A 571,593-nucleotide genomic window follows, 5' to 3' on the forward strand; every position below is an offset into this window, starting at 1 on the left:
TTGATTCATTGCTTCTCCTCAAGGAAATATTCCCTCTGGCCTTTTTATGACCCTTAAGGAGGATAGAAAGTTATAATGAGACATTTTCCAATACGCGTTCCAATAGATGCTGTGAGGAAAAATAGAGAATGATTCTGCGGTCCAACGTGTTTGGGAATCACTGCATTTAATACATTTAAATGGGGTTCTCTGCTGCAGGATTTTTCAGATCTTTTATTAGCCAAATATATTACAAATCCCTACAGGTGGCAGATAGCACACAGAGCTTCCAACATTTTTTCTGCACAATTTCTTCTTTAGGGGACTGGTTTATGAAATAGGAAGGCTACATGCCAACAAAACTTTCTTTAAGAAAAAGTTAGGGAACTGGAGAGCTGGCTCAGTTTAGGAGCACAGGTCTAGAGTGTGGTTCCACATCTGGAGGCTCCAGCTCTAGGGCTATACAACACCTCTTGCCTCCATGAGCAACTCATGAGTACACATGTACACACACACATATTCACACACACAAACACACATGTACATGCATGAAAGCATGCACTCATGTGCCCACAAGAGTACACACACACACACACACACACACACACTTTAAAAAAATACCAAGAGAAACAATGAAGTCCTACAATTGCTTTTTATTTTATTTTAATTTTATGTGCACTGCTGCTTTGCCTGAATGTATGTCTGTGTGAGGGTGTTAGATCTTGGAGTTACAGACAGTTGTGAGCTGCCATGTGGGTGTTGGGAATTGAACCAGGGTCCTTTGGGAGAGCATTAAGTGCTCTTAACCGCTGAGCCATCTCTCCACCCCATGATTTCTCATTTTGATGTGAAGGAACTTGAATAAACTTGGAAAACATTGATAAGCTTCAGCTATAATGTATTTTTATATTCCAATTGAGCACTTTAAAGGATGTGTAGATTTCAGAAGACAAGAGGATTAGGACGAAGTGGATGGAGAAGCGTTATTTCAGTTCTTAAGGAGGCGAAGGATGCACTGTCACACTGACAGAGAACTATTTCCAGTCCTGGGAATGCAATAAAACCGCATTGTTGCTTTAAACCCATGAAATGGTCTAGTAATTTTCTTGACTAGGGTTTCGATTCTCCACAAAGGCTCCTGAGCAAACTGCAGCATTAGTAATTGACAGATATCTTTCTTAAGAAAATAATCAGTCAGATGTGGCGATACACACCTTTAATTCCTGTACTTGAAAGGTTGAGGAGGAGGGTTGCAGCAAGTCTGAGACTAGCCTGGGTTGTAGTGAGGGAGTCTATCCAAAAATCAAGGAGGAGAAGGAAGAGAGGAAGAGGAGGGAAAGAAAATATGGTCTGGGCACGCAGTTCTTTTGGTAAGGAGCTTGCCTAACATGCAGGAAGGCCCAATCCCACCCCTAGCACTGCACACACTGGGTGTGGAGGTGCCTGCCTGTAGTCCCAGCAGTTGGGAGGGAGCTAGCACAGCATCAAAAGCTCAAGGTCATCTTTGCATAACAAATTAGAAGCCAGCCAGGGACACACATAACTTTGGTCTCAGCAAATGAGAGAGGGAAAGAAAAATGATGAAGGGAGACAGAGTGAGAGAGGTGAGGGAGGGGGAGAGGGAGAGAGGAAGAAAGAGAGAGAGAGAGAGAGAGAGAGAGAGAGAGAGAGGAATCATCATTGTGAAAGGCTCTGAGTTCAGTTCCCAACAGGAAAGTAATCATGTTGTCATACAAAATCAGTTTGTTTTTTAAAAGAAGATTCATTTATTTATAATCTGTTATAAACAAATGAAAAAAATATAGTATTTTGGATACATGTATGCATGTGAACCACATGTGTGTCGGGTGCCTGTGGAATCCAGAAGAGGGTTTCAGATCCCCTGGAACTAGAGTTGGAGATGGTTATGAGCCATCATGTCAAGAGTCTTAGCCATCTCTCCAGCCCCAAAATCAGCTCTTAGAGATCACAGAGTCACAGAAACAGGAATGTGTTTGCGTGTGGAGAGAGAGAGAGAGACAGGTAGACTGAGGTATCAGTTGATTTAGGAGAGCGTCCCTCACAATTTTTGAGGCTAACTATTTCAAAGTCTGAAGGAGAGGACAGAGCCAGAGAGGAGCTGACAACCTGAAGCCAAAGGCATTCCACTGGAAGGATACCCTCTTCTTTTTTTCTTCTTTAAAGAAAAGAAGACCATTTATCTATTTTTGTGTGCATTGGTGTTTTGCCTGCATATATGTCTACGTGAGAGTACAAGTTCCTCTTGGAACTCTGGTTTCAGACAGTTGTGAGCTGCCATGTGGGTGCTGGGAATTGAATCCAGGTCCTCTGGAAGAACAGAGAATGTTCTTAACCACTGAGCCATGCACTTTCTTAAAGGGAACTTCTGTGCCTTTGTTCTTCAGCCCTTCAACTCACTGGAGAAGGCTCACCCACATCAGAAAATAATCTCCTTTGATGAAGTCTGCCGATGCCAATGTTAATCTCATTTAAAGTACAGCTTCATAACAACCTTCAAGCTAGTCTTTAACCAACCAACTGAATATTGTGGTATATGTGATCATACATCTTTTACATGTCTGATTCAAGTTTGTATGGATCCGAGTTGACTGCCACCATGAACTCTAATGTAAACCATTCAAATCACATCAGCTAAAAATCATTCTAGTGCTCTGACATGGTGGTGCATACTTGTTTCAGCACTCCAGAGGGAGGCAAGCCTGAAAGTTAAAGGGCTGTATAACAAGGCTGTGTTGTTCCCACCCCAGTGTCTGTATCAGCTTCCTGCTGGGACTTGAGGGTTTAAAACAACCAGCAGCAACCAGTGAGCATCATTTCCTGCAACTCAGCCAAGATTCTACTGGAATCAGTCAGAGCTGGGGCTGAAAGTGTGCGGTCTGCGGCCAGCTCTGACCCTGCGTTTTATACTTTTCACATTTTCCCAGTGGTCAGGAGAAAAGCCCATCATAATATTTCATGACCCATGAATGCTACGTGAGATTTCACTGTGTTCCATAGTAGCTTTATCGGAGCTCAGACAACCATGCTCACTGATCTGTGACTTGTCTGTGGCTATTTTGGACTACCCCGGCCAAAGCAAGTGGTTTCAATAGAGCTCACTGGGCTTCCAAGTCCTAAAGTATTTTCATTTGGCCCTTAACCAAAAAAGGTTTGCTGAACCCTGGTTTAATAATGACTGATAGGACATACTATGTGTATGTATTTGCTTGTGTGTGTGAGAGATAGAGAACACGCTTGTATCTATGCATGTACATGGTATAGTGTGTGTGTGTGTGTGTGTGTGTGTGTGAAGACCAGAGGTCAACCTTGGGTGTTATTCCTCATGAACCATTTTTTTTTCTAAGATTTAAAACATTTAGTTTAAAAACTTAGAATATTTTTTTAAAAAACTAGAATATCTTTCATTTATTCTTGGATAATTTCATACATGTAAACAATGCCTCTTGATCAGATCCACCCCACTCTCTCCTTCCAGCGCCCCCTAGGCCTCCACAGTGCAGCTTATCTTGTTTTTGAGACAGGGTCTCTCACTGTGACCTTGGGATCTCTGTTTGGTTATGTTGGCTGGCCAGGAAGCCCTGGGCTGCACTTGTCTCTACCTCCCTGGCCCTGGGATTACAGGAACACACTGCCATACCTGGCCTTTGATATTTGGGTTGTGGGAACCAAACTCGGGTCCTCGTACTTGTAGCAGTCATTTAACCAACTGAGCTCTTTCCCCAGCCCCTAGAATAACATTTTATTGGTTGCTAGGTTGTATTAGGATTCTGTGAGTCATAGCTTGACAAAGACACTCATGGAAGGCAAGAGTTTATTTGCCACAGCACAGTATGAATTGTCCTCTGTGAATCATATAAGCCTTCAAACACTATTTTAATGGTGGGGACTGTATGTTTGAGCTCTGAGCAGGATTGGAAAAGTGGTCTCTTTGTCTCTTTTTTTCCCCCATTTTTTTATTAGTTAATTTAATTTACCCTCCTCTCCTTCCAGCCCCATCCTCCTCCCACATCCCCCTTCCCTATTCCTCAGAATAGGGGAGCCCCCCCTACCCAGACACCCCAGTTCATCTATTCACATGAAGACTGAGTTCATCTTCCTCCCTTGTGGCCTAGTAGGACAATCCCACCAGGGGGAAGTGATCAGAAAGCTGGCAACATAGTCCATGTCAGAGATATCTCCCACTCCTTTATCTAGTCAGCCCACAAGAAGCCTAAGATACCCATTGGCTACTTATGCGTAGAGGACCTAGGCCCAGACCATGCATTGTCCTTGGTTGATTGGCCCCTTCAGGGCCTTGGTTGATTGGCCCTGATGGTTTTCTTGTGGAGCTTTTGTCACCTCTAGATCCATTTATCTTTCCCCTGCTCTTTCCCAGTAGACTCCCTGTGCTTCGTTCAATGTTTGGCTGTGAGGCTTTATACCTGTTTCCAACCATTGTTGGGTGGAGCCTCTAAGAGGAGAACTCTGGTAGGCTCCTATCTGCAAGCACATCAGAGTGTGTCTCTTTGCCTCTTCTTGCTCTGAAAACAGACAGACAGTCATCATGTTAGATCTAAACTGGAATAGACTAGTTTATCAATGGAATCAAATTGAAGACCCAGAAAAAAAACCATACACTTACAGATACTTGATTTTTGACAAAAAAGCCAAAACCAAACAATGAAAAGAAAAAAAGGGGGGGAGCATCTTCAACAAATAGTGCTGGTCTAACTGTATGTCTACATGTAGAAAAACGCAAATAGATCCATATTTATCACCCTGTGGCAAAACTCAAATTCTATTGGATCAAAAACTTCAACATAAAACCAGAAACACTAAATCTATTAGAAGAGAAAGTGGGGAAGAGCCTTGAACTGATTGCCACAGGAGGCAACTTCCTGAATAGAATACAAACAGCTCAAACACTAAGATTAACAATTAATAAATGGCCTCACGAAATTGAAAAGCTTCTGTAAGGCAAAGGACACAGTCAACAAAACAAAACAGAAACCTACAAATTAGAAAGGAACTTCAGTTGGAAAAGAAATTCTCCAAACCTACATCCAACAGAGGGCTAATATCTAAAATACATAAAAAATTCAATAAATTAAACACCAACCAACCAACCAAATAATCCAATTAAACAATTTGATACAGAGCTAAACAGAGAATTCTTAAGCAAGGAATATAGAATGTCAGAGAAACACTTAAAGAAATGCTCAATGTCCTTAGTCATCAGGAAAATGCAAATCAAAACAACTCTGAGATTCCATCTTACATCCATCAGAATGACTAAGATAAAAAAACACAAATGACAGCACATGCTGGCAAGGATGTGGAGAAAGGGGGACACTCTCCATTGTTGGTGGGAGTGAAAACTTGTACAACTACTTTGGAAATCAATCTGACATTATCTCATAAAATTGCTTATAGTTTTACCTCAAGACTCAGCTATACTACACTTTGGGGTATATACCCAAAAGATGCTCTACCATACAACAGGGATATTTGTTCACTTATGTGCATAGCTGATTATTTGTAATAGCCAGAATCTGGAAACAACCTAGATGTCCCTCAACTGAGGAATGGATACAGAAACTGTGGTACGTCAGACACCAAGGACCATGCATAGAGAGGATCTAGACCACCTTGCTCAGATGTGGCTGATTGGCAGCTCAGTCTCCACGTGGATCTCTGAGTGAGGGGAGCAGGGCTGCCTCTGTCATTAACTCGGTTGCCTGCTTTTTGATCACTCGCCTTGCCAGGCCATGGAAGAGACTTGAAAAGCTATGGGCAGATGGCAGAGGAGGAGTCCTTTCATTGGACTAGGGGAAGAAGATAGGGAGGAAGAAGAAGGGAGGGTGGGACTGGAAGGAGTTGAGGGAGGGGGCTTCAAATGGGATATATAATGAATACATTGTGAAAAAAATAAAAATAATTAATAAAAATAGAAAAAAAAACCATGGTACATTTATAAAATGGAATACTACTCAGCTATTAAAAACAAGGAAATCATGAAATTTGTAGGCAAATGGATGGAACTAGAAGAGAAAATCCCGAGTGAGGTAACCCAGACCCAGAAAGACACACATGATATGTTCTCACTTATAATTGAATTCTAGCCATATAGTACAGCATAACCATACTACAACTCACAGATCCAAGGAGCACCCAAGGAAGGATGCTTAATTCCCACACAGAAGTAGAAATAGAATAGACAGTGGCTGAAGAGAGGGAATAGGGTAAGAAAGGGAGCACGGAGAGAAATGAGGGTGGATATCAGACCTGGGGAGAGCAGGGATGGGAAGATAGAGGACTTGTGGAGAGAAGAAAAAACTTGGGCGGGGACTTCTCTGTGACAAGCTGGAGAACCATGACAGGGTAGGCTCCGGAGGATTTGGGTGACTGTAGCTGACTCTAGCATGGAGACTGAAGAGGGTATCCCCTAATTAGATAGGACTCCTAGTGGAGGAAGGGGAACACCAACCCACCCATAAAAAAAACTTCAACCCCAAATTTACCCTGCCTACAAAAATAAAGCAAAAATAAAGGTTGAGGGGATGTCCAACCAATGACTGGCCCAACCTGAGACTTCCCCGTGGGAGACAGCCAGACCCTGACAGGCTTGCAGATACTCTGCTGTGCTTGCAGACAGGAGCCTAGCACAGATGTCCTCCAGTGGCTGCACCCAGCAGCTGATGGAAGCAGAGGCAGAGACCCACAACCAAACATTGGGTGTATCACAGGGAGTCTTGTGGAAGAGTGTGGGGGAAGAATAGAAGGACCCAGAGGGGTGAGAAGCTCCACAAGGAGACCAAGAGAGCCAACTAACCAGGGCCTGCGGGGGGGGGGGGGCTGTGGAGACTGAAGCACCAACCAAAAACCATGCATGGACTGGACCTAGGCCCCCCACACAGATGTAGCTGATGGACAGCTTGGTCCTCATATGGGTTCCCTAATAAGGGGAATGAGAGCTGACACTGGCATGGACTCTGTTGCCTGCTTTTCAATCACTTCCCCCTGGCAGGGCTACCTCGACATGCCACCAGGTGAAGAGGACGAGCTCAGTCCTGATGAGACTTGATATGCTGGTGTGGGTGGGTAGAGGGGGGCTCCCCTTCTCTGAGGAGTAAGGGGGGATAGGAGAAACAGGGAAGGATGGTGGGACTGAGAGAAGAGGAGGGAGGGTACTACAATGGAGATGTAAAATGAATAAATAAAAATTAAAGTAAAAAAAATTCATCAACGATTTAGGCCACATTTTCCTTGCCTGTGAATTAAAGACTACTGGATCAGATAAGCTTTTTGGTCTAGTCTCGCCATGTAACTTTAACATACCTGCTAGGGGGTCGCTATAAGGGCAGAAAGAATTTGCAGTGCAACATAAGATGTCTTACACTGTTGGCACTGAAATGTCTAGTACACAGGAAGAGTAAGAGGAGATGGAGTTGAGTGGCTTCCTGGGGCCAGGTGCTGTGCCAAGTATTTACACACATTTGTAGCTATAAGGCTTATGAGAACCTTAGGGCGAATCCAAATTATCCCTATCTGTCACGTAAACAAAATGAGTGTGCTGAATTAGTGTTTTGTCACCTTGACACAAGCTAATCATTTAGGAAGAGAGAACCTCAACTAAAGATAAAACAAATGTTCCAACCAGATTGGCCTGTTAGCAAGCCTGTGTGCATTTTCTTGAGGAATGTGGGAAGGCCTCAGTTACCATGGTGAGTGCCATCCTGGGCTGATAGAAAAGCAGGTTCAGCAAGCCAGCAAGCGATGTTGTCCCATGGCTTCTGTTTCATTTCCTGCCTCAAGATCCTGCTCTGACTTCTCTTAGCGATAGACTGTGACCTGCTTTTGTCACGGCATTTTATCACACCAAAAGAACCCTAACAAAGACGAAGAGGTACTGTCACCTGAATACATAACTTATTTATACAATTCAAATGATGATAACGTTTGAAGGGTAGATGATAAAAAAATCTGTTGAGGGAGCAAATGAATGGATGGATCTATAAACAGACAGAAGACATCTTTTTATTTAAGTAAAGTTCATGCTCTCCCTGACTGATGCTGAGATTCTTACTTCTGGCTCAGGGGGCGAGGGGCAGGAATGATCAACATTATTTCAGCCTGAGCCTTTCCTCATCATTCTTGGATACCTGACACGGAAGCTCCCTCTCAATTCCAACAAAGCACTCTCTTGGGCTGTTTCTCCAAGACCCACATCTGTCAGGTTTTCAGCCAGCATAGGAAAGCTCTCTTATATAACACAATTCCATTTTTTTCTGGAATTGGTGATAAAGGTTATTTGATTGACTGGTTCTCTTGGAAGACATTTTCATGTATTTATTCATTGAAAGGACTAGTTACTTGTTTTGCTTTGAGTGCTTTGTGATTTAACATAATCTGGAGTCCCAAGTGTCTGAGACTTCTTTTGAAAATGCCTTCACACATTCCAGAAAGACTGATTACCTTAATGTACCACTTGTAGCAAATAAATAAATAAATAAATAAATAAATAAATAAATAAGATTAGTCACCTCCAACATTCAATTACATAAGGGAAACCTTTTAAATTCCTGTCTCCTTATTAGTATCCTATGGAGACGGTGATGACTTAATGTGGCCATCTTGGAGGGAAGTGAGTCACAAACTGTCTGCCTTCCAGAGGCAGTGACTAATGAACACATGTACCTATGTCCATAAAAGAGAGAGGGGGAGAATAGGGAGAGAAGCGGGGAGGGATAGAAGGTAGATGGAATTAGAACACTAAGAGGGGCTTTGTGTGTATTTTCTAAATGAAGAGATGTATGTTCTAGAGGGGCCTGAGCTGTTTACACACACACACACACACACACACACACTCACACACACACACACACAGAGAGAGAGAGAGAGAGAGAGAGAAGAGTCAAAGAGAATGATCAACAGATTTGGAAGGGAAGAAGAATTCAACACTAGTGGGCATCTCTTCTGACTTGTGCTGTTTAACAATATAATATTTCCATAAATCCTTTTAGTTCAGTCGCTTTCCCACCTCTTCATTCATGTGGAAAGTAGAAGAACCCAGGTTCTCCTTCAGTGCCAAATGGAGGTCTCTGTTTGGATTTGCATGTTGCACTGAGAAAAACAGACGTAAAATAAGTAGCAGGGTTATCCTCTATGGGGAATGGCAAACCAAGTCCAAAGCCTAGTTTAATGCTTTGCCTGTGTCACTTCCCGGGCAATCTCAGTTTTCTAATCTGTGTAGTAGAGATGGTTCAGAGTGATGGAGGTAGTACGGCTGAGGGATGGAAGCTTAAGAAGTGGATGGAAATACAAGTGTTTGAAGAAGGTAATATGATTACCTGACCAGGAAAACACTCCTGAGTATACTTTAATTTTTTGTTTGTTTGTTTGTATGTTTTTACAAAATTGAGCCTATCCTCATATATCGAGTAATTATACTCATTGATATTTATTCAACTACGTTGAAAATTTAGGTCTCTGCAAAATCAAACACACAGATGTTTACAGTAGCTAAATTTGTAGCTGTTAAAGCTTGGAAATAACCAGCACATCCTTGAGTAGGTGAATAAATAAACTGATTAAACCAAATGATGGAGTTGCATTCAACGAGGTTTTAGGCCATGGGCAGCATTCAGGGAGTTTCAGGATGACAGAGGACAATCTGGGAAGACTGCATGCTGGGTGATATCCAGAATATGACATTCCAGAGAGGGCGAAACTACAGAGACAAAGAAGTGTAGTGCTTGCCGGGGCTGGGGAGAAGGGAAGTATGACTAGCCCGTGAGGGCATTTTAGGCCAGTCAATCTATTCTGTACAATACTGGAGTATCAGCTCCTGTCCTGTTTAAATCCACAGGCTGTCTTAAGGCCAAGGACGCTCCACCGTGTCATTGCTTGTCAGTGTGGGCTCTTCAACTGTGCCGCTCTGGGTGGGATACTGACAGTGGTAGAGGCTGTGCATGGAGCTGAGTTGTAGGGGGGCTCTCAGTAATTCGCACTCAACCTTGCTGTGAAATTTTTTAAGAAATAAATCCTATAAATGTTAAAAATGAGTACGAAAAAATCTGTGTAATAAAAAAAAATAAATCAAGCCAAGGTTTTAACTATCAGAAGGAAATCATTCCAAGTTTGACTTAACCCTCTAGCCATTAGAAGGTCATTGGAGAAAAAGAAAGGAAGGGTAAGATGAGATAAAGGAAAGTAAAAAATAAAAATCAGAATTTGTTTAATAAAAAAAGAAAAAGAAAAAAATTAAAGACTCTTCTTCAAAAGGAAGGAATGCTGACGCCCACTTTGTCCCTTATCTCACGAACAGTTGTGGCATTCAGAGAAGTGCCCCACGGAGGGTGACAATGAGGAATGAGCTGAAAGTCTTCCGAGTCTTGCCATGCTTCCTGGGTTCAATGTCAGTGCTATGATCACTAAATTGGCACCCTACGGAAAAAAACAGAGGGTGATGATCCCTGGAACATCACAGCTCTTCACTTACGTCATATCTGCCAGTTTTCAAGAAAATGGGCATTTTGTACGTCACACCATGGTTAAGTGTCAGCAGACTCTTTGGCACAGAGACGTTTTTAGAAATTCCAGCAGATTTATTCACTGTGAAGTAACTTATGTGTCACCCAGCTTCTGCCACAGTCACATTCACCACAGGGTGGAGAGTTTGTTCAGAATAACTGCAGGGGGCTTTCCTTGAGGACCTGAATTCATATGGTGGCCACTGCTTTCCTTACTTAAGTCTTCAGCATATCCCATCTCTATGGCTTGTTGGAGAATTTAATTTGCTTAGTTTACTACCTAAGAGAGTATTTTCCTCTTGTCCAGGAATACAGATAGTAGCTTCCATTAAATTTCCAGCATGATTTTATCTGATGATTAAGTCTGTGACCTAATGTCCTGTCTGGTCACTTGAATGTGAGGCCCAACTGTTAAATATGAGTCAGAGGAGCTTCTCAGAACCCCTTAGGGGAAACGGCTTTGAATATGGCAAAACCAAGAAGGAAAGGAGCCACAATGTCACATAACAAATGTCTTTACTTAGGAAATAATGACCAGCCACATTGGAAATGCAAGAACAAATCTTGGGGATATGTGAGACACAAGTTAGAAAGAGCTAGAGACAAGGCAAGGGGCTAAAAGATGCTTTGTGTGTATTCTCTAAATGAAGAGATGTATGTTCAGGAGGGGCCCGAGCTGTTTACATTCATCTAAGCTGATGGAAAACCTGGGAGTGGAAATATAAGATAAGGTACAATAAAGATGGAAGAAAATGTAGTAAACACTTAAGATAATAAGTAATAGCGTCTTGAAACATTAAGCTAGCGGTTCAGGACTTCTAATCCCTCTCCTCCGTGATCACTGGGAGCCCACTGCCATAAGTGTGGGCATAAATACTATGTTATCTAATAGGATGTCTGAAGGATGGAAAGGCAGAGGCAAGAAGACTTACTGTGAAGCCCTTCCCAACAGTTCAGAGGCATGCTTTGCCATCATCTTGTGTGAGAGAACGGGAAACATGAGGAATGGGGGTTTCTGGTTTATATCTTCCAAAAAGCAGTCTGCTTGGGACAAAGGGCAAGCTTGACAGAGATGATGAAAAAAGAGAAATGTTAGCAAACGACTAGCTTTTAGATCTACCAGGGTTCAGGCTCCCAGAGGGTACCTAAGGAGACAGTCCATGGGAGGTCAGAGTTCATCTGCAGGAAACATTCCAGCTCTCTCAGATAAGCACCTACTAGGGAAACGACCTGAGAACAATTGAAATCCGTAGACTTTCTTTGTCTCAAGATCTTCCTCTACACACACAGCCTATCAAGGTGACTACAGAGTATCATGACTATAGCTCCAAAAGACTTGATGCTTCAAAGGGAAGCACTGGGAAAGGTGGGATATGGAAGTTAAACTTAGCCAAAATATCTTAATGGGAGAAAGACTTCCTGGCTGCCCTGAGTCATTTTGAGGAGCCAGTGCCTATCAACACTTCATGAAGTTTCAGCAGCTTCCAAAGAAGAGGTTCCCAGAAATAGTTCCCTCATAAATCCAGAGCAGTCAACAGTCATTGAGAGAACACTTTTTCTATATTACTGGGCCAGGCTGTGTCACTGTCTAGGAGCTTGCAGAACACCAAGAATGATAAATTGCCTCCTGATGCTGTTGAGTGCACAGAGGAAGAATGAAAAGTCTGTGGGTTATCAGATCAGGGAACAATTTGAATTTGACAAAATGAATTTCTGTCATTCAACTTCAGGCTAAATAGATGCTCCAGCAATCTCTAGCCTTGGCCCTGGCTTGGGGCTGAAGGTGGATATGTCTGCTTTCATTATGTAAACCAGGATTGTGAGGCCATTACAAACCTGCTCTGCAAAGCCCTGCAGTTACACTTGAGGGGCATAAGCAGTGTCCTCCCGGCAGGGATGAACTGAAGGAGAGGAAGTGGCCAGGTGAGAATATTTTCCTTTATGGTTCACATGTCCCCTACATTTTCTTTCTATGAATCTATAAGGGATTTTTTGGATCAGAGAATTAATTCAGATATGGACAAGAAGCTTGTAATTTGTTGAGCACCCAACTCTCTGCTCAAGTTCTATAGCAAATGTAAGAGAAAAGAAAATCCAGGTCTTGGGGAAAGGACTTGATAGCAAATCTTGCAAATTATGGTCTAGGTTTGAAGTGACACGTGAACATTCAAGATGACATGATGCTTTCAATGAGAGTTGAATGAGGTCTGCAATGTTAGAGGCTGAGAGGGACCAGTGAGTAATGGACATGAAGAATCAGATGTAGAGTCATGCTTTGGGTCTGGCTGTCTGACCCAGGCCTTTACCAGAGTGTTTTGTGCATAGCACACATAGCAGTTCATGTAATAAGAATGGATGGTTTGTCATCGAGGAGCAATTGGGCAAAACAAGACAGCAGCATTGCAACAGCAATGTGGGTTTGATGTTGGATGGGAATCCCTGGTCTGTTTCACTGAAGCCATGTGACATTGGACAAAACTCTTTTTCTTTTCCACTTTTTATTTTAATTTTTGTTGATTATACTTTATTTACTTTGCATTCCCCCCGTGGCCCCCTCCCTCCTCCCCTCCCAATCCCACCCTTCCTTCTTCTTCTCCACGCATGCCCCTCCCCAAGTCCACTGATAGGGGAGGTCCTCCTCTCCTTCCTTCTGATCCTAGTCTATCAGGTCTCATCAGGAGTGGCTGCACTGTCTTCCTCTGTGACCTGGTAAGGTTGCTCCTCCTCAGGGAGAGGTGATCAAAGAACAGGCCAATCAGTCTATGTCAGAGACAGTCCCTGTTCCCATTACTATGGGACCCACTTGGACACTGAACTGCCATGGGCAACATCAGTGCAGGGGTTCTAGTTTATCTCCAGCAATGGTCCTTGGTTGGAGTATCAGTCTCAGAAAAGACCCCTGTGCCCAGATTTTTTGGTTCTGTTGCTCTCCTTGTGGAACTCCTGTCCTCTCCAGGTCTTATTATTTCCTACTTCTTTCATGAAATTTCCTGCACTCTGCCCAAAGGTTGGCCATAAGTCTCAGCATCTGCTTTGATACGCTGCAGGGTAGAGCCTTTCAGAGGCCCTCTGTGGCAGGCTCCTGTCCTGTTGCCTGTTTTCTTCTTCTTCTGATGTCCATCCTCTTTGCCTTTCTGTTCGGGGTTTGAGCATTTAGCCAGAGTCCTCCTTCTTGATTAGTTTCTTTAGGTGGACAGATTTTAGTAGGTCTATCCTATATTATATGTCTAATATCCACTTATGAGTGAGTATATACCCTGTGTGTCTTTTTGCTTCTGGGATACTTCACTCAGAATGATCTTTTCCAGTTCCCACCATTTACCTGCAAATTTCAAAAACAAGATTTCCTTGTTTTTTATTGTTGAGTAATATTCCATTGTGTAGATGTACCACAATTTCTGTATCCATTCCTCAGCTGAGGGGCATCTATGTTGTTTCTAGCTTCTGGCTATTATGAATAGAATTACTACGAACATGGTTGAGCAAATGCCTTTGTTATATACTTGAGCATATTTCGGATATATGCCTAGGAGTGGTATAGCTGGATCTTGAGGAAGCGCTATTCCTAATTTGGACAAAACTCTTAACCTCAGAATTTTGGTTTCTCTATTTGTAAGATGTAACCTGAAGATGTGTTATCTTTAGGCTGTAAGAACTAAAGGAGACAATCTGGAGTCCAGGTAACATGTTTGCTGGGTAAGCATGACGATCCGAGTTTGATCCCCAGGACGCACATGAAAAACAAAAAGCAAAACAACACAAAACCCCAAAGCTGGACGTGTTAGCACACACTTAGGATTGAAGCACTGGGGACTGAGAAACAGGAAACTCTGTGGTACCTAGCTTAATTTTCATGAGAGACCCTGTCTCAAAAAACTAAAATGGATGGTTTTTGAGGAATGACACCAAAGAACCCTCTGGCTCTGTTTGTACGTTTGTGTGTGTGTAGGCATACACATATATATCACATACATGCATAAAAAGACAATGCAAATTAAGCACCCAGCATAGAGCCCAGATTTAATAACTTGCAACAAATACATTCTTCTATTCTCCATAAGGAGAGGGAGGCCTGATCTATTTTGTTTGTCCTTGATTCCTAACACAGGACATAGTAAACTGTCTATACACATTTTAGATAATGACTGAGTGAATGGACAGAGCATGTGAAAGCAAAGAAACCCAATCAAGGCACTCACAATAAAGCCATCACCATAAGGACGAAGCTTCTTTAAGTGAATTGTCACATTTACTTAGAATTTCCATGGGAATATTTCCTCCTTGGGTCATGGGAAAAGCAAACAACAAAAATACAAAGAACCTGATATCTCCTCCATGGCATTATAATTAAAAAGAGGATTATCTGAGGGGATTATGCATGGTAACATTATCATGTTAACATAAATCCAATTATTCATTTGTAAAAGCTCAGTGAGTGTTCAGGTTTCTCTATAAAGAAGCAGCAAACAGCTTTGTGGGTTATACAAAACCCTAGGTAATTTGTTGAGTACACAATAGAGCATGCTGTGGCTGTTTTAAAGAAGAGTTTGCTTTTCTGATAAATGATGCCCCAAGCATTTATGATTAGTTACAACAGCTTAAAAATCAGCATGACCCCACTTCATTAGGTTAGATCATTGTAACTCAACTATAATTTTGTGAGTTAAATCTGACTTGGGGCTTATAGCTGATTTTTTTTTTCCCAGTGCAGTTGATCAAATTTAGGTAAGCCCTCTATGACTAAGGTAATGTTCCCAGCCCAGAGGAAGAAATATTTGTGTGTGTGTGTATGTGCACGTTCTCAAGTATGCAGACGCAAGTGTGCATGTGTGTGATAGCCAGAGGTCAGCTTTGGGTGTCATTCCTCAGGCATTGTTCCTCTGGGTTTTGAGACACGGTCTGTTGCCGTCTGGGAGCCCACCATGTAGGCCAGGTGGAATTGGCCTGTGAGCCTCGGTCCTCCTGTCTCTCCTGGGATTACTACATGCCCAGATTTTTACGTGGCTGCTGCAGATTTAGGTCCTCAGGCTGGCACAGCAAGCAAGCACTTTACCCACTGAGTACGCTCCGTACTCTGTATTTTACTTATGGGGAAATCAATGCACAGAGTATTTGAGTGGCACCTTTAGGATGCCCAATTCAGTGCACTCTGGAGGAATCCCAGCACTGTTCCTAGTGCTATGCCCTGAGACCGCCCACCTCAAACTGCTCTCTCCACCCCTCTCTCTCTAGAGCAGTGGCTCTCAACCTGTGCGTCGTGACCCCTTCACAGGGTTCATATGTCAGATCTCCTGCATATCAGATATTTACATTATGATTCATATGAGTAGCAAAATTACAGTTATGAAGTAGTAATGAAATAATTTTATGGTTGGCGTCACCACAGCATGAGGAACTGTTTTAAAGGGTCACAGCATTAGGAAGGTGAGAATCACTGTCTTCCTATGAGGAGAGATTAGAGTCTGTCACCTGTTTGAGTGACATTTCAATGTCAATGCCTTAGGATCTTAGGACTTTTTTAGTAATGTAGAGTCTTGGGTCCCATAGAGCTTAGCTCACAAGAGCTGGTGTGGAATCCGTATGTGTGTTCCTAGTTAGAGCCCAAGTGGTGCTCACGCTAATGAGCTCCCAGCCACAAATTTAAAAAGCCTTTTCCATGATTTCACTGAAAAATCCTTTCCTTCCCACTCTCTTCCACTTTCACGCACAGAGATACAAAAAATGGAGAAGAGATGATAAAGACATCTTTTCAACTTTTCTATGATAAAGTTTAAATACTAAAATTAAAACATCTGCATGTATATAAGCTAATACAGATATATGTACTATAATCAAAGCTTAGGGCTTTCTGCAGACTTTGCCAAGAGCCTGCTTTCATTTCCTAGTGCTGTGGAAGAACACCTTTTTTTATTTTTTGTTTTTTGTTTTTTGAGACAGGGTTTCTTTATGTAGCCTTGGCTGTCCTGGATGTGCTTTGTAGACCAGGCTGGCCTTGAAATCACAATGATCTCCTGCCTCGGCCTCCCCCAGTGCTGGGATTAAAGGTGTGCACCGCCATGCCTGTTTGGCACAAAACTTTTTATTCTAAGGGTTTTGTAGGCCAGAGGTCTAAGTGGTTGGGAGTGGATTCTGTTTGGGTCAGATGTCGGCCAGATGGGACTCTAATCTGGGGTCTCTGAGGAAGTGCCCATGCAGATTGTCAGCATCCTGTATTTGGGGTGAGGTGTGCCCCGCATTCCTTGCCCAGCTGATACACATCTATCTGGTCCTCTCCACACTCTGCTCTCTCCGACCTCCACTACTATCAGCTGGAGAAAGGCTTTGCTTTCAAAAGGCTCCCATGATTATCTTTCTTTTGTTTTGATTAGCTTGAAGTCAACACACTCACTTCAATTACAGCTTCGAGACCTGTAATGTGAAATATACCACAAGGGTGGTAGCATATCACAGTCCTGGGGATGAGGATACTGTTGGGTTTCTACGTGAAGATGGAGGCTCAAGTGATCAAGGCTTGGGCCAGGGCTGGTAGTGATATTGAGAGGTTCCTGGATACCGAGGGCTCTGTCTTAATCCATGAATTACTCTATTGGTAGATTCAGACTTAGATCATGTTACAAGAAGTGGCAGACACTTAAAGTCCTGGTTGGAGTTTACGTGACACTTTTGAGTATGAGTTTTGTCCCCAACACCTTTCTGCCCCCTCCTTCCTGGGTGCCATGGATTGGCAAGTTTGATTGAGTACATACGTGTGCTGCCAGAAAGCTTCATCTCACCACAGCAATGCAACAGATTGCCATATAGTTCTGAAACCCTCAACCAAAACAAGCATTCCTTCCTTTGAAATGGTTTCTCTCAGGCATTTGTCACAGCATGGAAAACTGACAGAGGCAGGGAATCTTGGAAGGCAGTTTGGTACTCCGTCTACCCAAACCTCATTATTTCCCAAGTAGTTTGTGTGTCCCTATGCAAGTATCTTCACAGAGAGATCTAGAAAGAATGAGTTTTCCTTCCTTGCATCGTTCAATCGCTTAAACACTGTTTTCGCTTGGACTGGGCAGACATAGTTAAAGTCAACTTGGGTCAAGCGTATCTTTAAAAAATAACCCAGACCCAGATTTCAGTTAAGAGAACTGAAATCACAATTAAATTTCAAATCCTTTTGGTTTCACCTGAGCTCACTGTTAATTACAGAGTTACTGATAATGAGTTTTCAAAGTCCAATGATGTAAGCCGCTTGCCTGCTCACCCTCTTCCACAAGCCCAACATCCTTCAGGGGATTTGAACTGGAATTTGGAATGGGAGAACTGGCCAGTGTGCAGCAGGTTTTCCAGAGAAAGATTTCTACTGTCACTGTGGAATCCTAAATAGGCTTCTCCCCCAGGATTCTCACAAGCTCTGGAAATATCCATCAGCCCTTAAACACAATCCAAGAGTTCTTGTTTTCTGGATTTTACAAACTGTCAGTTTTGATTTTTATTTGAGCAACAAGAAGCAGAGTTGTTTACGGGACCAAACAAGGCCGGCAAGCACTCTTTCCAAGTGCTGGATCTTTCCATTCACTTAACTAAAAGAAGTATTTCTGCTATGCCCATAAGAGACAAGAATGCAGGCTCGTGGAGCATGTGCCTGCAAGGATTTCGAGTGCCTCCCTGAGGTCATTTCTTGTAACCCGGCCTATTCCGGGTTTGTTTACTTTTTCAATCTCTAGCGTAAACAAATTAGATACAAATTGTAATTCCCTTGCGGTGGAATAGGCAGTAAAATAAGGAACAAATTAGAAGATGAAACTCCATGGCAACTCTTCATTCTAACGTACTTTGCAAGAGTTTACTGACCGGAGCCTCCCTGCCTGCAACAGTGAGACGTGAGGCTGGGCAGCAGAGGTTTCTGGAACGTGTCCAGCCTGGTGGTGGAGAGTCTATTGGGAGGCCAATCACCTAACGCTGAGGCCCTTGCCTATCTTACTGAATCGCGAGCTCTTTACACGCTGTTCTGTCTCCAGAGCCTGGTTTGGAAGCTCCCACGGATACTTCTGAGGTATATCAGCTACGTGCTCAGGTACAGCCACGGATGCTGCTGAGGTACACCCACAAAGGAAAGGCCTTTCCTGCCACCTTGCTGAGGAGGCACCTCTCCTCCCAGTAGGATCAACAAGAATGTCTTCAAATAGAGATGTTACCACCAGGTTTTGGCAGGTGTTATAGAAACCCTTATTTAAACTGATCAAAAATGCTCATGTCCAATAAATGTAATTGTGGGCCTGTGACCACAGAAACTAGTCCTGGTTGCCCATCCCAATTCCCCGGAATTTCTGTTTAGTAACTTAGTGATAGTTGTACTTTGCCTTCAAGGACTCTGTCTTTTGAGGGGCATGCTTAATTAAACTTACTGAGGTTCTTGACCAATCAGTGACCTTTTCTTCTAACACCTGTTATTTTTGTTTTGTTTTGTTTTATTTTGTTTTGTTTTAAGACAGCTCTCTTTCCATAGCTCAGGCTGCTCTGGGATTCACTGTCACTGTATGGTCAGGGCTGACTCAAACCAGCTATCCCTCACTTTAGCCTCCCGCACGCTAGGCTATTCAGCAAGCCTGAGTTTATTGCTGCCTTCTGTCCCCCTTCCCTGTAATTTTTGATGCTAGACTTGAGACCTGGAACATTGAGCATGTTAGATAAGAGTCCTCCATGGTGTCACACCTCTACCCCATTTACCTTTTAACTGGATCTTCTGAAAGATCATCAACAAGAATGGAAGGAATTGCTCTACGAGTGTTGAGTTTTTTTCCTGCTCTGGATGACAGCCATAGGCAAATCACCACCCACCATTATAGTCAAATACTATTGTAAGGAATTCCACAGTGCTGCATGGCTTCTTTGTTGTGTGGGCTAGTGCCCTGCCAGAAAAGGAATTATCAATATGGTTCAAAATACAGAAACTATTTAGTTGAATCTTCTCATTTCACAGAATAGGAAAACAAGGTTCAAGTAATTTTAATGAATGGCCCCAAACTCAGCCTGGACTTGAAAATTTAATAACAGAGGTTTTTTGGGTGAAGGTAGTTCAAATGTATCTGTTATGCTGAAGAGGTTATAATCATGGAAACAAGATGTTTCTGACATTTATTTTAAACACATGTCCCATAGACAGGTTTTGCACTTAGCTGGCATTGGCTCACATTCCTACCAAAGTACATAAACTGCCAGGAAATGAAAGCTTTGCTTCATCCTTTGATAGACATGGAATCTTGGAGAAAGGTGGTATTTGAAGTTCCTCACTTATGTTTAAGAATTGGCTAGTCCATGTTCATTTTTATTGAGTGTTAAGCTGGCTATGAGGCTGTGCCTTAAAAACAATGTCCATGATATCACCTATCCCACTAAGCTGTCTGTTGATGTGTGTAACAAGGACGGTGTTGCCCAACATTGGAGTAGATACATATCAACTAAGGAGCTCTGCCTGCCAAAGCAATAATACTTTTTTGGGTTTCCCCACAGTCATCAATACAAATATATTTATTTTTGCCATAAGCATCAAATATTCTGGCAGTTAGGACTGTACTTTAGTAGGCATCATTATATGATTAGATATTAAGATACAGCCAGATGATGTCTGCTATTGTATATCTGACCTAACCAAACCAAATTCCAACTTCCCATAAGAACGTAATTCTCCTCGCCGAGTATTAACTGGGCCTGACCCTGCTTAGCTTCCAAGATCAGAAGAACAACTAAGTTCTTAGCTGAGGACAACTTGTTCCTACAGGGACAGTGAGACCTGCCTGGAAGCATTGTTTGTTTGTTACAACTGCTGTAGGGGAGGGGCCTGCTGTCATGGAGTGGCTAGGCATGGAGGTTCTGCTAGGTATCTATCTAATCATCCTCCAGACAGCTTTCACAGAGAGGATGTGGCTCCCTGTGCCGACATTGCTGAAGCAGGAACCCTGCTCTGAAGAAAGAGTAGTGCATTCTGATGAGTGACGTTAGCATTCTCAATGGGAGCTGTGAAACCCATATTTAGGACCGTATCTCCTTAATCCAGTCTTCTATGGGAGCCGGAATGTGAAAAAGTGAAAGTGTGCATGGACTCAGTGGTGTTTGGGGGCTAGTTGTAGTTTCCAACCATTTTTCCAAATATATTGTCATAAATACATACTCTGGGAACTATATACATACCAACACATCAAGAAAAAGCAATTTCATGAAGGAGCAAGTGAAAGCCTAAAAATATGGTTAAGCTGCAGTATAGGAACAATGGAGTTCCCATTGTTACTATTTATCCAGCCCAATGTTGGTGCCTTTCTCAATGGCATTTTCACAGTTAGATTTGCTGTCTAACAAATCATCTAGACTCCCAATCTGTTATCAATAGACATTTACTTTCATGCTTTGGGGCTGACTAAATGGTTGCTCCAGGTTGGACCCAGCAGATGGCACAGCTTCAGGCACCCGGTCTCTCGGGGCTCGGCTCTTCATTGGACTTGGACTTGGGTCCACAAGTGTTCTTGCACCCAGGCCAAAGAGGCACCAGCTGTTCCCAAAAGGTCCTGCAGATGTGCAGGTCAGGGAGAAGATAGTCTTCTGTTTTTCTGTGTGCTGGAGGTCAAAGCCAGCACCGCATGCATGCTGGGTTTTCACTCTACCCACAGAGCTGCATCTCCAGTCCCTCAGGTTGAGCATCGTAAAGTCAAGACCTCCAAGTGGGACACTGTCACCACTTCCCACATCATGGCCCCAAACAAGTTACGTGGTCTAGCCATCATGCCTCAATGAAAAGCTACCTCTGCAAAACCACATGGCAATGAGTGTCATGAGTGGTTATATCAAAAACACAGACATGTCTGTCTGTCTTTTTCCATGATGCCAGAAAATGCACGTTTGTCTATTTCCGTGATGCCGGAAGTTATTAAATAACAAATTCACAAGCTGTGTCAGTTTTGTTGACTGTGCTTCGCCAAGCCATCTCAATTTCACTCGATATTTGCCAGTTAGCAACCATAGGTCCTATGATTCTGATTTTAATCGTTCATCTTAATTCTTCGGTCATACATAATGCTTCATGGAGTGGCCTAGGTGGGTACGTACTGCTGAGTCTGATGACCTGACCTTGATTTCTGGAACCTGTATGGTGGAAGGAGAGAACTGACTCCTACAAGCTGACCTCTAACCTCTACATGCAGGGTGTGACATATGTGCACCTTCAGTCACATGCACACAGACACACACATAATAAATACAATTGTAAAAATTAAAAACATTCCGTACTTTTTACACACTGTGATCAAGATAGCCATTTCTAGTAAGGATAATGAGAATAGGGGCCAGAATTCACAAGTGTCAACAAAAATCCCTATAATTCTTTAAAAGTTTGTATCTACCATATTTATTACCTTGGAAATAAAAGTAATCTATGTTTTCCAGCGACACTTCCCATTGGTTTCTTTTTTTTTTTCCTCAGAACTGACAGGATGATAAATGTTCTGTTTAGTGATCAAACATCTAGACAAAGAGACATAGTACAGCTTTAATCAAGAAATCTGATAGCTCACGATGGCAAAGCTTTCCCTTGAAAGCACTTTGGGGGCTGAATCTGGTGCTCTACAGAGTCGTGTGTCTGTAGGCCTCTGGTGGGCCACTTCGGATGTGGCAGAGTGTGGATGTGGTTCAAAGTGTAAGCAGTTGCAGACTGTTTAAGGATTAAGATCTCAGTGTTTACCACAACCAGCCTCCAGCTCAGTGCAAATTGACATTGATAAGAGTTAAAAGAAGCATGCGGAGGGGGCGTATTCACTTCCCAGGGCTGCCTGAAGACGTGCCCCAGCCAACAGCTTGAAACAACACAGGCCATCTTACAGCTGTAGCAAGCAGGAGCCTGAAGCCAAAGCGTCAGCAGAAACTTGGTTCCGTGAAAGTGGCGGGGGACAATCCTCCCTTGCCTCTCCTGTCTTTTGCTATCACCAGTCGTTGGCAGGTCTTTTCCTAGGTGTATGTGTATGGAGAGTACATATGCACCTGTACACACACGTAGTATACACACGTGTGTGTGCACATGTGTGTAGAGGCCAGGGGTCAACACTGGGTAGCTTACTTTACTTTATTTACTTGGGTAGGGCCCCTCACTGAACCTTGGGCTTTCAAGATTGCTCGGAGATCTATTCTCTCTGTCTCCTAAGGGAGTGCTGAGATTCCAGACAGGCCCCCACACTTGCCTGGCTTTTGTGTGGGTGTTGGAGAGGGGAATTGTAGCCCCAGAGTCTCTTTGGCCTTCAGTAAGCATCTCCCCAGGCTCGGTCTTTGTTCTTTTTTTTTTTTTTTTTTTTTTTTTTTTTTTTTTTGCTGGCAGATGCATCACTGCAATCTGCTCACGTTGACACACAGCCACGCCTCCCTGTGTGTTCCTCCTTCTCCCTATGAGGGCACCAGTCAATTCCATTCCGGTTCCATCCTATCCCAGTGTCGCTTGGTTTTAACTAACTCCATCTGTAATGACCCTATCTCCATAGAAATTACCAACCAAAGATACTGGGCTGTCAGCACGCCCTTCTGAAGGACACACCAGGAAGCAGGAAGCTAAAATCCTTTAACTATGATATCCCATATGAGCATTTGTTCCCACTGCTTAGCTGGAAACAGTGAATAAATAATAAAAGCATGTCCCTGCTCTTCAGGAATGGCTTTAATTAACGTAACAGTGGAAACTTCCATCTTGGTCACTCACCAACCCAAATTCTGTTTGAATTTCAGACTTCAAGAACATCACATCAGCATTCTGAGGTTATAGCATCTACATATGATGGCCTCAGAAAGATAACCTCTTAAATTAAATGCTGTGTTTTAGGCACGTCTAAACCTCTGTCTTTTAATAGTACTGACATGACCCAGTGAGTAACACAGAAAGATACAAGCACTAAAACCCAGTTTCTCTAACACATTGACATTGCCTGCTAATTGAGCCCATTTTGATTACAAAAGGGAAGAAGATATTTCCCAGAGTTGGGGCTTTGTTTAGAAAGTTTTGCCCCAGTGTATTTCAGCTGTGGGTTCAACTGTCACTGTCCCCAGTCATCAAAGAGTATATTGTAACTGTGGATTTTCTGGCATTTTTCTCTTCCCATCATTCTTGATAAGAAGTTATTTGGTATTTGGAACTTTCAGAAGTCTTTGTACAAGCTCCAGAGCTCACCGGTTAATTGATTATCAGCTAACAAATCAACTACAGACAGACGCGATCTGCGGCTGAACTTTGCATGCTTTCTCCGAGCAGCTCTGCGTTTAGAATGGCTCCTGCAGCATGACAGTCTGCAGAAGTGTTACTGGTGAAATGCTTTCATAAGACCTCCAGAACGAGCTCAGTGTTTGCACGTAGGTAGGATGCTTCTTACATATGAGAGAGCAGAATGTCAAGTGTGTTGACAGTTTGCCTTTCAGTAGCAGTTAGGACACTATCTGAATGTTATCCAGTTAACTGCCTCGAGTTCATGTTCTGAGAAGAAAATGACACGGAGTGTGTGGTTGTTTGAGTGCGAGCGGCCCCCATGTGCTCGTATCTTTGAATGCTTAGTCATTGGGGAGGCACAGTTTGAGAAGGATTAGGAGGTCTGACATTGGTCAGACCAACAGGTATGGCCTGTTGGGGAGAAAGTCTGTCACTAGGGGTGGGGCTTTGAGGTTTCAAGGCCCAAGCCCAGAGTCTGTCTTCCTGCTGCCTGTGGGTCTATGTGAAGAACTCTCAGCTACTTCTCCAGTACCATGTCTGCCTGCATACTGTCATCTTCTCCGCCATGATGACAATGGACTAAACCTCTGAAACTGTAAGCCAGCCCCAATTAAACACGTTCTTTTAGAAGAGACACCATGTTTGTGGTCATGGTGTCTCTTCACAGGAATAGAACACTGGCCAAGACAGAGAGAGAAGTGATTTCCTTATCCTGAACTGCTGACCCTGTATATATGTCTGCAGTCATGAGGACACACAGAAACAGGCATAGAGTTACTGAGCATAGATTTTTTTTTTTTCCTGTTGAGTCCAGCATCCCTTAAGGATTGATCTAACTGGAGCAATGAAGGAATGCAAGAAAGAGAGACCCACTGACACACACACAGAAAAGCTGGACTCAAAGGGGCAATGCTCCCTCTGCTGGAGCAGTGCCAACTATGCAACAACCTGGAACCTCTAGGAGGTCTCTGTAAGGGAGCAGTGTCCTGGAGGAAGAAGCTACAGTTGCTAGTTTTTGCTCAGTCTTGTCAGTGGCTCCTAAACACTGACCAGAGGGAAGCCTTGCCACTGCCTCTGAGCCTCACCCAAGGAGGGCTTTGCCAATTCCTCTGAGTTTGAGGCCCTGATGTCCTTGACATGGCTGTGCCCATGTCAACAATATGTATTCAACTCAGGACTTTTGCTCTTTATACATTCATTCAAGGCTTCCTCTGCTTCCCACAGTGTTCATTTGTGTATATTAATGTGTGTGTGTGACTTTTACATGCCACAGCACACATGTCATGTCACATATGTATAATTCAGAGGCAACCTCAAATGTTGCCTTTCATTTTCCATATTTTCTGAAACAAGATTTCTAGTTTGCTATCACTAGCCGGTCTGTGAACTTTCAGAGTCTCCCCCTTTTATCTCACCAGAGGAGTTTATGCACCACCAAATCCAGTTGTATGTGGGTTCTGGGGATACAAGCTCAGGTGGTCATATTTGTGCAGCCCTTTACTTACTGAGCATATCTTTCTAGTCTGAGTGCATTTTCTGCACCTAGTAGCCTGTCTATAGGATTCCTGTGTATTATCCAACTTCTCATGGCCATATGCAGTGGGCATTGCTCTTCTTTATATTTTGAGAATGAAAAGACAACTAAGTTAAGCCGTGCCTGCCTCTGGCCCCGGGCTAGTGCCATAGTATCAGTCTGAACAATGGCAGATTCCAGAACCTGGGCTAGTCCTACATCTGGCTTATTTAAATTATAACCTGAAATGGTTCTGTCTGTGTTTTTTTTCCCCAAACACAGTTTGTAGCTACGTTTCAGCCAATGATCATTTCATAATTAATCAACGATGAGTGAGGAAATCCTGCTGTGTGAGCTGCAAAAAAAGGAAGGGTGCAGAAGAGGCACCCTAACATCCAGAACCTCTATCCTGTTACTGTGTTTTACTGTAGGTTGGCCATGAAGGTTGAGTATGGATCGAGCCTCATCTTCTGAAGGACAGGCAGAGACATATCCTGTGTCATGAGTCTATCACCCTGTAGCGCTACTCAGAAGGCCAAGACTTCTAAATTGGAGACAGGTTGGGGGTCAGGAGTGCCAAGCGCCTCCCTTACATTCTTTCCTGCTCACATGGGTTGTTACTCTCCCCGTGCAAAGCAAGTCTGCATGTGTTCTGTATGAAATGAGGATTATGTGAGATTATAAATAACATCCCCAGACACTCCTGCCCCCCCCCGCCTGCCCCCCATGAGCATATTCCAGGAAAACATTTGAGAGCCTAGAGGAAGATGAGTAAGCAGAAGCAACCTTGGCCAGCTCTGGTAACTGCGAAAACAGGCGTCTCAGGTCCCATTGCCGGGGTTTAACCCTGTGCCAGTGAGCTGCTGTGAGTGTCGCTGTTTCTCTCAGTTTTGTTGGGGAAATATGTTGTGCACATGCACAAATAGTCTCTCTAAAAGCAAACTAGAAGAACGGATCGTCTGGCTCTCACAACTGCATTATATGAAGTGTTAGAAAAACCTTTGGATTTTATCCCTAGATAGAGAGATGTGGAAGCATTGATTCAGAACACCTCTAAAGAGCTTGTCAAGCCTTTCAGCTAAAGTTCTGTGTGGGACAAAGGATGCATGTTTGGCCTCTTGTTGACCTTGGGGAATGGGGGAAGGTAAACATTCTATGGGTTACTTCCATTCTTGAAAGTGAGAGATGGCAAGGCCAGGAAGAGGTGCAGCCTGCAAAGACACAGCCACTACTGAGTACAAGAACACAGGAGTCTCCCTCTCCATCAGTTCCCCCACCCCACAGTGCTCACCATCACCGCTGGCAGACCTCTCCCAGATTACAGTAACTTCCCAGTGGGAAACAGGCCACCTCCAACAATCACAACACCTCATTAAAGCCCTCACTTCCAAAGTCCTCTCCCGCTCAGGCTTCTGGTGGAACTGTGCCAATACGGAAAGCCACTGATCGGTTTTTAATTCTATTTCCTTTTCCTCCCCCCAAACTGGGAATGTCTGGTAAGGCAGCTGAGCAGCAAACAGCTTCTAAGAGAGCCATAATTCAGAGGGTCTCGAAACCCACAAGAACTGAAGAACCAGTTGTTGGCTGGGCCATGAGAACTGATCCAGAATCACAGAGAAGGGGTTTAGTCCCTGCTTTGTGTAATCCTTGACTCTGGTTGCGCACTGAGTTACAGTTCCTTATTTCCGTGTCTACGCTCAGCAATTTGCCTATCCGGGTAATTAGCCTTTGCAGCCTCTGCTCCACTTGTGGTCAGTTCTCTCTGCCTGGCTTACTACCTGTTTCTTTATATTTTTAGTTGATCCATAAAAGACAATGTAATAGTTTCGCACAAACATGGAGGCATGAGTCACAATCAACATAGGATATTTAAGCTATCTATTATCTTAAACATTTATCATTTTTTGTGATAAGAACACTGAAAGATCTTTCCCTGAGGACTTTGATTGGTATGGTACAATACTCTTAACTATGATCACTCATTCCCTGGGATTGTGTTAAGTCCTTAGTCTTAGAGCAGCTCTACACCCACTCAAGCTTCAGATGTCTGTGTTTCTTTCCCAGATGTAGCCTGAAACTCTCGGAAGCTAAGTTGATAGCAAAGAATAAGAGGGTAAAACCCAGAAGGCAGGGCAGGACACAGGACAGTGGTTGTATCATGGCCTCCAGCACAGCTGAGGGAAGTGGCTTTAGTAGTGGTAAGACTAGCAGAATGGGAGCACTGTACCTGCTTCTTTCATTTTGATACCCAGAACAGCTGGCCTCCCTTACTGCTACTACCGTGATGGTGGTAATAAATTAGAAGAATCTTTTGTAGATAGTTCATATAACTTGATCCTTTTCTTTGACCACAGTGAAGCTGAAGATATCCAACTTAAGGGAACGTGTATCTTATACAAACAAGGCCACAATGTACCAAAAAGTTAGAAACATACAGTACAAAGGCTTATGCAAAATATTAAAAGGTCCATATAAGGTCCTCTCTCCCAGCTTTCCCATGTTGTTGTTTTGCTTTGTTTTGTTTTATCTTTTGCTTTCTGAGACACAGCCTTACTTTGAGCCTTGGCTATTCTGCTGCTCACTATAAAGACTTGTTCTTAAATCCGAAGCTCAGACTCACTTTGTTTACACACATTTCCCTCCTCCTTCATGTGTTTGGGGATGTTGTGATGGTGAAAATGCCTCAGGTCATCCATTTCCATTTGTCCATTAAGATCTCTCAGCTCTAGGAACCTGCAAGATGGCTTCCCATAATTATGTACACAGCCTGTGGTCACAGAGCTTGGCAAAGCTGTCTGGTCATGTAGGGACACCCTTTTGAACCTTGGTGCCGTGAATCACCCCACTTGGCTAATTTATTTTGAGTGGCAAGAAATCTCTGAAGGACTCTTGCAGAATGAACTTTAACCATTTCCTCTTAGGAGGAACCCACAGTTTATTCGAGGCAAAGCATAGACTTCCCAGTTGGTGACTCAGGCCACTGAAAGGTGCCCATGAGCTGAGGAAATCAGGACCTGTCAGTGAAACAATATTGAGAGATATAAGGGAGATTTCTGCAAAGCCTGGGAGCAATCCTGCTGAAGAGCCTTTTCAGATAAGAGGCTGAGGGAGGCATCCAGATAGTGTAGCAGCTGATCCCTGGCTTTGCTGGAGCAGATGGTTTGCTTTCAGTCCAGGCTCCACCACTCACAGGAGTTGTCCTTCCCACGACTCTACTTCCTCATCTGAGAGATGGGGCTGATATTTCTTATCTCATGAGCTTATTGTAAGAACTGACACCAAACACAGCAGATCATTTGACACAGTTCTAGGATGGCCAGGAGTGTTTCTGAAGTCTCTTGGTGAGTCATGAGCTCACTCTCAAGAGCAGTACCAGGAAGACAGAGCACATTAACTTCCCAGAGCATGAAGAATGGGAGAGCAATCCTCAGGCTGGCAGTAGATAGCATATCACAAGCAAGATAAAGGTCTTTGGGGCTATCCAGACCTCTACAGGGAAAAGGCCCCTGGTCTGAGGAAACACGGATCAGTATAGGTTGAAAGAAGGACTGGCAATGTGTTTTGAGCCCCATTTGATCTCAGGGCGAATAAATATCTTTCTAACATGGATTTTTTTTTCCAACCAAAGTTTCTCTCACGAGAACAACAGCATTAAAGAGCTACAGCCAATCCTGTTGTGTGCTTACTGTAGCTCTTGACTTCATGTTTCAAAGAAGTCAAGGCAGAAGAGAAGCCATCATCCCCCCAATAGGTATGACAGGCCACCGCTGCCAGTTTCATGGTGTTGAGGAGATTCCTACCATTGAGCAGGGCACTCTCCTACTTTCTCAGGCCACGTTCATTTCCAGAGAGCTCACCTCACATCACCCACAGGTCGTTTCCTGTGGCTATAACGCACACCTTGATTTATTAACTACTCACAGGTTTGAGAAGAAGTATTTGGCCTTAAGAGAAAGAAAATAGTTTGCACAGAAAAGGAGGACTGTTTAGTTTAGGTGGTTCAAACCACTTGACCCCTTCTTTGAGACTCCATTGAACATGGCAAGTGTTTTTGCAATCTGCGAGAAGGACATGAAGTCTGAGCTCCAGGGCAGCCAGCACTCCCTAGAGCCATGGGCATTTGTGTGTTGGGGTCAAACATGGGAACCTCTGGTCACTGTGGCCTTTTCAGAATGCTGGTCTCTTATGCTGGTGTTAGGAGAGGGAAGGTCACACGGTATGCCCAGATTGTTGTGGTGACTTTACTAAGCTGCACTGGAGTCCAAATGGATCACCTCACTTCACAGTTCATCTGTAAAGCAGGCATTCTAGATAGGAGGGTGAGGCTGGAGCAGCTGCTGATTGGGAGCCTGAGTTCTCCTCGATGCTGTGCTGTGCCCCGCTATGGAATGGCTGTCCATCCTGCAGCCCCTCACACAGGCATTTGACACCTATCACTTTGCCAACCCTAGAGAGCAAGCTCCAGCCCAGATCCTTCAAGGAAACTGAATATGCTTCCTGGCCTTTTCCTTTTTAGGTCAAAACTTCCTTCCAGATTTTCTCTCCCTCCCTCCCTCCCTCCCTCCCTCCCTCCCTCCCTCCCTCCCTCCCTCCCTTCCTTCCTTCCTTCTTTTGCTTCTTTCTTTCAAAACGTTTAATGTGTGTGTGTAAAGGTCAGAGGACTACTTGTGAGACTTGATAATCTCTTGCTATTTTTCCACTGTGTGGACTTTGGGGATTAAATTCAGGTCATCAGGTTTACCCATTGAGAGATCTCAAATTCTTTGTCTCCTAGCAGAATTAGAGCCATTTCCACACAACTTTCCTGTTTCTATTTGACAGTCTGTTAAAGACGACCACTGTTCTAACTGCACTTATGCTAGTTCAGGTGATGCTTCAGGCATGAGGTAGAGCCCAGAACTCTAGGCAGTCAAAACCACAGATATGCTCTATGACTGTGCTTGGAGCTTCAGCAGCCTGAGGCAACCGGAGTCCACGTGTCTCACCAGCAGCACTCTTTCCTCACAGTTGGTAACTGTTTCCTTTTTTTTTCTAGATAGGGTCTTACTATGTAGCCCTGGCTGGACTGGGACTCTGTGTGTAAATGATGCTGGCCTTGAACCCACCAAAATTTGCTAGCCTCTGCCCCATGAGCGATGAGATTAAAGGTGTGTGCCACAGTGCTCCGATGATAACAATTTCTTGAAAGATATCAAAGTTTAGGGTATTGGATTGATATTGGAGGACAGATGTAAAACTCTTAAGGGCATCCTGTCTTCACTGTTATATACAAGGACAGAGAGCCAAACAGTCATTGCAAGCAGAAAACAACAACAACAACAACAACAACAAACCCCAAAAAACCCTCAAAACTTAAAAACTAACAATAAAACAACAAACAAACAAATAAAACTAGGGAAAAAAAACCCAAAGCCACACCAACCAAACAAAATTACCTTTGCCTGGAAGCAGGAATTCTGAGTTCTAATTCTATTGTTGAATAACATGACTTGATCTTTCTGGGTAGACTGACGCTGGGATAGTTCTAAACTTAAAATAGCAATGCCCAGGTATTGGACGGGTCGGATGCTCTTTGGGTGGATGACACCTAAATGAACATCAGTACAAAGTCCCAATTTATTTCTAATATCAGAGATCAGACCTCTACTCTTGCCTGATGTGTCTAAAACAAAAAGGGGGAACTGTAGAGAGCTGCGGAATGCTGCGCCTTAAAGATGGAGCTGGTTTCCGCCTTCCACCTTCCCGATGGTGAGTGCTCTCTGTCACGAACAATTCCACATTTGGCTAAGGCTGAAGATCTGGCTTGCTTCCATGTATGTGGACCTATCTGCATTGCCCACATGGCACGCTTAAATACCCAGAGGCTATTTAAGCTGTGGGCTGGCTTTCCCCAGGGTCAGATGATTGTACAAGGTTCCTGAATAAACTGCATTGAAAAAAAAAATAGCAATGCCCACTTTGAAGAATTGTTTGTTTGTTTTTTCACCCAATAATACATGGAGTGTGTTCCCAGGAACTGGACTCAGAAAACCTGGGTACATCCAAACATGGCCTAAAAGAGCCCTGTTTTGTTTTGTTTTGTTTTTTCTAGAAGCCCCTGGAAAATGGGGTTGATATAGGATGATTTGCAGTACCACAGCCAGCCAGTATCCACACAGCTCTGGCCTGGGCTGTGTACTGGTCAGGGAAGGGATGTTTGCAGTGGGCAGCAAGACACGGAAGCTGGAGCTGACAGACTATGAGGGAGGGTAGGTGTGTGTGTGTGTGTGTGTGTGTGTGTGTGTGTGTAACAGAGAAGGGTGGCACTCATATCACTTCCAGCCCCACCTGTCTTAATTAGGGTTACTATGGCTATAATAAAACACCGTGACCAGAGGCGATGTGTGGAGGAAAGGGTTTATTTTGCTCACAGTTCATCATCAAAAGCAGTGAGAGCAGAAACGCATGCAGGGTAGGAACCCAGAGGCAGGAGCTGATGCAGCGGCCATGGAGGGGTGCTGCTTACTAGCTTACTCCTATGGCTTGCTCAGCCTGCTTTCTTATAGAACCCAGGACCACCAGCCCAGGGATGGCACCACCCACAATGGGATGGGTAGGGTCCCCCAGTGACCACTAATTAAGAAGATGCCTCACCAGCACAGCGGAGCTGACCCTGGGGATGCGGGTGAGCCAGCCCTGAGGGTATGAGCACGGGAGAGCTGACCACATAACTTGTCTTCTGTTCGATGACATGGGTGATGGGGAGATGCTCTTCCCCCTCGATTGTCCCCATCTATGGCAGGTGGGAGAGCTGGTTCTGTCCCTCACCAACTGCAGCACTTGGGAGAGCAGGTTTGCACCTTACCTGGGCAGCACAATAGAGCTGTCTCTGCACCTTACCAAGGTATCATAATATGGCAGCCTCTGCCCCTTGTCAGCTGTGGCATTCGTGAGCTAGCTGGAGTAGTGCTGGGGAGCTTGCCCTGCAAGACAGCTGGTGGGCTGACCCGCTCAGTTACCAGCCAGGCCCAAATCGGCCCACCCCAATATCTACCCTATCTATGAACTTCTGGAGCACACTGAAGAAGCTGGTACTACAGATCCCAAGCTGCAGGCTCTCCATGACACAGGGCAATAGCAGGATATCTGAGAGAAGTCCCGGTGGAGGCCCAGTATTGATAGCGTAGCAGGAGCCAGAGACCTGGAACCAGACGAATGAGTCATTGCAATGAACATTTGCAAGTAAAGAAGTGTGGGCAAAAGGGTACCACTGTCACACATTGCATTTTCCACAATGAGATTTTTTTTCTTTGGTCGGGGGAGGTTGCAAGGGCAGAGGTGGGTATGAAGGGAGAGGGAGATGAGTGGGATTGGGTGCATGATGTGAAATTCACAAGGAATCAGTGGGGAAAAAAAAAACCCAAAATGCATTACAGCTGGATCTAATCGAGGCAGTTTCTCAACTGAGGCTCCTTCCCCTCTGATAACTTTAGCTTGTGCCAAGTTGACATAAAACCAGCCAGTACAGTTCCCTAGAGACATGTGTGCCAGGTTCTAATACTGAGAGGCCAGATCAGGTTGAAAAAGCTGAATAATGGAGCTTGGTGGACAACAGCTCATTGGCTATAACCCCACAGAGACCGGGTGAGTGGGCATGGCTGTATAATAGTGACCTGGCAGGTTCCCTGATTAAAATGAACTTGCCTTTCCCATCCTGCACCCAATGAAAGTCTGGGAAAGTGTCCTTCTCTATCCCTGCCATCTCTTACTTGGTCCAACAAGCCACCTAGACTGGTTCAAGGCTCCCAGAATTCTCTATACCAGGGCCACAACACTAGCCCATATGACTTCTTGTCCAGCCCGTTTTTGCAGTTTTAACCCTTCAATCTATTTTTCTCTTGAGCCTTATCATCAGCAGGATACTAAGGAAATATAACATGAGCCACGTATCACATCATTTTAAGTTAAAAGAAGCAGGTGAAGTTAATTTGAACAAACTGTGTTGAATCAGATATATCCAAAGTATCATCCACATAAAAATTTAACCAGATAGAGCATGGACTCTTCCATGCTAAGTTTGAAAAATCTTATAGGTGCTCTTTCCACACCTTTCACTTTGGGTTGACCTCACTGTGTGTGCTCAGTCCAGCATTTCACACCACCAAGCACATCTCTGTGAAGTTCAGTGTGAGAGAATCTTTCAAAGTCTTTCCATGACAACCCTACACTCTGTCTGCAAGAGAGGTTTCAAATGTCTGTTTACAACTCAGTGTTTGATAACCCGCCCCTGCACAGACACACCTTATGTTCCTACCAAAACAAGCTGGGGCCCAGCCTGTGCCAGACTTTGCACATCTTAGTTTTTTGCCTTCACTGGGTTTACCAACTCTTTGAAGCTGCTTTTCTCCCCCAACATGTGAGAGATGTAGTGTAGGTTGAATTCTATTTTCTAAGATAGGCATGCGTGACTCCGTACAACATGTCAACATGTCACATTACATGGCAAAGGGACTCTATATATGCCCAAGGCAAGGAGCTTCATTTGGGGTGGTCATTCTAGACAACGGTAGGGCCATTCTTGTCATGAGCATTCTAATAAGAGAGAAGAAGGAGATACAGAGACCAAGAAAAGGGACACAATGAAGAGAATGTGGAATGAGCTAAAAAGTTCTGTAGCCGTGTTTAAAGACGAAGCCAGGATCTATGGATTAAAAGCAGCCTTCTGAAGCAGTGTTTCTTCCTCAGAGAATCACTTCAAGAGAGACAGGTCCTGTGAAGCCTTGATTTTAGCTCCATGAGACTGATTTTGGACTATTGACTTGTAGAACTGTACACTAACCATTTCGTTTAATTATCTGCTAAGCTGGTTTGTAACTTGTTTAATTTTTATATATTTTTATTAGTTCTGTGAGAACTCTGTGCAATGTGTTTTGATCATTTTTACTCCTCCCTCACACTCTTTCCAGATCCACTGTCTTCTTTTTGACCCAACCCCATGTCTCTTTTTTTTTCTATCAAGAACTAAATATTCTTGGCTGTGTGGTCTTCCCTTGGAGGGTAGTTAACCTGCCAGGGGCTACACATTCTTAGAGAGAACTAACTTTCCCTCTCCCAGCAGCTAACAAGTGCCAATTGTTCCTTGCCTAGGTGTGGGACTTCATGTTCTCTCCTCTCTCCATGCTGTTTTGGTCAGGCGTTCACAAGGCTTGTGCATATTATCACAACCACCGTGCATTCATAGGCAAAGCTCCTTTGCTGTATCCTGAAGACACCTTTTCCCTGTACTCATCTACGATTTGGCTTTCACACTCTTTCCATTCTCTCTTTTGAAATGATCCCTGAGCCGTTAGAAGAGAGGGTATGGCATACATGTTTTCTTTAGGGCTGAACATTCTGAAGACTCTTCTCTCTGCACCTTGGTCAGTTGCTGGTCTCTGTGTTAATCATCAACTACTGTCAATAGAAGCACCCCTGGTGAGGGTTGAGAGATGCGTTAATCTATGGGTACTAGAAGTCATTAGGCATTGATTATATTATGACTATTTAGCAGAATAAAAGTTGTAGTTTCTACCCAGTTACTATCCACCCCCCAACTAGGTTATTTGACATGTCTAGCGACTTGTTTTTGCCCCAATATTGTTGCCAGCTGTGGGTTTCATTTTGTGAAGTGGGCCTGAAGTCTAACCAGAAAGTAGCTGCTTACTCCCCTGGCATTTGTGCCACCTTCGCATCAGTGAGCATGTCTTCCCGGGCCAGTCAGTCATCGCTGTACCTCTTGGAGTTCCCAGTTGGGTAAGACTGGCGATTGCTTTTCTTATCTGGTAGCAAACATAGCACTTTCCAGCACCATGGAAACTCTGGCTGTAACTTGTTCTAGCCACAGGAGGAGACAGGAGGTTTTCTCTTCCCAGCTCCACATCCTCTTGCAGACAGCACTGTTGGGGCATGGTTACGTTCCTTGATTTTTCTCTCTACTAGCATTACAACTCTTTGAGGTCAGCTTCTATATTAGTTTACTTTTCTGGTTGCTGTGAAAAACATAACTGACAAAAGCAGCTCAAAGAAGAAAGGGTTTATTTTGTTGTTTTGTTTGAGGAACAATGCATCATGCTGGGAAGGTGTGGCATCCAGAGCACATGGGGTGACAGTCAGGAAGCTAATGCTCAGCTGATTCCTCCCTTAAACATCCTTGTTAAACATCATTGGAAAAACCCTAAAAATGTATCTCACAAGTGATTCCAGATACAGTTGACAATGAAGACTAGCCATCAGTTTCTATCTCTTTGTTCACTTTAGTTACTCTGATAGTGTGCTTAGCATCTGGTCAATCTTCATCACTTTTCCTAAAGAATGAATGAAGGCAGGCGAAAGGGATTGCTTCCCTGTCGTACAGTAGGAGAAGAGCTGGTATTAGCATGTCAATCTGGGCAAACCACACATGCCCATCGACATCACAAAGACAGAGCTGCCTCTGCTGCCAGCAGCAGGTGAGTGAAGAAGACAGCTGGAAGGACCGAGGGGGTGGGGCAGGGTGAGGATTAGAGCTGAGAGCTAGCGCAGTTACATAGGTCAGACCCATGGGGCCTGCTTAAGACTCTGAAACCAGAAGCGTGGAACTTGTGGGCTGCTTTGGATTTGTGAAAACTTGGAAAATAAACAGAGTTCTAAGAAAAATATTTTCACTGCTCCTGAGGTCACTCCAGGACAGCAGAGAGATAAGGTAGTTGCTGAAGTGGGTCTTGAAAACAAAGGCAAAAAGAGAAGGCAGAAACCTCAGAGGAAGAGATCAGACCAAGAGAGGGGCCTGAGGGAGACAGGGCCCAGAAGATGGACACGAGGCAGAGAGGCCAGATAAGTGGGAACAGAGATAAAAGGCAGATTTGCAAGGAAAAGCCTTAAGCAACGGGAATCAGAAACAGGTGATAAGAGCACAGAGGCAGATGAGCAGGTGATTAAAGGATTCCTCAAGCTCAGCTCCAGTGACATAATGAACCGGCTTTCTCAGTGTGAGTGAAAGGGGCATTTCTGGGCATGGTCAGAGACTATGAATGTCCTATTTCTACCTATAAGATGCCTGACGCAAAGGCATCTTTTCTAGCCCTGGAAGACAGCAACAAATGCCCCCAGATATCATTAGAATTCCACTGCTAAGAAAATTGTGCCCCAGTTGATAACCAGTGATTTGGAGAGGGAAATTCACTGATTAAGGGGGCATACTTTAGAAAAAAGTAACAATCAGAAAACAAAACAAAACAAAACAGGCAGACAGTAAAACTTGGAGCTAGTTAGAAGATTCAAGAAGTTCAAGAGTATCTGACTACATGAGGGAATAGATAACAGCTAAGATGATCAATGATGGAGAATGGGAAGAGACAAGCAGACAAGGAGAGAAAAAGACTCCCAAAGGATATAAGGAACCACTGTCCAAAAGGTAACGCCAGCCTGAGATGGGATCGACTTGAGAATGGGTCACTAGGAGGGTTCAGCAGTGGGTTACTGACCAATAGGGTCAGGGCCTGTTAGTCTTCTATTCATATGTGAAGATGCTAGAGCCAAACGTGAAACTGCCTATGCACAACTTTCAGGCTCATTATAATTGTATCACAGATCAATGTTGGAACTGAAAGAAGCTTCCATAGGACTCAGCTCACTTTCTGATTAACGTTCATGATGCTCACCAGAGGTTTGAAATGGAGTAAACATCTCTGAGAGACAGACACACTCAGCTCTAAACATCTTCAAAGTGGAAAGAAGGTAAACAGTTCCCTGATCATGCAAGCAAAGACGGATGTGCTGCAACGAGTGGAGTAAACGAAGTGAGATGATTTTATCTGGCATTCCTTTGGGATTTTTGCACTGTTGGTAAAGACGAAGACTGGAGGAGGCAAACCATATGGATCTCAAACCGTACACTGTAGGGAAAGTTGGGGATATGCATTCTTGATGCTGGGCTTGGGGGATAGAGGTGAAAGGAGAGAAAGATAGGTGTGTCTGTCTGTGTGTGTGTATGTGTGTGTGTGTGTGTGTGTGTGTGTGAGAGAGAGAGAGAGAGAGAGAGAGAGAGAGAGAGAAAAGAGAGAGTAGGAAGAAAGGAGGCAGGGAGGAGGAGAGAGAGACAGAGAGAGAGAATATGTCAAAGTAATCATCTATAGTTAAATTTGGTTTTGATTTCCCACCCTCCTTTGTGAATTTCCAAGTATCAGTTTCTAGGCTGAAGAGATTCCACAGGAGCACACCAGACTCTGAAATGTTCAAGAAACTTTTTTTTTTCTGGGTCTTTCTACAAAAGTGATATCCTGACAATTTTTATAATCTCTATGCTACAGAGATTATAAAAGGGTCTCTGTCAGAGACCCTTTTTGGGTTCAGAATGGGACTGGAAGGGTCCATTGCCAAAGTACCTGTAGTTCAGGTGATCTCTATTTTTCAGCAGCCAGAACCCGGAGCCAATCAGGCTGCTTCTCTCCGAGGGCCAGACTCCTGGATGCAGCTCAGCGTTACTTCAAAGTGACACAAAGGTGAGAAATTAGCTAGGCCAGGTGGAGGATACAGAGCCTCAGATGGAGGTTCAGATTCTCAGGCTTACAGCCACAGTGCTGGACATTTCCCCCCAGGCAAGCATAGGGGAGATGAGCAAACTACCCCTAGGCTCCTTTTTCCAGGAAGTACTTCAGTGTAGTGTTGAGATCACAGCGTGTAGAACCCACATCATCTCTACAGCTCTATGCCTCAGACATTTCATTACAACCACAGTCTCAGTTTCTTCACCTCTGACTTGCAGGAAATAGAGCTAGGGACATAAGATTGCAGCAAGGACTAAATGAGGCAATACTTATAAAGCACACAGATCCCTGTCTGCATCACCAAGTCCTCCAGATCTATTTGTTGTTACTGTTCTTCATGCCAAATTCTTCTAAAATTATCATCTCCTATTAACAGCCTGCAGGAATGCAGATTCTTGGCTTTATGTCATGAACAGGCCTCCATTTTGTTAAGAAATAAGTAGGATCCCCAACTAGGCAACCTTCAATATGAATGCTCAGAGTTTTCTACACAGGATGAACTGCAATCTTTAAAATATTATTTCAGTTTGATTGGCAGGGGCTGGACCTTAAGTCTTGTGGACCTTAGGCAAGGGCTATACCAGTGGGCTCCATCCACGGCCCTCTTTTCCACTTTTCATAGCTATACTCTAAGTTCCCAGGCTCTCCTTGAACTGAGACAGCAGCCAAGGCTGATCTTGAAGTTCCAAGCCTTCTGGATCAGCCAGGAGTAGCTGGGATTCCAAACCTGAGCCAACAGTCCCAGCTTCTGTGTTTCCTTTAAGCACAGTGCTCCCCTGAAAGTCACTAGACTCCTCACACAGGCCCCTTACCCTGCTTGAAATTCTCTAGGTGTCTTCCAGTGAGGATAACTGGACAGCTGGGCATAGTTTCAGAGGCAGAGCATGTGTGAGGCCTGGGGCTCAATCCTCCAACTCCCTCAAAATCTCAATATAAAATACTGAAAAAAGGATATCTCATTTCGCATCCTAGATGACTGACTTTTTTCACCCTTCTCTCAGAAACTGTTCCACAGGACAATTAGTCAACACTTAAGCAGCCTCCCCAATTAGGACATGTCTTGTGACTGAGTTCTATCCAGTGTGATAACAGTAGTGGTTTTCTTTCTGGCTGGGCTCTACACAACCTGCTGAAGTACTGTCTGGTTAACTCCATTCGTCTAGTTGACTGGGCTAAGGGATACTCACACAGCTGCTGGTGGCCTTATGTGTAGGAGGTTATTTCTGAATCAGACTACCTATCAGACGAATCAGTAGACAAAATAGAGTCTTGCTTACCTTGTCCTACTCCTGGACCAAAGAGATGACAGGGGAAAATAGCCAGTGTTGCCATATCCTCCTACCAACCCCAATTAGTATGTATAATGTTCGGTGTCTCATGCTTATACAGCATACTTTCTTATGCTGGAGTTAAAACTCTTTCTTTTTAGCTTCTCTGATAAAGTTGGAAGAATTATATCCTATGTTATAATGACTTTATACATTCAAGTGTGACATTTTAGTACAGTAAATTATTTTAAATAAGAAAAAAAAATACTGAAAAAAAAAAAACATTAGCGTGTAGATTTGAAAAGTATCCTAGGGCCGGAGCTGGAGCTCGGGGACAGCACTCTTGCCTAGCCATGCATAAGGCCCTAGGTTCAATCCCCGATACTGGAACACTGGGGATGGGACTGGTCACAGATGGGTTAAACTAGCAGTCCCTGAACCATGATTTGATTCGAAATAAGCAGAGCTCAGGCAGACAGAGCTCAGAAGCACAGCTATTCTCAAATGAGAAGTATTACATTCTATTTTCTCGTAACTGTTATTGTGTCCGACTTCCTCAGGGCTGGAGTCATTCTGTGTGATCCGATAAAACACAGTATTAATGACATCAGTGTCAATCCTGCTACTTAGATGAGGCAGTCCTGTGACAGGGAGTCTCTGTCCATAGACATATATTTGACAAAGCAGACTCTTATGGGAAGCAAATTAGGTGAGACAAGTGGGCTGAAAAACATGATTAAGAAAAGATTAGATTTCACTTAACGATCTCTGGCACCACAGGTTTAAGCAATGCTATTTGTATTTATGGATAAACTGAGTCTCAGGATGCTTAAACAAGGTGATCAGGGTCACAAAGAGAGTAGGATACAGAACTAAAATTCAATCCTAAGCAGATCTGAGTCTTTTCATCAATGATGCCATTTCTCCAGGCCTTTTTTTTTTTTTTTAAGGGACATAATGTCAATTCCATATTCAGAAGGAAGCAGTAATTTTACTTTGCAATAAGCAAGCATGCTGCATTGGTATGACTTTCATAGGTATGTAATATTCAGATTTATTTTTGTGTGTGTTTTTGTGTGAACCTATATTCACACATTTGTATGAATGCCTGTGAAGGCCACAAGAGGGCATAAGATCCCTTGGAACTGGAGTTACAGGTGATTGTGTGCCACCTCCTGTGGGTACTCGGAGTTGAAACTCTGGTCCTCAAGGTTGAACAGCAAACACTCTTAATGGCTGAACCATCTCTCCAGCCCCTATAGTTATTCTTCTCTAGAAGACGTTTTGGTGGGCTAATAATGTAACTCAGTGGTAGTATACTTGCTGGCCATCCACAAGGTCCTGAGTTCAATCCCCAGGAATGGCTCTTTCTCTCTGTCTCTCTGTGTGTGTGGATTCACACTGGAAAAGTTTTGTGTTGTTTGGTTTGAAATGGATTCTCCTGTAGTCCAGGCTGGCCTTGAACTTGTCTTATAGCCAAGGATAACCTTGAATGCCTGATTCTCCCCTACCTTCTACACGAGTGGATTTCAGATGTGTGCAACAGTGATTGGTTTTTGCAGTATGAGGGATTAAACCTGGAGATTCATGCCCCCTAGGCAAGCATTCTACTAAAGACGATACTTTCCCAATCCCTCAGATGAGAAAACTTTATGTCAGCATTCTTATTACCTGTCAAATTGACTTCATGCTTTGAGAATGTTGTAGGCCTCCATACGTGTTAAATGCTTCTTCTCCTCCTCCTCCTGAGTGAAAGAACACAAGGGGTCAACTCTATAAAAATGAAACAGTGGTGTTGGTGTTGATCAGCATGGCAGATCCTGGTGTGGTGCTAGTGCCATTTTCTAGAAGACAGGTAGACTTTACAGCAGGTCTCTGCTGCTGGCTCCTTACTCCTCGTTTACGCTTATGGGTCACCCTCACCCTGGTTATGCATCCTGAAGACTGGAGTAGTGAGAACACACTTCTCCAACCCAAACTCCTTGGTCTGATCCTATAGCTGACAGGCCAAAGAGTCTCTGACTCTTCCAGCTACAAGGAGGCCTTCGTCCTGTGGAAGCAGCCTTGGGCTCCTAGGTCCTAGACACAAGACTGCAAAGTACGTGTGCATCTCTCTCTCTCTCTTTCTCTTTCTCTCTCTCTCACTGTGTGCATAGATATAATGAAGAACAAGTATGGCACATAAATCGCTGTTTTTAATATATTGAAAACAAAAGCATAGTTGGTTTCTCTCTCTCTCTCGGTATCTACAAGTTATTTTTTTTCCTCTAGTGGCCTGATTAATTCTTTTAACATTTTAGTTCAAAATTGGCCAGTAATTAGTTCCATCATGGACAGAGGAAGCTGGTATTTCTTCCTATTTTTGGAGAAGATTCCAGGCTTAGCACATCAGTAAACTTTCAGAGCCCATGCAAGTTAAAACCAAGGCTGGCTTAGTGCAGAGAGAATTGAACACACCCCAGACCAGGGAGGGATTCAGTATTAAGTGTGTTCTGGCTGTTCTTGCCCCAAGCAATCCCTCACAATGGCGTGTAGACAAGAACACTTTTACACTTTTAAGGCGTAACTCCAATTCTCTAAGTAGACCTGGATGCATGTCGATCAAAACTGAAACTGAAAGATAGCTCTTAGGGCAATGTGCTTATCCTGGGGACGCCTCAGCCTATGCCAATTGCTCACAGTATGCAGTGAACTTTACTTTCCTTATTTTTTATTGTGTTGCTTCTATAAAAGGAGGAGGAGACCTTATAGGTAAGTCATCCTTGCTCCATTTCAGGGTGACGTGTGCTCCATTATTTTTAAATGAAAATTTATTTATTATTATTGTGTCTCTGTGTGAGCGGAAGTCAGTAGGCAGCTGTGGAGTAGGTTCTTTCTATCTTTGCATAGTTTCTGGGACGAACGCGTGTCTCCAGGCTTGAACAGCAAGCACCTTTATCCCATGAACCATCTCTCCAGCCCTGCCTGTCATTTTCTTAAAAAAAAAAAAAAAAGCAAATTTGTTTTTTTTTCTGTGACTCCTATAACTGATCATGGAAACATGCCGAGTCGACTTCCAAAGGTGCAGTCCCCTGGTGTGCGTTGGTCCAGCTTCCTTTTCAGTCCCCATTTTCCTTTTGCCTGAGCTGTTCTGAGATGCTCTACACTTTGCAGGCATGGAGTATACACACACGCCCATCCCGCAGCAGTGATCTCTCCTTTGTAGGAACGTGTCTTCATTAGCAACTTCCTGCTTCTAACTCTAGGTTAATTTTGTCCCCATAAGATTCTTGAAAACATACTACTTTGGCTTCCTTTAAACAAGTGCGCTCTGCCTAGCTTTCCTTTCTTCTTTCTTCACTTTGAGAGTGTTGTCCTCTTTATTCTGCAGTCAGTTACCTCACTGGCTCCCAGGACGTGATCTCAGCCTTGCTGCTAAACAGATACCTGCTCCTCCTGGGCCCTGACCTACAGCACATAGCGTACTCTCAACCCTCCCAGCACAGGCCCCGAGGATAAGGTAAATTGTCTAACTCTTCCCTCTCTGGTTTGTTTCAGGGCAGTTGACAGGTCTGTACGGGAAACACTGCCAAAGCGGTGCACGGAAAGAAACAACCACAGGGTTTTCTCCAAGGTATGTGAGGTCTCCCGTCATTAATCTCCACAGTGCTCCTGCATAGGAGACTGTGGGCAAGTTCTCTCATGCCAGCCGTTTGCAGGTGAGGGGATGGGGCAGATCAAGGGGGCAGGCCCGAGTTGTGCAGGGTGGTGGAAAGAGTCTGACTCCGAGGAGAGAGAACCTAAAACTCCTGAGCTTCCTGCCGCTTGCAAACTCAGTTCTGAAAACTTCAATGCAGGCTGCAACCTGCATAAAGACAGGCCTGACTCTGGAGAGACTGTTCAAATCTCTTCACAGACTGGTATTCATACATGGCTGTCCATATGCTCCTTTCACTGAGGCCAGCCCACCAAGCTGGACAAATTTCAGGCCGGCAGGGAGAGAGTGTTTGAAAGATTTTTAGCTACCCTTCTTCTCTTGCAGAAATGTTCTAACCATGTACCGTGACATTCTCCCCCAGGCCAGCATGGACCATTTGCTTGGCTGGCATCTTCTCAGGGCCCCTTATCCTCAGAGATGCTGAGCGCAGGGGCCAAGAGGTGGCAGCAGCCTAGGCTCTGACACTAGCACAGTGCATGCAGCTGACTCGGTTCTACCTTTACCTTTGGCTTTTTTCCTTGTTTGTTGTTATTGTTTTGGTTTCTATATTTGAGACCAGTTTCACTCTGTTCATAGCTCAGGCTACCCTGGAACTGACTATGTAGCCCAGGCTGACCTCAAATTCTCCGTCCTTCTGCCTCAGCCTCCCAAGTGCTGGGGTTACAGGTGTGTACCCACATCTGGCTGCTTTTGTCTTTTCAGCATTCACTACCTTCCTTGAAAAGCAGCTTGCCTACTTGCATGGCTTAGTAAGTGCTGTAGAATACAGCGGATGACTAATCGTCCATCTCACGCTCTACCGATTGTAGATCAACATCCATGATGCAACAGTGGAAATCTAAAATGGGTAAAGATGAGAAAGAAAACAAAACAAGTTACCAAAGCAGAGGCATTGGTAAGAAAATAAAAATAAACCCCCTAGCTGCGGCTTGGTTCTCTTCCTTCCAAGATGGTTATCGACACCTCTGTGGCACAGTTTAAATGGATCCAGGGTGTTATAACCTCAGGATAGGTTTATTTTTCATGTGTCCATCAAGGTCTAGCCTTAAGAACCCAAATATCTGCTATAAATAGGCTCCTATCTATCTATAAAGCAAAAGGTTGGAGGCTAAAGATGTGTCTGTGCAATGAATAATTTGGGCTGAAGAAGAAGAATTCATGCCCAGAGAACTCTCGAGAGATGTTTTACACAACTCACTCCATCTTAACACCTCGGAGGATGGAATCCTACAACTCACCAAAATATGGGCAGGAAAACGTGGTTTTGCAGTGCCACCTGAAACCACTCACCTACAAACCACTACCCGAGTTTGAATCCAGGTAGCAATCCCAGGCACACCACCCTCAGGGTGTGCCAGCGTCTACCGGATGACCAGCTGACAGTGCTTGGGTCTGTGCGCAGGCAGCACCGCTGAATATCGCTGTCGAGGGTGTTTCACATTCTCCGTGTCTGTGACTGGTTGGTAGGAAAAACAAAACAAAAAAAAAACAAAAACAAAAAATAAAAACAAAACAAAAAACTCGAAACTATTTGGATAAACTGGTGGATGTGAGGATGAATTAAAATCATGACCACAGTTCTCTGAGAAACACAAAACATTCAACAGAGGAATAAGGAAGGTGCTGCTTTTAAAAAGGCAGTACACAGGTGCTACCTGTGGTATTTCTCGGCAGACCAGACTATCATGCTCACCTGGCCAACGGGCACACCTGTAGGTTGTGCACAGGAGACCTTCTCTTTGGCCTGAGCTACACGATTGATTCATGTTAGTGATTTCACATTCAATTTCCTGCTTTCTGTACTTGTTTTTGGGCCATGGCTTTCTTGACCTTGAGGTTCACATTTCTGTTAAGAATTTCTTTTTGACAAGAAGTGAATTGCAACAACCTTAAAACCCTGTTGGGGTCCCTATCTTTTTAGTTTTACGGTAAACAGGGCATCAGGAACTAGCCAGTAGATGGCACCGGTCTTCCATGCAGGGCCAGGTGACTTCCCTGATCGCCAAGACAGGTGGACTCGGTTGTCTTCAGTAATTCACCCAAGGTATTTTCAGCTCTGACGCTGTGTGCCGCAAGGAAAAAGTTAGGAAAGCAAATCAGACAAACATCCAGACAGACAGACAGGGAAAGGGGCCATAGGTATACAACCAGATGGCAAACTCCGGTTTCTTCATCACCCACCTCTCTGCTGTGAGCAGGGACCACCTTCTGGCTGACCTGGGCTTTTTTTTTTTTTCCCCAGTTTGAGTGAAGCCAAAAGCCTGTCAGCCATCCTCTTCCCCCTTTAAGTTGGTCAATCAGAAATGATGGAAGGAAGACCAGACCAGTACTCCCACCCCACGCTACCGCGCAGTTCTGAGAATTCACTTGTGGGGAGTCGTCCCCCTGTGGGTGCATGGCTGCTTCTTTTTTTTTTCTTTTCTTTTTTAAATTTTTATTACAATTTATTTACTTTGTAGCCCAGTTGTAGCCCCCAGCCTCATCCCCTTCCAATCCCTCCCTCCCTCCCATGCCCCTTCCCCAGTCCACTGATAGGGGAGGACCTCCTCCCTTTCCATCTGACCCTAGCCTATCAGGTCTCATCAGGACTGTCTTTCATAGTCTTCCTCTGTGCTTCTTCAGTGTTTTCCTTTTTTCATGATCCAGACAACTTTATCTGAAGGAATGTAGAAAGTCAAAGCTATTTGACGTCAGCAGATGTAGGAGCTCAAATGAAAAGGTACAAAATGAGGGCACAGATACAAAAACTCGCTTCACTTTAAACATTTTGAATGACCTGCAGCGCTTTTCACGGTGTCACGCCTAAAGAGTGTCTGGGTGAACACGGAACATCAAAACATTGTGTGACCCAAGGTGAATACCAGCGCACAGTGCTAAAATTTCCAACGGCTTGAGAACACACCAGAAAATGACTGCCGTGACGTAAAAGCTGTGTAGAATCGTCGTTAAATTAAGAGTCCTCTGGGTGTTCTTTACTTTGGGGTCTTGCAGGTGAGAAGATGATGAGGTTAACCACAAAAGGAGCAGAGTCAGGTGTGCTCCTGTTGGTCTCCTCCTGCCGGCAGGTTCTGGTGCAGCCTGGAGCTGGACAGTCTTCGCCACTGGAATCTTGTTCTCTAGGACACGGAGCGTCTTCTACTCGACTGCGCCTGCTTTCAAGAATATCTGAGAACGACGTCTTATCAACATGTTCACTTTCGCTGCTCTGATCAGGCCTCCCCAGTGTCTTAGAAGGTCCCCATGCCGCCCCGCTCTCAGGCACAACTCTGTTGGCAGAATTAAGTGTTCCCAATCTTTGAGAACGACGCTCAGAAGAAAGTAGGGAAGATGACTTTTAACAGGGTTCTCTTCAGTTTTAACAGCGGTTGCTGCCTGCTGCGCCTGAGATCCTGCCTGCCTTCTTCATTCCTTAACTGGCTGAGAAAACCTAGTCAAGACCCCCCACAGGGCAGAAGTTAGATACAGGCAGCTGGGGTCGAAGCCCCCTGAAGCCTCAGCTGAGAACTTGTCGTGAAATTGCGCTGACCAGGAAAATCACACAGCAAGCAAGGGTTGTGGACGGATGAAAACGACCGAATTTCCCCTGAAAGGGGTTGGATGAAGACTGACTACACATGCTTGATTGGACTATTTCACGTGCGGAAGGGCGATGTAGGAGACCCCCTGTAGCCACTCCTCACTCGTATTCTTAGAGAGAACTAGGGTAGAGGAAAAAGCGCGCAAGGAGGTCCTCAGGAGCGAAGAGGCAAACATTGGCTTGACCCTTCGCCGTGGAAGTTAACTGACAACAGGAAGGAAGCTATTAACCCGGCTCTCCTCTCCTCCTCTCGCTCTGGTGACAGCCAGCAACTCCTCCTCCCAAGCTGAGACCTCGGAGCAAAAAAAAAAAAAAAAAAGCAAAGGAGCGCCTGGCTGCCTCGACTCCGCGCTTCTCTCCCAGGGGAGGAAGAGGGAAGAGAGGAGGGCGCAGCCTGAAGTCAAGTTCAGACAGTTTGTGACTCGAGGCTGAGCGTCCAGAAGAGATTCCCGGGACTCCAGCATCCCCCCTTACCCCCCGCTGGCCGCGCAAGGCCGGCGTCCCCTAGACAAGCTTGGGTCACCCCCCTCTCTCCCCAAGTTTGAGCGGCCCGCAGGTGGTGCAAGCGCCCCAGCTCCCCGGCGCCCCCTGCCGGCGAGAGGGAAGGCCGCGGCGGCCGCGGAGCCTCTGGGCACAGCGCAGGGAGAGAGAGCGCTCGAGCGCCGGGAAGAAGCGGAGAGCTTCCCCGATGGTGCCGCCGCCTCCTCTGAGCCGGGGAGGAGCAGCCAAGGGGCAGCTGGGCAAGAGCCTGGGGCCGCTGCTGCTACTCCTGGCGCTGGGACACACGTGGACCTACCGAGAGGAACCCGAGGACCGCGACAGGTAAGGGCCACCTGCCCCAGCCCAGGACGGCGCCGGGGGCGCTCGGGGCGGGCTGACGGGGTGCAGATCGTCCGAGGTGGAGGACCCACGGGTCGCTGCGGGCTGGGTCACCCGCAGGGCGGCTAAGCTGTTCCAGGTGATCTCCATCTCTTGCGGGATCCGCCTTGGCGCTCCCGGCTGTGGGTCGGGACGCTTGGATGCCCTTCTCCGGGCAGACTTCTTGGCTTTTCCTGTCGCTGGGCGGTGGGATCGCCTGGTCCGGGACGCTGTCCTGCCTCCTTCCTGCTGCGGAGTCCTCCCGGGGACAGTAGCAGCCGGTGCGTCCGGACGCAGAGCCCGGCGCGAACTGCGCGACGCTCTCCCGCTGACCTCCAGCGGAGTTTCCTCTCCAGCTCCCCTTTTCCCCCCACTTAGAGAAGTGTGCTCGGAAAACAAGATCACCACGACCAAATATCCGTGTCTGAAGTCTTCGGGCGAGCTCACCACGTGCTTCAGGTAAAGTCGGGGGGGCCCCGCGGATTCTGGAGAGACGGGCATCGCTGGCTGGCAGGGCTTTGGAGGCGCTCTGGTGGACCCCAGTCTGTGCCCGGGTTGGGGTGGTGGGGAGTGTTGTGCTCTTGAGCCAGAGCCAAGCCCCTGAGCAACTGAGTTTGCAACCAGCGTGTGCCGAGATCTGCGACCACGTACGGTTCCGTGAAAAAACTGACATGGGAGAGATTGGAGTGAAAAAGTTTGCAAATTGACGAGAACGGATTGGATTGTGAGTGTAAACTTGTCGGAGAGGAATGGCTTCCTGCTCTTTTTGCGTTTTGTTTTGAAAATACAAGGAAATACTTGGCACTTGGTTTGCTTTTGACCTTATGTTTGCCCACTGTCACGGTCTCTGTGGGCAAAATCGTGGCGGGGAGGATTGTGGGTGGAGGGGATGGTTGCTTTGAGTGAAAACAAACCTCAGGATCGTTGAGACTCAAGAAAAGCGACGGCCTTTAAGAAAGTTGACTGATTGACTTGGGAGGTTGGCGGCCCCTCAGAGTCCTGTTAAAGTGAAACACGTGCGGGGCCGGGGGACGGCGTTTAAAATGCTCGCCAGGTGATTCCTTGTGCGACAGGGGAAGGAGAACAGGTGGATCCTATCGCCAGAGGCGAGGCTCGAGGTTCCTTGCTTTCGGCCTTTTGGAGAGAACCGCTGGCTTGGTGTTTGAACCGTTGGATTCTCGAAATGTTGGTTGCTTGTCTGAGATTTTGAAGACGCTGTGCAAGGCGCTGAGTTAACACATTTATCCCAGACTGAGGACCTACTTGGAAAACAAAGGAAAACAGACCCCAGAAACGAACTCAAAGCCAGTCTGTCTTCACTATGTGAAGACACTATGTGGCCAACCAGCTCATCCCACTGCTTTCTAGGCGGGGAACCTCCCAGGCTCAGGTGTGAGGCTTTTCCAGGGCAGGTCAGTTGGGTTCTATGGACGTACCCTCAGTTGTCTCCTGTTTTTAGGGCCAGCCATTGGCAACCAGGATGCGTTGCCATCAGCCGCTTCACCTGTGTGAGCTCCAGATAGTGGGGAGGATAGCCCAGCAGGGGCGGAGATGTGAGGGACCGGCTCAGTTGGCAGGAGTCGTCCTGAGCAAGCGAGGTCATCCGGCTAGTGGTGGCTCGGTAGCCCTGGCTGCAGTGTCGCTTGCCGGGTTCCAGTCCCGGGTGTCACCCACGTGACCCCAGTATTTCCCAGCACATGTTTTCCTATCCCTTTCGAAGCATAAAGCTGCTCATTTAACACGGAGCGTGGTCCTAAGATGGTTGGCTTGCTTGTTCAGTCCCTAAAGGTCAGACGCCGCATAAATCGGTGACGGTTACCAGAGCGCATGTCAGGCTTTTAGGAACCATCGGTGCCTGCTTATTCTATTTGTTACGCGCTTTCTGCCAGCTTTCCCAGCTTTCTCGAAGTAGTGTGGAATTTCGCTTACCTTAACTCATTCAGAGCCATTAGCAGTGTGTCTTGGCGTGTGTATTACTCCATGAAACAGCCTGTTGGACCTATCAAGTGCTCTATCAAGGAAGAGAGTAAGAGATTTTAATCTGTATGATGGGAAGAGCGGTTTCAGCTTGAGAATCACCATCAGTTCCCAAAATACACTAATGGCACTGTTGTAGTGCATTTTTTTAAGACAGGATCTCATTGTATAGTCCAGTCTAGTCATGATCTTTCTGCCCATCCAAAGTATCAAGGTGTAAACCACTACTGAGCATGGCTGGCATCGCTATAAATTTATTATTTTTTTTATGGAAGTCAAGAGTTCTGTGCACATTCTGTTAGCCTTACTCCATTTTTTTTTTGTGCTGTTTGAGACAGGGTATCTCTCTCTGTAGCTCAGGCTGGCCTCTGGCTTCAAATTCACGCTATCCTCTTCCAACCTCCCAGGTGTGTGGGCCACTGTGGCCAGATAGCTTTATAATTGAAGTCATTTGGAAGTTTCCTCATTTGGTTCTAGAGCTTCAAGAATGACAGACTGCTGTGAGGCCCTGGAGGGTGGCCTGGTTTTGGTCCTGTAGCTCCTTTCTTTTTCAAGAGTAACCAGCTCATGACGTTGCCTGGGCATTAGGTAGACTGCCAGACCGCCCCCCCCCCCCAGGCCTCTTCCACTGGACCTGTCTCTTGAGTGAGGTGAGTGTTGAAGCCTGAGGAACGCCACATGGAAAGCAGGGTCTTCAAACTCCAGACAGGCTGTAAACAAGTGCTTCTCAGTCTAGGGGTCCGAAACCCCTTTGCCAAACCTCCATCTCCAGAAAATATTTACACTGTGATTCATAACAGCAGCAAAATTACAGTTGTTCAGTAATGATGAAAATAATTTTATGGTTGGGGTTCACCATGACAGGAGGAACCAGATTGGAGGGTGGGTACATGGGCAGGTTGAGAACCCGTGCCAACGCAGACGCTTTAGCTCCTCAGGAGCACGGAGGTGTCTGCAGCTGAGCGAGCAGCTAATGCTTCTTAGTCACCCTAAAAGGAGAACCTCCTCCCGGAAAGCACACTCTCCTGGGGGTTCTCTCAGGCTGTAAGCACTGTGGCAACAATCGGGAAATGGCTTAGAACTGGAAAAAAAATACCCCTTTTCCAGATATCTAGCAATAATTTTTAGTACATGAAAGGATTTAGAGCTTGCTGACAGGACTTTCTTTTTTTTTCTTTCTCCAAAAGTCATTGTTGGCATGTAGATTTGAACCTATGTAAAAGGAACAGAGGAGCAAGATAAACCTGATTCATCACTGTGCGAACTTTAGAGGCTTTAGAGAAGATGTGGGTTCAGAATAGTTTTTGTCCTGGACACCCATGTGTTCTCATGACTTCAGCTATGCACCCCTAATCTGGTTTTCAGATATTAAATAGCAACAGTCTGAAGACTCTGCTTTAGACTTGATACCGTTTCTGCGAGTTAGGCTTACACCGTCTCTGATGCTTACAGCCACCTGTAGCTTTTCTATTATCTCAGTTCTGCAGAGTGGGAATGAAATAACTGGAGTGTTACGCCCAAGCTCTCACAGCTAACACACACTAGCACCTTGATTTGAATCCAGGTTTGTCTGACTTCTAAGCCCTGGGCTCCTTCGTTATCTAAGAGGGGCCTACAGGTAGGAATGTAAGACTGAACTCAGATGGGTGGACATTTTGGCCAGTTCAGGGGAACACTAACACCCACAGTGACCTTCGTGGAGCCATTGCCCTTGATCTGTTTCCGACAGTTGGATTTAAAGGATCATATTACATATAAAATGGGTCCATGCATGGATAGCTTTCTTTCCTCGTATCCCCTTATCTCAATCTTGGATCCATATCACTAGAGTTTTTGCTGCCAGCATGTGTACGGCCAAGCACCCAAAGTTTAAACACTTTTTGCATGAGTGCCCGTGACAGCTTAATGAGTCTAAAGCTAACATTTGCCCAGCATTATAATCAGCACAGGACAATCTCTCACCAGTAGTTAAGATATCAGAGCCAGGGCATGATTTATCTGAAGTAGGGATTCGTGACAGCCAAGGTAAGCACGTAAAACAGGCACAGAAAGCCAGTATGGTACTGCCCTCCTGGAGCTATCATTATCATCGCCCGTCCTTTCCTCTGCCATGAGTTGATTTTCCTTTTTCAAACCATGTAGTTTGAAAAGGTTTGTTTATCTATCTTCTTGTTGTGTTTAATATCAGCAAAATGATGTGTTAATACATATACATAAATATGTATATATGTGTGTGTGTGTATATATATATATATATATATATATATATAATCAAGCCAGCTTTTATTGGGTGGGGCTATGCCTAAGCAACATTAACTGTTTTGATTCCTTGGTCAAAGACTTACATATCTGTTAAGAACCTAGAGCCCTTCTAGAGGATATTAACACATATAAGAATAAAATACAGATAGTCTAACGGCTTGATTTTGGACAAAAGCCTTTGTAACGGGAGCCAGAACATGGTGGTTATGATGGAATCCTAAGCTGTGTCGTTCACACAGTACTAATGATGGGGAAGAGAAAGTAATAGCTAGGAATGGCTTCTCAGGCAAGAGAAGACTTGATGTTTCTCAAGGTGGCTCTCTATCCTAGGCTGTGTCAGTGAACACAGTTGAGAAAACCATATGTGATTTTGGTCTTAGTTCCTGAAGCTCCAAACAGAGGAGAGGCCTACCCCCCCCCCCCCCGCCAGCTGCCCTGTCTTTGCCCTCTCTCTGGGGGAGTGCTCTAACTTAAGGTGGCTCAGGTTCCCATGGGAAAAAAAATGACATGGGATCCAGAAACTTCCACTTTCCTTCCAGATAGTACAACCACGTCTCCAAACCCTGTGGGAACGTGGAGGTCCATGTAGTATTTCTGCAGATGTGTTTATGTAGAACTTACAGAGCAAGAGGGCTACTTAATTAGGGTAGCACTAAGGGATTGACAGCACTGTGTTTTTGGCTGAGGATCATCTGAGACAAGGCTGCAGACAGCATTGTCCTGGCAAGCTGCCGATTTCCCATTGGGGGCCTTGGTAATGTCAGAACACACACACATACACACACACACACACACACACACACACACACACGGTCTCAAACGCATTGCTCCTCTTTGAATCTCAGCTCTAGTCTTTCATTTTGTGACCTGAACCACTTCTTAAGATCCAGGCTTTCATTTTCCCCTTTGGAATGTACAGATCACACTAAGGACATTTAGGGTTGCTGAGAGCGTTGTAAATGAGTTGGCATGCGTGATGTGCTTTGAGAAGATCAAGGTGCAAGGGAAATGCCGAGCCAATGTCACTTCCTGTCACCCCTGCACCTCGAGTGTGGCTTGCGGAAGTTGTGCTGTGGATATGTACTGACCTCTGTGAATTTTATAATTGAGATGTAAATATATATATATATATACACAATATTTTTATTAATCTTTGATTTCTTCATGTTCTGTGACCAAAATGTGTGGTGTCATCAACTGGGACCTATTATCAACTTCTAAAAGAGAAGCAAGAGCAGTGATAACAGCCTACATTGTTGTGGGGAGTCCTCAGGGTACCTCTGATTGACAGCTCTAGGGGAAGTATCCCGTGGTTGGCAGTGGGGTTTTATTTGGTAACCTTTGGCTTCTGGGAGGACCCAGTGGAGATTTTGAAAGTAAACCTAGACCAGACATGTCAGCGGTGTTTCTCTTCTGGTCACCATGCCTTGTTTCTGGATGCTTCTCTGAGTGTAGGGAAGCCCGGAAATCTAGTGATGCGGAAAAATGACACTGGGCATTTTTTTTTGTATTTTTTTTTTTTTTTTTGCATGTTGCAACCCCCTCTATTTGTGATTGCAGAGTGGTGGACAGCACAGCCAGGTTGAACTGGATGCAGACATCATGTTGGAGAACTAGAGAAGTTTGCTTTTGGCCCAGGGTCGTGGATGGTGGTCTCTGTAGAAATAAGACTTGAGATCTTTAGTCCATTGGGGTTTTCTTTTTTATTATTTTTTTTGCTCCCTCCTCTGCCTCCATCCTATGGCCCACATAGCTGAGGAGGAGGGGAGGTCTGCCAATGGCCGTGGTTCACATAGGACACGTGGGTCCCCTTTCAGGAAGCCTGCTTTCACAGCCATCATGAGCCACCATCAAGAAGGAAATGGTACAAAACTGGTAAAGAGTAGAACAGGGCCCGAATCACATCCAGGGAAAATGGTCTTCCTTTCCTTGTGAAGCTGTCTATGACACTAGACTGTCAACCCTCTAAGGCCATGGATTATCTGTTCTCACATCCACAGCCATGACCTCACAAGCTAGCTCCATACGTGGAAAAGAGTGGTTCGTTCATAAACGCTTGTTCAGTGCCCAAGTGAATGACTGTCAGTGTGAAAAGGAAAAGACCAAATTCGATTTAAATGTGTTAAGCATTTAGGGATTTCTCATGTATGTGTCCTGTGTCTTTCAAAAGCTGAGCAAGGGGCTGGCAGGCGGCTCAGTAGGTAGACAATGCTAATGACCTGAGTTCAACTATTGGGACCCATATGGTATGAAAGAACCAGTTCCTGCAAGCTGTTTGCTGATAACCACACATGTAACAGGAGCATGCCCTACACACGCACACACACAAATGTTTAAACTAATGAAAGCCGAGACATGAAAAGGTATTTAATTCTTTAAAGGAGGTCTCACTGTATTATTTAGCTCAGGCTGGCCTTGAGCTCAAGGTCTTTCCATCTCAGCCTCCCAAGTTCCAGATTTATTGATGTGTTGCACCAAACCTAAAAGGAAGGCTGCTGTAGGGAGGAGACCAATCGCTTCTTTGAAGCGATACAACCGTCTTCACTGCTTCCCAGCCACAGCCGCTTCTCTGTCCTTGTTCCTGTGTTAGATATGCTGGATTCTGCTTACTACAGTTTGGTCTCCAACTTGCTATCCTAATTTGTACCCCAAAGTGACTGATGGGCTACTACCTCCCATGTGATGCAGACACTGGTTTGAAGGGAAGGGAGGCAGCTTTGAGAGGGATCCATTTCTTTCCCAAAGGAACAGGCAACAGGAGGGCCAGCTGAGGGTGGTTGCCAAGGTGAGATTTTGTATCGCTTTTCACACCTTCTCAGCTCACAGTTGAACTAGCCTGCCTCATGGCTATGCTTTCATCACCGTGTCCTAGGAGATCCAATCTTCTCACTACTGATTGTTGCTGAAATGGCTGCTCCCTGGCTTCCTGTAGCTCACATCCCTTCATCTTTTCTAAATGAAGTTAGGGCGGCGCGCCCTCTTTATTCTAGCTACTATGTTTTCTCAGGAGAAAGGTTTTCATTTCACTGTTTCCAAATCCATGTTCAGTTCTCCCAGATCTCCTGCTTCCTGCTCAGCTGGACCAGGATGCCCCTGTGAATGAGGGAGGCTGCTGCATTGTCAGGGCTGGGCAGTGAGGCCGCAGAACAAAGCTCGCATTCTGTTCCACTTTCTCGCTTTTATTTTGGGGATGAGAAAGCAAAGAGCTGTAACATCTGCAACTCCTCTTCTGCCAAGTTACCCCCTTTCTTTTTCTGTGAATCTATTTGCTAATTTTAAAGTCTTAGCACTTCGTACTTTTCATTTAGGCAGCACATGCCTGTTGGGGCTAACAATCCCGATTCTGTGCATGTAAAATACAACTGAAGGGAACAGGCAAACTTCTGTTCTGATGGGATTTACGTATCTTCATTTATCTTCTGGGAAAGGATGATTTAATATATTTTCGATGCACATCTGAGTAATGCCATATTTTCAGGACTACGACCTTGAAGTTTCTTATAGCCTGTATATATCTTTTTAGAAAAACAACAAATAAAACAACTCTTGCAGCTCAGCACAGACATGAAACTCCATGAATGGTGATGATTACATTTTTTTTTCTTGTCCTGACAGAAGTAAGCATGCACCACAAGTTTTTTTGATTCTAACAATTTCAATAATGGAAAAGCATTATGAGAAAGCTAATTTTGGGCCATGTGACTGACAGGTGGATGGCAGCAACTGAATGGTCCAGCTAGGGGTAAATTAGTATATTGTTACCTTGTCCATTATGGTGAAACCCAAGCTAGACTCAAGTATGTCTAACCTGAAGCCTGCAGGCCACATTCAAACAAGGACAGCTATGAATTTGGCTCAACCCAGAATCATGCTTAAGACAAGAGATTTTTGTTTTTGTTCTCTCTTCCTCTTTTTTTTTTTTTTTTTCCTGAGAGTTTCTGTGGCAAGCCTTCCCATATCAGGTAGCCATCACTCACATAGTTGTTCAAATACATGTCAAAATCGAGCAGCAGGGCCAGGACTGTCTTTGGGTTGCCTGGGTAGCTTGTTTGCCTTCCTTCATTATTGGCTTGCATGTCAATCACAGGCTCTGATTGAAAGCACCCTTCCATACGTGTGATAGTTTAGTTTTGAGTTTGTTAGTTTTGAGTTTCTCACATTCAAGATAAAATGCTAATTATGCTTTTTAAAATGTACCTATAAACACAGTCATTTTCGATGATGGCTAGACCTAGTCATAATTTTATTTGAAAATCTTTTTTTAACTTTTTATATTTTTATTAATTACACTTTATTCACTTTGTATCCCCCCATAAGCCCCTCCCTCCCCCTTCTTCTCACTTGCTCCTCCTAAGTCCACTGATAGGGGAGGTCCTCCTCTCCTTCTTTCTGATCTTAGTCTATCAGATCTCACCAGGAGTGGCTGCATTGTCATCTTCTGTGGCCTGGTAAGGCTGCTCCCCCCTCAGGGGGAGGTGATCAAAGAGCAGACCAATCAGTCTATGTCAGAGACAGTCCCTCTTCCCATTACTATGTAACCCTCTTGGACACTAAACTGCCATGGGCTACATCTGTGCAGGGGTTATATGTTATCTCCATGCATGGTACTTGGTTGGAGCATGAGTCTCTGGGAAGACCCCTGTGTTCAAATTTCTGGTTCTGTTGCTCTCCTTGTGGAGTTCCTGTCCTCTCCAGATCTATTTCTCACTTCTTACATAAGATTCCATGCACTCTGCCCAACAGTTGGCCATAAGTCTCAGCATCTGTTTTGATTATTTGAAAATCTTAATTTGTGTGTGTGTCTATATCTGTCTGTCTGTGTCTTTGTGCATGCATATGGACGATAGAGGACAACTTGTAGAACTCCATCTTTCTTCTTCCGCCTAGGTCTTGGGGATCAAACTCAGGTCATCAGTCTTGGCTATAAGCCCCTTTATTCACCAATTCATCCTTAGTGTTATTTCTGTCTCTCCTCTCTTTTCTTCCCTCAAGCAAAGTACCCCCATATTCCTCATTTCCCCTTTTATACTACCTGTGTCTTGCTAATTCCCTCTCTAGTGCTCTTTAGACAGCAGTCTTGCTGTGTAGGTCATATGTAGCCTGAACTGACCCCAAACTTCTGAAAACTGCAAGATTAAAAAAAGAAGAGAATGGCTCAGGGGCTGGAGAGATGGCTCAGTGGTTGAGAGTGCTTGCTGCTCTTTCAGAGGGCCCAGGCTGAAATCCTATTCCCCGATGTCTATCCGCTCATAGCTATCTGGAGCTCTAGTAAGATCTCATACCCTCTATGCACACAGATACACACATACACATAAACAACATTTATTTTGAAAATAAATGATCATCTCTCCCCCTCCCCACCACCTCTCCAACTCCCCCACCTTAACCCTGCTACCCACTTACAGCGCCAGCCCTTATGTGTGTAGATGTAGAGTCATCCAGCAGGCTGTAGACCATCTACGTGCGGCCACATCGGAGAAGAGAAATGACATTATATGCATGTATGAAAAGTGATATATTATACATGTATGAAATTTTATCTGTGGTATCTGTAAACCAAATTTTATGATTTGTTAGAGAGTTTAGGAGAAGAAAGGATGCTGGGAGCAGAATGTCAGTCTCGTTGGCAGAAACTAAGCTGGGCAAGGTGTCCAAACCAGATGTTGGAACCCTGCCAGCAAAACTAAACAAAATCCATCACTCACAGGTGCCCTTTAATAGAATGGTCTGTCATCATATACTCTTTGATTTCTATGGGTGATACTGTCCACTGTGGTGACTTCTGGTTATCTATAAAATCAATTTCCTTTCAGCAATATAACTGAAGAAAAAAAGATTACCTAAAATGGTATAGCCCATGGGATTTGTGGCTCTTGCTTCTATGGACCCTCTCCAGGATGGTACCAAATGTTGGAGAGTATGATCTGCCCTAACCAGTTACAGCAAGATATCCCCCATAGAGATGAAGACACTGGAGTCCTGGCCCTGACTCACTGAATCAGAATTCACATTTGGACAAAGCCCCTTGGTGTCCCCAACCAGGCTTTAAGGTTTAAGCCTCATTACATCACTGTAGCCCCATCTCCCACTTGGCTGTCAACTTCTACTTGCAAGGCAGGGTGGCTATGACTGCACTTTGGAAAGATTTGAGCTGAGTGAGGACCCCGGCATTCAGGCTGTGGTTCAGAGGTGCTATTTTATTGTACAAACTCTGGAGGTGGGTAGCAGGCCCAACTTCAGTCCATTCGACCACCATGGAGCTTCAAGCATAATGTAACAGCAAACCTACTTCAGCGGACTCTGGGGAAAGAGTCTGTTTCTCATGTGCGTGGGTGTGAGGTCTAGGCCACTCTCGTGATTTTAGCAATGACTGCAAGGTTGGGAGCCCTCAATGGAAACTTAGGCTAGAGCGTGTGTTAGTCCCACCTTGCTGGAGTCTCTTATCCCTCATCACTGGGTCTGCTGTTAGCCCTCGCATCTGCTTTCTACCATTTGCTGGAAGGGTTGAGGGTAGTCGGGGCTATGCGTTGGGTTGAGATGGATCAACTGGACAACATTCTTTATAAGATCTTCGAGTTTAAGCTGATCAGATTCAAATCCCATGCTTCAAATTCCATCCCTTTCCACTTCATGTTGAGGCTCTTGGCTCGGGGTCTGCAGCTACTTGGTGACCTTTGGTGCATAGGAAAAAGTTTTGCTTTGTTGCTGAGCTTCATGAGCCTTTTCAAGATCTAAACACAGCTCAGAGTAATACAAATGAAAGCTATAGTGTCAAGCTGTGTTATTCTTTCCTCGCGAAAATCAAACAAAAACACTGTCTTCCACATGGTATGTGCTACTGAAGTTCTCTTTCCATTAATCTGTAGCCATACTGCTCTGAAGTCTCGCCTTCTGGCGGAGGAGCCCAAGGCCCTCAGCCCCAGCAAACACAGGGCTGGCTGTAGGCTTTAGTTAGCTTCCTGCAACACAAAGCAATGCATTCTGCACTTTGGGTATTTCGAATGCAAGCTCTATTTCTAATTGGTCTCGAAGACTGTGCGCAGGCGCACAGCTACACGGCAAGTGGTGCATACACAGCAGCTGCATGTACAGTTGCATCTTCTTTTTTTTCAGTGTTATAACAGTGTTTTTTTTTTTCCTTTGGACAAAATCATAGAGATAAAAATTATTTAAGCCAAGAAGTCGAAGAAATGTAGTTGTACCTTGTTACAGAGGTGTCTGATATTCTTCATAAGGGATTTCTTTGAATTTATGGCTAGAGAAATAAGGATTGGTTCCCAAGTGAACTTTGTTTTAAATAATGTCTATCTTCTTTATATTACAATTTTTTAATATATGTTGGCATTTTGCCTAAATGTGTGTCTGTGTGAGGTGTCAGTTTCACTGGAACTGGGATTACAGACAGCTGTGAGTTGCCATGTGGGTGCTGGGAATTGAGCCCAGGTCCTCTGGAAGAACATTCAGTGCTCTCAACTGCTGATCCCTCTCTCCAGCCTCAACCTCTGTATTTTAATACAATATCAGAGTTTGGTATACACAGTATAATCACTGAAACAGGTGCATAAAGCAAAACTAGGAAGCAACTCGAGTGGATGTCTGTATAAGTCAGGATTCTCTAGAGGAATGGAATTGATAGATTGACTCTGTCATCTATGGATATGTGTATGTACGTATGCATATATCTACGTATCTATATGTGCATGTTTGTGTGTGTCTGTCTATGTATGTATATGTATCTATCTAATTATCTATCTATAGGAGGTTTATTAGAGTGTCTTACAGGCTGTGGACAAGATAGTCCAACAATGGCTGTCTACCAGCAAAAAGTCTAAGAATCCAGTAGTTGTTCACAGGGACTGGGTGTGTCAGCTGGTCTTCAGTATACTCTGGAATCTTGAAAAAGGCAGCTTTAATACCAGTGAGGGAATGAACTTGTTAGCCAGAGTGAGGGCAAGCAGGGAAAGAACAAGAGCTTCCCTCTTCCACATCCTTTATATTGACAGCCACCAGAAGGTGTGACCAGATTTAAGCTGGATCTTCCCATCATGCAAGGTCCTCCCACTTCAGATAATCCAATCAAGCATCGGAAGAGGATCGAGGCAATCCTTATGAGACTAGATAAGCTATGGACAGATGGTGGGGAGGAGAACTCCCCTTTTCAGTGGAGTAGGGCAAGGGGATATGGGGAATAGGGAGGGAGGGAGGGAGAGACTGGGAGGAGTTGAGTGAGGGGGCTACAATTGGGATATACAATGAATAAACTATTAAAAAATAATAATTAAGGGGGAAAAGGAATACTCCCTCACAGATGTACCTAGCCACTTGGCTTTTAGTTCATTCTAGGTGTAGTCCAGGTGGCCGTCAAGGATAGCCATCCCAATGTCAGACAGTTGTGGATATCCTGGTTAAGCTCCTAGCTCCCCGAGTCTTTTCCCAGGGATCCTAAACTTTGGGGAAGCCATTTGCAAGTCTTGAAACACCTGTGGATTGTAATTGGAGGAGCCTACAATTGAGGGCCATGGAAAAGGGCACCTGGCCTGGGTGGAGGGGCTCTGGTGGTCCCCCTGCCGTTCTGTTATCCTGGGGCAGGCACCAGGAGCTAAAACTTGTGTGCCTCTATTAGTGTGCTTCTAGCTTGAGCTCTCCAGTATCTCCCATTCCCTTCTAAACCCCCCCCCACTCCCCATGAGACACATTCTCACTGCGTTTCCTAGGATGGTGTTAAACAGTAGAGCCCAAACAATGTTTGCACCTCAGTCTCCTGACTGGCCGGAACTACAAACATGGCCCAACACGCTGAGCTATTGCCTATCTAAAACACAAAAAGCAATTTCTTTTTGTCCAGCCTTTATAGGGCGACTAACTCCATCATTAAGAAAATAAGCAACAACGAATGCTGGAGCAGACAAAAGGGAACCTGTATGCAGTATGGTGGCAACCAGTGTGGAGGTTCCTCAGAAATCGGAATATGACCCAGCTACCCCATTCTTGGGTATTGCCTCAGAGTCAGCAAATCACAGAGATGCTTGCACATCTGTGTTTCCTGGTGCTCTGCCTGCCCACTTGTGATGGCTGGTACAATGTTCCCTCCTCTCTTCCCTAATCTCGACAAGCCGCCTTCTGCTCTCGGGTCTCATGATTTTTCTTCCCCATCTCTTAAGATCTCTTCTCCCCTGTGCTTTCTTTCATGCTTTCCTTTCCTAAAACTGTTTCTTCTTTTAATCACGACGTTGATATCTGCTCGTGGCAAATTTTGCATGCCATGGCACACAGCTCAGTGGCTGACATTCCCCTGCAGTCTCAATCCACCGGGTTAGCAGCCGTCAAGGGGCTGGGTTTACTGTTCCTGGCCTTGTCTGTGTGGATGTGGGCAGGTGTACTTAGTCACTACTTATGAGTAGTTTTCTTTCTTTTTTTTTTTTTTAATTTAACAATAATGAGAGGTTATTGTGTGGGGTGGGCTCCACGTTTTTGGAGCACGGCATCCTTTGGTAACAGGGTAGGCATGCATGATAATTCATCTGTTCAGCGGAGAGCTCACGGTAAGGAAATGAGCAAATATCGAGGGCACTATCCTCGATGCCTTAATTTTTAAAAACTATTATATTTAAAAAGATTTTTATTCCTTGAGAACTCCACACATGTTTAGGTTTTAAACTTAAGTGCCAATTTCATGTACACTTAGAACACCACAGCTATAGGTTCGGCATTACCATGGGCTAAAAATAGAAAAAAAAATGTTGTACCTGTACTGAAAATGTAGTTTCGTTCCTTGAACCGAATGGTGTAACAACCACTTACTTAGCATTTTCACTGAACTAGGTAATAAGTCACCTAGACCACTTACAATACAGTTAATGTACACAAGAAGATGTACTGCCTTATCCTCATAGGCAAATACGATGTCACTTCTTGGAAAGAACTTGAGCAGCAATGGATTTTGACTTTGGGGCAGGGATGCTGACTTCATTAAGATGAGCCGTGAGATGACCTAGCCTACCCAGCTAGCGACTTGCTGAGCACTTGGGAGGCACGCTCCTAAGTGTCTTACCCTTTCACTCCTGTGAAGGTTGTGGCTTTCTGGGTTCTCTGATGCCTTTGGGCTCTGGGCTCTATCTCTGAACCTCGGGAGGGTGGCGGAGCTTTAGATTTGTTTCTAGGGCTGACAGTCTGACTGATCACTCACTCTTTTTCAGAGGGCGGGGTGAACAGAAGTAGGCTTTGTGTACAGCACCCAGGGATTAGCTGGACTTCAGGGCGAGCCTCTTGGCTGTGAAGACACTGAAGGAGGCTCTGACACAGTTATCTCCAGTCAGCTTTAAAGTAAGATGCCATCTGCGACTCTCTCAGATGCTTTTGAAATTTTCTTACCCCAAAAGGCTGTGAAATGAGGGAAAAAAAAAAAAAAAAAACCAACAGCAAACAAAACCAAAAACCAAACCAAACTGCTACCACCACCAAACCCAACAAAGAAGCACTTTAACTTCCCAGGCATCTGGATTTGCCAGCAGGCTCCATGCCTGCTGAAGGCTAGTGGTTTGTGAACACAGGCTCAGCTTTTCTGTGCGTGTGGATGTTCTCAACTTCCCCATCTGCCTGCCTTTCTAAACTTAGGCTGTTCCATCCTCCCATGGAAGAGAGGAGCAAAGCATGCTCAGTGGTGAGCTGCTGTCTCACAGCAGCAGCTCCTTAAAGGAGAGAAATCACTCCGATTGCTCTGGCAAAGCTCTTGCTAGTGAAGTGGGAAGCTGCACGGGCTGAGCGGCCTCATAAAACACCCTTCCCATCCTTTATACAAATGTCCTGGGCTTTGTTGTATTTACCTATTTTTTTCCCCTTAATTGCAAACTGACATTTCAACATGTGTAAAACCTTTCAAATTTATTTACCTTATAGGGCAGAGTAACTGCCTGTAGACGCTACAGACCTCTGGAGAAGCCCAGGGAGCACAGCGGAGCCTCGGGACTCCCTGCTTCTGTTACTGCCCAGTCTTTGGAGCCCTCAAGAGAAATGGTGAAACAAGACAGTTAGCTATACCATTTTGCTACACCGGATTTAAACAAACAACAAACAGAAAACTCCTTTTCTCCCAGCCAGACTGTCAACATAGAACAGGGCTACCCTTGACTTGCCCAGAGAGCTGTCGGGTTTTCTTTTTTGAAAAGAACTTTCACCAAGCACTCTGCTCTCTGTCAAGTTTCTCATTTAGTCTCCTTTCCTGGAAGCGTTTTCACTGCTTGGGGTTGGATGATGGATGACAGTGAATACCCAGAAGCCTTTGCTTTCTGTGTGTTCTTAATATGCATCATGGTCATAATAAGAGCTACTATGACAGTAAAGAAAAGGTGGCCGTATTTTCTCCCAAAAGGCAGATTTTTATTTGTTGTATTTTAATGGATGTATTAGTATGTCAGTGTTTGTGTGTGTACAAATGTAAACATATGAATGCCCAAGGTTAGCATTGGGGTTCTTCTTGCCCACAAATGTATATTTTAAAAAAAATATATTTATTTATTTTTTAAATTGTATGTTTGCATATGGGTCTGTACACATAACTTCAGGTGTCCATAGAGCCCAGGAGAGGGAGTCTGATCTCCTGGAGCTGGAATTATAGGCAGCTGTGGGCTAACTGACCTGGGTGCTGGGACTCCGACTTGGGTCCTCTAGAGAGCACTATGTACTCGGTAAATGCTGAGCCACTTTGCCAGCCCGAATGTAGCTGCTTCTCACAGAATTTCAAAAGCATCCATGTAGCAGTGCACAGCGCAACCTTAATGTCTACCAAGAATTTGCTGCTTGTTGCGTATTTTGCCAAGGCATCCTGGAGCCAGTCATAGGGGTGCTGCCTCACCACAGCAATTTCAGTGTCTATTTAGAAGGAAGCAGAATGTTCATGCATTACTAAAATGTCATTATCACTCTCCAGCCAATATGAACTCCATTTCTCAATATTTCTCCACAGATAAAATGGGTTTGGTGAGATAGTTTTCTGAAGACCTGCACAAATAGGATGTCTGTCCTCACTAATGACTCTGTATTTTAACAGATTATACTTAATTCTGAGCCAAATTTTCTAGAATGGAAATGCTATCCCACATACCGGCGTGCCACACCAGAGCACTGATAGCTGAGAGGCTCTCTGTATACCCAGATACTCCAGGACAAGCAGCTACTGTTTATGTTGGTTTCAAGAGAATTTAGGTGTAAGAGTACTTTACCTCAAAGCAGTCCCATACATTTGACCTCAAAGCCAAAAACATCACCTGATAGGGTATGTTCTGCTACAAAGTATAGCTTTTAAGCATAAGGACTTCAAATATGTTTAAGTAACAATGAAAGACTCTTCATGATCACCCCCTAAGATTTTAAAGAGAAGCTAACATTAACGTCTATATAATTTTATGACTATAGTTATATAGTTGCCATCACAACTAACATTATAAATCTTTTTATTTATACATATTTGAAGTATAAATGAATATTTTTTTCAACTGCCAATAGCCTCTCACCTAGAGGTAGGCTTTGTGAACCCTTCTCTTGTCACTGCTATAATTTTTGACTAGCTTGATCTTGTGCAGGCACCATAATAGCAAAACAATAATAGTTTTTCCTTCTAGGGCCTGTGATCTCTCCAACCATGGGCTTTTGAGCACATTTATACCAACTGTTTGTGATCACCCTTTCTCTCTCTCTCTCTCTCCCATTTTATTTTCCAACATAGGGCCTCTCTGTGTAGCCTTGGCTGTTCTGAAACTCCCTCTGTAGAGCAGGCTGCTCTTGAACTCAGAGATCCACCAGCCTCTGCCTCCCAACTACTGGGATTAAAGGCATGTGCCACCACTACTTGGCTTTAACTGTTCTCTGTGTTTGCTGATGTTCTTATACCGTACTCTCATGTGGCAGATTGTGTAGTCCTGACGTGTACAACAGATGTCCTATACCCACCACACAGGAAATCCTCGCATTGTCCTTTAACAAACCCATACCTACACATTACTGTTTGTTTGTAATCTGATTTTACTAGGTAGGGAGCACAAAGCAATCCTCTTTAATAAAGTTGACAATTAGCTTCACTTAGAGCATTTTAATAATGCACGTTTTAAAAAAAAAGTATTCCCCTTACAAATTGTTCTACAATCCAAATATACAACAGCTTGGAAAACAACATTTAGAAAACAAAAGCCAGTGTAAAAAGACAGATTAAAACAACTGCAACAGTACAGGTTAGATATGGCTCAGACTTCACAGCTTTCGTATCGCATCATCTGTGTCAGATCTGTTCCTTCAGCTGGCTCCACTGCTCCATGCCCAAAGCAATACTTTTTTCTCCCTGGTTTCATTTCACTGTCTGAGTCCAGCCAGTATTCTCTAAGATCAATTGGAACTTTTCCTTTACAGTCCCAAACGCTGACATCTCTCATCTTTCCAGTCTGAAGCATGTTGTCATCTCTGCTGCTGCTCCTCTGCCTGGAAGATGCCAGAGCTCTAGAAGTCTCACCAGGCTTTTACTTCTTCCCAGGTTTCTCTGGAACAACTTGCTTTTTCCTCTTTAACTTTTTCTCAACTTTGCTGTCAGAATCACTACCTGAAGAGCTTGAAGATTTAGGCATTGCTTCGCTCCTGCTGTCCAACAGCCGCTAGCTCGCTGGCTGGCTCCGGACTGCCATACTGTTCTTGGAAGACCCTGCTTATATAACCCGGCTTCTGCTGTCTCCCCACTGTGTTTGGATGCCGTCCTTCCTCAGTGCTTCTAACAGACTCTTTCCTGTCTAGAGCTGCTGCCCGTTCTCTTCCCGTCTGTGTGGCGACCGCCCTCTGAAGTAAAGACATAGTGCCACACACCTTATTCATTGATTTAAATCTATGCTTGGCTTTATTCCAGACATGCGCCACATCAAACATAAAACAGCATAAGTCAAAGAGGAGTGAAAATAAGGAAAGATAAATAAGGCAAGCGATGCTGGAAGAGCAGGATCAAGGCTAAGAACACACGCTGTGAAGAGCCATAGGCTCGCTACGGGTGGGCCATTTGGTGCTGAGTTTTCAAGTACTCAGTGAGGAAGGATCAGTTACACACAGCCATATGGTAAAAACAGAGTGATACCCCTGAGAAGGACAACTGCTCTTTGAGAACAAAGAGAAACTTCTTACCTGACTGTGGCTGTAAAAAGAATGCCATGTAATGGAAGGGTTACCCCATCACAGACACGGCGAATCTCACAGGAGCCATCCTTCCAGTGACCTCCTAGAATATGACTGCACCCTGCCGGGAACACTTGGTTAATTCTGATGTCTGGGCTGGGAGCGGGGGCTCTAAGGTGCTGTCCAGCACATGGTTATTGCTGCTGCTGTCTGTGCTACTGACTTTACGGACTTGGACATGGGAGAACAGACATGCTTCTTTGCTTTTGGTGTAACACTCTTTCACTGTCCTAAAGAAATGCTGCCGACTCTTCCCTTCATGTTATTTCCCCTTGCTGCTTTCAAGTGCTTCAGAAGCCCTGCTTTTCCTTTCATTTTTTTTTTCAGTCTCTGCTATTAATTCCTTCTATCCTACCCCCAGGTCTGATATATTCTTCTTCTACAAGCAACTACTAGGTCGATGGTTCTCAACCTGTGGCTCACGACCCCTCTGGCAAACCTCTATCTCCAAAAAATATTTACAATTGAGAATAGTAGCAATACACGTAGTTATCTAGTTGGGGGTCATTAGGAACTGTATTAAAGGATTTCTGCATTAAGAAGGTTGAGAACCACGGTGCTTGGTAAAGGGGGTTAGTTAGACTCCCAGGAAGTATTGTGAGAATGTCTAATCCTTCCTCATGCTCAGTTGGTTCCAGTCTCTGTCTCTGTGTGTTTGTCTCTGCTACCCTCTTCTCTTCTCCATCTGTCTGGAGACAGGGTCCTGATGTATAACTTGGCCTGGACCTCATGATCCTCTTGCCTCATTCTATTGAGCGCTAGGATCTCTGATTTCTGATGCTTTTCTTATTTACCACTTGCATGTCACTTGGATCTCCTCTAATTCAATAATGTCTACATGTCCGCCATCACTGAGAATTCTAAAGAAAATGGAGCCAGGAGACAGAGTGGTTTTCCTTAGCTCCACAGAGGGGCTTTTCTTGCGGGAGCTGTCCACTCTACGTAGATGCTTCAAGCTAAGCTGACTTCGCTGACCACAAACCTTCGTTGACAGCATTGAGGTCCCCTGCATATGTGAGACAGGTTAAAGCTGCTGTGAGCTTCATTTGTGACTCCTTTGTCTTTTCCTGTATGCACTGCCAAGCAAAAGCAGTATTAAATGCACCAGTCACAGTTAGAGAAGACATCCAAGCTCACGGGATTCATTTAGTACCATATAGTGTGGGTGTTTCCCCTGAAGAGCCCATTTTCTTGCCTCTACCATTTGGATCTGGTAGAGATTAGAGAGCACGGCTTCCTTGAGCTCCACTGATAACAAGGCTTTCATCACGGGTACTGGAACTGCTCATGGGAAGAGAGGTCACTGGTGTGACGTCCAGCTTGGGCAGTTGACAGATTGGCTTTTGTTCGTTTCTTCAGACTTCTCTCTTCTGATCCCAGCTACAATTTATTTGAATGCCGAGGTTTTTATTAACCATCCTGTTTCTATTTTGTGCTTTATGACAAGCCGTGGGTGATGAAGATAAGGATGTGTGCAGCTGAGTGAAGGTTGGCCATAGAGGGGGCAGAAAGCGAAAAGCCTCTTGAGCAAAACCTGGATATGATTAACTCCTGGATTTGCCCAGGGATGTTTAGTTTTTATGGCTATTGTTGTTTATTAAATTCCTGCAGAAAATAACTCTTGTGATAAATCCAAAACTTTATAGATCCTAAACCCCCTTTCCCTAGGAAAGCACTTATTTTTTATAATGTAGCTGCCAATTACACAAGATTCCTTAGAAGTGTAAATATTGTGTAAGAGCAATAGAGATTATGCCGGTTAAAATTTTCTGGACAGTGCCAAAGAAGCATGTAATAAATCACTAATTCTGGTTGTGCTAAAAATACTCTTACTGGCTTTGTTTTTAAATAATAGTTGTTATGAGTAATATGTACACTTTGACTATTTACTGTGTCCCAGGCTGTGTGTTAGCAACATATAGTACAATATGATCTCAAATTTGGAACTATTTTTAAGCCTCATTTTGTCTCACGGATTTGTCAATCAGCCTTCTCAAAGTCTTATAGCTTCCACATTGATAGCCATGTGTCTCTAGCAAGATTTGACAGTTACTTTGCTTATTCCTCAGTCATCATTATTAGAATTTTGTCCTGATATCTACAGCTCTCGGATGCCGCAATGACTTAATGTAATTATTCTCTTACAGTCCTAGTGTCCACATTTTGGGCAGGCTTGAGGAGTCTTTGTCTGACTGGAGGATCAAACTGGCCTCATTGCCATATTTTGGGCATTGGTGTTGTCTGCCAACAGGATGCCTCATTCTTCTCTGACTGACTGTCCCACCTTGTCTCTCAGCATCCGTCTGGGTGGGACTTCCTTTCATGGTGTTACAAACCATTCAAGAATTCAAGATGGAAGCATTCATAGGCAGAAACCCTCCAGGCCCGAGGCGCTCAAGGTCAGAGCTAGTATAGGTTTCCAGGCATAGTGGCACAGGCCTGTAATTTTAACTCTTGGCAGAGAAGCACAACTTGAGGAGTTTAAGGTTATTGCTGGCTACAAAAAGGGTTTTGAGGCCAGCTTGGTGTACATGAGATTCTGTCTCAAAATTCAACAAGACAAAAAAAACTAGCATATGTCATTTTTCTTTTACTACATCCTGCTGCTCAAAATAAGTGGCAGAAGGCCTGGAGGAACGGCTTAGTGAGTGAAAGTACTTGCACTTCCAGATGACTGGAATTTCAGAACTCATGGTATATGGCTCACAAATGCATGTAACTCCAGCTCCAGGGGCATCTGACAGTCTGTGGCCTCCATGCCACACATATATATACACACACACACACACACACAGAGTGATGGTTATTCTTTTTTTTTTATTATTATTATGGTTTTTTGAGACAGGGTTTCTCTGTATAGTCTTGGCTGTCCTGGAATTTGTAGACCAGGCTAGCCTTGAACTCAGAGACATGATGGCTCTGGTTGTCAACTTGACTACATCTAGAATGAACTATAATCCAGAAATGGAAGGCACACCTGTGAGAGATTTTTGGTTTGAAGTCGGTGACTCCACTTCTAGTCAAGACCCTTGAGTCAGGAAGACACAGACCTTTGAGCACAGTCTCTTTTTCCTTAATCCCCATGTTCAGGCATGTATAACCTCATCCTTCATGATAAGACTGTTCAAAGTGGCCCTACTCCCAGCCTTATCTCTTCCTGCTCCTCCTGGTCTTTCTGCAGCAGTAGTCTCGGGACATCCCACTGAAAAGAACCCTATACCCCATCACTTCCCTGGGAGATCTCCTCCTCCTTCCCTCACTGCTTCCTGCTGGGAGCTTGGACCCCTGAAGCATGAAGGCCCTGATGGCTTCTCCCAAACTCAGTGGTATGTTAATGAGTCTCCTCTCCTCCAATCTAATCAGGAAAGTGAGTTATTCAGTTGCCCCCCCCATGGAGCTCTGCTTCAGGCCAAATTTTGGCACAGCTTTTAAAAATCCATCTCCAATTTATGCCTTAGTTTAATGAATTTAAAAAAAAATACTGTACCACTCCTGGTATATAACCGAAAGATGCTTCACCATACAACAAGAACATTTGCTCAACTATGTTCATAACAACTTTATTTGTACTAGCCAGAAGCTGGAAACAACCTAGATGTCTCTCAATTGAAGAATGGATACAGAAACTGTGATACATTCACACAATGGAATACTATTCAGTTATTAAAAGCAAGGAAATCATAAAATTTGCAGGCAAATGGGTGGAACTAGAAAAGATCATCCTGAGTGAGGTAACCCAGAAACAGAAAGACACTCATGGTATAAACTCACTTTATAAGCAGATGTTAGCCATATAATATAGGATAAACATACTAAAATCTATATACCTAAAGAAGCTCAATAAAAAGGAGGACCCTAGGGAGAATGCTAAATTCTCATTGAGAAGGCAAACAGGATAGACACCAGAAGCAGCAGAAGAGAGGAAAGCAGAAGGACAGGAGCCTACCATTGATGTCCTCTCAAAGACTCCACCCAGCAGAAGATCAAAGCAGATGCAGAGATTTACAGCCAAACTTTGGGTAGAGTGCAAGGAGTCTTATGGAAGAAGTGTGTGTGTGTGGGGGGGGATAGAAGGACCCAGAGGGGTCAGGAACGCCACAATGAGACGAACAAAGCTAAAATATCTGGGGGACCAGCAGACACTGGTGCATCAACCAATGACCATGCATGGAAAGGAACTAGACCTCCTGCTCAGACGTAGCCCATAGGCAGCTCAGTCTCCATGTGGGTTCCCTAGTAAGGGGAGCAGGGGGCTGCCTCTGACCTGAACTCAGTTGCTTGCTCTTTGAACACTTCCCCCTGGGGGGTTGACCTTGCCAGGCCACAGAGGAAGAGAATCCAGGCAATCCTGATGAGATTTGACTGGCTAGGTCAGATAGTAGGGGGAGGAGGACTCCCCTTTCAGTGGACTAGGGGAGGGGAATAAGAAGGGGAAAGGGGGGCTAGAGAGATGGCTCAGAGGTTAAGACCACTTGCTGCTCTTCCAAAGGTCTTGAGTTCAATTCCCAGCAACTGCATAGTGGCTCATAACCATCTACAGTAAGATATGGTGTGTAAATAATAAATAAATCTTAAAAAGGGGGGAGGGTAGGATGGGAAGGAGAGGAGGGAGGGGAGCACAAATGGGATATAAAGTGAACAAATTGTAAAAGAAATAATAAAGTATATAAAAAACTATCCAGCGAAGTTATGAGACTATAAATCACGCAGGATTGTGGGGGTGAGATCACTTGCTAGGAAGAGACCAGCAAGTCCTCTTGGAAGCTCTGTGCCAGTGCAGGGGGTTGCACAGTAAATGTTGAATGAGGTGTGGGCCATGTCATTACTGGGTATGAGTGTGACTGTGAGACAAATCCTAATGAAGACTGCAAGTAGCTCTCCCCTATAGCATCATCCTGTCTCTCCTGACCCCAGGCTGGGATCTTAAACCATGTCCTGCTGTGTGGCAAACCCCAAGGTACCTCATGCCCTGGCTTGGTTTTCCTAACCCTTTGTAAATAGCTCTCACAAAGCATTCCTTCGGGTCCCAGAGGAATCCATCTGTGGATTCTACTTTCTCCGCCACGACCATATACTGCTTCCAAAGTCGAGAAACGTGCTTTGTGGCATCGTAGGAGACACAGCTCCAGTAGCAAACCCTCTTTGTACGTTAGATGATGTATCGTCCATATGTTCAGCATGACACTTTCCTGAGCAATCACAGCGGCTGGTCGTGCTGCCTGGCTATTTTTCTCATGCAGCATGTCATTAGTTCTCAGCTTGTGCCTTTTGTCAGCCATTAAAACATCAGTGCTCCGTCTCCCTGAGGGTAGTCTGGGCTGTTCACTCCCTATTCCTTGGACTGTCCCCTCCCCCCAGCTTATTCAGAACTGTTTTGCAGAGGATACACCCCACCCACGCTGGCTCATGGATAGATGAGCCGGGCTCCCACAATGCTCCCTGCTTGGTGAAAGCCAAGGTCCTCAGCTGATAGCAATAGACAGAAAGACAGATCTTCCCTTCACACACACGTGGTCTGCTGCCTGGTGAGCAAACTGCTTTTCGGTGGGAAACACTTAATCAGCAAGAAGCTGGCCTCAGGTTTATGCATTGACTCAGACCTATAAACACCGCCTCTCTGGAGTTTAAGGCTTCCTGACACTAGACGCTGTTAGCTTTTCTTTTGCTTTCTGAGGCAGAGCACACTTTCCTCTTACACCCACAGCGATGCTGTGTTCATGAACACAGAGGCATCTCAACTGGATCTAGGAAACGAGAGTCGGTGATCCAGAGCGTGTGCTTTACTCCTATTTTGCAGTTTCACATTATACTGCTCCCTCTAGCAAGCCCAGAAATGATTATCTAACACTAAATATGGAATAAAGAAAATGCTTGCCAGGTCTTTGTCCTGGTATCTAGTCTAGCATTTCAGGTGCCAGTAACTAACTGGGCCTTTAATCATGTACACAAAGAGGCCATCACCAAGAGAAGCTGCAGTTGAAATACCATGGAGGTGAACCTTCTCTATCACCTGAAGCTTGCAGCCTGTGTTTGTTTGTGCCCCTAGGTCTAAGTTTCTGTCTCAGCAGAGTATCCTGGCTGATCATGGTGGGTAGCAGAGGGCAGACCTGGGTTTGCAGAAGATTCCAGCAGTTGCTTTGGCCTTGGTGAATACACCCTACTGACGAGGACAGGGGACATAAGCAGAAAGCTATAGCATGACGTATCTGAGTCAAGGCTGCCGTTTGTTTCTGGCCTTAGGGAAGGAAGTACAGCTGCTACGAGGAAACCAGCAGTACTTGCGAGTATGCGAGCAGGCCAGCTGTGTTGGTTTGAATGACAGTGGCTTCTGTAGGCTCATATATTTGAACACTTAGTTGCCAGTGGGTAGAGTCATTTGGGAAGGATTAGGAGGTGTAGACTTTTGGGAGGAGGTTTGTCACTGGGAGTGGGGTCTGAGGTTTCAAAAGCCCATCCCATTCCCAGTCAGCTCTCTCTGCCTCACACCTGTAGGTCGAGATGTGTTCACTCAGCAAGTGCTTCAGCACTATGACTACCTGCTGCCATGCCTCCCACCCTGACAGTCATGGACTCACCCTCGAAACTGTAAGCCGCAGATAAGCTCTTCTATAAGTTGCCTTGGCCATGGTGTCTTATCACAGCGGTAGAAAAGTAACCGAGACACCGACCTTACTCCACGTGCTTGCTGGTCTGTGCTTGCTTCTTCGTCAGCTAACACCTTTGACTTTTCAGCTCAGTCAAGGGATCTGTAGCTCCTAAACAGGATGAAGGTCTTAAATGTGGCAGTCTGATATAAAGGACCGGCGTGGAGGTGGCTGGTGCGTTCAGGTTGAGGCGCTGTTTATGAACTTTCTGTCATCTATTCACTTTACATCCTGATTGTGCCTAGACTTTGTAGGGTCACAAGCTAAGAGGGGTCTTGGGGGACAGCTAATGCTCAGGGTATAAGAGTGGGTCTCTTCCTGTTTTGGCTGTGCTCACCTCTGTTTCCGTTTATTTCATCTCAGCTGGCCAATGCAGAGGGGCTGTTCGGGTCCCTTGCTGCTTGTCTCTCTTCAGGAACCCCTGCTAAGTTCTGAGTATGTAACTGTCTGTAAGGTGATGGTGTGAATAGACCGGATTTGGGGACATGATCAAGGCTTCACCCTCACGAGTTTGGTTAGTGAATGTCCTCACAAGTGCACCCTAGAAAGCTGTCGTTCTTGTCCTTTCCTGCGAGAAGGCCGCAAACTGGAAGACCCTCACCAGAACCTCACCACGCTGCCACTGTGATGTTGAACTTGTAGTCGCCAGTACTGAGATACCCAAATTCCAGGAATGTACAAGTTGTTTGGTTTATAGTACGTTGTGCTAACAGCCACATGGCCAGAGACAATGCCAAAGCTTGGCACCTTCCATCATCTAGCACACTTCCTCCTGCTCCTGGCACCTGTCCACTTTGCATTCTAGGTCTTGGCCCCTGACTTCTCATCTTGCAGCGTATCTATGAAGCTGATTACCTGTTACTTCAGAGCCTCACAAATTAGACCTCTTCTCTTCTTCCCCACCGCCCTTCAGCTTACTTAGGGCCCTACATAACATGCTAGTGGTATTCGTTACGTATATCTAGAGCTTTTGAAATTATTTTTGTTTCATATGCATGTTTGCCTGCATGCCCACATATGGACTCGGTGGGTACCCACTGCCTAAGAAGGCCAGGAAATGGCGTCAGGTTCCCCGAAACTAGTGTTACAGATGCTTTTGAGTCATGTTGTGGGTGTTGGGAACTGAATGTGGGTCCTCTGCAAGCGCAGCCAGTGTTCTTAACCACTGACTCTCCAGCCCTTGTTTATAGGGCTTTTACGTCATGCAGCTGTCACGTTCAGTAGCAGTGTTTGTAGTTGATTACAAGCTTAACTTCCCCTAGGGCCTATTAGTACAACAAAGGAGGACACATCTGGATATCTTTTGTACCCCATTGGTAGCAGTGAGATAGTAGATAGTCATTAAAGCATAGTTGCTATTCATTATTTGTATATTACTATCATATCCAAAATTGTACATTTAAGAACTCATGCCCTCGGAGAACCTAATATGTAACCACTTGGTGTCCTGGTGTAGTTATTTGGGGACATGTGTGTAGTAGCAGTGAGTGGTTTGAACATCCCTGTGTACATGTCCCCAGCTGAAAGGGGAAGGAAGACAATGCTCTCTTTTAACTACCATATTGTGAAAAGTGAAAAGGTTTTTTTCCCCCCCACAGTCTGCACAGTACTATTCTTTTTGTGTTTTTGTATTTTTGTCAATGATGTCGCTGTTTAAAACGGCCACAGTGTAGTGTGGAATCTCGGAGTAGTGTTTCTAAGCCCAGAAAAGGTGTGATATAACTCACAGAAAAGGCCATCTGCTCCATAGGCCTTGTTGACTGTGACTTTGACAGTAATGGAGCTGTGAGGCCTGTCAGATAAGGTCTTTGAACAGGGACGTAAAATAAGGTAATGGATTGAAAACCTTATCAGCAGAGGCTGAAAGCCACCCTACCTAACTCCCCTAGTGTGAATATGGTTTAGTATTCCCAACAACATTATAGTTATTTGAATAATGAGGACTGACTTGTACTTTGGAGACTGAAGCTCCAAGGAGTTCGTGTGGAGTGTGCATGCACATATGTGCACCTGTAGCTGAAGGACCAGTGCTGTTCAGCTTGTTTCTGAGACAAAGTCCTTCACTTGGCTTAGAACTCAGAGAGGATTGGCTAGCAAGCCTTAGTAATCTGCCTGCCTCAACATTTCCAGTGCTGGAATTGCAAGGAAGCTCCATCATGCCTGATTATTTTATGTAGGTTTTATGTGTGTGTGTGTGTGTGTGTATGTGTATGTGTGGCCATCATGCTTGCATAACAAGCTCTTTCCTTACTGAGATATCCTCTCTCTCTCTCTCTCTCTCTCTCTCTCTCTCTCTCTCTCTCCCCCTCCCCCTCTCTTGCCTGAATGTTGGGATCCTCCTACCCCAGCCCCCAAACGAAAGCTCCGAGGAGTTAAAGGTCTTGCAACAGAGCAGTCAGTTAATGAGTGTTAACTGAAGCTTTCGTTTGTTCAACAAATATTTATTGAGCCTCTAGTTTTGAATCAGGCTCTGTGTACACTTGAGTCTCTGGATCCTTAACCTCCAAACCAAATGCATGTGAACGTCTCTAGTGAGTCATTACAAATATCCTTGGTTGTACAAATCGTCAACTCTTTTTGAGTTTCACCAAGAAATATTTACTGTATGCTTTCGGTCTCCAGTCTGCAGGCCTACGGAGGCGTCTGTTAGATGTCTGAGATGTTTTCTTAAGTTGCAAAATTTCCTAGATGAATTCCACAATAGGGATATGTTAACAGTATATTGTTGGAACATCTCCAGGGAAAATAGCTTTGGTCAAGGAGAAAAATACACATTAAGAGGAAAAAAAAAATCCAAACAAAACCCAATCCATGGTCATTGAGTAGTCACATCGGGAAATATTTTGCAAAGTTGTATTTATTTATATTTTCCCCTTACCCCAAAGTCTGCTCGGTGCTGGGATGTCTGGACAAAAAGGGCATTTGTAAATCTGTGGTTGACCTTTTGGCCATGGAATTAGGAAGTTACTCCAGTATAAGAGGATTGGCGCAGCTAATTACTTCTGTGAATAAATTTCTGAATAATTCAAGAAGTATTCTTGGGTTACCTCACATCATCTTAAAAGGGCAGTTGTGCTGGAGTTTCATTTACTCATTAGAAGCAGAAAGCAGAGATGGAGTGTTTGAGTTGAGTGGACAGTGCTGTACATGTGTTATTCTGAAGGAAGCAGAGAGAGAGCATAGACTGAAATGTCAAGGCTGAGTACATACACATATTTGTGCATCGTGGTTCAAATAGTTTGTGCATAAGATGTGTAAGTTAGGCTCAACAAGCCTTTGCCCTATGTACAGATATACCCAGACTATCACAAGTGGAATATTCTGAGAAGAGCAATTAAAGTTGATATCTAGGAATTGGAATGTCTAGGAATTACCATCTACTGAGAATGAAGTATTAGGAGACGTCTGTTTCCCTTGGGAAACAAGACTGATTCCCGTATAAAATGGAGCAGTTTGAGTTCCATAAGAAATCAAGCCAGGGTTGATAACCCCAGCAATTCAGGAGACAGAGACAGGAGAATACTAGTAGTATGGAGGTCTGCCTGGGCTGCACAGAGAGTCTAAGTCAGTCTGAGCAACTGAGCGATGCTTGCGTCAAAACTCCAAGGGATATAACTCAGTGGCAGCATGCTTGCCTCACAGCATAGCACCCCAAGTTCAACACTTAGTGCTGCTTGTCTACTGAAAGAGCATTTACGGGCCAGAGTGGCAGCTTAGCTTTGATGCGCAAGCTGGAGGACCATGGCAACTTATGAAAGAAAGAGTTGGATTGAGCTTATGCTTTCAGAGGGTTTCACGACAGCAGAGTCAAGACATGGTGGCAGATGCAACTGAGAGCTTACATTTTGGTCCACAAGTAGGAGGCAGAAAGAGATAACTGGCGAAAGTGTGAATCTTTTGAAACATCAAAGGCTGCCCCTCACTGACACACCTTCTCCAAAAAGGGCACGCCTCCTAATTCTTCCCAAACAGTTCTACCAACTGGGGATCAAGGATTCAAACGTGAACCTATGGGGGCCAGTTAAATTCAAACCACCACATTTCTTCTGCCTCAAGAAATAAGTGGCCAGCAATTAAGACATACCTAACAACAGCTTCTGACGTTGCATGCAAGTAGACAGAGGAAACCAAACACATGCATGTGTGTGCACACATGCACACACGCGCGCGCACACACACACACAAACACACACATGAGCACGGAACATTTACTTTTTCTTTTATAATTTATAGGTGGGACTAAATGATCTTTGACCTACTTAGTTGTATACCTTTTGAATTTGAAAAAGACTCATGTCCTCAGAAATGTAGCTGGACCAATGATGCTCTTATTTGGATCAAGAAAAGCATCCTCTCAGCTGATCTTAAGCATCCTCTCTGCTGATCTTAAGCATCCTCTCAGCTGATCTTAAGATCATCACTGATCTTATGTAGATGTCCTTTGTGCACACATCTTGGTGTGCCCCAGATGAGGAAAAAGCTGCACAATTGTACACAGGGGTCCTGAGCTCTGAAGGAGCCATTGAAAGGCCAGCTGGACAACACTTATGGGCTGTTGTAAGCTCATACACTTCTTCAGGGGCCTGCTTTAAGGGTACAGCTAATGAGAAGCCATTTGTGTAGAGAGGACCTACGGATAAAGAGACAAAGAGACGTAGAACTGGAAGGAGTGTCTGTGCTCTGCTCTGCCTATGTGACCCTCTTATTTCATGCCTGAACCAACTCTGCCTGAACCAATTCCCAGGAGGCTTCACTCTGTGTATCTGATCATGCAGCTTGGTGGTGGTGGGCAAACTTTTTACTTCAGCCAGCTAAGCGTGGACTTTATCTCTCTTCCCTGCTCCCCCCAAAGCAGCTATATGCTCATGGGCTTTGTGGCATAGCCCAGTTGTGTTCTAGAAATCTGATTCTTCAGTCAGATACATCTTTGGCATGGCTCTCCTTTCTGCAACTACATTAGGGAGTCTTGAGAGATTTTGTTTCAAGGCAAATGGCTAAGTCTTCAATCAAGTAAGTTCTTGCAACCACTTTGGACAGGTAGAAACAGGTTTATACCTGCCCACCTCTCCATCTTCTGGTGTTGGAGTGAAGGTATAAGCTAGCATGTCTAAGAATTAATCACTGTGTGTGTTCTGTTTATTTATTTTTTAATTTTTTTGTCAACTTCACAAAAACTAGAGTTATTATCTGGAAAAAGGACTCTCAGTTGAGGAAATCCATTGAGATTGTCTCGGGGGTGTTTTCTTGATTAATGATTCATGTGGGAGGGCCCAGCCCATCGAGATGGTGATTAGTACCACCTATGGGCAGGTGGTCCTGAGTTGTGAAAGAAAGCAGGCTCAGTAAACCAGTGAGCACTCCTCTATGCTCTGCTTCAGTTCCTGCCTCCAGCTTCCTGTCCTGAATTCCTGCCTTAACTTCCTTGATGATGGATGGTGATGTGGAACCGTAACTGGAATAAACCCTTTTCTTCCTAATTTGCTTTTAAGACCGTGTGAATGCAGCATAAGCCATTTGTGCTTTTAGAAGTATCAATGCCTGTCCTGGATTTTCATATCCAAATTGCTTCATGTAAATTATGAGACTATATCCTCCTCATTTACAAATAAAGAGCATTGATGGAATGTGTTCCAACTCCAGGGTGCGAAATCTCATTTCCCTATATAATTTTTCCAGCAACATAATCCGCACTGTTTATATTGAGCTTCACACTTCTTATTTTAGAGCACTTCCAGTTCTTGTTTCAGGATCCTGCAGGTCTGATGTAGGTGGAAGGCCCTCAGAAAACACATAGCATGCAGGGGCTTGAACTCCTTATCTCACTCATTTTAAAAGACTATTTTATCTGTAGAGAGACGGGCACCAATATGGTGCTGACTGAGATGTAAATGGCCAAGCCTTTCTGATGATACAGCCCAGAGTCATGTTTCAGTGGCACAAGAAAGCTAATGGACTCCAGTAACAATCACTGAGTGCTCACGTCCCCGGTACTACTTACTGAACAGTCATTGCACATCTAATTCACTCAGCCCTCACAGTAACTGAGAGTGCTCATTGGTGCCTCCACACTGTTCACCTTCTTCAGATCATAAACCAGCAGATTTTTTTATTTGCAAATTTTTTAATAATAAAGTTTAAAACTTGAAGATTGTCTTTAATGTTTTTATTATTTGAGAATTCCACACATTGTATTTTAATTATATCCATATCTATGTCCTCCTAGATCTACCTCCACTATTCTATACCAACCCAGCTTTGTGTCCTCCTTCCTTCCTTCCTTCCTTCCTTCCTTCCTTCCTTCCTTCCTTCCTTCCTTCCTTCCTTCCTTTTCTTTCTTTCTTTCTTTTTCTTTCTTTCTTTCTTTTGTGGTTTCTTTCTTTATTTCTCTCTCTTTCTTTCTTTCTCTCTCTCTCTCTCTTTCTTTCTTTCTTTCTTTCTTTATCTCTTTCCTTCTTTTATACATCAGGTCCCATTAGTGCTGACTATGTATTCCTGGACTTGTGCCATCAGCTGGATCCTGTTCTGGCCCTAAGGAAAGCGAACTCTTTCTCTCTTGTTACCTGTGGCTCTTCAGCTAGGAGACTTTGTGCCTACCTCCTCCTTCCAGGCTGGGATTTAGCCTGACTTGAGCTTTCAAAGTACCTGAAACCTGTTATTGCAATAAGACAAGTGGAGGAGGTGAAGGGGACACAAACAGGAAAGAAGGAAGTCATAGTATTCCTATCTGCAGGTGATATGATTCTACCCACAAATGACCCTGAAGGAAACTGTTTTCTGTTAGAAAATGCTTACAATTTCACCTTCCGCAAAGTCACAGAATACTAAGTTAATACATCACATGGGTAGCTTTTTTTTTTAAACAAAGGATTTTTAGGTAGAACTTTATGCTGTATAAGATTAGCAGTGGAGACATTTGGGCCTATGACATGTATATATTCCATTGACTGTGTATGTGTGGGCAGTCTATGACACCACTATTAAGAGGCAACTACTTAAAAGCCCCTATCCATTTTTACAGTGGTGATAACTTTTTCTCTCTTCTGGAATCTCTCACCAACGAAATGACAGTCCATGGTCCTTTGGATGCTGCAACATCCTGATAGATATTTTGACCTTTTCTCTGCAACCAAAATTTGTCTGTGTTTTAATAAACTAACATTGAACAGTTTCTAGAGAGGGAGCCTGCAAAAAGAGAATTTGGTTTATTAGAAACTTTTTTTCTTAAACAATATAATAAGCCTTGTGTTTGCAGCTCATCACTAAAATGCTGCCCACTTAGAACAGATCAATTAGTCAAATAATTGCCCACTAGATACATATGGGCATAATTAGACCCAGCTGCTGTTCTTGCCCATCAAAAAACTAAAGCCAATGACCTGGAATTCATGTGCTTAGAGCCGTTGTGTTCTTAAATTCCTTAGGCCAATTTAAAGCACTGGCTGCCAGGAAGCAAATTAATCTCCTTCCATTTAAAATATGTTGTATACTAGCAATTACCAAATATGCAAGAAAATAAGGCAGTGTTCAGGTGGTCCTTTGTGCTTCTAAAATTTAATATAACTCAAAACACTGAAGCCATTCTCGAGTGAAGTGAGACCCAACCGTGGGTACTTTCTACAGCTTTAAAGAGGCAGCTCTTATGTTTATAAATAGTAGAAAGTACAATATTCCTTTATTCATTAGGTGTAGGGAATGTCAGCTAACTCCTGTGCCAGAAATCCTACCCCATCCTTCAAAAATGGGCTCTCTTTAATCTGATTGACCAGAAGTAGATCTGCCCATTCACAGACTAATTGTAAAATTATAGTGTGCAAGTACTTGCCTTGGGGAACAGTCATTAGTCTTTTGAAGGACTGATAAGTAGAAGTCCTATCTAAAATATCTTCTCTGCCCGACTCCCTTCCTGACCCGTGCCCCAAGTAACCCTGGTTATCATGTTCGCAATATAAACAACATTTAGAATAAATTGCCAGAGCACGTACGAGTACATACAAACTGCTGAAGCTTGTCTCGGGCTGTGCGAGAAAGTGTGGTGCTTTCTTTGCTTTGTGTGCAGTGTTGTGTTACTCTCAGTTAGAGCTTTCATGCTGGGTGCATGACAGATAGAACACACTAGCATATCCCGAGAAGCCAGTGTATTTCAGTGGAGGTGGACTTGGCCAACAGCTGCTGTCAGTGGGCTCTGCAGCTCCATCAGCTTCCTGTCAGCAGTTCTGTATGCAAGGACCCCCCCTCCAAAGAGCTCCCAAAGCTAGCTCATAGGTTGGGCCTGGCCATGCCCAGTTTTACATAGAGTTTTATTGGAGCACAGCCGCATCCCTGCATTCCTTTGCTGTCGATGGGGGTGCTCTCCCATGGTGATGGCTAAGTTCTTGCACCAGAGACTTGGTGGCCATAAAACCTGAAAGATTTGCTGTCTGGCCTTTCATTGAAAATCCTCGGAAGAAACCCCATTCAGATTGTTTTTTCAAAATCTGCCTCGTAGCTAGTCATGGTGCTTGCTTGTTCTCTTCTCAGCAATGTGGCTTTTACCTCTGTTTTCACTCCTGGCCAGTGAGCTGTCTGGCAGAACTTGGGGAAGAGAGTGATTGTGCTCACGCATGCCTCAGACTTTCTTTGGATTTCCCTGTTGAATGGGGAACAGCCATGCTACAGCTACAACCATGGCGTAGAACTGTGAACAGAAATTTAAAACCAGAAGACAGCCAGCTCCTGGGGGCCAGGTGAAGATGCAGGAGCAGAAACAGGGTCACGTGACTAGGTTATTGCTTGAAGATTTCCTTTGGATCCTCTTCCCATAGTAGTGCATTGCTGACACCCTTCTGCACATGCCCAGACAAAACACTCTCAGTAGGCTTTTATTTATTTATTCGCTTTTACGAAATATGGCTTTATATTAGATTGACTAGAAGAAATAACTAATGGTGAAAAGAAAAAATTTAAACTTACTGAATATTCAGAACAACTCCATTCTCCATTGTTTTCCCTGTCAGTAAAATAAAAATAAAAAAAAAAATTGAATACTCCAAGCTATTTTTCTCATTATTGTTTAACTAGTCATCCCTTAGCCACTGTGCACTGTGCTGTGTGTTTTTTTTTTTTTTAATTTGGCATAAATTAGCCACCTGGGAAGAAGTAACCTCAATTAAGGAGTTACCCGGCTCAGGTTAGCCTGTGGGTGTATCTTTTGGACATTTCATTGAGGAATGATTGATGTGGGAGGGCCCAGCCCAGCCCATCGTGGGCAGCAGGTCGTTCTGGGTTCTATAAGAAAGGAGGCTGAGTAAATGATGGGGAGCAAGCAGGTAAGCAGCACTCTTCTGCGGTTTCTGTTTTGGGTCCTGCCCTGATTTCCCTTGACGATAGAACATACAGTAGAAGATGAAAAACAAAGAAACAATAAACAACAACAACAACAAAACAAATCATATTCTCCCCAAGTTGCTTTTGGTCATCACAGACATGCAGAAACTATTAGGATATCTTCCACAGGGTAAAATATGTAACACCTCTTGTCAGCAGTTGTAATACCTACTTTGGAGCTTATTGTTAACCATTGATAAAGCATGACTCTGTGACTATTGTTAAAATAACCACTAAAGAGCATAATGTTTTGTCACAATGTTTAACAATAAGCATTATGCTAACAATGCATTACGCTCTTTAGTGGTTATTTTAGCAATATTCGCAGAGTCATGCTTTATGTTTGTAGACTCAGTTGTATTAATTACTATTTCTCATTGAGCCTGAAGTTTTGCTTTTGGTGTATCTATTTATATGCATTTTTATGCTTTGTAATAACATGCAGTCATCACATAAGCCGCATTTGATGAGATTTTCTCCTCCTCAGAGTGATCACTATTTGTAACTAATATTTGAACTTTTATTATACTTCAAAACCAAATCTTAGACCAATTTAAAACGAGAGAGTATTTGGGCTTGTGACTTTTCTCGTTAACCCTGTTGTTGGACTGGGCTCTTTTATCCCATTGGGGTTCCAGTGCTGCCTGGTGTGCACTGGAACTGGCAGCTTACTGGTTGACCTTGGGCTCTGTCATCCCACTCCTGAGCTTACCCATGAAGTGGAAACAGCAGCGCTAACCTCACAGCATTGTTGGGAGAGAAAAATCAGCAGAACCTGCAGCAAGCTCACGGGCCCCTCTCTCTGGCACGGGACAGACTGCTTTAGCAGAAATCCTGGAACATCGTAATTTGTGTTTTCTGTATTGTCAGTGATGAGCTTTCGAATGCACTGGTATCGTTAAGCGGGATTAAAACAATAGTACCAGATTAAACGTGCTCATTTTTAGGCCTAAAGCGTTTGATGTCCCTCTGCTTCCTGGAAGGAAAGATCATCAGCTGTGGTCTGGATTCACAGAAAGGCCTTCTGAGGCTCTCTCTGGACCCCCAGGGACAGGCGGGATATGTGCCAGCGCTGTGGTGAAGGAGGGAAGAATAGTGCCCTCCTCGAGGGAAAGGAAGGAAATGGTAGAACACCAGTGAGAAGGTTTTGTCAAGGCTCCTGTCACAAAGTTACTTGAGTGTTTCAGACCATAGCTGAGTTGCTGCAAAGTGAGGTCATTAGAAGACGACAATGCTGCTCTATGGGACAGTCCTTCTAAAAGCACGTTCAGTACTGGCTGGTAGCCAACTGTACTGGGCAGAGATTGCTCTTTTATTTTAAATAGTCTTTTCTTACTTGGTTCTGAGTCAGGGATGAGCTCTACATGATTTCAAAGAAGTAACTGTCTCTCCTCTCTTTTATCCTACAACAAAGTATTTTGCAGACCCAAGCTTGTTAAGGGGATTATAGCATTTTATTCTGCATTATAGACCTCACGTTTTAAAAGAACAAGGTCTGCAGAGATGGCTCCATCATTAAGAGTGCATATTGTTCTTACCAAGGTCAGGCATCTGACAGCTGCCTGTAACTCCACCTCCAGGGGAACTGATGCGCTCTTCCGGACTCCAAGTGCACCTGTACTCACGCACACATGCCTTCCCCCTCCCCCCCACATGCATAATTAAAGTAAAATCTTTAATGATGATGATGATGATGACTATGATGATGATGATAGCAGCAGCATAAACTCAGTCCCTGTCAACTACCCTCCATTTTGGGACTGAGTCTTGCTAAGGTGTGCTGAGCCATGTTTAGGGTTCTTTGTGCTCAGAAGGAAACTAGCAGAGCAGAGAAAGCTGGATTTCACTCCATGGCTGACTGGCAACATAATCACTTACAAAAGTGAACCAGCACTGGGCATGCCTTCTGGGTAACATTCTAACCTGAAGAGGCATGGCCATTTTCCACCCAGAAATGCAGAGTTTTGATTCTGAGTCATGCTCATTTCTGGCCACTTGCAGGAAAGCCCTCCCTGTCCGCCAGCCCCTTAGCTTGTCTCCATGTATTATGCTGCTCGGAGGACTCAACATGATGGGCACTGTGGGCAACCCTAGTCCCTCCCTTTCCGTAACCTGGGTTTGACTGCTTCGTTTATGATTTTGGAGAAAGAGAATAGAGTCAACCCACCACACGCTGGGCGGCTGTGAAGTCCGTCCTATGTCCAGATTTCAGTGGCTGACCATAGCCTGGAACCGATCTGACCGTGATAAGCTCTTCAGCAAATTGGGCTTCTTTACAATCTTTATTTTTATTTTTTATGTGTATAGGCATTTTGTATGCCTGGTGCTCGTGGAGGCCAGGCCAGGCACTCCCTGGGGCTGGACATACAGATGTTTGTGAGCCACCATTGATCGGACCAAGGTCCCCTGGAGCAGCAGCGAGTACTCTTAAGCACTAAGCTATCTCTGTCTCCTCTTTACATGTAAAAATTACATTTATTTACTTGCATGTGCTCACATGCCTGTACAGTGCACATGTGAAGAACAGAGGACATGCTTTTGGGATGTAGGTGCTGGGGATGGAACTCAGGTTGTCAGGTTTGGCCACAAGCACCTTTGCCTTTTGAACCATCCCAACAGCCCCTGTGATACAGCTGCTGAGCCCATTTGCTGGATGCTTCTCTCTACTGTCATGCTGCATTCTCAGTTTCTTTACAGTTCACCCGTTCCTGTTGCTGGTGAATGACTCAGAACGAACCCTTTGCCTGCCTCAGAGCTCTTTGGCCAGATACCTCCAAGATGGGGTAGAGAGCCATGTGTTTTCAGGTGAGCCTCACAAGGCAGCGGGAGTGCAGAAAGCTGCATCAGCCAAGAAATATGTTAGAGGGAGACGCATGGCCCTGGAATGTTGGGTGAGTTTTCCCAGAGCATCAAAAAGTGCTTGGTTGGTCAAATTCCAGCTGGGATAAGAACTCCAGAGGGAAGGTCACAGAGCAGAGCGCAAGCTGGTGCTAGGTGCTGGTGTTCTCCGAAATGATTATCCTTTGCACTAAAAGGATTAGGCATCTTTTAACATATTGGGGACACTCTGAAACCTAGTCACATCATGGAATGAGAAAAAGCCAGAGGGATGGGGGATAGTGTGACTCAAACAGGGGGGTCCTGGCCACTCTGGAAGTACAGAGTCCTCGTTTTGATATGGCTGCACTGGGCATGGTCTGTCCATTCAGTCAACCTGGTGTCTGGACAGGGGTGGACACTGGAGGCCTCTTTGTCTTCCACTAGGCATTTTGGTTTTTGTTGTTTTCTTTTTAAAGTGGGTCCTTCAGTGCACAGAGTGACAGACCTTTGGAATACTTGGTTCTGAATGGGTAAATGGGATGTCTTTGCGAGGACTCTGCAGAAGGGAAGGTGGAAAGATTGTGAGAGCCAAGCCTGGCAGTTGTGGTGCACACCTTTAATCCCAGCACTTAGGAGGTAGAAGCAGGTGGATCTCCAAGTTCGAGGCCAGGCTGGTTTACAGAGCAAGTTCCGGGACAGCCAAAGCTACACAGAGAAACCTGTCTTTGAAAGGTGAAAACAAAAAACCAAACCAAAACAACAACAAAAAAGAATGTAAGAGCCAGAGGGAATGGAAGATGCCAGGGAAAGTGTCTTCCAGACAACAGGACTAATTCATGTATGAACTCAGAGCTGTGGCAACACGCACAGGTCCAACCAGAGGGCATCCCAGTGCTGAGAGGGGAAAGCAGACGTGTGCTTCCATCCCTAACTCAGAAGCCATCACCACTTGATAACTACTGATAAAGGAAAAATTAGTTTTCTCCCATGGTGTCTTAGCGGATACACACACCATGCCTAAGGGCAGGCCCCATGTCCAACAGAAAATGGCCACCACAAAACAAGCTCAACAGTATTTTTTTAGAGATCTTTTTCCTTGTCTTGCTGAGTTTTTCATCATTATTTATCTTTTGCTTATCTATTATGGTTCCTTACTTTGTATTTTTATGAGTTTTGTTTGTGAATGTCTTTGTGTATGTATTTCTTTTGCTTTTTCGTTGTTTTTTTTTTTTTTTTTTTTTTTTGGTTGGTGGTGTTATCTTTGTTTTTTTGCCTGTTTTTCTTTCTTATTTTTTTCTGGTGCCAAATCTTTATTTGTTTCTCCTACCTGTCACTTTTATTGAATGACTAATTTGTTTTCAAATTTAAAAACCATTTTTTTTACTAATTGTTAATTACGCTGATTTTTTTACAAGACAATACAATACTGGCATGCAAACAAATTTTTAACCTTCAGTGTATGAAAGAACAAATTTTCTGATCCCTAGGTCTCTCTTGAACCCATTAAAACACAGAAAGCAACTGTGATACAAGGCCACCTTTCATTTTCTGCTTCTCTGAAATAAACTGTATTTTTCAGTTACACAGGTTTTTGCTCTTGTTTGAACAATTCATATTAACTCTCTAAATGGTAACCCCTTTTCTTTTATTGAAAATAGAACTTTGTCTCCTATGATAATATACCCTGATTATGGTTCCCCCCCAACTGGGTTTACTCCTCCCAGTTCCTGCCCACCTCTCCTCCATTCCAGATCTGCCTTCTTTCTGTCTTTCATTAGAAAACAAACAGGCTTCTAAGATATACTAATAAAATAAGATAAAACAAAACCAAACAAATCTGTACAGGACAAAAGAAAACAGAAGGAAAAGAGCCCAAGAAAAGGCATAGGAAAGAGATGTAGGCACAGAGACCAACTAGTTTGTACATTCAGGAGTCCCATAAAATACTAACCTGGAAGCCAGTGTGTGTGTGTGTGTGTGTGTGTGTGTGTGTGTGTGTGTGTGTGTATGTATATATATATACACACATGTATATATCTGTATGTATATATATATATATATATATATATACATATATATATATGAGGGGAGGGATTTGATGGAGACAATCCAGTAGTTCCAAGGCCTCTCTCACTCTTTACATATTGTCTGGCTGTGGGTCTCTATTTGTTCCCATCTGCTTCAGGAAGAAGCTTCTCTGATCATGACTGAGCCAGGAACTGATCTATGAATATACCAGAATTTCATCAGGAGTCATTTTGTTTATATGTTCCTGTAGCAAAACAGTAGTATTTAATCTTCCCTAGGTCCCTGGGCTATCTAGTCTCAGGTTCTCAGCCACCCAGGTCGAGGTAGGGGTCCATCTCATGGAGTGAGTCTTAAATCCAGTCAGATAGTGGTTGGTCACTCTTACAAGCTTTGTGCTATTATTGCCTCATTGTATCTTGCAGGCAGGTCACCATCGTAGGTCAAAGTGTTTGTAGCTGGGTTGGTGTTTGCCTTTTTTCTCTGGCAGCATGCAGAATGTCTTCCAGTTCCATGGACACTAGCTAGTTGAGATGAAAGCTCTGGTTAGGCGCCAGCTCTACTCTGTGTTCAATGAGATTTGTAGGTGTTGTCTTTAGCAACAGGGCTTTGATGTCAGTTTGTGAAGAACAACCAATAGCCTTGGAAATAGCATGGGTTGCTTGTGGGTTCTCCTGGCACTACTTTCACCGACAACTGGATGAGATATAGCCCATTCCCAGAACTGGAGGCTTCGTTTAGTGATGAGAGATGTCCAGTTAGGGTTCTGTCTCCCCCATTATTTGGTGACTTTATTTAGATGTCCTTCATATATGTATATATATTTAGGAAGCTTCTACTGTATTACGTTTCCATGTAACTCCTCAGTCTTTAGTTTTAGCTGTTCCTTACTGAATTTTCTTTCCTTGTTCTCTTCTTCCCTCTCTATTTGATCCTCCTGTTTAAGTATCCTGCCACTCCAACCCCTTATAACTACCATACTATTTCTCTTTGATACAGGGATTCATCATTTCCCCATCCTTTTACTCTATACGTAACCTTCATGGCAGTACAGGTTGTAGCCTTCTTATCAAGACCTAGCAGCTGACATCCACATATATGAATACATACCATGTTTGTCTTTTAGGATCTGGGTTACCTCACTCAGGATAATTTTTTTTCTAGCTCCACACATTTGTTTACAAATTTTATGATTTATTTTAGCAGCTGAGTACTATTCCCTTGTGTAAATATACCACATTTTTTTTATCCATTCACCTGCTGACAGACATCTACATTGCTTCAAGTTTCTGGCTGTTATGAATAGCAATCACACTTACCCTGATTCATAAACCACATAAGGGCCCAATAAAGGAAGAGAATTACAGACCAATTTCCCTTGTGAATAGACCCTAAAATTCTCAGTAAATACTTGCAAACAGACTCCAAGAACACAGCGAAAAGATCAGCCACCATGACCAGGTAGGCTTCATCCCAGAAATGCAGAGATGGTTCAAAATATCCAAACTGACACATGTAATCTACATATAAACAGACTGAAAGACAAAAACCCAAATGATCATCTCATTAAATGCAAAAAAAAAAAAAAAAAAAAAAAAAAAAAAGGATTTGACAAATCCAACACTCCTTCATGATAAAAGCCGTGGAGAGAGTATGGATACAAGGGACATACCTCAACATAATGAAGGTGATTTACAGCAAGCCCACAGCCAACAGCAACCTAAATGGAGAGAAACTCAAAGCATTTCCTATAAGATCAGGAACAAGACGAGGATGTCGCTTTCTTGATACCTATTCAATATGGTACTTGAAGTCTTAGCTAGAGCAGTAAGACAACTGGAGAAGACCAGCGGGATACAAACAGGAAGAGAAGAGGTCAAAGTATCTTCCTTTGCAGATGATATCACTGTTTGCATATGTAAGCCTAAAAATACCACCAGAAAACTCCTACAGCAGATAAACAGTCTTAGTAATGAAGTGAGAAAAAAAAATACAAATGGCAGATATACTGAGAAAGGGAAACAATATCTCAAAAAAAGAAATCTTGAGGTAATGTAACCAATCAAGTGAAAGACAGGCATGATTTCTTCTGTGTGCCTTCCATGCCTGTGATGCTCTCTTCCATCTCTTATATTCTGTCAGGGACGCTTGCCTCTGAGGTTCATGTTTGAGTTCTTAAGTTTTTCATTTCCAGATTTCCCTCACTTTGGGTTTTCTTTACTGATTCCATTTCCATTTTCATGCCTTGAACTGTTTTCTTCAATTCATTTCACTGTTGGTATGTCTTCATAGATTTCATTAATGATTTTTTTTTCATATTTTCTTTGAGGTAATAATAGTTATTTTGAAGTCTTTGTCCTGTGCTTCGGCTAGCTATCTTGCATTTCTCAGGGCCCACGGTGGTAGGGTTGTTAGACTCCAGTGCAGACATACAGTCCTGGCCGTTTCTGATTGTGTTTTCACACTGGCATCTAGCCATCTGGCTTTGGAATGATTGTTATCATTGGGTCTAGGTGCTGATATCTGGCCCTTTATCTGGTTGGGTGTTTTGTTCCTTGGTTTCTGTTGCTCTTTGTGCTTCTCAGTGTGGTGGCTGTGGGTTGCATGCTATAGCCATTGAGGGTTCCAGGGAAGAACTTGTTTCCAGGTACTGGGATCTGATTCTAGAGAACAGGGATGTGCTGGAAGTGGTGTGGCGATGAGGGGTTCAGAGGAGGGGGGAAGGCTGCATCTGACATGAGGGTCTCTGCAGTCCTCTGGGAATGGGGGCAGACAGGGAGCAGAGATCCCAGCAGGTAGTCTACCACAGGACTGGGGGTAAGTCTGGGCAATTTGAACTGGACAATTAGAGAACAGAAAAAAAGAGTGAAGAATAGCCTACCGGATTCCTTGACTGAAATGGCCAGCAGGTTTCCAGGGAGTGCCATAGGGTGTTGGCAGCTGAGACAAAAACAAAACAAGCAAACAAACAAAACCTCATAAAAAAGGCTCATACAATACATTCTGAGCAGTTTCCTCTGCCTCATCTCCTCCCAGATCCTCCCCACCCATCCAGCTCCACAACATCTTTCTCAATCTCTTTAGAAAACAGACAAAAATAAAACAACAAAACAAAACAAAACACACACACACACACACACACAAATGAACCAGAACAGAACAAAACAGAGGGAAAAAAAAAGGAAAGCATAAGAAGCAAACGTATGGACACATACACATGGGGGTGGGGCAGGGGAGAGAGGGTGAGAGAAGAGAGAGATAGAATAACAAAATTGGAAACCATAGTATACAAGCAAAAAAGTCTAGACAAAGCATAATGAGATAAAGAAAAACAAAAACAAACACAAAAGCAAACCTCAAAATTACAGTTGAGTTCTACTGCTGGGGTGGAACCCACCTTTAAGTGTGGTTTGTGTTCCAGTGAGACTCCATTAGAGGAAACCAATTTTTTCTTTGGAAAAATTGCCGGTTGGAAAATTGCATTTGCCAGTTGGATGTAACTTGTAGGTTAGGAATGGGAGATCATGCACACTTACTCCTCTTCATGCTAGGACCCCATCTGACTTGGAGCTGTGCAGACCCCATGCATGCCGCCCCAATCTCTGCGAGGTCATATGATGCGTCAGTTGTGCCTGGAAGGCACTGTTTCCTTGGTTTCTTCTAACTCTTCTTCTGTGATGCTCCACGAACCCTGAGGGGAGTGGTTTAATGGCAACATCCCATTTAAGAATAGATTTTATTTTAAAATTTATTCTCTGGTACGATGCATCCTGGCCACAGCCGCCCTTTCTCCTCTCTCCCCCAGATCCACTGCTCCTCTGTTTCCTTTCAGAAAAGAACAGGCCTCCCAGGGACAGCCACTGAACACGGCATAACGAGGTGCGATAAGACTAGGCGCAAACCCTCATATCAAGGCTGTGTGAGGCAGCCCAGTAGGAGGAAAAGGATCCCAAGAGAAGAGAGTCAGAGACAGCCCTCACTCTCACTGTTAGGAGTAACACAGCATATATGCAGAGGACCTAGCGTAGACCCACGCAGGCTCCCTGATTTTCACTTCAGTCTTTGTGAGCCTCTCTGAGCCCTGCTTAGTAGATTCTGTTAGCCACATTCTCCTGGTGTAGGACTGGATGTTCTAAGGTCTCTCACTCCCTGCACATTTGTCAGACAGATTTTTAACAGCATCCGCAAACAAGAACAGTGGGTACTGATTTCACAACGTGCACCTCTGCATGCCTGAGAGGCGCTGGACTTGGCTGAGTAAGTAGAAGGCGATGAAAGAGGAGAGGACATGGAACAGAACTTGGTCTCTGCTCCCAAGAGAGTGGAGACGGACCCATCACTTGTGGAGTTGTTTTGCGGACATCAAAAGTGACCCTGTTTCAGCTGTTGTTTGGTAAGCTCATTAGTTATTTTAATTGCTGTGACCAAGTACTTGGCAATAAGGAACTTTGAGGGAGGTGAGGTTCAGCTTGAGGAGTGCATTCCATCGTGGTTGGAAGCATGGGTCTGGGTCCTCCCACTTTCTCATGTCTTGGTCGAATAGACAGCAGACGAGGGAGGATGCCATTGCTCAGATTACCCTGCCTTCCCATTTTTAGTCAGTTCTAGACCTGATTCCATGTACATTCAAGGTAGGTATTAGCCCCTTATTTAGTCCTCCTGGAAATGCATTCAGAGTACACCCCAAAAAATCTGCTTCAGTGATGCTATAGCCATTTCTTTGTTAAAAATTGACTTTATTATTCATGTGTGGAGGACAGGGGTCAACTTTGTGGAGTGATATACTTCTACTGTTACAGAGGCTCCAAGCACCCTTATCTGCTGAACCATTTTGCTGTTTCTACTCTAGGTGTTTTTAATCCAATGAGACTGATAGTCAGAATTAACACCTGGACATACAGAGCCATCAGCCAAACAGGATCTGAGCTTGGATGGTCTTCTACAAGGTTCTGTGGGGCCCAGGCACCTGCTTCTCCCAGCATGTGCAGCTACAAGTCTGTGAGAGGTCTTCTCTCTAGTTCTATCATTGAAGTCTCTGTCTGTCTGTCTTTCTCTCTGTGTAGTGTACACATATGGCTGGTGTGGTTCCAGCTCTATTACAGTTGTTTGAGCAGCATCTACCTTTGCTGCTAAGTGAGCTGCTCTCAGTCAGACTTTCTGAGTTGTGTAGTAAGAGCAGACACGGGGAAATCTCAGTTTCCCACTGTTCACACATTCTCCTCACCAAGACTCCTCATTTTCAGTCTGTTCTTCTTGGCTACACAGAGACTCATAGCTAGCAAGGGGGAAGACAGCAGTACATGTTAAAGTCAGACCACTGAGTTTAACAGTACCTTTGATAAAAGGTACTGTCCATATGTACATCTCACGAACAAGTGCACAGCGCGTGAAGGCTTCTGGGAGTACTTTTACACTCAAACCACTGAGTTTGTACATAAACCATTGACAACTTTTTCTATTTAGAACCCATCATACATTGAATGGCAATCAAACAAGCCACAGAGCATATAACGAATGTGAACCATCTGTCTTTCCTCACACTTGTTTAGTTGAAAACCTCCCATTTTAATGAATTGGAGTTGTTTGCTGGGAAGGGCAAACCTGTGTCCATTTTCTTGGATTCCAGAGTTCATGCCAAGGTGATGAGTTTTCTGGAAATCCAGTTTGTCCACAAAACTTTTAGAAAAAGTAAGAAAACTTTTTTTTTTTTGTTCTTACCACAATGGTGGTGACAGTGGTGGTGGTGGCAGTGGTGGCGGCACATGCCTTTTAATCTTGGCGCTTGGGAGGCAGAGGCAGGTAGACCTGTGAGTTCGAGATCAGCCTGGTCTACAGAGTGAGCTCTAAGACAGCCAGAGCTACACAGAGAAACCCTGTCTCAAAATACATCTTGGCAAGCAGAGAACATTATCCATAAGAACAATTCAAGCATAACTGCATCAGAGATAGCATCGTTGCTATGTTAACTCTGTATTCTTCTAAGTTTTGTCCGTTGTGTGAATATTTCTGTGAGAGCACATGGGCTATGCATATTTCCATATATATATATATATATATATATATATATATATATATATATATATGGTGCTGGAATTTGAACCCAAGGCCTTATGTATGCAAAATGAGTGCTCTACCACTAAGCTACACTCTCAGCTGCAGATTTAAGTTAATATTAGCTGGCATATAGAAAACATACAAGAGCCTGGAAAATTGGCTCAGGAGAGAAGAGCACTTGCTGCATAGGCATAGGGACTTGAGTTCAAATCCCTGACACCCACGTAAAAACCCAGTGTTGGGGGCCAGAGACAGATGGATCCTCTCTGGCCAGTCATCCCAACCGAAACAGGAAGCTCCTGCTCAGTGAGAGATCTCACAGCGAGAGAATAAGGCGGGGTGTGATAGGGAAGGACGCTGGATGCCCTCATCTGTCCTCCACATGCGTGCATGGGCGTGAGCACCCCTCAACACATGCATGCATCACACCCATCCCCATAAAAAGAAAAAAATTATAAAAATATAGAAAGTATGTGTATGTTATACCATGTGGTATTTTAATACATGTATATATTGTGTATTATTGGATCAGAATAAATGTAAAGCATCAAATATTTCTTTACAGTGAAAACATTCAAAGTGTTTTCCTTAAAGCGTTTGAACTGCACAGTGCATTGTGGGCTGTCATTACCCTGCCAAGCTAACGCACGCCAGAACTTCCTACTTCTGTCTAATTGCAGTTAAGTGCCCATTGGTCTTTTTGTCTAAGTAACAGTTACGTGGTGGATATTTCCCATGCCGCTAATTATAGTCATTAACATGCACTAGTTATATTTTGGGGTTACTTTTAATAAACTTTATTGCGCATTAAAAATGTTTGAGTCAGGGTCTCACTCTGTAAGCCTGGCAAGGCCTGAAACTGACTTTGGAAACCTGACTGGCCCTAGACTCAGAGATTTGCCTGTTTCTGTCTCTCAAGTGCTGGGATTAAAGACAAGCACTGCCATGTCTGTCTTCTGCACATTTTACTACTGAACTGAACTGATTTGTTGTTGCCTTTACAGTGGATATTTTTAGGCAGAAATGAAGGCAAACTAAAGAGGAGAAGCCTGGGAAACGGTTTCCAGGGTTTTTGCGAAGACTCTCAACATCAGTTTTTTTTGCTGTAGTCACACTTTTTATTATTAGATCCAAGCAACTCAGCACATTCCTCCGGCTTGAATGCCCCCATCCTGAGGCCCGTGGAGTGACCAGAGCCTGATCCATGCTTTGCAATGGCTGGAGGTCCCCAGTGTCTGAGCAGGGTTTGGAATGGACTTAAAGCCAGCCATCTGGAAGGAAATGCTTCAGGGCCCTGGTCATTGTCTTGGGGTCCTCTGTGTTCACTGGGCTCGAGTGGTCCCCTTCATAGCTGGACTGATGGTGGAAACAGATGGATCAGCGCTTCATCAGCGAAAGAGTGGCTGGACATCAGGGCTTTATCTGGACAGATTGTTAGGAAATGGTTGCTGAGTTAAGACTTGTCAGATCTATGAGGAGAGACTTTATTGGGGTTATTTATTCCTTTTAGGGAAGTAGTTTATTTTTCTGTTTGCTTATTGTGGAGAATTTTGCCTCAGTCCTGGCTTCAAAACCATGATTATTCTTCTTTAACACCTGAGTGCTGGGCCTACAGGCATGTGCCACCAAAGCTACTTACGGCAGCCCTTTTTTTTTTAATTAAGTAACTTATTTTTATTAATTACAATTTGTTCACCCTCTCTCGTTCCTCCCACTCCTTCTCCTCCTCCCAGGCCTGCCCCTCAGTCCACTGGAAGGGGAGATCCTCCTCCCCTTCCATCTGACCCTAGCCTATCAGGTCTCATCAGGACTGGCTGCATTATCTTCCTCTGTGGCCTGGTAAGGCTGCTCCCCGCTCAGGGAGAGGTGATCAAAGAGCCAGCCCATGAGTTCATGTCAGAGATAGGGCAGCCATTCTTAAACATATTATATTGAAGGGCTTTCCTTGGGTGATTTTTGTTTGCTTGTTTGTTTTGTTTTGGTTTTTTAAATTAAGATCAGAGGCTGAAGAAATGTCACCATAGTTAGAATCTCTTGTTGCTCTGCCAGAGGACCCAGAATTCAGATTCCAGCACCCATCTTAGGCAGCTCATAAATGCCTGTACTCTTCTGGCATGTGTAAATGCACACACACAAATAAAATACATCTTTAAAAATAGTACCTTGCTAGGCCATAGGGGAAGACAATGCAGCCAGTCCTTATGAGAACTGATAGGCTACAGTCAGATAGAAGGGGAGGAGGACTATCTAGTCCACCTATCAGTGGACTAGAGGAGGGGCATGGGGGAGAAAAAGGAGGGAAGGTGGGACTGGAAGGAGATGAGGGAGGGGACCACAGCCAGGAGAGAAAGTGAATAAATTGTAATAAATAATAATTTTAAAAACAGTTCCAATTTTTTTTCCACTCATCCTCATATCCAGTATTGGTCATCGGGGCCTCTGCTCTTTGTAATTGCTCAGATTGTTAGAGGCACCATCATCACCAATGCTGTTGGTCACCTCACCAGAAAGTAAGCAAGCGCACGGTAAATTATGTACCACGCTCTCAGTTCCTACCTGAGAGAAAATCAATGCCACACTTCACACTGGCCACACACCAGATACACATGTAATAGGGAAAGGTGCAATTTGATATGTGCATGCAATGTCTAATAATCATGTCTGGGTAACTAGCACTTCTGTTTTCCCCATTATCATTTCTTTTTTTAAAAAAAATATTTATTTATTTATTCATTCATTCACTTTATATCCTGTTTGTAGTCCCCTCTCTCCTTTCCTCCCAGTCCTACCCTCCCTCCCTCTTTCTTCCTCCCCACTCCTCTATTGTTCAGAAAAGGGGAGCCTCTCCCCCACCTCAGCCCTTGCATATCAGCCCCACCAGAGGGTGATCAGAAAGCAGGCAACAGAGTCCATGTCAGAGACACCCTGCTCCCCTTACCAGGGAACCCACATGAAGCCCGAGCTGTCCATCAGCTACATCTCTGTAGGAGGCCTAGGTCCTCTGGGCTCTGGTTAGTTGGCCTTCTATCCTTCCCCCCACTTTTCCACAAGACTACCCATAGTTCACCCAGCACCTGTTTGCATCTGTTGCTGGGCTGCCAGTATCACTTCTTTCTTTCGTTTTCTTCCTTCCTTCCTTCCTTTCTTTTTAAAAATTTATTACAATTTATTCACTTTGCATCTCAGCTGTAGCCCCCTCCTTCATCCCATAATTCTTTGGGCTCTTTGAGTGTCTTTGAAGTATATCACAAGTCATTGTAGGCCGCAGTTAGCCTTCTGTGCTCTGAAAACCACAGCACAGCAATTCCTTCCACCTACCTCTGCATCTCCCCTTCCCCAGTCTCTAGTGTTGAGTGACTCCTTTTCTACTCCCTTCCTCCAAGATGGCTTTTTTTTTTAAGTTTCCACAGATGATGATGCCATTCATATTTCTGATTCATTGATGAACACCTTGGTTGATCCCTTGTGAATAGATCTACACCAAGCATAAAGGTGCTGGTATATGTCTTTGATGTGAGTGTGTTTATTTTGCATTTATACCTCATCATGGTATTGTTGGATTATGCAGTAGTTTTATTTTTGTAGGTTTTTTTTTTTTTTCTTTTTTAGCTGCTGGGGGTGGAACCCAATGTATCGCGTGTGCTAAGCTCATGCTCTACTGCTGAGCTATACACAGCCTTCATTTTAGATTTCTTTTTCTTTTTGAGGCATCTCCATGCTGTCTTGAATAATGGCTCTGCTGTTGGCCCTCCTATCGTTAGTGTACTCCCTTAACCATATTGTTGCTGGTGTCTGTGGGGTTTGGTTTGGTCTGTGGCAAACTCAGAGCCTAGGACATGCTGCCAAAGCACTTGACCGCTGCGCTACATCTCCAGCCCTGAGCATATGTTGATTATTAGTTAACTGATTTAAGTTACTTACTGATAGTAATGGTTTTGCTGAGGTTGAGCTATCTCAGCTTTTGGGTTTGCAGTTTCCTGATTTTTTTTTTTTTCACATACACATTGGCCACTGGTACTTTGTCTTTTGATAAGTTATCACGAGATCAGATGCCCACTTCTTACTTGGATCACCTGTCCTTTGAATTCCTTGTGTATCTTAGTTTTAATCCCTTATCAGATGAGTAGCTCCTTAAGAACACCCACTTTCCTGAGTTCTTGCCACCCTTTTCTACTGTACCGTGACATTTCTTACTTTGACACGATATTTGCTCACTTTTGCTCTTGTTATCTGAGCTTGTAGGAGCTCATCCCTAAATTGTTGCCTATACCATTGCATTGTCTTGTAGTTTTTCTCCTCTGCTTTCGCTAAGTCCGTATCTAGGCTGTGGTCTGATGTTTAAGTGAGTTTGATCCACATTTGCCGTTGTATATAGCAAGAAGCTAGAGTCCAGTTGCATTATTCACCAGGTGTGCACCCGATTTTCTCAGCACCATTTGTTGAACAGACTGTCCTTTCCTAACGTGTGCTGGCACTTTTGTCAGAACTTGCTACAGGGAGTAGGGGCAGGGGGCACCTTGGGGGCAGTGTGTGAAGAAGATGAATTATAACAAAGCATAATGTCATGTGCGTGAAGATGCCATAATGAATCCCATTACTTGGTATGCTAACTTGCAAAGTTGATTTACATTAAAATATACCAACTGGCTGTGTATAAAAGGATTACTCTCTGAGTTTTCCTTTCTTTTCCATTAGGCTATACATCAGTTTTTGTGCTAGTGTCAATATTTCTGCTTTTACAACATTACTGTTTATGAATGTTCTTGGAGGTGCCTGCCAGTGCTCATGTGCCGTAAGTTTTCCAGACAGCGGATGTTGGGGTTCTGAATTCTAGTCTTCATGTTTGTGTGGATAGCCAACTGAACTGTCTCTCCAACCCTGCCTTTACCTCCCACGGATTTTCACAGTAATACATTGTCAGTGTATTTCTTACAGAGACTCATTTTCTTAGAAAATTATTTTAAAATTATATGTGTGCGTGTTTGCACAATACATGTGTGCACATGAACTTGAGCACCCGAATGCAGGTACTCATGGAGGCTTACACGCATCAGGTCCCGCTGACGCTGGGGTTATAGGTGGTGAGGAGTCACCCGGGTGCTGGGAACCAGACTAGGGGCTTCTGGAACTCTTAACTGTTGAGTCATCTCCCCGGCCCCTACAGAAACTTCATGTTATATTGCGGTAAGGCGTGCGTTTACAATTTGAAATTGGTTATGAATGTTTTGATTGAAATCCTTTGTCCTGATATCCATCTGTGGTAGCTCCTAAAGCTTTACAGTTTTGATTTTTTAAGACTGTATGAAATTTATTTTATTCGTAACATGACCCATGGATCTACCCACGTTTCTCCCTCATGAAAAACCAGTTGTCCTGGCCTTTAATTTCATCCTTATGTCATCTCTCACAATCAGGTTTTTATATGTATGTGAATTGTATACGTATGCACATGTGTACTTTTTGATTTTTTAGTCAATTCAACTATTTGTCTTTACTGTTGTCAAACTATTTTGATTACAACATATATCTACATATCTCCATATTCAGTAGAAAATTATTCCTACTTTGATCTCAATTTTTTTTCCAGATTCTTTTTGATCATTTGCAGTGTTTTTCAAGCCTACAAAAACTAACTGGATTGAAAAAGAAAAAAAAAAATCAGTTTTTTTTTCCAAAAGTAAGGAGTCTTCATAAACATGGCATGTTGACAAACTCATAGAACTTTTGTAACCTTTTAATAATGACCCCAAAATTTTTATAAAAGCTGATAGCTTTTTTGTTTGATTTAGTTAAAAAAGATTAATATTTTGTATTATTACTTATTAAGAATATATCTTGAAATCATGAAATGGTGAATTGTAATCACCTTTCTGCATTTTTGTGATAACATGATATTTTAATTTTAAGTCCTGTATTTAAAATGTGGAGCCACCTACATTATGACTTTCCTTTTCAATAAATTGCAAGATTCAGTTTGCAATATATTGCAGTATATTTTGCTAATATATATATATATCACTAATACATACATACATACATACATATTTTATCTATACTCCTCCTCAGTAAGGATTTCCTTAATTTTCTTTTCTCCTAGGATTTTATTTTCTAGGTTATGTTAACTTCACAAATGTAGTTAGAAGGTGTTACTACTTTTTCTGTCTTTTGTGGGTTTGCTAGAACACACTGGAAGGTATCCAGGCCAGATTTTCACTTTGTAAAAAGATTCCTTATTGGTTTCAATTAATTTAGTGGTTATAAAAATACTCAGGTATCTGTTTTCTTTAGGATAACCTGAGTTATGTTTCTCTAGGATTATCTTCATGTGTTATTCAATGTATAGGCACAAGCCAGGTGTGGTGGCTACTGCCTGTAATCCCAGCACTCAAGAGATCCAGGAAAGCAGATAGAGTCCAAGGTCATCCTTGACTGTGGCTATCAAGCCTGAACTATTAATGAGACCCCGTCTCAAGAAACAAAAATGTTTATTTTTCATGAGATCATACTTATTTTTAAAATATACATTTGAAGTTGTGACAGACTTTTCTGACCTGATCCTGTTTGTCTTCTGTCTTGTTTCATAAGTCTCGACAGAGGTTTGTCCCCTTTGTTTTTACCAAGAACAAAATTTATTTGCCTTGGAAAGTCTCATTTCCTTTTTCTTTTTCCATACATGTCTATATCCATATCTATATCTACATATATCTGTCCATGGTCTAATTTTGTGTTGCTTTTTCCTTTATATACTTTTTTTGTACGGACAGATTTAGAGATAGAAGAGTCCGTTAACCAGCTTTAGTTTTTATACTTGTTCTCTGTGTTTTGTTTTGGCGAAACTTAATTTGGTTGGTCTAAAAGAACAAAATCATTAAATTTTGCTAAGCTACAGAGAACGTAGATGTTGAAGGAGACAGCTAAACAGCGTTAAGGATAGACACGCTATCAGGAAAAACTAAGGCCACTTTATGTTCTCTGCTGTCGGACACGGTACAGTTGGTTTATAATCGAATGGCTAATTACAGCGCTGTTACCAGGGTTTAATGGTGAGCTATGTAGGCAGGCTGTTTATGCAACCTCTGCTCTTCATTTTTATCTAGGAAAAAAAAAGTGTGTTAAAAATTACAAAGTATACAAGTACCTAGGTCTAATACCTATTAGCAATGAATAAATTGCTTTTTGTAATTAAAACAATTAGCTCTGTGGGTGTTTTGCCTGTGTTTATGCCTGGTGCCTGCAGAGGCCAGAAGAGGGCACCTGAGAGCCCTGAAATTGGAGTTACAGATGGTTGTGAAGGTACCATGTGGGTGCTGAGAATTACATCCCAGTCCTCTGTAAAAACAGCCAGTGCTCTTAACCACTTGAGCCATCTCTCCAGCCCCACAAACAGATAGGTGTTTATCTTTCTGAACAATGCAGGGAATTATTAGACTGTAGCAACTTGATAAGCCCTTTCTATTATAAAATATCAACTATCAGTACTTTTAGAACATCTGTTTCAATCTCCATGCTAGGCACATTTTGTTGAACGTTTTGTTGATAGTATTTTGTATTACCTTATCAGTTTTCCTCCTTTTCTTGTTTGAGACAAGGTCTCACTGTGTAGCCTAGGCTAGCCTCACTTTTAACCCTCCTTTCTTAGCTTGCCAAGTGTTGGGATCACAGTTGTGTGCTAGCAGGCCTGTGTGTTCTTTTCCTACCCCCTGACCCCCATCGCTATCTCTTCCGCTGATTGCCTTTTCTGATGAAATCCATCATTGAGAAATTCCCTTGGTGAAGCTGTTCACATTTAACTTTCTCCTCTTTTTGCTAAAAATAATTATTTGACTTATTCCTTGACTACCAGACTGGCCGTGAATGCTGTTCTGGGTTGATAGTTCTTTCCTAACAGCGCTTCTTTGAAGTTCCCATTCCAGCGACATCTGGCCTCCATTTGTAGCTGCTCAAGTGCATGAAGCAGCTTTGTTGCTTCCCCTCTGCCCCACACCCACCCTAGACCCTGCGCCAGACTCCGCCCCAGACTGACCCCACCCCAGACTCCGCCCTACACTGATTGTCCTTCCTCTATATCCTGCTCCTAATAGAATTTGTTGTGTTCTCAGTGTCTGAAGATTTTTTTTTCTCTTTAATAAATTCTGGAAATCTTCAGCTCTTCCTTCTCGAATACTATCTGTTTCCTTACTATCCTGTTCGTTTCTTTTTGACTTCTAGGAGGACATTGTTAGCCCTTATTTCATCTCCCTCTTAATCCTGCTGCCATGTTTTCTCTCTGTTTCATGGAGTAGGATGTTTTCTTAGATAAGGAGTTTATTCTTTAGTTGTATCTTATCTACTTAGCCCACTTCAGAAATTTGTATTTATGTATTCATATGATTAGAAATTCTATTATTTCATTTTTGAAAACCAATGTCATTTGCCTTTTGTCTTTTTTGCTTATTTCTTGGTTCAATATTTTTATTTTAGTTTTTGTTTTGTTTTGTTTTGTTTTGAGACAGGATTTCTCTGTGTAGACCTGGTTGCCCTGAAACTTGCTCCATAGACAAGGCTGGCCTTGCTCTGCCTGCTTTTGCTTCCTGAGTGCTGGAATTAAAGGTATGTGCCACCACATCCTGGCTCTTGGTTCAATTATTATTTCTTCAAATACATAACATTTTAACTTGTTATTTTGATATTTCATGTTTTAAGATTCTTTTTATTTTATATATGTGTGTACATGTTTCTGTGCACACGCACGGGCTGTGTGCCGATATGTCTATGGAGGTCAAAGTTCAGTGGAAGATGTTTTCCTCAATCACTCTCCACCTAACTACAGTGTCTCTCACTGAATTTTGAGTTCACAAATTTGTTTGGACTGGTTGTCCAGCAAGCCCCACGGGACTTCCTGTTTCTGCCTTTTCAACTCTGATATTACAGAATGCTTGTATGCAGCTTTTTTTTTTTTTTTCCCCAAGCTGGGGGTTTCTTTGTGTGGCCTTGGCTGTTCTGGACTCACTTTGCAGATCAGGCTGGCCTCAAATTCACATCTGCCTGCCTCTGCCTCTGCTGGGATTACAGGCATGAGCTACTATACCAGGTTGGTTTTTTTTTTTTTGTTGTTGTTGTTGTTGTTGTTTTTTAAATGTGTGTGTTAGGGATCATTTACATGCCTATATGCCAAGCATTTTGTCAGTCACTATCTATGTCAGACTCCCAGAAGACCTGATTTGACAGTGTCCTCCTTCAGTGACTGTGTTTACCTCTAGACCACCTCTACCTTGGGACTGCCATCAGTTAGCTTTATAGTTTGAGTGACCTCAGATTGCTCACTGAGGAAATGTGCAAACTGTAAGGCCGTGTGAAAACAGGCCTAGGATTACAGATTTGTGGTCAGGGAAGCCTTTCCTCTACATGGAGCTAGGACTTGGATTGACAAGTTTCCTAGCTCGTTCCTCTTGTTGGTGACAGCATTTCCTAACCCATCCTTTCATCTCTGGTGCAGCCCTGCAGGGCTTTTGCTTGGCTTGATCTTATGTAGGTCTTGTGCATGAAGTGCTGTTGTGAATTTACATGCTCAATTGCACTACCATGTCCAGCAAACACTATTTTGCCGTAAACTCCTTCTGTCTCTTAAAAATCTTTCTGTCCCCCCCTTCCATGATGATCTCTGAGCCTTAGTGGTAATGGGGTGATAGAGAGGTCCTGTTTAGAGCGGAGTTCTCCACAGTTTCTTATTCTCTGCACATTGTCTGGTTTTGTGTCTGTATTGATCACCCTGAGTAAAAAGAAGCCTTTTTGAGGAGCGTTGAAGGATCCACTCATCTGTAGGTATAGGATGCAGGAGAATCTCGTGAAGTCCCACCCTCTACTTGGGGAACTATCGGCAAGCGATGGCTGCTGGGGGAGGAAGTCAGTTTTCGTCAGGGATGCAGGCCCTGAGAGGCTACCCATGCCCCAGCATTTTCCCAAACCCATGCACATACAGGGAACACTGATTGAGATCAGTGGGTCTTTTATTAATTTTTTTAAATGACATATGATTTGGAGGGAAAGTGTAGGTGATAGGGGAGGAACTGGAGGACAGGGAATTAGGGATTCATCCCATCAAAACCCCATATACACGTGCACAAATATTAATATTTAACAAAATGTTTGAAGGCACCAGTTCGACTCTGCAAAATGACTGTATCCAACTTCACTTTGAGGCCTGGCCCATCGCATTGTTTCAGAATTTGCTTCCCAGTTGTACTCTCTCTGGTCAGGCTACCAAGACCCAAACTATGTAGAAGCCTTTCATTTCCTTCTCACAAACAATATAATTCCTGCAATTTTGCAGGCACATATGCCAGTCCTTTTTCATTTCCCATAGAGTCCATGTCTCCCCTGAATATGAAAATTCATCTGCAACTCCATCAATGCTTTCTGTGGCTAAGCCAATATACAACTTCTATTTGGGTGTTTATAATGATAAAAACTTATCATTTTTGTTTGAGTCCCAGGTCAAGTGCATAACTGATATTAGACGGGCTTAATATTAAGTATTAAATTTAGTGCACACTTTTAGAGTATAAGCAACACGAGAATTTGTATGTTTAATACAGGAAGAAGTGGCCTGTCTCTAAATAGCTTGACCATCTCTCTGTCTGGATACTTAGCCTCTGGACTGTTTAGACAGTGATCTCAATGTTTTCCTCCAGGCCTGCGGCTGGCTGAGTGTCCATCACTAAATCTTCATGGGCCCCATAGAGCTTGAAGACACAACTTAGTGAAATGTCCAGATGAGGCTGCAGGGTGTGTGTGTGTGTGTCCTGTTCTCAGCAAGGGCAGGAGCTCAAGAGTCGCAGGAGAAACTAATGCTATCAACAGTAAATAAAACAAGGGAACATGTGACTGGGTTTGGGCTGGAGAAAATTATTAATGTAGCTTTGAAAAAACCATCTACTGTGGTTCTTTGAGTAAAGAATCTGGAGGGGAAACTAGACCTAGGGAGGAAAAGGTATTGGGGGGAACTGAGCCATGACTGCTATCGCGAACTGACTGATCATAAGCTTAACAATGAGGTCATTTCAGTTGGCCTTAATAAATCATTAGACTTACATACACAGGCTTGCATAGTGCTCTCCTGTCTCCAAAATGCTGCTTAGACCCCTCACTGTCAGTCATTTCTGCCATGGGGTGAATTTTCGAAGGCCTTCTACCTGTGACACCTTGAAATCTGGACCTCAGAGGGATGCCGAGGGAAGAATCCTTTTTTATCAATGACATCCTTTAAGAGCAGTGTAGGTCAGGTCAATTTCAAAAACAATAATTTTCTTAGTCTGGGCTACTGTTGCAGTGATAAAACATCCTGACCAGAGCAACTTGGGGAGGAAAGGGTTTATTCAGCTTACTCTGCCATATCTCTGTTCATCACTGAAGGCAATCAGGACAGGAACTCAAACAGGGCAGGAACCTGGAGGCAGGAGCTGACGCAGAGGCCATGGAGGGATGCTGCTTACTGGCTTGCTCCACATGGCTTGCTCAGCCTGCTTTCTTACAGATCCAACCCTGTGTGACCCCACCACAGTGGGCTGAGCCCTCTCACATAAATCACTAATTAAGAAAATCCCCCACAGGCTTGTCTAGAGCTAGACGTTATAGAGGCTTTTTCTCATTTGAGGCATTCTTTCCCCGATGACTTTAGCTTGTGTCAAGGTGACATAAAGCTAGACAGGACAGTCATGGTCTCAGGAGTAAATGTCTGATTTGGTTTTATGATCTACATATCCTTCTGCCTTGTAAACTTATTCACTCATACTTCCCAACTATATCCACAGAGAACTTCCAGGTACCACTCTCTGATCTATTACGTGACATTTGAGGCTTTTTTTTCTTTTTTTTGGTGAGTGGCTGGGGGTGATTCTTATAGTAGCAAGTGTACATACAAGGCGTTGTTCCTACTGTCCTTTTAGTTCTGGAACACACACACACACACACACACACACACACACACACACACACCAGGATTTTGCGTTATTAATTCCATTGTATTAAACCTTAAAGTTTATATTCTTGCTTCTCATTGAGCTTTAAAGATTCTGGGCCAGTGAGATGGCTTAAAGGGTAACAGCTTGCCACTAAGCCTGATGGCTTGAGTTTGGTCCCTTGGGAGTATTATGGCATGCACATACCACATACACATTCACTAAATAAATAAATAAATAATAAACGTGATTAAAAACAATGTAAAGATTCTTATAAATATACATGATAGATTTTAACTGGCTCTTAACGACAAAGCTAGTGTTGAGTACACAGTAGCTACTAAATAAGGAACGTTATCCCAGATTTTTGTTGTTTCCTTATACTTACTGTCTCCTAACATTCCATCCTTCAAGGGGCCTAATTCTTGTCAGCCTCTTTGCTAACACCAGATTTCTGCCTCCTTGATGCTGTGGTGCCACCTAGTGGGAGAAGCTGGAAAACTGTAGGCTGTTTGGCATCCATGAGTTTTAACCCCTTGCAGTTCTTTGGTTGAAGAACACTGAGAGTTGGCTAAAGAGCTGGAGCCAATCCACATGAACGCATAAGGCCATGGCGGATATCACAGGATGCACAGTACCTGGTGTGATTGGTCTGAGCACTACTCTTCAGCAGTCCTTATGGGGGAGGTCTTTCGTGTCTAACATCAGAGGCAGAGGTCCATTCATCTGCTCCTTTAACAATACATCCATTAATCAATACATTATGTTTTCTTGTCTCTTGGGTATAAGTTGTGATCTTTAAATGCAATTAAAAGAAAACCAAGTAAGATCTTTTTCAATCAACAAAGAGTGTTTATTGCCTGATATATCTGGAAACCCCAGCGGTAGGTTGGCCAAGATATGTAGCAAATCAGGGTCCAGCTCGCTCACCTCCCACCCCCATCCCCCAGTCTTTCTTACTCCTGCTTTCTCATTCTTGCTCTACTGTTCTGCTCTGCTCTTTGATCAACTTTCTGGTTCTTTTCCTTATCTTTTTGGATCCTCCACTCCATCCTGTATTCTTGCTATATGATCCTTCAAATCATAAGAAAGCACTGGGACTCAAGCCTTTTGACCAGTGGGTCAATCCTTGAGTCACTTGTGATGATGCAGTAGAAAAGTCATTATATTTTAGTTGGCTAGCTCTAGGTCATAGACCCTCCCACGTCACGTGAACTGGAACTTGAAGTAAATTGGAAGTACCATTCCCCAGGGAAGGAAACTCTAGTGTGAGACAAGCAAAAGAATTGTTGTCTATTACTGTCATCATTCTGTGTGTCAGTCCACTGAAGTCAGGATGCGGTTCACTTTGATTTCTGCCAGCACTTGCATATTGTCTGAAGTGATGGAGGAACTGCTGCGAAGGCCAGTGAGCACCACAGGACCCACTGGGTACCCAAGAGAAGGGTGGACAAATCAGTGATGGCATGGTGGTTTTAAAACATGGCTGCAATACTTTGAAATCCCTGCTACCGAGAGGCAGAGAGCTGTGTTCCCTTCTCTTTAGTCAAGGTGGACTTGTAACTGTGTCAGCTGATGGAATATTAGGGAAGCAGCACCCTAAGAAGTAAGGAAAGATCGTGCAGCCTCCTTCACTGGGATGCTTGAGCTTGGACCCTGGATTCATTCACCAGACGAGTTTAGAATGATTTTACCATCCTGAAGGGGCACAAGAAAAAGGCTCAGATGGACAGGACCAGCTGATCTTTGCCTTATAGCCATCCTTGCAGAGAAACATCAGAGGAAAACCCATCCTATGGCACCTTGAAACCTCTACTGATGCCACACCAAAACCAGAAGAGCCGCCTTGCTAAGCCCTGCATGAAATTCTGATACACACAAGTACTAGATAGGATAAAATAGTTGTAGTTGTAAGCCATTAAAATTTTGGGGATTTCTAGGGCAAATAGCTATCTCTCCAACTCTGTACTAAGAAAGTGACGATCACACATGTTAAAAATTATTTTGGCTATGATCTCAATACAAATGTGTTTATATAAAAGATCTGTTTATGAAGAAAAATTAACTGATATCTTCCCCCAAAGGCTTTTAGATGATAAATCTTTCTTCTGCCAGCAGCTGTTGGAAAGTTCTCCCTTTTATCTTCGGGGGTGAATGCAGCATAAGCAAGAGGCAGAGGCTAGAGTCACTTGTCACAGCTTTGTTGCACATGGTGGCTTACAGGTCCTTGGGGACCTGGAGAACTTCTGTTTCCTCACAGAGACGGATCTTGGCAGGCCAGCTCGAGTGCGTTCTATCAATGGTATGGCAGGATTAGAAGTAGGCTCCCTTTCTGGAAATTTTGTTCTGCTTTGTTCTGCAGATGTCTCAGCAGATGGGCAGAGAGAGAGAGAGAGAGAGAGAGAGAGAGAGAGAGAGAGAGAGAGCCACACTGCCTCCTGGCCTTTTCTCTGTGTCCATTGGACCTTCCTCCCATTCTCAAAAGCTGCTCAGAGGGCCAGGCACATCACGTGCATGTGCACATGTATGTTTGAGAACCAACAGTCGCCTCAGGATCTGTGCCCGAGCCAGGGCTCCCTGGGACCACTCTGAGAATGCTGCATGAGCTAAGTTAGCAGGAGCAGTGACTTCTTTATGGAAAGAATGTCTGGAGCTTATTATGATTCCCTTAACTGTTCCCTCTTCATCCAACCAAAGCTCGTGGAGGTTATTCTGTGCTGGACATTGCACTAGACTCTGGAAATGTGTTCAAGAACAAAACAGACAAGAATGCATGGACTGTGGAGTGTACCCTCTAACGGTGGCAGAGGCAGCGGCTTATACGCATAAGCAATAAACAAGATGCACAATGCTGGTGTGCTCTCATTGAGGTGTCCTTGGGACAGTGGTGTCTGAGGAAAGCAGAGAAGGAGGGAGTCAGCCACACGATGTGATGGTTAACATTGTCAGTTTGGCAGGATCTAGAGTCACCTAGGAGACAAGCTTCTCTTGCATGTCCGTGAGGGAATTTCTACATTCGCTTGACTGATGCATAAAAACCAACTCTAAATATTGGTGTCACCGCTCATGAACTGGAGTCCTGGCCTGAATAAAAATCAAGCCTAGCACCAGCAGCACTCCTTTCCCCGTCTGCCTGCTGGCTGTGGGTGCAATGTGACCATGCTCCTGCTTCAGATAGTGAGCTCAGATAAGCCTTTCCTTGATCCTTGTCATTTTTTGTCCCCACATGATATCTGGGGAAAGATAATTTTTGGAGGAGGCAGCTGTTAATGAAAAGGCCCAAAGGTGGTTACTAAGTTTCCCTGGGCCTCTCTGTGTCCTAAACAGATGCAGTCAGAACACTGGGAGGGCCATAGTTGAGACATCACACTCCCAGAGGCAAGGAAGCCATTGTACAGTCTGAGCAAAATAGTGATAGAATTTGATTTATTGTCTAGACACATCTCTGGTCATGTTGGTGGCTGCTGATGGTGACTCAACTCTTGGGGACTGTTACAGATTGAATATGAAGTATCCCCTCAAGGTCATGTATCAAAGAGTTGGTGCCCAACTGGGTGATGTTATCTTGGAAACTTTAGAAGGTCGGGCCTAGCATTATGAAGTAGGTTGATGGGGCATGTTCTTGGATACTAAATTATGCCCTGACTCCATCCTAGCTTTCTCTGCTTCCTCGCTGCCATGAGGTAAACAGCTCTGGCTCACTGTGTTCTGCTACAATGATGCTCTGCCTCACCACAGACTGAGAAACCGTGGAGCCAGCTTGTATGTACCGAAGCCCCCAAGACCATGCAAATCCTTCCTTGAGTTTGTTTTCTCAAGCAGGGTGTTACTGTGACAAAGTCTAAGACGAGATGAAAGTATGAACAAGAGATCCTATAGAAGGCTACTATAATAATGCAGATGAGAGAGACTGAAGACTGGGCCACAGGCAGTGGAGACAAAAAGCGGCTAGATTTTGAGTGCATTTTGAAGGTATATCTAATAGGATCAGCTCACTTTGGGTGACGGGGAGAGGTCGTGGACAGCTTCTGAAGTCTTTCATATTCTACTAGAGTGGGGTGACTTAGCAGATTTGCGAGGTCTGCAGTCCGTTTGGGGCAGATGTGGAGTAGGCGTCAGAAGAGAGGTATGGGTAGGAGCATGGACTTGTGGGTCTGGAGGCCATGATGGAGACCAGATTTTAATGGGGGTAGCCCTTCTTGAAGGTTGCTAGCTTGTTTCAGCTTAGGTTGGGTGGCCTGACAATGTGTGTGTATGGTGGAGCTGGTTGGGAGGGGGGCACGGCCTTTTACTGGCATTTGAAGTATGTTTCTGATCATCATGTTTTAATGGCTACCATCTATTCCACAAAGTTGTAGGCATCGTGATGGCGACAGAATGTAAGAGGTTGTGCTATACCATCAAGCACAGTCCATGGCAACATTATTGACGTGGAGCCTGGACTGGGTTATTGGCATGGTGAGGTGAGGGGCCTTCTTCTTTGATACTGTTTCAGCGTTTGCAGGCTGTGAGAAGTTCTTTCTCTTGCCTCTGTCTTATGGGTGGAGATGACAGAACAAGAAATAAAAACCAGGAAAGCCACATTTTGCACATTTTTGTTCTAAGAGGCCAGTAAAAGAAGAAACATCTTCTGTCCTATTTTTCTTACGAATGAAATATAGTAGCTTACTTACACTTAGGCGATGCTTTTACAATGTTAGTAGAAACTCTCCCCAAAGACAGAAGTTGGAATCTGGGAGAAGGACAAGGGAGGGTAATAGGGAATAAATGTGGCCAAGATACACTGTGTACATGTGTGGAAATGTAATCATGAAATCCATTATTATGTATAATGAATATCTTATAATAGACTTTTAAAAATTGCTGCCAATTGGGTGACTTAACAAATATGGTGGAGGAAGCTCTGCAGGGCCGGGCTCCCTCTGAAGGCTCAAGGGAAGGTCCATTCCTTGCTTCTCCCAGATTTGGGTGTTTGCCAGCAAGCCTTGGCGGCCCTTGACTTGCAGACGAGTCCCTCCGGTCTCTGTTGTTGCATTTACATGGTGGCCTTTCTGGGTGTCCAGATCTGCCCCTTGTTCAGACAACAGTCATTGGATTAGGGCCCGGTATAATCCAATATGATCTCATCTTAATGAGAGTGCATCTGGAACTCCCTGTTCCTGACTAAAGTTCCATTTCCAGACATTGAGAGTTAGGATGTGAACACAGCCCCCTCTGGAGGACATGGATCTCATCATGGCTGTATCAAAGGATAGACTGGTGGGGCAGGAAAGCATAGTATAAATTAGGAAAATACTGCTTTCAATGAGATGACTCAGTTATAATTTTTTTTTTTTTTTTTTTTGAGACAGGGTTTCTCTCTGTAACAGCCTTGGCTGTCCTGGAATATACTTTGTAGACCAGGCTGGCCTCAAACTCACAGAGATCTACCTGTCTCTGGCTCCTGAGTGCTGGGATTAAAGGCGTGTGCCACCACCACCTTGGGTCAGCAGAGGCCACAAGTGTGTGTCAGATCCCTGGAACTGGAGTTACAGACTGGTGTGAATTGCCATGTGGGTGCCGTGAACCCAACCCAGGGATTCTCTCCAGCACTTTAGTCTCCAGAGCTTTCTTGTCAAGCATTACTGCCTTGGTCTTGTTTTTGTGCTATAACGAAATGCCTGAGACTGGGTACCTTATGAAAACTGTTACTATTTATCTGAGACGTTATATATTTTTTTAAGGTTATTTTTTTTTAACTGGTAACTAATACCCTGAGTAGTTTCAGGAGTGACTCAAACTGGGCGTTTGAACAAGTTGACCAGGCCAGTCACTACAGTGTCTCTGAGCTGCTGAAGGCCCATAGTTGCTTTTGCTATGTTAGGATTCCTCTCAGTAGCTGAGGAGGTGGCTCAGCTGGTAAACTTTTACTGTGTAAGCATGAAGATCTGAGTTCAGAACCCCAGAACCCGTGCGAAAAATCCAAGATCAGTGGCATACGCAAGCCCAGTGTTGGGGGAGTAGGAACAGGAGAATTCCTGGGACTTGCTGGCTAACTAGTGTAGCTGAGTCAGTGGGGCTCCGTGAGAGCTTCGGTGAGAGCCTCTGCCTCAAAAACTGAGGCAGAGAGTGAGGACACTTGATGTTTACCTTTCCATCCTCTTCCCCAAAGATGCCTCTCCTACTAGCATCAACTTTGGATCTGGGCCATCCTGTTATACATAAAAACCTGAAAGCTAGGAAGCCTGGATTCTGTATTTTGTCAACCCAGCCCCCAGAGGATGGCAAGCTTGGAAAGTTGTGCTCACTAGACATTTGCAGTTCCAACAATCACAGATATATTTTAAAACTTTAAAAACAGCTTAAATCTAGTGCATGCCTGATGTCTATCTTTTTCAACCCGGCTCCCATGCTTCCCTCCTTTTACCTCTGAGGTATCCCAGCCCTTGCTGTCTACAGAGCTCCACTGTCCTCACAGGGGCTTAGCTTCGGAGTGCATTTGACCTCAGACTGAGCAGTTTAAGCTGACCTCTCCCTGTTTGGCCAAGGAGGAGGTAATGATGATGATGTTCCTGTCCAGGCTGTGCCTTGCAGGGATGGCGGAGGGAAGGCCAGGTGGAAAACTGTTCCCTCACTAGAAGGTTCACAAAGCAGGCAGCAGCCACAGGTCATCTAAAATTGCATTTGGGTGACCTCAGCAGGGACCTGAACGGACCACCCTCCTTTTTGTCTAGAAAAGTAATTCTGTTGCTAAGTTTAGTCTCCCCCTTCCCTTATCACTTGGAACAGTGTATTCCTAATGGGCCTGTGGTTTGGGTCTCTGCACACCCATGGATCACATTTAATGAAAACCACACTTTCCTGATGGCCTTGACCCCCTTCTCTTGAGCTGAAAAGCTGTTTGACTTTTTTCTCCCTGTATTCAGTCATTTTTTTTTCCTTTGCTTGCAAAATTGGGCATTTCTTTGAATTTGTGTATGTCATTAAAAGCACAACAGCTGGGACTCAAGGGTGCCAGTGTTCTCACTTGGCAGCAGGTGGACTCAAAAGTGTACCCCTTGGTCTTGCTGTTTTGTCACAAAGGTGGAGCCATCCCCCGTCCCCCATCCCCCACCCTCCAGGCTGCTACTTGGCTGCAAATGTTTCTCAGCTTGAACCAAACATGACACGGGAGCTTAGAAGCAAACTTATGTTAGTTAGCCTATGCTCCCAGCTGGGTCTTGTGTCTCCTGATGTGGTTCGGAGGGCAGTCATCCAGGAAGACACCCTGTATTGTATCCTCCCCTTGGTAAGCCACAGGCTGAGCCAGGGAAATGGCACACTTTCAGAGACTCTGGTAGGTTTTCTCTGCCACCTTGTAGTTCTGTGCCTCAGACAAGGATCTTGACCACTGACTGTGCTGCAACTTCCCTTTTCCAAGGTAAGAGGCAGTGGCAAGTGCTGCCTGCTTGACTGGAGTGGGAAGCGGGTTTTCAAAGGACATGATGTGGACACCGGCTCGTAGCAGTTGTTGCTGGACAGTAGAACAACCAAATTCGTTAGCAGTCTGGTTTTCTAGTTTGAACCACTTTAAAAAAAAAAAAAAAAAAGATCTTCTTTGAGCAGTGTTAGATTCACAGAAAAAATGAAAAATGAAGATTAGGGAAATTTGCTTCTAACCCTGACCCCCAAAATATGCATACGCCCAACCAGAATGTAGTCTTTGTGATAACTGTGAATCCAAGAGTAAGCCCTGACTAAAACATATGGACTAGCCATGGCAAGATGACATGTTTTACCTTTTTCAGACTGTTATCAGATAGTTGACATTATATACTTTGATGTGATATATATGTACACATATATACATATACACTAGAGGTACATATACATAATATATCATATGTATGATATACATGACATATATAACACACACATACATATATATACATTATATCTCAGTCAGTACTATATACTCATCCATTTTCCCCCTCACTAAATTTGGCTTCTTGACTTTTACCAAAATATCTGAATATATCTAAGTTTTAGGGACTGAGACTATTTGAAAGAAAGTCACAGTGTGCGAAAATCCTAGAAGATAAGTTTGTTATAAGTTCCGAGCAGTGGAGGTATTGTTGCTGTATACATGCAGCTGCTTAGCATGGCTTCTGGGAAGGGCAGGATGCCCTCGTGGGCAGATCGGCTAAAGCAGTGCCTTAGCCCTTTTGGAGGGTGTAGAACCACCCTATGACGTGGGTGGCGTATCAGATACCCTGCATATGAGAGATCCTGGACATCAGACATTTACACTGTGATTCGTAACAGTAGCGAAATTACAGTTATAAAATGGCAATGGGGAGGGGGAACATGGGAAATTATATTAAGGGGTTGCAGCATTAGGGAGGTTGAGAACCACTGGGCTAAAGGTCTCTGGATATTGTTTAACCTGTGCAGGACTTAAAAGGGAAGCCTGGCATTAGCCCTGCAAACAAAGGCTTTACTAATGGGCAGGATGCATCTCTGGAAGTCAGAGTGGGAGTGGGGAGAATAGATGGAATGTGCCCCACGAAGAAGGTGGCCAGGTGCAGAGATGGTGGAAGCAAGCCGAGAGAAAGTGGCTTTGAGCTAATGCTGGGACAGTCAGCTCTGAGCCAGGACACATTCTGGTCAATTATTGGACATTCGGATGTCCAGTAGTGCTGGGTACTCATCTACATGGATCATGAGTTAGAATAATTCCATGGCTTGACTCCAGCCTGTGGTGACACCAGTTTGTAGCAAGATTTTACACCTGGTATGATAAGCCCCTCACAAGCCACTGATTTTCTGGTGGTTGGACTCTAACATAAAAGCAGATAATGAAGACAGTAGCTATGTGCTAAAGCAACAGGCCTTTCTTCTCCTCTTTCAGGGTCAGTTACTTTTGTGGTGCTGGGAACGCAATGTCTGACAAGCAAGGAGAGAGTGATTTGTGTCGGCTCATGGCGGCAGGTGGTTTTAGTCCATCAGCTAGGGAAAGCATAGTAGTAGTGTGCCTAGTTCCCGAGAACCCCAAAGACCAGGAATAGACTCCGCTGTAAATACATGAGTTTTATTATTATTATATACATGTTCAACCACAGGATGCAAACTTCCTGCGGAAACAGCAGAGGAATGCTTCCTTGTGGTCTAGGGGAACAGGGTTTTTAAAGGGAAAAAAACGCAAGTAGGGACTGACGTGCTTTTGTGTTACATGATTGGGTAAGGGAAGCTGACTTTTGAAATGATTGGTTTACTTTAGGGTCAAGCTTGGCCGTCTGGGCCAGGTTCCTAGCAACCATATAACTAGTGGGCAGAGAAAGAATGCATTAAGCTAGTTTCTTTTCCCAGGTGGTTGGGCATATCTCCATTTGCTGGCCTCTGTTCAGGCTTGTGCTGTAAACTTTAAAAACAGTACCCACTGATTTTTAATTCTTTGATCTCTCAGGAGAGTAGCTCAGTTCATGGCAACATGAACCTATGTTAGAGGCTATTCACGTCACAGTAGTCAAGGAAACAGTGCATCAGGAACCAGGGGCTAGGTATGAATTTCTGAGGCCTCCCATCAGCCATCCCCTTCTCTACTCAGGTCTCATTTCTTGACGTTCCCAGAACTACCACAGTGGCACCCCCAAATTGAAGCAAAATTTTCAAGACATAAACCTGTGGGGAACACTTGTGACTCAAACCTTAACAGCATGCATGTGACATGAGGAAGTCTGTGGCTCTGGGAAGACTAGTGGCCTTTCTCATTCCATTTGTATCCTTCAGTAAACTGGAGCAATGCCAAGATAACTCCAAGTGTCTTTAAAGATAGTTTCAGGGATTGGTTACAGCGTCACTGACTTGAGGTCTGAGTAGATGCTTGGTGGATTTTCACAAAGGTCACTTAGCAGCATTTATTCCAATGTCGTGTCTCAGAAATCTTACCTGCCCATAAACACTGTCATTGAGTGATTACGGCAGCCCCAGGGGCAAAACACATGGGTGGGGCGGGGGGGGGGGTTGGGTGGGGTGGGGTAGGGGTGGAGACAGCTCAAACAATGGCTACAATTAGTTCAGGGAAGCAGATCTATCCAGGTAGACTGCGTACCCCAGCCACAGTGTGGCTGCAGGGACTGGGTATTATTCCCGCCTGGTCTGAATGTGCTGGGGGTGGCGGCTTTAGATGTTTCCTTTTAGAAGCTAGGAGCACCTGTGAGTGACGCTTGCAGTAGTCCCTGGGCCCTGGACAGCTCTAGCATCCTGGGAAACTCTTCAGAGAGAAGCTGCCTAGGCCTTCTCACAGTTGTCACCCTGCCAACACGATGAGCAGGACCACCCTGAGCTCTGTCATTTCCTGCTTCTTTGTTTCCTCCATCTCCCCTTTCATTCCTGTGACTTCTTCCACAGAGAAACAAAGCCCAGGTTCCTCTCCCACTCCCTTCCCCCATAGTTTTGGCCTGCACATTTCTACTAGGCACCTAAATTGGAATCTTGCTATAAACGGCATCAGGACATGGGTAACTGCATGCAGGATGAAGAACCCACATTAAAGTAGTAAGAGGCCACAGCCTCTTCTGTGGACAGCTACAAGGCGGGGTTACACAGCTTGGGGAGGATTGTGTCCTGGCTACTTGAGTTCTTGTCCTCCAAACAGAATCCTAAAGGTGGGATTGTAGTTACCCAGGCTAATCTCCCCAGCACACTAGGCCACCAAATGAGGAAGCACTAAGGTCTGAACAGAAGGGAGAAACATTAAAAAAAAATTTTTGTATGTGTGTGTGAACAAGCACATGACACACAGGAATCCGGGCTGTGACTCCCCTCCTGGGATAGTCACTCCCCTCCTTTCACCATGTAGGTCTTAGGGGTTAAACTTGGTTGTTAGGCTTGCTGGCAGACACCCCAGCCACCTCACCTAGCAGTATCTCCTTGAGGGGGAAAACTTATAGCCATCTCAAGAGATGAGTAAAGGCCCTTACAGTGTAAAAACACGTACCTCTGCTCTGCTCCTGGCTGTCTCTCCTCTCCCTTTCTCCTCCCTCTTTTTTCTTCTCCTTCCCTTCCATCCCCTACCCTTCCCTACCTCCTCTCCCTCTCAGTACTATTTTTCTTGTTGCCTGCTTTGACAGTGTACCTGATAAAGTCTTCCTTTATTTTGGCTCACAAATATTGGCCTTCGTGGTGGGGAGGCCTGGTGTCAGGAGGGGCACTCAACATGCAGAGAGCGGACAGGAAGGGTTATAGAAGCTCAGGGCCTACCCCAGGGACTCACTTCCTCCCGTGCAGCTCTACCTCTCGAAGGCAGAACAACTGCCAAACAGTCCTGCTGGCTGGGAACTGAGTGTTTAAGCATCTGACCCTCACAGAAGACAGTTCACATTTGAACTACACTGCGCCCCTTTCCTCTCCCTTACCCCCTCTTAGGATTAGGTTGACAGTGATGAGGGACCTATCTGTAGAGGCGCTGACTGGGTGCGGATGTCTGGCTTGCTGCTGGAATCTCCACACCTGTACGTGAAAAGAACGGAGGGCTCTCTGCTTCAGTGACACAGACGTGAAGAGTCTGCGAAAACAACGCCATCAAAGCAGAAGTTGGATAAATTCAGCTGGAATGATTTAAGGCCTCCTTTCCTCGTGAAAATAAAGGGAGTTAAAAATCTGTGGCTTTAAAAACAAATCTAAAATTTACTTGGCTCCATAAACCAGTGAGAATATGAAAGAAAATTCCAAATGAGAATGATGATATATAGATAGTCTGACCAGATAATAAAAAATATAGGACTAAAAGCACTTTTTCATCATGTTTGCCAAAACCACTTATGCGGTACAGGATAAAGCCAAGGAGGAGGGACCTTAGGTCTGAGGCTTCATTACATGATAAAGCAGGTGTCAGGAGTTCTTTATGGAGCTTAGAGCAATTGGCTGAGCAAGACACTGATCTATGAATATAGCAGAATGTCATTAGGACATTCTGTCATTTTGTTTCTCTGTTCGTTTAGTGAAACAATGGTATTTTGTTTACCCCTAGGTCCCTAGGCTTTCTAGTCTCAGATCCTTGGGTACCCAAGCAGTGTCGTATGTGGGTTCCATCTTCTGGAGTGCTCAAGTCAAACCAGATATTGTTTGAAAACTCCTACAATCTTTGTGCCGCCGTTGCCCTAGCATATTTTACAGGCAGGCCATCATTGTAGATCAAAGCATTTGTAGTTGGGTTAACATTTTGCATTTCTCCTTTGGTGGCATGCAGAGTAACTTCTGGTACTAGCTGACTTGGCCTATAGGGATGAAGGCTGTGGGCACGTAGCAGCTTGACTTCTCCACGTTCAATGAATTGTGTAGGTGTCTTCAGGAATAGGGCCTTGATGTCAGTTTGTGGAGAGCAATCTATAGCCTTTGCAATAGCCTGGGTTGTTTGCAGATTCCCATGGGACCCCTTAGACCAACGATTCAATTAAATGTAACTCATTAGCCACACTGCAACTTCAGTTGGTAACAGGAGATGTCCTCCAGTTGGAGCACTGTCTTGCCTGTTTGGTGACGTCATTTAGATTGCTTTAATATATGTATATATTTTAGGAATCTTGTACTGTATTAGGCTTCCAGACTTCCACTCAAATGGCCCCTGATTTTAGATGTCTGTCCCTGTTTTCCCTCCCTTGTACCCCTTTTTCTTCTCTTCACTGCTTGATCTTCCTGTTCTAGTCCTATCCATCCATCTGTAACTACCCTATTTCCATTTCCTAAGGAGATTTGTTCCTCCTTCTTAGTCCCTTACTTTATACCTAACATTTGTGGTTCTATAAATTATAGGTTGCTTATCATTGACATTACAGCTAATATACACATATAAGTGACTATATATCATATTTGTCTGGGTTACTTCACTCAGGATGATTTCTTTTTCTAGCTTCATCTATTTACCCATGAATTTCATTTTGTTAATGGCCAAGTAATAATCCATTATATGAATGTACTACATTTTCTTTATCTATTCATCATTGAAAGGCATCTAAGTTGTTTCCAATTTTTGGCTATTATGACTAGAGCAGCAGTGAACACAGCTGAGCAGTATCTTTGTGGTATGACGACACTTCCTTTGGGTAAATGCCCTAGTGTGATATAGCTGGATCTTGAGGTGGATGGAATCCCAGCTTCTCCAGGAACTGCCACACTGATCTCCACAGTGGCTGTGTAAGCTTATACTCCCACCAGCAATGGATGATTGTTTATCCCACTCCACATCCTCCACAGCATGATCTGTCATTTGTTTTATTGATCGTAGCTATTCTGACTGGTGTAAGATGAAATATCAAAGTAGTTTTTGATTTGCATTTCCCCCGTGACTAAGAAGATTGAACATTTCTTTGAGTACTTCTCAACCACTTGAAGAATTCTTTTGAGAATTCTCTGTTTAGATCTGTACCCCATTTTTAATTGGATTATTTGTTTTCTTGATATCCAGTGTTTTGAGTTCTACATATATTTTGGATGCTAGCCCACTATAGAATATGTAGTTGATAAGGATATTTTCTCATTCTGAAGGCTGCTGCTTTGTCTGAATGATGTCCTTTGCCATGCAGAAATTTTTCAGTTTCATGAGGTCCCATTTATTGTTGTTCTTAGGGCTGGCGCTAACGGTCTTCTGTTCAGAAAGTCTTTTCCTGTGCCAAGTGTTCAAGGCTGTTTTTCCCCACATTCTCTCTTTCTCTCCTCAGATTCAGTGTATCTGGTTTTATGTTGAGGTTTTTGATCCATTTGGACTAGAATTTTGTGCAGGGTGACCCTTTACATGCAGCCATCCAGTTTTATCAACATGATTTGTTGGAGATACTGTCTCTTTTCTGGTGCATGTTTCTGGTGTTTTTTATAAAAAATATCAGTTGCCCATAGCTACATGGACTTGTTCTGTTTCATTGATGAACATGTCTTTGTGTGTGTGGTGTGTGTGTGTGTGTGTGCTAATACTATGCTGTTTTCATTACTATAGCTCTGTAGTACAATTTGATGTTGGCTCTTTGATTATTCAGGTTTATTTTAGCTATCCTGTTTTTTTGTTTTTGTTTTTTTGTGTGTGTTTGTTTGTTTTTGTTTGTTTGTATGTGTGTGTGCGTGTTTTCATACAAAGCTGAAAATGTTTCTTCAATATCCATGAAGGACTATGTTGGGTGTTTTATTGTGATTGGGTTGAATCTGTAGATTGGTTTTGTTAGGATGGCCATTTTTACTAAATTAATCCTACTGATCCATGAACATGGGAGAACTTCCCATCTTCTGATGTCGTCCTCAGTTTTCTTCTTCAGTATATTAACGTTTTTATCATACGCATCTTTTACTTGCTTTGTTAGAGTTACCCCAAGACAATTTACATTTCTTGAGGCTATTGTGAAAGGTGTTGTTTACCTGATTTCTTTCTCAGTCTATTTTGTCATTTGTACATAGGAAGACAAATGATTTTCGTGAATTCATTTTGTATCTTGCTACTTTGGTGAGAGCACTTATCATCTGTAGGAGATTCCTAGTGGAATTTCTAGAGTCACTGATGTATGCTAGCATATCATCTACAAATAATTATACCTTGACTTCTTCTATTCTAATTTGTATCTGTAATAATATATATTATCGTATATAACATATATCATATAATGTATATAGACAGAGATGGAGAGATTGGGTGAGGGGTGGTACCCCAAACAGAGGGAAAGGAAGAGAAACCGAAGCAGAGAGAGTGTGCAGAGAGCGGTAGGTCCTTTATGTCTGGCATGCAGCTGAAGCTTGTCTCGTACACACCTGGCGGTGCAGGTGATGACATCAGGTTGCTAGGCTAGGAGTGGGCTAGTGCATTGGCTTGTGAACTAACAGTATCCCCTTGATCTTCTTCAATAGTTTTATTGCTGTAGCTCAGACTTCAAGTACTGCATTGAATTGGTATGGAGAGAGTGAACCACCTTGTCTTGTTCCTGACTTACCCGAATTGCTTTGAGTTTCTGTCTATTTAAGTTTGTGTTGGCTATGGGCTTGCTGCAAACTGCCTTTATTATGATGAGGCATGTCCTGTGTATCTCTCCAGGACTTTTATCATAAAGGCAAACAACCATAAAGTTAGCATATATAATTAGCGTATGGCACAGGACATTTGATTTTAGTATAGAAGTAGGTACAAACTCCTTAGAACTTCTGATTTTTAACCTCTTTTAAAAGATGCATACTTTCAAATCTTGGTTTCTAAGAAGTGGCATACTTTGCCAGTTAGTTGACAGCATGTCTGATAAATGTGCATGGCCTGAGAGCTATGCAGTGAGCTGAGCGGTCCAGGCACCGTATTCTGCAGAGGTTTGTGCAGGTGATGATGAGCATGGCTCAAGTCTGACCTCAGGAATCTCCAAGTCAGGTTAATTGGCTTGAAAAGTGTCTCTGCGGATTCAGATGGACAAACCCGACAATTACAGCTGGTATGGTAAGAGCTCCAGGCAAAGGTGTCAACTGGGAGTCAAAGGCCAGCAGCGGCAGGCAGCTCAGACTTTGCTTTCAACCCAAGAGGAGGCTGAAAATGTTGCCCCAAGCAGCCTCTTCAGCTTTCATCCCCCACCCCCACCTTCACCCCGTGGCCAGACAAAGGCCAGCAGTCTCTGTTGGAAATTGCATTCTCCCCGTTTCAGAGCAATTGCAGGGCTCACATTTCCTGTCCTGGTTCTCTGAAGCTGACCTTCGGGTTAAGAAGGGAGTTTGAAGATAATGGCTTAGTCATGAGCTGGGTTAGTGGTCCCGCAGGTACCATCCTCAAAGCCAGTGTGCCAAACAAAGGATCCCAGGCTTAATTTGGGAGCATTTCCAATTTACATTTGTCATCAAAGGAGCTAACGAATGCCATTATGTAAACGGCATTTAATGTTCATAAATGACATAAATGTTCACCAGAAAAATGGTAACGAGCAGAGGGCCAGAAGCTGTTTTCTTCTTTCTCTGCGCAACACTCGGAAGATATTCACTCAATATCTCCCCTATTCTGTAAAATATAAGAACTTTTCCTGGTAGCAATTAGGTGCCAAATAAATGTCCGTCTCCCAAAGACCCTGTCAGCTTCAGAACTTCAGAGTTTCCACACAGTGGCGGGGTGTATACAAGTTTTCTTTGGCAAAAGTTGTTTTTCCATTCACCTGCTTTTTACCATTAAATGTTCTGCCGGTGGCAAAGGGAAATGCAGGAGATATATGCTTTATGCATCTGAGAAGATGTGGGATAATTCTAAGCCCCCAAATCATGTGAATCATGATCCTGCCATGACTTACATTGGCTTTGTCATGTTGTGAGCTGGTATGGTACACCAGTGGCTACTTAGTGGCTTCTAATCTTTGGGAAGCTTTTTAAAATAAGATGATGTCATTATTTATTTTAATGTATATCGGTGTTTTGCCTGCATGCGTTATATGTGTGAAGATGTCGGATCTCCTGGAGCTGGAGTTACAGACAGTTGTGATCTGCCATGTTGGTGTGGGAGCTGGGAATTGAACCCCAGCCTTATGGAAGAGCAGCCAGCACTTTAACAAAGTCCCATCTCTCCAGCCCTGGGAAGCTTTTTTTTTTTTTTTTTTTTAATGACAGCTGATAGTTGGACCCCAGTCCTAAAATGTCAGATGAAATTGGTGTGGGGTGAACATGGGAAACTCAATCTGTACCATCAAGGTTGGGCAACAGGAGCTCGGGGTACCCTGCGAGATACACATGATAGGCAGTATTACCTATCCACCTCACAGCTGGGAAAGCCAAGGCCTGGAGTGATCAACAGCAACCTGGGCCAGCATGGACATGGTCAGTCACTGGAAGATTCCAAAGGAATTTCTGGTGTCTGTTTATCTCACGGTGGTCACTGTGGGAAATTCTTTGTTTATTACATCAGGGCTCTGTTTCTGGGGAATGTAACACATGCGTAATCCTGGAAGCTTCCCTCTGCCCCCTTAGAGACTCTTCTCTCTGCACCCAAATTTCTGGGGCTTGACAGAGAAAGATGCAAGTGAGTGGGCCTTGGAGCCAGGACTGAAGGAGTGCCCTTGGCCTTGAGCCCTGTACTTTCACAACAGACATGTTCCAGCCAGGATGGCACCGCCTCTTTCCAGCCTGAAGACCAGTTTCCTTCATGGGAGGCACATTCTCTGAGAAGAAAGGGATGGGGCAGATTCTGAGTGTCATGCTCTTTATATCCGCCCTTGAAGTTAATCCAACTTTCTGCATAGTTTAGATAGTACTACTTAACGTGAGCTTGTATCAGCCCCTTTGGGGGGTATCTCATGCATCACGTGCCCCCCATTTTGCAGAATCTCCTCCATTTCTCCTTTTTACCTTTTTTTTTTTTGCCAACATTTCATTTAAAACAAGCATCTCCCCAGGCTGTCGTCTCTCTTGGTCTCTTTCTCCCTTCACCCAAGACCGAAATTTTCCTCACTCATAATACCATAGCATCTTGGCTTGTTGGATAAGGCTGTCTAACCTTGACTCCTCTCCAGAGAGTTTCCCCTCTCTCCTACTGGCCTTTAGCACATTGACTGGGATGGGGGGAGGTGATGGGGTGAAGGTAGGGAGACCTTGGAGCGTGCTCTGGATGGGTGGAGGCCTACCTATGTGTGTTTCATAGGATCTATGACTTGTTAGCAGAGCTGCCTTACTCTGGTTTCTGTGATGCCTGTAGATATTTCTCTGGGTCCCTACATGGTAATGGAGTGTGTACAAGTTTTCTTTTGCTACTTATGTTTAATGGAAGTCTCCTTGTTAAGCATTCCCTTTTATCTGTAAATGTTTGCTTGCTTTCATCTTCTGGTTACCTTTCTTCTTTGCAAATACCAGTCACCTATTTTGTACATGGTTCCTGATGCCAATGAATACAACAAGGTTTCCTCAAGGATCTAGAGTTCTGAAATTGATGGCATCTTTGGGAGGCAGGCATTTACTTGGCACCTAATTTCTACCAGGGAAACATCATAGACTTTATGGAAGAAGGGAGAGGCTGAGTACATGTCCTCCGAGTGTTGTGCAGAGAAGGAAGAGAAGAACTTCTGGCCCTCTGCTAATTCCTAGTTTAGGAGAAATGAACTTGCCATATGGTGTAACGGTGGCGCATATGGGAACTGAAGAGGTGATCTTTTATCCTGAGAGCTGGTCAGGAGCGGCTTGCCACAGCGATGGTACTGGAAATGATCTTGGTATAATGAATGGAATCTGACAAGTGGACAGGGTAAGGAACTGTAGGCAGGTATCCCAGGCAAAAATAAGCATTGTGCCAGAAACAAAGCAGATCAAGGGATTCTAGCTTGGAATGAACAGAAAGTAAAGTCTTAAGAAGGGGTCAGCAAAACATACTTTGCAGGCCATAGGAAACTGCATTTAAAACTTAAGTGATGCCATTTGAGTTATGTTTCCCCAAAGTCACTGAGAATGGAGGACACAAATTGGAGAGATTGGTTAGGATGCCAAGTCACAGGATCTTCTCATCAATACAAAAGACTGGACTCCAAGAATACAATGGGGGGAAAGAGAGAAAGGTGTTCAAACTGGACAGAGGTGTAGCGTGCTCATAATTGGCTCTATTAAGAGACAAAGGAGTTGGCAATTCTGGGGTGTCTGTCTTAGACATCTAGATGAACCATTCAGTGGAAAGTGAAATGGTTTGTTAGGGAGGTACCAGGGGGTACAGCAAGCTGGGACATGAACATGTTCTTCCTCATGTCCTAGAGTCTGTTTCTAAGTTTTGTTAATTTTTATTTTGTGTGTGTAGGTATTTTTTCTGCATGTATGTCTGTGTGCCATGTATGTGCAGTACCAGAGGCCAGAAGAAGGCATCAGATCCCTTGGAACTGGAGTTACATATGGTTTGGGGCTATTATGTATGTGCTGGGAATCAAACCTGGGTCCCCTGAAAGAGTAGCCGGTGCTTTTGGCCTCTTAGCCACCTCTTACACCAGCATTCTAAAACAACTCGAGATGGATGTAGGTGGCTAATGTCGCCATGTCATGCAGCAAGTTAATGGAAGTCTGGTGGTCACTGTCTTCAGCTCAGGTTTAGAACTGTGATCAAAGGGGCAAAGCCTGGAGGAGAAATGAGCTAAAGACCACAGAGGTGAAAACCATACCCTAGGGTGAAGGGCTATTAGTGGCAGTTCCAGAGTTCAGACTCCTCAGACGAATAGGTGGGCAGCAGGCTGGAGGTGAGTGCGGGGTTGCACTAACTGAAGGACCATGACACGGATCCAAGTTAAACTGCCCCAGATGCTGGCAAAGGCATGAATGCAGGCAGTTGAAAGGAAGCCTCCCAAACAGGCTTGGACTGGCCACTTGAATGATTCGGGGGTGCTTCTTTCTTTAGGGGGCAAGTGCTTTAAATTTAAACTAGGACTAATTTAAAAAAGGTAAACTGAGTACTCTTCTTGAAGATTCATCTATGTGCATTTGTACCTAAATATCAGTGCTATTTAAAGTTATGTAAACTGTATCCCATTGGAGAAATATTCTTATGCTTTGATTTTAAAAAATGGAAAATTTCAGGGTGTAGAAACATGGAAGACATTAAAAATGAATTGTTGATATTTCTAATTACAATGCCATTAAGTTGTTAGGCAACTAAAGACTCAAAAAAGAATGGAGTATTTCAAATACCTTTTAAATTTGTTCTCTCTCTCTCTGGGTTTTTTTGTTTGTTTGTTTTGTTTTCATTTTATTTATTGAGGGGCAGGACTATGCATTCCATGATGTAGCATGTGGAGGTGAGGGACAACTTTCAGGAGTCAGTCCTTCCTTCTATCACGTGGGCTTCAGGGATTGAACCCAGGTCGCCAGGCTTGGTAGCAAGTATCTTTTATGCAATGAGCCATGTCCTCAGCCTGGAATGTTTCAAACTTCTGAATGCAGGTAAAAATGTTAAAATTTGCGTGACACAGAGTATTTGTAAGTTGAAGTTTAATCTTAAGGAGAAAAGCAGGGATTTGCATTTCAACTTGAATACATGGCATGAGTAACTTTTAAGGTAAGATTAAAAGTAACCTTTGAGTAATTTCTGTCTGTAAGGAGCACGCTCAAAGGTATTACAAAACTGCCCTCTGGGGTCTACATCTTATTCTTCGCTTAGAAGGCAGCAAGATGACCCCAGTGCCCCCGTGGCTCTGCAGTCATCCTCACCTGGCCCACACATTCCCTGGAGCTCCTGAGCTCACGTCTGCATTTGCCTCAGTCACTTCCCCCTAGACGCAGGCCTTTGCCCTCACCTAACCCACTGCCTGCCTGCGCCCCTAGCTAGGGAGCTTCCTCAAACTCTGTCTCCTGTCTGAATTCCTCAGGCTCTAAAGTCCATGCCTTGCAATTTAGCATGTAATTATATGCTGCCTTGTCACGGTGATCTCTCATTCTTCCAGGGTCTTGTTTTCCAACCAGACCAGGAATTATCTCCCCTCTACTCCCCACATCTTGATTCCAGACCTCTAATGGATGTGCTCAAAAGGAAGGCAACAGATTGCCTCTCGGCCTGACTGGCTGTGTTTTGCATTCCTTTCCTTAACAACCTTCAGGGACAGAAAGTCACAAGTGTGTACAAGTGTGTACGTTAAGGGTTCTCTCTGTCCAGTGGCTGGCACAGCACAGCACTGAGCTGGGGCCTTGGAGTACCTTGGCATTCACATCTTGACTTCATAATGTCTTAGCTGTGATCCTGGCTAATTGATTTCATCTGTCCCAAGCTCAGATTTTCATTTCAGGCCTTACCCCAGAGCCTGGCAATAATAAATTGCCATAATATTCATGGTTACTGGTGAAGTCAGCTGTCCAGAAAGTTTCTACTTTCTAGGAAAGAAAGGAATGGCTCAGTTTATAGCTAGGGCTATTTCCTGTCTCTAGACACCCTAGATGTTGGAGTCCTGTACAGAGTATGTAGTTTTTTTTTTAATCAAAGTTTTCTTAGCTCCAATGAGTACTCTTGTTTTAAAATCTCAATCTCTGTCTGTCTGTCTGTCTATCTATCTGTCTGTCTGTCTGTCTATCTATATGTTTATGTGTGTGTATGTTCCAAAGAGGTCAGAGAGGTTTTAGCTCCCTGAAGTTGGAGTTCTAGTGGCTGTGAGCTGCCCGATGTGGGTGCTGGGAAGTATGAACTTGAGTCTTTTGCAACAACAATATGAATATGTGCTCTTAACAATTGAGCCATTTCTCCAGCTCCCCAACTAGTACTCTTGCCAGCCGGAACAGAAGCAGGGGAAATGGTGAATGTCCGCATAGTGATTCACGATTGTCTTCTAAGAATGGATGTTTGTATGCTACCATCTGCACACTGAAAGAGCCAGATCCAGCTGGCAGGTGAGGCAATGGCTCAGTACTGAGCAGGAATGCAGAACCTCCAGTTTTCTGCAAGCGAGCATGCAGCTCCACACAGCAGCCTCCCCTGTATGTCTCTTTGCTGGTGCATGAGGAAGGTCCCAGGCAGTGACAACAACTCAGAGGACAATTGAACTGACTCAGAGGGTAGGGATTATCTCAGTTGTTGATGGCCAGGCACAGTAGAGCTGCACCCACAGGACACTTGTGCCATTTACCTGTTGGCAGCCAGTAGATCCCCAAGGGTTCTGGTGAAGGTGAGTCTAGAACTTGAAATTCACTCTGGTAGCTGGCTGAATAGACAGGGTGCCACTTGCCCTTTGGGTGGTGTGTGGAGCCCAGTTCTGCGTGTTTCCCTTTGGATGTTGGCATCATGTTTGAAGCTTTGGAGTACTCCTGGGAAGTGAAGGTAGGTGCCAGTGTCTCCCTCTCAATTTAAAGACAGGTTAAACATATGTAATTACAATGGGTGTGGTGGCACACGCTTTAATCCCAGCACTTGAGAGGCAGAGGTAGGAGGATCTCTGTGAGTTTGAGGTCAGCCTGGTCTACAAAGTGAGTCTAGGACAGCCAGGGCTCTGTTATACAGAGAAACCCTGCATCTGAAGCAAAACAAAAAACAACCACAAAAACCCCATAAGGTGTATAAAAGAAGAACCCTTCTAAAAACGAGTATTCAAACAGTCTTATCAGAATGCTTTTATGTTTGTGTGGATTCCAACATCTACAGCATTCTTCATGTGTAAGTTCCAGTGGCCAGAAACTCTGATTTACACAGATGCTGAATTTTCTCACAGTGAAAGGTTGAGTAAAGGAATGAACAGGAGCGAGTACTTTAGTGCCTGTCCCTGGGCACTGAAGCAGTGAAGCCAGGGCTCCTTGGGCATTAGGCCAAGTTCTTATCTATGCACGATAAATACTTTGTTTATATGAAAGCTCCCTTGGAAGGGTGTATAGTTTAGTCTTCAAAGTTTCCCTGAAATCTTTAAGTATGATGACTGCTGGACAAATTGAGCTTCAAATGGAGAAACCTTCTCCAGAAGAGCCTATGGCCATATGACATTTTTAAATAGGTCACACTTGTGTGCTTCCCTGGAACACGAATATCTCTGAAGCAGGGGAAAACGCCAATGTTGGCTCTTTTTCTTAGGTGCTGTTAAGCAGGAATCCTATTGCATTGCTTTGTCTTGAGTATATTACAAAGCTTCTTTTGGGCTTTGTAATAGCTCAGTGGGTAAAAGTGTCTGCCATCAACTGTGAAGACTGGGTTCCTTTTTGTTTGTTTGTTTGTTTTTTGAGACAGGGTTTCTCTGTATAGCCTTGACTATCTTGGAACTTGCTCTGTAGACCAGTCTGGCCTTGAACTCACAGAGATTTTCGTGCCTCCGCTGGGATTAGAGGCATGCACCACCACTGCGGGACACAACCTGAGTTCTTGATAATTTGTATCCACATGTGGAAGAACAGAACCCACTCCTGCAAGCTGCTCTCTGACCTCCAAATGTACACCATGGCACACGCACACCCATATGCGTGGACACATAAAAATAAGATAAAGATGTTTAAAAATGTATAAGAACTAGTCTCTGTTTATTGTGAGTCTGAAGTGAGGCTTAAGAGCCTGGCATACAGTGTTACTCATAAGACATAGAAAAAATCTTGAGAATGGAATTCTGTAAATAATAGCAGCTTATTACACACCATGTCTCAAGCGCTATTCTGAGTAGCACACGTTTTTCTTTGGCAGAAGCTAAAGATCATGCCCATTTTGTATATGGGACTCTCAACCTGGGTGCAGAAGTGATTAATAACATCTCACATAGTGAGCTGGTGGAACTTGAACTTGAGTCAACTCCGGGATCTGTCTAACCATTTGGTCACATTCGCTCTGTGTGTGATGTTCTGGGTGAAATCTGGGGTCACTGGGGGGCAAGAAGTAAACATGAAAAAGAAGAATGTGGACATTCAACCATGGGCAGATATGGGTCACCTACTGGGCCATGTAATTGTGCCTTGGTTTATCTGCACAGTCGATCTATCACTAATCACCATAGGTCATTGGACCGTAGGCCATAACTGTAAATACAAATTTGCATTCATGTAAAATTGGGAATGGTCCCATGATGGGAAAACCCAACAGTGGCTGGATCTCCAGCCTGTTCATGTGAGCCCATAGTCTAGCCTGTTATCTTCTTCAGAGGCCATCAGATCTTGAGAATCTAAGGCTTTCCCGTCACACATGGACGTTGTACCTCTCTTCCGTGTGTAATTTGGCACACACACAACTAAGAGTGAGCCCAAAGCATACAGACTTAAAGGAAGAATGCTGCAGTTGGGAAAAAAAAATCATTTCCTGGACAGAGCTTTTTTTTTGCCAACACCCCTCCCCGCAAGAACAAGTACCATGCTTTTCCCTTGTCATCCTGATTAATACAGGGTACGTGCATATGGGTATGCTCTTGGAATGTGAGCATTTATCAAAACTTTCCTTGAGCAGCGGGTAAGATGTAAAGTGAGATAAAGGCATACACATTGCCACAGTAAGGCTAAATATTCGGGTTAGTAAAGTAGTTGCTCTGAAATAAAGCCAAGTGTTGCTTGCTTTTCAATCTGAAATAGCTGGGGTAACCAAAGATTCAGGATTAAGGCACCCTCACCAGGAACTATTCGCGCTGTGTCCCCTGACACCCCTTCAGAGTTTGTTGATGTGACTGTGGGGAGTCACACAGTGGGGAGGCTCGGCTCATTAACGTGAAGATGGCAGGGGGTCACATTTGGATGCTGTCTCTGAGGGACAGTCATGTTTACTACTTCATCCGGAAGACAGTTTGTAACGAGATGTCATAATTGGCTTCTTAAGTATGTGGATAATGAAAACAGACTCTGACTTGTAAACAAACACTCGGGTTGGGGGGGTGCACCAGGAAGTCAACATATCATGCATGCACTTTGTGGTTTGCTGTGTGGACGTTTCTTTTGTCACAGGCAGGCGCCCTTCTGATTTCCATGACAGGGTCACAGTGTCCCCGCTGCAACTGAGAAATTCCATCCTGAGGAAGCTAAAAACAAACAAACAAACAAATCAGCTTGTGGCACTTCTCCTCCGAGGGCTGTCATGGAGCGTGCAAAAGATTCAAGTGTGATCTGTGCGCCCGGGGACTCTGGAAGTTGGCCAAAGCAAGCAGTCGAGTACGATTATGGCACTGAGAAAGCAGAGCGGAGGGACAGTTGTGTAACTTCAGGGTAGGCGGGGTCCAACCAGCTGCACCATTGTCAGCAGCACCATGAGTCGAGTGCCGCAGTGGGCTTCAGGTGGGGAGCCTGGAAAGGTCATTGCTAGAAAGAGTGGGTGTCCTGATCTGCTCGGACAGCCCATTTCCACCTTGCCTTCCTCCCAATGCTACTGCCTCCGAGCAGCTGCCCTTGTGCCTCTGCAAGCCTTCCTTGGCTCTTCTGCTGCCCCACGTGTATCTTAGAATTCAGTTTGAGGGTGCTGTTGGTTTGAATGTGAGTATCCCCCACAGGGATGTTTGTGTGTTTAAACATTTGGTCCCCAGCAGGTGACCACAAGATAAACTAGTAAAGTAGGTCACCATGGACAGGACTTGAAAAGTATACCCACTTTCGGTGTGTGGTTGAGTGCCCCCTCCCCCCCCCCCCCCGCCCACTGGTCTGTATCATATAAGTAGCTCCCGCCATTATGACTGTCCTGCCACTACGGACCACAAAGTCATAAATTATTTTCTCTAAAGCACTAAGGCCCTACAGCCGTGAGGCGAGATCTATGGATAGTATCCATAGTATCCAACCCCAAACCACAGTATGGGATCTGACAGAGTAAAGATGGTACTCGGCATCTAAGGCACATGCCTAAGAATGAGCGATGTGTTTCTTAGGAGACAGCTTAGGCCGGCAGGGCTCCATCAGAATTAAACATCTCGCCTAATGCGTATCAAAAGTATCCTTATGAAGAGTTGCAGCTTGAACTGACCACAAAGTAAATGTATACTGAAACCATCAAATAGAGCGCAGTGAACGTGTGTGTGTGAGTGTGTGTGTGTACATACGTGTTCATGCAAGTGAATGTGGACAGGAGAGGTCAACCTTGCATGTCATTCCTCAGGCATCACCTACCTTGTTTTTCGAAACAGGATTTCTTATTGGTCTAGAGCTTGCCTGCAAACCCCACGCTCATCCTGTTTCCACCTTCCCAGAACTGAGACTACAGGTGCATGCCTTCCTGCCTGGCTTGCCCCCATGTGGATTTTAAAGATTGGACACAGATCCTTCTGTGTGGAAGGCAAGCATTTTACCAAGTGAGCTGTTTCCCTATTTCCTGCAGTTTTCTTCTTTATTAACTTCCCCAGGTCAGCTTGTTTTTCATTTACCAGAGTAGATAAGAGAGTTGTTTCTTCCTCTGAGTCTGGATGGCTGTAGTTGCTCACTAGTGCGTCAGCTGACATGGAAGGAGGATAAAATGTGGCCTTCTATTGCATCTGCCCCATGCCGGTGTGGGGGCCAGGCACCCTCACACACTTTGTCCTGAATAACTGTTTGCTTTGTACATATTCCCACCGAAGCTCCCGTGCAGTGGAAGAGCACAGTCCTTGCTGGCTGCTGCAGGAGCCCCGCCTGTAATTCCTTTGGCCACTAGCCATGAATCTCTGGTGGAAAGGAGGAATCTCGTTCACTTTTCCAGTTTCTTCTGCACCCTTTCGCCATTGGAGCCTCCTCACTTATCTGCCAGTGCCTTGAAGTACCTGAGAGAAATAGAAGGCGCCTATAGTCACCTCCCGTTTAAATAAAAAGATCACATCCACTGAGTGTTAAGCTTTCTACTTCATTCTCACAAGAGCGCTATGGGATCATGTCTTTGTGAAGGTGGAAACCGAGGCACAGAGAGTTTGAAGACCTTGAATGCAGAGAGGTGGATCAGGGAGTGGGATGCACCACTCTGGCTCTGGGTCACACTGCAGAAACTCTTCATGTCTGAACTGCTTTTCTCTCTCTTCTGGTAACTTACTGGCCCAGGCACCAGTAATTTCGCAAGGCTGAGGGGTCATGTTTCTGCTAAAACAGGACCAGTGTGTCTCTTCACAAAAGATAAGCATTTTTCTAGGGTGGGAGGCAGAACCGATAACAACTTTGCCAACAGAAGAGAAAATGCTAATTTCATTCTGTGCTTCTGCATGCACAGTAATCATTTAGCACATAATTGAATAATTACTTAAAGATGAGCAAAACTTTGCAAATGACCCAGGAAGGGGAAGATTTTGAAATAGGAAGATAGTTCCCCTGGAGGGAGATGGCTAGAGACTGTTTTGGTCAGATGTTTTTACTGAGAGATGAGCCGTCTTTATCTCTAAAGGCCAAATTCTGCCTCCTCAGAGGGGACAGAGTCAAGAAGGATTGTGTGAGAAACAATAAAACATTTATTTGATGAAACCTCTTAGCCAAGGACCGGAATGGCCCATTACACATTTAATTCACAAATCGTTGCAATGCTTAGCCTCTCTCAATCCTGTGACTGCTTCTTCAGGGACCAAACTGTGTACCCTGGCATGGGAGGCTGCTGAAATCACAGCTTCTTTTCCTCTAGTGATCCTTCTGGAATTTTCTGAATGACTGGTTAATGTTGCCTATAGCGGACCTTTTCTTAATTTCTTTGGTCAAATAGCTAACGAAAAGTTTAAGAGGGGAAGTTTTCTTTTTGCTTGCAGCAGAGGGAATGTGGTGCAGATGGTGAGGCACGGTCACTTTTCTCTGCACCAGGAAGCACAGGAGAGGTGAATGGTGGTGTTCATGGTTCCTCCTTGTTATGCAGTCCAGGACCACAGGCCATGGAATGGTGCCTCGTTTGGGGTGGAATTTGACCTGCCTCCATTAGTCTAACCTAGGAATCCCCTCACAAACACACCCACGGATTTGTTGGATCATGTCAAGTTGACATTATTGGCTATCACACACACATACCCTAAATCTGCTCAAGGATAGCTTCAAAGGAAAGTTTTGTCCTATTCGTCTTCCATGGGTTGAGATGGCTAATGAGCGTCTTTCCCCCAACCCCTGGGAGCATGTGAAGGAAATTTCAGCATTGTCTGCTTTAGGCCCACGCTGACCCCATCAGTATTATCACTTTCTTTCATGATTCAAGCCCATAAGGCCTAGAGAGGTTTGGCAAGACATTCGAGGGTAGTAAGCCTATAGTGTGAATGAAGCTGGGTTGAGATCCTAATTCTGAGGAGACAGGTATACCCTGCAGAGAGCACTACCTCTAGTTAACTGAGGCCTTCCCACTGCTCCCCATCTTCTACAGGTCCTGTCACCTCCCAAACCTGCCACTTTGGGGACCCAGCCTTCCAAAACATGAACCTTTGGGCAGGAAGGGAAGCAACGCTATTCAAGCCATTATAGCAACCCAGCCAGTGTGTTTGTTGAATTTATTCTCTGCACATGGGAATACAAACGAACCATAGAAAAGAATATAAAGCCAGGGCTTTGAATGTCTAGTGTGGTCCTAATGGTCCATAAGAGACGAGGAAAGGACTGTCCGTGGATGATGCTTTCTCCTGCCATGGTGGCTGATAGAAGCAGGTTGAGGAAAGACAGATGCAAGAAAAACCACGAGCGTATTTCCTCTCTTGTTGCCCTGGTACCTTCTTGTTTCCTTCTCAAAGTCAAGAGATCTGGATTCCAAGAGTTTTCACATTTCTTTGGTCCCCTGAAACTACTGCAGAGCTGTCTAGTGGTGTTCGTGAAGGAGACCAGCTGGAAACAACATCTGTAATAACGAATCCCCGGGCGAATGGCTGCCACTCAGGTGGATGAAGGTGGGGACCCTCCTGAGACTTCTTACACAATCTGGCTGTGTGACTGTTTTGAAATTATTCTTATCTCTGGAGATACTCACTTTTCTACACAGGTGACCTGATTGGTTGTTGGATTTTCTACTTTAGAAGTGAAAAGAACTTCTGGGAAAAGAGACGGAGCGATGTCCCAGGTGTATCTGCTGGGGAGGCAGTTTCTCATATGAAGCACCAGAGGCTGAACTGAAATGCCTGGCTTAACAAAAATGAAAGCACCTCTACTCCACCCTTAGTTTATAATGATTTGGCCAAGATACAAGGCTCCTTTATAGACATTTCACTGTTGGACGAGAGACAATTACAAGAAAATGGAATCACAACTAAGGAGCTAGGCTCTTGTTTAAAAGAACATCGGGGTCTTTTCTTCCTTCATGGGGGAAATGGCTACAGCAACATAAGGAACACTGTTATTTACAACATTCCTCTCTGCTACCACTCACTGCCCTCGACCCTCTCTGCAGAAATCAGTACAAGTAAATGGCCCCTAAGGGAGAGAAGGGAGTTGATTGCTGGGGATGAACCTTCTCCTGGTTATTTTGTTTATTACTCCTTAAACATTCCCTATCTGTGTACAATGTATCTTTGTCATACCCACCAAGTCCCTCCTACCACCTCCCCCACCCAATAATCCATCTCTCTTCCAACTTCATGTCCTCGTGGTCTTAAAAATAGTCCACTGGGTCCAATTAATGCTGCCTATATGAGCATGGGAGTAGGGTTAGGCCTGCCAGCGGCAATCTCTCTGCAGAACGGTAACTTGCCAACAGCAGTCATCAGCTTCAAGTGGCTCCTCACATAGGGTGATAGATTTGACTGTGGACTCAGTGAGGTGAAGTTGGCCTATGGGCATGCCCGTGAGGAATTTTCTGAGCTTGGTTAATTGGGAGGAAGATCCACCCTGAATGCAGGCAGCACCATTTCCTGGGTGTCACCTTGGACCGAATAAAAAGGACTATGCATGCATTAGTGCATTCTGGTCCATTTCTGACCCTACTGTATGCACGAAGTCCTTAGTGACTGTGTCCTGTTTGACAGGGCCGTGACCGTGTCAAGGATGTCAATGTTTCAGTCACACACAGGTGGCAAAACCTTCCTCCCGGGTCTGAATCTGAATGTTGATGATGACTGCAGAAAATGCCCACCGGAGCTTTTCTTCCGGATGTTCAAGGCCTGAAGACTGCTCTCCTACAGAGATGGCTCCTACTACTGTGGAGATTAGATCAACCTACCTCCTTGTTCAGTCGTATAAACCTCAGCTCCATATTTATCTACATGTAATAACCCTGTCTCCCTGTTGAGCTGTATTCAGAAACCCTGCTTACTGTTCAATTGTACATAATAAACACTCTGAGCTTCCCAAAAACTGTGGCTTCTTCATAAGAGGGCTCAGTCTATTCTATCCCCAGTTTTTCTGTGTCTGTGTGTCTACGTGTTTGGCTTTTTATCACTGCCTCACCACCCAAGGCAGATCAAATCTGTGGAGCCATGCAGGGCTGCAGGACTGGACTGTGGGTGTCACGTAACTAGCTTTTCAAATTCCTGCTGCTTTGACTTTCTCACGATGGCAAACCAGAACCTGGAGCTGTGAGCCAAGTAAACCCCTCTTCCCTTAAGTTGCTTTTGTCGGGAGTGTTTTTAGTATAGCAACAGGGAAAGAAGCTATGACAGTCAAGTGGTGGTCAACTTGACTCTATCTGAAATCAGTTAAAGCCCAAGCTGTTGTACACCTGTGAGGGATTTTTAGTTGGATCATTTGATGTGGGAAGACTCACCTTTAATCAGGGACACACCTTCTGGTGGTGGCCGACATAGAAGGACTTGAAAGATGGAATCTGCTTGTCTGCTTGCCCTCACTCTCTCTAGCAAGTCCTGCTACTGAGACATTCCTTTGAAAGCAGTAGAACCTACTTCATAAAGACTTAGAACCAGCTGAAACATCCAGCCCCAGGGACTGAAAAATTATCCCGTTCTTGTCCTTTCCACTGAGAAACAGCTGTTGTTGGACTAGCCAGATCACCGAGTGTGTGTGTGTGTGTGTGTGTGTGTGTGTGAGAGAGAGAGAGAGAGAGAGAGAGAGAGAGAGAGAGAGAGAGATGGTCTCTCTTTGTACCTCCCACCTCTTTTCTTTGTATTCGTTACTCTGACTTCTTGTATCCACGGTGCCTCCTAGGTGCTCACAGAGCTAAAGGAGGAGAATAAGGCTAACCTATGACATCAGATAAATAGGAGGGCAGATGGGTGAACCAAGAGATATATGAAGGGGAAAAGTGGTGGTATAATGCCACCTGAGTAAGTGGATGTGCCTGCAGCCCTGGCTGGACTCAGAGACTCCGCTAGTGTCATCAGGAGAATATCAAGATGATATTCTTCATCTCTGTCTCTATAATGACACCAGTTACTCATTCATTTGGCACACTTTCCGTAGCTCCAGATAGAGTGGCCTCCTAAGTATCATGGAGCTGAGCACACTCCCTGGTTTGGTTCAAATGCCCATCTAAAAGCCTGTCACAGAGATCAGGGAATTAATGGAACTTGGGTGGTCAAGGTCGGGTCACATGCCTGCCCTTGACTGTTGGAGCTTGGCCTCCCCTCCCTCAGCAGCCTAGATAGACAGCAGGAGGACTAGCTCTTCATAGAGAGAACTGGACCCGCATGCTGCTGAGTGGACTGGTTAGTACAACAGGATGATGTCCAGTCTTTACTTTTCCCAGCTGTTGGACACAAACTGCTTCCCTTCTACCTGGGGTTGCACTAAGATGACTTCAGGGCAATCACTGAATTCAAAGCAGCTGATGTAGGCCATGGCCATGACAGTGCGAATCAAGATCCAGCAACTTCATATCCAGTAGCGAGGTCGCTGTCCAGAAGAGCAGGGTTGGATGCTGGGGAGCACCACCACCCACCTGCCCACGTCCCTACCCTCCACTGCTCTGAACTTCCCAGCTCTTTCTCCGCTTGCCTTTCACCCCACACTCTTCCATCTAAGGCTTCAGCTTGTGCTCCTCAATGAGGAGTTGGAAGCAACCCATCAGTCCCTTTCTTCAAGATTATTTGGGACTTTCCCCAAATGTCCTAGGTCCCCCAGACTTGGTGTCCTGTGGGCTGAAGGTTTCACCCAAATGAAAATGGAGGGGCCACCCCAGGCCATGTCTGTGGCTTTTGTTGCAGGTGAGCTTTTCTTTTTTCTTTTTTTAAATTATACTTCTTACAAATTTCTCTGACTTTATTTTTTATTATTTCTTTCACTTTTGAGATTATACTTACATTATTACATTCTTCCTTATATTTCCTTCCCTCTTATATCCTTTCTTGCTTCTTTTCAAATACATGGCCTGGTTTTTCATTAAGTTTGGTTACATACATACATAACCAAAATGTATGTACATACATTTTTCTAACAACATCTACAAAACAACACTTGCATTTAACACCCAGGGATCACTGAAGACAATGGAGCAGAAAGACTGTAAGAGCCAGAGGATCGAGAGTTTCCTGAGACTGTGCCTCCTAAAAATGTTAGAAACTACACTCATGAATTCTCACCAGCATGATGCCCAAACAGGAACCAGACAAGGACAACCACAAACGACCTGTAACGTGCTCACAAAGAAGCCCGAGAGGCCTCAACCCTAGACAAATAACTATAGGAATCTAAGGAATGCTGAAAGTGGGAGAAATAGTCTTCCCCCAGGAAAGAGACATCAGTCGGTTGTCCGGCACCACACGTTTATCCTTGAAAACATACATGCAAGTGACACCATACACAGTGGGCAGGTTATATGTATATATTTAATACATTTAAATTAAAATATAATTATACCATTTTTCTTCTCCTTCCTCCAGTCTCATTTCCCCTCCCTCCAATGCTTCCATGAACTCTCAAGCTGATTGCATCTCTTTCTTTGATAGTTTAAACACACACACACACACACACACACACACACACACACACACACAACCTGTTGAGTCCATTTTTCTCTTGTTCGTGTATATAGTTTCAGTGTTTACCATTTTGTATGGAGAAACCCATTATGGGCTTCATCCCTGGGAGGGGCTAACTTTCCTCTTTCAGCCTTCATGGGTTGCCTATAGATCTTTGTCTAGAGACGGAACCCATGAGACTGTTCCCCTTCTATATTAGCATGCCTACTGATACTGTCATTGTTTTAAACTTGTTTATGCAGCCATTTTGTGAGAGACTTTTACAGCAGACATCCTGGCATTCTGATCACTATGATCTTTCTACTCCTTCTTCTGCATTGTTCTTTGAGACATAGGTTCAGGAGCTATGATATATCCATGAGGGCTTGGCTGCCTACTCATCTGTTAATTTCTGCATTGTGTCTGGTTGTGGTTTTCTGTGATAGTCTCCATGTGCTGTAGAAAAAAGTTTCTTTGATGACATGTGTGTACATATATATATATATATATGTACATATATATATATATATGTATGTATGTATATATGCATGCAGTTGTATGTACTGTGCAGAATTTAGGATAATAAGGTTCCTTGAGGCACGACCAAACCATCTTGATGTGAGCTCTCTTTCAACCAAATGAAGCACACCATCTTCCTGTTTCAAGCTTGCCTGGGGCTGGGCAATGCCTTTACTACAGGACAGAAAATGAGGCTTGTGGGCAGCGAGGGCTTGCCAGACCCTCACTGATTCAGCTCTGTTAAACAACAGATGACCCAGAGATGAGCGCCCTGCTCAGCATCAGTTGGGGGATCTGGGAGGCAGGCTGGGACGTTGTCCTATGTGACGACCAAGAATACGTTCCTGCCAAGCATGCTTCTGAAATACTCATTCTTTCATCCGGAGCCATCTGTAAGTGATTCGGGTATTCACACGGATGTATTTCCAAAATGGCCAGTTGGAAACAGTACCCCCACCCCCCGCCCTGCCCCCGCCACAACTTTTCATGTTAAACAGGGAAGACTAGCAATTTCTGATAAGGTGACTTCTGCCATTGTAGTCTGTTCTCAGCTGGCCTCAGCTGTCTAATCATCACCTGCCCCCCACCCCCTGTTACTCTTTAGGTCTGCAAAAGGGACTTTCCTTTTCAGGACCAGTAACCACGCCGTTCAGGCTGGTCATTTCCTGCAGCCTTCTGCCACTTACTCTAGTAAAATGTTCACAGGAAGCATTGTTCTAGAGAATGACATGTAGATCATTGTGTAGATGTTTTATAGTTGAAAAAAAATGGAGTTTTTACGACTGGATTCAGCACATCCATAGGGAAGAACTCAGTCTTACCCAGTTGGCTGTGGAAGGGAGTGTGTCATTTAGAAACAACAAATGGGAATCATGAATAAAATGTTAATATTGAGCCAGCTATGGTGATGCCTGTAATCCCAGCACTTGGGAAGCTAAGGCAGGAGAATGGTCATTTCAAGGCCAACAGGGTCCATAAGAACCACCCCCCTCTTACACACACACACACTCACACACAATCAGATATTTGGATATAATTCCGAAAGAGAGGAACTCTGAAGGTGTGTTTCCTAAGCTTCCTTATCAGTCCAGCTTTGAGAACAAATCCCTTTCACGGAACCTACAGTCACCAGCTTTCTGCACTGAAGGCAGCCTCCCAACGTCTTACACACAGACAGTTTCTATTTCTGCTGCCGTCATCAACACAGTGGACATCAAAGAGGAGAGGAAAATCCCACAGCCTCGCCCCCTTTTAAATAATCCACATTTCTCTGTTTGTTTTCTGCTTTGGGCGGGGCCTTGGGCTCAGAGCCTCAGAAAGGTGAAGTGCCCTTGTGGGGCAAAGCTCCACCCCTTCACCGAGCCCTGGGACTTTGCAAACAGAAGTTGAAAGATGAGTAAGTTAACCTAAACAGCCGTGTTTTACCCAACCCTTCATGGCTCTCTCAAGTTGCGGAGAAAAATGCGCACTGTCAAGTTGTGCTTTGGTCTTCCTAAGTGAGTGGCTAGGTAGCATTCAGTGCATTTGCCTGGCCACACAAGCGTCACCACCAGTGATCTCCAAAAGGTTCTAATTCTCCCACTGGAAACTCCATACCAGGAAGCCATTACTGGGGAGATCAAAGCCCTGGACCCCACAAGCACCATTCTATTTTCTGGGTTTTATGCATTTGACTACTCTTGCCTTTTTTTTTTTTTTTTTTTTTTTTGCGCATATAACACATAACATTCCAGGCTTCTTGCCTGCATGTACCACGTGTGTAGAAGCTGGAAGAAAGCAGCAATGATGGCCTGGGGAAGCAGCTCTTGTGTTTAGAACTACAGGGTTATCAGCACCACGAGTAGGGAGAAATGTGGTCTTTTTCCCAGGTTACCTTGGTCTGATGCTCGTATAAATGGTTCCGGGACTTTCATCTAGGTTTCTGAACACTTTGGAGGGAAGACGGAGCAATGCTGCCAGGTTTTAAAAAGTTGGCTAATAAGGCGAGAAGAGCGGTGGTTTGGCTCCTGAACACACAAAGTGAGAGTGATAATGAGTTAGGATGCCACCTTTGGGATGGGAAGGCCCTGTTGGAACACAGACCTCACACTGTAGTTCAGGCTTTCCTGTAATTCCCTACATAGCTCGGGCTGGCTTTGAATACTCAGACACCCTCCCAAGTGTTGTGATAATAGGCACAGGCCACCAGGCCCAGCTTATAACATTTCATAGGACCTGAGTTCGGTCTGCCCATGTAACCAGAGTTAATCAGTTACAGTTCACACAATTACCTGATAATACGAACAGTTTTGATTTTCCCTCCCCTACAAATCAAGTTAAAGGCCTACACAAATCAACCGTAAAGATGGTCATGCCAAAATTGCCCTTGGCTTGTATTATAAAGATTACCAGTGTGTCCAGGGAATTCACTGAACTTTCAGGGCTTTTTATGCATAGGATAGAGAGCGACTTTCCCCATATCTTAGATTATCCTTTGCAAAATGGAGCTCTACTTTCACTGTCTGCTACTGAATGAGGATGGCAGTATAAGATAATGGGAAACAGCCATGGAGCACAAAGCTTAGGATTTATGCTGGGTATGGAATGCATTTGCAAAAGTTATTGTTGGCAGGACTTAAAGCCTCCTAGTCATGTTTTTCTTAAGCTAATCTGAAAATTAGAATGCATCCTTTGATCCTGTACAGCTAATGGAACATGTTACAGAATTGGACGGAGTGGCAGGGAAAAAAAAAATGCTGGCTCGAAAGATTTAAAGTATGTCTACCTCTAAACACCACAGGGTGGCTGAGAAATGGCCAGAGTGCCAGGTTTTCCATCTTGTTCCTGAAAGTTTTGTGGCAAAGTGGACGTTGTTCCAGAGCAACCCTCAGAGCAGCTGCCCAGCATGGGAATGTCAGACAGACACATCTGGAATTCTCACCCTCATCAGATGTTCAGCTTTGCCAGTGGCCTAGGGGACTCTGATATCTACGTGGTTCATCTACATACTTAAAACTATACAGGGGTTTATGATTTATTTATGTAAAAGCATTTAGTATGCGTATGTTTGGGAGGGGGAGGGGAGAGCCATGGTGTGGGTGTGGAGTTCTGAGGACAGCTTGCAGAAGTGGGTTCTCTCTACCACGTGGGCCTCAGGGATCATATTCAGGTCTTGAGACTTTTAGACAGGCGACTTTACCCACTGAACCAGCTCACCAAGTCCAGCAGTGTGCTGCTTTACATTACATGCCACATCCTAAAACATATATGTTCCGTCCTTTTCAAAACGACCCTTTTAAACGTCTCCTTGAAGTTTGCTGTTTCATCATCTGTATGTACATCTCTGGCCACTGGAGTTAGCCCCCCATCTTCTAAATGTCTTTCAAGACCTCTTTCGGGTCTTCCTTTCTCCTGCTCTCAGCATGACGGCCAAGACCCTTGCTCCTTCTGGTTGTGGAGTTTCCCGGGGTTTGAACTATTCTGGAGGGGATTTTTGGACGTAAATTACTGAGGTGGTTCCAGTGGGCATAACTACATAAAAGGCAAAAGCCACACAAGGATGGGTCCCTACTCAAGTTTCCTTTTCCCATTTCTATTTTGCTGATGATGAGTTTTTTTCTGGAAAAAAAAAAAAGGTTAAAAATATGACTCTCTATATAACCATATCCCTTCTTCAATTTAGAATCTGGCATTCTTTTGCATCATGCTTTCTGCACTTAACGCTATATTATCACTTATGAAACCCATGAGTATATTTAAATTATATTCATTTATTTTGTGAGCATGTGTGCATGTGCGTGTGGGCACATGCAGTCACTTCTCTTGTCCCACCACGATGGGGAGGGGGTCTTAGGGGCCAAATTTACCTGCTGAGCCATCTCATCTGCTAGAATCTTTGGTTTTTGGTTTGTTTACAAAAATCCACAGAATGCTCTGTTATGTAACTCTGCTATGGTTCATTCAATGTCTTCTATATCGGGTTTTACTCCAGTATCTTCTAATTATCTATAATCCTGTGATTATGCGGCATACATGTTGTTTGAAGCATGAGTTTCTAAATGCAGGGTTGCTGTTGGAGGTTTTGTCTGTTTATTTTCTGGTATTGCCTGATATCTTATCTAAAGGCTGTGTCCATTGGCCCACTAGTAGGCACGTCTGCTCTCTGCTGCCCTAACAAGGTCCTGCTTTTTAGCTCTTTAAATTTTCAAATCTAAAATAATTGATGGTATTTTAGTATACATTTAGTTTACTTCTAATTAAGCTTAGATATCATTTAACACACTTAAGGACTGTTTGTGTTACATATGGTCTCTATGAATTTTATTTACAATTTTATGTATGCAGATATAGTACACAGAAATCTGGTAAGCATTTCTTCCATATTTCCACTTATCATTTGATTTACAGTATATTTCTCCATGCAAAGGTTTGTAGGTAGTCAAATTCTTGATCTTTAAAAAACTTGTATCTAAGCATGTGCCATATGCCAGTGATCTGAGTAATTAGGAGGCTGTGAGCCTGAACTGTACAGCTAGACATAGAAAAAAAAAAAAACAGCAGCACAACAAAAGCTTGTATCCAGAATTTGATCATACTTAGACATATATATATATATATATATATATATATATATATATATATATATTTTAATGCCTAAGGTACAGAGAAATCAGCTCATGTTTTCCTCTAGCACTTTTATGCTTTAGGTATTTCCATTTGTACCTGAGAGCTATCTGGAGTGTGCTTTTGCACATCGAGTAAAGTCATAGCTACCATTATCTTTTTTGCAAATGGCTGGTATACCTGTTGAAAAGGCGCCTTTCACCTGTGATTTGAGATAGCACATGTCACAAGCTGAGTTTCCAAGGACCAAGTTTTCAGGACTTCTGAGTTTCTGATTCTGCTGCCCTCTGTTCTTGTGTGCTAGCACCACCCTGTTTCAAGTTAAAGAGGCGCTGTGGTATGCTTTCATTTCTGGCAGAGCTGTTCCCCCTGGCCTTTCCTTTTTAGTGTTTTCTTAACTATTCTTGTGTGTTTGTTTTTCCATATGGAGTTTAGTGTCACGCCTAGCTTCATAAAACCCCTAAAGTCTGCTGTTTTTATTGGAGTTGGTAATTTTATTAGAATTTATAAATTGACCTAATCAGAAGTGACACCTTTATGATGCTTCCATACTATCCAGGCAAGAACATGACACAGCTTTGAATTTGTCCTTGTCTGTCTGTTTTCCCTTTAATAGTGTTTTAAGATAGTTTTCCTACAAGTTTTACAAGTCCTAGGCTTACTTCTGGATATTGTCTGTTACTCTTGCATATTCCACTTTAGGGAACTCTTGTACTGTGCACATACTTTGTTCATTGGTTCCTTGTTTTTTCTCCAGGCCTTCTAGCATCTTCTATAGATACTTTTATTTTTTCCACTTCTCTTTTGCCTATGTTTTTATGTTGTTGCAATGAGTTTGCTAAGTAGAATAATGTTAAGTAATGATGAATTACATAATAGGGGCAGTGGCATTGTATTTTGTTCCTGACCGTATTGGTTATGTCTCCACTGCTGTGAATGAATACTCCAACAAAAAGAACTTAAGGAAGAGAGGCTCTACAATCTCCCCAGACAGCACCACTCCCTGGAAACTGAGTGTTCAAACACATAAGCCCAGGGACACGTCTTACTTAAACCACAACACTTGAAGTGTTGAAAAATACCTCTCACCCATCATTAAGAATGGAAAATGAAGCAAAGATATTGACTTTGGGAGGAAGGTATAGCCAATTGGGTTTCAACTGTGCTGAATTAGATCAAAGGCTTTTTTTTATTGTTATAAATTTCCTCCCAGGAGATAGGTAGCTACCAGGGACAATAATTGTTATGAAACAAAGTTTACTTAAAAATGTTTCTAATATGTCTCTTCTTTTTTTTAATTTAATTTAATTTTTTTATTATTAGTTACATTTTATTAACTCTGTATCCCAGCTGTATCCCACTCCCTTATTCCCTCCCAATCCCACCCTCCCTCCCTCAGCTCCTCCCTGCCCCTTTCCAAGTCCACTGATAGGGGATGACCTCCTCCTAGATCAAAGGCTCTTAAAAGAAACTATGAAATAATGTTACAATATTGCTCTTTCATCTGCTTATCTTGATATGATTTCTGATGCTAAACCAAATGTATTCTTCAAGTATACATTTCCTTGTTGTTTGTGAGTGTTGGTAGTTTTGATGAGAATTTGGATTCTGTTTCATACTGTCTTTTGAGCTTTCCCAATGATCATGTGCAAATAGCAGGTGCGACACTGTTTTTGGGTGTGATAAATGACATCATTATGAAACAGTGGTCTTTGACAGTGTCACGAAATGCCGTATAAGCTTTGTGGTTTTTCTGAGATTTTCTCAATTTTTTATGAAATTGGTTTATGCAGTATTTTGTCGCTGTGGATTATGTTGATGAAGTATGTTTCCCAAGATGATACACCTCATATAGATTGCTGAATTGGCAATGTAGAAAGCAAGTGCTACGTGCAAGGCTGAGCTAGATCATGGGAGAGAATCCTTCCCTGTCCTTGTCTCTGGGGCTTCCTAAGGATGTTTTCTTGATCTTGAACACAGTGTGACTGTAACTCAGTGGGAAATGGAAAAGTTCCTAAGATGTTCGTCCAGTAAAACCTTGTGGAATTCCTCTTGATGGAGTGTTAGGAAAAGTTACCTATTGGGAAGTACTATGCATTGAACATCACTGAAAGCTACCCATAGCGTTACTGTGAAAGCTACGCACAGGGTTATGGGTTTTCTGTCAGGAGCATTCGGCTTCAAGGCCTGCTGAGGTATCAGGGATGGATTTATGAGGTGTATCAAGGTGGCCTTTCATTGGGAAGCTGCTCCAAAGGATGCTTAGGGAACCTGCCAGACACCGGGCCTTGCAGGTCACACCGTGCTTCGACGTTTGGTTTACAGCAGGAGCCAGATGTAGCCGTCCATTGCTGCTGGGCTACCGGTGCTGAACAAGAAGGAACAGCAAAGCAGGGAAGAAGGACGTTTCTTGCAACCTGGTAGCAAAGATGCCTTAATGTTTGAGGGTTTAAACCATTGTCGCAATGGGAACACTAGCACATAGTCGTGGTTATGGGATGGTAATAATTGCTAACACGAGGAAAGTGTTACATGTAAGGTTACGTGTATGAGTGAATGCATAATTTGGTTTGAGTGGGCACCTTGGGATTTATCAGTTACCACTTTTTTTTTGTGGTGAGGAGCTTTGTGAATTTCTGTATTTTGAAAGATGGGTCAGCGGGTAACGGCAACTTCTGCAGCCTGATGGTCGGTGTTTGTTGAGTTTAATCACTGGGACCCACGAGGTGGAAGGAGAGAACCAGCTCCCGCAAATCGTCTTCTGACCTCCTCATGTTGCGACATGTGTGACACCACACACATCCACATACAGTAAACAAGAGCAGAAAGGTTTTGTGTGGATTTTTTTTAAGTTTATATGTTACATACAAATAAAATTAATCTGGAGGAAGGTCGTGAAATTATTTTACCTTCCTGTGTGATGGAATGCATAGCTATTATTGGAATCTATGGTACCGTTGTGATCAGAAAGAATCTTGGAATAAAAGTCCACACAAACTATTGGCTGCCTCTCACGAAGACACAAAATTTACACCTCACAAATGCAGTCAACTTGCTTTTAATGCTAGTGACCATGGGTTCACTTGGATTTTGTCTTATAACCTTGTTTGATTAACGTGTTTTGTTTTTGGCAGTTTCCACATCTTTTATGACCTTTTTTTTCCCTCCAGAAGTCAGTAGCCAAGACTTCTAGAAAAGTCTGAAGATCTGAGTCATATCTTGGAAGAAAGCTCCACTTGAAGGGCCTGTGGACCCAAGCAGACTTCTTCCATATAGACTTGTGCGTGTGAAGCTGTTGGGTCACTTTGATGCGGTTCCTTCCTGGAGCCCATCCGTCTTCTTCTAGTATAATCAGACAAGAGCAATGCTGTGCGCCTTACTCTCTAAAACATGTTATCACTCATCAGTGTTGACTCCTACCAAGCACATTCTGGCACCAGAGAAGGTTGTGTGATTTTTTTTTCTTTTTTAATTTACGGCTTTGACAAGTAACATTCATTGTTTGAAACGTTGTGACAGATCTCCAGTCAGAAATGCCCCCACGATGGTCTTGATACAATTCTTTCTGTTTGTTGCTGGACTTGGCATGGCTGTATGTTGTTGCCTGGAGTTTTCACACTGATAGTCCTGCTTCAGATTGGGCTCCCTTCTTATAATTTCATCCTTACCAGCCTTTATTGCTACTGTCAACAAAAGGCCTTGGCAAGTATTTCATCTTGGTCCTCAAGGCTTCTGTGTGGTGGAAACTGATGAGCGCTATTTGTATCCGCTGGTCAGTTCTTGCTTTTAGTTCTTCCTTTAACTTCACATTTAGAATGCAATACTCTTTTTTTTTTTTTTCCTTACAAATGTCTTTCCCTGACCATGGTTTCTATCACTTCTGATTCATAGCTCCTATCAGAACTTGGGTATTCCTTCTCTTGGTGAGTGAAAGCTTTGAGGGCTAGAGGTGTGGTTTGATGGTAGCTTGCTTGGCAAACAGCATGTGTGAGGCTCTGGGTTCAGTCCCCGCTTATCTCAGGACCCTTTGTTAGTGCTTCTTTACCCAATCACACGAGTGGCTGCTTTCATTTCCTGCGTCTATCTGGTGTTTCTCGTTGGGGTCTTCTGCTAAGCTTGCTAGCTCTCATGCAAGCTCGCCTTACATGCTTCTGTTGCTCCATACCTCAGTCTGGAGTGTGAGGTTGTACACACTCCCAGTATACACATCCCAATGGATGGTCTTAAACCTATGTTGCAAAGTATGGGCTTCCTCATTCAGAAAGAGATCTGTAAGCCTGATGATGGGGCTCATTTGGTAGATGCTTGCCTAGAACGTGGAGCACCCTGGATTTGATCCCCAGTAATTGCCTGAGCAAGAAATTGTGGAAGTGGAGGCAGGAGGATTAGAAGCTAAAGGCCACCTTGAACAACACAGTGAATTCAGGGTGATCCTGGACTTCATGAGTTAGGGAAGGAGAAGAGATCCACGCTGTATGCCGTGACCCTTCACTGTTGGGCACACAGCCACTGTACTTTCTGATACCTCTAAATGTATCTAGGTATCGTAGAGCTAATGCCAGCCTGCCCCTAGCTCCTTACTGAAGAGTTTAGTTGCATCCTGAGGCGTGATTGGCTGTGTTTACTGATCATAGGGAAGTCCCCTGGCTTTTTACAAGTTCTTTCTATCCACTAAACTTTTCACTATACTCAGATGTTTGGTCCATCTTGTTCCCTCTCCACACACAGCATTCATATGTACCTATACTCCCTGTGTTTTGGAAATGAAAGGATAGGTATCACTCAGGAAAATTGTCTGTTTTTTTGGACATTATGTAACTGTTCTTAAAGCTTTCTGTGCATAATTGGACTCCAAACTGAAAGAGTCTCTTTTCTCTAAAATAAAACACTAAAGTTGCACTGAGCACTTCAGTTTCCATGGAATTTAAATTTCGTGTGTAATTTGAGATACAGAATATCATTTCAAATTTTAAGTGAGATTACTGGAAAGCCAATAATGAGGTAGCGAATCTCCTCTATTTTCATATGAACCATTCAATAAATAAAATTTAGTAAAAAAAAAAGTTTATTCCTGTCATCTCAAGTTTTTATTGCTATGCTTTTGAAGATCATGGTAATTAGGTTAGAAGTATTAATTGAAATACAAATGTACAATTAAATTTTTTAAATGAGAGTTAGGTATAGCAGCACATACAATCCCAGCATGTGGTATGCAGAAGGAGAATCAAAAATTTGAGGTTACCATGTGTGTCTTTCTGCTTCTGGGCAACCTCACTCAGGATGATCTGTTCTACTTCCATCCATTTGCCTGCAAATTTCATGATTTCCTTGTTTTTAATTGCTGAGTAGTACTCCATTGTATAAATGTACAATTTCTGTATCCATTTCTTAGTTGAAGGACATCTGAGTTGTTTCCAGGTTCTGACTATTACAAATAAGGCTGCTACAAATACGGTTGAACAACTGTCCTTGTTGTGTACTTGAGCATCTTTTGGATATATGCCTATGAGTGGTGTAGCTGGAACTTGAGGTAGCACTATTCCTTATTGCCTGAGAAAGCACCAGATTGATTTCCAAAGTGGTTGTACAAGTTTACATTCCCACCTCTCTGTCCACATCCTCTCTAGCATGTGTTGTTACTTGAGTTTTTGATCTTAGCCGTTCTGATGGGTGTAAGGTGAAATCTTAGGGTCATTTTGATTTGCGTTTCCCTGATGACTAAGGATGTTGAGCATTTCTTTAAGTGTTTCTCTGCCATTCGATATTCCTCTATTGAGAATTCTCTGTTTAGCTCTGTTCCCCATTTTTAATTAGATTACTTGATTTGTTACTCTTTAACTTAAGTTCTTTATATATACTGGATATCAGCCCTCTGTCAGATATAGGGTTGGTGAAGATCCTTTCTCAATCTGTAGGCTGTCATTTTGTTCTGATGACAGTGTCCTTTGCTTTACAGAAGCTTTTCCATTTTATGAGGTCCCATTTATTCATTGTTGATCATAGTCATGGTCTATACTCACTTAAAAGTGATATTAGACATATAGTATAGAATAAACATACTAAAATCTATAGTCCTAAAGAAGCTAAACAACAAGGAGGATCCTAGGGAAGATGCTTAATCATCATTCAGAAGGGCAAACAGTATAGACATCAGAAGTGGGAGAAGACAGGGAATAGGACAGGAGCCTATCACAGAGGGCCTCTGAAAGAGTCTGCCCAGCAGGGTATTAAAGCAGATGCTGAGACTCATGGTGAAACTTTGGGCAGATTGCAGGGAATTTTATGGAAGAAGGGGGAGAGATGGAAAGACCTCGAAGGGACAGAAGCTCCACAAGGAGACCAACTGAGCCAAAAAATCTGGAACCTAGTGGTCCCTGCGGAGATTAATGAATCAACCAAGGACCATGCATGGGGAGGACCTAGACCCCCTGCTCAGATGTAGCCCATAGACAGCTCAGTCTCCAAGAGCATTCCCTCGTAAGAGGAGCAGGGGCTGTCTCTGACATGAACTCAGTGACCTGCTCTTTGATCACCTCCCCCTGCAGGTTTCAGCCTTGCCAGGCCATAGAGGAAAACAATGCAGCCAGCTTCGATGATACCTGGTAGGCTAGGGTCAGATGGTAGGGGAGGAGGACCTCTTCTATCAGTGGACTAGGAGAGGGACATAGGGGCAGGGTGAGGAGAGAGGGTGGGACTGGGAGGAAATGAGGGAGGGGCTACAGCCTCTATACAAAGTGAGTAAATAATAAATAATAAATCAATAAAAAATTTTGAGGTTGGCCTCTTAATTGTTGGCATCAGTGGTGTGTGGCACCATGTCTGGTAAGACAGTCTACTCTGACTAAATGGTTTTTATTTCCACAATTTTTAAAGACTATAAAGTCCCATGCATATGCTACAAGCTGTGTGACCTGAAAAATGACCTGGGTGAGGGCTAAGTCCAGTTGTCAGGCATCTTCAACATTTATTTGTAATTTTCTGTACATGTGGATTGTAAAAGACCCAAGAAGTTGTTTTACTGATGCTTAAGAAATTAAGATATCCCGCCAATGGAGAATTCCCATCCCTGGAGAAGCTGGATTTTGAGGTGTGTAAGGGTGAGTGTCAGCAACTTCTAAGGGATTTGATTCTTCCCTCATCTTCCAGCTGTTTCCTGGACTTCCATGACACGTCACACCCCACACACAGTGCTGGCCATTTACAAGCGTTAACCCATCTCAGCTGGTAAATAACCCACAAACAAGTGAGATTATTATTTCAAAAAGTACTGAAGTGCTTTAAGGATGTTACACACGGTGGAGTCGGCATTAGACCGGGGTTTCCTGGAGAGGTCACGTGGCTGAGATGAGGAACGTGAGTTGGGGCAACTGTGTCGCAGGAGCAGCATGGAGAAAGGCTTCACAGCATGCTGGAGATGTCACAGAAGGACCTGATTGACGGTCGAGAGTGGTGTGCACCACAGGGCAGCAGTCAAGACAGGGGAAGGACAGCATCTTCCTGTTGAGGTCCGGTCCTTTGCTTCACAGTGATAGCAGGGAGGTGGTTGGTCAGACTCGTCTTTTGAACGGATTTCTGCATGCTAAGATCTTGATTTTTATTTCAAGGGTCCCATGGATATTGGGGCCAGGCGTATATTTGGGATCAAAGAGTTTCTCTTGTCTGTGTGGGAATATCTTCGCTTTTTACCAAGCAGTCCAGGACCCACAAAGGGCAGCAAGGGCTCTGACTGTTATATTTAGAAAAAAACATTTTCTTTACCAATAAATCATACAGAATTTTTTTAGAAGAATGAGTATTGGCTGTTTAGACAAGAAAAATATAAAACCAAAGGACATAGCGTATTTCTGTCTTCCTGTGTGTCTCAACTTGGGATAGTTCTGCCCTCTGCCCCTCAGGAGATGAGTTATGGCCAGATATGTGGGAGAAATCTCAGAAATAGCCAGCTCTAAAATAGACAGCAGGAGATGCCTTGAAGTTCCCTATCAGACGCAAGAATCACCTTTTTATTTAAAAAAAAAAAATCTCAATATGCTTAGAAAAAGTTCTTTATGTGTTTTTGAGTCTCCCTTACCCTGCTGCCCCTGGGCTTGTAATAAAAGCTGAAAGCATGAATTTCAGTTGAGGTATTTAAAAATGTTCAACTGAGTAAAATTATCCACATGCTGACCTCACTCGACAAATCAGGCTTAGAGTTTAGCCTAGAATGTGATTGGATGCTAGCAAAAGCTAGGCTCTTTCCCTTATAAAAATACATAGCTACTTACTCAGAGGACTACTGACTTCTGCTTCCAGTAAAAATTTTACTTCGTCTCAAGAGCAGGCAGAAGATAAACATGAAGCAGCCTGAGTCCAGGGAAGATCACTGAGCCACAGTGTCTATGGTAAAAGTGCTGTGGTCCACCCAGAACTATGATCTTGCTGCTTGTCTCCCTGTGAAACTACCCTATTCTTCCATGTATTTAGCACTGGCCATGAAATCTGCTGGTTATCAGGAGAGTGGGGCCTGTTCTGCTCAAGGATGTCTCAGGCCTGGACAGCAGAACCTCAGAGGTCTAAGATATTAGAATCCTATAGTGAAAAGCCAGAAGGGACTTTATGAGCTCTGGTCCTGGCTTTCCTTTTTGTTCTTTGTTGGAGTTTGACTTCCTCTGTAAGTGAAAAGATGCTACAGTTTGCATCTGAACTGTCTCCAACACACACACACACACACACACACACACACACAGAGAGAGAGAGAGAGAGAGAGGACTCAGCTTCTGATAAAAGACTTATCCTACAGTTGGAATTATCCAGAAGTAACAAAAGCTTTAAGATGGAGGATAATTGGACCACTTGGGGTATGTCCTTAAAGGGGGCTTTGGGACCATTGTCCTGTCTTCAATCTCTCTGTCACTGGTCATGAAGTGAATGGTTTAACTTTGCCTTCCACGTGTTCCCCACTGAAGCAATGGGCCCAGCTGATTATGGACTGAAAACCTCCAGAACTGTGAGCCCAAACCTTTCTTTTTAATGAGTTGATGGTCTCACATATTTGTTATAATGAAAGGAAGCCGAATAACACAGCAAGACAGTGGGTAAAATTTCATGGGAAGCTACCTTGATTTGCATTTGAAAGAAGTGGGCATGTTCAGTGTGGCAGAAAGAAGTGTGTAGGAGGAGAAGATTGGACCGTGAGGAACAGGGGCTGGCTGGCAGGCTCACAGGTTCTATTCTCACTTAGCCCATATGGCAGTGGGGGCTAGTACATTAGTACTGTCAGCAACAAGCATGAAAAACCCCAAACATGGGGCTGACAGGGCTGATGAGGGTAGGGATGAGGCTCTTTTTGGTAGAGTGCTTACCTAGCTCACACAAAGCCCTGGGGTCACTTCTCAGAACTCCGTAAGCTGGGTGTAGGGGCACACACCTGTAATGCTAGCACTCTGGAGGTAGAAGCAAGGCAACCAAAGGTTCATGGTTGTTTGACATAGAGAGTTTGAGGCTGGCTAGGGATACATAAGACTCTATGCAAACTACTGAAATGAACAGCAGATGAAGACGGAAAAGGGCAGAGCACAGTGTCTTTTAGTCAGGAGGTACAGACCATTGGTATACTCAGGAGACATTTTAGCCACCACAACGTAGGATGGCTGTTTTTGGCATCTGTTGGGTAGAAGGCAGCAATTTCTGCCCAGCATCCTACAGAGCACAGGATAAAAATTCCCCACCCCAACCTGCAAAGCAAGTGTTTGGCCCTAAACATCACTAGGTCCTGAAATGAGAATGCACTATCAATTCATGTGCTTAGACCAACACACTTTCCTTTAGTCCTTGTTTTTTGAGCGATTTAAAGATGAGCAGCAATGAAACATTTCTAGGTCTGGGAAGATGAGGAGAATGTGTTGCTTACACAGTGAATATCCTAGCTGCCGTTAAGCAACGCCCTTACTCCCGCTCTCCAACAGCTGCCTCTTTGGGGCTTTTCTGTTTATGAGAGTGGAGGACAGCTGAGTACGCCTTGAACTTTTTCCATAAGAAATAGAACGCCTGCCCAGTAAGTTTGCATTTCTCCTGTCAACATATATTCTTCTTGGCATCTCTTGTTGCTGAGCCATATGAAAACTTGTCACTCATTCCTCAAACAAGCTGGCAAGTGTTGCCCCAATTACAGGCAATAAATAACACAAACCAAAGGAAATGGCAGAGCTCTGGTCTTTGGCTCACCCACTAGGGAGGTCTAATGGAAAGATGTTGAGATGGAGTAAGTCCACAGGCTGGGCTTGCTCAGCACGTGGCGGTGACGCTTGTGAGATTCCCTAGTCTCTAGCTGAAGCATGGTATTCCAGCAAAGACATCTCTTCTTCCTACTGGGGTATTTATTCCCTTTCTTCAAAATCATGTGATTCATTCCTTTGCATTAAGGACAAAGATGGAGCTTTGGAGCCGTTCTTGCGCTGGTCTCTTTTCTTCCTCCTCATCCCGAAAGCATCCCTTCTCCACAGGTGCTCAGTATCCCCAGTCATGAAGGTAGCAGTAATCATGGGCTCTATTTTGATGGGAGAAAGTGGGGTCAGTGTGTATTGCTGAAACAGTTCTGGAACAGGGAATGCAGTGCCGCATTGGGGACAGCTGTGACGCCCTTTCACTGGCAAGAACACTAATGCCCATACATTCCCCTCTGTTGGCAGCTTCCGGGGTGGTGGCCACCACAGCCATTATGAGTAATAACGAAAGTCCTTTAGAATTAGGTGAGTTGTGAGATGGACATGCATTTGCTGTGAATGTTGACAAATGCATTTTGGAGGGGTTTCAGTTAAAACTGTCTTCAGTTGGAACCTGAAGAGTGATCATCATTTTCAACCTTGCCAGCAAACAAATGAGATATCAAAGCACCCAGTGACCAGGTAACATAGGAGAACCTCTCCGTGAGAAACTCTGGTGCTGGCTCCCTTGAGTCTAATTGTATCAGTTACCCATGATTCCAGGTTCAGCTGATACTGGAGATATCTGCTTTTGGTAGGTAGATTGTCCAATGCATGATCCTTCTACTGCTTGTATAACTATGGATCTGTAAACCATTGTTTATTTTATGTCCATACTATGTTCCCTTTTTCATAATTGCTTTGAGATCCTTCTGACTGGTACATTTTTGTTCCATACTATATTTCTTTTGTTTTTTTAAAGTTAGTTTTAATAAACACAGAGCTTAATTAATGGCACTTGTCCAACAGTTACCGTGATTGCCCAAGGGAAAAAAAAAAGATTCAAAAGTTACCAAAAAGCCCACTCAGAGCTTTATCAAAGGGTCTCTCCTTACTCAGGTTAGCTGGAGTCTGACTGTGTAGCCATGGCTGATGTCTGTCTACTGTAGAGTTGAGGCTGGCATTAAACTCACAGTCCTCCTGCCTCAACCTCCTGGGTGCTTCGATCACAGATGTGCAGGACCACACCTGGCTTTGCCATAGGGTCCTCGTGTTCTAAAGGAAGGCGGACATGAAACAGCACAGTGTCTGTCTCCGCTGTCAGTCAGGAGAGCTGAAGGCGACCTGCCTCTACGCTGGCAGCCCTGTCTGTGCGGTGATTTTAATATCTTCATGTTCTTGGTAATAAAAGCAAGCTTTTCTTTAATCTGTTCCAGCTCCGTGAGCCGACTCTCTCCCAGGGGATCAGGTCACTTTGGCCGAATAAATCACATGCTTAGAAATCACTTCTCGTAGCTCAGTACAGTAATGTAACCCTTGCATTTGAACGTTGTTCCACCGTATACATGGGTGTCCATCCGTGCCCGCGCCAGGCTTGTGTTACAGCTCTGCTTATTAAGTCATAGGTCCATATGGGATTGATTCTTCAAAGCCCACACATTCTTATTAGCACTTTTTTTTTCTACTGGCAAACACATTTCGTCAAATGTGATATACAGGGTTTGAGGCCGACTTTGTTATGACTCAGCTTGAGGAATCGGGAATCACAGAGGTGCCGTCAATCAAGCAAGTCGGTCCCCCGTGTCCTTCCATCAGGCTTTCCTTTTGCAAAAATTAATCTTCAGCCCCCCCCCCCACCGCACTGACAGACTTGGCTCCCATTGGAGAGAAAACCAACTCCAGCTGGACCTGCTGCGCAGAGGGGGACGTAGGAATGCCTCCCACATCGCACTGCCACGTCTGGTGACCCTGCAACCACTCCTCCGCCAGAGTGTGCCTGGCCCCACGTGTGCCCTGGCTGTTCACATTTTCTCAGACATCATCCTTTTCCTGTCCTCTGCCACATCCAGAGCCAGCACGGTTAAATCCCCAGACACTGCTGTCTCCCCACAGTCATGAGTTCACGTGAGGACCCTCCCGAGAAGGACCCAGAGTCTTGTATTCCTTTTATGTGCACGTGAGCAGCCCTAAAGCTTGCTACCAGCATCTCTGTTGGCCCCGAGCATAAAAGCATATCCATGACTGGTGTTAGGTTTAGAGAGAATAGGAATCAGGGAGGAGCCAAAGAAAAGACTTCTCTTTTTTTTTCCATTTTTTTTTCTCCACAAGTTATTCATTATATATCCCAATTGAAGCCCCCTGCCTCAACTCCTTCATTTCCACCCTCCCTCCTTCTTCCCTTCAACCTTTTCCCCTAGTTTACTGAAAGGGGGAGTGCTCCACTATTGCCATCTGCCCATTACTTGTTAAGACTCATCAGGACTGCTTGGATCCTCTTCCTCCATGGCCTGGCAAAGCTGCAGTATCAGGGGCGAGTGATCAGAGAGTAGAATATATAAAGAACTCAAGAAATTAGACACCAACAAACCAAATCATCCAATTAAAAAATGGAGTACAAAGCTAAGCAGAGAATTCTCAACAGAGGAATATAGAATGGCAGAGAAACACTTGAAGAAATGCTCAACATCCTTAGCCATCAGAGAGATACAAATCAAAACAACCCTGAGATTTTACCTCACACCCATCAGAATGGCTAATATCAAAAGATCAAGAGACAACACATGCTGGAGAGGATGTAAAGAAAGGGGAACCCTCCTCCATTGCTGTTGGGAGTTAAAACTTGTCCAACCCCTTTGGAAATCAATCTGGCGCTTTCTCAGAAAATTGGGAATAGCACTACCTCAAGAACCAGCTATTCCACTCCTGGGCATATACCCAAAAGATGCCCCTCCATTCAACAAGGACATTTGCTCAACTATGTTCATAGCAGCTATATTTGTAATAGCCAGAATCTGGAAAGAACCAAGAAAAGACTTCTTTGGGGGAAGTTTCTCAGTTGGTCAGGTTCTTGCTGTGTGGGCAAGAGGACCTGAGTTCAGTCTCCTGGACCTATGTAAAAGTAGGGTGTGGTAGCATGAACTGGTAAATTCAATGCTGTGGTCAGAGGCAGGAGGGTCTCATAAGCTTTCAGGCTAGCCAGCCTAGCTGACGAAAGACCCTGTCTTTAACAACAAAGTGAACGGCTCCTGAGGAACAACCAAGTTTTTCCTCCGGCCTCCACATGTATGTGCCAGCACGCGTGCCTTCGCATGCTTGTGAGTATACACATGAGAGAACTCTTTTAAGCAAGCAGACCATCTGGCAGACTCACTGGCGTCCCTACTTCAACACTGAGCAAACAGATCACAGGGGAAGGTGCAGTGTGGGTGAAACCCAGGGATGCGTTTCACCTCCTCCGGGCTTTTGGAAGCCATCGCTCATTTGGTACAAAAACAGAAGCACTGAAGGAAGGAGGCGCTGTGTGGGAGGACAAGGAGGAGGGGGAGGAAACTGGAAGGGCTTTTCCAAGGAACTAGGTCTTGGCCCCTACTCACAGCTCCTCTCCGCAGGGCCCAGCAAAAGCGATTCCAATCTCACATCTAATCAGAAGCAAAATAAACACAGAAAGAGGCAAGCTTTAATTTCATCTCCACTGTCCTCCATAACTTAGCTGCGCTTTTTTGCCTTAGTCATAGATGTGTTCATGACGAGTCAGACATCTTGGTAGGTGATGCTGGTCCTTCTGGAGAGGTCGCTCATTGGCTGGCTTACTGTAATCTTTCCTTGGAACTGTTATAACACGGTGAAAGAAGTACATGGCTACATGATGGCACAGTCAGCATTTGTTTTCTTTTTTAGGATTTTGAAAACAGTTTTAAAAGGGAAGATGGAAAACAACATTTTCATGTAGAGACATTCTTATCTCTTCCATGAATTTAAACAGAAGCAGTCTGGTAAGGCGCTGGCTTTTCGGCTGCTTCACCCAGTTTAGGGAAGTTAAGTCTACATTCCCACCACTGCGTACAATACAGATGTCTTTACTTCAGTCAGCATTTTTAATTGAAAAAAATACTTTTTTATACAGTACATTCGGCTTACTATTTCCCCTTCCCCTATTTCTCGCAGTTCCTTCCCATAAAAACAAAACCGGAAGCCATAACATATACAACACAACCTTTAGGGTAAAAAACTTAAATAAAATAACAGCAAAACAATTTTTTTTATTTTAAAAAGCCCTGATGCAACATTATGAGGCAAGGAATCCCCAAAGATGCTGCTGAGTTTGCTTTCTGAGTTGGCCGTCGACTGCTGGGCGTGATTGTTTCCTCAGTGAGGCTCTCCTGGAGAAAACTAGTTTTTCATTGTAAGTGGTTATCAATTAGAGATAGCTTCTGAGTTAGGGATGGGGGCATCTGAGCTCTAGGACCCCACCTGATGTGGGCAGGCTCTGAGCATACTGCTTCAGTCTCTGACAGCTCATATGGACGTCAGTCCGCTGTGTTTAGAAGGCCTTATTTTCTTGGTGCCCTCCATCCCCTCTGGCTTTTGGACTCCTCCTGCCTCCTCTTCTACAGCATTCCCTGAGTCTAGAGGGGAGGTTTTGATAAGGGACATCCCAATTAGGGCTGAGTGTATTTTTTAAGGTCTCTACATACTATCTGACTGTGGGTCTCTAGTTGTCCCATCTACTGAAGGAAGAAGCTTCTCTGATGATGACTGACAAAGACGCTGATCTATGAGCACAGCAAAACGTCATTAGGAGTAGATCTTAGTGCCGTGCTAACAGTGTTCTGTTCAGAATGTCTTCCTGTGGCAATGAGTCCAAGGCTATTCCCCACATTCTCTTTTTTCAGGTTCAGTGTTTCTGGTTTCATGTTGAGATCTTTGATCTATCTGGAGTAGAGTTTAGTGCAGGGAGACAACTATGGATCCATTTGCATTCTTCTACATTCAGACGTCCAGTTTGACCAGCATTGTTTGTTAAAGATGCTGTCTTTTTTTTTTCCAGGATATATTTCTGACTTATCAAAAATCAGGTGTTTATAGGTGCATGGATTTACGTCTGGGTCTTCAATTCAAAATGTCTGTTTTTGTGTCAATACCATGCTCTTTTTTTTATTGCTATAGCTCTGTTGTGCAGTTTGAGGTTAGAGATGGTGATACTTGCAGAAATTATTTTATTAATCAGAATTGTTTTAGCTATCCTGGGTCTCTTTGTGTTTCCACATAAAGCTGAACATCATCCTTTCAAGAGCCGTGAAGAATTGTGTTAGAATTTTAATGGAGATTGCATTAAATCTATAAATTGATTTCGGGTAGGATGGCCATTTTTTACTATATTAATTTTACTGATCCACACGCAGAGATATCTTTCCATCTGTTTTATATCGTCTTCAATTTCTTTCCTAAATGTCTTAAACTTTTTATCATACACTTGTGTGGTTAGAGTTTATACCAAGATATATATTTTTGAGGCTATTGTGAAAGATGTTGTTTTTCTGATTTGTTTCTCAGTCTATTTGTCATTTGTATATAGGAATGCCATTGAATTTTGTGGGTTATTTTTGTATCCTGCTCTTTGCTGGGGGGATTGGATTTAGAGAGGAGGAAGATATTAAGATCTGCAGTTTATCTCCTATCTTCCCTGGCCTGTGTGGCTACTAGGTTCCAAGGAAATGCCTGAAGAAGATGATGATTGGGATAAGGGGATGATTGCAGGGGCAGAGAACAAGGAAGGTTGGAAGATAAGATCTGAGAGAACTCTGGGAGGTGGGGGAAGAAGGGGAGGTATGGCCACAGCAGGACCTGTGCTACAGAGATGGGGGTGACCCTGGGGTACTGTTTTGGAAAACAGATCTTCACTCTCCCTTCTTTATTCACTCAAATCTTCTTTCGTTTTAAAATTAATCGACAATTTCATACATTAATATGATGGATTTTAGTCATTTTATGCACACCCATTCTGGTTCTTCATTTTCCTCTCTCTTCCACTGAAACCCTTTTAACAAGCCACCCTCCTGCTTCCATGTCTTCTGTTTGTGGTGCCCACTTCGTTTAATTTGGTTACTTGCTTGAGCTTAATTTTGAAGTTAATCTGTGCAGCAAGAGCAACTTACCTGTGGCCACACTACTGAAGAAAGTGGCACCTCTTCCCCACCAAGTGTTAATTGGCAGTGGTCCCCATGAAGGTGGTGTGGCCACGTAGGCTCACTGGAACTTGATGAAAACATGCTTCTGCTGAAGATGCTGCACACTTTGCTCACAGGTTAAAGAGTAATCAAGATGGAGCTGTGCTAGATGCTTCCTTCATACTTATTAATCTTTGTGGTCTCAGAAGGTGCTATGCAGGCTGTTAGGAAATAGTGAACAACTGTTTTACTAAGCTGTGAACCCTGTGAACCACAGTAATGACTTGCCAGATGAGACATGCCCTCTCATGCAGTAGTGGCATGATTGTTATGGGATAACCAACTACTTTTTAAAAAATTAGATTATAGGCCCACTCCACAGAAAAAAACTTAATTCTGTTCTGTAAACCTAGTCAAGAGTATTGGCTAGGGATATACATAGCTCTAGTGGGAAACTCACAACTATTGTTTTGACAAACTGCCTTCTAAACACACAACTATATTAACACTGTATCCAGCCTTCATTAGGAAGCTTCTTCCTGCATCTTACAGTGGTTGCTGCAGAAATTCATAGCTAGCTGAAGTGCAAAGAATAAGAGATGGCTGATTCTCCAACCAGGGACCATGCATGGATATAGAACCCCTGCTCAGATGTAGCCCATGGCAGCTCAGTATCCAAATGGCTTCCCTAGTAAAGGGAACAGAGACTGATTGCAGCCAGTCCTGGTGAGACCTGATAAGCTAGGGGTCAGATGGAAGGGGAGGAGGACCTCCCCTATAAGTGGACTTAGAGAGGGGCAAGGAGAAGATGAGGGAGGGAGGGTAGGATTGGGAGGGAATGAGGGAGGGGGATACAGCTGGGACACAAAGTAAATAAACTGTAATTAACATAAAAAAGAGATGGCAGAATACTCAGCCCCCTGTGATAGCAATGATATCCTCCTCCAGGCTCAGAAGACACTGTAGAAGATGGAGCAAGGAAGAACATAAGAGCTGAGGATAGAAAAAAAAACTAGACTAAAAGATGGCTTTTGGATATGACATAGCTGTTGTACTCATGAGTTCACTGCAGCTATGATTATTTATACACAACTTGCAAAATATCCAATATATTTTTAGTATTTTTTTAGATTAAATATAATTACATCATTTCGCCTTCCCTTTCTTTGTATGTCCTTTTTGTATGACCCAGCAATTCCTCTCTTGAGCATCTACTCCAGTGAAGTAAAAATTGATGCTTCATGCTGTTGAGGCATTTATCAAATATTTTAGAGCTCCATTATGTGAGCTGGGGGCTTTTGCTCAGTGTTGCCTAATCCAGGCATCAGAACTATGACCAAGATGAAGTGGATTTGGTTCAGTTTTTTGGAGAATAATCTCTAGTTTCTGTGACTCAGGACTTCAGTAATGACAAAGTATTGGTTAAAGACTGTGAGTTCCTAAAGAAAATGAGAATTATATAGCCAAGTTCAGAGTACACATTTAACCCCCAGGCTCCCCTTCCCCAATACTTCCAAATCTAGCTATTCTTTCTAATGATCACATGCTACCAGATGAGATATTAATTTCTAGTATTATGTAGAAGTATTGACCATAAATAACTGAAGACTATATTACTGAAGCTACTTTTATAAAATAAATTCAGTGATGGCTGCCAGTAAGTAAGAATGGGAAAACCATGCCCGTTTTTTTGTTTGTTTGTTTGTTTGTTTCTGTCTGTTCTTTTACCTTTGTATGTTTTGCAAGCATAAGTATGTATCACTTTTGTAGAGCTGCCATGATAAAATGCAATAAAGTAGGCAGCTCACATGAGAGACATCTGTCACTTGTCACTGTACAGTTCTGGAGGAAGAAAGCCCAAATGTTGGTTTCTTCTGGGGGCTGGAAGGAGGAGACATTGTCCCATGTTTCTTTTCTAGCTTATGGAGGATTGCTGTCTGTCTCTGGCACCCCTTGGTATGTGAAAACATCATCTCTATTTCTGCCTTCATCTTCAACGTGTGTGTGTGTGTGTGTGTCCTAGTTTCCCCTTTAAATAAAGATAGCATTTATCACATGGAGAATCTACTATACTCGACTGTGATCTTATTTTAAGTAATCACATCTATAGTGGCCCTATTTTCTAAATGGTCATATATTGAAGACTGGAAATAACTTCACTGTGTGAATTTTGGGGAGACATACATAAGCCTATCTTGGGGTATATTAATTACTTTTTTACAGGAGGAAGTGTCATCTATCTAGAGTTAGAAAACAACTGCTCTCCTTGCTTTCAATCGGACAAAACACATGGAAACCACAAGGCCTGTGCAGCAGAGCTATTCATCTTGCCAGGCTGTCGTTTAGCAGAAATCCCTAAAGTTTCATCTCACACATGTAAAAATGACAATTGGACTTTGACCAACCATTTCTTCAAAAAAAATAGGGCGTATAGTCATAAAGGTACAATTTTACAGAATCAATACATAGAGTTGAGATAAAATAACTCTTTAAAGGATGCTTGTGAAACATGGTTGTGGTTTTGACCCAATTTTAACAAGCTCTGTTTGAGTGATGTAATCTGTGCAATGGTGTTTTAAATACAGCCCTGTTTTCTGACGCACAGCGCTGGAGGTTCATTTCTTGCGAGTGTGAAGTGCTGGATGGTGGGATGGTTTATGCTATAGCTGAAAGTATGTGCTTCAGAGCGCCATTTACTTCAGCTCAAGCCCTGGCCGCTCCAAAGTAAAGACTCTGGGAAAATCCTCCTGCTATAAATTCTGATAGCATCAAACCTGGGATCCAGCTCAAAAACACTGTGGTTCCAGACTCCCTGAAAGAGCTATCCATCGTTACCGAGGCTGGGTGGCCTTGGTGACACTGGCGTGGTCTGGGGTGTACTAAACTCTGAAGTTAGTTACTGGCCCCGAGAGGGTCTCCCTCATCCCAGCTGATGTTTCATTGCTACCCAGAGGCACAGATAAAGCATACTGAACTCAGAGAAAGGTATGTGTGAAGGATCAAAGGAGCATTTTAAAGATTTTGGGCCATCCATTTAGCAAAAAATTAATACTTACTAAATGAATATTATAAAATATGTCTTTTCTTGAAGTCTGCTCTCTGACGATTCATTCGTGCTTACAATGCATTCTGGTTACTCTCAAATCCCTACCATCCTCCTTCCTTCCTGAAGGTCCTTTTCCTTGTCACATTCATGTCTTTTTGTTTGTTTTGTTTTGTGACCCAGTGTATTCAGCCAAGGTGTCTGTGTGACCATAGAGCCAAGCTAGCCAATGAGCCTGGTTCGCTCATGGATGTGTATACAACTGAAAGTAATGACTTCTCTCCCCACCCCCGCCCACAGGATCCATTAGAAGCCAATAGTTCAGTGAGGGAGACTTGGGCTCCATGAGCCCCTCCACAACTCCTGATGACTGCTGACAGGCCCAGTCTTGTGCAGGCCCACTGTGGTAGCCATAGTTCAAGAGATCAGGATTGTAATGGCTTTGTCATGTTCAGAAGACAGCACTCAGTAGCCCTCTCCTGCATCTTCCGGCTCTTACATTCTTTCCACATACTTTCCAAAGGCTGTGTGCCCTGAGCCCTAGAGGGGATAGCAAAAATGTCCTGTTTAGGACTGAGCGCGCAGCAGGCACTTATTCTCAGCAGCTTGACCTGCTCCAAGTCTCAGCTGTTCGTTGCTAAGAGGAGCTTCCTTGTATAAGACTGAGAGCAACATTTGTTTGTGGATATAAACTATTTAGAAGGCTAACCAATAAGTTTCCCTAATAGTATAAGCCCTCCTCAGCCATGGGTTTTTGATTAGGTTTGCAGCATTAGCCACGAAATCCATTCTGTGGGGCCCACCTCAAATCCAATGAGAACACTGGTAAGTTTTATAATAGCCCTGCCACTCTTGTACCAGCAGCCATATCTTGCCTGGCAGATTGGTGTTATAGTTCATAGGGTTCCTTGCTGGATAAGACCACTGATGCCATCTCTCCCCCATCGGCCTGCACAGCATCTCTGCCACCATGAAAGCCAGCCAGCTGAGAGGGAGCTTCCAGTCCAGCTCCAGTTTCTGTGCTTTGAGATGAATGTATGTGATGTCTTCAGCAACAGGGTCTTTTAAAGATATTTTTGATTCTGTAAACACATGTGTGTGTCTTTGTGGGATGTGCGGGTGTGAGTACAGGTGGCAGCAGAGTCTGGAAGGTAGTCAGATCCCCTGGAGCGGGAGTTTCCGGCAGCTGTTAGTAGCCCGATGTAAGTGCTGGGAACAGAGCTTGGGTCCTCTGATAGAACAGCCAATGCTCTTACTTGTTGAGCCATCTCTCTCGCAGCATTATTTTTTTTCTTAACCTCTAAGCCATCTCTCCAGCCCTACATCATCATTTTTTTAATGATACACATTTTATTTTTAATTTTGCTTGTCTTTTTGGTTTTTTTAAATAATAAAAATTATTTATGACATAATTACATTGTTTTCCCCTCTCTTTTCTCCGTTTACTCCTCCTATGGCTTCTGCCAATCCCGTCCATGTTCCCCTACACATTTCCTCTCAAATTCACAGCCTCTTTTTCTTTATTATTGTTGCATATATAAATGCACGAATATAAACATAACCCATTGAGCCTTTTTAGTGTTGCTTGTGTGTATATAATCTCAGAGCTGACCACTTTGTATTGGGTAACCATTTGGGGACTCATCCCTGGGAAAGACTAATTCTCCTCTCAGCAGAAATTAGTTGCCTTTAGTTCTTTATCTAGAGCTGGGACCCTCGAGATTTCCTCCATCCACATTAGCACATCTTTTGGTGTTGTCACTGTTCCGGTCTTGTTGGGGTAGCCATATTGTAGTGGTATCGTGGGTATAGCTTCCCTGTGATTGCTAGGAGATAATCTTACAGAAGACTTTTTAGTCTTCTGGCTCTCTTTTCCCATGCTTTCAAGTTGAACTGTTGGTTATTGTCAAGATATGTGTGCCACTATTGCACACATCTTGCCATTTTGGGGGCATCTTGCCATGCTGGACATCACAGCTAGGTTGGAATATTGATTATTTCCCTTCCTGGCAGCCTACATAACACCTTCTAGGACTCTGAAAACTAGGCCTCAGGGAGGAAGATTTAATCAGATCCAGCTTGAAACTTCTGAGTCCTTTGTCTAAAGTTCATGTTGCCTTCATCAGTAGGGACTTACCTTCAACTTTTGGGAGGCAACCAAGTACAGTAGCCATAGTCTATTTTTGAGGCTTGAAAGGAGATTCTGGATGCCTGATATAGGGATTTTGCAGGTAATCTATGGCCCTTGGGGGAAAGTTGCATAATTTGTTGAAACTTTCTTGTTCCCTCCTTCTTCCCTCCCATCTGTCTATTTGTCTGTCTGTATACTTATACATGTAAGTACAGCCATCTGATATTTGACAAAGAGGCTAAAACCTTACACTAGAGAAAACACAGTTCATGCTGTTTGGCTATGAGCCATCCACTGGAGCATGTTCAACCCATCAGAGGCCACATCCTTAAAGATACCTGGTTCTGTCTCCCACAGAGGCCATCAAGTATTTATAGTTCCCCAGTTAGAGGTGGGGCCTCGTGAACCACTTCCCACTCCATGCTGGCAGGCTGACTGTCTTGATCTTGTACAGGCGACCATGAGCTTATGACTACAGCAGCCATCAGACACTCTTTTTCTCTAGCCATTCCTGACCTCTGGCTCTTACAGTGTTTCTGCCTAGTCTTCTGAAATGGCCCCTGTGTGGGGAGTGGGAGAGTGATATGGACGTCTTATTTATTCCTGACTGTCCCACTAACACTTAATCCTTGTGCTTTGGTCAGGGGTGAAGTTTTACATCCACAGAACAAAATTCCGAGATGAATTCTGAGAGCTACACTCGTCTACGAATAAAAGGATACAGATTCATCAAGCAGTCTGATACTGTGTGCACTCATTAGGACAATAGTACGAGGCTCATCCTGGGGGTGAACTCCCCAACCATGGGTTCCTCATTAGATTCCTAGTCCCAGGCATGTTTTCTTTCTCCTCTGGAGCAGGCCTCAAATCAGATTGAGAGCAGTTGGTTTCCACCATAGTATTTATTCCACTATGGTATCCAGGGGTGCATCTTGTCACACAATTGTCCAACCACTCTTAAGGAAGTGTCCTACATCTAGTGCTGGGGTTTTGTTTAATAAGCCATAGCTCTGGGGAATAGCATTAAACCTACTACTTTCTAAAACAACGAACAAACAAACAAAAAACAAGCTAAAAAGAATTAAAAGCCAGATGCCCTGCATGAATATTTTGTAAAATGTATACATTCTCTGTCTTTTAGAATAGTTTGTTGAAGTGGCAGTAAAATGAGGGAGTAAGTAGGTGAATTACATAGACTAGTAAATAAAATGATAGATAACGAATGAAGTTGTGGAGGATGCTGAGTGCCTATGGCAGGAATTCTGATTTGTTGTGAGGACAGCAATATGTTCTGCTTATGCTTACAGCACTTGGGATCTGAAATGACTCTTAGAAGTTCATTGATTTGTTTTTAATCTCTGCTATTGAAACCATATTAATTCAGCTTGAATGGTTAGAATTAAACATTAGTGTGAATGTTATGAAGACTGACTTAGGAGTTTAGGGCTACATTGGCCCAGGCTCCTTGGTGAATTAGGACAACCATAATACACCCACCCTTCTGTATCCTTGAGGTATTGGTTTCCAGATCTCTGTTGATACCAAGGTCTGAAAAAGCTCAAATTCTTTACATAATATGGTACATTATATGCATATAACCCATACCTATATACTTTGAATCATCTATAGATTCCATGGAACACCCACTACAATGCAAGTGTTACGTAAACACTTGCCTGACTACATTGTTTAATATTTTGAAATGTCTCATAAATTCTGTATAAACAGTTGCCATATTGTATTCCTTAGTATTTTGGCATGTCTCATAAATGCTATGTAAACAGTTGTTGAACTGTATTATTTAGGAAATAATAAAAAGAAAATCTCCTGTAAATGCCCAGTGCAGATACAATTTGAAAATATTCTTGATCTATAGCTTGTTGAACCCCTCAATTTGGAACCTGTAGATGTGGGGGCAGACTGTATATCTAGAGCAGCGTTTCTTAACCTATGAGTCATGACTCTTTTGGGGGGGGTCAAATAATTCTTTCATGGGGTCACCTAAGACCATCGGAAAACACAGATATTTACATTAAGATTCATAACACTAGCAAAATTTAAAACAGTAGTTATGAAGTAGCAGAGAAAATCACTTTATGACTGGGGTTACCATAACATGAGGAACTATATTAAGGGGTCTGAGGATTAGGAAGTTTGAAAACCACTGTTCTAGAGGGAGAGAAGAAGGGGGGAAAGAGGCTGCATTACCGGCTCATAATATATTGGAGCTGGTAAAACTGAAATTTATACCCAAGCCTAGATGTGTATGTGAAGGCTGCTGATGACGTGTTCCATATGAAGGCAAGAATGAAGTATACTTTCTGTGCTTCAGTCTGGAGGTCAAATGCTTTCTGTAGTGGAACATGGGTTTTCTCTGTAGTGGAAGAGCAGGTCCTCACTAATTATGTAAGACCTGTCCTCATCATAAAAGCAATCTGCTTTGCTAATGCTCTGTGGGTTTAGATGTTAATCTTCAAGACTGTATCAAGCCAGGTGTCCATTCGCATAGCTGGATGCCATGATCTAGCCAGGCCATTACATGAAAATAGCCATGTAGAGGCACATACATGTTCTCTTTTCACCATCTCGAAGACCTTGCATCCTAGATGAAGAACAGTCCTTCAGGATCATTGTCCATGTTCCTGCAAACTTGGATTTAGCTACCTGTGATGATGACTGTCCTTAAGGTCTTTGGGCTGCCCTGCTTTCTCCACTGAACTCGGAGAGTGAATACCGTCATACTAGAGAAGCAGTATAAATGAGGATCAGCTTACATGTTTTGAAATCTTGTAGAGCAGATGTTTTTGAGCAATATGGTGTGATAATGATGAGGATGTTAAGGGGGAGGGAGCTGACAGAGATTTTCTTCTTTGACGTGTGTCATTTACAAACATTGCCAAATCAATGAGGTAAACGGTACTATAGTGCTTTTACATGTATTTAATTATGGTGCTAGAAAAATTCAAATATTAGTCTAGCATCTCAAAAAAAAAAAAGCAGTCTGTAATAACAGGAAATCCAGGGCCTTTTATTTCGTCTCCTTGAAACAATTGGTTCCAGCCTCACAGGGCAAAGGAAAGAAAAAAAAAAAAACAAAAAACATAAAACTTGTGACAGCTACAATAATACTCCCCAGCTGCACTGATCCCAGCACAAGCTGATTGGAGGATCGATTTACTGCTGAAAGATATTTTAAAAACGCACGCACACTGTTGTGGATATCATGGTTTCTTTCTTCTCACATTCAGCAACTAGGAGGATGCCAGAAAATGCCAAGGGAATGCCAAGCCAGAAAGTCCTCCCCGCCCCCCCCATACCATCTCTGTCTAAACAATTGCCAGCTACAAAAGACTCAGTTTAGTGTCAGTGTTTGAACTCTGGAAAAGATGTAGGGTGTTAATGGGTTTCTCTCAGGACTAAAGAGTAGACTAGTCTAGACAGCCAGTAGTGTAAGAGTGAGCTGTGTTCCGTGTCTAGACAATGTTCACAGCCAGCTTGTTGACACCCACACTGCTGAGCCCCACCCTGGTTCAGATGCAGTAGGTCTGGGAAGGAGCAGGCAGATCCCTATTTCCAGCCCATTCTCAGGTTGAGACCAGATTTTGAGATCCACGTGCCTATGAGTAATCAGTGATGGGATATACTAGTTAGACATTGGAAGGCTTTACATATTTCTGATTGTTTCTCTGTCTGTTAATTCACGTGTTTTATTATCTAATGAGAGCACATATACACACATATATATCACTGTCATCAAAGGCCTTCCAGTTTGACTTTTAAAGTGAAGAATAAGAGAAAGTTACGTAAGGGTATGGAGTAATGATATATAACCCCAAGCCAAAGGCTTCAGGTTTTTCTAATTCTATCAATAAGGCAATCTGTAAGTTGGGAGGAAGTTAATCTCGGCTCCCTGTAGATCAGAAGCAAAGGAGCCTGTTTTTCCTGCGGCTGCCATAGAGGTGCATGGGTAGACTTCTGGCTCAGGCTCAGGTGTCATAACTCAGCACTCATCTTGATCTTTTGATGGAGCATGAAATTGAAGCAATATGGCCCCCAAGCTGAAGGACCAGATTTTCGGGAACTGGGCCCAGGACATTGCTAGGGGACCATGTGAATGGAGAGAGGCCTGGATTGGCATCCTGTTTGGTGGGCTGCCTCCCTTGTCAGTCCTCTGGGAGCCAGTGAGCTGCAGGCTCCCTCCAGTTCCAGCCCCGGTAGCAGTTTTATCCTTTGTTCTTTATCACATGACAGGACTCCCTTCTTCCCATAGGATGGCCTGCCTCAGGACCGAGGGAGGTCCTGGTCTCTCGGCACTTCCCTTTCATCTTTATGGAGGTCATTGCTCCGGCCATGTTTCGCAGGACTTTCTGCCTTAGCTATGATCTCAGGGACTCTAGGAACGGTTGTGGAAGTTTTGGCTTATGATATGTAAACATGGTTTTTGTTTCAATCCCAGGCTGATTCAGAATGTCCACAGGAGCACTCTATTTGCCATGTGTGGCAAGGAGAGGGGCGTGGTCTAGGACTCTGAGGGTATAAGTACAAGAGCCCAGAAGGAGAAGGTGTGGTCTGCGGTGTTGGCGTGTGGCGTGTAGCAGTTTGGAGAGCCCTGAGAGAAGGACAATGTGATGGTTTGGAACAGACAGACGGAGAGAGATGCTTCAAGGGCACAGCCTCTTGAAGGAGGCTGCTGGCGGCGTTTGCTGTGGATAGAGATTGGTAGAGAGCCCTAAAAGAGCCCCCTGACCCTCAACAGTCAGGAGAAATAAAGGGGTCTCTCTTTCCTATGTAGGGTTTGGAGGTTAGAAAGGGGGTTGGGGCCTAAGCACCCCAAATAAAATAGAGTTTTAAAAACGAGTGCTACAATAGTAACAGTCATGTTCACAGCTGTTTGAGATCAGTCCAAGAGACTGTATGCAGAGCCTTCAAGAAGCCAGAAATACTTCCAAAATCAGTGTGGGACCAGGCCTGCCTTTGACTTCCTGGTCAAAAATCTTCAGCTCACACGTGCTCATACAAAATATCCCTCTTCCCCAGGGTGATTTTAAGTGCTGGATTTATGGCCTGGCTTTTGAAGTCACACACCCTTTCCCCGTGGAGCTAGTGGTCTGTTCCTGAGGTTAGCTCTGTTTGGCCTGGGTAAATGCTCTCTTCTTTGTGTGGGCTCCGGCCCTAGCAAACCCTGGTGCTCAGTCCTAGTAAAGTCGTGCTCAGTGGAAGTGCTGGTCTAGATCATAGAGGTTCCTCTCAATCCTGTGAGAGTGGGGAAGAGGGCCTTTCTGCCCTGCTATGGTCCCATTTCCCATTGGAAATGACCACATTTTACTCTTTGCTGTCTCCCTCTACACTTGCCTCAGGGCAGGGCTCAGATTAGGAGCACAATCAATGAGTACTTCAGTGACAGGACCCAAGAGTAGTGACAGATGTTAAAGTCAAATTGGAGTCACTCTACCTCTCTTGCTGAAGAAGGAGAGGTTTTGGAATCTGCCGTGATCCTGGTGATTGCTTTGTGAGTAGAGAGCCAAATTGCTAAAAAGAATAACATTGTATATAACTGTTTATAACATCATCTAAGCAAGAATTTGGACTTTGTACTCACTACCAGAGTGATGTTTTGTTTTGTTTTGTTTTGTTTTGTTTTGTTTTGTTGAGACAGTTTCTCTATGTAGCCTTGGCAGTCCTGGACTCACTTTGTAGACCAGGCTGACCTCAAAATCACAAAGATCTGGCTGCCTCTGCCTCTCTGAGTCCTGGGATTACAGGCATATGCTACCACACCCAGATACCAGAGTGATTTTAAATTTACTTTATCTCATTACTGTTTATTTGATAAATGGGACGCCCCCTCCCCCATCTTGCAGTGGCACTGGGGAAATTAAAGTAGTAGGTGGCTCCCTACTTTCTAGCAACATGTTAGTAAGCTAACAATACACCCAGGCAGTGAAGAGCAGTGGGGGAGCCTTGTCTTTGGCACACTAGAAGCAGCAAAGGGCTTAAGACTTTTGCCCTGGGGCACAACTGAGTCAGCAGATTCTATAGCATTCTAGACAGGGTTGCTTGGCAGGGGAGAGGGCTAGGTAGGAACTACTTACATAAGGAGCGCCTCTTGCAGAATAAGCAGAAAGAAGAGAATCAAACATCATGAGAGATGACCCAAGCTGAAGTGCCCCATGGAGGAGAGACAGCCAGTGAAGGAGGTCTGTCATGTAACATGCAAGGTCACATGCAGACAGTTCCAGAGCGTGGGGCTGAAGGCGCAGTTTAGCTTGTAAAGATGACTCTCCATGGAGAGAATCCATACCTTGTCTGAGAACTGGCCTCTGTGAGTTGGAGGTCAAGGATGCCCCAAGGGCAGGCATCTGGTTCACCCTCTCCCATATGAGCAAAGGTGTGACGTTCTCACCTGCTTGGCCTGCCTAGGCCCATGAAACCCCTCCTGAGAGGGAAGGAAGAAGATGCCAGGCAAGTGGTTCAGGGCTCCCCACAGTGGGCACTGTCTTTGTCTGTGTAGGTGAGCCAGCAAGGCTCTGCCTGTCTTCTAGACCAGCCTTAGCTCTTTCATTCAGCCATTTTCTTAGTTCTCATGCTCAAGAAACAGAGAAATTGAAGGCTATGTCATTAGAGATTTTCTTTTTTTTTTTGAAACCTTACAAAGTGGAAACATGAACTCAGGTTGATTTTGTTGCTGGTTACACAGATGGAATGGGGAGTTCGGAAGCCTGTTGGGGAGCTTGTACTAGCTCCTTTCAGAGAGTGTTTGCTTTCAGTCATATCTGCTTTGATCCCCCTGCCTACCTCTCTCATCCACTGTCCCTGGCCACTTTCACTGCCTATGCAGTAACCTGTCACTGGGCAGAGTGGATCTGGGGACTGGGGAGTATCATCCTTGTGATTTTCATCACAGCAGAACCAACCTGAATATTGTACAGGAAATATGGACCTCTTGTTTCTACCAAATAATTTGGGATGTCAGCATTAGGAGTTTAAGATGTACCAGAAAGACCCGGGGGATGGAATGTTTTCTAGTTGTGGTTTTTTGTTTGTTTGTTTTTGTTTTGAATTTAGAAGTTAGAACAACTGGTATAGTGATTCTTTAAAAACAACTTAACAAATTTGGAAAACAACAATTACAGCAAGGAAGGTTTCCATTCCTTTGCATGAACAGTGGGAGTACTAACAAAACCATCAATAATGGTTTTTATGCATTATACTCTCAGGTTTGGCCAATCTGAGCAGTGCTGGAGCAGAGTTGAGTGGCTGCACATCTTTCAGATGGTTCCAGGCAGAACCTAGAATAGCAACAGCCCTAGAAAGCAGCAAGCAGAAGGGTTATCGGTGGCCCTTGACTCCCGAGATCCACATTGTAAGTGATCTGCCTAGGTGTGCCTCAGCTGGGGTCACAGGGTAACTGGAACTCAGTCTTCTGCTTTCTACCCTCCTCCAGCGTTTCCCCACTCACGCGTGTACCAGCTGGTGAATGTGAAGATGCTCACAGCAAGAAATTTTCCATGACATAAAGCCAGCAAATGAACAGAATGTGACTGTTACCTCGAAGGTGATTCAGACTATCAGAGTGAGGAACCTCAGCACTCGCCCTGGCCTCTCACCTCTCCATTTTCACAGCACAGAACCATTTACAAAGTGACCAGTGGTGATATTGTGGCCGTCCTAGATAGCTTTGTTCTTTTAAAGCTCAGCTTGTTTTAACTTCTCATTTCATTTTTAAAAACATCTTCAGTGGTTGTGTGTGTTCACATGCAAGCATGGATGCACAAGAGTGTGTGTGTGTGTGCAAGAAACCAAGGCACCCGCCTGTCTCTGCTTCTCCAGCACTGGGATTACAAGCATATACCACCGTGGGCTTTCTACGAGGGTACCAGGGATTGAACTTGGGTCTGCAAGCTTGCAAAGCAAACAGTTTATTGACTGAGCTATCTCCCCAGCTCCTCCTGTGATTCTCTATTCTTAATGTCTGATGGAGCTTTAGAGACATTTTGGTAGCTAGGTATTCCAAGGACAAGGTTTCTTTGTTTTATAGTGCAGAGGTAGGGGAAGGGAGCTGTCTTAGAGTTACTGTTTGCTGCAATAAAACAAAAGCAAGTTGGGGAGGAAAGGGTTTATTAGGCTTACACTTCTATACTGTGTAGTCCATCACAGAAGGAAGTCAGGCCAGGAACTCAATCAGGGCAGGAACCTGGGAGCAGAAGCTAGTACAGAGACTGTGGAAGAGTGCTGCTTACTGGCTTGCTCCTCATGGTTTGCTCAGCCTGGTTTCTTATAGAACCCAGGACCACCAGCCTGGGGATGACACCACCCACCAATGAATGGGCCCTTCTCCGTTGATAATTAAGAAAATGCGGTACAGCCCAATCTTATGGAGGCATTTTCTCAGTTGAACTTCCCTTCCTTCATATAACAAGTTGACATAAAACCATCCAGCTTAGGAGTTAGGACATTTCTTGAGAATGTCAGCCACTATCAGTGGTGAAAACTTTTCACAGGAAAACTTTAAGGGCTTTGCTAATATGTTCAGGGAAAATTAGCAGCACCCACACATAGGAACATTGCCAATCTACAGGACAGAAAAGTTCTATTCCTGTCTGAGAAAAAAAAAATTTGAGGAATTCTTAGCAACACTTTTTTTTATTTTTACAAACAAATATGTGAAGAGACTAGAGGCTGTCACTAACATGAGTTAGCCACTTGCTTAATAACACACTACTCCAGTTTTATAGAATCTCTAAGAACTGTTTTAATTAGTGAGAGGTAAATGATTTATTCAGCCAATAATCTACTTTGTTCTGCTTTCTAGTGTTTTCAAAGAAAGTGTTTTCATGAGTTCTTTAAGGATTTTAAACTGGGCAGCGATGATGCACATGCCTTTAATCTCAGCACTCAGGAGGCAGAGGCAGGTGGATCTGTGAATTCGAGGCCAGCCTGGAACAGAGCTAGTTTCAGGGGCTACACAAAGAAATCCTGTCTTGAAAAAAACATGTCTATGTTTGATTATATTCACCTTCCCTGCCCCAACTCTCCTCAGATCCACCAACCTTCCCTTCCCACAGACTTTGTGCCGTTTTTTCTTCACGAAGGCTAATTTATGCTGCAAAAAAAGTTATTGGACTGTGGTTTTCCACTGGAGTATTGGCCAGCTTATCAACGGCTACACTCTGAGAGAAAACAGACCTCCCCCCCAACAGCTAACAATCGCTAATAGCTCTTCAGCCATGGGTGGGACTCTGTGCCCACTCCCTCTTCATGCTGGGATTTTGTCTGGCTTGGCCTTGCATGGGTCTTCTGTACACTGTCACAACCACTGTGTCTAGAAGACACCATGCTTTCTCATAGAAACTTCTCCAAGAAGATGATCAGACCAGGGGCTGATTCAGGAGCTCTTCAAAAAAAAAAAAAAAAAAAAGTAATCGAATGAATACCCAGCTGGGAGTGGGCCTGCAGGGAGTGTTAGGTAAATGTTGTGAGCTGGTGGACTCTGACAGTACAGGGAAGCCTTGCTGAAGAACATGTGATACTTATGAGACCCCCTAGCTTTCATAGCTGCGGGTTTGTGTCTTAGACACATCAGAAGCAGATATTGAATATGGTTGATCATTAAAGCTTTTTATTTTTTTCAGCCAAGATAGAAGAATCTGCTACTGTGGTCTTGAAACTGGGCTTTTGGTAGGTCAGTGGTCAGAAGTAATAACTTGGAGAGGGGCGCCAAGAGGAAGTTCCCTGGGGTTTGGCCCGGAAAGTTCTCCTTCCATTGCTTTAGGCACTGAGTTGATATTTGTATTTGATGTTCTTTGAGGGGAACTTTTGATCATCCAACAGTCTGTCAGAGTTAACAAGCTATGTGGGGGAAAAAAAATCCAGTGTTGTTATTCTGGCCTCCCTTCTCTGCTGGGAAGCGTTGTCCCTCGGTGTAGGCCTTGTTGGCCCAGTGGTGGTAGGTGAGTCCAATGGCCTCATGCTGTAAAAGATAAAAATATGGCAAATGAACACAGATGACGGAACCTGTATAACATTTTCATGTGATCTCACGTACGTATAATTTCATGTCTGTGCACAGTGTGGACACCTGGGAAAATTCTCATCAAATAAATTACGACTGTCTTTTTCTAGATGAGATTAAGGAAGAGTTACTGTTAAATATAGGTTTATTTAAAGTTTGAATTCCATGTGGCAATGAGTCGAGCTTTTGTATTTGTTGATTCTATGTAATTTCTTTTTTTTAACTTTTTTTAAATTAAATTTTTATTTTTTACATTAATTATATTTTATTCGCTTTGTATCTTAGCTGTAGCCCCCTTCTTTATTCCCTCCCAATTCCACCCTTCCTCCCTCATCTCCTCTCATGCCCCTCTCCAAGTCCACCAATATGGGAGGTCCACCTCCCCTTCCATCTGACCCTAGCTTATCAGGTCTCTTCAGGACTGGCTTCCTTGTCTTCCTCTATGGACTGGTAAGGCTGCTCCCCCCTCAAGGGGGGGGTAGTCAAAGAGTTCTTAATTAAAAAAAAATCTTCTAAAGAAAATGTTAAGAAATTAAGACGAAATTAAGATCCAACCAGAGGATTGTTAGAAAGATGGTCTTTCCTGTGACTGTGGCGCTTGGAGTCAGCCTGCTCTTAGAAGAAGTGATGGCCACTGAAGGTTTTTCTGCCTTTTACTGTCATGCATCTCTGTTCAGCCAGCCTTCTGGAACTTTCCACTCTAGCCTGCAAAAGTTCACCATTTAAGGTAGTTATCTCACCTGTACCGTGATTGATGCTCGCCCTTTTCTCCTCTTCACTGGCTCAGACCCACTGTTCACCTTTGCTGGCTCCAGTTGTCTGTCCCGTGCTATTTCTCAGCTAAATGTAAAGGTGATCATGATTTGGGATTATGGACATGAAAGCACTTGACCCTGTAACTTTGCAGAACCATGGCTTATACTTTATTCATCTCTAAATTTTCAGCTCCGTTGCTGGTGAGAACTCACTTCCAGTCCTCCTTAGTGTCTTCAGGAGTATAAGAATTCCGTATTCCTGACTCAGCAATTAAAAACAAGGAAATCATGAAATTTGCAGGCAAATGGTGGGAAGTAGAAAAGATCATCCTGAGTGAGGTAACCCAGAAGCAGAAAGACACACATTGTATATACTCATTTATAAGTGGATATTAGACATATATAGGAAAATCATACTAAAATCTGTACACCTAAAGAAGCTAATCAAGAAAGAGGGCCCTGGGTAAGATGCTCATTCTTCATTTAGAAAAGCAAATGGGATGGACATTAGAAGAGGGAGAAAACAGGAAACAGATCAGGAGCCTACCACAGCAGGCCTCTGAAAGACTGTACCCAGCAGGGTATCAAAACATATGCTGAGAATCACAGCCAAACTTTGGTCAGAGTGCAGGGCATCTTATGAAAGAAGGGGGAGATAGAAAGACCTGGAGGGGACAGGAGATCCACAAGGAGAGTAACAGGGGGTCTTGTGTGAGACTGATATTCCAAACAAGGACCATCCATGGAGATAACCTAGAGCCCCTGCACAGATGTAGCCCATGGCAGCTCAGTGTCCAAGAGGGTTTCCTAGTAATGGGAACAGGGACTGTCTCTGACATGAACTCACAGGCTGGCTCTTTGATCACCTCTACCTAAGGGGGAAACAGCCTTACCCATCCACAGAGGAAGACAGAGAAGCCAGTCCTGATGAGATCTGATAGGCTAGGGTCAGATGGAAGGGCAGGAGGACCTCCCCTATCATTGGACTTGGGGAGAGGCATAGGGAAAGAAGAGGGAGAGAGAGTGGGATTGGGATGGGATGGGGGAAGGTGCTACAGCTGGGATACAAAGTGAATAAACTGTAATTAATAAAAATAAAACTAACAATAAAAAATAAAAAAGAATTATGTCTTCATATTAGGCAGTGCACAGGGCCTTGGGGACTGCAATGACCTCTGTAGGATGAGGTTCTAGGCGTTTCTTGAGGTTGGTTCATCTCATCTGGTACCAGCAGCCGTGTTGCCACCTGATACCTTTGGAGCTGGGCTGTTGAGTCCCAAAACACAAACCAAATAGGGATGTCATCTCCCTCATTCACAAGATGGAAACACTTCTACAGCTGGATTTTCTGTTGTGTGGCCTTCTATAATTTCTCACTGTCCTGATCCTTGCTACTGGACGTGTGCTTGTGAGTGCTGACCACATGGCCAAATAATGTATGTACAAGTAGCAAATAATTATTATTGAAGAAACTCATAATCGACTGGTGATGTTTTTTTTTTTTTTTTAATTACATAGTAACTCAAAGGACAGTGGCAGCAATGCAGGGAGCATGCCTCTGCATTTGGTCTTCTGCTATGCTATGTCTCACTCTCTGGGACAGTGGTTCTCAGCCTTCCTAATGCTGTGACCCTTTACCATAGCTCCTCATGTTGTGGTGATCCCAAAACATAAAATTATTTTTGTTGCCACTTCATAACTGTAATTTTGCTACTGTCAAGAATCATACTATATCAACCAAGGACCATGCATGGAGAGGACCTAACCCCCCTGCTCAGATACAGCCAATAGGCAGTTCAGTCTTCATGTGGGTTTCCCAGTAAGGGGTACATGGAACTCTGTTATCTGCTCCTTGATCACTTCCCCCTGTTGGGGCAGCCTTGCTGGGCCACAGAGGAAGAGTATGCAGGCAGTCCTGATGAGATTTGATTGGCTGGGGTCATATGGTAGGGGAGGAGGGCTCCCCATTTCTGAAGACTAGGGAAGGGGATATAGGGGAAGAAAAAGGGTTTGGGGCTGGGAGGAGATGAGGGAGGGGCTACAATTGGGATATAAAGTAAATAAATTATAAAAATTATAAAAAAATATAAAATAAAATAAAATTTATAAAAATCATCAGTATTTTTGGAGATAGAGGCAACCTGTAGATTGAGAACAGCTGCTCTGGAGCCACGAGGTCTTTTCTCTCTGATTCTTTCTCTCTGTCTTGGCTCATTGCCTGTCTGTAAAAACATGTCTGCTTGTTCCGAGCTGGACACCACCCACCTCCTTGGCAACATCTGACCTGCATCCCTAAATATCTTAGTATTATAAAAAGGCAGCTTCTGACTGGTTCCTCATTTGTCAATGGGTCAGGCAACACCTGAGTCATATCCATAAGTATTGTAGTTAATCTTCTGAAAAGACAGATTCTGATTGGTCCTTGGTTTGTTGATGGGGCAAAGTATTTCTTCCAAGGGAAAGTGCACATGTGTCTGTGTATACACACAGACACACACAAATAATCATGCTGAAAAGACTTAATGGACGTATGGGTTGTTGCAGAGTTTTAATATTTTAAATATATCTTTAATTCTTACATGTTCTTTAGAGTAGTGGATAAATATAACTCAGGCTTACAATTTATTCACTTTTTTTTTTACAATTTATTCATTATATATCCTGATTGAAGCCCCCTCCCACAACCAGTCCCACCCTCTCTCCGTCTTCCCCCTACCCCCTTCCCCTAGTCCACTGAGAGGGGGACTTCTCCTTCTCTGCCATCTGCCCATAGCTTATCAAGACTCACCAGGACTGCCTGGCTCCTCTTCCTCTGTGTCCTGAGAAGGCCCCGTCACCAGGGGCAAGCGATGAAAGAGGACAGGTTACAAATTTTACTGGCTCTTACTTCCACCTGTCTTCTCTACGTATTGTATTTAACCTAAAAATTCACATGTAAAGTGTAAGAAAGCTCTCCTGCTGGTCTTGCCCCTGGGGTCTGGTTTTCAGCCGCGTAGCTGGGCAACGCTGCACACGGAATCCAGACTTTCAGCCTCAGAGCTGTCATCAGTCAAGGTGGCTGCTGAGAGGAGGCAACTGTTTTCATATCCCATTACAAAGCAGACTTGGATTTCTATGTAAAACGACGTTTACTGGCTCAGTAAACCAGCTGGCCAAATGTACTTTGGCAAGTAAATTGGAAACAGTTTTAAGAAGGTACCTCATGCCCTAGAAAGGAGACAGAAGATGACCTTGATTCAAACTATAAAACAGTCTTCGGTTCCTCCATAGAGGAGTCTGGAGGGAGGATTTCCCTGCCAGCACTTTCTGTGACTTAAAAAGAATTGCAGTGTGTGTATGTGTGTGTGTGTGTGTGTGTGTGTGTGTGTGTTCACGTGCCTGTCTGTCTGTCTGCATATATGTTTGTGTGTCTGTGTCTCTGTGTGTGTTTTTCACTATGTGTCTGTCTGTCTGTCTGTCTGCCTCTCTCTGTATCTGTCTATTGGTGTCTCTCCATGTGTGGGTGTGGGTGTGTCTGTTTATTGTTCACTCTCTGTGAGTCTGTATGTGTATGTATACACGTGTACATTCGGCCATGGCCCAAGCACACACATGGAGGAGGTCAGAGGATAAACGGTGAAAGTAGGCTCTTCCCTTTCACCTTGAAGTTCATCAGCCTTGGCAGTTAGGACATCTTGTTGGCCTTGTGTCATGTTCCTGTCATGAACAGTTATAATAATAATATAGTCACCAAAATAGGGAATAAAGCATAAAACACAGAAAAGTGAACTCTTCTGTTATTCTGTGTGTAACTTAACAAAGGCATGTGTACCAGAGAATGAACTAGTGTAGCTGAAAACTAGGGGTGTTGAGTCCATTATAACCCTGCAGCATTCTGTGGTATGCTTTTGGGCTCAACGGTCTCTCTGTGAAGCTGTTGCCTTAATAAAACCTGGTGCTGAGCCTCAGGTGGGAGATACCCCCTGTCAGGAGAGACAGACAGGTGTGCCAATCAAGGACAAGCCGGGACCAAGATAGCATCTCACACTTCTGTTCTCCAGCATACGGGACACCTGCAGAGAAGCTGAGCTGCTGCCCGTGATGGTCCAGAGTGCAGAGACATTGAAAGGAAAGCACAGTAGGAGTTGGAGGACTCGGGCTCTAGCTGCAGCCCTGTGACCATGACTGGTGCCCGTGCTGACCTTGGGAATGTACAAAGCCGGCTGCTGCTACATGCCTTTCGAGTTGTGTGCAACGTTTCCTGGGCCAGGAATTCTGAGAAATGCACTGCAAGCTCAGCTAAGCTGACACAGCAGGAAGACGGCAGAGTCTGGAAGTGTGTACACTGTCCCATAAAGAACGCAAACAAATCCGTCTTTGTTTCTGGATTAACCTGATGACAAAATTTGACTTGTATGGACTAAGTCCTCTACTTTTCTTGAAAGCGACCTTGGGGTGGGCTGGGAAGTTTACTTTGATTTTGTAACAGTTCTCAACGTAATTGTTAATTTCAGAACTGAGTGTGACCTACAAAGAGTGGCTGACTCACGAAGTGGGAAGCACCCTTTTAATTAAATTCTGCCTCTCCACGTGTGCCCTGGAGCTGGGCCGCTGTATCCAGCTGCCTTTAATATTACATAACCCTGTGTGTCCTGTAGCTGGGTCATACTCAGTAACTACTTAGAGTGCATCTGAGGAAGGTCCTGCTGGAGCTCCCATTAATCATCTGCAGGAAAGAATGCTGGGAGGAAATGTTACCACAGGTCACTTTCCCCTGCTGATTAAAGCCCTCCTTGAACTCGGCGCTTGATCTCGGCGCTCTGCCACTTGAGTCACCCCTAGGAGATGGGCTACAGCTGGGTCCTGGGAATCCTAGGGATGTTGGCCACAGTTTGGATTTGGCTCCGCTACCATCTAGAAACCGTGTGGGGACAAAATGCCTCATCTGTATTTCCCAAAACGGTGCGTGGCAAAGCCAAGGAGTTTAAGTCATCAAATAGGATGTCGGGTACCAGGAAGCAGGGAAAAGTTCTGGCATTTATGTGGCTGACCTGATGTTTGCCCATCCAAGAAGACCCGGATACCCTGCTTCAGACCATAGAGTGGAAATGAGAAAACAGTTGCCTCCAGACCTGTAAGAAGATATTTTATCACCAAGGTTATAGACAGCAATACTTTGTTCCAGTACTTTCCACGGTTCCCCTCCACTCCAGAGGAGTGGCTTTACTGCCCAAGCAGGTCTTCATAACAAATGATTCAGACTGTTTCTTTAGGACAGCAGACCTCAGCCTGCGGGTCACAACCTCTTTGGGAGGTCCAACCACCCTTTCACAGGGGTCGTGTATCAGATATCCTGCATATCAGACATTTACTTTACAATACAAGACAGTAGCAAAATCATAGTTATGGAGTAGCAATGAAAACAGTTTTATGGTTGGGGGTCACCACAACATGAGGAACCGTATCAAAGGGTCATAGCATTAGGGAGGTTGAGAATGACTGCCTTAGGATAGTCAAGTGATGAGTAACATTGGCTTTCTTTTATACAACAAAAAGAACGACACCTGGCATATCCACACGGTTGGACAGTGTGGATTTTAAACACTGGCACTGTTGTTTGCACTGTTGAGTGCTTGGGAATGACAGGTTCTGTGCGAGTTCTGTAGCTATTACCAAGAAAAACCACGTAGCCTGCTCAGGGCGGCTGACTTTTAACAGTTCTGAAATAGAAGCTCAGGGAACAGGTCCAAGAACAGATTCTTGAGTTGTGACTTCTGGGCAAGGGCTTCTGAGGCAGAGAGTAAGCATGACACCTGTTCCCAGACCCAGCTGGAGGGGACAAGAACTCAGGGCCTTGGACAGAGGCAGTCTCACAGCGTTTTGCGACTGACATGTATCTGTTTCGCCTTTTCATTCAATTCAGCTTCCCCTCCCAGGAGAGACCTAAGCACCTACAGCCTTTAAGCTTCCAGCCTCTTCTCTTTGAGTCCTGGACGGCCAATGCTCCCTCTTCCCGAGGGATGTTTAAAATGTCCCCTCAAAACTGTTGCAATCTCTGGAGGCTGGAGCGTCTCACGTGTTGCTCTTGAAGAGGGTCTGGCTCTAGTTTTCAGCACTCATGATGCCTCACACCTGTCAGTAACACCAGTTCCAGGGCATCTGACGCCCTCTTCCAACCTCCAGGGGCGGCAGGCACACATCTGCTGCATGTGCATATGTGCAGGCAAAATGCTCATACATATACAGTACATACATACATACATACATACATACATATACAATACAAACAAAACAAATCTCTAAGAAAACCATTCCAAATCCTAACATGGCTTATTTACCACTCCACCTTTATAAGGGTAGACTGGGTCACATTTTCTTTTCTTTTTTTCTTTTTAAAAATTTTACCATTTATTACACCGTATTCACTTTGTATCCCACTTGTAGCCCATCCCTTGTCTCCTCCGAGTCTCACCCTCCCTCTCTCTTCTGCCCTAGTCCACCTAATAAGGGAGGCTCTCCTTCCCTTCTATCTGACCCTCTTCTATCATGTCTCATCAGGACTGGCTGCATTGTCTTCCTCTGTGACCTCGAAAGGCTGCATCCTCCAGGAGGAAGTGATCAAAGAGAAGATAACAGAGTTCCATGTCAGAGATAACCCCTGTTCCCCTTACTAGGATACCCACTTGGAGACTGAGTCTATGGGCTACATCTGAGCAGGGGTCTAGGTCCTCTCCATGCATGGTCCTTGGTTGGAGTATCGGTCTCTGCAAAGAACCTGGGCTCAGATATTTTGGCTCTGTTGGTCTCCTTGTGGAGCTCTTGTCCCCTCCAGGTCATTGGGCTGTGTAGAACACACATACCTGTTTGTTAGCCTTTGGGAATGAAATGACTGTCTGAATGAGGAATCAGGGGACATGGGCCCTCCCACTGCCAAAGTGTGAAACCACTGCCTGCCTTAATCAGATCCATGTGGTTGCTGGCAGAGACCAGATGTTCTGTGTTTGGAGCTCCATCCCAGACCTTCCCCCATGTATTAGAAAGCTGTTTTATTCTCTCCAAATAATGGAGCTGTCAGTGGGACATCCAAGATCCAATCAAATCCCCAGGTAGTGACTGAAAAAGGAGAGCATGGCTACACCATGCACTTTGACACCCCCTTTCCCTTGAAGTAACCTCTGCAAGACTGTCTTACCCAGCTTGGAGGAGGATGGTGTTCCTGCTAGACTCCCACTACTTTCTCATCATCTCACTGTAAAATATAGAGGAAGGAGAAAAGAACCTAATACTACAGCTATCAGCCTCATGGCAAGGCCATTGTGGCTTGTTATTCTTCTGCAGAACTCTTAGAAGCTCTCCAGTCTACCTACATCTTAGGACCAGTGACCCAAGAGGAGCAGTCAATTCAATAAAACTAGTTTGGTAACCCAAAGGACCACTGGCTCACAGGGTAAACTATGAAATGCCTTGTGTGTGCTGGGAAATCTAGCTTTGATGCCAGACGATTGTGTGATAACACTGAGTGGATATGTGGTTTCAAAGTCGGAAAAATAAGAGCCAGTAAATCACGGAAAGGATGAGCTAACTTCTCACTCTAATGCCTCAGTGTGGGCTCGAGTTGTGCACACGAAGACTGGAGAACAATCTCCAGCATCGTTCCTAGGGAATGCTACCGTACATTAATTTTGGAGACAGGGTCTTCTATCAAGCTAGGCTGGGTGGCCAAAAAAAACCTTGACAGTGTGGGGATTACAGGTGTGTACCACCATACCCAGCTTTTTTTCCCCCCTGTGGCTTCTAGGGCTCAATCTATGGCTGTCACGACTATAAGGAAAGCACTTTACCAAATGAGCCATCTCCCTAGCCTCTTGACAGAAGAATTTTATTCCACGGAGCCCTGACTGGTAACTGGGACTCTCCTCCAGATGCTAGGTGAACATAGCAATGCTTGGCCTAGGGTCTGGAGGAAATGGAAAGATCCAGCACTATTGGCTGTGCTTACAACCCCACACACTCACACTTCTGAGGCCAGAGCCCTTTAAGCCACCATGGGGGTGATTACTGCCCCAGAGTTGGAGAAGACTTCTGAAATCTCGCTGCCCGGTGTTGAGCACAGGGCCATGGCACTGCAGCTCGCTCTCTCTCTCTCTCCGGAGAGGTTTTGGGCTTGGCAGTAGGAAGCTACCTACAAGGCAATGTCTGCCTACCTAAAAAGCACATTCCTTTTCTCAAACAGAAGTGGTTCTGTGCCTGGCATGAACTTTGTCTTAGACATTCTCCTTCCTCCTCCCACAGAAACAGGAAGGCCTAATGGCTTGAATTTATGATGCCGTTGAAAAGGCGTTATCAGCATCCCTTGGCAGCTGAAAGCCCACAGCCACACAGGACCCAGCAGCCTGTTGATTTCATAGGTGGGGCAGCCACTCGCTCTGGGTTTCCTAGGCTCGGCTTGCTCATTGGTGTGTTTCTAGCTCAATGTGACTGCACTGACCTCTCTGGGCCTCAGTCTCTTCATCATTTAAACAATAGAGCCTCTCTTGATTCTAGGATTTGTGATGTTCTATGTGTTGCTGCTTATATGAGATTCTGGGTTGATTGGTCTGGAATGCACACTCCTCCCTTCTAATTAATGACTTTGAGTAAGAGCAGACATGGACTCTGAAGAGTTAAACAGGCTATGCTGGCTGTTATGTCAAGTTTATCTCAACTTGACATAAGCTTGAGTTGCTTTGGAAGAGGGAGCCTCAATTGAAAAAAACTGCCCTCACCAGATTTTCTTTTTTTAATTATTTTTATTTTTTAATTTAATTAAAGTTTATTTACTTTACTTTATATCCCAGCTGTAGCCCCCTCCCTCATTCTTTCCCAATCCCACCATCCCTCCCTTGTCTCCTCCTTACGCCTCTCTAAGTCTACTGATAGGGGAGGTCCTCCTCCCCTTCCATCTGACCCTAGCTTATCAGGTCTCACCAGGACTGGCTGCAATTCCCTCCTCTGTAGCCTAGTTAGGTTGTTCCTCCCACAGGGTTGGGGGGGGGGGAGATCAAAGAGCTAGCCACTGAGTTTATGTCAGAGACAGTCCCTGTTGTCCTTACTAGGGAACCCACTTGGATACTGAGCTGTGATGGGCTACATCCAAGCAGGGGATCTAGGTTATATATGCATGGTCCTTGGTTGGAGAATCAGTCTCAGACAAGCCCCTGTGCCCAGATATATTTGGAAGTAGGAGAAAACAAGAAACAGGACAGGAGCCTACCATAAAGGGCCTCTGAAAGACTCTACCTAGCAGTGTATCAAAGCAGATGCTGAGACTCATAACCAAACTTTTGGCACAGTGCAAAAGAAGAGGGAGATAGTAAGACCTGGAGAGGACAGGAGCTCCACAAGGAGCAGATTTTCTTGTTTGATGATTGATGCTGGAGGGCCCAGGTCACTGTGGACAGAGTTACTCCTGGAGAGGTGGTTCTGGGTACTAAAAGAGAACAGAATGAGCATGCCAATAAGTAGCACTCCTCCATAGCTTCTGCTTCAGTCCCTGCCCCCTGAGTTCCTACCCTTTCTTCTCCAAGTTGCTTTTGGTCATGGTGTTTAGCCACAGCCATAGAAACCCTAACTAAGGCACTGGTTTCAGGTGAGTAGAAGAGGGCCTATTGTTTTTTCAACTTGTGCATGCCTTGCATCTTACTGATCCTCAGACCAGGATAGTGAACGCAGATTGGTCATAGGCCGATTGCAGCACAGCTAGAGGGAAGTCTTCTGAAGCCCAGAGGAGGAGGCTCCCTGTAGCAGACATATAGGATGTGATTAGAGGAGAACCACCATCCCCTTGCTCCTCTTATCCCCCAAGTATTCTTATCTTGTACCTTTTTATGGATGGGCATTGACATAACTATGAGTGGGAGGTCATCTTGACAGTTTGGGGGGACTCTAACAGAATCTATTTCAGAGACATAGATGTATAGTTTTTTTTGGTTTATTTTATTTTTCAAAATAACTGGCGGTGTGGGTTCTTTCCTGATAGAGGCAAGTGAAAATGCTCGCAGCACAGTCTCTATATGCCGCCACTTTGGACTATTTATCATAATAAATGGATGTGACCAAAAATTTTTCTCTTTTATTTAAACCAACTTCCCATAGTAAAGTGCTCTTTTCAAATCAGATTTCCTGATAAAGAGCTGGGTTGAAATTATTACCAACTTCTAACAGGGGGGTAGGATTCTTTTGAATTATTAAGTGAAGCAAGTGGATGCTTGGGATAGCTGAATTCTAAAGAGATGTTGGACTGGCTCCAGTGGGGAACGAATCAGGATGAACGTTAATCGGAGGAATGTTGGTAAGACACATAATTTTGACAAAAACTGGACAAAGTCTAGGGACGTTCTTGCCCCAGGAAGTTCATGAACTGACCTCAGATGAAACATTCAGCATGTGTTGCTTCATTCTGTAATCACAAAAAGCACAAAGGACATGAGCATCCTGTAGGAGACATGGCCACAGCCTTCTGCAGCCTTTCATCAAGTCCTGGAATCTGTTTCCCAATCCCTTGAGGTTTTCCTAGCAAATAGAAAGTGGCAGAAGGGATTCTGTGCAAGCTCCAGGGACTGAATTACTAGAGGACCTCCCCCCTCTTGGAATGTTATAGATGGAAACCAGGCTAGTCTTCTGAATGATAAGAGAGGCCTACAAAGAGGAATGCCCAGTTGTCAACCAGCACTCATGTGCCAGCCACCCGCATGAAGCCATCTTAACACCTGCCAGACCCAGACCAGCCAATGAATGCCTAAAACCATGAACTGGAGCAAGAATCGGAGAATTGAGTCTGATAGGGAGAATGAAGTAGCTATTTTAAGCTCCCCGAGGTCTGCGATGAAATGCCACACAATTATATAGATCCTTGCTCTATGTCCCTTCAGCAAGGACAGAAGAACTTGACACCAGCAAGTATAGTCCACTTTTCTAAGGTCTGAAGAAGCAGTAGGCAACCATCAATGTTTAACTTAATCTTTTGGCCTTCCCGTTCTTCTCTGCTTACCTTTGCCAAAACTACTCTACTTCAGTATAAAATTCCCAAGTTGCTGAAAAGTTCGGATTTTGTTTAAAGGCCCGGTTTCTTATAAGTGGATGAAAACAAAGAGGTAAAAGCTTAATATTGCCTAGGATTTACCTTTCTGCCTCTATATGTCTCCCAACGCCTTTTAGAGAATGTGCAGCCTGCTCTGAGTGGCTTGTGTTTACCGAACTCCATAGCCTTAAACATTTTCACTTCTCAGTGCTCATGGCTCACCACAGATACAGGCAGACTTGCCTTTCCTGAGACAGATGTGTCCCAGGGAAAGCAGTTCCCTGTAAAGGTGGTATTCTGCAGTGCATAGGTGAGGAAGAAGCTGCCAGCTGGACAGATGCCTAGGAACCGCCTGCAAGCAGCCAATGTCTCATACAACAGCCAGTGTCTCATAAACTTTGAAGGCTTTATGGTGCGTCATAACTCGTCAGCTCTGAACTGTAGCTCCTCACACACAGGCTGTAAGTAAACAAATAAGCATGGCCATGTCCCAGGAGATCCTGTATTTGGGAAGATCAGCGGGAGAGCCAATTTGGTTTAACTGACTCCTGCATTAGAGGACCAGAGGACAAGGCCATGTGCTCCACAGTGTGCGGCTGTTCTGGCCTGACATCTAGAGGAGTGAACTGGCCACACAGCTTCAGCTTCAGCTTCAGCTTCGGCTGCATGCTCAAGCTATCACATTACATCTCACGAAATGGCTTAAAACGACCACCACATATTCGTTTGCTTATTGTTCTCCATCAGAGCTAGGCTTAGCTCGCAGAGTCTCATTCAGACTTGCTGATGTGGGTAATTACAACGGGGATTTCTGCAAGCACCCCCTCCAGTAGTGCCATCCTTGGCTGGACTGCAAGCAAAGTCCAAAGGCAGCAGGCAGGGTCATGGCAGATGCCCCCTCTGCCAAAGGCAAGTGTCCAAGGTTGCTCTGGGCAGATGGCTGACTCTCAACCGGCTTTTCTGGTCAATGAAGAGGGTAATAGGCAGCAGACTCAACGAAATGGGTGGGCTGTCGATGCCAACCTCCTGCGCTCTTTGCGTCTTGTTCAGGAAAGAAGTCCAGGACTATTATCACCCTTGGTGGGGAGCAGCTGTACATGATTCAAGTGAATTTGCGCCAGGAAGTTTGGGAACAAGCTGATTGCCTGGCTGGGCACTGGCTCTCTAGGACACTGTTGACGGCAGGACCTCCTTATGAGCCACCCTACAGTGTCTCTTAGAACCTCCCTTGAGACAGGCACTCAGATGATAATTGGAGGTGGCACCGGCTCCTTGGGATGTTGTGCCTGCTGTCTCCTCGGGGGTTATTGCCTGATCAATAGAGGTTCCGTCTTCAGCCCAGGCTCACCAGATGGAGTTTGTTTGTAAAAATCACCCCCAATCAGTGACATCAGATATTACATGCTTGTAATTCAGTTTGCTTTTTGGAACTGCCTTGCATCCTTCAGATGGGGTGGCGATTAGCATTTGCTCCTTCAAGTTGGAGCTTGGTTTATTTTGCTGGAACACTTTCGGGGATGGCAGAGTAACAAAAACAAGAATGGTTTAACTCAACTCTGCATCCAGCATGATGGATTGCTTTCTCCAGTGTTCACTTTTAGGATGCTGCCATGTTTGAATAACATGCTGCTCTTTGTAAGTGTGGCTTAATTTTAAACATCACATGTAAGGCGCAGGGTGGTCTGTGTTTCCATGTGGAATGAAGGAGCCTCATAGTATGAAGTGTGTTTCTTTGGAAACGAATTTGGCTTTAAGGACCTTCTGCAAATGAGTGGTTTCATTTACCATTGAGGCAACTGAATAACTCTGTGTGGGGTTCATCCTATGTCTTTCTGAGCTTTTCTGCCCTGTATAACCATTCTGTGTCAATTAGGAAGAGCCTGGGAGCTTAAGTAAGGCCTGCAGTCTCTAGCTACTCTCTTCTCTGTTTCTTTCTCTTCCTTTTTCTCCTCCTCCTCTTTTTCCTCACACTCCTCTTCCTCACATTCCTCCTTTCCTTCCTCAGATGTGTGTGACCTGTGAACCATTGGTGCTTTTAATTTGCTATTTTTGAAATCAAATGTCATCATTTCTTTTGGATGCTAACTTAAGTTGCTCTCTTAAATGACTGTTGGTGCTGTAACCAGAATCATTGTCCTCCACTTAGGGCCAGGTTTATCACTGGTGCTAACATCTTGAAAACCAATACCCTCGGTCTCCAACATCAGCTTACTTTCCTACTTCTGGACTCTGCTGTGAGCTCTGCCCTTCTTTGCAGTATAAACTTTAACTTAAAATCTAGGACTTCCCTGTCCTACTTTATGTTACTCACATACACACACACACACACACACACACACAGTGCCACTACCACCACCACCACAACACAACCATAACCACAATCATTTCCCAACCATTTATTTCTCAGTTGTGTACTTATTCACAGCACTTTGGCTCTCCTTTGGCTCTCCACTGGAGCAAGCCATCTGCTATGGTTAGTTTTCACCACGAACCTAACCCAGTTTGGAGATAGTGAGGCACACTTCCTGTGTGCCCATGACAGTGTTTTCAGGGAGTATTAATTGAAGAGGAAGGCCCACTCTGAATGTCAGTTGTGGCTTCTTGTGGCCAGGAGTTCTGTGTGAATGAAATAGAGGTGTGTGGGGGAGAACGAGGGCAGCAGATGGGCATTGCCTTCTGCTTCCTAGCCTGCCATGATGCTTCCTAGACTCCATGCCTCCCCCACTGGGATGGCCTGGACCTTTTGAAACACCAGTGTCAATAAGCCTTCCCTTAGGTTGTTTCTGTTGTGTTTGACCATAGCCATGAACAACTTACCATCTTTCCCCTTCCTTCATTTTTCTACTACCCACCTACATGGTGTTATGGTGTTCAACTCCATCTCTTCAAATACTCTTCAGCTCCCATTCAAATTCTCATGTTCTCATTCCCACCAAAGAAATATGTTTGAGTTTTGAGGTCTTGAGTGTCCCTATATTCTTTCCCGGTCTAATAGAAGCATGAAGCTGGCCCTGGCCAAGAATATCATGAAAACCATGTTCCTTCATGGTCACTTCTGTGTGGCCGTTTTATCCAAACTCCCACTGGTGTTCCCTGCCCATCTGCCCACTTGCATTCGATATCTCCAGTCCAACCTACTTTGCTCTTAAAATGGCTTCTCATTTGTTCCCTGTGTAAGGCCTACATTGTCTGGTCTTCTTGGCTGCCTATATAACATGGACAAGCGTCCTTGGTGCTAGGTTGTAATCCGGGAGGCACTGTGACAGTATGTAGCTACAGAACAACAGCAAGCACCACTGCAGAAGTCTTTTCCTTTCTGTCTCTGGTCCTGGGAGCCACAGGAGCTATGTTTGGTTTCTGCTAGCCATCACAGTACTCATGGCCCATCTCTCCCTGCCCAGAACACCATTCCTCACTTGACTGTGGCCTGAGGAGCCTTTAAAGTTGGGCTAAGCTTATCAGAGATACTGAAAGAGAGCCATAGATTTTCTTGTAGCCACACACCCCCTAGTTGTTTCTTTCCATTGTCCATGCTTAAATGGGTACTGAGAGTCCCTTGCCTTGCGATGGAGCACATCCTTCAGAAAGAACAGCCATGGGACTTGGAAATTTTGTGAATAATGTTTTAGTAATCATGTGTTGTGGCTGTGCTGTGAATAAGGACAGAACTGAGGTTTCAACTCAACCTCCCTGTCTCTTCCCAGGAAAAGTAAGAAGAGGGGACTGAAAGAGCTGACATATGTAAGGAAGGGCATGAACTCAGCAGGAGTCTAGACAGGCAACATCAGTTTCCCACTTATGCCTCTGTCTCAAAGATGAGAGTAGAGATGATTTCCTGCCAATCATTAGGTCATCTTCACCCCAACTAAAAAGTTTGCTGGTGGTTACAGAGGACCTGCCAGTAAGTTAATTGAGCCTGTTCCTTCAAAACAAGCTGATTTAAAATATGCACATAGAGACATACATAGCACACAAAAACACACAGACACTATACACACAAATATACAGAGACATACAAATAGACACACACATGGAGACAATATACACAGACACATACATGACACACACAGTCATACACACAGACACACAGAGGTACCGACACACACAGAAAGACATACACACAGAGACACATAATATACACAGACACACAGGGAGACACACACCACCACCCCAGGTTTGCTTCTCCCCTCAGAGTATACAAGCATACACATTGCACAGCAGGCTGGCTGAAGGGGGTGAAGCTTGGCAGGGGAGGGGAAGGGAGAGGAGGGTGTGCAAGCAGGATCTCAGCCGGTGTGAACATAGGAGACAGTTTTCAGTGAAACAGCTCCCTTTATTGAGGAAACAATGGCCGTATTAACCCTGGGGAAGTGGGTGGGGCCTTGAGGGTGAGTGTATACCCCTGGCTGGGGCTGAGGTGCTGGGAATGCTTCATTTGCATGAAGAGCAATTCTGGGTGCTTGCTGGATATGTTCTTAGAAAGGGAGTGGAAGTTTAACCTGAAACCTGGCCATCAGGCCACATGACTACCTCAAGGATGGCAGAGGTGGGGGTCGCAAGGCTGCACGCACCAGGACATGCAGGCCCAGAACAGGAAGGGGCCAGGCTTACTCCTGCCAGTCTCAAGATGAGATTTTGGGGGGTTGGACATGTCTTGACCTCACTCTTGCTCTGGAATGGCTCCCCTGCTCCACAGCTCTCCTGCTCCACAACACACACAGACACATCACACACACAGACATACACACACAAACTACTTCAACCAAATGCTTAGCCATTCCTTGGTTTTAACCAAGTTTTTGGCCAGCAGAACATTGAAGCAGTGTCAAGTGTCCACGACTGGGAAACTCTCAGATCTATAGATGCACTCAACACACACACTCTCTTGTGGACTTGTCTAGCCTTTTTGGCTGCAGCATGTCACCTGAGACTTGTTAGTAGGAGGGCAGGTCTCCAGAAGAGGAAAAGAGCATGTGTGCAGCATCAGGAACCACCTCAGAATGTTGGAGGGATTGATAACCTTCCCGAAGTTATACACTCTTGAGAGAGGAGAAGGAATAGCCACCTCCCTGATTCTGAGAGCCTTCTATGGACAACGTTGAGTATCAAAGAGTGGGGCCTTTGAGGCAGATATCTGCAGAATCTCTTAAAGGCACGATGGATGCCTGAATCTGCAGTAGGATCTGCCTTTAATTTCAGAGTGTCTCTGTGCATAGGTGCTGCTTCCCAAAGTTTCCTCTGTAGATGTTGCTCACCCAGCTTCTTCTCCTCAGGGAACTGGAGGGAAAGAGTGTCACGGGCAGAATGGTCAAAGTAGGCAGATAACCACCAAAACCAAGACTTTTATTGGTATGACTTTCAAGAGTAAGTTTCAGGAATCAAAACTGTCCTGTGTCCTGCAGAGCTGTGGAAGCTATGGGCTGGTGCAGATGAGGTTCCTTATTGCAGATGAAAATTCCTGAGATGTCTATCTGCTGTTGCTCTCAGATAGCACAGGCCTCAGGAGTCTTTACCAAGCCCTTCTGATTCTATGTGGAAATGTCAGTTCTTCCTGTTCTCACCTCTTTTCTCCCTCCCTTTTTTTCAGCATCAACACTGCTGGTCCCACATTGAATCCCCCCATAATTCTCACTTGGAACTTCACAATACTTGACTACTAGCCTTCCTCCCTTCTCTTAACCGGTGTCACTCCCTGGTTAATCTTTGTAACAGATCTCATAGACAGCTCCCAGCTAATTAAGACCACACTCCTTAATCTGCTGTTAGATGCCTCCCTTAACAGGGTTCCAAGTGACCTTTATGACAACTTGCAGTCACACACACACATACACACACCTTCCCTCTAGGACTCTGTGCCTAAAGCTCTCTCTTCCTAATGGCTCACATGTGTCAGCTTTACATTCAAATTCCATGACCTTGTGGGGGTCAACACACAAGCCAGTCCCTCCCACATTCCAACTTCCATTTCTGACCTTGAGTTATGACTGTGATCACATCTTTGTTCATATGGAATGTCAACTATCCATGGCTAATGACTGTGTGTTAATGCTCTATGTAACTGACTTTCCCAGTATAAGCATTTTTGCTTAGGGTGGTGGTGAGAGTGGTGGTTGGAAAGAGCATCATGAAACACAGACTGCTCTCAAACTTGCTATGTATTGAGCAGGGCTTTAATTGCTCATGCTTATGCTTCAGCCTCCTGCAGTGCTGCAATTACTGTCACATGCCACCACGCCTGACTGGGAATTAATTTTACTTGTGTAAATGTATGTTTCCAACATATATTAAGGGGTCTTTTATATACTAGGCCGGGTGGCACACCTGTAATCCCAGCACTCAGGGAGGCAAAGGCAGGCAGATCTCTGTGAGTTTGAGAACACCCTGGTCTACAAATCGAATCCAGGACAGCCAGGGCTACACAGAGATACCCTGTCTTGGAAAAAAACAAGCAAAAAGAATCTCTGATATACCTTAAAGGTGCTCATATCTTACTAATGTATTTGAACACATGTTTTATTTCTAATTGTGTACATATGTGTGCAGCAGAAGGTATAGGTACATGCTGGCCCAAAGAGACCAGAAGAAGTACCAGAGTCCTTAGAGCTGGAGTTACAGGTGATAATGAATCACCTAGCTGGAACCTGAACTTGGATCCTCTGCAAGAGCAGCCTGTGCTCTTAACTGCTGAGCTGTTTCTCCAGCCCCTTACATTTAGAAATGCCCACAAATTATGAACAATTGACTTAAAATGGATGTGAATGCAGTTAGAGCAGCATGGCGGCTTCCCCAGGAACTAAATTATAGCCTTTCAGGAAGTATTCTTTCTTAGAACAGGAAGGCAACAAATTCTGGAAATTTTGGTGGAAAAGGCTGGAAAAAAATGGGGAGTCTGTGGAAAACTCAAAGCTCTATTAATTTTGACAGCAATTTGAAAACATTAATTACAGGCATAAAACCTGCAAAATTGACGTTTGACTTCATAGACATTTTTCCTTCAGAAGATTAATGTGTTTATATTCAGATATTTGGGAAAATATTTAGAGAATGTACAATCAACAAAGGACTAATATTCCTCAAATAAGAATTACTACCAGAGCAGAAAGGATTAAAAGTAACAAAAATAGATCAAAGCTTTTATTTCAGGATCACCGTCTTTTGAAAAAACTACCTTATATGTAGTTCAGTCACATCTCTTTAGTATATAATCTGAGGCTCTAGGCTCAGTTGGGTGGTTCTCCCCGCTATTGTGTTATGTGGGGTTCAGTCATCAAGATTGCTTCTTCACTTCTGTGTCTGGGGTCTCAGCTAGGGTAACTGGAACAACCAAACATTTGTTTCTCTGTGGAGGCTTTCTGAGGCAAAGCTTCGCTTCGCACGGTGGCTTAGAATTCTGAGGGCCAAGCTTCCCAAGGAAATAACTCATTGAGAGCGTACTTACCGTGCCTCTGTTAGGTTCCTGATTTCCCATCGGCTAGGTCGAGCCATATGACGAAGGCCACCCCCAGAGCCCAGGTAGGATGTGAGAACACAGGTGCATGGATCTGAGGTGTGAGTCAATAGAACTGCAGCAGCTGTAGACTCAGTATACACACACACAGACAATTCGCTGGAGAAATGGGAAGGGGTTAATAAACACAAAAAACATAAAAAATTGTTCAAGGAATGCAGATAAAGCTGAGACACTGTCTACGCTAGGACAAGGGACGGAGCACACAACACAGGTAAATCCATACATTCCTGAGTGCTTGGGTAAGATCTAGTATTTACAACCTTATGGAGCCTGTAAATTAGCATGACTCAAGAAAAGGATTATTGGGAGGGAATGCGGTAGCGGGACACGGCTGGGATACAGAGTTAATAAAAGGTAACTGATAAGAAAAGAAATAAAAAAATAAATGAAAGACAAAAAAAAGAAAAGAAAAGGATTATTTAACAGCGCATCTCCAATTTAAAATGTTCATGAATTAGAAATTCCATTTCTCCATATGAAAGTTTTTCCACAGCATTCTCATAGTGAGTTATGCATAGGTTTATTTTTAGCTTTTTGAGAGTTCCTCACAGTGATTTCCAGTCAATGATGTTTCCCTCTTTCATATCCCCCCCAAGCACTTCTTGTTGGTTGTTTTCTTGATCTTTGCCCTTCTGACAGAGATAAGACAAAATCTCCAAGTTGTTTTGATTTGCAATTCCCTAATTGTAAAGGATGTTAGACATGCTTTGAGACAGTTTTTCATTATTTTTGGTTCTTCTTTTGGGAACTCTTTGTTCATATCTGTAGCCAATTTGTTTGTTTGTTTTGACTTTTTTTTTTTAGTTCCTTCTGTAGTCTGGATATTAAACATCTGTCAGATGTATAGATGGCAAGGATTCTCCCATTCTTTAAGCTTCCTCTTCACTCAATTTATTGTTTCTTTAGCCGTGCAGAAACATTTTAGTTTTATGAGGTTCCACTTATTATTGGCCTTAGTTCCTGAACAAGTGGGATCCTATTCAGAAAGTTCCTTTCTACACCCATGTCTTATACAGAACTACCTATATTTACTGCTAGCAGTTCAGTGTACTAAGTTTCTCGTTGAGGTCTTTGATCCAGTTGGAGTTAGTTTTTGTACAAGGTAATAGATACAGATCTAATTTTATTCTTCTACCTATGGACATCCAGTTTTCCAGGCACCATTTGTAGAAGTAGCCGTCTTTTCTCCAGAGTATGGGTTGTTTGTTGTTGTTTTTGGTGGTGTGTGTATGTGTGTGGGGGTATTGCATCTTTGCCTAATGTTAGAATTCTGTAGTTTTGTGTACTCCTGTTTGGGTCTTCTGTTTTAATCTGAAGGTTGGGGGCAGCATGGGTGGGATTGACCAGACTGGTCCAGGGCCCTGGATATGGAACCCAGGCGAGATGTGGAACTAGGAGAGTGTTCTTAGAAAGGGAAGATCAGGTAGATTCAGGGCTCTGGTGAAAGCTAGAGGACCTGGCTTCTGAGAGGTTGGAGGTGGCCGGGTTTTTGTTTGTTTGTTTGTTTTCTTTTTCATCAGTGACTGGATAGCCACCCTAGTTTGCTTGGAACTCACTATGCAAAAAAGACTGCTCTCAAACTCAGAGATTTGCTTAACTCTCCTCCCAAGTGGTGACATGTGATTAAACACATGTGATACGATACTCAGTGATACCCATTTTTATAACCTATTTACTGTACTGCTTAATACAGATATGGAAATGGGCTCATATCAAACCCAAAGCCTTCCCAGAAGGTGTAGTATGGAAGCAGAGTAATGCCAAGACGAAGTCCGTGGTGGGATGTCTGAACCGTTTCTTTCACAGATTTCATTCTGCTACAAGAACACATCACTGTCATCCAGTTTCCCTCTTCATTCCCACATCTCTTTAATAAAGAGACCATGGTAATTTTACATTTAAGGCTGGAGAGATGGCTTAGTGGTTAAGAGCACATACTGCTCATGCAGAGGACCAGAGTTTGGTTCCCACCCTATGTCAGGGGGCTCACAGCCACCTGTAACTCCAGCTCCAGGGGTACCAAATATCTCTAGCCTCAGCTGACACCCCCTCCAATACACGTACACATAATTAAAAACAATTAAAAAGATCTCCAAATCTTTGTGTTGTGACACTCAGTGAAAATGAAGGGGGTTGGGGGGGTGAAAATGGAGGAGAAAAAAATGGAAAGAAAAAAGAAAATCTGTTGCACACAAATTCTACAAGATCTCACGCACATGTAAAATCAGGAAAAGCTGAGCCCCTGGAAGTAGAGGAGGAGAGTGGGGGTTACCAGGAGCCGTGGGTGGAGATGACTAGTACAAGGTTATACTCCAGTAAATTCTGGTGTTCAGTTACACAGGAGGGTGATTACAGTTAACGGGATCTCGTGATATAAATCAAAATAGCCAGAGGAAAGCGGCCTAATGTTCTCATCACAAAGAAATGAGAAGGTTAGAGATGATGGATGGCTTAAACATCCCGAGTCAGCCCATGCACAGCATGTTACGCGCCCTGCAAAGCTGCATAGACCTGCCAACACAAGACTATACGTAGAAACTTAAAATACAACAAAACAGACTTGGAAGAAAAACAGAAACAAAAACAATCCCCCACCAACTTCCTGCCTGAAGTAGAGGGATGAATGATTGTTGGTACACCACAAGCCCTACTTCCCACAGATCTTACGAAACCTGGTTTTGTTTTGTTTTGTTTGTTTTGTCTCTATAAAGAATACATTCAGCAAGTCACTTCTTTGTCTGCCTTATGTCCATCATGATGGTGGTTCTCTTCTGATAGCATTGCTGAATAAACTGTGATGACTGCCTAAAAACAAACAAACAAACAAACAAAAATCAGAACAAAACAAAAAGAACTTTCTGTCCAAAGAACCAGATGTCACAAGGGTGGGAAGTTCATAAGGGTGAACCTCAATCAATTTGAAGAGACATTTGCAGGATGTCATTGAATCTCACCATTTTCATAAGGAAAACGGTATATAGGCTGATAGCTTTCATTTCTTAGTGGAGAGTTAAGTTCTTTAAATCGCTTAGAAATAAAGTGGGTGGAGGTGGATAGATGCTCAGAGGTGAAGAACATCTATTTGCTGCTCTTGCGGAGGACCGAGCTGGATCCCAGCATCCACGTTGGGTGGCTCACAGTCACCTGTGTAGTATATCTTATACACATACCCCAACACACACACACACACACACACACACACACACACACACACACGCCAAAAATAATAAAAAAAAACCCTCTATAATATATTTTAAAAGGGGGACTTAAACCAACGCATTTGTAGCTGCTAACACACGTAGAACTATTGTTAACGGTGCCGTGGAAAGGCTCAGTGACATTTCATGGAAGATCAAAGGTAGCACAAAAGTCAGTTTGACCCTGACCTTCCCCTTTTAGGGAACTACCCAATATAGAACTAATGCTTTCATTAAAGTGACAGGGTTCCTACGAGGCTCAGCAATCAGCCTCCCATTACAGTCTTTGTTCTGTATGTAGTCTACGAATTTGAATTCATGTGCAATATTTTATTTCCTAGGTAGTGTTTTTCAATTCAAATCTTTTATTTTAATTTAATTTCTTAAATCTGTTCTCTCATATATTATATCCAGACTGCAGCTTCCTCTCCCTCCTCTTTTTCCAGGTGTGCCCCCACCCCTGCTCTTCATCCATTCCACCTCCATTTCCCTTTGGAAAAGGGCAGCCTTCCAGAGATATCAACCAAACATGGCCTGTCAAGCTGCAAATAAGTCTAGGCACCTCCCCTCATATTAAGGCTGGACAAGGGAAACCAGTAGGAGAAAAAAAAGGTTGTTATTTTCGTAAACTGAAAAAAAAAATCCCTAAAATCTGCTTCCATGATATATGTGTGGTAGCTTTGTATTTTTAATGAAAGATGGGACTATTTGTGGACACACACGGAGACTCCTCTCACAGTCTGACCCTGTGTTCTTGCTGTCAAATAATTACAAGCTACTTTTGTATCTATAATCTTTATCCTTAGTGTTGGTCTTAACCGTTTTCATGGTTTCCTAAGAGGTATTACTTAGCTTAGATACACAGCCAACTGTTTCCTGTTACATCTCAGTGATGTGTGTGTGGTGGGCATGTGAGTGCAGTTACCTGTGGAGGCCAGAAGAGGGTATCAGATTCCCGGTAGCTGAAGTTACCATTGCTTGTAGGTGCTAGGAACTGGATTCAGGTCCTCCTGTATACAAGAGCAGTGCATGCTCTTTTAACTGCTAAGCTATCTTTCCAGTTCCTCCTTTTCACATCTTGAAGTATTAGCCACGGTGAAATTTATTTTAAGTCCTTTTAGGGTAGAAAATAAAAAATATGCTTTAATATTATACTGCATTTTCACTGAAAGCTCTTCCCCTAAACACAGGTATTGGTGTGACCCTGGCATAGTTCTAGATTCTAAAGAGCATGGTCCCAGGCTTTGCATTTTAATTGGCTCTCAGGTGATTCAGATCCTAGTGAACTATGAAGTCGTTAGGAATACAATGTTTAAAAATGCAGTCTTTCTAAGACGGCATCCAAAATGAAACCTAGATGTGTTTGCTGGCTTGTTCCTTTAAAACAATGTTTAAAGGCAGGCAGGGTTGTAAAGAAAGGTTGCTACTGAGTGGCATGAGTTTGGTGGAATCTTGGATAAATCAGTTCTTCTTAGTGGGGTTTGAGAGTGCACCAGTAACAAAGGGCTCAGCTGCAGCCACAAGAAGAGGGATGTAGCCAAGGAGGGCACTGGAAGTCTGAGTTCCATGGGATACTTCTGTGAGGGCCCTTGAACAACAAGGATTTCTATTCAAGGGGCAAAAGTGGTACTTGAAAAGCAAGGCTTTGCCATTGCAGAGCCACCCACACGTGCCTCAGGTGCTCTCTTGTACTTTCTGTTCCTGGCTTTGTTTCACAGCACTGTTACATAAATTCTTTCCAACAGCACTGGCCTGCTTTAGTAGTTGCATTTTCAGACACTCTCAAAGCAGTAGACCATCAAGAATAACTCTTTTATTCCAAGGCAGGCAGGAGCATCACATCTGCTGCTCCTTCTTGGTTATTCTCCCAAGATAGCCATTTGTGTAATTTCACAAATGTGTCGTCATCCAGTTGATACCTCATCTGTAAGCCTTTAGATTTGCAACTGGAAATAAGATTCTGCCTTTGTGTTAGAGATAATTTCTCTGTGTCATGGACAGTGTGTTTAGAGGCCTTTTAGAACGTGTTGGGAAAGTTTGTTGGATCTCACACTGCCCAAATGCCTCTTAAATTCCTGGAGGTTTTCAGCCTCAGCACATGTGTTATAATTCAGTTCCTTCCTTGAGCACAATCTCAGGACTGTGCATATAAAAACCAGTTCTTATAAGGACAGCTGTGGCTGTGGGAAAGATGCTTAATGAAGCAGAGCTCTCTTCAGTGGCTTGACTCTCTGGTGCGGACTTTGCACAGTAACAGCGGAAGGAAATCTAATTCATTTTCTCTATCACTCTTTCTCCCCTCTGCCCCCTTTCAGCTGTCATTCTGTTTTTGTTCTCTGAAATCTTTTCCTCTTACTCCATGGGCCTGCATCCTAGATGCTCACTGATGATCTCCACTGGACACCTCCAATTATCCATTTATCAATGACCCTTGAGTGGAGATACCCAAGACTGAATCCTGTCCTCAGGAAGACCTGAATCAAACATTTGGTAGGTGAGCCTAGAGATGGTGCTCAATTAAAAACGCTCACTGCTCTTTCAGAGAACCCAAGTCCAGTTAAGAAACCCGTCAGATGGCTTACAACCACCTATTAACTTCAGCTACTGGGGGATCTCCCCGTCTGACCTGCACAGATACCCGTGCAAAGGTGTACATACCCATAAACAAAATTAGAAGCAATAGAAATCCATATTTGAAAACAATAGAGTCCAGGATGGTTAGTCTCCCAAACACCATGGGCCTGCAGAAATTGCTGTCTGCCTAGAGACCCTCTCTGAGAAAGTCAGAGCGTAGTTTCAAGTACTTCCTTCAGTAAATCAATTTTAATCCCAGGTCATTCTCATATTTTCTCTCACCATGAAGCTCCATTTAATTTGCAGAATCTAAGGTTTTTGTCTCTTTTGTTACTAAGTTACAAGACAAATTGTTATAAGTTTGCTCCCTGTTATTTTTGGTTTGGGTGTTGTAGAACCTTCATAATGGTTTAATTTTCTCTAGGCACTTAAAGACTACAGGACAGGCTCTTTCTGCCATCTTGCTAGCCGTGGAGAGCTGCTGGAAACAGGACTTATAAAAGGCAAACATGTCTGAAAGGTTATGGTATAATGTCATGGTGCTCACCCTAGCACACTGGTTAGATATTAAGAGAAATTATCAGAGGACTCAGATGAATTTCCCAGCATTCCTATTGGTGAAGGCATTGGACTCTTAATACTCCAAGTACAACCTGCCTTGGGAAAGAGGAAAGCAGCTGAGTGTTGATTTATTCTTGTCTATCAGCCTACCGACTGTACTGCAGAAGTCTAGCTAGAGAGACACTTTTTTTTAGCATCTTCGTTATGATGTTTTTTTGTTTGTTTTTAAAGTATGAGTTGCCAAACATTTTGGTAACGCCAAGATATTAGAGATGTCAGCCCTTACCGTCGTGAAGTCTCTGTTGCAGATAATTAAACTACAGTGTTTGTAGTGCAGAGGTTGGAGGCAACACAAAAGAGGGGCATCTCCATGTCCTGGATGAAATGGGTGGAAGGATGAGGTTTTTTTCTTTTAGCACAAATTAGAAAAGAAGAAGATTTTGTGGCACAGATAGATGGAGTTAGTCCATGGAAGTGGTTCTGTGGGGAATATCATTAGGGAGAAGAGGCCACATTGGCACTTTACCCTAAATCAGTTTAAAACAACTGGAAAACGACCTATAACTCTTCTTCAAAATGGACCGAGTGTATATACCTTTCCCTTTCCTACGTCCACGCACACTGCTGGCTCTGACCACAGTCACGCTGGACAGGGACAGAACCAGTGCATTCATTGGAACCTATTTGACCATTTGTTATCCTAAGTTATTTATGAGATGTAAAATGGGCTGCCTTCTTTGTCCTGTTTATAATTTATGCAATTAAGGATGTTGAGATTGAGGGATTGGCTCCTTTGGGTTAGATCTAATAGAAGGAATAGAACAGACACAAAACAACCCCAGATGGCTTGCAGAAATGTTTTTTTCTCCCTCGGTAGAGGAAATACTAAGGAACGGTCATAAATTTATCAGTTTCTCAAAGATGATCAAGTATATGTTTATCATGATCAAGTATATGTTTATCAGCCGTGTATGAATATCTTCTTGTTCCCTTTGTCTCAGAACTTGGAATCTAATGCGTTTAAGGTTATATATTAATCAGGTGCTTTTATGAGAACACTAAAGACAAGAGAATCTACAAAGTAGAATCATTTTGGGTGGATTGAAGGCATGCAAAATTTGAAAAAAAAATCTAAACCCATTTATTACGAAACTTATTTTTTAAAATTTTTTATTTAACTTTTATTAATTACACTTTATTCATTTTGTATCCCCCCCTCTCCCTCCCTCCTCTCCTCCTAATCCCACCTTCCTCCCCCTTCTTCAATCATGCCCCTTCCCAAGTCCACTGATAGGGGAGGTCCTCCTCTCCTTCTTTCTGATCTTAGCCTATCAGTTCTCATCAGGACTGGCTGTATTGTCATCTTCTGTGGCCTGGTAAGGCTGCTCCCCCCTCAGGGGGAGGTGATCAAAGAGCAGGCTAATCAGTCTATGTCAGAGGCAGTCCCTCTTCACATTATTATGTAACCCACTTGGACACTGAACTGCCATGGGCTACATCTGTGCAGGGGTTCTAGGTTATCTCCATGAATAGTCCTTGGTTGGAGTATGAGTCTCTGGGAAGTTCCCTGTGTTCAAATTTTCTTGTTCTGTTGCTCTCCTTGTGGAGTTCCTGTCCTCTCCAGCTCTTGCTATTTCCCACTTCTTACATAAAATTCTATTCACTCTGACAGTTGGCCAAACTTATTTTTTAAAGCAAAGAGATGTACTGTGTTCAAAACATAACTTGTAGAAAGTTAAACTTAACAATCACGGTCTCATAGAATATGATAACTGATATTAAACATCATGGTTTTTAATGAGTATGCTTTGAAGGATGTTTAGACAATAGAATTTGGGGGAGAACTAAAACTTCCCTTTACAGTTTCCAAGCAGATAAGAAGAGGTGATGCACTGAAAGTATGGGTGTGGTCCATTTTACCAGCCCTGGAGAACCAGGGTGATGTTGATTTGACTTTCTGTCTGGTTTTCTTCATTAGATGGTGGAAGTTGTTTTAAGTATGTGTATGTGTCTATGTAGAGGTATGTGTACATGAGAACAGATGCCTGTGAGAGCTGGAAAATGTTCAGATCCCCTGGGGCTGGAGTCACAGGCAGTTGTAACTGGAGATGCCAAACATGGGTGCTGGGAACAGAACTTAGGTCCTATCCAAGAGCAGTGCCCACTCGTAACCGCTGAACCATCTCTCCATACCCAAATATTAGAAGTTCTATTAGTTATCTGTTGCTATGTAACAAATGACCTCACAACCCGACAGCTTAAAGCAGTACATTCTTTCCTGTTTAGCTTTGGTTGGTAAAGAATTTGTGTTCTGTCTTAGAGTCTCTCCCAGGTTATAGCATGTGTCAGCTCAGTCGTAACGTTGAGGTTGCCTTATGGTTCACTCAAGGAAGAAAGAACTTTCAAGGTCCTTCAGTTATTGGCAGGGTTCAGTTTCTCTTGAGATGCTGGACAAAGGCCCTCAGTTTTTCTCTGGCTCCTGGCCACCTCCAGTTGTTTGCCAAACATGTTTCTACAGCATAGCTGCATGCTTCATCAAGGCATGCAAACCACAAGACATCAGAGATAGTTTGCCAGTAAGTGGAGGCCATAGGCTTTTGTACAGAAAAAGGCTCAAATACAGAAGTGGCACCCTGTCACCTTTGCCATAGTTCTTGGTTAGAAACAAGTCACAGCCTTCAAGGGTAGAAGGTGACATGAGGCACACCACTATGCACAAGAAAGGTGAAATCAGGAGGCCATCATATCTACCTGTCTTCCAAAGGCCTCTGACATCCTGTCAGGCCACTCCCGTCCCTAGGAAAGAAGTTCCCAGTAAATGTCCCTAGTGATTCCAGAACATATGACATCCTTAGGGCTGTACAGTTTTCACCCCCTTCACACAAGACATTGAGTCACGAGTCACGTGCAGTGCCATTTAGCTAGTATTCCCCATAAATAAACATAACTATTTCAGAGTCATTAAATTGTCCCTTGGGGAACTTGATATTTAGTATGACAGCCAGGAAATGTGTATTTCATGTAGAGAGAAGACAGAAGGGATGGGTTTGGAAGACACTGGCTACAGTATTTGGTTTGTTGGCACTGTTTGATTGTTCTTGGCCATATTCTGATAGCAGATAGAAACCTGTTTGTGATTATGTTTAAAAATGGACTTTAGTTTCTCTGATGAATAAGAACTTTATCAGAGATGATTCAGGATGAAAATTAAGAGAAAACAAGGGTGTATATATGTTTTGGCAACTGAAGATGAACGCTCCCTTGAAGTTCTTTGAAGCTTGGGATACGTCTGAAATTTACCATGGACTTTCTGAGAATGAACTCATCCATTTTATAGCTATTCTATATTAGATTTAAATGTGCTTATATTATTCTTGGCACCCTTATTTTATGAGACCATAAATCTTTAGCTATGTTATCCACTTGCCACATTTAATGAAAATCAAAATGCTTTCCTAAACAGTACCTTATTTTGCCAGTATTGCATATTTTTAAGCACGTCTATTTTAAAAGTGTATTTTGTGTTTACTGTGTTATAGGTACTCTTCACATTTTTTAAGAAACGATTCAGAGTCTGTTTCTAGAGGTTGGCACTATCAATACTTCTACTTACCGATAAAATAAGTAGCTTCTAAGAGATCAAATGACCTGCCTGCCCAAGGGCACACCAGAGGGAAAGTGTGTATCATGAGTCGGATTTTATTAAGTCTATCACATTCAAGTTTAAAGGGTGAGATAAGCAGATATATTGAAAACAGAAGAAAGATTAGCCACATGCCTTTTGAGTGGACATATTGAATACTGAGTCCTTTATTTACTGGTTAAAAAATAAAAAAAGCACACTCTGTCACCTTGGTGTGGCTAGCATTATGTCATCAAAAACTATGATATATAACATCCCCAGAACCTGAGTTCAAAACTTAGAGATAAGGGCTGGATAATAACGTTCCTGAAAACACTATTATCCTGGATCAGCAGTAATATGACAAGGAAGGCTCTAACTGTGGTGTTTTGACCCTGAAGTCCTGCCATGGTCTTGGTCATTTGCATACTAGGTCCCCAGTTGGTGGTGGTGTTTGGCTAAGTGTAGAGGGTAAGGCCTTGTTAAGAAAGTACATTACTGGGGGTAGCCCTTGAGTTTTCGAAAGCCACGTGCCATTCCCACTTTCCTCTCTGCGTCCTATTTGTGGTTTCCCAGGTGTGCCCAGCAAACTTAATTACTGGGAGAAGTCAGGGCAGAAACCAGGAGGCAGAGGCTGAGGCAGAGTCCATTGTGGAGTGCTGCCTGCCAGCTTGCGTCTTCTGGCTTGTTCAGCTGTCTTCTTTATAGCACTCAGGACCATCTGCCCAGTGGTGGTACCACCAACAGTGAGCTGGGTCCTTCCACAGCAAATATCAGTCAAGAAGATATACCACAGGGTTGCCCACAGGCCGGTCTGTGGGGACATTTCCTCAGTCAAGCTTTCTCCTTCTAAAAGGACTAACATGTCAAGTTGACATAAGTCTAGCCCGTACACATGGTTTCACTCAATGATTCAACCAAGCTTGGCCGGGAAATATTGACAAAATTAACACCTGTCCAAATTTGGACATTGTTCTTGACAGTTATTCCAACAATACAGCTTAACGGCCATTCACAGAGCATTTGCTTGCAGTAGATGTTCTAGGCAGTCCACAGAAGACAAGAACAGTACAGGAGACTGTACTGATGGAAAAGAGTCAAGCATTTGTGCCTCTGACGCTCCACAGGATGTCCTGGAACCAATGCCCTTCACTCTTCAGAGCAACTGAGCGCGGTCTCGCAGGTTTGAGTTGAATGTTTCTAGTAATTTTCATGAGCACTGTATTCCTTGACGGCAACTGCTATCCTCTTGGAATATGTACATTGTGGCCTGGCTTGTCCTGCCCTTATGCAGCTCATTTTTGTATCTGGTGCTGCCTATCACAATGTGGTTGTTTTCTGTATTTACACGTCATGTAAATGATAGGTTGATGAGCTTTTGGAATACTTTCAAATTTTTCAGCTCTTAAATGTGCTACTGTGGTACCTCGTGGGGTAAGTGCTTACATTTGTCCTCGATACAGTTAAAAGCAGAGGTGCTGGGCCTAACTGAGCACTTTTATCATGGCCAGCATTGTGAGCTGTTAGTCATGATTCTGCTGATTTTGCCTGTGATAACAGCACAGGAATTCTAGTTTTCTGTCTGTTTACTAACACTTAATCATTCTGGACCTTCCAGTTTGTCACCCTTTTGAGTATGGATTCTTTCTTGGAGCTCTTTTTTTTTTTAAATATATTTTAAAATAATTTTATACATTCACTTGTATCCCAGCTGTAGCCCTCTCCCTCTTTCCCTTCCAATCCTCCCCTTCCTCCCTCATCTCCTCCCTCCCTCATCTCCTCCCTGTCCCCTTCTGAGTCCACTGAGACCGGGTGTCCTCCTCTCCTTCTGTCTGGCTCTAGCTTATTAGGTATCTTCAGGATGGTTGCAATGTCCTTATCTGTGGCCAAGCAAGGCTGCTCCTCCCTTAGGGGGGAGGGGAAGCTCATGAGTTCATCTCAGAAACAATTCCTGTCCCCCGTACTAGGGAACCCACTTGAATACTGAGCTACCATGGGCTATGTCTGAGCAGGGGTTGTAGGTTATATCCATGCATGGTCCTTGGTTGGATAAACAGTCTCATAGAAGACTGTGTTCAGATATATTTGGACCTTGTGGGGCTCCCTGTCCCCTCTAAGATATACTAGTTCCTCCTTCCTTCATATGATTCCCTACACTCTGCCAAAGGTTTGGTTATGGGTCTCAGCATCTGCTTTGATACACTGCTAGGTAGAGTCTTTCAGGTGCCTTCTGTGGTAGACTACTGTCCTATTACTTGTTTTCTCCTATTTCCAATGTCCATCCCATTTGTCTTTCTAGATGAGGATTGATCATCTTACCCCTGGACCTCTTTCTTGTTTATCTTCTGTAGGTGTACATATTTTAGTATTTTTATCCTATCTTATAGGTCTATATAAGTGGGTATATACCATGTGTGTCTTCCTGCTTCTGGGTTACCTCACTCAGGATGATTTTTTTCTAGATCCCACCATTTGCCTGCAAAATTCATGATTTCCTTGTTTTTAATTGCTGAGTAATATTCCATTGTGTATTCTTGGAGCTCTTAACCTGTGTTTTTGTAGTTATTACAAAAAAGAAAAATCTATGAACCAAGTACTCATGACCAGAGAGCAGTGTCCGGTTGTAGCTACAGCTGCTGAGGATATAGCCCAGTGACAGAGCATGGGCTTAGGTTGAGTTCCTAACACACATAGACAAAGACACACAGATGCAGACACAGCCACCATCGTCTGTGACACCAACATTGACAGTTGTCTGATTTCTTTTCAGCATTAAGGGTTAATTATACTGCTGACCTCATTTTTGAGAATAAAAGAGTAGTGTGAATCATTGTTTGCCCTGAGGATTAATGACTCTTGGTTCAGTTATCACAGCTCTCTTAACCAGATAGACCTAGCTACTCTTTATAGGAACTGAGGATTATCAGTCACTTCATTTGAATGTGGGACTTTGGATCCTTCTAAATCTTGGTGCCAGGCCTTCCTCCCCACCAGGTCTTCCTCCCCACCAGGCCTTCCTCCCCACTTGGGCTACCGTGTGTGCTTCTTTTCTATGTGCACGGAATCATGGAGGATGTGCGCTGGCTCGGAACTTAGATGCGGGGCAAGCCAGGAGGTTGGTCCTACAAGTAGGTAGCCAGACTAGACCCAGGCATTGGGTGTAGACCCACACTAGATCTAGCGGACTAAGGAGGGTGCATGGAAGAAAGGACCAGGCAGATTCACCCGGATTCACTCTGTTACAGGATGTGCAGAGTCTGCCTGGGTAGGAGGTTGGGATATCTAACCTAGATAGTCATTACGTGGGTCTTGATAAGCAGTTGTTGTAGTGCATATGGATCTCATATTCAATACATGTTGATTCATGTGGGGGCCAGTTTCTGCAGCAAAAGCGCTTTAAATATAATAAAATCAAACTCAAGCTATTTACTATTTATGCATGTGAGAATATAAAATGTGGGCTAAAAGTAAAATAAAATTGCATACTCTGCATGATTTCCAGTCTTGCAGGGGGGGGGGATTCAGTTAATGGTTTTTAAGACCTCCACCGAGAATGTTTACTTTGGTTTAAATTCCATTTTTGCTTTTTTATTTCAAAGGACAAATCTAGTTACATAACCGAAGTGGTGGGGAATTATTTTCAAGTACTTCCAGAATCACGAGTGCTTTATCTTTAACCTAATAGAATTCCAACACTCAAATTCTTTAGAACATACTGTGTCCATAATAAAATGTAATTTCTGGTCATAATCTACTTTCTGCTTTCTATGTAGGAATTATGTTTGATCATATATTAAATGTAGTAGGATGAAAGCCAAGAATAGCTTGGGGAAGGGGAAAGGGGGACTTGGGATCAGGGTTTCAAAATATTATGAAAAGGAAATAATCAAATGCAACACTTCCCTTTCATGTCGGTCTCGCTCTGGCTCCTGACTCTTCACCCTTATTACAGTGTTCTGAAGTCTGTGGCCACTGGAGAACTGCCAGATGGCCACCAGGCAACTGCTGTCCTCTAGCGAGTCACTGACAGTGTATGAGAGAAACGAATAGAGCCTAGATAGTCCCCCCAAGCCATTTCACGTTATATAACTGTTATTCCAGGAGGAAAGTTTAATTGCAGTCTCTGCACTTCGAATTCTAAAGTACCTTCCCACGGTCAGAAGGACATGAACCTTGAAATCAGTTGTGTTCAAACTCCCTCCCATCCGTGCCTGGTACACTCGATCCAGGTCATGGAAATGGTTCTGCCATGTGTAGAGCAGTTATGCTACCTCACAGGATCCCGAGGATCTTGAGACAGCATGTGAAAGCATGTGAGGCAAGCCACTGATGCTCAGAAATATTCATCACTGTTTCACCCTCACCTGCAACGATCCTCTTTGCAGGGTGCCAGCAACATTGCAGCTGAGCAGATCACCGGTGCCATCGCCGAAAGGAAAGACTCCCGCGTAATATTATTAACCTTGTATCTCACCTTCTACACATTCTACATACACACACACACACACACACAAAAAAAAAAAAAAAAAAAAAACTTACCAGAAGGGTTTTGTGAATGGTCATTCATGAGTTTTCTCAGAGTCTGCTAGACATCAGAGTGCTGTGGCTTTTGAAATGTTATCTAAAGGTTTTAAAGACATACTTAAGTGTTTAAGGCTTGTGCTTATTTAGGGACTGATGTGAGACATGACACTTTTTCAAATGTCCTTCCAAGTATTGACTTTTCTTAGGTGTTAAAAACAGTGGTCAGGTGTCTGGGTGACTTCTTGATGACCACCTTGAAGCTACCCTCTTCCCCCTGCCTGCTTCCTGAGTTGACTGCAGTGCCCATCACTAGGGTCCTCTGCTGGCCTCTACCCCGGGTCATGCTCACCGCCTTGCCTCTTCTATCATGAGGAAGTATGAATGGGAGAGCTGATTCTCGAGGGCCAAATGCAGAAGTTCCAAGATCAACTCCCCATATAGGGACAGATTACATTCCAACAGAGGAAGAGTAGAAAGTCTCAGCAGAGTACAAGGAAGAAGGCGTCTGGTTCAGACCTGTGCCTTTGGCTGCCACAAGTGTGTCGATTCCTCAGAGACTGATTAGCGAAGGAATCTTGTCAAGTCATCTAAAATATGGTTCCATTCCTAAACTTGTATTTGCTTGTATCATCAGATATTTTGGGGAAAACTTTCCAAGAAAAGTTCAAGAGTCTTGAAAACTCCACTGTGGAGAAGCTCTATGATCAGGCCAAGTGTGGTGCTCTTCCACACCTGGGCATTACATTCAAAATTCAAAGTATGACTCAAATGTGAATGATCAGTCCTCTTCTGTGACGTCTTCAGCGGCAGACAACATAGAAAAGGAGACTCTTCCTCGTCATGAACCAGTTCCATTGAGTGCTTCTATGAATGAGTCCACTCCCACTGGTATAACTGACCACATTGCTCGAGGACCTGATCTCAACCTTAAAGTCCCAAAAGAAAAAGTATTACATAAGAGGAATTAAGGAGTAAGAACAGAGTGGTAGTAAAGTTACTTCATAGGAAGTGACTTTAGCACACAAACTGATCCCTCAGTCAGGCCTATGCAGGAAACAAGTGCCCCCAAAAGAAGTCAAAGTAAACAAACATGGAGATACTTGGGATGAGTGGGAAACTGCATCATTGGACCTCCTGAACGCCTTCCGTATCTGGCTTCAGCAGCAGTCTTCACAAACACGTTTTAAACGAAGTGCTGCTTTGTGTGGTTTAATATATGAGGCTTTACAGACACATTCTTGTGTAAATGTACCCAGGGCACTAGGAATAATGGAATTAGGTCGTGGCTGTGCACCCTTGGTGACACTGTTTTCAGTTACAGGGAGAGACTCATGAAACTCGACTCTGACTCTGTATCAGCCTATGAAGATAAGGGATAATGCATGTTGAGGGGTGAAGGCTGGAGGGAGCAAACACTCCTAGGGTTTAGCTTTGCATGAGCTATCAAAAGGCCTTTCTCCAGCATTTGCTCTATCATCTTACTGTTGGTGGTAAATAAAATGTAAAAGCATGCAAAAATAAAAAAAAAAATAGAAAAAGCAGTGAAAGCCAGGCATAGTGGCACATGTCTTCAATATCAGCATTTGCAAGTCAGAGGCAGGAAGTTCTATGTGAGTTCAAGGCTAAGCCTGGTTTCCATAGTGAGTTCCAGGACACCCAGCGCTACATAGTGAGAGCCTGTCTCAACAAAAGAAAAAACAAGTGAGTGAAACATGTTTTGAGGTTTAGCTTTAATTGTCAAGTTGGCACAATGTAGAATCCCCTGAGAAAAGAGTCTCAATAAGGCATTTTCTATATGGGGCTGGCCTGTGGGCATGGGGGATTGCCTTAACTGTGGGAGGCACCATTCCTTAGACGTAAAGGTTCCTGCACTTTTTCCAGCTGAGCATAAGCCACAAATGAACATGTATGTGCTCATTTCTCTTTGCTGTGGACTGTGGATGTGACATGACTAGCTATTTGAAGGTTTTTTCCTTGGTTTCTACCCCAGTGATAGCCTGCAACTTGAAGTTGAAAGCCAAAATAGGCCTCTTTCTCATTTAAATGTTTTTTTAAATATATATATATATATATATATATATATATATATATATATATATATATTTATCACATCAACAGAAATGAAGCTAAAACACCCCAGGATGTCTAAAATAGACCATCTGTCGTTGTACTTTAGTTTAGAGTGAGAAAAGTTTTATCACAAGATTTTTCTTGTGAGGTGAACTCTCAATATTTAAGGATTATAATTCAGATCTGTAAGTAGACAGATGTTTGATGACTCCTTTGTTAACTTGAATCACACAGTTACGTAAAGCAACCAATTACTAAAATAATCTACATTAAAGGAAACTTGTATTTTTGAGTGATTATTACACACCAGGTTTTATTGTGTGTTTTACATATCTTTGTGACTTTATCCTCACAACAACCCATGAGACAAGTGCAATTATATGAAAGCTTATATGTCAGGAGTATAAAGATATTGTGATTGTGTTTGAGTAAGGTGCTTAAACAAAGAAATCAGTCAGCACATAGCTAACATGAGATGTCCCAAGGCAAGAAGGTAAAGGACAGAATTGGGGCTGAGGCTCATATATGCTATTGAGCTTCAGAGTTACTTCCATGGTACCACATGGTTCTTGAGTATTTCCCAGGGCCTGTTTAGAACAAAGTAAACAGATATTAATGATAAATACAAATGAGCGTGTTTATTGCCATTTCTACAACCACTACACACTACCACATGCTGCTACAGACTACTGAACATAGCTCCCACATCACACCATCCTAAGTGTTGCCTGTATGATCCCTGACCTACTCTCTGTCCTTCCAATGTCATCTTTTCTACTCTACTCTAGGTTCTTTCTTCTCTCCCCAATCCTTGGGAAAACTTGCCCTGTCCTAAATTTTTTCCCTGCTTTTCTGCATTATTTTCCAGGAAGATCATCCACATAGCTAATTCTCATCCATTATTCAGGAATCTGATTCTCATCTCCCAGTGGCTCCTCCTAGCAATTTTTCGCCTGTTTTCTTCCTATCCCTAGAAGGTCTTCAACCCTGAGAGTCTGAGCTGCTAATGTGCCCCGGCTGTAAGCTGAGAGGAACAGTGCACCTTCCGTTAATCTTATGTATACTGGCTCTTAACAGATACCTAGTTGAAGACAGTCCATTCTAAGCACAAAGTCCTGTAAACCCATAGTAGGGATTTTATTGCTTTTTGTTGTTGTTCTCACAACAAATATTTGGGCTTTTGTCCCTGTCTCACATCCATTTTTTTCTCTTGTTCTCTCTCACAGGAAGCCTAAATTGATAGCCAATGAGATTCTTGGACAGAAGATAGGAAAAAAAAAAAAGGTCACGTGATAGAAAGTCAATGTGGTTTTTATTTTTATCTTGAATGTGTCTCTTCTCATATCTCACACTGGCTATGTTGTGGATAAGACGCTTCTAGTGTCTGGGTCACTTTTTAAAAAATATTTGGCATTCTTTTTGTTGAGGAATTGCATGGCCAACAAGTTGATTCCGGAGATGTCAGATCATTCCCCTTGCCCTGTCATTCCATGTTATGCTGGAAGAACACTGAGTACTCGGATGTATTTTAAAAAGGGTCCTCTCCAGGGTGCTCCAGCTGGGAATTTGATATTTTAATAATTTTGAAAGCCTCAGCCCAGGGCCACCACTTAGCAGATGCCGTCAGAATGAAAGAATTCATTCCCTGTTACAAAGCATTCTATTGAAATACTACACACAAGAAAACAAATTCATTAGCATTTAAAAATAATTACAGTAAGGTAATATGAAAATACTTTGGGAAGTTATATTCAGCAACAATGAACAACAATATCTGTTGATGGGGGCTTCTGAAAAGCAGGTTATATGAGACCAATAGCATGAAGGAAATTAATTTTCCATGTTTGTCTTTATTTTCACGATCTTCATTCTCATTCCTCCATTTCATACAGTAAACTATCATTTAAATCATATTCTCCGTAGAATTACAGAGCCTCTGTCGATCATAGGCATACCTCTACTCAGCTGTATTTGAGTGGCTTTGCTTTTCTCATGCTGAGTCAGGTCACAATAGCGTAAGAAATCCTGCAATCAGTCGGCTTTAAAAATGGAAGTGTTCCATTTCTAACCTAGAGTGGGCTGCCTTGAAGTGTCATACCTTGGAAGTTCTGTGCATACGATGAAGTTTAGAGTGAGGCTCAAGAGGGGAGGGCCATGTGAAAATATTAATGAAACAGTGATGTGACTCACTCAGAGTTGGTCCAAGGATGCCATGCTGGCCCCATCATGAAAGGGCTTCTCGGTGTCTTGCCATGGTTTTTCTACCCAATTAAGAACCCATAAGCGATAATTTTGAATGCCTCAGCTTAGGACCAGGAGGCTGCTACAACAACCTTTCTCCCAGCCTGACTCTTCTTCCCTGTGGTGCCTCCTCCTCTAGCCTCCTGAACATCCTGCCTGCCAGTGGGACTGGAAACACTTAGAAAACCTGAGAGGGGAAAGGTTGGAATGGACAGCAGCTTCACTTCGGAGCTTCTTAGAAGCAACATTTTCTGGTCTGTACTGTGGAGTCAAAACTGTGGGTTTGAGCCAGAAAATAGTATTCTGATGACTCCAGGTAGATCTTACACACTGGAGGCCACTGCCTCCTAGAGACAGCATAAGCCTGGCTGAACACACAGCTTTGCTCAAAATCTCCATGTGACGTAGCATCTTGCCATTAGGTTTTTTAATACAGCAATCTTAGAAGATATACACTGTTAAGTCTGTTTGTTTGTAATTCTTTGACATTCTTGCTTCCCCCTCCCCCCCCCCCCGCCACACATACACTTAGAGTTGGCAAATGCTGGCCATAGCTATTAAATGTTTGTATTTCAAGTTTTAGAAAACAATACAAACAAAATGTAATTAGCTTCCGAATGTTTTTAAAGATTGTGAACTTACGTTTCTGAAGTTACCGTCTCACACATCCTGTGGAAGTACAGCCCGAAAACATCACTTGGAAAATGATATTTGACCTTATTTTCCCACAATCCACACTAACAAATTGTTATTTGTCTTCTAGCTTCAAATAATTTGAGAGGGTCCTGATTCTTAAAAGAGAGTATGGTTGCCTTGCGGGTCTAGTTCTAAAATAGGATATGTGTCAACCCCCACCATGCTCTAAGCTCAACGTGACATCACTTGGTGGGAACCAAGAAGAGGAGGGACCCAGACACCAGTGTGTATAAATCTGATATATAAACACAGAGAAAGCAAAAGAATATGGGGGCAGAATGAAAGAGGTGGCTATGACTGTCCAACTGTAACTCCCATCTGTTGGGACAGAAGCACAGCCGACATCCTTGGAGTTCGTATCACAAGATGATGGAAGCCTGATGATTTCTTCCTTTGACTTTGTGGTTGCTTGACTAGGAATGGCCCCAAGAGGCTCATATACTTTGATGCTTGGTCATTAGGGAATAGATGTACTTGACGGGGATTAGGAGGTGTGGCCTTGTTGGAGGATGCGGGTAGGCTTTGAGGATTCAAATGCTCAAGCCTGGCCCAGCTCATCTCTCTTCCTGCTGCCTGTGGATCCAAATGTAGAACTCTCAGCTACCTCTCCAGCTCCATGTCTGCCTGTGTGCCGCCATGCTTCCCACCGTGATGATAATGGACTAAATCTCTGAACTTGTAAGCCTGCCCCAATTAAATGCTTTCCTTCATAACAGTTGTCATGGTCATGGTGTCTCTTTCTGCAGGAACACTGACTAAGACAGGCTTTAGCAGAAGGACCCCTAACTCTCAGAACTAATCCATAGCTCTAAACAGTTGTTTCCTCCTCCAACAGGAACTGAGATGACAGAAGTCCCATCGTGAACATGAGTGGGTTAATTCTGTCAATCGGGTAGAAAGGTCATGTTTCCCTGAATGTTTCAGAGGTTGCATGTCTTTGTGCTACAGATGACTTAGGGCAGAGTTCATAGCCACCTAGCTAAATGTGAGCATAGCTACCTGAATACCAAGAAGACAAGTCAGTTTTGATTCCTGGGCTTAAAAGTGAGGCTGAAGAAAAGGGTCTGTCCGCTTTCTGAGAACTAAGAGGACAGTTTTTAGGCCAGGAACTGGAATGGGTTTGTTGTATACCTTCCCTTGCTGTAACTCATAAACATGGTGCCAAAGCTGCCCTTCTATCATCTCCTACCCAAGGCACTTTCCTAACAGACTACCTAAATAAAGCTAGGCTCATAGAGAGGGTGTTAGTCTTGCAAGAATACCTTTGCATGCAAATAGCTCAGGCTGTCTCCTAGCACTCCATCGCCAACACCGAAAGCTATCCTTAAAAACTTGGCAGTGAGTAGTGGAGACGGGCAGGTAAGGACTTTATTTTGATTCAGCCTTGTTCACATTAGACCCTTCTTTGCCCATCTTAGCTCCACAAATTTTTTTTCTTGTGCAGGAATTTAACATTACTACTATCCATGCATGTCTTTGGGAAAAGAATGAAATAAAGAAACGTGAAATCACTTGACAGTCAAGCTTAGTTATAAGATTATTGTATTTCAGTTCACATTTTATAACTATATTAATAGCTGAATAGATGACTGGTGAACATATACTGTAAATCAGGCAGTGTCTTAAGCACCTCATATGCATTAAACCTCATATGACTTGAGGCAGACAGAGTTGAAGAGCGAGTGCCACAGAAAGGTGAAGTGGTTTGCTTAAGACCAACCAGTAAGAGACTCAGATTGTGAACACAGGTCTGAACCTAAAGACCACATCTTTACCAGTACACAGATGCCCACCACTGGGCTCTAGCCAAGCTGGGATTCCATCGTACACCTGCCCCTGATCCCATAGAAGTGGCTTAATACAGACCTTTCTAACTGGAAGTTTTACAAGGTCAGTACTCAATGCTGATGAAAGTTGTGGGGGATGGCTACTTGTTTCATGCTGACCGGAGTGCTCGTTGCCAAAACTGAAAAGCAATTTGGCACTCGTGTCAGCGATGCCGATTAAAGGATTTTATATGTGATCATCAAAGTTCCGACTATATAAATAATGCAGTGTGGTGAAAGGAAGTTGTACTATGGTTAACCCCTCTGATAGAACAGAATGTGACCAATAAATGTCATGTGTTCACAAGATATTTAATAACAGTGAGTATTTGTTATTCTAAATTAAAGCCAGAAATGAAGTAATATAAAGAATATAATCTTAAGCTAAAGCAGTGTCTGTGTCTATAATGTCAGCACTTACGGGGAGAGGACAAAGGATCAGAAGTTTAAGACTCATCCAGATTACCATACATGTCAGGACAGCCTGAGTTATCAAGCAAGATGCTGTTGCAACTTCCATCAAAAAGAAATACTTATTTTTAAAATTTCTTACCTTTTAATATATACAGTGGTTCTCAATCTTTTTAATGCTGCTATGTTTTAATACAGTTCCTCCTGTTGTGCGACTCTGGTTGTCACCTACGACCATGAGATTATTTTTGTTGCTAGTGCACAACTGTAATTTTGCTACTGTTATGAATTGTAATGAAAATATATGTGTTTTCCAATGGCATAAGGCAACCCTGTGTAAAGGCCATTTGACCCCCAAAGGGGTTGCAACCCACAGATTGTTAACCACTAATATACTAATATATATATATATATATATATATATACACACACACATGTATGTATATACATATATCTTACATAATTAGTATTTTTGAGAAATAGCTAATATTTACTCATACCTAAAACTTTCAAACTTGCATATTACAGTGTAGTAATTTCTTTTTCAAAACTAAGACTTTAAAACATTTTCTCAAAAAAGTTGAGTCTGATGAATTTAGTTCTTGGAAGTGGGACATCTCACAAAGTTTTCATTCTGCAAAGCATGCAGATTGCCTGTAGCATTTTCTCACATTTAAAAGTCTAACAACAAAAACCCAAATGAAAACAGATCCTCTGGCATGACATATTGGCTTATGAGAAAAGGCCAACAATCAGATCAGATTCCTCTAGAAACCATGGGATTTTCACCTGAGCCTGGAGTAGGGCACCCCAGAAGACGGTGACAGTAGGCAGGCAGGAGTAGGAGGGTGAACAGACAGTAGTAATGGGTTCTGCAGAGGAGGCATTGCCTTCTGTACCTTCCCAGACCCTCCTGGAATTCCCTCCTGAGCCCCTGGTGGTTTGGGAAATGTTTTCTCAAGAAAGAAAGAGAAAGAAAATGATATACTTGATCCAGTGTCTTCTGCAGTCCACATAATTCATGACTACATTTCTTGATTCTCATCACAACCAAGAACCAGGGAGATCTTTACTGAAAACACAGTTGTGTTGAAATCATGACTCAGATCCAAACTCAGAGTTCTGATGCATCTCAGTATCTGAGTTAGGGGATTTTTGTGTGTGTAATGCTTTTGAGAATTTGGCTCTTAATCTTGAACTTTGTAAAAATTCTTGCTTAAAATAGTCATCTCCACTCGTTGTTGGTCAATACTTGAATGCAAATGCAACACAGAAGATCATTGGCAACGAAGGTTAATGATTCCACTGTAGGGCTATAAAATCCGTGTTTCTGGCCCAGGTCTGAGGACAGATGGATTAAGCAACTGGAGGGCTTTCAGCCTTCAGTGACTATGATTCCAAAAAAATAGCTTTATAGACCCTTTGACTGATGAAAAATAAGTAAAACTCTATTAAAGATAGCATTCAATGTGTACAAGTTAGTTTTGCACTGCTCTGACTCAAACATCTGATAAAAACAATTTTAAAGGAGAGAAGTTATTTTGGCTTTCAGTTTCAGAGACGTTTCAATGCAGTGCGGGAAGGTGGCATGGTTACGGGACAGTGTGGTGACAGACAGCCACACCTGACATCCGCAGCACATACAACCTTGAAAGGCTGGACCCAGGGCCCTGCTTCTACGGCTAAGCACCACTTCTAAAAGGCGGCACAGTCTCTAAAACCATGAAACCAGCCAGGGGGGAGAAGTATTCAAGACACAAGCATTTGAAAAACGGTTCAGACTCAACAGTTAGAGAGACCTGATGGCAGTGGCTTACTTGGTGTTTAGCATTTCAGGATCTCAGGGCTCTGGGAGAACATGTTTGAAAGCTACCATGGTCATTTAGATTATATAAGTCCATTTCAATGCAACATTCTTAGCAGTAGGGTAAACATTATTCTGGTGGAGGAGGGCCTAGTAAGAAACACCAACTCCTGTCCTCTGAATCTTAGTCAGCTCTATATAATTTGTCGGCTAATCAGCCACGTGACAGATGTCAAGACATTGTCCCTTTGAATACCATGGCGAAAGTTCATTGTAAGAAGTCCCTTAGCAAATGCTTAAAATGATGCTCTCACTTTAAAGTTCCACTCCATTCATTGTCAAAGCAGACATGCTGAGCTTTACAAAATTCATATATTCCAAGTCTCACTTCTGTTAATTTCAAAATTTTGTAAATCATACCTATTAAGAAATGTTGCCGGTGGAATGCTCCTGCAAAAATTGGAGCATGGCTTAAGAAAAGGCAAAGTATTTCCTATAGAAGCAATTTCTTGTGAATGTATCCAGCAATATCATTAATTTTAGGGTAACTTGGTCATATTGAAGTGTTACTTTCATATTAACATGGGGAATCAAATGCTTCTCCAGGGGCTGGACTCCCCCACACTATGAAAGGCCTCAAAAAAAACTTTAAACAAGGCAAGAGGTTACATTGGGATCTTTTGGTACAACATAGAACATAGTAAAATTTCATCTAAAAATGGAAAATGAGATTTTTTTTCAGCAATCAGAAATTATAATAAAAGCTGGAAGAAAATATCACCCTGCAAAATTAGGCCAGAAAAATATAATGTGTCGCATGATCTCAAAACAGTAAGAAAATCAAATGTGTATTTTTATAAAGGATAATTGACATAAGCTTAATAGTCTACCTTTACATTATCAATATCTTTATATCTTACTGTAATTTGTAAGATTTTACATAGTTGGATTTTTAAGCACATTACTTTTTATAGAATTGTGTGATACCTTTATCCAATATGCAAATTTTATGTGTTTCTAGTTCCCTTGTCTTTCTTATTTCACTGCCCTCTCTTCTAATCAGCCTTGCTTCTTCATTTCTGTAAAAGTTCATTTGCTATCATCTACAGGTTTCCATTTGTAAGCATTTCTTTGTTCAGAGTCCAAACAGAAGGTAGAGTGGAAATATTGAGGAAAGTCTGCAACCTAGTAAAAGAACCATTTTCAGATTTGATTATGTTTAAATTTAGTTATCGCTTTAAATTTTTTATTATCATTTATTACAATTTATTCAATTTGTATCCCAGCTGTGTCTCCCTCCCTCATCTCCTCCCAATCCCATCCTCCCTCTTCTTCCTCTATGCCCCTCCCCTGGTCCACTGATAGGGGAGGTCTTCCTCCCCTTCTGTTTAACCCTAGCCTATCAGGTCTCACCAGGACTGGTTGCATTGTCTTCCTCTGTGGCCAGGCAAGGCTGCACCGCCACCACCCCCGCCACAGAGGTAGGTGGCCAGAGAGCCTGTCACTGAGTTCATGCCAGAGAAATCCCCTGCTCGCCTTATTAGGGAACCCACTTAGAGACTGAGTCTATGGACTACATCTGAGCTGGGGTTTTAGGTCCTCTCCATTCATTGTCCTTGGTTGGGGTATCAGTCTCTGCAGTATAGTATTCCATGGTGTAAATGTACCACAATTTCTGTATCCATTCCTCTGTTGAGGGTCATCTGGGTTGTTTCCAATTTCTGGCTATTATGAATAGAACTAATAAGAACATGGTTGAGCAAATGCCTTTGTTGTATACTTGAGCATATTTCGGATATATTCCTAGGAGTGGTGTGGCTAGATCTTGAGGTAGCACTATTCCCAATTTTCTGAGAAAGTGCCAGATTGATTTCCAAAGTGGTTGTACAAGTTTACATTCCCACCAGCAATGGAAGAGGGTTCCCCTTTCTCTACAACCTCTCCAGCATGTGTTGTCAGTTGAGTTTTTGATCTTGGCCATTCTGATGGGTGTAAGGTGAAATCTCAGGGTCATTTTAATTTGCATTTCCCTGATGACTAGGGACGTTGAGCATTTCTTTAAGTGTTTTTCTGCCATTCGCTATTCCTCTATTGATAACTTTCTGTTTACCTCTGTACCCATTTTTTAATTGGATTACTTGGTTTCTTGGTGTTAAACTTCTTAAGTTCTTTACATATTCAGAGTTTATATAACATGGAAATAAAACACAAGAAACAGCCTCATGTGGATACCTGAACTGGGAGATCATTTATTTTTTTAAGGTGGCATTAGCGTTGACTGCTTGTACTGTAATGGCAGTGGGAAGACATTGCATTCTTAGTAGTGAACTCATCTAAAACACTAATGGCTGGGCAGCAAGCAGTTAATTGTAGATACACCCTCGCACTAAGAAAGAAGGCTGAAAGCGTGGCTGTGGAACCAATGGAAGGCTGTGACTCAGCTATGGGAAGCTGTTTACACTGGGGAGGAGACCGAGAGAGTGGAGTTAGGTACCCATGGCCTACTGGGCTACAGAGATGCAGCAGCTGACAGACAGGCCCTCCCTGATACTGAGTTAGGATGTCACCTCTTCACCATAGCTTTCCTGGGAAAGGTGCTGGCTGTGCTACAGAGTCCTCTCCCTCTGCAATATATGAGGAAAGCTTCTGTTTGCTCCAGACTTCGAGCCTGAAACTTGTCAGCATTGTGCTATTCTCCTTGCCTCCTCAGACCCAGCAAATACACAGAGAAGGCACAGACCAGCGGGGAAACACAGCTATGGAAAGGGACTTAGGAGTCCTATAAGTGTAACACCTCACTCTTTTAAAAATTATCTTTGATTTATTTGTCATGTGTGCATGTAAGAGAGAGTGGGGGGGATATGGTGTCTATGTATGTGTGTTAGATGTGTGAGTGTGTATGTGGCATTGTGTGTGTGTTATTGTGTGGTGTGTATGGTATGTGTGGTGTGATGTGTGATGTGTTTGTGTGTATGTGTATGTGTATGTGTGTGATAGAGAGAGAAGGCCAGAGGACAACTTGCAGGAGTCGGTTCTATTCTGTCATGTGGGTTCCAGAGACAGAACTCATCATCAGGCTTGGAGGCACGTGCTTTTACTGACTGAGCCATCTTGCTGGCCCAGCATATTGCCATTATGATAAAATGTTAAATTATATAAAATCTTTTTTTAATCTTATAATCTTGTTTATAGATGTGTCTATCTGTACAAATACATCCCTCCAGTGTGTAAACTGTGGGTGAAAAGAGAAATCTTACTCCTGGAAAGGGGATGTTCTTGCTGTGAGTAAATAATAGTAAACGAATTTGAGAATAACAAAAACATTTTATTCAGTTACGTTTACCACTTTTCTCAGTCACAGCCATTTTAGGAATAATGTTTTCTACATAGCATCTATTCTCCGTTCTCAACTGAGCTATACTGCTTTGGGTTAGGTGGAAATACTCCTTTCCAGTCATCTGGTTTAGGATCGACCATCATCCTGGTCACAGGAACAGAGCACACGGCTAAGTTGTCATGAGTGAAAGCCTTGTCTCCGAGATAGGTTCAGAGACTTCTGTTTCCCCAGAGATCAGAAGGAATCCTAGGGCATAACAATCTAGAGCTGAGGTGCATGAATCTGTCGACATGGTTCTGTAAGCAGCCAGTCATGCCTTCTGGGAGCTGGGCCTGGGGACCTCGTCCACTGGGTTTTCTCTATCCCTGATTTTAAATTTTCTTACTTGTATGTTAGAGGTCCAGTTTTCACCCTTTGTATTTATGAACAAATGTCTTCTGTATTCTTATTTCTCTAACATATCAGCTACAGTGAACAACAAATAAACAAATGAATGAAGAGCATACACAAACTCTTTCAGTTCTAAAGAACTGTTCTTACTCTTTCATGCTGTTTTCATACTGTTTTACAGAAGTTCTAAACCCTTATTTATTCACATCTAAAAAACTTATCCTACTGTTGGTCTACAGAGATAACATTTGCATTCAAATTGGAAGGTTTTCTAGATCTCCAATGAGATCATAAAGCAGTTTCTTTAAGTTGTTACTCCCGCCTTCTAGTTCGTTTCCTGCTACATCTACACTGACACTGTTCCCTTTTTCAAACCACACAGTTCGTCATTATAGGTCTTATTTATAACAGTGCTGAATAGATGGCTATTATTTATTTTGATTTTTCTGTGATCATTCAAAATGGTCTTATTTGTATCGTCATGATCATTTTCTTGGCATAAATTCCTAGGTGTTGGAATTCCCTGTATCCAAGGAACAATCAAATTTTAAGACATTTCTTATAAATCACTGTCTAGAAAATTGTACCAATTTATATTTCAACTCCAATAGCACAAGGAGGCTTGTCATATTCTCAGCTGCTCTGGGCATGAACATTTGGCCAAAGTTCCTTTTACACATCTACTTTTAATATTTTAAAATATTGAAAGAATCATCCTCTCTTCCTGAACTATAAACTCCAAGGACAGGCTTAGATATCCGCCAGTACCTCCCACAATGCCTAGAATAGAGTGTGCACTCAACAAGTAATTGTAGGATGAATACTGAGGGGAAATAGAATCAACTGTCAAATTCTGCTGAGTTCCTGACAAACTCTAAACCCCTCGGTCTGTGGAACCCTCAGAACTAAGAGTCAAACCCTCGGCTATAAATCCTGTCTGCTGCTATGTGGTGATAGGTCACTGTCACCAGAGCTCAGCATCTTAGGGAAGATTGGAGCTGATTAAAAAGCACTGTCTGTGTTATCACTTTCTCTTCTTTCTGTGACGTTTAAACAGATCCGTGTTCAAATGAGAACTATTGGATTTTGTTTTTGCTTCAAGCAATGACTCTTGAAAGTTGTGTGTTGCAGCCAGGCATATTTTCTCTGACTCATGCACAAAGTCGTACAACAGAAACGTTTAACATCTAGAGAACCAGTCACTCGCACACTCAGGATACCTCAGTCTACAGTGGCTCCGCTTTGAATGTTTCACCTTTATGGCAGCACAGAGGTACCCACACAACCATTTCTGGCTTATTAACATTTTATTTATTTTATAAATTACAGCTTATTCACTTTGTATCCCAGATGTAGCCTTCTTCCTCACCCCCTCCCAATCCTGCCCTCCCTCCCTCATCTCCTCCCATGCCCCTCCCCAAGTCCACTGATGGGAGAGGTTTTCCTCCCCTCCCCTCTGACCCTAGTTTATCAGGTCTCATCAGGATCATTTCTGGCTTTTTGTTTTAGTCTAGCATTCAATAAAACACAGATGCTCTCAGAATGGTATTATAAGCCAGGCTAATACATGCAAGATAGTTTTGAGCAGCCGTTGGCTTCATGGGTCTCCTCTGAGCACCTGCGCCTTGGTGTTCCATAGATTTTCGGTGTATTGCATGTATTTTCAGCTTTTGAGATTTTCCTTTTAATGAGGAAACAAAGTAATGATGTAGAATCTATCCAAGATAGAAGCATCTAAAGGAAGACTGTATATCTGAAGGGAGGGGCCAGGGGAAAGTGATATTCAAGGTGATGTTTACTGAGTATTTTGCTTATTTCAGGATGAGCTGAGTCTGAGCATGGAATTGATTTGAAAAAGGGGTATATAGTGCCTTCTAAGGGAGAAGCACGGGAGTGCTGCATTTTGACATATACGACACTACCCAAATACAGTCGTGTAGGTTGTCATAACAGACATGCACCAATTCATCCTCCCGGTCCCTCTGCTGGCTATCCCACACTTCTCTACAGTGTGCCATAACCCTACTGAAGAGGGGTGAGGACTGGCCTCCAAGGAGCCCTGAGGGTGAGGAACCAGGTCAGAGTGTGAATACCAGCTAAGAAGAGGTTTGACCAGTGAGCCAGGGTCGTCAGAGCAATGAGCCAAATTACTTACAAAGAGAAACAGACCGTGATGGTGAGCCAGAACAGAAGGGTTAGCAAGATAAAGTGTGCCGACACCCCCTCCTTGCAGCCCAGATCCCTTTGCCCATGTCGGTAGAATGTTAATAACTAATATCTATCCCTAGGCACCAAGGGAGGCCCCTCTGTAACAGCAAACACAGGCAGCTCCTGTCCCCATTTGGCATACTTGCTGGCCTTTCTCGTTTGCACTGGCTTTTCTTCTCTCTGACTCCCTCATGAAAAGCTGGAAATATTTGCATCCCTAGCAGCAGAGAGAAGAGTAGAGGTCTCCTTGAAGAAGACAATCTGTATCCTTGTCCCGTTCCCACATGGCTTCTGTGAATAAGGGCAATTGTATTCTGACAAGTTAATTAGAAAAAAAAAAAAAAAAAAAGAAAGCATTTGTTAAACATTACAACATGGCCAGCCCTGGGTGGGCATACATTCTTGTTTTGTTTTGTTTTTCTTATCTATTCCTTTTAATGCCCCCGCCCCAAGCCTGTCAAGTAGGTGTTCCTGGTCTCCACTGCAGCAGATAAGGCATCTAAGATGGAGAACTAGGAACTTGTCCATATCACTGCTGAAAGCAGCAGAGACAGGACTGGAAGCCAGCGAGGCTGATGCCTGCTCCTCTCTCTTCTGCTTTCTTCCTTCCAGGATGATTTTTATCAGAGCCGTTGCAATTGCTGATATAGGGTTTGTTTCCATGTTCATCAAATGCACATTACCCCGATCTTCTGCTTTCCAACCAAGCTGACGCGAGCTCTTTTCAGAAGGACCTGTGCCAACCATCCACATGAAAGACCGCACCAAGGTAGTATGAATTGGTGGCATCAAAGCCTAGAACAGAGGCGCTCCGAGAAAACATGGACACAAGAACATCTTAAATAGGCAATACTGGGGAAAAAAGGCTATGTGTGCACACTTGGTAGTGGTCAGATTTACGGGTGGATTACAGGCCTGGGAAGTTCTTAGAAGCAGCAGCCCTGCCTCCTTAGTGTGCAGTGTTTAGTGAGCGTGCTCCTGTCAGTAGGCACTGGGTATGTAGCCGCTGCTTTTAGTAGTTAAATGTACTATGTTTATTCCCGAGTAGTTTGATTCAAGCAAAGCAAAGCCCTTTTTTAGGTAACGGCAGTGTTAACACCAGAGCGGGGCTCATCATGGATTGCGACAGGTGTCCACTTTCTCTCTTGGCTTTCAGTCTTCCTCTTGGTCACCTGCCTCCCAGCATCTCTCTGTCTTACTGTCTTTCTCCTGTGTTTTATCGATTATCTTTCAGGATCTTCTATCATCTTTGGAGACAGCTTAAACGTACATGGATTTAAAATGTAAAATACACATGAAAACTTCCTGTCTCTTAATTTTGCCAACAGAATAGAACTATGTTATGGCAGTGCTAGGCACCACTCAGCTAGGATCAGTAATTTGCAGACATTTATTGATGGTTGCTGAAAAACCTAAACAAGGACAGTGCCTTAGGTAGGGTTTCTTTTCTCCGATGAAACACCATGACCACAAACTAGTTGGGAGGAAAAGATTTGTTGGGCTTACACTTTCACATCACTGTGAAACTATTGTAATGACTATTCTTGGTTGTCAACTTGACTACGTCTGGAATTAATTAAAACTCAAGCAGCTAGGTACACCTGTGAGGGATTTTTTTTTTCTTAATTACATCATTTAAAGTTGGAAGACCCACTTTTCATCTGGATCTTTGGAAGTGGGAAGATCCACATTTAAACTGCAGCCTATATAAAGAACAGCATGCTCTCTTTGCCTGCCTGTCCTCATTCTCACTGGAAAGTCCATTCCTTCACTGGCATTAGAACCTATCTTTGGGATTGTAGCAGCTACTGAAGACCTGCTGAGATGCCCTACCTCATGGACTGAACAACTACAACAACAATTCTTGGACTTTTTATTGGAATACAGCAATTGTTGGACTACCATGTTGGACGTGTAGACACTCTAATAAATTTCCTTTGTTTATATAGATTTATTCTAACAGTTCTGTTCCTTAGAGAAGCCTGAATAATACACTGTTCATCATTAAAGGACGTCAGGACAGGAATTCAAATAGGCAAGATTCTGGAAACAGGAGCTGATACAGAGACCATGGAAGAGTACTTATAACTGGCTTAATTCTCATCCTGCTTTCTTATAAAACCCAGGACCACCAGCCTAGGGGTGGCTGGGCCCTTCCCCATCAGTCACTAATTAAGAAAAAAAAATGCCCTACAGCAGTTGTACTGATATGGATCGTGATTCCTTTGTGGGTTGCCTGACCTTTTCTCAGGGGTCACACACATATCAGATACCCTGACTATCATATATTTATACAATGGTTCATAACAGTAGCAAACTTAAAGTTATGAAGTAGCAATGAAAATAATTTTATGGTTAGGGGTCACCACAATATGAAAAACTAACTGTATTAAAAGGTCACGGCATTAGGAAGGTTGAAAAACACTGCCCTACAGGCTTGTCGTCAGCCTAATCTTATGGAGGCATTTGCTCCGTTTTGGCTCCTTCTTTGAAGACTGTGTTAGTTCGACATAAAACTAGGCAGCACATTCAGCCAACCGGTACAACTTTAAGTATATCTGTAGAAACTCATGACTGGTCCCTGGTGTGGAGCTATAGCCTCTTTAAAAACATCAGAGATTTAAAAGAAATACAGAAGAGAAAAACATGTTTGAATGCCTATTGGGCATCTATATTCCACAGAAAATGAGGTACTGGACAGCAGCTACGCTTACACACCCAGGGTTCCCATCTCAGAGCCTGAGCTAACTGCCAGGTCAGCTGTGACTTCCTAAGCCCTATGAGCTGTGAGAAACCTCCAGCCACACCCCATCTGGCACCCAGAATGGAGACACTGGGTAGGCAGAAATCGGGGCTTTCCAACTCTGAGGGCACCTCCATTGTGGGCTGAGGGGCTCCGCACTCTTGCTTAACTGTGCTAAGGTCCTGTGGGAATGCTCAGGACACTCCTTTATTCCTCTGAGGGATGAGGTTTGGGAGGCCTCCAACTCCCGTGCTGTGTCTCATTGCTGTAAATATAATCTGAGTATTCTTCCCTTGGGTGAAAACGGGGGTTCATTGGAGGACTGCAAAGCAATCACTGGACCCAAAGACAGAAAATGTGCATGTGAGCCTCATGGGAGTAAGAATAAAGAGCAAACATAATTTTTTATATCTGCCTGCCTTTTTGTGGTTTTGTCTGCTCCATTCTGCTTGTCTTCTCTTCCTGTGTTTATTTAACTTATAGGTGTCCCCAAATGTCATCCAATCATACAACCAGCCAGTGCTCAGCTCTGTCTCCACAGCTGACAGGTGAGATCAGGCTCTTATTTCAAAACTCCTAATCCGTTCCATTGCTCTACCTTGGCCATGGGTGGATCCCTTCAAAGCTAGGTCCTCTCAGAGCCGAGGAGGGGCTTCTAAATCATGGTGCACTGAGGAAGGGAAGCCGTGCCTTGAAGAAAAGGCCAAGTTCCCTAGAACTAGAACAGGATGTGTATCTCTATTCCTACCTGTCATCACTTCTCAGACACGCAGCCTTTTGCATTTCAGTGTCTATGAAATTGCTGTCCGACAGTAGCAGTTAGTATACGGTTTGCATGGCAGTGAACATGGCAACATAGACACTGTCATCAACATCTCATCTGTCAGGAAGAAAGTCCTGAAGACGCAGTAAAGCCCTCTTGTGCCACGTGGCAATCAAGCATTGCATGCAGAGAGGAGACAGGATTGGTGTCTTCAGCGGCATTCTCCTAGGAGGGGTCACAGGCCCACCCTGGGTGCTCACGGAGTCAGCTTCCACATGTGGAAGGTTTCAAGACTCTCTCGCCTTTAGTCTCAGCACTAGGGAGGAGGAAGCAGGCAACACTCTATGAGTGTGAGGCCAGCTTTATCTGCATAGTTAGCACCAAGCCAACCGGGGTACACAGTGAGACACAGTCTCAAAACAAAATAAAACAAAAGACCCTCTTAATCACTCTGCTGTACAGTTCTGCATGTGTGTGTATACTTCCTTTATTGTAACCTATCCAACTAAAACGGGAGGAGTGACTTCAGGTCTTCAGTGAAAATCAGCTATCATTGGCAGCTTGAAGGAAAAAAAACCTATTACAGAGTGTAATGTGGTTCATCTTCACTGTTAATGGCGGCTTCAGATTTAATGAAACATCACAGTATCTTCCATAGTAGAAGCAGCACGGTGGAGTGGAACTCCCCAAACTGCCAGCCACCGAGCGCACATCCACAGGGCAGACATGGCAGACAGTCCAGCATTCTCCAGGGCTCAAACAGCGGCAGCAGCAGGAGGTCCGACAGGAGGTCCTGTCTGCACTTGTCCTTCAAGGTTAATGAAAAGGGGGTTTGCCATACTGGACTTCTCAGTGTCAGCAGCCTTTGGATTCTACAGTGATGAGGACTCATATTTCAATACTGGCTCTGCCTGCATCACCCTGGCCTGGAGTGTAGATGCCACTGGCTTTTGGGCTAGCTTCCTGCTTTAGACAGACCAGCATCCTAGTCCAAGAGCTGCAATCCTTCCCTCTCCCAGTCTTCCCCTTAAGCCATCTCTCCCCATCCCTTTGAAAACATGTTTGCTCACTTTTTTATTGCTTTGTTTTTCACCCAGAAGAAATGGTGTTCATTCAATAAACTAATCCTATCTGAAAGTGTTTTTCAGAGAGAAGAATCTACCTGGATCCAGGAAAGTTAATAAAAAGCACTGCGAACTTATTGTTTTTAATTCCTTCCCATATGAAAATGGCACATTTCCATTGAGCGCTGCAGTCTCTCTGCCGTGTGGTGTGCTGCTGTGAGCTTCAGAAATGTGCTAGATTCAAAACGGGTCCAAAATCTCATTGTTTCAATGTGTGCTCATGAGGACTTCTGGTTAAGGAAAAAAAAAAAAACATTCTTTGTTGTTTTTCCTTTTTATTTCGTCTCCTGGTATTAATTACATTCAAAATAGAAACGTTAGCATTTCATTAGTATTGATCTCGTGTCTGCGAACGCACTGTGGGAATGAAGGGAATTGCTAAGACCTTGCCTCATATGCTAACTGTAGAACTGCCCTGCAGTTCTAGGGTCCTGGAGGAGATAGATGACTGTCCGTCACAGCCACTACAGATAAGCACTTGGTTTTTATTCCTGTTTGCACCTCCACAGAGATATCTTTCAAACTGGCTTTTGATGTTAATGGTTAGGCCATCTACAAGAGTCAGTTGACCACATTGACAAATATGGAAATGATGTGATAGCCCATACCCATTGTGGGCAGTCTGTAAGAGAGGTCATATATTTGTGTGTGTGTGTGTGTGTGTGTGTGTGTGTATGTATGTATGTGTGTGTGTGTGTATATATATATATATATATATTTCCATATATATATGGAAGTTTATTTCTGCTTGTCCCCAGACCTGAATAAAACAAAGCAAATAATAGAGAAAACTATGTGGTATCACCCAGTAGGCAACCACTCATATCTGGGACATGTGTAATTAAAATTTGACTTCATTATTTCTGGAAGAATTAAGTCACTGGGAGAGATGTTGTCTTTGGAAGTATTTTGTCTAGGGGTGTCTCGTCATTCTCTATTGCCACAGATAGTAAAATAGTGTAAACAACCCCCCCTTAATCATAGCATGCCCTCCACAGTGGGACTGGGGCTCTAACCAGGTCTGTCGTATGTCAGTGTCCAAGCTCTTGTCACAATGCTGTAATTTTTCTTTGTCCTACAGAAACACTAGCTACTATAATACTTTAGCTGAAGATTAATCTTAAAAAGAAGGGCCTAGAGAAGGGCCTCAGCATTTACCATTAGGTTGGTAATCAGTAGTAGTCACAAGGGAAATTCTGGCTGCACAGAAAAAGTTCAGTTTGGTTGGATTTGTGGTAGACCCCGGTATCTGAAGTTCAGGTAGCTGTCATCACGGGTAAATGGATCTGGAATAACTGTAGTGTGAAGAGAGGACAGGAAAGCAGCCTGCTTGCAGAAGGTTCACAAAGGCACACATGGGGTAATAGGTTGGAAAAGTAGAGTGGAGTTGGAATATAAAGCTCCTCAGAAGCCAGCGTATGGAGCTGACAGGCCTTGACATTCGGAAACAGTGAGTGAATCAGGATTTATGCCAAGGCAGTTTAGGGAAACAAGACAAGCAACTCTGAAGATGTTGGTTTTGGAAAAACGCAGATGGCTCCCTTTCAGATGTTTTGACTTTGAACAGTTTCTGAGATCCCTTGGTGATGATTTCCTGGGGTCATTGGAAAATGGACTTGGATTGGATTAGGAGGTCGGACTGAGGATGCGGGTACGGGAATCAGCAATTCTGGTAAATGCCACAGTGAAGGCTGCCTGTGCGCACAAAAGAACAAAGCAAGAGGGGGCTTGAGTTAGGGAACCCTCAACTAAAACAGGGTTGAGGAGAAGCAGATCTGACATGGGAGCAAGAAACTGACTTGTGCTTACCATCGCTTGAGTCTGTAGGCAGTAATATCCCCTTTACCAAAAGCAAAGATGCAGATTGACGGTCTCCAGTGTTATCTTCTCAGAGGTGATAGCTGTAAGTTTGATCTTCAGTCTCCCAGTTCCTGTCATGGGAAACTACCTCATCTGTGCATGCCAGTAGAGCTCCCTAGACACCTCGAAGGGTTGCTGCATGCTGACCCTGTCCTTTTTTTGAAGGTCAGTGCTCCTGCTGAAGTTGGCAACCTATCACATTCTCTCACACTAGGATTTGCTATCTGTTCCTCTTAGTTTCCCTGAGCTGCCATGAGCAATGATCATGGACCGAGTGGCTTAGGGCATCAGAACTGGAGAGAGGTGTAGTTTAGGAGACCAGAAGTCTCAGATCTAGATGTCAATGAGGCGAAGTCCTTCTGCCACCTCAAGGAAGGGACTCTCCTCTATGTTTCTTCGCTTGCTGCTGATGGTTGCAGTACCCCATGGTAGCCCATGGTGGGTTTGTTTGTTCGTTTGATAGATATGTTAGTTAACTCTTTCCAATTCCTGCCTCCACATTCACGTGTCTACGTTTTTCCCACCCTTTTGGTCTCTCATTAAAATATGGTTGCTGGATCTAGAATAATTACACCTCATCCTTATTCACATCTTCATAACCTGACTTTCCAGAAAGATTATATTCTGAGGTTCCTTAGTGGACATGAAGTTTTGGAGGCGAATGCTGCTCAGTCTTAAGTCTCTGTAGTACTTGACTGTAAGAGTTTCTGCCTTTTGACCTCACTATTCCTCTATACCACTACCCTGATCCAAGTACTTGTAGTTTAGTCTATGCAAGCAATCTCTCCTTGATTATCATAATCGTAATTGCCCTCCATCTTGGATTAGGATTCACAGCGGCAACATGCTTTTTAATACTGTCTTAACTCCCACGTAAACCTGCATGAAAAGTAATTCATCTCCTTTTGGGGTTCAGTATCCAAGATAATTAGTCTTAAATGTAGTGTTCTGCTGCATAGATCACTGCAGCCCAAATTTCTACTAGTATTTGTCTTTTATTCTGAATGACTCTTTGTTTTCATCTTAGCATTCCTTCATCAATTAGTTCAGAAGATATGAAATTGGGTAACATTGTAAGGCAAGTGCTGGTTCTCCGAGTCTCCCTTTCTCCTGCCAAATCAGATTTGTGTGTCTATTTTTCACATTCAGGGGGAGGTGCACAGTGGCTAATCTAAAGCAGGAAGCCTGTGTTCACACTGCTTGGTGGTGGCTGAAAGGAATGTTTAAGTAGCTTTCCCTGTGAGCGCAGTGCTGTGTCTCCACACAATCGTGATAACTCAAGTTTAGCATAAATATTTAATAGCATAGCTAGGACAACCTATGGCCACAGGCCAGTAATGGCCCCTCTTATCCTTCTGGGCTATCTCTGGGTTTCATGTTTAGTTTGAATATGTCATCATGTGGAACCCTTGGAAAAAGGAGAGGAACCTAGCAGCCAAACCATTGTTTGCAGCTGTTAGTAGTTTGAACGTGGCCCAGAGTTCTATACTTTCCCACTCATCCTTCCATTTCCCTGGCAAGCTTCCAGGCATTATCAAGATTATCTGACATCTTTCATACACACTGGGGGCTGGCAGAACAGAGAGCAGCCAGCCCACTCAGCCAGCACAGCCTGCACATTCCGCAGTGAGGAAATGACCCAGAGAAGCGAGCCGGCTTCCCAGTGTTTCAGGATGCATTCCTGCTAGGCCTAGGAGGAAGTCAAGGATTTTACTTCCCTGACAGTGACCTTTCCACCGTGATTTGCCACAAGAGGGTCAGAGAAGCCCAGGAGCAAGTGCTGTAGAAATTTAAGAGTTGGAGGAGGCCACTGCCTGCATAGCTTGGAGAGCAAGAGAAGACATCAGACAGGGAGAAAGACTGGAGATAAAGCCTGGATGGTGGGCAGATGTTAGCAAGGTTCTAGTCCCTGTGGGACCCAGCCTCCAGACTGATATGTATCATTTGAGAGAATCAGATCTGGCCTGGAGTTTGCCTAAGGGTACTACTTTTAAGGCCTGCCTGGTTTAATTTGCTAGTCAATCTAATCTAAGCTTACAATCTTTAAATAAGCGAGGATAGTAATGGTTAGTAAAATTCGTAATTAAGAAAATCATTTTCAGGTTGAGGGAAAAAAGGGGTAGATAGTCTAGTGTTAGATACTGCTACCAAAAGTGGCCGAATTTTGCTAAGGAAAATGCTTTTGACTGGAATAAAACTAGATTACAAAATCAAGAAAACATGCATACAGCTAGAATTTAATTATTTAACTCTATTTTCTTGGAGTTATTCCAGAGATACATAAAATCCAAGAATTCTAGCATAGAATTGCTTAGGTTGATTGCACCAAAGCCCCATGCATATACATGTACTTGTCAAAAACTCAATGATCTTGGCAAGTTTTTTTTTCTACCCCTGGGATTTTGTTTAGTCAGGACAGGGCTTGGGTGTCTGAGATATATTTATCCCTTACTTCTGCCAGATCCTGAGGAAGTTGCAGAGATGAACAAGATGAGACTCTTGCCTTCTAAAAGTTCATTATCTACATGGAATGATGAATGTGTCAACAGAAGATCTGAAGGGAAAAAAAAAAGTGTTTTGCAGAGGACAACTCTGGCTTGGCCCAGTAGGTAGACAGTAAGGTGTGGAGATGAGGCCCTCCCACAGAGAATGAGCTATTTACCAGGCTAGTGGATGTGACTGGACCAAAGTGTGGGAGGGAAGAGGGAATGACAGAGAAAGGCCTGAAAGAGTGGAGGAGGCCACTTATGCTTTGTAAGATATTTGGTGTGACTTTCAGAGGGTGGGTGCCAAGAGAAGATTATATTGTATAGTGTGTGTGTGTGTGTGTTGTTGTTGTTGTTGTTGTTTGCTCTTGACAACGCAGATAACAGGAGTGGGAGGCAGGAAAATCTAGTAAGAGGCTTTAAAAAGGGTGAGGATGGGAGATTTTTAAGGTGTAGATTAAGATACCCAGCAGTAGAGATGATGGAAGGTGGAAATGTGTTCAGATCTCAGTCCCAGCATGGCAGTTTGTGTTACAGGATAGCTAGGATAGTCAGGGTTCCAGGCTTTGGAGTCAGGTAGGCCAAACCAGTTACTTGCTGGTCGCATGAGCTGGCCAAGGTGCTTTGCCTCTCCAAACCCCAGCTTTCTGATCTAACGCTCTTCTACCCGCCTGCAGTGTGGCTTGGTATACTGACAGAGTGAGTGAGTTCACAGCATACACTAGGTGAAGAAAAGCATTGTCACTGCACCCTCCACCCAGGGTTCCTTTCCAGTGCCCTTACTGCCAGGGGCACTTGATAGTACGCGTGTGGGAACTCAATTTCCATCCGGGCAGATCAGATTTCTCATGCCACAGCTACCATCTGTACTGAGAGCTGAGCCGATGGCGTCACTGCCTTACCCCAAGCTGGTCTCTCAATAGAACAGGCACAAACCCTTTCCTACAGAGAGGGAAAGCAGGGCAGAGCACAGGTCTCAAGAAGCCTGGAGCCTGTCTACACAAGACAGCCTCTCCTCTTGCTACCTTCACGGATCTGTCTAGAGGTCTCTGTCTCTTCATAAGGGAATTTGTTGTTCACTGGGGACACGGAATGTTATGTGTCCTCTGATGGGAGAGACAGCTCAAAACTGGAATAGCTTCAGCAGGGCTTCCTCCCTGCCAGAGAGTTAACACTGTTTGATTTCAGGATCCTAGCAACCAAATCGTCGCCTGCAGACCAGCATGGCGTTTGTATAGCTCCTTTCTGGCAAGCCTTCCCTTTCAGAAATGGAATTTATGGCTTTATCCCTGATGGGCCTTTCCACCACCACCCCAACCCCCTTCCCTAGAGGAAATTAAATCCACGATGCCAAGTCATGTAAGTTCAAGAATTCCAAGGCTGCAACTCTAGTTCAAGTACTGGGCATGTGTTTGCAGCTGCCAGCTGCCCTCTGGCTCACCTTTGTTTAGATAAATAATTGAAAGTGTGCCATTTACAAGGCTGGGGCCCCTAGAGTCACACAATGGAATCTGGCTGAAGCCTTAATTGGAAGCAGGAGATAACCAGGGACACAGCCTGTTGCCCTCTTGAGATGTTAATTGCAGGAAAGGCGATTGTTTTCTTGGAGCTGTCAGTTGCCCATATCACAGGGTGACATTGGTTGGACCCTTACCTGTTGCTTACATGTTCTCAGATCCCACAGGGAGTTGCCAAGAGTATAAGATACTGATGTAGACCCCGTCTGTATGGGGGTCAGGCTGGGGTCGAGGATGGCATTCCAGGAGGCCCAGAGTCCATGGCACCATAGCCCTACTCTTAGGGTTGGGTAGTTTAAGAAATGCTCATGTCTTGTTCCCCCTCAGAGGTGGTGACTTACTTATTCCTTGCCTGAGCCCGGGTATGGTTCTGTCTTAATTGAAACTTAAAAAGAAAGGAAAACAAAAGAAAAGAAAAGGTTTGTTCCTGAACTTTCCTCTGGTGGGTTTTAGCATGCAGCCCAGACTGAAAACCCTGATCTTGCCCCTTCTTCACTCAAATATCCCCAGACTAGCACAGATCATGAGAGTGAGGAGGCCCTGAGAAGATAGAAATCTCTTTCTGGGTGACAGGAATTCAGGGAAGGCTACCAAGAGGAGGCAGTAGAACTGGAACTCAAATACCAGGAAAACAAAACAAAACTGTGTACCCCTCACCTGAACAGATAAAGGATTGAGTGTGCCCCCTCCTGGCCCACTCAAGTCTCCTGCTTTAATTACTCTTTCTGTGTTAACTGCCCCATAGTTCTGACTGAGTAGTTTAAGGAAGAACAAACTGGCTTTTCTTGCTTTTTGGTGCCAGTGTAGTAACCATGGGTCCCATGTTCCACCTTCAAAACCACGGATGTGGAAGGGAAGAAGCCGTCCTGGGAGGGCAAGGGATACTGCCCCAGCTAGCACACAGTACCCAGAAGCCACACCAGCCTCACATTCTAGCACAGCGGCATCCACGTTTGTATCTCTTCTTACTCTGAGCCAGGCACAGCTTCACACCTGGGCCACCCAGACCCTGGTCTAACCCTCTTCACTATATGCTCTCAGGAAAAACTCAGAAGACATCTGATAAATGTCTTGCCCCGCACAATATAGATAACTGGGCACCTTCCCTTGTCTGTGGTCCCGAGGACACTGGGAGAAGACAACTTCTTGCCTTATGACTCAGCCCCGTGTACTGCTGTCAACAGGAAGTCTTCCCCACCCTTTCCGGGAGATGGTCACTATGCCTGGGCACAGAGAAAAGGGTGCTAAGCCAAAGCAAAATGTCATGCCTAGTTCCAGGCTGATGTTTGACTAATGACTGTCTCTACTGGGGACATCTTCCCTGAGACCGTGGAAATACAGGAAAGGATTGTAGAGTTTGCTCATGGTGATGTCTCAGAGCTGAATCACAAAGAGGGAAATTCTTGTTTTCATAGCTCTGCAAGACTCTGCAGGATGGCATTCTCCTATGAATCCAGATGTTCAGGATGTGATCCATCAACACAATTTCAAAGCAGGACCAATTCTAACCACCATTATTAGGGTTCCCTTTGGCCTCTGCATGGTCTAGGTGGCCTTCAGGATAGTGTTACCATACTCCCAGAAAACTGTCTGTTCATTTGCTGGTAGGACTAAGCCCTGCCTTGTAAAACTAACTCATGTGGGGATGGTCTATAGCTTTATAATACACTCACCCTGAGAGCCTTTTCCATGCTCGTCTGAAGATCTTGGCCCAAAAGCGGAGTCTCTGACACAGTGGTTCTCAACCTTCTTCATGCTGTGACCCTTTAATATAGTTCCTCATCTTCCGGTGACCCCCAACTTGCTGCTGTTATGAATCGTAACTTAACCACCTGATATGTAGGGTATCTATATGGGGACCCTTTGTTGAGACCCAACAATGGCTCTGTTAAATGGCTTTTGTATATACCTGGACTCATGCTGCCAAGCATAAACATTCTTTCAGCCTTGGAGAGATCCCAAGATCTTCCCAGTGCTGAAGCAGCATCTCAGGCACAGTTCACCAGACCACTGTTCATCCGACAGAGGATGGTGTTTACTGAGTGTCATTAATCACATACCAGAGAGTACCCCTTTCTCCCTCCAGTCCTTACAAAACATCCTCCACCACAGTATTGGAGACTGTGATGGAGACACTACCTACTATGCTGAGAACCTCATTAGCTGGGATTCTTCATTTTACTCTAGTGCCTGGGGTTCCATGCATAAGTTATGCCTCCTAGTTGAATGCAATCCTAATGGCTGATAATGTAAAGTTTTGGCTTTTCTAATGTCTTTTTCTCCTCATTAACTCTTGCTTTGACTGCTTCTTAGAATTTAATAACGGACAAGCCTTCCGTTAGAGGGCTTGCTGGCAGAGTTTGGAATGCATGAGTGAACAATACTGAGTCCATACGTGGTCAATTTCCACGGTTCCATGTGTCTTTGAATCACACGGCACCATTTGCTCTTTGTCTTAAATGCCATACTTAGGTTGGGGAAGCAACACTGTTCTTGCCAAGTTTAGGAGTCACTTGGCCATAGAATTCCCAAGAAAACCAGATGGAAAAACATTTCAAATATCTGGGGGAGGCAAGACGGTTACTAATACAAAACTGGCCAGCGCTATGAAGGAACTACATTGTTTATCAAGGTTAGTACTCATTTTCCCATGAGCCCCCGGGAGCATTACTTTGGCTGGAGACAACCACCAGGAACGTCAAACAGAAGATGGACATGGCATTGCCACTGAGCCATACATGGAAGTTGCCAGGGATGAAAGAATTTCCGCCTTACTTAAAGCAAACTCACGTTTCTGAAACACGTTTTCTGACTCTTCCCCTTGCTTGGCTCTGCTTGGTACAGATAGGATGTTGTTTGAACCTGGGTTCCAAGGCTTTCTCGGGGACACAAATAAATAATTCACCAATGCTGTAAAACACTTAACCATTCTTAGTAGAACTGAAGCTTAGGAAGACTCTTTGAGTTCATGATTTTAAAAATACTAGCTTTTGATAAAACATAACTCACAGAAGCCGCCTGGAATAAATCCCCAAGTTGAAAGACCTTTTACAGTTTTTTCTCCAAACGGGGTCTTTTATGTGTTACTAGGATAGTGGGAAAAGAGGAAACAAGCAAGTAACAGGGATAGCCATGAATGGCAAGAGTGAAGAGAGTCTGGGCTAGGATGCCAGGAGAGCTATGAGAAGCTAGGCAGTCCTAAGCATGGCTGCACTGGGTTTCTTCTCTCCTGACCCCTTCATTTGGGACATTAGTTCACTCTACCCACTCAGGACCCTTTTCCACGGCCTGAGCTCAGCTCTACCTCCAGAACTGCCTATCACAGGCAGTGCTGTGCATGTCACAAAGACATCAGCAGGCCCTATCATTTGGAAATTGTTGGGTTGAGTGTGTTTTTGGCATCTTGGGTACGTTCTGATTTTTTTTTTTAAATAGCAGTCTCAACTCGTGGGTTGCAACATTTTTGAGGGGGTCGAATGACCCTTTCACAGTGGCCACCTAAGACCATCAGAAAACACAGATATTTACATTACGATTCACAACACTAGCAAAATTACAGTCATGAAGCAGCAATGAAAATAACTTTATGGTCGGGGGTCACCACAACCAACATGAGGAACCATATTAAAGGTTCGCTGCCACGGACTGGCCCAGTCAGGCTCCCGTCGTCCGCGGGAGAACAAGGCTTTAGACAGGAAGACACGGTTTCGGCGAAGAATTGACAGACAGAGACACCTTGATGGTTTTGACTCTGCTGCCACTTTACTGAAATCAAGCTAGTATTTTTATAATGATTTCACAAAAGGCACCTTAAAATTGGCATACTTCCCAGAACATTCAGACTTTTACCAAGAATACAAAGTTTACATTTTAACTTAAAATGCAGTCAAACATAAAGCAGTACCCACGAATAATCTTGGCCTAAAAACTTTTTGATCAGAGCAAACAAAGGAAAAGAAACCTCAAATATAGTTTCATTATTGCTAACCAATGAAGAGGAAAGTCAGGAGCTAAGTCAGATGCCTGCCAAAGCCCCTCTCTATATCAAAATCTAACTACACCTTTGTTAACCCTCCTCCCATATGTCCTGCTTAAGATTTATAATCTTCCTTAGGAACAAGGTACTGAAGGGAGGGGGAAACTCCCGCCAGCTGCACCTCTCATGCTATTATTTCTTAAGAAGGAGCCTATTATTATTTTACTATTCTTAATGCCTATTAATACTAAATCTAATTCATTACTTTCCTTAAACTTATTTTTATTAAAGCCTTTAACAATCTACTAATAATAAATTTCTTTATAAAGTTAGTTGTGCTGTTTCAGGTATCACAGAGAAAGATTAAAGAATCCATTATTCCAGCCCCAGAGCCACAACTGAAGAAGCGTAGAAATCTCAGAACACGTCTCTTTTCCAAGTGGGATGAGTTTGCCAGGGACCTTCCAGGGGGCTTATTTCCGGGGAAATCATATCCCCCGCCCTGTAGCTTATGCTACTATGGCGACACTGGCGTGGGTGTGGCAGTTCGCAGCATCAGGGAGGTTGAGAACCCCTGTTTTAAAGCCTCTGTTGATAAATGTTTATAATGTGGCCAATGGTATAGGATCTTTTTACTGTATGATCCCTGGATTTATCTGAGGTATCTGTCAGTGGCTTGTCTAAGGCCAACATTCAGTTATTGGCTGTACTGTTTAATCTCTCTCCCTCCTCCCCCTTTCGCATGCATTTGGAGACTTCAAAAAGTATCTACTTTTTTCTTATTAAAAATTTTTGTTCTTTGATAATTTCATACATGAATGTAATACATGTTGATCACCCCCACACCCTGTCTGCCCTCTCTTACTTCTTCCCTATAAATCACTTTCAACATTCATGACTTTTTGTATTTGGTCTCACTGCATTTAACCAGGGCTGGCTGGCTGTGGACTTCAAGCTATCCAGTGTAGACTGGTGGGCTCACGGGTTTGTACACGATTGGACACTGCCTTTCCACCTCTCATAATCTACCGTTGGCTGTTACCTAGTTGTACTCACTGTTCGACTGTAGGCGATAGAGCCCACTTTGATGGATAGCTGACTGCTGGCCCAGCTAGTCTTAAAAGTTACCTAGTAGCCATGACGTCACACAACATCTCCATACTCTTTACTCGTTGATGTACTTGATCCAGTAAAGGTTCCTAGGAATAGAAGTTGTATCTGAACAGCATAAAGGTCCTGGGTGGCTTTGTAGCCCGGATTAAATAGCAAAGTTGCCAAACGGCCATAGATTCCGGGTCCAGCTGCATCACTGTAAGTAAGATTGGACAGCTTGCCTGAACACTGTCAGCTCCAATTCTTCCTCAGAAACAGCAGAGGGGATGGTATTCACTCCAGATAAAGTGGAAAGCTTTTATCCCCATGGGGAAGAAGATGGTAGAAGCAATCCATCTGTCGTTATTTCCTACAGGGAGCATTGCTGAGGCCATACCATGCGCCAGGCAATTTTGAGTCAGTCCTTTACCTCTGCCAGTCCGTAATTCCTTTTCTTCTCTGTAATACAGAAAAGGAGGAAGGAAAGAAAAGTGAGAGCCCACAGGAGACCTGAAGAGATAAAAAGGGGGTGGAGGGGGAAAGGAAAAGGAAAGAGAGCCATGAAGTTTCTTTTTATAAATAGTATCTAAGGTTCTTTCCAGAAGAAAGAACGTCTAGCCAACTTTAAATCAGTAAAAACAGACTGGGCCTCTGTGATCATTCAGACACTGGGATCTCCGCCTTCTTAGAGTTCACACAGGTAAGCAGTAGTGGTGCCGAGCGTATCCCCATAATAAAGCATTCTCGAGAAAGTCATTGTCCTGGTTTGCTTACGATTTCTGTGACTGAAAACCATGACCAAAAGCTACACAGAGACTCCACCAGTGCACCAGGTTGTTTTTGCATCTTGAGACAGAGTTTCACTAAGTTTTCCAGTTTGACATTTTGCATCAGCTTCCCAAGTGGTTGCAAGTACAGGTACCTGTCCCTGGGAATGACTTCCCTGGCTACCTTTCCTACTCTAGCCTGTTGTGAAGTCTTAGGTGCCTATAAAACATTCTAGAGCCCATCTTCATTTTTCAGTCCTCACTGTCTTTTTGCCCCCTCTAGACTGGAATGTTTCAGTTGGCTTTTGAAATGGTTCTGTCTGTTTTCATTTTGGGTAATCTCTAGCCACGAACTGTGGCTCTCATGACCTTCGTATTAAATAGATTCAGGTTTGGAACATACCCCGAGGCTGTGTTAATTACTGGACAAGGGATAGAGGGAACCATTGCCTGAAGGGAAGCTGAGATCCCCGGCTGAGAGACCACTGGCTTCAAGCAAGCTAGTAGTAAAGTTAGTCCTCAGTGTGTTACCCTGTCTACCAGATACAACTCCTCTGAGGAGGCTTCTACAGACGACGCCTCTGCCATGTATTCTGCCATGCCGTTCTTCGGCAGCCACACTGACAACATGCCTGTGTTCCTCTGTCTTCTGAAATGGAGTGAACGTTCTTCCCTGTGTGCTGACTGCTGTGATGTTTTTGTTTCTGTCTGCTCTTGTCCCTAGCCACCCGTGCATTTCTCCCATGGATTGTCACTGAGGGCCAATTCCTGTGCCACTAGCTCATAGTAGGTGTGGCCTCTGGTTTCCAGCATCCTTCGTTTTTGTCCCAGCTCAGCTAGTGATAGGGGCTATAGGCCTCTGTTTTCTCATTCAGGCCTTTACAGCCATTGAAGCAGGACATTCTCCCCAAGCATGGTTGGATACCATAAAAAGCTAAAATGATACGCTCAGGATGCGAGGCTAAGCACTGCACTCAGGGTCAGCCGCTTTGGACCTAGAGAAGAGCATGTCTGATTGCATGCGGGTTGATGCCCCAGGTCCCGCCTCTGAGAAAAAGGTATCAGACGGGTCTGATGCTCTTTGGGTGGATGACACCTAAATGAACATCTGTACAAAGTCCCAATTTATTTCTAATATCAGAGATCAGACCTCTACTCTTGCCTGATGCGTCTAAAACAAAAAGGGGGAACTGTAGAGAGCTGCGGAATGCTATGCCTTAAAGATGGAGCTGGTTTCTGCCTTCCACCTTCCCGATGGTGAGTGCGCTCTGTCACGAACAACTCCACATTTGGCTAAGGCTGAGGATCTGGCTTGCTTCCATGTATGTGGACCTATCTGCATTGCCCCCGTGGCACGCCTGGGTTGGCTACCCAGAGGCTATTTAAGCTGTGGGCTGGCTTTCCCCAGGGTCCGAGGATTGTTCAATGTTCCTGAATAAACTGCATTGAAAAAAAAAAAAAAAAAAAAAAAAAAGAAAGGGTTGTGAGAATTAGATAATCCACGGAAAACCCATAGCTTGCCATAGAGCAAGGTCTCAATTAAGTGATGGTTGATCTAAGTCAAATTGAACATTTTGGGTTTTTAAATACTCTTCAATTTTTAAAAAGAAATTTTGAAAAAAAAAAATGGTGTGTATATGTGTGTGTGTGTATGAGTGAGTGTTTGGTTGAATGTGTGTCTGTACAGCATGTATGTACAGTGCTCAAGGAGGACAGAAGAGGACATCAGATCCCTTGGTAGTGGAGTTTATAGACCTTTGTGAGCATCCGTGTGGGTTCTGGAGAATTGAGCCCAGGACTTCTGGAAGAGCCGCCAGTATGCCTAACTGCACCCACTCTTCAATTTTTAGCTCTGATATTAAGTTGTTGATTATAGAGTTCAGAGTTTAAATTAAATAGATGTCTGCCCCCATGTGTGTGCATGATTTGAAGGGAGACCTGCTGTGAGTTGCAGTTCTCCCTCCAGTGACTTGGACCTGAATTAGTATCAGATGTACATTTTCCTTCAGGCTCGTATGTATATGTGAGGTAGGAAATGGCATGTCACAGTTTCCTAACCTACCAAAAAAAAAAAAAAAAGCCTCTATGCTATTCCTCTGTCTTTGAATTGTAAGCCACACACTTAGCCTTCCTCATTTCATTCCCAAGTGACCAGCTTGTGGGCAGCAACTTGAATCAGCAAATCGTGACTGCACATTCTTGGACTCCAAACTCGGCGGAAATGTCCCATTTACATGGCGAAATATAAAAAAGTAAAAGGGGGCTGGGGGCCAAGAGAACTCAACCCATTGTATGAGGAGAGGAAACAGCACAGCCCCGCCATGGCATAGCATCCTCAGCTTTTGGACACTTTACAAGGAAAGCTTCAGACATTGGCAGTTCAAGGACCAGCAATTTGTAAGGTTCAAAGGCCCCTGCAATTTGTTTCTGGAGCAAAATAAAGGCTACATGCTCTTTGGGCCCCTTTCTGCTTACCAGCCTTGCACTTCAGTAGCCTTTCTCCTGTGGACCCAATTTGTTCTGTCATTTTGGCTTTGAATGTGTGTTGTGTGTTCTGTTCCAGTAACCAAAACCAAAAATAATAACTTTAAAAAGATGGATTTTTTTTTTTTTTTTTTTTTTTTTTGTCTCTTGCACAACACTGTCAGGTGTCCTTGGCTGTCTGGGTGACTGTGGTATCCTGGGCTCAGCTTCCCTGGGTATTGGTTCACTCCCTCACCCAATGCATTCGTTCATACTTTCATTGCTGTAATAAGCTATCTGACAACATCAGGCTCCTACTTTGAGGGCACAGTACATCCTGGCAAGGAAGCTGTGGTGGCAGGAGCATGAGGTAGCTGGCCACATTTTTTCCAGAGCCAGGAAGCAGAGATTTGTGCACAGAAATCTCCTTTTCTCCCAGCCTAGGGCCACACCCTGTAGAGCAGCCACCCACGGGCAGAGGCCATCTTCTCACCTGGTTACCCCTCCTGGAGACGTGATCACACGCAGGCTCAGGGGCTTGTCTCAGAGCTGGCTCTAAGTCCTGTCAAGCTGACAAGATTAGCTATGGCAGCGAGTCCTGACTTCCCATTCTACCACAGTTACCCCTCACCCACGCACAGCGTGGGAAGGTGAGAAGGGAAGAGAGCGCAAAGATGTGCCTTGCCACTTGAGGATACGCCCTGAAGATCAGAAATTCTTACGACCTCCAGCATTCTATTGCCCGAATGAAAGTCACAAGATCATCCCAAGCAGGAAGAGGGGCTGGGAAACAGGGCTTCCCAATGAGAACTTACCAGCCCGGCTGAGATTTGGGTTTCCGTCACTGCAGAAAGGGGGCAGAGTAGAACTGAGCTACTCTGAGCTCGCTGGTTGAGTAGAATCAAGGTCTGTCTTCCCTTTCCCTTAGGATAGTCTCTTCAAGGCTTATCCATGTTGTTGTATGTTGATATACATCCATTAAGACTGAGTGAGTATTGACTCCCCCACCCCGATCTTTCTGTGTGGTTTTCTCTCTGTGTGTCTCTCTCTGTCTCTGCCTGTCTCTCTCTATGTGTACGTGTGATTGTTTATTTATTTTTTTATCAGTGGGGTTCTCAATCTGGGGACATTGTGACTAGTGCCGTGAGCACTGGTATGCAACATCTGTTCAGGCAAAGGCTTCCTCTTCTTTTGAAGAGGGGTCATTAGGACATGTGATAACCATGTTCACTTCTTTTTTTAAAAAAACACTGTAGCATTGTCCTCATTTGATCTTGAACGTAAGTAGTTGTGCTCATACCGGCCAATTCATTATGATTCTTGTATTTTTTTGCAGTCAAGACTCGGTAATAACAAGCTTGACAATGTAAATAAGCAGATAGGTAGGTTGGGGTGTTTCTTGTTTTTTTGTTCTGGTTTTACACTTTAATAATTGCAGTATGAAACACCAGACTATGACATTGGCTTGGGACCGGCACTCTCTGGTTAAATCCTATAAAAAGGCAGAACCAAGTATGCCCAGATGGGAAGTGAATCATTTTATTTGCTTCTGTTCTCACGGCTTTGCTGTGAAAAGGATTGTAGTAGCCTGCATGAAGTTAGGCAGACCGCAGTAAAGATTTCAACAGAAGGAAGAGGTTAAAAGGGAAAAGAAAAACATTCCTCCCTGCAAGGAACTTTACAGAGATATTCTGACCCACTTTAAAACACTGAGCCCTTCAAAATGAGCCCCCAGGGACCCTCATCTGTACACTCCCTGGCAAGAGGTCGTTTAGATGCTTCCTCCTCAGGCGAACAACAGCCTGGTTAGCACGAAGAGCATAACTTATGCAAACTCTTGTGTTTTGGGTTTTTGTGTGTGTTTTAGGTTTTTGTTTTGTTTTTGCTTTTTTTTTGTTTGTTTGTTTGCTTTGTTTTGTTTTAAGGCTCAGCTGTCCTCATTTAAGACAGAGGAACTGTGAAGAAGTCCTATGTCTGTTGCCATTAGAACCCATTTCAGTATGGCCATCACCCGGAAAGGAAATTGTAGACTGAGGGCATTTCTTAACACTTGGAAATCCTCAGCCTGGACAGTGTTGCCTAATGATGGGAGTTTCCACCAGGATCTCCAGTTTACTGTCTCAGAGTCTTGAACTTCTTGCAACAATTTTCCAAAGTGAATATCGTTCTCACGGTAGTGGGCAAAGGATGCTCAGCGGACTGCCTGGAGCTTGGAAGGGAACACAAATAAAACTTCTCAGAACATTCGAAGGTCATCTTGCCTGTCTTCTGGCCTCAATTTTTAATAGCTGGTAGACTCCTCGTAAGCCTTGCTGAGATTCTATGGAAAGGCTGTTTCTCTGTTGTAACCACCTCTGAAATTGTACTCTACTGTCCAAATTATATCAGAAGTTTCTTTCTCCCACTCCATCTTGGTTTTGGATAAAGAAATATGTCTGCCTTTAAGAAGTGGGAGAAAGGTCAATCGTCAATACCAGCAGGTGCCCACAACTGGAAACCTGCTAGCCATGCCTGCCTAGAAATCAAATTGGTGATATTTACTCTCTTCTTCTATATCTCCAATTGCCCAGTCATTCCTAGCCAGATAGCAGACCATTTGAACAAGCCTATCTCCCCCCTCTGCCTCCATTCCCTAGGGAATCCTCAAATCCTAAGATCAGACCCCAGTATTTGTCCCTCACCCCATCCCTCTGTGTCAGCCACCAATACTGGGAGGCTCTCTTACCTGAGAACCCACTGGAAACACTAACCTGAAAATCAGGTAGTTGATCTTCACTCTCATTTCTCTCTTCCATCTTCAATTTGTTGGGGGGTTGGTCTGGTGGTATTTTAATGTTAATTATTGGCCCTCATGATCTGGTTACTGTTCAGATACACCTATCCTTGCTGTGTAAAATTGCCTAAGACATTATTTCTGATTAGTTAATAATAAAAGGCCTGTACGTGGGCAGAGTAGAAAAAGGTAGGCGTGGCTAAGGTTTCCAGGCTTTGGGGACAGGAGAATCAGGAGAGGGAGAAGACAGACTGGAAGAGAGGAAAGAAGAGGAAGCCAGGATAGGTTAGCATGGAAAAGGAACACATGGGCTGGGAGGAAGGACTCCAAAAGTGGTGTGGAAAGGAGCAATCCAGATGAAGGATAAGCAAGTACTTATAAAATTATGGATGGAAGGTAGTCCAGATAAGAATGGTTGAGTCGGATGGCATTTGGATGGGGTCTGGGAGGTAGATGGTGAGGTTGTTGAGATGACATAGGCAGAATTATTTACCCAGTCCAAGGTGTTATAAGGCAATTATAAACTCTAACAGGTGTCTATGTCTTATTGATTATGATAGCTGGTTAAATAGTACTGCTATAATAATTATAGGGCTAATAATAAACAATATTTAACCCAATACCATATATTTTCAACAACACCAATTACCCAATTTCATCTACACTGTAGCAGACTGCCAGCAGGGGCCTGTCTTCTGACTTGATTACCTGGAGACTCCGAAAGGGGGAAAACAAAACAAAACAAAACAAAAAACAAAACCTCATGGAAGATCCAACTCTCCTCCTTCCTATAGATTCTCCCAGCACTGCCCCTCTCTATCCCATCCCATCTTTTCCTGTAAACACCCAATACCTAAAAACACCTCCTCCCTGGGGTCACCAAGGACAGGGACTCAAAAACGTTACCTAACAGAAAACCCACACCAACCACACTCTCCTAAGACCCAGAGAGGTCAACAGAAAGCAAGGAACAAAAGTCCAACCCAACAGAGTCAAGACCTAAACATCGACACCCAGAACTACAGTCATCCCAAATCAAGATGGCTGGACACCATAAAGAACACAAATAATAACATCTAGGACAATATATCTCCACCAGAACCAGTAAATCCTACTACAGTAGGCCCTGAGAAATGCAATATAGTAGAAGCACAAGATGAGGACTGCAAAATAACTATCATGACTATGTTCAAGGACCTTAAAAGCACACAGTGAAATGAAACGAAGAAAGCAGTTCAAGACATGAAAGTGAAAATAGAATGAATAAAGAAAACTCAGACTAAAGTAAAACTGGAAATGAAAAATTTAGGAACTCAAACAAGAACCTCGAGGGCAATCCTCACCAGCAGAATAAAAGACATGAAGGGGAGATTCTCAGGCATTGAAGACAAGGTAGAAGAGATGGATATCTCAGTCAAAGAAAATGTGAGATAAAAAAAAAAAATTCAGGCACAAAGCATCCAAAAACTATGGGACACTATGGAAAGAACAAATCTTAGAATAATAGGAATAGAGAAAGGAGAAGAGACCCAGCTCAAAGCCACATAAAATATTTTCAACAAAACCATAGAAGAAAATTTTCCTAACCTAATAAAGGAGATGCCTAGTAATATACAGAATACCAAATAGATTGGACCAGAAAAGAAATTCCCCCCAACACATAATAATCAAAGCACTAAAAAGACAATACAAAGAAATAATATTAAAAACTAGAAGGAAAAAAAAGGCCAAATAATATATAAAGGTAGATCTATAAGAATGACTCCTGATTTTCATTGGAAATTCTAACAGCCAGAAGAACCTAGACAGATGTTCTACAAACTCTCAACAGACCACAGGTGCAAGTTCCAACTATTATACACAGCAAAACTATCAATCACAATAACCAAAATATTCATGATATCCCCAAATTTAAGCAGTATGTACTTAAAAATCCTGCCCTACAAATGGCACTAGAAGAAAAACTTCAATCTGAAGAAGTTAACCACACCCAAGAAAACATAAGCAATAAATAATACCAAACCAGCAAATCAAAGCAGGTGGGGTAGAACTCACACCAGAACAACTAATGAGAATCAACAAGGCCTGCTCCGTGATAACTCTAAACATTAATCATCTAAATTTCCCTATTTAAAAAGCACAGACTAACAGATTGGGTTTTAAAATAGGATCCATTCTCATGCTGCACTCAAGAAACGCACCTTAACATCAAGGATAGACATCGCCTCAGGGGAAAAAGATGGAAAAAGATATTTCAAGCAAATGGACAGAAGAAGCAAGCTAATATAGCCAGTTTAATGTGTGACAGGAAAAAAAAAAAAGACTTAAAACCAAAACTATTCAGAAGAGATTGGGAAGAAGACTATGTACTCAAAGAAAAATTTCACCAAGTGGATATTACAAACACAGGGGCACACATGTTAATAAAAGAAACACTACCAGTGTAAATCACACATTGACCATCACACTGTGATGGTGGAAGATTTCAATACCCAATTCTTGCCAATAGACAGTTCATCCAGTCAAAAACTAAACAGAGAAATTGTCTAGCTAAATGGTATAAATCAAATGGACCTAGCAGATATTTACAGAACATTTTACCCAAACACAAAAGAATATATCATCTTCTCAGCACCCCATGAAACTTCTTCCAAAATTAACTGCATACTTGGACACAAGCAAGTCTCAATAAATACAAGAAAATTGAAATAACCCGTTGCATCCTAACTGACTACCATGGATTAAAGCTGGATATCAACAACAACAGAAAGATTACATGGAGACTGAAAATAAATAAAAAGTGGGTCAAGAAAATTTAAAATCTTTCCAGGACTAAATTAAAATGAAAACATAACACACCCAAACTTATGAGACACAACTAAGGCAATTCTAAGAGGTAAGATCATAGTGCCTACATTAAAATTTTTTTAAATGGAGAGAGCTCATTTTAGTAATTTCATAGCACCCCTGAAAATTCTAGAACCAAAAAGAAGAGATGACACACATAATGAGGAGCTAGAAATAAACTCCAAGCTGAAAGAATTAAAATAAAAACAAAAAATACAAAGAATCAATGAAACAAAGAGTTGGTTCTTTGAGAAAATCAATAAGATCAATAAACCCTTAGCCAAATTAATTAAAAGGCAGAGAGAAGATCAAAATTAACAATATTAGAGATGAAAAGGGGACATAACAGCACAGACAGTACGGAAATTCAGAGAATCATAAGAACATACTTTAAAATCCTGTATCCCACCAAATTGGAAAACCTAAAAGAAGTGGATCAATTTCTTGATATATACCACGTAAAGATTGAATCAAGATCACATAAGAAGTTTAAACAGATTTATAACCCCTACTGAAACAGAAACAGTAATTAAAAATCTACTAATCCCAAAAGAATGGGAGAAAAAAAAAGAAAGCAAGGAAAAGAAAGAAAAAAGAAAAATAAAGCCCAGTGCCAGTAGGATTCAGTGCAAAATCATCCCAGACGTTCAAAGAAGAGTTAATGTCAATACTCTGTTCATTATTTTAGAAAATACAAAATGAAGGAACGTTGCCAGTTTTTCTTGTGAGGCCACAATTACCCTAATGCTTTAATCACATAAAGACCGAACAAAAAAGAATATTACAGAGCAATTGAAATTTTCCTTATTAAGATGAATGAAATTACTCTCAATAAAATAATTGCAGACTGAATCCAAGAACACATCAAGAAGACCATCCATTATGATCAAATAGGCTTCATCCCAGAAATGCAGTGATGACTCAACATATGTAAATCTATAAAGGTAATCAAACATATAATCAGACTGAAAGAGAAAACCACACAATCATCCCCAGAGTTCCTGGGAACACATCATTGTTTTACATGTTCAGAACCCACCAACCATAGACTGCCATTTAAAAATAAATGAAATGTTCTCAAGTATAGGAAAATAAACACTGGCTACATACATCATACTATGTCAGAGATTTCTTACAACAGAATTTACATGTAATAAAGTTGAGATAGCCCAAGTGAAATCTTGTCATGTAAGCCAGGCGCTTGTTAGACTGAACTCCAAACACTGCTGTGCAGTTTTTATCTTTAAGAAAAACAAACTACGACGAGGGGCGCTCGCAGGGACTCTAGGGAGGCAGCCTTTCTTAATCCACTTCACGTGTCCTAGCCGGGTTTCCAAATGAGGATGCTTTCTCATTCCTTGGCAAGAGGAAGTGGTGATTAGATTATTATTACAGAGCAAGGGCGACATCTGCTAATCAAGAAGGCCTAAGGGTGGTTCCCCTGAGTGTTCCTGGGAGTTAGCACATGCCTAAAATTGTAAATTAAGACTATACAGCGGAGGTCAGGGGTGTTCAGAGTGGTATGTGAGACTCAGAGCCAAACTTTGGGCAGAGTGCAGGGAATCTTATGAAAGAATGGGGAAATAGAAAGACCTGGAAGGGACAGGAGCTCTACAAAGAGACTAACAGAACCAAAAAAAAAAAAAAAAAAAAAAAAAAAATCTGGGCCCAGGGGTCTTTGCAAAGACCGATATTCCAACCAAGGAACATTCATGGAGATAACCTAGAACCCCTGCACAGATGTAGCCCATGGCAGCTCAGCCTCCAAGTCTGTTGTTCCCTAGTAAGGGGAGAAGGGGCTGTCTCTAACATGAGCTCAGTTGCTGTCTTTTTGATCACCTCCCCAGGGGAGGTGATATCAGGCCACAGAGGAAGACAATGCAGCCAGTCCTGATGAGTCCTGATAGGCTAGGGTCAGGGGAGGAGGACCTCCTCTATCAGTGAACTGAGGGAGGGGCACGGGAGGAGATAGAGGAAGGAAGGGCAGGATTAGGAGGGGATGAGAGAGGGGGCTACAGCTGGGATACAAAGTGAATAAGTTAAAATAAATAAATAAATAAATAAATAAATAGAGAAATAGATAAATAAATAAATAAATAAATAGAAAAAAAACCTATACAGCCAGAAATATAGCCCATTAATCAGGTGTGTGTGTATAAATGTGTATGTCTGTCTCTGTGTGTCTGTGCTTATGTGTGTGCATGTAATGTATGTGCTTGTGTGTGTATTCATACTTTTGAAAAGGAAAAATAAAACTATAAAATAAAAGATAAGCTGATCAGGCTGTTTGCTGGTCATTATAGTGGTCTAGAATCTTTAGAAAAAAATTATAGCATCAGAGGACTAAAAAGGACCTTGAAGGGTCAAATGAGGCAGTAGACAAATATTTACACCCTTACTGTAATTTCCCTGAGATCTGCTTGCTGTTTCTCTCACATACTGCCTGCTCATATACCAGGCACACACTTTTTTTTTTTTTTTTTTTTTAAACGGGAGAGCTGTGTTTGACAGCACCCTACAGTCATCAGTCTCAGGCTCTACTTAGTGAGGCCAGAACTGATTTGAGGTTCAGAAAAATCAGCTTTGCAATTCTGGTTCTGTCATTTAGTCAGTTACGGATGTGACTTAGGCCTGCTTCCAACGCTTGCTTGGTTTCAGCTCCCTGTGGATAAACGTGGATACATATTATTGGCCCCCAGGGACTGTTGCAGAGATCATCGACAGGATCATGAAGGTACCAGGCCAGGTCTGGTTTTGGGGGCAGAATAGTGTTTATGCTGCAACTTTATCAATACAATAAGCAAACGGCAAAAACAACTTTTCTCAGTTCCTCTCACCTTGAAACTCATCTTTTCTCCTACTTCTTTTTTTTTGTTGTTGTTGTTGTTGTTATTGGAAATAGATGTTCTTTCATAAACTATATTCTGATTGTGGTTTCCCCTCCCTCATCTTCTCTCAGGTCCATTCCACTTTCCCATCAAGCCAAATCAATACCTTTTATTTCTTTCTCCCATTAGAACACAAAAGTCAACTATCATAATAATAAATTAATAAAGACAAGCAAAAAAAGGGAAAAACAGAAAAAAATCAGGTGTCAAGGAAAAAGCATAAGAAACACATACAGAGGCAGAGACACACACATTCACACACACAGAAAACCCATAAAAACAAAACTGGAAACCATAATATTTCAGCAAAAATCTTTAAAGTAACCAACCAACCAAACAAACAAACCTTCAAAAGTGCCACGAAGGTTTTTCTGTGCTGGCCATCTATGGCTGGGCATGGGCCTTTCCTTAAATATGAATTGTATAGCCAGTGAGACTCTGCTAGATAAAACTAAAATTTTCCTTTGTGTGTGGTTGTCAGTTGGAGATAGATTCTGGGTTAGGGATTGAGGCTGTGTCCACCTCTCAGCACTAGAACTTCTTCTGGTGTGACCTGTGTGCCACAGTCTCTGTGAAATCATATGTGTATCGGCCATGTTCTATCTGGAAGGCCTCATTTCATTGATGTCTTCCACCCCAATTGGTGCTTACAATCTTCCCACCTTCTCTTCTACAGATTTCCCTGAGCCTTGACGAAAGAATTTGATGGAGACACCCAATTAGGACCAAGTGTTCTGATCAGTCTCTTACGCTCTGCACATTATCTGTTGCTGTATTTGTTGCCATCTATTGCGAGAGACAACGTCTCTGATGATGGCTGAGCAGGACACTGATCTCATTATGAGTGTGTCAAATGTCATTAGGAATAACTTTACTGCTATGCTCCTTTAGCAGAACAGTAGGTTTTCCCACAGGTCCCTGGCCTATTTAGTCTCAGATTCTTGGCCACACAAGCCAGCACTGGATATGTGTCCCATCTTATGGAGAGGGCCTTAAAGCAAATCAGAGAGTGGTTGGTTACTAACACAACTTCTGTACCACCAAGGCACCAGTGTACCCTGCAGGCAGGTCACCATTGTAGATCAAAGAGTTTGTATCAGGTTGATGTTTACCTTTCTCCTGAGGTGGTGAGTAGAGTACCTTCCCACACCATAAACACTGATCAGTAAGGGTGAAGGGTCTGGGAAGGCAGCAGCTCAACATCTCTGTGTTCTTCAATACATTGTGTAAGTGTTATCTTTAGCGATAAGGCCTTTCCAGAAGTTCACAGAAAGCAACCAATAGCTTAAGCAACAGCCTGGTTAGGGATTTCCCATGAGGTCCCTTTGGCTAATAATTCAATTAAACGTAGCCAGCCTGTCTGACCGAGTCCATGAGCTCCAAGCTCAGTAAGACCCTATCTACGAGGAAATGCATAGATATAGAAGTAGCATGGAGAACAATCTAGGAAAACACTTGATGTCAGTCTCCACACGTGCACATACAAAACCAACCCTCTCCCTCAAAAATAATGCAACCAGAAAAAAAAAACAAAAACAAAAAACAAAAAACACCTGTTTGCACAGCCCAGAGCCTTTCAAATGCTCAAAACATGGACAGTGCCTGAGTATGCCTTGAATGAGGGAAAAGATTGGAACCATTTATTATGGTCTTTCATATGTCTTAGAGTACGTCATGAACTTTACCTAAGCTCTCGTACTTACATAGACGTAAAAACAAAAACAAAACCTCCTCCTTGGTGTTATATTTGAGTATCAAAAACATATGTCTTTCCATCCAACCTTCTCGTGGACCACCTGAGTGTCAAAACAGCCAGAGCTCTGCTCTCCCTCTCTCAGCATTCTGAAGAATAGCTACAGGTATCTCAGTAGGTCATAACCATAAAGCTTTAATGAATTGCTCTATGAAGGTGGCGTTCCCTGCGGTTGTGGACAGCTTGGACCGTTTCCCAAACTGTGGGAAGCTAGGCTCGGTTTCAGTTCCATGGAAATGTCAAGGTGGACCCTCTAAGTCATCACTGTTAATGTTTTCCAGGCGGGCTTCCCTCAGAGTGAGATATTTTAGTTGGAGATGTTGGGAAATTATGTCTGATTATGTCATTCGTACCGAGACTGCAAACCGTCACTGTGGAACACTTCTGGCACGGTGGCCATTGGCTGTTTATGGAAAGCCCACTTCCCTTGATGAAAGAGAGCCAGTGTAAGCCTCGCTCATGCAACCTCCACTTCATCATGGCAAGCATCACCGCTTGAGTCAGTGGTCGTCAAGCACCCCTGAGTCTGTGGTCTTCAGGCTGCTCAAACATGGGGGTAGTCTGCTAACCTCGATGGGACTGCTTAGATGGTGGGGAGAGGGCTATCCCTATTGATCAGTATTGTGTCAGCCAGCGTAGGGATTCAACCCCTCTCGGGGTCCCTCCCATAAGAAAGGAGCACAGTCACATGACCTCACCATGGAAAAAAGAAATGCCTGCCTACAGTGCCAAGCTGTCGATGCACGGCTGGGACAGGAGGAGCCATGTGCAGTGCTGGTCGGTTGAAAAAGTTGCTGGTTGGCTGAGTGGGTAGATGGTTTCCTTCTTAAAAAGGGTGCTGAAGGAGGAGTCAAGTTCATCTACGTTGGGAGAATGGGACAGGTAGAAAAAAATGTGGGTGGGGAGAACGAACATTTATCTTTTGCCTCAAATCTGACACCACTTCTTTCCGTATGTGTGTGCGTGCATGTGCTGACTGAATGCTTCTCTATGCATTATGTGAATGCTTGGTGCCTTTAGAGTCCAGAAAAAGGCACTGGATGCCCTGAAAGTGGAGTTATACCTGGTTGCGAGTTGCTATGTGGGTGCTAGGAATCAAACTCTGGAAGAGCAGCTGGCACTCCGCCTCTAGCCCAGATTTTGTTTTCATAATAACAGCCCACTTGTGTGCTTCTGAAGTGAGGGTGCCACTCCAGCTGGCCTCCCTCTGAGGGGTGTTGCAGGACGGGATGAGAAGAGGCGCTATACCCAGCCAAACTTCAGATTTTCTTAGAAATATGACTTTGTATGACTTTTAGTAAGTTTTACCACAGTTTATACAGTAGGCTTTTATTAACATTTTGTAAATCTAAGAGATTACTGAAGTTTCTCCCACAAACAGTAATTTACTTGGCAGGCAAGTCATATGAGTTGATTTAACCAATCTTATAGACTATACAAATAATCTTTTCTTTCATTGAAAATAAAGTGTTTTTTTTTAATACATTTATTCTGATTATGATTTTCTCTCTCCCATTCCTCCCCTCTCTTTCTCCACTTCCCCCACTTCCTCCCTACACCTCCCCTCCCATCCAGGTCAATGCCCTTTCTGTCTCTCATTAGAAAATATTCATCTAAAAATTTTAACAAAGCAAAATAAGATAAATCAAAACCAAACATCAGAAAATGATAAGACAACTAAACAAGAAAATGAGCCAAAGAAAAAGCACAGGAAATGCATATAGATGTAGAGGCACACAGGAATCTCTCTCTCTCTCTCTCTCTCTCTCTCTCTCTCTCTCTCTCTCTCTCACACACACACACACACACACACACAATCCAAACCAAAAGCTATAGTATACGGGTAATACCTGTAAGGTTAAAAAAAATATCTCTAACAGCATTATGAGAACCTCCATGGTGTTTGTTTTCTATTATCTGTCTCCTGCTGGACATAGGGTCTACCCTTAAAGGAGTGGTTTGTTTCCTTCAAAGAAAACTAATTTTTCATTTTTAATTTACAAGCAGTTATAAATTGGAGATAGCTTTGGGATGTGGGCATGTGTCCACTTCTCTTTTCAACTCTAGGACTCCATGTGGTTGAGGGCATGTGCCTGCTGTCATAGTCTCTACATCCTTCCCCTTCCTTTTTCATAGGGTTCTCTGAACCCTGAGGGGAACAATTTGATGGAGACACCCATTTAGGACCGAACATTCCAAGGGCTCTTACTCTTTACACATGGTCTGATTGTAGGTGATTGTAGCTGTTTCCATCTTCTGTTGGAAGAAGCTTCTCTGAGAGGGCTGAGTAGAGAAGAATGCTGTTAGGAGTCATTTTGTCACTTTATTTAGCAGAACAGTGGTATTAGGTTTTCCCCTAGGCTCCTGGTCTATGCAATTTCAGGTTCTTGGCCACACAAGCAGGAGTGGGTATGTGTTCCATCTCTTAGAGTGGTCCTTAAATCAAATATTGGTAGGTTATTCCCACAAGACTTTTGCCATTATTTTTACCAACACATGCTACAAATAGGTCTCCCTGGTAGTATGGTGGTTGGGTGGCATTGATAGTTACCTTTCTCCTGTGATAGCATGCAGAGGACCTTTCAGTACCATGAACCTCAATAAAGGTGAAGATTCTAGGAAGGTACCAGTTGGACCTGTCTATGTTCAGTGAGCTGTGGAGGTGTTGTCTTTGGCAATGGGGTCTTGCCATCAGTTTGTAGAGAGCAGTCAATAGCCTTGGCAATAACCTGAGTTGTTCGGAGGTTCCCATGGTATTTCTTTGGCCAAAAACTCAAGTAGATGTAATTCATTCCCAGCACTGGAAGCTTCATTTGGTGAGGAGAGATGGTTAGTTGGGGATTGGTCTCCCCTAGTATTTGGGGATTACTACCAAATAAAAAATAGGTCAATAAACGACTCAGAAAATTCCAGGCCCTCATTCAGATGGCTGGCAAGGGAAGTGGTGTTAAATGGCAGGAAACTTCCCATTGTTGATACCATTTGTTCTTTTCTCTTGGCAAGCTATCTCTGGTGTCTCAAAGCTGAATTACCAAGACAGTGGCATAAGCTGACCATCAAATATTTCCACTCTGATTTTTTGTGAGTTTCCTTTTTAAGATTTAGATAAGTTTTATAGTTTTAGAATTTCAATTTTTATAATTTTCAATTTTCTTTCATTTATTATTATTTGAGAGAGGGAAGGGAATATAACATATCACACATGTAGAGGCCATCTTTCAGAACTCACTCCTTCTACAGTGGGATTCAGGAATTGAACTCAGATCATCAGACTTGTGTAGCAAATACTTTAACCCATTGAGCCATCTGGCTAGCTCTAGAATTTCCAGTCATAAAAGTTTCTGTTTCTTTGCTAAAAACTTTTTGACTTTTTAAAATTAATTGCAGGTATATTTTTCTTTATGTCTTCGAACTACAGATAAACATTGACTTTAAAGTGATTGTTCTGACATCTGGGAATCCCTGACAGTCTCCTCAGAGGGATGAGGGGGCCACATTTGTACAAGCATCTATTAGCAGCCCTGCATCTTGTATTCATTCAGAATACAGATGCTTTTCTTGAACAGGCAACTTACCTGATCAGATGTAAAGTGAAAAGGGGGCTGTGGTAGGTAATAGTTCAAGATTCATTCAGTCTTGCCTGTGGTCATCCCTTAATACACTGAAATTATATTGTCCTCCAACTCATGTTCCTTGTAGGACCCAGTGGGTTGGGTTCATCTATTATGTGACAGATCCTGATATTTGGAAGATGTAGTTACCTGATTTTAATATTTTTTAACCCCAGATTGCATTTAAAATGTTCACCTCTACTCTATATCTTTTTTTGAACACATTTTATACAATATCAGTAACTATGAATAACTTTATTTTTAACCTAACATCACATCTAAGATGCTTTTTTGTTTGTTTGTCTGTTTGTCTCTTAGGAAAAAATGCTGTAAAGGATATAAATTTGTTCTTGGACAGTGTATTCCAGAAGGTATGTAATTGAACGGATGGTTAATTCCTTGACTAATTCCTGGAGTCTACAAAGCTTGGGTGCATGTGCAGTGTGTCTTAGCTATATATACATCCTGTGTCTAGCTATGGATGTGATCATAATTCTCTTCTTCATTGACTGGATTCTATGCGGTGAGATCTGTGTGAGTCCCTGCCACGCTTATATTTTGGGTCCATGCTTAGCAAACTGCAAACCCTTTTCTGGCATCACATGCTCTAGTTGTAACAGCCCCTCTTGCTGAACTCTCCACCTGCTCTCCAGCATGAAAGAAGCCCCTTAGAGGACCTCCAGAAACACCAACCAAATACACAGCCCAGCCCTAATATTGGAAAGATTCCAGTCACAGACTGATCCCCTGGGCACATACTGCATTGCAAATTCACAGCAGGTGGCTCTCATTGAAAATGATGACCAGGTTTTAATTATGTTTTGTGTGCTACTTAGTAGAACCTTGGGCAAATTACTTTCCAAGTCTTGGTTTTCACGGTCAGAGTATGCTGTCAAGTCATACAAGAGTTTAAAGAATATCACCCTATTTAAAGTACTTGGGCCAGGGGCTGATTCTCATAAAATGGGTGGTTACTGCTGCAGTGGTTAAAGACTTAGCAGGCACCACAGAGTTACTTACTACCGAGACATTCACAGAGGAGGCAACACAGAGCATCGATGGACAGAGGCAGGTTCGGGATAGAGAGGCTCGCACCAGGACATCAGTCAAGGAAGGCTGCCCAGGGCTTAGGTAGGAGAGGAGTGCTGCAAAATATTCCAAACAAGGCATTGGCATGAAAGACTGTCTTGGGCTGGGGTGGGGACAGGGAGTAGGCATGTGAAATAGTCTTGTTCACCAATTCCCTGGAAGCTGTGTCTCTCTAGAGCAGTGGCTCTCAGCCTTCCGAATGCTGCGACCCTTTAACACAATTCCTCATACTGTGGTGAGCCCCAACCATAGAATTGTTTCCACTGATACTTCATAACTGTAACTTTTGCTACTGTTATTAATCATAATGTAAATATTTGGTATTGCCAATGGTCTCAGGCATTCCCTGCAAAAGGGTCATTCCACCCTCCAAAGGGGTCCTGACATGCATGTGGAGAGCCGCTGCGCTGGAGGACGTGGGGGCCCAGACACACTAACACCTTTGTATTATCTCTTGGAACACAATGTCTCTATCATCTTGTATTAGCTGTCTCCCTCCTAGTTACCGTTGTGTTCTACAGAAGGGTGAAAGAATTTGCTAAACCCTAAGTGTAGACATGGGAAGGCTCTCAGGAGATAGCTCCACACATGGTTCTCCGCGTGCCCTTGAACGTCTCTGAACTGGGGAGCTCTGTGCTGGTTGAGACTGTGGGTGAGAACCAGGTGGGAGGAGCAACCATGTGAATCAGAAAGGGCCCATCACCCCTCAGCTCTTCCTGGTCACCAGCTGAATCGTTTACATTACAGCCTGGCCAATGACAGAGAAAATTAAGTTTAGTCCTATCAGCTTAAGATCTTAAATCAAGATTATGTTCAAACTAATTAAAAACACGTGGATGCTACATAGTTGGCATTTCTTTAGATGTTAGGTCCTGAAGTTTCAAGTGGCTTGGCCAAAATCTAGCCTCCCTCACCTTAAAGACAACAGTGCCTATGATTAGTGACACCAAGAACAGCATATTGCCAGAGAAAGTAGCCCCAACAGAGCTGTATATTACTAACTCTTCGCTCTATTGCTTTTCACCAGAAAAGTGTTTAATATTCATTTATCTTAATCTAAGGCAATAAAGCGATTATTTGTCTCCTTTGCTAATGAAATCATTGTAGAGGTTTCTGTCACTCAAGAATAAAAAGTAAAGCCAAGGCTGATGACACGGACTGTTGGCTCAGCCCTAGGGAGACAATGGCGGGAGGATCAAGAGGTTAAGGTTCGGGGCTGGAGAACACTGGTTAAAGGTGTGGACTGGAGTTTTGTTCCCAGCAGCCACGTCAAATGGCCCATAAACACCTGTAACTCCTGCTTTAGGGATCTAATATTCCTTTTTGACCCCTGTAGGCACCTGAATTCACATGTACATCCCCCATACAGCCATATATGCAGATGGATAATTAGAAAACAAGTAAAAACCGTATATTCTATGTTAAAAAGAATTCTAGGCAAACTGGGGCTGTCGAGTGAGTTCCAAGCCAGTCTAGACTACAAAGAGAGCCCATGACTCAAAAAGGGAGGGAGAGCAGATAAGGAAATCAAAGTACATATACAGGACTTCAGATTAGACACAGGGCTAACAGTGGTATGTGTGCACAGAAATGACCGTAATTAGGTTGTACCCTGCAAGACTGACTCGTGAGCATGTAGAGATGCAAGCCTAAATGTCCAGTGAGAGTCCCCGCATTCGTGTTATGGTTCAAATCCAAAGGCGAGTTACAGGCAGCATCTGTAGACAATAAGATTGGTCAGCCTTCCAACAGTGGGCAAGACTGACCTTCAACATGGTGTGAAATCTGATTTGTTCAGAGTTGACGAGTTTAAGTGTTAATCTCCTTCTAAAAATACATGGAATATGAGCTGGACATGGAGATCATGGGCAAGAGGATTGCCTCAAGGCACCTGGGCCACAGAGTGAATTCCTGGGCGTCAATGTAAGACCCTGTCTCAAAAACAAAACAATCGCCACAGAAACATCTTAGAATAAATATTTGGCTGGGTGTTTAGATATCTGATTTTCAAATAACAAGGCCATGGCATGTAACACAATGATACTGTATAAAAACAGCCTAAACACTTCCCTGATGAGGATACAAAGTAATGCTAAAATTTCCCCTCGATATTCTGTAATTCAAACACTATGTTGTTATAATTAGTAGTACTTAAATGTCTTAATATGAAGTTAGCACATATTTTGATCCACAATATGAAGAGGAATAGAGATAGCCGCACATAGATGCTTAAGGATATTCATAAGAGAAGAAATGAATACTCAGGATAACCATAGACCTCGTTTTCATTACTGGCTTCATGGTCATACCACCCTCTGCCTTTCATTCCTATTTCTTTTACCCTAATAAGCCCCTCACCTCATCTACTCATAGCTCTCGTTACATGGTCAGGTGATGCCAATCCTCCTTCCTGAAGCATCTAAAATATTGATCCTACCTGAATTGACGTTTTCTGTTGCCTTTAGTCTCCAGTCATAGTATTAACAACACTAAGAGATAACCAAGTGGCCCCTTTTATTCCACGCACACTTAGCTTATGTAGACTAACAGAACAATTTCCACTTGGTGTTTAGAATCGGTTGTCTACGGGTGCAGTGACCTCTTTCTTTGACCGGGACACAGGCATGAGGAAGCCGGTGCCACAGGAGGAGATCCGTGCCATCACTCATCTCTGTCTTAGAGGGGGTTATGTGCCACTTGGAGCTGAGGCAGCTAGGCTAGCAGAGCATGAAGTCACAGAAAACAGCAGCCCCAAGATCACAGAGAGAATGTTTACACAGTGAGCGTGGCACACTGTGTTAATGCAACGGCCCCTTCTGTGTGTTTCTAGGATGAGATTAACCTTGAAGTCAGTCAGGTGCAGGTCAGCCTCCTACAACTTGGGAAGGCTTAATATAGAAAAAGACTAACCTCCTTTAACGAAGGGAGAACGCTGCCAGTTCATGGAGAACTCTGTATTGGACAGTGACTCACAATACAAAACATCCTCTTGAGGGGCCTTTCACCAGACCAAGTCGGGTACCGTGCCTCAATCTTCCTTCCAAGCTGACTGTCCCACAGGTAGCAAAAAAATGAGACTAGAATTTCTGAGTAAGCCCTGATGGTGATGGAAAATGCAGGTGTCAAGCTGCTTCCTATTTAGGACTCTAAGTCCAGGACAGTGAGCTACAGCCCATGGATCTAGCCTCTCTGGCCACCTCACTCTGGAAATGACGTTTTGTTGAAACCCAGACCTATCCATTTTCTTAAGTACCACCTGTAGCTTCTTTGCATGGTAATGGTAAGGTTGGCTAGCTCGAGGTCTTGAGGTTTTGATCTCCTCTCTTAAAAGATACTGAAAACAAAAATATTAACATTAACAAACCCAAATATTAATATTAACAAACCCAAAGTCTGCCCCTTCCCAGAAAATGCTTGGTGACTCCTATTATAAGTGACATAGCAGGATTATTGGTCATATTCACTCCAGCTAAGCAGTTACAAACTGAGCATCAGCTAGGGTGAGACTCACACTGTTTATTCTAGGGGATGTCATACCCTGACAGGTTGGTCAAACAGTAGGAAGAACTAAAAGCAAGAAGCCAGAAAACTTTCCTTAGTCAGACACTGTCCCTCAAGTGGCATTTTTTCTTTTTTTAATTTAATTTAATTTTTTAATTACAATTTATTCACTTTGTAGCCCAGCTGTAGCCCCCTTCCCTACCCCCTCCCAATTCTACCCTCCCTCCACCTTCTCCTCTCATGCCCATCCTCCCTCCCTCCCTCTTCTCCTCCCATGCCCCTCCCCCAGTCCACTGATAGGGGAGGTCCTCTTCTTCCCCTTCCATCTGACCCTGTCTATCAAGTCTCATCAGGACTGGCTGCATTGTCTTCCTCTGTGGACTGGTAAGGCTGCTCCCCCCTCAGGTGGAGGTGATCAAAGAGCCAGCCACTGAGTTCATGTCAGAGACAGTCCCTGTTCCCATTACTAGGAAACCCTCTTGGACACTGAGCTACCATGGGCTACATCTGTGCAGGGGTTCTAGGTTATCTCTCTGCATGGTCCTTGCTTGGAGTATCAGTCTCACAAAAGACCCCTGTGCCCAGATTTTTTGGTTCTGTTGCTCTCCTTGTGGAACTCCTGTCCCTTCCAGGTCTTTCTATCTCCCCATTCTTTCATAAGATTCCCTGCACTCTGCCCAAAGTTTGGTTATGAGTCTCAGCATATGTTTTGACACCCTACTGGGTAGAGACTTTCAGAGGCCCTCTGTGGTAGGCTCCTGTCCTCTGTCCTGTTCTTGTTTTCTCCTTCTTCCCATGTCCATCCCGTTTGCTTTTCCGAATGAAGACTGAGCATCTTACTCAAGGTCCTCCTTATTGCTTAGCTTCTTTAGGTGTACAGATTTTAGTGTGATTATCCTATATTATATGTCTAATATCCACTTATAAGTGAGTATATACTATGTGTCTCTTTCTGCTTCTGGGATACCTCACTCAGGATGATCTTTTCTAGATCCCACCATTTGCCTACAAATTTCATGATTTCCTTGTTTCTAATAGCTGTGTAGTATTCCATTTTGTAAACGTACCACAATTTCTGTATCTATTCCTCAACTGAGGGACATCTGGGTTGTTTCCAGCTTCTGGCTATAACTACAAATAAAGCTACTACAAACATGGTTGAGCAAATGTCTTTGTTGTATACTTGAACATCTTTTGGATATATGCCTAGGAGTGCTATAGCTGGATCTTGAGGTAGCATTATTTCTAACTGTCTGAGAAAGCACCAGATTGATTTCCAAAATGGGTGTACAAGTTTACATTCCCACCAGCAATGGAGTAGGGTTCCTCTTTCTCCACATCCTCTCCAGCATGTGGTGTCACTTGAGTTTTTGATATTAGCCATTCTGATGGGTGTAAGGTGAAATCTCAGGGTCATTTTGATTTGCATTTCCCTGATGACTAAGGATGTTGAGCATTTCTTTAAGTGTTTCTCTGCCATTTGGTGTTCCTCTATTGAGAATTCTGTTTATAAAACTGCATGGTACTGGCATAGAAATAGAATGGTGGATCAGTGGAATTGAATAGTAGACCCAGAAATAAACCTAAACACTTATGGACACCTGATTTTTGACAAAGATGCCAAAACCATACAATGGAAAAAAAAAAGATAGCATCTTCAACAAATGGTGCTGGTCTAACTGGATGTCTACATGTAGAAAAATGCAAATAGATCCATACTTATCACCCTACACAAAACTGAAGTCCAAGTAGATAAAAAAAAAAAACCTCAACATAAAAACAGACACACTAAACCGCTTAGAAGAAAAAGTGGAGAAGAGCCTTGAAATCATTGGCACAGGAGACAACTTCCTGAACAGAACACCAACAGTAGAGGCTCTAAGCTCAACAATCAATAAATGGACCTCATGAAACTGAAAAGCTTCTGTAAAGCAAAGGACACCGTCATCAAAACAAAACGACAGCCTACAGATTGGGAGAGGAGCTTCAATACCCCTCTATCTGACAGAGGACTAATATCCAGAATATATAAAGAACTTAAGAAGCTAAACAGCAACAAATCAAGTAATCCAATTAAAAAATGGGGCACAGAGCTAAACAGAGAATTATCAAGTGACATTTAATCTGATTATAAAAACACTGTGATATAAGTGTTAAAATTTTTGTTTTCAGTATCTTTTAAAAGAGGAGATCAAAACCTCAAGACCTCGAGATCAAGCTGGGGATAATAGCTTGTGCTTGTGATTCCAGCACTGGAGAGGCTGGGAGAGAAAAACCAACCTAAGCTGAGGCCAGTCGAGGCTACATTACAAGACCCTGTTCTAAAACAACAAAAAGCTTAAGCTTAATCTCTCTGAGAGTGTTTAAGTTGGACAAGTGGGGGAAGGTGGCTCCTCAATAAATATGGCAGAACATGTGAGTGAAGGAGAATAGGAGCCTTGTGAGAGTATTGATGAGACAAACTAGACTGTGCTGAGAGTTAAGAAAGACTTGGCATTGGCAATGCCACTTGAAAGTTGTTTAGAATATCAACTGAGCATAAGTGTGAAGGACCTGGCTGGACTTAACTGGAGGTGAAAACTTGTGTGGTGGTAGGAAGTGTAACTGTGACACAAGATAAGGAAAAAGAGTTTAGGCTTTTGAAGTCCAAGAACTCATAAATGGCTGGCTGGTGGTAGTGCATACCTTTAATTCCAGCACTCAGGAGGCAGAGGTAGGTGGATCACTGTGAGTCCGAGGCCAGCCTGGTCTACAAAGTATGTTCCAGAACAGCCAGGGCTACACAGAGAAACCCTGTATTGAAAAGACCTAAAACAAACAAACAAAAATTCATAAATGACTCTGAAGTTTGGAAGTCTCAAGGGCCATAATGCCAGACCTCAAATGCAAGACTGAGTAATGGTTTAGTGAGGATGAGTATGGGCTGAATATCTCTCATTTGAACTGCTCAGGACCAGAAGTACTTCCTATGTCAGAGATTTTTTTTCCCCCACTGGAAAATATTTGCACAGACCTTGCTGTGTAAGCATCCCTAATCTGGAAATATGAAAGGCTCCAAAATCTAAAAACATCATGGTACACAGTTTAAAGTTTTCAAATTAGAGACACTCTACATATATAAAAAGCCTGGGTTAGTTGAAGAAGAGTTGACCCACAGAGCTCCACCTTTGCAAGCGTGGCCCAGCAGCAATTATATACAGTGGATTTAAAGGTAAAGGATCTTGGTGAAGATGATGTTTACAGGAGGGATTCTGGGTCTGAATTAGAATAATGCCAAGAGAAGCAGAACCGAAACGATAGAAAGTAGATGCAATTTAAAGATAGAAGCTGCATGACGGAAAGTGGACTCTGGAAAACAAGCATCAAAAATGAAAGACTGAATAAATTAATTACCTTTCTCCCTTTAGAAACGTGCAAAGTGGAAAAAGAGATACATCTACAAGATCAAAAGAAAGAGCGGATCTCAACAACAAAATGTTGGAAGCTAGGGAACAGACCTGGGGGTAGGAAAAAAAAAAAAAAAGCTTGGCAAATTAGGGAGAATGAAGTGTTGGAAAGCACCAGGAAAAGCTAATGACAGTGGATTTCATACCAAAACAGACAGTCAGGATCGCTACAAAAGCCGTGAGAGGAAGCCAGTAAGCAGTACTCCATGACCTCTGCATTAGCTCTGTCTCCCGGTTCCTGCCATGCTAGAGTTTCTACACTGACTTCCCTCAGTGATGGGCAGTGATGTGAAACTGTATGCTGAAGTAAACCCTTTCCTACCAAAAAAAGTAACCAAAACAGAAGGGACTGGGAGATGACTCCATCGGTAAAGTGCTTGTAGTATAAACCTAAGAACCTGAGTTCAGATTCCCAATGTCCACATTAAAATGCCAGGTGGCATATGTCTGTAACCCCAGTGTTTGCAGGGATGGAGGTTAACTGTGTCACTAGCCAACAATTTTACCAGGTTTGAAGAGCCTCCATGTTTAGTGAAAGAGCTCCTCTCAATAAATGAGGTGGCATGTGACCAAGAAAGACCCCAATGTTGACCATTAGCCTCCACACACGTGCATATACAAACACACAAAAACAAAAAAGAAAATGAAAAGAAGAATTGACTAAAAGTCAAAGAAGTTGGCCTCCCAGATCTTGTCTGTATCATACATACAGAACACTAAACCTGGCATGACAAAGTAAGGAGAGCCAATACGGTTCTGCTGAAAAGGTGAAACATGGGCTTCGGAGACAATCAGGGGACAGTAAGAATCCAATAGTTCAAACATTCAGCTCATGCTTACACTTTGCCTGTTCAACTGCCCAGCCTTCTCTGTTCATTTGAGTTCCAGGGACTTATTCTCCGGCAAAGATTTGGAAGTGTTACTCCTGGGTATACCAGATGTCTCATGCAAAAGACCTGACAGCAACATTCTAGCCAGCTCACTTATAGTGAAAACTAAAGCTACACAATCCCATATGCAAAGAGATGCTGGTGAGGCATCATTAATAAAACATAAATAAGCTAAGTGGAACCTAAGGGTCTCCAGACATGAAAGGGAAAGTCTTCAGGATAAAACATACAGGAATAAGAGCCTTCAAGTAAAGACAGAAAAAGAAAAGAACACTTCAAAATAACTACCATTTAGGCCTGGGGAGTGGGGAGACACAGCATCCACGGGACAGAAACATCCAGTTGCTAAAAAGGAACAAAGGAGAATAAGAGTTCTTAGAAGCTAAGGAACAAAAGTTGGAAGGTAAAACTAAGGAAATTTCTCAGGAGCTATAGCAAAAATATCAAAGGAATGAAACCTAAGAAGAAAGCATGAAGCTGTTAGAGCAACATCCAAGTACTTAAGAATTCCACACAGAGCAGGGGATAGGCATCAGAGATAGGAATCTAGAAACTTCTCCAGAACTGGAGGGTGAGTTTTTAGCTAAAAGAGGCCCTTTGAAAACTAACATAGTCCCACATATAATAAATACATTATGAAATTTTAACAAACTAGATGGGAAGAGAAAAATCCTAAAAATTTACAAAGAGGAGTAAAAAGAAATTCAGATAAAATAGGAAGACTAGGATTTAGCTATAGTAAGGCTGAAGGATAGGAGACAGCAGAGCAATGCCTTCAAACAACAAAGTTGTACAACCTCAATTACATGTTGAGAGTCATTTTTGCATTATGTGTAAGCCCCAAATCACCTCTTTTTGTGACCCTCTTCAGGAGACCACTGGATGTCAGGCTCTACTGAGTTGAGAGAGTAAATCAGAAAAGAGAAGAATGAATGGTAGAAGGCAAGAGTGCTCCTCAAGAGACAGCCACACAAAAATCTTAATGAGAAGAAATCAGAATGTTCCATTAGGGGTGTCCAACCTTTTGACAGTGTAGCATGATGTCATTTACAAATGTATTATGTTATATTCATAACTATCCAGGGACATATGAGGCCTTTATGGGAAATGAAGGCTGGATGTGTCTGTTTTGGAGAGCCTCCCTGAGATTAAATCACTATTATATACAAATACCTTAAGAGATTTAGACATTTTAAGAGATTTCCAAAATTGGAAGCATCTCTAGATATAAATTAGTGACAAAACTGGGAAACTGAGTTGTGTGATCAAAAGTTAAGTTCGGAAGAACACTGATAAACAGAGAGGATTTGATAGGAAAAATTTCTGGCTGGACACTGAGAGTTGAAAAGGCAACATTGAAAACATTAAGCACAACAGAGGTAGGAGATGCAGCCAGGAGCTACCAGCTCTGCACAGGGAGAAAAGAGAAGCCGTGGACCAGTTCAGACATGCAAGCTCAGAGGGAGGGTATCTGTGCTGGCTAGTTTTACGTCAACTCGACACAAGCTACGGTCATAAGAAAGGAGGGAGCATCACTTAAGAAAATGTCTCCATGAAGATTGGGCTATAGACAAGGCTCCGTATTGTCATTGTTTTACAAACACTGAAATCTCATTCAACTGAAATTCCAAAGAAATCACTGAGTAGATGGAGAAGCTGAGAAGTGTGTTGTTAAAGGGGTGCAAGGAGATGACAAAGAACCTAAACACAACTCTTGCATGACTGGAAATCAACAGGGAGTACTTGAAAGAAGGAAGTTATGTGAGGTGGCCATTGCAAGATGAAGAGGTGGACGTGAGAAACAACTCACTGGAAAGGGTAGAAGTGACGCCCAGGGAAGCAGGAATAGAGGGGGACACTGAGACATTTGCTTCTCACAGCAAGCCTTGCTGGGTACCACATTTGGCACGAGTTCTTTAGGCAGGCCATCTTGTTTTTCCTCTTCTCTGTGGTTGCTGCCCAGTGATAGTGACCACTGGTGGGAAAGGGTGGCTCACCAGCCATTCTGAGACCTTGCTCTCAAGCCCAAGGAACCTAGAATTACATTGAGAAAGTTCTATAGAACCAACAACACTTAGCAAGGCTGCCCGTAATGGATGCAGGCAGACTCCCTGGACTCCCACCTGTGGGAGAGAGTGCTTTTTAAGGGCAGCTTCTGGTCATCATGAGACTGACATGACCCTTGTCATGCAAACCCAGCCTACTTCAGGAGCTGACAGCCCACCTGTTTGGCTTCATATATACCAGAGCTGACCTGAGCTGAGCTGAGCAGAGCCGAGCCGAGCCAAGCCAAGCCGAACAGAGCCGAGCCGAGCAGAGCCAGGTTCTCTGTATGTCCAAGGAGACTGCATCTGTCAGCATGTGAGGAGAGCAGTGGTGATTAATGAGATGTTGAGTCTGGAGCAAATACTAAGCCTAGAGCCAAAGGCCCTTCAAAAGATGCATTAAATACCAGTTTATCCAAGCCCAGGGGAACATATGCCCTAATTCCTTGGGTAATAGAAAAACCACTTTATTTCACATGGGCTTCAGGCTGGTAAGATGTTTGTAGGCATTCAAGTGTGTCCATGTCCTCTTCTCAGAATGCAGGATCACTCCTCCTGTGTGCACACCTGTAATGTTTGCTCGTGCAAGTAAAGGCTCCAATAAGTCTCCACAACCCCCAAAGCATCCCTGCTGCTTCTCAGAGCCTGCCTGATCCCAAGCCCTATCTCTCACAGCATAACACTCAGCTGTCACCAGCTCTGGCCAGCCTCTACATTCTGCTGGAAGGAATACTCTCTTTGTGTCATTTGGAGGGAAAGACAAAACAGGTCCCTAGGATGCTGTGGAGCCTGGCTGCCTAAACAACTTTGCACTCTGGATCGTGGTGAAAAATAGGAGGGTGATGAGGTGACCTAGGGAATAAAATCCAAGTAATGTTCGCTTTTAGTCATGAAGATGCTGTGCGTTACATAATCCACCGTTGCACTCTCGGAAACTTTGGAAGCGTTAACGGCCCTCTGAAGGTAGCCAGTTACACTTCATATTTAACCTCCAGCAAAGAGCAGCCCCCAAAGTATGTTCCAGGCTAGGCCTGGGTCACCTGCACCATGCTGAGACTGATGTGAGTACACTCTTCTCTTCCAGATTATGACATCTGTGCCCAAGCCCCCTGCGAACAGCAATGCACGGATAACTTCGGCCGAGTTCTGTGCACGTGTTACCCCGGGTACCGATATGACCGAGAGAGACACCAAAAGCGGGAGAAGCCGTACTGCCTGGGTGCGTAGGAAGCGAATTTCCAGCTTCTGGGGGCTTGCTGTGTTCAGACAGAACTGCTCTTTGTTGGACAGTTCAGAGAAGCCATTCTAATCCACCATTCCACCCGTGAAGTCATCGGACATGTGGGATGGAGTGATGTTTGGGTTTTGCCTGTGGATCACTTGATAGTATTAACCATGTTAATCAAGACAAATAATGTACAAGGATGCCTTTGAGAGCTGGAGCTAGTCAGAGCCTGACTGAGAGGAGAGATAAGAGCTAGAAAAGAGGGACAGTGTCCTATGTAGATTACAGTGGTGTAAGACAGAACATAAAGGATCAGAAGCCAGGAATCCCACACTCGGGAGGCAGAGGCAGGGAGATCTGTTGAGTTCAAGGCCAGCTGAGTTTACATATTGAGTTCCAGGATAGCCATGTTTACATACAAAGACCCTGTCTAAAAAAAAAAAGAATCATAAATGTAAACTCTGGGATAGGTAGCCCCAGAGGTCAAGCAAGACAACAGAAGTATGGGTGTGTTGAGGAGGTGGGAACCAATTTGAAGAAAGCTGAGGCTAGCTGCATGGGTTGCAGCTGAACAAATAGCCTGGCCACCCTTAGTGGCCACCAGCCTGTTTCTTTTGTCACCATTGACTAGGGTTTCCCACCATGCCTTTCAAAGAAGGCTTCACACTCCTTGTCTCGAGGGACTGTGTGTCAAAGTGTGGTGATGATTCTGTGGCCAACCTGGGCTCTTGGCATCCTTTCCAGAGCTAATGAGACACAGCGCTGAGAAGCAGTGGACCCAGGAATGTGCCTTTTCACAAATGATATTAAGTGACTGACAGCTCTGCTAAAGTTCAGGAATCAGAAGATGAACTGAGACCACCAACAGGCCCAAGCGAGAACCAAAGCTGCCCTGATAGACAGCCCTTCCCCTCGGTCGAGCAGGGCTCTAGGGAAAACATTTGGGAAAAGGGTCTAACCGTGGGTCTTCTGCAGATTCTCAAGGCCATCTGGGAACAGTGTCCCACACCAACAAAGAGTGGGGCCAACACTATTACATGAATAGAACAGGAGCCCATGACACCACCTACCTAGAGCAGGGGCTGTTCCCAGTGGCTCAGTGCCACACAGGAAGGCTAATATTCCAGTGTCCAGTAGCTACTTTAACCTGCTGTTTTCTTCTGATGACCAGAGGAAGTTGGGCTCAACAGAGTGCCCCAGAGCACAACAGCTTCATATGTAGTGTTAGAACAGGGACATCTCTGTGTGGGCTTCAGCTGGGACCTCCAGCCTCTAGATGACAGGGTGGATTGCTGGGGTAGCACCAGCACTGCCACGCTCTGCTTGGCACCCTCGGCTCCTGTGTGATCAGGTGCTTGGTGGCTTGCCCAGGCAGTGATGGGGAAGCTCAGGGCTGGACTGTCTTCCATGTGTGTGGAGTCTGAAGTTGGATCCTCGTTCCCATCCACCACAACCAGGTGTCTTCACCCAGTGGACAGGAAGTGAGACACAGCCTCCACCATTTTCCTGTGGTGAGAAACGGTTGTTGTTTCCACCCCGTGCCACAGGGAACCGGGTCAATGACGTATACAGTCCATGCTGACTCTCTTATGGTTCCTTGTTTGATGATCTCATGGCTCATTTCCACAGCTCACCAGGGCTCAGGTTGGGGTCAATACGAAGCAGGGACTGGCTGGGGAAACCTCTCTCTGTGAGGCCCATCCGACTATTTACTTTTGTTAGAAGTAGCGTATTCCAGTTGCTGCCATGTCTCTCAGCTGGGAAGAAACCATTCCTAAATGACCTCTGGGTCAATATCTTGCTGTTTGGAACCTCTCCCTATAAAGGGAAACTAAAGCACACCGGTCTTCCTGTGGGAAGGCGGCTGTTGCCAGTCACCTTCCACAGAGCCCTGGGGAGTGCTTAGGGCTGGCCTCATTGTCATGCTCTGAGTGCATCTCTGGGGCACGGAGCCCTGTGACAGACAGGAGCTCCTCCATAATGATAGCACACGGTCCAAAGCGCAGTTTTCATGGATGGCCTGCATTCCTAGCACTTGTCTTTGGTTCGAGTCTAGAAGCTTCTCTCTCTCACTCATACCATTAGACCAGGGTAGTGTTGGCTGCTGTGGTGAAATTGTTCTACCTCTTTGGTTCAAACTAGATATTGACGAATGTGCCACCAGCAACACCACCCTGTGTGCGCACATTTGTATCAACACCATGGGCAGCTACCGCTGTGCGTGCCGGGAGGGCTACGTCCTCGAGGACGATGAAAGGACGTGCACCAGGGGAGACAAATACCCCAACGACACAGGTGAGCAGAACGAGCATGATAGCCCTAACTGTGCGCATGTTTCCATGAGACACCGTATCGAATGTCAGTGTGAGAATGACATATACAGAACAACAAAATTATGTCTCTATGCCTATGCAATTTCATATTCTATAAATGTAAGCTTCTATGTATAATGAATAATGATATTTCATGTACTATGATATATACAATCAAATATGAATACACACACTGTTATGTGTAATAAAATTAAATATAATCTATAGTTCATATTATATATAGTAAATATTTTTAGTATTATTCATTAACACTACATAAATAATATATGTATTTTTTATTCCATGTTATACATTCATATATCATATATATTATGCATAGCTTGCAAATTATAGGTGCTTGGGAGCACATCCACCCCTTTGGGGGCTCTGTGCAGGATCGGACACTTACAGGTAGGACCTAGGTGAGAACCAAAGATCAAACTCATCCTGAGGAGGGCTGTTGGGAGAAGTGTCTGTGTCTGCTGTTGCAAGTGTCCTAGGGTGGGGGGAGGTAGCAATGCCTGTGGAGAAATCAGTAGCAGTTGGCTGTGTGTTTTCAGGAATCTGGAATGAACAGGGAAGAAGCCAGGTGTTCTATGTTTTCTCAAAGAAACTGTGTTCAAGTATGTACTTGAATAATTTCCATACATGGTCCCAGTCTATTTAAGCACAGCGCAAAATGCAGTCCATATCGCGTGCCCATCTGTGCACTAGCTGTTTGGTTCCTGATCAGATAAAAACAGAAAGTGAGAGCATGTATGAATTTTTACACCGTTTTGACAGAGGACATTTATTTAAATTCCAAATTTTATGCTTGTATTTCACATGATCTTTTGAGCAACTCCTTTTGTATCAGTCCATGGTCAGCTGCAAAATTTCCACCAGCTGGGGATTCAGCACGGAGCTGTGAGGCATGAGGCTGCCGGACTCTAACACAGCAGCCAGATGCAGCCGAGATGGCTGGTTACTGAAGCCTGGGAGCAGCCTCTGTTCAGGGTGACTTCTTTGAGAACGCTTTCTTTTTAAAAAGAAAGAATAAAGCGAAGGTGGAAGAAAGGGAAAGAGAAGAAAGAAAAGCACTCCCAGATTGGTAGGCAAATGCTTGTAATAGTCACTGGCACAGTAACTTGGATACCTCTGCCAAATGCCAAGCTAGTCATTAAATTTTAGAAGTTTAGCCTGTGGACACCAATGTCAATCACCTTGCAGCTGGAATGGACTTTGAGGCAAAATAGCCTTCGCTACCAGTGTTGGCCAGACAAGTTCCCTGGAGAGAAAGCCCTTAGCCCTTTAGAGGGCCAGAAGTTGAGTTCTGCATCATAAACAGTTTATACACACACACACACACACACACACACACACACACACACACACAGTCACAGTCAAGAGAAGTTAGATGGCCCGAGCTGTCCCTGGGAAGCGGGGAGGCTCCTAGGGCAAACCACAGTGTACCAAGATGTGCAGATGAGAAAAACAGAAACATCTGGGCACTCAAGAGACGGAGCCTGAGCTTCAGAAAGGGCCCGGGAGGCAGCAGACAGCTGGAAACCAGCTGCCTCACAAGGAACAACTACAAAGGCAGATTCTGAAGGGCAGCTAGGTTGAGTCATTGAGAAGTCACCACGTGCAAAAAGTCAATGCAAAATAGCTACTTGCAGAAGCGCCAGCTTAGGACAGGGCACTTAGGGACGTTGCTGCATGAGCTAGAGGGGTTCAGCATCATTTGAAACTCTGAATCATGGAGAGCCTACTCATCCAGAGAGCACCACAGATGGAGGCACAGCGATCTCTGGGGAACAAAACTTAATTGGGAAGGTAATTTACAGAGCATTTTTTTTTATTCAAAGTTAAAATCACTGCAGTTTGGCCCATTGGCAAAGAGGATAAGAGAAGGGAAGGAGGTGTGGAGTGTGTCTTAAGCTGTGTTCTTTTCTGAAATGAAGGCATCCATTGACAGTGGGGGCCACCTTTTAGCCACCGGTCCATTCATATGTGGGAGGGTAGGGGAAATAGTCACAAGGAAGCGGCTTGCCAATTTTTCACTTTAGAGTTGGCCTTCCAACTTCCTATATACCATTGGCTGTGGGTTTCCTGAGTTGCTATAGAGATGAGTCCTTTTTTTACATGGACAGGATGGAGCCTGGAGAAACCCAAAACAGAGAAAAAACATTTGAACAGCAAAGACATGTTTCTGAGTATCAGGGCAGAAATCCATGTTGGGGAGTGTTCAGATGCCCATAACACAAAGCTGGCCCCTCCCACAAGAAGCCCCTGCCTGGTAGCGCAGAACGATCTTCAAGGACAGAAACACTAACAGCAGGAAGAAGAGAGGCCAGATGCAAGTTCCAGGGGAGAGAGTGGCTCAAGAGCAGAAGACAGTGATTCAGCCTGGCATAGAACAGGTGGAAACAGGGCAGTCCTCCTCCACTGCACCATATTCAGAGATGCTTTATTCCTCTAATGGCACAAATAGGAAATGTCCTTGTCTTTTGCTAGTACAAACCATCTGGTGATTTTACCACCAAGCCTTACTGAGACACAAAACTTAAAGAACCTGCATCGAGTCATAGGTTTTCTCCTGTTTCCCTCAGCCTCTGCCTCCGCCACCTTCCATGTGTAGCAGTTTCACGTGTTTTCAAATAAATAAAACACACTAATAAAATGCCATTGTCAGGTGTTCCATGCACTCCAAAAGTGTGATCCCTAGAAAATTATTTCACAATATTTACTCTTAACTTTCAGTTTATAATCACCACTGAACCTAACATACATGTACAGATGGATTTGATTTGGTTTTATATTTTACAAAGAAGCATTATACCTGGAATCGGGAGTGTTCAGTATAGAAATTTAGAAGTCATTCATCCAGACAGTTTTCAAAAAGGACAGGCTCTTTGTGCACCTGTAAGGTTCCTGTCCTTCAACTGCTTGGCTGCTGAGCCACCTGCCTTGAGACGCTTTCTCCCTGCCTCTGCTGACCCTGGGGACAGAGAGAAGAAAAAGAGAAGGAAAGAGCCCCGGACCCGTTTGCCTGACAGCCTTGATACCACAGGAAGTCCCTTCCCTGGGAAGTTAGAACAGCTGAGCAGGGCTGCCTGAGCAGTTTGAGACTGTTCTCTGGAATGTTCTCCTTGGTGGACAATATTGATCTCCAGTTGCAGGGCCCGTTTACCCTTGGAAAACTTCTCAGAAAGTTTGCTGGGCTACAACACAGCAATGCAAGCCCTACCTGCCATTTTCATGTCTTTGTCCTCTAGCCGTGCAAGTACTTAGACTTGAAAACACGCCCAGCTCTAACACCTTCTGTGCAGGGAACATTCCCTACAGTATCTCAAGGGTGAGTGATTTCACCTCTGAACGAGCAACTCAATGCTAAGCCGCGCTTGCAGCAAACGGAGCCTTCTAGGCATGAGGCAGCTAAGCATTTCCATCTGCTTTAGACAAATTAGTTAACCCAGTATTTCGTCACTTTTTTTTTTAATGGAGATAATGGTTATTGAGTACAAACACGTCATCTAAAATCACCTCTCCCTGTCTGGTCTATGTTTTGAGTTTGAGGGAAGTTATTTAGGGAGAGATGTGTCTTAAACTTTTCATTGTCCAATGTCTGCAGCATTAGAGGCAGACAAATTTAAAATGAAAAGTGATCTGCTCCTCTTACAAGCTTTGATGCCCTGAGTTTGATCCCAGAACCTAAGTAAGGGTGGAAGGAGGGAACCAACTCTGCAGAGTCATCTGACCTCCACATGTACACATGGCACACATGCATACACATACAAACACACACACAGGCTCACATGTACACATGCACTCACATACACAGAAGAGGAGGAGGAGGAGGAGGAGGAGGAGGAGGAGGAGGAGGAGGAGGAGGAGGAGGAAGAAGAAGAAGAAGAAGAAGAAGAAGAAGAAGAAGAAGAAGAAGAAGAAGAAGAAGAAGAAGAAGAAGAAAGGGTAGCAGCATAGAGGGAGGGGGTGTGGCCCCAGGACAGCCTCTAATGATTTGAAAGATTGTCTCCTGGCTGTGTGATACAAGCCATCTGACATGAAAAATCAGTGTTCAGTCCCTTTGATTTTTATCTTTGAAAACCCAGAGCTGGAGCCAGCTGAGACGCAGGGGAGTCTGTGTAGCACGACAGGGAGACAATGAAGGAAATGTTGGCTCCGCCGTGATTAGCTTACGGGTCTTTCTTTTCCAGCACGTGTTTATTTTCGAATAAAGTTACCATGACCTGACTGTCAATCAATACAGTTCAAAGACTCAGAAACCACCAGGTGTTTCAAATAACTTTCAAGCTCTGATAAGACATAGATTAGGGAGTTCTTAGCACAGGCACTGTTAAAACATAATACTGTCCCTTACTGCCACCCGCAGGTGGGTAGGGGGAAATAGATTCCAAAGGAGTTTTCAACGCCTCCTGAGTGGTTGGGATATCCCAGGACTGAGTTCTCGAAACAGCACAGTCTAGTTTTTAAACTAAAATGCTTTGTTTGCTTGAGGCACTCCCCGTAGGAAGCACAGTCTTGGGTAGTTCTGAGTGTGTTTGGCGGTAGTGTTACCATAGTGTCTAAACAGTTACAACTTCTAATGCTCATCATGCTTAACCCAACTCTCGCAAAAATTACAGCTCCATGCCCCCGTGTGGCTGTTCAACAGTACTGGATCTTTAAAATCTGGAGAGTCAGCAAAATTGAGCTCAGGGCCTATTCAGATATACAGTGACTTCCTGGACCTGTCTGACCACATCTGGATGTTCTCAGCAGAAACTCCAATAACAGCCTCCTTTTGTGCCTACCCCGTGCCCCAGAGGGCCAAATGGGCCCTGTAATTGTGTGGTGTGCCCTCAGCATGCTGGGTAATCAAATTACCCACCCACACACATGCATCTTTTTTTTCTTTTTCTTATCTATAAAAGAACAGTAAAGATGTGTCAGTTCTAACATTCCATGATCCATATACTGGAAGTTCAGAGCCCCAAGGGACAAGGTAGGTTCATCCTGTCATGCTAATATGCAATTTGCTCAACCACACCAACACCTGGAAAATTCATCTGGGAATGTGACAATAGGAACAGAGAGATGGACTTTTCACTCCTGTATATGTATCCTCAACTGATGGCCTAGCCTTACACCGAGGTCAGGTGTGAATTGCGAAGCAGAAGCCTTCATTGATGCCCCATTCACAATACCTCCCTCACCCAGTCTGTGGCTCTACAGATGAAGAGCGGTGGAGTAATGATGAGCGGTGGAGTAATGATGAGCATGAATGGTCAAACTGAATCATCTGAGAAAAATCTCAGTGAGGAGTTCTCTCAATTGGATGGGTCTGTGGATGTACGTGGGGGGGGGGGCTGGTGCATTGATTGTGATGCTTGTTAACTGAGATAATTGATGACTGAAGAAAAACTCAACCTAAAAGTGGGAGCAGCAATTCTTCAGATTTGGGACCTGGGCTGCCTAAAAGAGGAGAGAGCGATCCGAGTGTAAAGTAGTGCACTCGTTTCTCTCTGCTCTTGACTGCTTCTGCTTCCTGCCGCCTTGATTACCCCACCGTGGCAGTCTATAGCCTGGAATCTGGAGTGAAAATAGCCCCTTTGGTCCCTGTGTTGCTTTTTGTCAGGACATTTTATCACACTGACAAGGAACAGAACTAGGGCAGATGGGCTCACTGGCAGTGGCTGAGAAAGATGGACGGCTCCATGCATATGATTGAGCTGTGCCCTTCGTGGCGGAGAGGGGAACCCTTAGCCAGCTTCAGGTACACTCGCAGTACAGAACAGAGAACCCCTACAGAAAAAGACAACTCGGCTCCAGGTCTAGTGGATTTGTAGATAGCCAAGGACAGAGAAATGGCATCCAATGGAATGACGACTCATGTCATCATCGTCAACATGTCTTGTCTTCTACAACATGTTGGGCTCCACTCAGCTGGGCTCTGCTCACCCTGAATACCGCACTGTCAGAGCTGGGGAAAGGCAGTGTTGTGTGAGCTGCTGCATGCATGTGAGAATCTGTGCTGCACGTCAACTTTGGCCTCTGTAGAACAGTAAAATTATGTCAGATTTATAAAACCACCCCACTCTAGAAGGCATTAACAAGTACACACATTTCCACACGTGAAAATTGCTAATAAAAGGACCATAACACGCGTTTTCACACATCTGGGATGTCTAAGAACAGCTGGCTCCAAAGAGTAGCGGGGCCCCTCTCTACCCCCTCCCCGCTCCCCTGACCCTGGATCTTGCCGTCCCTGTCAGCTTGAGAGCTCGAGAACCACAAATCTGCCAACACCCACCCCTTCCCCCTTCCACAGTCAGCCTCTGTATCCCACGCCCGGGGGACTGCCCTACTGCCAGCTTTCCAGGCACGTGCCCCCGACAGCCTCCCGGCTGCAGCTAAGCCTCTCTCCTCTCCCAGGACATGAGGAGAAGTCCGAGAAGGAGGTGAAAGCCGGGACTTGCTGCGCCACCTGCAAGGAGTTCTCCCAGATGAAGCAGACCGTGCTGCAGCTGAAGCAGAAGGTACACTGGGCTTGGCGGGGGTGGGTAGATGAAGCCCAGCCAGGGTTGGGGGGGGCGGGGAGTAAGAGGACAGATCATTCTATTCAGTCATTGCAACCGATGCCAACTAGATATGGATCCTGGACGCTCCCCCCACTCCAGGACTGAGCACCTAAAGCAGCAGAACACAGAGCAAGGACGTGAGGACGGGCTGCTATAGCAGGCCTGACAATGGGTACGTGTAAGGTTGCTGAGAGAGTAGAGCTAACACTGCCAGGGTTTCTTGTAGAAGGAACGGATTCCCAGCCCTGGATGGACCTTTGCCATGGCAGTTTGTCTGTTTTATTCATCGAGGACATTCTCTGTTAAAGCTTCTGCAAACGGATGTCATTCTGTGACGCCTTTATTTTCTCGTGTAAACTTTACGGTCTGGGGGAAAGTACGCCTCTGAGGAAGCGGTCCTCTGTGAGTGCCTTGTGTCATCAGGAGTGAGAAACGGCTCCCTTTCTCTCCACCCGATAGACGGGTACCAGGGCGCCTGTAATGTCATCCAGCTGTGTGGAGGGGCCTCATGATGGATCTAGCGGTCTGAATTCTGGGATATCTGTCCTGGGCTGGTGTTTATTACACCTGAGGTCAGCGCACTTGCTGGCTTGTCAGCCACTCTGAAATGGTCCTTCAGCTGCCCAAACATAAACTTACCGCCTTGTTTGTTTAATCGCTTCCACTCGAAGCTCTCGGGAGATCAAAGTGGTGTGTATAATCTGTTTAACTTTGGCAGTCAGTTATTCTAAAGGGCAAAAGGGTAAACATGAGACACTATCTCTTTTCCACGGTCACAAAACTGGCAGCCACCCTAATGAGAACCCCAGCTACCAGCGGAACCTTCAAAACAACAGGCTGAAAAAGGAAGCAGCATTTCCGACCTCTGATGCGTGGGCTGGTGAGGTCATGATCGACTTCAGCAGAGGCTCACATGTACCTGTGTGTTATATAGCTGCATAAAACATGAACCTAATCATAGATAGCCTGTGATATCATAGGCAGGCAGAAAACCTTGTCCATGTGCTGGTATAAAGAAAGAGAAAGGAAGAACTATTTCCCAGACAGCTGTCCCCAGGTGTCACTTGAACTGGTGTTAGCATTTTTAGAGGAAACCCAGAAGGTTTGAAGAAGCGTTAAGCTAGCCTTTCATGAGCTAGAGCATCAGGCTTGGGGAGGAGGAGCAGTTGATTATGGTCCCAAGGTACAAATCTGCCCTCACTACCCCCCCCCCCCGCGTCAGAAGTAACCTATGGTCTTACCTAAATTATTTCCAGCTGGAATGATTCTAAGGTACTCAATATTGCAAGTTGTTCATACAAACTCGGTTGCTGTCTCTGGCCTTCTCTTAATCTCCTTGCAATATTGTGTGATCCATGCAAGCTGAGAAATATTGAGAAGCTGAATGGCTGAGGTACAAGTGACCCTCATAGAGTCACTGATGCTTCTGAGGACTCGTGAGTTTGTCTCGGTCCTTCACTAACTCTCATTTGCTTGCTCTGCCGTGCGCCTCGTTGTCCCCATGCCTACAGCATGAATGCTGGCATTCGTGGGGCACTGTAAGAAGTGATTCTGCGCGGTCAGGAGGGCATGTGCCTGCATGCGTGTGGAGGGTAGCTTACCTGTCTGTGTGCCTATGTGCAGGCCAGAAGTCAATGTTAACTGTCTGCCTGCATCATTCTCTGACTTATATTTTGAGACAGGGTCTCTTGCTGACCCTGGAGCTTGCAAGTTCAGCTAGACTGCCTGGCTAGCAAGTCCCTGGGATCTGACTGTCTCCATCACCCCACTGCATGGCTATAATGTATGCTTCCATGCCCTAGATTTACATGGGAACTGAGGATCCAAGCTAAGGCAAGCACTTTGCCCACTGACCCTTCTCCCTATCCCTGATTCTTTTCTTCTTTTCTTTTCCTCCCTTTCCTGTTCTTTCCTCTTCCATTTCTTTTCTTTTATTCTTATCCTCCCTTCCCTTCCTTCTTCCTCTTCCCTTTTTTCAGATGGATGTCATCAGTAACGCAAGCTGGCCTTGAACTAGCTATGTAGTAGAGGATGAACTTGAACTTGTGATCTTCCTGCCTCCACCTCCCAAGTGCTAGGATCACAGTATGAGTCACCATATTCAGCTGAGGGCTAAAAATGGGACCTCCTGTATCCTGTGGTACGTGAAGCGGTTTTATATACAAATCCTCTCTTAACCATCACCATAGCCTTGTGAGAAAGCATGCTAGCATTCCCAGAGCTGAGTGCATGCTCAAGAGGGCAGACCTAAAAACCAGGCCCTCTCCTGTAGATCAGCATTTGCTTTTAGCATCCACTTGCTACTGCTGATACCATCTGTTCTTTTCATAGAACATGGTGCATTTATTTGTCCAGATAAACATTGTCCAAGAAGCAGGTATGGGGGGTGGAGGGCGCTGGAGAACGGCCATGAGATAGTATGCGCACTTGTTGAACTACACCGTGGGTATACAGTGGGTAGAGTTCTAGCCACAGGAAATTCCCAGCTCAAACCCCTGGGCTCATCCAGGGATCAATTAGAAAAAGAAAGCCACAGAAAGCAGCAATATGCCGAATATAAGGAACCTACAATTCCCAATATTATTAACCTTTCTAGCAAGGTTGACCAGTGTTTAGGCAAGGACCGCTGGGTGGTGAATTGCTTGTTTACTGCACAAAATATTGCATAGTCAGGACAGTGGTTACATTTGAGCCTGACACAGAGCACTCGGGGACCTGGCGTGGCTGGGAGTTCCACGTGTTTGCTTGAATGCTCACTAGTGTGCTTGCTTTAGTTGTTTTTTAAGCTGCTTATATTAGTTTTGTGAAACTTCCTGTTTGGGACGACTTGTATTGTCCATTCCGACTTCAGTGCCTCTTCTGCTTTTTTCTCCTCCTCCTCTTCCTCCTCTTCCCCTCCTCCTCCTCATCGTCCTTCTCCTCCTTTGAGTCAGAAAAAGTGATTTGGTGAGAAAATTGAGTTTGGGGACAGGTGAAGTACCCACCATTCAACTTTCAGTTGAGCAATGAGAAAAAATGAGAGCCACGCATGCTCACTCACTGTGACCCTAGCTCACTTTCCTACCACGCACATATGCGGATTCTGAATGCACACACAGACACACACACACACACACACACACACACACACATACACATACATGTACATTCAGACACACACACAAATACATGTCATAAAAATTTTTAAAGAAAATGTACATATGTACCATGAAACTTTATTTAATCACGAAGAATAATTATGTAATTTCAGGAAAATAAATACAACTAGAGACCAATATGTTTAGTGAAATTAGCTAGACTCAGACAAAAAAAAAAAAAAGCGTGGTATCTTAGTTAGGTTTCTATTGCTGTACAAGAACCATGACCAAAGGCAACCTGGAGCAGAAGGGGTTCATTTGGTTTATGTATAACTCAAAGCCCATCATAAAGGGAAGTCAGGCAGAAACCTCCAGGCAGGAACTAAAGTGGGTCCTGGAGAAACACTGCTTTACTGGCTTGTCCACATGGCTTCAGCAACTTGATTTCTTACACGACCCAGGACCACCTGGACAGGGTGGTGTTGCCAAAATGACCAGATCCGGTCAAGTTGACAAAAAACTAACCAGCACAAATGTTTTCTCCCGTTCGCAGATTTTTAGATTTTACATTGATACATAAAGGTCTTCATGCGTGCATGCACGTGTGTGTGACATGAACACAGAAGGTAGACTGGAGGAAGGACGGAGATGAGGAGGAAGGAATAACAGGGTTTTATGAGTGAATAAAGAACAAATACAGTCGTTTTTTTCTGTTTTGTTTTGTTTTTAGAAAGCCACCAAAGTGTCTACTATCTGTCTGTTCTGAAGGTTGGCCCCGAATGTATGTCTGAACCCATAGTCCTGTTCCTGGTTCCCAGGACTGAACATTCTTTAAGGAAAGGGGCCATGTCTTGGTCACCACTGGATCCATAAACAAAAGCATGAGTCCTCGCATATGGTATATAACGATATGAGTTGATTTATAAAGTATTTATTCAAAGATTAGAAGTCCAAAGCTAATATGCTTTATTAGTCAGGGGAACTGAGCTCTATGGATGTCCCTGCAACCCTAAATGTACCTGGCTTCAACCACTGACTCATCAGACAACTCACAAAGTTTGCACTGGACGACTCCTTGGCTGCCTACAGTTAAGAGGCCTTGCAACCTTTACAGATGACTCTACTTTCTCATGGAGCTAGCCTGGCTCTCTGACCCAGGTCTGCCTTGTCTTTATAGGTCTCTCTGCTTCCCAACAATGCCGCTGAACTGGGCAAGAATGTCAATGGTGACAAGGTGCTGGCTTCAAACACCTACCTTACAGGGCCTCCTGGCCTGCCTGGGGGGCAGGGCCCACCTGGTGAGTATGAGAAAGGAGCCGAAGAAGATGGTAGGCTCTCGGCCCCCTCTGCCCACTAGGACATAGGCTGGCTGAGAGTTCACAGTGAGAGGTTGGACAGCGTTCTCACAGGTAACAGTGGATGTGCTGGGCAGCACTGCCCATACGGTGAGAGGCTATAGGGAGTTGGGTCCTACAGCTCGGAAAGAAAGGGTGGATCTTCTGGGATCGGATAAGACCCGTAATGGTTATTTTTAAAGCTGAGCATGGTACGACACACCTGGAATCGCAGTACTCAGGGGTCAGCGGAAGGAGGGTCATGAGCTAGAGACCAGCCTAGGCTACATGGCAAGAGTCTATCTTGAAGACAATTCCTTGAAGTTAGTGAGAAGCACTGTGAAGACACTGATGGAAAACTTTAACACAGAGTAATAGACTCAAGATTATTCAGTTCTTCTGAATCGCAGCCAGAGCCATCACCACTCTCCTCGGTTCATCCTCTGTCTTCTCTTATTGCTTACTGCATTATCAGCTATATTCTTACTCCTATCATATTGTAAGTAAGTGGGATTTCTTGAGGTGTGGCTCAAAGTAGGCCACTCCAAGGTTGAGTTTGAGTTTTGACAAGTACAGACTCCTATGTAACTTACAGCTCACAACACAGGAAGTCTCCACCTTCCAGAAAGTTCCTTTGAGAGAGGCACACCACCAGTGTTCTCCCCATACCGGCTCTAGGTAGCCACCAACTGCTTTCCTTTACCAAGACGTCCCCCACCCTAGAACCGCATCTCAGAGGACTGGTTTCTTTCTATCAGCCTTCAGTTTCAGAGATCCACCCACACTTAATTAGAAGGGCCCAAATGTCCTGTCCTTTCACTAGGAAAGATATAGTGAGAGTTTATTTCTTCAAGTTCTGAGGTGTTTTACATTGTATTGTGAACCTCTCCGTATATACATCAGCAGTGTCTTTCGCTTCAGTCGAAGAAATGACATTAGTGTTAGTGTGTGACTTTAAACCACAGCTGTCTTATCCCTGGTTTTCAACTCAGCTTTGTGTGGGATCTAAACTCTGATGTTCTGGCTGAGAAGGGTGAACACATACGATGACTACAAACAGCGGGAAAGTAAGCCAGGCTTACACCTACAATCCCAGCACTAAGGAGGCTGAGGCAGAAATTGCTGGGAGTTTGAGGCCAGGCTGGGCTAAAGAGTAAAATCCTGTCTCAAACAACAAACAGCAAACAAAACCAAGAAAAGTATATACCTCCCTCTTTTTATCAATGCTTCTTTTTATCAAGGCTGCAGGGAGATAGCATATAGCTTGTGGTCTGAGGTGAGTATCGGGGGATTGAACTGGTCAAGGAAGATCGGTTATGTATCAGAACAAGAGGGGCATGACCAAACTTTTTATCAAAAGATCAGTAGGGAGTAGGATTCCTATCATGGTGGCCCCAGTTCCTCTACAAGTGAGTACTCTTCCTTTGCATCTCTGGGTGAGTCTACATGTTGCTAGAGCAAGGACAGCTACAGGAACAGGGAGCCATTGCCTGTTGGTTTTCTTAATAAATGGCTAACTAGTTTGCCTCCTGGTTCTTCTTTCCAGTTTCTAGCATGGTTTGAGCTGTCCAGGGTCCTTGGGGGAAATAACATTATTGAAGATTGAAGATGAATGGGCCTATGAAATGCATAAATTCTCATTCATTTCTAGACTTGGATCACTTTCCTATAAGATGTATTATGGTGTCTAGAGAGCTCATGAGGTTCTCCCTTTCCATTTTCATGTCAAGGTCCTACATTTTAAAGGCCCTTGATACACATTGATCTCTGATGTTTACTGATTGGGTAACTGCAGTTGACACCTCACCTCTAGCTTGTCTTTCTTCTGTCAGACAGAATAGTTACAGAAGTGATCTATCCCCCTTCCCAAATAAAGTCTTTTGAAATGTACCTAGAATGGGTGTTGAGAGTTGGGACATGAGACATGTTTGAAAGGAGCATTGACTGCCTACAACTTTGTCTTAGTTATTCTAAAAACCAGAAATGACTTCTCCAAATATGAAAAGCCTAGGGTCTTTGGTTCTTTGTTTTGTTTTCCAGAGCCTAGAATTATTCTGTGCTGGCACTGTGTACTGTTGGCTAAAGCTAGTAACAAATAAAAAGTCAACTGAGAGGAGACAGTGTGGCATAACAAGAAACCCTTATGAACGGCCTGACGTGCCCCCCCCCCTGGGAGAGTGCGGATGAATAAGACAAAGCCTGTGTTCTCACAGGGCTTCAAGCTTGCTGCTCTCTCACATGAAGGATATTGACCCTGGCTATCCACCAAGCAGAAAAAAGTTAACTCAAAATGGATTAAAGACCTAAATGTAAAACACTGAAGTCATAAAAGTGCCATGACCTTGGATTTTTCAGTGATTTCTTAGACACGTTTTCCAAAGTAAGAACACATAAAAGTAAATTATGTCAAACTTAACGTGTATAAATGAAACAGTGAAGGAAGTCAAATGGTAGTTTTGGAAGCCATTTACCTGATGAAGGGTTAACATCTAGAATATACTTTAAATATAATAATCCAACAATGACAAGTCAAACTGATTAAAAGATGGGCAAGTAACATAAAAAGCCATTTCCTCAAAGAATATATGCAAACGGCTAACAGAACCATGAAAATCACTCAATGTCACAAAGTATTAGAAGAAAGCAAACCCAAACCTACAGAAAGATAGTTACCTTATATCCACTACCAGAAGAATATGCGAAGGGAAAGTTAAGCGTGTGTCAGTATCGGGGCTTGGCTATAAAGCATACCTCCCCAAATCCATAATGTGCTGAGGCTTGGTCCTCTGCTGGTGATATCATTTGGGGATATGAGACTTGGAGCAAGCCCCCGGGGCAACATCCTGGGATCTTTCTTGTCCCTGGAACTTCCCTCCCTGCTTCTCTGCCACCTGCCCACCACATTGTGAGCTCTGTCTTGCTCCCTCCACCATGGTGGGCTGATAACTCTGAAACTCTGAAACTCTGAGCCAAATTAAATCTCCTCCTTAGGTTTTTCCAGTGGTTATTTGGTCACAGCAACAATAAAGCTAATACAGAGAAAATATAGGAAAACTGTAAAGTGTAAAATAATGTAGCCACTATGGAAAAAAGGTGAAGTTACTTTAAAATATTTAAACAAGAACATGGGCCAGCAATCCCATGTCTGTGTACATGCATATACATATACATACACCTCCAGAAGAATGGGAAACATTCAAATACCCATGTTTACAGCACCACTGTCCAGTGGCCAATGGATAAAGGCTTCCCATTACTCTCTGGTAGGTGACTAAAATGATAAAATGTGATATATACACACATACAAATAAGCTATTGTCCTACCTTTTGAGATGATAGGTGGACTAGTCTTGGAGACATTAGGTTGAGTAAGAACCACCCAGTTTTTAAAGCAGGCAGACACAGCCAGGCATATGAGATCCCACCTATAATGCCAGCACTTGAGAAGAGTTCTCAGTGGCCACAAAATGTAGTCGTCCATGATAAAAACATTCTAGAGATCTGAGACAAAGCTTTGTGAGGGTACCAACACTTGTGAACCTCACATTTACAAATAATTAAGATGAAAACATTTGTATTATGCAATTTGTGCACAGTATTTTTTAAAGTACTCTAATTGCATGTATCCTTTTCCCACATCCTCCCTGGCTGATGTTCAGTAGTCTGTAGTCTGCACCAAGGTTCAGCCTCTCAACTTAAACATTTGTGGCCCTCAAGGAGACAGGTGCTTCCTGGAGACTCATCATGTGACAGTCTGTGTCCTACACAGATGTCTTAAATGGCAGTTCAGGGGTGCCTCTTTCTTATTGCAAGCTCTAGCCAAGCCAATGTAGCTGTTTATAACTCTTTCTGTAAAGGAGAGGAACCCTCACAGACTTCTGAATCAACCTCCATGATAAAATTAAATGAAAAAAGTTGTGTAACAGCTATCATCAGTTAGGTACAAAATGGTCATACAGCTAGTTCTTAAATACTCCCAGTGCTTTGTTGATACAGGCCTCCAAAGAGAACTTTAGAAAACAAACTTACTGTCTACAGAAACCCTACAGGTAGCCTAGGTGAGTGAAAGCAGCTGTGTGAGAAGCTAAACTGGGACAGAGCATAGACTCTACCGGGAGGGTGTTCCACCTAAAAGAACACCCACTGATGCTCCAATCACTGTGCCAGCAGCAGAACTCAAGTCTAAATTTAGTTCTTTCTGTTTTCAAACTATGGCCAGAAACCCAGATCTTTGCATGAAGTCTCAAAATTCTTAAACAGCAGGAATATTCAGAGGCCACAGTTGCATATAAAATATTCACATGACCATAATAGTTTACGAAGCAGTGGGCAGTTAATTTTTAACTGTTGTGTTTCATTGGGGTGGAAGCAAAGCAGAAGAGCAGAAGTCTGGGTGGTGCACCTGTTAGGGAAGGACAGGAGTCAAGGAGTGATGGGTACCTTGACAGAAAGATGAGGATGAGCAAGTGTGTGATTGAACTTCGAGCAATTGAAGCCACTGCAGGGCTTCCTCCTTCTCTCAAATTTGGCTCTTTACAGAGTATTGGCATATTTAAGAACTAGCTATATTACATAATCTAGTGTCTGCTTTGCTTCTGAGTCACCTCAGAGTCTAATTCTGCTTACTGCTATATAACTCAATAGCTGCTTCTTTATTTTGCTCTTGCTTATTTATGTGTGTCAAAAATTTTTTGTCAAATTCTGCACATCATTTTTAGATAAACACTAGTGTCCGAGAGACTTGGTAATCACTCTTTGAGAGAGGCCCCTTCTTCTTCTTTTCAGGTCTGTAACAAAAAGTTGAGTCATCCTAATGAGTAGTTAGCTGAGTTAGTTTGGGGCTTTGTTGTCACTATATTTACCTTCAGTGCTTTGCCGTCTTCCAATATTCAAATCTCTCAACTGGTAGGATGCTGTTCCTTTTTGCTGAGTCCATATTAGTGGGGTTTCTCTGTTTGTATTCCACTCTTGTCTTTCTGCAATTCCTACACAACTCTCTACACTGTTGTCCTCTCCTCAATAATAAGTTCCTTTTACTTTATATTTCATGTTAGAGTTGTGGGTGTAGAGGCAGTTTCACTTTTCTTTGTCCTGTGTTTCCAGACCTTGAACAAGTAAGACCTCATCTTCACGTTCACCCCTAGCAAACTATGAACAGAACAGCATTTCCTACCCTTCTCACACAAGAAGTGGGAATATATAATGCCAACAGGAGAGAGCCTATGATCCTTATCTTGGGGGACTGAGGTGTTTAGAGTAATGGCTAAAAGTAGGAAAGTTCTATGTAGAAAGAAAATCTTGTGTATTGTCTGGATGCATTGCCTGTCAATTAAAGAAAAAAAAAACTATGGCCTATAGGAAAGGGTAGAACAGAAGGTGCAACATCCAGCAAGCAGAAAGGATTCTGAGATAGAGTCAGGTGTAGGATGTTCATCTGAAAAAAATGTGAGGAGAACAGACGTATGGTACCTGAGCAATGGTAAGCAGCCATGTGGCCAAATGTAGATTATTATAATGCATTATTTTATATATCAGAGAAGAGCCTAATTATATGGCCTAGGTATTTGTAAATATATTTTGAGTCTCATGAATCATTATCCTGGGAGCTTGGGGTTGTGAAGAAAAACATACACCCTACTACAGTTGTATAACTAAGAAACACTCAATAGACCTGCAAAGAATGGGTGAGGTGTAGAAAGGGGAAGCTTAGCACATGTTTAGTGCTTACTGTGTGTGAAGTACTAGTCCATGGAGTATGTGTATGTATCTAAAATTTTATCTAATACAACCATGGTATATTGGAGTTTTATTCAGATTTGGAGATAAAAGACTAAGGTTCAAGGAGCTCAAGAAAATCGTCAGATATTCAAATGTAGAACTCTCTGATGGCAAAACTTCTACTACTGGTGTTTGTGTTTGTGTGTGTATATATATGTGCTTGTGTGTGCATTGGAATGCATGTGTATGTGTGTTGGCCAGAGGGCAATATTTTGGTGTCCTTTTATATCACTGTCATCATTTCACATTTCAGAGGAACTGGCTGATGAGAAAGCCCTTTGAATCTTCCTCTATCAACTCACTCGCCCTCTGGGTTTACAGATACACACCACCGCACCAACTTCTACATGGGTACTATGAATATGAACTTGGGTTTTCATTCTCACACAGAAAGCACTTTGAGCCATGTCCCCAACCCCACTGTGATACTCTTAAGCATTCTCTAGATAACATTACATGCTGCTGTGGTCCAGGGGTAGGGAGAGGCAGAGAGCAGGACATGCTTAAAGGAGTAGAGCATGTCGATGACTGAGTAGGGAGATTGTGGAACTCTCGATCTACTGTAGGAAGACTCTCAAGTTTCCCACTTGAGCAGATGGGTGACAGAGGGTCCAAGAAAAGAAAGAAAGGTGAAGCCACTTTTCATCGTGTTGAGTTTAAATCCCCATAGGCACATTAATAGAGACATCACAAACAAAGAGCAGAGTTAAGAAAAATCACTACAATGACTTTAAGATGCTGTGGTTGTGGAGTAAGTGCTAATATGTTCTTGATTACAGGCTCACCAGGACCCAAGGGCAGCCCTGGATTTCCCGGTATGCCAGGCCCTCCTGGACAGCCTGGCCCACGGGGCTCAATGGGACCTATGGGACCATCCCCTGACCTGTCTCACATTAAGCAAGGCCGGAGGGGCCCTGTGGTCAGTGTCTTCTCTGAGATCCATGTAATATTAGATATGTGTTCTTGTCCTGCTTTTGTTTTGTTTTCACTTAAATCATCAGATGCTTGTGTCTTCTAGGGCCCACCAGGAGCACCAGGAAGACATGGCTCCAAGGTGAGTCTTATAACTGGTCCTTAACAGTTGCAGGGCTGTTTCCCCCCACTGCTGGTCATCCAATGAAGCTCAGCACACTCTACCTCCCTTCCCTATGTTGCATGTAGCAAAGTTGAAACACAGATACATAGGTTGAGAGTAGCAAACCCCACAATCTATAATGCTTGAAAATCCTAAACTTTTGGAGCACATGTAACATTGTGTGGGAACAGGAATTCTGAACTGGATGTTGTAAATTAAGCCTCTGTGTAGTAATGATCCCAACTGGGTTTCTCACTAATCTATGTTTTTTTTAGATTGGCCTCACTTGTTTAAGGGGAGAAGTACACGCTCGTTCATTCTATACTAGTGGCGGCTTCCCTGTAGGAAGTTGACTGCTGCCAGTATCGCTTACTTCAGAAAAGCTGGTGCCTCACCCATTGCCTAGAAATGCAAGATTCCTTATCAGCTCCGGTTTGAAAATGTATAATCTTGTGAGAACTCAGCAGCTGAGGCACTTGACCCAAGCTTGCCAGTTCTGATAAGAAGTCCCCCGAGCCCAGCTTTGATGCCCAGTTTATTTCGTATAGAAAATGCTTTTTTCCTGCAGGAGGGTGGCTGTGGGTGGTGGGTATCTAATCGGAGACAGAGGTCCTTACATCTGCATGCTCCAGAATGCTAACCCTCGCCTTTTGGTTTTAGGGGGAGAGAGGAGCACCTGGGCCCCCAGGGTCACCGGTGAGTCGCACTGTCTGTCCTGCTTGCCCAGTAGTTGTGCCTCTTAGGGGTGTGGCATTCATAAAATGGTTGAGTGGGTCTGCTTAGATGGATCAGTGGGTAAAGGCACTTATCGCCAAGCCTGATGACCTGAGTTCAATTTCTAGGACCCAAATGGTGGAAGAAGAGAACTGACTCCCACAAATTGTCCTCTGACATCCATAGGAGTGCTATACATGTCCCCAAACCAAAACAAAAACAAAAAACCTTTAAACATGTTTTAAGAATTTATGAGTGGGTCTTGTTGGCAGAGGCTCACCCTCCTGTGCTGGCACTTAGCCATCAGGTCCGTGGTTAGGAGGAAAGTTCTAAACAACCATAAGCAACTTGTTTGGGTTTTTTTAAATTTGTTTTCTGCTGTCACTTTTTCTTTTACCGCAGATAATGTTTATGTGAACTATCTCCTCGGCAGCCTGCTATGCCAGGAACCCATTTCCAAATGCATCCTAAGATGTTGGAAAGAAGGGCTGAGGATATGGCTTAGTCAGTATAGGGCAGGACATACAGGCAAGGGGCCTGAGTTCAGCCCCCATGTGGAAAAGCCACTGCTGAAAGAGGCCACTCACAATCTCAGCTCTAAGGAGGCAGAGAAAGATGGAACCCTTGGTCTTGCTGGCCAGCCAGCCTAACAGAACCAACATTTCTAGTCTAGGAATAGATTCTTTCTAAAAACAAACAAACAAGCAAAAACATACAGAATGGACAGTTCCCACAGAATGTCAACCAAGGTTGGCTTCTGGCCCTCATACACCCCTGGGCAGGCAGACAGACATGGTGTTGAAGGAATTTCTTCTTGATTCACTAGCATGAGACAAAAAGCTAATTGGGAATGGTATCAGCTTTTAAAACTTCAAAGCTTGTCTCCAGTGGCACACCTCTTCCAGTAAGACCACACCTCTTAATCCTTCCCAAATAGTTCCACCAGTTGAGAATCAAGTGTTCAAGTGAATGACTATTTGAGGGTCATTCACATTTAAACCACTATATCCCACTCCTTGGCACCCTAGGGCTTGTGGCCAACTCTTAATTCAAACTGCAGTTAGCCTGGCTTCAAAAGTCCCCCATAGTTTCTCACAATTTAAAGGTTCAAAGTCTTGAGATGCAAAACAATCTCTTATTTGTAACCCTCTGTAAAATAAATTTAAAAAAATTACATGGTTTCAACATATAATGACACAGAATATACATTACCATTCTAAAAGGGAAGAATGGGTGCAGAGTGAGGAAATACTGGACCAATGCAGGATGGAAACCCAGAAGAGCAAATATCAAATCCTGTAGCCTGTCAAAGGCTTAGATGGTTCTGCCCTTCCAGTTTTGTTGACTGCAGCACACTTTTCTCTCAGGCTGTTTCAACTTCCTGTATGCAACTCTGCCTGGTAGACATTCCACAGCTTTGATACCTCCAACATCCTGCAGTTTTCAACACAATCCAGGCTTCATTTTCACAGCTTTATGCAAGGATTCCCCAGCTATACGTTTGCTCTCCTTTTTTAAAATTTAATTTAATTTAATTTACTGTATATTGGTGTTTTGCCTGCATGTATGTCTGTGTGAGGGTGTCAATCCCCTGGAACTGGAGTTACAGACAGTTGTGAGAGGCTATGTGGGTGCTAGGATTTGAACCTGGGTCCCTTGGAAGAGCAGTCAGTGCTTTTAACCTCTCAGGCAGCTCTCCAACCCCAGAACAACTACTTCTTGAGGTCTTTTCCTTTCACAAATTGTAGGATTAGCTGGGCGGGGTCTTGCCCTGAGGATACTACTCCCTGTATTCCATTTTGCATCAGGACTCTCCTTACCTCTTTCATAATAAACCGTGGTTTTAGCATCAAATTTCCTGATGTTTATTTTTCTTTTCAAACTGTACATTTTTCATTTCCCTTTTGCCCTGCTTGCTCATCTTCACTGTAGCAAACTGCACAAGACTGATTACTAATAATCATGTAACAGTCAATATTGGGCTGTCTTGAAAGCTCCTCTGCCAAGGAAATTAATCCACTGTTTTTTCAATTTTGCCTTAGGCAGAAAGCAGCCATATTCTTTACTAAAATAGCACAGAATGGCCCTTACCTCGGTTGCTAATATTGTTACTTTCTGAAACCTCTTGAACTGGAGCAAAGACCTATTAGAATATCCCAGTAAGTTCTGCAGCATTCAACTTTCCTATTCTAAAATCCCATATTTTTTTTCCCACATTCCTCCAGAAAACAGTATATTCAGGCCTGTCCCAGCGATAGTCCACCCCGTGGTGCCAGTTTCTGACTTAATTAATCTTCTATTGCTAAAACGTCATTACTAAAACAAGTTAGGAAAGAAAGCATTTCATTGGCCTATAGTTTCGGAGGGCTAGAATCCATGACCACTATGGAAGGAAATGGGACAGCAGGCAGGTAGGAAGGCACACCACTGAAGCAAAGCTGAGAACTCACAACTGGTCCACACACACAAGGCAGAGAGCTAAATGGAAATGCTGTGGACTTCTGAAACCTCAAAGTTTGCCCCCACCAACGCACCTCCTCCGATAAGACTGCATGTTCTAACTTTTCTCAAACAGCCCTACCAACTTGGGACCAAGTATTTAAACATATGAGTCTATGTGTGCAATTTTCATTCAAACCAAGACACACACAACACATTAGAACAGAAATGTGTATGTTGTCATAACCCAGAACACCTGAGAATTTAACCACTGCTATGCTAGCAGGTCATATGAACCGCTCTCTCCAATAAAAGAGCAAAGGGGCTTAAGAAGAAATTTGCTGTATGTATGTACAATATCTGGGAGATTAAAATATGAGAGAATGCAAGCAATTCTGCCACTTCTGGAGAGGTGGGTGTGTGCTCTGAAGGACCAAGAGGCCTGAGTGGCCATCTCGCCTCTTGCTCCGATTTGCTTTCTATCCTCAGGCTGTTATCTAACATCTCTTGACACTTGTTTCTCATCTACACAGTGGAGTATGACTTTCCACACTCCCGTGTGTGTGTGTGTGTATGTGTGTGTGTGTGTGTGTGTGTGTGTGTGTGTGTGTGTGTGTGTAGTGAGGGCCAGATGACATTAGAGTGCTACATCTAAGTGTGTTGCTGTGTCCCCTGCAGCTTCTGAGGGAGAAGTTGCTGAGTGTCATCCATCTTGGATGGTGGTAATGATTTTACCTTTAAAATCCTAATGACCTCGGAACACGCATACTTAAATGCTTTTAGTTTCTCCTGTGGGCCACGCTCCACCACAGCACTGCATGAAAATGAAAACTTACCCAATATTATGCATGATAAAGAATGTCTAATAACAGAATTAGGAAGGTTTGATTTGGACCTTTGTAGACAATAAGGAAGAACATACTCTCAGTTTCATTTAGTTGATCCATCTTATAAACAACTAATAATTTAGGTTTTTTAAGAACAGAAAACATTAGACCTCTCAGTTCTTTCTAAGCCCTTTGCATTCCACTTGAAAGTCTACCTATGAGCCCAGTGGGATTTGCCATGGTCACACTGCATAGAAGAGGTTGGTTCGAATCCAGCAGAACCTTAACTTCTTGACCACTACTCTGACTACTAGATTTCTTTGTAAACTCCTCTGAGGAAGGAGGAGAGTGTCACCAGTGTTCCTGTGTGAGAAGAGGGGTTGTAGGACAATCCTGGGGTTCCCAGGCTGCTCATGTAGTCCTTAAACCTATTTAGGCTACAGAGTGAGTGAGAAAGTAGTCACTCACAAGCAGCGGGACCCGTGGGTGACAGGAACTAGGCAGGCTGCTGCAGCTGTGACGAGTAACTATGACCTCACAGCTTTAACTCCATGTGCACAGGGGCCCCCGGGTTCTTTCGACTTCCTGCTGCTGGTGCTGGCTGACATTCGAAATGACATCGCCGAGCTGCAGGACAAGGTATTCGGGCACCGGACTCACTCTTCTACAGAGGACTTCCCCCTACCTCAGGAATTTTCCAGCTACCCAGAGACTCTGGACTTTGGGTCCGGAGACGAGTACTCCAGAAGAACTGAAGGGAGGGGCTCTGAGGCCCCGAGAAACTTTTATCCATAGCACATCCTGTATCTTCGTGCCACCAGAAGAGAAGCATGCCTTTGGCCAGTCATAGCAGCTGAAGAAAAATACCACTGGAGGCCTAAAGCCTTTGTCTTTGCTGTCTTTCTGCCTTGTCCTTGCTCTGCTTCCAGACCCTGTTTTCCAAGTATCCTGCACATCATACTAGCTACAGGAGGACGTGGTGGGTTAATGTGCTGTTTTGGAAGAGCCAGTGGGTGGTTTTCATCAGAATCTTCCTTGACATCATGGTTTTTCAAGAGCCTTTGGATTTCTGAGTTAATTGCTCCCATGGAATCTTAGTGCAAAAAGGGAGAAACTGTCAAAATGGGTTCTTATAAGCGTAAGGTTCCTTCTAAAAAGAAACTTGTGTTCGAAATACTTGACTATTCATTCTCAACTGTCAGGAGGAAGGCTCTTCAGTTGGGGATGGGAGGAGCACCATGCAGAATGATGTTGGTAGAAGATGAGTTTTCCTTATGAACCTCACAGATTTCAAATTTGCATACTATATATATATATATATATATATATATATATATATATATATATATATTTGGTTGCAGAAACAAGAGAATAAAAAAGGATGTGAGAATGTGTTAGGAGAGATAAAGAATTAGCCTTTTATTTCCTTTTATGAGGGTTGCCACAATTTAAATTTTTAAATAATAGTCAAGGATTCACGCAAATCCTACTTAGAGACAAAAGTTCCTTTGGTTGTACGGCTTAATCATGTTTTCTAAGGGCCTTGGGGTAATGAAATGCCCTGTACACTAAAACAGAGAGCTCCTGGTGGCCAGGACGTTTGAAGACTTTGGTTAGAAGAGCTCCATACATGTCAGATGATTTGATAAATAAGGCGCCTGGCCTTAAAGAAGAAGTACCAAATGCCCTGGCCCTGACCAGGTGGCCAGACGTGCTGTCAGGCCCTCATCCGTCTGAATCAAGGCTAAAGGAAAGCTGCTGGCCTGGAATCTTGGCCAAGGAGAAAAGGAGAAAAGGCTCCACTTAAAGCTAGATCACCAGCAGCTGACTAATCTGCTCTAAGACATTTGAAGTTCTTATCAGAGCCAGCCTAGCCTACCAGCACGCTTCGAACAATAAACGGAACACAGGTCTCTGAGATAGAAGAGGAGGGGGATTTCTTACAACTTGGCATAATTTTCCACTGTTTTTCCCTGAGTTAAAATCCCTGTTGTTGTAGGTCTCCTTAACCTTTTTCTCCTGTGAGGAAAGCACACATCCCACATCTGCCTGAGTCTTTTCTTGGTGTACTTCTAGTTCCCCAGGGACTCAAGTTCCCAGAAGTGAGCAAGAGGCCAGGTTCCTTCTTGGTGTCTTTGGGGTCTCTTGTTCCTTAGTGAGCACCCTTTCCCTGGGCATGCAACTTGCTCCTTTGCATTTTTGACTGCCTCAGTCTTTCTCTTGAGCTTCCCAGGGGATCTTGCTCACATGATCGCCCACACCAGGGTCTCTGTTGGCTATCCCGCAGGGTCCCGTTGTATTGCTAAGAGGTTTGTGTTTATCTTTTCCCTATATCCTTTTAGACTCCATCATCTTCCCATCCCTACTGTGACAACTTGTTGGAAGAAGACAGATATTTGGTTTGCATGACACTGCACTGCACTGCACTGTCCATTTTTTCCTGAGCAATGAGAAGGGGCTCTGTCTTAGGAGCTCAGGAGCCCAGTGGTGTTTCGATTTCTCCCCTGTTTTGCTCCCCTCATCCTTCTTTCCTGCCTCTCTTCCCTTCCTTCTCTTTTCTCTCCTTTTTTCTTTTTTTTTTTTTGCCCCTTCTCTGCTTCCTTCTTCCCTTGATCCCTTTCCCTGCTTCTCTCCCTTTCTGTCTGTTCCCTCCTTTCCTTCCTTCCCTCCCTTCATCTCTCTCTCCATTCTCCCTTAAATTCCCTCTCTTTCTTGCTTTTCCTTCCTTCTTTCCTTTCCTCTCTCCCTCTCTTTCTCCCTGCCTGCCTGTCTTCCTATCCTGTTAGAAAGGCAGGATTCCCACCCAGTCTTGCCAAATCCCCCAGTGGCTATCCACCAGCAGTTCACAATGAAGACAAACACACACTTGCCCTGCTTGCTTGCTGTCTCTTCCCCCTTCCCCCTCAGAACCTGAGCATCACTACAGATGGCCTTGCCACCACGGGTTCCTGAGGAGACAGATGCAACCTCAGTCAGGTCCCATCTGGAATCTATTTAGTGCCTGCCTGTTTATAGAACCCACCACCTAAGGGTGTGGATGGATGAATTCTCAAAACTATGCATAGGCTCTGTGAGCAATGATTATGTCCATCTTTTTAATGAGGAATTTTATAACTACTTTTTATGTCTACTTTTCCTAGACAGTGAAATGTGTGTAGAAACAATCTTTATTGCCAAATGCTGGCAAAATGCATGCATACTCCACGCTTGGCTGGAGGCCAAGCCAATGTATTAAAAGAATGAAGTGAAAGTCATAATATCTGGGATTCACAAGTCTGTTCCAGATAATATCTCCAGGAAAACATACAATAGCAAAATACAAATACAAAAAACAAAATAGTGTTTTGTAACCTCAATCTGCCGGAGCATTGTCAATTTAGATAATCATTACTCCTCAGATTTTCGAAACTTGGACTGTTAACTAACTATACGACCAAAGTATGTCTTCTACTTGTCCAAATTATAGTTTTTTAGTGATAAGGCATTGTTGCTCACATATCTTTCAGTTGTGGGTAGAAAAATCAAAGCTTTACCATCTAAACAAACTTCTGCTCAAAATTCCATGGGAAGGACAGTTCAAAACCGATTGAGTCACTTCCTGTCTCATGGGGAAAATGTTTTGGTTTTTGTATACCTTCTTCAACCCTTTAGTAGAAATGTTCATTTTTCTAATATCTTCACAACTAAGACTGGGTTATAAATTGCCTCTGCATTTATAAAACAATGAGAATAAAAATTCACTGAAAATAAAGTAAGGAAAACTGAATTTCCCAGTTCCGGATTTATATTTTCCAGCACCTGAGAAGCAGGGAGAGGCAGGTCAGGAGTTCAGGGTCAGCCTCAGCTACATAACAAGTTTGAGGCCAGTCTGGGCTATATGGGAGCCTATCTCAAAATAATAATGATTATAATAATAATAAATAATAATAATTAGGAGGGGATTGGAGAGGTGGCTCAGAAGTTAAGGATGCTTGCTGCTCTTCCAGAGGTCCAGAGTTCAGTTTCCAGCTCCTGTGTCAGGTATCTTACACACACTTGTAACCCTAGTTCTAGGTGATCTGATGCTGTCTTCTGGCTTCCATGGCACCTGTGCTCATATGCGCACACACACACACACACACAGAGAGAGAGAGAAAGATACACAGATACACATACACATGATTTAAAACAAAATGTTTTTTAAAGGAGTGGGTACAAGGCAGATGCTTCCTTTTCTTGCTTTCTGTATTACTTTCCAGTACTTGCTACAGAATTAACTGAAGTCATATTGCTGTGTAAAGTCCTTTGTCCGACAGGTAAATAATAAGCATCCACTGACCTTGGAGGGAAAAGAGTAGTGCCCTCACCAAAGACCAGATACAGAGCACCCAGGTAGACCCAGGTTCCCTTTCCAAGGTTCTGAACAACCTTGGCCTTGAGAGTGTCACTATCAGGATGTTGGGATAGGGCTTCTTCATGACCAGGCATCATACTTCACCTTGAGGTCTCAGGAAGCAACCCCCTGTCTTATTTGGAGCACCATTTTTCTCCTTTTGCCTTATTCAGACCGCCTCACAGAGACAGTTGAGCAGCCGCCTTCTGAGAACAAAATTATCTTCTAGGCAACTGTTCTAAAAGAGAAAGTTATTTGCTGGGATCTGAGCCAAACAATTAGTAGAATCGAGCCTTCTAAAGTTCTTAGTCATGCATTCAGGGAAATGCATGGGTCGTTTCCTGACATAGTAATCATGTGTGTTTCACAACATGTCAAAAATAATTTTCTATTTGGATTAAAAAGCAAACAAACCAAGGGCTGTAATTGTTGCAGCTGAAACAGCATGCTTTATATACTCCTACAAATGTTACCATCGTAGAGAAACCATGGAATAGGATGTTTGGGCTACCCATCCTTCAGGGAGCTCAGTATGTTTTGTCCAGTTCCCAGAGCTTGTTCCCTGAGGGGTTCACTTGTCTGTTTTTATTTCCCGGTGACTGGTCATATACTTCAGTATCTCTGCTCATTATTTATATCAAGTCATATAAAAGTCAAGCTGATATTCCAACAGTCATGGATGTAATACTATGAAGTGCTTTTGTATGACTGTATATGCTTAATAACAAAGTTATTTTTCTTATGTGGCGCTCCTGTGTTTTGTCCTGGCACCAGTGTAAAAGCAGTCACCCTCGGACCAACTGAATATGCTGCATCTGTTACTCTTCTTGTTGCATGCCAAAATATCTGACAAATGAAACCTAAGGAAGCTTTCTCCCTGCTTAGGGCCTGAGGGACGCTTCATCATGGTGGGAAAGTCATGGCTGCAGATGCAACAGTGGCTAATGACATTGCATTTGCCCTCAGGAAGCAGAGAGACATGCTACCTTGTTGATTGTTGATGATTTCCATGGGAGCATGGGACCTTGAGTCCAGATCCTCAGCACCCCTTAGATAGCCAGGTGCTGCGGTATACACCTGTAATCCCAGCACCAGGGAAGGGAAGACAAGAATATCTTGGGGTTCAGTGAGAGACCCTATTTCAAAGAATCATGGAAAATGATTGAGGAAGATACTCTGTTGACCTTTGGCCCCCATTTGCTTGCGTGCATTCATATACATGAGCACCCCTGAGTAGATACACTGATATATTCATACACACACACAGGAACTTTGCTATTCTCTATTGGTGGTATCTGCCCCAATTCCAAAACACAGGAAGAGTTGCATAAATTAGATTTAACTACCATTTATTCTCCATGAAACTCTACAGTCGGTGCTTTTACTATGCCACACACAAATCCTGAGAGCTAAGTTATCTCGTCTAATGCCACAAAGCTAAAAACATTTCTAAGAAAGGTGTATTTCAAAACATTCAAAAACCTGCAGTTTTTTTGACCCTGTAAATGTAGCTCAGACATACACATGTTCTTTCCCCAACTAAAATCACGTAAAAGGCTTCCACGGTGCAGAAGATAACACAAAGGAAATGGGTCGACAGGACAACACAGCCATTTGTTTCCCAAACTACACTGAGTTGACAACCTTTCTGACCTTACACTGTGAGGCAACTGAGAAATGGATGAGAAAGGCTGTTAAGATGGTCTTCAGTGGCAAAGAAAAAAATAGCCAAGTTAATACAGTTACTCAGCAAAGGTGACTCGAAGTCAAGACTTCGAAAGGGGAAAAGAACAGACTTACGAAATAGTCTAACACAATGAAACATGCAATTGTTTGGGATAATTTTCATGTCAATCCCTTATTAATAGCCATGACCGGCATATTTCACACTGAACTGTGTGTGAACATCGGGGAACAAGACGCATGCTCTGATTCTGGCTCTGCACGGGGCTCTTACTGAGCAGGCAGCAGTCTGGTAAGTAAACTTGATGACAGGGTGCAATGCAGAAGGCCTTGAGGAGTGACCAGCCAGATCAGAACTTCAGTGGTTTTCCAATGCTTCTGAGCCCAACCCACTGAGAAAACATGGTTTACACAATGCTCCAGCACATACTCACATAATTGAAGCAAACATTTCACAATGTTTACTCTTACTGTATAGACTACATTCTCGCAATTTCGCTACACCATTGCCCTGAGTTGTCATCATGACTTACGGATGGGCAGCAGCCCATAACTTGAAGACCCCTTGACTAAATCAGTCCCCCTCCAACTTAGCTGTCCACATAATTACTTGCAGATCTATATGAAAGTGAAAACTGACTCAAAGGGCTTGAGGTTTGCATTCTTGCAAGCTCCCAAGTGACGTGATGTGTTCATGAGATGAGCCGTATGTAGCAAAGACTCCTCTCTCACACAGGAATGTGTGCTCTGAACCTTGTGCACAAGCAGGGCAAAATGATTAATTTGCAGCTCTGGCAGGAGTTGGGAGTTCACACATGGCTGCTCTATCCTGAGTGCTCGGATCCCTTCTACCATTTCAAAGCGTGTGTGATTGGCCCCACGTCTGTGGATTCTGCTGAGGACCTAAAATGTTCAGGAAAACATTTTGTGTCTGCACTAAATACGTGAAGCCTTTCTTCTTGCCCCTCCCTAAACAGTAGTTATTTGCACAGCATTTCACCGTGCTTGTTATGCAAATAATCTAGAGATACAAAGTCTGTGGGCAGATGTGATGGGTTATATGTAAATACACCACTTTTTTAAGGGTTATTTTCGTTCTGCACGTGCCAGAGAAATGGACGAGCTGGTTCTGGTAGCGCTAGGTTCTCGCTAAGAACCGTAGTTTGCAGACACTGTGATAAAAGGGGTCATCTGACCGGTGAATGCATGTCCAAGAGAGACATATGAGGTAATGCTTAGGAAGCAGCTTTGGCGTCCTAGCTCGAGGCTCAAGCAAGACTTGCAGCAGCAAGTCTCATCATATTAGGGGGAAAAAAGCCATTTTCTTTAACAGAGAGGAGGAAATGTGGATGTTTTTTGTTTTAATCTCAGGTGTAGGAGATGGGACTGATTCAGATTGTCCAAAGCAGCAAGCTATTTGCCTGGTGTAGGCTCTGAGAAGGACCCTTTGCCAGCTGCAGATAGTTTAAATCTGAGGACTCGGAGAAGGAATACAGGCCAGAGCTAGAGTGTTGGGGGCTCTGAGAAAGAAGGCTGCTGGTGTTTTCCTCTGTGCCGTTCCTGATTGCTGTTGATACAGCTTGATGAGAAGAAGGTGGAGATATCCTGAAACAAAGACTGGGCTTTCCACAAGAACCCAAGGACCCCAACCAGTAGGAAGTAAAGAGAACTAACTTCCTTTCTCTCCTACCCAGCACTGGAATGTTGGAAGGGCTTGGGCTGGTGAAGGGAGTAAGAGATATAAGAAACGTAAATAGTTTTTAAAAGGGCACAACACATGGATGTCTATGTGCCTATGGGCCATGCATGTACCATGTCCTCAGAGGCCAGATGTTAGAACTGCCTGGCAGAGGTCCTGGAAACTGAATTCAGACCATCTAGAGCAGCAGCAAGCCTTCTGTTGAGATACCTGTCCAGGGCCAAACACACCACTTTTTAATAAAGTGAAAATCCTCAGAATGGGATAGCTAAGAAGACGGGATTATTTGGGCCAACCCCTGGGGGGGATCCCTGGAAACTGGCCCATCCTCAGCACCTAGAACTAGAACTTCTTCAGTCGCCTGGCATAATAATGCACACCTTTATTCCAAAATCTCAGGAGGCAGAGGTGGGGGGGGAGGGGTGTCTCTGAGTTTGAGGCCAGCCTGGTTTATAGAGTGAGTTCCAAGACAGGGCTACATGGAGAAACTTTGTCTTAAAAACACGAAATCAAAAACATTTTATAAATCAAGTAACATTTTATAAAGAATAGAGTTACAGCCAGCACTGGGAAAGATAGTGTCTTAGAGGGAAAAGGAGACCCTAAAGGGCAAGTGGGAAGCTAACAAACATGACCTTTGCCCTTTATGTTGACTCTCTCCTCAGCCTGGGCCCTGGCCTTACCACAGCTACTTGTGTGTTGGAGGCTGGCTCAGAATTAAAAGGGCAGTAAAGTCCACAGAGCAAGTTGGCCCCACTAATCTGGATTTGCCGACTGTGCCTGCCTGGGGTCAATTCCACCAGCTTCCCCTGGTGACTTAAGTTCTTGATTCTTCTCCATTCCAGGCCCAGGTGGAGACTTAGATTCTGGTTTCACACTACCCCAGCTTACCCCCTGATGCTTCATAACCCTTTTCTATCCCTGACGTCACTGGGAAAGGGAGCCAGAGGGAAAATGATGAAGCCGGAAGGAAGTCGGTATCTGCAGGGTCGGTATTTGCTGTCCTTTTTGTGATGTTTGAAGATGGATCCATGTCCAAAGTTGACTTTGGCTGATTTTGAAACTGTCGTTGTGAGTGTCCTCGGCTCCGTCTCCCTGACACTAACATAACAACATGCATCGCTAGCTCTGGCTCATCTGTGGCATTGCTGTGGACCCTTCCCTGTGAACCACCTGCACAGGGTGCACAGGCTTCCACAACAGAGAAACTATATCACATGGAAGAAAAGCTTCTCCCGTGTACTGACAGGACCATTTATTTACAATTCAGTAAAAATCTCAGCCAACCCCAGCTCATCCCATAAGTGTAAAGAACCATCTGCGGGCAATTTCGCCTTCTGAAAAAGAAAAAGGTGCCACAAATTGAATTAGGCTCGGCTTATTCAGAGAGGAAACGGCAGCTGGAAACCATTTTGAAAAGAGATTCCTTCCAAACAGTCTTCCAAGGCACCAGGCAAACACGCTCTTCTTCCAGGGTTTATTCTGTTAGCATTGTTGACTGCCAAGACCCAATGCTACCAGCCAGACTGATGCAAACCTTCTCTACAAATACCTCCATGATAATGGCTGAAAAATCTTTGATGTGATTTGATCTGGGTGTTCCAAAGACATGACCCTGGGCCCTGTCAATAGCTCTCCCGGAAGAAGGTACATAGGGACTGTTATGGCAAGGGTAACTCTGGGCCCTGTGTCAAAACAGCACTTTCTCTTAGTTCTATGGAGTCATTTGGTTGCACCTGTACCATCGTCGACTTATGCCAATGGTTACTACACTTGAAGTTGCACCTCAGTGGCTGGTCCGCCATCGGATGGAACAGATGGCTGCTGCTCCTGCTTTCTCTTCTGTGCTAAATGTGACCATACAGGCTTAGCAAACTCCACAAGGCCTGTTCAGGAAGCAGAATTGCCAAACTGAGGTGTAGATGCAAAGCAGGGAGCAAATCTCACCAGTAAGCCCCACATTCTAAAGGGCACTTCAGAGGACAGTTTGGGGGGCTGCTGAATACTCTATGCAGTTTTGTCTCTCTCTCTCTCTTTCTCTCTCTCTCTCTCTCTCTCTCTCTCTCTCTCTTCCTCCACCTCCTCATCCAACCCAGGCTGCACAGAAGAAGACCAGGAAGAAGGACATGGAGACAGCCACAGGAAAAACACCATGCTTTTGCTGACAAGTGAGTTCTCAGCTGTCAGACCCTACCCACCCACCCCCATAGCTAAGAGCAGTGGTTCTCAATCTCTGGGTTGTGACCCCCTTGGGGGTCACATATCAGATCTCCTGCGTATCAGATATTTACATTACAATTCATAACAGTAACAAAGTCATCGTTACGAAGTAGCAGCAAAATCACGTCATGGTTTGGGGTCCCCACAACACGAAGAACTGTATTAGAGAGTCACAGCAGTAGGAAGGCTGAGAAGCACTGGCTAAGAGGAAGGGTGCCCATTCGTTATTTTGTCATTTCAGGGTGCCAGGTGCCCTTCCTGGACAGGGGCTAAGCTGCAGAATTCGCAGGTCCATACTATGTGTTTCTAGATCAAGTCTGGAGACGAGCATTCCCAGGAGGAGGATGGAAGAGCCTGGATGTCTTGGTGGTTGTGGCTGTTGCTTTAAGGATAGAAAGGGTGCTTGGCAGGAGTGCCAGCAGGCGGTGACATACTTATCCATAGAGACTAACCGCCGCTCCTGTGAGGCTAGTGAGAGCAGTCTCTTCTCAGGGACTGTCGGTGATGGCCCAGCTGTGGACTGTGCCTGAGCGTGACAGGACCCAGAAGTGAGAAGAGGGTGAAAGTCCAATTCCAGGAATCTGCCGCCTTCCTCTGGGGCATCGGCAAAGCTGGCCCATTAACTCCTACCCTATCCTGCCCTCCAGGAAGTTTAATTAGTAGAGACAGAGGAGTGAAGAGACTCAGAGCCAGACCCCTACTTCCTTCCCACAGCCCTGACAGCCCTGGACCTGGCAGCAGGAGTAAGCTGGGGCTCTGGTTATGTGAAAGGTTCAAGGTTTTCAGATGAATGGCACTGGGCTAAAAAAGGTAACAAGAAAGTCAGAAATCAGTGTGAAAGATTATAACCCAGAGAGAGGGCTTTCAACACAGTCTAACCTCAGTGTTTGTCCCCAGTGTAGCTTTTTTAAAAGCCAATTAGAAATGAAATGCATGCTTTTAGTTAGTACTTTTGAGTCCACCTTAGAATTACAGCGATTTTAACTGTCTTTACTTGTACTCGGAGCCAGGTTTGAGGCATTTTGTTTGTTTGGTTTCATCTTTTTGTCCAACCACAACCCAAACAAAAGAAAAAAATGAGGCTGTGGCTGCCCCTTTGTTTGGTTGACATGTAGCATCTTGTTGTCATTAGCACAGTTCCTCAGAATGGCCTCTCTGTACACGAGAGACCTGTGCTGGAACCAGCCCGGGATTACACAACCACTGTGACCTTGGGGATGGGAAGAGGAAATGTAGACCTGGCAAAGACCTGCACAAGTGACAAACGCCAAGCCAGGTCCAGGACCGTCTGCCTTCAAAACAGAGGAGAGCCACATGTGTGAAGATCTGTCTGCAGAAATTCACCACCCGTGACCTCGGGCTAATCACTAAATTGTGAAGTTGGCCCGGGGAATAGATCCAAATAGTTCCGTGATTACTGTTGATTGTGGGGACTCACATGGGTGTTGGATGGCAGAAAGGGAAGGAAAAAAAATAGAAAATTATTCTTTTTTTTTTTTTTTTTGTCCAAGTTTGTGAAGTTCTGGACTGTGAGTTTGTGGGAAACAGTCTCAGATTTATAATTAAGACATTTATTTTTCCATGGGTGAGGAGGGTAAGATACGGTGTCGTGTAGCCCAGGCTGGTCTAAATCTCACTACACAGGTGAGGATAACATTGAACTTCTGATCCTCCTGCCTCCACCTCTCAAGAGCTAGGATTATAGGACTGAGTACCTATGCCTGGCCCATTAGAACACTTTTTGTGTCTTACTGTTTTTAAGTCTTTCTTTTTTGTTCATTTTTGAGTTTTATTGTTACATTTCTCCCTTCCTTCCCCCTTTAAAAACCTCCCATATACACTTCCCCACTCTCCTTCAAGTTCATGGCCTCTCTTTCATCAATTGTTATATGCATCCATATAGAAATTTGTTTATACATACATATTCCTAAATATAACCAGTTGAGTTCATATATGATAAATGTGTGTATGTTTTCAAAGTTTGGCACTGAGCAACCACTCAGTATGCCCTTTCCTGGGGAGGACCACCTCTCCCACTACCAGCTTTGTTCAGTTGCCTATAGCTCTTTGCGGAGCGTCCTTTGTGTGGGCTTCCTGAGCTTTTCTGATGCGGTTTGGCATGTTCGTTGGCACCTTTGTTCATCTCACATTTGGACAGTCACGTTGGCAAAGTCTCGTATGGCTGTAGTTTCTGGTGTGGTGTTACTAGGAGACACTCTCACAGCACACTCCATGATCCTCTGACTCTTACAATCTTTCTGCCCCCTCTTCATTCTACAATAGTTCTTTGTAATAGTATAATGCCCGCGCTGGGTATGGTGAGTGTAAATACCAACACTCAGAAAGTTGGAACAGGAGTATCACAAGTTCAAAGCCAGCCTGGGCTACCTAGCAATACCCTGAACTCCCATCCATAAAAAATAAAAGTGTAATTGTTTGTTATGTGATACTCTTATTGGGTAGATGGAAGGGATATAAGTATGTATCAAACAGTATTGCATGTGTATTGATACATATTGCTACACACTTGTGTGACAATGAAATCCTAACTCCCTAAGTGCTGGAATTGGGAGTAAGGCATTTGAGATATGTTAGAGCGTGAAGACAAGGTCCTCATAAGTGGGATTTGTGCTCTTATGGAAGAGACCTCATGTGGTGGTTTAAATAGGGATTGACTCGTGTGTGAATGCTTGGTCCATAGGGTGTGGCTCGATTAGGTGTGGCCTTGCTGAAGGCAGTGTGTCACTGGGGGTTGGGGGGGAACTCTGATGTCGTATAAGCTCAGATCTGGCTAGTGTATCTCAAGTTCCTTCTACTGCCTGCAGACCAAGATAACTCTCGGCTCCTTCTCCAACACCATGTCTGCCTGCTCACTATCGTGTTTCTCACCATGATAATGGACCGACCCTCTGACCTGTATGTAAGTCAGCCCCAGTTAAGTATTTTCCTTTGTAAGAGTTGCTGTAGTCATGGTGTCTCTTCTCGGCAGTAAAACCCTAACTAAGACACCTCAGAAAGTTAAACCCTAAACCACATGAGACACAGCACTAAAGAGTGGCTCCTCAGCAAACACTTAGCCTGCCCATAGCTTCGTCTTCATGACCCAACCCCTAGAACTTGAGAAACAAATTTCTGCCACCTATAAGCATTCCATTTCCTAGAATTTTCTTGCAGCCATCTGAACAAGCTCAGACCTTTGCCATCGCCTCCCTGCATCTGCAAGTGTTTGAGAACGACAATGGTCTATAGAAGCCTTTCAAAGTTGATTGGTAGGCATGAGAGAAACGATATATGCACGACTGATGGTCCTTAAAGTTGGACTGAGAGAGACAGACTGCTAATTTTCCCCAATTCTCTCCCATAGGAAAACACAGCAACAAAACACTCCTGGTGTTAGCCAGGCTCCTGGCCATCTAAAACCGCTTACCTCTTCTGCCTCCCCTGCTGGTGGTGGCCATGTGACTGTCTCTAATTTAATTTCCAGAATGTGTCATTAAAGGAAGCTGGCTCTTGAAGCCATCTCTTTCCTGCTGATATATGGATGTCATATTGAGAATTAAAGCAGTCATCTATGCCATGAATTGCCTGTTGCTGGTGATAGAGGAAAGAAAAGGGATGCAAAAGTCCCTGGGGACAATGAAGCCATTTCTCCAGTGAGGCTGTCTGCCTTTAGCCTTATGTGAGAGAAGAAGGAATTTCCTTACTTTCCGCCACTGGAATTATTGATGTTTTGAGGGTTTTGTAATGCGTAATCAAACCTGGTTACATCTGGTAAAACTCTCAACCCACCAGTGAAGATTAGCCAATTCTCTGGCCCCAAGTAGAAACTCGGTCACAGTTCTGGAATGGACAGTCCAGTAGCTCATTTTAGTGGAGGAAATGGTCCCCCCCAGCCATCCTATTTGCCTTTTAACACACTTCAAAAAGTGATGGAAGCTGATTACTTTCTTTAGGTGTGGCATTGAGTACCTCTGACTGCTGCTGACTTTTCTTCCTGTCTGGAAAAAGAAGGCAGTTAAATGTTCAAACTTACATGTTTCCAGGCTTGCCTTTCATTTTAGGAGCCTGCATTTTAGGAGACTCTGATGCTTATGAGCAACACTAGGGGAACCTTGAAGGTTCATGCCTGTACACACACACACACACACACACACACACTGCATCAGAATCACCAGGGTGGATGGTCAGTGCTGACTCTGTCCCTAGCCTCCAAAACTGGGCGTGGCTGGGGTGGGTCTAGGATATTTTGCATTTTATTCCAGGAACCACCTTTGGTTTGTTTCACATTCACTTTGAGACAAGCTTTTCTGTATCCCAGGATGGCCTTGAAGTCACTCTGTAGCCAAAGATGTCTTTGAACTTGTGAGCCTCCTTTCTCCACCTCCAGATTGATGGGATTCCAGGTCTGTACCACCACACCCAGTTTCTGCAATGCTGGGAACTGAACTCAAGGATTCCTGCATGTCAGGCAAGCACTTTACCAACTGAGCTATATCCCCAAGAAACTACATTTTGAAAACTGTATTTTTTTTACCATAAATACAAATAATAAATGGATGATTTATTTTCTTTGGTATTGCTCTTCTCTTTGACCATAGTGCAGGGAAGGCATGAGAACACAAGAATAATTAAGTGGCAACATGTTCTTATCAAGTGTAGATCTGAAAGAGAAGGTGCAGATTGAACTGGAAGATGCCGCAGGGTACAATATGAGGTTCTGCAGAGGCCCCAAGAAGACCTGGAGAAGACGGGCAGTGGAGCTGAGAGAAGAAAGAGGAGCTAGAGGAAGGTGCTTGGAGTGGGTTATATGGTTGGGAAAGAGGTTGGTGGGAAAGAGTAATGAAATGGAAGTGTCTGGCTTCCTTGAAGACTCGGTTTTGTCATTCGATGTTTTGCTGCAAGCTGAGCACATGATGGTTTTCTGGAGGCTGGCTTGTGGGAGGGCACATGATGTTTTGCTGTGAGCTCTCATGTGCAACAGCCGTGACTGTAGCCAGCTGAGAACATCCAGGGGTGGACTCTGAGGAGAGGAGATATATAGAGGCCCACTCACAGTAAGACATTGCTTTTTGGATCGACATTGCAATGCTGATCTTCATGCGTCCACACTTGACTTCACAGAGAGAAACGTTCCAGAGAAATGTTCTAGAGAACGTCTCGGGCAATCCAACTGAGTCTTGCAGCTTTCGCTGGCTTCATGTTGTTGCTTGGTGTTGGCCTTTGGACTGGACTGCTGGTATCCTGAAGACCCATCAACCCTAATCACAGGAACTAGATAGAAGAGTTCTACAGCCCTTTTCCCTACTAATCTCCTACCTAAGGTTGAAGGGGAGGCGGCATTGGAAGGGAGGTAAAGGTGTGTAAGAACCCTGAGTAAAGTGGGTTTGGTGGGAAAAGAATCTAGTCTTACAGAGTAACATCAAAATTTCAAAAATGGCGTGGTTCAGTGAGCCTCCTTCCTAGAATCTGAGAAATGAGTTGTTGATAAACCACTATCTTGCCAATCATGGAGTATGGCTTTCAGATGTAAGCAAATGGGCCTCCTTGTTCAGGTCTACTGGGAAAATATAGCATTTTCCTGGTCTGCATTTGCAGATTGCTGCTGGATGGACTAACTGGAGGATTTGCATCAAACGGCTTTTAAATGCATAGAGCAAAAAAACCCATTTTGAATGGGTCCAAATTCATATTAACATCTCACCAGCCCAAGCAATATGCATAATGCCAATAAATATTTTCTTTTTCTAAGCATCAAATTCCCACACAAATTAATTTTTTTGTTTTCTTATCTTTCACATCTTGTGTTATTTCAAATGGGAGAATATTTGAAAGGTTTATTCAAAAATGTTGGCCACAGCAAGTGAGTGATTTGAAAGTCTTATTTCTTTTCAAGGGGAAGGTATGTAGGACTCTTGGATTCATTTTATACCATTTCCAGTAATAATTTGGAATACATATTCATTATAAAAATCATTCCATTTGTGAAACTGGAGAGATGGATAAAACTTCTCGGATATCCTTTTAGGTACATTGCTGACTTGTGAAACACTAAAGAAACAATTTGGATTCAAAAAGAAAAGAAGGCTCGGAGAGGTGAGCAGATATGTGAGTGACATTTATCCTCAAGTCTCTGCAGTCCCTTGTCACTGGAACCTCCATTTCAATAGACTATGCACATGTAGGCAAAACAGGAGTATGGCTGCTTAAACTGCATTCCCACAAAGTTTATGTACTAAGCGTCTAGCCCCCATCTATCAGAATGTGGCATGCTTTGGGAATAGGACCACTGTAGATGTCAGAGTGAGGTCAGAGAATAGGTCCAATGTGAGTATGATTGGCGTACTTAAAGGAAAATTTGGAGACACACACACACATACGAGACAGAATGGATGATGGTAGGGTGATGTTCCTATACAGTGGGGGACGCCAGGACACCAGGAGTTTCTGGATTCTTCACCACAGCCTGGAAGGGCTCAGTCTCAGCAACGCCTCTGCACTGAATTTCCAGCCTCCAGAACTCTGCAGCCCTAGAAACAACGCTGGGGAGGAAACTGGATCAGGCCCAGACCCGAAGTCTGAACGTCTATACCCAAAGTACTACATCTGCAGAGGATGAACTAGAAAAAGAAAGCAGCCACAGAGGGCTCCTCCCACGTAGTGCCAGTGCTCTCCCCCTTTGAACTACTGTGGCCTAAACACGCCAAGGAGCACATTGCCTTTCACGTGACCCATAGCTGACAGTGTTTCCAGGCACCTGGCAGAAGGAAACAAATCCCTCCAGGTAAATAGACCTCGTTTTCAACCTAGGCCTCAAGGAAAAGTCTCCCAGCTAAATTTCTAAGAAACATGAGCCCCTGGATAAAAATCACAGGAACCCAGAATAAGACCATGGGAACAGTGGAATGCTAAAACAAGGCTGCAAAGAAAACAAAACACAGAATTTTACTATATATATATATATATATATATATATATATATATATATATACACTTAACATGATTTAAGAAAAGTCACTGGAAATATGAAGCTAAGTGTGAAACTCTTAAGCTTTACCAGGCAGACTTAGACAAGAAACTAAATCACTGTGGTGAAACAAAAGTAGAATCACTTTTGAATGATAGGCGACTCAGAAAGCAGGTAAGCTATAGCAGAAAAAGTAAACCAGAAGAGAAATTTGAAGAAAATGGACCAATTAAAGACAGAAACAAATTCTAAAAAAAATGTGAAGGAAGAGATATTTGGGACAAGATGGAGGGAACTATAATACACTGACTACAGGTCAGAATGGACATGTTAGAAATTCAGTGCAGAGGAGCTGGCGAGACTGAGCCCTTGAAGGCTCTGGTGAAGGATCTGGAAACTCCTGGTGAACTCCTGAAGAATAGCAGAGAATTTTCCTGAATTATTTACAGGTGATGGCTCTCATATTTAAGAAACCAAAGTACAATTAAGTTGAAAATAAGACACACACACACACACACACACACACACACATTTTCTCATCCAGATGTGCTAGGAAAGTACCATGCATCTGCTCATTGGGAAATAATGAGTTGGCCGTTCATCCAGACTGGCTACGGGGCTTTTGTCTCTGTTTACAGGTGTGATATTGCTTTATCTCTGTGTCCGTTTTCAGCCTGGATCTAAGGTCTAGATTGAACTCAGCCAATCAGCAACTTTGGGCCACAAAAAAAGAGTCTCCGAGCTTTAAGTCCCACGTCTCTGAAATTTCAGGATAGCTACGTTATCAGGCTTGCTGCGCTGAGACTGAAAGTGAAGTTGCTCAATAGCTTAATATAGGATGTACTCAACATGGGCTTTTCCTACGATTGAGCATTATTGCAGAATCAAGTGTGCTTTAACGTCGATATGAATGTGAGCCAAGAACATGAGCCACCTGTAAGTCCAAGATTCCTCATCTGAAATGAGGATAACATTTGCTTACACACATCCCTCTGAGTCATAATGTAGCAAGCAAGAAGCACCGTCCACTGACCAGTGCCACTGACTGCCTTCTAGTCTTTTCCCAGGGGTTCTAGTGCACTTCCTAGAAGACCCAGAAGGTGGCGCACGTGAGTCGCAGGTGGAGCTGCCTCAGTCACGCTTGCAGGAATTCCCAGACTGCTTTGGTCCAAGACAATTCTGTTTGTCCTGGATGGTTGGAAGTCTTGGAAGGCAGCCTTCCTGGTGGAGGGCAGCCACCTGAGAGTGGCCGAAACAAAAGCTTCAGATACAGCCAGAGCGGCCTGGAGACGCCATCTGTGCAGTCATCTGGCAAGCTGATCACCTGGGGCTGCCCAACAGGCCTTCGGGCACGTTTGCCCGCACTTCTTCAGACCCCAGATTCTTGACACGATAACATTCTGTCTGTGCAAGATGCTGCTAACAATGACCTAGGTTTAGTGAAGATATTTTCGCGTTCAGAACACACAATGTACTGGCCCCTTGTTGTTTTATCTGCTGAGTGAAGGAAAGCTGGATATTCTAGGTTGGATTCAAGACCGGGAGAGGACCGTCGCCAGCCACACGCGGTTTCCGCCCGCCCCGCCCACACAGGGAGCCTCTCCTGCGGCGGTTCTCAGACTTAGACCCAGCACTCAACTTCTCAGGGTCCAGCCAAATCACCCACCTGCTCCGAACTCCGCCAACGCTCCACCTGCACAACAAGTAGGTGCAGGAGAAACGGGTGCCAGCATGACAGCAGCTCCACGTGGAATACATGCGATGGGTCAGCAGGGTGCCAAGACAGAACCCAGAGCAGCGGCATTCCAGCCTACAGCCACTTTCCCTGCTTTCCAACCCATGGGCCAGCCAGCGTGAGCTACAATTCTCCACACCCACATCTATTTACTCTAAGACCCTAATTTAACGGATAAACAAAAAGTGGTATTATAATAAACTAATATGCATTTCAATAGGTAAATACTCAGGCAACTACCCTAGAAGATATAAGGAGTCTTCATGGTGCCATCCTGAACATGCCAGCCACAAACAGTAACAGTAACTGGTGGCTCAGATGCCATGAGCTACATTGTGTAGGTGGCTGCTTCAAAATAGTGTTTCTACCAAAGGAAGCAGAACCTGTCCTTTCTTACTTTAAATACTTCTGCAGGTTAAAGCCTTTAGTTGCATTTGTATGTTAAACAGTTGCGTTCTATGCTCTCACCTTCTTCTGGCTGTCTGTTTCTGAACCACCAGCAGGAGGCAGTAAATACTGCTACTATGTATGAAGAACCACCTGCCAGGGAAGACTGAGAGATAGAGAGGGCTGTGGTCAGAGTCGGGTAGCGGACTCTAACCCCTTAGCTGCTTTCCAGAACTCTTCGAAATAATCAGGTCCTGTGAGGGATTCCCTAAAAGCCCTACAAGTGCTAAAACCTGCCTACCTAGCGCCAGACAGCTGTTATCTCAGCTGACGACGCCAAACAACCCCGCCCAGCTCACCAGAATCAGTCTATGAAAAGAAAGCACAAAGGGCACCTGTCAGAGCTCTGGTCCACAGGTAGCCCAGCCCTGTTTAGTGGGGTTATTTACCAGCTGGGGGTCCCCACGGGCTTCTGGAGTAGACTCAAGGTATCGAATGTTCTGATGGCTTGACAGCTGACTCCTACCCGCTCTGCTTTGTTAGTCTGTTTGGTTTAAATTCACAGCTTCACCCCTGTCATCAGAACAACAATGATTTCATTGGCAAAATTGTTTTCTTTCTTTCTTTCTTCTTTCTTTCTTCTTTCTTCTTTCTTTCTTTCTTTTTCTCTGTTTTGAGTTTTCTATAATGGGATTGTCGTATTTTACATTAATAGAAATTAATTTAGTAAATGCATGAGTCCAGTTTCCTGCCTTTGTTTAGTGAGCCATATAAATAATGGGGGGGGGAGCTGGAGAGATGTTGAGCAGGTAAAGGCATTTGCTGTGTGAGACACGAAGCCTGAGTTCAGTCCTCAGGCACACATGTACGAAGGTGGAAAAGAACCGGCTCCATAAAGTTATCCCCAGACCTTTATGTACTGTACTTTCTGTGCTGTGTACATCCACACCCATATAGAAGAAGATAAAGGTGGTGGTGGTGGTGGTGGTGGTGGTGGTGGTGGTGGTGGTGGTAGTGGTGGTGGTGAGGAGGAGGAGGAACTGCTGAACTATTATGCTCTAAAGTGCTAGACAGCACAACTGGGAGATCATTTGAGCCCAACAGTTCAAGGCCAGCCTGAGCAACACAGGGAGAACCCCATCTCAAACAAATACAAATCATCTACCGAAAGATTCCTGGCTCCTCTCTGTTCATGGTTCTAGCTACAGAGAAGGAAACTGGGAATCACAGTTTGTATGGAATCTGAATTCCTACCTCAGGATGAGATGAGCTTGGTGAGGTTTTTTGTTTGTTTGTTTGTTTGTTTGTTTTTCTGACAACTGTATTGTATAATATATTAGCTAGAGGTCTTCCTTGAAACAGGTGGAAGCTAAATTCAATGTGCACAGACACTAACTGGGAAATGGGAAGGAGCCAGGACAGCCATTGTAATGGGGCAAACTTGGCAGGGTCCCAGGTCACAGTTAGTGCAATTACAGAGGTAAACATTGACCAGGGCCATAAAAGTGAGTTCACTAAAGTAATTCCTTTCTGTCTCTGCTCATTAAGTTAACTAGTTTGAAGAGGTGTGGTATAAACACGTAGCCACAGACACATAACCTGATCAAGTCAGAGGTAGCCAAGGTTACTATAAATGTTTTTGAGAAAAAAAATAGCATTTAAACAATTCTACTTTTTTGCTGTATTACAATGTCTCTACTGTTTAAAGAAAACAACAGTAACAATTGCCAATCGTTTAAAACTATGAAATACGGCCTATACAAAAAGCAAAACAAAACAATGAAGAGGTCCATGATGGATTGATTACATATAAAGACAATAAATAGGCCGGTGTCTTTTAGTTGGTGTGAATAGACATATATAGCGAGGTGAGATTGCTACCTTTTTTAAAAGTCTATGATCTGACAGGTTTCCAGTTGCTCAACCAACTCCTCTCCTGAAATAACCTTAATAAGCATTTGAGCTTGTTCAACAGCTTCGCCACTGATATGCAGGGCTAATACTGAGAAAAGGTCCTTCTGGGACGGCAGCCAGGGCAGGGTTAGGGCTAGGTGCTTCTGTTCAACAAACATTTGCTAAGAATGGCTTTACAACCTTGTGAAATTACACACAGCCTCCTTTGATTGACATCTATGTGTGACAAGACTGTAAATACACATACAATTTTTTTTTAAACTATACGACGTATGTGTGTGGCCTGCTAGATAGACAGTGATAAGCTCAGCCAATGAGATTCCTTCTGTCTCCTCGGTGCCCTGCCAAAGGTGCTAAGGGCCATTCAGCTATGGTCTTCTTTACATCGCAGCTATTTTTTATTTGCTTTTCAGACACAGCTGTTACAAGGACCTCTCAGATCTTGTCTTCCCAGAGGAAAGGATTCAGCCAAGAGATAGTGATTCAGCAGAAGTTTGTTTAGCAAAGCAAAGAAAGCGCCCCAAAGAGATTGGCACTGGGCTGCCCCTAAAGGGTATTAGCACAGTGGGTTCTGGGCTGTGGATTTTTTTAAGGGTTTATGAATATGTATGAGGTGGTTGGCATATTCATATAAGTGTGCCTGCAGCCACCTAAGGTTTCTAGAGTCATGAGCAGAATCAGGAATGCTGGTGGCCACTGGTTTTTGTTGTTGTTGTTTTTCTTTCCTTTTGATCATTCTGGAAGCTGAGCTCACATATCTTCAAGACACACCCTTCTCTACAGCACCTTCCACTAGCAGCCAGTCTGTGTATCTCTCTGACATGGGTGCCAGCCCCCAATGTCATACACCAGCAACATGGCTTTCTGCCTTTTCTTCCCCAGGATACATCTTTTATCCCCTGGGTACCATACATTCCCTAAGGGTAGAGTGGGGAAAGACACGCCCCTTCCTCCCCAGTATCTCACCATCACCTAACTGTAAGATCTACATCTTTGCCTTTCTGTAACCGCTCTTCCTCCATAGCCCCATGTCAATCCTGCTTCACGGGGTTCCCATGAGAGCAGGTGTGTAAATTAGGTTTCTACACTGTGGCCAAAGGCAAGTTGGGGAGGAAAGAGTTTATTTCACCTGGTATTTGTAGTTCCATCGTGTGGGGGAAATCAGGGCAGGAACCAAGACGCAGGAACTGAAGCATGTCATGGAAGAGGGCTGTTCACTGGCCTGCTTCTCTTGGCTTGCTTTCTTATACTACTCGGGACGGCCTGTCCAGGGGTTGGCTCCATCCCCATTGGGCCGGAGGCTCCCACCTCAACCATTAATCAGGAAAATGCAGTGCCCTGGGAGACTTGCCTATAGGGGACATTTTCTCAACTGAGGTCCCCTCTTCCCAGGTGACTCTAGGTAATGTCAAGTTGGCAAAATAACTAACTGGGACATAAGGTCATTATGGCCCCTGGGCTTCACTAGGCTGAGCTCAGGTACGTCCTGAAAAAAATCTCTGGACCCTTAGTAATCTCTACTCTCATCACCAAGCATGTGTGGGGCATATTTAATCAACAAGTTAATAGCACAGCTTATCTTACACTCAGTGTCTTACGCACCACAGGTGAGTTATAACCGCCACTGCCCAGCTGGCAGCCTTGTCTCGTGGTCCTCCCCTATAGATCTGCACACTGCCTGCTCCCTGCAGTTCACACGGCCATCCCTCAGTCTCACTTGCATGTTAGCTGCCCCTGAAAGCACTTTAAAGCACTCGCTTCCTCTTCCGGAAGCTCTTTGCTCTAGACATCAGTTGTCATCAGCAACAGGGTTGAAACTCCAGGTTTATTAAACTTCTTGGTGAATGGATTTCTAGGGGGGAAAAATTCTTTCATGGGCTTTGGAAGCAATGTTGCTTATGTGTCCCACATGGCCTGTGTTGCTTTCACAAAAACTCAAGGTCAAAACAGCAGCCAAAGGTCGTTTTTCTTAACCTATTCCATGATGAGCTGAGCCAGCTTAGAAAGCTCCTTCTCCCTCCTTCTCTGAAGCTCGTTACAGTTCTGAGTTGAAGACCAGGGTCAAGCCTTCTTCTCCAAGCAGAGAAGCCTGGGTACCAAATGCCTTCCGTACTTCCTCGGTTATCCTGACTATGAATACCAATCCAAGGCACAGTGCAGGGAGCCGAGGGTAAGGCCGTGGCAGGGATAGAGCGCTTTGCCTTATCACTGTTCACTGAAGGTTGTCACAGGAAAGCTCAGTGGGGCATGGGCTAGACCTGCAGAAGGGTTTCGGAGCACAAAGAGGAGGAAAACCAGAGAAAGCTGGGCCTTCAGGATAAGGTAGCTTAGACCTTCTGGTCCTCTGAGGAGCAGGACGATGTGGCTGAGTGTGGCAGGGAAGCTTAACGCTGCATGCATGCCAACATGTTTTAGAAGGGCTAACCATGAAGCCGGGGTTATAACAGGCTGTGAGTGGGGCAGACACTTACTCCGGGTGACAGAGTTTGGACTGGCTAACCATTATCGCCATGGGTGTGGGGACGTCAGGAGAATGGTATTCCCGAAGACTGTCAGCCCTGCGGCTGGGAGGCATGATTTTTGAGCCTTAAAATCTTCCAACCTTAGTGAGATCTGGTGTTTGAATAGGGCCGTATGAAAAGCCACACACAGAGTTGAGCCTAATTCTCTTTCTAAATAATGTGTGGTGAATCGGACAAGAGGATTCCTGTTAGAGAGTTTCACGGTACTCTCTCGATAAATGATGGATTCCACTTTGGAACAACACAATACAGTCTGGACACGCTGTTTTCTGTAGCTACAATGGACAGCCATCCGCCAGCTTCGCTGCAGCCCCAGCTAACCCACCTCCCTCCTTGCAGAGCAGACAAATCACCCCCTGAGGTCTTATGCCCTGCCTTGCCCCTGAAGAACCTCCTCTTTTTTTTTTCTTTCCTTTTTTTTCTCTCCTTTATGTGCAGCTGGTTCCCACAGGCTGCTTTTATCAATATTTCAATTGGTTGTTGCTGACCTACACTTGAATCCAAATATTTGCCCTATTCAGCACGAACTGCCCATTCAGCCACATGCTTGATTATGTCTGTGCTCTTTTGAGCAAACTGAATGGGCTACTTGACTATGTAATGCCGATATAACCTGGTCATTAGTAATGTTTGTCAGAGTCGGCCATATATATTTGACGAGGAAGGTCAGGGGACTGGGCCTGCTATTTCCTTCCAGTGCAGCCAGGGTGACGGGAATGAACTAGTTACCACAGCCTATGCACAAAATACACGCACACCCTTCAGAACGCACCCGTACTATGCTAAGCGCCAAATAGGTCACCAATCAAGGAGGGTTGTTTTTAAGACTCACAGTTCTATGTCTTTCCTGGGAAATTATTCCTTGTAAAATGAACATTGTACCTTTTACAGTGACCCATTCCTGTCTTCACTGTTTAGATCAGGCTTGGAGTTGAGTGAAGTGGTCCACACCCCTCTCCCCTGGTTAACAACACCCTTTTTTCAGGGCCTGGGATTGACATTCCCTTCCAGAGTAAAACGCCACATCTGTAAGCTTCGGGCAGCAGACGTCTGTATGACGCTTCCTCTCTCTTTCCTTACTTTTGTTAAGTGAATAGCCTTAATTCTCAGATGCGAAGCCATAGTCCACACGGTCAGCAAGGGAGAGCCTGCTCCTCTGCCCTTTGTGTGCTGTGACTGGTGCTCTGTTAGCAGGGTACCTATGCCTGCCATGCGCTTATGTATAGAATTCAGAGCGGAGGGGCCAGAGGGCAGATCGGCAGCTCATATGGCAATCTTAACCAGAAATGCTAGAATGTAAAGAAGGGGCTAGACAAAAGAGAGAGGGTTGAGGACCTTGGCAAGGTACTGAGTTATAGGACAGTAGCTAAGAAATGTAGGGTAAATAAGGGCCATTCTGCCAGCTTTGCTGTGTGTGTGTGTCGTCTCAGATAGGATGCATTAGCTCAGTGTAGTTTCGCCTTGTCGTAAAGGAAGAACTTTCTAAAGGACATCACCTTACAACGGGAATTTAGATCCTGTTTTTAAACCCAAACGAAGCAGGCAGAAAGCATATATGTCTTCCTAAATGTGCTAAATCTCCATCCTGCAGAAAGGTTGGGGCCCCTCGCTGTTCTAATAAAGCCGCCTCAGCCTGTTGAGAACACTAAGTACATTTTCATCTCTGCCTCATTTTTCTTACAGGTACCACTAAAAGTGGAACCAATGAGTTTTATTAGGGTTATTGATAGGATTATGGGTGAAGGCCTTTGGTTACTTTTTGCCAGCTTGGCGGGAGTAGAGTGACCTGGGAAGAAAAAGCCCTCCATCGGATTTTCCCATGGGCACGCCTGTGGGCCATCCTAGTAATTGCTAATTGATGTAGGAGGGCCCAGCCCAATGTGGGTGTGGCCATGCCCAGGCAGATGGGCTTGGGCTATATAAGAAAAATAGGTGGGCAAGCCAGAGGGAGCAAGGCAGTAAGCAGCATTCCTCTATAGCCTCTGCTTCTGTTCCTGTATCCAGATTGCTGCTTTCAGCCCCTGCCTCAGCTGGAAGAGATCACCTGCAAGGGCTGGGTATTTCTCACCTGACCCTGCTTGCTCTCATACCACCTGTGTTTTCTGTCTGCCCAAAGTCCAGCAAGGCTTTAGGCATCTTTTGCGTGGTCCTGTGTTCTGGCCAGCCTTGTTGTTTTGCCTCCCTCTTCCCAGTAATCTGATAATAGTGCCTGAAACGGGGCAGGGAAATGGGCATTTCTTAAGTGCTCACTACACCCCAGCCACTGTACTGGGCATTTCTAAACTTACTCATTTTTTGATGGTTTTCGCTCGTTCTCTGGTTCCACCTCATTCAGGATACTCGGCGTCTCACTTTTCCAATCCCTCTTGCCAGCCTTCTGCGTTCATCTCCCCAGGAGCCAAGGGAGCAAAGGATCTGTGCACCTGATCATGGCAGCACTTGTCCAGCCTGTGCTTCCAGTTTCTTAAACTGGCTGTCATGACGCATTATGACTGTCCGCTTGTCCTGATTTAGAGTCACCTGGGAGACACACTTCAGGACCTGTCTGTAAGGTTTGTTACAGAGAGACTTCAACTGAAGGGGAAAGAGCCCCTGTGGATGCAGGAGGGTTGCAACACTGTAAGACGTGGAATCCTGGGCTGAATAAGAGAGAAGAGGCATTTAGTGGCATCAGATACAATGTGACCAGCAGCCCCTGATACCACGCCTTCGCCCCTAAGGGGGACTACACTCTCAAACCCTTCCTTCCTTATCTTTGCTAGATACTTTGTTACAGCAGAAAGAAAATCACTGAATACTGCCTTTGTTGCTTAGCCACTGGGATTATTTCTAGGACCAGACAGCGCAAATCCTGTTTTGACTTTTCTCTGAGCTCGTGTCCTTTATGAGTCCTCTTCCTGCCTTCCCATGTCCTCTTAGCAAGGCCGTCACAGCCCATTCCACACATTGTTCTCCCCAGGGCCAAACTTCACGGCCACTGCTCTTGTGTCATTTGGAAGACTCCTCAGCCTTTCTCCTACCTCACACAAATCCCTGCAAGGGGAGTATGCTTCAGATGGATCTGCGTTAAAATCCAGCTCTGCTGGGCACAGGTTGGGCAGCCTTCAGAAGTCTTGCTCTCAGCACATATAAAAAGAAATGCACCAGTGCCCCTCACCAAGCTGCCAGGGAGCACGAGCAGGGCCAAACGGTCCGAGAATGCCACCCAGTGCTGCATGCAGTGTTCTGGTGACAAGATGTGAATGTGCTGATAAAAACAGGCATTGCACGGGAGTTCCGGGCTCGCTCTCAATGCTGGTTTGTCTGAGCATCTCAATGCTGGTTTGTCTGAGCAAGACCCAGAAAGGAGCCTGCTCTTCTGGACTCTCTAGCCCCCTATGCTGCCTACTGATGTTCTGTGACCCAGAACTGTAACTTGGCACCTTATGTCCTCATCTCAAAAATGCAGGCCTATAATCCTAAATACAAAGGAGGCTGAGGGAAGGGAGGAGTGCTAAAGTACTAGGCCTGCCTGGGCTATAGGCTGAGTTCGAGGCCAACCTAAACAGATTAATGAAATCCTGTCGTTACAGAAAAAGTAAAAAGGTAAGTGTGGCAGAATAAGCCTAGAATGCACAGGGCTCCCATGCCAAACAAATAAATAAATAAATAAATCAAGAAGCACAGTACAGTTAGCAGTTGCTGTAAAGGGTGTCTCCGTAGATAGACTCTTCCTTTTATACAGGAGTGTTCCAAATACAAGTGTCCAAATGGCGCAACTCAGACTGGACGCGATGGCACACACCTTGAACCTCAGCACTCAGAAGTCAGAGGCAAGTGCATCTCTGCGAGTCCGAAGTCAACCTTGTCTGCAGAGTCAGTTCTGGGCCAGCAAGGACTGTGTAGTAAAACGCTGTCTCCATGGAACAAACAAAGAAGCTAAAGGCTGAGAAAAAAGTAAAGGACCAAGAGGCGGGACCCATACAAGATCCACACTCATCCCGTTGTATCACTGCACCGCTGTGTTAAGAATTTCTGCCCTCTAGAATAAGCAATATTGTGTCCATGCGGTTTTTCTCTTTGCGTCTCCATCATTGAGCCCTGTCTTGACTGAACCATTTTGACATTTGTACATTTCTGCTCTCTTTCTCTTTTTCTCTTTCCCTCCCTCCCCCCTTTCTCTTCCCCCTTGTCCCTGCTCCATCAACTTGTGCTTTATAATTCACTGGCACTTTGGGCCCAGAATGACCTATGCCGTATATTTCTGGCTCTTGGCTGCATCATTACATGTTTGTTATATCACTTTATATGTAATATAGATATCATTAGCAATAGAGAAATATTGCTGGTAAAGCTCACTGCCTTCTTCAGTCACATATTGAATCTGAGCCAGGATAAATGCACTTGACCTTTCTAAATGTTACCAGAAATCATTCCTGCCTTCCAAACTGCAAGTCTAGTATTTCACCCCAAACTTAAGCTCTAGCAGCCTCTGGACTTGCACTCGCCCTAACCATAAATCTGAGTCACGCCTTTTCACTGACACTTGACACCTACATCTTCCCAGAACTGTTGCATCAAATAAGAAGAGACTTTCTGAAGGTTGAATTCCCAAGGTCCTGTAACACCGCTTGCTCCTGACTCAGGGCTCGCCTTCCTGCGTCTGCCCCAGTGAGGTGCTGGGGCAGCAGCCCAGTGGTTCAGAATGTGCTCTCCACATTCTGTTTCTCCCTGGAGACAGCACCATGCATGGCGCCCTTCAGAACTTGTGTTAGAAAGCACAAATAATAAATTATTAGGGGAACAAAGACAGAGCTCATGGAGAAACGATCGCTCTGTGGGTAAATAGAACCCCACTGTGTATTAAACAAAAAGTAAACCCCATTTTCTTTTGGATAGTTAAGTTGCCATCAATTCAAATACAGAACAAGGCCCTGGACATAGTTAATAGTCCGCAGACTGGCCAGCCCCGGCTTTGAAAGCATTTCGGCTTTCCTGAAGTGCTGCTTGTACCCAATTATAACTCACTACTCACCATCTTCATAATTTAAATCTGTCCGCCCCTCAGGGGGGAAAATTTTTTGCTAATCAAAGCCATGAATGCACCTTTTTCCTTTTGACAGCATTCAATTAAAGCTAAATGGTCGGTTTTGAATGAGTTACTGTGAAGAATAAAGGCATTAATGAGGTAATTTCATTATGGAGACTCGTCCGGGCCTATGTGAAAACGAGGGAACTAAATGGAGGGGAAAGCTGCTGAGGAAATTAGGGTTTCTTCCACCCTAATTAATGTTTGGGGGCATTTAGTACAGGCACCAAATTAACTGCTCCAAAGAACTCTCATTGAAAAAAAAAATACATTGTTACTCTCTCCTGTAATTAGAAGACAGTACAAGAAGAACCCTCTGGGGGTAGAAAGCTGGCCTTTAACTTGTTCCAAGGGCCCCCGAAACACACTATTAGGGATGTGGACTTTAAGGAAGCAGGCAGACAATGTGGGATTGTTTAGGTCCTTGGACTCTCTGAGAAGTAAACAGGTAGCCCCTGAATGAGGAATTAGGAGACTCCTGGGGAGGCCTGTCTTCCCAGCCAAACAGTCTTAAATGCATCCAAAAGGAAGAAAGGAAGGTGAATGGGCCCAGTGTGGGTCGCCCGGAGAATGTTCAATGCCTGTCTTAAGTGATTACATGATGTTGCGCCTGCCCCTCTCACCGAGTTATCTTTACACTGCTTTTGTCTGCCCTAATTGGAGCTGATGAGGTGCTAATTGGAGGCCTTTTTTAAAGAGCCCGCGACTTTAATCATTAGAAAAGCGAGGGAATCCGAAGGAGTGGAGTTAATGAGATGGAGAGAGGAGAGAAACTGTACAGTAGCTCAACAAAAATAAAACGGGGGTTTGTGTGCGTGCAGAGGGAAGTTTGATGGGGGGGGAGCCCAGGGTGTTTTAAAAACCTTTCCAGAGTATCTTCACAGAGCAGAAGATGCATTGAGTTCCTTCAGCAGTTTCTGCCTTTTAATTCCCATCTTGGGCCTGAACTCGTACAGAAACTTTCATGACCCAGCTCCCCAGTTCCCTTTCACAACTGTAGGAAAAGATGGAGGCAGCAGGCAAGCCCCCTGCTGACCAGTATCTTGCTTCTCAGAGAGAAAGTTTTCCCTGAGCCCTTTGGAAATGGTTTTGTCATCAGCTATGAAGACAGTGTCTTCAGCAAATTTCACCCACACAGGAAGCATGAGGTTAAACAAGGTGGCGACAAAATACCCTGGCTTGCCTCACCTACATGACCCTGAGTTGGGTTTATTCTGATTTGAGGATTTTTTTTTAATTTGGGTGGATTCTGCTGTTATTATTGATCTCTTTGCTTTTTGATGTTTTCAAAGTCTCTAAAAAGAAACTGTAACTTTTAGCAGAAAAAAAAAATGATTGTTTAACATATTTTTACATTCAAGGTACCTTTAATTTTTGAGGTTTTTTTGTTACTGTTGTCGTTGTTGCTTGCTTGCTTGTTTGTTTTGTTTTGTTTGTACCACAGAAATCACAAATGGAGTGGTGAGCAGAGAGGGGTCCTGGGTAGTGCAAAAGTGGGGTTCCAGAAACATCTCTTAAAGGCCCCCGAGGCTGGCCTCGCCTGTGAAAGGAAACCTGGAAAGTCAGGACACCATGAGAGTCTGAGGGTTAGCCATGAAGCTCGCATTTATCCAGGCTCCCTTCCACAGTCTGTTTCCTGACCTCTGAGAGGACTTTATTGGTGTTTGTGGAGTATTTTACAGGATTTACAAAGCATGCCTCAGAGTTAGCACTTCTTTGAGTATTTCACCCTTGCGGTTAAACCCTTCCTGAAGGTTAATTTCCTGCTACACTGTGACCCACTCGAGGCCAGTGACCTTGCCATTTGTCTTCTGTTCTCACCTAAGGAGCTAAATGTTTCAGTCATAGTTTCCATACCGCACACCGCCGTAATGTAAAATCCGTGCTACGGCACGACAGTCAGACAAAGGCAAAACTGATATGACACAGGTCAGCCTGTAAATTTGAGCATGGGATGTGTGCAAAAGCTTACTAGATTGAATTTTGTCCTGGGGAAGTCTGTAGATACCTGTGAGGAGCTTAGAACCATGCCTGAGCTGCCCTTAGGAGCCAGTAATTCAGAGCTGGCACGGGGTGCCTGAGAGAAAGAGATAAAGCTGAAGAAGAAAGACTCTCAAGAGGCAAAAAAATAATCTGTGCAAAACAAAAGATAAAGTGGGTGTGGAAACTGTAGCTCTAAAGAAGACAACTAAGAAGGAGGCACTCAGAGTGGACATTGTCGATGACCCTCAGAGACTCAAAGCTGGAAAAGGCCGGTCAGGTGCTCTGATTCCAGTGATGGCGGGTTCAAAGTCTTCCAGGTCACAGAAGGGGGCTATGTCTGCACCAAATTCTAGAGCTTCTCTAACCAACACATTTTTCTTTCTTTCTTTCTTTTAGATCTATATCTTGTTGTATGTGGGTGCCTTCATGCGTGTACGCTCATTTCATGCATGCCTCATGCTCACAGAGGCCAGAAGGACATGCTAAATCTCCTGCACCATGGTTGGTCCTGAGACTGTAAGAGCAGAAAGTGCTCTGAGCTCTTCGCTGAGCCACCTCTCCAGTCCCATGACGCTGTTTGCTTTGTTGTTGTTGTGTTTGCTTTGGTTTGTTTTAATAGCACAGGAGGCTGGCTCACAAGTTGAAGAGTTTGCTGTTCACCTGCTGTGAGTTTCCCGAGTCTATTAGATTAAACCAGGGGAGGCCAGTGAAATGTATGGATGTACCTACATACATCTATACAATGTACTGGCACTTAGACCTACATGCCACCCCAAATCAATGGTGCAGAAGGATCTTTTTATTAGCATAGACAAATGTATACCTACAAGGAAAGCCCACATGTTTGCCAGCTTGGTTCACTTGACCATTTAGCACCCAGCGAAAACCGCGACACTCAGAACATGGAGGTAAACGAAACCCGGCTGGCCCAGCTCACCCTCATGGAGCTTGGTGTCCTGCGCAAGAGGAAGAAGGTGCTGTAAGACCTCCAGCCCGGATACACTGATTCCTGATGCTGTGCAAGGCGTCTGTGTGAGATGTCAAGCGTGGATGGTGACTTCAAGTGGTACCAAGTTGGACGTGTCCAAACCCCACGTCTCAGCTACTGGTGAAGCAGTTTCTAATGAGTTAATGAGCAGCCTGAGCATGGAGGACAAGGAGCAGTGGAAGGGGGGTGTATGTGTTGGGGCAGGGGATCTGGTAATCTCCACACATTAGCAGATGCTCCAGCAGGGGGCTGGGGAAGCTATTTGCCAGTTGGTTGCAGCTTCTGAAAGAGCTGGTAGAAGGGTCAGTCCCTGTGGCCTCCATCAGTTCAGTGACCATATTTTCAATGATAGTCTGGACAATAAGGCCTGGGGCACATCATCTATCAATGGTTTTGTTCTGTAACTTAATTTGATAAAAATAACTTGCACAAACATTAAATTGAGTATTATAGCTTGGGATGGAGACAAAGAGTCACAGCTTCACACACAGTCCCACCAGCAATGTAGGAGGCTTCAAACTTCTCAAGGTACTCACCAACATTTGTATTTTTTCTGTTTTATTGTGCGCACGTGCATGCGTGCGTGCATGCATGTGTGCGTGCGTACATTTGTGCATGCATGCATCTGTGTGTGTGTTTGTATTGGTGTGATCAAGAGCGTGTGTGCACATGCACATATGTTATAGTTGTGTGTTCCTGTGTGTAGGTATGTGTGTGCATGCCAGGGCACAGGCATGTGCATGGAATCCAGAGGCTGATGCTACAAGCCTCCCTCAGTTGCACCCCACCTTACGTTTATGACAGGGTCTCTCGCTGACCCCGGAGCCTCTCTGTTCAGGTGCTGCTCGCTTGCCAAGGAGCTCCAGGGACCTGTCTACCTGCCTCCCTATCTTAGATACTCCCTACCACATCTGGTGTTTCTTGGGTATTAGTGATACAAACTGAGACCCTCACGCTTGTGTGACAGGCACTTTTGAACCACTACCCCCCATTTCCTTTTTATCCTCTTTATTTTGCGTGATACTGAGGTTCAAACCCAGGGTCTCACGTGTGTTGGATGAGCCCTCTCCCACTGAGCCATCTCCCTGCCTTGTTGTTTTCTTATTTGAAAAAAATGCTATAACTACCTTGTTGTCCTTCGGGAATCTTAAAATATAAAGCCCAACTCAGCCAGTCTGCGTGGGATCTGAGCTCATGAGTTCACAGAGAGCTCCCAGGAGCTGCTGAGGCACTGGACTTACTGGTCAGAAAAGAGCACATTCATTACTCAGGGTGCCTGCTGGATAAAAGCAGATTGCGTGCCCCTCCGCCGCTGTTTTGGAGGCTGGCACCAGTCCTCTAGGCCTGCCCTCCTTGTGCTTTCCTTCCCCAGGCCAGACCTTCTCAGCTTCTTCTCTTCCCACTTCAGGGTCTTCACTGTCTCTTCTTTGAGACACTCCCTGCTTTAGCCTCACTTGTGGTTCATTTACCCCTCAAATCAGGCGACATCCTTACAGAGCACTTATCAGAGCTGTCTGCTGGAGGGCCTGATCCCCTCCTGTACTGTCCCACTGCTCTGGTCACTTTATGGCCCATTTCTCTGGTTTTGTTTGCTTGCTTCTATGGCCCTTATCAGCTTCATAAATGGAAATGTCCTTGAAGTTGTTGACCTCCTCCTTGTGATGGGATTCAGAATATGATGCCCCAAAGCTCAGAAACAAAGTTCCTCTCCACCCTTCTCTTACCCTTCCCTCTTGCCACTTTCATCCTACCCAACACAAACCTAGAAGCCAGAATTTCTTTTGGCAGATTATAGGGGCTAGAGCCTTCCTCTCCTAACCCCCAAAGCCAATCATAAAGGCTGAAATCATTAGGAGGCACCATGTACTTTGCCTGGGAGCTGGTCAAAAAGGCCTCCTCTGGCCTACCTCAGGCAGTTGTAAATCATAAGATACTCCCAACAGAAAGCTCTTGTCTCAGAATGGGAGGAAGCTACAAATAAGACAAGAATGGTATGGGCAAATGGGCCTGCTGTTTGGCCCATGGTTTACTTCCGTTAGCTCAGGTCCTTGTTATACAGGGCTGTCCCTGATTTATCAAACCTAATCATAGAAATGGTTCTTTTTCCTGGGCCTTTGGGTCTTCATTCTCAAGACTCCTGTGACAGAGAAAACAACGATCAAGTCCATCTGTAGTGTTTTTCTCTTGTGGGCCTGTCTTCTCACCTCCATTTATGACAGGCAGGAAAGGGATCAACGCCCCTCCTCAGCACTCCTCTCCAACTGCATCTCTCCTGGCTGCCAGGTAACAGACAGAGTTCTTGTCGACATTATTTATGGCTGCATTCCTAAGGCCCAGAACAGCACTAGGTTACTCATAAAGGGCGCTGAATGCTTACTGAATGAATGAACAAGGTGACTGTGGTTATAGGTTCCCTTCTGGCATAGCCCGGGTATCTCAGGTATAGACACGTGTATGTAGATTTAATCCAGGAATTACACGATCTTATTAGCGGTGTATATCCATGAGCACCTTGTTATGGATCCCTAGTGGTTCATCAGATGACCCACTGCAGGAGAGTCCAGCCTCCCAATCAGATCTGTTTGTTGTTGCAAACTTTGTTCCAAAGTTTCCTTTCTGCCCTAGTGCTTTCAATCTGTTTACAAACACTCAGAGAAAGGACCGATTGCCCCCTCCACTCTCCAGTTCCATTTCCCTGTGTAAACACGCACAGCCCTTCAAACTTCTCAGAGGAGGGGCACAGAGACTTTGCCTCACCCGGTCCCTGAGGAGAGCGTGTGTGTATGTGTGTCTGTCTGTCTGTGTCTGTGTTTGCAATAAGCAAGAAAATCCTTTCTGTTTTCCTCTATGAAATTACCATCTCATTTTTCCTTTAGGCTATTTTCTTTCACATCCATTTACCTATCGTGTACCACACTGTGGGTGTGGAGGTCAGAGGGCAACTTGCCGCAGCCAGTTTTCTCGCCACCGTGAGTCCCAGAAATCAAACTCAGGTTCGGGAAGGAGAGCTTTCAGTCACTGAGCCATCTCCACACCCCCTCTTTTTAACTTTTAACCTTAACGGCAACGACTCCATGTTTTACTAGACTTTCTCTGAATCTCTGCTTCCTATTTGGGTTTCAGCTTCTCAGAATGCTTTGAGCTTTGCTGTACCAGACATGTTTCCTTTTTGCCTTTTCTACTAGTCAATACTTAGTGCTCAGCTTTCTGTCCCTATAACAACCAAATACATGAGGTAACTAACTTGTCAAGAGAAAAGGCCTATTTTCTCTCACTGTTGGAGGTGTTTCAGGACATACACAGTTGTTCCCCTTGCTTTGGACTTGTAGAGGCCCGTCATGGTAGAAGTATGTGGCACAGGACACTAGAAAGAGGAAGAGAAAGGCTAGAGAGATGGCTTAGCAACTGAATGTTTGCTGCTCTGGCGGAAGACTGGAGTTCTGTTCCTAACTCCCACGTCAGGAGTCTCACAGCTGCCTGTAACTCCTGCTCTGGGAAATCTAATGCCTTCTTCTGGCTTCAGCAGCTGCTCAGACCCATGTGCACCTATCCATAGATATACAGATTAATAAAAGTAAAATAGGTCATTTTTAAGAGGAAGCGAGAGAAAGGTCCTACTTTCTCCTTCAAATATGAGCCCCCACTAGCTAAAAGACCACCCACGAAGCCCCATCCTCCAAAGTTTCCAACACTTCCCAATGGCAACAAACAGAGGGCACCTGGCCCTAAGGGATACACGCTTTGGGTCCAAACCACAGCAATCCTTTCATCGATAGCATGGATTCCTACATGAACATCTAACCTAGAAGCCACAGGACCCCAAACCTAGGCGAAGTGAATTACCAATGAACACAGGAAGAGAGCATATAGGCCGGTGCGCAGTGTGGCTTAGAGAAGGGGTGTGAACGGGGTCTCACAGAGCTGCCTAGTGGGTTAGGGTACAGAAGAGAAGCCTAGAAAAAATGCGGGGTTAACTTTGTTAGAGGAGGGGCTGGGAGGTGTTAGGGCGGGGTAGAAGGAACCCTGAGGAAGAAAAGAGACTTGAATTTTTTTTTTACTCCAACTCTCAGGGTTCTCTGCATAGCTTATGGTTTTTGTTTTCGTTTTTTCTCTTCACCCTGTGGTGGCATCTCCTTGGCTCAATCACCTTTACCAACCCGGCCTAAAAATTTCATGCCACAGCACCTTAAATTTCAGCCCAGCTTGGGCTAATGGAGACTCAACAGACAATACTCCTTCTGCCTCCTTTTCCCAAGACCACTCTCCTCAGGTGCTAAACAAGGTGTTCCCCAGAGGAAAACAGGTTGTAGGTGACTAGGTCGGAGAAAGTGCTGAAAACAACAGCTTTAGTAGGGCACTAGGCCAAATTCGTAAAGCTTGGCCTGGCTGGAGCTCACTGCAGGGCTACACAGAGCTGCTGCGTGAGCCTGGCCTGGCAGAGCAGTGATAATTATCTCCATTCCTTAAATGTTTTTCCTCTGCTGGCTTTTGGAGGCATTTATTCTCTAACACCGAATTACTCAATAGCCGTATAATTGTTGTGTCCATTTCCTTGGCTCTGATGGGTGGGAGAGCCAGTTATCTTTCCCAGTTCATTAGCTGACTGGCCTTTGCAGTAGCAGCCCCACCATTGGGGGGTTGCCTTGGAGACAAAGCTTCCTGTGGGTAATCCAAGATTATCCATCTCTTTGTCCTGCATGTGACCCATAATTACTTGCTAAATTAGAATGGTTTTCTGGAAATCACAGGCAGAGGTTAATATGTTCTTCCAGAACTGGTCAAGCTAAGATGACACTGAATTCAGAGGGAATTCAAGTCACATGATCCCTGAAGGCGTCTCTTTGAGCAAGAAGATGAACTCTCCCACTAGGAAGCACTGCGCCCATAAAGCCCCTGTCACTCACACAGCCCCGGCCTGCTTTTCTGGTTGGGGTTTAATCTCATGACAACTCACTATGTCAATACTGAGTAGACTCACTCTGCAGCCAGACTCTGCGCCCGTTTGTCCTCAATAACCGCTTTATACTTCAGTAAATAGCTCTCCTGCGACTGCCATTTTCACTGTGCGTTTGTACAGCTGTAATTAGTGTACCAGTTTGGGACAAGCAGGAAACTGGTAGAGGACACGGAAGGACATGTTGGGCAAAAGTGCTTGGGCACTAACATGTCCTCCCTGAGATTTGACAGTGAAAGAAAGTGTGCGTCTGAAACATTCCTCATGAGAAGCCTCTTCAAACACGTCCATAAATAAATAAATCGCTTTTCTAAGTAAATAAGTTCTATGCCAATGCCTGCAAATGTAGAATGACAACTATCATGAACACGCATGTAACACTCTTGGGTGTTTATCCATTTGAGCTGTAAGTGAAGCTACTTGGGAAAGTTCTAGAGATAAGGAGGATAAAACACTCTCTGAAAAACCACCACAGTCTCAGACTTGGAATGGTGCATAGTCACCCATTCAAAAGGCATTTAAGAAACCAAACTGAATCATGTTAGAATAAACATCGCTGGTGATTTGACCGTTCAGATTTCTGCTTGTTGGAATCCATAGCAAGTTCTGTGTTGTCATTGATTATCTTTCTGTATCTTTGCAAATCTTTATGTATCTAGTAGGTAAACGTGGTCGTGGGAAGACCCTGTTTTGCTGAGCTGTAAGGGTTTAAAGAGCCGTCGGTAGATAAGCCACCCTGTCACATTTGCTCAGATCTTGAGCATATGTGTTAAACCTCAGAAAGCTGGCTTGACCGTGGTGCATACTGAGGTCAGCCATCATACTGAATTTTAGAGGACAGTGTAGCAAGTAGAGGGGTGGTTAGCGAGGAAAAGGGAAATTGTCTTTGACAGCATTCTCTGTTGATAGCTAGCCAAGGTGCTGGGGATCAAACCTAGGGTTTTCTGTATTCAAGGCAGGCAATTTATCTCTGGGCTACGCCCCCCCCCGCCCGATCCAATTTAACAGTGTATAAAGTCAGTATCATGTAGCATTTCCTAAAATGTATTCTATGAGACAGAAGTCCTGCAAATATCATGAACATGATTTAGTGATAAAATAATCTTTTTTTATATAAATAAGTAAATATAATTTTTATATTATTTGTTTTTTATTGTAATTACATTATTACTCATTTCCATCCCTCCTTTATTCTTCCCATAAACCTCCCCTTGCTCTTTCACATTTATGTTTTTTTTTTAAAACTATTTCTTAGATATACGTATGTATATATGAGAAGTTGACCCATAACGTCTCACAAGCATGCCTACATAAACATAACCAGAAGAAGGCCAGCAATAGACAAAGCAAAGTGGCCTAGCGAAATCCCATAATGCCACAATCACAAAGAAATACAGGCAACTGAGGAATGCTGAGAGCAACAGAATTGGTCTCTTTTAGCAAAGAACACAATAATTGGTCATCTACTGCCAAAGGTCAGACCTGAAAACATACATACAGGTAAAATTGTACAGACTGAGATGCTGACATTTATATATTTACAGTAATCTCCTTAAAGAAATTAAACATACAATAACAGTATGAATTTTAACATTAATACATATACGTATTTTATATAATGGAAACAAATTTTTATACTTGAAAATTTGTTATAATCTTTTCAAAGATTTATAGTTACTCAAAGGGGATTTTGTTTTTGTGTTTAACTATACTACTCTAATTTGAACTGATTGTTCAGTTTCTTAATATATATGAAGTCATAACATTTTTCTTTTACTTTTTACTAAGTTCACCATTTTACCCTTCCCTTGCCTCCCTCTAAACACTCCCAAATTCTTTTGGCTTTCTTCCAAATCCATATTCTTTCCTTTCATTACTTTTTGCTGTTTAATGTATATCTGCAAACACCATGCTCAGTACATTCTTTGTTGGCTGTAGTTCTTTGTAAGTCTTCATTTTAGTGGTCTTTCATCTGTGCACTTTGATATATCTATTATCGTTGGCTTTGTTTAGCTTATGTTTAGAATCCATTATCCGTTAGAGAAAGATTCTGTTTAATATCTTTGTGTTACTTTTTCAAATAGTCTACCAGCCAATCCTATATTTATTTAAAGCAATATGACAAATTTATAGTGAAAATGACATTGGTTGTTAATAATCCAAGATTAAGGGTAGACTAATTTTATTCTTAGAAAAAAAATGGATCTGAGAACAATTACTCCTTAACCAAATAATTCAAAAACCATCTAAAGGTAAACTTAGCTCTTACAAATTAAAGAAGTTAGGTTGGCATATATTCAGAAATTTAATCACTTTAAATACTGTTTCTTCCTCTGTTTAACCCAACACCTTCAGGTGCCATCTGGCCTTTTTTTAAAATAGGAGAGAAATAACCTTTGGTTATTAAGTTGTGTAGTGTGTTACTGGAGTTTAGCCAATTAAACAACAATTTGTATATGTTTACTTGCTTTAAGTGTGTTCTGTAGACACTAAAGTTAATATGTTAAAAAATTTTACACTTGGAAACTGAGCCGCAATGGGCTACATCTGTGCAGGGGTTCTAGGTTATATCCATGAATGGTCCTTGGTTGGGGTATCAGTCTCAAAAAAGACGCCTGTGCCTAAATATTTTGGTTGTATTACTCTCCTTGTGGAGTTCCTAACCTCTCCATGTCTTACTATCTCCTTCTTCTTTCATATGATTCCCTGCACTCTGCCTAAACTTTGGTTATGAGTTTCAGCATCTGCATTGAAACATTGCTTGGGAGGCTGTGATGGTGGTGATGGTGTGTGTGTGTGCCACAAGTCAAATTTGAGTGTCTTCCTCAATCACTCTCCACCTTACTTTTTGTTTGTACAGCGTCTTCCGTTGGCTGGAGTTTTCTGATTGGCTAGACAACCGATCAGTGAGGCTCCAAGGATTCTGTATCTCCACTTACCTAGTGCTGGGATTTTAGGCATGTGTCTGACTCCCCATGGGTGCTGGGGGTCTGAACTCAGGTCATCATGCTAACATAACAAGCACTTTATCAACCGAGTCACCTCAGTATCAAGCAGAAGTAGCTTTGTAAAAGCTTTCACTGGAATTTGCTATTAATGAGCTTCCAAGTATGTTTGAATACTAAAGCACACATTAAGAAGATTCAAGTCTCTTAAACTTATTTGCTTAAAGAAATCATTTTCTCCTACTATCTGCAGCACTTGTAACCAGTGAGCTTTAACTGCCCTAATTGGGTAACACAGTTAGATGCCTATTACCTTGCTTTAATTAACAGATGCAGATACAACAAAATTCCTCCACAAGGCACCATCTCCTCACAACTACCCCAGACAGCGCCACAAGCCGGGAACCAAATGTTTAAATGTCTGAGCCTATGGGACATTTCTGGTTCAAACCACCCCAATCACTGGGAAGCACTGGCTGTGAGAGACACACACCCCAGAGCACACTCTAATTTGTGTTCCCACGTTCTCCCATGGCTTGTGTCCGTGAGAGTAGAAAGCAAGCTTTGCTCAACATTTCAGACAAAGTAGCTGGAGGATTGTGCTGGTTAGGTTTTTGTTGTTGTTGTTTTGTCAACTTGACACAAGTTAGGGTCCTTTGGGAAGAAGGAACTTTAGAGGAACTTTTGGTGTCTTTAAAAACCCAGTTATGTTACAAAAACATTTTTGTTGTTGTTGTTTTAATCGCAGGTGTGTGATATAGGGCTCATTCAGACTGTCCACAGCAGCAAACTATTTGCCCCATGCAGGCTCTGAGAAGGGCATGATCTTTGCCAGCTGCAGATACTTTAATTCTGAGGACTCCGGAGAGCGAATAAATAACAGCCCAGAGAGAGACGGGAAGGAGGTTCTGAGGAAAAAAAAAAAAAAAGCTGTTGGTGTTTCCCTCCCCCTGCTGCTTTTCAGTTGCTGTTGATGCAGTTTGATGACGAGTTAGAGATATCCTGAAACAAAGATCGGACTTGCCCAAAGGAACCCAACAACCTAACGGCAGGAAGTGGCCTAAGAGACCTACCTCCTCTCCGCTCACTAACCTTCTTTCTCTTTTACCTAGTGTTGGGGTGTTGGAAGGGATTGAGGTGGAGAAGGGAGAAAGAGATATGAGGAACTAAGTAAAACAGATTTTTTTAAAGGTGTCTACATAGAACCTAAATTAAGAAAATGACTTCTTCAGATTGGCCTGTAGACAAATCCTTGGGGTCCCTTTCTTGATGAACGATAGATGTAGAAGGGCTCATACCACCACGTGGGTGATTCCACCCCTGAGAAGGCCGTCCTTGGGAAGTACCTGAGGGAGCCATAAAGAACAAGCCAGTAGACATCAGTATTCTTGGTCTCTGCTTCAGTTCCTACCTCCAAGTTCTGCACAAGTTCCTGTCCTGGCTTCCTTTCATGATGGACTATAAACCATAAGGTTAAATAAACCCTTTCTTCTCCAAGTTGCTTTTGGTCATCATGTTTTACCACAGCCATAGAACCCTAAGACTTTATGCTAAAGCCTCAGCCAAACAGGAGACAATCGTTTGGGCCTCTATTGGTCATGTGGGAAACTCCCATTCATTAAAAAAAAAAAAAAAAAAAAAAAGGCCCCTATTACCCTCTTGTAAGCAAACAGAATGAAATGTATTATAACTCTTATCAGTAGGAATGGGAATTTTTGCCACATACAACTAGACTGCCACTGTCAATAAGGTCTTCTGGTTGTGTTTATTTGTTTTGCTTTTCTGCTTTCACCCAAAGAGACATTGTATACAATGTTCTTTGGTAGTCTATTTCAATATTTACCACCTTTATTTAATGCATTTAAAGTGTTGCTTTTATTTGAACTGAATTACGAAGTTCTCAAATATTATTCTTATTTAATACCTGCTACAGTTTGATGCTCCTTCTAGAACCTGAGTTGTAATTGAGACATTTTCCTACCATTTTGACAGTGTTAAGAAGTGAGGCCTTGAAGATATTCCTTAGCAAACGAATCAACTGGTGTATAATTATCAGCAAACAACAATTCTCCTGAAAAATTAATAAGCTAACATCTCTGACTATTTTTTATCTTATGAGTATATTTAATGTACCGTCATCACAGGCTTAGCAAATACTTTCCGTTCAAGCTGAAGTACGATAAAAATCAGGACAGTATTGGTTTGGGTAAAATAAATAGTCCATGTTCTACTCTGTTGGAATATGAGACAAAACGGATTTATTGACAGCTTGCTCTTTTCTCAGTAGGAAAGTAGAAATAGATGCTCCGGAGTTAGTAAGCCAGAACCGGTGAAGCCTTACTTGGCTGATGGTTCACAATACTGTCTCTTCACCATCAGAAAGTTGTCCTCTTCAAGGCCACCTTGCTGCACGTGTCACAGTGCCAGGGAACCTCTAAGAAGTAGGTAGGAAAATATTCTATCTAGTGTGATGTTAATTTTTGTCAACTGGGTAGAGTCTAGAACTGCCAAAGAGAGAAGCCTTGTGGGCATGCTTGGGAATCACCTGGGTCTGTTCATTGATATACAAACACCTTAACTGTGGGTGAGACCATTCCCCGGGTGGAGCAATTCTAGGCTGGAGAAAATGGAGAAGGGAGCCTGACAACAGCCTGCATTCATCCTTTTCCTGATCTCCCATGGTATGTGACTAACTGTTCCCATCTCCTGCTGCCTTGACTTCCCTGTCATTGTGGACTGTATGTTGAGCTATAGCTAAAATAGACCCTCTCTTCCCCTGAGTTGCTTTTGTGAGAGTGTTCTCATCACAGCAATAGGGAAAGGGATCTAACTAAAGCAAATAGTTAGATTGGCAAGAGATCCAAAGACTGCAAGAAGCCCTTAATATTATTATCTCATGTGCTGCTGGGATTTGGCCCCACACTAACTATGCTCTAGCATTTCAAATATGTGCAGACTTTGTCTCTGAGAGATAAAACAGCTCCCATGAGCGCTGGCTTGATTTGGTTACAGTGGAGGGCGCTGTTCTCCCTCTAGTGAAGCTTCCTCTTATTTGCACAGCTTGATTCCCTGTTGAAATGTCTGACTCAAACGCTCTCTTACTGTCCTTGTCATTTGTGTTGGGATATCGGTGTCTACAAATATTTATTCTGTGTTCAAAATGGTATCAAATACTAGAGTTGAAGTAACAAATTTCTTTCCTCTCTGCAAACATTTCTTTCTCTCTTGTTGTGATTTCTACTTCCCCACCTTTTTTTTTTCTATTTCTTCACTTTCCTCTGAACTGTTCTTTGAAGTAAGAAAATGGATAAAGAGTAATATTTAAACCAGTGTGAGTATACAGGATCACATTATTGTTGAGCTTTCCGATATGAGGAAAAGTTTATTAGTTTTGACTCATAGCAAACAGTGCAAAACTAATGGGTGTGTTTTGGTAAGCTTTCAGGTTTAAAAAACAAAACAAAACAACAACAACAGGTCTCTGATAGTAGCTCAGGGGCAGAGTGTTGGAGTATGTGAGAGGAGTATGTGAGAGGACCCAAGCTATGAAAAACAAAAAAGAAAAAAAAAGAAAAGAAATAAAAGAAAAACCTAAAGTTTGGAACAGATCATTTCGTTTAAGCCTAGAAGGACCCAAAAAAATCATCTTTGCTTAATTAACTACACAAAATGAATACTATTTAGTAGCTTGGGGACACCTGATCCCGTATGACATGTTAATGTAGGGGCAACTGATATCAATGTAGCCTATATGAAATATGACATCATTCATCCTCTCTCTCTCCTAACCAAAATTATATCTCAGACAACTCCCATCTACATCATATTCTTTGACTAAGAGGTAAACAGCCATAGATTGGTCTGAAAATTAACTGTAAGTGGCAACGTCTTTACCACTAACTACTGTAATACCACAAAAATGCCCTGTTATGGTTCAAGTCTGAAATGCCCTCCAAAGGCTCTTGTGCTTGAATACTTGGTCGACAACTTGTGATGGTGGTTTGGAAAGCTGTGGGACTTTGGGACATGTGTCCCCTCGGCAGAAAGTGGTAGCTTGCCAGGAGTGGGCCTTGGTGTGGTTGTATCTGTTTCTGTGCTGGCTCAAGCTCTCCACTTTCTGATCCACCAACCTGTGAACAAACTGCTCCTGCCACCACAGACAGGGTAACACCAGCTACCACACTGTCTGTGCCACAGTGGGCTGATGTCCCCTGACAGACTGAGCCCCGCAGACTCCTTGTCCCTTCTGGCAAATATTTTGTCACAACAACAAGAAAATAAAACAGGCAAACGGAAATTGTTTACCAATTAATCATGTTAGCTTGAATCTCTCAAGCAGGTTGGATGACTCTCAGGCTACTCACAAAATGTCTGCTGCTTACCCCCGAGACATCAGGCCATTTTAATGAATGTGAAGTCTATAGCACACTTCAGTGTTAAGTGTAAAACTCTCACTGCCCTGAGCTCAATATGTTTTCCTATCTCAAGGTAAAGAGATGGAGAGGAGCAGATGGCCCGTGTGCCTTTCTAGATGTACTCACAGTGTGCCTGCTTTCATTGGGCAGAAATGAGCTTCTTCAAGTTATCAGCAGTAGGGGAAGGAGCTGTCACTAGAACAGCTAATGCTTGCTAGCGGTTGGCTAGGCAGGGACATTGAAATCTCTGTAAAATGCATGGTGTAGGCATTATTGTCTTTCACAGATAAGAAAATGACGCTTTGAAGAGCATGACTGCAACACACTTGCTGGGAAAGCTGGGCCTTACCTCCAGCCTCTCAGCTCCAAAGACTGCATGCCTGGTCACTGCTTTATAATCGGTGACCACTCAGAGATACTCCAAGTCAGGTTTTTAAAGATGCAAATGTCCATTTAGCACTTAGAACAGTGGACTGTGTTAGAGTGTCTGCACGTGGGCCATCAGGATTGCAGGAGCGAAGGTTTTGATCACAGAACACAAAAGTCTAGACGTGGGTAGTCATGGCCTGATAGCGAAGCTCGAGGAGATCATGGAGGGCCTGTGGTTCCTGCACCATCACTGTGAGTGGTCCATGGTGACTATTATCTACAAGTTCTACACACGCATTTCATCCAGGAGGAAAGACAAACAAGCAAGGGAAAACCTTTCATTGGTGGCTCCTTTTCAGACATTTCGAGTTATCTCTCATTACATGATCAGGAAGATCATCTAAAGGTATTTAGTTTGACATTTCAGGACACTATGCTGATGCCTTCAATTAGTTTATTATTATTACTACCATTATTATTATTATTATAAATTATTTATTTATTTGTAATAAAAATATCTATAAGGTAAAAAAAAATACCACTCACATTGTGAGACAAAAATCCTTCCAAATACACCATTGAGTTTTTTTACCTGCCGTCCACCACTAGGGCATGGGGCCTGTCCTTAAATGTGGTTTGTATTCCCAGTGAGAGTCCGTGGAAGATGGAGATACCGCTAGGTTAGGGACGGATTCTTGTGTCTATTTCCACTGTCAACACTGGGACCCCATCTGGCTTCGACCTGTGTAGGCCCTATGCACACTGTCACGTTCTGTGTGAGTTCATATGTGTATCAGTCCTGTTCTGTCTGGAAGGCCTTGTTTTCTTGTTGTCTTCAAACTTCATTTGCTCTCATAATTTTTCGGCCTCCTCTTCCACACGGTCTCCTGAGTCCTGAAGGGAGGGATTCGATGGAGACATTTCACTTAGGACTGAGTGTTCCAATGTCTCTCATTCTCTGTACATTGTCTGGTTTGATAATGTCTTGCCATCTACTCATTCTAGATCTTCTGGGTGTGCTGTTAAGTTCGAGATTTCTCTAATTTTTAATATAAGCTATAACTTGTCACTTAGAACCACCTTCATTGTGTCCTGCAAGTTTGGGTATGTTCATTTTCATTCAATTCTAGGAAGTTTTTTTAATTGCTCTCTTAATTTCTGTCTTGAATCATTTTTCATTAATTTGTGAGTTTTTTCAGTTTGCATGAGTTTGTAAGTTTTCTGACTTTTCCATTGTTGTTGATGTTCAGCTTTATTCAGATAGGATGCAGGTCAGAAAGGATGCAGGGTGCTATTTCAATTTTCTTGTGTCTATTGAGGCTTGATTTGTGGCCCAGTGTGTGGTCAGTTTTGGAGAAAGTTCTACGAGCTACTGAGAAAATGGTATATTCATGTGTTTGTGTGACATGTTCTGTAAATACACTCATTCTGTTTGGCTTATGACATCCTTTAGTACCAGTATTTCTCTGTTTAGTTTTTATTTGAATGGCCTGCTGGTGAGAATCACCTGCTATCTATGTGTGAGTGCCAATGTGTGATTTAAGCTATAATAGTGTTTGAATTTGGGTGTCTTTGTGTTTTGTACATAGATGTTTAGAATTGAAATAACCTCTTGGTGGGTTTTCCCTTTGATGAGTATGCAGTGTCCTTCCTTATCTCTTCCTATTAGTTTTTGTTTTATGTTTATTTTGTCAGATATTATAATGGTCACACTGAGTTGCACCTTAGGTTCATTTGCTTGGAATATATTTTTCCATCTTTTTACCCTCAGGTAATGTCTACCTTTGAGGTTGAGGTATGTTTCTTAGCTGCAGCAGAAGGAAGGATCCCATTTTCACATCCTTTCTATTAGCATGAATTTTTTAAATTGGGGGATTGAGACCATTGATGTTGAGAGTTATCGCTGAGCGGTGTTTGTAGCTTCCAGTTAATTTGAAGTTATTGTGTGGGATTCCCTCCTCCCTTTTTGATTTGCTGGTCTGGAATTATTTATTCCTGTGAATGTGTTTAAGCTCTTTAGTTTGAAGTTTTCCTTCTATCACCCTCTGTAGGGCTATATTTGTAGATAGAAATACTTAAATTTTGTTTTTATCATGGAATACATTTTCCCATCTGTTGTGATAAAAAGTTTTGCTAGGTAAAGTAGTCTGGTCCGGCATCTGTGGTCTCTTAGAGTTTGTAGAATATCTGTCCAGGCCCTCTAGCTTTTAGGGTCTCTGTTGAAAAATCAAATCTTACTCTAATATGACTACCTTTATAAATTACTTGATCTTTTCCCTTACAGTTTTTAATATTCTTTCTTTGTTCTGTATGTTTAGTGTTTTGATTATTATGTGCCAAAGGGGATTTCTTTTCTAGCCAAGTCTGTCTAGTGTGCTGTATACGTCTTGTACCTGAAGAGGCAACCTTCTTTTATGATCTGTTGAAAATATTTTCTGTGTCTTTGACCGAGGTTTCTTCTCCATTCTCTATTCCTATTGATTGTAGACTTTTCATGGCATCTCAGATCTCTCAGATGTATTGTGCTTGGATATTTTTAGATTTAACCTTTTCTTTAACCAAGGTAGCCATTTCTTTTACCTTGTTTTCAATACCTCAGAGTCTCTCTTTCCATCTCTCGTATTCTGTTGGTGAGACTTGCCTCTGAGGTTCCTATTCTAGTCCCTAAAATGGTTCATTTCAATTTTTCCATCAAGTTGGGTTTTCTTTATTGATTCCATTTCTACTTTATGTCTTGAACTGTTTTCTTCATTTCATCCCACTGTTTATTTGTGGTTTTATAGATTTCTTTGATTGGTTTATTCATTTCCTTTAAAAGGAACTCGAACATATTCATAAAGGCTATTTTAAAGTTCTTGTCTGGTACTTCAGCTATCTTGCACTTATCAAAGCCTCCTGAAGTAGAGTTGCTGGGCTATCGTGGAGACATAGTGTCCTGGCTGTTATTTTGTTTTTATGCTGGCTTCTTGCCATCTAGACAATTGTAGTTTGGGATTTGTCTTTGCTGGGTGAGTATTCCATTTCTTGGTTTCTGTTGCCTTTCCTGGTTCTTAGGAGAGGGTGGTGTCTCTGAATTGCCAGGTAGGGAATGTTTCTGAGATCATGCCAGGTGTGGCCACCAGTGTTGGGGATGAAGTATTTTTCTAGGTATTGAGTATTGACAGTAATGAGGATGGGCTAGAAGTGGAGAGTTGGGGGGTCCGGAAGACGAGAAAAACAGGGTGTTCCACCGGGATCTGCTTAGTTCTTTGGGAATGGGGGCAGAGAAGGAGGAACAAGAAGTCTGATACAGAGCTGAGTGTCACCTAGGAGACTGGCTTTGGAGGAGATAGTGAAGATCTGAAGATTACCTACCTGCTTCTCTAGAAAGTGTAATCAGTGGATTCCTGAGGAGGGCCAGCTGAAACTGGTGGCTAAGACAAAGGGATGATGTGGCAAAGATGTATGTAGATCTGAGTGCTCACTGGAGATGGGGAGAGAGAGGAAGGGGAGGTCACAGCAGGTAGTCAGCTGCAGAACTGGGGATGAGACTGGGGAAATGGATCTGGAGAGTAGGAGTGAGAGCGAAGGACTGAATAGAGCCTGCCTGCTTCCTTCCAGTAAGAGGGAATGTTTGCCTCTTAGGGTAAACCTGTTTGTGGCTGGTGAGGTTATGGACCATAGAGGAGAACATACCAATGGCACTTTCTATACCAGCATAATTTCTAACTAGATTTTAAATACCTATTTTTTTTATTTCCAAATACTTATTCATATGCACACAGATATGATAAGTGTGTCTCTCACCTCTCATCAAAGATGGAGACTATCACAGAAACCCATAACTGGTCAAAATACACAAAACAGATTGTGGGTTACCCAACTGCAAGTGATACATCTACAATGCAACCATTATACCCACAGCTCAGGTTATGTAACAGAAGAGGAGGTGCAAAGATTGTAAAACACAGAGGACTAGGATGTCTGCTGTGAGATTGTGACTTATTTTTAAAATTATTTTAATTTTATTTTATGTGCATTAGTGTAAAGGTGTCAGATCCCTTGGAATTGGCATTACAGGCAATTGTGAGCTGCTACGTGGGTACTGTGAATGGAACCCAGGTCCTTTGGAAGAGCAGACAGTGCTCTTAATCACTGATCCATCTCTACAGCCCCTAGACTGTGACTTCTATACATGAAAATCTCAACAAAGTGGTTGCCTAAACCAGACCCAGATAATGACACCTCCAGGCAACATTTCAATGCAGAGGAGGGAAACCTCATATGGTCCCAAGCCTAGATGAAGAGCTATGGCTTCTGAGAAAGGGAGAATCATTCTTTTTCAGCATCGAACCACCTTATAAGTTATCCCATCCCACGTAGTCGGCCCTAAATACACACACACATATGATCGACACTTAATGAACTCACCAGGTTATACAGACACATTTGTCTATATAGGTGAAATATAATAATAACATAAAGACGAGGTCAGTTATTTAAGGAAGGACACAGTGGTGTTGGAGGGGGGATGATGCAAATACAGTACTCATGTATGAAATTTTTAAAGAGAACATAAATAAGGACACAGTGGTGTTGGAGGGGGGAATGATGCAAATACAGTACTCATGTATGAAATTTTTAAAGAGAACATAAATAAAAGAACAGAAAGGACCAAGACTGGCCTCTCCAGTGCTAAAGAATGCGCCGAGGACTCACACGACTTGACAACATGGCTTATGCAACACTGCACTAAAGATGTAATCACTGGCGCAGTGATAAGCAAACTGACCATGGAACCAGAGTCCAAAAATACACTCATAAGTGCCTGTCACCTGGCATGTGACAGAAACCAGGCTGAAGACCAGTGAGGAAAGCAAGGCAAATTTTTATAAATGTTGCTGAGATGATTGAATATGCATGTAGAAAATACACCTCTCTCTCTATGGTAAATCAGCTTATAAAGAATGCAAGTTAGAACAGTAACACTCTCAAAAGAAGATGTCACTGTTATCTGGAAATAGGCAAAGATTTCCAAACATAACATAGAAAACTCTGACTAATTAAAGGCATGTGTGTGTGTGTATATGTCTATAAACTCATGTATATTGCCAATTAAAAGACAAAATTTGAGAAAATGTTCTGAAACAACACATATCCAAAATAAAGAACTTCTGGACATGAGCAAGACAGAGTCAGAAGCTTACATTCTAGAAGGATCTTGGTAGGAATGTCAGTTAAGTAAAACTGCTTTAAAAACTCTATAGAGTTGTGTCCCAGGAACTCTGCTTCTACAGATGTACAAGACAGGAATGTGTTCCTTTGCTCTTTCCTTTTAAAATGGAAAGCTGATTACATAAGATACATTTGCCATGGGCAATTCATTAGGCAGTGTTCTTAAGGCCTAGGCACTTTGTGTATATGTTTAATGACATTAAAAAATATAACAGCCTTACAGCACATAATTTGTGTTTTAGTCCTTGAAATTCTCAAATTATGGCTTGTGTTTCTTTTTTATTTTAATTTCTTTTCTTTTGCATGTAGGAATGTTTTGTCTGTATGTATGTATGATGTATGGTTCCCACAGAGGCCAGAAGAAACCATAGGGTCTCCTGGAACTGAAGTTACGGATGGTTGTGAATTGGGGGTTGCCATTTGAGCATCGGGAATTGAGCCCTGGTCCTCTGCAAAAGCAACAAGTGCTTTAAACTTTCATTGAGCCATCTCTTCAGCCCAACTTGCATCTTTTTTTTTTTTTTTTTTTTTTTTTTTGTACTTAGAATTCAGGTCTCTCATAGGTTGAAACCATTAACACTTGTTTAAAATATTCTTTATATTTATTGCCTGAGATAGAATGAGAAATTTTGGAACTAAAACCCATCTCTGTTTTCACTGTGTGACACTGGGCAAATTATTTGACTGTTTCATACATCCATTCGTACATTGTAACAGCAATACTGGTATTGTAACAATAGTGCCTACCTTAGATATAAAGGCGTCGGTGCAGCTCTGTCACACTGTAAGAACTCAGTGTTTGCCAGTTTTTATTAACCTTATGTTTGCTTAATAAATAGTTGCAGGCTACTGTGCAGATTTGAGCTATGGTTTGTAGAGATTAGAGAACTGAAAAGGGGGAAGATGTGGAGTTAAGATCCCAGAGCGCGGCGAGAGGTCGAGGTCTCATTCATGAATTCTCCCAGTAGCCCTCGCGCTTCCTCTTCCTGAAAGCGGCCAGAGGTGATCCTTGAAGATGGTTCGCTACTCTCTTGATCCAGAAAATCCTACGAAATCATGCAAATCAAGAGGTTCAAATCTTCGTGTTCACTTTAAGAACACCCGGGAAACTGCCCAGGCCATCAAGGGTATGCATATCCGAAAAGCCACCAAGTATCTGAAAAATGTCACTTTAAAGAAGCAGTGTGTGCCATTCCGGCGGTATAACGGTGGAGTCGGGAGGTGCACTCAGGCCAAACAGTGGGGCTGGACTCAAGGTCGGTGGCCAAAAAAGAGTGCTGAATTTTTGCTGCATATGCTTAAAAATGCAGAGAGTAATGCTGAATTTAAGGGTTTAGATGTAGATTCTCTAGTCATTGAACATATCCAGGTGAACAAGGCCCCTAAGATGCGCCGTCGAACTTACAGAGCTCATGGCCGGATTAACCCATACATGAGCTCCCCCTGCCACATTGAGATGATCCTCACTGAGAAGGAACAAATTGTTCCAAAGCCAGAAGAGGAGGTTGCACAGAAGAAAAAAATGTCTCAGAAGAAACTGAAGAAACAAAAGCTGATGGCACGGGAATAATAAATTCAGCATAAAATAAATGCAGATAAAAGTGAAAAAAAAAAGATCCCAGAGCGCCTAGGGCAAAGACCCCACAATCCAATGATGCACAGCTGTAGATCTTGTTACTGTTTTACCTAGGAGGGGAAGAAAGAAACATATTTCTCCAGTAGCTGAGAACTGTACTTACGTTTAAATGAGTAGGAAACCTTATATGTGGCTACATTCCCAGTGAAGGTTTGATTTGTGCTCTAGAAAGAGATTTACTACTAATGGCTAGGGAATCTGAAGAGGAGAAACTGGGAGGTCTAAATACATTGGACCTATCAAATATATTGGATCTATCTATCTATCTATCTATCTATCTATCTATCTATCCAAGCGATCATGCAGTCCTAAGGACAGTGTGCCATTGACAGGCCAGATGGACAAGAACTGTGTGTAAAATGAAACACAGATAATTTTGCTGTTTTTCAGGTTTGTTTGTTTTTTTTTTAATAATCATCATAAAACGAAACTAGATGACCGCGAATATACTACAATAAATACAGATTCTACAAAAACTTGAGGACCTGAGCTTAACACCAAGGACAGAACATACATAAACCTGTAAGGAGAGAACCTACCCCATAGTTGTCCTCTGACCTCCACATGTGTGCTATAGTGCATGATGTGTGTGCTTGGGCGCGCGCACACATCACATACAAACAAAATAGTAAAAATAAAATAAAATGCAACTTATTCGTTGACTCTGCCCATAGCATGTAAGCTTGCAACAAAACTACCCACTTTTATTTGAATGCACTGAGCTACGGTTTCTAATATTTGGAAAGCCTTTGGAATTACTTTTTTTGAGAAGTGAAAGCTGGTTCGACATAAACCCCTCGATTCAACCACCTAAAAGGTCCTAGGGCTCTTTTGAGATGTTCTCAGTAGGCTGAGACTGTTAGTATTTCTTGTCGGCTCTGGAAAGTTCACAAAATGAGAGCCAGCCACTGAATAATGAATGCCTTTATTCTAAATATAGTTTATTATGGGCTGGCTGAACAAGTCTCAGCACACAAGGTTTTCTAAGCCACAGAAATCCGCTACTCTAGGGCTTGAAGAAATTGGTAGTAGGGACATCTCGGTCCCTATCCCCACCCCCCACCCCAAGCTGCTGGACTTTTGAGCACTTGGGCCAGCTCCGCCCCCCACCCCCGGACTTGCCCCACCTCTCCTAGAGCCCCTCCCACAAATGCTCATTCCTTAGTGGCCTCCAGGAGAGAGGAGGCCAGGGGCGGGGCTCGTCCCTCGCCCGCGGGTCTCCCGGGCTCCACCAATCAGTGAGCGCCCTGTTGGCCATCCGCGGCTCCAGCGCCCCTCCCTCTCCCGCCGGCCTCTGCGTCCCAGAATCCAAGATGGCGGGGTCCTGGCGGAAGGGTCCCCGGGCTGGAGCGCGGTCGTTCTTCTGCGCCTTCTGCGCCCTGCTGCTGTCTTTAAGCCAGTTCGTCGGGAGCGACAGCGTGGGAGGCGACGCTGCGGCCCCCGGCACCTCGGGCAGCGCAGCCGACCTGCCACACCGCCGTTTCGAGTACAAGTACAGCTTTAAGGGGCCGCATCTGGTGCAGAGCGATGGGACCGTGCCCTTCTGGGCCCACGCGGGGAGTAAGCCAGGGCTGGGGCAGGGGCCGGGTTCCTTCCTTGCCTTCATCCCCTCGGTCCATCTCCCCAATGCCCTGCAGTGCCCTGCACGGCACATGCACTGGGGCAGGACTCCCCAGACAGCCCCCACTCCGGGTCCCACCAGCCCGCAGGTTCCCCGCGCGTTCCTGAGTCTTCTCACCCAGCTTGTCCGCCCACTTCCAGTCTTCTGTTCTTTAATCCTCATCGGTACTTTCTGTCTGATTCGGAGGTGTTTTGTTACTTTCTGCAGTTCCTTGCACTCAGTCCAACTTCTGGGTGTCATGTTTCCTTACACCCAGATGCCACGTCTCAAGGGTACACTTTACCTGGCCGTAGCAATTTGAGACCAGTTCCAACAGCGTCCTTCTGCTTGCTTGTTTTAGGGAGTTAGCAGTGGTCAGTGGTTAGGTTTGCACCTACCTTCCTGAGTGCTCCAAGAGAGCAGAGAGTCTTAAAATGTTGGCATTACGCGATAGAATTGCTTCTCAGTGACGGCGTGTGTGGTCTTTGAACTTTACACTATAAACATTATATTGGCGTCTTTAGTACAGGGTATATATGTTTATATATATATTATATTGGTTGTTTCCGAATATGGGACTAAGAATAGACTCATATCTTCTTTTTTAAGACACCTTAGAAAAATGAAATAATTTCTGCTTCAAGTTTTATTACTTAGACACAGATAACAGAACCATGACCGAGCACTGCCCCGGTGAAAAGAAAAGGTGTCTGCACTTAGTGCTGATGTGTCACTGCTGACCAAAGACTGTCAGTAGCACTTGTTGTTCCTTAAGCTCTTCAGGGGCTGTCAGATACTTGCCATTAAAGCAAGTAGTAAATAGCTTCTATTTTCGCGTATAACTAAGGGATCACTTATGGAAGGCTTTTCTGTAATGTTTGAGGTTGTCCAGAGACTGAAACAAAATGTTTCACATCTAGAAACTAATTGCTGAATAGAATGCACACTTCCAGGAAGGGCCATTTTCCTCAAATTAATGTGCAATTATCAGGTGTAAATTTCATTCAACTTAATGACCGAGTCATTATGTAGTTGAAGGAGAGTACAATTATGTTGTTACTCAGCCCATTTATTATAAGCCTTCTGGGCTTGTGTTATCATGATAGCATTGCTCCGAAAGCACAAAGATGATGAACATGACACCAACCACAGGTTTTCAGACCTACTGTTTCTGTTTTTCCTTTGGAAATGATGATGAATTGGTTGGCACCTCTTCACGTCAGTACGTCTCCATGGCCTGTCTCCTGTTCTCTATCTTTTCCATCACACTGGCACCAGCAAAATCAGAATGTTCATCAGCTACTGAAATTAGTTACCTTCACTCTCTTTTTACAGAGCCACAAGCAACAAATCTAGTCTACTGTGAAAAAGGTCCGAGTGAAGGGCTAAAGTTGTAGGTTGCTTGACCAGCATTCACTAAGTCCAGGGTGCAGCCCCTGGCACCCATAAACCAGGTGTAGTGGATCATGCTTGTAATCCTAGAAGATCAGAAGCTCAGGGTCATCCTTGGCTAAATTTCAGTCTGGGCTAAAGCTGGGGATTGGGAGGGGTGGGGTGTATTTAATGTACCTCAGTGCAAGTGTGTGTCAGGCTCACTGGTATGGGGGGCATGGGAATGCCTTGCTTTCATGGTTGCTGTAATTTTTAACCTTACTGTTCTATTAATGCTGTTGTTTATTTTCCTCCATTTTCATTTATTCTTGCAGCCCATTGTTTGAAACAAACAAACAACAAAACCACCACCAACAAAAAAAGCTAAAGAAACTTAAGCTTTAGTTTAAACACAGCCCATTACATTCAGCCTAATTAGGATCACACAGATAGTCTTTCTCTTTTATAAATCTTACATCCTTTTGTACTGTCAGCATATATCCTTAGGTTCATAAGGGCAAAAAATGATAATATTCTATAGCTGTTCATAACTCTTAGAGCCCTCACCTTCATTCTCCTATCCGAGCTGTGGTAGGCAGCCAGGACTTAATTGCCTGTATAGATACAACAAGTGTCACAGACAGATGAAGGTTCTTGGACAGTGGCCTCAAATCTTCTGGTGTCCAGAGCTTTTTTTGTAATGTTCAACCTCTAGCCTTTGAGTGTGTGAACCAGTGAATATGCTAAAGTATTTCAGCTTTCTTTTCCTACCTGTAAAGCAGTGTCAGTACACTTGTTTTATTTCCTAGCATAAATGTCAGAATGGTTACAATCTGAGAGAATATGTCTGAATTGTTCAGATTTAGGCTTTTTAGGTACCTTAATAATTAGCCTACAGTAAGAGGATTGAAGGATTTACAATAGTACCTTGTTTTATTATGTCTCGGTTTATCAAATTTTGCAGAGAATACGTTTGTTTGGTTTTCGTTTTCAGACTGAAGGTTTGTTCAGTTAGTGCTTCTTCAGTCCTCACAAATGCTCTTAGCAGTTTCAGTCAGTGGCACTGTTAGTTTTGTGTTGTTTTTTTTTTGTCTCTGAGGTCCTGGGAGTTCAGCATGGGGCCTGTGAGTGATAAGGCAAGTGCTCTTCACCGATTAATGTACCAGCTCCTTAATGTATTTTAAAGTTAAAGCCTGCTCATTGTTATTTTAGATATGATACTGTTATACACTCAGTGTATGGTATAATATAAATGTAACTTTTAGATGCACTGAAAAACCCCAAAAAGTTCTATGCCTTGCTGTGATGATTTGAAACTGAACCAGCAATATCCCCACGCTATGCCCATATAAACGTTTATATTCAATGACCTGTCTAAGATCCAGCAGTTATAAGTGACCAAACTTGGACTTGAGCCAGTTACGCTTTTGAGAGTCACTTGGTTTCTGAGGGAGTCCACCGTTGATAGAGAACCCCTTGTTAAATTAAAATTTGTTTGGCTTTCTTTCTGGGAAAATGTATAGATGCAGGATAGTTTAACATGACTTTGGAGTGTTTAGAGAAATCATCAGGCCTGGCCCTTTCATTTTACAGATGAGCATACGATGAGCCCAGTAGAGCAAGGAAATGATTTGTTCAGAGCGACAGCTGAACTAGGAACAGCTGAACTTGATCCCTATAGATGGGCTCGTGTCATAATGTTTTTCCTAAGTTTGGTAACTGGTAAAATAAGTTGTAGGCTTTTAGTATTGGGCATCTTTGGGAGGTATTAAATCAAATGAACAGTTTGCTGTTTTTCTTGAAGATTCATACATATTCTGATCAACATTTCACCTCCCCATCTCTTTCCAAGTCCTCCCTACCTTCTCACCCATTCAGCTCTAGACCTCTCTTTAGAAAACAAACGGGCAAAAGAAACAAACAAATAATTTTTAAAAGCACACATAGAAAACAACAACAACAACAAAAGAATCAGACATACACACAGTAACAAAATTCATAAAAACACAGCATCAGAAACCACATTATAGAAACAGAAGTTCTAAGTCTTAATCTCCTTCCTTGGCCTGTGGGATTTTTAATGCATGGGTGTAAGTCTCCAGATGTATTTCTCTGTTCAAAAGAAAATTTCAAAGTCTTAGCCATTAACATGAAGTTTTTCTAACAAAATTCTTATTACAATATGAAAATAAAACTTGACCTGTGTAGCTGTATGCAGCAGTTCAGAGGTATTGTATTGAATTCTGCATAATTGTAACTTAAAGCTTTTCTTTTCTGATTTCTACCATAGATGCTATTCCAAGTTCAGATCAAATTCGAATAGCACCATCATTAAAAAGCCAAAGAGGTTCAGTGTGGACAAAAACAAAAGCAGCCTTCGAGAACTGGGAGGTGGAAGTGACATTTCGAGTGACTGGAAGAGGTCGAATTGGAGCTGATGGCTTAGTATGATTATTTCTGTTACTTGATTGAGTATAGTTGGCAAAGACCACTGGCTCCTAACTGTTTCCTCTTACATTTTTCAGGCAATTTGGTATACAGAAAATCAAGGCTTGGATGGCCCTGTGTTTGGATCAGCTGATATGTGGAATGGTGTTGGAGTATTTTTTGATTCTTTTGACAATGATGGAAAGGTATGTTTATTGCTAGCCATTTTTCATCTTAGTGTATTTTCAGGCACAGTTAGGCTGTGAGAAGGTGGCTCACTTGACACCTTAACTTTAATAGTAGAGAACTCAGTGGATAGTCTGAGCATGGTGATCAGTCTTGGTAGCAGAGACGGTACCAACAAAAAGTTTTGTCGACATGATATTATGCACACTCATTTGCAGGCATGGTGGAGACCTAGCTCTGTGGACCTGTCAGTAATTCACAGCCCGTATCTGCTCAGTAACTGAAAAATCAGCATGAGTCTTTAGATGTGGGCAGTGAAACTCACATCTGTGGAAGCTGTGGCAGAACTCAAGGGCTTGGCTGTCACTGTCATGCTGGAATCGCCTATGTCAGTCAGTTCTTAGGCCAGTTGTCCTAATGATGTGGTAAAAACAATTAAAAACAAAATTTACTTAATATGTTGAAAATATTAACTTGAGGCTTGAAGCTTTAAGATTGATGATCTTCTTTTTAGTTGTTTATTGATTTTTCAGAAGTTAATATTAGTACTTTAAAGAACTTTTAATAACTCCTTGGATGCTTAGGCCATATTATTTCAAAAATTTAAGAGCCCTAGAATCTTAGCAGTATGAGATTTCATAGCAAAAAGAGAATGATGAAGGGCTGGAGAGATGGCTCAGTGGTTAAGAGCACTGCCTGCTCTCTCAAAGGACCCGGGTTCAATTTCCAGCACCCCCATGGCAGCTCACAACTGTTTGTAACTCCAATTGCAAGGGATCTGACACCCTCACACCAATGCACATAAAATAAATTTTTTTTAAAAAAATGGTGAATTTATTGACAGCAGATATTAAAATAAATATATCTTCTTTATTTTTAGAAAAATAATCCTGCTATAGTAGTTGTAGGCAACAATGGACAAATTAATTATGACCATCAAAAGTAAGTGTGATTTTTGCATTATTTCTTATTTCAATTTCCTTTTGGAAACCTCATGAAATAATACTGCTTCAGATTTCAGCATTCTGCAAATGAAATAAGTTAATTCATTTTCTTGAGCTGTTGTATGCCAACCAGGTTAAAAGGTATACTCTCCTTTGTGTCTTGATGTTCCTTCTGTGAGCCACACTTTCCATGTTCATTGAAAGAAATCTTTCAAGAATATATTTAGCTTTCAGCAAACTAATGAGTACACAGTCTGTGCCACTGTTTTCCAATATCAATGTCACGTTAAGGCTGTCGGTGAGTTACAAAGCTTCTAGGTAGTGAGAGTAAGCAAACTGCTTCACCCGTCTGGCTTCACTCTTTCCTGCCTTGGTGATCTTGCAGTTCTCATAGCCCTGGTGGAGTGGTTTAAAATAGAGGTGCCTGGGCTAGTTCTTTAGATTCAGCTTCAGCCGGCTTGGATGGAATTTATAGACTTGCAACTTTCAAAACTCCATGAGGGGTTGGGGATATAGCTCAGTAATAGAGCACTTGCCTAGCACGTGAGACTGTAGGTTCGGTTCCCACCACCACAAAAAAATAATAATAAAAAATAAAGCTCCCCGGAGTGATTTGGATACTTTTTTCATCCCACACATAATAGCATGTCCTCCCTCCCTTCAGCGTGGTGATGTTGGCCTTCCTTTCAGTGATTCCCAGAGTTCTGACAGGAAGACCCTTGCTGTCCTTTGATTGACACGACTGTCATAAGCTTCATTGTAACTTGATGTTTTTGAATCTACAGTGATGGCGCCACTCAGGCTTTAGCGAGTTGTCAGAGGGACTTCCGTAACAAACCCTATCCTGTCCGGGCAAAGATTACCTATTACCAGAAAACGCTGACAGTAAGTGGCAGTGATCAAATAAGGAACATTCTAGTACGGCTTTTCTTCTGAATTCTTAGATGTGGGTTTTCAGACATCTTTATGCATTGCCTTAAGACAGCATTCCCATGCTGTGACCCTTAAATACAGTTTTTCATGCTGTGGTGACCCGCAACCAGAAAATTAGTTTGTGCTACTTCATAACTGTAGTCTTGGCTACTGTTATGAATCTTAATGTGAATACCTGCTATGCAGGATATCTGATATTTTATGACCCCTGTGAAAGGGTCATTTGCCTCTCAAAGGGGTCATGACTTACAGGTTGAGAACCACTTCTAAGAGACTGACTGTTAATGTGTCACCTGGTATGTATTATCTTCTGTAGTGCAGTTGGGCCAGTAGATTTCTGTTGGTCAGAGGAAACTTAAGCACCCAGCTTGAAGATACTGTAGATGCATGTCCAAGGCTCCAGGATCCATATATGAGGAAGACAAAGGCCATTCTCCCTGAAGAGTTTATAGACCGTAGAGGAAGCACATAACGTCACCATACCGTGTGGGCTATGGCACTGCAGGAAGGAATTGTGAGCTTGGAACCTGGACCCTGAAAAGTGACCCTGGAAGGGGTTCTTAGTTGAGATGTGCCTCAAAGCAGGGAATAGGAAATGTGTGCATGTTCCAGGCGTAAAAAGCAGACACGGCCTTGAAGAAACTGAACATTTGAGAGAGCAAGTAGTTTGCTGTAGCATGAAGATAGAGGACATTTCGGAAGTGGTGGAAAGGCTAACAATAGCCATTCCTTAGAGCAGCTTTTGAGAGAGCTGGCATTCTCAGCAGGAAGCGAAATGATAGTATTTGCAATTTTAACAAGTGGCTTAGGCCCAAGAGTAAGTCTTACAGTAATGTGATAGGAACAAAAAGTGAGATGATTCAGGCTCTTTGTCCCTTAAAGTGCCAAACCTGGCACTTTGTACTTTAAATGCAGCTTTTCAAACATCTCTGAGAGATACATCTTTCCATTTGCAACACAGAGAAATTGAATGTGGGAGATTTTAAGTAACTTGGACAGAACTGCAGTTTAAACCCATCTTCATCGTTTCTGCAGGGCTCCATTTACTGCTGACCTGAGGTGACAGATGCCAACGGAGGGTAGAGAAGAGATTAGCAACACTTACCTGTCACATTTGCTAACCTAGGATAGTCCAGAGCAGTTATATTCCTGCTGTGTGATGTATTCAGAATGGTCATGGCTCTTAAGGATTTGCAAGAAAGGAGCTTGCTTCACTGTAGAAAGATTCTTAACCTGTCAGCATTTTTTCTTTTTGTGCCTTTAACACATAATGGCTTAAAAAAAAAAATTAAGTGAACTGCCTTACTGTTTAATGATGGCTAGTACGCGAGTTTATTTTAAATTACCCTTTATAGGGCTGGGGAGATGGCTTGGTGGATAAAGAACTTGCCATGCAAGCGTGAAGGCCAAAGTCCAGGTCCCAGAACCTACCCAAAAGCTGAGAAAATGTGGCCACATGGAATCCCAACACTCAAGGGCAGGGCAAGGTGGACAGCTAGTGTAAGGAATTACTGAGCTCTGGGATCAGTTGAGAGACCCTGCCTCAATAAATAAACTGGAAAGTGATTGAGAAAAATACCCAGTGTGAGTTCAGCTTGAGATCTCCATATACTCACACACATGCAAACATGCATACACGAACACACGTAATATCCATAAACAAAAAGAATTACAACAGTAGAAGGAAGCAAGAGTGAATATTATTAATCACAAAATGCTAAAATTTATTTTTAAATATCTGTTATAAGAATCTACAACTTGAGTATGTCTTTCTAGGTCATGATCAATAATGGCTTTACACCAGATAAAAATGATTATGAATTTTGTGCCAAAGTGGAAAATATGATTATCCCCAAACAGGGGCATTTTGGGATATCTGCTGCAACAGGAGGTCTTGCAGGTAAATCTTGCCATATTTTCGTATTGACAGCCTGTGAATGAAGCTTGCTGCTGATGGTACATTTGGGATATGTAGACCCGATTCCATCCCACTCTGACATCTCTTTGGAGTCTTCCCATGGTTGGTTCTACCAGTCTGGCTGTATTGGAGCTGCATGGATGCATGTGAATTGCAGCATTCATTTGGGTGCATTTTGTAGTGGCGGAGACATCTTTAAAGTTGAGGATATAAAAAGTTAATTGCCAAGTATTGTATGACCCTTGAAAGTTGCTCTGTCCATATACAAATGAATTTGGAAGCCTGAAGAAATATTATTTGGGGGCAAAGTTTAAATGAAAATCATTGTTATGATTTTCCACGTGTTACTCCACACCAATGCTGCTTTGTATTCATATGGCACATTACCATTTTAAATACTTCCAAAACTACAGATTGTTCTAAATGACCCAAGCAAAGAAGCAGGAGATCTGTATCCCCATTTTTTTTTTGAGGTGTTGCTAAGTCCAGGTGCAGACCATTTCTCAGGTTCACCCAGTCTCCTTAGTTCCCGCCACTAGCTGGAATCCACTTGATATTAATTTGCCTTTACGTGGTTTAGATAAAATAGAAGTATGATTGTCATCCAGTTGAGAGAAGCAAGTATGAAAGGCCAGAGCTGATATGTACCAAAGGAAAGGTATTAGAAATGGGTGAACAGGGGTATTCATGATCAGAACAGGACATCATCCATGAATGAGCCTGGGAAGGTGGAGCACGTTCCTTTAGATGCTGTCTGTTAGCTCACCTAGAACACTGATGCAGGTGCTATGAAGGGTGAAGGGTTTCGAGTAGTTCTGACATCAGTCTTTCATACGTAATAAATACCTGCCAAGTGAATTCTCAGCTGTGAGCAACTGGTTACAGCATCCCGGAATCTGTTTTTAAACTTGTAGATGACCACGACGTTCTCTCCTTCCTGACCTTCCAACTAACTGAGCCTGGAAGAGAGCCAGTGAGTATAAACCTTTTCCCCAAACAGTCAATTTTCTGTTTTCAGTGGTGTTAGGCCAGCTGTAGATGTTGAGAATACCGACTTCAGTCTGGGTCTTGTTTCAGTCACTGCCATTGGTCTTGTTGCCTCCTTGGCACAGCAGGTTTGCTTAGTGCTCATCTCTTGATGCTGTACCTGTTAAGTGAGATGTGTGCTTATAGTAAATGCTCATTAAATGGTAGCAGTTACTATGGGTTTTGATGCTATCATTAAAACCAAGAACAAATTAGCTGTAATTTAAGTAAGAGACAGTCTTAGAATTAGCAATGGACTAGTGAGCGTGAGAAGTAAGGACACCAAGATGTCTCTCCTGTTCCCTGTCTTATGACCTATGCTTCCTCTGAACAAGCCTACGCCAGAGAAAGACATTTCAGAAAAAGAAAAGGAAAAGTATCAAGAGGAGTTTGAACACTTCCAGCAAGAACTGGACAAGAAGAAGGAGGAATTCCAGAAGGGCCACCCTGACCTCCAGGGACAGCCCGGTAAGTTAATAGCCAGGGTTGTGGCTCTGTGGAGGACACTGGGGTTTGCACTGCCCGCCTCATCTCTGCTCACTGACCAGCACACTCAGTAACTGATGGAAACGGTGGAAAAGCAAATCTTGGCTCCTTTCAGGTCTGGGAGTATGGCTTGTGAGGTGTGAACGAGGGACACCATGGTGTTGGGGGTGAACGCGAGCCACTGTGTGGGAACTTGGTGAGGATGGCATTGGTGCACCCACCTCTGCGTTCTCTAAACTAAACAAACGAAGGACAAAAGACAGTGCTGCTCTCATGGGGAGGGCTAAATGAAACATCCAAGGTCGCTCTCCTTTCAGGATTCACAGTCCCCTTTATTAAAAAGTTTCGATGGTTTTATGGATATGTTGGAATTATACATTAGAAGCATCTTGGAATTACATTACCCCACTGCCCTGTGTTCTCTTTGTTTCCCTGTGAACCCCTTCTTTCCAAGTAGAGGCCATACATTGAAAAAAATGACACCCTCTTCCTCAGCACCAAGTCAGGCTTCTCTGGAATGGGCAGGGCCTCATGGAACCTTCCGTTATCCAAGATGGAATGCTGAAAGGCCCAGTCTTGTAGAGCCGCTACGTACTCACAATTGCAGTAGCTGTGTTGTTTGAACGGTAGTATTTCTGGCAGTCCTTCCCATATTCCTGCTCTCACAGTCTCTCTGTCCCCTCTATTATATTCTTTAGACCTTCGGGCCAGTGACATATGTATCTTGTTTAGGACTGTCAAAGCTATTATGAGCTTAAAGTGAAGTGATACCTACCTTTCAAACTTTCTACTGAGAACCCTGGACCTCAGTGGTGGGGAAATGTTAAGTGGCAGCTTAAGCCAGAGAAATTGAGACTTTATGTGTTGTTACATTGTCAAAAATGTAAGGCAGGGAGGCCAAACGGACTGATTGCTTAGCATCCTCTAGTTTTCTACAGGTTGTTCCCTGTTGGCTTGGGTGATAGAGACTGCACTTGATGAAGCTTATGTCAAGCATTTGAACACTATGGTAACAGTTCTCACAGTGATGAGTGGTTCAGTAACATCATGCAATTTGTGACCATACCTTGAAGCTGCTTGTAGTGAGTGTATAGAGAGCAGTCGGTTGTTGGTAATCGCGGGTGCCCGCCTAAACATCACCACACCAGTGCACGGAATATTCTCTCACCTCAGAAAGTTCTCTGATGCCGTAAACCCAGTCTCCACATAGCCCAGCACTGTTTTAATCTCTGGTACTCCAGATTAGTTCTCTTTTGTCAAGTCATACAGGACATATAAAACAGAAATTACTTAAAGTGGAAAAGTTCAGATCTGATTTACCAAAACCATACTTCAGTCATGACTGAACTGTCTGCAGGTGTACGGTTTGCAGATTTGTACCCTGTGTTGGTAATGCTCTGGTTTTGTTATTTGTCAACACTTGGTCCGTTGCAGTATTTCAAAGCCACAGATGTGTAGAGAATGGTACCTTGTGGTTGCTTTTCAGCGGATGACATCTTTGAGAGCGTAGGTGATCGAGAGCTGAGACAAGTCTTTGAAGGACAGAATCGTATTCACCTGGAGATCAAGCAGCTTAACCGGCAGCTCGATATGATCCTTGATGAACAGAGGAGATATGTCTCATCCCTGACCGAGGAGATCTCCAGGAGAGGAACAGGGACCTCGGTGCAGCCTGGGCAGGTACGTGCTCAGACACAGCGCTGCAACCAGCGGAGAGTCAGAACAGCACTGTGCTCTGCGTGACCAGAGTGATGCTAAGCTGCCCACTCATCCTGTTTCCCTCCAGGTCTCCCAACAGGAACTGGATAGTGTAGTGAAGACCCAGCATGAGATTTTGAGACACGTGAATGAGATGAAGTAAGTATGCACGGTCATGTTCCAGTGGTCTGTATCCTTGTCCTAATGAAGCTTGTGTGCCTGCTCTTCCCTGTAAGTGCTCTTCAGGACAGCAACCTGCACCTCCTAGGTCATGTTAGGAATAAAGGAATATATGTGCAAATTGCAAGCATCTAAATTTTGAAAATCATTATAAGCTGAAAAAAGGGAAAAAAAATGCTGTAGCAACTTGAAACCAGGTGTGTATCTTTGGAAATTGTAGAAAGAGCGTAGAGTGACAGGTCACAACTCTATGAGAAATACTGGGGGCGGAAGGACATTTGCTGTGGCAGCACTGGAAAGCAGACACGCTTACTCAGGACCTTCTTTTTAATGCCATCTTCTGCCCTAGGACAGACTGGCAAGAAAGTCGGGATAGAAAGGAGATACTGGTCTTTGGATGATAAATTTCTAATGAGGGTGGCTAACTTATAGCCAACATTCTCAATGTCTGTGACAGGAAAAATAATCCGTGTGTGTTTTTATAAGCTAATGCTTTAGCGTTCCCACCCGGTATAACCCTTGATAGAGGAGAACATCAAGGTGAGGTTTTAAGGACCAAACACCTACACAGAAACCAGTTAAACAGAATAAAAAGCTGAGAGGACTTGGCTGACAACTGGAGATTTGTATTTTGCTCCTTGACATTTAAGAAACATTTTTTGTTGTTAATTCACAATTCCCAAGTGAATACTTGTCCTATTCAAATCAAATGAATAGATTTCTTTTAGAGGTCGACTGGGTTGTACAACAGTATTTTTTTATTTTGATACAATGCTTTAAACGATTTACTTGTTTATGTATATGGGTGGTTTTGCATATACATATATCTAGATCATGTGCATACAGTGCTCTTGGAGGCCGGAACAGAGTGTCAGATTCCATGGAACTGCAGTTAGAGGTGGTTGTGAGCTGGCATGTGGGTGCTAGGAATGAAGCCATCTTGAAAAGCAGCTGGTGCTTAGTGCTCTGAACCACTCAGCCCCCTCTCAAGCCTCTTATTTTCATACGATTTTAAACTTCAGAAGGTATAAAAATGGTATAATGGTTCTGTGCATCTTTCATCTATCTGTTGATATTTTACGTAACCACAATATAATTGTGAGAACCAGCAAATTAACATTTATACTATATGACCAACCAAACAAATGACCTAGGTGGGCCCTCCACCTCTGGGGAGCTGTGGTACACACATGCACACACACGCGCACACACACACATATGTGTTACCCCTCTTTCAGACCTGCCTCCTCATTCTTCTCTCATCTTCCCATCTGATCAGTATTGGGGCGTGAGAGGCCGGGACTTGTTAGGGCAAGCCCTCTTCCATTGAGCTGTATTTCCAGCCTTTCCATTGATGTCTGACCCTTTCTATCTGCCCTCATAGGCAGCAGATCCATTCTTATTGGGTTTGTTTGTATTCTTGTTTCTTCTTCGTTTTCTTACATCGTCTTCTAGAAGGACCATATTCTAGGTGTCTTACTTAACCTGTCTCACTCCCCAGTAGTTCTAGCACAACTTAAGTTTGGGTGGTGGTTGGGAAAGCCAGGCTTTGGGCTGCATTGTCCACAAAAGCACTTCCTCAGATATGTATCAACTCTTCCACTCTCCCTGTGCAGCAGTACCAAACACAAAAATTGAGCCCAAATTTAAGCTTTAGAAAATGTGAAGAGGAAATACCTGCCTTTCCTGGGGATGATGGTTGCCTTTACGGGTTTCTTCATGTTGTCCGGAAATCATTGAAGGTTTTTAGCAGCACGCAGTTCAACCTTTTCTGTAGCATTCTTACCTCTCCCTACAGGGTCAGCTCAGAACTCTTTGCTGACATATTTCACACTTGTTCTTTGGTTCCTCTATTTCCACCATTCCCTTTGCTGCTTTTCTTTCCATTGTCCTTTAAAGGGTGTTAATGCCCAGGGTCTGTCTGACCTCCTCTCGTGTCACTGCTCCTTAAACCAAGGCTATTCCGCCATCTTAGACCCTTCCCAAACACTGGGCACTCAGGCTGCTGAGCTCAGTGCATCTTCCTGTGTGAACTCTGGCTGTGCCTGCGGGGCATTGCCCTCCCAGCAGATTGGTCTCAGTGGGGCAGCAATGGCGCTGCTTTCACAGTTCTTCCTAGAAACTGCCTTGTACTGTGTCCTATACTGTTGGCAGAATCACAGGCAAGTGAACGAGTGGATAGGAATCTATGAAGAGACACCATCTTTGTATATTAAAAACCTATTCCATGGTCATTTTTGTGATTCTGACAAGCAATAATGTTAAATGTGCATTTAAAGTTACACTATCCTGGATAGTCTTATATGTGTTTTGGATATATTAAACTGTAATCCTCAACTGAAGTTTTAAGGGGAAAACTTAGGTACTCATGCCATTAAGATGAATTGTATTTGGTTTCTGACTGAGAAAGCCCTGGGTATCAAGTTTAAGTGTTAAGTTTTCACCACTTGTTCGAGTCAGGTAGAACTTCTGTATTTAACACCCAATGTGATGTAACTGTTACAGTTTCCTCTTCTTTTCTTCCACTGTAGTTTCTACTTTTTACACTAAAATTAGCACAGAGGCAGTAAGAGAAAACTTTGTTGATTCATCTAAATTGAGCCACTGTTGTTGAAGGTACTGATAAAAAGTCAAGGTGTGACGTCCTTTCGTGGAGCCACACTAGTCCACGTGCCCACACCAATGGGAAGGCCTGGCGTCGGGGCGTTCTGGCAGGAAAGGATCCGGGAAAGTCATGTTGAGAAAGGGTGTTATTTGGTCCATAGATACGAGGCAAGGGTCATGTCAAGAAAGAGCATTACACAGACAGGCCTATAGTTGAAGCATATTTTCAGGGAATGGAAAGGGCTAAGACAGATGAAAGAATAGGAGGAGATAAAATCAGAAAGATGGTAGAGACTCTTAGTGTTTTATCTCCCTTGGGAAATTACCAACTTGAAGACATTTCATATTGTCAGTGGTGATCACATGACTCACTATTTATAAAGTACCTTCAATATCAGCAGGCAGGTTTGTCCCTTTATATGAACAAATCTGTTATATTTCCCCTATGATTAGAGTGCTTCTTGTTTCTTACTGTCATGCCATCACTCACACCCACAGGGTTTAGGCTGTGCCTCCTTAAATTGGAACAGTGGAGTTCTGTCTTGGACAGAGCATCTGTCCTAAAGTCACTATGTAAGACTACATAGAGTCAGGGAACTGCCACCCATTCCTTCAGACGTCAGCAGACAGTGCTGCTTCATTAGCTTCCTGTTGCTATTCTGGTCGTGCACCTGAGGGCCATCTGATAAGAGCACAGGGAAATAGAGGCTCAGTTCATTAGTGCCAGGAGCCCCTAAGACCCAGAGCCTCTGATTTGTCAGAGGTACTCAGAGGACTCAGAAAGCTGCCGTATTCCTGGCTGTGGTTTGTTACAATAAAAAGAAACAGTCATCAAAGAAAGGTGGCAGGGACATCTAGGGGCTCCCTCTGTCCCACCCAGCAGCACCCAGTGCACACAGCCCCCAGCACACACAGCTTGATGTCAAGTCTTTACTTCACCAAGATTTGGAAGTGATAAATATGCATCAAAAACTATACTACAGATTTTTAATTTTTTTTTTCCTGTGCTATGGTATGGTTATGGGTGTGGTATTGCAACAGAAGGCAGCAGTATTCCTCAAATCCCAGTCAGCCATTCAGTTATGAGGGTCGACAAGCAAAGCTCTACCACACTGTGTTGTTGAGCCAAGGTGTTCTATGGGCAAGATGTTAAATGTGTTTTTCATTTAGTTTCTAATAGGTTTATCTGGACATGAGAGCCCACAAGTCAAGGGTCACTCTCCAAATAGTGTGGGAAGCTTACCCAGGCTTTGTTGTCTTGAATTTTTACTAGAGATCATTCACATAGGTCAGTCCTTTGAGGTTCCAGGTGAATAAAACAGGCACTGCCGCACTGCAGTGTTTGTGTGGACAAATCAACCAGCGACTCAGGCCATCTGCTATGAGCTAGCGCTATGTCAGCTCCAGCCTCATTCTCCTCTCCCTTCCCTTCCCTCCCCTCCTGTCCCCTCTTTTCGGGCAGGGTCTCACTCTAGTGCATCTGGGCTTGAATTCCCAGTCCTCTGGCCTCAGCCTCCAAGAATGGAGATTGTGGGTATATGCCACTGTCTGTCTTCTGTTATTTTGTGTATTTTGCTAGATGTTTTTGTTTTTTAAATGATCTGATGTGTTGAACTTAAAAAGGTATAGCCATTTGAAACTTGTAAGTGGAAACAAAACAAACAAAAAACCAAAAGCCTTGTGATTTCAAAGGGATTCTTCTGTCCAGGAACTCCATGAGTGAAACAGTCCGGCTGGTCAGCGGCATACAGCACCCGGGCTCAGCAGGCGTCTACGAGACCACTCAGCACTTCATGGACATCAAGGAGCACCTGCACGTGGTGAAGAGAGACATCGATAGCCTCGCGCAGCGCAGCATGGTAACGTGGCTCCCTGTAGCGTAGGCCTCAGCAGTGCGCATGCTCATTCCTCGCTGTCCGTCAGCCCATCTGCGCTTGTCGTTATTCGCTGAGCAGAGGCAAGCAGTGAGGGCTTTACATTACCAGAAAATGAAAATATTTGTATTCCCATTTTAAAAACTTGTTTGACAATTTACATGTGAACATAAGGTGGGTTTTTTTATTAATTTAAAATAGATTTTTTTTTCAGTACAACATATTCTGATTATGGCCTTCCCTCCCCTAACTCCTCCAAGATGCTTCATTTGGTGACAAGCATTGTCCAGTTGAGGCTCCATCTCCCCAGTTATTTGGTGACCCATTTTAGATGGCCTTTGTATTTGCTTGTATTTTAGGAAGCGCCCACTGATTCAGGCTCCCATACAGCTCCTCAAATGGCCCTCAGCTTTAGCTGTCTCTCCTCATTTTTCTTTCCCCTCTAACTCCTTTCCTTCCCTCCCCATTTTTTCCTGCTGGTCCAGTCCCCCTCCCCACACCCAGCCAGAACTGTCTACTGTTTCCTCTTCCTAATTCGACCCAATCCTCTCGCTAACTTCCTTTCTCTGTAACCTCTGACTATCTGAATTGTAGCCTCTGAGGAAGGACTTAACAGTGAGCATCACAGATAGGCGAGTGCACACCTTGTCTGTCTCCCATTTACCTGTGAATTTCATGTTGAGTGACAACCTTATCTTGTTCCTGATTTTAGTGGAAATGCTTTGAGTTTCTTTCCATTTAAGTTGATACTGGCTGTGGGCTTGCTAGAAACTTTTTTACTATGTTGAAATATGTCTCTTGTGTCTCTAGAACTTGGAGACTTTCATCATGAAAGGAGTGTTAAGTTTGTTAATGGCCTTTTATGCGTCTGATGAGATGATCATGTTGTTTTTGTTAATCATATCATTTCATTCCCCTGTTTGTGTTTTCACAGAATTCACTAGTGGATTTATTCAGATCTTCTTTAAGGACCTCAAACAAATTCTTAATAGCCATTTTGAAGTCCTTCTTGCATTTCTTAGGGTCACAACAGTAGGTTGCCAGGCTCTAGTGGAAACATATTATCCTGGATGTTACTGTGTTTTTATGCTGGTGTCTAGGCATCTGGGCTTGGGATGATTGTGATTCTAGGTGTTGTCTTTGTTGGGTGAGTTTTCTGGTCCTTGGTTTCTGTTGCCCTCTCTGGTTCTTAGAAGTTGTGGTAGCTGTGCATTGTCTGGTAAGCAGTGCGTCTGGGTCCCTGGCAGATGTGGGCCATTGGGTGTCCTGGGTAGACTTGTTTCTACGTGTTGGGAGTTGACATGCAGGAAAGAGGATAATGTAGAAGAGGTGGAGCTGAGAGGAAGGACAGGAAGAAGGAACGCTGAGTTTGCTAAGAGGATCTTTGGGGGAAGAGAAGAAAGACTAGCAAGTGACCTGCTGTGGTGCTGGAGGGCAGGACAGAGAGTGAAGATTGCCTTCCTCATTCCCTGGCAGGCATGGTCAGTGACTTTCCAGGGAGAGAGAAACTAAGCTGTTGGCCAGTGAGACAAAGGGATTGCATGCAGGAGGAAAGGCTGTAGGTGAAGATCTGAACATAAGACCCATTCCCCACTGCTCCTACCTTTCACCCTCCTCATTCCATATACTCTACTCTACTTAATGCTGCTTTATGTGCATGAGGCCACCCACGGGAGCATTGGCAGCCCCTCAGGGTCCCCATCCCTAAGGAAAACTGACTCTCCCTCCCCAAGTCAGCTGGGGTAGGATTTAGTTAACCCTTCCCCCTTTAGTGCTGGGATTTTAGCTGCTTAATTTTGTGTACTTTTGTGAGTTTGTGTTTTTTAAAAAGTGTGTTTCTTTGGCATATTGTCTCCCAATGTTCTGGTCTGAAATTTTCTTGCTGTTTTGTCACTATTTCATATTAGTTAGGTTTTATGAAATTAAATAGAGTTAAATAAGATTGTATTGAGTGCTTTTCTCACTCAGCTAGAGGCCTTGTTCACGTCAATAGTTGGTCCTAGTCAAGATTAGAAGAAGCAGAAGACCCAAGCCCTTGAATGTTATATTTCTATCAGCAATAAATGACATTAACATGACTTTCTCAAGGTTTTAGTAAGGGAAAACACTTTAGTCTTCAACTTCTACACTTGTTGCCATTATATTTTAACACTGCCTTTCTTTACTGTTTGTATGTACATGCCTTGAATCATTTTGGCAAATCTTCCTTATTAGTTTTCCTATTGGCCCTGCTTTTTCATCCAAATAATGTTTTAGTTTTGTTTGAAGATACTTTCTCTCTTTGTTGCAATGGCCAGCTTGTTACTGTGGGTGAATTTGTCCCAAAAACTATGCTTCATAGAAGCAGCTGTATTGAGAACAACTAATTTTAGAAGCCATTACATCTGGATGACATCTTTGTCCCTGATAATTAATTAGTTCCTAAAAATATCCTCTCTTGTGGAGATCAGAAGATAGACAGTTTTCCAAAGTTAGTCAGGTTTAATGTGAGATTGCAAAGGATGTGCCAGGAAACAAAATTCTGTTTAAGTAGTTTGTTGGTAAGTACCATGGAATTATTGTATGAACTGGACGATTATTAAGCATGAAGTCTGTGCTGTTAATTATTTTGCCAATATAGAAATTGTGCCCCGGGAAGCATCCAGGGTAGTGGGAGTCTGTGGGAACCCCAGTCTCTAGAACCTTGAAGGGCGTTGATGTCATCATTTGTAGTGAAGTTGGGAGGTAGGTGGCACCAGGGTGATGACAAGGGGGAACCTTCTTATGTCGGATCCTCTTTGAAAGAAAAATAATTTTTAAAAGATAGTAGAAGTTAAATAGGTAGAAAATACTTAGTGGAATGGGGGGGGAAGCTTGTTTCTAACGGACTGTGAGTTCTATAAAATTCCACATTTATGTCTTTCCAGACCATTAATTTGACAAATTATAATACAGGTTCTTTGCTTTACAGTCATCTAATGAAAAGCCAAAATGCCCAGAACTACCACCGTTTCCATCATGTTTATCCACAGTCCACTTTGTGATATTTGTAGTGGTGCAGACAGTGCTGTTCATTGGCTATATCATGTACAGGTGAGTCTCTCGATAACACTGACCCAACATGTTTCTAGAGGAAATGCTTTGTGGTGTTAAATAGGTCTTTAGTGCAGCTTTCGTTAACACAGACAATTCACTGCAAAGCAAACTGGGTTTGCTGTTACGTGGTGTGCGTGTTTAGAGTGGGTTCATCTCAGTATCATTTTCTACTTCGGGGGCAGTGATAGTTTAATTTAAACAATCCCATTTCTTTCCCAAGTTAAGTGTATAGAGCATCTGTTAGTTTTTCTTTTCTTTTATAGGACTCAGCAAGAAGCAGCTGCCAAAAAATTCTTTTGACCTTCATTTTCCTATATGTACATCATGTATGTATGTGCAAATGTTGTCTTTTTGAGGGGATTTAGTATTTAAATTGCTTCATAGTCTAAGTTATTAAATTTTGTATAAAGTAACTCTTGAGAACATTCATTTTTCATAAAAATAAATGTTAAAGACAACCACATTTTGTTCATAGTACTACATGTCTTTAAACTTCAGAGAGTGTCTGGTAGGCAGGGGGCAGCCACTGCAGAGGGCATTACCTTCTACATCTCTGGCATTGGAGGTTTCTTCATTTATCTAAACATACCTGCCCTTTTTCCACAGAATATGAGGTCTAAACAAGAGCACCCTATTCTTGCGTGTTCAGTAACCAGTCATTTTTAGGCGTGAGCATTTTCTAATAAAGGAGTGGGTTCTACAGTCCTTTAGCCCCAGCACAGCTCCCTCTAGGATCAGTGACTGGTCTGAGAGCTTTAAACTAGATGCCAGGCATTTGAGCACTTGCTGAAATGTTTCCCCTCTGTTTTCAATGTGGATCCACTTTTAAAGAAAATTTTGGTGGAAAACTAATAACTACTTTTTCCCTACGTCATTTAACTGAGAACATTCCTATGATGATTTTTAGTGGGTATTTTGCCTGCTAGTGTGTTCATTCATGATGGCCACTGTTTTGAATATCTTTGTTCCAATAATGTCAGTTTGATATTACAGTAATAATTTGTATGCTCTTAATTTGTGAAATTTATTTCTTCTATGTTGTCAGACATGTAGTTTAGTTCCAACTGCATGTTCTGCCCCTGTTTTAAATTCAGAAGATTTACCAATACCTTCTGGTTTACATTACTCTTTGTAACCCAAGATTTAGGACTTGCAAACTCTTCTGCCACAGAGGGCTGTGGCAGAAGCAGCTTCAAGCTATTTGGAAGCAAATTGGTAAAGTAAATACTTAACTGTTTCTCCTTTAAATGCTAGAAATAAGGATGTTGTGAAGTGTCCATTTGTGAATTAACCAGGAAGCACTAGGCTGGAAAGAGATTCTGTCAGTACACAGTTATTTGTAGGTGTCTGAGAAACCACCTGTGACATTTTAAAGTGCAGATTTCACTTTTCTTTCCACAGCTGGGCTAGACTTTCGCTGGCTTCAAGACAGCTTACCTCTTATTAAAGTAATGGTCTCGTTTGCTATGGGATCCAGAACAACACTGTTTAATAAGATACGCTACTAGATTGTCCTAAGCCTTCGTAAGTTTCCTCTCAGATGTCATTTGCAGATTGGGCTAACCTAAAATCTCTATAAAGACTTTATGAAGAGCACTCTGCGTTGTGACTACCTAACTCAGACCGTGCGTGTGGTGTTGCCGTGCATTTTATGCTGGCCTTTATCCTAGAAATGTCACAGTGACTCCACAAAGCTCATGGCAGCATAAAGTGTTTCTTCCTTTACCTTCTGTAAAGTTAGCGTTTTGAAACTCATGTTCCAATAGTGTCATCTTCCAGAACTTACTTCAGAAGAATGTCAAATTGTAGACTGCGCATCTTGGAAAATCTTGAGATAAAAGGCTGCCAAAGCCAGTATTACAGAGCCCAGAGTCATGTGTGCCTGGACATTAAAGGAATCCCAGATCTGGGCAGTGTACATTTGTAGGCTCAAGTCCGAGGGAAGTGCACTGATCATTCCTAATGTGACTGTAGCAGGGGCAGGGATCTTTCTACTTGTTAACTGCTTAAAAATCACATATCTGTCTGTATTTGTTTTTCCTCAAAATCATTAAATCTAAATAGCTCACTTCTGAGCAAAACCTTGCTCTGTGGAAAACTATCACTGCCGGAACTCCTCAATCTCTGTAGTGTCTTGTGTAATTGGAATAACTCACTTCTCACACCAGCAAGTATTTTACAGGTGCCTTGGATTAAAACAAAATTTATTTTAAAACTTTAATGTAAGTCATTATTTATGATACCACTTTTAAAAGAAATCTCAATTATGTACTTGCTGTAAAGGCTTGTGTAATAGGCTCTGTGCATTCTAATTATTTGAATGCTTCATTTAGTTTAAAACTTCACCATGAAGTCACAAACAATAACCAGTGTTTTATCACTATTGAAGGCACACCGGTTTTTTTCAGAGTATGGCCCATGGACCAACCATTCAGTTCATGGAATACTTATTAAGAATACAGATCCCAAGGCCCCATTCCAGTCCATCTACATCACAACTCAGGTGGGGCTTCAGAGTGTCCATTCCACAGACACCACAGACATAGCACACTGAGAACCACTAGAACGAGGAGTTGGGGAAAGTGTTTGACGGGTGTTTGTTTTGTGGGCTCAGAGCTGAGCTGTGCCCATTTTCACTGTTATTGGGGTCAGCATCTGTGCTGGTCCTTCTCTTCATCTTAGCGTTCATTTTGCTAAAACTCTCCGTTCATTAGCAACTACAAACTAAGTCCAGGCCGTTGGCTGACCTCTTGGCACTTAGTGGTGATGCTGAAACCTGCAGAATCATCTCTGGCTCGTGGCAGAGCATAACAGAGCCCAGTGTGGAGCCCGCCTGCAAAGCTGTTACCTTCCTCACAGTCACCTTCTCGTCCCAGACAGCTGCACGTGTTGGTAACCGGAGCAAAGTGGAAAAGACTTGAATAAGGGGTTGCTTACCTGTGCCTTGCAGAGAATTCGTCTCTGTAAAGAACATTACCGCTGTGGTTACTGGGGTCTGATCCTCTCAGTGCCCACATGCTGGTTGGAGGAAGGCAATGAACAAATTAGTCATTGGGAATTTTGAATTTGTAAGATTTAGGGTGAGGTCAGCTCTTAAAACTTTTTAAATCTGTGTGTTGCCCATTTTAATATATTTCTTTTATGATGTTAAAGTTTAAAAGGGTTTTCTATCCACTGTCAATTTCAATTATATAACATTTTGTCAAGGTTTTTTTTTGTTTGTTTTGTTTTCCTTTTCTGATTGTTACTTGATGCTAGCTGGAATTCAAGAAATGTCAATGACCTTATTCAAATAAAAGAAATATTTTAGTAAATTGGCTTCTTCCTTCATTGATCTGCTGTTGTGACTTAAGTAGCTATCTGGATCCTGTTTCCCCAGTTACTCACAGAGCAGCTTTAAGAGAAGGGTTATTTATCCAGCTCAGAATTCCCATTTGGAGGAAGTCAAGGCAGGGACTTGACTAGTCATGTTCAGTCAAGAACAAAGAGAAAGTGAATATATGGCGACCACACCCTTCCCACCTCCATGGACAATGAAAACAGCGTCCTGCAAAAACACCCAAAGGTGAACTAACCTACACCATCCTTACTGAAACATTCTGTTGAGGTTATTATTCTAGATTGTGTTGAGTTGACAATTAAAGTGGTCATCATAGCTCTCCTCAGTGGCCCACCATCTGTGGCCTCAGCTCATGGAAAGATGAGTTCGGAGGAGAGGAGACGTAGCTATGGATAGAGTTTACCATTGCCAGTGATGAAAAGTACAAATTAGTTAAAACAGTGTATTCCTAGCTGATGGCTAGGAATGTAGAGCACAGATAAAACACTTGTCCAGCATGGGTGGGACACTTGGTTCAATCCCCCAGCACTACACAAAACACATAATCAAAAGTTGGCATCAGGGTCAGTTAGCTGGAATGTCCAGGCATTTCTAATTAGTAGCAAAGTCAAAAATCTCTTACCCAGTGGTAAGAGTTTATTATAATTCTAGCACTGGGGAGGAAGAGGGGAAAGACAGAAGCATTGAGCCAGGACAACCTGATATCCAGAAACTACCATAAAGGAGCCTCAATTACAGGCATGGGCTCTAGTGTGAAAAGAAAGATTTTTTTTTTTATTTTTATCAGTTACATTTTATTAACTCTGTATCCCAGCGGTGTCCCGATCCCTCATTCCCTCCCAGTCCCTCCCTCCATCCGTCCCTCATCTCCACCGTGCCCCTTTCCAAGTCCACTGATGGGGGGGACCTCCTCCCCATTCATCTGATCCTGTTTTATCAGGTATCTTCAGGACTGGCTGCAAAGCCCTCCTCTGTGCCCTAACAGGACTGCTCCTCCCTTCGGGGGTGGGGAGACCAAAGAGCCAGTCATTGAGTTCCTGTTAGAAATAGTCCTTGTTCCCCTCACTTTGGGAAACCAATTGGTTACTGAGCTACCACAGGCTACATCTGAGCGGAGGTTCTAGGTTATATCCATACATGGTCCTTGGTTGAATGTCAGTCTCAGAAAAGACCCTGTGCCCAGATATATTTGGTCCTTGTGGAGCTCCTATCCTTTCCCCATCAGACTAACTCCCCTTCTTTCTTATGATTCCCTGTACTCTGCCAAAGGTTTGGTCATGAGTCTTTGCTTTGAAAACACTGCTAGTTAGAGTCTTTCAGATGCGCTCAGTAGACTCCTGTCATACGTTCAATGCACATCCCATCTGTCTTTCTAAACGAGGATTGAACATCTTACCCTATGTCCGCTCTATTGATTATCTTTTTTAGGTGTATAGATTTCATTATGTTTATCATATCTTATAGGTCTATATAAGTGAATATATCCCATGTTTGTCTTTCTCTTTCTGGGATATTTCACTCAGAATGATCTTTTCTAGATCCCACCATTTGCCTGCAAATTTCATGATTTCCTCCTTTTTGATTGCTGAGTAGTATTCCATTGTATAAAAATACCACAATTTCTGTACCCATTCCTCCGTTGATGGACATCTGGGTTGTTTCCAGGTTCTGGCTATTACAAATAGAGCTGCTATAAACATGGATGAGCAAGTATACCTTTTGTGTACTTGAACAAACTTTGGGTATATACCTAGCAGTGGTATAGCTGGGTCTTGAGGAAGAACTATTCCTATTTGTCTTAGCGCCAGATAGCTTTCCAGAGTGGTTGTACCAGTTTACATTCCCACCAGCAGTGGAGGAGGGTTCCCCTTTCTCCACAACCTCTCCAGCATGTATTATCGCTTGAGTTTTTCATCTTGGCCATTCTGATGGGTGTAAGGTGATATCTCAGGGTCGTTTTGATTTGCATTTCCCTGATGGCTAATGAGGATGAGCATTTCTTTAAGTGTTTTTCTGCCATTCGATATTCCTTTGTCGAGAATTCTCTGTTTAGCTCTGCTCCCCATTTTTTAATTGGATTACTTGGTTTGCTGCTTTTCAGCTTCTTTAGTTCTTTGTATATACTGGATATTAGTCCTCTGTCAGATAAAGGGTTAGTGAAGATTGAAAAGAAAGATTTAAGGTCAAAGACCCAAATGGATTTATGTGTTGGTATAATGTTCCTGTAGAATGTATACAATGTACCCTCATTCATTCACATGCTGATTTCTCTACCCTACCATCTGGTTTCAATCTGGACATTGCACTGTGATGTTTATTCTAAGCATCACCTGTCTCAAGTCTGTGTAAACATGCCACCATTTGTTCTCTGTACTGCCAATAAAACAACTGTCCAGAGCTGAGCAATGGAGAGAATAGGGTGGGACATCCTGGTCCGAAGGGGAGGAGAAAGAAGCAAGTGGGAGGAAGGTTGGAGAAGAGAGATCTGAGAGGAGAGGACCTGGAAACATGGGACCTAAGAAATGACTAAAAGCAAGTATAATATAGGAAATCTGAATGGGAGGAAGCTATGTGGGCTTGGAGGTTTAGGATGAAGTAACTGTTGCCCAGCATTGTGCCCTAGGTTAATTAAATAAATCCTAGTCTCCTTGTGGTGATTTGGGTATACAGTAGTTTAGGAATAACCACTGTTTAACCAAAAGATAAGTCAATAATAAATATTAATAATCAACAACATTTATGCTATTTGGATTTATATTAAAATTCAGTTCCATTAGTGGCATTATTGTTACTCTAGTAAGGTCTTAGGTGAGATGCCAAAAAATTTCAGGTCATGTAAGTCACAAGTAATCGGTATTTCTAAAGGTGAGCCATTAAATCAAGATAAGACACGATTTAAAAGGCAAAACAAAGAAACCCAGTGTGGTAGCCAGAGAAGCTGGTACACTGACTGCAGAGTTTCCTCCTCCAGATCTGATCTCCCAGTCTCACCCCCAGCTCTGTAGCAGACACGAGCTGAGGCCTCCCCTCCCTGGCCCCCTTTCCGGTGGCTCACACAGCTTTTCCCCTCTACTCTTACTTCCCCTACTCATCACTTACCCTAGCCAACACCAGCAGGTATCCCTGGGAATGTCAGGCCGCTCAGCCAGGGAGGCAGAGGGGCTAACTGCAGATCGTCACCTCTCCCCAGGGCTACCACAGAAGCCAGCAGAGCAGGTAAGCGAGCTTCAGGTCTTCACTCTTCCCTTCTTTCCTCCAAATCCAATGCCCCAGTCTCACCCTGGCTCTGTAGCTACCTGCTGTAGCCTCTCTGCATCTATTCGTAGGGCACAAAGCAGAACCTGGTGGAAGACCTTACTCTCCTCCCTCCTGTGGAATACCCCAACTCCTAGACCATCCCCATTCCTAACTGTCAGCTCTCAATACCTAGAAACACGTTTTACCTGGACCCCAGTGGCCATACCTGGTTGGATCTCAGAAGCACTCAGTACCAGGCAACAAAGCTAACACGCCCTCTTAAGAACCAAAGAGTAACAGAAAGAAAGGATCAAAACACCCAACAAAAACAAGACCAGAGAGCAACACCTAGAATTACACTATCCCAAACCCAGGTGCCTAGATGCATAAAAACACAACAGGACAGTAAGCCCCCAATGATAGCAACCCTATTACAGGAGGCTCTGATAATGGCAACATAGTTGGGGCATAAGACAAAGACCTTAAAATGACTATTATGACTATAATAGAAGTCCTTAAGGAAGAAATGAATAAATTCCTTTTAAAAAGACTATGAAAATACAAATGGTGGAAGGAAATGAAGGAAACAGTTCAAAATCTAAAAGGAGAAATAAAACCAATAAAAGTAAAACATAGAAAACTGGATGTGAAAAATATAAGAACTCACAGGAAACTCAGAGGCAAGCTTCCCCAACAAAATAAAAGACAGGAGAAAAATCCCAGACATTGAAGACATGATAGAAGGAAATAGATAACTCCGTCAGAGAAATGTTAAATTTAAAAAAAAAAAAAATTCCAGGCACAAAATATCTGGGATACTAAGAAAAGACCAAATCCTACAAATAATATGAACAGAGAAAGGACAAGAAACCCAGGTCATGGCACAGAATATATTTTCAACAAAATCATAGAAGAAAGTTCCCCTAACATAAAAAAGTTGCCTGTCAAGCACACAGCACGCCAAGTAAACTACACCAGAAAACAAATTCTCCATGGCACATACTAAAATATTAAATGTACCAAACAAAGGAAGAATATTAAAAGCTGCAAGAGAAAAAGACCAAATACTCATATTAGAACATCACCTGAGACTCTTCCCAATGGGTACTCTAAAAGCCAGAGGTTTTGGATAGCTGTTCTACAAACATTAGAGACCACATATGCCAGCATATGTGACTGTACCCAGCAAAGCTTTCACTTACAATGGATCTAGAAAAGAAGACATTCCATGATTTAAAAAAATAAAAAAAAAATTAAACAATATCCATGTACAAATCCAGCCCCACAGAGGTACTAGAAGGTAAACTTTAATCTCAAGAGGTTAGCTATACCCAAGAATGTACTAGAAATAAGTAATTCTGCACAAGCAAATAAGAAGGGAAACACACCCACTATAACAAAACAACAGGAATCAATACACGCTGCTCATTGATAACTCTCAACATTAAGGGTCACAATTCCTGAGTAAAAAGACGTTGACTAATGGTTGCAAAAACAAGACCCATCCTTGCACTACATTCAAGAAACATACCTTAACATCACTAAGGATAAACAAAAGGGATGGATAAAGCTAGTTTAGGAAAACGGATCTAAAAAACAAGTTGATCTACCCATTTTAATATCTAACAAAGTAGACTCCAAACCAAAACTACTCAGAAGAGATCAGGAAAGACACCACAGTCTAATGGGGGGGAGGGGGAAACCACTAAGAGGACATTGTAATTTCCAACCTCTATGAACTAAACACAAGGACAATCAAGTTCATAAAAGAAACACTACTACAGCATAAATCACACATTGACCCTCAAACAGTCAAACAGGGAAGATGACATCAGTACATAAATTCACACACACATCTAATTTTTTTATGAAGACGCAAAAAAAAAAAAAAAACATGCTGAGGAAAAGGCAGCATCTTCAACAAATAGTGTTGGTCAAAATGGATGGCCGCACAAAGAAGAATCCAAATAGACCCATACTTTCTACCCTGCACAAAACTCAACTCTAAATGGATCAAAGACCTCGACATTAAATCAGATATACCAAAATTGTTAGAAGTGTGAGATAGCCTTCAGCTCACTGGCATAGGAAACTACTTGCTGAACAGAATGCCATTAGCACAGGCTCTAAGATCAACAATTAATATAGTGGGATCTCATGAAACTGAAAACCTTTTCTACATGGCAAAGGACACTATCATTTGGAAAAGGTGGAAGGCTACAGAATGGGAAAAGATTTTTTTTCCAACTACATGTGATATAGGGCTAATATAAAAAATATATAAAGAACAGCCACAAAATAGATATAAAGAAAATAAATAACTCAGTTAGAAACGGGGTACAGGCTGGGAACAGTGGCGCACACCTGTAATCCCAGCACCTTGAGAGGCAGAGGCAGGCAGATCTCTGTGAGTTCGAGGCCAGCCTGGTCTACAAAGGAAGTCCAGGATAGCCAAGGCTACACAGAAAAACCCTATCTCAAAAAAACAAAATAATAATAAAAAAATAATAATAATAAATGGAATACATATCTAAACAATTTTCAAATGAGGAAACACAAATAACTGAGAAACACTTAAAGAAATATTCAACATCTTTAGCCATCAGGAAAATGGAAATTAAAGTGACTTAGAGATTTCATCTTACGCTGTTCAGAATGGCTGAAATTAATTTAAAAAAATGACAGCTCATGTTGGCAAAGATATGAAGTAAGGAGAACACTCTCATTCATTGCTGGTGGGAGTGCAAATTTGTGCAACCATTATGGAAATCAGTGTGGTGGTTCCTCAGGAAGCTGGGAATAGATCTACCTCAAGATCCAGCTATACCACTCTCTTGAGCATACACCCAATGTATGCTTTATCCTATCACGGAGATACTTGCTCAATTATGTTCATCACTGCTCTATTCATAATAGCCAGAAATTGGAAACAAAAACCTAAATGTATTTCAACAGATGAATAGATAAAGAAAATGTAGTACATTCACATGTTGGAATATTACTCAGTCATTAAAAAGATTAGATTCATGAAATTCACAGGTAGATGGACAGAAAGAACTAGAAAAAAAATCATCCTGAGTGAAATAACCCAGACTCAGAAAGACAAATATGGTATGCATTCATTTAAATATACATATTAACCATTAAGTCAATGATAATCAAGCTACAATCCATAGAACAACAGAGGTTGGATATGAAGTAAGGGACTTCATAGATAGATCTCCTTAGGAAAGGAAAATAGAATAGATAGCTATGATTGGATGGAGTGTGGTACTGGAACGAAGGATTGAGTGTGGAGGGGTAGGTAAGAGAAGGATGAGGGTGGAATATGGAGGAACAGAGGTAAAATCAAGGACCACTTGAGGGGTAGTATGAAAACCTAATACAGTAGAAGCTTTCTAAAATATATACACAGACAAGAGGAAAATGTTTAACAGGCTAGTTTAGAGTTTAGAATTGTTGCTTTCTCTGTTAATAGTACTAACTAAATTTTAATAAAGTGGAATTTTTATATTTTAAAATAAATCCTGGGGACTGGAGAGATGGCTCAGAGGTTAGGAGCACTGGCTGCTTTCCAAAAGTCCTGAGTTCAATTCCCAGCAACCACATGGTGGCTCACAACCATCTATAATGCTATCTGGTGCCCTCTTCTGGCGTGCTGTTGTACATGCTTGCAGAACACTATACATATAAAATAAATCCAACTATAACAGAATGGATTTTAAGTTTTATTATTTGAGTCTTTCGTTGTTTTGCTAAGGGTAGTACTTATCCTGTGACTCAGACCCATCATATCCAAGCTGGCTCCTTGCACAGCTTTAGGGGGTTCGTTTCCCAGTCATACCTGTGGCAGAGGACAGAACTTCAGCAGGCTGTCCTAGCTATGGGTGGCACAGGTGTTTCAGATGTGCGGTGTTTTCTGAGAGAGAATTTTTGTGCACTGAAGTGTAGGGGGAAGGGAACCCCACAAGGTCAAAAGATTAAGACTTAGAACTTAACAATCTGAAAAAGCTCTGCAAGAGCCCTTGGGGAAATGAGGCAGAGCTCATCTTGAGCAGGAATTTAGAGATAATGTGGAGTGTCAAGCACCCAATTGAAAAACGGAAGTGGGGGAAGAGTGTTAATGTTTGTCTTCAGCTAAAGAGAGCCCTGGGTGAAGTTTCTGTTTCACCCCACATTATCTATTTTAGTCTTTTGTGTCAAAGCTATCTGAGCCGCATTTTAAAACAGATCAGTGGGAAGAAAAACAGGGTTTGAAACAGACAGAGAGAACATGCTATGCAAAAACCACCGAAACCCCAGGTTATCTGTTCATTCTTAGGGACGGTAGCTTACACCTGGAGGATTTGTTTCTGCTGAGAAAATAATGAGCGTGAGTCGCAAATGAGTTTCCAGTTCCCCACCCACCCAGCTCTTTCATTGGAAACACCTTCCTAATGCTGTGACGCTTTAATACAGTTCCTCATGTTGTGGTCCTGTAAGTATCTGATAGGCAGGATAGCTGATATGTGACCCCTGTGTCAGTGCCATTAGACCCCTCAAAGGGGGTTAAAGTCGGAAGCTGTGCTCAGTTCTTGCCTTGACCTGATGAAAGCCATAACCGGGGAAAATGCCCTGTTACCAAACAGAGCCTTAAAACAGATCACCTAGGAAGTGCCCTGTGTGCAAAGAAAAGGTGCAAAGGTGCACAGTGAGGACTTCACCCCCTTGGTTCCTATCTCTGACTTAGAGTGTCAAAAATATCCTTCTCAGGAAGGTGAGTGGCACCTTCCGTTCAGTGGAAGCTGAGAAAATCTCCCTGTGTGGACCAAAGACCATGGCTGGCCTTTTGGAAACCCTTGCCTGGTTTGTGTATTTCTGTGTGAAACACCATTCCCAGTGAAGCTGAACAAAACTGAATGGAACCCCGAAGCAATTTTCCTAAGTCCAGGGAGATAAAATATGGATCAAAAGCATTACTTTTGCTTAATAAAGCATTCAGGGGTTTGCGTCTCACTGGACTATTTCCAACAGGATGTTGTAGTCAGGGCTAGGCTGTGGAAATTTCACAGCGGCCATATAATCAGTTGGCGCCAATTAGCGTAAAGGAAGTGGGACTGTTGATAAAGCCCTGTTGTCTATACAATTTGAACTTTCGGGGTTGGGAGCATTGCTCAAAGGTAGTGTGCTAGCCCCGCATCACAAGGCTCTGCTTTCAATCTCCAGCTCTGGCAACACACACACACACACACACACACACACACACACACACACAAATATAATTTAGAAGGCTGAGGAGAGCAGGGCAGAGAATGGGCAGGGTTTCTGCCCTGTGAAATTAGCTGAGTGTATTAATCATAAGGCAGAGGGTTGCATCTGACCGTGGGCTTTAGTAATCGGAACCATCTGCCTCTCTGCTAAGGGTTCAGCCTCTAATCCAGCTTACGACTAGCAAAAGCACTCTCCCCTGTCGCTGTGCCCTTGGACAGAGGAGGCTGCGCAAATCCTTCGCTCCCAAATGTGGAGCTGTGGCTGAGAATATTTGGGGGTTTGCCTCCGTCCAGTTGGTTTATTATCGATCTCTGACTAGGTGTCAGTTCTCTGAGGCAGGAACAATGGCTTTCTTTGTGAAAAATATGATAAGCAACCAGGTGAAGAATTTAGGATTTGGAGGTGGGTCTGAAGAAAAGAAAGAAGAAGGAGCCACCTCGGACCCCGCAGCAGCTCAAGGGATGACTAGAGAGGAATACGAGGAGTACCAGAAGCAGATGATTGAAGAGAAGTGAGTACCAGACTTCACTCTCCTCAGAGAAAAGGGAGTCCATCCTGTCTGCAGGCTCCCAGTGCCCAGCGGATGGCTCTTGGCTTCTGAGGATGCCTTTTCTCTGACTCTTTACCTCTAACCTGATGACAGTTGGTCCTGCTGAAGCAAAATCCTGTAGCATCCCCGCCCCTGCAGGGTACCAGTGCAGGTGGACTCTGCGGCTCTGTCCATCCTTCTTAGCACACCTTCACGCTGCCTGGTCTAGGCACATTTTTAATTGGCCTTGATTTAATTGGTCAAGAAAAAGAAACTGTTGGGGTATCTTTCTGGTCTTTCTGATTAAAGGGCTTTGGTTACACAGGTGTGAACATTTGGGGGCATTGCCAAATGGTATGCTTTAAAGTGTGGGAATTGAAGTACATTCAGTTTTTTTTTTTCTTCTTCTTCAAAAGAAAAGCAGAAGAAGTAAAGTGTGTAACTGCAGCAGATGCTATACCTGCTGAAGTGTTCTAGGAAGGTATACCTACCGATTTCTGCAGCTTTAAATATGTCAGAAAGTAAGATGAATAAATGAATAGACAGAGAGTAGTTAAAACGTGTGTTAAAACATGAGGTGTAAACTGGAGATGCTAGGTAATTGAAATGCATTCAATCCAAAGTTCTTTCAAGTTTCCTGTGTGTTCTTAAAAGTTTTCCTAATAAAATATTGAGTAGAAAAGATTTGCTTCCTACCCATACCACAGGGCATTGAAGAAATAACTTTTTTTCTATTTTTTTTTCTTTACAAATTAGAAGGTTGAACACAGTTCTATCCCAGGCCTATGCCAGAATGTTCTGGAGACAGAACTGAGCCAAGACCACTAGGGCCCAAGGCACAGTGATCAGTCATTTAATCTGATTGCTTGCTTCAGGTGTAACCTCTCTTTCAAAGTTAGCCTTTCATGTAGTCATTAGGATTACATCTCAGTTTGAAGTTAAAAAACAACAATAACAACAACAAACAAACAAATAGTCAGATTTCACCTAAAAAAATGAAAACAAGATTTATTTTCCCGCAAATAATGCTTTGTGCAAATCAGCTCCATAGGGTCCCCAGCAGAAAGCTTAGCAGGCCTGCCTTGGGCATACAGAGAGACCAAGTAGCTATTGAGTGGCTGTGAGCACTCTTTCCATCTCTTGCCACTGTCCCCATAAGGCTGCTTTCCTGCCTCCTGAGCAGCCAGCTCTCACTCACACACAGCCTTCTATGCCCTAGACCTCACATCAGTGGAAGGTGCCAGCCGCTGGCCTTCAAGTGGACTTGTTATTCTTCAAGCCATGCTGCAAGTCTCAGTTCTTCTCAGTTGCAACACGATGCCAGCTTTCCAAAGAAACTTCTTATCCAACCTGGCCCATCCCAATACTGCTCTTTTGATAGTGCCTTTAGACAGGTTCAGCATTAACCTTTAATACACCTCTGTGGGCAACTAAGGAAGGAGGTGATTCTCGTGGGCTTTGGACACATTTCCCGAAACTTTACACTTTTGAGATCATCATGACCCAGGGAGTCCATTTCAAATTGGCCTACCCATGGGTCCAATTAGGCCAGCAATTCCCAACCTTCCTAAAGCTGTGACCCTTTAATACAGTTCCTCATGGGGTGGCAGATCCAAAACACAAAATTATTTTTGTGGCTGTTTCATAAGTAATTTTGCTAGTTATGGCTCGTAATGTGAATATCTGGTATATAGGATATCTGATACGTGACGCCCAAGCCTAGACCCACATGTTGAGGACGACTGAATTAGGTCATCCATGGAGCAGGCCCTCTGTCTGGCTGGCATGACAAGAATTAACACTGCCTCATTTGTGGATTGTGCTTCTGACTAGGGAAGGGAACATGTCTAAACACCCTCTCTGGGGCCTGGCAGCAGTGACAATGAAACACAGGCACACCCCTTCCTGGACTCCCATTTAAAAGGTTCTGAGGCAGCAGGAGAAGAGCACAGGTGGAATCTACCTTCCCCACGGGTGAGAGGCTCAGGGTCCGGGACCACACAGTCCATCTACAGTCATCCTTCTGATGCTCTGTTTACTTCACAAAGGCATTCCCAGGCCTGGCTTGCCTGAGGACGTAGAGGTCCAGAGTGCTGGAGTGCCATGATGGTAGCAAAAGGGAAGCAAATATCGGGGAACTGGAGGGGGAAATTCATGCTTTCCCCAAATGTCAGTGGCCAGTGGCAATCAAGTGAGTCCCAGGTTCTGGTCCCAGAGCACCAGCTGGAATGTGTGGGGCTTTCTGTCTCCTGTGACCCCGTTTCCTGTTCTTTCTCTTTCATAGGATGGAGAGAGACGCTGCATTTACTCAGAAGAAGGCAGAGAGGGCATGTCTCCGAGTCCACCTCAGGGACAAATACAGGCTCCCAAAGGTAAGAAAGCATCTCGCTGGGTCTTAGTAAAAAAAAAAAAAAAAAAAAAATGGAGAATGTTTGATCATCAGCAAGGTCACATTGATGAATGAGTGAATGAGTGTATGTCCTAATTTACATACATGCCATCAAAAAGAGCACTGAACTAGGAGTTCGTGTAAACTGTGTAACTTCTATAAAATCCCTGTTTGGCTCAAAAAAAAAAAAAAAAAAAAAAAAAAAAAAAAAAAACATGATACCGATAAATGACGTGTGTGTGTTTGTGTGTGTGTATGACTGGTGTGTGCACATTTGTGTGTATGAATATGGGAATGCACGAGATGACTCAAACGTGGTCCAAAGACAACCTTGCTGTTGGTCCTCTTGTGAGACAGGCTCTCTTTGTTGTTATATATTTGTATAACCCCTATACATCCATACACAATGAGGACAATGCCATAGCTGACATTTGTGAAGTTCTCTCTAGGTGTCAGGTATTGTATTTCACATGGCCAGTATGAACATTGTACATCTTCTAGAAGCAGAAGCTACAGGTACAGACCAGAGCCTTCCTGCCCTAAGCTAGGGCTTATACCCTTAGCTTCCTGCCTCTGTTGAAAGGGGACAATTGGTCTCTCACTCTAGAAGATGACAGAGTAGTGGGGACTCTCACCTGACCTCACCTCTTCTATCTCAGACCCTTTAAGAGGTGGCTGTGTTCCAGTGTGTCTCTGGCTAGTGGGAAGAGGATGTATTGACTTGCTGCGCCACATGGCTCAGATATGCTATTCTAAGCCTTGTCTCCTAGGGGCAGATGTTTGCACTCATTTCTTGTGTCCCCATCCTGCTCACTTCCTGAGGAGCTACCCAGTTCCATTAACTGTCCTGCCTTTAACCCTCTGAAGCTGGGTGTTCGAGTTGACATTCTGAAAGTGCATCCTTTCTTGCAGAACCCCATAGATCCAGTATAGCTAATGTAAAAGTCTTCCCAAATGCAAACTCCTTCCAAAAGTGAGACACTTCCATGTCTTCGTGGGTTAAAAAGTACAACAGAAGTCTTTTCCTCAAGGGGTCCCCTGAAGATCCCTGGAGAAGCTAATTCCTGAAACTCAAAGCACTAACCAGAGCGCCTTGTCTAGAGCTCAAGGTCAAAACTGTCTATGCCAACATCTTGGAGTCCATAATGTGACCACTCCCCAAGATGCCCACAGAGTAAAATTGTGCTCAGCAAGAGAAGAAAATGCCAATGAAGTTTAAATTTGTTTTCCCAGGCATCTAGTGAGTTGGGAGGAATGGCCCCACCTTGTGCCACAGCCCCATTCAGCTTTGGTACTTTTCTCCACTTTCCCTCTTAGAAGGAGGGAACTGGTAAGCCCCGCCCCTTCCACTCATCATCAGGTGAACTTCCTGAGAGTCTCTGGGCTGGCATGGGCTGACTATGTCCTGCCCGATGCAGGTAGCCTGTGTCTGAAGTACAAGGCTGAAAATAAACCTCAGCCAACCTCTTTGGGGCTGGGTTAAAGCAGTGCAAATGTTGGGATACAGCTCAAACACCACACATACACAGACACACACAGACACATAGAAACATGCACATAGACACGCACAGATGCACATACAGACGCACACACAAACATACTCATACAGGCATACATAGACACAAAGACACACAGACACAGACAAAGACACACAAAAACACACACAGACACACAGATAAACACACACGTACACATGCACACTCAACCAGGCGTGCATCTTCCACAAAGGTTGGGTTTTGGAGGCCTCACGTCTGACAACATTCTGTCATCACTCAATAGGGCCCTAAAGGAAAGTTAAGGCTCAGGCCTGGCTCTGCAGGGTGACATGGTGCAACTTCTGACACCTCAGCTGCCTCATGTATATAAGAGGACAAGGATACCTAACTACGTCTGATAGAAGAGCCGGTACAGCCCCTGGAAATTGGCAGGATCTCGAGGGTTGTAGGTGTGGTGATCAGTGACCACAAAATTGTCTTATTTCCTGAGAAAAACAGTCAGGGGTTTAGGGGGCTCAAGGTAAGTGTGCCCGTGTGTGTTATCAGCACAACTCAGGCTTCTGAGCCGAAGGACTCACTTCCCTCAACCCATCTCCAATGATGAGTTTCATATTTTTGTTCATTTCTAGACCCAGAGGCGGGGCACCTGGAGTTTAGCATAGTCTGAACTCTAGACGCTGGATGCTTTTCAGAGAACCAGTAAGCCCAGCTCTCTGTGCCAAGCTGGACCAGAGCTTTCCCTCACTATAAAGAGAAAGGAGTTATTTTTGTGAGATGTTCCGCTTCTATGCCCACTCTTCTGGAAACGATGGTCCCCACATCCACGCAGGCAGCTGCTTGCCAAAGCCAGCTGGCAGCGGAGGATGAAGGAAGTGGAAAGTCACCAGTAGAGCCTCGTAGTTGGCATCTCGTGGCTTACCCATGCTCACACACGCCCTTCCTGCTAAGGCTGCTCCAGTGTACATTCTTGGAGACTTCACCTGATTGTTTTTATGTGTGTCACGGGTTTTCGTGATGGATAGAAGATGACCTTCCTTTCCCTTGTTTGAGACAGGGTCTTGTTCTTCCCTGCAGATCCCAGGCTAGCTGGCTTGTGAGCTGGTAGAAGTTATCCTGTCTCCACTGCCCTTCTCATTAACCAGGAGTACTGCTTACAGGGCACACACCATTGCTTCCAACTCTGCCTGGGCTCTGGGGATCTGAACTCAGGTCCTCACACGCATGTGGGCCATTTCTCCAGGCCATTGTCTGGTTGTTTTCATCATAAATCTTGTAGAAGAGGCCTTAGGGGTCATCTCACTGCATGTTGTCACCTCACTATACACCCTAGAAAAAAAAACTCCCACAGCTCGGGAAAATTAAGGGAGTTCAGGAAAATCAAGTCTGAGTTGTGTAGTGAGCTACAGGGCTGCTTGTGACTCAAATTTCCTGACCATGAGCAAGAGCAAAATACAACAGAATTTGAACACATCTCCCTGGATCTGTGGTATTGCTGTCTGTGCTTTGAGCTCCCTACCCACTGAGGGCAAGTTTTTTGTTGTTGTTGTTTTGTTTTGTGTTTAACTCTACCTGGTTTAAAACTACACTAAAACTTTTGGGTAACCCACGCTGCCCTCCTGCCCTGACTCTCCAGGACAAGCCATTCAGTCCCGCTCCCGTGAGCACCAGAGGTGTCTCTGCCATCTCAATCTCTGATGGTTTGCAGAGAGCTCCCTGCCTGCCTAAGCTCCAAATACACAGATGAGAATTTCACTCAGGAACGTGGCACACCCCCGGTTTGCTGGCCAGTTGCCTTTCGTCTGCAAGCCTTCCTGCGGTGTTTTCCGATCATGGTTGCGTTTTGTAAAACTGGCTCTATGTGGTGTTTTAAGAATTTCCCAGTGGTGTGAAAACCACCCAAAACATGGCTGCTTTTGATAGGATTGGAACTGTGGAATCCAGCATGGCTCTCTGTGAAAACAGTACTTAACAGAAACTGTGTGTGTGTGGTGGGGGTGGGGGGTGGGGAATCAATCAGATCATATTCCACTTAATCTATGGAGCACCAGATGCCACTCATGTCCCAACCTCAATGCGTGGCACCTTGGGTTTGCCATTTGGCTGCACCCTTGGGAGCCTCCTCTGCTTCCTGAGTTATGGGTTCCCTTTCCCACTCACTGACGAGGTTCAGGGATCAATGGTCACAAGAGCTAGAGAGGGTCAGACTCTGGAGCCAGAGAGGGTCAGCTCTGGACATCAGCGCTGGGACCATGGCCCTGGCTTCCAGAGAACAGCAGCTCTGGGTGGTGTCACCTATAGCCTTGACCGTGGAGCTTACCCCAGAGGCAGCCTGGATGGGTGATCCCCAATGCCAGGTGCCCCCTGGTGGTGGTCATCTGAAGGGCTCTCCCAGGACTCTGGATGACAGTCTACCTTTTAAACACCCATTCTTTGGTGAGGAGGAAGGTGTGCATTTTAAATCTTCCTGTGAAATACCCGGAGAAAATCCTAGAAACAGCTGTCTCTGTTTTAACAGCTAGGACAGTATGCTGCTGCAGTGATATTAATTGGGGATAAATTGATTATTAAATGCAAGAGAGGACTGGGAAATGAGGTAGCAGTGCTCCTAAGGCCTCACTTTTGTTCCAGCATTGTCTCCGGCCAATTTGTCCCAGTGGCTTCGATGCTGGGTTTGACACACTACAGGCAAATCTTCCCTTTTCCTTAGGTTGCACCACAGAGCACTTCTTCCTGGAACCTTTGCAGTGTTCTCAAGAAACCTGAACTGGAGACTTGTAAATGCTGCAATGAGAAGCCAGAGACCCTGGACTGCCCCATGCCCCATGCCCCACGGTCACTGGCTCTGTGATAGGGAATGCCCAAGGCCCCTGGGAACCTAGTCACAGCAGGCTTCCCACGAGAGGTCACCTGAGCAAGATGCCATCATTGACCCCAGCCCCATACACATCACTAAGTTTTCTTCCTAAAACAGATCTGGGTTCCAGGATGGCCCCTGTGTGTCAGTTCCCTGGTCCCGGCACCTGAGGATGTTCTGCCTTCTATTAGGCTTACTTTTTATCCAGGGAAGCCCCCATCACAGGCACACCCTCCTTGCGTAATCCTGAAAAGCAAGCAAATGGAGAGATTTCTGAGAGAGCGCCCTTCTTACTGGGACAATTGGGACAATTACTCTTTTTTCGGTACTTCCCCACCATGCTTCTGTCTCTGAATGCCCTCTCTAAAATGTCAGTCTCCTCGACAACACTGGATGTTAGAACTGAGCAAGAGGATGAATAAAGAAAATGGCCCTGGGCAGAGAATGAGGTCCACCTGGACTCTAGAGGGTACCTACCTAACGGTCACATCTTCCATAGAGCTTTTATAGCATACACAGCCCTGTGATACCTGATGACATACGAGGAAGGCAAGTCCCAGAGAGGAGTGTAAACAGTCCATAGGGAACTGGACAAAGCCAACACATTTTGCTAATGAGAACACTGGGCTCTTCATTCACAATACCCTAGGCTAACCACCACCAGGCTTACATAACCACAGGGGTCAGTTTAGACCTTTTGCCTTGTCCAAAGACAAACAGGGAGCAGATTTGGGGAGGTGGGGAGTCTTCCCAGGAGCTGTCAGGTTTAATGAGGACAGCAGCGTCGCTTTTAGGAATTAGAACTGTACTTTCTAAAGACGTGTCTTTCTTGGCTGGTGTTTCCTAGGGAAGAGTGTTTTGCTCTGTTACTAGCAGAGAAGCAACAGTGATTCTTAAAGAATGCAGTGGCATGGGCTTTTGGGTGGCTATCGTCAACCACAGCAGTTAGATAAGCAGTCAGGTAAACACAGTCACCATGTCACCCGCACCCTAAGGGACGTGCACATCTCTACCGGTTATGTGTGCCTTCACACACCCAGCCTGTGCCGGGTTCCTCCGGTTTTCAGCTAAGAGTCCATCGGAGCACTTCAGACACCTCGTGTCACCCACGCTCAGGTTGGGTGGGATCACCTCTGCCAGCTAAGTCATCCCTTGCTCTGCGCCGTCAGTTTCTCTTCTGTGGGCTCCCGTAGAGGAAATTACCTCCATCCCCAATGAAGCAAGCAAGCAGCACTTTTCACCTGAACAGACTTTGACTGGCCTGGTTCCTGCCGACCTTCCTAACGCTGTGACCCTCAGACTGTGCTGACCCTACCCCCCTCCCGCGCCAGCCGTAAAATCGCTACTTCACAACTGTAATTTTGCTACTGTTTTGAATGGTAATGTAAGTATCTGATATGCAGGTTGCAGGATATGCGACCCCGTGGGGGTCACGACCCACAGATTGAGAACCACTCTTTTAGACTGCCAATGGTTATCCACACGCTTCGTTCTCTGCTGAGCCCTTGTTTTGTAGCACGGGTGGTCGTTTCAGCCGTGCAGTTCCCTCTCCTCCATTTACCCCTCTACTTCTGAATTACTCTTTTTTTTTTCTTTATAGGTTACATTTCCATATCTATCCGCATTTTCTAGACTACTCCATCCCCCTTGAGACAGCTCTTTTGCTGTCTCAAGGGTCTGTACACTCTGCTGCTCTCCACTGCCATCTACGCGCTGATGAGCCTCAGCTCCGGCTCACATCTTTTCTCTACATGTCACCTCACCGGGAGAACAAGCCCACCCCCAAACACCCTACTCATTATCCCCATAAACCTGCTCCTTTCCAGACTACACATTTGCTGGTGGCCGTCATGGTCACCCGCAGCCAGGTTGGCATATGGAATCACACTTGATTCTTGTATTTGTTCTAGCCTCAGTCACCCACCCAGACACCTTAATTCACCTTGTAGATACTCTCAGCTCATCCCCCGTACAAGCTGTAGCACTTTCCATCAGCTCTGGGCCTTGTGACTGGAGTAAGCGATTTCCCAGATGCAGGTCTGTTCTTGTTCCTTCCCTGTCTGTGTGGGTTTCCCCCAAAGGCTAACTACAGCTTTTAAAAGAAATCCTAGCTGTGACCTGCATGCCATACCAGAGCTTTGCCCCTCAACTTCTCTGGCTTCACTGCAGGCTGCTCCATGCTTCCCAGACTTTCACCCCACACTGTCTCTGCACCCTGATTCCCACATTCCCTTTCCTTTACAGGAGACTGATGGTTTAGTGTTGCCTCTTCTAAGACTTTTCTTGGCTCCTTCCCCCATGGAAGGCTGCAGTAGATCACCTCCTCCAGGTCCACCTTCTTTGGGGCACAGCCCCTCTATCAGCGGTTCTCAACCTGTGGGTAGCGACCCCTTGGGGGACCAAATGACCCTTTCACAAGGGTCACCTAAGACCATCGGAAAACATAGATATTTGTATTAAGATTTGTAGGTATGAAGTAGCGACAAAAAAAAAAATTTATGAGGAGCTGTATTAAGAAATCACAGCATTAGAAAGGTTGAGAACCACTGTCTTATATTCTCCTAGGACCCTAAATATTCACAGCTGCCATGTGCTTCTCAACAGAACTGGCTTCATCTTTGTCCCTGTACCTAACATTGGCCACGGCACAAAGAAGCTGAGGGCACCCATGCACGCACACACACACACACACATACACACACACACACACACAGAGAGAGAGAGAGAGAGAGAGAGAGAGAGAGAGAGAGAGAGGAAATATTACTACAGATTGAATGGTTGTTTGGGGGGACAACAGAAAAAGAATAATGTCCCATACTCAAAGAACAGCATATCAGAAACAGTAGAAAGAACCTGCCGTAAGAAGTATATTCAAATCTATTTTTATGCAAAGAACAGAGCTGAATTGGCCATTACGGTGTTGTACACAACAGAAGCCTACTCTATGCTGTAATTAAAAAGTCATACATTTTCTAATCCAGCAAGTCACATGTTTTAAATAAAGCCACAAGATTCTTCCTAAAAAGTTTGTGAGCCCTGTCCCCAGCTGATTCAAAATGTATATGTGAGTCAAGCCAAATTAATAAGAGAAAAGAGTTCCAGAGTGTGCCCCAATCCTATTAACACAATTGTCAATCTGGGTCAGTCACTGGAGAGCATGCCGTCCCCCTGCTGAGCTGGGAGACTTAGTTACACCTGGCGTTTGTCTGCCCCGGGAAGGGCGGTGCTCATTATGAGAGTCTCAACACAGCCGTCTTTAACTGTGTCATATCGAAAACTCCACTAGAATTTAACTTAAGATTCACTTCATTCAAAAATATCCATAATACTAAAGCTGGCTCAAGGCGTCTTCAGCAGTCTTTTTAGGATTAGAGGTCCTTGGGGCTCTCGCAAGGTCTGAGACACAGAGCCAGCCTGCCTCCAGCAGCTGCTTCAAGTGGGAGGTCCCCTCCCCCTGCCTCCCTTCACCCCTCTCCTCCCCTCCTCTGCCTGTCCTGGTTCCCTTGGCTCCTCCTCCTCCCCAGCCCCCTGAAGGGCAGTGGACTGACTGTCCAGAGGGACCGGGCATCTTGAGACACAAAGAGGCAGGGTTTCCTCTGCCACACCAGCTTTCTCGCTTAAGCCTTCAACTGCCCTGTCCATAGCATGCCAATCCAGAGAGGCAAAGCAAATTCTCAAAACCACGCAGCCTGTGTATGACATGGTGTGAACCAAAACTGACCTGACCCTACCAGCCATATTGTCCTGCTGAGCCACTCTGGTAGCTGTGCTAGATTAACAACAACAAAAGCGGCATTCCCAATAAGGAATGGCAGATGACCTGTATCACTGCTCTATTACTTTCTGTGTACTTCCAGCTGGCCTTGAACTGTTGGAAATCCTCCTTTCTCCTCAGCTTTCTAGGTGCTGGAATTATAGGCATAAGCCATCACATTCACAGGCAATGATGCTTTTGCAAGCATCTGCCTTGTAAGACCACTTTCCTCAGCTGAAAATGAGAAACTTGACTAGGTTACCTCTCCCAGACTCCGCAGTCTCTATGAGGAAGGAAGAGCCACAGCTGCTTCCTAGAAACTCTGATGATTTCCCACTCTCAACCAACACTCAAAACTGAGGACCTTTGTGGGAAAAGACAAATCCACGCCTCTGCTACCTTCTGGGTGTGCAGCAGGAGGTGGGTACTCCTTAAGAACAGCAGCAAAGGGAACACCCACATGCCCGAACCACCTGAGAAGCTTTTCAAAGCCTCACCTCCCTCAGAACCAAGACTGGGGGAGGCAGCCTATGGCAAGAGGTAACCACTGACTGTGATGACGTCATACATCAGGAACCATCAATCACACACGCAAAATAAATGAACCAGGCCTCAGACAGAACCAGATCTCCCTCACATCAAACAGGTGTCTGCTTTAGCCACTCCCAGCTTCATGAAGGCAGAACTATCTAAGATGACATTACCTAGGAGATCCCAGCATTTCCTCCTCCCTGGACAAATGGATGAGGGAGGAAGCCATTAAGACACTTTCTTGGATTCCCGGAGTGGTAAGAGGAATGCTTTGTGCTAAGGTAGTCCAGGGAGTTGGAGCTGGGAGATCCTACCTCTTGTGGGGAGAGCAGCTTTGGTGTCACACTGCACTGGCTGGCTGGCAGGCACAGGCTCTCCCAGCCCTAACGCCTGAACCTCTAGGCCCACAATGGTCACTCTGTCCAGAGTCATTCTGCCCAGGGTCTGGCCTGCTGATGTGTGCAGAGATTTTACTCCCAAGCAGAGAGGAGGGGCCGGGACCCCCAGGAGTGCCCTTTAAACCATTTGTATTTGATTGGGAGGGATGCAGTGTTCCTGTTTTACAGAATCTCAAAGAGAATTGGATGGAGTCTTTCTCCCACTCCTCCAGCAGAAACACGGAGTGGATAATCTACAAGGAAAACAGTCCTGTTAGAATAGGTAAATATAAACAAATGGAAATGCAAGATTGCCTGGCGGGGCCCCCCGGGGATTAACTAATTACTCTCACAATGCTTTGAGTAGGAACTAATTAATCTGTTAAGCACCAGGAGGGGCTAAGTCACCTGCCAAGTGCAGGGCTGGGCTGCACATCTTCAGAGGCTGAGTTGGAGCTCTCTAGAGAGGGTCTCTATGAGGACCATCTCTCCCAAAGGCATCAAGCCCCTGACTCCCAAGCTCATTCTTCTGCCAGACTCACTGTCCCTCTGCTTGGAACCAGAGAACTGAGAATCTAGGGGAAAGTCTTCAGGCTCCACATCCCCCTCCCCTGGCGGAAGACTGTCAGAGCTTGGGGAAGATTTCAGCCACTGTGTTCCCCCAAGCCCACTTAGAGATGGAGAATGTGTGTATTATCCTGACATATCTCCCAGATCTTGTAACAACTAGTTTCTGATCATTTCAGCTAGGTACCCAAGGGAGGGGCATTCCCATCTCCCTTAAATGCTGACTTTACCAGGGAACTCAGCAGATCCCAATCTGTCATATGTCAAATCAGTGTGACCTGATTAAAACTAAAATGAACACTAGCGATTTCATGAGCTTTGGTAGCGAATATAAAGCTGGTCGTATAAAAGATGGGTGCTAACGTGGGCCTTTTCTAGGGCCCTTGAACTCCTTTCTATACTCCTGAAATAAAGTTCACTGTCTACTACAACCTGGTAGATAATGGTTTGAGAGCTGTCATCAGCTTCTATGAGCCTTTCTCAGGGAAACTTTATTCTTTGGGGGGTTCTTTGTTGTTGTTTTGTTTATTTGTTTGTTTATTTGTTTTTCATTACTACAGCATAAAGGGCACAGAACCAGGCACAGTGCACTTGGAAATCCTGGCTACAGCCAGGTAACATGGCAACAGAGCCAATCATACAGTGACAGTGAGGAAACCACACCTATAACACACGTGTCACACTAATCCCCAGGCATGGGGCAAGGGGAAGAAGGCCTAAAGTCAGGTCAGACGTGATTCTATGTGCCGAACCCCAGTATAGCAGAGGGAAAGGAAAGAGCAATTATTAGGCAGGAGCTGCCACTGAACTGAGTCACTGGTGGTCACTGCCAACTCAAGTGCAGCCCCCTAGAGTGGGTTCTAGGGAACCCATGAGTCACAGCATGGGGCCGACAGGATGTATAATGCTGCCCTGAGGAGGAGCTTGAATGAACCCGTGGTTTCTATGAACAACAAGAGGGTCTCTTGGGCTAGAGAGAGGGCTCCGTGGTTAAGAGCACTGGCTGCTCTTCCTGAACACACATGTTCAATTCAAAGCACCCACATGGTGGCTCTCAACAGTCTGTAACTCCAGTTTCAGGGAATCCAGGGCCCTCTTCTGACTCCAATCCCAGGCACTGCACACATATGATCAAAGACAAACATTCAGAGAAACACTCACATAAAATCTGACACACAGAGAGAGAGAGAGAGAGAGAGAGAGAGAGAGAGAGAGAGAACTTCTGGAATTTTATTTCTGGGTTCCATTGCCAGGGTTCTGATACAGAAGGTCTGGGCTAAGATCACAGTTCTATTTCTAATAGGCTCCTGGATGATGCCAATGCTGCTTGTTCTGGGAACACAGCTGGAAAATTTTTCGGCTAGAAGACTCTGATCAGTCCAAGATTCGTAGAGGGAGGGGCCTCCCATCCCGGAGCTGCAGTCTCTGCCACTGCCTCCAGGATGCACAGCAGCCAAGCACGTCATTTGCATTGCTCATTCCTGACAGTCCTTTATTTTCCTGCTTCGTTTATACTTTATTCAGCCATTTAATCAGTTGGCCAATTTCTGAGTTATTTCTCTATGTGGTTTTTTTTTTTCACATAGAGCGAAATGGATGAGACGCAAATCCAACTGGCTGGGGATGATGTGGATTTGCCAGAAGATCTCCGAAAGATGGTAGATGAAGACCAAGATGAAGAAGAGGAGAAGGATTCTATCCTTGGGCAGTTGCAGAACCTCCAGAACATGGACTTGGATACCATTAAAGAAAAGGCTCAAGCCACCTTCACAGAGATCAAGCAGTCGGCAGAACAGAAGTGCTCTGTGATGTGAGAGGCGGCGGGCCAGGTGGAAGGAGAGAGAAAGGCCACTCCTGTAACGCAGCAAATAGATTTAGAGAAACCACGATGATAAAGCTGCCTACCAACACACAGACAACCATTTGGTCACACTTTCCTTTTAGTTATAGCCACAGGTAACTAAGAAATATCAGCCATAAATTACAGTGCAGAGCCATCTGGCTAAAGATCTTTAGGGCAGCCAGGAGGAACCAAACAAAACCAAGTTTCTACTCCAACTTTCTTTCTTAGGGAGCAGGATCTCACAATGTCCAACCATCATCAGCATGGTGCCAGTTACACACAGAGAACAGCACGGGGCACCTGGTGCCAAGGCTCCACGTGACGAGTAATCAAATAACACAACTCCTGTTGCTCCCAGCATCCTTGAGATCCAGTATTTTTTTCTCTTAAATTTGCCTTTTAGACGCTGTGCAAGTCACTCTGTCTTTCTGAAACCAAATATGTGACCTAAACACGGTAAAGGGAAGAAAGACTTATTTGGGCTCACAGTTCAGAAGATCCAATCCATGGTTGCTTGACTGCGTGGGCCTGGGCAAAACATCAAGTCAGGAAGGATAGAGGATGTAGTGGGGATCCAGGAACCAGAACCACCCAGGGATCTACTTCCTTAAGCTGGATCCTACCTCCTGAGGTTTCCAGAACATCAAAAAAAAAAAAAAAAAAAAAAAACCCAACAAAAAAAAAGAAAACACTAAATAGACACTTCACATTGACAACCCAAAATTTCTCAGGACTGTCCCAGTGAAGACTACCAGCTGGAGGACAAGCCCCCCAACACATAATTATTTTAAGGGGAACATTCCCTGTCCAAGATATAGCAGACAGGATTCAGCCAAATGGCAGTGATGGTGGGGATATGATCAAAGATGAGAAGCATGGGCAGAAAAAGTGCTCAACATCTCTAGCCATCAGGAAATGTAAATTAATATCATCTGTTATATCATCTCACCCTAGTCAGAGAGACTATCACCCCCCAAAAAAATAAAATAAAAGATGGAGAGGAACCCTATTCACTGTTAGTGAGAGTACCAACTAATACAGCCATGCTGGAAATCAGTGTGGAGACTTCTCAGGCATTAAAAAGAACTACCTTGAAGGGGGCAAAGTTTAAGGTTGAGGGATGTCAGGACAGCGATTGCTGCTCATGGCTCCTTCTGTCTGAACTCTGGTAGCCGTGGGAACACAGAATAGACAAACAGTACTACGAATTTCAGTCAACCTGTCATTCTTTTTCTATTTAGCTCCCTACTCCCCATCTCTTTTCCTGTTGCTCTAACTCCCCCTCTTCAGCCTCCCTTCCAGGACATTGCACTGACATTCTGAGCTGGTTTTCTGGGTAGACATCAGAGTCCTTTTTCTAAAACTCAGTTCTTTCAAAGACAGTGAATCAAAGATTTGCCGCAGAAACGGAGCTGTTTGGCCAACACCAACCAAAACAAAACAAGAAGGATCTTTCTAGTGAATCTGTGCATAGAACAAATAAGGGTAGAGAACAATTTTATCCAGAAGAAATTCTCTATTAGAGGGTAATAAGATAATAACATGGGTGCACGCCCAGATGCCTGTTCAGTGTATAAGATGCAGCTTCAAGTTATAAAATCATGGGACTAAAACCAAGGGGTAAAGTTCTGAACTGATGGTCCTTTGCAAGGTTTAGCACCTTCCAGAAATTCCTGCAGAATTCTGGTGCTGTGTTTGAGGTTGATTCACCTTGTAGCCAGAGCCCCTCACCCCACGGACACACTTTAAAACCACGCCCATCTCCTATTAAAATTAGTATATGAGCTGTGATTCGTTTTATATAAGAAACTCTAAAATATAGCTTTAAATGACATGTTCAGCTGTTGCCGGTCACTGTGCTCTAGTTAACGGTGTGGTGGGCTGGGTCAGAGGTACTGTGTCACCATGAAGTTTGTACATCTGTGACATAGGGCAGCTGTGTCTAATTATTCACTAGAGCAGCTGCAGGATGGCAAAAAGACTTGCTTTCTTATAAAATATGAAGCCAACCTGCCCAAGAAAAGTCACTAAATTGCCGCTTCCTCTTGACAGCCCAAATTACCACAATACCATTTGGTCATTGTCCCAGTGGAGCTGCATAGCCTGCAGAGAGCTACCCATGATTCCACTGGAGTCACAGCAGGCCGCACCACAGCACCACACCACAATGCCTCTACACCGAAGTGGCCCACCAGAGCTCCACACCACGCCGACACACCACAACGCTAACACTACCCCACCATGCTATGCCATACTGTAACACGGCAACACACTACCCCCTATCACAGCACAGCGCCATCCCATAATATAATCCACCAACTCATATCCCCACACACAGGAGTGTACATGTGGAGTTAACAGCGTGACAGGGGGCTAGCCCTAACTTTCACCACACCCTAGTACAAGGGCTTTCAAGCTTCCTAATGCTGCAGCCCTCTAATATAGGTCCTTATGTGACAGTGCCCTCCAGCCATTAAATTACTATCGTTGCTAGTTTGTGAGTGTGATTTTGCTCATTTGCAAATCATAATTCGAATACCCGTGTTTCCCGATGGCCTCAGGCAAACCCCTGTGAAAGGATCGAAACCTACAGGTTGAGGATCGCTGCTCCGGTACATTACGCCAGGTCACAACACCCCAGGAAACGCCAAGTCCCCCACACGTGGATGCAGGCAGGGAGGATGTGTGTGTTAGGTCAGAGCCTGTTAAGCTTTTTCTTGGGATCCCTTTCACCTGAGAATGTTTTACACACACTGGTGTATATAGTTATATGAGTGAATTTCACTAACAACAAATCAGAAAAAAATGGAAACAATTATACGTATAGTTTTAGCATTCATTATTGTAATAAAACAAATGTGTGTTCTAAGAATATGGGTGTGCCTATTAGTTCTTTTGCTGAGACCGTATTTGATACTGTAGGACATTATCTTCAACATCTTTTACAGTCGATCAATAGTTTGATTTTAGGCTGAATGTCATGACACATGTCTATAAGCCCAGCATATGGGAGGTAGAGGCAGGGTGATCCTGAGTTGAAGGCCAGCCTTGGCTACAGAGTGAGCCTGATGCTAGCATGGGCTACACAAGACCAGCAATCAAAAAACACAATTTTTAAAAAAATTAGTAATCACCAGTGCTGAACATGCCACTTTGCACAAACAATGTATAAAATGTATAAAAACAAAGTATAAAATGACAGATGTAGGTTTTAAAGCTATTGCAGAACTTGTTGGAAATTCTCTCCTATTCCCACGCTAGAATTCATCTACAACTTATGAAACTCAAGCCAGCAACTCAAATGCAGGCACTTTTTTTGCATGTGTATGCATTTGTGTTGTGCACACACACTCACACGCATGTGCCAGAGGCATGCCCAGGCTAGCTGTTGGCACTGAGTGTCTTCCCTCAATTGCTTTCCATCTTTATGCTGAGGCAGCGTTTTTCACTTGAATCCAGAGCTCACAAGCAAACCTGATCCAGGGGTCACTTTTCCCTGCCTCATGATTACAGACAGACTTCATCAGCAACCTGTCCTGGACTGTGCATGGCGCCTTCTAGTAGAAGCCCAGATTTAAAAGAAGAAGAAGAAGAAGAAGAAGAAGAAGAAGAAGAAGAAGAAGAAGAAGAAGAAGAAGAAGAAGAAAAGTATTTCAGGAGGACATTTACTCCTGCCCTTCACCGGTTTACCCTTCTCTCTTGTCATAGAGTTAATTTTCCCTACTGCTGCTGCAGCTGAGTCCTTCACTGACTGTAGAGCCAGTGTTTCATCTTGGAAGAGGAACCAGCAGCTCTTCAGGAGCCCTGCAGACTTCGAGTGACAGATTATGACTACTAAAGCACCCCACCTTGTGGGCCAAATGACTGCTGGTAGTCTCCCCAGTAAGAGACAGCTATTCTGGGACTGCACTGACACTGAGGCACCTCTGGTGTGATTTGGCCATTTGATTATTTTAAAGCTCACTTAATAAATTCTAAATAAGTATATGCATATATCCATATATTATATATATTATATATATGTTCCTTTGGTTATATTTCTATAGAGAACTCTAACTGAAATAGAAGGCCAGGGCGAGGTGAGGTACACTGGCTTGTGATCCCAGCACTCAGGATGCAGAGGCAGATGGATCACAGTGAGTCTGAGGCCCACCCATGTAGAACTCTGGTCTACACAGGGTTCCAGGAATGTGTAGGGTTATCTAGTGAGAGCCTTCTCATATTTTAAAAAATTAGATAAGTTTATTAATGGATGTGGAAAATTTGTACACCGAAAACAAGGATGTCCATGTATCAGAAGAGTTTATGCGTCCTGGAATTCATACCCTCTGAACTGATTGAGTCAGTGAGATCCCAGCCGTAACTCCACATGGAGGGAGGGTTAAGCTGCTCCAAAATTTCATTGGAAAGTCAAATGAAGTTAGAGATATGGAATACACCTAAAAAAAAAAAAAAAAAAAAAAAAAAAGCAAGATTGGAAAAAAACAAGATTGGAAGATCTACTTGCTTGAGGCTTTCTTCAAACTTCAGTAACCATGACAACATGATGCTGCTGCAGACCGATCATTGAAATAGCATATAGAGCCCAGAAATAGACCTGTGCTTACATATCAGCTGATTCCTTGGATTTTTGCAAAGATTGTTCTGAGAGGTCCCACCTTCCTTCAGCTTTCCTGAATTGTTACAGGTTCAGGAATAGCCACTCACTGACCCCTCAGACACCAGGCTGAACTCGACAGATGTTTATAGAACACAATAAAAAGGAATTTACCAGCAGGGACATAATCTGGCAACATAGACTATGATGTTGTTCTGCTTCTAAGGTAGGTTTTTATATATATATATAAAGTAAGCATGTAACAACTAAGTAACAAAACTGTAACCAGGTGTAGGAAACAAACAGCAACTAGGTAACAACCAGGTAACAAAAACATAGTCAAGTATCCAGGTATAAGAAGCAACATTATATCATTTTTCACTAGCTAGACAAAGCTCTCTTACTGGCCTTTAATTTGATTGGTTTTGCAGTTGGAGGACTTCATAGAGTGTCCAGGTAACAAAGAATTCAAAGTTTCAGAAATGAAACCATAGAGTCATAATCAAAATGGAGACTTGGAGGCAAAATGGCTTCTGATATGCTAAAAGCTACAGCAGGTGTTAACAGAGGGGCCATAGTTATGCTACAAAATAAAGTATGTCTCAACAGAGGGCCTATAGAATTTAAGCAGGTTGCAACAGAATGACTTCTTCTTTTATAATTGTTGTACAATGGCAAAATCAGGAAGTTCAATGTGTGCAATTAGTTTGCTACCATCTTATCACTTGCATAGATTTGTGTAACCATCAATCACTACAATCAGGATACAGAATTATTCTATCACCATGGAGTCTCCCTTTGCCAACACCATCACATCCATCCCCATGTCTTTCCTATCACTAACAACTGTAAACTATTGACTAATTTCCAACTAAATGAGTTTTGACAGTGCTACCAATCCAATCCCGTGAATGAATTAAATATGCAGAAATACATTAAATGTAGACCCTTACCTCACACTGTAGCAAATATCTTAATTCAGTGTGGATTAAACCTAAGCATAAAGCCAAGTTTGTAAAACTTTTAGAATGTAACAGAGAACAACTTCATAATTTTAGGATAAACAAAGCTTGTTGACTCATTAGACTTTATGAAACTTCTGCTCATCAAGAGACACCATTAAAAAAGGTAGCTGTTCGTGCATTTTAGATTGGAGAAACTATTAGCAAATTACATATCTGACGAAGAACTGGGGTGCAGGGAATGTGTATACACACAGGCATGCATATAAGAACAGCTACATGTCAGAGACAGCCCCTGTTCCCTTTACTAGGGAACCCAATTGGAGACTGAGCTGCCATGGTCTACCCCTACATCTGTGTAGAGGTTCTAGGTTATCTCCATGAATGGTCCTTAGTTGAAGGACCAGTCTCAGAAAAGACCCCTGTGCCCAGATTTTTTGGTTCTGTTGCTCTCCTTGTGGAACTACAGTCCCCTCCAGGTCTATCTCCCCCTTCTTTCCTAAGATTCCCTGCACTCTGCCCAAAGTTTGCTGAGTCTCAGCATCTGCTTTAATACCATGCTGAACTCAGTGGCTGACTCTTTGATCACCTCCTCCTGGGGTCGAGGGCAGCCTTACCAGGCCACAGAGGAAGACAAGGCAGATAGTCCTGATGAGATCTGATAGGCTAGGGTCAGATGGAAGGAGATGAGGACCTCCCCATCAGTGGACTGGGGAAGGGGCATGGGAGAAGAGGGAGGGAGGGAGGGTGGGATTGGGAGGGAATGGGGTAGCATGCTACAGCTGGGATACAAAGTGAATAAATTGTAATAAATAAATAAAAATTTAAAACAACAGTTACAACTCAAAAATAACTAAAATATTGAAAATAAAAGCAAAAACTCTGCAAATATGCAGTGAAAAATAATATTTAAATGACCAATGTCAATATGCAAACAACCAAGATATAAAAATGTGCCCTAGCTGGGTGTCATGGCACATGCCTGCAATCCTAGCACTCAGGGAGGCAGAGGCAGGGGATCTCTGTGAGCTGGGGGCTAGCCTGGACTACAAAGCAAGTCCAGGACAACCTAGGTTAATAGACTGACTCCACCAGTGTTGGAGAAAGTGCAGAGCAGTCAGGATGAATGAATGCTATTAAAGAGAATAGAACAGTACAACTACTCTGGTAAAAGATCTGCCAGAGTTATGTAAAGGACTCAGGTACTAAACTAGAATCCTTCAAGAATGCAGAGTTCTAGCTAATGGGATTTCTGGGGGTGCAACGAAACTTGAAATATGCCTTCAAAAGCAGGAGACACAAGAAGGTGGTGGATGAATACATGGGCAGAATGAGCATATGTTCTAGAGAAAGCACTGACTTTGAGCCTAATAGTAGGCCTGCAAAGCTTCTAATCCTTTCAAATTTCTTATGTGCTTGAAATCCTTCTTTTTCTGTTCACACTTCATAGTTGAATGCTGGGGTGGGGTGCTTTTACCAGCAGCTGAAACAAAAGATGAAATGAAGTTTGGGATGCTCTACATACTTCAGACTTGCTTCCTCCTCCACCCAGGGCATCCAGAAATGGATGGATGGTTGCTTCCTGGGCCTGTGTTTGACTGCAGGACTTCTGTGTGAGAGTTCAAAGCACTGAATAGTGTGCTGATGAGACATTTCAGTGGTAGGGTATATGCCACACACACACAAATCCTAATTTCAATCCCCAGGACCCCATAACAAACAATCACTGACCAATACACAAATGTTACTCTCATGAAACTGTACGTTTTCACAAGGGTTACAAAAAAGAAATTGGGCCAGCGAAACAGCTCAAGGGGTAAGGACGACCTGAGTTACAACCCCGCAACCCCACATGGGGGAAGGAGGCTGAACTATAAGTGTACCCACACACAAGAAAAATAAACAAGTGTGAAAATACTTTTAAGCGTTAAAAAGGAATAAATACACCCAGTTTCTAAGCACAGGTTTTCTGGGGAGTGGATTTGTCTTCTTTGTCTCCCCAAGCAAAGGAAGGACGAGCACTCCCAAGCTTCTAAAACAAGAAGACGTCTTGTGTAGATCCAATGTAGGAGTCGGAAACCCAGGGTGCTCCACTGGTCAGCACAAAGGCTTCAGATGGTCCGTCTCCTTTTTTTCTTGTCCTCTTGTTCACATCCACAGCCCGTCTAAGCTCTCAGCAGAACCATCACCAGGAAGTGTTAGAAATATGATGCAGTCCTACACAACCCCAGCATGCAGCCCTGGAACACCTCAGCAAGAGATCCCTTCCCCCAGACCAAAACACAGCTCTCGCAGGTAACACTAGAACACTTGAGAGTCTCTGAATGTCCTCCTCCCCCACCCCCTTAAGACTGGAGCTAGTTTTTAATTTTTCTCTTAAAAAAAAAATCTCTTGTCGTTTTTAATTCTGGTAAAATATATACAGCACAAAACATGCCATTTTCCAGGTGAATGGGCCTAAGTACATTTGCAAATTCGATTTCATGTTATCACAACCCATCCTTCTCCGGCACTTTTTAGTCTTTCCAGTTGAAATTCTGTGCCCAGAGAACAACATTTTTTTTTTTACCACTCCCTCACTGCAGGTTCTAATTTATTTTTCTATGAATATTTTGCATTTTTGAGACATCATCTCAGTATGTAGCACAGTCTGGACTCTTAATCACTACCACCATCATCATCACCACCACCACCACCACCACCACCACCACCATCATCACCACCACCACCACCACCACCATCATCATCATCATCACCACCATCACCACCACCACCACCACCACCACCATCATCATCATCATCATCACCACCACCACCACCATCATCATTACCACCATCACCACCACCACCATCATTATCATCATCATCACCACCGTCATCATCACCACCATCATCATCATCACCATCATCACCACCACTACCACCACCACCATCATCATCATCATCACCACCACCATCACCACCACCACCACCACCATCATCATCATCACCATCATCACCACCACCATCATCATTACCACCATCACCACCACCACCATCATTATCATCATCATCACCACCGTCATCATCACCACCATCATCATCATCACCATCATCACCACCACTACCACCACCACCATCATCATCATCATCATCATCACCACCACCATCACCACCACCACCACCACCATCATCATCATCACCATCATCACCACCACCACCACCACCATCACCATCATCACCATCATCACCACCACCACCACCACCACCATCATCATCATCATCATCATCATCATCATCATCATCATCACCCTACCATTGCTATCCCAGTACTAGGCTTACAGGCTCAGGCCACACACCCAGCTTGCTTCTGTGAACTTGACTCCTTGAAGTACTTTCAACGTGAACAGAACAGCGCAGTGTTTTGAAACTGCCTTGTTTCACCTATGACGCCATCTTTAAGGTTCGTCCATGCTGTATCATATGTCCTCTTTCTATTGCAGGTTTGTAGATTTAGTATTTCGTGTGTGTGTGTGTGTGTGTGTGTGTGTGTGTGTGTGTGCGCATGTGACTGTCTGAAGACAACTCTGCTTTCACCATGAGGGGTGGAAAGGGTTGAGCTGAGGTTGCGCCGCTCTGTTAAAGATGGGGCGATGCTCCACAATATTCCTAAGTGGCATTTTAATCTGGGGAACACTCGCGCCTCTCTAAATTGTAGCTGCTGTGAATAGCATGCGAACAATGTGGGCGGAGGTGTACATTTCTGAATTCCTGCTATCAGTTCCTCCTTATATGTTCATGTGTGTACATGTGTGTGTTTGCATGTGGGGTCAGAGGTAAAACGTGAATGTTGTTTCTCAGGATGCCATTCATTTCAATGTTTTGTTTGATTTGACTTGATTTGACCTGATCTGAGATAATGTCATTCCCAGGCTTGAACATCTCTGATCGACTATACTGACCGCCCAGCAAAACCCCACAGTCCCCAGTACTGGAATTATAAATATATACCAGAATGCCTGCTTTTTTTCTTTTTTTCTTTAATGTGGATTTTGGGGGACTAAATTCTGACCTTTGTGCTTGCATGGCAAGTGTTTTAGCAACTGAGTGATCTACCAAGCTCCTCATTTCTGTTTCTGTTATGAACAAATAGAATAGTTAAGAGGTTTTTTTTAAAACATTATAAATAGTATTTTTGAGAAGCCACAGAAATAATGCCTGAGAGGTGTTATAAATATATGGAACCACACAGACTAAATTCAGATTTAGAAACCTTGTAAAAATTATCTTTTAAAAATTTTATCATGTAAAAGATTAGATGTAACCCAAAATAGAGCAGCGTAACAAATTCACGGATTCTGAAATCTTCCTTCTTTACCTAACCCTAAAATGCTATCAGCCTCGGAAAACCATATTTGTACAACTCCGTTTAGATGGAAAGAGAATCATTCTTAGTAAGTGCTCCTACTGTTGCTTATTTTGAACTACAGATGTGATTCCCGCGCTATGGGAAGGTGGAGAGTGTATGCCAAATGATGCTTGCTTGCTTTTGTAAGTCATTTCAGAAATCCCTCAAACTTGCAAGCTGCATCTCACTAAAGATCATTCATTTAATTACAAGGCCTTCAGTGAGTCCTGGGCTCCTCCACTTGAATGAAGACACTTCTGGGCAGCCTCTGAGACCCTATTGAAAGCATCTGGGGCTAATTAGATTCATCAGGACATATAGGATCAGCACTTTTAGGGCTTAAAGGGTCAAAGGAGAAAGTACAAAAAAAATGGACCAAAAAATTATGCACGAAATCACAGTAAACGAATAAGTTAACTACCCAAATGGAGTACCACGGAGTTGCCAGAGCCACTGAGAACAAAGAATGGTATCCCCCGGATCGGCGTGGTCCTAGAGCAAGGTGGCAGTGGCCCTGAGGGAAGTCCTGTCTCCTCAGTTAATGAAGGCTCACATCAAAGGCCGTGAGGGAACCCCAACCAACACTAACGCTAACAAGGAGGAGTGGACTGAAATGCCCTTTGAAAGCGATCAAATGATCCCTGTGGGCTCTCTCAGAGAGAACGCAAAGAAGTCTGACATTTTCAAACATATAAGAAATATTATTTTAGAAAACTCCAGATAACTGGGTATAAGAATGTGAAAAATGTATCTGTGTCATTAGTAGCTGTGTGAAATGAGACCCCGTTGCTTAATAGTCTCCTCACCTGTAAAGCAGAGCTCCTCATAGTTACATGAAATCAATGGTCCCCATGTGCAGCTTGGGTGCTGAGATCTAGCTAACGAACTCTTCACTTTCATAAAGCTCACATTCCAGCGAGAGTCAGACATCAAGCCAGTTTGTTAGTGACAAAGAGGTTTGAAGGCTGGTTGATGCTATAGATAAAAACAGAACAAGAATGAAGAAAATATGAAAATTACAGGAAGGGCACTTCTGGGAAAGAGAACAGTTGGTGCAAAAGTCCTGAAGCAGGAAGGGTCTGGAGGTCCTAAGTATCAGAGGAGGTGGTCCCAAATCTGGGAAAAGGATGGGTCTTATAGAGCAGGGCAAGGAGTTTTGATTTGATCCTAAGTATAACAGTTGGTTTGAATTGGGTTTTATTCAAGGAATGGATTGGCCTGTCTTATCATTTGTTTTGTTTTGTTTTGAGACACAGTTTTACTATGTTGCCCTGACTGATCCAGAACTTGTATATGAGGCCAACCTTGAAATCATGTTCTCCCTGCCCTCGACTCCTGAGTGCTGGGATTACAAGGGTACACCACCACATACAGCCTTGATTTACATTGTAGAGTAGTTACCTGGCTGCTGAGTGCAAAGAAGAGAGTGAATTGTAACAGGTAGGAGACAGAAGGACGGTGGACTGAACCTGTATTAGAGAAAGAGAGACAAGGGGATTCACAGAGATACGGAAGAATTGTGGAAAATGGAGAAATTCTGGAGGTGAAAACTGGGATGGTTGCACAGCAATGTGAGTGTTCTTAGTGCCAAAGAATTCTATACTTAATAGTGGTTGAGATGGTATAGTCACTGTCATTACAAAGTACAAAAGTTAAAAAAAAAAAAAAAAAAGTAAAAGGCAGCCCTAATGTTTGTGTTTGGGATGGGCTCTTTTTCAGTGGGTGTGAGTGTGGCTGTGACCTGAGTCTGTCTTCACACCTCAAACTAAACTGATAAAACAGAGTGTGCTACGCTCTTGTTTGAAAAGGGAGTCTGGGGGAGTAAAGTCTGAGCGTGTGTTCATTTGTGTGTAACGCTCGGCGAGTGGCACTGAGTAGAACAGGCTTCCCAAAACAAGAAGGGAAAGACAAAAGCACGGGGCGTAGGTGTGCCCAAGGCTGCCGCACTCAGGCGGGTGTCCTCGGATTTGCCTTCTTAGTGCTCTAAGAGGATTGCTGAGCTTGGAGATCATCATCCCCTCAAGATAAATGTCTCTAGTGCTTCCCCCAGACACTCTGAATTCAATTAGTTTAATTAGAAAACAAGCAAAGAGGCATTATCTTAATATAGCTTTGCTCCCAGCAGCCCCCAAAGGTCCACTTCTTTGGTAGGTATTCAAATGCCTCCCTTTTATTTACATGTTCTGAAATGATGCAACTTTGCCCTTTCAAAGGAAGATGAGCATTCTTATCTAGCAGATCATACTTCTGTTCTAGTTTTAAAACTGATATTACTAGATATCTTCATTCCTTAGGGGGACAGGAGCTTTGAGATTCTAGGAAATGGTGGAACACCCCGATTTTGAATACTTGACAATTTCTGAGATGAAAGTGCTCCTACTGTTGCTTGTTTTGAACTACAGATGTGACAATAGCTCTGGGGAAAACCTGCCTGCAGCTCTCACAGGAGAGCGGGTAGGGGTTCTGATGCACTAAGGCCTTGTAGACCTAGTGCCTAGAGCTTTTATTACACAGAAGCTCCATGGTCTGGCACAAGTTACAAGAGCAAGCTCAGAAGCAAAACAACCAGGTTGGTAAAATTAGGGTGTAGAATGAAGAACTGTCTCATTGTCTTTGCACAACACATGTGAGGCTTGGGGGACTGGATACAGATATGGCCTCCATGAGATGCAGCCATGAGATGTCCAAGTGAGAGCCTGAGCATCCCAGAGTGGGTATTGAGTCCAAAGAAATTCCCAGAGAGCTGGAGAGTCTGGAGCCTCTTAGTCTAACCTTCACTACAATGTCCTGAATCACCTTGGTAAATCATTTTGTTTCCTGAAAGGGAAGGTGCCAGGTGTGAGAAAACAGAGCGAAAGAATCACTGAGATGTCCATCCCTTCTACATAGATGGCATCTATAGTTCTGAAAAATGGGGACTTCAATGAGAAATTAATTTTAAGTAGTCCTGGTTCCAAAATGATTGTGTCTGGGAAGCCATGGGAAGAGGCTGAGCAGGGCAGGGTTCTTGCCTCGTGCCGGATGGGCTGCAGAGACTTTCAGTCCTAGTTTTTGCTTAAAGAAGTGTTTGAAATAAAGGCTGTTACCTCCTCTGGGAAGCCCTACAGCTGCCAACCGCTCTTTGCTCTGGGGCGAAATGAACTCTGCTCCTCTGTGCTCTGAATGTAAAGGCTCCCGCGTGAGGCGGAAACAACTCCACAAAGCCCTTCTCCTCGTTGGCTCATGATGATGTGGACACAATCATTACTGTGGGGTTAACATTTAATTCAGTGTAGTCCGGAGATATGAGCATAGAGTGCACAGGTTGTAACATTGCTGAAAGTGGCACAGGACTTTCACTATTAGTTGACTTCTGCTGGTCATTTCTAAGCCCTGATTTGATTATTTTACCTTGTTTGTGGTCTCATTTGGGTTACTCCAGTGTCTCTTTTGTGTGGTGGTTTCAATGAAAATGGCCCCCAACACTCCCCACAAGGAGTGGCATTATTAGGAGGTGTGGCCTTGTTAGAGGACGTGTGTCATTTGGGGTGGGCTTTGAGGTTTCAGAACCTCAAGCCATGCCAAGTCTTCTCTCTCTCTCTCTCTCTCTCTCTCTCTCTCTCTCTCTCTCTCTCTTCCTGCTGCCTATAGATCAAGATGCAGAACTCTCAGCTACTTCTCCAGCACCATGTCTGCCTGGAAAACAAAACAAAACCTCTCAACAGTCCCAGCTAAATGTTTTACTCCATAAGAGTTGCTGTAGCCATTGCATCTCTTCACAGCAATAGAATCCCCAAGACACTATTGGATGTTGTGAGCTCCTGGTTTGCTGATGTTTTCCTGTCTGCTGCCTTTTCCTGTCTCCTACTCAATATTTATTCTTCTGCTTACTATATACTTAACAAACTCACTAATTGGAAATGGGAGGCACACAACTATTGCAGCTCATTAACTGAACTTGTTATATAGTCTGTAATAGAACACAAGTATATCCCTAACATCTGAAATATGAAAACTCTGCAAGACCTGAAACTTTTAGACTGCCAACATGAGGTCACTAGTGAGCAATTCCAGTCAGCACACATGCACAATAAAGTATTACCTTCAAGATTACAGATATAACATGTGTGTAAAATACACATGCATTTCCTGGTTAGACCTGGGTCTTGTCCCAATTTATCTCATTATACATATGCAAATTTTCTAAATTGACAAGAAATCAAAAAATTTAAATATTCTTGTTTTAAGCATTTTGATAGGGGTTATTCAACCCCTGTGGATAACTCATGGCATTGAAAACAACTATTTAGAAACAATTTTAGATGCTTAAAAATACGTTGTCACAACCTTCTGAGCCCTAGGTACAGGGAGAAGTCACTAAACTTCTCAAGACATAGTCTTGGAAAGTTGAATGTAGCACTTTATTAGTTCAAACAGGACCTGTCATCACTTGAAATACCTGTTAATTATAGATTGGCCATCACAGCTTCCTCACTCCCACATTTCTCTAGAGTATATATTATTCCCATTTTCCCTGGCTTCCAATTTTCTTACTTTACCTGCTTATCTTAGTTACTTTTCTATCACTGTGATAAAACACCATTTCCAAGACAACTTTTTTTTTCTTTGTCTTACCTTTTTTCTTTTTTAATTAATTAGTTTATTTATTCACTTTACATCTGAATCATAGCCCTCCCTCGTCTCCTCATAGGCCCCTCCCTCCCTCTTCCCCCTATCTCCCCTCCCCTACCTATCGTTCAGAGAAGGTGAGCTACACACACACACACACACACACACACACACACACACCACACCATCAAGTCACATCAGAACTGAGTGCCTCTTCTTCTACAGTGGCCTAGCAAGGCAGCCCCACCCGCAGAAGTGATCAAAAAGCAGGCAACAGAGTCCTTGTTAGAGATAGCCCCTGCTTTCCTTCCTAAGAGATCCACATGAAAACCAAGCTGCACATCAGGTACATATGTGTAGGAGGCCTAAGTCCAGTTTATGTACATTCCTTGGTTGGTGCTTCAGTCTCCACTGGGCCCAGGTTAGTCAGTTCTGCTGGCCTTCTTGTGGCGCTCCTGTACCCTCTGGTTTCTTCTATCCTTCCCTCCACTCTTCCACAAGGCTCCCTGAGCTCAGACCAACGTTTGGCTGTGAGTCTTAGCATCTGCTTTGATCTGCTCCTGGGTGGAGCCTCTCAGAGGACTAGGCACCCACAGTGTTGTTAATGGTGTCAGCAGTTGGCTCTCTCTCATGGGGTGGGTCTCAGATTGGGCCAGGCATTGGTTGAACGTTCCCTCAATCTCTGCTCTGTCTTTATCCTTGCACATCTTGTAGGCAGGGTAAATTTGGGGTCAAAATTTTTGTGGGTGGTTTGGTGTTCCCCTCCCCCCACTAGGAGTCCCACTGGTTAGAGGGTGGCCTCTTCAGTCTACCAAGGCAACCTTATAATTGAAGCCACTTATTTGGCTCATGGTTTCAGAGAGTGAGAGTTCATGGTGGTGGAGCAAGGAACAGCTGAGATGTCACATCTTCATCCAAAAGTGGGAGGCAAAGGGAGAGCCCTGAGAATCAAATGAGTCTTGTGAAACATCAAAGCCCCCCACCAGTGAAACATTTCCTTCAAGGGGCTGTGCAGCCTCATCCTTCCTAAATGCCCCCATCAACTGGGGACCCAGTATTCAAACATATGATCCTGTGAAAGACATTCTCATCCAAACTACTCATTTCACACCTTGTTCCCATAGGACTGAGGTCATACCACAGTGCAAAGTGCAGTTAGCATAACTCCAAAAGTCCCCATAGTCTTTTGCAGTCTTAATATCGTTCAAAAGTCCAAGGTCTAGTAACTGTAAGCCCTGTAAAAGCAAAAATCAAATCACATACTTCCAACACACAATGGCACAGAAAATACATTACCATTCAAAGGGAGGAAGGGGGGGGGGGGGAGAAGAGCAGGGAGGAAATACTGGACCAAAGCAAGCCTGAAACCCAGCAGGGCAAACTGCAGATCTTGTAGCTCCATGTCTCCTGCCAAAGGGCTTAGATCATTCAGCTCTTCAACTGAAATTGTTGAACACAGTATCTGTGTGTTGAATGACAACCTAAGTTGTGTTTTGCTTTAGTTGAAGCTAGAATAAAGTTCTCTTCCCTGAATACGCATTAGTTAGTGAGGAAAGGAGTCTCCTGAGTACTGTATGGCAGAGAATGGAACATTCTAGGATTAAATGCATCTTGTCTAATTTACATGCAGGTGGTTCACCGAGTTGGCTTTACTCAATTAAAGACTTTTTTTTTAAACCCAAACACATGACGGTGCTGAGAGGAAAGGTTACTAGAGATGGGGCTGGATGATGGATTTGATTCTCCGGGGACCTTTCCCCTGCTCCAGGTTAGAGAAGCCTCTCTGCAGAAGGGTGTGCAGTGGCTGAAACCGCGGGTTGGATACTTCCAGAAAGTGGACCCTGTACATACCCCCAAGATAATAACATTCGCTTGACACCACAGCCACCAGACATGCCTCCCCCCACGTCAGCCGGTGCAGTCTCCCAAACACCATCAAGATGAATAGCACGCTGTGCCTAAGGTCAGCCACAGGTGGGGGCTGGGAAGAGGGAGCTCTCTCTCTCTCTCTGATCCATCTAATGAATCAATGAATTCAACAAAGGGGGAGTTCAGAAGCCAGCCTCCCCACTTTTGCTGAAGCAGAGCTGATTATGAACTAGCTTAACTGCTGGAAAACAGGGCTCCAGCTAGGAGAATTAGGGACATGTCTGTCCATTCATTTTCTCTAATCGAGTTCTTGGGAAATACACATGTAGATTAGCTCCTAACAATGACCCCCAGCTGATTGCTTGGAGTACCCTCCACTGTGCCCACAATGGTCCTGACTGGTTCTTTATGTCCCACACAAAGGCAGGCCCCAGCCCTCAGGCCTCATCAGGGCCATGGAAGTCCTCCCTGCCTCTCTCCCGAGGCTCTAATAAACAGTAAATAAAAGCTCACCTCACCTGGAGCTGTGTGTAGAGCTGGGCAGCTCCAGCAGGAATTAACTTTGGGGAGAGAGGAAAGGAGTCCCCACAGCAGCTTGTGGGCAGCTTAAGAAATGCTGCCGGTTTGCTCTGCGCCAACCACAGAGAAAGATTCACTATGGGCCAGGTTCACAGAAGAAATGCATTCTGGCCAAAAGGAAATAACAAATAGCAAGAGTTATTCCCCGCGGCTTCCCTCTAGCTCAGCACCTTAGCCACCTGCTCCACCTAGCCAGCTTCGGTAGACCCGAAGACCCGAAGACCCGCTGGGGTACCACCAGGCCACTGGCAGGGTCAGTGCCTCTCCTCCAAGAGCCTCCCCCAAGGCTGCAGTCTCACAAGACTGGCTGCTCAAAGGCCATTCTTTGGGGATTGGGATCTCATTTCTTCCTGAACGAAATGGTTTCCCTCTCAGGCTCAGAGATGCAGGATTCGGGGGACTCTGGCAAGGGATCAAAGATGGGCTGCAAGCCAGGAGGCACTTTGATTCGATTAAAAACTTCACACTGCAGTAATAACCAGGAGCTAAATGCATCCGGAGCCTTTGGGATGAGGAATCAGCCGCTTGGAGGTCCAGTCCTGCTCCTCCATTGGATGGCTCATATTGAGTCTCATCTTCTTTTCTCTTTCGGTAAGACCTGCCCTGTCCACTCACGGGATGTCTAGGATTCTATCACAGGAAAAATGTACAGAGTTGGAAAACTCTAAAGGCGGTTTTTTTTCCTTTTCATTGATTTAACTTATTTCTGTATTGTAATTTCTTTTAATGGGTGCTGGAGATTGGACATTTTTAGGCAAGTGCTCCACCCTGAGCGACAGCTTCAGCCCTAACAGGTTCTTCTTAAAATTCAAACTTTCTGGGCTGAGCCAGACTTCAGTTCAGTCTGTTGCCAACTAATGTTTTTGTTTGTTTGACAATTTTACCACAAAGAGAACTGTTGGGGCAATTAGCCACACATAAGCGAACCCCTTTCCCATCCAGAGAAGTTGTGATTTCCCCTTGCTTATTTATTTCTCTTGCTCCACAGTCTGGAAATTAAACTCCTCAAAGCCGGCTGTGCGGGGGTTTTGTGTGATACGTGTGACCTTGCTCAGGATAGCATTGGCCCTGAAGAAGGATCAAGAAAAGTAATGAGAAGGAAGTCTGTCTTGGTGGAGATCTGAGAGCCTAGAAAGACAGATGTGGAGAGTGAGGGTCCCAGCTCCCGGAGGCGTATGCCATCTTTTCAGATCAACACTTGAGGGAAGCTGGGCATCACTGGGGCTCCTCTGCTTTGAGGGGTACAGTCTTCATAGTGGCCCATCAGCTACCGAGACCGCCACGACTCACCTTTTTGCTGAGGCTTTGCTTCCCTCTGGGTCAAGCAAGCCTCAAGCCTTCCCCACTCCACCTCCTCCTCAGAGGGAAGAAACTCAAGCGGATTAGGGAGCTAAACCTTAGGGAAGCGACTAGTGCTTGTATCTTTTCTCCAGGCGAATGTCCCCACTTAACAGTTTTGAGTCCTTTTGGCCTGTGGAAGTTAAGGACCCTGTCCTTTCAAGACAGCTTATGAGAGGAAATGTTGTGTGTCTTCTGCAAGCTCCCATATTTGAGGCCATTGGTTCTCTGGGCACAGACTGTCCCGCCACCATTTGAGGCCCCTGCTGGAAGGAAGAAGCTGGTCTGAGGGTCCAGAGAGAAGTAAAAACAGACACAGACAAAAAGAAGCCAGAAGTCTGGACCGGCAAAACACAGAAGCACGGGTGTAGAAGAGAGGAGAAGATTCCAACCAGAAGGCCTGTGAGCTAACTCCCATCGCCCAGGTACAGCCCGAAGCCTTCAGCCGCTCCTGGAGCTTCCAAGCACAGCAGGGAGCTGGTCCGGGGTATGAAGCTCTGGGAGCAGGTAGGCAAGAGAGGGGCAGGTGAACCCTGAAAGGGGAGAGGTGAACACCGGGAGTCTGCCCCAGTGAGGCTCGAACTGGGTCGGAGAGATGCCGCCCCCTGTCAAACTTTCTACTCCTGGTACCTGGAAAAAGTTTGTGGAGTTGAAATGGATCAAGATATAGGATGGAGGCACTTTCCGGGGGCAGGCCTGGGTGGCATGCTTAGGACCCTAGGCTGATCAGGGGAAAGACCCGCCCTCTGGAGGGGGAGGGACCGAGGGAAAGGGCTGGGCCCGGGAGGAGGAGGAGGAGCCCGGGACCAGAGCACTGCAGTCCTTTAGCAAGGGAGTTCAGTTACCCCAGGGCAAACTTCCAGCTGCTGCAGGGGTCTGCTTGACGGCTGGCCGAGCGCTCGCCCACCCCCAGAGCGGTGGCCCAAGCCGGGGTGCCCGCCGAGCTTGGCTTTGGTCAGACCCGTCCGGTTGCTCACGCTCCGGAAGTGTACACTCGGAAAACGCTGCTGTCGAGCTTCGGTCCGCGAAGTGCGCTCCCGCCTCCCCATGCACCTGCCGGGCTGCGTCCCAGCCATGGCCGACGGGAGCTTCTCGCTCGCTGGCCACCTGCTCCGCAGCCCGGGAGGGAGCTCGTCCCGCCTGCACAGCATCGAAGCCATCCTGGGCTTTACCAAGGAAGACGGGCTCCTGGACTCCTTTCCCGCCGAGAGGGCCTCCAGGGGCGCGAAGGAGCGGGATCCCAGGCTGGGGGCGCGCTCCGCCTGCCCCAAGGCGCCCGCAGGAGGCTCGGAGGCTTCCCCACCGCCAGCCCCCGGGCTGGTCCCCGAGTACGAAGGTGAGTTGGCCCCGCTCCGCTGCAAAGCCCTCGGGGCGCTCCGAGAGATTCGACCTCCTTCACGTCTAGGCCAGCGGGGTTGGGGTGTGCCCGGCTTGAGGTTAGAGAAATCGTAGGGACCCCGCACGGCTTCCATCCCGGACCCCCTCAGGCCAGCTCGCGCGCCCCTTGGGGGGGGGCCCAAGGGTCGTAGGGAGGAGACCTCGCCTCCGTGACAAGTGTCACGGACGCCTTGGGGCTTCTCTGCCCCAGCCTCTCGCCCCTGCTACCCCAAGGAGCAAGGAGAGGCGCGGCCGAGCCCGGGACTGCCGGTTGGGCCGGCAGCAGGCGATTCGAAGCTGCCGGAGGAGGAACCTCCCAAGAAGAAGCACCGGCGCAACCGCACGACCTTCACCACGTACCAGCTGCACGAGCTGGAGCGCGCCTTCGAGAAGTCCCACTACCCCGACGTGTACAGCCGCGAAGAGCTGGCCAGCAAGGTTAACCTGCCCGAGGTTCGCGTCCAGGTAAGCCCTGGGGTTGATGGACCGGAGCTCGGGAGGCCCCGAGGCTGGCCAGCAGTCGGTCGGTCAGTGTGTGCTTCCGTGGTTCGGCAGCCCAGGAGCGCGTTTCCCCCACGCGCCGCCGCCCTTTGAACAGTCTAGTTCAGTGAGATGCCCCCTTTGGAGGAGGGAAGCTCCCGACTTTAAACGAAAAGGACTTGGACATCGCTCGGGAGATAAGGAGGTTGGCAGCTCATTAGATGCCATTGGAGAGGAGTCGTGGGTGTGCGGAGCGCAGAGGGAACGGGAGCGGGGAGCGGGAAAGCAAGCGGCATGGGAGGGGGTCACTGAGTTTGAGGCCCTCACTGTCACCAACTGCGCACGGTTGTTCAAAATGAAAACCCCCTTTCCCTGTGAGCCGCCAGTTAAAGCGCTGGGTGGATTCAAGAAACTGACTTCTCCTTCACTCTCCACCGACCTTTCCTTCTCATCGTGAAGGAGTTTTCGCTTTAATTAAAGCTGAATTTCTTTAATCCCCAATCATTAAAATATTTGGAAGCCTTAAATATTTGCTAGTCATCTGTGAAATATCTGGGAGGGCTTCCAAATTGAGAGAGTTTACAGGGGCCTGAGAGGGAGACAGTGAGAACAACTCCAATGCATCTGAGAACAGAACTAAGGCTTTTTTTTTTTTTTTTTTTTTTTTTTTTTTTTTTTTGTTAGGTTGCATTTCCAAGCAGCAGGGATATTCTGGGTTTTGGGCATCTTTAGCTGTATCTTTAAAGTAAATGGAGTCAAGGCCCTGCCTTTTGTCTTTCTGCTTAGGTGCAATTGAAAGTAAGGAGTAAAAGTCATGCAGTAAAAGGCCTCCGCGCTTTGGAATTAGCTACCAAAGGCAGCTCAGTTTCTTCTAGTTCTAGACTGTAAGACTGTAGACTTCATTAAGAGTTGGAAATTTCGGCAGCTGCTGTCCAGGGACAGGAAAATAGGTATGCAGAGGGAAGAAACAGAAGATGGAGACAGAGAAGAGGCAGTCTGTGCCAGTGTCCCTGTGTCCCTGCAGGCTGCAACAGGCACACCACTGCCTGGGGTTCCCTTCACACCAAGCTTGTCTGTCCCTCTTGCTCAGTGGTGTGTTCCCTTCTCCACTTTCTCAGGAGCAGGGTTGGTAGCTTTCCTGTGTCCAGCGCATAGCTTCTCTCCCCACATAAGTAGACACTCAGATGGTGTGGTGGGAACTGGGGTGAGGGGCGTCTCCCACAAGGTTAAGGACAGCAGAAGAACAGAAGGTTTCCAGCTATCTTCATCTTCAGCCACACAGCTCTAAAAACTGGATCTGGGCCTGGAACTAATTTTGTAGAGATGGAGCAGGGAAGTCCAAGAGGCATGGGGACCCCCTCCCCAACCCCTCCTAGGAGAATCTTTCTCTACACTCAACAGATCTCTACTCTTTCCTGGTGGCTGGTGCCCTGTGTAGATAAACTTATCTTTTGTTTTCTTTCTTCTTCCTAATTCAAGGCTCACACGTACTTAGTGGCCCACAGCTTGGGTGGGTGCCTTCTCAGCTGTCCTATAAATATCATACTCACTTTCCCCAAGAGTCCATGCAGCTCTTTTCCCTTCGTAGACACAACCCTGAGGACGCCAGTTTGTCCAAAACTCTTTCACAGCCTTTACTAAAAGAAACGGAATCTGGTTTGTGAGTGGAGCTTGTCAGTAAAACATATTTCCTCATCTTTTTCTCTTGCTTTTTTTTTTTTTTTTTATCAAATCAGTAGTAGAGGATCCAGCACAAGGAACTATGATGTCCTCAGCAGGGACATTTCCCTATGTGGATAAAAGAAAAGAAATGAGCCACCATACTAGGGGAAATGGCAAAACTCTATAATATAAAAGTAGATTAAAAATAGGTACAATACACTTGAGCAATTGTAACCGCAGAAAGTAATCTATAGGAACCTCAGAAATACTGAACAGGTGCCAATTAGGTAAAGCCTACAAACTATCGGAGCAGCGACTGACCTACGCGGTGAGGTCAGAGAAACCTGCTGGAAACAGCTGCGTTCTCACCTGCGCGAGGCCGGTGTGCAGCGTGCCAGTGTTTATACTAGAGAAAGAGGGCGGACGAAACAGAGAGAGGCTGCACCCGGAGCAGACGCAAGATCCCAAACTGAGTGCTGCCAACCCAAGGGTCCCGGAAAAATCTCTTTTCAAGGTCCCGCGGCCTGGCCGCGTAGTTAAATTCACTCTCCTCTCCTTTCCCTGAGTGTCTGCTCCTCCAGACCCCCTTGAGGGCAACCAAGAGTGAAAGAAACAGGACAAAGGGGGTGCTTTTAGGGAGGGGTGTGTGTGCGGCAAAAAGACTCTGGAGCCAGCGAGAACGGCGACAAAAAAAGGAGTGCCTATTTTGTAAAAGAAAGGATTGGGTTAAAGGACGGGAGCAAGGGGAGAGCGAGGAACTTCGGGGCCCTTCTGGCAGGGCTGCTCCAGACCTAGGGTTATCTGGCGGGTCGAGGACGGGTCGGGCTGGCCAGCCTGCCCAGGGTTGGGCCCCCCTCCCCTCGCCCCGGCCTGAAGGGCTCCGCGCTTGTCCTGCCAGGTGTGGTTCCAGAACCGTCGGGCTAAATGGAGGCGGCAGGAGAAGCTGGAAGTGTCGTCGATGAAGCTTCAGGACTCGCCCCTCCTGTCCTTCAGCCGCTCCCCTCCTTCCTCGGCGCTGGCTCCGCTGGGGACCGGCCCGGGCGGCGGGAGCGGGCCTCCGGGCAGCGCCCTGCCGCTGGAGCCGTGGCTCGGGCCGCCCCTGCCCGGCGGGGGCGCCACGACGCTGCAGAGCCTGCCGGGCTTCGGGCCGCCGGGACAGGGCCTCCCGGCCAACTACACGCCGCCCCCGGCCTTCCTGAACTCCGCGCCCCTGGGCCCCGGGCTGCCGCAGCTCGGGCCTCCGCCCGCCTACCCCTGCGCACCGGGGTTCGGGGACAAGTTTTCGCTGGAGGAGGCGTACCCGCGTAACAGTAGCATCGCGGCGCTGCGCCTGAAGGCCAAGGAGCACATCCAGGCCATCGGGAAGCCCTGGCAGGCCCTCTAGAGGCGCTGCCCAGCGTCCTGCGAGCGGTGCGCGCCCCGCGGCTGGCCTCGCTCTCTCCGCTGGCCCCGGAGCCGGCCTGACACTCCTGCCCATTCCTGACTCTCCAAGAAAGGCCAGCCTTGAGGCGGAACCCCAGCCTGGTTGCCGGAGGGACGAGCTGCGGGCCCCCGCAGGCCACACCGCTTCCAGCTGCTCCCGTCGAGCATCTGCGTCCACTCCAGGGAGGGCCCAAGGATCTTGACCTGGGATGTTGACCGGCGGAACGAAAGGGGAGCCAGAAAAGTAGAGTTGAAGAAACTGTTTGTAAACTTAGTTAAAAGTATTTTTGGAGGAAAATTAAAGATTTGTTTTGTTGACCAGCTAAGCGTACTCAGCGACTACAGCGTGGGGGTTAAGGTAGGGATGGGGGGGGGGGAAGAGACGCTGTCTTGGATCTGGGGCGGGTGAGGGGGAATCCCGGAGCGCACCCACAGAAGGCTCCAACAAATTCTGGGAACCCCGTGGCAAAGGAGAATTGCCCTTCCGGTGCTGCCAGGCCTGTGTGGGATCAGCCTCAAGTTGAGCGGAGCCACCCTCCTTCCCGTTCCCATTTATTTGTTAGGCAGCAGGCAGAACTTGCTACTCTGACCCAAAAGGAATTAGGTACATCCCCAGACCTCTCTCTTCCCAGCTGGCATTGGCCTCAGACTCTGAGCGCTGCTACTCACCAGCCTGGTGCCGGCCATCACCCAGAGTGATAATGTTAATTCGAAGATTGCCACAGTTTCTCTGGATTGCAGAGCCCCTCTTGTCCTGTCCCCCTGGTGAGCTCTGCACACCCAAAGCCAGGACTCTGCTGGCAGCCACCAGGATGCTGGGTAGCAGGGGGTCTCAGGGAGCTCTCTGTGACGCTTGGGGACGGTGGGCTCCCCTACCGTGGCATATTTTTTGTTGTTGTTGTTTTGTTTTGTTTTGTTTTTAACATTACTTTTGAAGGAGCTGTGGAGCAGGGAAGGACTGCCCCTGCCTCAGCCACTTGCAGCCCTCCCAAAATCTTACTAAGTCCAGGGATAAGGAGAGTCCAGGATTCCTAGGCAGCCATCATCATTGCCCCTTTACCTGTGGTCTCCTTTTCAGTCCTGGCCCAGCTTCCAAAAAGACCTAAGCTTGGAGGCTTAGCTCACACTAGCTGCTGTCCATGGGTCTCTCGGTTTCCTTCCCTCTTCTACACGGCCCCAACCTCACCAGGAGATGGAGAAGCAAAGGGATGTCCTGTGGAGATTTTGTTTCACCAAGAACAAGAAAGAATGCCATACCTGTGGCAATGGCCGCTCCTCTGTCTCAGCTCTATTTCTGCAATGATCCTGAATGCAGAAACCACTCCCAGTTAACTACCTCGGGGGACTGGAATGTAATCCACCCTCCAGCCCTGGCCCCGTACCTCCAGAGAGCTCTGATGTTCATAGCCAGCACCAGTGTCTGCACTGAGTATGCTGGTGAGAGATTAAGTCGCCTTCTCAAGATGTGGGGAATAACACCTGCATTTTATTCCTTACTAGGATGTCTCTAGGAAAAGGGAGCATGCCAAGGGAATCTCTAAGAAAGAAAAAGAATTTCCGAGAAAGAAAAAAAAAAAACCTTATAGAATGGATTGTGGGTCAGTTCCTGTCAGCTTGAGCTATCTCCTATTCCATCCTTTAATGACCAGGTTTTAAAATTGATTTATCATTTTTGTGGTGGTGTGCGTGTGTGTGTGTGTGAACTCAGGTAGACTCCTGCCGTGAGTGTGCAGAGGTCAAAGGACAGCCTTGGAGGATGCAGGTATAGAACTAGATCATCACCTTCCTGCTAGCACCTCTTCCCACCGAGACACCTCCCAGACTCAGACCCTAATTTTAACAGGAACAACTTATTCCCAGGATGTGTAGCTTCACTAGTCTGAGCTGAATGCACTTGCTTAGCCCTCCTTCTGCTGATCCTGCTCCTGGACACCTGTGCCCTCACCCTTCTTCCCTTTCTTAGACATGTCCACCAGCATCTGCTGTTTCCTACCCCGCCAGCCCAGACATAAACAGGCAGGGCTTACTCAAAAGGTGGCTTGACTGTGCACTGTGATCGCGATGTGCCGGGCCATCTGCTGATCCCAGCGGCAACACAGGACAACTGTGTGACTCGCTGAAACAAACAGCTTCATGGGTGTTTCCTACAGCAGTGGGGTGATACAGAGAAAGTTGTGTCCTTAAAGAAAGAATTTTCAGGGGTTGGAGAAATGGCTCTGGTTAAAAGCACTGGCTGCTCGTCCAGAGGACCTGAGTTCAACTCCCAGCACCCACATGGCAGCTCAGGAGCACCTGTAACTCCTGTTCCAGGGCATCCCATGCTCTTTCCTGGCACCAGGTGTGCACAGAGCACAGACATACACAGAGGCAAAGACACCCATTCCCACAAAATAAATAATTAGGACTCTTTCTCTCAGCAACTGTTAACTGGTGGCCTGTGAATCTGCTCCTTGTGTGGCCTCCCCCACTTACCAACACTAGCTGTATAAAATCCTTGTGGGGGGGTCAGCCTGGTGAGCCCCTTCCCCTCCGTGGCAGACAGAGTCTTTGTGTAGGTCTCCTGCAGGTAGGCACAGCTGCTTCAGGAGGGCAACTGCCATCCATGCCATACCCGGAGGACAGCTTCCACATAACACAAACACTGAGAACAGGGACAATGTCTTTGTGTCTGCCCCATTTATGAAATGGGGCCAACTGTATCCTCCTGACAGGGTTATTGTGACACTTGATGAGAACAGATCTCTTGTAGGAGTGCTTGTGCATAAGAGATCATCAGTGTGTGCATGTGTGTGTGCATGTGTGTGAATGAGTGTGTGTGTGAGTGTGTGTGTGTGTGTGTGTGTGCGCGCATTTTGTGGGGACTGAACCTGCAGACAGGTGCTTTACTATTGAGCAGTATCTGAAGCCCAGCTAATGGTATGATTATTTTCCACAGACTTCTCCCTCAAATAAGGGTGTGGTTGACTCTGTTAGTCTCTGAGAGATAAGATAAGAGGGCATCCCTTCTCCTGTGAAACCACTAGTCTAGGAAGGGCTGGTTGTGCAGAAACATATCTGGGAAGATGAATGGAAAAACAACTGGAGGCCCTGGGCTCTCCTTATGTCAGCTCCCGAGAAGAGCTCTTTGGGCCATATTAGAAACTGAGGTCCTGAAGGGCAGATGCTAGCTGAGAAAATGCTTCATGGCTCCTCCTGGGAGATTTAGAAGCATCCTCTTGTTGGTCCTTGACTCTAAACATGGAAGATTCACTGGCTCCACCCACGCAGGTGTGTAGGCAGGAGGAATCTAGTACTCTACAGAGACTTGAGATAACAGCAGCTTGCCACAAAAAGTACTAAAACTCCAGTGAACCTTGAACAGTTGGACCAGTGCTCAGGTTCTTGGCTACAGAACTCGGTAGGTCACAGAGGTTCCGGCCAGGGTGAAGTGGGGCTTCCTAAATTAGACTGACAGCTCTGGGTTGGGATGGAGGAAGGTTTTCAGTGACCCTGAATGAACGATTTCCCCAGTCATCCTCCATCACTGTCCCAAGCAATGCTAGTCCAGGTTTGGCTCAAGCAAAGCAGTCAGTCTAAAAATGAAAGCAAGAACCAGTGGGGAATGATTTACAGAGTGCAGGGCGGGAAGCTGTTCTGAGTACTGAGAGGAGACCCAGAAGGAGGCAGGCTTTTGCAGGGGCTGGGGCTGGTCAATCTAAGAGGAAGACTTTGGAGAGCCCCCAACCCCCAAAATGAATGGCAGGTCTGCTCTGGTTGGAAGTTACAGGGAAGCGGGTCTGTAGTTTCTGCTTTTGGGGGTGTGGTTGGCTGCTGTGCAGAATGCAAGAGAGTAGAGAAGAAAGCATCAAAATGAACAGCAAAGAAGAAGGCAGAGTCAGGAAGTCCATGGCCCTTCCTGCCTGCCCCCATGACCTACACAGCAATGTAGGAGGTCCAATTTCTGCCTGTAGGGCAATAGTTTTTGTTGTGTCAAAGTGGTAGTTTTTTGTTTTTTTTTTTTTTTTTTTTTTTTTTATGTGATGCCCACTGCCCAATTTCTCTTCCAGCAGGAAGCCTCTTCTGGTCAAAGATCTTCAGATCATAAGTGGTAAAGCAGAAACATGCCCCCCCCCTCCAGCTTGATGTCCTGTGATTCTGAGCTGTGACCCCATATAGTAACCGACAGTATCCTCTTCAGTTTCCAGCCCTCGGTATTGAGTTTTATCCAGATAGATGTGAACTTGGGGTGGTGAAGTTCATATGCGTGAAGATCACACGCATCTGAGATGAGTGTGATTGGGTTAAAGGGCTGGCTTCAGCCAGAGGTTGGCAACCAAACTGAGAGCATTCTCTATTCCGAACACATATTGGATAGCTGTAGAACTGGAAAACATCGAAAAGCGAGTTCCTTCCTCCCTCCATCCATCCCGCTTCATCTAGAATCTGGCAAGGGGAGGGAGGTGATGCCAGTCTCCCTTCCTAGCTATCACTGAACATCTGCAGAAACTGCCAGAGCCCTCCTGCAAATGGGCACACCCCTCCTGTGAGCCATGTACACTGACGACCTCTGGGCAGCAGGCCCCAGAGCTCAGGAATTCCTGCTTTGGGTAGTAATGTCCCCATCTTCCCTCCCTCAGGACCCACCTCACTTCTAGCCTCCCCTGGCTCCCCTCTCTGGCTCTACTCTGGGCACTCCTCACCCCAAGCAGACTCTTAGGCTCTGCATGGCCTCCCCAGAGGTGGGCAGGAAAGGCTTGGGTAGAGATGGTGTTAATTAAAGCTCGCGGTGACTGTCTGCTTCACTAGTGTTCTAACCAGCCTGGGGGAGGCGGAGCTGTGCTGTGCTTTGTAGCTAATGTTGTCCCCTTCACTGGGAACCTGTTCTTAAAAATCTGGGCGCAGCTTGTTAATTGTACAATAGTGGGTAGAATTAATGGTTCATTAGTGATTAATTCCTTAACCGATCCTTAATTGCTCACTGTAAAACCCCTTTCCTAAAACTGGATTAAATCCTGTAGATATTTGGCTGTGGAAGCAGCTGGCTCCCTACCACCTTCAGCAGAGGTTTTTTTTCCCCTCTCTTTTTCAATGAAGTTCTCTGAGCCTTGACCGGGCACTCGGGAGTGGGGGGAGTCCTTTTTATTCTTTTCTCATACAATATACCACAGTCTCCCCTCTCTTCCTTCCTCCAAGTCCCCCCTCCCAATTTTTCCTCTCCCCAAGATCCGCTGCTCCTCCATTTCTCTTCAGAAATGTCACTGGGGGCACCAGTGACATCAACCAAACACTATGTGCAAGCCCTCATATCAAGGCTGGACAAGACAACTCAGTAGGAGGGAAAGGGTGCCAAGAGCAGGAAAAGCAGTCAGAGGCAGCCCCATTCCCACTGTTAGGAGTCCAACAAAAAACCCAAGGTAGACAACCACAACGTGCATGCAGAGGGCCTACTGCCGAGCATGCAGGCTCTGTAGTTGCTGCCTCAGTCTCTGTGAGCCTCTATGAGCCCTGCTTAGCTGATTCTAAAGGCCATGTTGATCTGGTGTCCTGAACCCCTCTGGCTCCTACAATCCTACCTCCGTCTCACCTGCAGACTTCCCCAAGCTCCACATAATGTCTGGCTCTGGGTCTCTGTATCTGCCTCCATCAGCTGCTGATCGAAACCTCTTTGATGACGATTGGGCCAGGCATCAATGTGTATCATTAGGATTCATTTCATTGACTGTGACTTTTTTTTTTCCTGTCAGTCATTTAGTTCCACTTTACTTGAGTGACCCAGGCTGACCTCAAACTCTTGATCCTTCTGCCTCCACCTCCTTCAGCAAATCCCACCAGCATGCACGACCACAGCCAGCTGCAAGACAGCTTCTTGATGAAAGGCACATTGTGGTGCTCAAGCCTGGGAGACCAAAAGAGCTGTCATTGGGTCCTGGCTGCAGCATCACGGTTTGTGCGACCTTAAACAGAACATTTCAATATCACTTAAGTACTCAGTGTATTAGCATCTCTCTTGGGCATGACTCCACTGTAGACCTGTAAAATGTAGCAGGTCATTTAAAAGCAGCTCCCTTCTACTTTGCACGTGTTAGAGATGTGCTTCAGTGAGCACTGAATGAACTGCACAGCATGCCCCTTCACAAAGGAGGCTGAGAGAGAGACTTTTCTCAGGTTTAACCATTACTAGATTCTAAGGTCTCATATTCCAAATTCATTATTGTCCCTGGTTGCTGTTTTATTTTTGCCACCTGCTAGTTTGATACAATCTGGAGATTTTGCAAGGCATGATGGGGATGCACTGAGAAGAGTCTCAGCACTCAAGGAACATGGGGCTTGGGATGAGAACTAGAACCCAGCAGTGCAGGTTGTCCATCTGAGCATCCCACAGATCACTCAAGACAAATGTGTGCAGACAAACACTGCTCCCTACAGACTCTGCCCTCCCCTCCTTCCCACCACAGCCATGGACTCAGTGGGTGGGATGACAGCCTGTCTTGACACTGACATGATCTCCTAATCTCTACCTGGCTGCTCAGCCACACACCTGCACTCTAGCTGGTTACTCGGCACACAGTCATCTTCTGTCACTTTCCCAGTATACGTGACCAAATGCTTTGTTGGAGGAGACACTTTAAGACATGTCTCTGACAAGCTAAGGATGACAAGCTAAGGATGTGCCCTGCCCTCACATGTCTGCCATCTGTTGCTATGCTGGAGGTGTGATTTGGGTGCTGGAGCAGCCACATTGGTCCCTGTCATGAAGCCATGTCTTGTGGGAGCTCAGCAACAACACGGAAAGAACTCACATCCCTGACACTGAGAGACAATACATGCGAGGAGAATGAAGTTGGGCTTTTGCCTCACATTGTGTTTTCTGTCTTGTGTTGCTGAACCCATGAGATCAACAGCTCAGACAGGAAACAGGGTTATTTGGAATCACACCTCTGGAGGTTTCTGCCCATCATCACTTGTCCTGAGCAGGGCTGAAGCATAAATCGAGGCTAAGGAATAGAGAACACCTAGATTACCCTAGCCTCTTGCAGGACTTGTGTCCAAGACTCCAGGCCTTCCCCTGGCCCTGATTTGATAGAGGTTCCATCACCTCCCAGTTGCATCATGAGGGAACAAGTTCTTAATACATGGATCTTTGTGGTGTGGTGGAGTAAGTTGGTAATTGCCTACTTGACTGGGTTTACAATGACTTGAATATGCACTTTCGGGTGTGTCTAAGCGTGTTTTCAGAAAGGGTTAACTGAAGTGGGAAGAGCGTGGTTCACACCCATGTCTCCTGACCGTGAACTGAAGTGAAAGGGGGAAAGTGAGGTGAACACCAGCACCCCCTCTGCTCCCAAGGCCAGCACAATGTGCCCACCGCCTCCTTCTCCTGCCACCTCCATAGGGACCATATCCTCAGATGGTAGAGCAAAATAACCGACCTTCCTTAGACTGACTGGTCACGTATTTTGTCACAAGAGAAAAACAGTTAACACAGGGGCACTTCATGTTTGACCAATAGCACACACAGAACTCTGCTTGAAATTGAAGTCGTACCTAAATGTAATAAACACTTTACAACCCTAAGAAGACACGGGGGTAAATCTTCATGACTATGGATTTGGTAAAGAGTCTTAAATATTACATCAAATGAACAAAGAACAAAGTAAAATAATGAGTGTGCTTTCATGAAAATGTCACATGATAGTTAAAAGATGGCATCTTCAAGGCGAAAGAACAGTCTTCAGAATGGAAGGAAATCTTTGAAAATCATACTTGACATGGGATTTGTGTCAACAGTATATAAATAACTTTCAGCTCAGTAGTAGGAAATCCAATTTTATAGTGGGCAAAAGATCTGAATAGCTACTTTTCAAAAAAATATCTACAAATGACCAATAAACTCTGGAAAAAAGCCTATCATGATGATCTAGAAAGCACACATCAAACTCCGGTGAGAAGAACCTCACACACATCAGGACAGGCAGAGTCAAAAGGGCGGGTGTAGAAACTGTAGAGAAGGTGGAAAGCAGGTATGAGGGTGGGAAAGAAACAGGCCAGTAAGAGCCACAGCTCTCATCGTAAAGGGAATAGAAAACAGTTTAACCTGGAGCCACTGTGAGTGACCATGGCCCGGGAACTCACATTTAGGTTTTCCCCAGATTTCACGTTCCAACGTAGAAGCAGTGTCACAGGGGTTTTATAGGTTTGCACGATAGAGAAATTCATAACTCATGACAAGTTCAGAATACATTGGTGGGTGTGTCAGAAAGGCAGATCCATCTGGATCTGGGGAGGACCCACGGGGGAAGATTTTCTACAGGCCCGGGATGCTCTCTGATGGCATCCTTAGCTCTTGGATTGGCGGGAGCCAATGGTCTAAGAGCTAAAAGCTAAAAGCTTCTAGGATGTTTTATTTGTTATCCCAGGGTGTGAGTTCTGAGTTAATACCTTCTGGGGCTTTTTATTTATTGTCACAAGATGTTGCTTCAGGTACAGAGTTGAGCAAGGAAGGGATGTTCAGAAGGCTACAACTAGCCCAGAAGCTGAAGTAGTCAGCCTCTGATTCTACACAATTCCAGTCTCCCCACAGTACTGAAATTCCCATCAGCCCATCATTCTCCGCAGACAGACACTCCTTCCATGAGTTTTCTTCACAGTCAGAAACAGCCCTTTCAGCCACTTTGGCAAACATCCTGGCAGTTCATCAAATGATTAAACATGGAATTTTAAATAATCAAACATGGACTGTAACCCAGTTGGTTTAGTCTCACATAGTCAAGAATGAAAAGTGTGTATGTTCACGCTGACATGTCTGTGCTTGTAGCATGTTTGTCACAGTCCAAAGAGAGGAACAATCCAAACACTCATCAGTGGATAAATCTGTGAGCAAACTGGGGCGTCCATGAAGAGGATATTATTCTGCCACAAAAGAGAGCGAAGGTCTATGCTTTCCTGTGGGTGGATCTTGCAAACAGCACGTTTAGTGAGAGAGCAAGTCACAAGAGACCGTTAGGATGTAAGTGAGGACTAATATGAAGTCCAGCACAGAAAACGATATAGAGAAAGAAAGTGAATGAATACGTGGTTTCTAGGTTTGGGAACACACAGGGAACTGGAGACACAGGTGGGGTGAGAGATGAAAGAATTTCTTCTTGAAGTAGTGAAAATGTCCCAAGATTGGCTGTGGCCATGGGAGCCTATGTGTGCTCACACTGGAAAACTGCTTTGAAATGCATTTCCTGAAGCTCGCCATTGCTCTCTGGGCCCGCGAAAGTCAAGAAAGAAGTATAGTCGCAGCTAATGGTCCAGGATGTTCATCTCCCCTTTCAGATGGTAGCCGTTTCTCTGCCTACCAGGCTTGCCAGCCAGGCCAATCCATCATGGTCAGTCTGACGGCCTTCTTTATAAAAAATTATAACCTTGGGCCCTTATCATACAGGCAAAAGGTCCTCCTCAGTATCTATTCATGGTGTATCACCTTTTTTTTCTGAGGTCTCTGGGCCTACAGAGGCAGGCTGTCCTCAGCCCATCACTTGCTGCTTGCCCCCTTAAACAGTTAACAGGTGTGATCACTCACGGGAGACCTGCACAAGGTTAGACCAATTGACCATCCGTCATGGCGTGAGGGCAGGCTCACAGATCCCCATCCAAGGTAAGGCTTGCTGGTGTGGGGTCGTCCCCAGCTGGGTGGGGAGGAGAAAGAGAGAGACATTTACAAGCAGTTAAAGGGTGCTAGAAGAAAGGGCACAGGAGGCCCCGCCCCTCCCAGAATTTGTAGTCAGAGCTTGCTGGGATGAAGGGATTTTTTCTTCAGTGGTGCAGCTGTTAAACTCCTTGGTCACCATGCCACACCTCGGCGGAATGCTTTGCTTCTGTCCAATCTGGGGGTGAGTAGACCTTCGTTCACATCTAGGGGGAAAAATGTATATAATAGGGCTTCCCTTCCTCTGCCCCATCCCCCTCTGTTCCCTGTGCCTTGGGTAATAAGACTTCCAGAAAGTTGGATGAATTCTATCGACTCTAGGCTCAAGTTTTAGCTTGCAACATTCATTCCCACTGGAGCTTGAGCTGCTAAGTACAGTCGTCCTCAGATTTTGGGGCCCTTCATGTCTCTACACCTAGCTTTGCTGCTCTTTGGTGAGAGTCCGCGCTCTCAGATTGGTACTCCCTATCAGGGATGAACGGGGGCAATAGGGAGCTCCACTTGGCTGACCACCCCCACTCCTCCCCTACGGGAGTCTTTAAGCCTGGTGGTCTCTTCTGGGGGACACTCCTTTCTAGACTATGAGAGAACCTCATCCTCCAGGCTGCAAAATCTCCACCTGGACCGGACTCCTTCAGTAACTTGGCCGAGGCTGCCCTCTGATGGTCAACTTGAGAACTCATTTTCCGCAAGTGTGTCTAAATCAGGTCTCTAGAAACACCTCCCTGCTTCCCGCGGATCACCTGGTGAAGGAGGCCGGTCCTCCGCAGGGTTGGTGTCTTCCCTCTGAGTCCTCCTGGGAGCTTTGAGCTTCCCTTTGGAGAGACATCTTTCACGTCCCACTCCAATTCTCACCCAAACCACTTCAACCTAGCCTTTAAGAGAAACCAAATTCACCAGGGCCTGCGGCTCCAGAAGGAAGTGATTCTGTGGTAAATTATTCAGTGTAGATGCAAACTCATTGCCCTGGACTTCACCTGCAAAACGAAATCAGAAAACCAATCTTAGCCATTCTGACAGCATAAGACAAAAATCTCAGAGTGGATTTTAAAAGTGACTTATTTTTATTTTATGTGTGTTGGTGTTCTTGCCTGTGTGTATGCCTGTGTGAGGGTGTTGGAGCCCCTGGAATTAGAGTTACAGGCAGTTGTGAGCTGCTGTGTGGGTGCTGGGAATTGAACCCTGGTCCTCTGAAAGAACAGCCAGTGCTCTCAGCCGCTGAGCCATCTCTGCAGCCTCCTCAGAGTAGTTTCGATTTGCATTTCCCTGACGAAAAGAATATCGAGCATTTCCTTAAGTGGTTCTCCACCATTTGTGTTTCCTCTTTTGAGAACTTTCTCTTCAGAACTGTACCCCATTATCTAATTGGGTTATTTATTTTCTTAATATCTGGTTTTTTGGAGTTGTTTATACATATTTTGTATTTGTATATTATTTTGTATAGAATATATACTGTTGAAAGTCTTTCCCCATTCTGTAGGCTGCCATTTTGTCCATCTGATCCTGTGCTTTGTCATACAGAAGCTTTTCGGTTTCCTGAGGTCCCGTTTGTTGTTTATGATTCTTAGTTCCTGTGCTGTTGGCGTTGAGAAAGTCTTTTTTTTTTTTTTCCTATACTATGAGTTCAAGACTACCCCCTCCTTTCTCTTCTATCAGATTCAGTGTTGAGGTCTTTCATCCAGTTGGAGCTGAGTTGTATGCAGGGTGATGAGTATGGATCTATATGCATTCTTCTACAGGCGGCCAGTTTGGCCAGTACTGTCAATTGACAATGCTCCCTTTTTTCCCCCAGTGTGTATTTCTGGCTTGTTTTGTTTTGTTTTGTTTTAATAAAAAATCAGGTGTCTAAGATATGTGGACTCATGCACACATCAATTCTATCCCCTTGACCAATGTATCTGTTTTTAATGCCAATATTAGGTGTTTTTTTTTTTTTTAAATTACCTTAGCTCTGTAGTACAATTTGAGGTTGGGAATGGTGAAACCTCGTTCTTTTGTTATTTGGGGTTGCTTTAGCTTTCCTGGGTTTTCACTGTTTTCATATGAGGCTGAAATGTGTCCTTTCAGTAAGGTCTGGAGATTTTAATGGGGACTGCATTGAATCTGTAGATTGCTTTTGGTAGGATGGCCGTTTTCACTATATTATGTCTTTGAACATGAAAGCTTTTTCCATCTTCTCATATCTTCTTCAATTTTTTTCTTCAGTCTTCTAATTTTTATTATACAATTAAAATTTTGCCTGCTTGGTTAGAGTTACCACAAAAAAAATTTAAGTCTATTTGGAAGATATTGTTTTCCTAGCTTCTTTTTCTCAATCATTTATCATTTGCATAGAGGAAGGCTACTGATTTTTTTTTTTTTTTTTTTTTTTTGTCTGTTAATTTTGTATCCTGCTACTTTGCTGAAAGTGTGGATCTGTAATAGAATTTCCTGGTGAGTTTTTTAGGTTCAGTTATGTACACAATCAGATTTTGTGAATATAAAGATACTTTGATGTCTTCCTTTCCTGTTTGTATCCCCTTGACTTCCTTCAGTTGTCCTACCACTCAAGCTAAGACTCCGAGTGCTATACCGAATGGGTATGGATAGTGTGAACAACCTTGTCTTGTCTGTGATTATAATGGAATTGCTTGAAGTTTCTCTCTACCCAGAGCCTCTGAAAGGGATTTGATTCCAATTTTTGAGTCTGAGTTTAAAAACAAAATAAATTATACTTCAGGCAGAATGTTAGATGCCCAGGCAGGAAAAAAAGTGGATAAATGATGGTCAAATAACAAAAAACAAAGGAGACATAGGTTTACTTCTACCATGAAACAGCCTTTCAGGCTAGTCTCTATTGAGACTACATAAGTAGTCCTAAGTAGACTACAAGTAGTCTAAAAGTAGTCTCATAGGTTGCCCATCCAGACATATATGTTTTAAGAGAAGATTTCTGAGGGTAAAATCCCACTCCAGAGGAGGAGCTAACAGCAGACTTTCTGGCCCAGGAGAATTTCATGGAGTTTGGGAGGTACTTTGCAGCTCAGCAACCCGGATGAGCAGCCACAGATCTGCAGATGCCACAGGGCTTGTGGTGTTTTGCATGTGAAATGTTCCCCACAGGCTCATGTGTGAGAACACCTGGAACCCAGCAGGGGTGCTCTTTGGGAAGATTGTAGAAACTTAAGAGGTTGAGAGTTTTTGGAGGAAGTGGGTCACTTGAGTGTGGTCTCTGAGGCTTTATAGTCCTGCACAACATCCTGTTAACTTCCTGCTTCCTGAATGTGGAGGTAAAGTGACCAGCTGCCTCCTTGTCTGCCACTCTGAGGTTCAGGAAAATGATACCATAGTCCAAAGTACTTCAGCAAACCAAATGCTCTCCTTCCAGAAAGGTGCACAGCAATCCTAAGGCAAGCAAGCAGGCAGGCATGTGTGGCAGGAGTCCTATCGGCTTTTTAATTCCTAAGACAAAGGGGTCTCTGCATCACTTAGTGGTTAGAGCTTGGCCTAATAGTCCCACTGCATGGGCTGATACAAAACTGCCAAGTTTCTAAGAAGAAATTAAACATGACCATATATTTTTATTTCCAGAATTGCTGATGAATAGCCAAAGCAATCCTAAGGTTACGAACAATAGTGGAGATATTATAACACCTAACCTCAAATTATACTGTACAGCTATAGCGACAGGACAGCTTGGTACTGCTGTAAAAACACATTGGTAGGCCAATGGAATAGAATAGAGTACCTGGAAATTAACTGACAAAGCTATGCCCACCTAATTTTTGACGAAAGAAGCAAAAGTATACTTAGGAAAAGTTATAGCCTAGTCAATACATTGTGCTGGTAAAAGTGGCTATCTATTCTATATCTGAAGAGTAGAATAGGTGTATATCTTTTATTTCCTTTCAAAAATCAATTCAAAATTGATTGAATACTTTAACTGAAAACCTGAAGTGCTGAAATTTCTCAAAGAAAACATAAGGAATACTCTTTGTGACATTGGGATAAGCAATAACTTTCTGAACAGTACATCAATAGTGTAGAAGCTATCCCAAGTATCAACAGATGGGACTCCCTGAAATTAAGATATTTCTGCACAGCAAAGGAGACTATCAGCATAGTACTCAGACACCCACAGAATGGGAGAAGGTCTTTACCAGCTGTACTTCAGATGGGGGAGAGTGTCCACAATCTATAAAGGACTGCAGAGAGAAACTGCCAACCAACAAATGGGCTAAAGAGTTGAATGAACAGTTAAAAAAAAATAAGAAAAGAAAGAAAAAGAAACACAAGTGGCTAGTAACTATTTTTAAAAGTGTTCAACATCTCTAGCCATCAGGGAAATACAAATTAATATATCTGATCTACTACCTCACTCTAACACACTGATATATCACTTCACCCCAACACACCTAACACATCTGATTTAACATACTTAGCCATTGATTCAGTGGAAATTATAAAACCAACTGGATCTCCAACTTGAGGTAGGGCAACAGGAAAAGAAAATAACTCATGTCAACAACAGAGGGACTCCTGGGACTTCCTTTCCTTGTGGAAGCCATTCTCCTTTAGCAGATCCACAGCAGGTGGGCTGGCCCTGGCTGTCCAGCACACAAGACTGGCCTCTTACTGTCCGAAGCCTGCAGCAGAGCTGTAGTGACTGAAGCTTGTGTTTAAAGCCCCACAGGGCTCCTCACTGAGGTGGAGGCTGGTTGAGGGGGCCTTCTTTTGTTCTTCTTTTGTTTTGTCAGCCCCTTGGCATAGCAGAGCAGAAGCAAACTAAATAAAAAAGCCAGAGCAACCCTCAGCAGAAGACACCAAAGAGGGAAGAACCCAGCACCCACTCCATACAGAGGCCGCAAGAACCCAATGGTACAGGAGTGATCACGCATATTCTTATCAAGCAGCACACACGGACATACAATTACAGCTATACACAGATGCACTATGACAGAAACGCACATGAATGCACTACTTCAGATGGGCTCAATGGATGTATGATATCAACATTCACTGAAGTATTAGACAGGAGCAGAGGATATACTAACACACCACTGCATATGAATGAATTCGTAAACACACACACACCATCTAATATGAAAGCACTACAGAATGGAGTCCATTCTAAATGGATGCACGAGTGCTGCCGCGAAAATTGATGTGCATGTACAGTAGAGCAGACTTATATACTTGTACAGCTTTTAACGGGCCTGAGCTAGCACAGCTGTGCATGGGTTTTTAGGAGGAGAGCAGGGCCTGGGATGAAGAAGCACACGGTGAAAATGGAGGTAAGGCTATAGCAGCGAGAACAGTTGTGCTTCCGGTGTACTGAACACAGATGGACTGTGACAGAAGCAATCACAGATTTACTCGGAAACGGCACACACGAGAGCGTCACTGCAGCAGCGCACATGGGCTTGGAAACAGTAGTGCGAAAGTGATGCCCGGGTAGCAATGTGTCCATGAATTCACCATCAGATCAAAGCCCACAGAGTCACCAGCAGTCCACACAGGAGCACCTGTCTGGTAGCACACCTGTGCTCTCCCACAGCACAAATGACACACGATGCTCGTGAGAGTACAGCCACGCTTAGGTGTGCTAAGTGCAGAAACACGCATGACTGTATTACCGCAGCAGGCCTTCTGGGTGCAGGTCACCAGCGCCCATGGCAGTGCTAGCCAGGGGCACTCCAGGCTGCCTTAGGACACCACTGCACATCAGTCCGCCGGCAGAGCACTGACCATGCACTTACCACTGAGGCGGTGCACCACGGTGACCCTGCAAAAACCTAGGCAGGATTTTGGCATACGTGGGCGTGTAGAGACAACAAAGAAGATGGATGTCCTGGTACAGCTCAGAGTACGACTTTACGCTTTAGGGGGAGGGCAGTGAGCTGGGATGGAGAAGGATGCAGAGCAAACAGCTTTAAGGGTGCAGCAGCAAGAACAGCCAGGCAATAAAGGCGCTGAACACAGATGCGTAACTGAAGGGACAGTTAGCACCCAGCAATGAACCCCACAGGGTCACAAAGGGGTACACCGGGGCACCAAGGCACGTGACTGCATCAGCGGGGCATCGAACACGCACCTAACGCACAACACCAGGGCGCCTCTGCAAAATGTGCGGCGGCTGCAGCCTGAACTGGTGTGCATTTACTACAAAGCCAGTAAGTGTGTGTGAGCCTCAGCACGCGCGTGTTTTTTAGGGTTAGAGCAGTGCACCGGGGTGGGCGCGTAAAAGGTGCCAAGGAAAGCGAGGGCACAGCAGCAAGAACAGTCGTGTTGAGCTAATGCACCACCCAGGGGTGCGTGGCAACGGAAGTGATCCCACACTGAACAGAAAGGGGCACACATGTGAGCATCATCATGACCGCGTCCCTTGACACTCGCGTGTAAGTACATCAGTGTGTCCACCTGTGTGTTAGCACGTCACAACACAGGAAGGTCCTTGAACAGCAGTCCACATGTATGCACTCCTACAACGGCACCGGTGGAAATCCAAGTAAAGGAGAGCACGTGGGTTTACTGTTACAGGAATGATGGTGCCTGCGCGCCAACACCCGTGTGTTCTGATGTGCTAGAAGACACGTGGCGAGGCTCACACTAGGACGGTAGCACGCACTTGCGCTGCTTCTCAACAAGGGCTTCAGAGCGCAGAGACACGGCCGCACCGATACCCTCAAGTGTGCTGCTCCCAAGGAGACCCCTGACCGTTTCCGTCACAGCGCATCTGCACTTGCGTACTGGTACAGCTGGTTTTGCTCTTGTGCTATCACTTTTTCATTTTGAAGTGTGCACTCGTCCGTCCCAGTCCGTCTGTCTACTGACATGAACGTGTGTGCGGCTGCTCTTGCTCAGGCGTGTCCAGAGTTGTGTGGATGTGTCCGTCTGCTTCACTGGAGACGCTCATCACTATGCTGCAGCTGTACATCCCTTTCTGTGAAGCCAATGTGTGGTGCGCTGGCAAGAGGTGTGTGAGCACCGCCCTACTAGTTCATCCGTGTGCATCGATAGACACTGCGCACCCTTCTGTGCTCCCTGCTGGCACACGCATGGATGCTGGCGTCGTGTTTCTGTGAGCATGGCTGCAGGAGTGTATTCGTGTGCAGTTCTGTGGTAGTGCCTCACCACATGGCTGTAGTCAGACATCACGTGTGATCACGTGTGGTCACTCCTGGGATCGCTCTGTTCCTGAGCCAACCCCTCAACATCCAGGCGACAGCCTCACACGCACTGCTCTCCAGCCAGTCTCTGGTCACTTCCGGTAGAGTGCATCCATGGGCGGTGTGTGGGTGGTGAAGCTGTCCTGGCGGCTGTACCATGACTTCCGTTTGCCCACACTAGTGCCCCGCCGTGTTCCTGAAGACCTGTGGACTGCAGGTCTAGTCCAAGCCTGGGCAGAGCTTGATGGGTGCCTCCGCTGGTTTGCGATGGACACACGGCAGGTGCTCTGCAGTCACCAATAAACCGGTTTGTGCGGAGACGCCGCTGTGCGGTGCTGCAGGAGCAGAGAGCTGTGCACTGACGTGCTGGTGCCCTCATTCGCGCCCCTGGCTAGCCCTCCACCGAGCGGTTCTTAACCTGTGAGTCTCTACCCCTCTGGGGCTCGTCTGTCAGATCTCCTGAGGACCCGGTATTTACACTAGATCTTGTAACAGTAGCAAAGTGCGGATCAGGTATTTACAGGATGACCCTTAACAGCTGTGAAGTGTCAACAAAAGAGTTTCACGGTTGGGGTCACTGCGGCATGAGGAACTGTGTTCAAGGGGTACAGGGTCGGGAAGGATGAGATCCGCTGGCGGGAATAAATGACAATGCAGCAGTCCTGCTGTAGCCTAGCACCTTTGTGCATTCCTCCAACGGTGCATCTCTTGCAGCTGTGTTAGTGCACCTGTGCGTCCTGCTTGACGCACATGGATTCAGCCTGGGGTGGGGGGTCACAGATACTGAATCTGTGTGGACCCGTCTACATGTGTTCCATGTGTGCTGTACGTACATACGTGGCCACTAACATCCGTGCGTTCCTATGTGCTCGTAACTTCGTGGATACCATACTGTCATGGCCCCAGTGTGCACCGCGCTATTTCTGCGTTGCTGGTTCAGTGTCCGGGTGGACTGCTCTGACGACATTCTCGCCGAACTGTCTGGCCCTTTCTGCTGCCGCGCCTCCGTGGGCGGTGGACTAGAAGCGCAGGCTTCACGCTGGTTACGCTTACTAACGTTTGTACTCTGGGCTTTTCCATCCCGTGTACCGCTGTTCTAACCTGGGCCCTCCTGGGCCGCTTCAGGGCGGTACAAGAGCATTCATCTCCTCTGCTAGGATCCAGTACTGGCACTCTGGTTTTTGCAAGGATGCCATGGTGCGACGCTACACAGACAGAATTGTGTGGGTGCCCTAACACACGTTTGTGCGCAGTGATGCCTCGTTCTGCACTAGGACCTCAGGGTCCAGGTGCGCTGCTACGATGAGAACCTCATGTGAGCTGCCCGCTAGTGAACATATGTAGCTTCTGTTACAGAACAAATACGCGGTGCTCAGGCTTCCCGTTCGGTTACTTCCCTTTGTCCTGTGTACCTGTACATGCTGGTGCTCCACTCCTACAAATGTGCGAACCCGTGTCCTAGCGCATGAGCCGCTCCCTCATTCCTGGCCATCGGTCTTCAGGAGAGCGGGAGCTGAGCCTTTAACTTCCCTAAGTGCTACGTGGCATCTCTCAGGCAGAGAAGAGCGAGCCCGGCCGACAAAGGGGGCTCCCCATCCGGCCGAGCTCAGGGATCTCCGGTCACGAGGGACTTCGACAAGTTCAGGCATGTACAGAGCTTACAGGGGCGTGCGTGCGTCGACCCTGCCGTAAAGGCAGCCGCAGTTCCGGCCCTGCCGTAAAGGCAGCCGCAGTTCCGGCCCTGCCGTAAAGGCAGCTGCAGTTCATGCTGCCGCCGCCGCCGCAGCACCTCACGAAGTGTTCACGAAGACACCGTGTGCAGTGGCAGAGCTTGGTGTACACTGCTCTAACGGCACGTCCACGCGCAGGGATGGACTCGCGGGCCCTTGTAGGCCGGGGCTGTACTTCCAGGAGTCACGTTCGTGTGCGTTTCTGTAACTGCCCCCCTGTGCGGGGCTGTGGTTGTGCATCCATGCGTGGCTTTACTGAATGTCTCTGCACCCTTTTACTTGTATGACAGTGTCGCTCCTGCACCCGGGGTGGACTGCCGTCCTCAGACATCCCTGTGTTCTGATGCGCTAATGAGTACACGGAAGCCCTGAGGCTGGGTCGTCAGGCTGTGTCACTCTCCTTCTGCACTAGTATCTCAGTGTCCAGGCGCACTGCTACACAGATATTTTCACTCGCACCGCTCTCTAGTGACTCTACAATCGCTTCTGTGGCCGCCTGTCTGTGAGGCGAGCCTGTGATGCAACCATTCTCGCGGCTGCGCCGTCGCGTCTATCCGCACGGAGCACTTGCGCACGCCGGCACGCGATCCACTCCTTGAAAGGGGTGCACTGCTGCTGTAAAGTTAAGGCCTACGCACGCGCAGGTACGTGTGTCTGATTTGTTGCACATGGGCGCAAGTTGGCGCTGCAGGGGTAGCACATCAGACGTGCGATCCTGTGGCGCTCTGGTAATTACTTGTGAATGCTGCTCTGTTAGCATAGCCGCGTGCAGTGGTACGGCGCGCATACACCTGTCCTTGTGTGCTGTTGTCCACTTCCACGAGGGCTGATGTCATGCACCCGTGAGTTCTACCATAGTGTTACCCTACTTCTGTAGCCGCACACCTCTGTACGGCTGCGCCGCCCTTGTAGAAGTCTTTCCACTCGCCATCGCGCCAATGTTTAAGCCGTCTCTTCTCCTTCACTCGGGTTTCCGTGAGTGCTGCCGTACTAGCGCACCCATGGGAGTGACTGTCCGCCGCCCCCATGGGTTCGGATGTGCTAGTAAAACACGGGCACCTCTCTGCCTGCGGCAACTGCTGTTTCTGAGCTGCTTCCCTGAGGACTGCAACTTCACGTCAACACCGAGGGTGCGTCTGTGTGAGCAGCAGGAGAGCCCTCTTTGGTTTGGTTTGCTTTAGAAACTGCGTCCTATGGGAGAGGCTCCAGCGCCAAAATGCGAATTGCCTTAAGCATTTCCGGGTAACCATCCTGACCACGGATGTGAAGAGCTTAGCCAGAGCCGTTACAGCAGCCCTACCATCCTTTGTTATGCAGCTGATCCCTGGGAGGCAGATAGGTCGTTCTAAAAAAAACAGATCCTGACGAGCGCACCGCAGGTGAAGGTCCCAAGATGACCACTAGAGGGCAGACTCGGCCAAATTACTGCTTCCAGCTTGAAATTCTGCAGCCTGGCAGACAGAATCAACAGTCCTAAAAAGGAGATTCACTCCAAAGAGAACACCCGGCTTAAAGCTTCTGTGGGTGTGGGCAGCCGAGAAGCGCTCACGACTGCCCTCGTTCATCCCTGATAGGGTGTACCAATCTGAGAGCGTGGACTGTCACCAAAGAGCAGCAAAGCTAGATGTAGAGACCATGAAGTCCCCCACGATTTGAGGACGACTGTACTCAGCGGCGCGAGCTCCAGTGGGAATGTTGCAAGTTAAACTTGAGCCTTGAGAAGATAGATTTCATCCAACTTTCTGGAAGTCGTACCACCCAAGGCACAAGGAGCAGAGAGGTCTGGGGTATAGAAGGGAAGCCTTCTATATACATTCCGCCTAGATGTGAACGCAGGTCTACTCAGCCCCAGATTCAACAGAAGCAAAGCGTTTCACGCAGGTGTGACCAAGGAGTTTAACGGTGTTTACAGACATATGTGCAGCCAATATTCAGGCTGTTTGGAGCAGCGTGTCTTTGGCTAAGAAGGCCCTGGGACTGACCATGATGGATTGGCCTGGCTGGTGAGCCTGGTAGGCAGAGAAACGGCTACCATCTGAAAGGGGAGATGAACATCCTGGACCGTTAGCTGAGACTGTACTTCTTTCTTGACTTTTGAAGGCCCAGAGAGCAATGGCGAGCTTCAGGAAATGCATTTCAAAGCAGTTTTCCAGTGTGAGCACACATAGGCACCCATGGCTACAGCCAATCTTGGGACATTTTCACTACTTCAAGAAGAAATTCTTTCATCTCTCACCCCACCTATTCCCTGTGTGTTCCCAAACCTAGAAACCACGTATTCACTTTCTTTCTCTATACCGTTTTCTGTGCTGGACTTCATATTAGTCCTCACTTACATCCTAACGGTCTCTTGTGACTTGCTCTCTCACTAAACGTGCTGTTTGCAAGATCCACCCACAGGAAAGCATAGACCTTCGCTCTCTTTTGTGGCAGAATAATATCCTCTTCATGGATGCCCCAGTTTGCTCACAGATTTATCCACTGATGAGTGTTTGGATTGTTCCTCTCTTTGGACTGTGACAAACATGCTACAAGCACAGACATGTCAGCGTGAACATACACACTTTTCATTCTTGACTATGTGAGACTAAACCAGCTGGGTCACAGTCCATGTTTGATCATTTAAACTCCATGTTTAATCATTTGATGAACTGCCAGGATGTTTGCCAAAGTGGCTGAAAGGGCTGTTTCTAGTTGTAAAGAAAACTCATGGAAGGAGTGTCTGTCTGCAGAGAATGATGGGCTGATGGGAATTTCAGTACTGTGGGGAGACTGGAATTGTGTAGAATCAGAGGCTGACTACTTCAGCTTGGGCTAGTTGTAGCCTTCTGAACAGCCCTTCCTTGCCCCACTCTGTACCTGAAGTAACATCTCGTGACAATAAATAAAACGTCCCAAAAGGTATTTACTTAGAACTCACATCCTGGGATAACAAATAAAACATCCTAGAAGCTTTTAGCTTTTAGCTCTTAGACCATTGGCTCCCGCCAATCCAAGAGCTAAGGATGCCATCAGAGAGCATCCCGGGCCTGTAGAAAATCTTCCCCCCGTGGGTCCTCCCCAGATCCAAATGGATCTGCCTTTCTGACACACCCACCAATGTATTCTGAACTTATCATGAGTTATGACTTTCTCTATCGTGCAAACCTATAAAACCCCTGTGAAACTGCTTCTACGTTGGAATGTGGAATCTGGGGAAAACCTAAATGTGAGTTCCCGGGCCATGGTCACTCACAGTGGCTCCAGGTTAAACTGTTTTCTATTCCCTTTATGGTGAGAGCTGTGGCTCTTACTGGCCTGTTTCTCTTTCCCACCCTCATACCTGCTTTCCACCTTCTCCACAGTTTTGATACCTTCCCTTTTGACTTTGCCTGTCCTGATGTGTGTGAGGTCCTTCTCACCGGGAGTTTGATGTGTGCTTTCTAGATCATCATGATAGGCTTTTTTCCAGAGCTTAGTGGTCATTTGTAGATATTTTCTGAAAAGTGACTATTCAGATCTTTTGCCCACTATAAAATTGGATTTCCTACTACTGAGCTGAAAGTTATTTATATACTGTTGACACAAATCCCATGTCAAGTATGATTTTCAAAGATTTCCTTCCATTCTGAGGACTGTTCTTTCACCTTGTAGATGCCGCATGTCTTTTAACTATCATGTGACATTTTCATGAAAGCACACTCATTATTTTACTTTGTTCTTTGTTCATTTGATGTAATATTTAAGACTCTTTACCAAATCCATAGTCATGAAGATTTACCCCCGTGTCTTCTTAGGGTTGTAAAGTGTTTATTACATTTAGGTACGACTTCAATTTCAAGCAGAGTTCTGTGTGTGCTATTGGTCATACATGAAGTGCCCCTGTGTTAACTGTTTTTCTCTTAGCTGTGACAAAATACGTGACCAGTCAGTCTAAGGAAGGTCGGTTATTTTGCTCTACCATCTGAGGATATGGTCCCTATGGTGGTGGCATGAGTGGGAGGCAGTGGGCAGGCACATTGTGCTGGCATCGGGAGCAGAGGGGATGCTGATGTTCACCTCACTTTCCCCCTTTCACTTCAGTGCAGGGTCAGGAGTCATGGGTGTGAACCACTCTCTTCCCACTCCAGTTATCCCTTTTTGAAAACCCCCTTAGACACACAGGAAGTGCATACCCAGGTGATTCTAAACCCAGTCAGGCCGGCAATGAAGCTTACCTACCACACCCGAAGGTCTGTGTGCTAGGGACTTGTCCCCCAGCGATGCAGCTGGAAGGTGACAGACCATTTGTGAGATCAAGACCAGAGGAAGGCCTGGTGTTTTGGAGACAAGTCCTGCAAGACGGTAGTGAAATCCTAGGTGCTCTTTATTCCTCAGCCTCCATTTAGGCCCCATGTCTGCTCAGGACAACTGATGGGGGACAGAGACCTCCAAAAGCATGATCCCAAAGAGCCATTGGGATCCTTGGTTTTCTTTCTCAGTTACTGATCTCATGTGTTTAGTGACAGAAATCAGAAAACACTGTGAGGCGAGGATCCAACTCCTGCTTGCACCTACTGTCTCAGCATGATTTGGTCATTTTCCCCCACTGAAGAAGCTTGGCTTGTCAAAACTCAGCTCTAGGTGAATTGTTTGTCCCTGGACTCTGTCTGTTTGATCTACATCTTTTTCATCATATTATATCATTTTATTATTTTGTGTTTGTTATATATGTGGGTACATACATGCGGAGATACAGAGGACAACTTGTGGGAGTCTGGTCTCTCCATCTACCATGTGGGCGCTGGGGATGAAAGTCAAATATAGCCTGCTGAGCCCTCTTGCTGGCCCTTGAGCTTCAGAATTCCCTGGCATTGCCAGCGCAAGGATGAAATGCTCAGTGGGAGTTGCCAGGCACGTCCAAAGGAATGGGTATGATGGGAGTTGCAGAAACCTCAGGCTGCTCTCCGGAGCTTGGCTTAGGCCCATGGGCCACAGAGAATTTATTTTACTTTCTCTTGTATTATTTGACATTTTTACGCCTTCACCCTGTTACCCTGAAACCTTCTACAGAAACCCTTCCTCCATTTTTCCCTACTCTGTCTGGACTGTGTGTGTGTGTGTGTGTGTGTGTGTGTGTGTCCCACTGACTTTAAAGGAATGATTTCACAGAGGAATTGGGAGTTGGGAGTATTTAATTCTGACTACAGTGAGGAATAAGTAGATCAACCTGATGGTTGTGCAGAGCTTAGCCAGATGGAGAAGGTGGGGAATAGAAGAGAAGATAGGGTGTGGAGGAGGGAAGGAGAGGGAAAGAGAGGAGGGGAGAGGAAAGGCCAGGAGGGGAGGGGATAAAAGGCAGGGAGGGGAAAGGAGAGGCTCTAATGAGTGTTTGTAAGTAACTCAGTGAAGGAATGCCCACTGTGTTAAATGGGACAGAAAAACTATCTGCCATGGGAGCCCAAGCAGTATAGCAGTAGTTGGCAAAGCCCTGAACTAGGAAACTGATAGAAAGAGAGAAAGTGGATCAATTTAAGATACACCCCAACATATAGTAAAAAAAAAAAAAAAAAAAAAAAAAAAAAAAAAAAAATTCTAAGTCACTAAGGCTAAGTAATCAATTGCAGGTAGAGTCGAAGGAATAGGTGAATGGGTTTAATTTTGGCTGATAGTGACCAAAGAAATTCAGAGAAAACTAGACAGTTCAGGATGGAATCCAGGTGTTCTGTCAGGGAGGTGAGTTCTTTCCGTGTTGTTGCTGAACTCCCACAAGACATGGCTTCATGACAGGGACCAAGATGGCTGCTCCAGCACCTGAATCACACCTCCAGCATAGCAGCAGACGGCAGACATGTGAGGGAAGGGTACTTCCTTAGCTTGTCATCCTTAGCTTGTCAGAGCTGTGTCTTAAAGTGTCTCCTCTAACAAAGCATTTGGTCACGTATAATGGGAAAGTGGCAGGAGATGACCGTGTGCCGAGTAACCAGCTAGAGTGCAGGTGTGTGGCTGAGCAGCCAGGTAGAGATTAGGAGATCATGACTCAGTGTCAAGACAGGCTGTCATCCCACCCACTGAGTTCACGGCTGTGGTGGAAAGGAGGGGAGGGTGGAGTCTGTAGGGAGCAGTGTTTGTCTGCACACATTTGTCTTGGGTGATCTGTGGGATACTCAGATGGACAAGTGAGGATGCCTTGTCAAACCTGCACTGCTGGGTTCTAGTTCTCATCCCGAGCCCCATGTTCCTTGAGTGTTGAGACTCTTCTCAGTACATCCCCATCATGCCTTGCAAAATCTCCAGATTGTATCAAACTAGCAGGTGGCAAAAATAAAACAGCAACCAGGGACAATAATGAATTTGAAATATGAGACCTTAGAATCTAGTAATGGTTAAACCTGAGAAAAGTCTCCCTCTCAGCCTCCTTTATGAAAGGGCATGCTGTGCAGTTCATTCAGTGTTCACTGAAACACATCTCTAACATGTGCAAAGCAGAGGGGAGCTGCTTTTAAAAGACCTGCTACATCTTAGATATCTATTTTGATTATTTGATTGAAACTGGTCCCCACAGACTCAGTGGCAATATCAGAAGTGTAGCATTGTTGGAGGAAGTATGTCACAGGAGGTGGGCTCTAAGTGTTCAGAAGTGCAAGCCAGACCCAGTGTCACTCTCTCTCTTCCTGCTGCCTGCTGATCTAGATGTAAAACTCTCACCTGCTCCTCTAGCATGATGTCTGCCTTCACGCCACAGGATTTCCTCTGACTAAACCTCAGAACCTATAAGCAAGCCCTAATTATCTGCTTTTCTCTGTAAGAGTTGCCATGGTCATGGCATCTATTCACAGCAATAAAATCCTAAATGACACATCTATAGTGGAATTGTGATAAGAGAGGTACTTAGACACCAAGCATGTAAGTGATGCTGAAGTGTTCTGCTTAAGGTCACACAAGCAGGTTGAGTGTCATAGCCAGAGTGGTCTTTGGAATTCTCAGGCCTGAGGGCCATCAATGTACCTGTCATTAAGAAGCTGTCCTGGTGGCAGGGAGCTGTGGCTTCCTACCCACTATTGTACAGTTAACAAGCTGCACCCAGATTTTTAAGAACAGGTTCCCAGTGAAGGAGACAACATTAGCTACAAAGCACAGCACAGCTCCGCCTCCCCCAGGCTGGCTAGAACACCAGCGAAGCAGACAGTTACTGTGAGCTTTAATTAACACCATCTCTACCCAAGCCTTTCCTGCCCACCTCTGGGGAGGCCATGCAGAGCCTAAGAGTCTGCTTGGGGTGAGGAGTGCCCAGAGTAGAGCCAGAGAGGGGACCTAGGGGAGGCCAGAAGTGAGGTGGGCCCTGAGGGAGGAAAGATGGGGACATTACTACCCAAAGGAGGAGTTCCTGAGCTCTGGGGCCTGCCGCCCAGAGGTCGTCAGTGTACATGGCTCACAGGAGGGGTGTGCCCATTTGCAGGAGGGCTCTGGCAGTTTCTGCAGATGTTCAATGATAGCTAGGAAGGGAGACTGGCATCACCTCCCTCCCCTTGCCAGATTCTAGAAGGTTCTCAACCTTCCTAATGCTGTGACCCTTTTATACAGTTCCTCAAGTTGTGACCTGCAGCCATAAAACTATTTGTGTTGCTGTTTCATAACTGTAATTTTGCTATTGTGATGAATCCTTATGCGCAGGATTTCTGATTTGAAATTTCCCATGAAGGGGTTGTTTGACCCAAAGGGGTCGCAACCCACAGGTTAAGAACCACTGTTCTAGATGACCTGAAGTGGAAAGTGGGATTTGAAGTTTGATGTTTTCCATATCTTCAACTATTAAATATATGTCTAAAATAAACAGAGGATGCTCCCAGTTTGGCTGCCATCCTCTGGCTGGAGCCCAGTTCCTCTAACTAAGCAGTTCTCAACCTGTGATGTGTAATGATCTTTTCACAGGGGTCATCTAAGACCATCAAAACACAAAGTTATTTACATTACAGCTATGAAGAGCAACAAAATTATTCTTATGGTTGAGGGTCATCACAACACGAGGAACTGTAGCTGAGAATCACTGCTCTAACACCATCATACTTCGCCCAGACACAGTGACTCAACCTTAGGGAACTCTGCTCTGCCACTGCTCTCTGGACCTTGGGATCTGAAGACCTTTGACCAGAAGAGGCTTCCACCGAGAGCAATATTGAGCAGTGGGTTCTACCATCCTAAGCCTAGAGCCTTGGCACAGAGAGAAACCAACTCTCTGGATCTCCTACACTGCTGCATAGGTGATGGGGGAAGACAGGAATAGGTATGTCCATCCTGACTCTGCCCTCTGCTGTCCATTCTGATGATTCCTTCTCTGCTGGCTTGGGGGCTCTATAGCAGCCAACCACACCCCCAAAAGCAGAAAAGAAACTACATACCCACTTCCCTACAACTTCCAGACCTGGCAATCATTTTGGGGGTTGGGGGCTTTCCAAAGTCTTCCTCTTAGATTGACCAGCCCCAGCCCCTGCAAAAGCCTGCCTCCATCTGGGTCTCCTCTCATTGCTCAGAACAGCTTCCCGACCTGCACTCTGTAAATCATTCCCCACTGGTTCTTGCTTTCATTTTTAGACTGACTGCTTTGCTTGAGCCAAACCTGGACTAGCATTGCTTGGGACAGTGATGGAGGATGACTGGGGAAATCGTTCATTCAGGGTCACTGAAAACCTTCCTCCATCCCAACCCAGAGCATGCTTCACGCTAGTCAGAACCTCTGTGACCTACCGAGTTCTGTCGTCATGAACCTGAGCACTGGTCCAACTGTTCAAGGTTCACTAGAGTTTTAGTACTTTTTGTGACAAGATGCTGTTATCTCAAGTCTCTGTAGAGTACTAGATTCCTCCTGCCTACACACCTGCGTGGGTGGGGCCAGTGAATCTTCCATGTTTAGAGTCAAGGACCAACAAGAGGATGCTTCTAAATCTCCCAGGAGGAGCCATGAAGCATTTTCTCAGCTAGCATCTGCCCTTCAGGACCTCAGTTTCTAATATGGCCCAAAGAGCTCTTCTCGGGAGCTGACATAAGGAGAGCCCAAGGCCTCCAGTTGTTTTTCCATTCATCTTCCCGGATATGTTTCTGTACAACCAGCCCTTCCTAGACTAGTGGTTTCACAGGAGAAGGGATGCCCTCTTATCTTATCTCTCAGAGACTAACAGAGTCAACCACACCCTTATTTGAGGGAGAAGTCTGTGGAAAATAATCATACCATTAGCTGGGCTTCAGATACTGCTCAATAGTAAAGCATCTGTCTGCAGGCTCAATTCCCAAAAAATGCGCACACACACACACACACACACACACTCACACACACACTCATTCACACACATGCACACACACATGCACACACTGATGATCTCTTATGCACAAGCACTCCTACAAGAGATCTGTTCTCATCAAGTGTCACAATAACCCTGTCAGGAGGATACAGTTGGCCCCATTTCATAAATGGGGCAGACACAAAGACATTGTCCCTGTTCTCAGTATTTGTGTTATGTGAAAGCTGTCCTCGGGTATGGCATGGATGGCAGTTGCCCTCCTGAAGCAGCTGTGCCTACCTGCAGGAGACCTACACAAAGACTCTGTCTGCCACGAAGGGGAAGGGGCTCACCAGGCTGACCTCCCCCCCAAGGATTTTATACAGCTAGTGTTGGTAAGTGGGGGAGGCCACACAAGGAGCAGATTCACAGGCCGCCAGTTAACAGTTGCTGAGAGAAAGAGTCCTAATTATTTATTTTGTGGGAATGGGTGTCTTTGCTTCTGTGTATGTCTGTGCTCTGTGCACACCTGGTGCCAGGAAAGAGCATGGGATGCCCTGGAACAGGAGTTACAGGTGCTCCTGAGCTGCCATGTGGGTGCTGGGAGTTGAACTCAGGTCCTCTGGACGAGCAGCCAGTGCTTTTAACCAGAGCCATTTCTCCAACCCCTGAAAATTCTTTCTTTAAGGACACAACTTTCTCTGTATCACCCCACTGCTGTAGGAAACACCCATGAAGCTGTTTGTTTCAGCGAGTCACACAGTTGTCCTGTGTTGCCGCTGGGATCAGCAGATGGCCCGGCACACCGAGGTCACAGTGCACAGTCAAGCCACCTTTTGAGTAAGCCCTGCCTGTTTATGTCTGGGCTGGCGGGGTAGGAAACAGCAGATGCTGGTGGACATGTCTAAGGAAGCAAAGAAGGGCGGGGTCTCAGGTGTCCAGGAGCAGGATCAGAAGAAGGAGGGCTAAGCAAGTGCATTCAGCTCAGACTAGTGAAGCTACACATCCTGGGAATAAGTTGTTCCTGTTAAAATTAGGGTCTGGGTCTGGGAGGTGCTAGCAGGAAGGTGATGATCTAGTTCTATACCTGCACCACAAGGCTGTCCTTGACCTCTGCACACTCATGGTATGAGTGTACCTGAGTTCACATACACACACACACACTCACACACACATCACCACAAAAATAATAAATCAATTTTAAAACCTGGTCATTAAAGGATGGAATAGGAGATAGCTCAAGCTGACAGGAATTGACCCACAATCCATTCTATAAGGTTTTTTTTTTCTTTCTCTGAAATTCTTTTTCTTTCTTAGAGATTCCCTTGGTATGCTCCCTTTCCCCAGAGACATCCTAGTAAGGAATAAAATGCAGGTGTTATTCCCCACATCTTGAGAAGGTGACTTAATTTCTCACCAGCATACTCAGTGCAGACACTGGCTCTGGCTATGAACATCAGAGCTCTCTGGGCCTACAGGGCCAGGACTGGAGGCTGGATTACATTCCAATCCCCCAAGGTAGTTAACTGAGATTGGTTCCTGCATTCAGGAGCATTCCGGGAATAGAGCTGAGACGGAGGAGTGGCCATTGCCACAGGTATGGCCTTCTTTCTTGTTCTTGGTGAAACAAAATCTCCACAGGAGATCCCTTTGCCTCTCCATCTCCTGGCGAGGCAGGGCTGGTGTAGAAGAGGGAAGGAAACTGAAGTCCTCACAATATGCTATGTGTAAGGCTGTACGTGGACACCCATGACGCTTGCTGTAGGAAACTTGTAATAATAAATCAACGTTGATCCCTTCACTTGTATTTCTGTGTGTTCCTGTTCACGTTCACCTCTGTGGACTGCTGTTCCCAAGCATCAGTGTGCTCTGATGTGCCAGTAAATACGTGGACACGCTGCTATCAAGACATGAGTGTGCCCTTCTCTGCTTGTGCAGGAGTACTTCAATGCCTGTGTGCTGCTTCCTGCTAAACCTACGATCACTGCTCCTCAGGCACGTCTTTGTACAACGCAGTCGTAAACCCTTTCGTGTGGCTGTACAGTGGCTGTCTTCCATCTTCCCTGTGTACTCTTCCATCCCCACTCACTGATCTACTCCCTAAAAAGTGTGTGGCTGTTTTGGTGAATGCGTATTCACGCGTGTACAAGTGTATCTGTCTGCTTTGTTGTACACGCCTGTCACTTTACGCTGTGGTAACGGTACGTCTGTTTTTGCAAATAAGTGATTGCATAGTATCTTAGTAACAGATGTGTGTTTATTGCTCTTCTGTACATTCATGTCCAGTGATGTACTAGTATGTTCCTGTGAACTCCTGCCTAGCACCGTGGCTAATATTGAATCCGTGTGGCCTCCTCTACCTGTACTTCCGTCCGTGCTGCTGTGTGGACTGCAGCTTGTGGATATCCATGTGTTCTGATAAAGCGGTCAAGCCGACAGCAGGGTCCCAGTGTGCATCGCTCTACATATGCACTAGTACGTCAAGGTCAAGGTGCGCGGCTACAGAAATATTCCCAGGTGCTCCGCTCTCCAGGAGATCTGTGATCGCTGCTGCTTCCGTGCATCCGGTGTGGGCAGCTCTGGCCGTGCGACTGTTCTTCCCACCGTCCCTTCACTTCCGGCTGCAGGGAGCTCTGGTCCATCCTGGCTCACTGTTGTACTCCTTAGCCACACGCAGATATAAATGTAAATGATCTCACATGGATTCAGTGTCCCAAGAGTGACCTTGCATGTTCTCATCACGCGGTTGCACAACTACAGGCGTACTCCGAAGAACTATCGCAGAAGTGCACACAAAAGTAATAATGTACCAGTAATATTACACAGAAAGGGGCATCAGCACGCATGGAAATACTAGACAGAGGCGCACAGCATGTTCTACATCGCTGAAAGTAAATGTCCTAGTGGACTTCCTCACACGATTCACTAGACCAGCTCTAAGCATTCCTGACCTCGCACTGCAGGGAGGAAGACTTTGGGAGGACAAATGCACGGCGGTGCAAAATACACAGTGCAAACGGAAGTGACGCTACAGCAGCAGGAACAGTAGCGCTACTCACGCACCGCCCACAGACGCACTGTAATGGGCATGATCATAGATGTACCAGAAAGTAGCACGCATTAGAGAGGTGATCGCACATGTTCTGCTGGAATGGCACACGTGGATATAGGAGCACAGTCCACAAAGATGGACTCTTACACACAGGCACAGAAATAGGACGCTACAGCAGGACTCACGGGGGTATGGAATCAGCACTCTTGGAAATACTGGAGAGCAGCATGCAAGAATACACTTTTACATCACGGCACATGAATTTACCAGTTGAAAAGGACACACACACACACACACACACCTGTTACTAAAGCACTAAAGAATAGCGTCCTTGCAGAAACTGAAGACCTGCAACTGCGGTGGAACTTTACGCACATTCAGAGCAAAGCAGATGGGTGTGCTTGTGCGTCCCGTCATAGGACTGGGCTAGAGCAGCAGGGCACACATTTTGAGCAATAGAGTAGTGCCACCATGGTGGACAAGTACACGATGCAAATGAAGGTCAAAGTACAGAAGCAAGAACAGCTGTACCGAGAGTGCATGCAGATGTGCGAGCACAGCAGTGGGGACCGGAAAGCAGAGCGTGTGAGAGTGTTTATTTCAGCAGTACACACGCACGTGAAGTACGAGGGCAGAAACACAGCAGTGCAAAGTGATGCCCTAGTATCGGTGGGTCTATGTATTTACTTGCACAGTGACGACACAGATGCCCGTGAACAGCAGGCCGTGTGGGTACATGAAACCACAACTGAAGGAGAACACGTGGATTCACTTCTACAGGAGCAATCACACCCATCCTCAGAAAGCAACACGCCTGGCTGTATGACTGAGTGGTGCGCGGATGCACTATTACCGAAATGCGCAGGAGTGCAATACTACACAGCTAGACTCACAGATACAGGACGTCAGCGCACATGGACGTACTAGACGGTTGCCCACAAGGATGTAGCAGTACACACCACCACAAATGAATATGGCAGGTGGGCCAGGATTGGACCTGTATACTCCCAGGCATCAAATTTTGAGAGCTAGGAGGGTAGCTTGGTGGTGAGCGCTTGCCTAGCTGGTCCAGGCTCTTGGTCCTATTGACGGTGCTGCAAGAACAGAACCATGGGAAGTTGTATCTCTGGACAGCAATTGCTGTTTCTTGAAAGATCACATCTTCGCCATCTCACAGACACATGAAGTGCCACAGAGTTAGATCAGCCGAGCAGGCAGACGTCCACACAAACCCCAGGGACTTGGCAAGATTGAGCTCTTATGTTACTGTGCAGTCTCTGGAACTAGACTCGTGGTTCCCAGCGCTCCCCATGCATCTTCCCCAGCTCTGGCTGCTTGCTAATATCTGCTCAGCAGCTCCAGTCCAGGGTGGCTGGATCTGCCTGGCAAGCTCTCGGCTTTTCTGCCCAGCCACCCTTCCTTACCCACTGGGAAGGATTGAATCTGCAAAATCATCCAAGGAAGAAGTCTGACACATCCCTCCAAAACACCGCAGGACAAGTAGAGAACCACAGCAGGGGAATTTAAACAACATTGTTGAGCAAACCATGCTAAAGAGATGGGCGGAATAATTAGTCCTTTAATGAGATGCTGTATTTTTCCTTCCCAGAATCCTTCCCCCTGTGGAAGCAGCTTTACAGGGCCATAGCCAAAATTCACAAAGCACCTGCTTTTCAGAAAACCTAATTTTTCCTTTATTTCCTTCTATCTGTGCTCCAAGCATGCTTTACCTAACACTGGGCTTCACTCTTTCTCTAAAGCCTTCCACACCACCACAAAGCCTCTTGTCTGCCAGGGTCTTATCTCTATGCTGGCTTAAAAGACATGGCTCTTTGCCCTCTTCTCTTTCCCTTCCTGTTCTCCAGGCAGCTGCTATTTATAGCTTGGCAGCCCTGAGCATTTTTCTTTTGAACTCTAATATAATATCTTTAAGCTTTGGCTTGAGTCCATTCTTAAATTATTTTATTAATGAAACTAATAACACCAAGCGGGCATCTTGATTTCCCTGGCATCATCCTGTCTGGTTCTAATTGTTAAGACGATACTCGGGCAAACAGCCCATCCCAGAGCAGCTCTGAGCAAAGGCAGATGTTCCTGAAAACCTCACGAACGACTGAAAGCTATTTTGCCTCCTCCATCCCCTGGAGGTAAGCAAGGCGAAGGGGCTCCCCCTGCAATATAGACTCATGTTTCTCTGGTTTTTTAAATTCACATTTGCCCCATGCCCACCACACCCACTTCACACTCCAGCACTCCTGCCTGCCTGTCCTTTTAGGCTGTGTGTAGCAGAGGCGTCTTGAGAAAATGGCAGGTCAAGGGGAGCACCATCTGGAGCTCTCCATTTCTCTAACCAAGCAAGCGAAAGACCTGTATGATTAAAATCTTTAATATGCTGAAGAAATAAGTTAAAGATATCAGAAGATGAAAAGATCTCCCATGCTTATGGATCAGTAGAACAGATACAGTTAAAATGGCCATCTTACCAAAAGCAATCTACAAATTCAGAGCAATCCCCATCAAAATTCCAACACAATCTTTCACAGCGCTTGAAAGGACAATTTGCAGCTTCATATGGACATACGTATACACACACACACATACACACACACTCACACACAGATAGCTAAAACACTACTGAATGAAAAAAGAATTGTTGGAGGAATCACCATCCCCAATCTCAAACTGTACTATGGAGCTATAGTAATAATATAAAAACCATGGTATTGGAGTAAAAATAGATAAGCTTATCCATAGAATAAAACTGAAGACTCAGAAATAAGCTCACACACCTATGGGCACCTGAGTTTTGACAAAGAAGCCAGAAATACATGCTGAGAGAAAGGGTGCCATCTTCAACAAATGGGGCTGGTCGAACTGGATGACTGAGTATAAAAGAATGTAAATAAATATATACTTATTAAACATGAACAAAAGCCCAACTCTAATTGATCAAGGGCCTCAATTTAAGGCCAGATAAACTGAATATGATAAAGTAGAAAGTAGGAAATAGCCTTGAACCCATTGGTACAGGAAAGACTTTCTGAACAGAACACTATTAGCACAAACACTAAAACCAACAATTAAGAAATGGGATCTCATGAAACTTAAAAGCTTCAACAAGGCAAAAGATACCATCATTCTGACAAAGCAGCAGGATAACAAATATGGAAAGATGCTTACCAACAACACATCTGATAGAGGAATAATAGAAAAAATATGTAAAGAAATAAACAAACTACACATCAATAAAACAAATAATTCAATTAAAAACTGGAATACAGATCTAAAGAGAGAATTCTCAGAAAAGAAGACTTGAATGGCTGAGAAGCCATTCAACATCCTTGGTTATCAGGGATATGCTTTAAAGTTTCTTCTTATCTTTTACTTATCCAAGATAATCAAGGCTAAGATTAATAAAACAGATGACAGCTCATGCTGTTTAGAATGTGAACGAAGAGGAACACTCATCCATTGCTGGTAGGAGTGAGAATTTGTACAGCCACTAGTGTAGCAGTACCTCAGGAAGCTGGAAATACATCTACCTTAAGATCCAGCTATATCACTCTTGGGCATTATACCCAGAGAACGCTTCATCTTACTGCAGAGACACTTATTCAACCATGCTCATTGCTGCTCTATTTCTAACAGTCAGAAATTGGAAACAACCTAGGTGCCCATCAATGAATGGAAAGGAATGATAAGGAAAATGTGGTTCGTTTACATAATGGACTATTACTGAGCCATTAAAAAGATAAAATTTGAAATTCACAGGTAAGCGAATGGGACTAGAAAAACTCATCCTGGGTGAGAAAATCCAGACTCAGAAAGACAAATAGATATGATGCGCATTCACTTATATGTGGATATTGGCCCTAAAGTCAAAGATAAACAAGCTAGAATCTCTATAACCACAGAAGTTAGATATAGAGCAAGGGACTAGGAGGAAGGGATGGATCTTCCTAGAAAGGGGAAATAAAATAGTGATGGGTGAAAAAAAGGTGGGAGCCCGGAACAGGAGGATAAAACAGAAGAGAGGAGAGAGGGAATGTGGGGAGGGACACGAAAATTAAGGGTCATTTGAAGTCATATGGAAACCTAATACAGTAGAAGCTTCTTATATACAAACGTATATAAAGGCAATCTAAATGAAATCCCCAAAAACTGGTGGACACAAAGACATCTCTCATCACCAAATGAAGCTTCAGTACTGGGAATGGAGTATGTCTAATTGAGTTCTTGGCTAAAGGGGTTCCATGGTAACCCCCCTCCAACAACCCAGCCTGCTGCAAAAACTATAGATTGATCACCACAAACTGACAGCAAAGCCCTATTGCTTTGCATGGAGAAGTTGAACTGGTTGGTGCCTACCTGGAAGCTTTACCCCTGCTGGCTAGTGCTCATGACACAGGAGGGTACTCCACACACTCACCAAAGAAGAAATGTAAACACCACACAGTTATGCCCTCCTTGCAAAATATGCTACTGCAAAGGTGGCGAAAGCCTGTGAGAGTAACCGGCCAAGACCTGATTTAAGGCCCACTCTAGAGATGGAACAAGTACCTGACACTGCTTTGGGAACCAAGCACCCGAGACTAGATAGAACAGGGACTAAGGGGAAAAAAAAACCCAAATACTAGTGTTCTGCAAAGGAACACAAATGACTTCTAATGACATTCCACTCTGCTCACAGATCAGAGTCTCACTGGGCCATCATCACAGGAGCTTCCTCCTGCAGCAGATGGGAACTAACACAGAGACCCACAACCAGACATTGTGGAGAGAGGGACTGGAAAGCTCATTGCTAAATGGGATGTCTCCATCAAACTCCTCTCCTTGGGGCTCAGGGACCCCGAGCCTGAAGAGGAATCTAAGACTTAAAGGTGATGGAGGACACTGAGAAGACAAGGCCTTTCCAACACTGCATAACTAAAGCACATATGAACTCACAGAGCCTGAAACAGCATGACAGGGCCTGCACAGGTCTGCACCAAATGGGGTCCTAGAGCTGAGAGGGGATGTGGATGCACCCATCCCTAACCCAAAAGCAGTCTCCAATTGCTAACCACCTGCAAATGAAAAGTTAGTTTTCTCCAAGGGAGTGTCATTGAGGAGATAAACCGCTGTTAAGGGTGGTGCCCATTCTCAGCAGCAGGCAGCCAACAGTAAATGAAGTCAAGGACACATCTTTGGAGGTATTTTGTCGCCTTATAGGGAGGGCTTTTACATCTATATTATGGCTTCTGGCTTTCTTGTTTTTATGGGATTCCTGAGTGTGCGAACATGTGTGTCTCTGCATCTTTACGTGTTTCTTGTGCTTTTTCTTTGGTTCCTTTTTTTTTTTTATTTAGTTCTATTCTGATTTGTTTGTTCTGGTTATGTTTTATTATTATTCCTTAGATGCCTGCTTACTTTCTAATGAGAAACAGAAAGGCTGTAGATACAGACAGGAAGGGGTTTGAGGAGGAATTGGGAAAAGTTAAGGGAGCTCAAACCATAAACAGAACATGCTGTATGCATAAAAAAATCTTTCAATTAAAGAAATAAAAAGTCAAGTCATCAGACTTGACAGAAAACACTTTTTACCCTCTGAGCCATTTTGTTGGTCCTGCTGAATATTTTTAAATTAAACTGAACCAAACATCTCTGAGTGCCCTTGTCCCCACCTTCCTCCTGAATTCTTTAGGAAACAGTCAACTTTTTTCTCTTTTTAGGCCAAATGAGTTAAGGACTTTCTGTTGCTAACAGCAGCGGACCTCCACCTTCCTGATGCTGCAAACCTTTAATAAGGTTCCTCATGTTGGGGTGACCCCCAACCATAAAACTATTTCACGGCTACTTCATAACTGTAACTTTGCTACCCTTGTGGATCTGATATGCAGGAGATCTGTTTTGCAACCCTGTGGGGGCTGAGACCCCCATGTTAAGAACTGCCGATCAAAAGCATTCTAACTGATACCGTGGTTATTTCTTAAGGTTCATAGCACTTTGTCTTTCCACGTAGAGCTTATGAAATCGCTCATTACTTTCCCACTAATTAAAGAATATGATTACAGGGAAAACCAAACCGGTGTTGCAAATGCATTCTGCAGAGAACAGGCTGCTCTCCCTAGAGGAAAGAGAGGAGGCGTGTCATGTACCTCCCATGTATACATATTCATAAGCTCATGCATCCACGTGGACAGGTGGGTGACAGAGCTGAGCATGGTTTTCCCATCAGAGTGAATTCGTCAACATCTGATTCCTCGCTCTGCTTCTTGACTGTGGGTGCAAGGTGACCAGCTGCTTCAGATTCTAACCGAGGTGATTCCCCGCCACGATGGACTATAACCTTGAACTGTATTTCAAAGTAAAATGGAGTTGGAGAGGTCTTTCAAAGCTACAGAGATAACTTGAATGAAGTAAGAACATATAAAACCAAAAGAAAATAAGTGAATTGGAGGATAGGAATGTAATTTATTTGGTTAGCTCTCGTCCTTGTCCTCATCCTCTTCCTCTTCCTCTTTCCCATACTCCTCCTCTTCCTTTTTTAAATGGTTTTTAGAGACAGGGTTTCTCTGTGCAGCCCTGTATATCCTGGAACTCACTTTGTAGACCAGGCTGTCTTGGAATTCAGAGGTTCACCTGCCTCTGCCTCTCCAGTGCTGGGATTAAAGGCGTGTGCCACACTACTGCCCGGCCTTTAAATTTATTTTATGAGTTGTGAGCATTTTGCTTGCCGCGTGTACCACATTCTTGCAATACCTGTGGCAGCCAGCAGAGGGCATTAGATCCTCTGGAATTGAAGTTACAGGTGCTTGTAAACCACATGTGGGTGCTGGGAACTGAGCCAAGGTCCTCTGGAAGAGGAGCCAGTGCTCTTCACTGCGGAGCTATCTCCAGCCAGCTTGGGCAGCTTTTGTTTGTTTGTTTCTAATGGAAAAGCCAGGAAAAGGCACCCTTGGGATTAAAACATAAATAAAGATTTCTAACCTAGAAGCAAGATACGCCCTGGAGATGAGGGTAGACAGTCCCTCTTGATGCCAAAATATTATCTGATCCAGACCCTTAGAGGGGAACTCTTTCTTCATTCCCTTGGGGACCCCACCAATTACCGTAACATAAGCTTTACACAGCACCCTGTTTGATGTGTTATTGTGTCCGTGTTAAGAATTAAGCAGATCTCTCAGAAGCCTCAGCATTATTTTGGTATTATTCTGAGAGAAAGTTTGGGTTTAATCTTCTAGGGAATTACATTCTATCACTTTTTTTTTCAAACTGTAAACATAATCTTGTGTGAAAAACTATGAGTAAGAAATAATTAGTGGCTCCTTCTTGGGATAATCTTAATCAAAGGGCTTAGGAAACATTATTTATGATGTATTAAAAACCAAGACCTTTAAACTTTTTTTTTTTCCTCTGCAGGATTCATTCCATTTTGCTTGGTTGTATTGTTGCTGTTTGCTTGGGATTCATCAGAATTTTTCCTCCTAACTCTAAGGGCTGATTAAGTGCTGTTATATCAGAGAAATAAGTGATAGGTACACAAGATAATGTTTTCTCAGTTGGCCTCAAAACCTAAAATAAAAGAGGAGTTCTATCTGGGATTTGATTTCAGGAGTTAGGACGAGGGTTGGGGATGTGGGTCATCAAGTACGGCGACTCCTGCCAAGGCTCCTGGCCTGAGTTCAGTGTCTGGGCATCCACACGGTGGAGAGACCCAACACTGAAGGCTGTCCCCTGACCTCTGCTTGTGCACTGTGGAATACACACACAGACAATGTAATAAAAGTCTTGAAGATGGCATGTGGGGCTGGAGGGATGGCTCAGTGGACACTGGCTGCTGCTCCAGAGGACCCAGGCTCAATTCACAGCACTCCCGTGGTAGCTCACAACTGACTCCAGTCCCATGGAATCCAACGTGCTCTTCTGCCCTCCTCTTACACTGCATGCACATGGTGCACAGAATCCAGGCAAAAGTTTCTGGCACACCACACAAGGTATGAAACATGCAGTAAACACGGAGACCTACCGTCTAGGAGCCTTCTGGTTGTATGGACTTACCTGCAGCTTGGTTCATTCGCAGGATCCAACGTCATAATAGCTGAAGTGGGAAACCCTGGAGTTACCGATAGTTGTGAGATGCAATGTGGGTGCTAGGACTCAAGCCCTGGTCTTCTGGAAGAGCAGCCACTGCTCTTGACCAATGAGTCATCTCTCCAGCCCCCAACTCGCATCCTCTTTAAATCCAGATATTGTTTGGTTTAGTTTTGTTGCATTCACCTAGTAACAGTCTCTACTGTAAAGACATAACTGACAAGCAAATTACCACCAATTTCTAGAGAAGGCCTTTCGTTGTTAAGATGGTAGCATAAGACATTAAACAAAATCTCTCATATGTGTGGTGTATGGGGACATCTTAACGTCTGCGTGTGCATGTATGTCTCCATGCATGTGCAAGCCAGAGTGGCTGATGTCAGAGCTCTTCCTTAACTCTGCTTCCCTTGTTTACTCATTTTTTGATGCAAGGTTTTCCACTGGAGTCTGAAGCATGTTCATTTGGCTGGCTGGCCAGTAAGCTCCAGGGATCCACAGGTCTCTGTCTCTCCCTACCAGAGGGCTGGAGACCTCATGCTTGCAAGGCAAGCTGACTGAGACATTTCCCCCAACCCAGAAAAAGTAAGGCATGATGGCAGCATCAGAAAGAATTATTATTGTTCTGTTTCTGAAGGCTATGAGAGGTCCCTTCCGACTATGACAGTTCGTTGGATATTAGCCAATGGTCTCTCAGATCCCTCATGGCAACAGTAATAACCCACCTCTTTCCAACAATCCACGTGGCATACAATATTTGTGGGGAAAGTGGATAGATATTTAACCTGTTCTTTTTTTAAGTGGATTAACCAGACGACACCAGCTGGAGCCAAGGCAGAAGCCTCCTCACTGTGGGTACGGGGAAGGAGGGGGTGTTTGGCCAGGGTCCATGACTGTAGACCTCCTGTGAGCAACCCAGCTGGAAGCAGTGAAACTGCAGGTCCCGCACTCTGCTTGGACTGCTCCCTGTCTGTCCAAGCTGGGTCCCAATGCTCTGTGACGATGGAGCATTCCCAGTGAGAACTGAAAAGAGGCGTTTTGAGGTCAAAAATTGTACTGCACTGCCTGAGAGTCCTACTTAGTGTTATGAATCGATAATCCACGTGAAGATTGACCTATAACTCAGAGCAATCACACACACACACACGAAAACAATTCTAAAGGCTGTTGTTGCTTTCTTCCTTTCAGACGAATCCTCTTGATCATCCTGCTTTGGGAGGATTTCTCCATATTGTCTCCTGATAGACACAATCATCTTGCTGTGTGCAGAGCTGACCTGAATGCTGTAGACAGCTCTATGTGACCCCGCCCCACCCCACACTTTTCCAGAACTCCAGGTTGGAGACTAATAGGTCTTGGGCATAAGAGAGTACAGCAGGAAGCCAAGTGGGAAGATTCTTTTTTGGGAAGGAGAGAGATTTTTTTGTGTGTGGCTGACCACTTCTTTGGTTCCACCTTTTCCTGTTTGGTGGGATCCCATAATTTTAACAGCACAGTCTCAAAGTGGAAGCCTGAAAACTACGCTTCCCAGCTGCCCTTGCACCTAGATACAGTCATAGGCTCAGGGTCTCACCAATCAGACGCTCTCAGTTATGAGTGATTTGTGAACGAGCTTCAGTAGTAGAGGCTTCCAGGGTTCCATGTGCAAACCCATGAAGAAAAGTGACTTCTGCCAACACGGATGTACAGCTGCTCCAAGAGACTAGCAAACAAGTGTCAACTGGGATTATTCAACCGTCGGCTACTTGCCTTTTGCCCGCAATGCCACTCTTACGAGGGAACGCCTCGTAAGGGTCCACAGCAGTGTTTCCTTCTTCCTATCAGAAGGTGGGACCTTCTAAGTTTACCTCCTTTATTAGTAAATGGGGTTTTAGCTGACAAAACTCGTCAAGTTTGCTTGTTTAAGTGGCTGTGGGAGGGGGGACATATGTGTGTGAGTGTGAGTGCACTCTCAGAGGCCAAAGGAGGAGAGTGAGTTCCCTCCTCTGTAATGTTCTGCCTTGTTCCCCTGAGAGAGGGTCTCTCACTGAAGCTGCAGCTAGGCTGCAGCCAGCAAGCCCCAGCCATCCTCCTGTCCCCGCTGCCCTCAATGATGGGGTTACAGGAGCCGGCACCACCACACCTGGCTTTTCATGTGATGCTGCGGACAAAACTCAGGCCTTTGTGCTTGTGCAATGCAAGCCCTTTCCCACTGAGCCATCTCCACAGCCCTGTGACTGAGTTCTTGAGAAAGAGGCTTCAAGGGGCCGACAGCAGAGAATGGGGGCTCTAAAGCAGTCAGGACACGGAGAAGATGCTTCTTACAGCTCTCAGTTTGGATAAGTTTTGAATCAACAAGGTTTTAAAAGATCCTAGGACACGTCATGTCTTTAGTGTTTCTCTGATGAAACAGGAGCGAGAGAAAGCTTTTTAAGATTTCAAATGCGATTTTTTTTTCCCTAAATGAAGAAAGTCGGAGCCATATGGCAACAAGTTTCAAAATCTGTTCATGTGCAAATGTCATGATAAAAATGGGGCTGGGGAGTGTGCACGGACAGCCAGGCCGCATTCTTCGAAAACAGGAAACCTCCTGAATTCTTCTTTTCATTTTATGGGAAAGCTGAGTGTATCTAGCCTGGCTAGCTACTACTCCTCTCATAAAAACAAAAAAACAAAAACAAACGGTATTGCCTGCTACATATGCTGAAGGGAGGTTTAAAATGGAGTGACACAGAAAACGTGTGTTTGGTTTCTAGTTCCATGGACCATGTGACCTTGGGAAAGTCTGCAGTCCTTTGTCTCCTTGTCCGGTACAGAAAAGTGAGCAGTTTCAGCTCACGGAACCATCCTGAGCAATATATGTTAACATCAGCAACACACATTGTTGTTCAGAGTAAGGACTGAAGAAGAGGGACTCAGTAAGTGATGGAAAAGGCCAGCCTCCATCTCCAGCCCACCTGAGGACTTTACTCAGTAAAAGAACTCACTAAGCAGCCCTCAGAGGTGACCTTGGGTGATTCCTCCTGCCTTAATCAGCAAACACCCAAGTGTACTGTCAAGGTGACTTTTGAGCTCTGCTATCCTGTCTTTTCACTTGGAGATGAAATAAGGAGGACAGGGTGCCCCTCGGACAATGTGATTAAATAAGCATTTATTGTGAATTGTAGCAGATTGGAGCCCTGAATCCAATCAACAAGAAGCCTAGCTGGAGAAAGCATTCATTGGAAAGCTCTTTCTAGGTAGTTGCTCACAGAAACAAGTTCAAACCGGAAGATGCTGCTTGAAAATCATGAATTTAGTCACGGTTGAAAGAGACAAGAATAGTAAAGTAAATTGCAAAAAGAAAATCTTGTTGATGGTCCAGTAGAATTGATGTTGGCAGAATGCAGTCTCTGAAGGGTTTCGTTTTGCTCCTTGAAAGCTGTCCTTGTCATTGTCCCTTCAGCTGGCAGTTTCTTCCTTCCCCTGGAGAACCTGGAGCAGAGAGTCCACCAGCTTAAAGAGATACATTAGGGATAGTTACACACACTTGTGAATGATGGAAAAGTCTAATAGTAGCAGCAAAACCCTCCCCTCCAGCACATCAGCATCACCAGGTAGAAAGGCAAAGTCTTGGGTCAACACCCGAACCTCCTGACTCTGGTGAGGAGGCCTGTGTTCTGCCTTCACGCGACTCTAAACACAGTGTTAAGGAAGCACTCATACTCCTGAGAAACAAGGTAACTTCTCCCACATCCTGGGAACTGGAGGGCCTCAGGTGACCTCTGCTAAGCTTCTAATCTATTTCCTTGTGTGTGTGTTAGCCCACGTTGAAAGTTAAAGGCTTTGTTTATTATTCTCATAGAGCCGGGAAAGAGAGGAGGGCACTATGCAATGCTATCCCCACCACCACCACCACCACTGCACTGCACCAGTCAAAGCTTGTTTTGTTTTGTTTTTTTAATCTGTACACTGCAAACTGAACCAGGAAATGATAACAGTGTAGGCAGCTCGAGAAATGGAGTTCATCACTTGGGTCTCCACCCAAATTCTAAATGTATTGTCTTTGGCTTGCTGTGGCTTATGCTCAGTTTCACTGAAAATAAAGGAAAAGTAATTACAGTTAAAAAAAATTTTTTAATTCTGTTACAGAAACTTTTACCCAAAGAGACGAGAAACTAGCTCTTATTATTTTCAACCCAGTCAAGAGTTAATTACTCTCCCCAAGATCCTTTGGCAATTTAGTTCCCCCGCTTCCAGACTGGTCACTTGTTTCTAATAAGGGAAGTATTGCTATTCTTAGGCAAATAGTACCTACTCTACAGCTCAGCCGTGTGCAGCAGATGCTAATGAGCCCTGGGCTGGGGATGGATTCCCACACAAGCCAATTAGCTTTGCCTTCCTATCTCAGCACCAAGACTGCAACCCCATGACTACCAGCCTTTCGATTTCAGCATCTCTCCTACCAAATGACCCCACGGCCATAAGAGGAGCCAGCTGAGGATGAGGAGGAACCCTGACCCATCCCGCTATCTGAAAGTGTCGAGTTGAAAGTTTTAGCTCAGCCCAGGGAAGAGAAAGCCAAGTAGAAAGGACAGGGGGAGAAGAAAGCTGAGTAAGCCAAGGATGGAGTCCAGCAGACAGAGGTGCTGAGGTGGTCTCACTCTTCCTGCACAGAGGTTGTTAGCAGTTATTCTCGATTTATGTTGCTTTCTGCATGAAACTCCCCTGGGAACTGACAACAGCTAAAGGGAAAGGACAGCAGCTGCAAAGAGCAATGACCAGGGCCTACATTACAAAGAAATCCTTCCCTGACTGAGCATATTCCACAACCATGTCCAAGGCTATGGGTTAGGTCCCGGATCTGAACTGATCTGAACTGATCTGAACATACCTCATGCTATAGAAACCATGGGGGAGAAGTTCCATTATTTTCAGGAGAGCATTAAAAGATTGGAGAACAGGGAGTGGGAAAGAAGGAGGAGAAGAAGAGTGCTAACTTGAGTGTGTCTAGCCATGCTTGCTAGCAAAGCTCTAGGGCCTGTCTGCGACGATCCGGAAGTCTACAACAGTAGACATTCCCGCACACCGCTCCGAATTAAGTAAATATCTTTGCCATCAAACTATAGGAAATGCTCAGTTTCTAACTACAGCTCTGGGCAAGTTGGCAACAGGACTTGGTGTTTTATGGCTGCCGTGAGAGAGGGGAGCTGTGTGCAGAGTTTGTAATTTTAAACAGAGTCCTCCAGCCTCAGAGAGCTCCGGCAGCTCGTTCTGGGAGTTCTCGGCTAGATCATTAAACTTCTCTCCGACACTGGGAGACATATGGATTTCTAATAGAGCAGGTCTCGTAGCACTCTTTCTTTTTTGAATAAGGTAATTATAAAATGGTTTCAATTTTCACAACGACATATTTTCATTGAGGCAATCTGTCCAAAGCAAGTGAAACAATAAAACTGTTTTTGCTCTCTGTGAAGACTAAACTCACTCTTAAGTTTGTTCTTCACATTTCTGGGAAATGTATCCTAGAGGACCAACAGGACCAACGTGTGCAAAAGCTAATTATTCAACTTGAGGTGGAATAAAACAGGATGACGGGCTTTTAAACTTGGGGGGGAGGAACAGCACAAAAAAAGATAAATGAAAAAACAAGGCCTCGCTAGATTTAAGGGGGAGGGGAGCTTTTTACAGTGTTAGAAGCAGTGTCCAGTCTAAAGCAGCCAGTTTCCATGACTGCCCTCTCAATCCATCCTATAATGTTGCCACATTATAGAGATCTCTGTGGAACTATTCTTTCATAATCCTTCAAAGCTTTGAATATTCTGCTTGAATATGGGACATTTGGGGCCCTTGAGAAAGAACTGGAATTTGTGAGGAGTTCAATGATTGGCAGAGCCAAGTTCAGGGGATAAAGCAACTCCAACTGGATCCTGCTGTTCACTTAGGAAAATGAAGCACTGTGGGAGCCAGAGAGATGGCTCAGCAGTTACCGAGCACTGACTACCTTTCCAGAGGACAAAGTTTGAGGCCCAGCCCCCATATGGAAGCTCACAATCACCTGTAACTCCAGCTCCAGAAAATCAGACACCCTCTTCTGACCTACAGGAGTGCCAGGCACATAGGTGGTGTGCAAGCATTTAGGCAGGCAAAACACCCAAAATATAAATATTCCTTTCTTTAATTTCTAAGGAAAATTGAGCACTGGAGATGCATATCACAGCCGGAGTGTTCTAAGAATGAGTTAAAAGAGCAAATGCATTTTGATACTTGTAGGAATTTATCTTTGAGGGCATTGGAATAGTGATTATTTTTTTCTTTGTGTTCTTCAAATAACTTAGAACTACGTAGTTATTAAATCCCACTCCAGGAAAGCATTTGACCAAGAAGAAGCATGGCCGGGTAGGGGCTGAGAAGTCAGGTACAAGTTCACAGCGCCCCAGAGCAGGTGAGCCTTTGACAAAGAAGGAAGCTGACCAGCTAACACCTGCAACCCGATTACAATAGCATTGGTACTGACTTCTTTATGGTTGAATTGATCTAGATTTTTCTTCTGAATAAAAGCCACTAAAGGCTTTCTCGCTAGGTGTTTCATGCAACAAAAGAGATTTTACTTTGCATTTTATATCAAAAATCCCCAGCAGATGGGAAGAAAGTGAGACAGAGATCATCCTCCAAAAAAAGCTAGCCCCAAGCCTCTTTTACCTTCTACTGTACATGTATTAAAAATGAGATAGTCACCTCATTTTCGGCTACCTTGGTTTCCATAAAACCCAGTCTCTTTGCTATCTTGGTATCTGAACATTACCACTTTGGTATTACTATATACCAATAAGTCAGTTGGCTTCAGATATCCTCACTGAGTTTTGAATATTCGAATGCAATTTGAATTATTCAATCTTGGAATAAAGAGGGAAAAAAAATGAAACTTTGTATATAAACAAGAACACGCTTCTCTGCAAAGAAAACATCTGCAAACAGCATCTTTCTTCCTCTAGTGCATATCAAAAACTAACATATCTCTTAAGCCCACAAGAATTTATTCAACTACTGTCTGTAGGCTTCCTAACTATGAAAATATCCAGGTAAGAAGTCAGACACAGTGGCATACACCTGTAATCCTAAGCATTCGGGAGGCTGAGGCAGAACCATCTCCAGGGAGAGGCAAGCCTAGGCAACAAATAAACAAAAACTCATGAAGCCCGTAATCACTGCTCCCCGGAAGCATAATTACTAATAAACCTCCTAAACCAAACTTTGGAACTTAGCTTTTTCTTCTAAGAGAAAAGCCATTCTATCAAAAGAGAAGAAGCTAGCACAGAAACTGAATATGAGTGCTTAGCACTCACGGGTGTTTCCTTAGTGTAGCAACATGAAGACTTCTGTGTTGTCAACTTGACTGAGACACGCCTCTGCACGCGCCTGTGAGGCTTTTTGACAAAGAGTTTAACAGCTGGGCAGACCTACCCTGAGTGTGGGTGGCATCAATATGAGGTAGGGTCCTGGATAGACTGAAAGGGGAAAGGAAAGTGAGTGTATCAGCACCAGCCATTTATTTCTGCAACACACACACACACACACACACACGCATGGTCCTGCTATCACACCTTCCCCGGGGTGACGGACTGCACCCTTAGACTGTGAGCTGCACTAAACCTATCTTTTCTCAAATTGCTTTTGGTCGGGTATTTTGTACAGTGACGGGAAAAGTCACCAGCATGCAGAATAAGCAGTTTTATGTTCCCCTAATCAACCACTTCCCACCCCTCATCTGAAGCTTGTTTGTTTCACCTTTCTATTTTGAGCATCATTAAAGTAGCTGCCATCCTCGGGATCCCAAGCAGGCCGGAGATCGCCCCGAGGCGGGTGCTGAGGTGGCTGAGGGCTTCTGTCACCCAAGGCTTCCAGGAGGCCCAGCAAATTCCGTGCAGCTTCTTCCCAGCGCACGTATCCGCTCAGCTGCTCCTTCAGGCCATCTCTGTCAGACCCATAAAAGGACTGGGAATCATCCGTGCTCTTTTTCCCCATTAAGTGTCCTATTTAAAAAAAAAAAAGAAGAAGAAGAAGAAGAAGAAGAAAAGAAAATGAAAGAAAACTCAGGATGCCACAGATCTAACTGAGTGGAATGAAAGAAGGAGTATACTGAAATGGACACCGGCAGAGTGGGCTCTGCTTCCCAGCAAATGCAGAATAAACAAACAGCACTATTTTACTATCAGGAGTTAATCTGTACAATAAAACATAATAAAACATGGACTTTACTGTTTGTTCAAAAGGTGCAGTATACTGAGCGAAATTCCAATCTGTGTGTGATTCAGAGGGCCTAGGTTTCGCTACTTACCTCTAGTAACTAGTGGGGTGGCCTCAGACAAGTGCTGTAGTACCCCAAACTTCAGTGTTATCAACTATGAAAGGAACAGGGCAGGGCAAACTGTGTCTAAGAAAGCTTCCAAGCAAAAAGTCCCATCAATTCTGTGTGTCCAACTGAAAGGCAGCATCCCAGCGTCTCCCACCACCAATTTCAAGTTTTTGCTGAAAATAAAAGTCTTGATGTGTTTCTTTGTATGATTTTTTTTTAATGTTGCCTTTCTCTTATCTGTAGTACAATTGTACCAAAGGAATCTTTGATTTAAACTTTCTCTGAATTTTAGCTGAAATTGAATCTAGAAAACCTCACCTAGAAGTGATGGAGGGTTAAGAAGGTAATGAAAAACAAGTTGAAAAACAAGTTCTGACAGATATTCAGCAGCCACATCAATTTTGGGGGTTTCTCCTGGATCTCTGAGAATCTCTTAGCAGTTTTAGACATATGTGCCTGCCTTATAAAGTAATTAATCAATTAATGTTACAAAGGATTGTAACATTAATTACAATTAATTAATGTTTAATTAAATACAATTAATGTTACAAAGGAGGCCAGAGTACTGAAAACAGGGATATTCACATACCTAAGAAGTAGGTTACCAACCTCAGGTCTGCATTGTTTTTGTTTTTGTTTTTTAACAGTGTGTGTGAGTGTATGTGTGTGTGTGTCACGGTGCATGTATGAAAGTCAGTGTAACTTGTAGGAGTTGGTTCTCCTCTTCCACCATGTGGGTTCCAGCATTTGAACTCAGCTTATGCAGCTGGGTGACCGGAAGTTCACATATTTTTGTTTTGTTTACTTGTTCATTTTTGAAACTGATTCTCACTGTGTAGTCCCAGCTGGCCTCAAACTTCTGAGATTTACCTCCCTCTGCCTACTGGGGTCTGATATTAAAGGGATGCACCACCACACCCAGCCAGGTCCAAGTTCTTAAGACTCCCATCTTATCAATGGACCCACTTGGGATTTCTCCATTCCCAATTTCTCTGACACAGAGTTTTCTACTATTAATAATTCTTCGGTGCTTTTGAGTTAAAGTGGGCGGAAAAACAAAAGTCTCGTGGTGCCAGCACCTACTGGCATTAGACAGAGTCCAGGGAAACATAGCAGGAATAAAACTTGAGGGACTGTCTCCAGCTTGAAAAGGAAAGAGGCCTTTTGCACAGCAGCACTGTTCACCCTCAGCATGACTGTCATGTGAGCTGCAACTGGCAGTTTGCAGAATGCTTGAGTGTGAATCCTCCCATTTGATTGACATCATAGTAGGGTCGTGAAATGAGGAAAAAAACCCTACACATAAGCATAGGTTCTATAATTATAACAAGGCCAAGGGTCAAGTTTCTACTGCATTATGTTATTTGGAGTTGTCCTGTCAGTTCCCAAGGTTTTAAAGCAGTGGAGCCTCCTCCTGGGGTTTGGAGATAAAAACATGATTTACAAATAGCTAGTCTTCCAAAGAGGAGCAAGAACCTTATATCAGTGTATCCGATGTCATGTGACTTGAAATTTTTAATTCTGCTAATATTAGGCAGTCTTCAAATGAGATTTTTCAGTGAGCAAGGCTCATGTACCAGCATACCATGATATCATGTGACTTGAAAATTTAATTGTGAATATTAGGCAGTTTTCAAGTGATATTTTGAGTGAGCTTGCCAAGTTGCTTAGAAGGGACTTCGCACTGCCTGAAGACCTTGTTAAGGACACTGTCCCAAATGAAGGATTCGAATCTGACATTGTTTCGATCCTCGGCTGGGTCAACCTGGTGTTCAGCTGCCCACTAAATTGCCACGAGTTTGGCCCTCATGGTGACTAAGTCGCACAACTTCCCAGGAAAGCTGGTGTGTCGTCAGCTTTAGTTACTGGAGGAAATTGAATCATGATGACTACAAGATGGCCCTGGAACCCTGATGTTCACAGTAATTACCTCAGTAACCCTTGGAATCTCCGATTGCCTGTCATCTAGTTAGGATGCAGAAAACGAGGGAAGAATCATTGCCAATAAAGCAGTAGGGTGATGGAGATGTTTCCACAGAGACCTCCATTTTGCCGTGTTGGAATGTATTTGTAGACTTTGCTGTCATGGCAAAATAGATCCACTGCCCAGCTTATTGTTGATTTAACATAGATCCTTATGACACTAGGTTGAGTGTCAGTACTTGCCTGCTGGCCGTACACGGTTCAACTGCCCGCTTCCTGTCACACATGCCAGTTATCACCGGAAGTGCGCCATCTATGACATCCCGGGGAAACACACATTCCCTGGGTCCTATTTCATTTTGAGCTCGATACTGTCAACCAAATGATCATCTCCATGGCAACATGGACACGATACCCACTTCTGCTTCATCTCCTATCATCATCTGTCACACATAATGGAGATCTCAATAAGGAGAAAGGACAAGCTTTTTAAATAATAATAATAAAGCTTTGCCCTTAATGAAAAAAAAAAGAAGCTTTTGTGACTTTAAATTTATGATATACCACTAAAGCGCAGGTTTGAAATGTAAATTAATTTCTTCAGAGTTGAAACTAGAAAACTATCTTGATTTCAGAAAATAAAAACCCATTAAGATATAAGTATTGTGTGCTTCTAAGAAATAGTATTTATGAGACAGAGGAGATTGCACAGTGGTTAGACCACTTGTCAATGCAAGCGTGACGACCAGAGTCCAGATCCCCAGAACACATGTAAAGGATCCATGGGGCCTGGTGGCCTGCCAATAATTCCAGCTTCAGGAGGTGGAAGCAAGCTGCCCAGCTAGACTACCCACATCTGCGAGCTCTGGATCTAGTTGAGAGACCCTGTCCCATGAATCAAGTCAAGGAGTGATCAAGGATAATTCTAGGCGCTCCCCTCCCCTTACACACACATGCAGACTTGAAGACACACCCCAATGGATAACACACACACACACACACACACACATGGAAATGTCTTTAGAGCACATACTGTAAATTTCAGTCTTTGATGTAGCCCTGCAATGAATGCCAGTCTGCTCTCATGTCACCCAATTCGGCTTTCCAAGTCCTGCTACACATCAAAGTAAGAGCTGCAGTATGAGCATTTTGGGGAAGCACAGAGAGTAGTCACTAGTTTTTGTGTTGACATCTGTTTTCATCACACACACAGAATATTCCCACGAACACAAAGCCCTACAAGGAAGTGTGGGAAGTTGTCAGGCTATTGATTGAGTTTCTGTTGCTTCTTTTAACTGGTAAAATTGCCTGAGAGCTGCACTGACAGTTTCCTTGTGGACAATAATATTGGTTTAATCCTAGGGTGCAACTAAACCAGGCATGATGCTAAATGCCTGTGACCCCAGCAACACAAGCTGAGGCAGGAGGACCACAAATTCAAGGCTAGCCTGGGCTACCCCGTGAGACCCTCTCTCAAAAAGGGAAAATATGGATGACATAGCTCAGTGACAGAGCTTTTGCTAGCATGGGTTCACTCCTAGCACCACCAAAATTCAAACAAGACCAAACAAAAACAACTCTAAGTTGTGTGTCTTTGGGAACTGGGGAGGATGGGCAATGATTTATGATAAACTGAGACCAAAATTAAACCTCTCACATCACTCGTCTTTCAACAGTGCCTATCCAAAACACAGTTGTTTTTCTCAGACACTGGACTTCATAGGAAGGTGGAGGGCAGGTGGAGCACTTTAGGCAGACTCTCTCTCTCTCTCTCTCTCTCTCTCTCTCTCTCTCTATATATATATATATATATATATATATATATGAATTGGGATTGTAGCTCAGTTTAGAGGGCTTGTTTATCTGCAGAAGCCCTGCGTTCCATTCCCCCACAGCGATATATATATATCATATATATATGAAGAATACATTTGAGAATAAAATTGTTTAAATGTTCATGGTACCACTATGCAGGGTGGCTAAAGGAAGTACCCTAAATATCCCAGCACATGTGTGCACCCTAACTACAGTGGGTCGGCTTCAGCTTGGTTTGCTCCATAGACATGACACTAGATTCCGACCCACCTCTGTTGTGCTTTTAGTCTTCAAGGCTTGACTGACAGAACATGCACTCTTCTTGTGTGACGATAGGGAGGAGAGCAAACTAAGGGGAGTCTGGGGTATCTGTTCTCCCTCCCTGCCCACTGATTGGTGGCTGGATCAGACAACGGACCTTTAATCTAGGCCCTGAGGATCCCTTTTTAACAATCACCAGCTCCAACTTTGGGTTCTTCAACAACCTCTTTCTTTGCTTCTCGCACATCAACCTGCACTCCACTCTCTGTCCAGTCTCATAGGATCCTAGTGACTCTCAGAGGCCACAAGTTCTGGGACTTTTAGCAAGACCTCCCAAAACTATAGGATGCCAACCCAGTGCTCTTGAACTCTCTGCCAAAGTACAACATGGAAGTCCAGAGTTTCCAGCCTCATTCCTTCCCCCAAAATCCATCCTTATTCTGGCACCTAGAATCTGAGACTTGGTTGTAATTTCCTCTCCAACACACTGTTCCCTGTTTCTATGTATCGGGCTAAGAAATCTCTCTCCTCTCTCTCCCTAAGCTCTTTAGGGAAGAGCACTAGTTTCCCAGGAAATATGACGTAGCCGCGATTGACTGGAGTGGCAAAAGGTCAGGAGACCTTGGACTCTGCATTTCTTGGAGGTGGTGCCTGCCTGGGAAGACGTGATTTCCAGAGACGATCCCGGGAGCTGCAGCACCCAAAGCTCTAGGTGATGTTGCGTTGGATAGACGAGTGCCAAGCTGCTAGCTGCTACTGGCCTCCCAGTTTCAGGAAAGCTCTGGGAGGCTGTGTTCCTCAGAGCCAGGACCCGGCCCCACTCCACACCCACTGCGCAACAGTCCTCTTCAGCTAGGCTGCAATCAGAAGCCTGTGTCCAGGAAACAGGGCTTCTTGGCAGAAGTCGGGAAGAAGAGAGAGTAGAGGATGATGTTGTGGGTCTAAGAGAGGGACAAATGTCTGGGGTTTGGGCAGCGGGGCCCAGGTAAGCTTAGAGAGCAGGCATGAGCCCTAAAATCTGCCAGGGCAGAGAGTGAGGGTCGGCAGAGGTGGCTAAGGACCAGGGAAAGAGCATTGCTTCAAAGAGAGTTGCAGGGGTGAGAAAACTCGGGAGAGTACTTGAACCCAGGCAGGGGTGGGGGGCGCTGTACCCAGGTCTCCATACCCTGCAGTTCTGCTCTGTGCACCACTCAGTCGGGATTCCAGCCCACAGGGGTGGGAGTCCAGCTCACCAGGCTGGACTAGGATCCGGAATTCACTTAGGGGACCTCACTCCCCAAAGTTGTGAGCAGACCCATGCCAGACAGAGGCGGGCCTAGGAGGCAGTGGGCAGGTGCAGGTGAGGAGAGGTGAGCTGCACACAGGATTGAGGGGTTTGGGGAGATAGCTTTGAGCTAGCTTGGATGCCTCAGATGCCCCGCGGAAGAGAGATGCTCACAGGTGCAAAGAGAGAGAAAAGGGACCTGCCACCTGCAAGGGATCTATCCGATTTCCCAGAACAAGAGAAGGTGGGATGGAGTTTGGGGGAGAGCTGAGTGTTTCAGTAGAAGGAAAGGAGATAAGCCAAACTCCCAAGCAAAATGCTGAGATGGAGAGAGAGGTCCCCCTTAGCTAACTAGACCCTCTGGGGAGAAGAGCCCTGGGCTCTCACAGTCGGGACACTTACCCACAGCCCAGTGGCTGCCGCGCGGGTACATCTTGGCCAGGACCGTGCTTCCGCTTGTACCTGCCGACACTGGGGCAGCTGGCCCCCGGGGCGCCTGGCAGAGGACCAGTGCCAATAGCAAGAGCGGGAGCTCGGAGCCTCGCATGGTCCCGGCGGCGGGAAGCCCTCGGAGCTCTGGGCTAGGCTGACCGTGCGCTGTCCCGGCGGAGCAGCGACAGGAGGACGGCTCCAAGGAGCTCTGCTACCGCCGCTTCGAGCGAGCGCCGCTGCTGCAGACTCCACGAGGCCCAGACTTTATATAAAGGAAGCCTGCGCGGGAGGGGCTGGGGGCTCTTCCACCCGGGGCCTGAGAGCACTGACGTCTCCCTATAGCGAGCCGGGCTCCCAGATGCCTGCCCGGGAAACCATCCATCTACAGCAAGTGATGAAAGGCTGAGTGTTCCTTGACCCATCTCCCTTTCCCTCCTGGTCCCATCTGATTAATTTTTGCCATCCTAGACGCCTTCTCCAACGTGGTGTGCTGAACCCCTGCTTTGCCCCTGTCCATTCCCAGCAGCAGCAGCAGCAGCAGCCTCACTTGCTCTGCCAGATGCAGGATAGCACAGGGAGATGCGCTCTGTGTGCAGAGCTAACGCCAGTTAAATAAACACTGGCCCCCTGGCAGACATACTGCTTCCAAGAAACAGGAAAAAAAAAAAAAAAAAAAAAAAAAACACTCTCCCGCGAATTTCCCTTGCCAGCATCCCTTAGCTACTTCCGGCAAGGTTCCAGAAGAATTGTTCACTTTCCCTCTGTCCCTTCTGTTCCCACTTCTGAAGATGGGTCACCCACCCTTCACAATTCCATCGATGCTAAGGGGACTCCCACCATAGCCAAGTGACAATAAATAGAAGCTTGTAGGATGTCATTGCCCACGGTTTGGCTGCCCGAGCTGATCCTGTGGTTGTGCCTATAATGGGTGAGGCCTGTTTCTCACCAAGGGCTGGCGAACCGCCTCCCTGTTTGGGGCCTGATTGTCCCCTGTGAACATGATGCTGATAAGTCTCTGGTCTGAGTCTCTAGTAGGATACCACGTTTGTGCGTTTCTTTACTGATCACACACGGCACACCGAATGACAGTTTTCTTGGACTTGAAATGTATTTTTCTGCATGTGTCTGGCTCTGGGGAGAAAAATGCTGATTTTAAGATTTTTTAAGTAGCCAAGGAAATACAGTAATACAATCCTGAGTGAGTGATCCAAGAGAAAAGCAAAAGGAAGAAGGAGGGACAAGACTGCAGATAGACAGAGAGAGAGAGAGAGAGAGAGAGAGAGAGAGAGAGAGAGAGAGAGAGAGGAAGAAGAAGAAGAAGAAGAAGAAGAAGAAGAAGAAGAAGAAGAAGAAGAAGAAGAAGAAGAAGAATCTGTAATGGGTCTGGACTCCATCTCTCCTGGGTTCCCAGCCTCTGCAGCCAATTCCCAGGCTATCTGTGAGCAGACATTACACCCTGAACACACACAGGCTGGCCTCCTCCCTCTTCCCAAGCAGTATGCTTAGGCCTTGTCAGGACTTGGTCTCGCTTCTCTACACACCCATAAATCACAGGCTGCTCAGCACATTTGATGAGTGATAGACTTGTCCAAGAAATGGTCTAATGCCTTTTATACCTGCAGGGTAGCATTAAACCCTCTCTTCTCTAGGTCAAATGCTAGGAGAAAGGTCCTCTATCCTAGAACCTTGCTGGTGTTTTGAATGACTGTTCCCTGACCAGTGGCACTATGTTCAAGGCTATGGAGCTGTTAAGGAGTGAGACCTGGATGGCTTTTGGAGATCATACTAGATGCTGGGTCCAGCCTGCCTCCTTTGCCTCTCAGTCCATGTCACGTTCTAACCACTGGGAACTCCAACATGCCTTCTCCTCCATAAGGAACAGAGCGCCTCTGAAAACATGAGCCCCAATTAACTCTTTCTCCCCTAAGCTGTTTCTGTTGAGCATGTTGGCCACAGAGACACAAAATGAGCCAACACAAACCTTTTAAATGATGGCTTCCTCACAACACTGAGGAAAAACTCTGACGTACAGTCAAAACACTGGTATCCAAAAAGCACCAGTGTGACTGATTCTTCTGACTGAAGACACCTCACTGTTTCTGTGTCTCTGTCATATCTGGAGGCAGGCAGGCCCCTCTTTCACCTCAGCCTTTACTCTGAATACCCCAGCCCACAGACCTTCTGCCACAGAAAGCAGAGCCATGTGGTTGTGCTTGCATGCGGCTCAGCCAGCAATGGTGTCAGCCCTGTTCATGACTGCATCTTGCTCAGCCCACAAGGAAGGAATTTGGAAGATGTGAGTGGACACAACGTCCTTCAGGTACAGAGGTGAGTCAGTCTCCTCACCAGAAAGACAATGCCTTGTTGCCAGGTAGAAGCTGGAGATGTTGTGTATTTGATTCAGATATATGTATGAGCCTCAATAGATCCTGACTCTGTGACTTCTTAGGTGCTTTTTAAAGTCATCCCCATGGTCTGACTTTTAGAAATAACTAACACCAGTGACTTAGCAGGAGAGGCTAAACCCCTGTGAGAAAGCTCTTGCCATCAATGGTCCATGTAGACGAGAACTTTTGTTGTTGCTACTTTGGTTTTTTTGGAGGGGAGGGGATATTTTTGGTTTGGCTTGGTTTGGTTTGGCTTGGTTTGGTTTGGCTTGGTTTGGTTTGGCTTGGTTTGGTTTGGTTTGGCTTGGTTTGGTTTGGCTTGGTTTGGTTTGGCTTGGTTTGGCTTGGTTTGGTTTGGTTTGGCTTGGTTTGGTTTGGCTTGGTTTGGTTTGGCTTGGTTTGGTTTGGTTTGGCTTGGTTTGGTTTGGCTTGGTTTGGTTTGGCTTGGTTTGGCTTGGTTTGGTTTGGCTTGGTTTGGTTTGGTTTGGCTTGGTTTGGTTTGGCTTGGTTTGGTTTGGTTTGGCTTGGTTTGGTTTGGTTTGGCTTGGTTTGGTTTGGTTTGGTTTGGTTTGGCTTGGTTTGGTTTGGTTTGGTTTGGTTTGGCTTGGTTTGGTTTGGCTTGGTTTGGCTTGGCTTGGTTTGGCTTGGTTTGGCTTGGCTTGGCTTGGTTTGGTTTGTCCAGGGAAGTTGTTCCACATGGGTATTTAGGAGTGAGGACTCTGTGCCACCTCCATTCTCTCTAAGGCAGGGAGACGTCTAGGGTATGTCCACAAAGAGCGTGGGCGCTTGAGCCAGCGTGAACTGATCCAGCGCAACTGTTAGAGAGAACGTCTTGTGTCTCACTTTTGCATCTCTTAGACAAAAATATGTGACAGCAACAGCCTGAAAAGGGAGAGTTTGGATTGGCTCAGGATTTCACACGTGGGAAAAGCAGCTCGTAACATCCTAGTGGGCCAGAAAGCAGAGAGAAGTGGAATAGCAGCATTTAACTGACTTTTCTTCTCTCCCCTTCCATTCTACCCAGGCCTCCAGGCCATGGGGCAATGTCACCCCAGGTACTCACAGGTGTATTGGAGGAGTATTTGAGGTGACAGTGAAAATTAACTATCATATGGAAGAAAAATGTCAACCGAACTAAATGCTGTGTACTGCTATCAATGACTTGCGTGCAGGCCCTACCTGTTAATACCATTGCAGATGGGTAACAGGCACTGATCACTGAACCATCCCTGGGAAGCACCGTTGTTGGGGTGGGTCTGGTGCTCTGTGTACGCAAATGCTGAAGTCTGGGACCCACATGAGTTCATTCTCACACCCGTGAGTGTGCCTAGAAGACATTGCCAGAGAGGATCAACAAGGAGGAAGAGCATTGTTGTGTAAACTTTGCTCCCCAGTTATCTCTGATTGGTTAGTAAAAAAAGCTGAACAGCTTGAAACTGGGCAGAAGAGAGATAGGCAGAGCTTCCATTCCAGGGCTTGGGGTCTGAGGTAGGGACCACGAATTGGGGAGAAGAAGGAAGAAGATGTAACTAGAGAAAGGATGGGCCCTGATGGAGCAGATGCAACCCAGACAAGACCAATATTGGCAAGTAACTTGGGGCATGGGACTAGGAAGTAACTAGACTAGCTTACAGGGTTAGTATAAATAGATCAAATCTGCCCAGTTATTGAGCTTATAGCTTATTAATAAATATAATAAATCTCTGTGTCTTTTGTTTGGGAGCTAGAATGGGTGAGTAGAAAAGTCCCCTTCTGATTTAATAAATTATCTGTAACACACCGTCCCTGGTTGCAGTTGCCAAGGAGAAGAAAATAAAACACGTGTGCCTGCTTTTCTTCCATGTCAGCTGAGGTGTAACCGCTCTTCTGCTCAAGTCCCTTTGGTCAGTCAGCTACATGGTCACTGGCAATGGCAAGGGAGGCTGGAGGTGACAGTCTTGGTAGCTATGTAGTGGTCCCGACTGTATCACTGCAGAGGGGGCAGATAAAGTTTGATAGGCAGCTAAGAAGTTCAGTGTTTAGAATATCTACGGTACTTGGGAAGTGTTACAGACTTTATTCTATAAAACAGAACCGAATCCTACAGAACTGTTCAGCAGGAGACTTTCCTGGAGAGACAAGTGGTGTTCTAGCCTACGTCCTCTGCCCAACAGTGCCCATCCCTTAGAGGTTCTCCTGTTACCACAGTGGGCAGCACCCCTTATGCTTAGCTTTGCTTTTGGGCACACTAGGGCACTTTCTATTGAATCCTCTCTCCAGCCAGGAACATTTCATTGGATGTTTCTTGTTTGTTTGTTTGTTTGTTTGTTTGTTTTGGTGGTGCTGAAATGATTCATGGGAACAAAATTGCAGACCTTAATACTTATTAAACCAATGAAGAGTACTATTTTTTATTTTCAACAGTGGCTGAGAGTGGTCTGGATCCTCAGAAAGACTCTTGGAGCTAAAATTCAAGGGGTACAGCACTTTTTAAAGGCAAACCCCAGAATGACATCAGTGTTAGATGAGGGTTAGAATAGCCTTTCGACATTTGTCTTGCCAGGACATAGTCGTTATGGTCACAATGGAACAATTTATTTTCATGCATACCTTTATCAGCTATTTTAGTGTATGTAAACAGTATTTATTTCAGTTAATATATCTGTGCCAAGTGTGCTGCCACTTGGCACACATGGATGTAGAGGGCTGAACAGTGTCTAAACAGATACAGCAAGGAGTCAGGACAAGATGGCATGACCTTAGTCACGCCAGTACCAGGGGTTGGAATTAGAGTGCTGCTGTGTTAGTCGAATACTCTACACTGAACTATATCCCACCTTCCTTTTAGATAAATTTTAGGAAAGGCTGGCCTCAAACTCATGTTCCTCCTTCCTCCACCTCATGCGTAGTTGGGGTGAAAAGCAGGCCTCGTAGCAAGTCTCATAAGAGATATTTGAACTTTGGCTATTTTCACAAATGTGCTGTGCAGGAAACAGCACAGCCTTTAACAGCAAAGCTGGGGTCACTTTGCCAGTTTCGTGTGGGCCCTGTGGTCCTGGACCTTGGCTATGGTTTGTTTGGTTTAGATGGCTGTGAGTATCACTTTGTTGTAATTATGAGTCTGGAAAAGCCATGTCTCATGGAAGAGCAAAGGTAGTATGAACTTGAGCTACTGAAGACTGTACATTGACATTTCTGCCCTGTGTCACCGGGAGTCACATGCAAGATATATGTGTGAGCCCCAGTCAGAGTATGGGGAAGTATAGGCTGCTCACTGTACGGAGATCAAAGATGGGGCTAACGCTTCATTCTATGGACAGCAGAGAAAGAAAGACAGAATAACATACAGCTTAATATGCCGGCTAATGGAAAGGTGGTTGTTCACCTTTGACCTGGCATCACTTTAGGGGACATCTAAGATTACTGTTGGGGACATCTTAGCATCTCTGTGGGAGATGACTAGGACCACAACCCTGCAGAAGCATCTCTCTACCACCCGGTGACGTTTTCCAAGGAATGAAACAGCTGTTTCCTGCACTAAAGCATGTGATGTGTGTCATTTTCGATACATAAGGCCAGACTGTGCCTTATAATGTTCTGCTTCAAGAAAACAAGGCTAGGTGGTGTGATCTGAAGGGAGAATCTCCAAAATGTTTAGGCAGTATAATCTAAGCAGACCCATTTGCGTGCTAGGAAGAAACACGCACTTCATCAGGCTCAACAATGTAGGATGTGATGTGTTTTGAGAACATGGTGAGCACATGGGGAAACATATGTCATTCATCTGGGCATCAGGATGACTGTGGAGGCCATGACCTCACGAAGGGCTTCCTCCTCTGTGTGACTGCTTCATTCTCCTCTCTGACTGACTTCTGTGTCCACTGTGCATTCCTATTCCCATGTAATGTTAGTCTACTTCCCCGTAGCCACCCAGGTCCTTCTCTCGGAGGAAAGCTCTCACGTCACTTCTAACATCTGCCTCTGCACAAACTGCCTGTTTCTCAGCTCCCAAATTCCCAGTCCCCAAGAGAAACACGGTCAGTCTACCACATTGGTCTCACTGCATAGGTCATAGGTTTCTCAAGACCACTGACTTTCATTCTCCTACACAACTCTCCTACTTGCTCAGGGTTTGGGAAGGCACGCATATGGGGCAGTGCCTCCCTTGTGGGCTCTAGCTGGGACCGTACGCCTGTGCAAGTGTAGCAGGTACCAAGGATCTCATACACTTGTTTCCTCCCCCAGGCCCTGAGCTGTGCTGTCTTAGGCCTGGTGTTCCATGACTTTTGGTGTGGAAGGCTTGAACATTTCTTCTCCATGGACATTATTTTCTCTCACGACTCCAGGTTTGGTTGAGCTTTTTACTGTGGATAGGCTCTACTCATAACTCCCTACTTCAATTCACCCAGGACATGAGAAACTATTAAGAGTGTCTAACACATTGAATCTGCATCCTCACAGAGAGCCAGTGTGTCTCAGACCAATTCAACAAAACAGTGCATTTAGTTGGCTTTCTCAGTGGTATTTGGGGATAAATGTACAGTTTTTTTTTTCAGCTGGACTTCTTCAAACAGAGGAAATAACTCATTTCTCTGTGCCACTGCAGGTAGAAGATGTCAAGTTGGGAATCGCAAAATAAGTTTAAGTAGCTAGTTTTGTGGGGTTTTTGTCTGGTTGGTTGGTTGTCTTCCCTTTTTTATTGAAAACTGATTTTTTTTTTCACAAATATATCTTGCTTATGATTTTCCCTCCCCCAGCTCCCCCCAAATCTTTTCAACCCACCCAAATCCATTTCCTTTCTCTCTCTCTCTCATTAGAAAACAGACATCTAAAAACATAATAATTAATAATAATATAAAAGCAAACAAACCATAATAGGACAAAACAAACACACAGAAAAAAAAGTAAAAAGAAAAATCAGAAAAAAAAAACATATATAAACACAGAAGGATATGTGCAGAAAACCCATAAAAACACAAAATCAGAAACTATAATATATAAGCAAAAAAAAAAAAAAGCCTGTAAAGTTAAAACAAACAAATAAAACATCTCCAAAAATACCTTTGAGAGTGGCTTTTTGTTGATGTTATGGCTTTTGGTGGTTTTTTGTTTGTTTTAGGGTTTTTGTTTGTTTTGTTGTTGTTGTTTTTGTTTTTGTTTTGGTGCTGGTCATCTCCTGCTGGGCATGCGGCCTGCCCTTAAGCGTGTTATGACCCATTATCAGCTGAAGATAACGTCTGGGAATTCGTGCTTGTGGTCCACTTTCCCTCTCAGTACTGGGATTTAGTTTTACTAAATCAAAGCAGCACGCTAAGGAGAAGGGCCCAAAGTGGACGGCAGTTGTGCACACACTAATTGCTAATAAAGGGTTTACAGGTTGCTCCAACTACAGGAAGATGCTCCAAGATTCCTAGGCTCAGGCCACAGCATAGCATGACACTGAGAAGGGGGACAGAGGGTCAGAGACAGTAGGTTGGGGGCTCGGGGCTCAGTCTCACCTGGAATCCCATTCCCTCTGCCATTTAGGAGCTATGGTGTGACCTCAGGCCAGTCACTGAGCTGTAGCTTCAGGACCTTTGTCTGTAAATGAGCTGCAATACCTCCCTCCAGGTGGTATCAAGAGGCTCAGCTGAGAGCCCCTGTAGCTGCAGACAGACAGCAGCTTAGCTTTTGTAATTTACAGTAGAGTGCTAGTTCTAGGGCAAGCTTATTTCTGTGTTAGCTTGTGTTTCAAGATGGCATAATTTCCTTTTTTCGGTATTTATCCCAAAGTCAAATGTTATGTAGACCTCCCGAGGAGATGACTATACAGGTAATAATTGTCATTTAGTGTTTTTATATATAGCAAGAGCTGCTGTGGTTAAGCAGTGGGCTTATGTAATCTTCCAGCTATCCTATTTTATTTATCACATTTTATGAATCGGGAAACTGAGGCACAGAAAGTTTAAACAACTTGTCTATTACCTAGACGTCAACCAGCAGAGCCAAGAGCCAACCTGAGCTCCAACTGCTCCTCGGCCTCTGAGCAAGACAGATCTGGCAGAAACAGGCTCCTTTGTAGCTTGTTTGGGGTTGGGAAACTTCACCACCCAGAAGACATAAAAAGAATTGTGAAAGATAATTTTATAAATGGTAGAGGGATGAATTTTAGAAGTCATTGAGGTAAATTTTGCCACAAGCCCCCCAGTCTGCTTATTTAGAACTGTTCTAAGCATACGTGCACACACATTGCCTACCTCAGTTTGTTGTGTGTCACCTCCCAACTTGTAGGCAGCAGTAGGTGGAAGTGGTGGGAACAGAAAATTTGCTTTTTAGAGAATAACAGACTCATAGTTTTGGCGACAATAAGGATGGCCAGCATCCCAAAATACAGTCCAAAGGGGAAAATATGTTTCTGAGCTTCATCGACTTCAAAATCTTACCACGCAATTTCCTTGAGTTACGGGCAGTCCTTGTATACCACTAATTAACTTGCCCAGTCTTCTGAATTACCAGACAGATTGGAGGAGGTATTACCTGGAACCAAGCTTATGGTTTGCCTAAGGCAGGCTTTCTCAGCCTTAGCATTGTGCCTGATTGGAGCTGGATGGTTCTTGGTGGTAGGAGTTGCCCCGTGCGTTGTAGGATTTGAGCAGCAGCCCAGCCTCTACTCAACTGAATGCCAACAGCCCCCACAGTTGTAACTCTGAAAAGGCCTTCAAGTATTATACAGTGTCTCCCAGTTGAAGCCAGTTACTCTGTAACTCTTCATCCCCTGTAACTCTATCTCCCCTGGGTGGTCCTGGGGTCTGGATTAGAGGATGTAATTTCTGCTAGTTGGACAAGCCTGGACTGAGAAGTCTTCCTCAGAGTGATTCTTCTGGAGACCTCTGTGTCTCTTTATATTCCTCCAGCACATAGGCCTGTCCTGCCCTTCCCTCCTGTCATTGTGGCAGGGTCTTGAGTATTTACAAACATGTATACCTCAGATTCTCCTGTGGACCACATACACCTTCCCCATCAACAGCCCCTCGAACGACGGCTCTTCCCCATCTCCATCCCATCTGCGTGAACACCTTTCAAACATGGTTTCTTTCCACATTTGCTTAAGTCAGCAATCTTTGGTCAAAAGACCCAGGCCTGGGAATATAAGGAACATTGTGTATTCTGAGTCATCTCTGCCAGGAAGGCAGAGAGGCCTCAAAGGCAATGACCACCTGCAGCTAACTAAGATAATCATTGTTCAGGTGACCCTGAGGTTGAATTGGGTAGGTAAAGTTCAAAGAGTATGGGTGGGACCACGTTAGGACTGAGCAGCTCTGGTTCCTTTTTCTGAGCCTCCTTCTGCAGAGAAGGCTCTGAAAGCCCTTCACAAAGTCTTTGTTTAGAGCTGACCTCACAACCACAAAACGTGATTATCCCTGAAGGCCCACCCTCCCAATGACCAGCTTCTCCAGATTTAGTCTCTCAACTGAGGCCGGGCTAAGTTGCAAAGCAAGTTTTATAGCAAGTTCCCAATGACAAAATTATTCAGAAAAAATTTCTGAAATGCTATTAGTTGAATCTGATTTGACTTATTAAATCAAGAGACATCTATTCATCTCTCTTGCCCTCCTTCTTGATGGCGCCTAGAACTTGATGGCACCCAGGAGTTCAGACCAGTATATTGTATTATCGAAGAAATGAGGGTATCTGGAAGGGCCAAGAATATGCAAGCCTCCAAGCAGGGCCCCTGGGGAGGTACCAAAAAGTGCTGGGCCCAGCTGCTAAAGCCTCATCATGTTGTGTGAACAGGCTTCCTCCCAGCCTGCTTACCGTGGCAATGAAATGAATAAGGGCAGCGCTAGCAAGCTGTTAGAAAGCAGCTTAAAACCACCCCTATCCCACACAAAATCAGTTCTCCCCATTAACACTGGAATTTTTATGTGTGGGAGTATAAGTGTATATGCGTGTGGAGGCCAGAGGACAATCTTGAGTGTCCTTATTTGGGCCTGATCCATCCCCCACCCTTTTTTTTATATAAAGTCTCTTACTTGCCAGCAACTCTCCAAGTAGGGTAGGATGGCTGCTCAGCCAGCTACCTGACTCCTGTCTCCTCCTTCCCCACTGCTAAAGCATGAACTACCTCTACTTTTTTTTTTCCCCAAAGGTTCTGGTGATAAAATTTGGATCCTCATGCTTGCATAGTCAGCACTCTGCCAATGAAGCTATCTCCTCAGCCCCAACGTTCAAATTTTAACTCAATTCAAACAAGGACTGGTTCTCTCAATGTCCACAGGAGCATGATCCACTTCAGTTGTCATCTGAGACCAAGCAAGGGCCCCTGTGGGTATCCGGAGCATTGCTTAGGAGTGAGACATTTTAATGAACCTTGTGGAGCTTGGAGTAAGTCACCTTCAGGTGGCCAAGATCATGGATGGCAGAACAGGGGTTGCTTGGATGCCTCATTTAATTTTTAATAATGAGGGATGTGGTCCCTTTCTCAGATGCGGCTCATCAACTGTAAGTCTATGTTAATGGTTAGACCCTCCTATTGGGGCAACCCACTCTTCTTCAACACCAAACTTTGGAGAGACAACTTACACGCACAAGGTCTAGAACATCACTACTCTGTCTAGTTTCAACCAATATCTTTCTGAATTAGTCCCGGTTCACAAGAGAAAGAGAATCAATAGCAGGGGCTAGAGAGATGGCTCGGTGAACAATATCACTGGCTGCTCTGTCAGTTCAGTCCTGAGTTGGATTTTTCAGCAGGTACATGGCAAGTAACAACTGTCTGTAATTCCATATCCAGGGACTCTAATGTCCTCTTCTGGCCTCTGCAAGCACGGTGGACATGTGCATGGTGTACAAACCTGTGTGCAAGGAAAACATTCACACAAATAAAATAAAAATAGATAATATTTTTTAAAGGAGATAATCAACAAGACATGTTTATTTTGTTTCTTGGTCTATAAATACATATATCTATCCTTATCCATTATCCATCTATATATGATCTATTTGTCTAACTATTGTTTAAGGAACTGACCCAAGTGATTTTTGAAAACTTGACAAGTGTGTTGGCTAGTTCTTTGTCAACTGGACACAAGCTGACACAAATGACCTGAGTCATTTGAGAAGAGAGAATCTTAAGTGAGGAAATGCCCCCACCAGATTGTCCTGTAGGCAAGCCTATAGGGCATTTTCTTGATTGGTGATTGATGGGAAAAGACCTGCTTCATGGTGGGTAGTGCCACTGTTGGATAGGTGATGCTGGGGTGTTTTAAAAAGCAGGCTTGGCAAGCTATGGGGGAGAAGGCAGCAAACAGCACTCCTCCGTGGCCTTCCTTTGCTTCAGTTCCTTACTCTACATTCCTGCCTCGATTTTCTGCCCTAACTTCCTTCAGTGATGGGCTGTTTCCTGGAAGTATAAGCTGAAATGAACCTTCCCTTCCCAAGTTTTGGTCATTGTGTTTTACCACAGCAATAGAACCCTAACTAAGACAACAGGCTTACCAAAATGCACTGCATCAGCAGACTCAGGAAAGGGTTAATCTGTAGTTCAAATCCAACATCAGGCTTCCAAACATATTACTATTTGGCCAGTCTTTATGTATTCAGCCTTCAACTGATCAGACCTGGAAGGAAGAGGACAGCATCAAGAGTCATGATGTTTGAGGTGAGTTTTGGTGTAGATAGCTAGTCTTATCCTTGTTAGGTGGGTGTTCTGTTCTTTGGTTGCTGTTGCCCAGTCTGGATACAAGCTAAGTGTGGCAGCTATGGTGTCCCCAAGTCCCAGCCAAATGTGGTCACTGTGGGATCCCTGGTAAAGAGTAGTTCTGGGTCCCAGCCAAATGTGGTAGGCATGGGTTCCTGGTAGAGGGCTGTTTTTATAGATTAATAGGGATTGCTAGAAGAATATAAATCAAGAAAGATAGGAAAAAATAGATACTACATATTCATCAAAGGACAATTCCAAGAAGATATTATGATTCTAAACATTCATGCATAAACACAAGAGTACCCAAGTTCATAAAATAAACACTACTACAGCTAAAATGATATCTTAACTGTAACACAGTGATTGTGGGTGACTTCAATACCCATTCCCACCAAAATGCAAGTTATCCAGACATAAACTAAACGGGAAAATTCTGGAGTTAAGTAGTGTTGTAGGGGGCTGGAGAGATGGCCAGAGGTTAAGAGTACTGGCTGCTCTTCCAGAGGTCCTGAGTTCAATTCCCAGCAACCACAGGATGGCTCACAACCATCTATAATGGGATCTGGTGCCCTTTTCTGGCATTCAGGTGCACATGAAGCCAGAACATTGTGTACATAATAAATAAATAAATAAATAAATGTTTAAAAAAATAAGATTGTAAATCAAATGGACATAACAGGATCTATAGAAAATTACACCCAAACACTAAATGACATATTTTCTTCTCAAAAGCCCATCGAAGTTTCTCCAAAATTGACCATATATTAAGACACAACACAGAGTACGACAGATATTTTTAAAAATGAAATACTATTCTGCATCCTATGTTACAACCATGGATTAAATTGGATTTCAACAATAATAGAAACAACAAAAAGCATAAAAACTCCTTCGAAGCTGACCAACTCACTACTGAGTGAAAATTGGGTCAAGAAGGAAATTTAAAGCATTGTAGACTCAAATGAAAATGAAAGTAAAACATACCCAAACTATGGGACAGAGTGAAAGCAGTTCAAAGAGGCAAATTCATAGCACAAAGTGCCTACACATATATAAAAACAAAACAGATGCACTTGAAGGTTCTAAAACACAAGACAAAAAAAAAAATTCCCAAAAGGTGTAAATGGGAAGAAATAATCAAAATTAGTGCTGAAATCAGTGAAATAGAACCAAACCAAAAATAAACAAACCAAAAAATCAATAGAATAAAGGGATAATTCTTTGAGTAAATCAAGCTTGACAAGTTTTTAGCCAAATTAACCAAAAGACAGAAAAAGAAGAACCAAATTAATAAAATTACAGATGAAAAGGGAAACATTATAACAGATACTAAGGAAAGCCAGTGAATCATAATGGCATACTTTAAAAATCTCTATTTCAGATTAGAGGTGGGTCTTCCTATGGCAAAGGATCTGAATTAACTGTTAAAGATCTGAATTAGCCAGCTCAGAAGAGGATCTTTCCACTTCAAAATATTTAATTAAAATTTTCTCACAGGTGTTCCCAATCATTTGGGGTTTAGTTAATTCTAGGTGTAGTCAAGTTTACAAGCAAGAATAGTCTTCACAAATATTTAGTAACATCTTCATCTTCCAATTAATTGATGTTAGCAGAAACCCCAACCGATGTTTTTTGTTTTTGACAAAATGTCTTTCGATATGTTGCAGGAGAAGGGAGGTCAATAATTTCCAGGTTGAGAATCAGTATCATTACCCAATTCATTCTTGTATTTGCCTCCATCTTGAATTTTTAAGCTTTTATAAGATAGAATTGAATTTCTCCTGGACAGAGAAACCTCTATGGGTGAACTTGGCATTCTCTTGAACCTTGAACTTGCCTGCCAAGACATGAACCTCAGACTGAGCACATTTGCCTCAGTGTTTCTCCAATTTTTAGACCAGGGTACCTCCCCCAGCTGGATTTCCACCATCTGTGCCTCTGCCACACCTGCTTGGGTTATCAAAGGCAGAGTGATTCTGCAGCCATTGTGGGAGAAAATGTGTGGTATCTGCCAGCATCAGTACTAGTTTCTGATAGAATTCTATGACCTTATATTAATTAAATAATATCTATAGATCTCAAAAAAGCTTTATTCCACCAAACTAGAAAACACCAAAGACATTGATTAATTTCTTGACATATGCATCCTACCAAGGTGAAATAAAGAATTTTAAAAGACAAACTAGCTCTAGTGAAAAAGAAGCAGTAATTAAAAATCTCCTAATCAAAGAATGTCCAGAACCAAATAGATTCATTGCAGAATTCTACAAAATTTTCAAAGAATCATTAACCCCACACTCCTTAAACTATTTCCTGAAATAGAAACTAAAGGAACATTTTCCAGTTCTTTTTACAAACCCACAATTACCCTGATACCAAACTATACAAAGACCCATCAAAAAAGAAAATTACAAACCAATATCTCTTATGAACATAAATGCAAATTTTTTTCAATAAAACACTTGCAAACTGAATTTAAGAGCATATCAAAAAGATTGTCCCTGATCATGTAGACTTTATCCCAGGTATTCAAAGGTGGCTCAACATATGTAAATCAATAAACATAATCCATTAAATAAATAGACTGAAAGTAAAAAAAAAAAAAAACCACATGATTATCTCATACAAAAAAAAATTTTTAAGGCCTTTGGCAAAATCCAACATGCCTTCATGATAAAAGTATTGAGGTATCTAGGGATACCAGGGGCACGCTTCAACAAAATGAAGGCAGTTTGTAGCAGGCATGGTCAACATAATCGTAAACAGAGTAAAACTCAAAGTGTCTTCAATAAAATCAGAAACAAGACAAGAGTATGTATCCTCTCCATTCCAATTCAATGTATTTGAAGTACTTAAAGCCATAGTTAGAGCAATAAGACCACTGAACAAGATCAAAGGGATACAATTAGGAAGGGAGAAAGGCAAAGTCTCCTTATTTTCAGATTATATGATTCTATACATAGAAGACTCTAAAGAGCCCACCAGGAAACTCCTACAGCTGATAAACACCTTCAGTAAATCAGAAGCACACAAAAATGAACACATAGAAATTAGAAGTCTTCCTGTATGCAAAATGAAAAATGGATTAAGTAAGAAATCAGGAAAGCAGTACTGTCCACAATAGAATTGTAAATATGAACTATGTTGAGATAACTCTACTCAAACAAGTGAAACACTTGTATAATAAAGGCCCTCAATACATTAAAGAAATTGAAGAAGATACCAGATTATAAAAAGATCTCCATGCTCATGGTTTGGCAGGATTGGTAGGAATGTGAAAATGGCCATTTTATCAGAAGCAATCTACTGATTCAATGTAATCCCCGTCAAAGTTTCAACACAATTCATCACAGAAATCTTTTAAAAGTTAACTTCATATGGAAACAAAAACAAAACAACAGCAACAAAAACATAACTAAAAGAATCCTGAATAATAAAAGAACTGTGGAAAGTATCACCCTCCCGGATTTCAAGTTCTATTGCAGAACTACTGTAATGAAAACAGCATGGTATCAGTATAAGAACAAATATGTTGGTCAATGGAATAGAATTAAAGACCCAGACATAAGTCCATACACCTGTGGACACTGTTTTGTTGCTGTTGTTGTTGTTTTGTTTCATTTTTTAACATTGAAACCAGAAATAAATGCTGGAAAGAGACAGGATCGTCAACAAATGGTATTGGTTAAACTGGATGTCTGCACTTAGAAGAAAGTAAATAGATCCATATTTGTCACCCTGCACCTAACTCCAAATGGATCAAAGACCTCAATATAAGACCAGATACTCTGAACCTCACAGAGGATAAAAGAGGGAATAGGCTTGAACTCCATGGCACAAGAAAGGACTTTCTGAACTGGACACTAAACACTAACAAATGGAACCTCATGAAGCTAAAAAAAAAAAAAAAATAAGCTTTTGTACAGCAAAAGTCACCATCATTTGAGCAAAAGGAGCAGCCTACAGAAAAGGAAAAAAAAACTTACCAATTATACATCTGATAAAGGGCTGGTAAATAAAATATATAAAGAACTAAAAAATCTTGAACATCAAGAAGACAAACAACCCAACTAAAAAAATGGTGTATAAAATTAAACAGAGAGTTCTCAAAAAATGAAACACAAAAGGCTCAGAAAGAAAAATTGTTAACATTCTTATCCATCAGGAAAATGCAAATCAGAACTATGAGATCTCCTTTTACCCCAGTCAGAATGGCCAAGAGCAATGAAACAAATGATAGCAGAGAGAAATGCTTCTTCGTTGTTGATGGGAGTGCAAGCTGACGTAGCCACTATGAAAAGCATTGAGAGGGATGATCAGAGGGCTGGAAATGGATGAACTACAAGACCCAGCCCTACCTCTCTTGGGCATACTCACAAGGACTCTACTTCATCTTCAGAGTTGCTTGCTCATCCATGTTCATTGCTGCTCCATTCATAGTAGCCAGAAACTGGAAAGAGCCTAGATGTCCATCAACCAATGAATGGATAATAAAAACGTAGCACATTTACACAATGGAGTATTGCTGAATTTAATAACACACACACAAAATCATGAAACCCACATGTAAATGGGCAGAGCTAGAAACAATCATCCCAAGTGTGGTAACCCAGATCTGAAAAGACAAAAATATTGTGTGGATTATCTTATGTATGATGTTAGCTCTCAAGGTTTAGGTGAAATGAGCTTCAATACAATTAACAACAGAGGTTACGAAGGAATTAAGGGATCGAGGGGGGAGAAGGAATCTTTCACAGGAAAGAAAATGCAGTGTGATGTATAAGTGATAAAGAGGAAACTGGAGTAAGAATAAATGCTGAGGAGGATGGAAAGGCAATGTAAAACGAGGGATATGGGAAAAGGCAGCTAACACTAATGGACTTTTGAAGAAAATATAGAAGCCTAAACTATCTACATATATGAAAAGAATTTAGGTGGAATCACAATACAATAGGGGGGACAATGTCCCAACCAGACATTTTATGACACCAAGTAGGACCTTCAGTTCCAGGAACAGATTGAGTCACTGATCAGATGAGTCCATGGATCCCATCCTTAGCCCACAAACATCACAGGCTACTGCCAAAACCATTGGTTACTCTCTACAACCTGATCATAAGGCCATATTGCTGAAGACACAACCTACGAATGTCATCAAACATGGAGAAATCAAGCTGATGCCCAACTGAAGCTTCACCTCTACTGTCTAGTGTCCATGGTGCTGGAAGGTAGTCTGAACGCTACTGGAGGAGAAAAGCAGTCATCAATATCAGCCAGCTATAAACCCTGAGACTTACAACAGTAACCTGCCTGCAAGATATACTGGTTCAATAGTGTCACAGATGTTATGAATATAACCAACTGCTTTTAAAAATCAGATTTAAGGCCCACTCTATCAAATGAAACCCATCCATGACTCTGCAAAAGTGGCCAAGAACCTAAGACTAGATAGGTCATGGGCTTGGGGTGGGGGGATCTACCTCTATATCTTCTGATAAAGAAATATAGTACTAACATGATTCCTAATGACATATTGTTATACTCATAGAGCAGAGCATTGCTCAACCCTCATTGGAGAAGCTTCTTTTTCCAGTAGATGGCACTTACCAAGGAGACCCACAACTGGACAGACAACATGCAGAGAGTGAGAAACTTTGGAGAACTCAGTCCTAAGTGGGATGTCTTTTTCAAACCCCTTCTCTCAAGGCTCAGGGGAGAGCTTTGAGAAGAGAAAAAAGAAACATTGTTAAGAGCGGGAGGTGGCAGATAATCCCAAGGAAATAGTGTCTTCCAGACAACGGGGCTAATGCTCATAGGAACTCACAGAAACTGGCAGCATACACAAAACGGGGCCGGTTCAAAACAGAAAAACCCCAGCACCAAGAAGGGAAGCGGACACAAGGTCCCACCCCTAACCAAGAAGCTATAGATAGTTTCAACTGATAGATGTTAGAAAAGGCTATATCAGTTTTCTCCAATAGAGTGACACTGGGAACATCAACCACACTCTGGGAGAGGCTTAGTTCCCAGGAGTAGTGTGTGTGTGTGTGTGTGTGTGTGTGTGTGTGTGTGTGTGTGTGTGTGAGAGAGAGAGAGATTTGGGTCTTTTGTTTTGTTTTGTTTGTCTTATTGGTAATTTTTTAGTTTGTCTGGTTTTATTTCCTTTGAAGTGTTTTGCTGTTGTTTTTCCTAATGTTTTGCTTTTTGAGAGAGAAAGAACATGAAGTTGGTGAGGTGGGGAGGATCTGCGAGTGGTTGAAGAAGGGGAAAGAACACAACCAAAATATACTGTATGGAAATGTAAATAAAAATGTAAAACACAGCAGAAACAAAAGGATCCATAAATGAACTTTGCTGAAGCATAGTTTGCGTATTAAAATGCATCCTCTGAGTTTCGCAAATGTGTGTGATCACCACAGCTGACACTGAACCTCACTGTCCCCTCAGAGAGTTCCTCCAGCTTCAGCTTTTGCTACCGAGGACCACTTTGGGTTTTAGAATTCCACATTAGCAATGCTCAACGGTGTACAATCCTTCCCATCTGTGTCTCTCATTTGCCATCTGCTTCTGAGACTCAGGCTGTTGCATGTGTCAGATGTCCTACTAAGTCCTACTTCCCTTGTGTGGCTGTCCCTCAACTTGTCTCCTCATTCACCGGTTGACGGAAATCTGGGCTCTTTCCAGATTTTTAAAATTTTGTTTGTATTTTGTTTTGTTTTGTTGTCATTGACCAGACTCTTTTCCTGGTACAAAAGTTCATCTCCCCTGTCATCCCATTATTCCCAAATGTTTGGAGAGACTTCTGATGCTTGCAAAATAGCAATGACTGACGATTCTTATTCCACTGAACACTCAAACTCTTGCCCCACAAAGGGGTGACTACTGAGCATTAACCACAAGGATGGTCCTTGCCTGCTCTCCCTGGCCCTTGCTTCAGCTAGAGTGCATCAGGGACTCAGGTCAAGAAATCAGGTTCCCCAGCTAAAGTGGGGGATTGAGAAACTGTGATAGATATCAGGATAAGCGTACCCAATACCCACACATTCCACTTCTTTTACCCTTGCAAAGAAACCCTGGAGCCCAGGTAGTAAAACTGCTTGGGATCAATGGCGACATCCCACTTCCAGCTGTCCCAGGCTCCCCAAGGGCAGTGATGGACAACAAGAACTTCCGCAAAATGGCTTTGCCTTTCTGACAAAAGTGGTGATTCTCAACCTGTGGGTGTGACCCTTTGGGGTCTAATGATCCTTTCACAGGGATGGCCTATCAGCTATCTTGTGTATCAGACATTTACATTACAATTCATAACAGTAGCAAAATCACAGTTAAGAGGCAGCAAAGAAATAATTTTGTGGTTGGGGGTCACCACCCACATGACCTGAGGCGCTGTATTTAAGGGTCCAGCATTAGGAAAGGTTGAGAAACACTGGCCTAAGGGGTAAACTATACGTCACCCTCTCTCCTTTTCCAAGGCCTTGAAGGCGGGTGATCCAACGGAGCTCTGACAGCTCCCGGAGCACAAAATAAGCAGAGGCTTTCGTGCTGCTGGTGTGGAAGAGCATCCTTGGTGGCCAGCCCACTCTGTCCTCGGCACATGTGACAAACACACACTATGCATTGAAGCTACTGTTTAAAACGTCTTTGCTGCAGCTCAATAAATTCCTAGATTATGCAGGGAGGTTCTGAAAATCAAGGTTGGAGCAGATGGAAAACAAACACCCTCCTTCTTTGACTCGGGCCACGTTGTCTCCAAATAGAATTCGCCGCTTCTCAGATCTCTGAAAATCTCAGAGGTTTTCCTTCAAGTTCCTTCTGGTGCAGGCTGTTTCCCAAAGAATACAGTTGGTAAAGCCTCTGCCGTCGACTGTGGGGTGTTGGACAAAAGCGCTCAAGCATCCCTGCTTCTTTCTGTGGAAAGGATGGGTGATCACAGTTGCTGCGAAGAGCTACAGGGAAATTTTTCCTTGCGTGTGTGTGTGTGTGTGTGTGTGTGTGTGTGTGTGTGTGTGTGTGTAAACCCAGTAGGTGAAGTTGATGGTGAAGAAGGAGGAAGAGGGAAACAGAAGGAAGAGGGGGAAGCGAGGAGGGGGAAGAGGAGAAGAAAGAAGGAAAGGAGGAGTGGAGGGGGAGGGGAAGAAAGCAGAGCAGGCCAAGTCCTGAGTTGACCTGGCTTCACCAGTGCGGCCACTTTCTTGAAGCGAAACTTGGCTCTCAACGAGCAGCTCGGAAACAGCAGGTTTGATCTGCCACTTCTTGCTCCCCCTGCTACAAAAACCGCCTTCGACAGGATCTGCCGTTATTAATTCGCCTTCCAAGGTGCGTGGGTGGAATATCAAGTCTCCCTGGCGCTTCTCCACCGCCACCCCGCTCCCCCCAGGGAGTGATGACTACAGCGACACTCCGAGTAACCAACCCTCACTACGGAATCCTTTCCTCTCCTCACGTCAAATTTCACCTGACCGAGTCCCCATCAAAGTTCTCAAATATTTGGACTCAGTCAGCTTAGCTTTAATTTACATCCTGTATTTTCCACTTCTCACTTGCTGTTGTCTTATCTACAAAATTTAATCAAAGTCAAATTTACTTTCAGGTTGGTAATGAGCGCTGTATATTGGATAATACGGTTTCCGGTCCTGCGCCCTTGGGGGAGCTCTCTACGCTCTTATTCCAATTCGGATCTAATTTAAGATGCCACCAGTGATTATTTATATTGACCATTTGTCAACAAAACCCAAAATGATGTTACTGTCAAATCTTCCAGGCTCCATTTTTGTAATTGCTCTATGAATTGCCAGGGTCAGAGGTTTCACATCAAATAAATGTTTAAATGATTTCCACTGAATTCCCCTGTGGGGTTTCAAGTCTATAATTGTGTTCAAAGATGGTTGAGCCTATATTAGGGAGAATAATTGGAGGCTTTTGAATCTGCCTGGCTTGTTGCTCATTAGATTCTCTTTCACCATGTGCGCAGAGATCAATTTTCTTATTAAATTTCTTAACTTCTTACCTGGAATAGCGGGCGGACCAAGGCAACATTCATTTCCTGAGTCACCGCAATTATTAATCTCTTTCCGTCTCTGAAGTTTGGAAGTATGCAAGGTTCCGGGGTCCTACCGTATCATCAGCAAGTGCCATCACTTGAGCAATGAAAGCCTGAAATGCCCCCCACACACACACACACTCACACACTCACACACTTCTGTTTGGGAACCGAATACGTGAGGTCCCTTAACTAGTTCATGGCCAGTTATGATATTATCTTCTAATCAACATGTTTTCCATCTCTGCCAAGTTTGTCCACTCGCTCTCACCACACTCCTAAGGGATATTTGACAATGCCTACACGTATTTCTGGTTGTCACCCGTGGGATGCTCCACAGCAACACGGCCAGCATCAAGCGAGTAGGACTTGAACTTTGTTGGAACAACCATTGTGAGAAAAGGAGGTGTGGGGGGGCTGTAATCAGGTTTCAGCTGGAACAAACAAGTTGTTTTGTTATTTGTTGGTTTGTTTTGACAACATTTGAGCTTTTAAAGGGTCGTTCCAGGAACGCAGTCTCTGGTTGGCAAAAGCCTTGGTACTTTGTGGAGCTCTGAGTGTGGGTTCATTGGAAGTAGTCATCTGTGCCAAGGGTTTTGCAGTGTGTGGTAGGCCTGGCTGCCTACAGGTATAGTTCCCTTCCCACGCCAGAATCACCTTTTTGTGGACCTCCCTCCCCTGGGAAGAATCCCAGTCTATTTTGAAACGTTCCTTTTTCACTTCGTGCCTCAGTTAACTGGTAATCCCCACCTACACAGGGAATAGCAGTGGCCGTCATCCGCTAGCCCACAGCTCAGAGGGGGAAACTTGTTACGTCATTTTTATAGTGCTGGGGGTAGAGCACGAGGGGAAGGAGCTTTCCCACTCAGCTACAACCCCGGCCCAGAAAACACCTTAACATATCCATTCAGAGCCTGGGAAGTCCGTTCAGAGGGAACTCAGCCAGGACCTGAGTCAGGATCCCTACAACCCATGAAGAAGCCAGCCAAGGCAGCTCGCATCTCTGCTCTCTTGGTGCTCCTATGAGGAGATAGAAGGCAGAAGCAAGAGAATCCCTGGAAGGCCATGAAGCATTCAAAGAGATCCACACATATACATATGGATAAAAAGATTTTTTTAAGTTCAATTAAGTGGTCTCACGAAAAATGTAAAGTAGTCAGGAAGGAACTATTATAAAATCAAAGTTCTTGTTTCCCTCAAGCCTGTCCCGGCTCCATAGTTAATGGTTTGTCTGACAGTTTAATTCATCATGCGCCTCTGAAAAGGTTCTCATTGGTCTCATTTACAAAGACTGACTTTTTTTTTTTTTAAACTTGTTTCCTAATGAAGACAATTTAAGAAAGTTACTTTCCTAAATGCTGAGTGTCCAGATTACATGATTTGTTCTGTGTACGTTCGTCCATATCTCTACATGGTCTGATGCTAAAGCTGGAATCACTGTACAGAATTATGTACACACTTGGACTCTTGCTGGTCATTTTAAAACAACCCCTGGGACATCTTTAAGTGCTGTTGTGTGCCTGGGGGCTGATCAGGCCTCCTTTGATTTACTTTTACCTGAGGCCTCAGGCTAAGCTGGTTAATGGCTTCTAGCAAATTACTGTAGAGGGTGTGGTGTGGCCAGGGGGTGCTCTCTGGAGCACCCCTGCAGTTCCTGGCTGTTCTGAAATTTCTCGACCAAATTAACTGCTCATCTCTATGAGCAGAGTGGGAGTAATAAGGCTGGTTTTGGTGTGGCACGAAGGGATCACAGTCATCATGTATAATTTATGAACACAGGTGTGATTTCATCACAAATAAACCACTAATCCCCCCTCAGTGCTGAGCTGCCATCCAAGGCCGTAAATGTCCTAACCAAGCAGGTTGAATCACTTCTTTCATTTAAGCCATTCCCATCGTGTTTTCACTTTCTTCTGCTCAAAGGAAACCAGATAAACTGATTTTAATTGATCGTTCAAATAGGAAGACTCACTTTGAAGGAAGAGGTCTTACTGGTTTGTTCTGGCTTTATTTTCAGCCTCAGGCAAAATCCAGGTGCCAGCAATCCATTGTTTCTCCCTGACAGTAGTATGAATGAAAATGGCGAAAACAAGATTAAAACATTACTTGTTATCATTCAGTTTACAATGAGGTAGCTAGCTATGGTGAGTTCCAAAGGAAGGGGCTGGGAAGACTGGCATGTACTAGCCTCAGATGCTGAAGGACTCGACTATCTGTGAGAAGGAGAGAATGGCTCAGTGCTCTCACTGTAGCGGAGTTCCCAACATGCCAATGCAAACTCTCCCTCAGATTTTTATGTTGCACATATCTTTTCCAGGACTCTTCCGGAAGGGGCGTGAACCTCTGCAGAGCAGGCTGCTTAAGTACCTCAGACCCTCCCCACCTGTCCCTGGGTCTCCCCCAGCAGCAAATGGAAGGAAAATCTGAGTAAGCGCTCCGCAATCCCTCAGCAGCAGTGAGATCTGCCATGGTTCAGGACTCTGTTTGCTTCTGGCTGCGTGGACACAGAACTCACACACATCCCTGAAGCCCACAGGGAAGAGGGGAACTGTCTGGGGGTATGCACACATCCCACTGAACAGACACAGCTATGACATCTAAACTGTTGCCCTGTCCTGGGACCAGGTCAGGCCACCCGTGTTGCCCTCTGCATTGGATATATCTTGACTGCTGCAATCCCCAGTCTGCCCCCCCCCATCTCGCCCCCACCATGGGCAACATCTTCAGAGGATTCTGGGTAGTGATTATCAGACTTACAGCTGAATAACTTGAATTTCTTTCCTGGCTATAAACACCATCTGTTTGAGAGAAAAATGGAAACAGGATAAGAAGAGGGTGTTAAGCAATAGAGAGGAGCAAGCTAGGCGTGTACATCTGTGTAGTCTGTGTGTGTGTGTGTGTGTGTGTGTGTGTGTGTGTGTGTGTGTATACAAGCATTCTGAGGGAAGATTTGCTATAAAGAAGATGGCAATGGGATTTTTCCTTGCAGCTTGAATTCTGGCACTGAGGTAGAGATTAAAAAAAAAAAAGACCAATGGTATCGAATAACATTCACTGGGTCGTAATGTAGTTTGCAATGGATCAGAATAGCAGTTTTATTACAAGTGGAAGTGGAGGAGGGGAGTGCTCATATGTGACTCATTTCCCCCCAAAGCCATCAGTTCTCCCACTGTTTGGAAGCCTAGGCCTCAGGCAGACCGGGGTGTGTGCTGCTCCACTTCCGGTGCCTATGGCTATCACATGACCGCAACTCTAGCTTCTGAGCCTGTACTGGCTTCCCTTTCCCTCACCAGACTGCCTCAGGACACAGGACTTGAAATCCACAACACAGTGCTCAGTCTCTAGCACACGGGTTCCAGCCATTAGCGGTGACTGTGTGATAGATCAAGCCTGTGCTTATCAAGAGGTGTGGTGGCCAGGAACAGTGTCACCATCACTGAGAAAGTAATAGTTCCAATGACCATCCTGGACTGTCACCTTGGGGCACCAGCACACAGGATGGGAGAAAGGAGTTTGCAAGCTTCAGTTCAAACACAGCTGTACAGGAGGACCAAGGGTGTCCCACGAGGTGGGCTTTTTTTTTTAATGTTCTATTACATTTTTATTTGTTTGATGTAACGTTCATGTGGAGGTCAGAGGACAGCTTGAGGAGGTTGGTCCTCTGCTTCCACTCTGTGGGTCCCTGGGATAAAACTCAAATCCTTAGGCCTGGCGCACAGGTACCTTTGCCTACCTACTGAGCCCTTGCCCCAGCCCCAGCCCAGAGGTTTTCATTTGTTCATTTTAAATTCACTTTATTACACTCATTCGTCCATTTGTGTGTGTGTGTTTTGTGCACACCATGGTGTCACGTGGAGGTCAGAAACTACTTTCCGGAGTTGGTTTCCTCCTTCTGTGATAAGGAAGGGTTCTGGGGATCAGACCCGGGTCCTTCGGTCTGGAGGACCTTTACCCACTGAGCCATTTTGCCAGCCTTATGCCAGAAGGCTTTATGACAGAAGGGGAAATTGGGGACCAGGCATGATGGCACATGTCTTTAATCCCAGGACTGCGGAGGCAGAGACAGGTAGAGCTCTGTGAGTTCAAGCCCAACCTGGTCTACAAAGCAAGTCCAGGACAGCCAGGGAGCAAAACTCAAAGAGTCTACCTAAAACAACAACGTCTTGGCTAAATAAGCTAAAGCCAGCAAATGATCTAAGGTCTGCTGAGGCTGTGTTCCCTGATGTTCAAGGCCAAGTGAACTATTACGGGGCTGAGGAGATGCTGGACTTTGGAAAGGCTTCTTGTTGCTTGTGAAGACTTGGGTTTGCATACCAATGTTTCCACTGAGGGACTGGCTAGCTTGTCAGGCAGTCCCCCCCCCCACTCCACCCCTCTGCCTCAGTTTCCTAGTCTGTAATATGTACTAAAGAAAGCACATTCTCATGTCTTCCTTGTGCATCTGAAAAAGCTAGAGAATCAGAGACACAAGAATATCCTAAAGAGTGATTGTAAACATCATATCCTATGTGGTTCTTAGCCTCATGTCTCCGAATGGTAAATCAGAAAGGGAGGACTGAAAGCTGGGAGGACTCTGCTGTCCTGTGGAGCTCCACGTTCACAGATGGCCTGGACTTAGTCACATCCTCTGGTGCTGCTGCTTTCCCAGCCCCGGGAGCCCAGGATGAATGATGTCAGTCCCAGGATCCTCCATTCTCCTGGTGGTAAAGTGGATCACCCCAGGAAGCTTGGAGATGACAGAAAATGAGATGCAGGCAAGCACCTGGCGGACATGGCCTACTGTTGAGAACTGCAGATTCTTCCCTTCCTCAAGGAATTGAGGATGTGTCCCCAGGAAAAGGGTGTGTGAAGAGGGACCAGATTGCTGTTTTCAAACATTTGAAGGGCTGTCAAGCAGAGAGTGAGTAAACTTGTTATGTATTGCTTTGGAAGCAGAATACCGTGGGTGGGAGGGAGTCACGGGACCGCTGCTCAGCAGGGGTTGAGCACTTCCCACACTGTTCCCCAGGACACGCTGCTCTGCTGCTCCGTGAAAGACAGAGCACACCTGCCATCTCCTGTCAGGGACACTGGAAAAGACAACCCTGCCGTGGGCGAGGGCGTGGACAGGATTTCCCGCTCCGCTTCAGGGTGCTTTGATCCATAACATCTTGTTCTTTTAATTCCTTCGCACACATCTCACTCACAGACATAAAAAGTATAAAAGCAACCCCTTAGAGACGTATGACCGTCTTCTGCCGTACACTTAATGTTAGGCAAAATCATGTTCTCACTGTTGGGGGATGTGGCCCAGTGATGGGGTTCCTGGCTAGCGTGTGTGGCATTATAGCCTTTATACCTGGCAGCGGAAGAAAAAAAATAAAAATTTACCTAAACAAAAGTATTTTTAGTCTCCTTAACCTAGTATCTTTTTGTAGTAAATGTTTCTCCCTTGTATTAATAATAGATTATTTTCTCTTACAATATGTCCTAGTTACAGTTTCCTCTCTCTCTACTCTTCCCAGTTCACCTCCCACTTCCCCTCCCACCCAGATCCACTCTCTTTCTGTCTTTCATTATAAAACATCAGGCTTCTAAGAGATAACAACAAAACAAAATGTAATAAGATATAACAAAAAGCATCACACTGAAATTGGACAGGACAAACCAAGAGAAGGAAGAGAGCCCCAAGAGCAGGCAAAGGAATCAGAGACCCACTTGTTCACATACTCAGGAGTCCTGTAGAAATGCTAAACTAAAAGCTCTGATGAATATGCAGAGGGCCTGGTGGAGACCCATGCAAGCCCTGTGCTTCCTGCTTTGATTTCTGTGCATTCATCTGAGCTTTGTTCAGTTGGTTTAGAGAGACTTTTTCTCCTCGTGTCCTCCATTCCATCTGGCTTTTACACTTTTTCTGTGTCCTCTTCCGCAGGGTTCTGGATCTCTGATTTGATAGAGACATCCCATTTAGAGCTGTGTGTTCCAAGCACTCTCTCTCTTTCTCTTTCTCTGTCTCGCTCTCTCTGTGTCTTGCTCTGTGTGTCTCTGTCTCTGTCTATCTCTCTCTCTCTCTTTCTCTGTCTCTCTCTTTCTCTTTGCCTAGTGTCCAGCTGTGGATTTTTGTATTTGTCCCCGTCTTCTGCAGGAAGAAGCTTCTCTGATGATGGCTGAATAACATGAGCACTGATCTATTAGTACAGCAGAATGTCATTAGGAGTCATTTAATTGCTGTGTTCCTCTTGTAGAACAGTAGTATCTGGTTTTACCCTCAGTCCCTGACTACCTAGTCTCAGATTCTTGGTCTCCAAGTCAGCGTTGATATTTAGATCTTGGTTGGTGACTCCCACAAGCTTCATGCCGCCATCACGCTAACCTATTTGGTTCTGTGGCTGGGTTGGTGTTTATGTTTCTCTTTTGGTGACCTGCAGAGTACCGTCCCACACCAAAGACACTAGATTGTAGGCATGAAAAGTATATGTACATCTCAGCATTATATGAAAGTACAGACTAGATACAGGGATGAAGCTCAGAAGCTTAGAACTTGCTTAACCCATATGTGTGGGTCACTAGGATCCATCCCAGCACTGGAAAAAAAGAAAGTGTCATATTTGTTTCATATCTCTTTTTGTTTTTAAGATTTATTTATTTTCAATTTATGTGTATGAGTATTCTGTCTATATGTATATACAGATACTGCATGAGTGCCTGCAGATGCCAGAAGAGGGCGCTGGGTCATCCCCTAAAACTAAAATACAAATGGTTGTGAGCTACCACGTGGGTGCTGGGAATTGAACCCAGGTCCTTTGAAAGAGCAGCAAGTGTACTTAACCACTGTGCTTAACCACTGAGTCATTTCTCCAGCCTTTCATATCTATATCTATACATATGTGTGTGTGTATACATACTGTGTGTCACATATATAATAAATAATAATTTATAATATATAAATACCATATACATACATATATTTCTGAAACTTCCTTTGAGCTCCTTTCCAATCCCATCACCCTTCTCTGTCTCTAGAAATCCTGACTACCCTGAAGTACCAGTGTCTGTGAATAGATACAGGAGTGTATATCCATAGATAATACAGATGCAGCTGCTATCGGTCTATTTCTATATAACAAGTCACCCAAACAACCACACAGTGGCTGAAAACTGTGTTTATTTTCTCATAGTTTTTGTTGTTTGGGAGTTAGGGCAGCTAGACTGAGGCCCTCTGGCTTGGGAGTCTCTCCTAAGAGCATAAACAGACACTCCTGGGGGATTGCAGTCATCTCCAGACATGACTCGGCTGAGGCCCCTACCTCGCAGGCAGTTAGTTCAGGGAGCTGGAAAGTTGGTGTTAGCCATCAGGAGGAAGTTTCTCTTCACATGGATCTGTTCCTTAGTTGTGAGAATGGATGCATGGGTTATTAAACAGCTGTCCTCTTGGGGAGAGTGGTGCTGGATGGGGGATGACTGTGAGTTTGGCAATGAGCAAGAGAGACTTGGAGCAGCCACGCCTGCCCACTGTACTATATAACTGATATACAAACGAGTGGACAAAAAAAAAAATCAGCGATGAGAACAGCCTGAGGAATAATGGTCTTCGCTTTCAGATTTTCAGGACCAAAAAGCATCTTCTGAGTAGGTGACACAAGTCCCTACTTCTTCTGGCCGAGCTGCCTTTTTAATAAAGTCAAGTTCCTTGTCTCAACAGCTTGCCTTTGACTTAATTGGCCTGTCAGCATGGTTAGCCGCAGGACTTCCGTGTCAGAATAGTGAGTGGCTTCCGTGGAGTGAAGGGAAATCCAGTGGGGAAAACTCGTAGCAGTGTGTTCTGCTGCTTAATAGACCGGGAATGAGAGAGAGCCAGACAGGCATTAATTCATGATTCATGAGAAGTTGCTAATACTTTAGCCTGCTAGTCACGAGTAGGAAGTAGGGTTGGACGGTGGTGGCGGGGAAGTTGAGTGGTAAGTCTATGGGCACAGGTTGTGAAAACACCAGTGTCTCATGAGTCCTGACCAAAAGGCATTCACTGCCAAAGAGGCTTTGCAAAGTGATCTAAAAACTGCTGTGTCCCGTTCTTTGTGCTTTTCTGTGCTTACTCACAGGGCCACCCTTGGCGATCACTGTGGAGGTTTTGCAGAGGTTCAGCAGAAAGGGTTTTCCCCTGCCAAGGCCAGACTGGCTCCTGCTGTTGGGGAATGCCCAGTCTTCCAACTGCAGAGACTCTAACACTGAGTTCTCAGCGGGGCACCATTGATTCCCTTGGGTTTCTCCTGTTGTGGGCGGGACAGGGATTTGTCTAGCTTTACTCAAGTAAGTTTGCCTTCTCCACCCGCCAGCCCACAGCAGCCGGAGCCACCGCTGCTCTCAACGGTGCTCCATCTTACTTGAGGAGCTCAGAGGTAGCCTAGGAAGTGCAGCTCACGCCTCGAACCAAGCAGGCTGCTGCTGTCTCTTAGAGACACCATCGTGCTTGAAAGCTGGAATGTTTTGTTGAATACCATCTCGGCATCAGTTGGGAGGAAGCACCTGGCAAATCTGGTGTCCTGTTAAAGCACACACACACACACACACACACACACACACACAGACTTTGACTCAAAGCTCAGGGTCTATATGTCTCTCACAAGCATCAACAGATGAGAGAAGCCTCTCTCGCTATTTTTCCTGACAGCTTATTCTCTTTTTCTGTTTCATGAACACATATGTATGGAGTGCAAATATTTCTTCTTGCACATTATGTGAAATATGCCAGCAAAGCTGTCTGGATCTATGGAGGGTGGGAGATACTAAGCTAGTGGTTTAAAATTATTATCTTGTTATAGTTGTAATAAAAAAAAATGTGCCCTAATGTGTCATTCTTTTTTTTTCCCCTGATAGTCCAAGTGTTCTTTAAAAAATATTGTGTATCTTTATTGGGTGCAGACTTCTGGATCCATAAATCTTGTGTCAAAATTGTTTATCCTACAGAAGTCATATTCCACTGACATTCTAATTTTATTTGAATCTAAGCATTTCAAGGTTTCTCCTCTGGCTTTGGTCACGTCTGATTCTTCTAGGTTTTACCCTGTGTGCCTCAGGGTTGTGTGTTTGGATACCTGCAAGAGTATGCCTGCTGAGACCCCTTGGAGAATCTTGCTATGGTGCAGGATCTTCATCTTCCAGAATTCTCTTTTCAATTAAATGCTGTGGGTTTCTTGTCCATGCTGCTAAGCTTCCTTTAGCTAATGCATGCCTGTACTATCTTTTCCCAAAACCTTCTTAGTTAACCTTTCAGTGATGACTTTGTTTTTAAAATTTCTGAATGTGGCCTGTTCTAATCCAGCTCGGTGGTCCCTGCCCTTTAAAAAGCAGGGTGTTCGACTTACTTCCTGACATATTTGAAGTTACTTCTGCCTTCTTGTTTCTCTTCACCGACCTTTCACTTTTCTTTTTTTTTTATCTCCTCTGCTTTCTCCTAGGCTGACAAAGCTTTTCTCATTCAGACGTAATTGCTCCATTTCCCCCTGCCCTTTCCTCCCTCCAACCCCCCTCCTTGCTCTCTCTCAAAATCATGGGTTATTTTTCTTTAGTTGTTATTGGTGTGTGTGTGTGTGTGTGTATGTGTGTGTGTGTATGTAAATAAGTAATCTGCTGAGTCCATTTAGTGTTACTTGTATGAATATGATTTCAGGGTTGATCACTTGGTATAGGATGACCAAAGTACTCATCCCTGGGGAGGACTATTTCTCTCCCTCTGAGCACTCCTTAGTTGAAGCTGACAGTTTTATGTAGGCCCTCTTACTCTTCTGGAAGGCATCCCCTTAGGTCAGCATCAACCTGTTTTTGTTTGTTTGTTTGTTTGTTTGTTTGTTTTTTCCCAACACTGAGCAGAACTCGTCAGTATCTAGCCCTCTCTAGAGCAAGGTAGAACGTTGAGTATATTTACCTATTTAAGGTCTGGTCCTACATCCCTCATTCATCTCTTATAGAACATTATTTGTTGCACATCTCCTATGTGTTCACCAAGCTAAGGGTTGGCACAAGATACTCCTGAGGGCTTATTATATCCAATGGGAAACTGACACTCTTGTGCCCATGTCTTCTTGTTACTCTCCAGAGCTTCGTATTTAAAAAGAAATAAAATGCACAAAAATATGCTCATTTGTTTTTCTTCTTTTGGTAATCAATAATTAATTCAATTTGCCAATGCCCTTTTCATTTCTGTGTTTGCCATGGTTTCTTGATTGCATTTGCTTTCTGTCTAGGCTTGTTATTTGTCTGGCTCTGTAAGGCTTTGCAGTTGATCATCCCTGCTCTCTGCATGTCTGTGAAGGTCATCAGATTGTGACCTTATCTGATTGTGAACCTGGGTGAAATTCCTGGTTAATAGATATTTTGCCAACATTTTAAAGATTTTGTTTCATTAACTTCTGGAATAAACTGCCGCTGATAAAATGCTTACCTTCTGTCTAAAATATTTTCTTGTGGATTGTGAGTCATTTCCCCCTGATCGTCTTACCAGTTAAAGAAGGCAGCCAACGTGGGGAGTAGAGCCTGATTAACTCACCTTCAAAGTGTTTTTTCCCTGTAGTGCAGCTAAAACATACTTGAGAATTCTCTGGGAGATCATATTACCTGTACATTATTCATGGGCAGCATTAGATGGACAGCTCCCAAAAGCACACCACACACTGGCCACTGGCAAGCAGCATCCTTATGATGCAAACCGGGCATCTCTGACGCCAGCTGAGTACCCAGAAGTGCTTCTGTCTGCGTCTCTCTCGCTCTCTCTTTTTTTTTAATTATTTCTGGTTTGCTTTCTATGGTTTCGATAAACGTCATGACAGAGAGAAACTTGAGGCGGACAGGATGTCTTTGTCTTACAGGTCACAGTTAATCACTGAGAGAAGCCAAGGCAGGAACTCGAGGCAGGAACTAAAGCAGAAGCTGCGGAGGAAGCTGCCTGCTGATGTGCTTCTGGGCAACTTGCTTCACAACCTTTTATACACTGCCGAGGGGGGGGGGGGCGGCTACCTGCCCTGGTGTGTGCTGCCAACACTGGGCGGGGCCTCCTACATCCTTAACCATCAGGAAAGTGCCCCGCAGGCACACCCGCCGGCTAGGCAGCTCCTCAGTTGAGATGCCCTCTTCACCAACAAACAACAAGCAAACTCACATACACACACCTCACTCTCACACACTCAGTCTCATACTCACTCATATATCCACCCACATTTGTCCTCATGAACTCCCACATTTACACACTCACTTCCCCCGTGTACACATTCTCGTTCCTTCTCTTGTATGGTTTAGCCGTGTTCGCTTCAGCTGATGCTCACTGACCTGTAAACCCAGAGCTTTCTGTTGCAATAGCACTGAACTTGTGCTCCTCACCAGTGTCCTTGAGTTTCACCGAGACGTGTCTGGTACGGAATTAATTTTCTATATTTTTCTTAGTACCAAAGTAATGCCTTAATTATGAGAGCTTGTGGCTCCATCAAACGCCGGAATAGTTTCATCTGTAGCTCCTCAAGTGATGCTTCTCTGAAGCTTCCTCTTCTGCACTTCCTCAAGTCTTTGCTGGTGTTGTTTGCAGGTTTTCCACCTCACTGCCTGTGTGCCTCTCTTCTCTCTCTCCCTCTTGAGTCACTTGGTTCTCTGTCTTCATTCACACACACTCCATTGCAGGGCCCAGGCTTACTAGTTAGTTTGCCTTGATCTAGTCTAGAATTTATCCTATCCAATGTGTTTTTAATTATACTCCTTACGTATAAGGTTTCTAATTGCTCATCTCATGAACCCCCTTTCTTTATTCGTTTCTCTCTGGTTTGTGTTTTATCATGTTTTGCTAATTTTTGTGGGTGATTCCTCCCCCCGCCACTTATCTTTAATAATCCTGAATAAAATTATTTAAAAATCACTTCATCGGTTTACAGTCTTTTAATTTCAAATGCAATTGATTAAATTGGTCTTCCTATTACTAATTTCCAGAGTTGAATTTCAAAGCTTGCTTTCAGGCTCGTCTTTCCTGAGATTCTCTCCTCCTTCCTCCTCTCCCTTCCTCTTCCTTTCTACCGTCTCCACTAATCCCGCCACCCAGAACAAGCTCTAATAAGAACACAAGAGATATGCAACACTACAGAGCCAGCCAGGCACAGAAACAGCTCTTATCTAGGTCCTGCTCCAAAGCAAGCATTCATTCCGTCCTGCCTTCCTTCCCAGAGCAGAGTAATGAACTGATCAACTGTTGTCATGCTTTCTTCCAGGCTTCCTCTTCCTATCACACTGAGGGGGACCCATCAGCTCTGCTTTTAGATCGAGACCATGGCTTCCATTTCCTTGCCATCTAGAATTCCTAATCCTTGTGGGACCCCAGGTACTGGGCCTTCCAACTTTGCCTCGATCCCCACAGACTGGCCTCTGTGAGCGCCTGTTACACAGGAATGGCTAATGAGACAGATGTCTTCAAGGCATGAACTATCCATGATACCAAGTCCATTGGCAGACTTTGCCTAGATACTCAGTTGGCACCTCAAAGCTCTTCACAGCACTTTTTGCTGGACCACAGATTCCCACTAACACACACCCTTTCTGCACAGCCTTCCTGAACCCTAAACCTTCTCTTCCATGTGCAGGTGCCCAACCCTGATGGCCCCCACACTACGGGTGGGAAGTGACACTTCAGGAAAGGAGAGCTGCAAGTATGACTTTTGTGGGTTTTGTTGTTGTTTAGTTTTGATTTTCTTTTTGAGACAAGGTCTCTCAATATATCCCACTCTGGCCTGAAACTAGCCATGTCGTCCAGGCTGTTCCTCCGTCCTCCTGGCTCCTCAATTGCCTGTGTTACAGTTGTATTCCATCATGTCTAGGTATGATTGTGTGTCTGCAGTTAGCACTCTTAGATAAAGATAAGAGAAACAATTCTTGTAAAGCGACTCCACCACCAGCGTCACAGGGATCTGCTGCCCTCTCAGTGCAGTGCTCCACAGATTGTCGCTTCCATTTTATTGTCTTGCAGAATTTTGTTAATTGTTTTTTACAGTGGCATAAATGCAGTTGACTAGAGACTTTGAGAAACTGGGAGCTGTTTAGAGAAGCAAACACTATTCCCAGGACTGAGCAGGGCCTGGTACAGCTGTACCCCAGAAGCTGGCAACCTTCAGGCCTCTGCTGCTACCCCCATGCCCTAAGGGAGGGCTAGAAAGAATGCTAAGGGGGCTAAAGCCAAGGTGAAGGATGGGTGGCTCGGAAGATCTGCAACAGTCTGTCTGCTGGACCCGTTCCTCCAAAGCCAGGGACCAAGCCTAGGAAGACGCCTACAAAGAAGGGAAGGAAGGTATTTGATGCTGGAAGGATGGGAGAAATCTCACAGGCAATGGGGAATGCCCAGACAGACCAGGCATGACGTGGAGGTTCTGAGGACGTCAAGTGAAACGCGCATTTCTGAGCTCTGTGTATTGCTGGTAGATGTACAGTTTGAAATACCATTTTTGGAGAGTTTTGTTAAGATGCAGGGTTTTATTTTACTTTTTTAATAATGTATTATTATTTTATGTTCTCTGGTGTTTTGCCAGCATGTACGTCTGTGTGAGAGTGCCAGGTCTCCTATAACTGGAGTTACAGACAGTTGTGAGCTGCCATGTGGGTGCTGGGAATTGAACCAGTGTCCTCTGGAAGAGCAGCCACTGCTTTTAACTACTGAACCATCTCTCCACCACCCCACCCCCTTTTAAGCTGTGCTATTCTTAGCACACAGAGCACTTCATTGTGTAGAAAGAAGGAACACTTGTCACCTACAGAACATCTCCCAAGCTCCGTTAATGTGGGGAAAACACCTTCCTAGCTAGGTTTCAAAGACTCCTCCTGGCTCCCAGAGGGATTCTCTGATGTTGACACATCTGGCCACCCCGGCACAAAATGGAGTAGGAAAACTGAAAAATTCATTTTTTTTTCTTCCCATTCTTTCCATTATCCACATAGACTCAGCTCCCTTAAAACCAGAAATCTGTTGGGGCCTGATCTCTTGAGACCGGTCCTCAGTGGGGCAGGTGATGTGGATTCTGCAGGGATGTTGATTAGCATTCTCCGTGTCAGGTGACATGGACTTCACAGTGACGTCATGAGAGGTGATCACCGAGAAAGCAGTAGCTCCTCTTCTGAAAGACTGAGGGTATTCAGGCCACTGACCCTGACACTCTCATTTCCTCTCCTGTAAGTCAGGATCGGCTTGAGAAAATATGTTCATCGGGATGCTTGTGTGAAATGCCAGTCCTAAACTGTTCTAAACTGCTCAGCATCCCACAGTGAAGGCTTCATTGGGTTCGACAGCAGACTTCAGATGTGGGTAGTCCATATAAAAAGAGAGTTCCTGCATTCTGTTCATGAGTGCCTACCACATTCTGTCTGAAGTGCGCTGGCTGCTCACGCTAAGTATTTTTGGATAAAGCTGTGTATAGTTTGTCTTGGGAAGAAAAGCCTTTGGGATTGCATTCATTAGCTAATGATTCATTTAGACTTTTTTTTTTTAAAGCACATTTGTTGGTCTTAAAGTAGAAATCGGATCTTTATAAACGTTGGTGCCTCTGCGACTGTGGATTACATTCCTACATAGAGGGTTCAGGTTCACATACGGCCAAAATGAGGCTCAGGTCTTCCGAGTGCTGACCCCTAGTTAGTTCACAAGCCCACAGGAACACCATCAAATGGCTCTTGGAGCAGATGATAAAAATAGGGCACAATGGGTGGATTTATTTTTAATTAAAACTACAACATTTATTATTGTTATATTCCTGAGTGGCCTTTCCCAACATCAAATTAATAGCATGTATCCACGTCACAGATCTCATCCCAGAGCTGCAAAGGACTTGAGGTCATCAGACAGGCAAAGAGCCTCAGGTTAAGTAGCAATAGACAGAAACCCTGGTGATCCTTGCCATTCTCATCCTTTTCCATCAAGACATTTAGTAAATAAGTAACAAAATACACTGACTTGCATTCAGTCTGCCTTCATTTCCCTTCTGCACATGCCTGCCGGAAGCTGGCGGCCTGGAAACTCAGATGTCTATAGCTCTCAGATGTCTATATACTGTTTGCTCTCTATAGCAAACAGTAACCCTGTCCTTACTGTGCTCTCTACCTGTCTTCATAATTTAAGAACAGGCATAGAGCTAGTATTTCTGGAAAGCAAAGGGATAAGGTAATTAGACGGGTGATATGATAAAGCTAGCATAAAAAAAAAATTCCGAGAGAACCAATTGAAACCAAATACATTGTTGCTAGATTCAAATTGCCAGATTCAAAGATAACTGGCTTGCATGCAGACTTTCAGTGTTTGTTTGTAATTTACAATTTATAGCTGACTACGCTGACCTCTAAATATTTTTTAATTAATATTCCATCTTTCTCTTGGAACAGGAACTTGAGCGGCCATTCTTAATATTGTACTCTATTTGGGGCTGTCAGTAGTCATTTCCTTGTGGTTAGAGATACAAATAGCCTCGTCCTTCCTCAGAGGGTCACGGTGGCCCTGCCACGAATCTTCGTTTGGATGGAGAAGCTGAGCAAGTGACAAGACCTTGGAAACTGCGTTGAGGGAAGGCAGGGTTTTGTGAAAAGATGAAAGACCCGTGGTAGCCGTCACGGAGTGTTGCAAGATGGGGGTCCTGCTTTGCCAACCCCCCAAGACAAAAAGTTAAGGACTGTTGCGAGATGGTACCCATCGAGGCAGGTCAGCCTGGAGAGGGTGTGGCCTTGAGTGATGCAGTCACAGAAGACTGGAGAATGAGACTAAGTCCCCTTTTGTGCTGCTGTTCGGTCTGATTTTCTGCTGGTAAGCCTCCGGCCTTGTTACCTACCCGCCGCTGCGTCCCCCTGGGAGCTTGTTAGAGATGGCAGAATCACAGACCCCATCACAGACTTCCTTAGACTTTACCAGGTTCTCAGTGGTTCCTGTACACAGAGAAGTTATGGGAAATACTGATTTAGGAGCGCGGACGTTGAGGAGCAGTAATCCACCAGGGAAAGAAAGCGTTTGCCTCCCTACCTGATCTGTGCCCTGCCAGGCTGATGTGATGCTGCCAGAAGGTGGTAGGCCCCTGTAAAGTGGGGTTGTGGCTCTATAAGAGAGATGCAGAGGGCTCCCTACCCCCTTCCTATTCTTGAGGAAGACACAAGATGGCTGTCTGTGGACCCGGCAGAACGTCCTCGCCAGACACAGAATCTGCCAGCACCTTGATCTTGGATCTTACCAGCTCCAAACCTGTGAGAAATGGTGGTTCAGGAGGTGGCTGCTCTGTTTAGTGCCCCTTCCCTTTCCTCGTTCCCCACCTGAAAAAAAAATGAATATGGCAAGAAATAAGAGAGGGCTACATAGCTCCGGGAGCAGCGGAGGCTCTCTGGATCCCTCCAGAGCTGCTGGGATGTTCGGCTTACAGCCAGGAAGAACTGCGGAAGCAGCCTGCCACTTCCGGCGCAGGCAATCTCTCACTTATCTTTCCATCTTTGACTATTTGGTTTTCAAATTTCCCCTTAAGTCGCTTTATCTCTACCCTACATCTTACTTGTCCTGCTTCTTGCTGTAATTTTTCGTTTTTGTAAGTTCCTATCAGATGCTTGAACGATTAAGTTTTAAGTTTTGGATAAATTTGGACCAAATTTTTAAGCTAACATGCATCAAAACAACTTACATTTCCACATGTGGGAAATGAGTGTGTGCACCTGTGTGTGATGGTTAATTTTAATTTTAATTTTAATTTTAAGTGACTATAGGATGCAGAGCCTACACATATGGATAACCACACAGGATATCTTAAATTCACCTGACTGGCTAGGATCCCTATTGTTGAGTGAATGCAAATGAGGGACTCCAAAGATTTGGAATTTAAATCCTCCACACCCCAAATTCCCCTGCCTGAGCTATCTAGGTATCTGCAATGATCTGTTTGTTGTAAACTCCCATGACTGACATCTCTCTCTGACTCTCTCTGTCTCTGTGTGTGTGTCTCTCTCTCAATGCTTCTGAGAGGGGTAGGCATTAAGCCTTTATAGTGTGCTGCATCCTGCCTATTTGTTCATGAGAGATACACTCAGGTCATAAAGCTTTGAGAGGACCCAAGGAGAGCCAAAGTTGGGAGGTCGAGAGTACGTTCAACTACTTTTTTTAGTGGGGATTCTGTTTAGGATTAACCCTCAATAAACTCCCACATTCCTCACAAAGTATTGAGAACCTGGGGAGAGAGGATGACTAGAGCATCAGGAATGAGGATGACCACACCCAATTCACAGATGAAACAGTAAGTCAGTGCCACAGTCCTCGTGTGCAGACCCCCACGAAGAGAGAGACTCCCTGCCCCTCCCCACCTCCTCATGCTTCAGGCTTGGCCTTCAAGATTGCTGTGACTGTTCATGGAAACTCAAAATCTCCTATCCATACATATGGCTGTTTAGTGGGCCTGAGAAATGAGCCTTCCTGGTCAGGGTAGCTTGACTGTCTTAGGAAATGTCATGGGAGAGGAGGGCAGGGACAGCCTTGAGTTGGAAGAACCCCCGTAGTCTCCATTAGCAGGAGCATGCTGGGCTCAGGGTCACAGGTATGCCTGTAGGTCAGTGTATTGCTTTCCTTTTGCTGTGATAGCTTACCCTGACCAAAAGCCACCTAGGGGATAGAGGGTCTATTTTGGCTTACATAGATAGAAAAGTAGGTCAAGGCAGTGATGGCATGACAGCAAGAAGTAAAGTGAACACATTCATCCTCACCTTGGAAGCAGAGAGAACAAGAAACTCAGACTATAAAACTCCAAAGCCCATCTCCAGTGACGTACTTCTAGCAAGGCTCCACCTTCAAAAGGCTCCATAACCCTCCTCCCCAATACCACCAACTTGGGACCAAGTGTTCAAATTTATGAAGCTGTGGAGGGCAATCTCATTCAAACAACAATAGCCTTTAACAGTCATCTAGGATCCCTAAGACACCACTTTCAAAGACCTCCAGAGGGTGCCCAGGAGAAAAAAAATCTGTTTCAAGCCAATGCAATCCTCAAAATATTAAATGTACAGTTCAGTAATGTAAAGTATGAAGAAGAAAGTGTTTTTGTAATCATGGATCACTCTTACATGAACATTGTCATTGATAGGTGGACCACAGCTTCACAGCTGTGGAGTCTTAAGCGAAGGGATTCCTTCATGTGGCCAGGAGAGGGGAAAGGAGGCTTGGTCTTTGGAGGAGCCAGGCTGAGGTGACTGCATTTGGTCTGTCCTTCCAATCCTGAGTTCCTTGATACCATAGTTACAAGCTTTGGGTGAAGGTCATTTACTTCAAATGTTGGGAGAAAGAGGAAAGATGGATGGATGGATGGATGGATGGATGGATGGATGGATGGATGGGTAGATGGGTGGATGGTTGGGTAGATGGGTGGGTGGATGGATGGATACATGCATAGATGGATGGATGGAAGGATGGGTGGATGGATGGAAGGATGGGTGGATGAATGGGTGGGTGGATGGAAGGATGGGTGGATGGGTGGATGGATGCATAGATGGATGGATGAATGGATAGATGGGTGGATGGGTGGATGGATGAGTAGATGGGTGGATGGATGAATGGGTGGGTGGATGGATGGATGGATGCATAGATGGATGGGTGGATGGATGAACATTGTCATTGATAGGTGGACCACAGCTTCACAGCTGTGGAGTCTTAAGTGAAGGAATTCCTTCATGTGGCCAGGAGAGGGAAAGAAGGCTTCGTCTTTGGAGGAGCCAGGCTGAGGTGACTGCATTTGGTCTGTCCTTCCAATCTTGAGTTCCTTGATACCATAGTTACAAGCTTTGGGTGAAGGTCATTTACTTAAAATGTAGTGAGAAAGAGGAAAGATGGATGGATGGATGGATGGATGGATGGATGGATGGATGGATGGGTGGATGGATGGGTGGATGAATGGATGGGTGGATGGTTGGGTGGATGGGTGGATGGATGGGTGGATGGATGGATGGGTGGATGGGTGGATGGGTGGATGGGTGGATGGATGGGTAGATGGATGGAAGGATGGGTGGATGGATGGATGGATGGGTGGATGGGTGGGTGGATGGGTGGATGGATGGAATAAGTGTATAAGGGGTAACAATCTGGGGCAGGACACTGGTAATGCTGCTACCTGGCTCACTTAACACCCTATAGAGAAGACCCGATAAAGCTTTACTACTATTCGGGCTCTGACCTCATTCAGCCTACTCTCTCCACATCACTTAGGAAGTGAGAAAGTGCAATACACTCCATGCCAAAACCCACAATGATCCAGGTTTCCCACCATTTCTTTGGACCATGTAAAGGCACTCTTGTCTAAAATTTCTACCTCTGGGATTGCAATTGGGCTGGGGTGGGAGGTCTAACTTGTCTTAGAAATAGCCTCCTCATGAGCTGAACATACTACAAAAACTACCAGCATAGCAACAGCTTCAATGGGTTCTTTGAAATTATAGCTAAAGCCACAGAGAGCATTTTCTATGAGAACCAACTTCCTCCAATTTCTTTATTTCATTCCACTCCATTTTAGTGTGTGTGGTACTGCAGATCAAGCCTAGAGCCTCCTTCTAGGCAAGCATCCTACCATAAAGCTGTATCCACAGTTCTTCCATACCATTTCAGAGACAAGACTCCTTCTGACACCCTTGAACACAGAAAGCTTCCCCCTTCCATATGGCCAGAGAACCAGTAACAAGCCAGTGTTTGCTCAGTGTAGTGCATTGTGATGATATGCATACAGAGACATTTTTACTGAAACTTTGTTCAGTTTCAAACATCTCTCTCGGTGGTTTATTTGTAGCTTCCAAACATTAGAAAGTAGAAAAACACAACACTTGATTAGACAGATGTGAAAAATAGTCTCTCAATGCTGTTTTCCATTTCTGTTCCCCAGGTTGGTTGAAAAGGCATCTGGACTGCACAGTGTCTGTATGACGTGGGAACACACGGCATAGCTTTACACCAGCAGGGACTGAAATATCCCATCTTCAGGATGATTGCTAGATTTGAGAGTGAATCAGCAGGCTCCCTTCAGGTCTTTAATCCACTCTGGAGCTCCAAACAGCTACTCCCTCTGCCACCAGGTAAAGTGCTAAGTAGCAGCCTGATTCTGTTATGAACTGTTTCCTCCCTTAGTGAGAAGATAGACTCAATCTATCTGACTTTAAACCCACTGATCTAATCATGAGGACTTGAAACTGATAACCAAGAAGGTGGCGGGGTGGGAAGGGGAAGTGTACCCAGCATAATGGAGAAAATGGATGCTGGGAGAGATGGCAAGCAAGTCACAGTGAATCAGGAAAATAACAGAGGAAATTCTCAGTAATTATCAGAGAGGAAGAGATCAGATGTTTCCATAACAGCAGGCAAATCAGGGAAAGGAGATGAAATCAACTCAAGTTTCAATGAAAGGAAAAATTCAGCCTCCTAGATGAGCTCAAATAAAACTTGCAGCAGAATAAGGAAATGGAAGGCTGTGTTCTCTTAAACAAATTCTTAGCAAAAACTCCACCCAGTGAACGTCAACAAACAGATTCTAAAGTTTACATGGTCCAAAGACCCAAAGAGTCCAACACAATAGCAAAGGTAAGAGAACAAAGTTAGAGGAATCATAGCACTGGATTTTGACAATTAAAAATCAAGACCAGGAGGGGTATGGTCTATGGCTCAGTTGGCAAACGCCTGTGCCCAAGCATAAGGACCTGAGTTCAGACCCTATGGTAGTATTCGTCAGTAACTCTAGTGCCTGGCAAGGTGGTGGGTGTTCAGGGAGGGCCAGATCTTGGGAGCTCATTGGTCAGCCAGACTAACTGAATCCAGAAGCCCCAGATTCTGTGAAACATCCACCTTAAAACATCAGGTGGAGAGCCACTGAGAAATACACCTGATCTCAACGCCTGGCATGCACACACACACACACACATGCACACACAAGGGGGCACTGGGGAAATAAATCCAAACTGATCCATAGAACAGAATGGAGAAATAGAATCACACAAATTTAGCCAACTGGCCTCTGGCTAAGGTGGCATCCACACACCTATCTTGCCACCTAGAAAAGCTAACTAGAATGAATCACAGACTTCAATACCTGTGCAGATCTCTAAAACTCCAAGAAGACAACACAGAAGAAAACCTAGATGGCCTTGGATACAACAAGGATGGTTTAGATATGACCTAAAGTGAATCATTGATGAGCTGGGATTCATTAAAATTGATAGCAATTAAAGACAATGTCAAGAGGATGATGGTGACTGGAAGAAAATATCTGCAAAAAAAGAGTTCTGTTTAAAGGACACAATCAAAATATAAAAAGAGCTCTAACAGTAAGAAAGTAATTTAAGATGAGCAAAAGACCTGAACACACATCACCACAGAATATACAGATGAAAAATAAATATCAAAAGGTGTTCAATCAAAATTATTTAGTGGGCCAAGGTGCTGGTTCAGAGAATAGGAGCGTGTGTGTAAGCATAAGGACCTGAGTTCGAATCACTAGAACCTAAATAAAGAGTTCAGTGTGGCATGTTTGCAACCCCAGCCTTGTTGGGGGAGGGGCAGAGACTGGGGCTTGCTGGCTGTCAGTTCATCTCTAAGGTTAGTGAGAGGCCTTATCTCAGGGAATTAAGGTGAAGCCTGATAGAGCAGGGCAGCTGACATCTTCCCTGGCCTCCACACAGCACAGCAATGGGTACATGTTGCTCATATGCTTGTAAACCGCCCACACTGCACACACACAAGCTCAAGCACGGAGACGCCCACTGCACGGCTCTCAGAGTGGCCAAACTCCAAAACACTAAACACGGCGCTGGGAAAGCTGCGGGCTGACAGAAAATGCCAAGTTTATAAAGAGAGTTTGGCAGCTTCTTACACCATGGAGCGCACCCTCGGCCCAGGCTCCAGCAGTCACGTTCTCGAGCTGAAAACTTGCACCCTGCGATCCCTGCACACCGATGCTTGTAGCCGCTTCAGTCACAGCTAACGTACCCTCCTGTGTGTGATGAGACACACTGCGGAATAGTCAGATAACGGAGCATTACTGGGCACTTAAAAATAAGCAAGCCGCCATGCCCGAACAGACAGGAAGGAAGCGTAGCTGAGTGGCGCTAACTGAAAGAAGGCCGAGGCTGCACGCCGCTCGTGATTCCAACTCCGCAGCATTCTGCGGAGGGAACAGCAAAGTGAGCAATGTTTTCCAGGAGGCAGGCTGGGGTTTTCAGCAGAGGGAAAGCACTGTATGAGACGGTAGTGACAAATACATCCTTTTCAAATTTTCATTATTATTTTTATTGTGTGTAGGCATGATGTGTACCTTTAGTCGTATGTCATGGCAAACATGTGGAATCTGAAGACAACTTTATGGAATCCATTCTCTCCTCGTGCCTGTAAGCAGGTTCCAGGGATCGAACCTAGGTCATCGGGCTTACCCAGCAAGCACCTTTACCCACACAGCCATCTTGCCAGCCCTGACCCATCTTTCCACATGTGTTAAAACCCATAGAATGTTGAGCGCCAAGAGCAAACTGTGGTGTGAACTGTGGACTTTGGGCCATGGCAGATCATGTGATCTGGTGACAGGGCATGTTGATCCAAGACAGTATGCATACGTAGAGTATGTGGGAAATCTTTGCAGTTTCCGCTCAATTTTGTTATGAATTTAAAACTGCTCTAAAAATAATCCCTTTAAAGAAGCAAAAGTAGGCAGTATTGGTGAGACCGTAGCCCTGTAGGGAAATCATTCGGCCTGAAAAGAGGTGTGTGGTAGAGGTGCCTGGGTAATAAGGGAAGATGCAGAATGCCTCAGAAAAATCTTAACATCCTGTGCAAGAAGCACCCCATTTCTCTAATGGGCATGGGGGCAAAATTGAGTTTGGTTTTTCTGGTCACCCCAAAGCGTCACTGGGCTAAGGGCAAAAGCTTGAAAGAAAATGTCCCTGTCCTGGGATACGTCCTCTAGGCAAGGACTCCTGAAGAGGATAAGAGTGAGAAATAGAGAGCGAGCACGAGCAAGCGGGCGAGCTTGCATGCACGTACTAACTTCTCTCTCTCCTTTACTGTGGGTGTGATGGGACCAGCTGCCTCTGGCTCCTGTCACAGTGGTGATGCACTGTAACCCGGAACTGTGAGTCAAAATGAACGCTTTAGGCCCTAAGTTGCTTCCGGTTGGTGTGGTGGTTTGAACAGGAAGGGCCCCCATTCACACGTGTGTGGATGCTTGGCCCATAGGGAGTGGCACTAGTAGGAGGTGTGGCCTTGTTGAAGGAGTGTGTCACTGAGGGGGTGGGTTTTGAGGTCTCAGATGCTCCAGCTAGGTCTAGGGTCTTCACTTCTGCTGTCTGTGGGTCAAGATGTAGAACTCTCAGCTCCTTCTCCTGCACACCACGCTTCCCACCATGACGATAACGGACCAAACCTCTGAACTGTAAGCCAGCCCCAATTAAATGTTTTCCTTTATAAGAGCTGCTGTGTGTGACCATGATGTCTGTTCATAGCGATAAAACCCTGAGACGGTCGAGGTGTTTTATCATAGCAACAGAAATGAAATTAGGGCAGACATTAAGTTCAGAGAAGGAGCTGGAGACATAGCTCAGTGGTTAAGAGCCCTTTCTGCTCTTACAGAGAACCTGAGTTCAGTTCCCAGCACCCACACTAGATGTCTGTAACCCCAGCTTGAGGCAGAGGCAGCCCCCCTGACTTCCACAGGCTCCTGCGCTCATGTGCACATACCCACACACTTAATTAAAACCACAAATAAATCTAAACAAACAAGCAAACAAAAAGTTCAGAGAAGGGGCTGGAGAGATGGCTCAGAATTTCAGAATGTGAGTAAACTGGCCAAGGCACTGGGCCAAAGGCTACTCTGTAAGATGTGGTGCTCAAATGGAAACTAGACGGTCACTAATAGTGGGGTGGCATTGTCTTGGTTGAAGATCTGGTGAGAGAGTTGCATGAAGATACAAAGTGTCTGCTTTTTTTTTCCTCTCACACAATCTTAAAATGCCTTCATAAAGACAAGAAGAGAAGTCTGAACAGCCAAGCATCTTAATCCCATTTCTTACCATTTGTGCAAAAGTTTGATTTTCCTGGTCTCAATCCTGTATACTGGTCACCTAGGAGTGGATTTTCAGGAGGCTATGGTGTCCAGGCTTGCTTCCCCTGGCCCAAAGTTTCTCATGCAAGGCATATTTAGAGAGCTCGCAGGGCTGGAGAGATGGCTCAGCAGTTAGAAGCTGTTGCTGCTCTTCCAGAGGACTTGGGTTTAATTCTCAGCATCCACATCTGTAACCCCACCTTCATAGGACCCAACACCCCCTTTTGATCTCCTTGGGCACTGCACATACATGCTACCATAACCTCCATGATGGCAAAACACCCATGCATATAAAATGAGATAATAAAAAAAATTTTGAAAGAAAGGTCAGAACTCAGCTGGGGAGATGGTCCAGTGAAGCACGTGAGGACCTGAGTTAAAGTCACTGGAAGCCACATAGCACCGGATACCATGGTGCACATCCGAAACTCCAGCCTTCCCTCAGCGGGATGAGAAGCAGAGACAGCAGCCTCCAGGCGCTCACTGGGCCAGCTGGTCTGGAGCACACAGTGGCAAACGAGCTCCTGAGTCAAACAGGGGGCAAAGCAAGAGCCAACACCCACACTGTTCTCTGACCTCCACAAATGTTGTGCCATGTACATTCCCTCCCCCACAACATACGGATAATTTTTAAAAAAGCGTTTAAAGGTCAAAATTTCTCTTTGTCCCAACAGTCCATTCGTCTGGCTTTGTTGGGACAAAACATGTCCAGACTTTCAACAGAGGGATTCAGTGTCTGCGAGCTGGCATTGGAGCGAGTGTGGACGCGAATACACACTCCAGTCATTGTCTGGAGTTTGCATAAGATTAACACAGAGATTGTTGAAGTGGGAGGGTTTGGAGAGGACAACGGTGCCTGTGGGTTGGAACCGTTTTCACACTGACCTCTTGGAAGACAGAGGCTTACCTCCGCTGCAGAGCTTGAATATTGGGAGTAAAAAAAATCTAAATTGATCTTAAACACAGTGCGCAAATGCCTTAAGTAGCCTTTTCGGATGCTTCATAGAAACAGCAAGTCCTGTGGAGTGCTCTATATGAGGTGGCGTCTGGTTTTTTATGCTTCATCTCCTCCCTTCTTGGTGGGTATTAAAATTGATCCATTAATCCTTTTTTTAATTTGTAGTGTGGAGATGAAATCAGTTTCATCTGGTTTCATTAGAACTTGATTACATCAGTTCTCTCCTCTACCATGTGGGCCCTGAGATTCACCTTAGGTTTGCAGACCTGTGACAAGCCCCTTACATTGCTAAGCAATCTTGCTAGCTCTATACCTACTACTTTTCTGCCTCTAAGCCATCGCCCAGTCATATGGGAAACCTGTCATTCCAGTCAAATGAGAAACCTGTCATATGGCATCAAAAAAGCCTCCGGGAGGAAATCTACCTGATGGATAAGCAGCACCTCAGAGACTTCGGATTCTTGTTAGTATGCTCCAGATGTTAAAGCTGGAATGGAGATGCCCCAGCTAAAAGAAATTTAATCCAACATCAACGGAATCTCATCCCTTCCATTTTATAAGGACTAACAGCATAGGAGCATCATAACAGACCTCTCTGAGGCCGGGATGGCTATTGGGGTCATGCTTGCTATGAATTCAATCCCCAGCACATGTGTAAAAATAAATAAATAAAATCAGGTTTGATAGCATTTGCTTGAGGAGATTAGAGGCAGGAGGATCCCCGGGCTCATTTGCCAGCCAGCCTAACCTAATTGGTGAGTCCAGGTCCCAGTGAGAGACCATCTTCAATAAGCCAAGTGGATGCCTCTGAAGCAGCATCCTCTGGCCTTTACATGCACGTGTGTCGGTACACACACATGCCTCCATATACATACGCACACACATACACATGCCTGCAGATACACATGCACACACACACATATGCGTGCAATCCAAATGAATACACACAAGGACTCTCTAGCCAACCACAACAAACGGCACTAGCTGAGCCTTGATAGGACTCCAGGTGGTTGCATTTCAGAACGCTAAGCACATTCCAAGAATCTCCAAAAAGCTCAGCCATACTGATGGTGAAGTTGTCTAGGGTTACAGGAATGGGTTCTTTCTCTGTACAGATTTAGAGACTAAAAGGCAGTCTCAGCACTCATTCGAGTTTTATTGAATGCCTACTTTGCACACACAGTCATGCAGAGACAACTTCCTCCAGTTTAGGAAGGAATCCAGACCTGGAAATTCAACTTTGTCTGGCAGAACCAAAACTTTTGCATATCTCTGAGGGTGAGATGAGATCTCCTTTTCCCCCCAGATGTAGTTCTGCATCGGGTGGGAGCCTAGGCCTTGTCAGGTACTCTCCCAGGAAGCACCAAACTGGAAGTGCACACTCCTTTGCCAGAAGGTCAGGGGTATGTCGGTTTCTGGCAGAAAGTCAGCCCCATTGGATGCAGACTGTGGTTGAGAAGGGGAGTCCTTCTCTCCCCAGAATAAATGACGAGTCTCAGATGGTCATGGTGGAAGGATGGTATGAGAGTTTATTTTGTTAATCAGGGACTTTATAAGCCCATGGGCAGTGGGATGGGTTTCAGGCATGAATGTGTTTGTTCCACTGGGGCTAGGAGTGCCAGGGATACTTCATTTACACCCAGCAGCACAGTCCTATCATAAGAAGGGAGATGAAGTACTTAATTATCCTATGGGCCACAGGGTAGGGGGGTGGGAAGAACACCAGGTCCAGTTAGAGGTATGGATAAAGCTCTTTGGTTGAAAGCTAAGGTACCATGACATCTCATTAGCATGGAGGGTATTTCCAGGATTTCTTATTGGGAATGGGTTGGACCTGTAATCTCCCTGAGGGCTACGTGAAACTCCTTAGAGGATCTGGGGTTTTCCCAGATCAGTCAGAGAGGAGGGAACCCAGGTGAGGAAAGGAGCCCATCGTTTAGTACCGAGCTCAGGGTCGTGCAGACATTAACAGCAGGGTCCAACATTCAGATAAAAGAAAGGAAGGTGGTTGGTTCCCACCATAGGAGCCTCCCCAATGGGAGGATTCAACTTTCCAATGAATATTCTTCCTGGTAGGAAAAAGCCCTTCATGTGTTTGTCTTGGAGAAGTGCCTCTTTTCCCTGCCTGCCTGCCAGGGATCTGCCTAACTCCTAGGACCTCAATAATAAGAGCCCTTTCAAAGGCTCTTAGCCAACTAGAGCCCCAAGAAGACGATAAAATCATCAATTTTTGACCCAAATATTTTTAAATTCTATTTTTGGTAAGGAAAGAAAACTTGATTTTCTTCAACATTTTATTAAAGGTCACAGGAGAACAATATCTTTGAGAAGCGTTCTGTAAACATTTTTTCTTTAAATTGGCTGATTTTAACAGGATGAGGCCCATTATTGTTGCAACAGCCTATTTAATAGACAGAAAGGATGGAAAGGCAGGTGCCCCCCCCACAACAGAGCACCCCGTGCTCAACAAGTCAGGCACCCCTGCAGGGAAAGGACTAGACTGCTGTACGACATGGTACAGGCTCAGGCTGAAAGGGAAATGCCAAAGTAAGGCAGGCCAGGGAGAGGGAAAGTCACAAGGACTGGAAGGAAAGGGGGTCCCTCTCCTTGGAATCTGGTTGAAGCCTCTTGATCACAAAGGCATCGAAGTATGACTGAGCTGTGCCTCTGGCTTGCAATCCTGCACCCAACTGGCAAAATGGCAGCACTTACCCAGTGCATAGTAGGCACATGTCAAACCCTATGCTTCCAGCGCTCTGCTCTTCTTTATTCATGATGGCCGATAGGTGCAGTTTGTAGCTTCCCTCTGTAGCTGAGGGGAGTTAAGTAATTTGCCTAAAGCCATGAGACCTGCAGGCTCCAGCAAGCTTGAGAATCGCTGGGATAGCCTACCTGCTTCACAGTTGCCATTCCTGTAGGCTGGTGTGTTCTTCCCCAGGACGTGTGTGCTTGTAGTAATGCCTTTCGGGAAACCCCTCTTGCCTTCACTTAGGAGGCGTGTAGGCCCCTGGGCTCAGATAAGCACCAGAAGAACCAGGCCTGATAAAACTCACAGCACTCCCCTTTCAAAGGGAGAGACATACAACCCAGAAGGCTGGGAGCAAACGAACATGGTGAGTAGCCTGGTGACCTCTGTGCCAGGAAGAGCCAGGCCACACTTGGCTCTTCTCCTAAACCCGTATCTTGAACCCATTTTCTCTATTACTCTATAGAACCTGTCTTTATGGAAGATGTCACTTTACAATGAGTTTGCAAGCGGTCACCTCGGGGCTGGGTTAATGATCATGAGGAAACTGTGCTTAAATGTGCCTAAAATAAACTACTCAAGGTCAGATTTTCAAAGTGTGAACGAGCTACTGAGACATGAACTGAGCTGCCTGCTTGCCTCTCTCAGACAGACACTGCTGGCTGTGCTGTTTGCAGGGACCACCACACCTTCAAAGACTGAACTTTTGCCAGACCTTGCAACCAATACTATGCCTTGAGAACATTTCAGGTTGTGTACTCAATCTGCTACCCTACTGTGTGCTGAGCCTGTTTCAATTTTAACCAGCCCTTGAGCGTTACCTTGTTATGTAACCAGCCTTACCATGCCCTGCACTGCTCATGTAATCGGCTTTAACCTAAGTGCACAGCTTTAATTATGTATTTCTCCATGCCCCAGACCAAGAACGTACTTGTGTAGGTGTTAAGTGTGGGTTGTGGTAATCATTTGCTGAAAGAAGCCAAGTTGAAAGCAACTTCAAACAACAAATGTACTTGCTGGAAGAAACGCTGGTACAGGTTGAGAAAGTGTGTGGTGGGGGGGTGCAATTCTAGGTCAGTTGGGGTCAGTAAGGTAAGTTCTATCCTTATAAAACTCTGTTAAAGATTTCTGTGGAAAGTATTCTCATTTCTTTCCCATACCATGTTTTCTGTGCTGGTGAATAAGTACAGAGCTAAGCCCTTTATTAGGGACAGGCAGGCAACAGGAGCAAACACAGAAGAGACTCACATGACACACAGACCACAGACCACAAACTATACAGACAGATGGAAGATTCAGGGAGACAAGTGGAGAATTCAAATTTGGGCTCCATCTTAGTTCAAACTACTCTTTTTCTCATTCTTCAATGTAACATCAATTCAGCTTGCCTCGAGACCAGCTTCACTATTGTCCATATAAGATATAACCTTTATGTGTGTGTGTTCGTGCAGAGTATCTGTGTATATGTGTAGGTGCACATGCTCACCTGTATGTGTGTGAAGGCTAGAGGTGTTGTCCACCTTGCTCTATGAGCCTGCAGCTAACCAACAGGCTAGGCGGGGTCTTTGTGAGCCCCGAGGATGAGGTTGTCTCTGCCTCCCCAGTCCTGGGATTGTAAGCATGCCACAGTGCCTGGCTTGTTTTTTTTTTGTTTGTTTGTTTGTTTGTTTTGTTTGTTTTTTGTTTTGTTTTGCTGTGGGTTCTAGGAACCAAGCACAAGTCTACATGGTTTCAAAGCAAACACCTGACCATTGGTTATTTCCCCGGGCCTTCCACTGTCCTGTGTGTTTGCCCCTCAGGCATAGCTATCATCCACTGTTTCTTCTTTTCTTTTTGGAGCCAGGGGTCTGTCACTGTTCTGATCTCTCCAAGTGGGCTAGGCTGTTTGATCAGTGAACACCAAGCAAACCTCTCCATCTCCCCTGTGCTAACAAGGGCATACATCCATATCTGGGCACTTATGGTACTTCAGGTACAAGGCACTTTACTGACTGGGCTATTTTCTATGTCCTGTGCCCAAACAGCAACTTCTGATACCTTCCATCTGCTTCTCCTGCTCAATCTCTGCTCACAGCGATTATCAGCACCTGAAGCCCCAGCTTTGTTTCTCTCTTTCACCTACTACACCAGAACCTCTAACAAGACTGGGTCTGACAGTCTCCAGCATCTAAAATGGTGTGAAGTGTCAGTATTTGCTCAGTATTTCAATGAGGGACTGTTTTCAGTGCAGGGCTAGTTAGAGTAGAAACAGCTAGCTCCACCAAAGAGATCCCTGAAGAGTGGAAAAGAGTGAGGAAGAGAATGACTTCTTTTACTGCTGTCTTCTCACATTTGTGGAAGAGTGTATACACTGTTTTATTTCTATTTGTTCATTTATCTATTTGTGCACATCTGCCACATGAATGCAAGTACACCATGTGTGTGCAGGCGCCTGAGAAAGCCAGAGGGCAGGAGCTGCCTGATGTGGGTGCTGGGAACCAAACCTGGGTCCTCTGCTAGAACAGTAAGCACTCCTAACCACTGAGCAATGTCTTCTGTCTCCACATTGTTTTTATAATTTAACAAACACTTTAAATAACTGCACAAACCACCCAAAAATATATCATAAAAACAAAGCAGATTGCATCTCCTCCTTCTAAAAGGCTTTAGACTTCATTTGTTTACCAGATTACACTTGACTGAATAAACTTGTCTCCCTGAGGCGCATCTTAGTGTAAGCTAAAAGCTTTATTTTTGAAGCTAGTTACTATGGCTGTATCGTGTGGACTGTGCCATGCTCCCTCCTATAGCCCAAACACGCGGCTCAGTGTCACAGAGTGCTGCTGACCCCATGCTCTGTGGGAGCCACAGCCTCCAGCAGCTCAGACAGAGCAGACTCCTACCGGAGGCCACAAAAGGAAGCCATCTTTACTGGGGAATCATTTATTTAGACAAGACAAAAACGTCTCCACCTGGTTTCCCTTTGTACAGAAAGTGGAACATTTCAAATATATTAGCTTTTCTCTTTTTCAACAGAATTCATTTCAATCTGGTCCCAGGAACTGCTTCGCATGTTAGGATTCACGTTTTAGTAACACATATGCGCCCATCACAGCCAAAAGAGCATACTGTAGAGAAAGCACAATGGAAAACATCATGAGGTCTACAAATAAACTAGGGCTTATCAATGTATTCAGATGAAGCCTGCTCAATGCTGGGCTGAGAACAGACTCAAAAGATGACCTCTCTCCCACATGCCTTGTTCTTTGTTCAATGCGCACTGAATGAAGACCAAAAATATACTGATGACTTGGGGTCAAGTACCTGACAGACACAGCCAATGCAGACCTTATTCCTTTGTAGGCTTCCTATTGTCTTTCAAGTGATTTTTTAAAAATAGAAATGTCATTTCTACTGAAGTTGGTTGATAAATGCAACCAAGGTTTTGATGCTACTTCAAATGATTTTGTTAAAATTTCTCCATAATAATCAATACCCTATATGCACCATTTCAGAACAAGTATATAAAAGTAGCTGTTTTGCATAACTGATTTAAATGTTAATAATTTCGCTTATTATGTTAATTTGTAGGTGACTACAAGTGCTCTACAGAAAAATCAATGGCAAAACATTTTCTGGTGACTTCCTATCTGCAGCTGCACAGGTAAACACTCCAGTGTTTAAAATTTACGTGAACACACACACACACAAATCCTTACCTTGAATTTTGGATAGTCGTTCATTATAATGGTGACCATACCAACATAAGGTAAGAACCTAAATTGTGGGAATGAAAAGCAAGAAATATAAAATGTGTTTATTATATGATGATACCGCATTTACTGCTCTCTCAGCCTCAAGACACTAGTCTTCCCAGGGCTAAGGCCAGGGCTCACTCCTTTCTCAAGGCTTGAGCAGCAGATCCTATGCACACTAAAGGCCAGGCAGGTTTAAGCAGGTACAGGGTTTGAGCAGCAAAGCTCTCTGGCTGTACTTGGTACCAAAAAAATAATTAGTTGAACCATTTGCTCAAGTAGAATAAGCAACTTTCACAAATCTAGTTGATTTTGTTTCTAGGAAGAAAGGTGGCCTAAATAAAAATGGCTCCTGGAAAGAGCTTCAAAAACAAGCTTTATAGGACCTGAAAAGAAACCAGACAACAGATAATGCCTAAAGAACACAGAAAACCACCTGGAATTTAAATAATTATCATGATTTTTCATTTCAGTGCTTTTCAGATCTAGCGAATGAGTTTACTGAGGAGTGAAGACAGAGGTGGATCCTGTAGCTCAGACTCAAATACAACCGTGGTCCCAGAGGACGGGTCAGAGCCAGGGAGTGACTGGCCACAGGATCAGAATCAAGATGTGCGCTGTGCCCACCGTGTGTGCCGCGAGAAGCAGGAGCCACATCTAGGGCAGCTTCCAGCCAACCATCAGCGGTTTCTGGCCCTCTCCTGGCTGTGGCCTTCATTAGCACCAGAAACACAGGACTGGCTAGCAGGAAGTCCCTTCCCTGCAGACACTAGAGTGGAAGTACAACAGAGGAAGGTGGGTGGAGGCTTAGCAAGAGTCCTGTGTCACCACCCGATTAATTAAGACAGCCCTTATACACAGGAGCCGTCTGTCCTGCTGTGTGTGGCTAGTGAAACAGAGGCAGCAAGTAGACCTTCCTAACAGTCAAATATTAACACTTAGAAACAGGTCACTCAGAGAGGGGCAGCATCTCCTTCACTAATTTTTTTTAAATGTGCATGCATTCTACACAGTGTCAATCATACTTAACTCTTGAAATAATCATACATTAAAAAATGTACCACAAAGCTTTCTAATTGTGACAAGCAAACAGAAAATAATCCAAAGGTCTAAAGGAATAAAAAGTATTCCAAGATGCCTGCGCACAAAATTATGGATGCAGACAGAACAGCAGTTAGCCACTTAAAAAAGTAAAGATGTAGATTTGACACCAAAAGCTACTTCCACATACTCTTGGGTATAAAGACTCAATGCATCCAGTTAAAACTATGTGTTATATGTGCACAAGTCTATCACTGAAATGTTAAGCAGAGTACATCTCTTGGAGGATTTTAGTCATTGGCATTTAAAACCCCCAAATAACTAATCTTTAGGTGAAGGTGTGTTTTTTAACAGAATTAAACCTGGGATATAGGTAATGCATTCCAATTCAGTTATAGCTTTTGGTTCCTTGGATATCTTTAAATTTTCTTCATTAAAAAAATACATTTTATTTTACATGTATGAGTGTTTTGCCTGTTTGTATGTCTGTGCCAATGTGTACAGTGCCATAGGCGGCCAGAAGAGGGTGTCAGATTCCCCAGAACTAAAGCCTCCATGAAAGTGCTGGGCAGCCAGTGCTCTAAACCACTGGGCCCTCACTCCAGCCTTGAACGTGTGTTTCTGAAGACAGGTATAACCCAGGCTTAGGTTTTGTTATCTTCAAAGCACAGCTGAGACCTGCTTACAACACTGCTGATGTGCCAGGCTTGTGACAAATGACTCTATTGTCTCACAAGCTTGGTGTCTTCATTTTTAAGTGCTTTCCTGGTTTCTGGAGCTTCTGTGTAACAACAAGTTCATCCTCACCCTCGTGCTCTTCCTACCACGTCCTTCTTCTCCAGCCAGTTCTGGCCTTCTTTGTACAAGCCTCTATCGTCAACTTCATTATTATCTCCTTTAGTCAGAAACTTGATGTCTCCATTATCTCTGGAAAGCAAAATGACGTCCTCTCAGAAATCATTTTCAGCGGGGCATCATTAAAAACATATTAGTTTAACCCAGACACAAGCACTCAGAAAGCGGTTGAGGAAGACTTGACCTCTCTTTGGTCTGAGTTGATTGCTTACAGATAACCACCCAGCTGAAGCACAGGTCTAATGACCATTTCATGGACTTAAATTCCAAAACATTCAAGTAACCCTGACAACCAAAGCACAAAGCAAACCAGGGCAATGGGAAGGCAACAACAGGCCATGAGTACACAGTATCACTCCTCACTCAGACATCCCTGCACTGAGAACAGGGCTGGTACTTATTTTTTTAATCCAAAAATAGGAGTATTAGGGTCATTCATCAATAGGTAAGATCATGGGATTAGGTCCTGTCCAGATTTGTGGCACTCCAAAGTGGAATTGGCAATGAACTTTTTCATACTTACTTCAGAAGTTGCCCTCCCTCGAGTCTGACTCTATCAGAATCAGATAAGGCTGAATTAATGACCTTCACTTGAACTGGTATTATCCCTTTTTAGTCTTCATGGAAAAGTCTGTTAGGATAGCTCTTACTGTTTCTCAGTCTACATATGAACTTGCCCAAACCACACTGACTTGTGAATAATGCAATTTAAATGTGGCTGTGCTTTTCAACTGACCTCAAGCTTACCAAATGCAGAACTGTTAATGCTTTACTTCCTTCACCACTAAGCACAGTGCGATAAAATCCCATTTGCAGGGAAACAGTCAGGAATGGCATCAGACAAACACAGTCAGCAGACAGGCGGGATACACTGAGTGTTCTAAATGGGCACTCACTGTAAACCTGGTACGGGAAACGCAAACCTGTAGTGCTCTGTTATTATAAAGAGGCGTCTTTCAAAGGGACAAATGAAAACAGGCACTGTTAGAATGAGGCTAGAGGCGCAAAGCCTGCAAGCATCTGAAACCCTGTCTAAAGGAGCAAGTTGATCTGTAGTTGTGATTGTATAGACTCAAGAGGGCAAACATCTTCTGTGTCAGTTTGTGGAAGTTACAGCAAAAAGCCATCACTGTCTCAACTCTGAACCTGTTTTCATCTTTAGAAATGATTTGCAAATGACGTGAAAGTCCTGTCGTACCATCCCTCAGGATGGCTTCTCCCTCAGGAGGCTGGCCAGCAGATGGCATGTAACCACTCAAACAATGCCTGTGTCTGAGCAGTTTGTACTGAATCTGGATTAGTCTAAAAGTCAGTGGAATAAAGTGAATATTTTGTGTGGACCTGGAAGCAGTGAATGGCTGAGTATCCAATACCACGAGTCACACTCAAACTCTCAGTCTCTCATTCTCATTCTCTCTCCCTGCACCCATGGTGAAAAGTCCACCATCTTTTAAAAGATAGACATACACATCCAAATTTAATTTCATAAACTATATACGTGGACTGCTAACAGAAGAGCTGCACAAAGGTAAGGGTACACAACAAGAATATAAAATATAAATCTCTCACTCTCACAGGAGAACTTTCTGTATCTGAGCTAGAATTAAATGCCTTCATTCCAAAGCCCAGATGTTATTAAGGTCTTAAATCATCACTGCTACCTAAGGGGAAGGCGTGGCTGGCCACTGGGAAAGGACTAATACAGGACATGTTGTGACCAACCATGAGATGCCTTGGGAAAAGATATTTTACCTGGCAAGAGCTGAAGTTGCTACTAAAAAATGCCACTTTGGCCAAAGTGACACAGAGAAACAACTAGCTCTATTATATGTCAAAAGAAATTTCTGGTATCGAAGCAATCAGTCGGGTTAGAGCGTGAGTGTCTGAGACTCCTTCCAACAGCCAATATAACACGCCTCTTGCGTTTGTGCAGCAGTCTGCGTTTGTTTGTTTTGTTTCGTTTTCTTATGGGTTTTGGTAAACATTATCTCACTTAGCTCTCATAATCACCCTAGGAGTTACAGTGTCACTCCCAGTCCACAGATGGAGCCCAATCACTGGTGCAAAGTCGCCTAGTTAATAAACAGCAAAACAAGAACAAATCTGGCTCTTTTCGATTTTCTCACTGATCTTTCAAACCATCTACTGAAATTTACAATACCACAATAAAAGCAAGTAAAGCCTCTTTACTTTTCATGAACCTTGATTACTCTGTGAACTATCGGAATGTCTCTTCCTTCAACTTTAAAAACAACTATTTCACCAGCTCTGATGGGGTCCTCCCGGAAATTTGTGAGGAACAGCAGATCTCCCCTGTGAAAGGCCGGCTCCATACTGCCACTGGAAAGAAACACAAAGTCACCATCAGTGGCACTCAATATCCACAGGGTAGCAAAAGTTAAGCTCCCAGCCACAGCTGAATCCAAGTCCACAAAGGTGCTGCCACCAAGCCTGGGGCTCCCCCACCCCCTCGGATGAAGAAATGACCACTGAGGACATGGTTTCTATTTTGGCTTATGCTTGGAAAGGGCACTAGCAGGTCCATCTCTCGGCCTATTATTCCATTGTCTGCTTCTCACTCCTTGAACAAGTCCTGCATTGGAGCTGAACCAAGAATAGTGTCAACTCTGAAATAAAAGCTGCCTACTTATGGCCTTAAAAAAAAAGTCCCACCTCCACAGATACATTTAGCTCGGAGCTGCACGCTGTTAGTTCTGGTTAACATCTAGGGCGATCCCTTCATTTCACGGCCCAGCCTCAGCAGCCACAACACTGCAGGGTGTTTTCAAGGAAGGAGAAGCAGACAAATGAATATAGTTTAGAGATCAGGCCCTGACCTAAAGCACACTGAACCCCAGTTTTGCTTCTTGAAGCATCAACCTTTTGACCATGTTCTACAAGAGCCCAATGCCAACAGATATTACTGTTGGAAGACAATACAATCTTCCTGGTAACAGTTCAAACCTATGCCAAAATCTCTGATGTATTCAAAGTAAACTGCAATCTGCTGGGAATTGAAAGTTAGAACGTACTGCATAGGGAAAGAATGAAAGCTACAAATACGACTTCATAGGAGCTGGGCGACCAAGGGCGAGCTGGCAACAGCTGTTCATTGGGAAGGAGGAAAAAGCAGGCTGACTGAAGGCCTCGGGCCTTTACAGGGGAGTATGGTTCATGAAGCTGGGCCTCCTTCCAGCCACCCAGTGCTGGTACCCACAAGCTTCCCAGCAGAGAAGGCAGGGAGGAGATATACAGCTAAGCTGACCTGTCATTAAGCACCTGCAAGGGCTCTATGTTAAAGTGAAACAAAGCGCTATGCATACAGACTCAGACAGGGAATGCTAGCCAGGAGAGATGAATAAGAAGGGGAAAGGGCTGAGTAAGAGTTGACTAAGGGAGAGAAAGAGAGAAAACAGCAGGGTAAAACAAATTTGCCCCAACATAGACCGTACCGTGTCCTCCTCTGAAGGTGACTTGCACTTCTGACTTTTGTTTTTCTTTTACAGAACAACAGCTAAAATGCCTGTTTTCCCTATCGATGCCTTCACCTTCATTGCCTCAACAAATTTCCCAAGGCTACCAGGGAAAATGCAGTATTAGAAATATCTCGGTTGTGACAAAAGACACCACCTCCCAAAGCCCCAGGCTGAGAGGGGACACTGAAGTCCAGCAATTCTCAAAGTTTAGTGGCATCAACTTGTAGGTGTCTTCTCCCATGACTGGAGACCCCCTTCCCCCCAGCAGCACAGGGACTTTACCAGCTTATGACTTCAAACCAGATGCTTTAAAACTTTATTAGGGACACTTTTGGCTTTGTTTTTTGTTTGTTTGTTTGTTTGTTTGTTTGTTTTTTTAAGAAATGCACAGAAGTGTCTGTGTGCACATGTATGACCTGAAGGGAGCCTGGTGATCTTAGACCCAGTGTTGCTCTACGAAAGTAATCTTGAAATTCTTGTGACGACCTCAGGGGGCCTCAGATTCTTCATGAGAGGACACATCTAGATTCCTCCTCTCCCTCTCTCATCAGAAGATGGAACCCAATTTATGCGTGCTACACATATGCTCTGCCACTGAGATACATCCCTAGCCCTTTCTTCCCAAAAGAGCTTGGTTTCTTTATTTCTCCTTTCTTTCTCCTGTTTCCTTGCAAAAGATAAAACTCAGACCTTGAACATGCTATGTGCTTGCTTTACCATAGAATGACTTCCTAAGCTTTCTAATAATAATAATAATAATAATAATAATAATAATAATTTTAAAAAAAATCATTCTCGCAAACAGCCTCTGTGCAGAAGTATACCCACCTAAGTACCTAAGTGGAGCTACTGCAGTTGAAGCAGGGCTCGGAAGCCTGGTACCCTCCTCACTCCTACTGCATCCCAGGACCCAGGGCATTCCTGAAACACTGACAAGTCAAGGACCCCTTTGCTCCACCTTCCTCAGACATCCACTATGAGAAGTGCAAGTCCACTCCTCGGTCCGTCACACAAAGGTGGCCTGGGGAAGTACAGACACAGCTGCAGCCCTCTGGTCTGGCAGCAGAGCCCAGCACAAAGTTTGGGAGTACTGTGGCCTTGACTCCTCAGCTGGTCAGCTCTGACTCTGATCAAGTGACCACAATAGCTACCCTTCTGCCCCAACAAAAAGGCTCTGTTGCTACCAACAGTGACACTTAATGATGTCAGACACATGGGACAAAGCACCCTGATGCACCTGCTGGCTGCCAAACAGGGCTATTTGGTTTCAAATGGATTGAAGATTTCTCCCTGAATAACTTTACGGCTGCATGAAGTTGACAGCATTCACACTTCTAAAGCAGATACATTTTCATAAGCACAACAGGAGCGTGAGGCCATTGTCATCTCCTGACAATTGCTGGACACTGGAGGGACACACCCCTCCTATTGGTATGGCTTAACATTTTAATCTAGTATAAAGGTCAATTTATCTACAAACAATGCATTATTCCACTCTACCGAACTGCTGTACTAGTATACTAAAAGTATCAACGAGCTCTAAAACAGAGGTTCTCAACCTGTGGGTTGTGACTCTTTTGGGGGTCCAATGACCCTTTCATAGGGGTCACCTAAGACCATCAGAAAACACAAATATTTATATTAACAATTCATAACAGTAGCAAAATTATAGTTATAAGTAGCAACAAAAATAATTTATGGCTGGGGTCACCACAACATGAGGAACTGTACTAAAGGGCTGCAGCCTTAGGGAGGCTGAGAACCACTGCACTAAAACATCCTTTAAAAAGATAACATATCTGCCACAGAGGGCCTCTGAAAGGCTCTGCCCTGCAGACTATCAAAGCGGATGCTGAGACTTATGGCCAACTGTTGGGCAGAGTGCATGGAATCTTATGAAAGAAGTAGGAAATAGTAAGATCTGGAGAGGACAGGAGCTCCTCTGAGAGAGGAGAGCAACAGAACCAAAAAATTTGAACACAGGGGTCTTTCCAGAGACTCATACTCCAACCAAGTACCATGCATGGAGATAACCTAGAACCCCTGCACAGATGTAGCCCATGGCAGTTCAGTGTCCAAGTGGGTTCCATAGTAATGGGAACAGGGACTGCCTCTGACATAGACTGATTGGTCTGCTCTTTGATCACCTCCCCCTAACGGGGGAGCAGCCTTACCAGGCCACAGAGGATGACAGTGCAGCCACTCCTGATGAGATCTGATAGACTAGGATCAGAAGGAAGGAGAGGAAGACCTCCCTTATCAGTGGACTTGGGGAGGGGCATGAGTGGAGAAGGGGGAAGGTGGGATTGGGAGGGGAGCAGAGAGGGGATTATGAAGGGATACAAAGTGAATAAAGTGTAATTAATAAAAGTTAAAATTTAAAAAATGTCAAAAAAGATAACATATTTTCAATAAGCACCAGAAAAGAAAACAATCTCAATAGCCATCAGTAAAAAGTCTTGAGTAGATTATTCAATTAAAATCTTAAACTCACGGCTGTCACACAGGGCACCCTGGCTCCTTGATCCCAGGGAAGCAGTGTGGCAGGATGAGGGTCAGGATCAGGACCTACCTCAGTACCACCACAATGGGACTCTCGCTGCCTGTGAGAACAATTAAGCCTTTCCATATCATGAGTGCAGAAGACACGATCATGGCGAAGTTTAAAACCTGGTAGTAGAGCTGGAACAGAAAAGGCCAAACCAAAGTGAACACTGACTGCAAGATATTCCATAGTCACACAGCAGGGCTTGGGGGTGCTCGTTTGATAAGACTGGATCTTAGGGCAGGTACTACTTAAACTTTTAGCCACAGGATATGCTGTTCAAATATCCCCTCCCAGTCAGTGAGAAGAAAGGGGAACAGCTGTCTGTGGGCTTGATCAGCCATGGACTCTGCCTAAGTGATAGCTACAGCCTCCTCACCCTCAGCACCCGGTGTCACAAAGCAGCTGCATTGCCGCCGACAGTGTAATGACCTTAGGCATGCTGGACACAGCATCCCAAGCACCTGCATGCTGCCTCCCAAATCTGAGCACTTGGCTTCAAATGGCCTGAAGACTTCCCCCAAGAAAGTAGTAGCTCTGGGGTTTCCCAGCACCTCAAACACTAAACATTTATCCTACCAGAATTCAAACACTGGCAGCTTCCATTCCACCTTGGAACAGACGCAACTTAGCATCAGCTGGTTGTACAGCCCATGTTCTCACACTGAGAGTCTGATGCATCTTAAGTAACTTCACCTAACCTGCACGATAGCCCAAGACTAAAGACAGTCTCAACTGGAAGCTAAGCAATACTACAGGGCCCAAAGCGATAGGCCTCTGCATCTGAGAAACAAAACAATAACAAAAACAAAACAAAACAAAAAACTTACCAGTTAAAAGTTGAGAAACCAAACTTTAAAATGCCTGTATATTTACATGATTCATAAATACTTCAAAAGGTGAACGGTAAATATCTGGTTAAAAGCACAGGCAGAGGAGTCACAGAAGTCAACAGGTCATGGCTGCTGTTAGCAAGGAGTAAGGCTGAGCATCCCAGACCCACCTCAGAAGTTTCCCCCCACCTACAGGGCTCAGCCTGCTCCTTCACTGCGGCACACGTACACGTGTGCCGAGGTACGGACTCTTCCCTGCCACAGCTGCCTGTCATACCTGCCAACCCCCGCGGACCAAAGGGCAAACCAATGCCTGTTCACATCCCGACTCCCTTCCAACAGGAATGCCCTCCATCCTTCATGAGGCCACACAAACTACAGTTACCCTTCTTAACACTACTCAAGAGATGAGAGCTCAGGCCCTGCCCTTCCTGCTCTGCAGAAGGCCCCTGACTTTGGTTCCTGCCTAACTCAGTCTTCCTAGCCCAAGCCCTGTAAGTGTCGGGATGACTTTCAGAACCATGGACCCTGCTAACTCAAGCCTGGATCCCTCAGCTTCAGCAACATTCTTCCCTTCCCTTGGACCAGCTGCCCTGGAATGGAAAGCATTTCAAGGCTGTATCTTTAATTCAGTGATCTCTCCTCTCTGGCTCCACAGTCTCTAGATATCTGAACACACTGACAGGCAAGGGCTGTTCTTTGAGGACTTCTGCCCCTCACCTTAGCTTTCAGTCCTTGGCACACAGCATGAGCACAAGAGTGTCTACCCCCTCCGCAGGCCTTTATTCCATATACTCCCTGTTTATCTATGCAGGGGATACAATTTCAGTCTTCCATCTGGGAGAGGAAGCCTCTTCAGTGGACTGGGTAGAACTGGGTACCTCACAAGTCTCAACTCTCAGGAAAAGGAGATGTACTTCGGCCTGCCCTCTTTTCTCTCCTTTGTTTATAAAGACATCTGCTACAACCAATTGGGTCTCGTGAGACAGTGTCTTTTCTCAGCTTCCCCAGTGCCTCTCAACATTTTTACTTTCTCAGGCTACTTCAGTTAACATTTTTCCCTCTTTCTTCCAGCTTCTGAGACCTGGGCAATCTTGTTCCCTTGCATGAACTCCGTATCTTGAAAGAGTTGGCGACTAAACATCTCCTTTTAGTGTGTTTCAGAATTAGTGAGGTTAGCTAGGGTAGATGACCCCCCCTTAAGGACCGGTCAGCCTTGCATACTTCCTTTTGAAGTAGGTGGGACAGAAGCCAGATCACATGGGTCTAAACATCATTTCCTCAAATATTCAAACTTAACTTTAACTGGAATAGTATGTGGAGAAGTGGACTGGTTTGGGTTCTGGTGTTCTAGCACAGTCGGGGGTACTGCATATGTTGATAATGAATGACAAGATTGTATAGCTGTGCCACAAATGAATGATAAATGTTTGATGTGAGGAACATGCTGATCACTGTGGTTTGATCATTATACAATGTAAGCATGACTGAAACTTCACGCTGTACCACATAAAGCTGCACAGTTAATAAGTGTCTATTTTTAAAACACAGTTTAATATACATGAAGATGCAGTTTTTAAAATGCATATGGCCTGCAGAAATGCAAGCAAAGACACCCAGAAAGACCCATGGGCACGGGCTGCGTGGTTTTCCAAGGCCCTGACTTCTGAGTGTGTACCACCCTCCAGAGCAGCAGCTCTCAAACACATACTGCAATCATCTGGCAGGCCTGAGAAACGCACTTTAAACAAGTTCCCAGGCGACACTGAAGCTGCTAGCCTGTGGCCACAGTCCAAGAGCCACCGTGCTCTAGTACTGGTTCTCAACAATGACTACACATTGGAATCGCATGGGAGAGCAGTCCACCCGAGTCCATGTCAGGAAACGATGCCAGCGTCCATGTTCCCTAGGCGTCAGCTGAGAGATTCTGGTGGGTGGGTGGGTACATGGGGGAGTGAGTGGGCAGGCTCAGCCCACTGTTCCACAACTGTCCCATCTGATAAGCTTAAGTCACTCCACCCTGAACTCTTCTTCCATATCACACCTTCTTCCACCTTTGGCATCCCTTTCCCTACACAGCCAAAGGTCTCAAAGGAGCTGCCGTCTGAGGCAAAAACTCCATCCACTCTCTGAACATTTTATCCTCCAAACAGTTCCTCCTCCACCTGAACCTTCCAATGCTGCCATCAGCACCATCAGGCTAACCCCTCCCAGGGCTGAGATCCCCAACTGCCTGGAATTAGGGTGAATCTTTACAGTAACTCAAATATGTCACGTCAGAGCTGACCTTACCTTCTCTGACAAGCAAAGTAGCTCCACTACCATGACTTTTATCCAAGTCACCAACACTGGGTCACGTAAGAGCCTCCTACAAGTCTAATGTGCTCCACATTCACACTCGCCTTCGGTGTCACCTGGCCACTCCTGTTCGCGCATAAGCCCTTCAGTTGCAGCCCACTCTCTTAATGTGGCTTCAGATGCCCTGCCTGACAGATGCCCTCACTCCCCAGTTCTAGCTGGTAAAACTCACGATGCATGGCCATACTTGTGCTATCTACTAGTGCTTCAAACAGTAGACATGTCTTTCTCCTTCAAGCCCTTCACCCAGGGGTTTGCTCTGCCCAGAAAGTTTCTTCCCTAGACTCTTGTCATACCCAAAACCCTCCCATTCTCAAGTCCCACTTGTAAAATCAGTGCCCAAGGGAAGCCTTCCCCAATGGATGAGACCAAGAGTCAGCAAACTTTCTATTTAAAGGGCCAAATAGTAAACAGTTTAAGCTCATAGGCTACATAAAAACTATCAAAGCCACTTAACTCTGCCATTAGATTGGAAAAGTAGCCACAGACAAGATCTAAAAGGATGTACATGGCTATGTGCCAACTGAACTTTATAAAAGCTGGCAAAGGATCGTGCCAGGCTTTGTTGCAGGCCAGCCTCGCCTTCCTGTCCCATGGTCTCGCTGCAGCCTGTGTCTCCTTGCAGCATCTATCACCACCAGTTATACATCTACTCACTCGCTTGCCTTTCACGCCAGACTGTGAATTTCACAATAGCAGGGATCATTCTCCACCTTGTTCAGAACTGTATTCTCAATACTCGACACAGGTCTGGCAACAGTCAGCGTTCAGTTTGCTAAATAATGACTCCTTTAACACACACTGGATGCAAACAAATCAGCTTTAATGGAAACTAGAATGCCAACAAAAGGTAAACACTTAAAGCTGGAAATTTCCCATGAGGAAATATAAGCAGCAAGTAAACATTTGAAAGGTTTAAGTTCATGACCCTCCCACCTTCCCAGCAAATGTAAAGTTTCAGTTCTTTTAATGCTAAGACTCAAGACTAGTACCAAAGGCTGCACTGTGTGAGAACGCAAGTTGATGTAAGCACTCTCAACTGGCATTAATACCAAGAGATTACCATCAGCCCAGGGTTACTGCTTCTAGGAATTCAATCTAAAACAAAGACAGACAGGAAATTAGGGTCCAGAGATATTTATAGCAGTCTTATTTCTAATAATGAGGAAAAGGTAGAAAATGACAGATTGCCTCACAATTTCAAATAATAAGTAAAGAACTTCAGTATCAAACACTAGGCATAAATTATGCCAACTGCAGTTACAACTCAGGCAAACTGTAAGCACAGGAGGTGGTCCAAGGTACACCCAGAGGTGATCTTAGGATAGTAGAATTATAAGTCATTGATTCTCTCTCTCTCTCTCTCTCTGTGTGTGTGTGTGTGTGTGTGTGTGCAGGTCCTCATGTGTGTGGAAGCCAGAGATCAACCTCAGATGCCATGCCATTCCTCAGGATGTCATCTGTGGTGGTTTGAATGAAAATGGCCCCCATAAGGTCACAGGGAGTGGCACTATTAGGAAGTGTGACCTTGTTAGTGTAGGTGTGGCCTTGTTGGAGGAAGTTTGTCACAGGGGATGGGGTTTGAGGGTCAGATCAAATGCTCAAGCCAGGCTGAGTGTCTCTCTTCCTGCTGATCTAGATGCAGAACCCTTGGCTACCTGTCCAGCATCATGACTGCCTGTGTGCTTCCATGCTTCCAGCCATGAAACCTCTGAACTGCAAGAAAACCCTAATTAAATGTTTTCCTTTATAAGAGTTGCTATGGTCATGGTGCCTCTTCACAGTAATAAGACACCATCCATCTTGATTTTTTTTGAAACAGGGTTGCTTACTAGCCTCAGGTAGACTGGCTGGCCAGGAAGCCTCAGGGATCTTCCTGTCTCTATTTCCCCAGCCCCACACATCACTGGTCTTTTTTTTTTTTTTTTTTTTCCTTCATGGATTTCTGAAGAGTCGGGGTCAAACTCAGTAAAGCCAGCACTTTCCAGACTGAGCCATCTTTTCAGCCCCAAGCACTGATCTTCTTCTTGTGCTGGATAGTTTTATGTCAACTTGATGCAAGCTAGAGTCATTAGGAAGGAGAGAACATTGATGGAGAAAGTGTTCCCAACTAGACTGGCCTGTGGGCAAGCCTGTGGTGAATTTTCTTCAGTGATGATTGATGCAGGGGGTGGACCCAGTGCTCTGTGGGCAGTGCTACCCTTGGGCTGGTGGTCCTAGGTGGTGTAAGGAAGCAAGCTGAGGAAGCCATGGGCAGCAAGCCAGGAAGCAGCACCTCTCAGGGCTTCTGCTTCAGTTCCTGACTCCAAGTGTTTGCTCTGACTTCCCTAGATTTTGTACTACAAGTTGTAAGATGAAATAAGCTCTTTCCTCCTCAAGTTGCTTTTGAGCATGATGGTGTTGCATCACAGCAACAGAAACCCTAAAACACTTCTTCAAAAGTCCTATGGTGAGCATGGACTCATTCCAAAATCTAATATATGGCATAAAAATAATCACCTTCAGGAGTAATAAAACGTGAAAATGTGTTGAGATGACGTAACAAAGGAGTAGCAGAGCTCAAAAATGTCTCTTGCAAACATTACCACCTGGTTAAAAAAGAGGTGATCATTAATAGTCAATGGAAAGCAGGATGTAAAAAGAAATTTGAAGTAGCTTTGGTAGTTTGATGCTGTTCACCACTCTAGTTGGCAGCGTGAACCTGGAAAAGTGGGAGCCTAAAAGCAAGACGACTGAAGCCCCATGCAATAGCCAACTTTACCAGAGCATACTCTGAGGGTTAAGAAGAATCACAAGGACAAGCCACATGTGGCAAAAACAGAGCGGCATACGCTTAACAACAGCTGAAGTAAACTCACTCCTATCTGCTACACCCAGGAGGAGCACAAAAATACGATGGGCAAGTCTGTGTTTTGAAACAACCGAGGTCACAAGGCTCTTATCTTGTTGGAGTTTTCTCACAAGCACTCAGAATTCTCGCACGACTCCATTCTTGGACTGTGTTCCAACACAGTGCAATCAATATGAAAGGAGAAAAAGAGAGCTAATTCAATACTAACGCCACCTGCCAGGTTTAACCACTTAGCTATTGTATCCCTTTGCACATTATGAAACTAGCACAATCTTCCCAGAAGAGAAAAAAAGAGGCGTACTACGCACCACAGCGCAGATGTCATTCACTACAAACCTTCCCCACCTGCTCTGTTTCACTTGGAGGACAGTGTGTGAGAACAACTGTTTCACTATGAACTACAGATCTGGTTGGGAAAGTCCCAAACCATAATTTTAAATAAGGACTGCCAATTTTTGATAGGTTTTCAGACCACCAGTCTCCATCTTGCCAAAGAGCAAGTTAGTAACTCTTACCTCTTATTTAATAGACTCTGAGCTAAGAGCACATTTTCCAGTATGATTCTCTGTGTTTGAGAACAAACCATTATGAGGGAACAATATCAATTCCTTAAAAACACTTGCTTCGGTAAGGGCTAATGAGAGAGCCAAACACAAAAACCTGACAACGGAACTCACCGCAAAACCACGGGTCAGACTTCTGAAACCCTACCTTTAAGGTATCCACAAATCTGAGTGCAGGTTTGGCAACCAGGAATCTAGAAACATAATTCTGACCAAAGTACAGACAAGCTGAACCGCTTCCAAATATACCCCATCACATTTGCATGGCGCCTGGTGTCGTTCCTCTTTTGGCCCGCCAAATAACGAACCCAGCAGAGCTTTAAAGTAAGCCCACACCCAGCAACTGCAATCAGCAACTTGCGAGGAGTTTTAAGCAAACATTTAGGACCAGATATTCTGGCCACAGAGCAGCAAAAACACCAGTCACTGTACTACTTCCTCTCTTCCTCACTGCAGAAACAAAGAGCCCTTGTCTTGCATATGGCTCTTATTTAGTAAGTGGGGGCAGCAGAGCAAGGGGTCCCTGCTTCAAGGCCTGACAAGGTGTCACAGAATCCTATTAGGAGGGGAAAAGAATGAGAAGCAAACAAAAAGACAAAAGGTTTTTTTCCCCCAACTATTAAAGAGCAGTACAGAAACTGAGTTTCTGAATTTTAATTAGTAAACCAGCAAAACGTGCAACAAAACAAGCTACCAACTGAAGTGATCCAATGGGCAAACTGGTTGAGGGACTGATAAACTCATCTGAGGCCTTCTCTGATAGTTTGCAATGACAGCCATTAGTAATCTGTACTAAACATTTCAAAACTTTATCCAATAACCTAAATTTAAAATGAAGCTGCCCTTCCTTTGAACAGCGTCCACCCTCAGGGCATCAGTTAACTGCTGTTCAAAGCTAGAGATATTCCCCACTAAAATTTCTCATAGCCACAGGGACCATAGAAGTTCATCAGCACAGCTAGACACAACCAGATCTCAAGCACTTCAGGAAATTCCCATCACCAAACTGTCCCATATGGTTGCATATTTCTGAAGTTCTACGGGGGGGGGGGGGTTAAAAGATGAGGGGAGGAGAGAAAAAGAAGAAGGGAGAGGGCAAAAGGAAGATGGGAAAGAAGGAGGAGGTCTGAGAAGGATTTATGGGCTCTCTCATTCTCTGCGTCGTGGAACAAATATCTCTGGGCGCCATCCAAATCATGAAAACACCAAGTTCAAAGACAAATCAAAACCTCTTCAAGAAAGACCTTACTTCTCTTATTACAGTGTGTCACCATCGGTAATTGTATTGGCTAGCTATGAAGATACTGGGGCACCACGGTGTCTATAAGCTTGGCCAATCATACTTTTCCCGGCTGATGGAGGAAATGATGACACACAGTTAAAGAGGTGAGGCGGGGTGGGGGGCGCAAAAGGAGACTTGTGTGCTCTTTCTTACAGAGCAGTGAAAAATGAAACCCAGCTTTCCAAAGACCCCCAACACTAATGGCCTTCCATACAGACGGCGCTGCAAGAAGGACGGAATGGAAAAGTTAGAAGAAACTTCTGCAATCCTTTCATGAATGCTGGTTCAGCCTACGATGACCGCGCACCACCTAGGACGCAGGGGCATCACTGAGTCCCGATGCACGCCCCCACAAAACCAGCCTCCCAACTCGGAAGAAAGCCCTTTGGGAGGTATCCCTGAACAGCTCCCACGATAAGAAAGTTCTTCCCTTCCCCTCTGCCTGCCTCTCAGGCACTTGCAACAGCGCGCAGCCAGGCCTCTGGAGCGCCACAGGGAAAACGGTTCCCTTTTCACTGAATGGCCCTCAAAACGCGCAGACAGCTGTCACTCTCGCTCCAGCCATCTCTCTTCACTCCCGCAAGCGCAAGTGACATTCACTGCGCTCCCCTTCCTGCATCCCCTACCCAATTTGCTCTAGTTAATGCAGGAATGCAAACACTTGCCCACACGTGGGTCTGGGAAGATCTGAACCCAGGGCCTCTGGGAGACAGGGAGCTCCGGTCACAGGAAGCTGCCCTTGCTCGAGCGAGCCTCACCGGGGAAGCCCCAACTACAGCAGCCGCAGCGGGTCCCGGGGAAACGGGCGCGCCCCCCAACCCGAGCCTCTGTTACCTGTCGTTTGTTCATCTTCCTCAAGTCCCCAAAGATGTCCAGGCTGGACGTGGGGAGATGCGTCCCCACGGCGCCCGCGCGAACCATGGCGGGGTCTCTGGGGGCCCAGGCGGCCGGCCGGTTCAGTCTGTCACACAGAGCTGCGGAGCACCGGCCGGCCCCGCCCACCAGCTCGCATCCTTGGGGCCACGTGACCAGAGTCTAGCGTGGGCTTCTGGGAATCGTAGTCTCGTGAGGATCAGCTCACCCATAAGTCCTGGAAGAACTTAGAAAAGAAGAACTACAACTTCCAGAATGCTCCGAGCGGAGAGCCTTGGCCAGTGAAGACCCAGGGCTCCTGGGGAGCGTGGCGAGCGGGCTGAGAAGCCTCAGCTGACCCTTCTAAGGAGAATGTGAGGTAGCCGGTGAGCCTCGTGTGTAGGTGGAAACTCGGAGACGTGACTGCTTGAAAAGAACAGAACTCCAAGACTCTGGTCAGGCGCCAGCCGGACACCTAAAACTCCCTCACTTTCACCTAGCCGTGTATCTTGGCCATTGGATGACTGCAGATAGGAAAGGTGGGGCTTCTGCCCTGAGGGCGGAGTGTGAGAAATCAGGGCGGGACCTAAAGATGGGCATGCAGGATGGGCGGGGTCTGTGAAAGGCGGGAGTTTTGAAATAGGGTTGTGCGGTGTGAAAGAATAGCTCTATTGCAAAGGAGCATCTGGGAGGGAGGTGACTATAGATATTATCAAAGAGAAGATTCACTGAATGAATAAGTAACCATCTCATTTTAAACATGATGAAGCCCGGGCCCAGAAAGGGCCCATTCCATAGCCACAGTTAAATGGTAGAGTGTGGAATAGGCCTCAAATTCCAAGTCCAGAATTTCCAGAGTTCTGATCCTAGGTTATCGTTCATTCACTCATTCACTCACTCACTTATCCTTTTTAAAAATTCATTTATGTGCAAATCTTTACCAAGCATCTACAATGCACCTGATGGTATTCTAGGTACTTGAAAAACACTGAAGAAGAAAACAAAGATCTTTGCCCTATTGAAATGTAGGTTCTACCAGGGGTAGACATAGCTAAACCGTACAGTATCTGCATCTTGACCTCAGGATGCAACCCACTCCACATTATGTCAAAGTGTTGCTGGTAGATAGGAAGGCCATGAGAAAACTAGCAAGCATCAAATAAAGGCAGGCTTTTAGGACATTGGAGAAAACTACATTCGTTTTGAGAAGCAGCTTCTATATTGTCCCTGATCCTTATGAGAGCCTGTTTAAGCCAAGCCCACAGTTGAAATAGCCTCAGAGTTGGCGTAGAACACTCCCAGACACCAGATTCTCAGTACAAAGGAGATTTATTACCCGATTGTCTCCCAGTTGGACAAAGACAGCAGCAGGTGTTTTTGCAGAGTGGATTTTAAGGAGAAAAAGAGGAAGTCAGTGGTAGGATGAGTTGGTAACTCCTGATTGGACTTGTTAGCCAGCGTAGCCAAATAATGAGTTCTGAGTGCTGGACCTTGGTGTGTTTTGATAGCTGGACCTTGAAGTTAAGTCTCAGAAATGAATCAGTAGCCAAATAAGGGAATGGCCCTTGGAGCCTAGCTTCCAGACGGTAATCTAACTGTTGAGCAAGGAGAGGAAAGGGGAGAGGGAAAGGCCTGCCAGCGCCCATGCTTGGGCCTGTAAGAGCCCTTCACACAGAAGGACCTCAGATCACCATGAAGCCCAAGATTCCCATCTGCTATTTAATGTCCCATGTGGTCGTGAGATTGGGTGGATACAGCAGCTAAGTGCCCTGGAGTGGAAATGTTATCCGAGAAACTACACCCCAGGCAGCTCCGGAGGGGATAGGTGACTTGAATGATAGGTGAGGGGCTCCTTGGTGAGTTGCCTCCTTTCTTTTAATCCACGCCTTCATTTCTCTCCAAGGATTACTCCATGTACAGCTCTGGAAGAAAGAAAAGGCAAAACTCAGGCTACATCATAGCTGGCCTAACACAGCCCTATGGAGACTCCTGAGAGGAAAATCTTCCCACTGAGCAGAGCTGTAAAGAGGAAATGCCAGATGCAAGAGGCAACAATAATCCTTAAATTGGGTGAGAAAGGGAGGGATCACGAAGGGACAAGGACGTTTTGAAGAAGGCATGTGGAAAGACCTCTCAAAATAGGCAAAACCACAAAAACATTCCTATCCCAAGTGAATGCCTACATCTTTCTCATACCAGAGACATATAACCACTAACTTTGACAGCTTAAGTTCCACTGTTTGGAGATCTTCCTCACAGAGGAATGCTTCCAGAGGGGACACACCAGATGAAGTAACTAGCTTTCCAGTCCCTTGTAATTCCTTCTACCTCCAAACTAGAAAGCATTAAAATGGCTGGAATCATTGAGCCTGATTACCAAGAGAAAAATTGGATTGCTGCTGCATGACAGGACTAAGGGTAACAGGATGCCTTTTGACTCTTCTGTGGTCAAAAGAAAAGGTTAATTGAGAAATAACAATGTATCAGTGTCACATTAGGAAATGAAAAAGGAGACTTCCTCTTAGAGGAATGATGCCAAGAAAGAGCCCTAATTTGAATTCTCCACATCTCTCCCTCTGTCTTCCATCTGTCTGCACTTTGTGGGCTGTGGCATGTCTGTTAGTCTTTTGTATGTGTCTGATGCCTGTCCCTGAAATGGAGCATTGCTCTATATTTATTGAACAGCACAGAAAAAATATGGTATGGGAAAGGCATGAGGGTTACTTTTAACAGAAGAAGGGAAGAAGTTAATCTACTGACCATCAGCTGACCCAGAAGAGCACTCAAAACTGCACACAGATGTTATTAACGTATCTACATGTTACTTCCAGCATGTGTTTGATATTTGTTGTTGCTTCCAATCTGTCGGCCTCTTTTAGTAAACACTTGCCACAGCCCACGCCTGCAGGCACATGCACACACCTACACACGTGTCCTCATTCAGGAGAAAGTAGGAGCAGCCCTTACAGAAAGGCTAGTTGTGTCTTCTTAGCAAGTACAGCGTCCTTTCATTGTTGTCTAGAAGTTCAAATGTATACTGTGAGCTCCGGGGGCAAACCTGTGGCTTGTGCCCATTACCAGTTCTTGTCATCTGTCCAAATCTACCCTTTCTTGCCCTGCTGTGTGATAAAGATCTGAACCCTGGAAACATTTCTCCTATGCCAGCTGGCACAATACTTTGCCAGTGGAAGGATGAGAGAGATTTCCCTCCTTGTCATGAAATTTAGTTTAGTTTTTGTTCCTAGGGTATAGCTCCAGGGGCAGGCAGAAGTCTGTGTGCTGTTCAGCCTCCAGCAAGTTGTAATGACATATTTATTCCACAGACTGCCTGCCACTGAGTTTTATCAGTACCTCAGCAGGCTTCTGGGTGAGTCTCACTGAAACCCCAATGGGCAATCTCCTCTTGCTGTCATGTTTGACAGCCTCAACCCAACACAGCCTAGAATTGCCTGAAAAAAATGTCTCAGTTGAGAAATTAAAGATAATCAGGCTTATGGGCCTAGAGAGATATCTCGGTGGCTAAAAGCACTGGTTGCTTTGCAGAGGGCCTGGGTTCAGTTCCCAGCACTCACATGGTGGCTAACAACCATTTCTAACTACAGTTCCAGGGAATCTGATGCTCTCTTTGGCTTCCGCAGACATCAGGCACATGCCGTGGTGCACAGAAATATATTCAGGCAAAACACCCAAACACATAAATAAATCTCAAAAAAAATAAATTTAATAATCAGGTTGGCCTGTCGGGATGTCTCTAAGAGTTTGTCTCGAGGGATAATTGATGCAGGAGGGACCCACCCACTGTGGATGGTCCATTCACGGACAGGTGATCTGGGCTGAATGTAAAAGCCAGGCTGAGCATAGCCCATGAGTAAGTCAGCAAGCAGAATTCCTTACTGATTCCTGCTTTAGATCCTGTCATAACTTCCCTCGGTGATGGATTGTAACCTGAAAAGTAAGCCGAATAAATCTCCTCCTCCTCTCAGTTGCTCTTGAACAGATGGTGTTTCATCACAGCAACGGAAAGGATACCAGTGTACCACCCCAGCTTGCCACACCTCAGACATTTCTACCGTACAGCAGGCACAACATAGCATCTCGTCCGTCACTCGGAGGCAAGCCTGTCCCAGGTTTGTTCTTGGTGTTCTGCCTCAGTGCCAGTAGTGATTGCTTCTGTGTCTACGGTTCCTGTAAAGTCCTCTTTTTGCCCCTTGATAGGTAATCCACTGCCAGTTTCACTTAAAATAACTCTTTTGAAGGTACTGTGGTGATCTCTGTCTTTACTAGACCCTGATCATTCCAGAAGCAACTGCAACTTCCAAACAGGGTCAGGCTCAGCTCTTGTTTTTTTGTTTTTTGTTTTTTGTTTTTTTTTTTGTTTGTTTGTTTGTTTTGTTTTCAGTCACATGAGTAACACACACAAATTCCCGCAAAGTCCCAAATTACATATAAATGACCTTTCACCCAAATCTGTCTGGATGCAGGTTCAATGTTGGGAGCCTGGTGTGTGTCCATTTTACACTGGTCCCTCCCCTCTGATTTATTTATTTCCAAGGTTGGCTTCTGATGGTGGTGGTAGTAGTATGTGTGTTTAAGTCAAGGATCTCTAAGATAAAATTCCTACCAGCTGGATTAGCTAGACAAAGAACACGGACTTTAAAAATCAGATCTTCCTCTACAAAGGCTAAACTCATTTCTAATCTCATACAACACAAAATACATGATGAAATGCTGAAGTCAGAAGGTACCATGAGAGCCACACGGTAAAACTTTGATGGGTGCCGAACCAGAGGTCCATAGAAAGATGACTTGATCTTTTTTTTTCTTTTACTGAAAATAGATTTTTTTTCATGCAATATATTCTGATTACAGTTTCTCATCCCCAAACTCCTTCCAGTTCCTTTCTATGTCTTCCTGAACCCAGATCCACCTCCTTTCTGTCTCTGGTTAGAAAACAAGCAGGCCTTTAAGGAATAATAATAAAATAAGATAACAAAAAAAACCAAAACAAATCAGAATAGGAAAAACTAAGAGACAGAAGAAAAAGAGCCCAAGAAAAAGCAAAAAGAAACAGTACAGACACAGAGACACACATTCCCCCACACAGGGATCCCATAAAACACACAACTGGAAGCCGTAATATCTATGCAAAGGATCTGTACGGTTTTTAAAATGCCCTAGACAACATTAAGAGAAAATAACCTCCAAAGATGTTCCATTGGGTTTGCTTCCTGTTTACCATCTACTGCTGCCCCTGGAGGCTACTTGTAAGAGTGGTTTGTTTCCCCAGGGAGACTCCCTTGGGGAGAACTAATATTTCATTTGTAAGTGGCTATCAATTGGAGCTAGCTTCTAGGTTAGGAATGGGACCTGGGCTATTTGTGGGTTCCTATGAGACCCCTTTGGACAACACTTTGATTAAATGGAACACGTGGCTGGTACTGAAAACTTTACTTGATGACAAGAGATGTCCATCTGGGGCTCTGTATCTCTGGTAGGCACGGACTCGAGTTCTCTATGTTCAATGAGTGAGGTATTAAAGTCTCCCGCTATCACTGTGTGAGAGTTGATATGTGATTTTAGCTGTAGTGGTGTTACTTTTATGTACCTGGGTGGTTGGTGTATAAATGTTTAAGATTTGTAACCCCTTGGTGGATTTTTCTTCGATGAGTATAGTGCCCTTCCCTATCTCTTCTGATTAGTTTTAGTTTGAAGTCTATGTTGTCAGTCAGATACTAAAATGCTACACTAGCTGGCTTCTTGGGTCCATTTACTTAGAATATCTTTTTTCAACCTTTTACCCTCAGATGATATCTATCCTTGATGTCAAGGTGTGTTTCTTGGATACAGCAGAAGGAAGGATCCTGTTTTCACATTTAGTCTGTTAATCTGCATCTTGTTATTAGAGAATTGAGAGCATTGATATTGAGAACCATCAACAAGCAGGGTTTGTTGGTTCCTGTTACGGTGGTAGTCGTGGTGATGGTGGTGGTATGCGTGTGTGTTTTCTCTATTTGATTTGCTGTGTTTTCTTGTGTGTGATGAACCTTTAGTTAGAAGTTTTCCTTCTAGTACCTTCTGTAGAGCTGGGTTGTAGTTAGATACTACTAAATTTAATTTTATGGTGAAATATCTTTTCTCTATCTTTGTGATTGAACATCTTCTTGGGTATAGTAGTCTAGGGTGGCATCTGTGGTCTCTTAGAGTTTGTAGAACATTCATCCAGGCTCTTCTGGCTTTACAGGCCATTGACTCTAAGGTGTTATTCTAGTATTTCTGCATTTAAATATTAATTGGTCTTTTTCCTTCTCTTTGTTCTGTGCATTTAATGTTTTGATTATTGTGTGCTGAGGGGATTTTCTTTTCTGGTCCAATCTATTTGGTGTTTTGAATATTTCTTATACCTTTATAGGCATCTCCTTTAGATTAGGGAAATTTTCTTCTATCATTTTGTTGAAAATACTTTTTTCTCCTTCCTCTATTCTTATTATTTATAGATTTGGCCTTTTCAAGGGGTCCCTGATTTCCTAGATGTTTTTGTGCCTGGATAGTTTTAGACTTAACATTTCTGTTATCAGAGATATCCATTTCTTCTATCTTCTCGTCAGTGCCTGAGATTTTTTTAATTCTATCTCTTGCATTCTGTTGGTGAGGCTGATCCCTAAGGTTCTTTTTCGAGTTCCTAAATTTTTCATTTCCAGTTTTCCCTCAGTTTGTTTTTTTTAATTGATTGTTTCCACTTTCATGGCTTGAACTGTTTTCTCCATTTTATTCTACTGTTTGTATTTTCATACATCTTATTAATGGATTTATTCATATCTTCTTAAGGACCTCTAATATATTCATTAAGGCTATTTTGAAGTCCTTGTCTTCTGCTTCAGCTATATTGCACTTCTCAAGGCCTACTAGAGTAGAGTTGTTGTATATTTAGTGGAGATATACTGGCTTTTACTGATTGTGTTTTTATTCTGCCTGCATCTAGGTATCTGGGTTTGGGGTGATTGTAATTCTGGGCACTGATATCTAATCTTATCTCTGTTGCGTGGGCATTCAGTTCATTGGTTTCTGTTGCTCTCTCAGGTTCTGAGAATGGTGTGGTGGCTGTGAGTTTCCTGTTAGAGAATGCTTCTAAGATATTGGCTTGGGGGTCTGGTGGAATGTGTTTCTAAGTATTGGGAGCTCATACTTAAGACTAGGAATGGGCTAGAGTGTGGGGGCTTGAGAGAGTCCACAGGAGGGAGGAAAGTGTCCTGGGAATGGAGGTAGTGAGGGAGGAGAGGTCACAGCAGGTGTCTGTCACAGAGACTGGGTGGGGGAGTGGATTTGGAGGAAAGGAGGGAGAGTGACTATTTCCTACTTCCCTACCAGCTGGTTCCCAGGAAATGGCTGAGGGAGTTGGCAGCTGAGACAAAGGGATGGGGTGGTGAGGAAAGCTGTGGAAGAGCTGCCAAGAAATTACTTTACAATACCACACAATTGGCACAACCTGGAATGGGAGGGCCTGGGTTAGACTAAGCTTGGAGAAATTATATTTAAAATAACAATTAGAACTGAAGCAATTTTTCATGCAATACTATTAAGTCCTACATTTCAAGCCAAATAATTCATGTGTGTTGAATCATGGTGATTTTGCAGGCTGAACCACCAGGCAATTGCCAACTGCCCTATTCAGAACTTCAACCTCTAATACTTGATCCCAGTGCAGAATCCATCAGGGTCAAGCTTCTACCAACAGCTCCTCTGGCAAACTGGGCGGTCAGAAGGCCCCTAATAAGCTTGATAGAAGAGCTCCCAAATTCCCTAAAGAAACAGAGGAGCGAATGACCACCTGCTAAACATGGTGTTGCAAGCTGTTGAGACAGCACCTGGTTGGAACAGTATACATTTAAAAGATGGGGAGAGGCCCATCCTCCCAGCCCCCCCCCATGTCTGTAGATGGGGCACACTCTCAGCCTCTCAGTGAGGCAGCAAGGTGAGGCTGGAGTTCATTCTTAAGTGAGTTTTGTTGCTGCTGGTATTCCGTGTTTTGTCAGACTTATATGATCTCATAAAGGAAGCTGTGAGCATCAAATGAGGTTTCAAAATACCATCCAGCCCCCCAGAGAGTCTCCAGCCCCATGTGGGACCCAGTCTCTCCCCAGCTCTGCCCTGTCTTTGCAGCACTTTATTTCCCCATCTCCAGCTGTACTGTGACCTCAGATCCAGGCCCTTCACCCTTGTGAGCCCATTTCCTCCGGCGACCCACAGAAAGGAACAGAAATGAAATGCTAGCAGCTCTGCTGCCCCTAGCTAGGAACGTCCAGCTTTGCAAGGGGTAAAAATCAAAGATTCCTCCATTTGTCTAGCCTGTGATTCTTCACCTTCCTCGTGCCTCAACCATTTCAGTACAAAATTTCTCACATTGTGGTAACCCCCAGCCACAAAATTATTTCCTTGCTACTTCATAACTGTAATTTCTTACTGTTATGAATTGTAATGTAAATATATGAAAACTGCTGATCTAGGGCCTCATAAAGTATTTCCTTCAGTTTATTTTGTTTTACATTTTCATTATTATGTTTTAAACCAAAAATACAGTATTACTTTATTTCTCCTTTTCCTATGGGGAAATTGGCATGTGTATTTTCCTTGTAAAACTCCATAAACACAGGCTGACATCACGTACCATTTCTTAATAATTCCCTCACTCCTCTCGGGTGAGATAATCAGAAATAAACATTAAAGAACTCTCACTTGTAGCTGTTTCAGCTCTCCTTGGTGCACTAAATGATCTGCCTCCATTAAGGATTCAAGGATGAATGACAGTCCTCAGAACCAATCAGATCTGTAGTATGCAGTCATGATTACCAGAGCAGCAGATTAACTATCTTAGAACCCTTGAGCACCTCCCTGTGGGCTTTTTGAGTAGAATTAGTTAGCAAAACAGAGGCAATTCTGTTATCAGCTGAATGTACCTGTCTATTCAGTATCAATTACATTCTTATAAAATATGTTTATTAGATAAGAGATAATTTTGAGTTTACAACCAACTTGCCCAACACAGCAGGCTATGAGCTAACAAAGCTAGAACTTGAACTCAGGTCCACCAACCCCAAGCTCAGTTAATCTATGACCTTCTCGCCTCTTGCTCCCTCTGGGAGTGCAGGGAGCACATAAGCAGATACAGCCTCAGGTGGGTTCAGCTCCCGGTTGTCAGGTTCAAGTTGATGCCTACACCCTGAGGATTGCGGGACCAGCAGCAGCTCAAGGTGACAAGCACCTGCAGAAACTCTGGACCCAGGTCTGCTGGTACCTGGCAGGGAGCGATGAGAGCCATTCTTCAAGGGAACACTAGGATGATGGCATGTACTGAATGACTGGGATATCAGTCAGCCCAAGTAGAAGCACTGGAGCCAGTTTGGTAGGATGGAGTCTGCCATCTCAGGTCTGAGTCAGAGGCACCTGGCCAATGATGCCAGACGCCTGCCTTCTGAGTCATTCTCTGCCTCCTCCATCTTCGGCAGCTGTAGAAGGATATGCCTCGGAAGAAATACACGGGTATCCAGGATGGCATGCCAAGGGGAGGGGTGATTTAGGCTGTCTCTCCATCCTCCACAGCCCCTCCCTCACCCTGCTGCCTAATGTTCTTGTCAAAGTAAGCCATTGCTCAAATTACCACCCTCTCCCACCCAGGCCAACTGTTCTAATTATCTCCCCCCCCCCCCCCCGGCCGCCCTTTTTTTCCTTGTAGTTGCTGCAAGGAGTTTTACTACTTTAAAAAAAAAAAGTGTTAGAAATAGCAAGGGGTGAGGGTGGGAATGGAAAATGGCATTCAGTAACAAAAGACACTTTTTATGCCCCACGCTATTTGATTGTCGCGAAACCGCCAGGAGCCCTACTAACTTGGCATCAAAGCTTAAATTGCCTTCTTTTGTTTGTTTTTAAGACAGTGCCTCACTGTGTAGCACTGGCTGCCCTGGAACTCACCATGTAGGCAGGGCCGGCCTCAAACTCACGGAGCTCCAACTGCCTCTGTTCCTCGAGTGCTTGAATTAAAGGTGTGTGCCGTGTGGCAAGACTCTGTTGCTCTTTTAAAAGGCAAGAGGGCATTTTCTTAAACTTGATCAACTGATGATTCTCAGTACTTCCTGCATGAATTTGTTCAGATGAGAAGGCAGCAGCCCAGGGGACAAGACATGGGGCCCGTAAGTTGTCTTCTCGAAGCTCCCTACAAATTAGTCACCTCGAGCCACCCACCTAAGCCTCATAAACTGTAGTCTCAAATGCACTCTGGCGATTTTCTCAACCATGGCCTCCCACAATGCAAAGGCTAGTTTATTATTAAAGTGAGATGACTCTGAAGGCTCCCTTTCTCCCCGCCCTTTGCTCCCAGGGGTGCAGAGAGGTTTGAGGATGGGGCAGGAGGTCTTTGTGCCAGAGCTGCACTTCTGATCTTCCTCCATCATGCTCATTTGTCCTTTAAAGGGTAACCTGTTTAATTTCATCCCGGCTGACTGTCTGAGTCACTGGCTTATGTCCTTGCTGCCCCGCTGGTGTGCCTGAGGTCCTGTTGGGACGTCTGGCCCTTCTAGTCACAAGTATCACCTGAAACCCTAGCATTCTTTGAGTAGGCCCATTCTGTCTGTGGATTCTCTCAGACAACTTTCTAACCCCGGCTATTACCATATTGTCCTCCACTACTGTGCCTGGGGGACATTAGCTGAACTGTGGACACCCTCGGATCCAAATCATGCACTTTTGTGCAAAAAAATCTTAATCTGGGAAAGGACAGGTATTTTATAGCTTGTTCCACTTTGGGGAGTCAGTTGGAAGATATCAAATGCCAGGAGAGCCCTTGTATCTTTCACTGGCCCTTCAATGCCCCTTCCTTGTGCCTTAGCTACAAGAGCTTTGAAGGAGGCTTAAAGAGATATGGAAGATTCTAGCTGTTTTCTCCACTCACATCCCTTTGATGTTACCTTTGAATGGCACCGTTGACCTGAAAAGTAAAAAAAAAAAAAAAAATCACCATCTGAGTCTCAGACTTTACAAGACTCCCTTGTTCCCTGAGGAACAATATCACGTAGCTGACAAATTAGGACAGTGTTTTGGGGGGTGAGAGGAGGGGGCAAATGACAGTACTAAGAGAGCAGGACATAGATATGTGACCAAAACCACCACCTAAATACTATATAAACACGAATGTGACAACTCAGTGACCGGGTGACCTGAGCCTGCAAATTCTCATTCTAAGTTTGCAATTAAGGATTTATTACACTTTACTACGAGTGTGCATTTGTGTGTCTTCACTCCTCACATTATTCTAGGACCTGAGGAGTCTGTGGTTCACAGGCTTGTATGATGTTTAATTCTAGTAGGAAGACAATAAGCAAGCAAAATAATAATAATAATAATGAGCATTTCAACCATTTCAAGTGTTATAACTGATGAGGCAACTGAGAAGAACATTCTTGGCATGGAGATCAGCAATTGCAGAAGCCCTGAGATGGAAAAGAGCCTTAGAGTACAAAGATGCAGTGCAGGGCCCATCTGTGGGGGATGGGAACGTCACAGGAGCAGCAGGAAGACATTGCTCATACACTGGAATTTGGATGGAAACAGCGCATTTTGATGAGATGACTTGCTCCAAAATTAAGCTGCTAGAAGGGAGGTAGGAACAACAAGATGTCACTTACATCATTTATTCAGCTATTTATTCAATGGATGTACACTATAGGAAGCTCCAGAGGTTACAGTTTTGTTTTGTTTAAATTGTTGTCCTGGTCCTCTAAAAGCCTATGAATGAGGGTTTGGGGTATAGCCCAAAGGTAAAGCATTTGGCTCTGGGCTCCAATATCAACACTGAAGGTGAAAATCTTACAAATCAAGGAGTAATGGAGACCTACCAAAAAAATTTAAATCAGAGATGCACTGTTTAAAATGCACACAGAAGCACACACCTGCAGTGTTTAGTGCACTGTGGTGGGTCTGGAGGACATGGAAAGACGGTGGACTTGGGAAAGCCAGCAGTCAGGATTCCTGGACACTTGCTTTTCAAACCAAAGCTTCTGGGGAAAAGGAAGCCATTGCTCTCTCATGCATTGTGTTTCTTGTAATGAGAGAGGCTGTGGTATTTACCAGGAGTGTGAGGGCCTACCTACATCACCAGATGGTAGCATGTGGAGGTCTGGACTCCAGTTCCTAGTGAAAATTAAAAATTATAAAAAAAACCTGATGAGATTTATCTTAAATGACTGATTAAAGTCTCTGTAATTTGTCAAATGACTACAGTAAGTGAAGAAAAACATCTTTTCAAGGAAATCTGCCAAAGCTCAGTAAGAATGCTCAAAGCATATGGCAAATGACTGTAACCAAATCACCCCACTCAAGGCCAGCTCACTGCAGCTCTATTCCGGGTGGGCGTGTTCAATTAGGAGGGAACCACCTGTAGCTAGTTCCCGAGGTTTCCAAGTCTGGAATAAAGACACCAGCAGAGTGTCTGATCTGGACTCCCTGCTTCTAAGACCACCGCATGGTAAGAGGGAAAGACTGGCTGGGAGGGCAGGAGAGACTAGGCAGGCTCCCTCCAGTCCTTTTAGAAGGACACTGAGCCTATCCATAAGGGCTATCATGGCCTAATCACTTCCTAAAGGCTCCACCCCTGCTAGAGTTGCACTGGGGACTGAGTGTTGAAATGAATTTTCAAGAGATACAGACATCCAAAATGTAGCAGCTAGCTAGTTCATCAGAGAACGTCAAGGAAAGAGAGAGCAGGAGAGTGCCCTCCTTGGGTCAGGAAAACTGCCCACTGCTCATGGAATATAAAGATTGAAGCCATTTGAGATGTTGTCTACCAATTTCCCAGTTAAACAGAGATACTGAATAATTATCTCTATTTAAAAAAAAAAAAAACGAAAAATGAGGCTCTGTTCTATCAGTCTGTTTTTCATTGCAATGACAAATGCCTCACATAAAAACTGCTTAAGGAAGGGAAATTGATTTCGCCCCACAGTTCCAGAGATGTCAGCCCATGGTCAGATGCTTCTATTGATGTATTTTCTTGATAGAGTATCATGACAGCACAAACGTGAGCGTGCCAGGGGCTGCTTTTATCATGGCAGTCGGGAAACATGAAGAAGGATACATGAAGCCTCGGGGGACAAAACACATCTTTCCAAGGCACACCTCCCAGTGTGCTGCTCCAGTGAGGTCCCACCGCCAGACAATGCCATCATACTGTGAATCCATCAGGATCAAACCGTAAATTGTTCAGAACCCTCAAGATCCAAATTCTCTCAAAAGCCTGCTAGCTGGCAACCAAACTCCCAGCACATAAGCTCTCAGAGTCTTTCAATATAAGCAATAATGCACATACCCAGGCCAAAAAAAAAAAAAAAAAAAAAAAAAAAAACATAAAAAACTACATGTGTTAAAGTAGTACTTTTGTTCCTTCACAACAAAATTAGTGACTATAACCCAGAATTCACTATCTTCCAGTGATGCATGGTGGATAGTAATAAAGTGTTTGTGTGTATCTTCCAAAGTGTCAACTCAGTTTGCTTTTCTAAACCTTTTTTAAAACCTGATTTTTCGCTGTCAGGAGAGAGTGCATGCCATGGTGAGTGTATAGAAACAACTTGAGGGAATCAGTTCTCTCCCATCTCCTGTCAACACAGGGTATCTTTTGTCTCTGCTGTGCAGTATGCCCCAGGCTGGCTCATGGGCTTCTAGAAGGATTATTCCCCTCTCTTCACCTCCCGTCTTGCCACAGGAGTACTAGGATTATAGATGTGAGTCTCTGGGCTCAAAATTATGTTATCAGGCTTGCACAGCAGGCCCCACTAGACAATAAAGTTGCTTTTTTAAAAGTGCCTATAATAATTTGATTGTTACTGACTATGACCTCATATGGAAAGCTATCACTGTTCCACAAAGTTGGCCATAGGGGTAGGAGCTGGGGTTCAGTGGGGAATAAGGAAGGGAGCAAGTCTATATTCAAGGGATATGAAAACTTTTTGATCCTGTGTAGGATCAAACAAAGACACATATGTACAAGGCCTGATCTAGCACATATACTCTAGCCCAGTGGTTCTCAACCTGTGGGTCATGACCCCTTTGGCAAACCTCTATCTCCAAAAATATTTATATTATGATTTGTAACAGTAGTGCAAAAATTACGGTTATAAAGTAGCAACAAAAATAATTTTATGGTTGGGGTCACCACAGCATGAGGAACTGTATTAAAGGACTGGAGCATTAGGAAGGTTGAGAACCACTGTTCTCCATGCATGGATATAACCTAGAACCCCTGCTCAGATGTAGCCCACGGCAGCTCAGTGTCCAAGTGGGTTTCCCAGCAGTAGGAACAGGGACCGTCTCTGATAGGAACTCATGCATGGCTGGCTCTTTGCTTACCTCCCCCTGAGGGGGAAGCAGCCTTACCAGGCCACAGAGGAAGACAAGGCAGCCAGTCCTGATGAGACCTGATAGACCAGGGTCAGAGGGAAGGGGAGGAGGACCTCCCCTATCAGTGGACTGGGGGAGGGGTATGGGAGAAGAAGGGAGGGTGAGATTGGGAGGGAATGGGGCAGTGTGGTATAGCTGGAATACAAAGTGAATAAACTGAAATTAATAAAAATTAAATTAAATTAAAATTTAAAAAAAAGACCACTGTTCTAGCCTATGAGCTAAAATCACTTTTATCTTTAAATTTTCTTTAATTTTGTGATAATTGTTAGCTTCTAAAGACATACAAATACTACTCGAGAAGATTTAGATCTGCGCGTAAATCTACCTGCCGGAGCGTACTGCAGCGCAGTGTAGACATAGCTACCACCCCTAGCGGTAGAAGAGAGAACAGCAGGTGTGTACTTGAGACCGCGGCTTGGGGTGCGGGGTGGCAATCAGACGGAGACTAGACAAGGTGATGGGGGGCTGGGAGCTGGGTGGCCAGGAGCGTGCAGCAAGGGAGAAACTCATCCCCCTGTCGGAGCTCTAGGAGATTGATTGCGGAGTAGGAACTAACTGGTCCCCACAAAAAGAACTAGTTGCTAACTCAGCTCTAAGGCAGGAAACAGAAGTCAGAGCTTAAGCCCCAGGTCAGCCAGCACCAGTCCCCTGGATCGGCGCTTCCCCCTGCCTTTAACTGGAGTGATGTTGGACCCTGGACTGAGGCTGAGTTAGAAGATGGGAGAGGAAGAAGTCGGACATGCACAGAGCCCTGTTCTAAGTCATAGAACTAAGGGCATTTTCACAGACTGAAAATTGCGTGTCATTATGAGTGCGATGGGAAAGGCGCGTGGTGAGCGCCATGAATAGAAGCGTCCTCTGCAGAATCGGCAGTCAGTCATAAACCTGCTCTTCTCGGGGCTGAGAATGGACCCCTAAGGCAAAGCTTCCAGTGCTGAATGCGGCTTTTTAAGGAGATCCTTGGCAAATAGCGGCACATAAGAGGAAAGTTTTGACACTAGAGTGGGGAGATGTAATGTAATAGCACAGCAGGAAAGGGTGGAAGGTAAGAAGAGTGAAAGCCACTTAAACTGTGAATAAAAAAGACAGCAGCGGGAGTAAGGCTGCCTTAAACCAGTTGGAGAGGATGATGACGTTAGGCCCCAGAGGGAAAAACCAGGACATAGAGGTAACTATCCACAGCCAGAAAGCAAAGCAGGGCTTCTGGTAGAGGTGATGAGCCCCCGGTCCCCACAAAGCTGAGAGACAATGGATGAAATCCATGCATGTGATAAATAAAGGGTGGGTCAGGAAGAACTCTCTAGACCCTCCCCCTCACGGATATTTGCCCCTCTGAGACAAGACTGGCAACAGCAGTAAGCATTCTGAGCAAGAGGGTCACGTGCAGAGAGGGCCCTCCTGTTGCAGGGACTTTTACAGACCATTATCAGGAAGCCAAAGAATACGTCTGCCCAAGTCCAACCCAAAACAATGGGTTTCTTGGGCTTAGTTACAAAGCGTGGGTGAGGGGCTGCTTACAGGAGCAGGTGTGGCACCAAAGCAGCCAAGCCACCAGAAAGTCTCACCCCAGCGTGGATTAGGACTTCCTTGTGGCTGCACACAGTCTCCACATCAGCTAACCTTCCCCGGTCCAGGCACTCTTGCACCTCCCTTAGAGGAGGAGGCCTCGTGTCATTAAGGCATGATCACATATATGAGAGCAGAAGGTCCTGCAGTCCCAGGTGAGGGCCCAGCGACCCATTCTGCAACCTCCTTCTATGAGGGAACATCAACAGGCCCAGTCTTGAGGGTCTCCTGCAGTAGTCTCAGCCTTGCTGGTGAAGGTGGTATCTGCCGTGCATGGAGGCTAACAGTGTCACGACCTCCACTAAGAGCAATTTCTCAGCAAGTAAAGCCAAATGGAACGTGGAGGGACCAGGGGTGCTGGCCAGTCAGACAGTGTAGGGGGCATCCTTAAGACTGTGTCCTCAGTCCTGCCCTATAACTGGCCCATCTCTCTGCTCACTGGCCGCATGTCTACAAGGGCAGCCACCATACTGGAATTGGATCCCTATACCAGCCAGGGCCTACATGCCTGACCACCACTGTCTGTCTGAAGGGCTTATCCCATGGCTTTGAGGATTCCATTCAGATGTGAGCAGCAATGTCACCATACATGGTATGTCTTTCCTCAGCAGTTTGGTGTCTGGCAACCTTTCCCTTGGTGGTCTGACTCTATCTGCGGTCGTATTTCCAAATGAGAAGAGACAATGTTTGTAAAGGCAAAGCAAAAGGAAGGCCCTGACTAGATACACAGAACAAAGATAAGAGATAGAGTGACCCCTGACCACATGTGAGTTCCATGATCCTTGGTTCCTCAGCACACACCCATTCCTAAAAGGCCCCTTGGCGTCCATAAGGAAGTTCACTTTTGGCTTAAGCTTGACAGAAAGGAATTTCTGTCATTGACTACCAAGAAAGCCTAAGCCAATTCCAAACATCCAAAGTCATGGGTGATCTTTGTTGGAGTCATGAGAACAGAGGTAGGTTGCTGGCTTCAGTAGCAGACAGTAGTGATGCTGTGACACTCTCTGTCTGGCTACCCACAGAGACTGATGCCTGAGAAGTTGCTCAAGTGCAAAGTTACTTTGGAGCTGGTGCCTCGGTTGGGGGACAGATGCTACACAATGAAATATGTGTCTTCTTTTGATCAGCAATTTTCCACTTGCCAAAATGTATTCTTGCCAGAAGAGCCAGCACATTGGGGCTGTGTTTGTTAAAACTGAACAATATCCCCTGAGCCCAGGAGAGAGTCACTAGCCACCTGACAGAGAGTCTCCTGGTTTTTCCCAGCAAGGCTACCACGCTGAGCTGTCCCAGGAGCACCTGTCCTCTGCCCACCCCCATCTGAGCTAGGATGTGCCCCAGGAACAGCTTTGACTGATGAGTGACAGACAGCCCAGGAGGCTTAAGAAGTGTCCTTGTAGTCAGGCCTGCTGTGGCTCATCCCTTTAGTCCTAGCACTTCGAAAGCCGAGGCAGGTGGATCTCTCTGAGTGTGAGGCCAGCCTGGTCTACAGAGTCCCAGGACAGCCAGGACTACATAGAATAGCCCTGGCTCAAAAAAAAAAAAAAAAAAAAAAAGACGTCCTCACAACACCTACACCTTCCATACCGCCCTGCTGAACAAGCCCACCCCACCACAAAGAAAGAGCCACCTCCCCTACCACGTGTAGTGACTTTACGAGAACCAGACCGTGTTTCCGTATCTTCCCAGCTACTCTCAGTGGCGGCTAAGCAGCTGCTCCCTCCTTTCACACACATTCCGAGAGGCTTAGTGATGCATGAATAGCAATCCTATTTTCCTTTTGAGCCAAATGATATTCTTTCTAATGAACTAATAGTAATGGGTTTAAAGCTTTCCTCAAGGGCACGGGTTCTCAACCTGTGGGTCGTGGCCCCTTGGGGGAGAGTAGATCAAATATCATTTGTATCTGACATTGACATTTTGATTCATAACAGTAGCAAAATTATGGCTATGAAGTAGCAGTAAAATAATTCTATGGTTGGGGGTCACCACAACATGAGGAACTGTATTAAAGGGTCGCAGCATTAGAGAGGTTGAAGACCTCTGCTTTAGGGAAAGGCAGGGTGGCTAAACCTTAGGACTCAGGATTCCCTCTTCTGTCCTTGTCTTTCATCTTTCAAACACATCTATTTCATTCTGTCTCACTGGATTTTCCCACAGGACCAGTGACTAGCAGCCACAAGTTCAAAGGCTTCAACCTTTCCAGCTTCATTTCCTGAGAAGAAAGGAATCGCTTGATTCCAGGGATAAATTCTACCATTTCTAACTGGCTTGGCGTGTTTGGCTTTTGTGAAGCAAGAGCTGAAGCTCCCTCTTTAAAGCTCCATGAGCAGGAGGGAGGACTGTAGCGAAAGCTAGTCCCCAAAGAGCCATTGTTCCTGCAGGATAGAGGCAGTTCTGGGCAGGAGCAAACTTCCACTGTGCAGGCTCCTTGCACTTTACAGAACAGGAGGCAGAACTGGAAGGGCGCCTTGTCTGAGCCTATTTCTCCAGCCAACAGCAGATCCCAGACTGGAAGGACAGAGTCCTCCCAGGGCAGTTCTACCCTCCAGCAATAAGCAAACAATCTGACAGTTAGTGGTGCATTGGGGTGTATGCTGGCTAGTTTTATGTCAACTTGACATAAGCTAGGATCATTTAGAAAGAGCACCCTCAATTGAAAACAAAACAAAACAAAACAAAACATGCCACCACCAGACTGGCCTGTGGGCAAGTCTGTGGTGAGCTTTCTTGACCGACGATTGATTGATGAGAGAGGGCCCGGCTCACTGTGGACTGTGCCCTCCTTGGGCTGGCGATCCTGAGTTTTTAACAAGAAAGCACGCTGAGCAAGCCATTCAGAGCAAAGCAGTTAGCAATGTTCTCGCTTGGCCTCTGCTTTAGTTCTTGCTTCCAGGTTCTTGCCCTGTTCAAGTTTCTGTCCTGTCCTGTCTGTGTGTGTGTGTGTGTGTGTGTGTGTGTGTGTGTGTGTGTGTGTGTGTGTTACTGGGGCCCAAGCTCAGAGCATTGCACTTTCTAGACATGTACTCAACCACTGAGATATAGCTGTGTCCTGAAAAGTAGACAGTTACAAAAACATTTAATTCAACATACAGTTTCCTGTCTTTTTCCTCCGGAGTCAAGACAGAAATCTGACTTTAGAAAGAATAAAGTCAAGCACATAACAGCAGGTTATTGGCTTCTTAGTTACTATTACTACCAAGACGTGAAGCACTAGGGAAGAGAAAACCACTAGGCACAGAGAACCATTAGGCAACCTATGAGGGTCTTGGTGAAGAAGCACATTAATCTCAACCCTTTACCCACCCAGGCAGCCCAGTATGTCCCGTAGCCATCTGCCCAGAATCAGTTTGTACCACGGCCTCCATTAACACCCATGTTTTCTAACAGAACATAGATCCTCACCTTTCCCCCCACACCCCATCATCCCTGGGCAGCACTTAATAATGAATGAAAGTCTGGAGTTTCCTGAGATGTCCCTTGTTCTTATCTGGAATGGTAGCTCTGTCTTCTTGTTCTGGATGTAATCATGTCAGAAGATGATGGCTGAAATCATTTAGCCATCTTCTAATCATTGTAAAAAATGAGGCTATTGCTAAGGATCGCAAACAGAAGAGATGGTCCATTCGTCAGCTGAGGCTGTTTTGCTGTAGTAACAAAAGGTTTGTAAATGTTGGTGACATACAATAAGGGTTCGCTTTTTGCTAATGATATATGTTCAGCCATGAAAAGGCTTTGCCTGGGATCAGTCTGTGGGGTTGTCTCCCACCTGGGACCTGCTGATCTCCTGGAAAATGAAAGAGAAACAGCGAATCCTTTCAAGGTGGCATCTGAAACTGGTTTTCATCCTGTGCTGGTTAGCTTTGGGTCAAGTTGACACAAGCTAGAGTCATCTAGGAGGAGAGACCACCAATTGGGAGAGCGCCTCCAACAGACTGGCCCATAGACAAACCTGTGGAGCATAGTCTTCATCAGTGATGGATGTGAGAGGGTCCAGCTCTCCAGAAGCATGGCATCCCTGGGCAGGTGGTCCTGGCCTGTTAGAAAGTAGGTCTAGCCAGCTGTGAGTAAGCAAGCCAATGAGCACTGTTCTGCCATAGCTCCTGCTTATTTCTTAGCTCCAGGTCCTTGTCTTGCGTTCCTTCTATGACTTCCCTCAGGGACAGGATGTGGCCTAAAAGTTGTAAGATGAAATAAACCCTTTCCTACTCCCTGTGCTTTTGACTGCTGGGCTTTATCACAGCAATAGAAACTATAAGGAAGACAGGGACTGGTGTGGGAGAGCAGAGGGCTCCTACTGTGGGCCGTTTCACTCCTGGGCAGGTGTTCAGAAGTTGTACAAGAAGGTAGCTGAATAAGCTATGGGGAGCAAGCCAGTAAGCAGCATTCCTCCATGGTCTGTGCTTCAGTTTCTGCCTCCACGTTCTTTCCCTGACTTCTCTAGAAGATGGACTCTAATCAATAAACTGAAATAAACCCTTTCCTCACCAAGTTACTTTGGTCATGGTCTTTCTCAGAGCAACAGAAACCAAACTAGGGCATGTCCCTTATTCTCACATTCCACTGGAACAAGTAAGTGCTATGACCAGGTTTGAAGTAAACGGAGTTCGATGGCGCAGTCTTTACAAGTATTTGGAAACAAAAATCCAGCCTGCCAACGGTCGTAAGAACCAATCTTGGGTCCTTGTTCTTATCACGGGGTTTCATGCTGTAAAGATACAGGGCCGCAGACCTCTGCACTTACTGTTTTGGTTTTTATTTTTGTTTTGTTTTGTTTTGTTTGAGACAGGGTCTCACTATGTAGCTCTAGCTATCCAGACACTCACTATATAGACAAGGCTGGATTTGAACACATAGAAATCCACCTGCTTCTGCCTCTGCCTCGAGTACTGAGATTAAAGGTGTACACAACTATCCCTGGCTCTGAACTTCCTGTTATGTGATAGTTGAATCACCATTTTCTTCACTTCTTCATTGTGCAGGCCAGGTTGAGTCTTAGGGCTACTATTGCTGTGATGAAAGGCCATGACCAAAAGCAACTCGGGGAGGAAAGGGTTTATCTCACTCACAGATCCATAAAACAGTTCTTTACCAAAGTAAGTCAGAACAGGAACTCAGGGCAGGAACCTGGAAGCAGGAGCTGGTGTAAAAGGCCATGGAGGGGCGCTGCCTACTCTCCTGCTCCCCATGGCCTGCTTGGCCTGCTTTCTTTCCTACGGAACCCAGACCATTTGCCCAGGGATGGCTCCACCCACAATGAGCTGGGTTTTCTCTCTCATCAATCACTAATTAAGAAAATGTCTCATAGGGTTGCCTACAACCCAATTTTATGGAGGCATTTTCTCTACTGAGGCTCCCTCCTCTCTGACGCCCCTAACTTACGTCAAGTTGACATAAAACTAGCCAGGAAAAAATGAGGGAGGGGGGCTACAGGTCTACATGTATGTGTGCGTGTATATGCATGTGTGTATGTGTTCATGTGCACACAGATGCATGTGCATATGTGAGTATGCACACATATGCATGTGTGTGCATACATGTGTGTATGTGTGCATGTGAGGGCCAAGGGTCTGCACCAAGTATACTCCTCAGTCCCCACCCATTTTAGTTCTTTTGAGAAAAGGTTTCTCATTGAACCTGGAGCTCATGAGTTCAGCTAGTCAGTGATCCCCAGAGACCTGCCTAGCTCTGCTTCCCTCATGCTAGGGTTACAAACATGTGCCATCATGCCTGGCCTCATAACATGGGTCCTGAGGGTTGAACACAGGTCCTCGTGCTTGAATAACAAATACCTCACAGACTGAGCCATCTCTCCAGCCCCCGTTCAAGCTATTTTCATTTAGACTACAGAAGTTAAATGTTCTCTTTGTCCTCTTTAGAGGCCATTGGCTATTTGTACTTTTTTTGTGTGTGTCCTTTATCACAAGAATCTCAAATTCTCTGATGCCATGTATATTGGACATGGATCCCACAGATATCACACAGTGACTATTAAGATTATGAACGGCCTCAAAGAGGACAGGGGAGTGTCTGCAGAACAAGGCTAGAGAGCAGAATTTCCAGGCCTGCGATTCAACCAGCCTGCTGCATGCAGGTGCATCCCTAGAAAACTGACAAGACATTTGATGGGTCTTATTTGGCCAGGAAACAGTCTTCTCCCCACCCCCAATCACTTCCACCTCACTCTGTTCCATGTGACTCTCTGCTTAAGAGAAAAGTGTGCATCAGTGTAACTGAATGCCAGCAGTTCCTCAGTTGTTATGACCATGGGAAGTTTTACTGAACTCTCCAAAATGGTTAGTTGTAAATAGAAAAATAAACCAATGCCAGCAGATAAAAAATGACATGCCTTAGCAAGCTGCTGAGACAGGATTGACTGGAACTGAAGGACCTGTCCCCAGACCTTGGCCAGTGAACTAGTCTCAAAAATAAATGAATCCAGAGAATGTGATACATCCTCTCTGTGCACATGCCTCTGTCTTCCTTTGTCTCTCTCTCTGCCCCGACTTCTGCCTCCCTACCTCTTGTAGCAGGTAAATAGCTTATATCGCCAGAAATTCTGGTCTCTATAACAGAGTCAGATAACCATGACCAGAAACCTTTGAAACCATAAGACAAAATAAATAACTCATCCCTTTAAGTTGTTTTGTTGCAGGATACTTGATCACTCTGTGAACCCTGAGTCACGACTGAAAAAAAAAAAACTCTTTCTAGTCATGTTGTGCCTCAGCCCTAGCACACAGCTTTAATCCAAGAGCTTTCTGCAAACAGAATTAAATAAAGTCAGCCATAGATCAAGAGGAGGAGCAAGCAGCCAGTTGACAGGGAGGGAACATAGAAAAAAAGAGAGAGAGAGTAAGAGGAAGTCCAGAGGACAAATAGAGAGACACACAGGAAGTAGAAAGGAGGCACATTCGGTTTGAAGGGTTTTCAAGGCATTGTGGAAAAGGGGCTTTTTCCTTCTTTAACATCAGCTGAGTAGGAAGGTCAGCTGGGTACTTTCCCTGCCTCTCTGAGCTAACAGGCTTTCACCCCAGCATCTGGCTCCTGAGTCTTTATTAGTAAAATTGAGTATTTGGAGTTTTGTTTAAAAGTTGCTCTATCAGATAATTTGACAACTATGAAAATCTAGCAAACACCCCCCCCGCTCTGACACTCCTGCCACCTCCATACCCCACACATACCCTGAGCTGAGCTCCTCGGATAGTGAAGAGGCTTTCCCTGTGATGCTACAGCTCAAGCAGTACGATACAGTGGAATGACCCCTCGTGTCCGGTCCAGGTCTTTCCCTGTCAGCGTGGATGATATTTCCAAGCTCTATATGGGACAATATATAAAATATACAAGCTGGGGTCAGCTCCCCCAAGCTTGGGCTCCAGAGTCTTTATGGGGATCCCACCATAGCAGTTTGGCCTTCCCCTTACCCACCCACAGGTTAAGCTGCTGTGGGATCCCAAAACATCCAGCTGAATCATATTATTAGACTCTAGTGTAGCCACAGCCCAGGGACTCCACTGCTGTTGTGCGTGGCGATGTGAGGCTTGGACATTACCTCTTGAGAAGCATGACAGAAGGGAAGGCTGACTCTTTATTGCAGTCATTAATTCTTGTGTTATTAGGTCTAAATGTTACCTCAATAAACCTTGTGGGCAATGGCTGTGTCTTATCTCACCTATTCATCACACCATCTAATTTGGGATTGAGCCTCTGGCAATTGTACAACAAGTAATTGATACCGGATGAGTTGAAGCCTGACATTCTTTAGCACAGTCCAGGAAGTGGATGTCCCGTGTGCACACAAAGAGCCAGGACAAGGAAGAGGCTGACTGAGAAAAAGAACCTTGGAAGGAGAATGTTGGGATAGAAAACCATTGATACATGCTGGATACACGGACAATCTTTTAAATAATAATAATAATTTTAATTGCATTTGCTTTTTTTTAAGTAAGTCTGTGTTCACATATTTGAATTCAAAACTGAGCAAATTACATGCAATGAGACGTCTCTCCCAGATGGGCAATGCTCAATGAAACGCAGATAGAAACATCTGTTTGTTTACACTCCCTTCTCCCATCAAATATTCTGTTCCCCAGAACTATTTGAAGAGCTATTGTTAATGATTTGCTTTTACCAAATGAGCTGCTGTATAAATAAACAACCATCTATATTTTAAGCTCTGTCCTGAACTCTGCCTGGTGGCGTAGGGTTCCTTAGAAAACACTTACCCTGAGCAGTGTTGCAAGGCTGTGATCCCTGTATTTGGAAGGCTAAAGTAGGGATGTCTTACATTCAAGGCCATTCTTGGATGACACAGTGAGTTCCAAAGAGCCTGGTTTACATAGCAAACAGTACCTGTCCTGAAAGAAAAGCAAAGAGAGGGAGCAGGGAGGGAGAAACATACTGCTCTCTGTTCTAGAAGTCAACCTTACCTGGGACTTGCTGGGGTTACCCATGACACCTTCCTTTGGATGGTAGGAGATTAGCTATCCCTAGAACACAGTTCTAAACCACACACAGTCTCCATGCTCCCTGAGAGGCTCTTACCAGCTTAGCCTTTTTTTCATTTGTGAAATTATGTGTGGCCCATCATTTATGGGGTCTTGCCCCTTAGAGGCCTTTGGACTAATTCAGCCTTTCAACTCTTTACCTGAAAGGAAAGCAGCAACATCCTAACTCAGTTTGTCTCCAGGAAGCCTGTTAAAGGGCTATTCGTCAGGAGAGTGTGCCTGAATTGGAGTGTGCCCAAACTGAAGTGTGCAGGTTAACAGGGACCATGCTGCGGACAATGAACAAGGCCAGCAGGCCAGAACACAGTGAAGGTGCTGGTTACAATGGCCTGTTTGTCTGGAAACCTGGAATGTGCGTGTGTGTTTGGGGAGGGCTTCCTGTAGAAGACGCCGCCCTCATGCCTGCTGCACTCTTGGCATCTGTCTTCAAACTTGGCAGCAACCGCTCATCTTCCCTGCCTTTTCTCATGGCTGGTGCTGGGAGAGCAGAAGGAAGGTACAGAAACCAAGTCCTCCAGGGTCAGTGATTGGGCCTCCCTCTTTCCCAGCTCTTCTTCTAATTCCTCAGAAATGTCTTTCAGGTGTTATTTGGTGCTCTGTCCTCCTTCCTCAGCAGACATTAGGCACATTTTGACCTCACAGTCTGAAGGGGACCATGGGGACCCCACCTCAGTTTGCTTTCTGGCTTCATGGTCAAGAAGATGGATCTGACAGTCTTACCATTCACAGGTACTGCTAACAGGGTGATCTGAATTACAGATGTGGTGCTTTCTAGCTCTGGAGACTAGAAAGCTGAGCTTGTGGTGTCTGCAGGGCTGGTTCCTTCTAGGGATGGTGGGGAGAGTTGGTCCCAGGCCTGTCTTTGGTTCCTGACCATGTACTGACACTTTTTTATATTGGTTTCCACTTTTCATCTGCTCTGGTATGGTGGTTTTAATAAGAATGGCCCCCATAGGCTCATATATTTGAATGTTTAACCACCAAGGAGCAACACTATTTGCAAAGGATTAGGAGGTGTGGCCTCGTTGGGTGAGGTGTGGCCTTGTTAGAGGAAGTTTGTCATTGAGGGTGGGCTTTGAGGTTACAAGAAACTCAGACCAGGCCCAGCATTTCTCTGTCTGCTGCCTACAGAGCAGGATATAGCTCTCAACTATTTCCCCAGCTCTCTGCCTTCCTGCTTGCATGCCTGCCTACCTGCCTGCTGCCATGATCCCTGCCAAGATGATAATGGACTCACCTCTGAAATTCTAAGCAAGCCCACAACCTCATGCTTTTTTTTCTAAGCATTGCCTTGGTCATGATGTCTCTTCACAGCAATAGAACAATGGCTAAGGCACCAGGCATCGCATCCGCCTGTGTACAGATAGGTCTCTGTACCAAAGCTTCCTCTTTTGTGAGAACACAGGCCTTTTGAAATAGAGCCACTCTGCTCTGGGACAAGTTCAGTGATTCCATGTCTAATATAGTCAAACTCTGAGTTCCTGAGGGTTAAAACTTCAATATTTGAACTTCGGAGAGACAAGCCAGCTGTGATACCAGGTGAGCAATGTAGGCAGGTATCTCTGGCTCAGATTATAGTTTGTTTGTTTGTTTGTTTGTTTGTTTGTTTGTTTTTAAGCTAGGAGATAAACTGACCATGGTGGCATTCACCTTAAAAACCAGAACTCAGGAGGCAGAGGCAGACAGATCTCTATGAGTTCAAGGCCAGCATGATCTACATAATGAGTTCCAGAATAGCCAGGGCCACGTAGAAAGACCCTGTCTCAAAAAGAAGCAAAAAATAAATTAGGAATTTAGGGGCTAGCGAGATGATTCAGCAGGTAAAGGTGCTTGCCACCACACCTGATGAGCTGAGTTTAATCTCCCAAAGCCCCCCTTCCACAAGGACTGGCGGAAGTGAGTGGACACTTGGTTCAAGCAGCTGGCACGCAAGATCCATAGACGCGAGGCCCAGCAGGCAAAAGCGCATGGCATCATTGCCCCTCATCCCGCATCTGGTCCCATCAGGCCCATAGTGAGGTGCCTGATGCTTAGATACCACACCGAGGTCCAAGCTGGCTTCAGCCTGGAAGAACTCCAGGTGGCCGGTATCTGTAAGAAGTGGCTCACACTATCAGCATCTGCATGGACCCAAGTTGGTGAAATAAATTCACCAGAGGCCAACCTGCAGTGTCTGAAAGAGTACCGCTCCAAGCTCACGTTTATTCCCTAGGAAGCCTTCTGCTCCGAAGAAGGGAGATAGTTCTGCTGAAGAGCTTAAATTGGCCACTCAGCCAATAAGACCTGTGATGCCCATTCCGAAATGTCTACAAAAAGGAGAAAGTCAGAGTCGTCACAGAAGAAGAGAAGAACTTCAAGGCTTTTGCCAGTCTTCACGTGGTCCCAGCCAGTGCCTGGCTCTTTGGTATCCAAGAAAAAAGGGTGAAGGAAGCTGCAGAGCAAGATGTTGAGAAGAAAATAGTAATGCACTCTTGGAATGCTGTAATGAATTTTCCATAAAGCAAAAAATATTAGATAGATAGATAGATAGATAGATAGATAGATAGATAGATAGATAGACAGATCAGCCATAAATAGCCAAAAAAAACCAGAGTAACCAGAAGTCAGGATCCCAAATGCAAGGCTTTGGGACTCGGTGGCTCTTCTGCAAGTGTTGAGTTTGGTAACTGCTAATTTTATCGCCTCCTATGAGCCATGCTTCCTGATCTAGTTCATCTACTTCAGGAGGCAACTTTCTATGAATTACATCCTAATCCAATGCATGTGGCTTCCTACATGCCCAGCCCTACCTGGCACCGGCTTCAGGTTTCTCTTCCACTTATGTCTTTTCCAGGGACATCCATTGTTCCTTCCTGGTCTGACTCCTGACACGCTAGATACCTACCCTCCTTCAAGCCCTTCTTCCCTGCTATCAGCAGTGGTGACGGTCTGCTAGCTTCAGCGGTGTGGTCAATATTATGAACACAAAACACAGATCTCACCTCAAGGGAGTAAGTTTATTCTTAAGCTAAACAGAAGTGACTGTGGCCTGGAAACACAGATTCAAATTGCCCTGAGTAACACAGTCCAATATGGAAGCCATTTCATGAAGTTTTTGCCATTTGAGAAAGAAAGAAAGAAAGAAAGAAAGAAAGAAAGAAAGAAAGAAAGAAAGAGAAAGGAAGGAAGGAAGGAAGGAAGGAAGGAAGGAAGGAAGGAAGGAAAGAGAAAAGCCAGGAAAGGTTCATGATGAATCCCAGTGTTAAAGTGCTTACTTTGCATATTCAAAGCCCTGGTCCCATATCTTCCATTGTGAAATGAGTAGAAAAGGAACCACGGAAATGACTGGATTCACCTCCAGTGAAGTGCATATGCTGTCACTGAACAGATTTGTAGCCCTGAAAGCTAAAAACAAGAAGCCCTGGACCTGAATTTAAGCCATTAGGCATCAGAGGAATTGGGGATAATTTTCTTAGGGAAAGGTCTTCCACCTGAACATGAACAAAAGACAGGTGTTTACCTGGCTAAAGAAGGTGGAGGCTAGGAGAATGGAGCCTAAAACTGAGGCAGACTAAAGTCTCATGCAATAGCTAACTTCTCAGAGCACCAGACAACTTACACTCTGAGAGTTAAGAAGAGTCAAACAAGTAAAGCATCCAATCACAAGGGCAAGACACGTGTGACAAAAATATGTTTTTCCATAGAGGCTTATAAACAAATAACAATAGCCAGCTGTAAAGAATAAGCTGAGGTAACTCACTCCTATCTGCTATGCCTGGGAGGGGCACGAAAACACACTCCAAGAACAAATCTGTGTTTTTTAAGAAACTGAGGTCATAAGACTCTTGTCTTTGTTTCTTAGAGTTTTCTCACAAGCACTCAGAAGCCATCTCACACGACTCCATTCTTGGACCGTATTGTAACAGAGAGGGGCAGAGGCAGGATGTGGCCACACTCTTCACTTTGGCCCTTAAAACCCCTAGGTCACATGAGGCCAGTGCGAGTAGTCCCATGTGCCCTTACTAGAAATGAAGCTTCCCCATCAGCCACGGAGCCCCAGCCCTTCCTCTACCCATCTGTCTCTCTTTAGACCTCCACAGCTTCTTGATTGGAGTCTTCAGGAAAGGCCATGGCTGAGAAATGTCAGCCAAAACAACGATACAAGAGAAAATTCATATTCCCTGTGGTGTGATTGACAGGACAAGCCACAGGAAATGTCACCACTGCCAAGAAGCAGGTCATATGCCAACCCTTCCAACTAGAAAGACGAAGGAGTGACAGCTTGTCCCTTCCTCATGGCCCTCTAGTCACCATGTGGCACATCAAACTGAATCACTCGGCCTCCATTTTGGGCTGCCCTCCCATTCGCTCTCCAGTCAGCCACCGGTCGTACCGCAGACTTTCCTGGTGCCACTTAGCATTTTAGAACCATCAGACCAACGACAGACTATGTTTAGCCATTTGCATACCATGTGGAAGAGATTGTGGAACCCAAGTGACTGCTTCCTGCAGGGCCCTGACAGACTCCCCCTCAAGACGATTCAGGGCTAAAGAATGAGATGGGTCCACAGGTGTGGGAGGAAAACAAAGTGCTTTCCTCCTGCAATCACAGAGCCTCCAGCAGAGCTGGACAGGAGGACCAGGGACCGATATCCACCAGAGGGACTGTCTCTTCTGCCTCTTTGAAACTCATTGCAACATAACAGACCTTGGGATGGTACCACAAAACACATTCAGTCCCTATGCCAAGACTGGCAATACATCCTACAGAATGAAGGGAACACTGTCCTTGCTAGACAATTGTGTGCATTTAACATCTTGAACGGCAGCTAGCTGATAGACAGTGCTTCCACTATTTTTTTGTATTAAGAAAAGCTTTCTTTGCTACGCTGGTCTTAGCAGTAGGAAACGTTTCAAAGGGACTCTAAAAGCATTGTACTTGGAAATCTAAAGTTTCCAAAGTGCTCTGGTTGAATTGTGTTCCCCTAAAATTCACATTTTCAAATACTCAGTACTTTGGCATGTGGCCATCTTTAGAATGAGGGCATGGCAGATATGTTTGGCTCCAGATTGTCCTGGGTAAGGTAGAGGCCTTTGAATATGAAGTGTCCCCTATAAGTTCATATGTTGAATGTCTAGTCTCCAGCTGGTGATGCTCTTTTTAGGAGGGTTCTGAAAATTTTAGAATTGTGTGGCCTCGGTAGGGTAGGTTGAGGGGCATGTCTTGCCCCTGGCTCCTTCCTGTCTCTCTCTGTTTCCTATCAGCAATGAAGTAAGCATCTATCCTCTGAGCCATGACCCCATTGCCATCATATACACAGAAACCATGCATGGAGATCACTAAAGCATAATCGGAAAGAATCGTCCTTACTTTTTCTTCTTTTCATGAGGTATGGGATGGCTGTAGTCCAGACTGATCTCTGAGAAAGTCTTGGATTGAATTGACTCCCAACAGTTCTCCACAAGTTTGAGGCCAGCCTGATCTACATAACAAGTTCCAGAAAAACCAGGGCTAAAGCTCAAATGTCTGTCTCAATAACACAAAACAACAATAACAAATATATATATATAATTTGTGTAGTATATTAATAATTTTAGTAAATACATATGTATAAATATATGTTTAAATACATATGTATATATATATATACATATATGTACAAAAAAGTAAGGTCATTTGGGAGAAAGGCATTGCGTGGGTGCTACACAATGATAAAAGGCAGAGATAAGAGTATTGTATTTATAAGTCAAGGAAAAACAGAGATGCCAGAAAACTTCCCTTCAGTCTTCAGAAAAAAACCCAACTTTACTGACACTTTGACCTCTACAAGCCTATGGGGCCCAGGGAGTGGAATGTGGTGGTTTGAATAGGTATTGTCCCCCGCAGACTCATGTGTTTGAATGCTTGGCCCAGAGGAGGGGCACTATTAGGGGTGTGGCCTCATTGGAGGAAGTGTGTCACTGTAGGCGCAGGCTTTGAGGTCTCCAGTGCTAAAGTCACACCCAGTGTGGCACACAGTCTCCTTCTGCTGGCTGCAGATCAAGATGTAGAAGCCACAGCTCCTTCTCCAGCACCATGTCTACCTGCACGCTGCCATGTTTTCCACCATGATGATAATGAGCTGAGCCTCTGAAACTGTAAGCCAGCCTCAATTAAATGTTCATGGTGTCTCTTCACAGCAATAAAACCCTAAGACATGCTGCTATGAACTACTCCCATCTCCCATTTCTTTCCATCATGGTGGACTGAAACCCCTCTGAAATAAACCAAAATAAGTCTTTTTGCCATATGCAGTTTCTGACCGGTACTCTGTCATAGCAAGACAAACATCACTAGCACAGGACCATTCAAAAAGCTTAAATTGGCCCACACATGGAAGACAGGAAGCTTCGGGGAGCTTTCACCTTCCATCACCCCCTTCCAGCTTAAGTTCCCTTTCAAGTTGCCTTACCAAGTTCACTGAGCAATGCGGGCAGGTTGGAAAAAGCAAAAGACGGTAAACAGTTTTACAAACATGAAGCACAAACTCATAAGCAGAAGCCATAAATGGGTGGGCCTGACATAGAGGCCAGGAAGGCCTGGTACTGAGGTGGACCCCACTTTCTCACTGCCCCACAATTATCACCCAGGGGCAGGCTGTGACGCTAGAGGGCCTGACAACAACTCGTACCAGAGGCTGAGGAGATGGCTCGGTGGAAAGAGCACTTGCTGTACAGGTAGGAGGACCAGAGTCCAGGCCCTCATACCCCACATAAAGCCTGATGTGCTAGCTGGCATTTTAATCCCAATGTGCCTGTACTGAGATGAGCAGCAGGCAGGGATATCCTCCCTCAGCATCCTGGAATCCTGAAGGCCAGCTGGCTCTCCCTGCTTGCATAGCAGTGAACAAGAGACCCTGCTTCAAACAAGGCAAGGACTGACACCAAAGCTTGTCTTATTTGTCCTGTGGCTTCTATGCATGAACTGTGGTTCTTGGGGAGTGTATTGGGGGAAAAATGCCGGAGACCGAGAGGGAGATGCCGGAGGCTGACCACTCCAGTAAAATTCCTATGACTCGAACTCCCCCTGTTCCTGGCCTTGGGTAATTGTCTAACAAATGGCCTTCAAGATAAATTGTCTCCTTGGAGAGAGACGGGCTGGAACTTCCCGAGAGAAGCTGCAAGATGTTCCTTTTCCAGGCCTGCTGAGGCTGACTCCCCCCGCCCTGCTTGCCTGCTTCCTGATAAGACTGCCTTAAAAAGAAGTAGCTTTCCTTCAATAAACGAGACCTTGGCAAGACTTAGCTTGGTCTCGTTCTTCTTTCTCGTCCGTTTTGCCTTTCAGGTGAGGGCCTTCTCGAATCCCCCACGAATAACTAGTCCCGCGGGTGGGACAAAAAAAAAAAAAGGAAAACAATCCAGACAAACATGAACAATGGAAAATAAAGCCACTCATAATTCTCCTACCCATCTGTTTAACTACCCATGCTGTTTAGCATGAATAAACAAGTCAGTTTTTCCCATGTACACACTCATTTTGTGGCAGGGCAAGACAGTGCAGAGTCTCCTCCATCCTCTATTCTTGCTGAGGCCATTTCAGGTTGAACTAGAATTTCATCTTCTTGATGGAGGGTTCTGTAGGAAGTCACCCAACTCTCTTGGGTCCAGCTTACAGTTTCAGAGGTTCAGTCCATTATTATGGTGGAAAGCATGGCAATGTGCAGGCAGACAGGGTGCTGGAGGAGCTAGAAGTTCTACGTTTCAGTCCAGGACGCTGTGTCACTGGGCATAGCTTGAGTACACAAGACCTCAAACCCTGCCCCCCAACAGTGACATAGTTACTCTAACAAGGCCACACCTCCTAATAATGCCACTCCCTACAGGACCAAGCATCCAAACACATGAGTCTATGGTGGTCATACCTATCCAAACCACCACATTCCACTCCCTGGCTCCCATATGGCGTGTAGCAACAACATAATGCAAAACATATTTAGTCCAACTTCAAAAGCGCCCATAGTCTGTCACAGTCTCAACACTGTTTAAAAGGCCAAAGCTCAGAGTCTCTTCTAGGATTCATGCAGTCACTTAACTGTAATCCCCTATAAAACCAAAATCTAAAAGCAGATCACATACTTCCAACATCATAGGACATGTTATCACCCTTCCAAAACACAGGGAAAGAAAGCAGCATAGTGAGGAGATACTAAACCAAAGAAAGACCGAAACCCAGTGGGGCAAACTTCAAACTGCATCTCCATGTCTGATGTCAAAGCGCTCTTCAGATCTCTGACTCCGTTCAGCTTTGTTGACTATAACGCTCTTCTTTCTCTTGGACTGGTTCCACTCCCTGTTAGCAGCTTTTCTTGGCAGGTAGCCCATGACTCTGGCATCTCTAACATCTTGGGGTCTCCAAACCAATCCAGGCTTCACCTTCACACAACGGCCTTTCTAGGCCTCTGTAAGGGGACACCCCTGCCACACACCTGGCCTCGGCGACTTTCCTTAGTCATGGAAGGAGACTCTATAACCCCTTTGTTCTGTTCTTGACAAATCCAGGACAACATGGCTGAAGGTGCCCAGGACTTCAGCTTGCCAGGGCTGGAACATGACCCCCTTGTTCAATTACATCTTCACCAGCTTTCTGTTTTTGATGGTTTCCTTCCCTGCCTAAGCCTGGCTGTCCTTGAACTTAGACATGGCAGGATGCACCTCACATTATGAAGGACAGGAAGCAGAGGGGACAATAGAAAAACGAGAACCAGGTATTGACTTTCAAAGGTCCACCCATAAGGAATGTCCAGCCCCACGCCCCACCTCCTAAAGGTTCCATGGTTTAATGCTACCAGAGGGAGGATAAGAATGGAAGCCATGAATCTGCGAGGGACATTTCAAATTCAAGCCATAGTAGATTCTTCCAGAGGTTGCCTCATTTCTTCTGAAGGAAGACCACTAATACCGAGCAGTTGGCAGGACAAGGCCCCTGGGCAGACTGCCTGGCAGGAGCCCCAGGTCTGCCGGTTTCCCTATTTGAGAGCCTGAGGGATTCATTCAACTCTCTAAGCATCAGTGATTGAGCTGGGAGGGTCAGAGCCTGTGCCTCGAACCAGGCCTGGCCACTCCTCCCCAATAAATCCATTAAAAGAGTCAAATCAAAAGGAGAAGCAGAAAAAAAAGATGTATTCAACGTAGCCACATTGGGAAGACTTACAAAGGGATCTGTCAAGCCCTCAAAGTCCGTCTTCAGGATCAGTGGTTCTCAATCGTCCTAGAGCTATGACCCTTTAATGCAGTTCCTCGTGTTGCGGTGACCCTCCCAAACCATAACATCATTTTTATTGCCACTTCATGACGATCATTTTGCTGCTGTTATGAATCGTAATGTAAATATCTGATATACAGGAAATCTGATATGTGATCCCGCAGGTTGAAAACCACTGTCCAGGATCCTGGAGTAAGAAGATCGAAATTTAGATAGAGGGTCGAGGATATGCACATATAAACAGTCCCAGTCAACATGTGGTCCCGCCCACCGCTGGCCTGTGATTGTCTGGGCTTCAGTCTCTTCCAGTACAGCATCTAAAGTTATTGGAACTATCTGAAACCTCTTTCAGAGAGACAAATTCCCCTCTCACTGGCTCCTTTTCTTTTCTCCCTGCGTGAGATTCCTGGGGAAAGTTCCCATTGTTTGAATAATCTAATAGTCAAATTGAGAGGCAGCGGGGCCTCCTTAGAATGTCTTTACTTACGCCAGGTCTATTACACTTTCTCTCAAGTATAAAATATGAGGAAAAACTATAAACTATGAGGAATGATTGTTTATTTCCTATTTCTGAGTGTTACTGTGGGGATTAAACTAGATAATAGTGTCTGCTGTCTGGTACAGGGAGAACACTTTATAGATCAAGAAGATGACGTGGTTCTCCTAAAGGTTAAAAAAATATACAGGTTGTCTCTTTCCGTCCTGTACCCACATTTACCCATGATCCATCTTCAAAAGAGCAAACATTTGTTCCCTTGGGCTATGGCTTGAAAACTTGGCAAGCATTCGTTCTGTTCAAGCCCTACTCTGCACTTCAGAATCCATGAGAACCATGAGGGCACTTCCGTCTCTAACCCTCACCCAGAAGGGCCAGAGCAGCCCAGGACCATCACTGGTGAAGCAGAGCATTGGAGGTCTAATTGCTCCGTTTCCTTCGCTCTATAGAGAAATACCTGCGCAGTTGTTTCTCACGTGTTGTGCGGAAAGCCCATCATGTTGCATGTTTCAGCAGGTGTCTTAACTATCACTAGAATTTGGTTTCAATTGTGAAAACACAAGGTTTCATGCCATTAAATGGGTCTTCAGAAAAAGCATTATATGGAGCTAAATCTTAAGTGTTTATTTTGCAACACAATCCTTATCCCCATTCATTCCCTTCATTCTCTGTTATGTCCACTAATCCCTGAGCTCACACCATTCTGTATCCTATCTCATGAGACCTGGGCCTCAAGGGATCGATCAGCTTCCCTAATCGGTCAGTCCCTCCCACAGTTTCACTAAGGCTTCACGTATTCCGGATGTTCATTGCTGTAGAGTAAATGCATCGGTGACTATAAAGTCTATAATGTAATCGTGATAGAAACAATAAATGACTCAGGAAAAAACTTCGAGTATTTTCATAAAAAGAAGTTAATGCCTAGATTGTTATGTATGAGCTGCTTATTTATCAAGCTAACAGGACACGAACGTGTTTCTCAAAGGCTTCATTCATTGCCTCATTTAATTGAGATGAAGCATTTAAACAACGTGTTGGTGTTTACTGCTCTTCACAGGTTCCAGATGATTGGTATTGTCGAATGTCAATCATAAAGCAGAACACACTATCTAGGGGCAGACCAGTGGAAAAGAATGAATATTCTGGAGCTGACGAAACATGTTAATTGTGGTGTGTTTCCATCTTTCATTGTATAACTTAAAAAAAATGACTGTTAGTTCAGATATTGTAGCTACTGTGTGAACAAACATCCACGCGACTGTTTAGTCGTTTTTATCATACGGACTTTCATTGTTCTCAAAAGTAATTTACTTTCTTCACAATTTAAATTTATGTGGCTTCCTTGTGATTGTGTTCTCATCAAATCAAGTCATGAAAAATGTGCTGTTGTGGGCAGGGGGTGTAGCTCAGAAGTCAGGATGAAGCCTTGTGTTTAATTTTGAGCCTTGCATAATGAGCCTGGTGGCACACACCTCTAACCTCAGCACTTATGAGGCAGAAGAGCAAAAGTCCAAGGTCATCCTCTGACACATAGCAAGTTCTAAGCCAACCAGGATGCCTTGTCTTAAAAAAAAAAAAAAGAAAAAAAATCTAGTCTTCCGACTTCCAATTCCACTCTGCCACAAGATATAAATGTGGGGAACTCAAGTAGGCAAGTAGTGGCTTACAGTATGAAAAGAAAATTAAAGTTATGAAACAATATATGAACCACAGCAGACAAACCCAAAGAGCAGAGATGGCTAAGAGTTGGGAGGGAGGAGAGTGAGTGAGAGAGGAAGGGGAGGGCATCGAGAGGGCAAGGGAGGCTGGCCAGAGGGCTCAAAAGGGTAGAAGAGTCATTATAACTGTCAGACATACTGAGACTGAGGTTGTCATTTCCAAGAAAAGGAAACTGAGGAATGAGGCTGCCCCCTGCTGTTCCCGAAGCCAAACCACCAAACCTGGAAAAAAAAAAAACATTTTTGGATGATGTCAGAACTCTCTCTCTCTCTCTCTCTCTCTCTCTCTCTCTCTCTCTCTCTCTCTCTCTCTCGGAAGCTGCTGCCCTGCCCCACATAAGCACCTCCAGCTCTGGTGCTATTTTCTAGAAGGGCTTGGGACTCCTCCCACCCCCCCTTGCTGAACACACTCACTGAAGTCAGATGGGCGTGGCCCGTTGAGGGAGGAAAGTACACACCACACATTACAACCTGTTCTCCTTCTGTTTTATTGTGATCCCTGTTGGAACAGGAGACAGATAACCTTTCAATAATCTAAAATCCCAATAAAAAGAAACTCTCCAAAAGGTACACAGTGTTTGGGAAGGCTTTGGTATGGGGCAGGTGAGGATTTTCATCAGCCCTCCAGGTCTTCTGTGTGCTTTGGAGGCGTTCGGGGGGGGGGGGTAATATTAACTGAATAAAAGGTCACAGCCACAGGGTTGTTTTTAGCCAGTTAAACTGGACACAGCAGAGTGGAACTCTGCTAAAACCTTGGGGGCAGGGGTGGCTGTCATTCTCAGCCTCCTGCTAGGGCAGAAGAAGGTCTTTCTATGCCTGCTTGTCAACGTTTTCCTCTCTCTCTCTCTCTCTTTGCTACTTGTTTTCTACATTCCATCATCTCTCTGTGCTCCAGACTCTGCCTAGCTCAGCAGCCGTTCAAATCCCCACTCAGTACTTAAGAATTACCTGGGACTGCTCAACCCTAGCCTAGGACCGGGACACCAGAGTGCAGGGCATAAAGGAAGTGGGTTTCTCATGAGTTCTCAGGTGACACAGTCCTGGGGGCGGGCTTGCTTAGATTACCCTTTCTTCAACCTCTCTGGGCTCTGCCCTAACCAGTGAAACCCAAATCACTCTACACGCTTGACTCACAGAGGTTCCAGGGGAACCTTCACAATTAGAGTGACTGCTCAAGACCCCAACACACGAGAGGAGAGCTTCCAGAGGAGCTAGGAAGTCAGCCCGAGAGCCCGGTGATTCTAAAAGGCAACCCTTGACCACCTGATCTCCAGCGGGCCCCAGAAGTCACAGCGGCCTTGCCCAGCTTCAGAAGTGGATATGGAGTCCATGTTTGTCCATAGCTTTGAGACATATGTGGGCTGCCACCGGGATGATTTTGAAGCTGGGGCTGAACAGTTCTACCAGCCATGCTATGATCCCGGAGGGCTGGAGAATTCAGAAGGGAACTCCACCCAGCAGAAAGCATTGTCCCTCAGCTGGTGAGGAGACAGAGGAGCACAAAGGGCATGTGACTGGTGTATCAAGCATTAAAAGACCCAGGGACTTCAGGTCAAGCCTGCTGAACTGTTCTCATCTTCTTTTCCTTTCCTCCTCCTCCCCCACCCTTTCTGTAGAACTGGGAGTGGAACCAGGAGACAAAGGCTTAGTAGACATGTCCAGCATGAGGTCCACGTGCCCTAGAGTAGC

The 571,593-nt window shown here is 44.4% G+C and overlaps 7 protein-coding genes, 1 long non-coding RNA gene and 3 pseudogenes across 13 annotated transcripts; 7 read left to right on the top strand and 4 right to left on the bottom strand.

The window, feature by feature from the left end:
- Positions 1-45,746: 45,746 nt before the first annotated feature.
- Ccbe1 (collagen and calcium binding EGF domains 1) lies at positions 45,747-303,856 on the top strand. Of its 3 annotated transcripts, XM_060377145.1 has the most exons (12): positions 45,747-47,143; positions 47,558-47,638; positions 254,956-255,008; positions 266,693-266,827; positions 268,976-269,128; positions 275,563-275,666; positions 279,963-280,083; positions 286,677-286,816; positions 286,916-286,951; positions 287,633-287,668; positions 300,803-300,874; positions 303,752-303,856. In XM_060377145.1, exons 1-11 carry the CDS (start codon positions 47,010-47,012, stop codon positions 300,869-300,871), a joined length of 1,062 nt encoding a protein of 353 aa, XP_060233128.1. In that variant the 5' UTR covers positions 45,747-47,009; the 3' UTR covers positions 300,872-300,874; positions 303,752-303,856. The 3 variants fall into 3 exon arrangements, with proteins under 3 accessions (XP_060233128.1, XP_060233127.1, XP_060233129.1); XM_060377144.1 differs by lacking the exons at positions 300,803-300,874; positions 303,752-303,856 and adding an exon at positions 291,514-296,066; XM_060377146.1 differs by lacking the exons at positions 300,803-300,874; positions 303,752-303,856 and adding an exon at positions 289,054-289,448.
- On the bottom strand, positions 64,456-65,028 carry LOC110555477 (activated RNA polymerase II transcriptional coactivator p15-like; annotated as a pseudogene).
- LOC132652100 (uncharacterized) lies at positions 172,805-176,921 on the bottom strand. The gene is made up of 3 exons (XR_009589589.1): positions 176,754-176,921; positions 173,951-174,050; positions 172,805-173,168 (listed from the first exon to the last, which is right to left on the bottom strand). It is a non-coding gene; the product is annotated as an uncharacterized LOC132652100 (long non-coding RNA).
- Positions 207,021-208,858, top strand: LOC132652101 (OCIA domain-containing protein 1-like; annotated as a pseudogene).
- Positions 303,857-341,337: 37,481 nt separating the features above from the next.
- On the top strand, positions 341,338-341,994 carry LOC110555479 (large ribosomal subunit protein uL22-like). Its single transcript, XM_060377147.1, has one exon. The coding sequence runs from the start codon at positions 341,400-341,402 to the stop codon at positions 341,952-341,954; it is 555 nt and encodes a 184-aa protein (XP_060233130.1). The 5' UTR covers positions 341,338-341,399; the 3' UTR covers positions 341,955-341,994.
- Positions 341,995-343,303: 1,309 nt separating this feature from the next.
- On the top strand, positions 343,304-365,656 carry Lman1 (lectin, mannose binding 1). 2 transcript variants are annotated; one of them, XM_021648718.2, is made up of 14 exons: positions 343,304-343,580; positions 347,282-347,436; positions 347,517-347,624; positions 348,485-348,546; positions 349,334-349,433; positions 351,258-351,381; positions 352,314-352,372; positions 352,761-352,893; positions 354,398-354,591; positions 354,698-354,768; positions 359,102-359,252; positions 362,218-362,339; positions 362,606-362,668; positions 363,744-365,656. In XM_021648718.2, the coding sequence occupies exons 1-13, from the start codon at positions 343,334-343,336 to the stop codon at positions 362,640-362,642; spliced, it is 1,563 nt and encodes a 520-aa protein (XP_021504393.1). In that variant the 5' UTR covers positions 343,304-343,333; the 3' UTR covers positions 362,643-362,668; positions 363,744-365,656. The 2 variants fall into 2 exon arrangements, with proteins under 2 accessions (XP_021504393.1, XP_021504391.1); XM_021648716.2 differs by having other exon boundaries at positions 362,606-365,656.
- Positions 365,657-374,355: 8,699 nt separating this feature from the next.
- Cplx4 (complexin 4) lies at positions 374,356-388,492 on the top strand. Its single transcript, XM_021633529.2, has 3 exons — positions 374,356-374,680; positions 376,983-377,070; positions 388,253-388,492. Exons 1-3 carry the CDS (start codon positions 374,514-374,516, stop codon positions 388,478-388,480), a joined length of 483 nt encoding a protein of 160 aa, XP_021489204.1. The 5' UTR covers positions 374,356-374,513; the 3' UTR covers positions 388,481-388,492.
- Positions 388,493-407,711: 19,219 nt separating this feature from the next.
- Positions 407,712-411,924, top strand: Rax (retina and anterior neural fold homeobox). The gene is made up of 3 exons (XM_021633528.2): positions 407,712-408,185; positions 408,438-408,691; positions 411,267-411,924. Exons 1-3 carry the CDS (start codon positions 407,897-407,899, stop codon positions 411,750-411,752), a joined length of 1,029 nt encoding a protein of 342 aa, XP_021489203.2. The 5' UTR covers positions 407,712-407,896; the 3' UTR covers positions 411,753-411,924.
- A 41,885-nt stretch (positions 411,925-453,809) lies between these two features.
- On the bottom strand, positions 453,810-465,363 carry Grp (gastrin releasing peptide). Of its 3 annotated transcripts, XM_060376900.1 has the most exons (4): positions 464,676-465,363; positions 458,443-458,687; positions 458,119-458,162; positions 453,810-454,170 (listed from the first exon to the last, which is right to left on the bottom strand). In XM_060376900.1, the coding sequence occupies exons 1-3, from the start codon at positions 464,818-464,820 to the stop codon at positions 458,136-458,138; spliced, it is 417 nt and encodes a 138-aa protein (XP_060232883.1). In that variant the 5' UTR covers positions 464,821-465,363; the 3' UTR covers positions 453,810-454,170; positions 458,119-458,135. The 3 variants fall into 3 exon arrangements, with proteins under 3 accessions (XP_060232883.1, XP_060232882.1, XP_021489248.1); XM_060376899.1 differs by lacking the exon at positions 458,119-458,162 and having other exon boundaries at positions 453,810-454,149; positions 464,676-465,362; XM_021633573.2 differs by lacking the exon at positions 458,119-458,162 and having other exon boundaries at positions 464,676-465,345.
- Positions 465,364-516,468: 51,105 nt separating this feature from the next.
- On the bottom strand, positions 516,469-534,109 carry Sec11c (SEC11 homolog C, signal peptidase complex subunit). The gene is made up of 6 exons (XM_021633568.2): positions 533,935-534,109; positions 525,241-525,350; positions 521,383-521,532; positions 519,145-519,264; positions 517,261-517,318; positions 516,469-516,669 (listed from the first exon to the last, which is right to left on the bottom strand). The coding sequence occupies exons 1-6, from the start codon at positions 534,019-534,021 to the stop codon at positions 516,616-516,618; spliced, it is 579 nt and encodes a 192-aa protein (XP_021489243.1). The 5' UTR covers positions 534,022-534,109; the 3' UTR covers positions 516,469-516,615.
- Positions 534,020-560,969, top strand: LOC110546629 (large ribosomal subunit protein eL13-like; annotated as a pseudogene).
- The last annotated feature ends 10,624 nt before the right edge of the window (positions 560,970-571,593 follow it).

The sequence above is a fragment of the Meriones unguiculatus genome, chromosome 2 (genome assembly GCF_030254825.1).
Source record: "Meriones unguiculatus strain TT.TT164.6M chromosome 2, Bangor_MerUng_6.1, whole genome shotgun sequence".
Classification (NCBI taxonomy): domain Eukaryota; kingdom Metazoa; phylum Chordata; class Mammalia; order Rodentia; family Muridae; genus Meriones; species Meriones unguiculatus.

What these genes read in the sequence shown, in the direction of transcription:
- Ccbe1 (XM_060377144.1), top strand. Translation starts at nt 47,010, where the DNA reads ATGGTGCCGCCGCCTCCTCTGAGCCGGGGAGGAGCAGCCAAGGGGCAG. An exon ending in CAAATACCCCAACGACACAG is followed by an intron (nt 269,129 to 275,562) that starts GTGAGCAGAACG and finishes CTCCTCTCCCAG; the next exon opens with GACATGAGGAGAAGTCCGAG. An exon ending in CTGGGCCCCCAGGGTCACCG is followed by an intron (nt 287,669 to 291,513) that starts GTGAGTCGCACT and finishes CCATGTGCACAG; the next exon opens with GGGCCCCCGGGTTCTTTCGA.
- LOC110555479 (XM_060377147.1), top strand. Translation starts at nt 341,400, where the DNA reads ATGGTTCGCTACTCTCTTGATCCAGAAAATCCTACGAAATCATGCAAA.
- Lman1 (XM_021648716.2), top strand. Translation starts at nt 343,334, where the DNA reads ATGGCGGGGTCCTGGCGGAAGGGTCCCCGGGCTGGAGCGCGGTCGTTC. An exon ending in GAATTGGAGCTGATGGCTTA is followed by an intron (nt 347,437 to 347,516) that starts GTATGATTATTT and finishes TACATTTTTCAG; the next exon opens with GCAATTTGGTATACAGAAAA. An exon ending in ATTACCAGAAAACGCTGACA is followed by an intron (nt 349,434 to 351,257) that starts GTAAGTGGCAGT and finishes ATGTCTTTCTAG; the next exon opens with GTCATGATCAATAATGGCTT.
- Cplx4 (XM_021633529.2), top strand. Translation starts at nt 374,514, where the DNA reads ATGGCTTTCTTTGTGAAAAATATGATAAGCAACCAGGTGAAGAATTTA. An exon ending in AAGCAGATGATTGAAGAGAA is followed by an intron (nt 374,681 to 376,982) that starts GTGAGTACCAGA and finishes TCTCTTTCATAG; the next exon opens with GATGGAGAGAGACGCTGCAT. An exon ending in ACAAATACAGGCTCCCAAAG is followed by an intron (nt 377,071 to 388,252) that starts GTAAGAAAGCAT and finishes TTTTTCACATAG; the next exon opens with AGCGAAATGGATGAGACGCA.
- Rax (XM_021633528.2), top strand. Translation starts at nt 407,897, where the DNA reads ATGCACCTGCCGGGCTGCGTCCCAGCCATGGCCGACGGGAGCTTCTCG. An exon ending in GCTGGTCCCCGAGTACGAAG is followed by an intron (nt 408,186 to 408,437) that starts GTGAGTTGGCCC and finishes TCTCTGCCCCAG; the next exon opens with CCTCTCGCCCCTGCTACCCC. An exon ending in TGCCCGAGGTTCGCGTCCAG is followed by an intron (nt 408,692 to 411,266) that starts GTAAGCCCTGGG and finishes TTGTCCTGCCAG; the next exon opens with GTGTGGTTCCAGAACCGTCG.
- Grp (XM_021633573.2), bottom strand. Translation starts at nt 464,820, where the DNA reads ATGCGAGGCTCCGAGCTCCCGCTCTTGCTATTGGCACTGGTCCTCTGC. An exon ending in CGGCAGCCACTGGGCTGTGG is followed by an intron (nt 458,688 to 464,675) that starts GTAAGTGTCCCG and finishes TTTTTTAAATAG; the next exon opens with GACACTTAATGGGGAAAAAG. An exon ending in ATGATGCTCAAAATAGAAAG is followed by an intron (nt 454,171 to 458,442) that starts GTGAAACAAACA and finishes TATCTCTTTAAG; the next exon opens with CTGGTGGACTCTCTGCTCCA.
- Sec11c (XM_021633568.2), bottom strand. Translation starts at nt 534,021, where the DNA reads ATGGTTCGCGCGGGCGCCGTGGGGACGCATCTCCCCACGTCCAGCCTG. An exon ending in GGAAGATGAACAAACGACAG is followed by an intron (nt 525,351 to 533,934) that starts GTAACAGAGGCT and finishes TTTCTGTTCCAG; the next exon opens with CTCTACTACCAGGTTTTAAA. An exon ending in ACGACTATCCAAAATTCAAG is followed by an intron (nt 516,670 to 517,260) that starts GTAAGGATTTGT and finishes CTTTCTCTACAG; the next exon opens with TATGCTCTTTTGGCTGTGAT.